Raw genomic sequence first — 529,197 nt, forward strand, 5'->3', positions numbered from 1 at the left:
AACCCCGTCTCTACTAAAAAATACAAAAAATTAGCCGGGCGTGGTGGCGGGCGCCTGTAGTCCCAGCTACTCGGAGAGGCTGAGGCAGGAGAATGGCGTGAACCCGGGAGGCGGAGCTTGCAGTGAGCTGAGACTGCGCCACTGCACTCCAGCCTGGGCGACAGAGCGAGACTCCGTCTCAAAAAAAAAAAAAAAAAAAAAAGGTGGTTGAGAGAAGGGTGATCTCCAGGTGTTTCATCTTTGCACCCTTGCTTCCAGCACCACGCCCACAGGCACGTCCAGAAAAAGGAAAAAAAAAAGGGGGGGAGCAAGGAAGCCAGGTTTTCAACAACTAATTCATTCTAATGCAGACACCAAAGCCCACTTCATTTATTAACATTCTGGATAAAATCCCAATCGATTAGGCCACCAGAGCCCTCCATTCCTAAACTCCCCGTACAGTCAGGGAAAAGCACGAAGCACTAGTCACGGTCCTGCCCAGAAACCACGCAGAGGTGGAAAGTTGCAGACCCCGGGCCGAGAGGGGCGCGAGCCCACCCTGAAGCCCAGGACCCAGGAGGGCGCTTCCTCCCGGAAGTGACGCGAGCTCAATCCCAGCCTTGCTCTTCCCAAACAAAAGGGATCTTGGGGCCCCGGGAGGAGCCTGAATGACATTGGAGAAGCCCCGCCTCCAGCCGGCGCGGATTGGGGCCGAGGATGGAGAAGCAAGGAGGCGATTGGCGCTGGTGAATGCCAATGCCCCCGCCGGGCGGCTGAGGGGGCGGAGCCTCAGCCGCCGTGGATGGGGAGTGGAGGCGGAGGGGAGCGGAGCCGGGAGCGGAGCCCGGAGCGTCGTGGAAAGGTAGGAGCCACTATCCCTGGGGCTTGGTGATGGCTGGGAGGCCGGGTTCTCAAGAGCAAAGCAAGGATAGGGGCACCGGTAGCCTCCCGCCGCCGTCCCAACGACCTCGGGGCCCGTCCCCTGAGGGGGCGGGGCCGTCTCCTCCACCTCCCGGTATTCCCCGAGGAGGCGGCTCCTCATCCTTCGAGGGTCCTCACAGCTACTTTTTGTCCCTCGTCGATTCCCAGTTCCTCAGAAGGGGCTTCTCTCTGACACCCCTCATTCAAAGGCTCCTCCCACCCCGCACCTCAGCCTTAGCGGAGAGGACTCACAGGTACCGATTCTCTAGGCTGCCGCCCCAACCCCATTTTGTACCCCCGGAAGGCCAGACATCCCTCCCTACACCTGTCCCTGCTCGCCAGGGTGGGACTGGAGCTGCTTTCCTCCGTAAGATAAAATTAGTGTTTCCCAAAAAGGAGGGATGGGGCGAAGCAAAAATCAAAGACCGACCTAGACAGCCAGCTTTACCAAGGAAGCGGCTTCTCCCACTTAAGTTCTTCCCATCCCCCATTCTCTGATGCTCAGTCTTCCTCCCGCCGCCCCTCGCATCCTCTGGCCTCCTGTGAGGAGTCGAGAGCTCTCCTGTTTTGGGACTTCTTTGGACTCTGAAAGAGGGAGAACTAGGACCTCCTCTCCTTCACCCTTTGTACCTTCCTTCTACTTTCTGTTCCTTCTGGGAGAACCCAGCCGCTAAGGATTTCTTAGGTTTGAATTACGTTTCATTTTTCCTTTTCCACCCTATTTCTTCCCTGAGAACTTGATGAAAAGCCATCTTATATTTCACAGTGAGGTGGGTGTGTTGGATATCTGCAGAGTTGGCTTTGTGTGGGCAGGAATGCAGTGTATGTTGCTTGACAGTCAATGAATAACACCATGTTTTCAAATGAAACAGTATACATAAGTAAATAAATAGCAGTGGATTAGGAATGAGTATATCCCAGTCTAGGGTGGGCTGGTCCATTGCTCAGGGAGACTGCAGTTAACCTTGAAGGTATACTGCAGGTTGAAACAAAAGGCAGGAAGTGTTTGAAGAAAATTCAGGGTCAGTCATCTATGTTTATGATTAATCTAGTCCTGTGTCCTTTGGTTACTCTCTAACCCCTTTTTTATAGTGTGCTCCCCGCCCCCAGGAAACATTCATATATATTTTGATTGGTTTTACGATCATCTATCAAAATTTAGAGGATGAAAAGTAAGAACAATTTTTAAATCTCAGAGATAAGAGTAAATAAAGGCAAGGTATTCTAGCTATTTATGTTTACCAAAAAGTGCCTCTCTAGTGTGCTCCTAAAGGTTTTGTCAAGTGGCCTTCATTTCAGCAGGTGCAAAGTGTTGATTTTGACCTCACGTTAATGTCGTTGAATCCCCAGTAATCATCTATCGCTAGCACTTTTATATATTAAAATTTACCATATTTTTAGCATAGTTTGTTTTGCTTCCAATCTCAAGTCCACCTCCCCGCTGTCAGCTATAGCCAAAGCTGATGGCAATAAAATGCAAGGAGTTGGAATCACAGAGGGTGATTGTAATGACTGTTGTCTTTCACCTTCTTGATTAGACTGTCTGAAAGTAGACTTCCTAAAGGTAATTATTTTTGAATAGTTAGGTTTGAAGGTTTCAGAGCCACTCGGTGCTCACAGATCTTCTCAGTGATTGTTTCCAAATCTCCAGTAAGAAAGTACAAAGAAGAAGTTGGAGGATGTCTCTAGCAAACACAATGTGTGCTGCAATAGAAGGGTAAGACATGAGCTCCCAGCAATAACAGCAGAAAAAACTAAAAGCAGAACAGAAAATCCCAAAAAGATAAGTTGTATTACATCAGCAGAGAACAGAAAATAAACTAAGAGACTAAGCAAACCAAAGTTGTGATTGCCGAGCTTTAATAGGAAAAAGCAAATAATGTTCTTTTATTATTTAGCACAGTAAGCAAGATCCGTTTGTTACACTTTTGGGTCTTGAACATCTTTCCTTTAACCTTCTCAACACCTGTTTGGTCATGCTAGATGAAGAAAAGCATAGTATGCAGAGGATATATGTCTGATCTCTCTCCTTGAATTACAAATTCTTTGAGAGCAGATAGTAGTATTTTTTGTTTTTCATCTTTGTATCTTTCACAGTTCCTAGTATATAGTGTGACTTAGTGAGTGTTTGTTTAACTTAGTTTGAAGCTGTCACCTTAGGGTAGACTGAAAGGCAATGCACTGATTAGATTTGGCACAACTTGTTAGTATAAACGGCCTACTTGTTGTCTTCATTTAACTTGATTTTTCCCATCTGCTGTCTTATGGAATTCCAGTGTCTTAAGTGACTAAAATTTTGAATTGCTTATAAAGAAATATCTGTGAGGCAGGGTGTGGTGGCTCATCCCTGTAATCCTTGCTGCTTGGGAGACTGAGGCAGGAGGATTGCTTGAGCTCAGGTGTTTGAGGTTACAGTGAGCTATGATCATGCCACTGCACTCTCCAGCCTGGGCAGCAGAAAGAGACCCTGTCTCTTAAAAAAAAAAAAATGTTAAAAAAAATATGTATATATAATCTGCTAGTTAGAAAATACTATTTTACTGTCATGAAATTTGAACCAGACTTAAGAACGTAATGAGTGCTAATCATTTTAGGATTTTATTGTTCTAAATATCTGACCTGATAGGAATGAAGTGAATTTAGGAGAGCTCACTAGGGACTGATTGCTGATTTTTGTTCAAGAATAGTTTCTGAGGCCAGGCTTGGTGGCTCACACCTGTAATCCCAGCACTTTGGGAAGCTGAGGCGGATGGATCATGAGGTCAGGAGTTCGAGACCAGCCTGGCCAACATGATAAAACCCCGTCTGTATCAAAAATGTAAAAAATTAGCTAGGTGTGGTGGCATGCACCTGTAATCCTAGCTACTTGGGAGGCTGAGGCAGCAGAATTGCTTGAACCCAGGAGGCAGAGTTTGCAGTGAGCTGAGATTGCACCACTGTGCTCTGGCCTGGGAAACAAAGCGAGACTCTGTCTCAAAAAAAAAAAAAAAAAAAAGAATAGTTTCTGAGTGTTTGGTTTTGACAAGTTACTGATCTACTTTGGGACTTTTAAAATGGATTTTTAGTTGATTTTGTGTTTTTAAAGTAACATTAAAAATAGGAACAGGGGCGCAGAACAGCCTTGGGTCCCTAAGTGTAATTATACAGGCTGATTATTGATTATGGTGGGCATAATACAATCAGTCTTAGCTGGATTTGTATCTTGGCAGAATCACATTTGCAGTGCTACCAGTTGATTTGCAGCATAGGATTTGAATTCTTGGTTTTTCTGAGTGGAGCAGAATGGTGTTTCTTGGGGGTTTCCATCTAATTGGTGTTTGGCATCATGAAGCAGGAAGCAGAGATATGCTTCTAGAGGAAATTTGTTCAGTCTATGGTGGTTGGCCCCAGGAGTGGCTTATTAGCCTGTTTTCTAAAGACCATTTTAAAATTTCTGAATATTTGGCTGAGCATGGTGGCTCACGCCTGTAATCCCAGCACATTGGGACGTTGAGGCAGGCAGATCACCTGAGGTCAGGGGTTTGAGACCAGCCTGGCCAACATGGTGAAACCCCTTCTCTACTAAAAATACAAAAACTAGCCAGGCGTGGTGGCAGGCACCTGTAATCCCAGCTGCTCGGGAGGCTGAGGCAGGAGAATGGCTTAAACCCGGGAGGCAGAGGTTGCAGTGAGCCTAAATCACGCCATTGCACTCCAGCCTGGGTGACAAGAGAGAAACTTCATCTCAAAAAATAAAAAATTAAAAAAATTAAAATTTCTGAATATTTGCTGCTAATAACTAAAATTAAATCTTCCAAAGTTCAATTTAAAGCCTTTTAGTGAGAAAATGGCTTATTTATCATGAGCCTGGAGAATGTAATTATTTACAACACAGACTTTAAAAGCAAACCTAGGTTCATATTCCAACTCTGCTACTGTTCACTGTGTGATCCAGGGCAAGAGAAAAATTTTGTCTTCACCATAGCTCAGTCTGTTTCCTCAGCTGTGAGATAGAAATAACTTGGAGAGGTTTCTTTAAGGATTACACGAATAGGCCAGGTGCAGAGGCTCACACCTGTAATCACAGCACTTTTGGAGGCCGAAGCGGGTGGGTGGATTGCTTGAGGCCAGGAGCTCGAGACCAGCCTGGCCAACATGGCAAAACTCTGTCTCTACTAAAAATACAAAAATTGCCAGGTGCAGCGGCTCACGCCTGTAATCCCAGCACTTTGGGAGGCCAAGGCGGGTGGATCACCTAAGGTCAGGAGTTTGAGACCAGCCTGACCAACATGGAGAAACCCTATCTCTACTAAAAATACAAAATTAACCGGGTGTGGTGGTGCATGCCTGTAATCCCAGCTACTCCAGAGGCTGAGGCAGGAGAATGGCTTGAACCCAGGAGACGGAGGTTGCAGTGAGCCAAGATCGCGCCATTGCATTCCAGCCTGGGCAACAAGAGCGAAACTCCATCTCAAAGAAAAAAAATATATATAAAAATTAACCAGGCATGGTGGCATGTGCCTGTAGTCCCAGCTGCTCAGGAAGCTGAGACATGAGAATTGCTTGAACCCAGGAGGTGGAGGTTGTAGTGAGCTGAGATTGTGTCACTGCACTCCAGCCTGGGTGACACAGCGAGACTCTGTTACAAAAAAAAAAAAAAAAAAGGATTACATGAATATATACACATACATGTACACATATCACAAAGCAAGGTACCCAGGATATAAGAAGCACTTAGTAATTGACAGGTATTATTATTAGCACTTGGCATGTGAGTTAAAGAATTTAATATTAAACATTATTTTACTCCTTCAGCATTTTAGCAAAGGTGAAGACTTAGTGTTGGATTTTAGTTATTGATTGGTTTTGTTTTAAATTTTTCAACATATGACTAAGTCCTAAATAGAGGGAAACAAAGCTTGTTTGCATATGTCATGATCTCAAGCATCTGAGCCAAAGATTTTTAGGAGAGTGTATATCTGTCTTGGAGTGTGTGTATTTAATACTTTTGTCATGCAGATTATCTTTCTTGAGTTTTTTGGTCCAAGGAATAAAGAAAGGCAAGGGATTCAGCTAGCTGATGTCTTCTTTCTGAATTGTCAGTTGCTCCACACCAAGCTCTACTCTCTTTAAGTAGCACCATCCTGAATGTCATATAAATGGTTTTGTAGATACTGTGATTACTGTGCAGAATTATACCTTAGGTGAAATTTAAGGGACTTTTAATGGTAATTTTGATTAAAAGTGGTTTTTACCTTACTTTTGAAGACAGCCTCCCCCACTGTCCCCAAAGTAAGGAGCGATGATAGGAACAACCAAAACTGGAGTGAGAAGAAAACATGGATAGGGGAGTTGAGTAGAGGTAGGGGAACATGAAGGGCGGGAGTTTGTGGGTTGAAGAAAACAAGACTACAAGGAGGCATTGAACTAGATAATGCAATACGCTGTAATATGGCTCATCTTTGCCAGTTATTTCCAAACTCTACATTTCAGATACAGAGCCAGAACTTCCAATCTAAATGTGTCATATGCTGTTTAATGAATCCTTTCTGACTTCTGGAGCCACAAAGAATATAGTTCTCAATTGTTACTGAATTTAAAGAATGCAACCCTTAATTGTTACTGAGTTTAATAGAAACAAGAAAGGAAAATAGGAAAGCACAGGATGATGGGGTCTACAGACAAAGACTCCTGACCATGAGCTCACATAGATTCTTTGTGCAAAACTGCTGGGAAAGGCTAGGCTGAAGCTGAAGTGTGCTCTGGGTCTACCCACCATAGAAAGGTGAGAGCCAGGCCAGGCATGGTGGCTCATGCCTGTAATCCCAGCACTTTGGGAGGCCAAGGCAGGTGGATCACCTGAGGCTGGGAGTTCAAGACCAGCCTGACCAACATGGAGAAACCTCGTCTCTACTAAAAATACAAAATTAGCCAGGCATGGTAGCACATGCGTGTAATCTCAGCTACTCAGGAGGCCAAAACAGGAGAATCGTTTGAACCCAGAAGGCGGAGGTTGCGGTGAGCCGAGATCGCGCCATTGCACTCCAGGCTGGGCAACAAGAGTGAAACTCTATCTCAAAAAAAAAGAAAAGTGAGAGCCAGGGAAGGAGAACAGAAAGGAGAAGCAGGGATAAATTGTTTTAACACGAGATAAGAATTGTAAGTTATAATGGAGAGAAGGATGAAGGATAACTGACAGGTAAGTTATAGGAAAAAGAAAGAAGCACAAACTGGGTTTTTCGTTGGAGAGTGGGGGCTCGGGGGAGGCCCTCATTACTTGGTTTCTGCTAAATAGTCCTTTCTGTTACAGCAGGTGCTACAGAAGTAACAGCAGAACCAATCTAGTTCTTAACTGACTTAATGTTTGAGGGTATAACAATGATCTGGTCTAGCCCTACATATCAGTTTCATCTTGTTGCCTCTTGTCCTTAAATTGAGGGCACAGAATAAATTTCCTTAAAAGGCTCTATCCCCAAAGACTTCTTCACTTCTAAACCCTTAGCGGTCACCACACTAACAGACTCTTAACACGTTCCTCTTGGGGGTCAAATAACTTCTCATTCGGCCTGTCTCATATCACAGTCATCATTTCCCCAGAAACCCAGTTCCATTTCTAACATCCCTCTTTTTGCTAATGGTATCATCGTTGTAGTCACCCAGTCTCAAAACCTCAGCTGATCTGGGATTATTTCCCCTCTAACCTCCCTAAATGAAAATCCATCATTTACTGTAAGTAAATTCTTAAATAACTAAGTAAATTCTTTTTAATGTCTCTTTTGTCAGTCTCTTCCATTCTTATTGCTACCATCTTAGTTCATACATTTTTGCCTCATACCTATGCTGTTAAATTTTTTTCCCGACTTTTCTTTCTGTTTCCATTTTCTCTTCAGTCAAGTCAGCTCTGTACTGTAAGCATTAACTTTCCTAAAACTATGCTTTTGTTATGATTTTCACCAGGTTAAAAATGTTGAGTGGCTTCCCATTTTCTAAAAGGTAAAGTTCAGTTGTGTTGGCTGAGATTGAAAGTGCTGTACATTTCTTTCCAACCAGCATTTTTTTAGTATCTGTTTGAACCAGAGGCTGCTAGTGCTAAGTGTGATCAAGTTGAATAGACAGAGTAGTTGTTCAGATGAGTTCAGAGTCTTGTGAGACAGAAGACAGATATGTAAACAGATGAATTGATGTAATAGAATGTGATAACTGCTCTTGAATTACAAATGTAAATACATATCCATTATGCATTTAATTTAATATAAAAAAAAGCTATGATATTTTTAGGAAACCCATTTCTCAGTCATCACAAGTTAAAGTTGTGACTTAATTAAAACCTGTTAAAATTCAGTGGAAGCAAAGGCATGCGTTTACCTGTATGCTAAAGGCACAAAAAACTAATCTAAGCAGAAGAATGGCCTTTTCTTTTCCCAAGTATTGTGCAGATACAATTGGCTTGAACATGTCTCTAAACCGACTTTCCCAGGAACTGGCCAGGCCATCTCTTTCTTTTTGGAGCAGATCAACCTGCCGGAAGTCAGAAGTAAACTTGTTTTGGTTTGTAAATTAGACACGTGAATGATAGACAATGATGATGATAGACAGTGATAGACAAAGATGATTTATCCTTGCAGATGAAACCAAAAAGTATGCTCTTTAAGGATGAGAAATGAGAAACTGACCAGTCACTAACTCATTTAAACCATGCAGCCTCCTGTTATAGTACGTATTGTTATGTCCATTTTATAGATAAAGAACTGAAGTTCAAAGGTTAAATGGATCAAAGAGCAAGTGGCAGAGCCCGGATGCAAACTCAGCTCTGTCAGATTCCAAAATCCATGTGCTTTCCACTATAACACACTGTCTCCCAGCAGAATTACTGTCCCTGAAGAACCATAGAACAAAAATTGCCAGGCTTGTTGTTGGTAATATGCAACTGATACTCAATTGTTAAACTTTTTTTAAGTCAGTTATCTGTCTTAGAAGACAAAACAACATCACGAGTTTTATTTCTGTTAGAGGATTATTTGAAGTTTTTTTTTGCAGTTCAGATAAAGTCAGGTTATGGGCATAGCTAAAACACAGATTCCTTAACTGTTTGATGGTTAATCCTTCATACCATACTCTGTGGAGTTTATCCCCAGTGTGGAATCTTAGTGGAATCAATGACGTCATCATCCTACATTAGCATTTGAAGGGTTTGCATTCCAGGCTGCTTCTAGAATTGTGGCCCATGAATCATCTTACTGAAAATAATCAATCTACATGTTATTGTTCCCTTGTTGTGGTATTTTACAAGTTATGGTGGCATTATTTCAGAAAAGCAAAAATTTAGGGGACTGACGGACAGATAGACAGTAGAGGCAGTCAGATACATATTTGATTGAAATCATGTTACAATTTCATTTAAATGAAATAAAGCCATCTAACAAATTATATAGAAATGATTCAGCTGGGTGTGGTGGCTCACGCCTGTAATTCCAGCACTTTGGGAGGCTGAGGTGGGCGGATCACCTGAGGTCAGGAGTTCCAGACCAGGCTGACCAAAATGGAGAAACCCCATCTCTACTAAAAATACAAAATTAGCCAGGCCTGGTGGCACATGCCTGTAATCCCAGCTACTCGGGAGGCTGAGGCAGGAGAATCTCTTGAACCCAGGAGGTGGAGGTTGCAGTGAGCCGAGATTGCACCATTGCACTCCAGGCTGGGCAACGAGAGAAACTCCATCTCAAAGAAAACAAAAAAACAAAAATGAAATGATTCAGTTTCCTGGTAATAATATTCTGATGTTAAAAGACATATCTTTTTTAAAATGTTCAATGATAAAAAATTTATTAATATAAAAGTTGTTATTCATTTTCATTAACATCCATTCCAGTAGCTTAACTAATATAGTTCTAGTTTGGCCTTGTCTCAGATGAGAATACTTGAGATGGTGTAAACAGATATCCAGGTAGACAGACCTTTTGTTCTTGTTTTGAGACAGAGTCTTGCTCTGTCTCCCAGGCTGGAGTGCAGTGGTGCAATCTCAGTTCACCACAACCTCCACCTCCCTGGTTCAAGTGATTCTCTTTCCTCAGCCACCTGAGAAGCTGGGATCACAGGTGTGCGCCACCACGCCCGGCTAATTTTTGTATTTTTAGTAGAGATGGGGTTTCACCATGTTGGCCAGGCTGGTCTTGAACTCTTGATCTCAGGTGATCTGCCTCCCTTGGCATTCCAAAGTGCTGGGATTACATGTGTGAGCCGCTGCACCCGGCCCAGACGTGTTTTTAATAGCTTTGCACAAATGTTCTCATTTGAGGGAAAAGATATTTGAATGTTTGTTTATGGGCATAAGGCTACTTCCTTCTTTTCTTCAATATACATATAAATCTTGCTGACACCATATATGAGAGAGAAAAAGACAGATGTGTACACTCACACACTTACACATTCACACACTCACACTCACAGAGAGATACAGCAGAGTTGCATGAGTCTTAGAACTAAACAAAACAAAAACCTGATATCTATTATGTTGTCCCAGAAAGTGAATTAAACTGGATCTTAAAAACACATATATGTGGCCAGGCGCAGTGGCTCACGCCTGTAATCCCAACACTTTGGGAGGCTGAGGTGGGTGGATCACAAGGTCAGGGGTTCGAGACCAGCCTGACCAAAATGGTGAAACCCTGTCTCTACTAAAAATAGAAAAATTAGCTGGGCATGGTGGTGGGCACCTGTAATCCCAGCTACTCAGGAGGCTGAGGCAGGAGAATTGCTTGAACCTGGGAGGCGGAGGTTGTAGTGAGCCGAGATCGTGCCATTGCACTCCAGCCTAGGTGACAGAGCGAGACTCCGCCTCAAAAAAAAAAAAAAAAAAATGCATGCTAGACTTAGTTCTATTTAACTATATTCACATTAACAACTCTGGCCTCAGTACTCATCTGTAGAATGAAAGTGCTGAATTAGATTATTGCTGAGGCTCCTTCCAGCTTTGTGAATCGTTGCTTAGCTGAGGTTTTTCCACCATACAATTCCTAAGGCTGATAAAATGAGAGGATCAGATGTAAGCAGTGGTTACCAAGGGAGTCTCTGGAGTCAATTTACCTGGGTTCACATCCCATTTCTACCACATACTAGCTGTGAGGCTTTGAGCAAGTTTTTTAGCCTCTATGCCTCAGGTTTCTCATCTGTTAAATGAGGAGGATGATGATAATGATAAATTTGTTGGGGATGGTTATAGCATATCACCTAAGGTGGTTGTGAAGACTGAATTAGTTAATACCTGTACATGTCAAGTACTTAGAACACTGTCTGGCATACATTAATGTTTAGCTCAATAAATGTTTATCTTTTTTTCATTATTACTATTATTGTTTAAATTCTTCTTAGAAAACTGCTATAGAGCTCTGAAGTGGTGGTGATTATTGCTGATAATATATCATAATTAATTTCTCTATTCAGCATAGATCCAGATAATCTGGTAACCTGGAATCTGCTTTAATGTAAATAGAGCACTATGTATTTCAATAGAGTACTACAGTGTTATAAATGTTGACCCTGAAAAGTACTAGCTTAATTATAGAGCTGATCTCTTTAGGACTGCTTCAAAGTCTGTGTTGGCAGTATTGAATAAACAAGCATCTTGATCCCTTGGCACCATTGTAATTTCTTTGTAAGTGCACTATTCGTATTATATTTCAGGATAACTCAAAACATCTTTCCTCGTGGGATCCTGAAATTGATTTTCTCTAAAAATGTTCCCAAACCATTCTGTTTTATCTAATGCTGTCTATAGTGTGGCTAGGAAAAAACAGACTGATAAGGCAAAATAAGGCATTCTGAGAAATACTATGTTGTAGTGCTGTCATGGTAAGAGGAAGGCTTAGATCCTCCTTACCTACAATTAGATTAGATCTAGTTATTCTAATCATCTGTCAAAGTAGTAAGTGGTTAACATGTTGTGTGAGTTTGCTAGGGCTGCTATAACAAAGTACCACAGATGGGGTGGCTTAAAAAATAGAAATTTATTTTTTCACAGTTCTGGAGCCTAGAAGTCTGAGATCAATGTGTGGGCAAGATTGGTTTCTTCTGAGGCGTCTCTCCTTGGCTTATAAAGATGGCTGTCTTCACATTGTCTTAACTCTGACCCGTCTATATCTCTATTTCTTCTTCTTATAAGACACCAGTCATATTGGATTAGAGCCCACCCTAATGACCTCATTTTAACTTAATTATCTCTTTAGAGATCCTGTTTCCAAAATCTGTCACATTTTGAGGTACTGGGGCTTAGGACTTCAACATATGAATTTTGGGAGGTACAAGTCAGCCTGTGTTATGTGTATTTAACACATGTATTATAGTAATCCAAATATTCCAGTAATATCTTTCAACTTCATCTGAGAGAAGCTTGATTTGAGATATAATAAATCTTATACTGTTTAATATTGGAATTGAATAAAATGAGATTAGTTATTATACCTTGATTTTAGAACTTTTGTAAATAGTAACATAAACGGCTTTCTTTTTTCTTTTTTTTTTTTTTTTTTTTTTTGAGACAGAAGTCTCACTGTATTGCCCGGGCTGGAGTGCAGTGGTGTAATCTTGCCTCGCTGCAACCTCCACCACCCAGGCTCACGCAATTCTCCTGCCTCAGCCTACCAAGTAGCTGGGACTACAGGCACACACACCACCATGCCTGGCCAATTTTTGCATTTTTTGTAGGGACAGGATTTTGCCATGTTGTCCAGGCTGGTCTCAAACTTCTGAGCTCAGGTGATTTGCCGGCCTCAGCCTCCCAAAGTGCTGGGATTACAGGTGTGAACCACGCCCTTCAAAAATAGCTTTCTTTAACAAATGTACAAAAGATCTGCTTTCTTAATCAGAAAATTATTTTCTTTCCTTTTTTTTATTTATTTATTTATTTTTTTTTTGCTGTTGCCCAGGCTGGCCTTGAGCACCTGGCCTCAACTGATCCTCCTGCTTTGGCCTCCCAAAGTGCTGAGATTACAGGCATAAGCCACCACACCCAGCCAGATAATTATTTTCTAGTAGCACGTTGACATGTTTTACTTCCTAGCCTAACCCTTAAATGCCAAAGAGGAATGAAAGGGACCATTTAGAATGTTGTCAGTCTTTTATCCCAAATGAATAAATAATCCTTCTGAAAAATTAGAATCTTAAATCTTTTGAGATAGTCGAGGTAGTGTGTTAACACCTTCTACCCCTGATACGAGGTTGTTTTGTATACATTTTAATTTTTTTTTAAGGAGCAACCCTATTAACTGAAGCTTTGAATGCATTTTTTAAAATAGCAGTGCATTTCTGTTCATATTCAGATTTAGTATTTGTAAATGTGGCAAGTTTCTTTTTTATTATTATTTCATGTATACTGGGTTTTTAAGAAAGTACATGATCTAGTGGGAAACTATCAAAAACATCCATTTCACATGTCCATCTTGGCTCTTTGAGTTGTAAGAATTTACTGGCCTCCTATATTTTGGCTTGGCTTATATGTATTGAAAGAGTATTTACGGGCCGGGCGTGGTGGCTCACACCTATAATCCCAGCACTTTGGGAGGCTGAGGTGGGCAAATCACTTGAGGTCAGGAGTTCAAGACCAGCCTGGCCAACATGGTGAGACCCTGTCTCTACTAAAAATACAAAAACTAGCCAGGCGTGGTAGCATGCACCTGTAGTCCCAGCTACTTAAGAGGCTGAGGCAGGAGAATCGCTTAAACTGTGGAGGCAGAGGTTGCAGTAAGCCAAGGTTGTGCCACTGCACTCCAGCCTGGGCAACCAAGCGAGACTCTGTCTCAAAAAAAAAAAAAAAAAAAAAGTCTTTACATAATTGGAGTCAATTTCCGTTATAACTTTGCTTGCTAATCACTAATCACTTTGCTCACCAATACTAAAAACTCACTGAATGACCTTAATCTGAGTCATTTGTAGTCCAAATATATATTTCTTAAATTTGATAGCTGAGTATAAATTTCTTAAGTTCGATATCTGAGTATATAATTAAAAAGTGATTTTTATCCAGTGTTGCAAGAATGATCTCCTAGGTAAAATTACTGATTAAAAAAATTAGTCCAGTTGATTTATTTAAATAGATCTATATAGATTTTTTTGAGGCATTTTTATGTCAGGAACTATCTAAGCCTCATCTAAAAATGTTGTTTTCCTACCTTATGTGGAAAAACCTACCACCTGGAAAGAAATAAAGCCTCAGTTCTATGTAGATATGCTCACACCCAGATAACAGACAGACAAACATCTTGCTTGTACTCCACCCTGCCCTGCCATGTCCTACTGCTTACATGGCTATAGAAGCTGTTTGGGGTGTTTCTTTTTCTGCCACTCAGTCTCTATATGGTAAAATGGCAGCAGCAATGCTTGTTATCTTACAGAATTAAGTCGGAATTCCAAAGCAGAAACTGGGAGTTCTTCAAGAAATAAGAAGCATAACCGAAACCAGAATGAGTAGAGCTCGGGTAGTATCCAGAGAGCCCAAGCCACACCAACATACTTCTAGGCAAAATCAGTACTACAGTTAAGGAGGCACAGTGGGGTAGTCGGGGGGATGCAGTTTTTGATACCCATAACTTCTGACTGTTGGCACAAGAAAGTTCATCTAGAAAAGACTCATGCTGGCCGGGCGTGGTGGCTCAAGCCTGTAATCCCAGCACTTTGGGAGGCCGAGGCGGGCGGATCACGAGGTCAGGAGATCGAGACCATCCTGGCTAACACGGTGAAATCCCGTCTCTACTAAAAATACAAAAAATTAGCCGGACATGTTGGCGGGCGCCTGTAGTCCCAGCTACTCGGGAGGCTGAGGCAGGAGAATGGCGTGAACCCGGGAGGTGGAGCTTGCAGTGAGCCGAGATCGCGCCACTGCACTTCAGCCTGGGGGACAGAGCAAGACTCTGTCTCAAAAAAAAAAAAAGACTCATGCTGTCCTGGCTGTTGGCCTAAGATTTCATGGTGGGATGAAACCTGTGAATAGACCAAATGGTATGCTGGGCAGGCTCATTTGAAATCACTTATTGATAACATAAAAATAAGTGTAGGCCGGGCACGGAGGCTCACACCTGTAATCCCAGCACTTTGGGAGGCCAAGGCGGGGGGGATCACCTGAGGTCAGGAGTTTGAGACCAGCCTGACCAGCATGGAGAAACCCCATCTCTACTAAAAATATAAAATTAGCTGGGCGTGGTGGTGCATGCCTATAATCTCAGCTACTCAGAAGGCTAAGGTAGGAGAATAGCTTGAACCCGGGAGGCAAAGGTTGCGGTGATCAAGATCGTGCCATTGCACTCCAGCCTGGGCAACGAGAGCGAAACTCCATCTCAAAAAAAAAAAAAAAAAAAGTGTTATACTTAGCCCTTAAATGGATTTATTTTTCCAGGCTATTAAAATATCTTTTTTAAAGACAAATATCTTTATCTTTTTTATTGTATATATTTATATGTGTATTTTTTATTGAGAAAACTATAAAGCTTAATATAGCTATAGCTGGCTATGCCACAGTGTATGATAATGTATCCAGACAATTTGTCTACAAGTGGTTTTTATTTCAGATTTATAGACTGTAGCATTCCTTAGAAACATCTGTGTCTAAACTCTAAGGAAAGTTGGGTCTTGGAAAGAATTAGCTGAGCATTTAGTTGAAATGATCTTGTCCTTCAGAGTCACTGATGATGAAAATGACAAGTGATAGCTTACTTAGAAGATAAGTAGGGAATGAGTCCATAGACTTATAGAAATATCTGTGTCTAAACTCTAAGGTAATTTGGGTCTTGGAAGGAATGAGCTGAGCATCTAGTTGAACTGATCTTGTCCTTCAGAGTCACTGATGATGAAAATGACAAGTGACAGCTTACTTAGAAAATAAGTAGGGAATGAGTCTATAGACACAATTTGGCATACCAAAAATCTGTCAAACTCATACTTCCTGTCCTAACTTGAGAGATTTGTAATTAGTTTAATTACTGATTCTTGTTTTAATGAAACAACCAAGGACTTACTGCAGCATTATTTCTTCCTTTGACACTGTCCCCATTTGACTGTTAGGTTTCAGCAACTCAAATGGGCTTTCAGACTTTTAGTGCCTTAAAATACGAGGCAAAGATTACATTTTATCAAATAAAATTTAAAGCCTATCATTTGTAATAAAATTTGCTGGGTCTAATACACTGTTAGGAAATCATAAACAAAAAATTACATATAATTTAACATTTAACATCTGATCATAAATGTGAAAAATATATATAGCTATAGCTGGCTATACCACAGTGTATGATAATGTATCCACACAATTTGTCTACAAGTGGTTTTTATTTCAGATTTATAGACTGTGAGGATGTGTAATCAGCCTTTATAGACAAAGTCGAGATGCTAAGAGGCTGATTTGTTTATGGATTGTTGGGAGGTGAGGAGATGAGAATATTCCTTATATGAATTTGGCAGTTTAAAAAAGTGATTCAAGCAACTAGGTTTTTGTCATTTCAGGAAGAGAAAAGTCAGAAGTTAAAATGGCAGTGGACATCTTAAAGTAGAAAAGATCTCAAAAGCCTGTACCTTCCCTTATTTTAGTTGCAAAAGGGAAGTCAGATTCCTGGTATTTTTCATATATTATTCAACTTCAACTTGAAGAACTGGCTATTTTCTTCTTTCTTGTCATTATCAACCTACAGCTGTCAGACCTTATCAGCGATGACAGTTGACATTAATGGGATTTACCAAGTTGTTTATAATATAATCACATGAACAATAAATTTCTCCTTATTTTGCAGCATTGGACAAATTTCCACCATGCTAATGGCATTTTAAATATATTTGGCAATTTTCCCAATTTTTTACTGAAGAAAACTGTAAGTTTATACTTGAGGACTGAAGTGTGACTCTGCTAATTATCAGGTCAGTATCACCCCTACCTCCAAGAATATCACTGCTATCCTAAAAGCTAATGCAGTTTTACTGTCATTCTTTTATATTTCAGGCAAAAATTTATTGCAGTGTCTATATATTGAGATTACATTCAAATGCATAGAACAGAAAGAATTGTTAAATTTTAATACTTATAAATAGTGGTTATTGGAATATGCAAAAACAGATCTGTTGGTTCTTACGTTACATAGCAGTGACTTTTCTTTCCTCCTGTGTAATATTTGTATTGTATTCATGTAGACACTAAGCTGAGTTGGTACCTTTTTTTTTTTTTGAGACAGAGTCTCACTCTTGTCAACCAAGCTAGAGTGCAGTGGCGTAATTTCGGCTCACTGCCATCTCCACCTCCCAGGTTCAAGCGATTCTCCTGCCTCAGCCTCCCGAGTAGCTGGGACTACAGGTGTGCGCCACCACATCTGGCTAATTTTTTTGTATTTTAAGTAGAGACAGGGTTTCACCATGTTGGCCAGGCTGGTCTTAAACTCCTGACCTCAAGTGATCCGCCCACCTCCACCTCGCAAAGTGCTGGGATGGGATTACAGGCATGAGTAACCGTGCCCAGCCGAGTTGGGACGTATTAGTGAAATGTTCCAGTTATTAACATTTGTGTGCAGAAGTGATTTATAAACACAGAAATAATAAAAGAATTCTTTTTTGTCATTGACAAGGAATAGAACTTTTTCTTGCCTAGGCTGGACTGTTTTGTAATTAAAGTGACTCTGAAGATTGTTTTAATTTTACTCTTTCATAAGGATGTATATTTATCTTAACAAATCAGACTTTTTTTTTCATTTTACATATCGAACACTTTAAGTACAATATAATTTAGTTCTTTGTGTATGTACCTCTTTTTATTTTATTAGAATCTAACAAATAATACTTGATTTTTACTTAGAAGCTTAAAATAGAACCAAGAAGGACTTCCCAGTTGCAAAAGGGCAGCTGAAGTTATTTCCGAGGTCATCAATCTTGGCTGTCTGCAATTTTTGATGGTGCCTTTCTTAAATTCTTTTGAAAAATGAGACAGGATAATAGTTACTAATAATGAAACCGTTAATAATGAAGCCAGGTATCAGCAATGTGGTAAGATGTTCTACATTTATTAACTTAATCTTCATAGCAGCCGTATGAGTTAAATATCATCATCCCCCTTTGACAGATTAGAAAACGGAGTCAGATAACTTGCCCAGTCACACAACTAGGAAGATGCAGATGTGGCATCTGACTACCAAGCTACATGTTCTTTCCAATATAACCTCTAATAAAGTGTAGCTTTATTAGATTTGTTAGAATTTTTTTGTTTAGTTTTGTTTTAGTTTTTGTTTTTATTTTTAAAATAAATATTATGAGATATATCCCTGATACTAAAGTAAATATCATTTACTATTTGCTAAAATTCACTTATTAGAAAATAGAGGCCGGGTGTGGTGGCTCACGCCTTTAATCTCAGCACTTTGGGAGGCCAAGGTGGGCAGATCACCTGAGGTCAGGAGTTGGAGACCAGCTTGGCTAACATGGTGAAACCCTGTCTCAACTAAAAATACAAAAATTAGCTGGGCATGGTGGCATGTGCCTGTAATCCCAGCTACTTGGGAGGCTGAGGGAGGAGAATCGCTTGAATCCAGGCGGCGGAGGTTGCAGTGAGCCAAGACTGCACCATTGCTCTCCAGCCTAGGCAACAAGAGCAAAACTCTGTCTCAAAAAAATAAATAAATAAAAAGAAAAAGAAAAAAAGGCCAGGTATGGTGGCTCACACGTGTAATCCTAGCACTTTGGGAGACTGAGGTGGGCGGATCACCTGAGGTCAGGAGTTCAAGACCAGCCTTGCCAACATGGTGAAACCCCATCTCTACTAAAATACAAAAATTAGCCAGGCATGATGGTGGTTGCCTATAATCCCAGCTACTCAGAGGCTGAGACTGGAGAACTACTTGAACCTGGGAGACGGTGGTTGCAGTGAGCCGAAATCACCCCACTGCATTCCAGCCTGGGCAACTGAGTGAGACTCTGTCTCAAAAAAAGAAAATTAGCAGTTAGAGCTGAGGTTACATCAAAGATGTTTTACTATGCTTTAAAAGACTTAGACAGCATGTCCTGGAACACAGTCTAACAACAAAGTGAAGTATGCATTTTATACATGTTCACTTAAAAGCAGTAGCTCTGGAAGGAATCAATTCTTTTTTTGTGTGCCCCCAAAAATTTAGTAAGAGTGATAAATTACTGGAGGATGTGTGAACTGGTCATGTTGTGATTCACTTTCCATAAGACTGGCAATTTGAAAATAAAAAGTGGAGAGAGAAATATTTGTTCTACTTTGGAAATTATAAAATATATCTTACCATACACACTGGTCAGAAGGTTCTTCCAAGATTATACAGCAGTCTAACTTCTATCTTTATGTGGTTTGTGAGAATTAGTGTTGTAGAAAGGATTGAGTTTGTAATTTGCCATTTAACATACTTTGGAACATGCAGATTCTCAGAGAAATGTGAACTTACCAAGTCAGATAAATTCAGTTTGTAGTAGCCTAGCCAATTAAGATGTTTAAGCAGGCCTGGCACAGTGGCTCATGCCTGTAATCCCAGCACTTTGAAGGCTAAGATGGGAGGATCGCTTGAGCCCAGGAGTTTGAGTCCAGTCTGGGCAACACAGGGAGACCCCATTTCTACAAACAATAAAAAATAAATTAACCAGGCATGGTGGCATGTATTAGTGATCCTAGCTACTTGGGAGGCTGAGGCAGGAGAATCGCTTGAGCCCAGGAGGTTGAGGCTGCAGTGAGCCATGTTTGTACCACTACACTCCAGCCTGGGTGACAGGGCAAGACCCTGTCTTAAAAAAAAAAAATGTTTAAACACTATACTTTGAGAATTCATTTAAAAGTAAGTTTGCATATAGTTGAATTAAATCTATTTTACTATATAAAATATAAATATTGTGTTAGCTATTGTCTGTGAAAGTAGACGATTTAAAAGAAAAATTTCTCCCATACTCCCACCAAACATTATCTCTTTTCCCAAATTTTATTTTAACCAATTGAAGAGGGATATCAGAATGTTTTATATACAGTTTTGGAAATTGGTTGTCTAAAACTGGGAAATCTTTTGATGGTCTAACAATTTTTCAGAGAAATAGTATTCATTATAACACAATTTTACCTGAAAAATTAGTGGCTAATTCTTTTTTTTTTTTTGAGATAGAGTCTCACTCTGTCGCCCAGGCTGGAGTACAGTGGCATGGTCTCGGCTCACTGCAATCTTTGCCTCCCAGGTTCAAGTGATTCCCCTGTCTCAGCCTCCCGAGTAGCTGGGACTACAGGCGTGCCCCACCATGCCCGGCTAATGTTTTGTATTTCAGTAGAGACAGGGTTTCACCATGTTGGCCAGGATGGTCTCGATCTCCTGACTTCGTGGTCCGCCCACCTCAGCCTCCCAAAGTGCTGAGATTACAGGCGTGAGCCACTGCGCCCAGCCCTAGCGGCTAATTCTTTCTGAGATTTTCTAGGATGTTTGTTTGTAAACATGTCTGGAGGAAATATGATGAAAAATTGATCTTTGTGAGTGATAGTGAAATCAATAATTAAAGTGAATTTTACTTTCTGTTGCTGCTCAGTTTGTGATTAACATCAGAAAACATATTTCTATTTAATTTCAACTATTTCCTTTATTAAGGCATTTGATACTATAATTGCTCTTATCTCTCACTTTATTTTTTCTTTAATTGTATCAAATTAACTATGTCTTTGGAGATTGTCTGATTGTTACCTTTGTTTCAGGCTTTCAAGATGAATCTGGAAAAGCTCAGCAAGCCTGAACTCCTGACACTATTTAGTGTTCTTGAAGGAGAACTTGAAGCAAGGGACCTTGTTATAGAAGCCTTAAAGGTATGTTAAAAGAAAAAAAAAGAGAGAGGTCATCATACATTTTGAGTCATTCATTAGTTGTAATTTATTTAACTAAGGTATTTCTGTAGTTTCCATTGAAATTAAATGGAGGACATACTGATACTTACTATAGGTAGCCACCTACGTGGTGTGTTATTAGGGACACTGGTGAAACCTTTCTGTTTTCAATATAGTTCCCTTAGTTTCTCGATCTGATGTCTAGACCTTGAACTTCATTTTTTTTTTTTTTTTTTGAGACAGAGTGTCACTCTGTCGCCAGGCTGGAGTGCAGTGGCGCTATCTCGGCTCACTGCAACTTCTGCCTCCCGCATTCAAGTGCCTGCCCCAGCCTCCCGAGTAGCTGGGACTACAGGCGCACACCACCATGCCAAGCTAATTTTTGTATTTTTAGTAGAGACAGGGTTTCACCATGTTGGCCAGGATGGTCTTGATCTCTTGACCTAGTGATCCGCCCCCACTCAGCCTCCCAAAGTGCTGAGATTACAGGCGTGAGCCACCGTGCCCGGCAGAATTTCATTCTTTTAGTTTAGTGGCCTTTAGCTGTTTTTGAACGCTGACCCCTTTGAGACTTGATAAGAGCAACTTCCTAATAAATGTATATACATCCGTATATCAAAATTTGAAATATAATATCTGGGAGATCAAGGATCCCGTGAAAACATCCATGGATTCCCTGGACCCCAGATTAAGAATTCTTACTTTTGGTAGTTTTAGCCCATTTCTAATTCTCACTGCTAATTGCCTGTTGTTATTCTCACTTCTTTCTGCCATTTATCATCTGTCTCAATCCCTTCATAATTAGGGTAGGAGTGGAGGTGACAGCTGCCTCTAATGGAAAAATCAGAGGATGACCTCGTTTTCTCTTTTATAGTTTTACCAAGATAACCTCTCTGCTTTTCAGCCTTAGAAACTGTACAAACCTGTAGTGCTTTATGTGTCTATTTACTAATCACTGTATCCTCAGCACACAGCATAGTGTCAGGCATGTAGATGCTCAGTAAACATTTGTTGAACAAATGAAATGATTGTACCATTGTGGTGTGTTACTTTAAAAGATTACCATAATACTTCTAAGTGGATGTTGTGAATTACTAAATTTTAAAGCCTCTTCTTATGTGCTCTGCAGCATACACTGCCTTCTGGTTTTAATGCTAACAGATGCTTAGATGCTTTTTGCACATGTTTTCCTAAAATATATTTTTTTCTTCATGAATCCAATTTTGGTTACTATAGGCAGTTCTGATAAGTTGAAAGAGAAGCTTGAGAAGCAAGAGCTAAAATTAAGGGAGCATTTTGATATAAGATACCATTCAGAATCAGGCACAAGTGTTGTATTTAGTCTGCATATGGTCTGTAGGTGATAAAATTATTCTGAGGCTTAACTCTGTGCAGTTTAGGTGAAATGAATAGCTTCACTAGAAGTGACATATCTTTAAACAATCTATTGTTAGATAAAATAGGGGGCAGCTGGGATTAAAATTGTTTCACTCGTTTGAGAAAAGGAACTGCCATAGCATTCTTTAAACTGAAGTATCATTTTATTTAGGAGTTTTGGGGGGGTTTTTGTTGTTATTTGTTTTGGTTCCCAGTGTATCAGGATTTTACTGCATTATTTGTATAGCTTTTGCTTAACAATAAACACCTGTTGGACTTTATGAACTACTGTGGCAACTTACCAATTTTCTTCCTTTTAATGTTGGTTCCTAATTGATGCTTAGTGGGTTGAAAAGGTTTTGGTCTTTGTTCTAAATAGCTATGATTTGTTTTTCTTTTTTGTTTCCAGTAAAAAAAGCTTATCTTTTTATTTTCTCCCTAGCTTCAAAATAGATTTTTGTCTGGACATAAAATCTATTCTTTAACCTTATATCTCTAAACAAAACCATATGGCTTACTGTCACTTCTCTGGCAAGGCTTGAGTTTCTTTCAGGATGTGTTGTAAAGTTCCCATAGGCTGTAAGTTGACCTTACCTATAGAGTTAGAATTGTAAAAGAGCTACATTCCTATTCCAAAATTTCTGCAAAGTGCCAGATTGCAGCTATACTCTTCTAGAGCCCCCCATAATTATGTTCTTTTTCTTCCCAGAATCCTCCTCACTCACTCTCTATTGCAGCCAAGACATGTTTGGCACAGAACCAGGGAAAGCCAATAGAAAATAATGTAACACATTATTCAGTGTCTTGTATATTTCAAATCTAGTTGTTACAGAGGGTACCTATACTATATTTGGTCCTAATTAAATTTTATTTAAAGTGGTTTTCTGTTTTAGAAGGAATCATGTCAGGAAAAAAAAAAAACCTGGTTTATGAACATCTTTCCCTTTTATTACTTTAATTTCATGAATAAGAACACTAAAGGAATACCCTCTACAATGAAAGCAAATTACATTGCTCATGAACTGTCTGGGGGAAGCAGAGAGTAGAACCACATAGTTCAGCAGGAAAGCCTCAGTTCATTAATTCCAAGCAAATCTAGTAAATGGCTTCCTACCATAGTCTGTGATTGCTCCAGAGGAGAATAAAGGAAGGTTAATCAATGGCCATTTTAAAAAATCTGAAAAATAGATTTGACTGCTAATAAAATTTAGATTAAATAGTTTATTTCTGAATATTCCACATCGGGTATATTACATCTGCACATCTTAGATCTGATGCAAAGCCACACTAAATGGCTTCTGTGACTAAATAGCATCCACCTTGCATTTATTGGTATTGCTTTATTTTAAAGCATTCTTTAAATCATCTATACAATGATAAATGGTGAAATATCACAGCTTTCATGTGCAATTAACTTAAGGAGTCTTGAATTCCTTTCCACTGATGCCTCAATCATAAAACAGGTATAACTCTTTTAAAACCGAGGATAGAACTTTGTTGTGTTTGGCCAAAGGCTGTTGCAAAATTCCCCAAGCAAGAAGATTTACAGGCAAAAATGTTGTAGACATGACAGAGTTAGAAGTATATTTAGAGTATGAGATTATGTAATACATCATTCTATAGGTTTAACTGTTGTGAGTTTTTTCAGCCACAAAGGGTTAAAATGAAAAAATCTAAATGTCATGTCTTTGTTGAAATAAATAATTCACTTTCACTGAAAATGTTATTGAAAAAATAATCATAAGGATCTAATGACAGTGCCAAAATATAGGAAACAAAATAAAAGTTAACCATGGAAGGTGCTGTGGCTTAAGAACATCACAGCTATGATCATATAGTGGTTAGTACTCTGTGTTGTGCCTGCAGCAACCTCAGTTTGTATCCAAGTTGTGGCACCAAAAATTAAAAAAAAAATAACATCACAAGTTCACTATAAGTCCATAGCCTAACATCTGCTTTTGGTCGTGGCCTTGTACTTATTATGGAAGCAGATTATTATAAAGACTGGTCTGAAATAAAAAAGGTAAAATTGAACTTAGCAATCACCATACATTGTCCTATACTAATAAGCCTGTGAAGACAGTTTGCATTTTTTAAAAAAATCAGATATTAGCTTGCTTGATAACAGATCTTTGAAAGTCTTAAACGGACTCAAGTTGAAACATTCTTTGGCACCCGTAAGCCTGGACCTAACAGTCCTTTGGCCAAAAATGATCCCATTTTAATAGATGGTTTTTAGGAAGAGCTTCTAAGATTGGGATGGGTGGTTTCGATCATTGATAAAGATCACATGAACACATGAACATAGGCTATAACTGACAGAAGTCCAATTTCTGTCTAGTTCCCAACTGGGATATTAGGGTGAAAACAGAACTTTATTTAGGTTACTGAGTTACAAGGTTTTTATATTTACAGTATTCATAACCTTTATTATAAAACATGTTAATGAATTAATCAGTGACCATTTGTGGCCACATTTTAATATGTTTTTTAGAGTTGCAGTGGCTTTTTTTTTTTTTTTTTTTGAGATGAAGTCTCACTCTGTTGTCTAGGCTGGAGTGCAATGGCATGATTTCAGCTCACTGCAGCCTCCGTCTCCTGAGTTCAAGTGATTCTCCTGTCTCAGCCTCCGAGTAGCTGAGATTACAGGCATGCACCACCACACCCAGCTAATTTTTTAATATTTTTATAGAGATGGGGTTTCACCATATTGGCCAGGCTGGTCTTGAACTCCTGACTCCTGATCCACCTGCCTCAGCCTCCCAAAGTGCTGGGATTACATGCATGAGCCATCACACCTGGCCTAGAGTGGCTATTTTTATTCCTATGCTCTCTTTTTTTCTGGAGACAGAGTCTTACTCTGTCGCCTAGGCTAGAGTGCAGTGGCTGGAGTGTGCAGCTCACTGCAGCCTCAACCTGCTGGACTTCAGTAATCCTCCCACCTCAGCCTCCTGAGTAACAGGGACTACCAGGGCATGCCACTATACCTGGCTAAGTTTTGTATTTTTTGTAGAGACAGGGTTTTGCCATGTTACGCAGGCTGGTTTCGAACTCCTGCTCAAGCAATTCTGCTGTCCCAGCCTCCCAAAGTGCTGGGATTACAGGCATGAGCCACCGTGCTGGCCTATTCCTGCTCTCTCTGAATAAAGTTTATACGTGGATTCCTGGTTTTTCAAAAAAGAAGCATAAAGATAATTGTTAGGCACTCTTCAAAACCATCAACCCGAACATTCAATTAAGTGTAGCTGTTAGGAATGTGAGCTTTCAAGTGAGACAGACTTAGGGTTTGAGCTCTGCCACTCAATTGTAGTGTGATCTTAGACAAATTATTTTACCTTGTAAGTTTTGTCGGTAAAATGTTATAGTTATTACGAGGACCAAATGAGAAGATAGCAAATGATAATTGAAGTGCTCAGTGCTCATTTACTGTTGGTTATTATTATTAGAACATAGGTTCAAAGTCCATCCATCCATTTAGGAACAAAGATATATTCCATAAAGCAAGAAATACTAATAAGGCCAGGCACTGTGGCTTATGCCTATAATCCCAGCACTTTGGGAGGCTGAGGCAGGAGGCATTATGTTGCCAAGGCTAGACTCAGACTCCTAGCCTGAAGTGCTAAGAGTTTGAGTCTAGCCTTGGCAACATAATGAGACCCCCATTTCTTTTTTTTTTTTTTTTTTTGAGACGGAGTCTCCCTCTATTGCCCAGGCTGGAGTGCAGTGGCACAATCTCGGCTCCATGCAACCTCTGCCTCCCGTGTTCAAGCGATTCTTCTGCCTCAGCCTCCCGAGTAGCTGGGACTGCAGGCATGCGCCACTACACCCGGCTAGTTTTTTTGTATTTTTAGTAGAGATGGGGTTTCACCATGTTGGCCAGGCTGGTCTTGAACTCCTGACCTCGTAATCCACCTGCCTCAGCCTCCCAAAGTGCTGGGATTACAGGCGTGAGCCACCGTGCCCAGCGAGACCCCCATTTCTACAAAAAAAAAAAAAAAAGAAGAAGAAAGAAATACTGATAATATGCTGTCCTTCGTAAGGAAAATGACAGTTCTTCCCAATTAAATCTGCTGTTATTAGTGGCGCTTGGACATTATCTTGTTTTTCTTATGGGAATTGACAGTTTTGAGGTGACCTATTCCCATCCACACACCCAAAAGCATGTATTTTGAGACAGCAAAGGTTAAGGGTGTACTCTGGGGCATGAAACAGATGTTATAATTCCTTCTCTTTATAATGAAAACAGGAAATACAGGGATAATGCAGAAGCCTTTGTAGCAGATTTTTTTTCATTGATTTGTTTATTATTCCATTGTTTGATTCAGCTTATTTTGTTTTTTTAAAACAGCTTTATTGAAGTATAATTGACATATGATAAACTGTATTATTTGATATGTGCATATTGATGTTTTTATATGTATTTCCCCATGAAACCATTGTCACAATCAAGATAACAAACATATCCATTCTCCCCAAAATTTTTATGCCCCTTAGTGACCTCTCCTGCTCAGCTTTCCCCGATACTCTCTGCCCCTTACCCCAAACCACTGATCTGCTTTCTGTCATTAGAAATTAGTTTACATTTTCTGAAATTTTCTATAAGTGGAATCATACAGAATATACCCTATTTTTGCCTGGCTTCTTTCACTCAGCATAATTACTTTGAGATTGTTCATGTTGTTCTGTATATTGATAGCTCATTTCTTCTTTGTTACTTAATAGTGTTGGCATTATATGTATATACCACAGTTTGTTTTATCCACTTATCTGTTGATAAACATTTGTATTTTTTCTAATTTGGGACTTTATAATTAAAGTTGCTGTGAACATTCATGTACAAGGCTTTGTGTGGATATATGCTTTCATTTCTTTTGAATAAATAGCTAGAAATTGAATGGCTATATCATATGATAGATGTATATTTAATTTTTAAGAATCTGCCCAAGTGTTTTGCAAAGCGATTGTACCATTTTACATTCCATAGATATATCCAGTTGCTGCACATCCTCACCAAACTTGGTATAGCCAATCTTTTTCATTTTAGCCATCCTTATAGATGTGTAATAGCTCATTATAGTTACAATTTGCATATTATTGTCGGCTGATGTTAAGTATCATTTCATGTGCTTATTCGCTAATTTGCTCTCTGTATTGTGTTTTTTTTGTTTTTTTTTGTTTGTTTGTTTGTTTTTATTTTAGAGATGGGATCTCACTTTGTCGCCCAAGCTGGAGTGCAGTGGTGCAGTCATGGCTCACTGCAGCCTCAACCTCCTGGGCTCCAGCAATCCTCCAGCCTCAGCCTCCCCAGTAGCTGGAACTACAGGCACACACCACCATGCCTGGCTAATTTTTAAAATTTTTAGTAGAAATGAGGTCTCATCATGTTGCTCAGGCTGGTCTCAAACTCCTCACCCTAAATGATCTTGCCGCTTTGGCTTCCCAAAGTGTTGGGATTGTAGGCATAGTCACCAACCTGGCCTGTGTTGTTTTCTTTGATGCATGCAGTATCTGTTGAAATCTTTTGCCCATTTTTTTTAAGTTACTTGTTTTCTCGTTATTTAGTTTTGAGAGTTTCTTATATATCTGGATGCAAGTCCTTTATCAAATGTATGCCTTGCAAATATTTTCTCCCAGTCTGTGACTTATTTCATTCTCTTAACTCTATTTTTTTTACAGTTAAGATACTTAACTGTTATAGTTAATAATAACGTATTGTATACTTCAAAAATCACTGAGAGTAGATTTTAAATGTTCTCACTACGCAAAAATGATAAGTATGTAAGATAATACATATGTTAATTAGCTCGATTTTGCCGTTCCACAGCGTATACATATTTCAAAACATCATGTGGCACACTATAAATATTTACAGTTTTTTATCAATTAAAAAATAAACTTAAAATAAATAAAAACCCAGCCATAATCTAGACCAGGAAAAAAAATGCATCTTTTGTAGACAGGAAAAAAGAAAAGATACTTAAGTGTATCTCATTTCATTCTCTTAACTGTATCTTAAGATATTTAACCTTGTCTCATTTCATTCTCTTAACTGTATCTTTTGAAGAGCAAAAGTTTTTCATTTCCGTGAAGTCCAATTTATGAATTTTGTTTTGTTTTGTTTTTTGAGACGGAGTCTCACTGTGTCGCCAAGGCTGGAGTGCAATGACACGATCTCGGCTCACTGCAACCTTTGGCTGCCGGGTTCGAGTGGTTCTCCTGCCTCCGCCTCCCAAGTAGCTGGGATTACAGGCACACACCATCATACCCGGCTAATTTTTTGTGTCTGGTAGAGACAGGGTTTTTCACCATGTTGGTCAGGCTGGTCTTGGACTCCTGACCTCAGGTGATCCACTTGCCTCAGCCTCCCAAAGTGCTGGGATTACCGGCATGAGCCACTGTGCCCAGCCTATCAATTTTTCTTTTATGGATTTTGTTTTTAATGTTATATCTAGGAAATCTTTGCCTAAACCAAGGTCAGAAAGGTTTTCTCCTGTTTTTTTGTTTTTCTTATAAGTCTCATAGTCTTAGGTTTTACACTTAGGTCTATATGATATATCTTCAGTTAACGTTGTTATGTAGTACAACGAACGCATGGATCCATTTTTTTTTTTTTTTTTTTGCATATAGATGTCCAGTTGTTCTAGCACCAGTTGTTGAGATTATCCTTCCTCTTTAGAATTGTCTTTGCACCTTTGTCAGTCAGTTATTCATATATTCATGTGTTTATTTCTAGACCCTCTGTTCTGTTCTTTTGATCTATTTGTCTACCTTGATGCCAGTACCACATTGTTTTGGTTATTGTGGCCTTGTGGTAACTTAAAATCAATTAGTGTTAGTCCTCCAACTTGTATTCTTTTTGAAACTTGCTTTACTTGTTTATGGTCCTTTGCATTTCCATATGAATAGAATCAGCTTGCCAATTTCCCTAAAAATCCTGTTGGGATTTTGATTGGGATTGTATTGAATCTGAGATTAATTTGGGGAGAATTCATATCTTAACAACATTGTGTTTTTCGATCCATGAATATGCTATATCTCATCATTTGTTTAGATTGTCTTTAATTTCTCTCAGCAGTGCTTTGTAGCTTTTAGTGTATAACTTTTTCACATTTTTTTTGTCAGATTTACCCTAAGTGTTTCACACTTTCGATGATACTATAAATGGTATTGGGTTTTGTTGTTGTTGTTGTTTTGGTTTGGTTTGTTTTTTTGAGACAGGGTCTGACTCTGTCACCCAGGCTGGGTGTAGTGGCATGATCATGGCTCACTGAAGCCTCAAGCCCCAGGCTCAAGTGATCTTCCTGCCTTAGCCTCCCAAGTAGCTGGGACTGCAGGCACACACCACCACGCCCAGGTAAATTTTTTTTTTTTTTGTAGAGAGATAGGATCTCACTGTGTTGCCCAGGTTGGTCTCAAACTCCTGAACCCAAGTGATCCTCCCACCTCAGCCTCCCAAAGTGCTGGGATTACAAGCATGAGCCACTGCACCCAGCCAGTATTGTTTGTTAAATGTTAATTTCTGATTGTTTATTGCTGTTTTACAGAAATAAAACTGGCCAGGTGTGGTGGCTTACACCTGTAATCCCAGCACTTTGGGAGGCTGAGGCAGGCAGATCACCTGAGGTCAGGAGTTCAAGACCAGCCTGGTTAACATGGTGAAACCCCGTCTCTACTAAAAGTACAAAAATTAGCCGGGTGAGGTGGCACACGCCTGTAGTCCCAGCCACTCAGGAGGCTGAGATAGGAGAATCACTTGAACCTGGGAGGCAAAGGTTGCAGTGAGCTGAGATCGCGCCACCGCACTCCAGCCTGGGCAGCAGAGCAAGAGTTCATCCCCACCAACAAAAGAAATAAAATTGATTTTTGTATACATTGATTTTATATCCTGCAACCATGCTAATAAACTCACTTATTAATTCTAGTAGCTTTTAAAATAAATTCCATGGGGGCCCACGATGGTGGCTCATGCCTATAATCCCAGTATTTTGGGAGGCCTTGGTGGATGGATCATTCAAGTCCAGGAGTTCAAGACCAGCATAGGCAACATGGTGAAACTCCTTGTCTAAAAAAAAAAAAAAATTAGCTGGGTGTGGTAGCATGCATCTGTAGCCCCAGCTACTAGGGAGGCTGAGGTAGGAGACTTGATTCAATCAGTGAGATTGAGGCTGCAATGAGCTATAATTGCACCACTGCACTCCAGCTTGGAAGACAGAATGACACCCTGGCTCAATCAGTCAGTCAGTCAGTCATTTCCATTGGATTTTCTACAGACAATTATGTCTGCAAATAAGGACAGTTTTACTTATTTATTTCTAATCTGGATGCCGTGTGTGTGTTTGTGTGTGTGTGTGCATGTGTGTGTGTGTCTGTCTTACTGCATTGACTAGAACCTCCAGTACAATGTCAAGTCGAAATGATGGGGATATCTGTGTCTTCTTCCCAGAAAGCCTTCAGTCTGTCAAGTTGTTAGCTGTAGGTTTTTCGCAAATGCTGTTTATCAGATTAAGGAAATTGGTATTTTTAATTTGCAGGGAATTTTTATCAGGAATGGATGCTGGATTTTGTCATGCTTTTTCTGTACCTATTAAAAGCATAAAAATTTTTATGTCCTTGTGTGTCTGAAGTATTGTGTGAAAGAGAGCTTCATCCCCTTTTTTATTGACCTTCTCTGAGATCAAGTAGAGTGATGTGGAGTAGCTTTTTCAGATTTATTCTGTGGCTTTTTAGAAACTAAATTCTGTAATTTAATTTTTAAAATTTTGCTGTGCTGGGCACAGTGGCTGACACCTGTAATCCCAGAACTTCAGGAGGTCAAGGCAGGAGGATCACTTGAAGCCAGGAGTTGAAGACCAGCCTGGGCAATATAGCAAGACTCCATCTCTAAAAAAAAGAAAAAAGAAAAGAAAGTAAAATTTTGCTGACTAGAGTCCAGTAATTAAATCATTTTCCCTACAGCAAAACTTTTTTTTTTTTTTTTTTTTTGAGACGGAGTCTTGCCCTTCACTGAAGTTGGAGTGCAATGGCGTGATCTCGGCTCACTGCTACCTCTGCCTCATGGATTCAAATGATTCTTCTGCCTCAGCCTCCTGAGTAACTGGGATTACAGTTGCCCACCACCACACCCAGCTAATTTTGTATTTTCACTAGAGACGAGGTTTCACCATATTGGCCAGACTGGTCTCAAACTCCTGACCACAAGTGATCTGCCCACCTCAGCCTCCCAAAGTTCTGGAATTACAGGATTGAGCCACTGCACCCGGCCTCCCCATGGCAAAACTTAATAGTAATTTAAAAATCATAAACATTTCAACAGAAGAAACAATACCTCTACTGCTTTTATGAACTCCTCTCCTTTAAAGCAACTTTCTTTTGTCTTTTATTAGTTTTAATATTTTATTGGCTTCTTATGATCATTTTTCCAAAGACAAAAATACAAAGTGTGAATTTTTATACCTAATAGAGTATTATTACCCCTTTCCCAGGAATAACAGAAATAATCTATTTGAAACAATCCTAAAGGCTCCTTTTACGGTAAACCGTTTAAATTGATTTTTAGTGGATCACTTAGGAAATAGACATTAAAATGTACCATTCCTTTAGTATTTTTCCGAAGGCATTTTTTCTCATCGTTAATCTGGGAGCACAAGAAGATTGATTTTAAAGGGGATTGTGTTTATAGGTGACATCCCCTATATCTGAATGCTGCTCCAGAGTCAGTTGTTGCAGAATAAGTAAACATAGTATTGCTTCTCTGTTTTACTTTTGGGTAAAAAAATTCAGGGTTGGTTTCTTTTACTGAATTTACTAATGTCAGGACACCTACTGAGGAGAGTTGCTGTAGTTGACATGATTTTACATAAAAATCCATTTACGAAACAGCATTTTGTATAAGTTACTTCCAATTACCCCTCAAACAACCCATGATAACATAGTTATATTGATCTAGCAATTAAGTCTTCAGAAAAAGTAAATCCTGCTGGATGTGGTGGCTCATGCCTATAATCCCAGCACTTTGGGAGGCCGAGGCCGGCAGATCACGAGGTCAGGAGATCGAGACCATCCTGGCTGACACGGTGAAACCCCATCTCTACTAAAAATACAAAAAAATTTAGCCGGACATGGTGGCATGCGCCTGTAGTCCCAGCTACTTGGGAGGCTGAGGCAGGAGAATCCCTTGAACCCAGGAGGCAGAGGTTGCAGTGAGCCGAGATGGTGCCACTGCACCCCAGCCTGGAGGACAGAGCAAGACTCTGTCTCAAAAAAAAAAATCAATCAATCAATCCTTTATTAATAGCTACATGAATTGGGTGGTATATCCACATGATGGAACATTATGAAGCCATTTTAAAATAAGATGCATATGAAGAACTTTTAATGACATAGTAGTGTTCCTAGGACAAAATTATATATATCCTTTAATCTCAATTATAAGCATTTATATATATATATATACACACACACACACATATATACACACACATAAAAGACTCAAGCAAATACATTGAAATTTGTAGTTTGAGTGTTAATTGTGGTTGGCCCTAGGTAGTAGAATCATATGCATATTTTAATTTTTTCTTCAGAATTTCTGCTTTATATCTTAATTACTTTTATTTCAGAAATGTTGATTTTTTAAGTAACAATAATCTTGTACAACACATTTTTTTCTCAACTCTCAGTTTATTAACATTCTTACCCAAAGAAGATACTTTAGCCTTCTATTATTCACTTTGTAGGAAAATACATTAAAGCTAATCAGACCTACAGTTACATTCTTCTTTTTTGGTTGTTCCTGATATTAAGTTAATATATTTCTTTCCAACCCACCTGAAATAACTCAACTGTCTCTGCCTAAGAAAGCAACCTAAATTTCCAAACTATCCAGTAAAAAGATTGCAGAGTTTGGGGGAAGAAAAAAGAAGACTTGAATAAAGACCTTTTTATCGTACCACAGTCTAAAGAGTTATCTTTTAAACATTTTTGAAATACATTTCACATTTCACCACAATCTAGGACACATATACACACCCATATACATATATTAACTAAAACCAAAATTTCACTAGAATTTACTTTGTGTTTTACTATACTATAATATTTATACTATACCATACTGTACTGTAATATTTTCTGTTATACTTCATTTTTCTTTAAATGCTGATTATGACCCCACTAGACTAGTTTTATGATCCACTAATGAGCTGTGATCCAAAGTTTGAAAAACATTAGTCTAAAGCACTTCCTTTAATTTCTTAATTTGTTTTATAGTGGTGAGATTTCACTTTGTTTCATCTTGCCAGATCCTGAGATTGGAAATAAGATTTATTTAGGTATGTTTCTTATAAAATTCTAAAAGAATTTTGCTAAGCTGTGGAATCATAAGCTATTCCCAAAGTTTATTCCTTTAACAAGAACTAGCATTGTATATAGCCCTCCATAGTTTTCAGAGTGTTTCTATGTGTGATAGGTTGTTGAATTCTCTGTACTCTTGTGAAGCTGATATTTTACCTGCAGATCCTGGAGCTCATCTCTTGTAATTTAACATATTATTCTCAGATTAACTGTGCTCAGCTAAATGAACTATAGGATCTGACCGTAAGAGATAAAATATGTTTCATTACAAACTGTACCTGTAAAGGTGAGGAGAAACTGGCACTCTCCTATATGGTTGTCCTCAACTGGTTAAGGAGGGTTTGGCAATATCTATCAAATTTAAAAATGCAGAGCCAGGCATGGTGGCACTCGCCTCTAGTCCCAGCTACCTGGGAGGCTGAGGCAGGAGGATCACTTGAGGTCAGAAGTTCCAGGCTATAATGCAGAATGATTTTGCCTGTGAATAGCTGTTGTACTCCAGCCTGGGCAATATAGCAAGACCTTACCTCTTTCTTTAAAAAAATGCATGTATCTAGAAGAAATTTCACTTCTAGAAATTTCTGCTACAGATGTTCTTGGGCCTTTACAATACAGATGTTCTTAGACCTAATCTTTCACAGTGAAGTATATGTGTAAAGATACTCATTGCAGCATAATTCATAGAAACAAAATGCTAGAAACAATTTAGTGTCTCTTATTAGGGTTCTGGTCAAGTAAATTATGGTATGATTGTAGAGTAAAATACTGTGAAACTATTAAAATGAAAGATCTTTATATATAATAAAGAAAGTCACAGAGCGCTGTACTAAATTCTTAAAAAAAGACAGTATTAAGTTGCCACTGGTGAAGCCAGAAATACATCTCACAAAGCCTCTTCCTTCCTCCGTTTAGCTTGGTTTTCTTGAGAATAGTAGGAACTCCTCTAATGATCTGTTCTAGGAAGAGCATGAAATTAGTAAGAGGGAAGTGCCAGATTCAGTGGTAGAGTACTCTAGCAGAAAAAAGCCAAAAGGTACAGGACAGGCTATTCATACGTGTTGGTTGTTCATAAATTGGCTATTTATTTTAAAAAGGACTGCATTCTTAAGTGATTAAATGTCTTTGCTCCATTCAGAAAAACATCAAACCCCATATATAACAGCTAGCTCTTTTCTTTCTTTTCTTTTCTTTTCTTTTCTTTTTTCTTTCTTTTTTGAGACAGGGTCTCACTCTGTCCATGCTGGAGTGCAGTGGCATGATCTCAGCTCACTGCAACCTCCGCCTCCTGGGCTCAAGTGATCTTCCCACCTCAGCCTCTTAAGTAGCTGAGACTATAGGCGTGCACCACCATGCCCACCTGGCTAATTTGTTGTTATTGTACTTTTTTGTAGAGATGGGGTTTCACCATTTTGCCCAGGCTGGTCTCGAACTCCTGACCTCAAGTGATCCACCCGCCTCGGCCTTCCAGAGTGCTGGGATTACAGGTGTGAGCCACCGCACCAGGCCATAGCTAGCTCTCTTTTTTTTTTTTTTTTTTTTTGAGACAGAGTCTCACTCTGTTGCCCAGGCTGGAGTGCAGTGGCATGATCTCGGCTCACTGCAACTTCCTTCTGGGTTCAGTGATTCTCCTGCCTCAGCCTCCCGAATAGCTGGGACTACAGGTGCGTGCCACCTTGTCCAGCTAATTTTTTTGTATTTTTAGTAGAGACTAAAATACATGTTAGTAGAGACTAAAATACATGTTTCACCATGTTGGCCAGGATTGTCTCTATCTCTTGACCTCGTGATCTGCCTCCCAAAGTGCTGGGATTACAGGCATGAGCCACTGTGCCTGGCCAGCTAGCTCTTAAAAATTATTGTCTGGCATCAGCTGTTTGCTGTATAACTTTTTATCATGTCATCATTCATATTACAAATTATGGCATTTAGGGGTTCAAGAATGAAGATGCCAGAAGAATAAGCAAATTTCTCGTTTGACTGATGTCTTTCTGTGGGTTCTGTGTTTTGTTTTGTTATTGTTGTTGTTGTAGTTTTAATATTTTTCAAGAAAGGGGAAATTCAGTTTATAAAACAGTACCTATTTAGAGAACATATAGTTTTCCAGCAGTTATGGAGGGGCTTCAGAAAAGATTACAGCAGTGAGGAATTTCATTGCATTTATTCAGCCCATAACTAAAACAAATAAAAAAGGGAAATAGCTTATTCCTATTTTGACTTCCTCTTATTGTGTCTTCCTTGCATGTGTTAGCCTTGTGATTTGAGATTAATCGGGTTATTTCTAGTTGTCCCCATAAAGAGAAGGGAAGCGAAGACAAAGAGGTTGCTTCTAAAACTAAAACATATCATTTAGTATTCTAGTTTAGCCAGTTGTAAGAATAATTTGGAAGATAGGAGAAAACCGTCTTGTACGTTTGCTGAAAATCTTTATGGAAAGGAAGCATTCATAGAATGAACTGGGAGTTTTATTATGCGAAATTGTTTTGTTAGAAAAGCATAGTAATATAACTATTCTACAAAACAGTTCTCTCACATATGCATAATGTTCATCACTAAGTTCCATCAATGGCTGCATAAACTGGTGCATCCTTAGTATGGAATATTATATAATTTTTTTAATGAGAAAGAAAGCTATGTGCTGACTTAGAAAGATCTTTCAGACAGTGAAAACAAATTGCAAAACAGTTTTACACAATAATAATATCTATGTAATTAGGTTTTATACACACAGACACCACACACATGCAAATGTATATATATTCTTGGAAATGGAGGCTGGGCACAGAGGATCACTTGAGGCCAGAAGTTTGAGACCAGCCTGGGAAACAAAGCAAGATCCTGTCTCTACAAAAAATAAAAAACTTAAATTAGAAAAAGAAATGGTCTGGAAGGATACCTAACATACTAAGAACTTTTAGGGAGGAAGGCGAAAGGGGGTTACGGTCAGGAAGAGTTTCAGCTTTATCTGTATATTTTGAATTTTTTTTTTTTTTTTTGAGACAGAGTCTCACTCTTTCACCCACGCTGGAGTGCAGTGATGCAATCTCAGCTCACTGCAAGTTCCACCTCCCGGGTTCACGCCATTCTCCTGCCTCAGCCTCCCGAGTAGCTGGGACTACAGGCGCCCACCACCACGCCCAGCTAATTTTTTGTATTTTTAGTAGAGACAGGGTTTCATCGTGGTCTCGATCTCCTGACTTCGTGATCCGCCTGCCTTGGCCTCCCAAAGTGCTGGGATTACAGGTGTGAGCCACCACGCCTGGCCTATAGTTTGAATTTTTATGAGAAAATATTTACTGATGATGGAATTAAAATAAAAATTTTGTAAGAAATATAATATGCACAATGGGATGTCAAGGAAACTGGATTCATTGGTAGAAATGAGTATATGATTGTATTAAGTCTCTGTTCTTACTGATTGGAAATGTCTAGAGATTTTTTTCATCCATTTAATAAGACATTCTTCTTTTCTTATACCACCCTATTCTAAGAGTAATGCCACTTGTACTCTTATCTTTACCCTGTTTCTTCATGACCATACTCCATCAGTTACACCTTGCCTTCTCGCTTAGTGCCCCAGTTTCTTCTTTTAATACTACTACTTATCTTTGGCTAAAGCCTGTTTGAAACTTTCCATTCTATATTAAAAAAAAAAAAACCTTCTCAATCTTGCCATCCTTCTAAGTTACCACCCTAGTTCTCTTTCTCTCTTTACACTGAAATATTTAAATGTCATTTGTACTTCTGCTTCTAGTTTCTCATTCCTCATAACTCATTTGCCTTTTGTTTCTACTACTCTAATGAAATTTTACGTTTTGAAGTTAAAAGTAACCTCTAATGGCCTCTTTAATTAGATGACCTAACTCAGCATTCAACAGTGTTGACCATCCTCCTTGTTAAACTTCTTTCCTTGGCTTCTGTGATATTCTTGTCTTGGTCCTTCTCAGACTCCTTTGTGTTTTTTTCTTCCATATTCCTCCTAAATCTGATATCTTCTGTGACTAGATAAAATGTCCCTTTCTGTAGCTCCCATTGCATATTGTTCAAAATCTACTATAGCACTTTTCATAACTGTATTGAAATAGCATTGTCTCTTGCCCTATAGACTTTTAAGATCATAAAGGGTAGAAGCCAAGGGTAGAAGCCAAAATGTTATTCATTTGTGTGTGTGTGTGTGTGTGCATTTTGTTTTAAAATTCCCTGTGGCTGGGCGCGGTGGCTCACACCTGTAATCCCAGCACTTTGGGAGGCCAAGGTGGGTGGATTACTTGAGGTCAGGAGTTTGAGACCAGCCTGGCCAAAATGGCAAAACCCTGTCTCTACTAAAATACAACAATTAGCCAGGCACAATGGTGCACGCCTGTAATCCCACTACTCAGGAGGCTGAGGCAGAAGAATGGCTTAAACCTGGGAGGCACAGATTGCAGTGAGCCAAGATTGTGCCACTGCACTGCAGCCCGGGCAACAGAGCAAGACTCCATCTCAAAAAACAAACCAACATAATAATAATAAAATTTCCTGTATCCTCAGTTTCTCCTCCCATTCCCTTCATGGTCTCCATAAGCAACTATTCTTAATACATTTTTTATTTGTATATATTATTGTAAAATGTATTGCCTTGTGTGTATCAATTTGCATAAATGGTATTGTGCTATCTAGCTCGTTCCGTTTCTTACTTTTTATAATTGCTATGCCTTTGCAGTCCATCATGTTGCCATGTCTGCACATGATCTGTTGCTTCTATCTGCTGTGTCATACTCCATAATATACACTTACTTTACTGAGTCTCCTATGTGGCTTTTTTTTTTTTTTTAAAGAGACGGGGTCTTGCCATGTTGCCCAGGCTAGTCCTGAACTCCTGGGCTCAGGTAATCCTTCTGCCTTGGCCTCCCAAAGTGCTGGTGTTACAGGCATGAGCCACCATGCCTGGCCTCCTGTGTGACTTCGTGTCTACACCTAGCATAGCACAGTGCTACATAGAATATGTTAGCTGAATGAATAATACATAAAAAGATATTTCCTGATACTTTGTTCTTAGCCCTGTCACATCGTAACCTATTTACTCTCTTCCTCAGTGGGTGATTTCATCAGTTTTATTGGTTTCTATGGGTTGTTAACACCCAGATTTGGTATTGTCTTATACCTAGACCCATATATACCAAGTGCCTTTTTGACTTATGTACCTAAATATCCCGTATCACAGTCTCAGCATCCTTCCCTAAAAGCCTGTGTGTTCTGCCTTTGTTCTCTGTTTTGGTTAATGGCATCACCAACCGTCCACTCACCTAACCTAAATACTTCAAAGTATCTGTGTGTCTTCCCTCTTTGTGTCTAATCAGGTGCCAAAACCTGTTGGCTCTTCCTCCAGAATACCCCTTAAATGTGGTTTTTCTCTCCCTCTTATATTTTGACTTTAGATCCAAATGGTCTCTGGATCTAGCCTCCTACCTGACACTCTGCTACTCATCTTATATCCTAGATTTGTAACCTAACCATCATTAGTATCAAGTTGATCTTGTCGTTTTTCTCTTTAAAAACTTCTTGTGACTCCTTGCTGCCTAGAAAATTAAGCTTAAAGACATTACATTCAAGACATTTACAGACTGGCTGGAACCCAGTCTCATTTCCTGCCAGTCTACTAGCTATAAATCTGACCTCTGTAGCCAAATTTTGCATTTTCATTCTTCCATAACCTTGCTTGAACTGTTCCCTTGTTTGGAATACTGTTTTCCTTTCCTTCTTCTTCACACATAGAACCCTTCACATAAAAAGTGTGTCCAGGCTGGGTGCGGTGGCTCATGCTGGTAATCCCAGCACTTTGGGAGGCCAAGGCGGGTGGATCATCTGAGGTCAGGAGTTCGAGACTAGCCTGGCCAGCATGGCGAAACCCCATCTCTACTAAAAATATAAAAATTAGCCACACATGGTGGCACGCACCTGTAATCCCAGCTACTCGGGAGGCTGAGGCAGGAGAATCACTTGAACCCAGGAGACAGAGGTTGCAGCGAGCCGAGATCGTGCCATTGCACTCCAGCCTGGGCAACAGAGCAAGACTCTGTCTCAAAAAAAAAAAAAAAAAAAGTGTACCCAATAAATGTTCATAGAATTGAATCATACATAACATGGTTTCTCTTTTTCTGTTGTCTACACTAGATTAGTGATAATAGGAGAATTTATATATTTGTGCTGATAAGCATCACAGATTATAGGGATTTGTTTACTTTCTTTATGTTTATTATTATTATTTTTTTCACTAAATATAAGCTCCTCAGGGGGCAGGTCCTTAATCTTATTTGCCACTATATCCCAAGTATCTGGACCCAAGTAAGTACTTCATAAGTATTTGTCATACAGGAGAATGAGTTCAGGCCCTGTAAGTCTACCTTGAATGTATTCAAGGCTCAAAATAGATTGCTAATTATTAATTCATATTTCTCAGAAAAGAAGCTTAACTTTAGTAATATAGTTTCATAACTTTTACTGTTGTTGATAATTTACATTCAGTGACATTATTTACATCTTACCCTGTACTAAGAAGGAACAATTTGTTCTTCAGACAGGAAATCATTGCATTGTGTTTGTTCTTTATTGGTAGTGAAGGATACCACCTAATTGGAATATGTACTTTTGCTCACTATTTTGTATTCATCTAAAGAAAAAATCGTTTGGAAATTATTTCCTATTACTTCTTAATTTTCAGCTGACATTTAATCTTGGTATCCTTTCCTATCAAATTGGGATGTGATTATCTGCATTCCCTGACTGGTCAGTAAGGGGAACTTTGAGTATCAGATAAAATAGTTCAGTATGAAAAAAAATAGCTTGTCTTTCTTCATCTGGATACATACAAAAATATTATTTCCCAGACTTTTTAGCTAAGGACCTTTATGGTAATCTGTCTAAATTACACAGATTCTCTGTCTTTCAGAATGTATCGACTGATCCTCCATTTCTCCTGTGATTTTTTTTTTGAGATTTGCTTTTTTATTTTTTTGTCCTGTTTTATTGTTGTTTGTTTGTTTGTTTGTTTGGCTTTCACAAAATCTTTATCATCCCCCTTTGTTTACTTTCCAAAGTGATAACTTTGAGTTCTTTAACCTTTAAAATGTCTTTTTCAGGCTCTCGTCCATCCTTTTCTGTGAATATCTGTCATAGGACAAATGACTGACATCTTCACACCAGACCTAGAAACCATTAATGGAAGAAGGTGCCAAAACAGAGTCGTAGAGGCCTAGAATAGAGCCGGTTTTCCTATTCCTTATGGGATTAAAATGGAAAAGAGGGTCTTGGTTATTCTATTCTTATCTGGTGACATTTAAAGTTTCCATATGGTGTTGCCATCCTTCAGAATGAAAAGAAGAGCTCATGTCACCAGAGATCATTCCTGTTCTTCTTATCCTTCCATATCCCAATCCTCTTTAGCACACTTCTTTTTTTGTCTTAGAGACAGGTCTCACTATGTTGCCCAGGCTGGTCTCACATGTCTGGTCTCAAGTGATCTTCCTCCTTCAGCCTGCCAAGTAGCTGGAATTATAGGCACGAGCCACTGTGCTTGGCTCTCTTTAGTACACTTTTTTTTAACTTTTATTTTAAGTTCAGGGGTACATATGCAGGTTTATTATATAGGTAAACTAATGTCATGGGGGGTTGTTGTACAGATTATTTCATCACCCCTAGTACCCTGTAGTTATTTTTTCTGGTCTTCTCCCTCATCCCACCCTCCACTGTCAAATAGTCCCCAGTGTCTGTCATTCCTCTCTTTATGTCCATGTGTTCTCATCATTTAGCTCCAGCTTATATGTGAGAACATGTGGTATTTGGTTCCTGCATTTGGTAAGGATGATGGTTTCTAGCTCCATCCATGTTTCTGCAAAGGACATAATCTCATTCTTTTTTATGGTTGTGTAGTATTCCATCGTGTATATGTACCACATTTTCTTTATTCAGTCTACCACTGTAGGCACTTAGGTTGATTCTGTGTCTTTGCTATTGAGAATAGTGCTGCAGTGAACATTCACGTGCATGTCTTTATGGTAGAATGACTTATATTCCTTTGGGTATATATTGAGTAATGGGATTACTGGTAGTTCTGCTTTTAGGTCTTTGAGGAATTGCCAGACTACTTTCCACAATGGTTGAACCAGTTTACACTCCCACTAATAGCGTATAAGTGTTCCCTTTTCTCAGCAACCTCACCAACATTTGTTATTTTTTGACTTTTTAATAATAGCCATTCTGACTGGTATGAGATGGTATCTCATTGTGGTTTTGATTTGCATTTCTCTAATGATCAGTGATATTGAGCATTTTAAAATATGCTTGTTGGGCACATGTCTGTTTTCTGTTGAAAAGAGTCTATTCGTGTCCTTTGCCCACTTTTTAATAGAATTGCTTGGTTTTTTTTCTTGTAAAGTTGTTTGAGTTCCTTCATTTTTTTTTTTGTTTGTTTTTGTTTTGAGACAGAGTCTCACTCTGTCGCCCAGGCTGGAGTGCAGTGGTGCGATCTTGGCTCACTGCAACCTCTGCCTCCTGGGTTCAAGCAATTCTCCTGCCTCAGCCTTCCAAGTAGCTGGGACTACAGGTGCCCACCAGCACACCCAGCTAATTTTTTGTATTTTTAGTAGAGACAGGGTTTCACCATGTTAGACAGGATGGTCTCAATCTCCTGAGCTTGTGATCCACCTGCCTCAGCCTCCCAAAGTGCTGGGATTACAGGTGTGAGCCACCACACCCAGCTGAGTTCCTTCCTTATAGATGCTGGATATTAGACGTTTGTCAGATGCATAGTTTGCAAATATTTTCTCTCATTCTGTATGTTGTCTGTTTACTCTGTTGATAGTTTCTTTTGCTGTGCAGAAGCCCTTAAGTAATTAGATCCCATTTATCAATTTTTGCTTCTGTTGCAATTGCATTTGATGTCTTTGTCATGAAATCTTTGCCAGTTCCCGTGTCCAGAATGGTATTGTCTAGGTTGTCTTCCAGGGTTTTTATAGTTTTGGGTTTTACATTTAAGTCTGTAATCCATCTTGAGTTAATTTTTGTATATGGTGTAAGGAAAGGGTCCAGTTTTAATTTTCTGCATATGGTTAGCCAGTTAACCCAGCAACATTTATTGAATAAGGAGTCCTTTCCCCCATTGTTTTTGTCAGCTTTGTTGAAGATCAATTGGTTGTAGGTGTGTTGCCTTATTTCTGGGCTCTCTATTCTGTTCTGTTTTTGTACTAGTACCATGCTGTTTTGATTACTGTAGCCCTGTAGTATAGTTCAAAGTTGGGTAGCGTGATACCTCCAGCTTTGTTCTTTTGCTTAGGATTGCCTTGGCTGTTCAGGCTCTTTTTTGGTTCTGTATGAATTTTTAAATAGTTTATTCTAGTTCTGTGAAGAATGTCATTAGCAGTTTGATGGGAATAGCATTGAACCTGTAAATTGCTTTGGTCAGTATGGCCATTTTAATGATATTGATTCTACCAGTTCATGAGCATGGAGTATTTTTCCATTTGTTTGTGTCATCTCTGATTTTTTTGAGCAGCGTTTTGTAATTCTCATTGTAGAGATCTTTCACCTCCCTGATTAGTTGTATTCCTAGCTATTTTATTCTATGTGTGGCAACTGTGAATGGGATTACGTTCCTGATTTGGCCAGCCTGGCTGTTGTTGGTGTGTAGGAATGCTAGTGATTTTTGTATGTTGATTTTGTATCCTAGACTTTGCTGAAGTTGTTTATCAGCTGAAGGAGTTTTGGGGCTGAGACTATGGGGTTTTTCTGTATTCTATATTTCTGTATCTATTCTAGGTATAGAATCATGTCATCTGCAAACAGGAATAGTTTGACTTCCTCTTTTCTTATTTGGATGCCCTTTATTTATTTCTCTTGCCTGATTGCCCTGGCCAGGACTTCCAATAGGAGTAGTGAGAGAGGGCATCCTTGTCTTTTGCCAGCTTTCAAGGTGAATGCTTCTAGCTTTTGCATATTCAGTATGATGTTGGCTGTGGGTTTGTTGTATACTTCTGTCATGAACAGAAGATAAAGGCAGTCTTAGGTTGGGATTACTTGGACTTAATAGTTGCAGTGGTCAACTTTAGCATGCACGATTTCACCATATATTTGTGCCTTATTGCAGTGATGACCATTGCCAGGTTATATTCAAAATTATCACTAAACACCCTGCAATGCAATGATAGCCCACCTTTTACTTTTTAGTCTTGACCTTTTTACTCTCTCCCCATTTTGTTCTCTAGAGAAGAATGATCCTTCCTTAATTTGAGTCCCAATCGATCTATTTGACTGCTGGCTGAAACCGAATAGCTAGCTAGCTACTTCTCTCTACGTAAGACTACAGTGACAGCCGAAATTGCTGCCTTTCCATCTGCCGACTTGTGACATAGGGCTTGTTCTTTATCTTAATATGTTACTTAGATATTCTATTCCACCTTCTGTCATTAGGATGTATGATTACACTGTCCTTGCTTCTGTTTGCCTGCCCTGGCATCCTGCTCTCGCTATGGTGAGGGTCTTAAAGTATTACTGTCCCCTTTTTCATTCTGCCCTGTCTCTTTTCACACCCCACCTCCACTTCCCCCACAAATTTATTATTCCTGTTACTTGGTAACTTCTAAATATGAATAGTTTCTACTTCTTAACCAAGATAAGGCCCTCTTCCCAGGACCTTACTTTTGAGCAGCTTGTTTCTTGGCATGTTTCTGTGTAATAGCAGTCTGTTTATAATTTAAGAAACTTGCTTCAAATAAATTTTTAGAGTTAAGACCCATCTCACAGTTATGCAGCTTCAGATCTCTCTCCCATAGAGTACCTTAACTAGAGGAAATGAAGATCTCCTTTCACATCTTGTTTACTGAGCTCTTTTAAAATATATTAACCTTGGAGTTTTCTGCACTGTCTGTTAATAGTGAGTGAAAGAGCCCAGCACATCTCCAATAAAGATTTTTCAAGTTCATAGGGTTAACTTAAAGTATCACACACAGCTATAGTCTGTAGGCTGGGTTTCCTTGTGTAATACTTCAGAGACAGTTTTGGGTTGTGTGGGCCCCCTACCTGAACCCTGCCAACCTCATGGTGTTTCCTGTAATTCATTAAATTGCCGATTGCTCCATTTATCTGCCAGAACCCACCCACTTCCAGGGTTGGCCTTTTCCTTCCTATTCCTTGTGAATGTAAAGTCTAAGTCTTAGAAAATTCCAATCTCAAATAAATTGTACTTGGTGTTCCTCTAAACACTAATGATATTGTTTAGAAAACATTTAAACGGAGAGGCTATTTGTTCATTGCTGATATTAGGCCTTATACTTGTCTAGCAAATTTTAAGCTCCTTGAGGGCAGCGGACTACATCTTACATAGTCACATCTCTGTTCCCATGCCATTACTCACATCGCTTATAATACACAGTACCCAGCAAACATTAAGTATTCAAACCATTCAAAGCCTGGGCCCTGCAAATCATGCACAAGTCCAGAAAACTTTCCCAGATTTCTTCAATAATAATTTGGTTGTTTAACACTGATAACACAGAGATGTATTGTGTTGTTTGTTTTTTGTTACATTGTGTATATTTGGTGTTAGGCCAAACCTCTCCTGGTTGATAGACTTTATAACATTTGTTAGTTTAAAATAAAACAATAATACTGATTACTTATCATTTCTATTAGAATTTCCATGTTTATCATAGCTTAAATTGTTTAAAATGATAGATTCAGGATTCAGATTTCTTGCATTCTTCATTCCATTCTAGTGTTTCTCAAACTTTTTGGACAGTAACACATATTAAAAAGTAGACTTTGCATTGTGACCCAGGGTACACACCTATATTCTTAGGCTAGAAGAAAAGTTCCTCAAAATGCATCTTCTAACATGCAGTGCTCTGCAGTGTTTTTTATTCTGTTTTGTTTCATTTTTAAGTTACTGATCAAGACCTACTAAATTGAAATTCATTCCTACAAAGTCCTGCGGATGTATTTCTGTATTATTCAATCAACTAACATAGTCAGCACTTAACTATATATAACACTTATTGTTCTTCACTACTTAATTAGCTTTGTGACCTTGGGAAAGTCACATGTTTAATGTTCAGTTTTTCTATAAAATGAAGATAATAGTGATGTTTACTTCTTGAGGAATGCTGTTAGGAATAGATTAGGTATGTAAAATACTCAGCACAGTATTTAGCAGGCAATAAACACTGGAGTGTTAATGTCTCTTGTTTTTGCTGTCATTATTGTTAAAAATACTTTGATTTGACCTTCCTATCTGTTTTGGAAATACTGTATGTAAAACATATACTACATATAACTTGTTTCCTTTTAACTTTTATTATATATATTTACATTTTACATTGTTTAACTGGAGGTATAATTTGGATATAGTGAAATGCACAGATCTTAAACATTTCAATTCAATGTGTTTTTACAGATACACACATCCACATAACCCACACTCCTATCAAGACACAGGACATTCTTATCACACCAGGATCTTGTGCCCCTTCCCAGTCAATCATCCCCGTCCCCAGAGGAAACCACTGTTCTGATTTTTTGTTTACCATAGTTTGGTTTTGTTTATTCCACAACTTCATCTAAACAAAGTCACATGGAACATACTCTTTTATGCCTGGCCTCTTTTTTTTGTTCAGTATGATGTTCAGGTTCATCAGTGTCACTGTATGTATCAGCACTTTGTTCCTTTTTATTGCTGTCTAGTATTCCATTTTATGAATATACCACATTCTGTTTATTCGCCTGTTGATTGATATCTGATTATTTCGAGTTTGGGGCTATTACGAACAAAGCTGCTATAGGTAATTGTATAAAACTCTTTTGTAGAAATGTGTTTTCATATCTTTTGGATTAATATTTAATACTTAGAAGTAGAATTACAGGTAGGATTTGTCTAACTATGAGAAATTTCCAGATCAGTTTCCAAAGTAACTGTACTATTTTATACTCTCTCTAGCAATGTGTGAGTGTTCTACTTACTCTACATTCCTTCCAACATTTGATGTTGTCAGTCTGTAATATTAGCCATTCTAGTGGCTGTATAGTGGTATCTTCTTATTTTTTTAACTTACACCTCCCTGATCCCTAATGACTTAAGCACATTTTCATATGCTTTTGCCTATTGCAGTTTTCTCTTTAGGTCTGTGATGCATTTTTATTTTTGTATATGGTATAAGGTATGCATCTTCTCATTGTATTTTCAGAAATGTACGGTCTCCTGAAAAAAGAGATTAGTATCTAATGTATCATTTAAAATAATACTTTTTTCAGTTGGAACAAATGTACCACTTTGGTGATGATACTGATAACGGGGGCGGCTGTGCCTTTGTGGGGCAGGGAATATATGGGAGATCTCTGTACCTTCTGCTGCATTTTGCAGTGAACCCAAAAGTGCTCTAAAAAATAACGTTTTTTAGTTTTTGTTTTGTTTTGTTTTGAGACAGTGTCTCACTCTGTCGCCCAGGCTGGAGTGCAGTGGCGCAATCTCGGCTCACTGCAGCTTCTGCCTCCCAGGTTCAAGCAGTTCTCCTGCCTCATCCACCTGAGTGGGGACTACAGGCATGTGCAACTATGCCTGGCTAATTTTTGTTTTTTTTTTTTTGAGACGGAGTCTCGCTCTGTCGCCCAGGCTGGAGTGCAGTGGTGCAGTCTTGGCTCACTGCAAGCTCCGCCTCCTGGGTTCACGCCATTCTCCTGCCTCAGCCTCTCTGAGTAGCTGGGACTACAGGCGCCCGCCACCACGCCCGGCTAATTTTTTTTGTATTTTTAGTAGAGACGGGGTTTCACCGTAGTCTCGATCTCCTGACATCGTGATCCGCCTGCCTCGGCCTCCCAAAGTGCTGGGATTACAAGCGTGAGCCACCGCGCCCGGCCTGCCTGGCTAATTTTTATATTTTTAGTAGAAACAGAGTTTCACCATGTTGGCCAGACTGGTCTCAAGGTCCTGACTTCAGGTGATCTTCCCGCCTTGGCCAAAAATAAATTATTTTTAAATTATACTTTAAAATTTTAATTTATATTCAGAGCATTCTCCCTTTATCAGTTCAATAATATGTTCAGTACTTGTTGAATTCCTAAACACATTTTCTTCCCCATGTCAAAAAGTTATTCTTGTGGACTCAGTCCAGAATGTACATATAATTTGTTTCAACCACCTACCTACACTGAACAACTAAGAACAAAAAGAAAAAAAAAATCTCAACACATTTGATTTCAGTTTCCTTAGAACGTTTCACAGGACTCTGGAATTTGAATGTTGAAGCAGCTGCATTATGCTGTATACTCATATTCTTTTTTTTTTGAGACAGAGTCTCGCTCTATCGCCCAGGCTGGAGTGCAGTGGAGCAATCTCAGCTCGCTACAACCTCCGCCTCCCAGGTTCAAGCAATTCTCCTGCCTCAGCCTCCCAAGTAGCTGGGATTACAGGTGCCCGCCACCATGCCCAGCTAATTTTTGTATTTTTAGTAGAGACAGGGTTTTGCCATGTTGGCCAGGCTGGTCTGGAACTTCTGACTTCAGGTGATCACCTGCCTCAGCCTCCCAAAGTGCTGGTATTACAGGCATGAGCCACCGTGCCCAGCCTGTTTACTCATATCCTTATGCTATCAACAAGCAGCCTATGGCTAGAAGTGCCACACTTGTACCTATTTATACTAAACTATTTTTAGTCTTGAATAGAATTTAGTACACTTTAGTCAAATAATAATAAATGGTCATCTGTCCTTATGTAAATAATTGCTTTTATAAATATTTGTGGTTGCAGGTTGACTCCAGAGGGAATATTTGAAGTTCATTCTATTTCACAGTTAGTTAAAATATTTTTGAGACAGAGTCTCACTCTATCACCCAGGCTGGAGTGCAGTGGTACGACCTTGGCTCACTGCAACCTTCCCCTCCCAGGTTCAAGTGATTCTCGTGTGTCAGCCTCCTGAGTAGCTGGGATTACAGGTGTGCGCCACCATGCCCAGCTAATTTTTGTACTTTTAGTAGAAATGGGGTTTCACCATGTTGGCCAGGCTGGTCTTGAACTCCTCACCTCAAGTGATCTGCCCACCTTGGCCTCCCAAAGTGCTGGGATTACAGTTGTGAGTCACCACACCTGGCTAATTTTTGTATTTTCAGTAGAGACGGGGTTGCACCACATTGGCCAGGCTGTTCTTGAACTCCTGACCTCAAGTGATCTGCCTGCCTTGGCCTCCCAAAGTGCTGGGATTATAGGTGTGAGCCACTGCACCTGGCCTGAAATATTTTTAAATCATGACAATTTTCTCTCTTTACTGTCATGTTAAATGTTTTTACTATTTTCCAAAAAATAAAGTTTAATTTAAATGAGGCTAAATCAGCTCTTTTATTAGTATCAAGCATTAAAATCTAGTTCTCGTTCAGCAATTGTAAAGGAATTTCCAGAACAAGGGTTTTCTTAGAATATTGTTGTCATCTTTATCCAGAATGTTTGCTTTATTTCCAGTTGCTCAGGTTGCTATAAACTACTTATAGTTTATCTATAGTGTGAATTACTTGACAATAAATAGATTCAGTGTGCATGTGAAAATGATTCCTTTTAACATGCTTTTGATAGCATTAACCAAATGCTTGGAATCATATTCTTGTTCTGGTCCCTGGCATGAAGTATTCAGATTTCTTTGAAGACCTGTGATGTTCATATTGCTAATTACTTTTTAAAATATCGCTTCAGAACTGTCTCTTTAGTGGCAAAAATACATCCTAATCCAGTTATGGTACCAGCCTGAGTCTTGAAAATAAAACCTTACAGTTGAATATAAACTTCCAATTAAATGAGCCTTAATTTTTCACCATTGGATTTTGAACCATTTTTCATGTTGGTGCCAAAAAATAAAAAGAAATTGATTTCCTACTTTAAGATTGGAATATATACACACACTATACTGGGAAGTGGGGAGGAGATGACTACTTCATATTTCCTTTTGAAGTTAGGAATAACACAGCTGAAACTTCTGGAGAGCAAGTATGGCGGACTCTAAGAAGATTATGTGATTTGATTTTAAGCTTTCAGTAGTGGTGTGTTTCATTCAGCCTGCGATAGTAAAAATAAATGAGTAATAGATGACTAGTGTGCTCTGACTGCTGTGATAATACCCTCTATTATTGAATCTGTCTAACCAGCCAGTTATTTTTCTGTTGTCTGAAATTAAAGACCATCATGTTTTCTGACAATGTAGGAATTTCTGTTCAGTTAAAGTGCACATTATTATTGAATTAAAAATAATAAAATTGAATTTACTTTATTTTTATTACTAAACCCCCCAAAACTCAAATCTAAGATCATTTAAAATTTCTTATAAAATAACTGAAATATCATTAATATATTAAAACTCAGCTTCGATAGTTTTGAATATAGGTGTTTGGTCTTTAAATTTTGACCTGAGATATAAATGATAGTGGTAGCCCATCTAGTCATTGACCTTGTAGCCAGCCTCCAAGATGGCTCCCAATGATCTCTACCCCCTGATATTCACACCCTTGGGTAGTCTGCCCCCAAATTTACCAGAGTTGGTCTGTGTGACTGATAGAATACATCAGAAATGATGGTATGTCACTTCCAAGATTAGGTTATAAAAGACATTGCGACTTCCATCTTGGTCTCTGTCTCTCTTAGGGGTCTGGGGGTCACTTGCTTTGTGGGAAGCTGGCACTTGTAAAGAGCCAAGGCCTATGCCAACAGTCATGTGAGTAAGTAAGCATGGAAGTGGGTCCACCAGTCCCAGTCATGGCTTCAGATGACTACAGCCCTGACCAACAGTTTGATTGCAACCTCATGAGACCCTGAGCCAGAACCACCCAGCTAAGCCCCTCCCAGATTCCTGACCCTCCAAAACTGTGAGATTTTTTTTTTTAATGTTTATTATTTAGCCTGCCTACTTTGGGGGTGATTGGTATGCAGGAATAGATCATCATTACACACCCCCATTAAATCTCTTCATTCTTCAAATCTTAATATCTGTTTTGGGGTTTTGTTATTATTTATACTGTTAAACCTGTAATCCATATAGTTCACCTGACTGAATCATTAAGTTAATTGAAGAATACCATGTTCTGTCTTCCATGTTCCAGTCCAGTGTTTGATATAATAAATATAGACTTTGAATTCACCTTTCCTATATTTGACCCCATATTAGAATGTACTTAAGAGAATCGCTCTCTAACAAAGAGTCTTCTTTAGGTTATTTCACAGATCCTTTTCCTTTACAAGCAAAGCCATCTGTATTACACAACTTGTAATAACTATGCAAGTGATTATGGAATTACTATGAAGTACTACAAGAGAAAGCAGACAGCCAAACAACTGTTCTCAGGCTGAGACCTCACCAAAGAAGTTCTTTGTCTATTACTCATAACTCTGTAGTGCTTATTAATTATACAGGGTAATCACAGTGTGGGTTTTAAAAGTCATATTTTGGGGATTAGTTAACTATATACTACTCAAACCAGAGAGACAGCTTCTCAGCAGATCTGATGTAAAGGTCATGAATTGTAGTCCCAGCTCCTACTCTTCCATCCCACTTTCTCCATGGTGCTCTGAAAAGGAAAAGGTTATTAAAAATATTTGGGCTTACTTTTTCTATTTCCTTTTTGCCTCACTAAACCAACAGTGCCAATAATTATTCCTTTACCTTCACTAACCATACTGAAATGGCTATCATGAATAAGAAATGTGACAGTTAGAAAAGTAGTATTTCAGCTGCATAAAGAGATTATTTTTTCTTTTGCTTCTTCTAATAAACTTTTCTATTTTTCTAAACATGGCCTAAAAAAGTGGAAAAAAAAAAAACATAGCTGGGTGAGGTGGTGTGTGCCTTTAGTCCCAGCTACTCAAGAGGCTGAGGTTGGAAGGATCACTTGAGCCCAGGAGGTCAAGGCTGCAGTGAGCTGTGATCGCACCACTACACTGCAGCCTGGTTGACAGAGCCAGACCCTGTCTCAAAAAAAAAAAAAAAAAAAACATTGATACTTTCAATGAGTTACAGGTAATCAATTTCAGATTTTTATAGCTGAATTTAAAGAAACATGGTAAAAGGGAAACATTGATGAGCCCCATGTCGTTTGGCACTGTTGCTTTTAAAATATAACTAGCTTTTTGGTTTTACTTTCAGTATGTTTTATTTATTTATTTGTTTTTTGAAACAGGTTCTCCTACTGTTAACCAGGCTGGAATGCAGTGGTATAATCAGAGCTCATAGCAGCCTAGATCCTAGGCTCAACCAATCCTCCTGCTTCAGCCTCCCAAGTAGTTGGGGCTACAGGCACATGCCGTCATGCCCAGCTAATTTTTTGTTTTTTGTAGAGACAAGGTCTCCCTATTTTGCCCAGTTTGGTCTTAAACTCCTGGGTTCAAGTGATTCTCCTGCCTCTGCCTCCCAAAGTGCTGGGATTACAGACGTGAGCTGCTGCGGCTGGCCATTCACCGTGTTTTAAAATAAGAAGAAGAATGGCTGGTTCTGGAGTTGATCTTTTCTTTCTCCATCCTAAATGGACTGGAGGTTATTTTGAAATTTTACTGTGAATTTTCTTTTTAACTTGGAGCTGAAAAAAGTAGGGTTTCAGCCGGGCGCGGTGGCTCATGCCTGTAATCCCAGCACTTTGGGAGGCCGAGGCAGGCGGATCACGAGGTCGGGAGATCGAGATCATCCTAGCTAACACAGTGAAACCTCATCTCTATTAAAAAAATACAAAAATTAGCTGGGTGTGGTGGCGGGCGCCTGTAGTCCCAGCTACTCGGGAGGCTGAGGCAGGAGAATGGTGTGAACCCAAGAGGTGGAGCTTGCAGTGAGCCGAGATTGCGCCACTGCACTCCAGCCTGGGCAACAGAGTGAGACTCTGTCTCAAAAAAAAAAAAAAAAGTAGGGTTTCGTCTTAGACTCTGTGTTTTATACCTCCCCCACTTTAATTCACCCACAGACACACACACACACACACACACACACACACAATAAGGCTAGAAAGATAGTTATTCGTAACTTAAAGAAATGGATTTCTCTCTTCATATGTCCAGTATACAGATAACATCCAAATACTCCAGTAATGTCATAAAGTAAGATGGCTGCAGTCAAGCCAGAAGTAAAACCCAGAACTTCTAACTGCTTTGAACATTTGCCAGCTGATAAGAACATAAAATTTTACCGTAAGCCTAAGTGATTCCTGGGGCCTAAATTGTACAGTCAATGAAGAAGTCTTCAGATTTTCAGCACTGAAATAGTTCTGTGTTATAGAAAACCCATGTTTGCTTTATTTTCTTAAAGTTTCCTTTAAATTAAAACATAGCCATTGAATTGCAAATTTCCCTTTCTTTTTAAACAGGCTTCTATTTGTGGATGGCAATGCTAAGAAAACATGACTACTGATTAAATAGTTTTTAAAAATGGATAAATAATAGTAATTTTCATAACTAGATTTAATTCGAAAGCTTAAATTATATAGTACTTTGCTGTGATTTTTTTAGTTTCTTCAACCCTGTGTTAACACTTCATTTTTCATTGTAAAATATCTCAAGAAACTTTTAAATATCTGTGTAATAAGTAAAAAGTAATGTGCATGTAATGTATGATGCTCATATGGAGTTCTTCAAGCTCTTCCTACAGAGATAAGGAAAGAGGGAAGCCTAGGAATATCTTTCCATCCACCTCCTGATCCTTATACTCCCAACTGGGTACCCAGGGCTAACGCCCTTGACCAGACTCCAAGCACCAGCCTGCATCCCTTTCTTACATGGTTATCCCCAAGTCTCATCAAGCCTTGAAAGAGAAAAGAGAATGGAAAGTAACAACCAGAGACAAGAAGAGGGGGTGGAATTTGGCAGCAGGTGGAAGAGGTTTTGTCTGTATGTCTGGTTGTGAGGTGCCTCCATCCTCCTTGACCCATCAATAGCTGAGTAATGGTTCATATGTACAGATCACAAGTAGTCCTAGATTGCAATGTGATCCTACTTATATTTTGCACGCTTTATATATCTGCTGGCATTTTATTAGGTCTCTAAATATATAAACTCATAAAATTATGCTTAACATGTTTTAGAAATGCCAATGCCATAACACGGAAAAAAATAAGATGTACCTGCTGCTAGTAATATAAGCATTCATAAGCAGATATAAGCAGAGTCACTAAGCACAGAGGTTAAGGACATAGACTTTGGGGCCAGACTGCCTGGGTTTAAATCCCAATTCAGACAGCTTGCTAGACGAGTAACCAGGAATAGTTTTCTCATCAGCGAAATCGAGATGATAGCACTACCTTACAGGGTTGTAAATTTTAAACAAGTTAATCTGACTATAAATATTTAAAACAATGTCTAATACATAGTGCTTTATAAGTATTTGTTCTTGTTAATATACCATGCCACCTTTCTAATGCTGTTTCTTTAGATGGCTCAATCTGACTTGTAATTAGTAGGTTACATTTATACTAATACCACAACCTTTAATGTATAACCACTGGATAGCAAATCCCCCTTCCTCAGTAGTTTTAAAAAGTAAGATGCTTATTTTTTTTTCCTCTTTCCCAGGCCCAACACAGAGATACTTTCATTGAAGAACGCTATGGAAAATATAACATCAGTGATCCTTTAATGGCTCTACAGAGAGATTTTGAAACACTGAAGGAGAAAAATGATGGCGAAAAGCAGCCAGTCTGCACAAACCCACTCTCTATTCTTAAGATGGTGATGAAGCAGTGCAAGAACATGCAGGAGCGCATGCTGTCCCAGCTGGCTGCTGCTGAGAGCAGGCACCGAAAGGTAGGTTCACCTCAGTTGATGTGTAAATCTTTGTGAAGTCTTTATAAATTATGCCTGATACTTTCTTGTCAGCTGCCAGTTTTTCACAGTAATTCAATTGGGACATCTCACGGGTATCAAAAAGCCCCTTAGTTTATGTAAGAGCCGGGAGATAGAAAGGAAAACACAGCTTATTCCAAATGTTAAGTTTAGAGAATGTGCCAGACACATTATTTAAGACTGCATTCCTTCTTGATATATCACTCCGAAACACTTTGTATGTTTTTTCAGTTCTTGATTATTCAAACTTTGGGGTTTGGCCAAGCTTGTAGCTGAAGGGAGTGTTCTCTATTTGCTTACTTAAGGAATAAAAAGATTAACAGGTATTTGAGGCATGCTATATCCAAGGGAGAGAAAGAATTTACCTGAGGATAAACACAGAAGCCAATAGATTATTTACATTTATTCCTATTATTCCTAGTTTTGAGTTTCATTGCATTTTGTTGCTCAAGAAACCATAAACAGTCCCTAGGTTATATTTACCTTAAAGGTGTTCTACTCTATTAGTGAAGAGTGTGTGTGTGTGTGTGTGTGTGTGTGTGTGTTTCCATATTTAACAAGCCCTAAATTAGGAAGGCAAACCTTACGGTTATTTACATTATTTACCTTAAAGCTGTTCTACCCTATTAGTAAAGAGTGTGTGTATGTGTGTATGTGTGTGTGTGTGTGTGTGTGTGTGTTTCCATTTCTAACAAGCCCTAAGAAGGCAAACCTGTGCTTTCCTCTGCTTCATCTTACTGGAATTCTAGTGCTTGTGAATTTATTCACCAACTTGTCATCTTGTCATTTACTTCTCAAATTTGGCCTGTAAAAGATGCTTGGCTACAATCTTCATTTTTAAAACACTGTCAGTTTAAATTTATGCCAACAAGGCAGTTATCAGTGCAGTTGGTAGGAAACATTTTCATCAGAAAAATTGGGTTAGCAGCTGCAAAATTTGGTGGACCTTACTTTTATGGTTACCAGCATTACAGCCATCTGCTTAAATTGCATCTGATACATTTTCTAGGCTCTGGATCTTGCCCATGATCTTTTCTTTCCCTTCACAGAAGCCAAATGAAAGGCCAGAGTGGAACTTCTTAACCATGGATAGGCCTCAGATGTTCCACAGTCCCCCAGAAAATAGACAGAATGTTCAGAGTTTATGCATTTTTGTAGGAAATGTATTTTTTCCATAGCTTTAATCAGATTCTCCAAGTTACCCAAGACCCAAAAATGTTTAACCTCTGGTTAGAATGAAGTAATCTGAAAACATTTACACTCCAATTTAAAAGGTATCAGTGGGTGGGAGTTAGTTGCCTAAATTGGATGGGGGGGGCTTTTACATAATCCTCTAAAAATCTTCACAACATTCTTGTTTAATAGGCAGGCTTTATTTCCACTTCATCCATGAGGTGACTGAGTTGTGTTGAAGCTAGTTGGGCTAGCTTTCATGCCCATGGAAGGTGTACTAGGGACAGTTTGTGGCCCTAGGTGATTGGAGAGAGGAAGAAGTTAAAAATAATTCAAAATTTCTTAATACTGTATTGCAGTGCTAAATGTTTTAAGTGAATATTAAATTTTTGAAACAAAGTACCTATCTGTTCTTTTTTTTTTTTTTTTTTTGAGGTGAAGTCTCACTCTGTCACCCAGGCTGGAGTGCAGTGGTACAATCTCGGCTCACTGCAACCACCACCTCCCAGGTTCAAGTTTAAGTGGTTCATCAAAGTAGAACACTAATTTTGTTAGAAATCAAACAGTACCTAGAGGTTTATAATTAGGGTGCTCATAGTCTCAGCTTATGCCTGTCACCTTGGCTTAGTTATTAACCATATTCCCTTTGACTGTCAGAAATGTTCTAGTTTGAATAATAAATTACATGGTCATTGTGCTTACAATGAAAAACAGAGTTTCCTATTCCACCTCTTCTCATTCCCCATCCTCCCCAGTATTCACAGGCAACCAGTTTTTTCTTTTAGCCATTCACTTCGGTAGCTAACCTCCATATTTCTAAATACTGCACTATTCTCTCTTGCTTTATCAATTTTAGACGTTTATATTACTTTCTTTTATATAGGTGCAGATTTAGTTATCTTACACCCCGCCTCCCTTTCCTCTCCTTAACCCTTACCCAGAACAAATTTAATCCTCTTTTCCCACCACCATTCTCTGTCACATCTACTATTCCCAAATCCTGAGCCTGTCACACTATTTCTTGAGTGTGACAGGCTCAGGATTTGGGAATGCTAGATGTGACAGAGGCCAGATGCTGATGGTCTGTGTGCAGGAATCAGGGTGATGGGACAAATAATTCTGAAAATACAGGCTTTGAAGGCCAGACACGGTGACTCATGCCTGTAGTCCCAGCACTTTGGGAGGCCAAGACAGGCAGATCACTTGAGGTCAGGAGTTCGAGGCCAGGCCAGCCAACATGGTGAAACCCCGTCTCTGCTAAAAATACAAAAATTAGCCAGGCATGATGGCGTTCCTGTAATCCCAGCTACTCAGGAGGCTGAGGCAGGAGAATAGCTTGAGCCCAGGAGGTGGAGGTTGCAGTGAGCTGAGATCACACCACTGTAATCCAGCTTGGGTGACAGAGCAAGACTCTGTCTCAAAAAAAAAAAAACAAACACACACACACACACACAAAAAAAAAAAGGCTTTGAGCCAGTTCTCCTGTTTTCTATTCTACATTTCACCTCTCCCCTGCAGTACCTGCCACCTCCAGGTTCCATCTCTTTGGGGCTCTGCAAGGCAAAACAGCTTCCCTCCTTCAAACTAAAGTAGTTACCACTCCTCCAGCCTCTTTTCTTCTTCAAATTATTATTAAAATTTCTTCTTTCCTAGAGGCTCTCTCCTTTGTAGGGTTTTAGTCTTTTTATTCCATTTCTGTAATTTTAGAGGACTCCCAAAAGGGAGAAGATATGACTTACCACTTTTGGCCAAAAGCATGTCTTTCTATTAAATTGAAAAATTAGATTAAAAAAAGGAAATGCACCAAATTTTTTTTCTTTCTTTTATTTTGAGAGACAGGGTCTTGCTGTGTTGCCTGGGCGGGAGTACAGTGGCTATTAACAGGTGCGATCATAGCACCCTATAGCCTGGAACTCTTGGGCTCCAGTGATCCACCTCAGCCTCCCTAGTATCTGGGACTACAAGCACACACCACAGCACCAGTCTCTTTTTTTTTTTTTTGAGATGGAGTTTCACTCTTGTTGCCCAGACTGGAATGCAGTGGCACAATCTTGGCTCACTGCAACCTCTGCCTACTGGGTTCAAGCGATTCTCCTGCCTCAGCCTCCCGAGTAGCTGGGATTACAGGCATGTGCCACCATGCCTGGCTAATTTTGTATTTTTAGTAGAGACAGGGTTTCTCCATGTTGGTCAGGCTGGTCTCGAACTCCCAACCTCAGGTGATCCGCCCACTTTGGCCTCCCAAAGTGCTGGGATTACAGGCGTGAGCCACCACTCCTGGCCTCCTTTTTTTTTTTTTTTGAGACAAAGTCTCACTCTGTTGCCTGGGCTGGAGTGCAACGGCATAATCATGGCTCACTGCAACCTCGACCTCCCTGGGCTGAGGTGATCCTCCCACCTTAGCCCCCTGAGTAGCTGAGACTACATGCACACCTCACCATGCGTGGCTAATTTTTGTATTTTTTTGTAGAAATGGGGTTTTGGGTTGGGCACAGTGGGTCACACCTGTAATCCCATCACTTTGGGAAGCTGAGGCAGAAGGACCACTTGAGTCCAGGTGTTTGAGACCAGCCTGGGCAACATGGCAACACCCCATTTCTACAAAAAATCAGCAGGCCGTAGTGGTGTATGCCTGTAGTCTCAGCTGCTCAGGAGGCTGAGGTGGGAGGATCACTTGAGCCTAGGAGGCAAAGATTACAGTGAGCTAAGATGATGCCACTGCATTCCAGCTTGGGTGAGAGTAAGACCTTGTCTCCCCAAAAGGAAGGAAGGAAGGAAGAGGGAGGGGGAGGGGGAGGGAGAGGGAGAGGGAGAAGGAAATGGCTGGTCTCAAACTCCTGGTCTCAAGCGATCCTCCTGCCTCTGCCTCCCAAAAGTGCTGGGATTACAGGCGTGAGCTCATTTTTATTTTTATGGAGAGGTTTCATGTCCCAGAAAATTTTCTCTCTTCACTCGTAAAAATTTTTAGTGAGAAGACTAAGAAATGGCCTTTGGGACAAGAGTGCTCTACCCTGGAGGTCTGGGCCAAGGCACTTCTGAAGCATGAGCAGAAGCTACTAAGCAATCAGAATATTTGCAGTTGTAGATGGGATTGTGTGAAAAATGTCTCTTTAAATTTGTATTCTCGGACATGTGTGATGGCTCACACCTGTAATCCCAGCATTTTGGGAGGCTGAGGCAGGTGGATCACTTGAGCCCAGGAGTTCGAGACCAGCCTGGGCAAGATGGCAAAACCCCATCTCTACAAAAAATACTAAAATTTAGCTGGGCGTGGTGGCGCACACCTGTAGTCCCAGCTACTCGGGAGGCTGAGAGGTGGGAGAATCGCTTGAGCTCGGGAGGCCGAGGCAGCAGTGAGCCATGATTGCACAACTGCAGTCCAGCCTGGGTGACAGAGCAAGACCCTGTCTCGAAAAATATTTGTCTTCTCCTTAAAATTGGGCTTAATCCTTTGGCACCAGGATAAGTGAAATAGGGGTAGGCAGGTTAAATTAAAGGCCTTATGAAAAATCTCCATTTAAGATCTGTATATTTGAGCCTTTTTACATGCAGTAGGAAGTCAAGAGAGTCTATTCACCTCTTATCTAACTATATAAAAATGTGTATTATTAGTTAAGGCACACTTAGAATGTCACCTATTTGAAATGTTGAATTTCAGGCTCCTCCTTTGGTGCCTCCGGTGATTTGAGCATTGAGAGGAAAATCTCAGCTTTCAGGTTTCTGTGGTCCTGTCTTGCTCCATCACCTACACCTGGCCCCTAGTAACACCAAACTGCCTGCAGTTTCTTGGAATTTCTGTTAATTCTCGACACCTCCTCCACCCCTCTAGCTGATTAGTTGCTCTCTTCTCTCTGTTTGCATATCATTCTCTACATACTTCAAGTAAAGTAAGTATCTTACTGTTTAACACAGAGCTTTCATGTCTTTCACTGTAAGGCAGTGTGCTCCTTGATAGCCCTTGCTGGGTTTCATTTATTCATTTGTTTGTTTGATCTGTGGAACTATCTTAGGTACCTGATTTGGCACTTATTGGTTGTATTAATAAATGTGACTCCTTGATATTTGGAAATGAAATTTAAAAAATTCTTTAAAGGTGATCCTAGACCTTGAGGAAGAAAGGCAGCGCCATGCACAGGATACGGCTGAAGGAGATGATGTCACCTACATGCTAGAGAAGGAAAGAGAGAGGCTGACTCAACAGGTAATTAAGGTAGAGGGATTCAGAGTAGCATTTGCCTTGAACAGCATTTCCCAAAGATTATTCTGCAGGATGCCAATTGGTGTTGTTCAGAAAAGGGGCTTTGTGGTCAAATAAGTTTAGGAACTACTGGATTAAGCAAAGTTAAACAGGTTTCTAACTTTGTTAGGATCTTTAGTATGCAGAAGCACATTGTGAGTCTTCAAGAACAAGATAGGGTATTCTGTGTTTAGCAAATCCATGGTTTTATAAAATCTTTTATTGGCATAGATCCCTCACTGTGGGATTATTGTTCCATAGAACACTCTTTGGGGAATGGTAACTTAGCGCTTGTAGCTCTCAAACTTTTGACTTAGAACCCCCAGTAAGAAGTGACATTTTATGTCACAACCAGTATATGTAGACATACACAGTTATGCCTGAAACAAAAATCTCATGAAATCATATATAACCCCTACTGCGACAGTACACATTGATGCTTTCTATTTATATATTTTTTTAAAGTTCTAGTCGTGGCTCAGTTTGTTTCCCCATCCATTAATGGATCTCAGGGTTTATTTCCCCATCCATTAATGGATCTCAGAGTTTGAAAAACACTGAGTTTCTTCAACCCTTTCCCTCTCATGCAGAGTCTCTGCCTCAAATAGGGTTGGGAAGACAATTCAAACAGACTATATTTGTGTAAAAAATATGATTCAGGCTGGTCACAGTGGCTCACGCCTGTAATCCCAGCACTTTTGGAGGCCGAGGTGGGCAGATCACCTAAGGTCAGAAGTTTGAGACCAGCCTGACCACCATGGAAAAACCCTGTCTCTACTAAAAATACAAAATTAGGCGGGTGTGGTGGTGCGTGACTTATCCCAGCTACTCGGGAGGCTGAGGCAGGAGAATCGCTTGAACCCAGGAGGCAGAGGTTGCAGTGAGCAAGTATTGCACCATTGCACTCCAGCCTGGGAGACAAGAGCGAAACTCAGTCTCAAAAAAAAAGTATGATTCAACTGCAACTATTTGTGTTTGTTTGTTTCTAAGACCCAAGAAAATTATTGCTGAAACTTTTTTGTTTTCAGCAACATTCATCACAAAATGTGGTTGATACAGCTTTCTGCTATCTTGTTTTGATTGGTTCTGATGCCCTCCACATACGTGAAACACAAAGATACATCATATTCCCACTAGTCACTCCAAGACAGTACAGGAACTAGAAGTGCCTCCCAAATCATCAAAGAAAGATTAAATCATAGCGTGTGCATTTTTTGTTTTAGGTGTTCTAAAATTTCAGAAGTACTTATCTAAGCACTGTGATGTGCATGTTAATCCTGTATACCAGAGAACAGCTAACAAAGACACTCTACTTGATCATAGTTTGTCAGTATGTCTCTCTTTTCTTTTTTTTTCTAGTTGGAATTTGAAAAATCCCAAGTGAAAAAGTTTGAAAAAGAACAGAAGAAGCTCTCTAGTCAGCTGGAAGAGGAGCGTTCCCGCCACAAGCAGCTGTCATCCATGCTAGTGCTTGAGTGCAAGAAAGCCACCAACAAGGCAGCCGAGGAAGGACAGAAGGCAGGAGAGCTGAGCCTGAAATTGGAGAAGGAGAAGAGCCGGGTGAGTAAATTGGAGGAAGAGTTGGCAGCTGAGAGAAAGAGAGGCTTGCAGACTGAGGCCCAGGTAGAGAAGCAGTTGTCCGAGTTTGACATCGAAAGGGAACAACTGAGAGCAAAACTGAACCGAGAAGAGAACCGGACCAAAACCCTGAAAGAAGAAATGGAAAGTTTAAAGAAGATAGTGAAGGACCTAGAGGCTTCCCACCAGCACAGTAGCCCTAATGAGGAATTGAAGAAACCAGTAACCGTGTCCAAAGGCACAGCAACTGAGCCTCTCATGCTAATGTCTGTGTTTTGCCAAACAGAGAGTTTTCCAGCAGAAAGAACCCACGGGAGCAACATAGCCAAGATGACAAACACTGGGCTGCCTGGTCCTGCCACTCCTGCTTGCTCATATGCAAAAACCAATGGCCATTGTGACCCAGAAATACAAACTACCAGGGAGCTGACTGCAGGCAACAATGTAGAAAACCAAGTGCCTCCACGGGAAAAATCTGTGGCATTGGCCCAAGAGAAACCAGTGGAGAACGGTGGGTGTCCTGTGGGGATTGAGACTCCAGTCCCAATGCCCAGTCCCCTCCCTTCCAGTGGGAGCTCACTGTCTCCCAGCAGCACTGCCTCCTCCTCTCTAACATCCTCTCCTTGCTCTTCGCCGGTACTCACTAAGCGTTTATTGGGGTCGTCAGCTAGCAGCCCTGGCTACCAGTCATCCTACCAAGTAGGGATCAACCAACGGTTCCATGCAGCTCGGCACAAATTTCAGTCCCAAGCAGATCAGGACCAACAAGCCAGTGGCCTACAGAGCCCTCCGTCCAGGGATTTATCCCCCACCCTCATAGACAACTCTGCTGCCAAGCAGCTGGCCCGAAACACAGTCACTCAGGTGCTCTCCAGATTCACTAGCCAACAAGGGCCAATCAAGCCAGTCTCTCCCAACAGCTCTCCCTTTGGCACAGACTATCGAAATCTGGCCAACACTGCCAATCCAAGAGGTGACACAAGCCATTCACCTACTCCAGGGAAAGTGTCCAGTCCCCTGAGCCCCCTGTCTCCAGGAATCAAGTCCCCAACCATCCCCAGAGCTGAGAGAGGAAACCCTCCACCCATCCCACCCAAAAAACCTGGCCTCACCCCTTCTCCATCTGCTACCACTCCATTGACCAAAACTCATACCCAGGCAGCCTCTTTTACCACCACAGAAGACCTTGCCAGCAGCTGCTCTTCCAATACTGTGGTAGCAAATGGTAAGGATGTTGAGTTACTTTTGCCTACCAGCAGCTAGTCCCTAGGAGGGAGTCTCCACGTTTGACATTCCATCAGATTTCCTTCAAAAGCTCAGTCAGACTTTTGAGTCAGATTATGTTATTTATTTTGATAGTAGCTGAAACCATCTGTATAATACATTTAGTATATTTCACCATTTTGTATTTTTTTAAGTAGAAACTGAGTAGTTTGGATTTTTATGGCTCACATCTTTTTACTGAAGCCAGAAAGGCACCTCAAAGATGTCTCAAGCTCAGCAGTCACCGTCATGTTGTGATGAAGAAAGCGAATCACCATGTGGTGATTTGCTATGTATTTGGGAACTAGAATCACTCAACACTCATTTTGAATTATGCAGAAGTGGTTCATGCAGATTTTTATTCCAGATGAACATGTTTTAAAAGTGCCTGAAATATGACTGCCATATGAATGTGATTCTGCAGCAAAAAACACAAAATAGATCATTTAATTGCGGAAAATGAGATCCTCTGCGAATTCTGAATGTTAAAAACCAACACTGCTTTTAATCCTCTTTTAATGTTTTAATACAAGCTTTGTGTTCTGAAACAAGGCTGCATAAGTAGAATGGGAATCCTTCTAAAGGTGGGTGTGAACCCACCACAAGCTGAGCTTTATAGAGCCCTTGAGAAACCCTCCTGAGCACTAAGCAGTTGGGGTGCTGATTTTCTTGTACTTTTGAAAAATTAAGTCACTCCCAGTTTCCTGCATAAGTTCTTGAACAGAATGAAATCACATCTCCATTCAAAAAATGTCTCAAGCATCTACTGTTGTGTAAGGAACTTCTGATTCTGATTGCTGTTACTTGAATAGGAAATGGTTACTCATTCTGTATAAAAGTTTTGCAAGAGAATGAATTTTTTATTCTGTAATCAAAAAGCAATAACTTGAAATTCACTCTTTGTAATATTATAAGTCAGAATTATACAAGTTTTACCAAATTGTACACTTATTCTCCAAGCTGCCAGAACCTGGTATCTGTATCTGTAAAACCAAATTAACTTTTGCTTAAATGGGAAGTATACATATATCTGTGTAGATACATTACCCCTTTACATGTTTAACATACACACACACTTAAACACATAAATATTAGTGTGATTATATCTTTGGAGTTTGCAATATAGCATAAAGGACAAGTAGAACTGCACATTAAGATTACCTACCGAAGCAACTAGATGTGGCTGGGACGCAATCAAAGGAGGAATTTTGTCCACAGGAAGGTGAGGAAATTCCAAATCAAGCCCAGATCTTCAGTATCATAAAAAGGCAGAGCTGGCCAGGCACAGTGGCTCATGCCTGTAATCCTATCACTTTGGGAGGCTGAGATGGGAGGATCGCTTGAGACCAGGTGTTCAAGACCAGCCTCATCAACATAGTGAGACCCCATCTCTATTAAAAAAATAAATAGGCAGAGCTAAACTAACCCCATTGTCACAAAACTCAACTGGTCATATAAATAAGTGAAACAGGCCTCTCACTCAAGCGATGTAAAACAGCTGGGAGTAGTGGGAGCTGAGGCAAACTAAAGTGCCCAAGCCCCATTTAAAAAGGGCATCTGTTCAGCTCCATCTGCTTACTGCTGTGCAAGAATGCTAAACCAGGATTACCAGTTCTTCACATTTTTTGAAATCCAAATTTTCATGAGAAACATTCTCATTTTTAAATATCAAGAACTGATTTTAAAATGTTTAAATGGTGCTGGTTAAACAAACACTTCTGCAGCTGGATTTAGCTTGCAAGCTGCCAAGTTGCAACCTCTTTCATTCTAGAAACTTCTGTCATTTTCATCAGAGCAAGTCTATGTGGACAAAAGCCTCCAAACTTTCCAACTGTGTAGGCCAGTACAGCTGGCAAGGTTCATAGAATATAATGACTATCCCCCTCTGCCAAATAAGACTATCCACAACCCAGCTCAGACACAGTGGTTATATGATTTTGTGTCCATACAGGAGAGGCCTTGCTGTCTTCACATACATTCTCCGAGCCAACATCTATCCAGCAGCCCTGACTTCCTGCTATAATTTAAGTCTATTTTTTTAATCTAATAAGAGTTGATAGTAAAAAGGCAGGTGATGGAAATCAGTGTATAAATCACAATGGAGTATATTGGCAACTCCACAGCTTATAGTTTGATAAAGGCAAATACATGAAAAATAAAAATGCTACTAATGCCCCAAGGTGTCTATCAAAATGAAGTAGGGGGTATCTTAAACTGTCCAAGGCAATCATGCATTGAACTTTATTCCTATGCAGAGCCAAAATGAATAGTGTTGATAAAATAGCTAAACTTTCTAAACTGGAGAGGAGGCTACAGTGCCAGAGAGTTATTGTCTCTTGCTTTAAATGGTAATCTTAAAAGTTGCATTGTGCTCTTCCTTTGTTCTGGGGTAGATATATAGAGAGAGAGATACTATAGGAAGTTTATTTCTTAGGAAGTGCACTGAATAATGTATTTCTTTTACAGTGTAATATGGGGGTGGGGATATGCAAAAGAAATGTGTATTTTTGCTAGTTGCCTATCTTCTGAGATAAATAAGCACAATCTTGCAATGGATCCAATAACCCAGTTAGGTATTATAGATTAGTATTTAAGTTTGCTGTAGATTGTGTGTGTGTGTGCTAAGTAAAAGTTCCATGATTCACGATTTTAGTATTAACCCATGTTGCAAAAGCTGTTACTGGCCAACAGATTGTAATGATGTGTACCATATAACACAAGCATTAACTAGGCATTAACGTTTGTAAAGCCAAATATACCATGCAGAAGTCTTCATTTTTATAGCAGACTACATTAAAACAAGTTAAATCATGCTGTTTGGGGGAAAAATAGTCTTGTTTGTACAAAGTTAAAAATGGCACAATTTGGGCATATTTTGTTGGGAAGAGGGGGTGGTGTAGAGGGAGCACTTGACTGTGGCTTTGACAAAACAAATGAAGTCAATGACCCATCCAGGTTAGACTCCATAAGGAACTAAGACATTGATTTTCTTTAGAGTCTTAGAGCTGGAAAAAGCCTTTACAATAATCCAGTCTGTGATTTTTTAAACCATTTGGTGGTTCTGGACCTTTTTGAGAATCTTAGAAAAGGCATAGAGTTTATCCCTAGAAAAATGAATATGCCTATATGCAAAATTTGTTTGATGGCTTCATAGGATCCAAAGACCCTGAAGCCATCCATGGCTCATGTATTCCTGCTTAAGAAAGCATAATCTTGTTCTGCTCTGTCATTTTACAAATGATTAATGCATCCCTTTTCAACTACTCCAGTGCTGTTGCTGCTGCAATGTTAGCAAATGCAAGCCAGACAGAAGCACTTGAAAATCCTTTGATGTACAAAAAATGTTCAAACAGTGTGGATGTTTACATATCCGAAGTTTCCAGCATTTAAGCAAATTAATGATCATTTCAACAAATACTAGCATATCCGGTTTCCCTTAATAGCCTGTCAGCAGTGCTGCCTTGTCAATTTGTGTGTGTGTGTGTGTGTGTGTGTGTGTGTGTGTGTGTGTGTGTGAATTCATAAGGAGTGCTTCTGATGCTTAGTCCTTGAAATGGAACTTCAAATGTCTTTCAAAACGCTGGCTTCAAAATAGGATGTGTTTTCCTAATGAATCAGAAGTGGGCAATGAGCATTGTTCTACAGGAATAATTTTTAATTTAATTTCTATAAAACTAGTTGAGAAATGAGAGCCTGTCCACCCACCATTTGTGTATTAGTGGCCAATTCATTAGTAAAAATAAAGGAGGAGAAAGGAGACTGGAGTAGTGGTTCTCAAACTTTACTGTGCGTAAGTATAACCTGGGAAGCCTGCTAAAATAAAGATTTCTGGAGATTGGATCCTCCAATCCTGATGCAGACTAGCTGCATCAGCTAGTCTGTTTTGAGAAAACAGTCCTTCGTAGCCCTCACCTGTTCTTTCACAACAACTTGCTATTTGCCTCTGACCTAAGGAAATGTCTTAAGCTCCTGAAACTGGTTTGGCAGAATGTCAGTGATATTCAGAGTCAAGAGTGCCTACTTGAGTACCAAGCACCATGCTAATGATTTCACATACATATTACCTTATTAATCCTCACACGGGTGCTGTGAGGTATTATTATCCCCAGTGTAGTGATGAGGTAGTTGAGGGCCAGAGATTTGTGCAAGGACCCTTAGCATATGACAGCCAGGATTTAAACCCTAGTACTTTGTTCTTTTTTTTTTCACTTTTTATTTTGTTTTTAATTGATACATAATAATTGTACATTATTTGTGGGGTACAGAGGGAAGTTTCGATACATGTGTACAATGTATGATGATCAAATCATGGTGTTCAGCATATTCATCACCTCAAACATTCATCATTTCTTTGTGGTGAGAACATTCAGCCCCCTCTTTTCTAGTTATTTAGATATTTAGAAATATACACTATAATATCATTTACTAGAGTCACCCTATTGTGCTATAGAACACGAGAACTTACTCTCATCTAACTGTAATTTTGTACTCTTTTTTTTTTTTTCCTGGAGACATGCCAGTTTTATTATTTTTTTTGCACACAAAACAAACATTTTCTAAAAATACATACAAACAAGAAGTTGCATATCAAACATATTAGGAAGGTTGCACATGGGAAGACGGGGAATAGAAATGGGGTGTAGGAATTAAAATAAATGAGAGAGGGACTTTGTATGGATCAATGATAACTCAATCCTCTATTTGACAAAGAAGAAGGAAGAGGAAGAAAAAGAAAGTGGGACAAAGGATCAGAAAGGGAGGAAAATAGAAAAAGTTAGAGTATGACTCCAGGGTAGACCTGTTTTGTTGTTGTTGGGTTGGTTGGTTGGTCTGTCTGTTATATTTTTCATATGTTTCGCCATGTTGGCCAGGCTGGTCTCGAACTCCTAGCCTCAAGTGATCAACCCTCCTCGGCCTCCTAGAGTGCCGGGACTACAGGCGTGAGCCACCACGTCCAGCCCCCACATTGCGTCCGGCCTCCGTGGTAGACCTCCCAGACAGGGAGGCCGGGCAGAGGCGCTCCCCACTTCCCAGATGGGGCGGCCGGGCAGAGGCTCTCCTCACATCCCAGATGATGGGTGGCCAGGCAGAGGTGATCCTCACTTCCCAGACGGGACGGCCGGGCAGAGACGCTCCTCACTTCTTCCCAGATGGGGTGGCCGGGCAGAGACGCTCCTCACTTCTTCCCAGACGGGGCTGCCGGGCAGAGGCGCTCCTCACTTCTTCCCAGACGGGGCGGCTGGGCAGAGGCCTCCTCACTTCCCAGACAGGGCGGCCGGGAGTACTTTGTTCTTTCACTACCAGTGTTTCCCAAATGAGAGTCTCCTGGGGCTCTGTGAAACATACAGATTCCCAGGCTCCTCCCCTGGTGATTCTGATTTCAGTAGGCTAAGGTCGAGCTCTAGATAAATGCCTTGATGATTCTTCATATAGAGCAAGTTTAGAAAATCCATGTGGGACACGATGCTGCTCCACAGCCACCCCAGAAATGGATCATCAGACCCAACCAATGCCAGGAGACCTTCATCAGGTCAGATAAATGGAACAAAAATAAAACATTAATTCCCCTCAAACAACATGTTTTTTAAGTATCTAAGATGAACTAGAAAGCAAGGTGCTTATTAAGGAAGACAAGTTTAATCCTGTTCCCTGCCCTTAGGGTACTCACAATCTAGTTGGGGAAGCAAAACATTAACAAAGTGATATATAGTGAGTCCAGAGGCAACAGTTTGATAGAATAATGCAGGCGAGCTTTTAAAAACCATAGGGAGGGCCAGGAGCGGTGCCTCATGCCTGTAATTCCAGCACTTTGGGAGGCCAAGGCGGGCGGATCACGAGGTCAGGAGATCGAGACTATCCTGGCTAACACGGTGAAACCTCATCTCTACTAAAAAATAAAAAAAATTAGCCAGGCGTGGTAGCGGGTGCCTGTAGTCCCCTTTACTCGTGAGGCTGAGGCAGGAGAATGGCGTGAACTCAGGAGGCGGAGCAGCTTGCAGTGAGCCGAGATCGCACCACTGCACTCCAGCCTGGGCGACAGAGCAAGGCTCTGTCTAAAAAAAAAAAAAAAAAAAAAAAACAAACAAAAATACAGAGTTATTGAAGGTAGTTCTGGTAAAAGCACTCTGGTAGCTCAGAGGTAACAGAGCTCTTTGTGGGCAGGAAAACATTAACTAGAAAGGGAATGAATGTCTTTTCTCCTCTCTCCAGGGCATTATTTACTTGGGGTTCTGTAACATGTCCCTGTGTTTGCTTTTTGTTTTAATTTGGCTTGTCTTGATTCTAGGATAAGGTCAGAGATGGAGGCACAAGACGCCCCCAAGAGCTGAGTTCTGTTTCAGGGAGACTGACAGACACCAGTGAGTGCTTTCTGCAAGGGTTGGGGCTGACCTAAGAAGGAGCTCCCAGGCCACAGCATTCTGCAATACATTGTCCGATAACTTGTAGGGAAGATCTAGGAACATGCAAAAGGCAGTTTGAAAAAGGACCTGGTTGCCAAAATACCATATTACCCATCAATATCCTCTCCTACCCATTTCCCTTTTTCACACCCTCTAAATCTCTATAAGCAAATGAGGGAAATGCAAACTAAGCTTTGAACAGAATCAAATGAGTCCCTCTGGGACACTTGCAGGGGACTTATTTCTTCCGAAGGATGTGACAGCAGCTTCTCCCAATAGTGGCAGCGTTTGTTTCACTGTTAGACTGGAGGAGCACAAGGAGCATGCAACATGTGGCTCTGTCCACACCACTGTGAAATTGTTGGTTCTGAGAAATTACTGGGGGAAGTGTTAAAACAAGATTGGCCTTGTCTCTGGGGAGTCACGTGTTTAACCTGACAAGAATCCTGCTCATTAACTCAATGTGTTAGACACTAGGATGTGCCACATAGGTTCCCTTTCAGGAGTGAAATTTAATTCCCTAGTGCAGGGAATGCTGACAGTAAGTGGCCCTCAGATATAACCCCTTATAGGAATTACCTTCACTGAAAGAAAATCAGCTTGACCAAAGTCACAGCTCCTTCCATGGACAGCTCATATATTAACACAAAGACTGGGCATGGTGGCTCACACCTGTAATCCCAGCACTTTGGGAGACTGAGGCAGGTGGATCACTTGAGGTCAGGAGTTCTAGACCAGCCTGGTCAACATGGTGAAACCCCATCTCTACTAAAAATACAAAAAAAAAAATAGCCGGGCGTCGTGGCACTCACCTATAATCCCAGCTACCTGGGAGGCTGAAGCAGGGGAATCGCATGAACCCAGGAGATGGAGGTTGCAGTGAGCCAAGATTGCGCCACTGCACTCCAGTCTGGGCAACAGAGCAAAACTCTGTATCAACAAAACAAAAAATACAAAGACTGATTGATGTAGCGTTTATACTAACCCTCTTGTCCCAAATTAGGAGAACTCCGAAGGTTCATCTCAGCTTCAAAACCCCCTGTAGAGTTGCCTGAGACCTTTATTGAGACTATATTGCAGATCAACTTCTCCCTCTGCTCAATCCTGCTCCTATCCTGCTTCCATTCCCTAGGTGTGGATCCCAAGGGCATTCCCAAGTAAGCCGCCTCCATCATAATCTCCATCTCAGCCTACTCTGTTCCTTTGGCCATGATGAAGTCCTCTAAAGAAGGGAGGACACATTTTCTGAGTATTTATATAGTGCCAAGCTCTCAATCAGGCATTTTACACGTTACTTCATTTAATCAACAACTACTAAAAGAGGCAGATAATCCCTACTTGACAGATGTGATCATTAATTCCTGCTGAGATACAGTAAATTGCCCAAGGTCCTACAGCAGAGCTGAGATTCAGTGTCAGCTGGGATTCCAATCGTTGAAACCCTATTTGGCTTTCAAGTCCACTCTCTGCTGGCCACACTATAGTATCAAAACAGTAATAATGCATTTGGGGAGTTTGGAATATTAGCTTTTTGTCAGTCAAATACCCAAGTATAAGCCCACTGATCAGCTAGCTTTCTTTGAGACCTTCAGATAGAAACAAGATACTGAAGGAATTGGGTTTTGGTGCAGAGAAAGGAAAAGGATGATTTCCCTACACACATGGAGTCATGTGATGTTAGAGCTAGAGGTCATCTTAGAGACCCTTGATTGTAGCTCTGTCATAATCGAGATGAGGAAAATGAACCCTAGAAAGGCCAGGGGACAGGCCCAGTTGTACATGTCTAGTTCACAGCAAGGCCCGGCCGGTAGAGAAAGTCTGGCTCCCTCATCCGGCCTCAGCCAACTGCTCCTCCCTGAGCTGACCTGAAACCAGCAGTTCCTAGCCCAGCCCTGGCTGCTCTCTGGGGCACTCCCTCCCTCTCACCTGCTCTACCATGTCTGGCTTTGATCTTGTTCACCTGGGCTGCCCCATATTCCAGGCCCTGCCCTCTGCCTAGGGCTGTCTGCCTGCCACACTTGTTGCCACAAAAATCCTGTCCTCATGTCTCTGAACAGGTTTGACGGCTGGAGCAAGGGTAGGAGCGGGGAGGATGGTGGGGCTTCTCTTGCCAGGCCGTGCCTCCATCTGTCTAGAACCAGCTCTGGGAAGCACTCATCAGGCATGTCTTGCTCCTCAGGTCAGGCACGGACAGGATGCGACCAAAGTCCTGAGCATCTAGCCTCTCCCTGCTGGGGAGTCTGACTTGCCACACCTGCCTGTGGAGGAGGGAACAACTGAAAGCTTGAGGGGAGACACCTCCTCCTCCTCCGACGCCTTCTGCACCTGAACTCAAACATACAGCTCTGCTGGGAAGGGGCTTTTGCGTTTTCAAAGACATCCATTTCCCTTCTCTGTAGTGCCTGCCCACCCTCCCACTCCCCCGCTCCCTCAGCCCACCCAACCCAAATCAAAGCCTTCTGGAATGGTTTGTGCCTCTGAGCAGACAGGATGTCCTCAGGAAGACCCTGATCCAAAGGGATTCGGGGTGGTGGGGTAGTTTAGGGGTGGCGACCAAAGCACACAGGCCCCTTCTTCATCCCTAGCGTGTTTTCCTTCTCCTGAGTCTTGGTGAGTCAGAGCCACAGGGCCACACACAAGGCTCCTATTCAGGGTTCGTTTTCCTTCCCCTCTACTCAGATCTTGGCATCTCTCACTCCTTCATTCTCTATGTGGGCCTTATTCTCACCATGGGAAAGCTCTGCTCCCTGCCCTGTGCCGCCTCACTTTCCCCCAACAACCCACCCAACAACACACACACGCGCGCGCACACACACGCGCACACACACATACACACGCGCGCACACACGCACACACATATGCGCGCGCGTGCGCGCACACACACACACTCCTCTTCCTTGCCTTTTGAGAGTTTGCAGGCCCAGCTGGATACAAACATATAGGAGGTAGAACAAAATAGAAATGTTACACCAACAAATCCTTATTCACATATTCAACCGGTTTTATTGCTTCTGGCTCCGTGCAGACCTCACCCAGGTTGAGAAGGGGACACACACCACACACTCGCTGTGCTTGCCGTTTATCTCTTCAGCATATAGTTATTAAGTACTGACTCTGTGTCAAGCAAGCATCATGCTAAGGGCTGGCATTTACACTCCGGTGGAGAAACATGTCTCAAAGAGGTGACTCTCAAGGTTGTGCAGGGCAGGATATTACAAGTGTTCCAAACGAGGGATGGGGCCCCTAAGATTCAGGAGAGCTGGAAACCCGTGGGTCTAGAGACTTAAGAAGCACCTGCTTTAAATAAAAGGGAGAAGGAGATCGGTTTGCATTGATAGGGTTCTGGGTACACTACAGCAAGGAGTCTGAGCAAGAAAAGCAGTTCAGAACAGGAGCTTTGTCGGTCCGTGCGCAACCTTGGACAAGTGAGTGAACCTCCGCCAGCCTCCATCTCAGCATCAGTAAAATAAAGATGGGAACCTCCCTCTCAGGGTTTTGTGAGAATTCCGTGAATATAGCAGGCACGTGTCTAGCACATAGTAAGAACTCCATGGGTTTGCTGCTCCCTTTGTGGAGCGGCGCTGTGGGTGAAGGGGCGGCGATAGAAGTTGCTTGTCTAGATTGGAAGCCATGTGGTTCTGACGCCAAGGCCCGGCTGCAACGTGCCCGACGGGCTACTCCGGGCTGGCAGCCCCGCCCTTCTTCGGAAAGCTGACTTACTCGCGCCCCCTGGTGTTTCACATGCTGTGAATCTCTCTCGACCGAGGTCTGGTCGCGCGCCACCTCTCTGAGGAAAGGACAGGGTCAGCGGCCAGGAAGGGGCCCACTTCAGACGCCGGCGCAAACAAGGATGCGCCTCCTCTCGTCCCCGTGCTCAGCCGCCTCCCTGGTGTCTTAAGTTCGGAGCACAGCAGCTTACCCTGCCTGAAAAGCGGAACGAAGCCCAGACTGCGTAAAAAAAACAGAGAATAGAAACCGCCTCACAACATTGTTGTGAGCCTTAAATGAGCAAATTTAAGACTTAAAACTGGTCATTGACATAAGAAAGCCTTCAAAAAGTGATAGCTATTAGTATTATGTAGCTCCTAGAACAGTGCCTGACATGTAGTAGATGCTCATAACTGTTAAAAAAGGGGCCAGGAGGACTCTTTATCTATGCATTCATCCATTTAATTATGCTTCAGAAATGTCTTGCTCTTTTTATACTGTCGATGCTGTAAAATACAAAACCCATAATAAGCCAAGTAAGTAAGCAAGAGCCAGCACTCTGGGAGGAAAACAAAGAGATTTTCTTCATTGAAATATCCATATCACAGTTCCTACTAGGTGCCAGGCACTGGTATAGGCACTAGGATAGAGAAATAAATCAGTTACGGGCCTTTAGGGATTTTAGGTGCTGGTGGGAGAAACAAACATGAAACGCAGTGTTATGTGGATTATAATAAATAGAGGAACAAGCTGTGGCTGCACAGTTAACCCCCAGTGGAGTCAGGAAAGGTCTCACAGAGGAAGGGACACTTGTCTTGGTCTTGAAGGAGAGGTAGATGCTCCCAGGTGAAGAAGAGAATGAAGGGCATTCCAAGGAATGAGGATAGCATATACAGTGCACCAAGTTGCCAGCAGGCACCGTGTTTCTGGTGAGAAGCCTGGGATGGAAGTCTAGATCAGGAAAGTAAGCAGGAACTCGACAGGAAAGGGCACGGTCTGCCCAGGCAAAGAATTTGGGCCCTTATTTGGTGGGCCACTGGAAGCCTGAATTGAGGAGCATTATGAGCACAGGCACATTTACCAAGAAGCTAATGAGGTTTAAGCTTCGAGGCCCATCATTGGCATGGCCCCTTCCAAACCCTGAAGAGCCCGAGCAATGTGGTTGTAAAATTTGCAAAATAAAATTAAATCTTAACTGCAATCAGTTAACACTGCTGTCTCTTTTCACTCTTTCTCCTATATCACACTTTCCCCCATGTTGGATGGCCTTGGAGTGGTAGCCATAAGCATTTTTGGAATTCAACTAAAAGTAAGTTGAATGAAGCACTACTTTATTTAATACTTGTACTTAATTTTCCCCTTTTCTTCTTGATACATAATACTTTATATATTTATTGGGTATATATGATCATATACGTAGTATGTATAATGGTCAAGCTTGTTATACACATAGTATGTATAATGGTCAAGCTTGTTATACATGTAGTATGTATAATGGTCAAGTCAGGATATTTGGGGTATCCATCACCTTGAGTATTTATCATTTCTATGTGTTGGTATCATTTCAAGTCCTCTCTTCTAGTTACTTTGAAACATACAAAGTATTGTTGCCAAGTATAGTCACCCTATTCTGCTATCAAACATTAGAACTTATTTCTTCTATCTAACTGTATGTTTGTACCCATTAATCAACTTCTTTTCATTCCCCTCCCACCAACAACCCTTCCCAGACTCTGGTATCTATCATTCTATTCTCTACGGCCATGAGGTCAAGTTTTTTAGCTCCCACATATGAGTAAGAACATGCAGCATTTGTCTTTCTGTGCCTGGCTAATTTCATTTAACATAATGACTTCCAGCACCATCCTTATGGCTGCAAATGAGTTGATTTCATTCTTTTTTATGACCAATAATATTCCATTTTGTATCTATATGAAGTTTTCTCTATTCATTCATCCGTTGATGGACACTTAGGTTTATATCTTTGCTATCGTGAGTCGTGCTGTAATACACATCTGAATGCAGGCATCCCTTTGATATACTATTATCCTTTAGCTAGATACCCAGTAGTAGGATTCCTGGATTACGGTAGTTCTATTTTTAGTTTTTAATAAATCTCCATATTGTTTTCCATAGTGGTTGTACTAATTTACATTCCCACCAACAGTGTATAAGAGTTCCCTATTCTCTGCGCCCTCATCAGCCTCAGTTATTTTCTTCTTCTTTATAATAGCCATTCTAACTTGGGTAAGACGATATCTCATTTTGGTTTTGTTTTGCACTTCCATAATGATTCATGACATTGAGCATTTTTTCATGTATCCATTGGCCATTTGTCAGTCTTCTTTTGAGAAATGTCTATTCATGCCATTTTCCCATTTTAATGGGATTATTATTATTATTTGCTGTTTAGTTGTTTGAGTTCCTTGTATATTCTGGAATTAGTCACCTGTTGCATGAGTAGTTAGCAAATATTTTCTCCCATTCAAGAGGTTGTCTCTTTACTCTGTTGATTGTTTCTTCTGCTACATAGAAGTTTTTCCATTTAATACAGTCCTATTTGTCTATTTTTTGTTTTGTTTCCTGTGCTTTTGAGGTCTTGGCCATAAAATCTTTGCCTAGACCAATGCCCTGAAGAGTTTTCCTTATGTTTTCTTCTAGTAGTTTTATAGTTTTCCATCTTACATTAAAATTCTTAATCCATCTTGAGTTGTCTTCTATATATAGTGAAAGATAGGAATCCAGTTGCATTCTTGTGCATATGGTTATTCAGTTTTCCCAGCACCATTTATTGAAGAGGGTGTTCTTTCCCCATTGTATGTCCTTGGTGATTTGTTGAAGATGAGTTGGCTGTAAATATGTGGATTTATTTCTGAGTTTTCAGTTCTGTTCCATTGGTCTATGTGTCTGCTTTTATACCAATACCATCCTGATTTGGTCACTAAAGCCATGTAATCCATTTTGAATTAAGTCAAGAAGTGACTCTGAAGACACATCTGAAGATAGTGTGATATTTCCACTTTATTGTTTTTGCTCAGGATTACATTGGCTATTCTGGCTCTTTTTTGGTTCCATACAAATTTTAGTATTTTTTTCTATTCTGCGGAAAATGACATTGATATTTTGATGGGGATTGCATTGAATCTGTAGATTGCTGCAAGCAGTATGGTCATTTTAATAATACTAATTATTCTAGTCGATGAGCATGGAATGCCTTTCCATTTGTTTTGTCGTCTTGAATTTTGTTCATCAGTTTTTTGTAGTATACCTTGTAGGGATCTTTCACCTACTTAGTTAAGTTTATTCCTAGGTTTTTTGTTTGTTTGTTTTTGTAGCTATTGTAAATCAGATTTCTTTTTTTTTTTTTTTTTTTTTTTTTTGAGATGGAGCTCTGTCACCCAGGCTGGAGTGCAGTGTGCGATCTCAGCTCACTACAGCCTCCGTCTCCCAGGTTCAAGGTATTCTCCTGCCTCAGCTTCCCGAGTAGCTGGGATTACAGGCACATGCCACCATGCCCAGCTAATTTTTGTATTTTTAGTAGAGATGGGGTTTCACCCTGTTAGCCAGACTGGTCTCGAACTCCCAACCTCAGGTGGTCTACCTATCTTGGCCTTCCAAAGTGCTGGGATTACAGGTGTGAGTCACCATGCCCAGACTATTTATATCTTCTTGTACTATGTCTTCAAAAATTGTTGTGATTATTATTTCTGAGGAGCTCATCTTTTAGTCATTCTACTCAAGATATGAGTAGTTTATACACCACAATTACAGTGTTATGATATTCTGTGTTTTTCTGTGTACGTCCTATTACCAGTGAGTTTTGTACCTTCGGATAATTTTTGATTGCTCAATGACCTTTTCTTTCAGATTGAAGAACTCTTTTCAGCATTTCTTGTAGGACAGGTCTGGTGTTGATGAAATTCCTCAGCTTTTGTTCTGGGAAAGTCTTTATTTCTCCTTCATGTTTGAAGGATATTTTCACCAGATATAATTTTCTAGGGTAAAAGTTTTTTCCTTCAGTACTTTAAATATATCATGCCGCTCTCAGCAGAGCGCGGTGGCTCACCCTTGTAATTCCAGCACTTTGGGAGGCTAAGGCGAGTGGATCACCTGAGGACGGGAGTGTGAGACCAGCCTGGCCAATATGGTGAAAGCCTATTTTTGCTGAAAATATAAAAATTAGCCAGGTGTGGTGGTGCACGCCTGTAGTCCTAGCTACTTGGCCGGCTGAGGTGTGAGGATCACTTGAGCCCAGGAGGCAGACGTTGCAGTGAGTCAAGATCACACCACTGCACTCCAACTTGGGTGACAGAGTGAGACTCTGTCTCTAAATAAATAAATAAATAAATAATAAATCAATAATAAATCATGCTGCTACGGTGTACAAATGGGGGAAAGGCGTCCGCTCTCTATGCACGAGCCTAAGCACTGAGGTTGTTCCACCAGTGGGGGTAGGATCACTGCCCCAGGCCCCAGAGAGTCAGCTCTCAGGCTCACCCACCTGGGCTCCTGGTGGCAGAAACTGCTGCATTTGTGTGGGTGTGGGGCAGGAAGGGGAGGTGGTGGGATGGGTGGAAGGAATTCCGATTATGAGCCCCAGAATAGAGTCTGTGCCACTGCTGGGGGCACAGTCGCTTCTCAAAGGGTCTGGAAAGTGTGTGCTCTGGTTTACTGTGACTGTGTCCCAGGGGCTTCCTCCTTGGTGTGTGGCACCATCCTTTCCCTGAGGAGTAGTAGTTCATGTGACCCAGGGTACTGGGGACCCTGTGCACCTTTGGGTCCAGCCAGTGCTGTGACACTGTAACCCTCTGAGTGGACACTAAGGGATATCAGCAGGGATCCTGAAATGTGGACATAGGAGGGTGTGCTTCCCAGGGCAGGATGCAGTCCAGTGGTGGCTGTGCTTTCACAATGGTGCTGTGCTGCAGCCACGTATGTCTTGGGGAAGCATGTGACCCTGCATGAGTCCCCTGTCTGGTGCGATGCCCTGACAGGGCCTCCAGACCACCACCCACACTAGTCTCAAGAGTTTGTATGGGTAGAGGAGCTCTCTCATGGCTAGGACTGCAGCAGGGATGTGTATAGCAGAGGGATTCTCATGGCCAACCTTGGCTGAGTTGACCACTCACTTCCTGCTCCATCTGTGCCTCAGGTATTTCCCATAACTTCTCTGTTGAACTCCAATGTTCTCTCCTACATGTTCTATTGGAGGTATGATTATCTATTCACAATTATTGATTCCTTCTGTAAAGAGTGAGTGTCCAATGTCTCTAGTCAGCCATTTTGAACCCCTATCTCGGTTTTTTGAGAGATTTCTGTGGTTTGCTGTCACTTCCATGAGTTTATGCTAGCCATGCCAATAGGAATAGCTTCCAGAAATACTCCCATCAAGCCATGTGCTGCCTGACCTAACATAATGACATGAAGCAGCAGTGCCAAAGGTTGTATTCTAGGAATATACCCTATAGTATCTGGCACTAAAAGTAAAGTGGGAAGCGAAGGAGAAACAAGTTTGGAATATGTGGAGCCAGAACACATCTATAGAAAATTCATCTAGTTCTCAGCTGTGGAAAATTATAAGTGGGCAATTAATTTCTTATTAATGCCTAGCCAAAACAAAATTTATCTCTTGCTAAGGAAACTGCTCAGTGATGCAGTGTACATAATTATAAATGCAGCATACATATGAAAATGTAATCAAGGAGTATGAAGTCAAAAGATATATATATTTTTTTTATTTTCAAGAATTCTACTTCTGACTTCAAAATAGAGTAACAGGAACTGGATTTATTCTCACACCTAAAAAAAAAACTAAACATTAAGCCAAATGTATTGAAGACATTGACTATCAGACAACAAAGGACACAGATGGGAAAAAAAGTGAGTCTTATAATCGCCCTCCAACAGGAAGGAGAAATCCAGGCATGGCCTCATGATCTCCTTAAATTGAGGAGGTAAAGCTGGGAGTCTTGGAAGGGAAGAGTATTGGAGGTAAGACAGCTTCAATGAGAGAGATCACCAGAGAATGTGAGAGGCTTACCCTGGAGTCTTCAACTAAGTGCTAATCAGCAAATGTATGAGGAAACTACCCAAGGCCAATGAGAGAACCACCCAAAAGGATTAGAAGAAACTACTCAGAGATCTCATGGGACTGGGAGTAGTTTCTGTTCTCATTAGCAAAAAATGAAAAATCTCATAATTTGCAGCCACATTCATAGAGTCTTCAGAGTTTTGTCTCTATAGTGGGCCAAAATAAGCCCTAGAATAAATGATGCTCTGTTCCCACCAACCCCCAACCAATGAAAAAAAAAAAGACTCAAAAGGATAAAACTGTTTCTAAGTAATTATGTCTCAGAATAAAGCTCAAGAATATGTATAGGAAAACAAAAATATCCAGCAGTCAAAAGGTAAAAATCACAATGTGTGGCATCCAATAAAAAATTACAAAGAAGTAGAAAAATATGGCAAATAATTAGAAGAAAACTCAGTCCTTGAAAATTACTCCAGGTTGGGCAACATGGAGAAACCTTGTCTCTACAAAAAATATAAAATTTAGCTGGGTGTGGTGGTGTGTGCCAGGAGTCCCAGCTACTCAGGAGGCTGAGGTGGGAGGATCACTTGAGCTTTGGGAGATTGATGCTGCCGTGAGTTGTGATCATGCCACTGAACTCTAGCCTGGGCAACAAAGCAATGCTAAAAAAGAAAAGAAGGAGAGAGAGAAAGAGAGAGGGAGGGAGGGAGGGAGGAAGGGGAGGGAAGGGGAGAGAGAGAGAGGGAAGGAGGGAGAAAGGGAGAGAGAGGAAAGAAAGAAAGGAAAGGAAGAAAAAGAAAGAAAGAAAGAGAAAGAAAGAAAGAAAGAAAGAAAGAAAGAAAGAAAGAAAGAGAAAGAAAGAAAGAAAGAAAGAAAGAAAGAAAGAAAGAAAGAGAAAGAAAGAAAGAAAGAAAGAAAGAAAGAAAGAAAGAAAGAAGGAGGGAGGGAGGGAGGGAAGGAAAGAAGGAAGGAAGGAAGGAAGGAAGGAAGGAAGGAAGGAAGGAAGGAAGGAAAAGGAAAAAAGAAAGAAAAAAGAGAGAAAGAAAGAAAGAAAGGCAGGAAAGGAAGGAAGGAAGGAAAAGAAAGAGAGAGGGAGGAAGGGAGGGCGGGAGGGACAGGAGAGACAGAGGGAAGGAGGGAGGGAGAGGGAAGGAAGGAAGGAAGGAAGGAAGGAAGGAAGGAAGGAAGGAAGGGAGGGAAGGAAAGGAAGAAAGAAAGAAAAGAAGGAAGGAAGGAAAAGAAAGAGAGAGGGAGGAAGGGAGGGCAGGAGGGACAGGAGAGAGGGAGGGAAGGAGGGAGGGAGAGGGAAGGAAGGAAGGAAGGAAGGAAGGAAGGAAGGAAGGAAGGAAGGAAGGAAGGAAGGAAGGAAAAGAGGGAGGGAGGGAGAGAGGGAAGGCAAGCTGGTCAAAATAACACAGTGACAGAAATAGCAGACAATTACATTAAAATAGCTATTGTAACTGTACTGTATATTCAAGGAGATAGGGAAAATATTTAGTTTGGTAACTAGAGACATGAAAGATGCAGAAAAACTAAAACCAAACTTCTAGAGATGAAAATCCCAGTATCTGAGATTTAAAAAAAATGGATGAGATTAGCAACAGATTACACATTGTGGAAGAAATGATTATTAAATATGAAGAAATATTAATAAAAGCAATCCATAATAAAACACAGAACATAAGAAAATTTTTTTTAATGAACAAAGTATCAGTGAGCTTTGGGTCACATTCAAGTGACCTAATGAAAGTTTAATCGGCATCCCCAAAGAAAAATATTTGAACAAATAATAGCCAAGATTTTCCAAATTTGATGAAAACAATAAATTCACAGATACAAAAAAAGCCAATAAATATAAACATAAGAAACATGAAGGAAACTGCAACAAGAAACATCATAATCGGCTGGGCGCGGTGGCTCACATCTGTAATCCCAGCACTATGGGAGGCCGAGGCGGGTGGATCATGAGGTCAGGAGATCGAGATTATCCTAGCTAACACAGTGAAACCCCGTCTCTACTAAAAATACAAAAAAAAAAAAAAAAAAAAAAATTAGCCAGGCGTGGTGGCAGGTGGCTGTAGTCCCAGCTACTCAGGAGGCTGAGGCAGGAGAGTGGCGTGAACCCGGGAGGCAGAGCTTGCAGTGAGACAAGATTGGGCCACTGCACTCCAGCCTGGGTGACAGAGAGAGACTCTGTCTCAAAAAAAAAAAAAAAAAAGAGGAAAAGAAAAAGAAACATCATAATCAAATAGCCTAAAACCTACGATAAAGAGAATGCTTTTTTTTTTTTTTTTTTTTGAGATGGAGTTTCACTCTGTCGCCCAGGCTGGAGTGCGGTGGCACAATCTCGGCTCACCGCAACCTCCGCCTCCTGGGTTCAAGCGATTCTCCTGCCTCAGCCTCCCAAGTAGCTGGGACTACAGGTGTGAGCCACCACATCTGACTAATTTTTTTTTGTATTTTTAGTGGAAATGGGGTTTCACCGTGTTAGCCAGGATGGTCTCAACCTCCTGATTTCGTGATCTGCCTGCCTCCGCCTCCCAAAGGGCTGGGATTACAGGTGTGAGCCACCATGCCCGGCCAAGAGAACACTTTTAAAACAACCAGAGGAAAAAAAGCTATTACATACAGATGAACAAACATAAAAGAACATGAGATTTCTCATTAGTAATGACACAATCCTGAAGACAGTGGAGCAGTTAGTGGTGGACTACTGAGGAAAAAAACTGTCAACCTAGAATACTAAACCCAGTGAAAATACCTTTCAAAAGCAATGGCAATAGTCACTTTTTAAAATGTGAAACACCGTTCAGAAAAATGAGGATCGTGATATGGTTTCAATCTGTATCCCCACCCAAATCTCATGTCGAATTGTGATCTCCAATGTTGGAGATGGAGTCTGGTGGGAGGTGATTGGATCATGAGCATGGATCCTTCATGAATAGCTTAGCACCCTTGGTGCTGTTCTCATGATAATGAGTAAGTTCTTGAGAGATCTGGTTGTTTAAAAGTGTGTAGCAATCCCCCCCACACACCCCCAGCTCTCTCTCTTGCTCCTGCTTTGGCCATGTGATGTGCCTGCTACCCCTTCATTTTCCACCACAATTGTTAAGTTTCCTGAGGCCTCCCCAGAAATGGAGCAGATTCTAGCATCATGCTTCCTGTACAGCCAACAGAACCAGGAGACAGTTAAACCTCTTTTCATTATAAATTACCCAGTCTCAGGTACTTCTGTACAGCAATACATGAATGGACTAATACAGATTGCTTTCCTTGATGTGTGAGAGTCATCATCTCTCCTGTTGGTTCATTATTGGGTGTGCTGTAAATAAAATCATTTGCAATTAAAGTGAGATTTGCCCACACACACAAAAAGCAAAATAAAGATATTTCTCAAGCATGCACATGATGAAAGAATTCCTCATCAGCAGAACTCCAGTACAAGAAATACTAAAGGAAGTAGTTCAGGCAAAATAAAACTAATAACAAATCTGCATCTATACAAAGGAATGATGAGCATCAAAAAATGGTAGGCATATGGGTAAATATGAAAGACTTACCCATTTTAAAGAGATTTAAAGAACAAAAACTTTTCTTTAAATATTTGAATCTCTCTAAAGAGTTATCACAGTGTATTGTGGGATTTTTCACATATGTAGAAATAAAACGTATGACAATGATAGCACAAACGCTGAAGGAAGAGAAATGGAAATATACTGTAGTAAGATTCTTATTCTGTAAATGCATCAGCATAATATCACATGAAGCTAGACCACAATAAGTTAAAGATGTACACAATAAGCCATAAAGCAACCATTAAAAAAAGCAAAACAAAACTAATAAGGCAACAAAGAAGATAAAAATAGAATCATAAAAATAATCTATAAGAAGGAAAGAAGAACAAAGCACAGATGGTAGAAAAATAAGATTATTGATTTAAGCTAACTATATGAATAATCACTTACAATTTAAATAGCCTAAACAACTCAATTAAAGGCAGAGATTGTCCGGTATTCTAAAGACAAACACCCAAAAATATGCTGCCCACAAGAAATCCACTCTAAATATAAAGACATGTATAGGGTAAATTATTATTGACTACCCCACCCAAATGCAACAGAATACATATTATTTTTTAATGCACACACAGAACATTTACAATGATAGACAATATTTTTGGCTACTGAAAAGTCTCAATACATTTTAAAAGATCTAAATCATGCAAATTATGTTCTCTGGCCACAATGGAATTCAATTAGAGTAAATAAAATGCAGGTCTCTGGGATATCCCTAAATATTTGGAAAACAACACACTTCCAAATAACCCATGGGTCAAAGGAAATTAAAGGAGAAATTAGAAAATAATTTGAACTGAATGAAAAGGAAAATGTAACATATCATTATTTATGGGACACAGATTGAGTACTTAAAGAGAAATTTATAACACTAAATGCCTATATTAAAAAAGAAGAAAGATATAAAATCAGTTAAGCAAATAGAAGTCCAAATGACATCACCAAGATGGTGGATGAGAAGGTAATGCTCATCCCCCACTGAGAAAAACAACGAATAAACAACTACATACCAACCAAAATAGCTCTGGGAGAGCTGCAGAGTACAATGAAAAACTTACAGCAACCCAGGGAGCACACAAACCAAGATAGCCATATTAAAAAGTACAGAAAGTATCTTACCTACTCCACCCCATCCCCCAGTCCAAGCACAGCTTTGCACCAAGAGGTATCTCCTGGACACAACCCACAACCTCCACCTGTGGGAGAAAAGGAGAGCAGGAGGACCCCAGCATCCTTTGCCACCAATGCAAACATTGACTTTTACCACTGAGGACCCCTGTAGTTTCCACCAGTGATGATCTCAACTGACAGAGCTTTCCAGGGTCCATGCTGCTGTGTCCCCCTGGAGAAGAAGCTGCTGTGTCCCCAGTGGCCAAGATTGCCAACTCACCCTCTCACAATTGCATGTATGCTCTAGACCCCAGAGCCAAGGCTGCTACATGTATGATGGACACTTCTGACACTGGCACCACCACTGCCATGGGCACACCTATACCCCAGATCACAGAGCCATGGCTGTTCTGTGTGCACCCAAGCATCAAATACCAGCACCACTACCAACATGAGCGCACCTGCACTGTGAATCTGGAACAAAAAGGGATCCCATCAGCTGTGAAGTCCTCCCAAGCAGGAATAAGAGAACAGGAAAATGTCAGCAGCCTTTGCTGTTGCATTTGGGTGGGGTAGTCAATAATAATTTACCCTATACATGTCTTTATATTTAGAGTACCCAAGCAACTTTTTCTGCCGCTGTGTACACCCACAGCCTTGGCTGCTGAGGGCCTCCAGAGCCATTGGCCATGCTGACCTCAGCTGATGGAGCTTTATAGAGAGTATGCTGCTGTACCCACCATGGAGTTGGAGCTGATGCTGTGGCTTCCCAGAGCTAGAACCACCACGCCCAACTCAGACAGCATCTTCATGCCCACTTATACATGGTCTTTCCCTATTGAAGTGAGTCCATAAAGTCTGGAAGAGGTGGCTATTACTTCAAACATGCAGACATCACTACAAGGCTAAAGAAACATAAAAAAATCAAGGAAATATTACACCACCAAAGGAACACAATAATTTTTCAGTAATTAACCCCAAAGAAATAGAGATCTATGAACTACCTAAAGAATAATTCAAAATAATTGTTTAAGGAAGCTTGGTGGCTACAAGAAGACACTGACAATTCAGTGAAACCAGAAAAGCAATACAAGAACAGATTAAAAGTTCAAGAAAGAGATAGAAATCATTTTAAAATGACCAAACAAATTATGGAGTTGAAGAATACAATGAATGAATGAAAATACAATAGAGAATTTCAACAGCATACTTCATCAAGCAAAATAATTAAAAAAAAATCTGTGAACCTGAAGACACATCATTTGAAATTATCCAGTCAACAGACAAAAGAGAAAAAAGAATGGAAAACAGTAAAGAAAGCCTATGGGATTTATGGAATACCATCACTGAAATCAATATATGTATTTGGGAGTTCCAAAACCAGAAGAGTGACTGAGCACTGTAGCTTATGCCTGTAACCCTAGCACATTGGGAGGCCAAGGCAGGAGGATCACTTGAGCCCAGGAGTTCAAGACTAGCCTGGGCAACATAGTGAGACCGGTCTGTACAAAAAATGTAAAAATTAGCTAAAGAAAAAATGTGATTATCTCAATAGATGCAGAAAAAACATTTGGCATAATTGAATATCTATTCATGACTAAAACTCTCAACAAAAGAGGTACAGAAGAAACTTACCCTAAAATAATAAAAGCCATTATGTAAAGTCCACAGCTAATATCATAACCAATGGGGAAAAACTACAAGCTTTCCTTCTAAGATATGGTACAAGGCAAGGATGCCCACTTTCACCACTTCTTTTCAACATAGTACTAGAAGTCCTAGGCAGAGCAATGAGACAAGAAAAAGCCATCCAAACAAAAAAGAAGTAAACTTATCCTTGTTTGCAGATGGTGTGATCATGTACATAGAAAACACAAAAGACTCCATGAAAAAACTGTTAGAACCAATAAATGAATTCAGTAAATTTGTGGGGTATAAAAATCAACATAAAAAAATTAATCAGGCCAGGCATGGTGGCTTATGCCCATAAGCCTAGCACTTTGGGAGGCCAGGTCAAGAGAATTGCTTGAGTCCAGGAGTTCAAGACCAGCCTGGGCAACATAATGAGACCCCAATATCTACAAAATTTTTTTTAAATTAGTCGGGCATGGTGGCTCACGTCTGTAATCCTAGCACCTTGGGAGGCAGAGGCAGGCAGATCACTTGAGGTCAGGAGTTCGAGACCAGCCTGACCAACATGGTGAAACCCCGTCTCTACTAAATACAAAAGACTAACCGGGTACGATGGTGCATGCCTGTAATCCCAGCTACTTGGGAGTCTGAGGCAGGAGAATCGCTTGAACCTGGGAGGCAGAGGTTGCAGTGAGTTGAGATTGTGCCATTGCACTCCAGCCTGGGCAACAAGAGTGAAAACTCCATCTCAAAAAAAAAAAATTTAAATTAGCCAGGCTAATTTAAATGGTGGTGCATGCCTGTGGTTCCAGCTATTTGGGAGGCTGATGTGGGAGAATAGTTTGAACCCAAGAGGTCAAGCCTGCAGTGAGTCATGATTGTGTTACTACACTCCAACCTGGATGACAGAACAAGACTCTGTGTCAAAAAATAATAATAATCACAAAAAAAATTTTGAGACAGAGCCTTGCTCTGTCACCCAGGCTGGAGCGCAGTGATGTTATCATAGCTCACTGTAGTCTTAAACTTCTGGACTCAAGCAATCGTCCTGCCTCAGCCTACTGATAATCTGGGACTACAGGCACGTGCCACCAGCCCTGCAAATTTTTTATTTATTTTTTTGTAGAGACAGGGTCTTGCTATGTTGCCCAGGCTAGTCTCAAACTCCTGGCCTCAAGCAATCCTCCTGCCTCACCCTCCCAAAGCACTGGAATTACAGGCATTAGCCACCATGCCCAGCCCTAGTCACATTTCTAGACACAAACAGCAAACTATTCAGAAAGAAAATTAAGGAAACAATCCCATTCCCATTAGCAACAAAAAGAATAAAATATTGAGGAATAAACTTTGCCAAAAAGACTTGTACACTAAAACTATAAAACATTGAAGGAAATTAAATAACATTATAGATAAATGAAAAGACATCACATGTCCATAGATTGAAAAAATATTGGTAAAATGTTCATACTACCCAAAGTGATCTACAGATTTAACGCCATCCCTATCAAAATCCCAATGGTATTCTTTACAGAAATAGACAATAGAATCCTAAAATTCACATGGGATGACAAAAGACCTAGAATGTCCAAAGCAATCCTAAGCAAGAACAAAGCTGGATGAACTACACTTCCCAATTTTGAAATTTATTATAGCCAGATACAGGGTAGTCCCAGCTACCTGGGAGTGGAGTCTGAGGCAGGAGGATGCTTCCCCCTAGGAGTTTGAGGCTGCAGTGTGCTATGATTGCACCTGTGAATAGCCACTGCACTCCAGCCTGGGCAACATAGATACACACACACACACACACACACACACACACACACACACATTATAGTAATCAAAACAGTATGGTACTTGCATAAAAACAATATATAGAGCAAAGGAACAGAATAGAGCTCCCAGAAACAAATCCATGCATCTATAGTCAACTGATCTTCAACAAGGATGCCAATAACACACAATTGGAAAAGGATCATCTCCTCAATAAATAGTGTTGGGGAAACTGGATATACAAATGCAGAAGGATGAAACTGGATCCATGTCTCACACTATATAAAAAAATCAACTCAAAAAGGATTAAAGATCTAAGCTTAAAAGCTAAAACCATAAAACTCCTAGAAGAAAACATAGGGGAACATTTTCTTGATATTGGTCTGGGAAATGATTTTTTTTTGTTATGACACAAAAAGCACAAGCAACAGAAGCAAAAATAGACAAATGGGACTGCATCAAACTAAAAAGCTTCTGCACAGCAAAGGAAACAACAGAGAAAAAAGGCAGTCTAAGGAATGGGAGAAAATATTTTCAAACCATGTATCTGATAAGAGGTTAACATTTAAAATATATGAGGAACTCATACAACTGAATAGCAAAAAAAGAAAGAAGAAAGAAAGAAAGAAGGAAAGAAAGAAAGAAAGAAAGAAAGAAAGAAAGAAAGAAAGAATAAATTTAAAAAATAAATAACCATATTTTAAAATGAGTAAAGGACCTGAATAGACATTGCTCAAAAGAAGGCATTCAGATGGCCAATAAGTATATGAAATCATCAGAGAAATGCAAATCAAATGAAATGTCACCTCGCACCTGTTAGAATTAGTATTATCAAAAAGACAAAAGCCGGGTATGGTGGCTTGCACTTATAAATTCAGCTATTCAGGAGACTGAGGTGGGAGGATCACTTGAGCCCTGGAGTTCAAGACCAACCTGGGCAACATAGTGAGACTTAGTCTCCAAAAATTATATATATATAATTTTATATAATAATTTTAACAATTTTATATAATAATTTATATAATAAATTTTATATATCATTTTTATATATAATAATTTTGTCTCCAAAAATTATATCTATATATAATATAGATATACATATATATATAGAGAGAGAGAGAGAGAGAAGAGGGTCTCACTTGTCACCCAGGCTGGAGTTTGGTGGTGCAGTCTCAGCTCACTGCAACCTCCACTTCCCAGGCTCAAATGATCCTCCTGCCTCAGCCTCCTGAGTGGCTAATTTTTTTTTTTGTTTTTGTAGAGACAGGGTTTCACTACATTGCCTAGACTGGTCTCAAACTCCTGGACTCAAGTGATTCACCTACCTGGGCCTCCCAAAGTGCTGGGATTACAGGTGTGAGCCACTGTGCCTGGCCCCCAAAATTTTTTAAATTTAAATTTAAATTTTTTAAATCACCAAACTCCATGCCTGGCATGTGCCTGTAGTCCCAGCTACTCAGAAGGCTGAGGCGGGAGGATTGCTTGAGACCAGGAGTTCAGGCTGCAGCAGTGAGCTTTGATCATGCCACTGCACTCCAGCCTGGGTGATAGGGTGAGGTCCCATTCCCAGTCTTAAGAAAAAAAAAAAGACAAGATAACAAATGTTGGTGAGGACATAGGAGAAGAAAGAACTCATACACTGTTAGTGGGAACATAAATTGGTACAACCATTATAGAAAACAGTATGGAGGTTCCTCAAAAAAATAAAAATAGAATACTTTATGATCCAGCAATTCCATTTCCGGGTAGACATCCAAAGGAAAGAAATCAAGACCTTAAAGAGATACCTGCATTCCCATGTTCATTTCAAGCATTATTCAAATAGTCAAGATATGGAAACAACCTGAATATCCATTAATGGATGAATGAATAAAGAAAATGTGATACACACACAAATACAATGGAATATTACTCAGCTTTAAAAAAGAAGGAAATTATACCATTTGCACAATAAGGATGAACCTGGAGGACATTTTGCTAAGTGAAATAAGCCAGATGCAGAAAGACAAGTACTGTATGAGCTCCCTTATATGTGGAATTGAAAATCATCAAACTTTTAGAAACAGAAAGTAGAATGGTGGTTACCAGGGGCCAAGGGGAGGAGGAAATGGGGAGATGTTGGTCAAGGGGTACAAAGTTTCAGTTATGCAGGATGAATAAGTTCCGGAGACCTAATGTACAACACTGTGAATATAGTTAACAATATTGTAATACTCAAACTTTGCTAAAAGGGTAGATCTTAAGTGTTTTTGCCACACACACACACACACACACACAGAAAATAGTAACGATATGAGGTGATGAATGTGTTAATTAGCTTGTAAATATTTCACAATGTATATGGATATCAAATCATCAAGTTATCCACCTTAAATATACACAATTTTAAATTATCAACTACACCTCAATAAGGCTGTGGAGTGTTGGAGAAAATAGAAAAAGAATAGCAAATTAAACCCAAAGTAAACAAAAGAAATAACACAATAAAGATCAGATCACAAATATATGAAATGGAAAACAGAAAAACAATAGGGAAAAATCAGTGAAACCAAAAGCTAGTTCTCTGAGATCAATACTATCTAGAGTGATCAGGAATAAAAGATAAAATGATCAATGTCAGGAAAGAGATATGTCATCACTACAGATTGTACCGATATTAAAGAAAAATCAGGAAATATAATGAAAATTTTTATGCCAATAAATTCAACAACTTATATCAAATGAAAAAATCCTGTGAAAGACACAAAGCACCAAAACTAAGCCAAGAAGAAATAGGTAATCTGACTAGTCCTGTACCTATTAAAGAAATTGACTTCTTAGTTTAAAACTTTCTACAAAGGAACTTCTCACCCAGATGGTTTCATTGGTGAATCCTGCAAACATTTTTTTTTTTTTTTTGATGGAGTCTTTCTCTGTCGCCCAAGCAGGAGTGCAGTGGCACAATCTCAGCTCACTGCAACCTCCACCTTCCGGGTTCAAGCAATTCTCCTGCCTCAGCCTCCTGAATAGCTGGGATTACAGGTGCCTGCCACCCCACCCGGCTAATTTTTGTATTTTTAGTAGTGAGCCACTCTGCCCAGCTGGCCCCTACATTTTAAAAAAATTTCTACAAAAATTCTTCCAGAATATTGAAGAAGTTGGAACACTTCCAAACTCATTAAATGAGTCCAAGCAACAATAATATGGCAAGAAAACTACAAATCAAAATCTATCATGCAAAAAATCTTAACAAAATTTTATCAAACTAAACCCAACAATATAAAAAGATAATACATAAATGACTAACTGGGGCTTATGTCAGGAATGCAAGGTTGGTTTAAAATTTGAAAATCAATTGATATATTTCACCATATTAACAATTCAGAAAAGAAAACTATATGATCATGTCAATAAATTCATCAAAAGCATTTGGCAAAATCCAACATTTATTTCAGATAAAAACTCAGCAAGCCAGAAATAGAAAGGAACTTCCACAATCTGATAATGGACATCAAGGAAAAACCTACAGCTTACATCAAATCTAACAATGAAAGACTAAGTGCTTTCCCCAAGATTAGAAATAAAATAAGAATATTCACTTTCAGGCCAGGCACAGTGGCTCACGCCTGTAATCCCAGCACTTTGGGAGGCCAAGGCAGGTGGATCTCCTGAGGTCAGGAGTTCAAGACCAGCCTGGCTAACATAGTGGAACTGTCTCTACTAAAAATACAAAAATTAGCCAGGTGTGGTGGCAGGTGCCTGTAATCCCAGCTACTTGGGAGGCTGAGGCAGGAGAATTGCTTGAACCTGGGAGGCAGAGGTCGCAGCGAGCCGAGATCATGTCACTGCACTGCAGCCTGGGCGACAGGGCAAGACTCCCTCTCAAAAAAAAAAAAAAAAAAAAGAATATTAATTTTCACTACTTTTATTATTGTGGAGGTACTAGCCAATGCAGTCAAACAAGGAAAAGAAATAAAAGGTATCCATATTGGAAAGGGAGAAGTAAAACTGTCTTCACTTGCAGACAACATATTTAAGTAGAAAATCTGGTGGATTCTATTTTTTAAAAGGCTACTAAACTAAAAAGTGAGTTTAGCAAGGTTATAGAACAGAGTATCAATATATAAAAACTGGTTACAGTGAGCCGAGATCACACCACTGCACTCCAGCCTGGGTGACAAAGCAAGACTCCCTCTCAAAAAAAAAAAAAAAGTTTTATTTCTTTATATTAGCAATGGAAGTAGAAATTAATAAATAATACTATTTATAATAGCATCAAAAATACTAAATGTAAAGATATCTGACAGGAGATGTGCAAGACTTATACACAAAAACTATAAGTCATTGCTAAGACAAATTGAAGTTCTAAATAAACGGAGAGATATACTGTGTTTATAAATCAGAAGACAATATGTTTATGAATTCAGTTCTCTCCAAATAATTCATATATAGATTTAATGCAATCCCAGTGAAAATTCCAACAAGCTTTTTTGTAGAAATTGACAAGTTAACTCTAAAATTTGTATGGAAATGCAAAGGACCTAACATAACCAAAACAACTTTGAATAATAAAAACAAACTAGAAAATGTCACTATCTAACTTCAAAGCTTTTTATAAACTTATAGTCATCAGGCCGGGGGGCATGATGCCTCATGCCTGTAATCCCAGCACTTTGGGAGGCCAATGCTGGCAGATCACCTGAGGTCAGGAGTTCAAGACCAACCTGCCCAACATGTCAAAACCCCATGTCTACTAAAAATACAAAAATTAGCCGGGCGTGGTGGCAGGTGCCTGTAATCCCAGGTACTCAGGAGGCTGAGGCACGAGGATTGCTTGAACCCAGGAGGCAGAGGTTGCAGTGAGCCAAGATTGTGCCACTGCACTCCAGCCTGGGCGACAAAGTGAGACTCTTGTCTCAAAAAAAAAAAAAGTTATAGTCATGAAGACTGCGTTTTATTGGAATAGAAATAAAGAACTATAGCACCATATAAATCAAACAGAATGAAGAGTCCAGAAACAGTCTCTCAAATATGTGCTTAGTTTATTTTTTTGACAAAGGTGCAAAAGCAATTCAATGGAGAAAGCGTAATCTTTTCAATAAATGGTGCTGAAACAACTGGATATCTATATGCAAAAACTAAGCTTTGATCCATACATCACACCATATACAAAAATTAACTAAAGATATATTTTCGACCTAAATGTAAAACCTAAAAAAACTGTAAAACTTCTAGAAGAAAACATAACAGAAAATCTTTGTAACCTTGGGTTAGGTAAAGATTTCTCTTAATATACCAAAAGCAGCCAGGCCCAGTGGCATGTGCCTCTAATCCCAGCTACTTTTTCTGAATTCATTGACATGATCATATGGGATTTTTTGACTTGTTAATATGGTGAAATATACTGATTGATTTTCAAATATTAAACCAATTATGCATTCCTGCCATAAACTCAGTTGGTCATTTATGTATTATCTTTTTATATATTGTTGGGTTTGATTTGATAAAAACCCCAGCCTACTGGAAGGCTGGGAGGATTGCTTGAGCCCAGGAGTTCAAGACCAGCCTGGGCAACATAATGAGTTTTTAACACACACACACACACACACACACACACACACACACACCCCAGGCTGGGCACTGTGGCTCATGACTGTAATCCTAGCACTTTGGGAGGCCAAGGCAGGTGGATCCCTTGAGCTCAGGAGTTCGAGACCCCATCTCTACAAAAAAAAATTTAATTAGTTGGACATGGTGGTAAGTGCCTGTAGTCCCAGTTATTCAGGAGTCTGATGTGGGAGGTTGGCTTGAGCTTCGGAGGCAGTGGTTGCAATGAGCCAAGGTCACACCACTGCACTCCATCCTGGGCAACAGAGCCAGATCCTGTCTCAAAAACAAAACAGAAAAAAAGAACATACCAAAAACACTACCCATAAAGAACCAATTGATAAATTGGACTTTATCAAAATTTAAAACTTCTGCTGTTCAAAAAACATTATTAAAAGAATGAAAAGACAAGCCATTAACTAGCAGAATATACTTTCAAATCACACATTTGATAAAAGACTTATATCCAGAACATATAAAGAACTTTCTAAAGTTAACAAGAAAAAAAACAACCCAATAAAAATAGGGGAAATATTTTACTAGAAACTTCAAAAAAGACATACAGTAGGCAAATGAAAAGATCATTAGTCATTAGGGAAATGCAAATTAAAACCACAATGAGATAGCAATACATACGTACTAGAAAGCCTAAAATTAAATGAACTTTTTATATTATGTGTTGACGAGAATGTAGAGCAGCTAGAACTGCAAATGGGAGTATAAATGATACAACAACTTTGGAACATATTTCGATAGTATCTTCAGAAAACATACATTAACCTGCCACATGATTCAGTTATCCCATGCCTAGGTATTTACTCAAAAGAAATGAGGGTATATTCTATGCAAAGGCTGTAAAATAATGTTCATAACAGTTTTACATGTCATAGCCAAAAACTTGTAATTACCCAAATAACCATCAACAAGTGAATAGATAAGTAAACTGTGATATATCTATACAATGGAATACTATTCAACAATAAAAAGAATGCAGCTACATGAATGAATCTCAATTATGCTAGTGAAAGAAGACATTTAAAATCCATGCACACTATATGATTCTGTTTATTTAAAATTCTATAAATGCAAGATAAGATACAGTAAATAAAAGATTCGTGGTTGCCTGGGGATTGGGGGAGGGACCAAAAAGAATAGAAATGTGATTACAAAGGTGTGATATAATAAGAAATATATACAGATGCTTCTCAATTTATGATAGCAGGGTTACCTGCTAATAAACCTATCATAAATTTAAAATACCATGTCAAAAATATATTTAAGACACCTAATCTGCTGAACATCTCATTGCTTAGTGTAGCCTACCTTAAATGTGCTCAGAACACATTAGCCTACAGTTGGACAAAATCATCTAACACAATCCCTATTTTATAATAAAGTGTTGAATATCTCATGTAATTTATTGAATACTAAAGTGAAAAACAGTATAAGTGTTGAAGTAGTTTGTGGAAATAAGTAATTCAAAATCTAAGCTGGGCTGGGTGTGGTGGCTCACGCCTGTAATCCCAGCACTTTGGGAGGCTGAGGCGGGTGGATTGCTTGAGGCCAGGAATTCAAGACCAGCCTGGCCAACATGGTGAAACCCTGTCTCTACTAAAATTACAAAAATTAGCTGGGCATGGTGGCACATGCCTGTAATCCCAGCTATGTCAGGAGGCTGAGGCACAAGAATTGCTTGAACCCAGGAAACAGAGGTTGCAATGAGCCGAGATTGCACCACTGCACTCCAGCCTGGGTGACATAGGCAGACTCTGTCTCAAAAAAAAAAAAATCTAAGCTGTTGGTAGGTGACTCATATAAAAAATTTTTTAAAAACAAAATCTGGCCAGGTGCGGTAGTTCACGCCCATAATCCCACCACTTTGAGAGGCCGAGGCGGGCAAATCACTTGAGCTCAGAAGTTTGAGACCAGCCTGGCCAACATGGTGGAACTCCGTCTCTACCAAAAATAAAAAAATTAGCTGGGTAGGGTGGTGCATGCCTGTAATCCCGGCTACTTGGGAGGCTGAGGCTGGAGAATTATTTGAACTAGGGAGGTAGAGGTTGCAGTTAGCCGAGATTGCTCCACTGCATTCCAGGCTGGGTGACAGAGCAAGACTCTGTCTCAAACAAACAAACAACAACGACAAAAAAAATACACACACAAACAAACTCTGAAATATTTTAAGCCTTAAGGGAACATGATTATGGCACCTGAGTCACATGACAGGCAGCCGAAACCTTTGTTTCCTTGATTAGATTGGCCTTCTTCCTTACCTGCCTTACCTGCCTTGTTTTGTAAATGTTGTAAATAGCTAAAGAGTGTTTAGTGACATTGCACTATGGAAGGGAAGACTCCTTCCTTCTTTATTTACTTACTGTATTTTTTTTTTTTTTTGAGACAGAGTCTCACTCTGTAGCCCAGGCTGGAGTGCAGTGTCGCAATGCAAGCTCCACCTCCTGGGTTCACACCGTTGTTCTGCCTCAGCCTCTCGAGTAGCTGGGACTGCAGGCGCTCGCCACCATGCCTAGCTAATTTTTTTTGTATTTTTAATAAAGACAGGGTTTCACCGTGTTAACCAGGATGGTCTGGATCTCCTGACCTCATGATCTGCCTGCCTCGGCCTCCCAAGGTGCTGGGATTACAAGCGTGAGCCACTGCGCCTGGCCCTTTATTTACCATTTTTTTTACAGACAAGATTTTCCTATGTCACCCAGGCTGATCTCCGACTTCTGGGCTCAAGCAATCCTCCCACCTCGGCCTCCCAAATGGGAATTCTCATTCACTGTTGTGAGAGTGTAAATTGCAGTGAAATTAAGCATCTGTGCATCCTAAGACCAAGCAATCCCAGATAAATTTGCACTCTTAAAGGTCAGGTATGAAAATGTTTGCGGAGGCATTTTTTGATAGCATGGGTTCAAGGTACTTAGATGTTCACTGAGAGAACAGGTAAGCAAATTGTGGTGGCTATCACTACAGAATACAGTGCAACACTTTGAAGGAATGAACTATGCATATCTATATAGTAACAAGGACAGATTTTTTTTTAACATGAGAGTGTAAAAAAAAAGAAAAAGAAAAAAAAGGGCCAGGCACGGTGGCTCACACCTGTAATCCCAGCACTTTGGGAGGCCGAGGCGGGCAGATTGCAAGAGGTCAGGAGTTCAAGACCAGCATGGCCAACATGGTGAAAGCCCATCTCTACTAAAAATACAAAAAAAAAAAATCAGCCGGGCATGGTGGCACCTGTAATCCCAGCTACTCAGGAGGCTGAGGCAGGAGAATCACTTGAACCCAGGAGATGGAGGCTGCAGTGAGCCGAGATCACGCCATTGCACTCCAGCCTGGGTGACAGAGGGAGACTCTGTCTCAAAAACAAACAAACAAAAAACCCAAAGAGGTCTAAAGTCCATTGCATTATTCCCAGCAATTCACTCCCTTCTACCTGTTGCTATAAAACTTGCAATGCCAATACTCCCAATGGATATATTTCCTCATCCCATTGTTGAGTTTAGTTGTCATTTGTGGGAGCAGATGTGACACAGGCCAATTCAAGCTGAAGTTTTAAGAAGCATCACAAATTCTGCCTATTTTTTTTTACCATTCCTTTTGCAAGAAAATATAGCATGTCCCTCACCAGTATGTTCCTTCAGCCCAGATCCTAAAGTGAGAAGATGGAGGAAGAGAACTTCAGTCTCCACCCACAATTACTGGTTGTTAGGATTTTAAATTTAAGGATTTTTTTCTCACTGCTGCAAACCTAATACAAGCTTCATATCAGAATATCATTTATAAAAATTAAAAATTAGCAATACACATGCAAACAACATAAAAGAATACATATATATCCAAGTGCATATTTCAGTTACATTAGAGTGGATGCCTATTACCAGGGGAAGGAATAAGAGTGGGAAATGGGATACAGGAAATAAAGAAACAAACAAGAGGGACACCTCTCACAGGTTGATGATGATCATGTGTTAAGAACTAAGCAGTAGCATTAACTCAACCCTCTGCATGTGCTGTACAAAGACAACAAAAACCTCTGGAGTGACAAGTAACTGTTGGAGAAAGGTCCTGGGAGACTTGGAAGAGGAGGGAATTCACGATCCAGGTAGAGAAAATCGGCCTTGGGATCACCTCCTCGTTCTGAGAGAGAACCTGAGAGAAAGGCTTCTTAGGAATTCTGTTTTCAATGTAACCTGTAGCAAAGGTGTTCTTCCAAGTGTAAGTGAGAAAGGGGCTCAAAGAGAGAGAGGTAAGAGAACAATAAATTGCTTTTCTCAAAGAATTCATACTCTTTTTTTTTTTTTTTTTTTTTTTTTGAGACGGAGTCTCGCTCTGTCTCCCAGGCTGGAGTGCAGAGGCACAATCTCAGCTCACTGCAAGCTCCGCCTCCTGGGTTCAAGCCATTCTCCTGCCTCAGCCTCCCTAGTAGCTGGGACTACAGGTGTCCACCACCACACCCGGCTAATTTTTTGTATTTTTAGTAGAGACAGGGTTTCACTGTGTTAGCCAGGATGGTCTCGATCTCCTGACCTCGTGATCCGCCCGCCTCAGCCTCCCAAAGTGCTGGGATTACAGGCATGAGCCCCCGGGCCCGGCCAAAGAACTCATATTCTTAATGAAAAGACTAAAATGCCCATTTTTGTATTTCAAATCCTACTCATCTATCAAGGTCTAGGCCAAAATCTACCTCTTCCAGAAAGATCCCCCCTGGATTCCCAATAGCTCTACCCTAAATAAATCTACAAATCACTCCTCTTCCTGCTGAAAATCCATAACATTTATTATGTTAAGTTGCGCCTGTGTTTTCTTTTCCGACCAGACTGAAGGATCCTTGAGGACGGCAGTACCTGGCATACCTACACATAGTCAGCATTCAACAAGTGTTTGCAAAGGTACATGATAATTAAAATGTCAGATAACCAATTATAAAAAATAAATTGGCCGGCACGGTGGCTTATGCCTGTAATCCCAGCACTTTGGGAGGCTGAGGCGGGTGGATCACAAGGTCAAGATTTCAAGACCAGCCTGGCCAACATGGTGAAACTCCATCTATACCAAAAATACAAAAATTAGCTGGGTGTTGTGGTGGGCGCCTGTAATCCCAGCTACTGGGAGGCTGAGGCAGGAGAATCGCTTGAACCTAGGAGACAGAGGTTGCATTGAGCTGAGATTGCACCACTGCACTCCAGCCTGGGCAACAGAGCAAGACTCCGTCTCAGTAAATAAATAAATAAGTCAACATATCAGATAGCATTTCAGAAGAGGCTAAGAACATGTTGAACTGTTCAGGAAAGACTACATGGAATAGGGCCTTGAAAGAAGGGCAGGAATCAGCGAATTAGAAGACAGGAAGAGCATTTCAGGCCAAGGGAAAATGGTAAATAAACACCAAGAGTTAGAAGGATTGGAGGGAGGGCCAGGCGCGGTGGCTCAGACCTGTAATCCCAGCACTTTGGGAGGCCAAGGCAGGCAGATCAGTTGAGCTCAGGGATTCAAGACCAGACTATTCAACATAGACCACATCTCTACAGAAAATTTTTAAAATAAAAAAATTAGCTAGGTATGGAGGCCCACACCTGTGGTCCTAACTACTCAGGAGGCTAAGGTGGGAGGATCACTTGAGCCTGGAAATTTGAGGCTGCAGTGAGCCATGATTGTGCCACTGTACTCCTGCCTGGGTGACAGAGCAAGATCCTGTCTCAAAAAATCTTTTCCAATAAAATAATTTTATTTATGTTCATAAATGTATTAGGGAAAATTTAAGATATGAGTTTCATAATCATGGGAGTGAGAACAACTTCCTAAGTAAGATAGTAACCTGGAAGCCATAAACATATATGTATGACAAATCACGTAAATAAAATTAAGAGACAAAGTAAAAGAACAGGAAAAGACATTTTCAAAATATATACAAAGGACTTATTTTCCACAATATGTAAAGAAACTATTATAAATCAATATAAAAAAGACACTCAAGATTTAGCAGTTTCCCATCTGGCATGTAAAAAGCTTGGAAGTCATCACTCCAGCCTAACGATGAGTAAAAACCTGAACAAACTGAAAAATCAACGCTCTTCTTACATCCACCAGAGTCGTGAGACCACAGGGCAAACCACTGCTTCCTAAATTGCAGAGATAGGCAGGCAAATGCAGGGAATCACAGCTTACCAGAGCAGAAACCCATGAACAGGAACCAGTACCAGGGTACCAAAACCTGAGCTGTAATTGATGAATTGCTGGAGACTCACTATGGACAATTCTGAGACCTAAAAACTCCAGGGGGAAGTCAGTCATGGGAGGACCTCACATATTGTGAGTTTTACCTTCTAGAGCTCACCAGGTTCTCACAGTAAATATCAAAAAAAAAATCCCCTGTGCTTCTGGCTGGGTGAAGGAAAAGTAACCATTTCTAAATACACCTAAGCATTCTGTTCTTCTTAACAAGTCCTGTTCTCTCAAGAGAAACTATTTTGCCACAACCTAAGCTTTTATTATTACTTTTTTTTCCAGAGTCTATCCAAAGTAGAGGAAGGAAAATATCCAGTTTCAGCCCCCTGTAGCCTTTACACTGGGGAAGGGAATATTAAATTCCATCCCACTCTAACCATCCTATGCTACCTAAGGGGTGGAAGGATTGAGAAGCTTTTGTGAGGTGCATAGTCCAGATGCACAGGCTCACTAAATGACAGAGACCTAAGCTTAGAAATATAGAATGCTTCCTCGATTCTTAACACCTTAACACATTACTAAATGCCTATTTACAGCATTTCTTTTTGTCTAATACATCATGGCTGGCTATCAAGAAAAAACTACAAGGCACACCAAAATGCAAAGAAGACAGTTTGAAAAGTCAAAACAGGCACCAGAACCAGACTCAGATATGGCAGAGATATTGGAATTATCAGATTGGGAATTTTTTAAAAACTGTGATTAATATGTTAAGAGCTCTCTCTAATGGGTAAAGTAGACAGCATGCAAAAACAGGCAATGTTAACAAAGAGAAAGGAGAAACAAGAAATGCTAGAGATCCTCTCCATCAATAGCACTATGACAAAAGAATGCCTTTGATAAGTTCGTTAGTGGACTGGGTCCAGCTGAGGAAAGAGGCTCTGCACATAAGGCTACCTCAATAGAAACTTCCAAAACTGAAAAGCAGCCAGACATGATGGCTCACACTTGTATCCCAGCACTTTGGGAGGCTGGGAGGATTGCTTGAGCCCAGGAGTTCAAGACCAGCCTGGGCAACATAGTGAGACCCTGCCTTTACAAAAAAATGTATTTTGAATCGGCCAGGCATGGTGGTGCACGCTTGTGGTCCCAGCTACTCAAGAGGCTGAGATGAGAGGATCACTTGAGCCTGGGAGACTGAGGCTGCAATGAGCTGTGATCACACCCCTACACTCCAGTCTGGGCAATGGCACAAGACCCTATCTCAAAAATAAAACGAAACCAAAACTGAAAAGCAATGAGAAAAAAGACTAGAAAGAAGAAAAAGAATAACCAAGAACGGCGGGACAACTATAAAAGGTATAACATGTGTAATGAGAATACCATAAAGAGAAAAAATAGAGAAAGGAACAGAAATATTTGAAGCAATGACTGTGAATTTCCCCCAAATTAATGTTGGCCACCAAACCACAGGTCCAAGAAGTTCACTGAACACCAAGCAGATTAAACGACAAAAACGAAACCAACAACAACAAAAACACTACACCTAGGCATACCATATTTAAAACTGCAAAAAATCTAAGACAAAAAAAAAGATATTGAAAGAAGCCAGCGATGAGAAAAAAACCCTTGCTTATAGAGAAGCAAAGATAAAAATTATATCTACCGGCCAGGCGCGGTGGCTCATGCCTGTAATCCCAGCACTTTGGGAGGCTGAGGGGGGTGGATTGCCTGAGGTCAGGAGTTCGAGACCAGCCTGACCAATATGGTGAAACCCCATCTCTACTAAAAATACAAAACTTAGACATGCATGGTGGCGTGCGCCTGTAGTCCCAGCTCGGGAGGCTGAGGCGGGAGAATCGTTTGAGCCTGAGAAGCGGAGGTTGCAGTGAACAGAGATCATGCCACCGCACTCTAGCCTGGGCGACAGAGAGACACTCCGTTTCAAAAAAAAAAAATTATGTCTACCTTCTCCTCAGGAACTATGCAAGCAAGAAGAGAGTGGAGTAAAATATATATATTTTAAGACAGGGTCTTGCTCTATCACCCAGGCTAGAGTACAGTGGCACAATCATGGCTCACTGCAACCATGACCTCCTGGGCTCCAGCAATCATCCTGCCTCAGCCTTCTGAGTAGCTAGAGCCACAGGCACACACCACCACACCTGGCTAATTATTTTATCTTATTTTTGTAGAGACAAAGTCTCTGTTTTGTAGAGAAGGGCCCAGGCTGGAGTAAAATATTTAAAGTGTTGAGATATAAAAACCACTACCTTAGAAATCTGAACCATGTGAAATTATCCTTTAAAAATGAAGGTGAAGTAAAAGTGTCTCAGACAAACACAAAATAAGAGAATTTGTTGCCATTGGACTGGCCTTGCCAGAAATGTTCAAAGAAATTCTTTAGAGAGAAGCAAAATAATAGGTCAGAAACATGGATCTACTTAAAGGAAGAAAGAACATCAGAGAAGGAACAAGTGAAGGTAAAACAAAACCTTTTCATATTCTTAATTGTTCTAACAGATAATAGTTTGTTCAAAATAAAATAGCAATAGTATATTTGATTATGTATGCTTATATATATTCACATGCTTATGTACAAGTGAAATAAATGACAGAAATAATACAAGGGATTAGAGGGAGGAACTAGTATTATTTTGTTATTACAAGGTACTCACCCTACTGATGAAGTGGTATAGTATTATTTGAAAGTGGATTTGGGTTAGTTTTAAATGTCTATTCTGACCACTAAGCAATGTAAAAAAATAAGTATAACTAATATGCTAAGAAAGGAGGGAAAATTGAATCATATGAAATGTTTATTTAAAACCACAAAAGGCAGATAAAAGAGCAGAAGACAAAAATAGGTACGAAGAATAAAAGCAACAACAGAAAACAGTAACAAATATGGTAGATATAAATCCAGCTATAGGCCAGGCGTGGTGGCTCACGTCTGTAATCCCAGCACTTTGGGAGGCTGAGGCGGGCAGATCACAAGGTCAGGAGATCGAGACCATCCTGGCTAACACGGTGAAACCCCGTCTCTACTAAAAATACACACACAAAAAAAAACCGGGCGTGGTGGTGGGTGCCTGTAGTCCCAGCTACTAGGGAGGCTGAGGCAGGAGAATGGTGTGAACCCAGAAGGCGGAGCTTGCAGTGAGCCAAGAATGCACCACTGCCCTCCAGCCTGGGCGACAGAGCAAGACTCCATCTCAAAAAAAAAAAAAAAAAATCCAACTATGTCAATAATCACTTTAAACCACAATGGTCTGAATACACCAATTTGATGACAGAGATTGTCAGAGTGATCACATAACAAGACCCAACAATATCTGTCGTCTATAAGAAATCAAATATAAACAAAAACACTATTTTCAGCTGTTTTGCTGCCATAATAAAATAGCACAGATTGGGCAGTTTATAAAGGACAGAAATTTATGTCTTACAGTTCTGCAGGCTGGGAAGTCCAAGATCGAGGTGCTGGCAGGTTCCTTGTCTGGTGAGGGCCAGGTGCCTTGAATGCTGAATCCTCTAGAGTGGAGGACTGCTGGATCTTCACATGGCAGAAGGGCAAAAAGGATAAACTCCCTCTGTGAAGCCCTTATATAAGGGCATCTAATCCCATTCAGGAGGGCTCCACCCTCATAACTTAATTACTTCCCAAAGACCCCACCTTTCAATAGTGTCATATTAATAATGCCATTAAGTTTCAACATGAATTCCATGCGGGATGGAGGCGTGCTTGTTTTTGTTTCTTAGAGACAGGGTCCCCCCTCTGTCGTCCAGGTTAGAGTACAGGGATGTAATCATAGCTCACTCCAAGCCTCGACCTCCTGGGCTCAAGGAATCATCCTGCTTTAGACTCCCGAGTAGCTAGGACTACAGGCATTTGCCAGCACTCCTGGCTAAGTTTCAACATGAATTTTAGAAGGTACACATTCAAATTTTAGAAGGGACGCATTCTGCCTCCGGCCCCCACAAAGTCATGCCCTTCCCATGTGCAAAACATTCATTCCATCCCAACAGCCCCCAAAGTTTTAACTCATTCCAGCATCAACTCAAAAGTCTAAGGTCCACAGTCTCATGTAAATCACATATGAGTGAGACTCAATGCATGATTCATCCTGAGGCAAATTTCCCTCCAGCTGTGAGCCCACGAAACCAAACAACTTACATGCTTCCAAAATCTAATAGTGGGACAGGTGTAGGACAGACATTTCTTTTTCTTTTATGTTTTTTTTTTTTCGAGACGGAGTTTCACTCTTGTGGCCCAGACTGGAGTGCAATGGCGCAATCTCGGCTCACCGCAACCTCCTCCTCCTGGGTTCAAGTGATTCTCCTGCCTCAGCCTCCTGAGTAGCTGGGATTACAGGCATGTACCACTACGCCCAGCTACTTTTGTATTTTTAGTAGAGACAGGGTTTCTCCATGTTGGTCAGGCTGGTCTCGAACTCACGACCTCAGGTGATCTGCCCACCTCGGCCTCCCAAAGTGCTGGATTATAGGTGTGAGCCACTGTGCCCAGCCTGGGACTGACACTTCTAGTCCAAACTGGAGCAATCAGAAAGAAGGAGTAACAGGTCCCAAGTAAGTCTAAAACCCAAGGCAAACAACATTAAATCCTACGACTGGAGAATAATCTTCTTTGACTCCATATCCTGCCTTCCAGACACACTTCCCACAGGAGTTGGGCCCCCAAGCCCCTAAGCAGCCCCACTCCCACAGTTTTGCTGGACCCAGCCTACACAGCAGCTCTTATGGGTTGGAATAGGGTACCTGTGGCTTTCCCAAGGCTGGTATTGCAAGTTCACGACTCAGCGGGTCTGAGGTCTCAGGGGTGGTCCTGCCCCCACAACTCCACTAGGTATTGCCTTTGTGCGGGATCTCTGTGGCAGCCCTGTTCCTGCAGCAAGTCTTTGCCTGGGGCCCTGAGGTTGTCTGACGCATCCTTTCAAATCTAGATGGAGGTAGCCACGCCTCCACAGCCCTTGCACTGTGCATCCCTGCAGTTAGCACTACATGGACGCTGCCAAGGTTTATGGCTTGTGCCTTCTGGGGCAACAGCCCCCAGCTGCACCTAGGCCCACATAGCAAAGATTTTAAATGGCCCTGGGCAGGAAATCCTGAGGTCTCACAAGTGCTCTAGGCACTCCCCCAATACCATTCTGCTTCTAAGGCCCTACCACTCAAAGCCTGTGATGGGCACAGCAGCCACAAAGACCTCGAAAATGTCTTTGGGTCATTCTCCCATTGTCTTGATGAATACCACCTGACTTCCTTCTATCCTTATTAATCTCCTTATCAAACAGTCACTTGGCCACACCTTTGGTTTTCTCTCTAAACATGCTTTTTTATTCTTTACATGGCGAGGCTGAGAATTTTCCAAATCTCTACATTTTGCTTCTCTTTTTTATTAAGAAATTCCATCTTAAAATTGTTTCTCTGCTTGCATTTTACTATAAGCAGTTAAGAGAAGCCATGTAGTACCCTGAGCACTTTGCTGCTTAGCTATTCCTTCCACCAAATATCCTAGTTCATCACTCTTTTTATTTTTTTATGTTCTGGGATACATGTGCAGAATGTGCAGGTTTGTTATATAGGTATACGTGTACCATGATGGTTTGCTGCACCTGTCAACCTGTCATCTAGATTTTAAGCCCCGCATGCATTAGGTATTTGTCTTAACGATCTCCCTCTCCTTTCCCCCCCAACCCCCGATAGGCCCTGGTGTGTGTTGTTCCCCTTCTTGTGTCCAACTCCCACTTATAAGTGAGAACACACAGTGTTTGTTTTTCTGTTCCTGTGTTAGTTTGCTAAGAATGGTGGCTTCTAGCTCCATCCATGTCCCTGTAAAGGACATGATTTCATTCCTTCTGTTTTGTTTTGTTTTGTTTTGAGGCGGAGTCTCACTCTGTCTCCCAGGCTGGAGTGCAGTGGTGCCATCTCGGCTCACTGCAGCCTCCAACTCCTGGGTTCAAGTGATTCTCCTGCCTCAGCCTCCCAAATTGCTGGGATTACAGGCTAATTTTTGTATTTTTAGTAGAGACAAGGTTTCACCATGTTGGCCAGGCTGGTCTCAAACACCTGACCTCAGGTGATCCACCCACCTCGGCCTCCCAAAGTGCTGGGATTACAGACTTGAGCCACCACACCCGGCCAATCTCTTTTTTTTTTTTTTTTTTTTTAATGGCTGCACTAGTTTACCACTCTTAAGTTTTGCCTTCCACTAAATTCTAGGACATGGACATAACACGGCCAAGTTCTCTGCCACTTTGTAACAAAGATGGCCTTTCCTCCAGTTTCCAATTGGAAATTGGAAATTGTTTCTCATTTCCATCTGAGGCCTCATCAGAATAGTCTTCACTGTCCATATTTTTACCAGCACTCTGGTCATGATCACTTAGGTAATCATTAAGGGAGAAGCTTTCCCTATATAGCTCTTCTTTTCTGAGCATTTAGTGTAGTAGAATCACCCTTAATACTCCATTCACACCAATGTAAGTTTTTCCATCATTCACTTCAAAACCATTCCAGCCTCTATCCATTACCCAGTTTCAAAGCCGCTTCCAGCTGGGCACGGTGGCTCACGCCTGTAATCCCAGCACTTTGGGAGGCCGAGGCAGGTGGATCACGAGGTGAAGAGTTTGAGACCAGCCTGACCAACATGGTGAAACCCCATCTCTACTAAAAATACAAAAATTAGCAGGTCGTAGTGGCACGTGCCTGTAATCCCAGTTACTAAGGAGGCTGAGGCAGGAGAATGGCTTGAACCCAGGAGGTGGAAGTTGCAGTGAGCCAAGATCACGCCACTGCACTCCAGCCTGGGCGACAGAGCAAGACTGTCTCAAAAAAAAAAAGCCACTTCCACTAAGACCAAAACAATGCAATTCTCCACAATCTCTTCCAGAAGACAAAAGCAGAGGACATACTTCCTAACTTATTCTATAAGTCCAGCATTACTCCAATACCAAAACCAGACAAAGACATTATAAGAAAACTCAGACTAATATCTCTCATGAACACAGATGCAAAAATCCACAAAATATTAGCAAATCAAGTCCAATCATGTATAAAAAGAATTAGGCACCAACTGGGATTTATTCCAGATATGCAAGGCTGATTCAACATTTGAAAATCAATTAATATAACCTGTCACATTAACAGTCTAAAAAGGAAAAATCACATGATCATGTCAATAAATGCAGAAAAAGCATACAACAAAACCCAGCACCCATTCATTAAACTCTCATCAACTAGGAATAGAGGTAAACTTCCTCAACTTGATAAAAAACATGTACGAACACCCTATAGCTAACATATTTAATGTCAAATTTACTTACTAAATCAGAGTGTTATCATTGCAAGGTGGAAACTTAGGTTGCTATGCAGTGGTGAAGATATTTCATCAGAAAGAAAAATAACTCAGACTCCAGAATCGTTTCTAATCATCCAACAATCATTTATTGTTCACTATTCTAGGAGTTGTAACACTTCTCAGTATGTTCAGGAGAAATGAGAGGAGTAACTGTCTCATTGCTAAATAATCATGCACAGTTTGGAGTACAGTGCCTTGACCATTAATTCTACAAAGCTGCTATGAGCAGAGGCACGACGGTCATGTTGACATGAACCAGGAAGTCTTAACAGGGTAGACGGTTGGGAAAAAAGTGAGGGTATGACGAGAGGCATAATCAGAGAACTCGAAAGAGATGTCAAAGTTAGGAACTTTGAATTCAGGATCTCAAATCACAGTAATGGATAAGATTGCTAAGGTAGTGGCTCTCAAAGAGGTTCATAGTAATACTAAGCTGTTATTTGTTCGTGTTTCCCTCATTCTCTCATGAATGTACAATGGAGTTTTCCAGAGGCTACATTATCACACCAGACTGAATGTAGAAGCACATAAGAGAATTCTGCTATTAAGCCAGACATTAAAGATAGAGTATTTGCAAAAATGTTAAATAATGCCACTCTTTTCACTCTTTTTGTTTTGGAAATTATAGGTATTTTCCCATAAAAATATGGTATTAATATTAACAAGTGTTGGGGTTATTATTGCTAATAATAAAAAAATTAAAATAAATATTTTTAAATGTTTCCATTTTAATCTTATAAAATACATTTTAGGCCAGGTGCAGTAGCTCATGCCTATAATCCCAGAACTTTGGGAAGTTGAGGCAGGAGGACTGCTTTAGCCCAGGAGTTCAAGACCAGCCTGGGCAACGTAGTGAGACCTCGTCTCTAAAAAAAATTTTTTTTAAATGAGTTAGGCATGGTGGTGCTTACCTGTAGTCCCAGCTAACCAGGAGACTGAGGAGGGAAGATGGCTTGAGCCCAGGAGTTCAGGGCAAGCCATGATCATGCCACTACACTCCAGCTTGGGCAAGAGAGCAAGGCCCTGTCTCAAAAAATAAAAATAAATTAAAATCTTATATTTTAGAGCAGTTTTTAGATTTACAGAAAAATTGCAAAGATAGTACAAAGTGCCCATATATCCCAGTTGTCCCGATTACAAACATCTTTCTTACACTACAAATGTGTGGTACAGTTGTCACAATACTGGACCAATACTAATACATTATTATTAATTAAAGTCCATGCTTTGTTCGGAACTCCTCAGTTTTTCCCCAATGTCCTTTTCCTTTTCCAGGATCCTATCCAAGATATAATATTACATTTACTTGTCATGTCTCCTTAGGCGCCTCTTGGCTGTGACAGTTTCTCAGACTTTCCTTGTTTTTGATGACTTTGACAGTTTTAAGGGGTACTGGTGAGGTATTTTGTAGAATGTCCCCCTGGTGGAATTTACCAGGTGTTTTTTTCATGATTAGACCGGGGTTATGGGGAGGAGGACCACAGAGGGAAAGTGTTGTTTTATCGCATCATATCAAGGGTACATACTATCAACCTGACACTGGTATGTTGACCTTGATCACCCAGTGAGGTTGTATTTGTCAGCTTTCTCCACTGTGAAGTTGCTTTTCCCCTCCACACTCCCTGTCTGTACTATACTCTTGGAAAGACGTCACAATGCATAGCCCACACTTAAGTGGTAGAGAGTTGTATATCACCTCCTTCAGGGCAGAATACCCACATACATTATTTGGAATTCTGTATAGGAAATTTGTCTCTTCTCCTCCATTTATTTATGCATTCAATCTCATTTATTTGTATCAGCATGGACTCATGGATATTTAATTTTATGTTTTGGGTTACAATCGAAAACTATTTTATTTTGTTGCCCAAATTGTCCAGCTTTGGCCACAGGGAACTTTTCAGTTGGCTCCTGAGTTTATGTTAATTTTTAATATAGATAGCTATTACCCACATAAACAAAAGCTGTTTGGGGTCCTTGATAATTTGTGAGTGTAAAGAGGTCCTAAGACCAAAATGTTTGGGAACCACCGCTCTAGGGATCCTCTGGCTGACCCGAATCCCCGGTGCGTGTGCGCGCTTCGTCTGCAGGCAGGAGTTATGGTCTGGGCAGAAGCAAAGTAGGCCACACTCGCCTGCCCTTGGGAACACCCACTTCTCCGTGCCACGCCCGCTCCTAAGGTTTTCTCTGGGTCTGAAACGCGGGGGTCCCCAAGAAGACGAAGGAGGCTGCCATGCCTTTCCCGCGAACGCCACGGCGCGGCGCCCGGCTCACAGGGCGAGTCGCCCACCCGCGAGTCCGGAAGGGCCCGGCATCTTGACTAAAGCTCAGCGTTCTCCTCCGAGGCTGGGGCCCTGGCCAGGCCCAGCCTGAGCGGTCTCCCCTCACTCTGCGGCTCGCTCTCCCGGGCTACTCCGGCGCGCAGGTGCTGCGCCCGCGGGAGAGAGCGATCCTGCGGCCGTGGCGGACGCTGGGAGGAGCCACCCGGCTCTCCTCTCGGGAGCGCGTCCCCGTGCCCTCCAGCTGCCCGTCCCTGCTGAAAGCATCCGGACAGCTCCCCGGGTCGCGGCCCTGGGGCCCGCCAGAGCCCTGCCCTGCACCCCGCTCTCCCCTCTCTGGCCCAGAGGGCTGCGCCTGGCAGATCCTTTCCTCTGCAAGACAGAGATAAGCAGCGATAAACAGCTAAAGCTGGAGACCCGGCTAATTGATACAATAAGTTCTCTAATTGCCTCGAAAATAAGGTAATGATTTGGCAGAGGGAATGCTTTGATCTTATCAGGCAAGAGAGACCTCTCCAAAGGAAACCTCAGAGAAGGGCTGGAGGCCTCGGACTTGGGGGTGTGAAGCCCAAGGACAGCCTGCTTTCCCCGCCCTCCCCCGACCCTGCGTGTCCACGGTCCCCAGCCTCACCCTCCGGCTTTTCATGGAAAGACCCTTCTCCTGTGATGACTGGAGGAGAGTACACATACATAACACAGGGGTTAGGAGAGGAGGAGGGGTGGGTTCTGGGTTTTTCAGGAACAGGAGGACGGCTGAAATGATTGGTCCAGTTTTAGAGAGGCTATGGAGAAGGAAATTGGGGGAGAGGGGATTGCAGACAGGGATTATGGAAAACCTGACTTGGCTCAAGTCTGATGATGTTTCTTACACAGTAAGGGCTGCTGATTTGAGCTTTTCAGGCAGGAGGGAGTGACAAAGGGAGGAGAACTTTGAGTGTCCTGCCTTCTCCAAGAATCTGCACACACACTCACACACACACCATTGCTCTGCGCTGTGGGTGTCCCTGCCTGGCAGAGGCCCCAGCACAAAGAGGATTAGAGAGATGAGCTAATCTGGTTTGTATCCCAGACATGGCCCCAGAAAGGGACCTTGTCCACCCTGATATGTAAGGATGTGAAGGAGGGAGGAGTCTTTCTTTGGGGGCCTGCTGGCTGACAGTACCAGAGACCCCACTCCACTGGAGTCCCTAGGATACTGCAGTCCTGACTTCAGGGTCAGATTTAGGAAGCAGAAAGACGGTCGGTCCCACAGAAGGAACTAGATCGCTACCCTACTTGTTTCACCAGTGGAGAAACTGAAGCCTGAAGTGGGAAAGTGATTTACAGAGTCATGCCAATAGTGCATGGCTGAGTTGGGGGAAAAAACCCTCAGGTTTTCTAACTTTTTTCTGGTCCAGTGCTCCCTGCACTGTGTTGCAGGAGCTGCAAGGGAAAGGTATGACACAGAGAGAGGGCAAGAGAAAGAGATGAAGACAGAAGCAAAGATACACACCAAGGAAAATAGAGGTGCGCACACATACACATGCACAGAGAGACGGAGAAAGCCACAGAGAGTCAGAAACGACATGGAGAGACAGGTGGAGAGAGTGAAGAAAGAGTAAGACAAACGGTCATACAGATTCATACAGAGAGATACACACGGAGAGACAGGGAGTGACACAGTCTGACAGGGGTCAGTTAAGAGACGGATTCAGAAAGAGGACAGAGAAATTCAGACAGGGAGGGGGAGGCAGGCCAACTTAGATACACAGAGAGACAAATGAAGACAGGGAGATAAACACAAGAGACCGATGCAAATAGATGGAGAATGACAGAAACAAGAGCCAGAGAGAGACCCAGGGAGATGGAGACTCAGAGAAGAGACATGGGGAGAGTATGAGAACAAGAGGCAGCGTGAACTGAGGAAGGCAGAGTGGGAGGGAGGCAGGCCGTGCCCTCTGCAGATATTTGTCCATTGGAAACAACTCTCACTTCCAGATCATTCTAGGGCCCAGAACAGGTGGTAGGGAGAGAAAGAGAGCTTAGTGCTTAGCCTGTGTGATACAGGCAGACTGGGAACCCTCCCTTGGGGAGAGGCTGGTCAGTGACCACCCAGGATCCCAGCAGCACACCCACTGGCCTCACACAGAACCTGGGCCACCCGCCCGGAATGGCCGTCAGCCCGCCCACCGCCTGGCTCCAGTCTGATTACAGCCAAAGTGCCAAAAGGCTCCAGACACCCCCATTGCCCACCCCCATCGTCTCACCTCCCCACGCCTCCTTTCCTCCTTCCCATTCTCCTTTAGATCCCTCTCTTCCTTTCTTCCTAGTCCTCAGGGGAGCAGTTTGTGCCCCTGTTTAGCCACTAGCTAGGAGGAAAGGGGTACTCCTCCATCAAGCCCGCTTTCCTGGCTTGGGGCTGGATGCTCCTTCCCTCCAAAGCCCTCTTGGTCTGGCCTCTTTGAGACACGTTCCACGCCTCGCCTAAGAGCTCATAAATACCAAGGAGAGGCCAGCCAGGCTGTGTACAAAGTGTGGATCCCCACTCTTTTCCCCCCTTAACAGCTCCTGGGTTTTTCCCAAGCTTCCTTTACTTCCCCAGACACCTGCATGGGGTGGCAGGGCAAGAGGTGAGGCATTAGTTACCTGTGTGAACCTGGCTCTATTTCAAATAAGACCTGCCTTGGTTTGCAAAGAAATCTCAGGAAAGGCGTCTCAGGGCCCCTTGTGCAAGCAGCAGGCTCAGGAATTCCTTGACTCCTATCCAAACCTCCCCCCAGCCCCTTCTTGGCCTTTCTCTCTGCTCATTACCATCCACACCACCTCCCACCCACCGGGAAAAAGAGAAGGTCATCGCCAAAGGGGCCCAGGGAAGGGGAGCCTTCTGGAGGATAGAGCTGGGCGGGGTAAGAGCTGTTTACCCACACCCCAGCTCCCCTTAGCTCATCTCCCCTCCCATCCAAGGGCCAGCAAAAATTCAAAATCATTCAGCCACGCATAGCTGAGAACAGAGTGAAGAGAACTCTTAACTCTGCCCCACCAGAGAGCAGAGCATAAGGTGATATCAAGGGTGAGAGTGGACCCTTCTTCTTTGGGCACCCACTTTTGAGAGGACAGGAGGAGGCTCTAGTGCCACTATGAGGAAGAGGGTGGACCTGACTCTGCTGGCCGGGTGGAAGCTGTCCTGCTGGAAGCCCCAGGTAATCTGGCAGCTTTCAGGGGACCTGGGATTCTTCCTCAGGTCTCTACTGATACTGTTCACTATGTCTGCAGCATGCACCCTTGAACCTCAGCAGAGCCTAGTGTGCCACCCACAGACAGTTTTATTATATTTCCATGAAAATGCCTTGGGAGAAATGCCTTTTGCTCCTTGTTATTTAGGATACCCTCGCCAGTGTTGGGCACACAGCAGGTGCTCAGTAAGTGCTGACTTGACTCCATGCAGGGTTCTACAGACCAGAACTTAACTCTCAGATCAGTGACTCCTCCCTCTGGCTCCCAGAACTGAGAGTGAGAGTGTGGAATAAAATGAAGATGCAGGTCAGGAGCTAGCTTGAGCCTCTGGCCTTGACCCTCTGCCTGGCAGCCCCACAACAGGCCTTTGCGTGAGGAACTGAGCTCTCCAGTAGTGTCTAGGACCTTGAGACTGGAAGTTTATTTTGAGATTTGAAGTTCCAAAGAGGCAGATCCCAGAAAACCTCTTCTCTGGCTCCATATTTGTTCTCTAGTTAAGTGGTTGAGTGCAGCTCTTGCAGTCAGCTGGCTCCTGCAGCCTGGGATTCCTCCTGGGGAGCTGGGGACTCAGAGGAGAGGGGATGAAGAAGCAGAAGGAGCCAAGCCTCATCCTAGGTTGTCCACTCTGGGGGCAGAGGTGACTTGTAAACCTTAGAGAGAAGTCTAGTCCCCTCACCCACTTCCTTCCCTCTCAGAGCTGCTGATGTTTCTGGCTGCAACCCCCCTCACCCCACCCTTCAGCTCAGAAACATGCTTTTAAATTTTTTTTATTTCTGTTTATTTATTTTGTGACAGGGTCTCACTCTGTTGCCCAGGCTGGAGTGCAGTGGTGCATTCATGCCTCACTGCAGCCTTGACTTCCTGGGCGTAAACAATCCTGTTGCCTCAGCCTCTCAAGTAGCTGGGACCACAGGTTTGCACCTGGCTAATTAAAAAATTTTTTTGGGTCTCACCGTATTGACCAGGCTAGTCTAACTCCTGTGCTCAAGCCATCCTCCCAACTCGGCCTCCCAATGTGCTGGGATTACAGGCGTAAGCCACCAAGCCTGGGCCTCAAAAACATGCTTTAATACTTGAGCATCTATGTTGTGCCAAGACACAGTCCCACTTGACTATAAAGACAGCTCAGGCCAAAGAAGGGGCCTCAGAAGTGATTTGGGGGCCCATGTGGGCGAGTCCACTCTAGGTTAGGGCTGATGTGATCATCTTCAGCCAACTTTCCCCCTCCCTGCGCTTTCCACCAACCCCAGGCCCATATGTAGAAATAAACACAGGGCCAGAGTCACACCCAGGTCTAAACACACAGGGGAGTCTGGGAGAGGCTGCTGGAGCTCCAAGACTGCCCTGTGTAGGGATGGGGCTGGGTTGGGAGGAGGTAAAAGAGTGGTCCAAGGAAAGGGGCCCAGCCAAGAAGGAGCCTGGGCTCAATCCTCTCCCACCTGCCCCTCTCAGGAAAACTAAGCACAGAGTCTGTGCCTTTCTAAGGAAATAGCCGGGCCAAACGGAGCCCACCCAACAAAAAGAAAGGGAGAGAAGGGGAAGAAAATAAGTTAGCTGGTTGGCCACAAAGGATATGGTCCCAGTTTCTGTGCCAGGAAGTCAGCCCTGAGAGGTCTCTGTATTCAGTCCTCTCCAACTCCCATCTAACTCCAGCCCAGACCCCACTTTCTACCCAAGCGGGGAGCACTGCCTCCCATTCATGACTTGGAGCACCTCAGGGACTCATCTGAAGTCTCTTCCTCCAGGCACTCCGCTCCAGCTGGATGGCCTTCTCGATAACCCTCGTACACCAGCCCACTCCTGCCTTTGGGTCCCTGTATGGGTTCTGCCCTCCGCTTGGGATGCTCTTCACCAGGAAGCTGCCTGGCTCGTCTCCTTGCCTCCTTCAAATCTCTGCTTGCATGTCACCTTAATGAGGCCTACCCTGATCATCCTAGTTGCAACTGTAACCATCCCCTTCACTGTGCTCTCTTTACCACTGCACTTACTACTTTCTAAGATACTCCGTTTTACTTCTGATGTTTATTGTTTATGGTCTATCCTCCTGCAATAGAATGCAAACTCCATGAGGGCATAGATTGTTCACCGATGTGTCCCTAGTGCCTAGCACAGTCCTGGCATGTGGTAGGAAGTAAGTATTTGTTGAATTAATGAATGCACTCAGTACCTTACCACAGAAACTGGGGGTAAAGGAGTGTCACTGTAGGTTGGGGACAGGAGGGAAGTGCTTGCAGCCCCTTCCCACTCTGCCCACCTGGCCGTCACCCACAGAAGTTGGGGCTGCGGAGTGAGGGGCGCTAGGACCCGGAGGCGGTGGGGAGAGAGGTTAAAGGTTCCTCTGAAACCTTCTCCACTATCTCTGTCTCTGAGACGTCTGCAGCCAGCTGCACCCCATCTGCTTACACTCGGGAGGCACCTCTAACGCCACCACCGCCCCCCACCCCCAATCAAGGACTGACAGTGAATTTGCAGTTGGGGGCATCGGCAGTTACTAGTGAGTTGTTTACACCAGGACTTTAAAATCATATGAGGAGGTAGGAAAGACACCTGCGAGGTGGGAGAAACTCAGGCTGAAGAAGGGACTGGAGCCAGACCCCAGCTGAACTCTGAACTCTCGAAGTTGGAAAGCCCAGGATTTTAAAAAGAATTTTACTTCTGACTAAGGGCCACTGTGCCCACAGGGCCTGTACCTGCTATCCTGGAAGGTTTGAGGGTTGGGGTGGTGGGGAGAGGAGAGTCACTTTCGGCAGACTGCACCTCCCCACCCCTTCCCGATTTACCACGCCCCCAGGCGCTGTGCGGGCGGAGGGAGGGTGAGGGAGCAGTGGGGAGGAGGCAGGGTGAGAAGGCGAAGGAGGGAAAAAGCTCCAGGGCTTCCACTCTCTCGGCAGGACCCCCACCCTGGCCTCTGGTGCGGGAAAACCTCCCAGCTGTTTCTGATTCTTTCATACTCTCAGCCCCGCCCGAGAGGGTGGAGGACCGAGGCACAGAGGGGGAGCGGGGAGAGACTGAGCTCCGCTGAGCCCAGGAGTAAGGGGTGGCGGGGGGAGTCCGCAGGTGCCCCCTTAGCGTCGGCAGTAGATTCCTGGTCCGTAAAGAAAAGCATCCGGGCCGGGCAGGCCGGGCAGGCAGGAGCCAGGTCTAAACGTGATGCATTGGGGGTGGGGGGGTGCAGTGGGTCAGAAGAAGCAGGGGCGATGAGCTCTAGCTGAAAGCATCCCCTGCCCGAAGCCGACTGCCCACGGCGCCCCTGTAGGCAGTGTTGAAAAGGTAGTTAAGATCTCCAACTCCCGGTAGCAGGGACTCTACCCATTTCACAGAAGCGCAAGGATGGAGGAAATGAGTGCATCCTTCGTGCTCAGCGCCGATGTCACTGTAGGTCGGGGACAGGAGGGAAGTGCCCGCATCCCCTTCCCGCTCCGCCAGCCTGGCCGTCACCCACAGAAGTGGGGCTGCTGAGTGAAGGGCGCTAGGACCCGGTGGCGCGGTGTCGGCAGGGACTGGGCGCTCGGGGCGCAGGAGGGAGCCGCGAAGTCCCGTCGCAGCGTGCGGGAGCAGGTGGGGGTGCGGCGCGGTGGCGCGCGGGAGCCCCGAGGGGCGGAGGCGGCCGCTACACCTAGGGCGTCGCGGAGCGCCCCGAGCTTGGCGCGGGCGGAGCCGCCCTAAGGGCCGCGCGTGTCCCGGGCCTCGGCCCCGCCCCGTCCCGTCCAATGAGAGCCCGCGGCCGAAGGGGCTGTCCGCACACTAGGCCCGCAGCTCCCTTCAGCGCCGCAGACCCTCTGACACCGCACCCGGTGCTCAAGCAGCGCGCCCCAGACCCCGGGTTCGGCGCGCCGTCGTCGGCTTCCGGACATCGCAACTTGCGCCCCTCTCCGGGATCCTGCTCCCGGGCTCTGGACCCCAGGTGACCCTAGGTCCCCAGCCGCCGGCGAACACTATGGCCCCCCAGGGGGGTGAGGTAGGAGCAGCCTGAGAACCCCCAGAAGGTGCCCCGTCCACGCCCCTCCGGGCTGCGCGGCGGGAGTCTTCGGGGAGCTATGCTGAGACCGGGTGGTGCGGAGGAAGCTGCGCAGCTCCCGCTTCGGCGCGCCAGCGCCCCGGTCCCTGTGCCGTCGCCCGCGGCCCCCGACGGCTCCCGGGCTTCGGCCCGCCTAGGACTTGCCTGCCTTCTGCTCCTGCTGCTGCTGACGCTGCCGGCCCGCGTAGACACGTCCTGGTGGTAAGTGTAGCTCTCAGGCTGGGCGGGTGAGGCGCTTGGTAGGAGAGGCCGGAGGCGCCTGGAGGGACTGGCTGCTCACGGGACCAGGCTGTTGCTTCGACGGAGTTGGAGACGATTCGGGCAGGACTGTCACTGAAATCTGAAGTCTCGGGGTGGCGGGAGGGTGAGGCGCCGCGTCTTACACGACTGGTGAGAAAGGCGTTGGGCATTCGGAGCAAGGACGCCCGGTGGTCGCGGCTCCTTAGGCCTCCATGTGCTGTACCCCCTCTATTTCAGCTCAAGCTCCTTAGGGCAGAAGCTACCTTCCGAGTTTCCCTCAGGGTGAGTTCAAGGAACCAATAACCTTCCAGGGCCCGCAATAGCTTCGCCAGGGCTCCAATCGCCTAAGGTCGCCCTCTGAGAGGTGGAGAAAGGGGCAGCTCGCTAGTCTAGCCCACCTGTACCACAGGAAGGCTTTGGTGAGGCAGCAGCACCCAGCCGAGGCTTAGAAATGGAATCGAGGCAAAATTTACCCCATTAACTCCCACAATTAAAATAAACAAAACGCATGGGTTTGCATTATCTAGGCGTTTGTCTTCAGCCACCGTTTTGAGGATGTCACTTGGAAACTTTGTCTCCCTCCCGTCTTCCTATTCTTTCCCATCTCCCATTTCTCCCCTCCAAGAGCCAGAGGGCTGCGGAGTCCCAAGGTACTAAGAGACCCCCTCCCCAGATTTCTTGCAGGCCCTAGACTCCAGACACTTCACAAGAGGGCAGATGAGGCAAAAAGGCATTACAGATCCACTGGATGTCTGGTGTCTGTTCTTCTTGGAATCCTCCCTGCCCCCTACTCCTTGGATGGCACTCATCACCTTCCCTTAGGAGAAGAAGCTGCTTTCCCTTCTTCCCCACCCTGGGGAGAGGGCAAGGCAGGGAGAGTTGAACCTAGAAAAGACTCAGTCTTTCCTCTTCACCCCGCAATCAAACTGGCCTCTTGGACTAGGCTATTGTCCCTCTCCACCAGTCAGTGCCCCCCTTCCTTTCCTTACTCCGTTCTTCTTCCCGTGCAAGCCCCCCTCCCCCAAATGTGGTCTCTTCTCCCCTTGCACCCTGTGGCTTTTCTCCTCTTGACTTGGAATCTTGGCTGAAGGGTGAGGGGTAGCTGGCTGAGGGGCCCGCCAGCTTGGGCTGCAGATTCCTATCATTTCAAGATGCATCTCTCCTTATCCCAACCCCCACCCCCTGTTTTCCTGTTTCAGAAAAATCTCTTTTGGATTTTTTTTTTTTTAAATCTCTGCAGTGTTGGGGAAGGCGAGGAGGGGGGTTTCTGGATGGGGGAACAGAGAGGCCTGTATCTTACATCTGGCTTGAAACATTCTTTTAGAAAGAGAAAGGGGAGAAGGGGGATGAGGAGAAAAACCTTCCAAAGTTCTGAGTGAAATCAAAGCTACCTTTTGCCCTCATGAGCTTGGTCTGGCTGGGGACTTGGCATCTTCAGGGTCTTTGTTGAGACAACATGAAGTAACCGCTGCCCATCTTTATCTGGCTCAGATAGCTGTTTGCTTTTTGGGACTCTTGATTGCTTCTTACCAGTTTGGGATATAGTCTTGGGGACCAATTGGTGTTTGGGTGAGGAAGTGTCACTCTGGTAATTTCAGCATCCTGACAGTGGTTCCTAAAGACCCAAATGGGGGTCTTCCTCGTCCCCATTTTGTAGCATTGACTACTCCCTCTCCCTTCTCCTTTCTCCCTCTACTACCCTTCCCTGATGTGGTTCATATTAAAAATTCTGGAAAAATTCCTGGGTGAAAGAGCTAGGGAGGGAGGGAGGTGACACACAGAGTGACTTAGCAGCCCCTGTGAAAAGGAGGAAGGCTGCAACAGGGCCAGGATGGGAAGTGGGTACAGAGGTTGTTTCGGCCTCCTTGCTCCACACCTGTCATAGCTACAGGCCCAGATGCCTGCCTCAGTGATCACCACTTGTGGGATAAGGTGAAAAGCTACCTTCTAAAGGCAGGCTAAGCTCCCAAGCCTTTCTCTTAAGAAAAAACCAGCAAGATTGATGTTCTGTACAACCCGTGGAAGAGAAATGCCTGTTGACTCTGGTGTGTTCATGTTCCACTCTGGAGCAGAAGGCCATCATTTTCACCAGTTAATAGTTGGATTTTTCTCATAGCTTGAGATTCTTCTGCTTACTCTCTAACCACTGCCCTCCCTCTATCTATCCTAAACAGACCAAGAAATAGGGGGCTTCCAGCATGTGCTTTCCTGTTTCATTTTGCGTTCTGTAGGGGGTTGGATGTAGGGAATCACAAGAACAGGATTGTATTCATAGGCTCACAAAGGGAGAGAAACACAAAGTGGTATCATATTGTTAGCATTACTGTTACCAACAGTAGTTGCTTTTAATAAGCCCTTACTGAGCTTCAGGCACTATGGCCAAACACCTTATGAGCATGATCTTTGTCAATCTGAAATAATCCAGTGAGATGGGATCTATTATCATCCTTATTTCACAAATGAAAGTGAGGGATGCTGTGGCATTAAGAGCAGATTCATGGAGGCTAATAGTGTTATCCCTGTGTTCAAAGTTCTATATGTGCTGGGCTGAACCGTGTACACTAGGGGTTGTACACGAAAGGAGGAAAGAAAAAAAAAAAGCGGATCCCTGGCCCGTTTGTGTCTTTAACATACAAACATAAAACATCTGCAGATAGGCTGGCAACTGTTGACAAGTAAAGCTGTAATGGAAATGGGAGTTAATGGCTGGCTAGAGGGAGAAGGGAGTTGGGGATAAATCAGAACAGTTAGGTGTTTATTCAACAAGTAGTGATTGCGTACCTACTATGTGCCAGGCACTGTTCTCAGTACTGGGGATATTGAAGTGAACAAAACCGACAAAAATCCCTGCCTTTGTGGAGCAGTACATCCAAACCACGTGAGGATCTTGGTGAAATGCAGATTCTGTTATGGTAGGCCTTGGGTGGGGCCTGAGTGTCTGCGTTTCTAACGAATCCCCAGATGATACAGATACTGCTGTTCTGGGGACCACACTTTAGTAGCAAGGGGCTAGAGTAGTGTATGCCTCACTTTGTCAAATGAAGGGATGTGAATTGGCCAAAAGCAGGTGAAGAGAAGCATTCTGGGGCAGGAAGCTGGGAAGGAAGTGAAGAACTTCCAGAAGGAAAAAACAAAGCTGGAGTCGGGGCATGTAACACTCTACCAGACCATGAGGTAGGAGATGCCTTAAATATCTTTGTGTCCCTAACATCTGAGCTCAGTGCTTGGCACATGGTAGACATTTTGCAGGCATGTGTTGAACTGAGAGGAAGATGTGGTTAGCCTCAGGCTCAGCTTTATTGGAGGCTCCCTACACTAACTACAAGGGGCTGACTACTGGAGAGCAAGCAAGCGCCATGCTCTGTGGAGTCTTGAAGGCATTACTTAGTGGAGTAAGGGTGGTAATAGAGACATTTAATTATCTTCCCATCTTAGATACTGAACAGATGTTCCCACACTCAGTGAGGATGTAATAAAAAGGACCTATGTGGGCTGCAGCAGAATGGATTTAAGTCAGACCACAAGAAGGACTTTTTGCCCGAGTTTGGCCTGCCCCACTCCAGACTGTCTCACGAGGACTGGGTTATTGGTCTCTCATTCCCATCCAACCCTCCTCACCCAAGCCCCAGTAAAAAAACAAAAAAACAACAAAACAAACAAACACCCATTGCCTAGAGCAGTACTTGGGCTGAACTAGGGAAGCTGAACGGTGGTGAGACAGGGACAAGCTCCAACTCCAACGGTCTTGATTCTCCAAACAAAGCACCACAGCAGTGGGTGTAACTCTGGGCTGTGCGTCAGGCAGCCTTTCCGGCCTGGCCCTGTCTGGGGTGTTTATTTTGTTTGTTCCTGGAAGCTGTTGCCCTGATGGACAGTGCTGGGGACGCTGATTCCATGGGATTTGTTAGGGGAGGGCCAGCCCTCTCACCCCTTCCCCAGGACAGATGGGCCCCATCAGCCCTGCTGAGTTCCCGAAGAGGCAAGCATCAGCCCTCCTTGTGTTTGTTTGAGTTGGTGTCACCAGTGGTGATCCAGTCTGTGGGTGAGGGCCGGCTGTGGGAATGCAGGGGAGTAGTAGGGGGGGACACAGAGCCCAAGGCAGTCTAGCTTTTCCCCTCTCCACACCAGCTGCCCTCCCTTCTCCTCACCCACTTCTAGGCCCATTTTGGGGCTGTTCCCAAACCACAGGCTCATTCATAGCTCAAACCAAGTCTTTTCTGTCTGCAGTAGCAATTGCTCTCCGTGGCCCCACCTGTTCAAAACAGGGGAGGGAGGGCAGCCCTTTGATGCGTTCTGGACAGGAGAATAGAAAGTTCCCAGCAAATCAAGGAAGGTGCTATGGGGTTAAAGGGAGAGAAAGAGAATGACAAGTGGAGCTGGGCTGTTGAGCTGGAGGAAGTGGGTGAATGGGTCAGATCTCGTTTAGTGGCCTCTTGGGGAAAAAGGGTGATATACTCCTGTTTTCTCTCTGAAATATTCCTCCTGAGGCTTGTGGTGGGATCCAGGGTTAAAACTGAGTGAAGAGAAAATATTGCCTTGAGAAACAATAATGACTCTGGCAACCCACCTATTCTTTAGTAGCCCATCTCAATTGACCTTCTTTTAATTGCTCATATTGGGCACACTGGAGACTGCAGTGTGGGGAGAGTCATCCTCTTACTTATCTTGGCCTTTGGCTTCCCACTGCAGACAGCCTGTGCAGGTCCATCCGGGTTGGGGAAGATGGTTTTAAAAGGTTCATTAGTTAAGAAAGGCCCTGGAGCCTGAAAATAAAGGGTTTGAGGAGGAGGGTAGAGGGTGGGATCTTCCTCCTCAGACCTCACGATTGGGAATGAGGATTTTTTTAGCTACACGGGTCTGACTAGAGCTGTAAACGTTACTCAGATTGCTCACTATGTCTCTTCCCACAAGCCCCTGCCTGTCACCATCCCCATGCTGTCAAACCATATCTTCATGGACCAGCCATGCAGGACATCCCTCTTAATGGGAGCATAAGAGTGTTGTCTCAGACCCTTATTTTGTTAGTTTATGTTTCCATGAAGCTCTTAATGTTTATTAAATAAACAGACAATGAGTTTGTGTGACATGCCCACAGCTTCTGTGTATGTGACACATGCCTAGCCTGAGTTCTGGGAGTGTATGTCACTTTGGCCTTTGGCTGGGGAACTGGTGATGGTGGGAGGCCACTCAATTACTCTCTCTGCGACTGTATAACTATTAATACTTCTTCAGAACTGTGGGAAATGGTTCTACTCATCAGCTTTATGGAATGTGGGTTAGGGAGAGGGGACAGAATGTCTTCAAGGTCTGGATGCTAAACGTACCCCTTCCTTATTCCTTCCCAATGCAGAAAAAGGGCTGGGATGTTCTGACAGGGCCATCTCTGCCTTGCAGGTACATTGGGGCACTGGGGGCACGAGTGATCTGTGACAATATCCCTGGTTTGGTGAGCCGGCAGCGGCAGCTGTGCCAGCGTTATCCAGACATCATGCGTTCAGTGGGCGAGGGTGCCCGAGAATGGATCCGAGAGTGTCAGCACCAATTCCGCCACCACCGCTGGAACTGTACCACCCTGGACCGGGACCACACCGTCTTTGGCCGTGTCATGCTCCGAAGTAAGAGCCTCTTCCATCCTGTGTCAGCTCCTTCCCTTTCTGTGCTGGGAGTGGTGAGTGCGAAGAGTAGGCAAGATCTCCCCTCTCCTCTCCCACACAGTTTCATAATCAGAGGAAGAACTGTGGGTGGAGCCCAGGATATAATTGGGAACAGACTCTTAGCACCTTAGATTTGTAGACAGGGGCTCCTCTAAATCCTAGTGCTCTGGGACAAGACCAAGGTAAAGCATTCCCTAGAACCTCCATCTTTCTCCCTCATTTTCCTTGTCCTCCCCAATCCCCAGCTTGGGAGGCTACCATGTACTGTAAGGCTAAGGTCTATGATAGACCCTCTGTTCTTAACACCACCATCACTACCATCACCCCAACACTCCCAACACTACAGTAATGGGAACAAAAGATAAACAGAAAGGTGATATGTAAATATTTGGAGAGTCAGTGGCTTGGCCTCAGCTCAGCAAAAAAGCTAAATAGAGCTAGACAGTAAACTAGGAGAAAGGGAACAAGATGGGAATCTGGAGGTGTCAGGCATACAGGGGCAATAATTCATCAGTCTCCAGGAGGAGGGAGGGAGAGCAAGCAGGCAAGGGAAGGTAGCATGGATCTCTAAACAGGCTGACCCCTGGGCTGGGGTCTCCATTGTGGGGGAACTGTCCAGCAGAGTGGGCCTGAAAAGGCCTGGAATGTGGACTAAGGCAGGCTTAGCTGAGCCAGTGCTGGCACTCAGTGGGAGGGGATGATTCACCAGGAGACTTTTCAATGGATGGACACAGGGAATTTGGCAGGAAACAAGAGTATAGGTCAGCTCAAAAGGTCAGATATACAAAGAAGTGGATAGAGAGTAGTGAGGGCTGAGGGGAAGAGGTCAGATACTCTGGGGAATGCTCTTGGAAATGAAAGGCACCTTGAATAAAGGGGGTGTAGGGGTGACTCTGGGAAAGAAAATTAGGGAAGAGATTTCAGAGTCAGAGGTTGTATGGGCTGAAGAAGGGGACAGACATGGCCCTCTTTCCTGAACCACACCTCTACAATTCTCTCTTTAGGTAGCCGAGAGGCAGCTTTTGTATATGCCATCTCATCAGCAGGGGTAGTCCACGCTATTACTCGTGCCTGTAGCCAAGGTGAACTGAGTGTGTGCAGCTGTGACCCCTACACCCGTGGCCGACACCATGACCAGCGTGGGGACTTTGACTGGGGTGGCTGCAGTGACAACATCCACTATGGTGTCCGTTTTGCCAAGGCCTTCGTGGATGCCAAGGAGAAGAGGCTTAAGGATGCCAGGGCCCTCATGAACTTGCATAATAACCGCTGTGGTCGCACGGTCAGTACTCATGTCTGTGTAAGTACACTCATATTTGCTGGGGGTGACCAGTATGTGTGACCATGGACTAAATAAATGTGAAGGTGGAAGAGCTGAAGGCTTCTGGGTCACTTCCAAAAGTAACTTCCAAAAGTCACTTCCCCAACATCCTGGGACAGGAGCACTAAATGCAAGGGAGCTTAGGAATGCCTAGGGTCAACCAGGTGCGTGAAGAGTCTTCACATAGGTGGAAAGTAGGAAAAGGTGGAGAAAAGAAGTAACTTTTTAAGAAGGAAAAGAACTGCCTTCATAAAGACTGAGAGGATAAGAGGTTGTTCTAGTCAGTTCCCTGGTATTTGAACATCTTCTATGTGCCTAATACTATGCTGGAAAATGGCACACTACTAAAGTAGAAGGCATGGTACCTGGCACTCTAAAACATGAAAAGTAGAGGATGTGCAAGCACACTGTCATCGTGAACAGAATCCTGTGGCTCTGCAGTTCAGTGGGCTGTCATGAAAAGGAAAGCACTGTTGGTCCAGGAAGATTTCCTGGAAAAAGAGTTTCTTGAACTTGATCAGGAAGAATGGGTGGGATCTGATGTGGGACAGAACAACCAAGAGCTCAATCGGCCAGCCAGGGCCAGGTGCAGCCTATCTCAGAGCACTCATCCTTTTGGCCCTAGGGATGACTAAAATGTGTCCTGACCAGCTACCTCTCCCTTAACTGCCTTCCCCCTCCCCCAGGCTGTGCGGCGGTTTCTGAAGCTGGAGTGTAAGTGCCATGGCGTGAGTGGTTCCTGTACTCTGCGCACCTGCTGGCGTGCACTCTCAGATTTCCGCCGCACAGGTGATTACCTGCGGCGGCGCTATGATGGGGCTGTGCAGGTGATGGCCACCCAGGATGGTGCCAACTTCACCGCAGCCCGCCAAGGCTATCGCCGTGCCACCCGGACTGATCTTGTCTACTTTGACAACTCTCCAGATTACTGTGTCTTGGACAAGGCTGCAGGTGAGTAAGGAAGGCAGGCGGGGACATGGAGTCCCAGTTATTAGTGCAGGCACCCGTGGTTAATCGTGGTCTGTTCAGTCTTAGGAGTTAGGGAAGGGGGTGCTGTGGGAGGAGGCAGTTTCCTCTCCACGTGAACACTGGTCATGAGATTGTTGCAGTCCACCAGGCCCAGTGCTGCCCAAGTAGAGAGGAGGTTACTCAGCTCCTTGAGGCCTGAGGTCATGCATTGCTCCTTTGTATCCCAGCATCTGGGATACAGTAGGCATTATTCAGGGTATGTTTAACTTAGTTACCTGTTTTCAGTTTTGAGCAATGTGTAGGCTACACAGAAACATACGATGCAGCCCTAAGCCTTTGGCTCTTTACAATCTACTTAAAGAAATGAGACATAATGGGTAGACAAATGCAAAGAGAGATGATTGGAGAAATCAATAAAAGTTTATTTGAAAATGTAGGGAAAAAAAAGAAACTAGAATTTAAACTGCTCCTTGAAGTGTAGGGAGTATCTGGATAGCTTGAGAGAAGAGTGGGCAATTTCTTATCAGAGAGTAGTAGGTGGGAAAGCACATGACCTGTCCCGGGGACAGAGAACAGATCAATCTGCTGGGTAAAGGTTCCCTCTAAGGGAGATTAAAGCTAGAAAGACGTCCTTGAAAGGCTTTATCCAGTGTGCTGCCACTGAAGATTCTGAAACAGCTGAAAAAGAAATGAAGAAGAGATCCCTACCAAAGGCAGGTAAAGCAGCAAATGGTTGTTTTTCAGTCCGTTTGAGGTATTTGTGGTGGGATTCTTGGAGGTGCTGGAAGGTGATACGGTTTTTCCCCAAAGGAATGAAAGTTACCATCCTGGCTCACATTTCTGATTCAGATAAGTTAAACTAGGAACATGCAATGCAGCAAAACTCTTCTCCTCTAGTTATTGTCGTGGGGCTCCCAGGCTCTTTTCTACAGGCTCAGCAGTCAGGACTTGGGTGAAGTGGAGCCAAAAAACCTCAGCTATCTTTGGTACTGTTTGTTTTCACCCATCACTGTCATTCCTGGAAGAGTCAAGTGGCTTGGAGTAAAACTGGGCACAGAAAAAGGGTGGGGCTCTACCCAATTAATGAAGAAAGTAGTCTGTATACTTTGTAGGGTGCTAGAAGAAAAAAAAGTTGGAGCGCTTCTGATTTTCCTAGTGATTTACTGCCACTAAGTATACTTTCCTCCCACTTGGTCTAATTCAGAGGGTCACTCTCTGGATACCTAGAAATAATTCCATAATATCTGAGGTGTAAACCTATACTACCATACTGAAAATACACCTTTAGGGAAGGAACTTTGGAGTTAGGAGGAGGATAAGTCAAATGTGTGTTGGTTTTTCTCAGTGGCATAAAATTAGGCCTCCTAAAACCCAAAGTGGGGCCTGGAATTCAAAGAATATAAGTCATCCCAGAAAGAATATAGAGCCAGGAATTCCCTCCAAAGCAGTAGAGTCCAGTTGAACTTTCTGTGATGATAGAAATGTTTTCCTATCTGTGTTGTCCAATACAGTAGCAACTAGCCACATGTGATTACTGAGTACTTGGAATATAACTAATGTGACTGAGGAGCTAAATTTTTTAGTTTAATTTTCATTCATGTAGATGTAAAAGACCATATGTGACTAGTGGCTGCTACCCTGGACAGCACAGCTCCACAGTGCAGAAGGGGTTTTTGGTGCCCAAGAGGACTTAAGACCCAGCCCTTGGAGTTAGGAGACTAACATATACAATAGACCTAGTCAGTCCACATTCCAGACCAGTGGTCTCCTAACATTCTGGATCCTTTACTCCTATCATTAAAACAATTTGAGCATATATCTCCATTATATGTATATTTATTTATACCTGTGTTCCACCATATGAATATGTATATTATAAAACATAAATATTTTAAATTGATGAGATAAAAAAACATAGAAGTTCTAGCATTTTCCTCCCCTATCCCAGTGACATGTGGAGGCTAATGCTGTAGAAATCAGTTAATCTATTCTCCGTTTTGAACCTAGGCTAGTTAGTTTCCCATCTCTGGATCCTTATTAACCATGGAAAAGGTTAGAGTAGATGCTCTCATGGGCCCAACTCATCCAAAAGTCTATTGATTTTATGATCTGTTGGCAGGATCTCTTTTGCTAAAATCAGTCAGAATGAGGTTCTAAGCATTCCCTATGCATAGGGAAAACTTGATCCCTATCCTAGAGTTTCCACTGTAAGGGGAAGGGATAATGCTTAGGGATAATAGTAATAATAACAATGCAAGCGATATTACTTAGGAATTCCTTAGGAATATGCCTCCAGCCAGTCATGGTAATCAGTTCACCTCTTCAGATGAACAGATATTATATCTAACAATCTATTATTGTGCTTATTTTCATATGAGAAACTAAGTTAATGTTTCATTTTGACTAAATCACACAACTAAGAGTGGTAGAACTGGGATTTGAATCCAGAAGATATGATGTCAGAGCCCATGCTTCTTTTTTTTTGGAGGCAGAGTTTCACTGTCACCCAGGCTAGAGTGCAGTGGTGCAATCTTGGCTCACTGCAGCCTCGACCTCCCAGCCTCAAGTGTTACTTTCACCTCAGCCTCCTGAGTAGCTAGGACTACAGGCTCATGCCCACGGCACCTGGCTAATTTTTTAAGTTTTTGTAGAGACAGGGCTTGCTATGTTTCCCAGGCTGGTCTTGAACTCCTGGACTCAAGCATTCCTCCTGCCTTGGCCTTCCAAAATGCTGGGATTATAGGCATGAGTGAGCCACTGTGCCCAGCCCAAAAAAGCGATTCTTTATATCTTCCTTCTGAGAATGTGGATAAGGGTATCCAGGGCAGCTGAAGAGATAACTTTGTTCTCACTCCCTCTCTTCCCCAACCCAGGTTCCCTAGGCACTGCAGGCCGTGTCTGCAGCAAGACTTCAAAAGGAACAGACGGTTGTGAAATCATGTGCTGTGGCCGAGGGTACGACACAACTCGAGTCACCCGTGTTACCCAGTGTGAGTGCAAATTCCACTGGTGCTGTGCTGTACGGTGCAAGGAATGCAGAAATACTGTGGACGTCCATACTTGCAAGGCCCCCAAGAAGGCAGAGTGGCTGGACCAGACCTGAACACACAGATACCTCACTCATCCCTCCAATTCAAGCCTCTCAACTCAAAAGCACAAGATCCTTGCATGCACACCTTCCTCCACCCTCCACCCTGGGCTGCTACAGCTTCTATTTAAGGATGTAGAGAGTAATCCATAGGGACCATGGTGTCCTGGCTGGTTCCTTAGCCCTGGGAAGGAGTTGTCAGGGGATATAAGAAACTGAGCAAGCTCCCTGATTTCCCGCTCTGGAGATTTGAAGGGAGAGTAGAAGAGATAGGGGATCTTTAGAGTGAAATGAGTTGCACTAAAATACGTAGTGGAGGCTCCTTTTTTCTTTCCTTTGCACCAGCTTCCTGATACTTCCTTGGTGTGCAAGAGGAAGGGTACCTGTAGAGAGCTTCTTTTTGTTTCTACCTGGCCAAAGTTAGATGGGACAAAGATGAATGGCATGTCCCTTCTCTGAAGTCAGTTTGAGCAGAACTACCTGGTACCCCAAAAGAAAATCTTAGGCTACCACATTCTATTATTGAGAGCCTGAGATGTTAGCCATAGTGGACAAGGTTCCATTCACATGCTCATATGTTTATAAACTGCTGTGTTTTGTAGAAGAAAAAGAATCATAACTATACAAACACACATCCATTCTCTCTTTTTCTCTCTACCATTCTCAACCTGTATTGGACAGCACTGCCTCTTTTGCTTACTTGCTGCCTGTTCAAACTGAGGTGGAATGCAGTGGTTCCCATGCTTAACAGATCATTAGAACACCCTGGAACACTCCTAGGATAGAGTAATGTAGTAAGTCTGGCCAGGCCTTGTGTTGTTTTGTTGTTTTTTTTTTTCTTCCCATGCATTATTCTGGAGGTTAGCCAGGTTTGGGGAAACACGGAGTAAAAGAAAGATAGGCAACTCATGGATGGTGGGAGAGCAGGTAAGCAGGTCTGATCTCAAGGGCCCACATGAGGCATCAGTATATATTAGGCAGGTAGGGATCTCTGGCTTTGGTAATTCTTTATGAGAGGATCCTAGCCTTTGAAGCTGGGAGCAGGAGTCAGTGGCTACAGTGGGAAGGAGTGCTGCGGGTTGGGGCCAAAGTGATACACAGCTTAGAAGGCAGCCTTCCTCCATTTACTCAACAAATCTTTATTTAGTGACTCTCCAAGTCCTAGTGATTATCATTGTTCACTCCACATTTGACTTAAATAGAGGTGGGTTTCTTCTATGCTATTACCCATTGCCTAACTAGGTTTGCAGTAGTGGAATCTCCAGAGATAGCAGGCTTAGTAAGCTGGAGGTAGGACATGAAGTCCCCCAAACCTTGATGTCCTATTTTTATGTGATTTGGGCAGTGGTTATCTTTTGCCTGTTGATATCTTAAAGCAGCAGAGTGGTACAGAAATTTGCAGTTATGACAGACCTGGGTTAAAAATCACAGCTGTGCCATTTGCTTTTGATATTTTGAGCAAGGTAGCTAAACTTTCTGAGCTTCTATTTTCTTATCTGTAAAATGAGGATAAGTACCTATTCTTTTTTTTTTCTTTTTATTTATTTCTTTTTTTTGTTTGTTTTAGAGATAGGGTCTCGCTTTGTTGCCCAGGCTGGAGTGCACTGGCGTGATCATGGCTCACTGCAGCCTCAAATTCCCAGGCTCAAGCAATCCTCCCACCTCAGCCTCCCCATTAGCTGGGACTACAGGGCCATGCCATCATGCCCAGCTAATTTAAACAGTTTTCAGAGATGGAGCTCACTATGTTGCCCAGGCTGGTCTTGAATTCTTGGTCTCAAGCAATCCTTCCACTGCAGCCTTCCAAAGTGCTGGGCGTACAAGCGCAAGCCACTGTGCCCAGCTGTCAGACACTGAGTTTTAATTATGCCCCAAACTCCAGCCCGCAGATCCTCTTCACCAAAGCCCCTGGCTGGTCTAGCCCATCATGACTTCTCTAGGAACAGTCCTTCTTTAGGACTATAAAGTATTAACAAAAGTCTGTAGATTAAGGAGCCTGCATGAAGAATTCTGGATACAGGCCCCTGTCTTTCCCAAGTTCCTCTCCAACATCCCTTGGGGTCCTCATATGTTTTTGAAGCAGCTTCACTCTGCACAGGCAGCAGGAGGTTGGGGGAGCCATAGCTCTGGGCCACGGGGGCAGATTTATTTGGATGATAGGACTAATATTTGTGTAACCTGCTGAGACCTGTGTGGGAGAGTTTAGGGTGGTTTTTCTTTTGGTGAGGGGATTTGCTCCGGTTTCACATCCATTAACACAAAACATGAGCTAGTCAGGGCCCTTGTGGTCTGCGGTAAGGGGATGCCTGTGGAGAAATGGGCCTGAGTGAGTCAGGCCAAGAGAATGTCTTCCTTCAGAATGGAGTCAACTGGATAACTGATGAGCCAATGGCGGGATTAAGGAGGGGGAAATGGGAGGGGAAGAGAACAGCTGACATCTTGAGGAAAGCTTTGGGGTAGTGGAGAGGTAACGGGGTCATGGTCAGTCTGAACTCAACAATAGGGCTGAAAGAATTTACCAAAGGAGGCTGCCTTATATTATATGCCAGGCTGCTGGGGAAAGCCTCAGGTCCTAGCCAGCCCCTGTCCTCACAAGAACATGCAGGTTACCACATAATGGCATATGCCTTCCATGGGAGGTCAACCTGACTTAAATCTACCTATACCCTATTATCTATTCTTTGGTTTTTGGTTCTCATCCCTCTGGAAGGAAATGGGCCTCTTCTGGCATCTCATGCTACTCTGCTTTTCCTTGGGCTCCAAATTCTAGCTCATAAAGATGCAAGTTTTGCAATTTCCTATAAATGGTTAAGAAAAGAGCAAGCTGTCCAGAGAGTGAGAAGTTTGAAAAGCAAGGTGGATAAGTGAGAGAAATGATGTCCATTTGAGCCCCACTACAGAGGTTATGTGGCCCCAAAAGGAATGATGGCCAAGCAATTAATTTTTCCTCCTAGTTCTTAGCTTGCTTCTGCATTCTGATTGGCTTTGGACAAGTGGCATTTAGTCTGCGTTACACAAACAGACACTAATTTATTTGGAACAAGCAGCAAAATGAGAACTTTATTTGGTGCAGTCAGGGCTCCATATAGTTCCCTCACTCTGCTTCTAATCACCCCTTCTCCCAGCCCTCTTCTATTTGATAGAGGTCTGTCCCTCAGATCAGCAATGTCTTAGCCCCTCTTCTCTCTTCCATTCCTTCCTGTTGGTACTCATTTCTTCTAACTTTTAATAAACGTTTAGGTATAATACATTACAGTAAGTGCTATTTAGATACAAACTTAAAACCTACTATATATTTTAAGGATCTAAGAATCCTTTAGAGAAGGCACATGACTGAAGTACCTCAGCTGCACAGCCTGTAGCCAGTTTTTTTAATGTAAAATTAAGAATGCCAGCCTTAACCTAGCCCTGCAGATAAAAGCTAACTTTTATTATTACCAGCCCTGAATAATGGCACTAATCCACACTCTTCCTTAGAGTGATGCTGGAAAAATAAAATCAGGGCCTTCAGATTAAAAAAACAAAAACAAAAACAAACATTGCCTGGCCCTGAGGGTCTGTTTGCAAAACTACTTGTAGATCTAATTTCTGAACACTCACTGCTTCATTTCTATTCCTCCTGTTGCAGGGAGTAATTTCTTCTCCTTTCTCTCACTTCCCTTATCAAGAACACCAACCACTAAGTCTTTGCCAAATTCTCAGACCCACTCAGGACACGAGTCTCTACATGGCTTAACAGAAGAGAGATAATTAGGATTTTTTTTTCCTCAGTCTTTCTGAGGTTTTTATTTAAATGCACTCAGTGGTCATAGAGCAGAAGCTCAAGCTAGCTGGGGCGAAGGGAGGATGCCAGGGAGAGTATGTTTCTCATCCCTGGGAGGCATTCAGCCTAGCTCCTGCAGCCAAATTACAGCACCAGAGAACAATGTGATGCATTCCTGGGCAGGTCGGTGGGACCCTGGGCGCCTGGGCCTTGTGGAGAGAGGTGCCAGACACAGAGCTCTCCGTAAGCAATCCTGCAGAGCCGCCCCCTGGGTGCAGAAATGAAATACGGGAGAGCTTCACATTACACAGAGACCTGTAGCTCACACCTGGTTATTGATGGCCTTGGTGGAGGCCTCTGCCCCGACCCTCCACTTGGGAACTGCCTGCTACTACGGGGGTTGGGCATCTTTGAAGCAATGTTGGAAAACAAGAAAGAGATGCTTCCTTTTCACTCTTTGCCCTCCCTGTCAGCCTGAGCACAACCATGAGGTTACACACACACACAGAGGTGTACATATATGGACACATACAGAACTTCTCTCAGGCTGCATAGGACTTCTGCTCATCCTCCTCTCCCCAACAATTAAAAAAAAAAAGCAATTAGATTTCGATCCAGTACTTCAAAAAGGATACCAATAGGGTCTAGCTTTAATCAAGGAATATCTACAAAGTTACATTACCAACCTGCAGGCAACTCTTTGGTTTGGGGACCAGAACTCCTCTGGTGGGTGGTTGGGGAAGGATGCAGAAAGGGCATGGTGAGGAGAGATCAGTGGTGAAGAATTACCACCAAAGCAGAGTGGCTGAGCCTGTATAAGTTTGCAAGGCTGGTTCATGCCAGAGATAGTGAGATGTGCATCCTATGTGCTGAGAATGATGGGGCAGTCTCCTATGACTGCATGAGGTGTAACTGCCAAGCCTACTGCTCATGACCTGTGGTTGTTTTTAACTCTTAACTGGGTTAGAAAACTGCAGAGCTTTGGATTCCAGGGATGATCTCCATAAGAGAGAAGCACTGGAAAAGACCAAATGGTGGCTTTATTAGGGTAAATATATCACAGTTGCTACAGTGAATTGAGCTTTCTCAGAAGCTATTATTTTCTTTGGGTGGTTGGCAGGTATAGGGCAATAGCCAGTGGGGTGTCAGTAATATGCCCTGTCCCTGACCTCAAAGGTAAAGGGATAGAAAAGAGAGGGCATTGACAAACTCATTTTCCCACTTCCCACTCATGGCTTATATTATCTCTGAGCATCTTTGTGGCTATTCCTCCTTTACTTAAGATGTTTTAGTCATTCTGGATTTGCAAATGCAAGGCAAGCATTCTCCCATTGGCCCCCTAACTGTTAACTATCCTGGCTTAAAATTTTCCTTTGCTCACTTCCATTCTATGAGTATACTGATGGAGCAGCTGGACATTAGAGTTCTTTCTCTTTGACCAAATGAGCCAAAATGCGGTGACCTTACTTCAACCCCAACAGCCCCTGTAAGCAGCCCTGGCCAAACAGAAAGGCTAAGCTGAATGAAGAAAAAAGGAAGACAATTTCATCTACAGTTGTCCTTTTTGACAGCTCCCAAGGTGGGGTTTCCCCAGGAATAACAATAATGTTCATAAGAAGCTTTTTCATAGGCAAAATGCTTTAGCATATACGTAATCCTCACAACAACCCTGTGAGGTAGGGGTTACTATCACTTTACAGATGCTGTTCAGAAAAATTTGGTGACTTGTCCAAGGTCACATGAACAGTGTGTGGCTCAGCCAGAACTCAAACCTAGGTCTTCTGACTTCAAATCCTGTGTATTCTCCTCAATGCCTGAGGATGCCCAGGGTTGGGGGCACCAGAGTCCCAGCACCTTCAAAACAGAAATTGATACAAAATGTTCAAGCCCTATAGGAGTCCCAGGACAGCCAGGAGAGTATATCTGAGCACAGTTTACAAAGGAACAGCCTAGGCCCTCCTGAACCTTATCAACCAATGGCTCTTTTGCCATTTCTGCCACTATTACCGCCAGTACCACGTGACCACTATACAACGTATTCCACATTTAAACAACTCTGGCTCCTAATTCTATTCCTTTTTTCCCCTTCAGATTAACATTAAAAATTTTGTTTTATCTAGTCCTTTTGAAATTATGCTAAATGTATAGACACAGTAGAAGCAGTCATGACAGAAAATTATTAAGGCTTAGGGCTTTGAAAGTATGTATTAGAGGCCAGGCACGGTGGCTCATGCCTGTAATCCCAGCACTTTGGGAGGCCGAGGCGGGCAGATCACGAGGTCAGGAGATCGAAACCATCCTGGCTAACATGGTGAAACCCCGTCTCTACTAAAAATACAAAAAAATTAGCCGGACCTGGTGGCGGGTGCCTGTAGTCCCAGCTACTCGGGAGGCTGAGGCAGGAGAATGGCGTGAACCCAGGAGGCAGAGCTTGCAGTGAGCCAAGATGCGCCACTGCACTCCAGCCTGGGAGACAGAGCGAGACTCCGTCTCAAAAAAAAAAAAAAAAAAAAAGAAAGTATGTATTAGAATTTTGTGATTTCACTCCTTTTAAAAATGATGTCAACTCCTGGGTTAGGAAAGCAAGATCAGGGAATAAGTGTCCTAAGAAACTCCCATCCCAGGCCAGATAGCTGCCTACCCGTGGCCTGGTAAAGGTCCTGGGATCTCAAGCTGATGCAAGCAATTTGTGTACACCAAGGCAAGGGGTCTCAATCCTGAAGAGAAACCCCTGTGAGATGAGGCAGACAGCAGATTTTCACTTGATCAAACACTTGCTGCTCTCAACCCCTTGGTTTTCCCATCCAAAATTTGGACCTCTGTTTAGGCACAAGACAGTGAGTAAGAGCAGCTCCAAAAGATGACATATGCAAGGGGAACTCTTCTGTTCAATCCTGGAATGTTTTCTGTTAGAGACAGCATAGGCTACCTATCCCACTCCTGCACCCCAACTGTTAAGACAGAAGGGAAAAGTACAATGTTCATCAATCATAGATCTGGGATGCTGCAGCTCCCTGACCTGGGCCCCTACTTGAGCTAGGAGAAGAACACCTCATGAAAACAGTCTACCTATAGTCAGGACTTCCCCAAAGCAGACTTTTCTTTTTGGTCCATCGATCTCGGCTCTCACTGTTCTCCCTGCTTCCCACCCCCAACTGCCTCTGCATGTGGGCTCAGAAGTCATCATCTAAAGAATTCCATTGCTCACCTCCTGCATAGCAGCACAGCCCCATGAGGCCACACACCAGATGGAGGGGATAAAAGTACGAGGTCATGGCTTCTAGCAAGAGGCTTTTTCTTAAACTAACCCTGACTCCTGAAAAAGAGGCAGAGCAGGAGAGTGTTGAATGAGCTGCTGATGACAGCAGCTTCACAGGTCTTGTGTATAAAGGAAGGAAAAAGCTAACTTGGCTTTCCATGGAAATTTACCTACTCCAATTTTCAGGTCTACTCCTGGTCTCACATCTACTTCTTGAAGGTGTGTAAGTAGAATGCAGAGATTGTCAGGCTAGAGGGTTAACTCCTTCCCAATTGTAGGGATCTATTCAGCAGGCTGCCACACACATGCTGAGGTGGAGGCCAACCCTCAACACATGCACTGCTTCTTTAGGAATGTAACTATGAAGTAAAAAGAAACAGTAAGGAAGGTGAACTGGAACTCTGGGGAAACTGAAAAGGTCATCAATAGGCCTTCAAAATATTTGTGTGTAATAAGTAGACACAAGAGGCTGGAGGAAGATGATCATTCCTAGAATAATTATGCTTACTGGGTGACAATATACAGAAGCAACAATTATAATAAAATGAAACAGTTTGATGGACTAGGAAGAAGTCTGAGAATAAAGGAATTAGGTCAATGAGATTAATCAGAGATGGCGTTCCACAGGAGGTGACTTTTGAGTTGAATTTTTAAAAGATAGCTTTATATGTTTTATGAACTGATTGAGGGCAGTCAGAAGAAGGCATTCTAAATAGAAGGAACTGGTATGTGCTGAAACTTAGAAGCAGGAATGTACAAGCAATATATAAGGAATTTCAAGCAAGTACACATTATATACACTGGGGAATACAGAGAAATTAGAATGCTGAATCAGGGCTTAAATAATGTGAGGTGACTGTGTGCACCTAGACTGTCAAATGGTTCAGCATCCCCTATAGAGCCACATAGTATCTTGATTTATGTCAGTAAACATCAGGGCACCTATGGAAAAGCACAAGGATGAGTCCATTTGTTACAGACCCAGGGACTAACAGAGATCTACACTGTAAAGTTCAACAAAATGCTACATATCATTAACTACAGCTCCTTATCATTTGAGATTCTGGGCAAGTAGGAGATATCAAATATCCTGTCCAGTACTGTGATACATTAATGTAGGCTTACAGGCCCAGAACCTGGCATAAATCAAGCCAAACCCTTAAGAAATTAGAATGTGAAAAGAAAATAATTTAAAATAGAAAATACCTGCTTCTTTTCCTCACTCCTAAACTTAAAACTTGACTGGTCCTATATATTCTACTTGGTATATTGAATTTTTGCAGCTAGCAGATTTATCGTATCTGAGGCCATAGTGAATAGAAGAGCTGCAAAAGAGCTTTAGAGACTGCAAAACCAGCTCACTAATAAATGAACTTTATTCTAATTTACTACCAGGTGCTGAAGTAGCAGGCAAAGAAGGAGACAAATTCTGACTTCATGATCTCTAGTTAGGTGTCTATTTTCCTTCATTTGCTAAAGGTAAAAATTGCTACTTATGGGGCTTTTGTCATACTTCTTAACCAAACTTCCCTAACTTCTGAGGATAAAAACCATAAGTGCAATCTTGTTCTTCCAAAGCAGTTCCCTGGTGCCACTTTCAGAAACAGTATTGAACTGTGGGTCTGACCCAGTGTGGCACTGAGTGTGTGTGTGTGTGTGTGTGTGTGTGTGTACACTGAATAAGCCAAAACGTGTGCCATATTCTAGGTTTCTGCTTTACTTAACTGGCAAAATTTGGTGCTGGAAGGGAGGCAGCCACAAAACCAGTGATAGCATTTGTTAGTATCATCTTAGTTCTCTTCCCTCCCCTAGGTAGTTTATAAAGGGTGATTTCTGAAACTCTTCACAAAAGAAAAGCTCAAGGGTTTACATTCAACTGTGACAGCACTATGAATTCATTAAGAAGCATGTTTAAGGTTGCACTGTAATTTCCCTATGTAATACAAACCCATGGAATCTGACATAAGCTGATTGCTCATGCTGGTTGTTTTATTTACATTTCTGAATGGAAAGGATTTCAATACTCATAAAATATCTAACTGGCTTATTTTTCATCTGTTCTCCCAGAGAAGCTATTATAAAATAGGCATAGAGACAGAAGTCTCAACTTGTATAACTGGTTAAGCAACCAGGGAAATGTTATTGCTCAAAATGCAATTTTAAAAAATTCAGTATGGAACTTGAGGCCAAAAAAACAGAAGGTTACTCTCAATGCCATCCAAAAGATAAAAGTTAAAAAAAAAAAAGGTAACTATGCTCATTATCTTCAACCAAGTTCTATGGAGGTGGTACCTTCACAGGAGCTCAGTGAAACTGGGGTTTACTTACATCTTTTTTCTGGGAACCTAATGTTAGCAGACACAGTTGCTAGTTTGAACAGGAATGCAGATGAATGGATGAAAGTGGGCTCCCTACCACCCAGAAATATGAATGTGCCTCCTTACCAATATGCTACAAATTAGACCTCTGAATTAGAAGATGCCATCATGCAACTAACTTACTATCTGGAGATGTACATTTTGTTAACCTAGGCAAAGAATAATAATTTCTGCTTATTCCAGTAGGTGTGACAAGCTCAGAGAAGTGAGTGACAAGCTAGAGAAGTAATAGTCACCAATAAAGTAAATTCCAAAGCCAAATCCCCAGTTTTCTGCCTCCAAGTTGATCAAATAGTTTTTCTTCCTTTCTTCTACTGCAACACTAGGTTAAATCAGTATATTCTACAACTCTCTAGTATTATTATAATGTTTGCATGAGTAGTTTAGAATTTAGCCTTGGGCCTGCTCTTCTCCTGTATATACTTTCATCATTTCACCATATTTACTGATTACATGCCTAATTTGTATAAACGCAAGGAGAGGTTCTGTGCCTTTTGGTTTGCTTTTTGAGATGGATTCTCGCTCTGTCACTAGGGCTGGAGTGCAGTGGCGTGATCTCAGCTCACTGCAACCTTCCCCTCCCTGGTTCAAGCAATTCTCCTGCCTCAGCCTCCCGAGTAGCTGGGATTACAGGCGCCTGCCACCACACCAGGCTAATTTTTGTATTTTTAGTAGAGATGAGGTTTCACCATGTTGGCCAGGCTGGTCTCAAACTCCTGACCTCAGATGATCCACCCACCTCGGCCTCCCAAAGTGTTGGGATTACAGGCGTGAGCCACTGCACCCAGCCTCTGTGCCTATTTTAAAACGTATATCCCAAAGTCATATCCCCAATGATCCAGCTAGTCTGTTACTTTAATGAGACAGCTCAATAAAGATAGGAAATATTTTTTCAGTTACTTAAAGAGAAAGTAATACTGGTGGTTCTCCCTGTAAAGAGGTAGAATTGTCAAAAATGCAGAATTGATCAGCAAAACCCAGCTATAAAGAAAGGGCAAAAGGAACTTTATTTTACTGCCTTATCCCAATATCCTTTTATTTAGTTTTTTAATTAACATGATGTGTGCCTATTTTCAGAATCAGTGACTGCCAGCTGCAGCTCTTGACATTATCAAGTGAGCTCTGGAAAATTCTGGGTAGCTCTTTCCTATTCTCTCACATGCCCAAAGAACTAAGTAATTTTGGTCCTAACTCTTACTATTCTATTCTGCTTCACATGAAATCACATTGTTTCATATTGAAAACCAGGATGGCTATTAGTTCTTATTAATCTGTCATTATTAGGAATGAGAGGATATAAAATAGGAATATAAAATGTATGAGTGTAGAGCTTTTGTCTTAAGGCAATTACTCTGTGAATCTGAGGTGAGACATTTCTTAAATTTTGAATTGTGGAGCTCTCCATTTTTTGATAAATTCTATTCATATAAACATTATAATAAATACCACTGCTTACAAAAAGATGAATTCCAGCTATTGGGTATAAAGATGAAAGTACTCCACGTCACATATTTGAAAAAGAATAAAGATATCTCTTTCTATATGTTCTTGCTTGACCTACCAAATAAATTCTTCTGAAAGGAAGCATACTCTATTAGTCTAGATTGACCTTTTGGGTCACTATATCTTATGGGAGCCATGTGAAAATAACTCACCATTCCCTTCCAGTCAAATAAATGAATATTCAAGGATGAACTAATCTATTGTGGCAATAGCTTCTACCTTATACTAATACATCTTCATGCCCATCTCAAACCCCCTACCACTAGACTATGAGTTACTTATGAACAGGGATTATATTTTATACTTCATAGGTACCCAATGAATTTGAAACGCAAAGACCTGTTATATGTTATAGAACAATCATTACCATATTTTAGCATGTTATAGAACAATTAAAACCATGTTTTAATTTGCTGAGGCTCTTTAAAAATCTAAACTTTGAAAACAAATCAAGACAGGCCCTATTGGAGTCCTTCCATTCAATAAGCCAACATTCAAAGAAGACTCTTTGCAGGTTATCCAGGACTCTCTGAACTGCATGTTCTACTGCAGTTTTTGTTTTTTGTTTTTTAAAGATGGTATTACAAGAGCTAAAATTCACCAAGGGCAAATTAGTAAGAAAAGTCTTCACAGCTAGGGCTTAGCCAAATTAGAATCCCTGGGCTCACAATAAGGGCTAAACCCCTAAAGGGATCAGAGTCTAATAAATAAAAAACATCCAGCTGAATTTTATCAGAGGGCAAAGTTTCAACTTTGAGTGCCCCAGCAACCAAGGATGAATTATGCATAAGATTAGTAAAGTGCCTTCGTCCACACCCTAGACAGAGAACATTTTTCTATCTCACTGTGACTGAAGGAAAACCAGCAATGTATTTGCCTGCCAAGAACAGCTGTGGCTGTACTCTTGATAGGAGTCTAACAACACTGTCGGATTAAAATGTAATTGTAAAGCTGCTGCTACCTGGGAGTAAAAGCATCAACTCTGGCTTCAGAAAGAAACTGGGAGGGGGGAAGGACAGCATTAGGAGATATACCTAATGCTAAATGACGAGTTAATGGGTGCAGGAAATCAACATGGCACATGGATACATATGTAACAAACCTGCACATTGTGCACATGTACCCTAAAACCTAAAGTATAAAAAAAAAAAAAAAAAAGAAACTGGGACTGCAGCATATTGAATAAATGAAGACAAGAGCTGGCATGTTCCTAACAAAGAGTGTGGGAATGTGCTCCCTTCTCCAACTGTCCCCTAAGCTGCATCTTTCTCTCTCTGTCACGTTGGTCATCTGCAAGGGTGTTTAAAGGAAACATAGCCCTTTTCTACACTTTGAACAGTACATACATGTTTTATTTCTAGAATGCTTGAAATTACACAGTGAGGTCAGAAGGTGATTATGTGATCTGCATTCTCTGAATATCCTACTCTTAATTTTGTTACGTATTATTGAATCCCAAATAATTTCTCTTCTTGAAGCTGGCTACTGTCAAGACGGACCTAAGACAATCTTAATGTTATTACAGAACAAAGATAATTTTATGATTTCCTCAAATTCAGATAGAACATCCAATTAAAACCCAATATTTTATTGAGGCCTCATGAGCATTAAGGAACATACCCAAGTTTCCTACCTATTGATAAAATTACTAGAAGTGCCTCTGCTACCTAAAATTCCTACTTTAGGGAAAAAACTTATAGATTACGATATTTTAGACCAAAAGTTTATTATGTTTAGTTTATCTTTCCCCTATAATCCTTCACAAACTTGCCCTTTGATTTTGAAAGAAGACTGATATTGAAACATAAGGTACACATTTATACTTCATATTAAAACTTTAAAAAAGTAACTTGAGAGTCAAATTCCCTCTGAATCATTACAAACCAGAGCTTACTGTTTCTTTAGTATTATTGTACATTTTAAGCACTTAGAGAGGCTGAAGTCCTTTATGCAGTAACGTGGGTATGCAATGTAAATGACCAAGCGGCATTCTTTCTTAAGTAGCTAACTAGCAAGAGGAATGACATTGGAATGAATCAGTTTAAAAGAAAAGCATATGTGCGTTATTTTATTTTTATTTTTTTTGAGATGGAGTCTCACTCTGTTGCCAGGCTGGAGTGCAGTGGCACGATCTTGGCTCACGGCAACCGCTGCCTCCTGGGTTCAAGCGATTCTCCTGCCTCAGCCTCCCAAGTAGCTGGGACTACAGGCGCACGCCACCACGCCCAGCCAATTTTTGTATTTTTAGTAGAGACGCGGTTTCACCATGTCGGCCAGGATGGTCTTGATCTCTTGACTCATGATCCACCTGCCTTGGCCTCCCAAAGTGTTGGGATTACAGGCGTGAACCACCATGCCCGGCTGCGTTCCTTATTTTTAAGTAATTAATTTACATATATATGTATGTATGTACCTATTTATTTAAGACAAGGTCTTGCTCTGTGTCCCAGGCTGGAATGTGGTGTTGCTATTATGGCTTACCGTAACCTCCAACTCCTGGGCTCAGATGATTCTCCTGTCTCAGCCTTCTAAGTAGCTGAAACTACAGGGGTGCGCCACCATGCCTGGCTAATTTGTTTTTATTTTTACTTTTCATTTTTATGAGCTCTTACTACTATAATTACTACTGTAATTGCCCAGGCTGGTCTCAAACTCCTGGGCTCAAGCAATCCTCCCACCTCAGCCTCCCAAAGTGTTGGGATTACAGGCGTCAGCCATCATGCACAGCTTTCATTCTTTATTTTAAAGCACTGGAGTTCATCAAACAGACTTAAAACTGTGAACAGTACTCCCAGGCAGCTTATTTGCCCACTGATACTTGTCTTTGCAGGAAACATTTCTCCAATCTAAGCACCCTTTTTATTTTCCCGACAATCCACATCAGCATCTTCATTTAAAACTCTTCTCCAAATTTAACTCTTTTAAGAAGATTTCTCCAGCAAGCCAATGGATACCACCACTCTGTCATTCTCTATATCCTCAGCATTACTATCTCTGGTATGAAATTTATTCTTTTGTACTCACTTCAGTGTAAGTTGTGAAGTGACATACTATTGAAATCAAAAGTATGTATCATGACTAAAAGTAATAAGCTATCTTATCAATTGTGTAATTTTAGGCACATCACTTAACTTTGATGACTCAAACTTTACATCTATAATGTTCCCATGGTTTCAGTAAGTCTATGTTCCAATGGCTCCAGTAAGAATAAATGAGAATATAAGTATAATCTCTTTTAAAAAATGACGCGCCATTGCACTCCCGCCTGGGAGACAGAGCAAGACTCCGTCTCAAAAAAAAAAAAAAAAAAAAAAAAAAAATGAAGCACTAACTGAAGTCTGAGTTACTCTTGGTTTAGAATTGTAATATATTATGTAGCCTTACTAATTTAGTTCATTTGATTGGTAGGGGAAGGGGGCCAAACTCCACCAAGAAAAAAGCTAAAAACTATTCCTCAATATTATAATTTTCTTCTGTACCCCATGATTCTCCCAATTTAGAAGACTATGCTGGGTCTGCAAGATAGAGATGTTTTCTAAAACAAAGATCAGTGTTTCCTATTGTGAATTATAATATCACTAGGAGAATGGGTTTTGAATGAGTGATTTATATCAATATCTAAGCACAGCTCTTCTAAAAACTGCTAAGCACTCCACGTGTCCCAAGTGCTAATGATTAAGCAATAAATATATCAGTAGCAGTTAGTGACATGATGTCCTAAACTTTAGCAATGAGATTTTCACTTTGAGGGGGGAAAAGATGATTAAACATATGTGAAACAAATTCTGGGAGAGCTTCTGTGAACCTCATACTTGACAGGCACATGTTAACGGGAAAAATGATGCTTTCTACAAACTTTAAAACTGAATTAAACCCTGGGGAAGGGATATACACATGCGTTAAAAAGTATATTGTTGGCCGGGTGCAGTGGCTCACACTTGTAATCCCAGCACTTTGGGAGGCCCAGGTGGGTGGATCACTTGAGTTCAGGAGTTCAAGACTAGCCTGGCCAACATGGTGAAACCCTGTCTCTACCAAAAATACAAAAATTAGCCAGGCATGGTGGTACATATTGTAGTTCCAACTACTTGGGAGGCTGAGGTGGGCATATGGTTTGAGCCAGGAAGGTGGAGATTGCAGTGAGCCCAGATGGTGCCACTGTACTCCATCCTGAGCAACAGAGGCAGACCCTGTCTCAAAAATAATAACAATAATAATAATAATAAGTACATTGACATGGCTGGGCACGGTGGCTCAAGCCTGTAATCCCAGCATTTTGGTAGGCTGATGTGGACAGATTGCTTGAGCTCAGGAGTTGGAGACCAGCCTGGGCAACAAAGTGAGACTCCATCTCTATAAAAAATTTTAAAAAATTAGCCTAGCATGGAGGCACATACTTGTAGTCCCAGCTACTCGGGAGGCTGAGGTGGGAGGATCACTTGAGCCCAGGTTTCAGTGAGCCGAGATGGCACCACTGCACTCCTGCCTGGATGAGAGAGTGAGACCCTGTCTCAAAAAAAAAAAAAAAAAAAGTACATTTTCCTAACTTTTATTATTTTCTTTCCCCCTTAGAAGAGCTCAGTGTTTAGAAAATCTGGATGAATAATAATACCAGCAATTTCACAAATTTCTTATTGTGGTTCTTTTTGAAGGAGAAAAACAAGGATGAAACATGAGAAATACCCTTCTAGGAGGTAGAGAACGTCTTTTCTCTTGATCCAAAATCCCAGTTAGTAAAGAAAATTAAAATTGAATATGCCAGACTGCCCAAATACTTTAGATGCACCAACAATGGAACAAATATGTAAACATTTAAAAATTTTGACCTGTCACACAATAGGTTTATTTTATTATTTGTATTATCTCTGGGAAACAACTCAGATTTGTAACTGTGGAAATAGCATGGTTATAGAATATTTTACAAAAATGTAGGTTTAGTTACATTTCAAAATGTTTTTAAAACTATCAGTTCTTACAAACTAAAAAAGTCTCATAGCTTTGAAAGTAATCCATTTTCAAACAAAGTGAAGAAATTTATTTTAATCATTAATTTCTGAATGTGGCCCTAGGAATTTAATAAAGAAGTATACAACTATCATGTCACAGGTTATAATAATGGAAAACTCAGAACCTTTAAAAAATCATATATTTTTCAATTGGTATACATTAATATATAGTTATAATTGTTTATTAACTCCCCCGGTTCTGAAGATCAGTCTTTTCCCTGAAAAAAAATGGTAAGAATAGTGGACAAATCTTCCCAAAAGTTTTGTTCACTTTTCAGTAAAAGACACTTGGCATTTATATCTGCTTATTCTTTTAAAAATGTAATTTGGGAAGAAAAATTTTAATTATTTTTGAGAAGGGAGTAAAGAAACCCCAGTGAGACATTCTGTAGAGAGGTTCTTTGTTAGTGTAACATCTGACCTTCTATATCTTTGGAAATCATGCAACTTGGCTAATGTAGTCCTTAAAGAATTAATCAAGCAGATTGTAAGGCCCTAGTTACAGTGGAGCCAGCCAATTATGAGTTGCTCAGAAATTCATCATTGGCATGTCCAACCACATTTTCCCACATAAAGATTAGTAGAAATATGTGGAAACAAAGCCCATTCCCATCACAGCACAGCTACAATATGCATTCAGTAAAACAAACTTCAACAAAGTTTTGCTGGACTAAAACAATTTATTTGGGAATCTCTGATTCCTACCTTTACCTGTAACACCCTTTTCTGCCAAAATTGCAAAGACTACCCCGTTTAGTTAAAACCCAACTAGGGACTTTTTTTTTTTTGAGATGGAGTCTCGCTCTGTTACCCAGGCTGGAGTGCAGCGACACGATCTCGTCTCACTGCAACCTCCGCCTCCCAGGTTCAAGCAATTCTCCTGCCTCAGCCTCCCAAGTAGCTGGGATTACAGGCAAGTACCACCACGCCCAGCTAAATTTTTTTGTATTTTTAGTAGAGACGGAGTTTCACCATGTTGGCCAGGCTGGTCTCTAACTCCTGACCTCAAGTGATCCGCAGGCCTCAGCCGCCCAAAGTGCTGAGATTACAGGCGTGAGCCACCATGGCTGGCCCCAACTAGGGACTTTAATATTTAAACACACTTCTGAATTCAAAACACTAAAGTCACATACCACAAGTCTGAGTTTATCAGTAAGTTAGTGAAACCCCCAAGACCATCTTTAAGTCTTTTCACTGTTGTGATAACACCCTCCCAATCCTTGCTAAGAAGAACACTTTTCTTGCAAGAGAAATGAAAGGGGCCAGAGTAGAAGACTGGTTCTCTAAGGAGAGGGCAGTGCTGTTCTTAAATAAAGAAGCTCCTTTCAGATAAGCAGAATCAGATTCCAGTTCAGTTGGTTTGCTGGCTACCCTTACTTTGAACTCTCATATTTAATCCAGCAGGCTTCAAAGCAGGTGAGAAAATGACCTACCACTTAAAAGCAATTTTTCCTTTTTCAGGAATTCTGGCCTTAGAGAATATCAGCTCTGATATAAGCACATTCCACATCTCCAGGGATTTATGCAACACTTTTTCATTGTTCTGTGTCTAATGTCAGACTAGGTTTTCATCTCAGCCAGGAGAAAAATCAGGGGAAAAAAATCCTAACTTGCAAAAAATGAAGTCTATTCCACATAGCCTTATACCATGCAAAAAAAGAGGCACTAAAACCATTAGCCATTCTAGTTCATTCCCTTTCATTTCTCTAAATCTGATGTACAGTGAGAATTATTTAAAATCAGTCTCCAGTGCCTGGCCTCACAGTAACACAATTTTTTTAACAAATGCATTTTAAGAAATTCAAACTCAATTTGCTCTGGCATGTGAGCTATTACGAAAAGATATTAGATGAGAAAGAGACAATGATAACAATAAAGAAATTTAGGAAATTTTTTAAAAGTCTATCTTCTGAAATAGAACAAGTATGTCTCAAAGATTCTTCACCAATTTCTACTTTATTTGGCCATCAAATATCTGAATTAACTTGAAATGCTAACACAGACAGTTTGCAACTTACCAACAGGTTCTGTTCTACAAGGTAGTTTGCCAGTGCCTAGAACCTGAAACATTTCTTCACTTTCTACATTCATATACACATAATGTGCCAGAAGCATAGTATTACAGTATTTTTTTTTTTTGAGACAGGGTCTTGCTCTGTTGCCCAGGCTGGAGTGCAATAGTGAAATAATGGCTCACTGCAGCCTCTACCTCCCAGGCTCAAGCGATCCTCCCATTTCAGCCTCCTGAATAGCTGGGACCACAGGTGCACACCACCACGCCTGGCTAATTTTTTTGTATATTTGGAAGAGATGGGGTTTCACCATGTTACCCAGGCTGGTCATGAACTCCTGAGCTCAAGTGATCCACCTGCCTTGGCCTCCCAAAGTGCTGGGATTACAAGCATGAGAGCCATTGCACCTGGCCTACTAATAGTGTTTTTAAAATTATACCCAACCACCATTTATACTACAGTTTCCAAAACGCATGGAAAAATGCGTTTTGAGCTGACTGTTAGGACATATCTCCTTTAAACAAGAAGGGGGTAGGGTTTCCCACTATTGCACTTTGGTGATGATGATGACAATAAAGGTAGCAACAACAGCTAACACTCACCTAGTTTTTACTGTGGGTAGACATAGTCCTAACACTTGCATATTTTAAAGTCATTTAACACTCACCAAAACCCATGAGAGGTAGTATTATTCTCATTTTACAACTAAGGGTAGAAAAAGTTAAGTAACTTACCCGAGGTTGTACAGCATTGTTTCAGGGCTAGAATTCAAAGCAAAGCAGTCTGTATCCAGAATCTATTTCATAACCACTCTGCAATGCTGCCTCTTTTCCACCTTGACAAGGCAGCACTATCGAGCTGTTCTAAATTCCTCTTATTGGGGGTAGAGTACAGCAAGTTTCTCCAAGCTTTAAATGTATATATAGGATCACCTGTGGATCTTGTTAAAATGCAGATTCTGATTCAGAAGGTCTGGAATGGTGCCTGAGGTTATGCATTTTTCATGAGCTCCTGGGTGATGGTGATGCTCCTACTGCATAAAGCACACACTATGAAGTGGTGAAGAAGTGTAATTTAACCCTCTAGTTCCCTTGCTGTTTGTCTGTCTATAAAGGCATCTACACATTGTGTTTATAAGCTGGAAACTGGCCGGGTGTGGTGGCTCACACCTGTAGTCCCAGCACTTTGGGAGGCCAAAGTGGGTTGATCACCTGAGGTCAGAAGTTCGAGACCAGCCTGGCCAACATGGCAAAACCCCATCTATACTAAAAATACAAAAGTTAGCTGGGCGTTGTGGCACGTGCCTGTAGTCCCAGCTACGTGGGAGGCTGAGGCAGGAAAACTGCTTGAACCTAGAAGGCAGAGGTTGCAGTGAGCCGAGATCACGCCATTGCACTCCAGTCTGGGTGACAGAGCGAGACTCTGTCTCAAAAAAAAAAAAAAAGAAAAAGAAAAAGAAAAAAAAGCTGGAAACTGCCCATACCACAGTCATTTCCCATTAACTCTTAAATGGAACCTGCCTTTGGAAATCCTGTACAAATATTGGTTTGCAGGAACTTTCAGTAAATACTTAGCTTTTAGGGTTTTAAAATGTACATGTAAAGGCCACAGGGATAAAAATGTGGTTGTAAAAGTTTATCATTAGGCACATTCTTAACACTATATACCATCACCTATACAGATACCAAAATAAATGCTTGCTTATTATCCATCAACTAGAAAAGCAGTATATCAATAACTTTTGGTCTGAAAAAGAAGCTTCCGTTTAAAATATGTAATTATTCGTTCTCAGTCTCTACTAGAGGAGTGCTAAGGAACTTATGCTATATAATCGTAAAGGTTCTTCTGGTGCCATTAGTGACTGCCTAGGTAAAGGCAAACACTATAAACATTAATTGTAGCTTGTACCCCATGGAAATATACTACTAACAGTTGGCATAGATCTATTCCAGATTCTAGATTTCCCTCCTTGCTCTATTTCACTTCCTTCCCACTCCACTTGCCTGAGACAAATCCAAGAATCATCTCTCCCATTGGCTTGCCTGTGATCTCACATACACAGTTGCACATTTTCTTTCCAGCGATTAAATGGATGGAATTCTCTTTCTAGGCCATTTTTATTCCATGCCAGATTACATAGTAAGGTCATTTCAGTTTGAGATGCACTCACTCAACTATTAGCACTATTGCAAATAACAGTTATGAGTATGATCACTAAGTGTTCATTTTACACTAAAAAGAAATAGAATAGTCAGTTTCCAAACCAAATAGCTATACTCCCTGAACAACAGTGGAAAGTCATTCTTCTTGAAGTTTGACCCAGAATCAAGTGCAGACTCAGACTCCTAGGCCTACAGCCAGTGGCAACTTAACACATTATATGGTTGACCTTCAGGGAAAAAGGGAAACCACTGCTCTTACCACTGGTGCCAGAAAAAAGCCAACTAATCTTTAAGGCACAAAATAAACTATTCTTAAGGCAGAAAAAGAAACTGTGAGGAAACAAGTTAGAATGGAGGCATATAGAGAAAAATACAGAAAATACATTACCAAGTAAGGACTAGTTTTTCCATGGTTCTCAGTGTTTTTATTTTTGGGAATACAATTAATCAGCATTTTCTTTTTGGGTTTTAACTCTTACTACCTGGTAGAAATGCAAAGATGTACAAGAAAGATACATTTTTAAAAAGGCTTGGAGACTTAAAGGCAATTATCTTTGCTAATTTTACTTTGAGCCAGTGACATTAATAAGTTTATACGGAAAAGTAACTAGTTGCTGGGCATGGCAGCTCATGCCTGTAATCCCAGCACTTTGGGAGGCTGAGGCGGGCAGATCACTTGAGCCCAGGAGTTCAAGACCAGCCTGGGCAACATGGCAAAACCCTGCCTCTACAAAAAATACAAACATTAGCTGGGCATGGTGGCATGTGCCTATAGTCCCAGCTACTCGGGGGGCTGAGGCAGGAGAACTGTTGAACCCAGGAGGCGGAGGCTGCAGTGAGCTGAGATCGTACCACTGCACTCCAGCCTGGGTGACAGAGCGAGACCTTGTCTCAAAAAAAAAAAAAAGTGTAAATAGTGATGGGATACCCACTGTAATATCAGTCCTCAAATATTAACTGGTTCAGGAAATGGGGAAGTAGTTCAAAACTAAAGGGTAAAAATGAAAATAAAGACCTACACATGGTTCTATAGCCAAGTCTGTGGAAGGTCAGTAAGAACAAGCAGACACAATAACTTGGAGAACCTTTGAAACATAGGCACATTCTGTACCTAGGGACAAATGTCTCATCTGTTCCCCTGCCTTATGTACTTATTATCCATCCTAGTTGTGCTCTTGAGTTTGAAGTTCAACAAATTCTGAGAACTAATGATTGTTCACAAAATAGGGCATTTTTAAAAATACCAAAGATAGTAACAAATGCTGTTTATCACCAAAAGTGATCTATAAGAGCAAACTTTATAATGTTATATTGTTACAATCTTATATTGTATTCTTTAAACTTTTAAGCAACAGAAGTAGCTCAAATCACCAAAAATTTATGTTTGACATATTTATGGCAGCAACTGTATACAAATCAATTCCTTTAATTTACAACAAATATCTTCCACTGTTCAGCTGGGTTAGCACAGGCAGATCAGAGATGGTTTCTTGTGTGTTTTACAAATAATCTACACAAGTCCTTGAGATCATACTTACAGCTTTAGCAAAAATACCCATGATTTCAGGAAACTGGTGTGTGAGAATGGCTATCACTGCTGTAGAAGAGCAAAATCCTGCTGTGAAATGGATGAACAAAGGAAGCTCCTTTTTTGGGTAAACAGAAACATGATGAAAGGCTGCAATGGAGAATAGGTAAGAATCAGTTTTATTTCAGAATAACATGTAAACAAGTCTTAATCTTTTCAAATGAAATCTGTTTTTAAAAACTAAAAAGAAAAAAAAATTTAAAAAGGAAAGTCTCTGGCTAAGCAAGGTAGAAGACAGTTATCCATTATTTATCCCAGCATCAACAGCATATCTAAAGAGCCAGACAACTGTGCTGGGTGTGGGAACAGGACGGCATCATGGGAAAGAACATTGATTACAAAATCATGCTGAGGTGATTTTGAAAAAAAGCTTTGTCACTTATTAGCTATGTGATCTTGAACAAGTTGCTGAACCCTCTAGAAGCTGCTATGGAGAGTTGTAATGATGAACATTTTAAGTGCTTAATGTGAGTTGCAGCCACGGGTGGTGGTTCACATCTGTAATCCCAGCGCTTTGGGGGGCCAAAGAGGAGGATCACTTAAAGCCAGGCATTCGACACTAACCTAAGCAAAATAGTGCTTAAAAAATTAAAAAAAATTTAAAAATTAGCCCAGCATGGTGGTGTGTGCCTGTAGTCCCTGCCACTCCGGAGGATGAGGTGGGAAAATCACTGGAGCCCAGGAGTTTGAGGCTGCAGTGAGCTATGATCATTCCACTGCACTCCAGCCTGGGTGACAGACCTGTCTCTAAATAAATAAATAAATAAATAAATTTGAGTTGCTACTTTTTTTTTGAAGAAGAGTCTCGCTCTGTTGCCTAGGCTGGAGTGCAGTGACACGATCTCGGCTCACTGCAACCTCTGCCACCCAGGTTCAAGTGACTCTTGTGCCTTAGCCTCCCAAGTAGCTGGGATTACAGGCACAGGCCACTACACCCAGCTACTTTTTTGTATTTTTAGTAGAGAGGGGTTTTGCCATGTTGGCCAGGCTGGTCTCCAACTCCTGGCCTAAAGTGATCCGTCCACCTTGGTCTCCCAAAGTGCTGGGATTACAGGTATGAGCCACCACACCTGGCCTTGAGTTGTTATTAATTATTGTTCTTTGGGAGCTCAAAGACTAGTATGGAGAAAGAAGCAGACATGTCATTGGTGATTTCCTAGAACCATCAGTTAATAATTTTACCCAGTTATTAATGTGTTTATATATGTGGCATTTCATTAGGCACTGTAAAACTAAAGTAGGTAAGACGGGAGCAGTGGCTCATGGCTGTAATCTCAGCACTTTGGGAGGCTAAGGTGGGCGGATCACGAGGTCAGGAGATCGAGACCATCCTGGCCAACATGGTGAAACCCCATCTCTACTAAAAATATAAAAATTAGGTGGGCGTGGTGACATGCGCCTATAGTCCCAGCTACTCAGGAAGGCTGAGCAGGAGAATCGCTTGAACCCAGGAGGTGAAGGTTGCAGTGAGCCGAGATTGTGCCACTGCACTCCAGCCTGGCAACAGAGCAAGACTCCGTCTCAAAAATAAATAAGTAAATACATAAATAAATAAAGTAGATAGGCCAGGTGTGATTGCTCATGTCTGTAATTCCAGCACTTTGGAAGGCCAAGGCGGGTGAATCACTTGAGGTCAGGAGTTTGAGACCAGCTTGGCCAACATAGTGAAACCCCATCTCTACTAAAAATAGAAAGATTAGCCAGGCGTGGTGACATGTACCTGTAGTCCCAGCTACTTGGGAGGCTGAGGCAGGAGGATCACTAGAACCTGAGAGGCAGAGGTTGCAGTGAGCCAATTATCATGCCACTGTACTCTAGCCTGGGCAACAGAGTGAGACTCTATCTCAAAAAAAAAAAAAAAAAAAAAAAAAAAAAAAAAAAAAAAACCTAAACTAGCAAACCGAAGGCCTAGGATTCTGACCATAAATAAAGTCCCTTGTCTTATTTTACCATATTTACACATTTACTCAGCTATTATTTTTCTAGTGATTGGATATTTCATTATCAATTATACTCAAGTATTTATATTTTATTTGAAATTTGAAAATACTTGAATAACAATACTGAGATGAGCCTATTAGAGTACTTAACATGCAGTAGGTGCTCAATAAATGTCTGCTAAACTGAGAGCTATTCTGGGACTTCATTAGGCCAGGAAGTTGACCGCTTAGGGCTGGATACTAACCCAGGAATTTCTGATGTAATATCCTGCATTAGTAAGGGATGACTAATTTTGTGCTGAACCAAGGTCAGCTATAAATTTCACTTTTAAAACATAATGATTCACAGAGATTACACCTAAGCTTCCTTCAACAGCTATATTTTAATTTTTATTTTACTATATTCAGAAAGTATATACCAAAACACAAACTCATTAAAAATCCAGAAAATTTCCAGAACCTTGAGCCATGATTAAAGTAAAAGCACATCAAAATGGAAGTTTTAAAAGTTAGACACATTAGAAACTGTAGAGAACATTGTGCTTTCAGCACCCAAAGAACCAGTCAGCAATCCCCTTTGCCCTGTCCCTCAGCCATGAGAGGCCAACTTCTTCTTCTTCCCAACTTCAAATCAAGAGAAACAAACCCTGGTATTCAAGAAGGTGGGAAACACATACAAAACAGCAAAGTTAATAATATTAGCTAACCTATATAGCATTTTATGGTTTATAAAGAACATTAATTTATATTAGCTTATTTAATTCTTTTCAGTAACCCTAAGAGATAGTATTATCCTCACTTTATAAGGTAGAAAACTGCATAGCTTTAGTGAGGAAATTTCCTAAAATATGAGATTTTTATACTGTAGGAGAGACCTAATTATTTCTTCCTGGATTGCTTTCTGTAGATTCATTTGTCAGTCAATGTTTGGCTAATACATCAAAATAATGGATGACTATTACAGAAACACTCCCTTGGAACAAAAGTTCAAATTTCATCACTGGCTTGCAGAGAAAAATTTATCAGAAGGCATAAAAGACGACTAAATAGCTATGTGAACTAGGGGAATAGTTCAACTCTGAACTTACGAGGTCCATAAGCAAATTCCAGAATGCGGGAAGTCATATCAAGGTTGAAGGAAAATTAAAAACAAAAAACATTAAGTACTCCTGGGCATTAAAACTCCTTATTGTTAACAATTTGTTCATTCTACCACAGTCATAGACAGAAAAAAATACTCTAAGAACTTAAAATATAATCAAACAAAACCCCCCAGCATATTCCCCCTCTCCTACCTTCTGGAGTTTGCACCCTGTGTGGAGTTAGAATTAATAAAGGCTTGCCAAAAATAAACTGTCTGGTCTTATAGCTTATAGCTTTGACAACATAACAACCCTGATTTTATTCATATTACTATGTAAAATTGGCCTTATATTAGACAACCTTTGTAATAATTTACAAAGGAGGGCATTATTTTAGGCTAAATGTATTAGCTTAATATAATACACTCTTGCATACTGACGTTCCATAATTTAAGGTCCATTCTTTTGCCTTAAATATGTTTGTTCCTGTTAAAATGGAAAGACAACAAGAACAACTACCACCACCACCACTTTAGGAAAGAAAATAAAATTTCTCTCATTAATGACATCTTAATTGCTAAAGTCAATGGATTCTTCTTAGTATTTACCTTACCTATTATCTTGGATATTACTCCTCACTTGGAAATTTCTTCTTCCTTTTAGTTCTAGGATATCTAGTTTTAGTTATTGTCCTGTCTCTCTGACAACCTCTTCAGTGAATCTTCAACTGTCTTTCTGCCACTCATTCCTTAGACATTTCTGTGCATCCATGGTTCCACCCTCAGTTCAATTCTCACTGTATACAGTTTTCCTTAGTGATTTCATTTATGCCTAGGACTTCTTTTGCTACCTAGAAAATAATGACTCCCAAGTCTGTTTTTTGAGATGTACAGAGGAAGATATATGAGGACCGTTGGCAATTTTATTTACGCAACCTAATCCTGTCTTTAGGCTACAGCTGACTGGACAAGGAATAAACACCTGGATAAATCTGATTCCTCCCAGAAGTTTTAGAAGTGGGATTGAGGCTGGGTGCAGTGGCTCACACCTGTATTCCCAACACTTGTTGAGGCAGGCAGATCATTTGAGGTCAGGAGTTCAAGACCAAGCTGGGCAACATGGTGAAACCTTATCTCTACCAAAAATACAAAAATTAGCCAGGCATGGTGGCATGTGCCTGTGGTCCCCACTACTCAGGAGGCAGAGTGGGGAGGATCTTTTGAGCCTGAGAAGTCGAGGCTGCAGTGAGCCGTGACTGCGCCACTGCATTCCAGCCTGAGTGACAGTGAAATCCTATCTCAAAAAAAAAAAAAGAGAAAAGAAAAAGTGGGATTGAGATATTATTCATTCTGTATTGTTTGCCCGAACTCATGACATGTAAATAGAGGGCTGTAGGGGCCTCAAGTTTGGCCACATGGTTGTCTATGAAGGGAAAGCCAAACTGTAAAGAGAAAGATGTAAGAATGAAGTGGATACACTGAGAGAAACAGAAATGACAGAACACAGAAGGAGAAAATGGGGCTGGGGAGGAAGGAAAGGAAAGTAAGCATAGGAAAGACTGAAAAAAGCAGCCAGGGACAGAGAGATATACAAATAACTGATTCCTGGAAATCCTAATGGCTTTCTAGTCCCCAGTTCTAGTCCCTTATGAAGTCCAAATATAATTGTTGCTTTTGAGTTCTCTGATAACCCAGTGTTCTTCCAACAAATTACTATTTATGTTTAAGCTAGTTTGAAGTTGTTATTACTTATGCCTACAACATTCACTAATTATAAATATTATATGTATACTTTATAATATACATTATATACATAACTTAAAAATATATCTATACCTATATATTATTTAGAGAGAAAATATAGACTTGTATGTATATGTGTTAAGTAGCTTATACAAGAAAATATTTAAGCATATAAATCTCTATATATGTACATATATATACACATATACAGGTATGTATGTATATATGAATGAGATGTTACACAGGCAACATAGTCAAAGCTTGAACTTATTTATTTCCCCAACCCCTATTCCCAAACCAGCTCCTCCTGATATAGGATAGATTTACCATTCTCCAAGTCACCCAAGTCAGAAAATTAAGAATCATTCTTGACCTCCTAGAGAGCTAGGCCCTCCCTTCTAGAGCTTTCTTTCTTTCTTTCTTTCTTTTGAGACAGACTCTTGCTTTGTCACCCAGGCTGGAGTGCAGTGGCAGGATCTCGGCTCACTGCAACCTCCACCTCCTGGGTTCAAGCAATTCTCCTGCCTCAGCCTCCCGAGTAGCTGGGATTACAGGTGCAAGCTGCCACACCTGGCTAACTTTTGTATTTTTGGTAGAGATGGGGTTTTGCCATGTTGGCCAGGCTGGTCTTGAACTCCTGACCTCAAGTGATCTGCCCAGCTCAGCCTCCCAAAGTTCTGGGATTACAGGCGTGAGCCCCCGTGCCCAGCCCTTCTCAAGCTTTCCTATAATATATTCCATACATGTAGCACTTAACACATTGTCCATCATCTTTTTTTTTTTTTTTTTTTTTTTTTTTTTTGAGACAGAGTCTCACTCTGTTGCCCAGGCTGGAGTGCAGTGGTGCAATCTCGGCTCACTGTGACCTCCACCTCCCAGGTTCAAGCGATTCTCCTGCCTCAGCCTTCTGAGTAGCTGAGATTAATGGCATACGCCACCACGCCGGGCTAATTTTTTGTAGTTTTAGTAGAAATGGGGTTTCTCCATGTTGGCCAGGCTGGTCTCGGACTCCTGACCTCAGGTGATCTGCTCGCTTCAGCCTCCCAAAGTGCTGGGATAAAAAACGTGAGCCATAATTCCTGGCCTGTCCATCATCTTTTTATCAACCTTGTGAGCAGCCTAGGAGTTCAGAATAGGGTGACAGGGAGAAGGCACTAATATTTAGCATTTTAGTTAAGTACTTACAATGTGCCAACCACGTTTATAAGAATAAATTAATGAATTTGATTAATTCAACCAATATTTATTGAATACCAATTTTTATGGTAACCATTATAAGAGATACAGGAACAATGGCCAGGTGTAGTGGCTCACACTTGTAATCCTAGCACTTTGGGAGGCCGAGGTGGGTGGCTCACTTGAGGCCAGGGGTTCAAGACCAGCCTGGCCACCGTGGTGAAACCCTGTCTGTACTAAAAATACAAAAAAAATTAGCTGGGCGTAGTGGTGGGCGCCTGTAATCCCAGCTACTCTGGAGGTTGAGGCAGGAGAATCACTTGAACCTGGGAAGCAGAGGTTGCAGTGAGCTGAGATCAGACCATTGCACTTCAGCCAGGGCAACAAGGAAGGCAACTCCGTCTCAAAAAACAAAAAAAGAAGAGAATCCTGGCCTTCAAGGAGTTTACAGCCTAAAAGGGGAGATTAAGAAGTACACAAAGCAATTTGAGAATTCAGAGTAGGAAGAGATCACTTAGCAGATAAAGGAAAATAAAAAACACTAGGAGAAAAACACCAGCACACTCAATTTGCCATAATCTCTCCTAAATTTTCATTTATCAGTTTAAACTTATCAACTAATTAAGTTTGATAGTTGTAAACCTGCAACTTTCCTTCCTAGACTTCAGTTTTAATGGCTCAGTATTGTAAAAACCGTAGCACAGGTTTATATCACGTAAGAAAACATGGTCCTAGTGTTTATAGCCTTCGGCATGGTTGCTTCTCAGCTAAATCATAAGAAGAGAAGTTAAACAGAAATTTACTAGTTTACAGAGAAAAGAACAGATGATAAGGTAGCTGAGACACAAAGTGTAGACTGTTCTTTTGAGAAGTCTGGCTTCCTAAAGGCAGGAACTAGACTGAAACACTATCAGCAATCATAATCCTACATATTTCTGGTTCTCCTTCTAGTTCTTTGACTGCTCTTTTTCAAATCGTTCTTCTTCATAAAGATTGTTTGGGTCCTTTGCCTTTCCATATACATTTTAGAATAAGCTTGTTACTGTGTGTGTGTGTGTGTGTGTGTGTGTGTGTGTGTGTGCGCGCGCGCGCACGCAAAATCCCTCCTGGGATTTTGATAGTGATTGTATTGAATCTATAGATCAATTTGGAGAGAATCGTCATCTAAATAATATTGGGGCCAGCCATGGTGGTTCACGCCTGTAGGCCCAGCACTTTAGGAGGCTGAGGCAGGTGGATTGCTTGACCCCAGCAGTTCGCAACCAGCCTGGGCAACATGGCGAAACCCTGTTTCTCCCAAAAATACAAAAATTAGCCAGGCATGGTGGCACGCACCTGTAATCTCAGCTACTTGGGAGGCTGAGGCACAAGAATCGCCTGAACCCAGGAAGTGGAGGTTGTAGTGAGCTGAGATCGCGCCACTGCACTCCAGCCTGGGCGAGAGTGCAAATTGGTCTAAAATAAATAAATAAGTAAATAAAACTGGGTCTTCCAATCCATCAACATGGAATGTCTCCCCATTTATTTAGTTTTTCTTTAATTTCTCTCAGCAATATTTTAGTGTACATGTCTTAAATTTCTTTCGTTAAATTTATTCCTAAGTAGTTTTTGTTGCTACTATGATTGCTATTGTTTTCTACATTCAATTTTCAGATTGTTCATTACTAGTATATAGATATATAATTAATTTTATTATATTGATCTTATATTCTACAACCCTGTTGAACTCATTTATTAGTTCTAAGAGTATTTTTATGGATTTCTTAGGATTTCCTACATAGAAGATCATGTCACCTTTGAATAAAGAGAGTTTTACTTCCTCCTTGCCAATAATGAGTGCCTCTTATTGCTTTTTCTTGCCTGGTAACACTGGCTAGAACCTCTAGTACAATATTAAATAGAAGTGGTGACAACAGATATCCTTGTCTTATTCCCGATCTTAGGGGGAAAGCATTCAGTGTTTCACCATTAAGTATAATGTTAATTGTGGGTTTTTCAGGGATTTTTTTGTTAAATCAGGTTGAGGAAGTCCCCTTCAATTTGTAGTTTATTGAGATTTTTTCTTTTTATCTTGAATGAGAGCCAGATTTTGTCAAATGCTTTTTCTGCATCTATTGTGCTTTATTCTATTAACTATGGTACATTACATTTTCAGATGTTAAACCAAACTTGGATTTGTGAGGTAAATCCTACTTGGTCATGGTATATAAGCCTTTCTATATGTTGCTGGATTCAGTTTCCTAATATTTTGTTGAAGATGTTTGTGTCTATATTCATAAGGGCTGTTGTTTTATAGTATTTTTATATCATGTCTTTGGTTTGGTATCAGGAAAATACTGCTCTCATCAAATGATTTGGGGAGTATTCCTTCCTCATTTATTTTCTGAGTTTGTGAAGGATTGGCATTATTTCTTTTCTAAATGTTTATAAGATGACAGTTCTTGTTAATATCTTTAATCTTGGTGTCCTTTGTTGCTCAATAATTATTAGGAAATAAATTGAATTATACAACTACATCCCAGAAGTGGCTAAAATAGTATTTAAACAGTGTCCTGAATTTCAACCAAAGGCACTTTTAAAATGGAGAATACTATGACAAACAATCTAAACTTACTACTTTTAAGAAAACTAAAATATTTACTTACTAGGTAACAGCTCTCTATCAGCCGTCTCTGTGCAGCTGGGATAAGGGTAAAATAGATGTCCTTTCTCTAACGGGTGTGGAATCATTCTAAAAGCTGAGGAAAAAAAAGCATGTGTTGATACTCAATTCTGTCTCATTTACCATCCTATATTTGGAGACAAATTTATATAGAAATTTCACATACTATTTTATTTTCTTTTTTAGTGAGACATTTAGATACAAGAAACAAAGTAAGCAAAAGAATAAGTAAGGGGAAGGATAAGATTTATTTAGATAATAGTGAATGGTCTAGTCCGGCTGGAGTAAAACTATAGGGAGTGATAGATGAGATTGGCTGGGTCCTTCTTTGCTTCAGTCTCCTCATTACAAACACAATTGATAATTCCAAAGCAGAATTGATAATTCTGCTCCTTACAGAAATCTTCATATAACTGGGATGTATATAACTGTTGTGGCCATTACTATTGGCAGCCTAAAATAGTTTTCAATGGCTCCTAACTTCACATGTGAGTTTCACCAAAACTTTCTATGAGCAGATCTTTTTTTTTTTTTTTTTCTTGAGACGGAGTCTTGCTGTGTTGCCCAGGCTGGAGTGCAGTGGTGCAATCTCGGCTCACTACAAGCTCTGCCTCCTGGGTTCAGGCCATTCTCCTGCCTCAGCCTCCCGAGTAGCTGGGACTACAGGTGCCCACCACCACACCTGGCTAATTTTTTGTATTTTTAGTAGAAGCAGGGATTCACCGTGTTAGCCAGGATGGTCTCAATCTCCTGACCTTGTGATCCACCCACCTCGGCCTCCCAAAGTGCTGGGATTACAGGTGTGAGCCACCGCACCCGGCCTATGAGCAGATCTTAATCTAGATCAGGGGTCACCAAAGTATGGCCCTTTGGCCAGGTCTGGCCCACTATGTTTTTGTAAATAAAACTTTATTGGAACATAGATATGCCATTCATTTACATATTGGCTAAAGCTGTTTTCATGTTACAAGAATCGAGCAGCTGTGAAAAAGACTGTATGGCCCACAAAATCTAAAATATTTACTATTTAGCCCCTTGCAGGAGAAGTTTGTCCACCCCGATCTAGATTATCACCAACTCCTGTAGATTTATTAAAAAAGAAATCTTTATTGATCTATTCCATTAGCTAAGTACATAAATTTTTAACGTTGTCAATAGCTTCTTGGAAACTGTGACTTTAAATGAAATGTCATATAATAAAACCAATTTTACCATAGGCTAACTGATATAAACAAGAGCTAAGTTCCTTGGTCTCAAAACATCACCAAACTTCTAAATAAAGATCCAAAACACTTCTTATATTAAACATTGAAATAAATGTGAGCTATACATACGTTTAAGAAAGATTCATAAAAACAGGATCATTATTTACCCAATTATTTTAGTTCAGGGTCAAGCATGGCCAGAGCCTATCCTGGCAGCCCAGGGTGCAAGGCAGGAACCCACCCTGGACAGGACACCATTCCAGTATACCACTCACACACACCCCCACACTCACTCATACTGAGACAATTTAGATACACCAATTAACCTAATGTGCACATCTTTGGGATGTAAGGGGAAACCCACAAAGGCATGGGAATATCTTGCAAACTTCACACAGACAATGGCCCTGGCTGGAAATCTGGTTTTTTTTCCCCCTCATCAACATTATAATGAAATAATGTTGAATGAAACAACATTATTTAAGGGTCTGCTGTAGTCATCAAAATTGCGATAAGGTTTTTGTTTTTCCTTTCGTGTTTGGCTCTATAAACTTTTGTAACAATTTAGACTTTATTTATTTATTTATTTATTGAGACAGAGTTTTGCTCTTGTTGCCCAGGCTGGAGTACAATGGCGCGATCTCGGCTCACCACAACCTCCGCCTCCCAGGTTCAAGTGATTCTCCTGCCTCAGCCTCCCAAGTAGCTGGGATTACAGGCATGCGCCACCATGCCCGGCTAATTTTGTATTTTTAGTAGAGACAGGGTTTCTCCATGTTAGTCAGGCTGGTTTTGAACTCTTGACCTCAGGTGATCCGCCCGCCTCAGCCTCCCAAAATTCTGGGATTACAGGCGTGAACCACCATGCCCAGCCTAGACTTTATTTTACCACAATAAGAAGTAGTTATTTGTTCAAAGTCATAGAGTAAATTAGTGATAACACTAATAAATCATTGATTATGATTCATGAAGTACAGTATAAATCATAGGTGGTTGGGCACGATGGCTCATGCCTGTAATCTCAGCTCCTTTGGGAGGCCAAGGTGGAAGGATTGCCTGCGGCCAGGAGTTCAAGACCAGCCTGGGCAATGTAGCAAGACCTCATCACTACATAAAAAGTAATAAGAGAAAATAAAATCATACACTTATTGAAAACCTATTTGCCAAGCGGAATGTCAGGCAGTGAAGACACGCACAAAATGAGTGAGATAGAATATCTGCTTTTGAGGAGCTTATGGACTACTGGAGAAAAAGCAAAAGTAAGTTGAATTACTCAAAGATATTCAGTTTCTCAAGCACATAATCCCAGTTTTATTAATCTTTTCTTTAAACACACACAAACCCACACACACACACACACACACACACACACACACACACACACATATATATATATATTAGAGAGAGTCTTGCTATGTTGCCCAGGTTGGTCTCAAATTTCTGGCCTTAAGTGATCCTCCCACCTCAGCCTCCCTAGTGGCTGGAACTACAGGTGAGTCACAACACTTGGCTCATCAATTTTATTTATATTGTCACTGTCAAGCCACAGTGTCTGGCCTTTAGCAAACGGTTAATGCAGAGGTTCCAAAATTGGTTCAAGATAATTTCACTTGTTAATAGTGAGTCCAAACAACTTTAAAAATTTGTTCTAATAATTTAGCAGCAATTTGGGAAAAAATGCACATAAATTTAAAGAAAAGAATCAAATCAGTTTTCTTATTTCATTTTTAAATGACCATAATTTCTTACTAATGAGGTATAGGTATGAGCCTATTAGACACTGTACAACTTCTCAAAACTTGGAATCACATTGGACACTACCATTGTCATTTCCTATATCACATTGATTTTTGTGTGGTACTTCTTTTAATCACAGCAACTAACAAAACTCCAGCTTTGCAAAGATATAATGATATTGAAAGGAATGGAGAATGATCTAATGTTGAAACTGTGAACTGTCTGGAGCTAATAGTTTAAGTGATATCTGACAGATGTTGAATTATTATTATTATTTTTGAGATAAGGTCTCACGCTGTCACCCAAGCTGGAATATAGTAGTGCCATCTCGGCTCACTATAGCCTTGACCTTTTGGGAGGCCTCAGCCTCCCAAAGTGCTGAAATTACAGGCATGGGCCACCGTACCTAGCCTTGAATATTGTATTGTGTTTCCATTGAAAATTTAAAATGTCCTATAGCACTCTTGTGAATTGCTGCAATATCCAAGGTGCCTCAGAGTAGTTTGGGAACTGAGGGGGGTTAACCAATTTTAGTGAATAAGCATTGAATTTATTTTTGAATTTTTACTGATAGCTGTGATATACCTTTCAAAAGAATTATGTGAATCCTATTGGTAAAATGTTTTAATTAAGCTTCTTTACTTTCTTGGTGGTTATAAGAAGCAACAATTAAGAGATTGGGTAGTTAGTTTAAAACAGTCCAATTTATTCTCCAGAGAAGATATATAAATGGCCAATAAACACATGAAAAGATGTTCAACATCACTAATCATCAGGGAAATGCAAAACACCACCACAGTGAGATTCCACTTCACATCCACTAGGATGGCTATTATTTAAATAAAGAAAAATCCCAGAAAATAACAAGTGTTGGCAAGGATGTGAAGAAATTGGAACTTTTGTGCCTTGCTGGTGGGAATGTAAAATGGTACAGCTGCTATGGAAAAAAACACTACTGAGCTTCCTTAAAAAATTAAACATACAATTTTATGATCCAGCAATTCCATTTCTGGGTATATACCCAAAAGAATTGAAAGCAGGAACTCAAATAGATATTTGTACACCAATATTTGTAGCAGCATTATTCACAATAGCCAAAAGGTAAAAACAACCCAAGTTAAATGGGTATCTGTTTATTAACAGATGAATGGATAAAAAAATGTGGTATATACATACAATGAATTATTCAGGCTTAAAAATGAAATTCTGACGCATATCACCAATATAAATGAATTTCGAAGATATTATACTAAGTGAAAACGGCCAGACAAAACAGAACAAAAATTACATAATTCCACTTACATGAGGTACCTAGAGTAGTCAAACTCATAGAGACAAGGTAGAATGGTGGCTGCCAAGGGCTAGAGGGAGGCAAGACTGGGGAGTTATTATTTAATGGGTATAGAATTTCAGTCTGGGATAATGAAAAAGTTCTGTAGATGGATGATGGTGATGTTTGTACAACACTATGAATGTACATAATGCCACTGAACTATATACTTAAAATAGTTAAAACTAAATTTTATGTTGTATATATTTTACAATAAAGAATAGGTTGATATTAGTTATGAAGAAAATAATTTCATATTGTATACATCTGAAAACAAAACAAAACGAGACCAATTTTTAAAATATTAGAATAGCTCAACCACATTAAAAAAGTTGTAAGTCAGGCCAGGTGCGGTGGCTCATGCCTGTAATCCCATCACTTTGGGAGGCTGACGCAGGTGGATCACGAGGTCAGGAGATCGAGACCATCCTGGCTAACATGATGAAACCCCGTCTCTACTAAATATACAAAAAATTAGCCGGGCATGGTGGCAGGCGCCTGTAGTCCCAGCTACTTGGGAGGCTGAGGCAGGAGAATGGCGTGAACTCGGGAGGCGTAGCTTGTGGTGAGCAGAGATCGCGCCACTGCACTCTAGCCTGGGGGACAGAGTGAGACTCTGTCTCAAAAAAAAAAAAAAAAAAGTTGTAAGTCAAAGGGCCAAGTTTTCATTTTCTTTCCTTACAAATATGTAACTTAAATTAACATATGGCAGAATACCATAACAGTTTCTCATTCTGCTTTTGTGGGATAATATAACATTATGCATTTCTACCAATAAACCAAATATCTCATCACTGATTTCCGTTTGAAACCAATCTGAACAACAAATCCTTATGGAAACCCAGACAATCTCATTTAAAAAGACTGCCTGTGAATTCAATGAATAGTTAGAGAGATTAGTGTTACTTTTGGAAAAGAATACTTACTGCCTTCCCATGTACACTGTAACAGATTAAGAGCACCTTCTATTCGTTTCCAGTGCTGAAGATGAAAGAAAGCATAGGCAATTGCTTCACTATCACCCCGTTTCAGAATGTGTTCTGGAGGTAAAATTAAACTTTTCATCTCTAATAAATACTGAAAGAGTAACACACACACACATATACACACAACAGAAAAAAGAAAAATTAAATTGTGTTAAATTCAAACACCCACAAAAATGTAGATTCAAAGTGTTAGAAAGTCAAACTGATTTTTAAAAAACTAACTGAAATGACATGAAGATACTGATAACGTGTATAAAATGCTTATATATGCAAATTATGAAAACCAGAATATTTCTATAGGTAAAAATAAGGTGATAAATGACATATGTGTGGCCTGGCTAAATGGAAACTTGAGCTGAGGAGACGTGAGAGTGAATATTTATTTTTCCAAAAAGGAGTTAAATGTAAAAATTACACTTTTTTTATTTTTTAAATTTATTTTTTATTTTTAATGAAGCCATTTCCGACTGAAAGGAAGAATATAAAAATTATGAAATCCAATTTTGGAACAATATTTGTGCAATTCTTTTTTCTCTTATTTACATTTTATACGTGAAAGAACTTAATTGTGGAAAAGTTCAATTAAATTCATATTTACTAAGTTCAAAGCACTGTGGTTGTTAGGGAATACCAAAGAACACTTTGCCTGTTCTCTGGAGCTACATAATGCAATGGAAAAGACAGATTTCTTAAGTGACTAATTATAACAAGACTACGGTAAGGACTTTATTAGAGGTATAAACAATGTACAAGGCCGAGTGCAGTGGCTCACACCTGTAATCCCAACACTGTGGGAGGCTGAAATCGTGAGGTCAGGAGATCGAGATCATCCTGACCAACATGGTGAAACCCCATCGCTACTAAAAATACAAAAATTAGCTGGGTGTGGTGGTGCGCGCCCGTAGTGCCAGCTACTCAGGAGGCTGAGGCAGGAAAATCACTTGAACCCAGGAGGTGGAGGTTGCAGTGAGGCGAGATTGCACCACTGCACTCCAGCCTGGCAATAGAGCGAAATTCTGTCTCAAAAAAAAAAAAAAAAAAAAAAAAAGAAAACACACAAAGAAAAGAAAAAAAAAGTGCAATATATAGGAATACAGATAGAGGTATTAATTTTTTTAATTTAGTTTTTAAATAACAGCCTTTATTGAGATATAATTCACATACCTTAGAATTCACCGATTAAAGTATACAATTTGAGGATTTTTCATATATTCAGAGATATGTGCAACTATTGCCAAAGTCAATTTTAGAACACTTTCATCACTTCAAAAGAAAATCCTGTACCCTTTAGTTACAACTCACTTCTCCCCTACTGCCCCAACCCCCTTAAGCAACTACTAACCTATCTTATATCCCTATAGATTTGCCTATTCTGGATATTTCATACAAATGGAATCATTTTGTGACTGGTTTCTTTCACTTAGCATAATGTTTTCAAGGTTCACCCACTTTGTAGCATGCATGGTACTTGTGCCTCATTTCTTCCTATGGCTGAATAATACTGCATTGTATGTATGGTATATATGTTCTGTTTATCCATTCATCAACTGACAGGTATTTGGTTGTTTTTAGCTTTTGGCTATTATGAATAATGTTGTTATAAACATTTGTGTATAAGTTTCAGAGTGAACATATGTTTTTGTTTCTCTTAAGTACCATGGAGTAGAATTGCTAAGTCATATGATAACTCTATGTTTAGGAAGTATTATGATTTAGAGGCCAGAAATAAACCACTTGATGGGATTTGACCTGATATTTACAGATAGGTAGAATGTGGATGAGTGGACTGGGGAGTGAGGAGAACAGCAGGAAGACATAAACAAAGCACAGGGCCATCTTGAATAAAGGCACTGAACCAAGAGAGCATAGTGCAGGATGCATTTAATGTGCCTGTTAAAGAAGTTATAGTTTTCTCTCAATTCTTCTTCAGATATGAACCTAAATTTTACCTTAAACTCCTAATGAAAATACTTGTACTAATATTATCATTTATAACAAAAGCAGTGTAATCACAGTTACTATACCAATCAAATGTACTTTTTATATGTAGAAAAACACAAAGTTAACTATTTCTACAGCATCTTTACTATTAGTCAACTTAAAACCTTTAAAAACTTATTTAGTTAGCTAAATACTATCTCCAAAGACTGAGACCAGAATGCACTTGCCCTTCTAGAACAGGTTTGAAATTACCTCTTTGGTTCCAAACAATTTGATATCTAATTATGTGTCATAAGATCCAAATTATGTTAACTTCTCTTATAAAATATAAAAAGAGAAACATTCCAGAGGTGTCTCAAAAGATACATTCTCAGATTTCAAATTCTAGTTCCTCGGGTTGTTATACAAACTAATGGGACAACCTAAATTAAAGAGCTGAATTTGTGAAACACTTTGTAAAACTGCTACAAGCAATAAGACTCTAGGAAGACTCTTAAAAACAAAAAGCTGTAGTGGTTTCAAAATTTAAGCCTTAATTTATTTAATCAATATACATGCACTCCTCATATCTAAAATAATTTTTTGATTTATGAAATGTACCTTTCCAATAATTACTAAGTTTAATGCCCATCTTTAATTACTCTTACTCTTGATGTCTTTGGCTCTGTTCTCAAAGTGTAAGAATGTAGTCTGCTCATCAATTTATTTTAGCAGATGTCACAAACTATGAGATTATTTACTAATCCAGTTTGGGGACTTACCATTTCCCATTCAGTTTCTTAAAGGAATGCAGCAGAGGTTGTGTCTTGGTCAAGCAAAGCCCATTTGATGCCTGGTTGGGTTCTCTCCCCTTAGTGCTTTCGGCCTATATTCAGGAGGGTAATATTCTTTCTAATCCTCTCTAATCCTTGCCCATTTTTTTAAAACACAGTAAAAGATCACTCGCACCAGGCGGCTGTGGGAAAATGGACTCAAATAGCTGACCTCTGACATGACTCCTTATGTTCTTTGCAAGCTCACTAAGAGCTTCTTCAGTAGGAAGCAAAGAAAATGTGGCAATCACAGTGGAATTGTCATCATAAAAAGAATACTGAGTTTTCAGAAGAAAACTGCATAATACTTAAACCAGGTTCTTTCTATTAAAATTGTTTCATTTCACAGACAAGAGACAAAATATCCCAAATCATTTTCAGTGAATTTCAGAACTCCAAAGCCTTAAACCCCAACATGTTAAGTATTTAGTATATTCATAAACATTTAGCAAATGTAAGCAAAGATATTCAGTTAACAATTATTAAGTAAAACTTACATTACAAAAAATATCAATTTGATGTGTCAAAAAATACTTCTATTTATTTTTGAGACGGTGTCTTGCTCTGTTGTCCAGGCTGGAGTGCAGGGAGTGGCTCAATCTTGGCTCACCACAACCTCCGCCTCCCAGGTTCCAGTGATTCTCCTGCCTCAGCCTCCCGAATAAGCTGGGACTACAGGCATGCACCATGATGCCAGGCTAATTTTTGTATTTTTAGTAGAGATGGAATTTCACTATGTTGGCCATGCTGGTCTCGAACTCCTGACCTCGTGATCCACCAACCTTGGCCTCCCAAAGTGCTGGGATTACAGGCATGAGCCACAACGCCCGGCAAAAAAAAATACTTTTTTAAACAGCAACTATATACCTAAATATTTACTGTTTAATAATCTGAGTGATAATTCAGGTGGTAAACACACATGGCATACTTATTAAGAAATTATACTTCAAGATTTTATATTAAAAATATTTTCTGTTTAATCATTTTAAAAATCTTCCTTGGTTGGGCACAGTGGCTTACACCCGTAATCCCAGTACTTTGAGATTCCAAGGCAGGTGGGATCACAAGGTCAAGAGTTCAAGACCAGCCTGGCCAAGATGGTGAAACCCCGTCTCTACTAACTATACAAAAATTAGCCAGGCATGGTGGCGGGTGCCTGTAATCCCAGCTACTCGGGAGGCTGAGGCAGATAACTGCTTGAAGCCGGGAGGTGGCAGTTGCAGTGAGCCGAGATCGTGCCACTGCACTCCAGCCTGGGCCAGAGCGAGACTCTGTTTCAAAAAGAAAAAAAAAAAATCTTCCTTATGCTAGCTTATTTTTTATTAAAAATAATTATTTGTTATTTGTTATTATTGGTGGTCCTACCCACCAGCAAATATCCTTTCCAATTTGACTTTAAAACAAAGCAATTTTTCGGGCCGGGCGCAGTGGCTCACGCCTGTAATCCCAGCACTTTGGGAGGCCGAGGTGGGCGGATCACGAGGTTAGGAGATCCAGACCATCTTGGCTAACACGGTGAAAACCCGTCTCTACTAAAAATACAAAAAATTAGCTGGGCATGGTGGCGGGCGCCTGTAGTCCCAGCTATTCGGGAGGCTGAGGCAGGAGAATGGCGTGAGCCCGGGAGGCGGAGTTTGCAGTGGGCCGAGATCGCGCCACTGCACTCCAGCCTGGACGACAGAGCGAGACTCTGTCTCAAAAAAACACAAAAACCAAAAACAAAAACAAAAAAGCAATTTTTCAATTCCTGATTAGACAGTAAAATAAAAGTTGATCCCCAAAATATAAGAGAAAAATTTCAATTTAAGGAAAATGTATATAAATTATAAGATTATTATTTATCTCCTTCACAAACTGCTACTCAGGAATTTCCGCTACCTAGCATAGGCTGTAACTTATTCACTATGAAAACCATATCCTTAAAATTCTACTACCATGCCTAGCATATTACACTAAAAGCAAGTATTAAAATACTTATTGGCCAGGTGCGGTGGCTCACACCTGTAATCCCAGCATTTTGGGAGGTTGAGACGGGCAGATCACTTGAGGTCAGGAGTTCGAGACCAGCCTGGCCAACATGGTAAAACCCTGTCTCTACTAAAAACACAAAAAATTAGCCAGGCATGGTGGTGGGTGCCTGTAATCCCAGCTACTTGGTAGGCTAAGGCAGGAGAATTGCTTGAACCCGGGAGGCAGGGGTTGCAGTAAGCCGAGATCGTGTCATTGCACCCCAGCCTGGGCGACGAGAGCAAAACTACATCTCAAAAAAAAAAAAAAAAAAAAAAAAAAAACAACTATTAACTGAGTTAATCTGATAAATACAGCTGAAATGTCTTCAAATTCATATTTATATTTTAGGTTTTACCAAAGACATATTTTAATTCTCTGGGAAAACTGAAACCAAATACAAAAACAAAAAACTCTGCTACCCAGACTTTAATTTTCTAAGAAGAATACAAAAGACTAAAAACTGACCAATGATTTTTTTCAGTCTTTTTCTGCTTAGTAAAGTATATGCTCAGTGTACAGAAATGGAAACATAACAGAGCTAAGTAGTAGAAAATAGTATGTTTGGAGAATAAAAAAATAAAGAAACTAAAGACAGGGCATGGTGGCACATGCCTGTAGTCCCAGCTACTCAGGAGGCTAAGGCAGGAGGATAGCTGGACCTCAGAAGTTTGAGCTCCCTGCCTCAAAAAAAAAAAAAGACAATAATCTGATTTATGTTTGTCTGGATTTCTTTTTTTATGCATAATACATTTTGTACCTCCCTTCCTGTCTCTATATAGACCTAACTTTTTTTTTTTGGAGATGGAATTTTGCTTTTGTTGTCCAGACTGGAGTGCAATGGCATGATCTCGGCTCACTGCAACCTCTGCCTCCCGGGTTCAAGCGATTCTCCTGCCTCAGCCTCCCGAGTAGCTGGGATTACAGGCATGCACCACCACACCTGGCTAATTTTGTATTTTTAGTAGAGATGGGGTTTCACCATGTTGGTCAGGCTGATCTCAAACTCCTGACCTCAGGTGATCCGTCTGCCTCGGCCTCCCAAAGTGCTGGGATTACAGGCATGAGCTGCCCAGCCAATCTAACATTTTTAATTGTTGTATGATATCTAGTTAAAGCTGAGTTATTTCATAATATAGTAAATACGGTCATGGTAAAATAACACTGTCATCTTTAAAAGGTAAAAAATGGTATTATTAAGCAAAACTTGTAAAAATAGTTATGTAAACTGGCTTAAAAATTTCAAGAAATGATGGTTCTAAAACTTTACTTTTTTTTTTTTTGAGACAGGGACTCACTCTGTCACTCAGGCTGGAATGCAGTGGTATGATCATAGTTCACTGCAGCTTCGACCTCCTGGGCTCAAGCAATCCTCCCGCCTCAGCCTCCTTAGTAGCTGGGACTATACACGCACACCACCACATTTGGCTAACTTTTTAAATTTTTTTGTAGAGATAGAGTTTCACTGTGTTGCCCATGCTGGTTTCTAACTCCTGGGCTCAAGTGATCCTCTCATCTTGGCCTCTTATGCTGGGATTACAGGTGTGAGCCACTGTGCCCAGTCTACTTTCTTTAACTTAGATAGACTTTTAAAGCAATGCAGTTCCAAACTACAGACATGTCTGTTTCCAAGTGTTTACTGAGTGTCTACATAGGCTAGGAAGAGTGTTGGACATTAAATGATAAGTAAGACAAGTGCCCTGCTTTTGTTCACAGGGAACTATGGGAGAAACATATAAACAGACCAATTTAAAAAAAAAGATATGATTGAGATACTGAAGGAACAGAGAAGAGAAAGCCATTATCTCTTCTTGGGAAAACTAGAAAAAACTCCTTATAAAGGAGACAACAGATGAGCAGGGTCTTAAAGAATGAGTAGAAATTTGCCAGGTAGAGAAGACAATGGCAGTGAGATATGATGAGGCATGACCAATCCAGGGAACAGTGACAATGGACATAATGAGCAAAGCAGAACTGGCAAAGAATAAGGCTGGAGAGAGATACTGGCCCAGAATATGAAGGGCTTTTATAGGTGTAATACTAAGAGGTTGGTCCTTATCCTGTAGGCAGTGGGGAACAAGCAGAGGTCTTTTAAGACTTGCTATTTAGGTAGATAACTCTGGCAATAGCTGGAATGGAGAAGGGCTGATGGCAGAAAGATGAGTGAGGAATCTGTTTTAATAGTCCACACAAGATACGGTAAAGTATTTGAGATTCTTTCTATATCTATCTCTGTATGTTTAGAAATGCGTAGAAAATGTGCGCCAATATATACATCAAACAGTAACAGGTGGTTACTTCAGAGAAGTAGAATTGGGAGGGAGAGAACAGGAGATTTCCACTTTGTAAATGTCTGAAGAGTCTGAATTTTTAAAAAGTACCTATTACTTTTGTTATAATAATAATATATTTTTTAAAGTACAGGTAATGAAGGCAAACAAGGGTCAGTGACAGTGGGGATGAGATAGATGGCTAGATCTGAAAAACATTTCAAAGGTTATAATATGAGTTGGTAATTTGGAAATGGCAGAGGTAAGGGTTAATGAAGAGGATAATGAAGCCATAAATCAAAATATAGAAATAAATGAGAGGCAGTTTGGCAGTTTGAAGAAAAGACTTAACAAATTTTTAGAATTCTGTTTGAGACACATTAAAGTGTTTGAGGTACTTATCATGTGATTTCCACAACTAGATGGAAATGCTAAGTCTACAGACAAAGAAAGACGCCAGAGATAAAAGACACAGATTTGGAAATTATCAGCAAATAAAACATAGCTGATGACACAAACCAAAGCTAGGACCTAATATGTGCTATTGGACCTTCCATATTACCTCTGACTCAGCCTATTGTGTCTGTAATGAGAAACTGTTTGGGACAATTTTAACTAGCATTCAACTATGAACAATACATTCAAATGAGTAAAACAAGAGAGTTTAGCCTGTTGCTTTTCACTAAAAATATAATTATTAAGTCTCCTTTGGAAGCTATGGTTAAAAAGACATAATGATGTATGGTCTAGTGGTTTCTTTTATGACTCTAAAGCCCTATGTATGCTTACACTCAAATTTACTTTAATTTTGAACTGCTTTGATCTTTATAATTTATCTTTAGATTACTTTTTTCTATTACTTTGTAAATCTTACAACAGCTTTTGACCAAAAGCAATATAATTCTGACCTGAAGTAATGATAATGCTTTATAATCTTCCTCTTAAAAGCAGAGGTTAAAGAAAAATCTCTCTGAAGGCATCTGAAATTAAGGTACTTTGCTCTTGATCAGTCATGCACACAAAGAACCAATTTATCTCTGCAATTAGTTTTCTCAGTGCACATTCTATGAGATTGGACAGGCAGGGCGAATGCAGAGTCCACATTGGTATGTATTGGGGGAGACTAAAGACAGTTCCCAGATAGAAAGCAAACAGAACTGCTATGTGAATAAACTGAAAGAAAACATAATACTACCTAACAGTTTCAGGAGCAAAGTAAAGTGACTTATACTAAAGGGAAAAGGAAAGGAGGCTGGAGAGGGCATTTGCTACAATAAAACTCCTTTCCACATCATCCTACAGAGCCACACACCTCAAGATATAAGCATTTCATATCTCACCTCTTCTACTTAGGCCACAGTACAACACAAGGGAAAGGCAAAGGTTTCATTGTGCTCTAAGTTTGGGTCACAGACTTCAACACTTTTCCTTTGCTCTCTTTACTCCTGCTATGCCACTTGGAATGTCAACTGAGCGCCTGTTTCCCTTTTATCTTTTATATATGCCGGCGCTATGATATAAGTAGTTCAGCCAATGAAATGCAAGTCTGCTGCTAAAGAGCTACTATCAGCTGGGCGCAGCGGCTCAGCACTTTGGGAGGCCAAGGCGGGTGGATCACCTGAGGTCAAGGGTTCAAGACCAGCCTGGCCAACATGGTGAAACCGTCTCTACTAAAAATACAAAAATTGGCCAGGTGTGGTGGCAGGCACCTATAATTCCAGCTACTTGGGAGGCTGAGGCAGGAGAATCGCTTGAACCCAGGAGGCGGAGGTTGCAGTGAGCCGAGACCGTGCCATTGCACTCCAGCCTGGGCAACAAGAGCAAAACTCCATCTCAAAAAAAAAAAAGAGCTACTATCCTCTAGGGTGGATAAGACTCGTAACATTCTACGGGCTTCCATTTCTGATCAACCAGAACAGATTTTACTTTCTATGTATCAATTTATTTTTAAAACTTCCTCTGCACTTAAAAGTCTCCAGGTATAGTCTACTTCCTTGGCAGCACAACACTAAAAACAGTTTTATTGTAAAATAAGAAATAGTATTTTTTATTTATTATTATTATTATTATTATTTGAGATGGAGCTTTGCTCTTGTTGCCCAGGCTGGAGTGCAATGGCGCAATCTTGGCTCACTGCAATCTCTGCCGCCCAGGTTCAAGCAATTCTCCTGCCTCAGCCTCCCAAGTAGCTGGGATTACAGGCTCCCACCACCATGTCTGGCTAATTTTTTTTTTTTTTGTATTTTCAGTAGAGACAGGGTTTCACCATGTCGGCCAGGCTGGTCTCAAATGCCTAACCTCAGATGATCCACCCGTCTCGGCCTCCCAAAGTGCTGGGATTGCAGGCGTGAGCCACTAAGCCCAGCCAAAATAGTAACTTTTAAATGCTACAGATAGCATATTCCTAAATATGTACTCCAGTTATAGGGATTTACCAAACACACTTTTGTTATTGTTTTGTTTCTTACTGCTCTACTTTACTCTTGCCCTAAGGGCTTCTTCTGTAAGACATAAACTGTTTTCAGGGTATTGTAACTAATTCAAATTAGCTATTACCTAACTATTATTATGTTATTAGCTAATTCAAATTAGTTAATTCCTAACTGTTTTCAATATCTTCACCATTACCTCATCTCAACAAAGGAATCCCCCAAACCTTATACATTCTAAGGCTACAAACACTAAAATAACATCCACAAAGAAACAAACACTGAACAACTCAAAGAAGATGGGCCAGGCACAGTAGCTCATGCCTGTAATCCCAGCACTTTGGGAGGCCAAGGTGGGCGGACAGCTTGAGCCCAGGAGTTCGAGACCAGCCTGGACAAATGGCAAAACCCCATCTCTACAAAAAATACAAAAATTAGCTGGGTGGCAGGCACCTGTAGTCCCAGCTACTAGGAAGGCTTAGGTAGGAGGATCACTTGAGCCTACCAGGCTGAGGCTGCCGTGAGTCATGATCATGCCACTGCACTCCAGCCTGGATGACAGAACAAAACCCTGTCTTAAGAAAAAAAAAAAAAGGTACAGAAATGAAGTGACAACCACCATGAAAATCACTAATAGCCTGACACTCAGACACTGTGTTAAGCACTTCACATACATTATCTAATTTCATCAGAAGGCATGATACTTATACAATGCTTTCCATGCTAAGTCAAATTCTTTTTTCTTTATTGAGGCATAATTTTAAATACATAGATCCTAAATATGCGGCTTGATGAGTTTTGACAAATGTAGACAAGTAATGCCCAAATCAAGACATATTTTCTTTTAGTTTTTTTTTTTTTTTTTTTTTTTTTTTTTTGAGACAGAGTCTTGCTCTGTCATCTAGGCTGGAGTGCAGTGGTGTGATATAGGCTCACTGCAACCTCCACCTCCTGGGTTCAAGTGATTCTCCTGCCTCAGCCTCCCAAGTAGCTGGGAGTATAGGTGTATGCCACCATGCCCAGCTAATTTTTTGTATTTTTAGTAGAGATGGGGTTTCACCATGCTGCCCAGGCTGGTCTCGAACTCCTGACCTCGTGATCCGCCTGCCTCAGCCTCCCAAAGTGTTGGGATTACAGGCACGAGCCACCACGCCTGGCCATCAAGACATATCTTCTTTCACTCCAGGAAGTTCTCCTTTCTAGTTAATGTCTCACCTGACCACCTGAGGCAAACAGTGTTTTCATTTCTACCACCACAGATCACTTTTGCCTTTTCTTGAACTTCACATAGATGGAATCATTCAGTAAGTACTTGTTTATATGTCACATTTTTGGTTTCATTCATGTTTTGCTTGTATCAGTAGGTCTTTTTATTGCTGAATACCACTGTATTATAACTTACTTATCTATTTACCTATTGAAGGACATTGGGATTGTTTCTAGTTTGGGGCTATTATAAATAGAACTGCTATGATATTCATGTTCAACTCTTCTTGTGGACATAATGATTTCATTTCTCTTGGGTATATACCTTGGAGTAGGATTACTGGATCACAGGTTGAACGATATATTTAATTGTATCAGAAACTGCCAGTTCTCCAAAGTCACTGTACCATTTTGTAATCTTAGCAGCAGTGTATGAAAGTTCTGACTTCCATATTCTTACTGAAATTTTATCAGTCTTTCAAATTTTAGTCATTCTGATGGATGTGAAACTATTACTTCACATTTTATATTGCATTTCTCTGATCACTAATGCTGTTGAACATCTTTTCTTTTTTTACCTGCTTCATTTTACCTCCATATGAACATCTCTTTATGTGTTATTGGACATTCCAATATTTTCTTTTGTAGTATCTGTTCAAGGCTTTTGCCCATTTTTTAATATTGTGTTTTTTAATATGTATATATTTTGGATATGAGTCCTTTGTCAGATAAACATATTACAAATATTTTTTCCTGTCCATGGAAAAAATGGACTTTTTATCTTAACACTAAGATGAGCAGACTTTTAAAATTTTGATAAAGTTCAATTTATAATTGTCTTCTCTTATAATTGCCTTCTATGTCCTAGGAAATCTTTCTTTACCCCCAGCTTTCAAAGATAGTCTTAGATGTTTTGGTCTAGATGTTGTATAGTTTTAGTTTTTATATTTAGATCAATGACACATTTCAAATTAATTTTTGTGTATGCTATGTGAAAAAATTCATGATTCCCCCTACCACATTTAGATAACCAGATGTTCTAGTACCATTTGTTGAAGTTCCATTTCCCCATTGAACTGCATTGGTGCTTTTGTCAAAAATCAACTGATAGTATATATGTGGATGTTTTGTCACATATATGACAGTATATATGTGGATCCATTCTGTGATTTTGTTTTTTATAGTAATTATTTTATATTTGAATATAAAATAAAATTTAGAAGAATTCAGCTATAGTATGCTTACTTTAAAAATCATCAATAAAATATTACAGCAAGCTATTGTTAGATCTTCAAGTTGGGCGATATTATTCTAACTGATGTGTGAAGTGTCATACCAACAATAGTTACATCTATAGTAGATCACTGACACTCAGGGATCTAACGTTTATAATTTCTACTCTTTGTGGGAGCTCCAAATACCCATGATTTACAGCAGTCATCATTTTGCTAAGGCACAAATTTGAATAACATGCTTTGAGGCTTGTGCACATAAGTGAATGATGTACCTAATGAATACATCTAGCAGGCTCTTCAGCATCCGTATCTCAGCAAGGTTTGTGACCCATTCTCATGTTTATATTTCATAGGTGAAAATACATGTAATAGTGGTATTTTCAAATGTGGATATTCACAATGGTTCTGGATCACATTAATCAAGAGTATCAATGGTCTACTGTAATAATAATGTTTTTTTTTTTTTTTTGTGAGACAGAGTCTTGCTTTGTCGCCCAGGCTGGAGTGCAGTGGCGTGATCTCGGCTCACTGCAAGCTCCGCCTCCTGGGTTCACACCATTCTCCTGCCTCAGCCTCCCAAGCAGCTGGGACTACAGGCGCCCGCCACCACACCTGGCTAATTTTTGTATTTTTAGTAAACACAGAGTTTCACCGTGTTAGCCAGGATGGTCTCGATCTCCTGACCTTGTGATCCGCCTGCCTCAGCCTCCCAAAGTGCTGGGATTACAGGCATGAGCCGCTGCACCTGACCAATAATAATGTTAAAGAATATCTTATAATAAAAAGATAAATAGAATACCTTTAATTTAAAAAAACAAAAAAAACAAACAAAACAAATTTACGCCAGGCACAGTAACTCAAGCCTGTAATCCTAGCACTTCGGGAGGCTGAAGCAGGAGGATCCCTTGAGCCCAGGAGTTTGAGACCAGCCTAGGCAACATAGGGAGACCCTGTTTTTTATAAATATATATATATATATATAACAAAAATTTAAAAATATGCAACTTGAACATATATCTGTCCAAAGAAAAAATACAAACAGCCAATAAACATATTAAAGTGATGCTTAATATCATTAGTCATTAGGGAAATACAAAACAAAACTACAATGAAATATCACTTCACACCCATTGGGATAACTATAATAAAAAAGAAAGATAATAATAAGTGTTGAGACAAATGTAGAGGAACTGGAACTCACACATTGCTGAGGGAGTGTAAAATAATGCAGTTACTCCAGAGCCAAGATGGCCGAATAGGAACAGCTCCGGTCTACAGCTCCCAGCCTGAGCGACACAGAACACAGGTGATTTCTGCATTTCTGTTTGAGGTACCGATTTCATCTCACTAGGGAGTGCCAAACAGTGGGTGCAGGACAGTCGGTGAAGCACACTGTGCATGAGCCGAGGCAGGGCGAGGCATTGCCTCACTCGGGAAGTGCAAGGGGTCAGGGAGTTCCCTTTCCTAGTCAAAGAAAGGGGTAGCAGACAGCACCTGGAAAATCGCGTCAGTCCCACCCTAATACTGCGCTTTTCCAACGGGCCTGGAAAATGGCACACTAGGAGATTGTGTCCCGCACCTGGCTCGGAGGATCCTATGCCCACAGAGTCTCGATGATTGCTAGCACAGCAGTCTGAGATCAAGCTGCAAGGCGGCAGCAAGGCTGGGGGAGGGGCGCCCGCCATTGCCCAGGCTTGCTTAGGTAAACAAAGCAGCCAGGAAGCTCGAACTGGGTGGAGCCCACCACAGCTCAAGGAGGCCTGCCTGCCTCTGTAGGCTCCACCTCTGGGGGCAGGGCACAGACAAACAAAAAGTCAGCAGGAACCTCCACAGACTTAAATGTCCCTGTCTGACTGACAGCTTTGAAGAGACTAGTGGTTCTCCCAGCGCGCAGCTGGAGATCTGAGAACGGACAGACTGCCTCCCAAAGTGGGTCCCTGACCCCTGAGCAGCCTAACTGGGAGGCACCCCCCCAGTAGGGACAGACTGAGACCTCACTCGGCCGGGTACTCCTCTGAGACAAAACTTCCAGAGGAACTATTGGACAGCTGAATTTGTGGTCTCACGAAAATCTGCTGCTCTGCAGCCACTGCTGCTGACACCCAGCCAAACAGGGTCTGGAGTGGACCTCTAGTAAACTCCAACAGACCTGCAGCTGAGGGTCCTGTCTGGTAGAAGGAAAACTAACAAACAGAAAGGACATCCACACCAAAAACCCATCTTTACATCACCATCATCAAAGACCAAAAGTAGATAAAACCACAAAGATGGGGAAAAAACAGAGCAGAAAAACTGGAAACTCTAAAAAACAGAGCACCTCTCCTCCTCCAAAGGAACGCAGTTCCTCACCAGCAACGGAACAAAGCTGGATAGAGGATGACTTTGACGAGTTGAGAGAAGAAGGCTTGAGACAATCAAACTACTCTGAGCTACAGGACGAAATTCAAAACAATAGCAAAGAAATTAAAAACTTTGAAAAAAAATTAGAAGAATGGATAACTAGAATAACCAATGGAGAGAAGGGCTTAAAGGAGCTGATGGAGCTGAAAGCCAAGTATCGAGAACTACGCGAAGATTGCAGAAGCCTCGGTAGCAGATGCGATCAACTGGAAGAAAGGGTATCACTGATGGAAGATGAAATGAATGAAATGAAGCGAGAAGGGAAGTTTAGAGAAAAAAGAATAAAAAGAAATGAACAAAGTCTCCAAGAAATTTGGAACTATGTGAAAAGACCAAACCTACGTCTGATTGGTGTACCTGAAAATGACGGGGAGAATGGAACCAAGTTGGAAAACACTCTGCAGGATATTATCCAGGAGAACTTCCCCAATCTAGCAAGGCAGGCCAACATTCAGATTCAGGAAATACAGAGAACACCACAAAGATACTCCTCGAGAAGAGCAACTCCAAGACACATAATTGTTAGATTCACCAAAGTTGAAATGAAGGAAAAAATGTTAAGGGCAGCCAGAGAGAAAGGTCGGGTTACCCACAAAGGGAAGCCCATCAGACTAACAGCTGATCTCTCGGCAGAAACTCTACAAGCCAGAAGAGAGTGGGGGCCGATATTCAACATTCTTAAAGAAAAGAATTTTCAACCCAGAATTTCATATCCAGCCAAACTAACCTTCATAAGTGAAGGAGAAATAAAATACTTTACAGACAAGCAAATGCTGAATGATTTTGTCACCACCAGGCCTGCCCTAAAAGAGCTCCTGAAGGAAGCACTAAACATGGAAAGCAACAACCGGTACCAGCCACTGCAAAAACATGCCAAATTGTAAAGACCATTGAGGCTAGGAAGAAACTGCATCAACTAACGAGCAAAATAACCAACTAACATCATAATGACAGGATCAGATTCACACATAACAATATTAACTTTAAATGTAAATGGGCTAAATGCTCCAATTAAAAGACACAGACTGGCAAACTGGATAAGGAGTCAGGACCCATCAGTGTGCTATATTCAGGAAACCCATCTCACGTGCAGAGACACATATACACTCAAAATAAAGGGATGGAGGAAGATCTATCAAGCAAATGGAAAACAAAAAAAGGCAGGGGTTGCAATCCTAGTCTCTGATAAAATAGACTTTAAACCAACAAAGATCAAAAGAGACAAAGAAGGCCATTACATAATGGTAAAGGGATCAATTCAACAAGAAGAGCTAACTATCCTAAATATATATGCACCCAACACAGGAGCACCCAGATTCATAAAGCAAGTCCTCAGTGACCTACAAAGGGACTTAAACTCCCACACAATAATAATGGGAGATTTTAACAACCCACTGTCAACATTAGACAGATCAAAGAGACAGAAAGTTAACAAGGATATCCAGGAATTGAACTCAGCTCTGCACAAAGTGGACCTAATAGACATCTACAGAACTCTCCACCCCAAATCAACAGAATATACATTTTTTTCAGCACCACACCACACCTATTCCAAAATTGACCACATAGTTGGAAGTAAAGCTTTCCTCAGCAAATGTAAAAGAACAGAAATTATAACAAACTGTCTCTCAGACCACAGTGCAATCAAACTAGAACTCAGGATTAAGAAACTCACTCAAAACCACTCAACTACATGGAAACTGAACAACCTGCTCCTGAATGACTATTGGGTACATAATGAAATGAAGGCAGAAATAAAGATGTTCTTTGAAACCAACGAGAACAAAGACACAACACACCAGAATCTCTGGGACACATTCAAAGCAGTGTGTAGAGGGAAATTTATAGCACTAAATGCCCACAAGAGAAAGCAGGAAAGATCCAAAATTGACACCCTAACATCACAATTAAAAGAACTAGAAAAGCAAGAGCAAACACATTCAAAAGCTAGCAGAAGGCTAGAAATAACTAAAATCAGAGCAGAACTGAAGAAAATAGAGACACAAAAAACCCTTCAAAAAAATTAATGAATCCAGGAGCTGGTTTTTTGAAAAGATCAACAAAATTGATAGACCGCTAGCAAGACTAATAAAGAAGAAAAGAGAGAAGAATCAAATAGATGCAATAAAAAATGAGAAAGGGGATATCACCACTGACCCCACAGAAATACAAACTACCATCAGAGAATACTACAAACAGCTCTATGCAAATAAACTAGAAAATCTAGAAGAAATGGATAAATTCCTCGACAAATACACCCTCCCAAGACTAAACCAGGAAGAAGTTGAATCTCTGAATAGACCAATAACAGGTTCTGAAATTGTGGCAATAATCAATAGCTTACCAACCAAAAAGAGTCCAGGACCTGATGGATTCACAGCCGAATTCTACCAGAGGTACAAGGAGGAACTGGTACCATTCCTTCTGAAACTATTCCAATCGATAGAAAAAGAGGGAATCCTCCCTAACACATTTTATGAGGCCAGCATCGTCCTGATACCAAAGCCTGGCAGAGACATAACCAAAAAAGAGAATTTCAGACCAACATCCTTGATGAACATTGATGCAAAAATCCTCAATAAAATACTGGCAAACCGAATCCAGCAGCACATCAAAAAGCTTATCCACCATGATCAAGTGGGCTTCATCCCTGGGATGCAAGGCTGGTTCAACATACGCAAATCAATAAATGTAATCCAGCATATAAACAGAACCAAAGACAAAAACCACATGATTACCTCAACAGATGCAGAAAAGGCCTTTGACAAAATTCAACAGCCCTTCATGCTAAAAACTCTCAATAAATTAGATATTGATGGGATGTATTTCAAAATAATAAGAGCTATCTATGACAAACCCACAGCCAATATCATACTGAATGGGCAAAAACTGGAAGCATTCCCTCTGAAAACTGGCACAAGACAGGGATGCCCTCTCTCACCGCTCCTATTCAACATAGTGCTGGAAGTTCTGGCCAGGGCAATCAGGCAGGAGAAGGAAATAAAGGGTATTCAATTAGGAAAAGAGGAAGTCAAATTGTCCCTGTTTGCAGATGACATGATTGTATATCTAGAAAACCCCATTGTCTCAGCCCAAAATCTCCTTAACCTGATTAGCAACTTCAGCAAAGTCTCAGGATACAAAATCAATGTACAAAAATCACAAGCATTCTTGTACACCAATAACAGACAAACAGAGAGCCAAATCATGAGTGAACTCCCATTCACAATTGCTTCAAAGAGAATAAAATACCTAGGAATCCAACTTACAAGGGATGTGAAAGACCTCTTCAAGGAGAACTACAAACCACTGCTCAATGAAATAAAAGAGGATACAAACAAATGGAAGAACATCCCATGCTCATGGGTTGGAAGAATCAATATCGTGAAAATGGCCATACTGCCCAAGGTAATTTATAGATTCAATGCCATCCCCATCAAGCTACCAATGACTTTCTTCACAGAATTGGAAAAAACTACTTTAAAGTTCATATGGAACCAAAAAAGAGCCCGCATCGCCAAGTCAATCCTAAGCCAAAAGAACAAAGCTGGAGGCATCACGCTACCTGACTTCAAACTATACTACAAGGCTACAGTAACCAAAACAGCATGGTACTGGTACCACAACAGAGACATAGATCAATGGAACAGAACAGAGCCCTCAGAAATGATGCCACATATCTACAACTATGTGATCTTTGACAAACCTGATAAAAACAAGAAATGGGGAAAGGATTCCCTATTTAATAAATGGTGCTGGGAAAACTTGCTAGCCATATGTAGAAAGCTGAAACTGGATCCCCTCCTTACACCTTATACAAAAATTAATTCAAGATGGATTAAAGACTTAAATGTTAGACCTAAAACCATTAAAATCCTACAAGAAAACCTAGGCAATACCATTCAGGACATAGGCGTGGGCAAGGACTTCATGTCTAAAACACCAAAAGCAATGGCAACAAAAGCCAAAATTGACAAATGGGATCTAATTAAACTAAAGAGCTTCTGCACAGCAAAAGAAACTACCATCAGAGTGAACAGGCAACCTACAGAATGGGAGAAAATTTTTGCAACCTACTCATCTGACAAAGGGCTAATATCCAGAATCTACAATGAACTCAAACAAATTTACAAGAAAAAAACAAACAACCCCATCAAAAAGTGGGCAAAGGACATGAATAGACACTTCTCAAAAGAAGACATTCATGCAGCCAAAAAACACTGAAGAAATGCTCATCATCACTGGCCATCAGAGAAATGCAAATCAAAACCACAATGAGATACCATCTCACACCAGTTAGAATGGCCATCATTAAAAAAGCAGGAAACAACAGGTGCTGGAGAGGATGTGGAGAAATAGGAACACTTTTACACTGTTGGTGGGACTGTAAACTAGTTCAACCATTGTGGAAGTCAGTGTGGCGATTCCTCAGGGATCTAGAACTAGAAATACTATTTGACCCAGCCATCCCATTACTGGGTATATACCCAAAGGACTATAAATCATGCTGCTATAAAGACACATGCACATGTATGTTTATTGCGGCACTATTCACAATAGCAAAGAGTTGGAACCAACCCAAATGTCCAACAACGATAGACTGGATTAAGAAAATGTGGCACATATACACCATGGAATGCTATGCAGCCATAAATGATGAGTTCATGTCCTTTGTAGGGACATGGATGAAACTGGAAAACATCATTCTCAGTAAACTATCGCAAGGACAAAAAACCAAACACCGCATGTTCTCACTCATAGGTGGGAATTGAACAATGAGAACTCATGGACACAGGAAGGGGAACATCACACTCCGGGGAGTGTTGTGGGGTGGGGGGAGGGGGGAGGGACAGCATTAGGAGATATACCTAACGCTAAATGACGAGTTAATGGGTGCAGCAAATCAACATGGCACATGGATACATATGTAACAAACCTGCACATTGTGCACATGTACCCTAAAACCTAAAGTATAATAATTAAAAATAAAAATAAAAAAAAAATAAAAAATCAAAAAAAGAAAACCTACATTTCACACCAACATTATAAAAGTTGGGTTGTAAATAATCTCAAGAGTAACCACTAAATTTGCTTTTTTTAAATGACAAATTGAATAAATTATATTTGTCTTTTGACCTGATTAAAAAAAATAAGAAAAAAATGCAGTTACTCTGCAGAACAGTTTGGCAGTCTCTCAAAAAATTAAACAGAATTACTTGCGATCCACCAGTTCCACTTCTAGGTATATACTCGAGAGAAGTGAAAAATTTATGTTCACACAAAAACTTGTACATGAATGTTCATAACAGCATTATTCATGCTAGTCAAAAAGTGAAACCAACCCAAATGTCCATCAGTTGAATGTATAAACAAAATGTGGTACAATGGAATAGTATTCAGCCATACAATGAAGGAAGTACTGACATATGCCACATTAGGCTAAGTGAAAAAAGTCAGACACAAAAGGCCACCATTATATGATTCAATTCATATGAAAAGTCCAGAATAGGCAAATGCATAAAGACAGAAAGTAGATTAGTGGTTCCAAGAGACTGGGGGGTGACTACTAACAGGTACTTCTTTCTGGAAAAGATTCCAGAATTAAATACTGGTAATGATTTTACAACCTTGTGAATATACTAAAAACCACTGAATTATATCCTTTAAAAGTGAATTTTATAGTATGTAAATTATCTCAATATAAAAGATAGTATCAGCTGGGCGCAGTGGCTCACGCCTGTAATCCCAGGACTATGGGAGGCCAAAGCGGGCGGATCACGAGGTCAGGAGATCGAGACCATCCTGGCTAACATGGTGGAACCCCGTCTCTACTAAAAATTAAAAAAATTAGGCGTTGTGGCACGCACCTGTAGTCCCAGCTACTCAGGAGGCTGAGGCAAGAAAATCGCTTCAACCCGGGAGGTGGAAGTTGCAGTGAGCCGAGATTGCACCACTGCATTCCAGCCTGGACGACAGAGGAAGACTCTGTCTCAAAAAAAAAAAACAAAAAAACTATAAAACCATTTGATGGTTGGATAAGAAAAGTATGAGATACCAGAATGAATGAAACAGAATGCAGTGGAATATTTAGAATATATGAAACATTTTCTATTGAAAATAAAACTGACAATTCATATAGTAGCTGAAAGATACACAACCTTTTTCGTGTTTGGCAACTAAAAAAAAAGTTCACTGAACCAAAGCCATAGCTAAATAATCAAGAATAAGTCAAAAACCATGAACACATGCTGTTCTAATTTTTTTACTGTGGTACTATCAGTTACTATACACTGAAATTCATTTAGTAGAATAAAAAAGCTATAGAAGCTATCAATATTAATGAAATACCCAAAAGCAAATTCATTGCTTGAAGAAATTTATATGATCTTTCTCTACTGCACTTCTAATAGTTTCCAGCTTTAACAAATTGCATAGCTCTAGACCTACAGCCATTTCTGTTGTAGTTATGTGGAAAGTTGCCAAAAATATTTCCTGCTAAAACAGCTTTATCCTTTGTCATTTTACTGCTAAGATGCATACAATCATTTGTATAATAAATTTGTGAAAATAAGAGATGTGTATATATATATATATATATACATATATTTGAAATGTCACTGTTCCTTAGGTTAAATAAGTTATCGTGACTCACAATTGAAGTGTGAAGAAGAAAACCCCTAAATCCCTTTATGTTTGCTTGCTTCCAGCTGACAGTCAGAAATAGAGATCATAATAGGAGAAAAAGAGGGTCTGTACATACTTCATCAATTGTAAAACCCTAGCAAAAACAGCCAGCCACAAATTCCAGAGCTCTCCCAGTTCATATAACATCAATGTTATTTAAGTGAGATACTATTCGGGTTGGTGAAGCTTAAAACTTCTCCAAAAGTTTTGGCTCACAAAACTTCTCCAAAAGTGGTGGCTCATGTCTGTAATCCCAGCACTTAGCAGGGCCGAGGCAGGTGGGCCACTTGAGGTCAGTTCAAGACCAGCCTGGCCAACATGGTGAAACCCCATCTCTACTAAAAATACAAAAATTAGCTGGGCGTGGTGGCGCACGCCTGTAGTCCCAGCCACTTAGGAGGCTGAGGCAGGAGAATCGCTTGAACCCAGGAGGTGAAGGTTGCAGTGAGCCAAGATCGGCTCACTGCACTCCAGCCTGGATGACACAGTGAGACTGTCTCAAAAAAATCAAATTACTCAAAAAACCTTAATAATTATTGTGTTTGATAACACTCGGCTTAAAGGGTCTATCTACAAACAATAATATAAGTTTATAGCATCACTCTACTTAGCTGGATATTTTGAAATAGCTGAATTGTCAACTGCTTTGATATTTAGTTGAGGGGAAAATGGGTAAATTTCTACCTATAAATAAAAATGACATTAAAATGTTAAAGTGTATATGTATATCTATATCTATATATATATATATATATATATATATAGTTTTATTTCTTTTTTTTTTTGAGACAGAGTCCCGCTCTGTCGCCCAGGCTGGAGTGCAGTGGCGCAATCTCGGCTCACTGCAAGCTCCGCCTCCCGGGTTCACGCCATTCTCCTGCCTCAGCCTCTCCGAGTAGCTGGGACTACAGGCACCCGCCACCACGCCTGGCTAATTTTTTTTGTATTTTTAGTAGAGACACGGTTTCACTGTGGTCTCGATCTCCTGACCTCGTGATCCGCCCGCCTCGGCCTCCCAAAGTGCTGGGATTACAAGCATGAGCCACCACGCCCGGCCAGTTTTATTTCTTTGAGACAGAGTTTCGCTCTTGTTGCCCAGGCGGAGTGCAATGGCACGATCTCGACTCACTGCAACCTCCACCTCCCAGGTTCAAGCGATTCTCCTGCCTCAGCCTCCTGAGTAGCTGGGGTTACAGGCATGTGCCACCAGGCCTGGCTAATTTTGTATTTTTAGTAGAGATGGGGTTTCTCCATGTTGGTCAGGCTGGTCTCGAACTCCTGACCTGAGGTGATCCATCTGCTTCGGCCTCGCAAAGGGCTGGGAGTACAGGTGTGAGCCACCACGCCCAGCCTATATAGTTTTATTGAAGCATACTTTATACATCCCAAAATTCATGTTTATAACTATAGACATATCTTGGACATATTGCAAGTTCACTTCCAGACCACTGCAATAAAGCAAATATCAAAATAAAGCAAGTCACACAAATTTTTCGGTTTCCCATGACATATGAAAGTTACTTTGCCCAGATCCACCAGAGGAATCACTATATATGGGGCCTACGGCCTTACTAAATGTATTTCTGAAATAATAGGACTTCCAAGTCAAAATGACTCCTGGATCTGTGGGCTGCAGAATGGCTGTTGTGTTAGCAGGTATGGAAACATTAATCTCCTTGTACATCTCCATCAGAGCTCTTGGGTGACTAGGTACATTGCCAATGAGCAGTAATATTTTAAAAAGAATCATGTCTGAGCAGTAGGACTCAACAGTGGGCCTAAAATAGTGTTTAAACCATGCTATAAACAGATGTGCTGTCATCCAGGCTTTGTTGTTCCATTTATACAGCACAGGCAGAGAAGATTTAGCATAATCTTAAAGGCCCTAGGATTTTTGGAATGGTAAGTAAGCACTGGCTTCAACTTAAAGTCACCAGCTGCATTAGCCCCTAAGAAGAGAGTCAGCTTGTCCTTTGAAGCTTTGAAGCCAGGAACAACTTCTCCTCTCTAGCTATGAAAGTCTTAGTTGGCATCTTCTTCCAATAGAAGGCTGTTTCATCTACTTTGGAAATCTGTTGTTTCTCAACATGAGCAAAGCAGAAAAAAGAAAAAGAGGAAAAAATATTTAAAGAAAATCTTTTATTATATCTACTTTCATGGTATAAATATAACTCTAAATCAAAAAGGAAATTATAAACAAATTAGAAAATATTTTGAGCCAAGGGAGGTGGCTCACACCTGTAATCCCAGCATTTTGGGAGGCTGAGGAGGGAGGATGCTTGAGGCCAGGAGTTTTAGGCCAGGAGTTCAAGACCAGTCTGGGCAACATGTTAAAGAAAATATTTTGAACTAAATTATGTAAAAAATGTTGCTATAGTATGCAGTTAAAATTGTGTTGAGAGAAGTTTCTAGATTTAACTGGGTATATCAGAAGAAAGACTGAAAATTACGGAGTTAAGTACCTATGTGAGAAGACACAGGAAATTAAAATAAAATAAACTCAAATTAAGTTGAAGGAAGGCAATAAAGAGCAGAAATGAATGAACCAGAAAATAAATAGTAGAAAAAACCCAACAAAGCCAGAGCCAAGTTCTTGGCAAAAACAAGTAAGACTGGCAAATCCCTAAAGAATTTGATCAAGAAAAATAAAACTAGCCAATGTTAGGAATTAAAAAGTGGGGCCAGGTGCAGTAGCTCATGCCTGTAATCTCAGCACTTTGGGAGGCCGAGGCGAGCTGATCATCTGAGGTTGGGAGTTTGAGACCAACCTGACCAATATGGAGAAACCCCATCTCAACTGAAAATACAAAATTAGCTGAGTGTGGTGGCGCATGCCTGTAATCCCAGCTACTCAGGAGGCTGAGGCAGGAGAATCACTTGAACCTGGGAGATGGAGGTTGCAGTGAGCCGAGATCGCGCCATTGCACTCCAGCCTGGGCAACAAGAGCAAAACTCCCTCTCAAAAAAAAAAAGGAATTAAAAATTGAGTATTACAACTAATTCTGCAAATACTAATATGGTAATAAAAGGATTTTATGAATACTTTATGTCAATACATTTGAAAATTTTGATGAAATCAATTTTTAGAAAAATACAACTTATCAAAAACTAACATAAGAAGAAACAAAAAATTTCAATAGTTATGATATGCTTAGAAATTGAATTTGTAATTAAACTATTAAAGAAATGAAATTTGTAACTCAAAGTCTTCTCACAAAGAAAACTGAAGAATCAGATGGCTTTAATTACAAATTTACTAATCATTTAGGGCAGAAATAATTCTAATTTTATACAAATTATTCCACAGAATAAACAAACAGGGACCACTCTTTAACTCATTTATAAATCCAGGGCCAGGCGTGCGTTGGCTCACACCTGTAATCCCAGCACTTTGGGAGGCTGAGGTGGTCAGATCGCTTGAGCCCAGGAGGTGGAGGTTGCAGTGGGCCAAGATTGTGCCACTGCACTCCAGCCTGGGCATGAGAGCAAGACCCTGTCTTCTTTTTCTTTTTTCCTGGTTTTTTTTTTTTTTTTTTTTTTTTTTTTGAGACAGAGTCTCACTCTGTAGCCCAAGCTGGAGTGCAGTGGTGCGATCTCGGCTCACTGCAACCTTCATCTCTAGGACTCAAGTGATTCTCCTGCCTCAGCCTCCCAAGTAGCTGGGACTATAGGCGCACCCCACCACACCTGGTTAATTTTTTTGTATTTTTAGTAGAGACGGGGTTTCACCATGCTGCCTTGGGTGGTCTCGAACTCCTGAGCTCAGGCGATCCACCCACCTCGGCCTCCCAAAGTGCTGGGATTACAGGCGTGAGCCACTGTGCCTGGACTTTTTTTTTTTTTTAATGAGACAGAGTCTCACTCTGTCACCCAGGCTGGAGTGTAATGGCACTATCTTGGCTCACTGCAACCTCTGCCTCCTGAGTTCAAGCAATTCTCCTGCCTCAGCCTCTTGAATAGCTTTAGAGTCTGTCTTTTTTTTTTTTTTTGAGACAGAGTCTCGCTCTGTCGCCCAGGCTGGAGTGCAGTGGCGCAATCTCGGCTCACTGCAAGCTCCGCCTCCCGGGTTCACGCCATTCTCCTGCCTCAGCCTCTCCGAGTAGCTGGGACTACAGGCGCCTGCCACCACGCCCGGCTAATTTTTTTTTTGTATTTTTAGTAGAGACGGGGTTTCACCGTGGTCTCGATCTCCTGACCTCATGATCCGCCCGCCTTGGCCTCCCAAAGTGCTGGGATTACAAGCGTAAGCCATAGAGTCTGTCTTAAAAAGAAAAAAAAAGCCAGGCGCGCTGGCTCAAGCCTGTAATCCCAGCACTTTGGGAGGCCGAGGCGGGCGGATCACGAGGTCAGGAGATCCAGACCATCCTGGCTAACACTGTGAAACCTCGTCTCTACTAAAAATACAAAAAATTAGCCAGGCGTGGTGGTGGGCGCCTGCAGTCTCAGCTACTTGGGAGGCTGAGGCAGGAGAATGGCATAAACTCGGGAGGCAGAGTTTGCAGTGAGCTGAGATCACGCCACTGCACTCCCACCTGGGCGACAGGGCAAGACTCTCTCTCAAAAAAAAAAAAAAAAAATCCATAAATAAAAAGTACAGATCAAAAACATAAAGGGAGGAAATGAACATAATTAATAAATAAGAATACAAATGAATAACAATAGTGGTTACCTTTAGGTAGGAAGGGAGGTTGTAATGGGAAAGGGCAGTCAGGTAGGCGTCTGTGGGTTGATAATGTTCTGTTTCTTGATCTCGGTAGTTTTCAAGCATTTACTTTGTAATAAATCATTAAGATGCACATTTTTGTCTCATACACTTTGCTGCATGTGTAGTAGAACTCATAATAAAAAGTTTACAAGGCTGGGCGCAGTGGCTTACGCCTGTAATCCCAGCACTTTGGGAGGCTGAGGGGGGCGGATCACAAGGTCAGGAGATCGAGACCATACTAGCTAACATGGTGAAACCTCGTCTCTACTAAAAATACAAAAAAATTAGCAGGGCGTGGTGGCGCGCGCCTGTAGTCTCGGCTACTTGGGAGGCTGAGGCAGAAGAATCGCTTGAACCCTGGAGGCGGAGGTTGCAGTGAGCCAAGATTCTGCCGCTGCACTCCAGCTTGGGCGAGAGCAAAACTCTGTCTTAAAAAAAAAAAAAGTTTACAGTACTCACTCCTTATCCTCAGGACATATGTTTTAAGACTCCCAGTGGATATCTGAAACCACAAATAGTACCAAACCCTACATACACCATGGTTTTTCCTCTAAATATATGCCCATGATAGAATTTAATTTATAATTTAGGCAGAGTAAGAGACTAATAACAATAACTAATAATAAAATAGAACAATTATAACAATATGTCAATCTTGCATTTGGGGTCACTATTAAGTAAAATAAAGGTTACCTGAACACAAGCACTATGATACCATGACAGTCAATCTGATAACCGAGTTGGCTACTAAGTGACTAATGGGCAGGTAGCACAGACAATGTTGAATATGCTGGACAAGGGGATGAGTCATGTACTAGCCTGGATGGAGGGGGATGGTGTAAGATTTCATCAAGCTACTCAGAATGGCATGCAACTTAAAACTTATGAATTGTTTATTTCTGGAATTTTCCATGTAATATTTTCAGACAGAGGCTGACTGTGGGTAACTGAAACCATGGAATGCAAAACCGTAGATATGGGTGAACCGCTGTCTTTAAATTTATGGAACCAGTGTCACTTAATGAGAGTATTTGTTGACCCTCTTTCTTGGACTTAAGTACTTTTCTTAACCATATCTTTACTTACTCTAACAGGCTTACAACATCCTTTTCTTGGAAATTATCTTTTAGCGATTAATCTCTTTACTGTAGCTCTTTAGCTTCCAAGCTCTATTAACACCCTTTCACTGGAATCAATAGCTATAATTACTTTCTGTAGTAAGGGCATCTATTCTTGAATTGTCTATACTTCCTAACATGGGGCATTGTTTGTAGAAACCCAATTTTTTTTTGAGATGGGGTTTCACTCTGTCACCCAAGGCTACAGTGCATGGCATGATTGCAGCTCACTGCAGTCTCCACCTCCTGGACTCAAGCAATCTTCTCCCCTTGGTCTCCCAAGTAGCTGAGACAACAGGAAGCATCACCACACTCAGATAATTTTTGTATTTTTTGCAGAGATGAGGTCTCACCACATTGCCCAGCCGCTAGTCCCAAACTCCTGGGCTCAAGTAATCCTCCCACCTCGGCCTCCCAAAGTGTTGAGATTATAGGCATGAGCCACAGTGCCCAGCCCAAACCCCAAATTTAATTTTGTGTTATAACACACAAAGATTAAGCAATAATTTGTATAACTGCAAGGTGTACAATATAAAGACAAAGCAAGTATATAGACTCATCGGGGACTAAATAAGCATCAGCCAGATTTTCTGGGAATTTCCACATCTGCTTCCTGTCATTGATTATTTTAATCTGTTTGTCTTCAGTTTTTGTCTACCCAACCCTAGTTCAAAACCCAGGCATCTGTCTAGAAAAAGCTTTCACAGTAACAGGAAATTTTATTTAGTGATATGAAATATGAATAATCTTTTATTAAGATCAACCCATTATTTTCTACAACTATACTAAAAGAACAGCTAAGTGAACACAGTTCAAATTATATTTTGATAGTAATTACAAAGCATATAGCTAACTATTGCTCCTATCTACCTTTTTTTTTTTTTTTTTTTTTGAGACAGAGTCTTTCTCTGTCCCCCAGGCTGGAGTGCAGTGGCGCGATCTCGGCTCACTGCAAGCTCCGCCTCCCGGGTTCACGCCATTCTCCTGCCTCAGCCTCTCCGAGTAGCTGGGACTACAGGCGCCCGCCACCACGCCCGGCTAATTTTTGTATTTTAAGTAGAGACGGGGTTTCACCACGGTCTCGATCTCCTGACCTCGTGATCCGCCCGCCTCGGCCTCCCAAAGTGCTGGGATTACAGGCTTGAGCCACCGCACCTGGCCGCTCCTATCTACCTTTCTAAATGCCTAAATGTTTCAACGTCCCCTTTAAGGTGAATAATAAGCATCAAAATATAGCAGATTAAAACAGTTCTGCACCAAATTATGGTGACCCAGACTTTGGTCTACAAACTGTCATCAATTTGATAAACTTAAATAAAGGTAGTATTTTTATCATAAAATTTCTCACTTTTGGAACATGAGGATTAAATTCCACAGCTCTATGAATTGCTTCCACAGCATTAATTTCTGCTGTGCTTAATCCTCTTCTGGAGGCTGTTTCTGGAGAGAATCTACAAGAAAACCACAAAATGAAAAAATAAATACGCTAAAAAAAAGAAAAAAAGTATGAATTTAGATAATAATACAGCCCCTTGAATCAAAGAAGTTTCTGGAGATGGCCAAAAACAAAGCCAGAGAACTACCAAAAAAAAAAAAAAAATTAAAACTGGCTGGGCGCAGTGGCTCATGCTTGTAATCCCAGCACTTTGGGAGGCTGAGATAGGTGGATCACCTGAGGTCAGGAGTTTGAGACCAGCCTGACCAACATGGAGAAACCCCGTCTCTACTAAAAATACAAAATTAGCTGGGCGTGGTGGTGTATGCCTGTAGTCCCAGCTACACGGGAGGCTGAGGCAGGAGAATCATTTGAACCCGGGAGGCAGAGGTTGCAGTGAGCCAAGATTGTGCCATTGCACTCCAGCCTGGGCAACAAGAGTGAAACTCCGTCTCAAAAAAAAAAAAAAAAGTATAGTCTTGTGGGTTCAACATATAAAAAAGCATCATAAGGAATGAAAGTCTTCAAACTTAGGTAAAGAAGGCCTTCAGGAGAAGTCCATGAAGGTATACTTTAGGAAAGGTAATAAAGTAATAAATGCTACACAGTGATATCCAGAGAATCTCATGAAATAGCAGTACATTCTCACCAAATTCTTATTTGAGAGGACACAAATGGAAAATTCCATTCTAATTCATATCAAAGCATAAAAATCTAAGGTGAAAGAAAATGGCCACCATTTGGTTGGTTTCTGAGTATCTTATCTGCACAATAAAGAGAATTCACTAAGAGTAGCCAAAAATACAAGAAAAGCAGAAGAACTCAGAATTATACTCTAAGAAGAGATAACATAAGCCTATTTCCCTACTACACACTTTATCATCATCATCAGTTACTATTTTGTGTGTGTACTTTCTTTCTAGATACTGCTTTAGGCACTTACCACACCTACAACCCTCCTGCAATATTAGTCTCATTTTACAGATGAAGGAGAGACTCAAAATGATTAACTTGCCTACAGTCCTATAGCTAGAATGTGGTAGAGTTTAAATTTGAGCTCAGGTTAGCTCTAAAAACTTTGCTCTTTCCACTACACACAGCAAGAAGTCTAAGAGCCCAAGAAGATCCAGGGCTATTCAGAAGGAAGTAGAGTGGAAAACAGCATTGTTTAAAGTCAGTAGAGGACAAGTATAATATTGAGTTTAGCAGTCTTTCTAAATCATTGTAGTTTTTATAACACGTACTTTTCTGAAACAGTCCTTGTCTTCAACAGTGCTGCTGTGTAACAGATTGCTGCTGACTTTGGAAGGCTTATATCTGTAACGATAATTTTCAGTTTTGGTAGGAATTACAAAAAAGGTATTGAGACAATTTTTTAATAAGAATAATTCACGGCCGGGCGCAGTGGCTCACGCCTATAATCCCAGCACTTAGGGAGGCCGAGGCGGGTGGATCATGAGGTCAGGAGTTCAAGACCAGCCTGACCAAAATGGAGAAACCCTGTCTCTACTAAAAATACAAAAATTAGCCAGGTGTGGTGGTGCATGCCTGTAATCCCAGCTACTCAGGAGGCTGAGGCAGAAGAATCGCTTGAACCTAGGAGGCAGAGGTTGCAGTGAGCCAAGATCGCACCATTGCACTCCAGCCTGGGCAACAAGAGTGAAACTGTCTCCAAAAAAAAACAAAACAAAAAAAACAAAAAAAAGAATAATTCACAGTGCAATGCAAATTCAATAGTTATATAGGAAGAACCTGGACATAATGTTGAAAAATCTGTAATATAGTAGGAAAAACCCGTATATGAAGTTGAAAAAGCTGAATCTGAATCTTTATCTTATTATTTACCAGCTAAGCATCTTTGAGCTAGTAGCAACTTGTTTGACCTCAGTTTTCACCTCTCAAAATAATGATATTTTCTGACCAAGATGAAATTATGTCTATGAAAGCCCTCTGCACAACGGTGAAATGCGCTCAACAAATGTCTATAATAACCTGCTTATGGACAGGTGCGGTGGCTCATGCCTGTAATCCCAGCACTTTGGGAGGCTGAGGTGGGTGGATCACGAGGTCAGGAGTTCGAGACCAACCTGGCCGACATAGTGAAACCCTATCTCTACTAAACATACAAAAAATTAGCCGGGCATGGTGGCAGGTGCCTGTAATCCCAGCTACTCAGGAGGCTGAGGCAGGAGAATCACTTGAACCTGGAAGGCAGAGGTTGCAGTGAGCCGAGATTGTGCCAGTGCACTCCAGCCTGGGTGACAGTACGAGACTCTGTAAAAAAAAATATATATATATAACAATAAAAAAAAAAACCTGCTTATAGTAAGTTCAGGGAGAAAGGCATGGTGTAATTAGAACTATGTAAAACCTTCACCTATTCATAGAGAAAAACTAGTATTAGAAAAAAATTAAAATATTTAACAGTAGTTAAATCCAGGTTGATTCAACCAAGGGTGATATTTTTCTTCTTCCTAGATTTTTTTTTCTTAAATTGTTATTTTTTAGAAAATAAAAATTTCATCTGGAACTGTAGGTAAATTAATTATATCATCATTCTTAAAAGAATGTCCAAAATAATGCTATCAGAAAATGTTTTTGATGCCAGAAACATACTAGCAAATGGAGAACTAAGGAAGTAAATTTGCTTTCAACTTCCTCCAGATTCTGGAATGGTAAAAACTGGGACTCATGAAAATAACTGAAAATACTGAAGCATATCAACTTAGATATGCTTTATTAATTTTAGTTTTATTTTACTTTTAATGAATCAGGTCTTATTCCAGTTTCTTATATTCAGTCCCTAAGCTTGCTCATCGTAAGTATTATAAGCAGGCCATGTATCCAGTAAGTTACATATGGAAAGAATTTCTCACAAATTTCTCCATGAGCCTACACTATTCTGAAGCATTGCTTAAGAATTCCAGATGTTTAAAAGAAATAAACTTCTCTTTCCAAGTATAACACATTTCAAACTTCCCAAGTCATGGGGATTCCCAAGCGAATGGGTAGGAACATATAACAGGACAAATGTGAATAAACGACTTTTTCTTTTTTTTTTTTTTTTTTTTTTTTTGAGATAGGGTCTCACTCTGTCACCCAGGCTGGAATACAGTGGTGCAATCTTGGCTCACTGCAACCTCTAACTCCCAGGCTCAAGCGATCCTCATACCTCAGCCTCCTGAGCAGCTGGGACTACAGGCACATGCCACCACACCCAGTTAAATTTTTAAAATATTTTTTATAGAAATGGGTTTTCACCGTGTTGCTCAAGCTGGTCTTCAACTTCTGAGCTCAAGCAATCCACCCGCTTCAGCTTCCCAAAGTGTTGGAATTACAGGCATGAGCCACTGTGTCCAGCCTTCAATGTGACTTACATGTGTTCTCTTATAGTGAAAGATACGACCAGAAGCATAGTAACCCCAAATTTTCAGCTTGAGGTTAAAAGCTGATGCCTCTCTCAGGATGAGAAGGGAGGCTTTATGTCTTTAAAATTCTCCAAACTTCATATGTGGTAAACTGGTATTGTTATAATAATAAAAATAACCGCCAGGCGCGGTGGCTCACGCCTGTAATCCCAGCACTTTGGGAGGCTGAGACAGGTGGATCACGAGATCAGGAGATTGAGACCATCCTGGCCAACATGGTGAAACCCCACCTCTGCTAAAAAAAATACAAAAAAATTAGCCAGACATGGTGGCAGGCACCTGTAGACCCAGCTACTCGGGAGGCTGAGGCAGAATGGCGTGAACCTGGGAAGTGGAGCTTGCAGTGAGCCGAGATTGTACCACTGCACTCCCGCCCAGGTGACAGAGCAAGACTCTGTCTCAAAAAAAATAATAAAAATAAAAATAACCAATATATATTGAATTGTTACCATGGGAAGACTAATGAACAAAGAAATCAAACACCTGGATTTGCCTTTTACTGGCTGGGAGACCTTACCCCAATACTTTAACCTTCTTAAACTCCAGTTCCCTTATTCAGTAATTGGAGACAGTAAAAATACTTGTCCCACCACATCATAAGACCATTATAATGATCATATTATCATTGAACTTTGTAACTAAACAGCATCGTAAAAATGCTATTCTGAATTGCTCTTATAGTATATACTGCTCAGCAACTTCTCTGTTAGGCTTGCTTGACACTCCAAAACAAATGAGGTACCCCTACTATGTGCACAGCACCCATACTTCTCCAATTATCTCACCAAACACGCTGTCTTCAATGTAACTGCTGCTCATTTGTCTGTATGCTCCACTAAACTGTAAATCCTATGAGGGCTCCCCATCTTTTTTTGTGTGTGTGAGACAGGGTCTTCCTCTGTCGCCTAGGCTGGACTACAGTGGTGCAATCACAGCTCACTACAGCCTGAACCTCCCAGGCTCAAGTGATCCTCCCACCTTAGCCTCCCAAGTAGCTGGGACTACAGGTACACACCACCATACCCAGCTAATTTTTTAAAAAAATTTTTTTGTAGAGACAGGGTCTTGCCATGTTGCCCATGCTGGTTTCCAACTCCTGGGCTCAAGTGATCCTCCCACGTCAGTCTCCAAAACAAAATGCTGGGATTACAGGTGTCAGACACCATGCCCAGCCTCCCATGTTGTCTTGTTCACTATCATACTCTGAATGACTCACTCATATTAGAAACAAGCACTCAATAAACAAGTAAATCTTGACAGAAGAAAAGTTCTTCCTTGCAGACTTTTGCTAATAAAAGTCCTGATAAGGAAGACACTTAATAGCAACCTCTGCATGCTAAATACTGACTGGTAAGAACAGAAAGAGAAAATTAAATACTAGAATATAACCATATTTATAATTACATAATTGGAAAAGAATAACCATGCTATCAACTAAGGAAATATGACTCACCATCATATTTTGCTAGGACTGCCTGAACATCTGCATAGGCCTGTAATTCTAAAAGTGATTCTAAGAGATTTTCATGGATGTTCAACATGGTAAGAGGAGGAAATTCTTTCATCAACTGTATATTAAAAGGAAAAGAAAGATTAAAATCATAACAAAGGAACTCAATAGAGCTGAGCCAAATTCATTAAAGTGGAAATTCTTGTTTCTTAACATAGCTGTGAAGAAGACCTAACCCTTAAGAAAGGTACGTATATTAAATAAATACCTTGTTCTAAAAACTACCAATTAAAATACAATGATTCTGCATTAAAATAACTGGCAACTTAACTAAATTTTTAGTTTCTGGAGGAATAAATGTAATAGTCCCATCATCAATTTACTTACGTCTCTCATTATTTTTACTGCTTCTCTTATTCTTCCTAATTTTCTTGCACACATTGCCAATCTTCTTTTAACATATACCAGTACATTGGTATCTCTCCCTATTTAGAAAAACGAAAAAATGATACAACTATCACTTTTGTATTGTGGGCTGCTATTTCATTAACATATCCATTAATTTTATTTGCTTCCTTTGGAAGATTCAATTAAAATTAAATTGTGTCAGAATGGAAGAGTATTAATGATGGCTACATTTGGATGATAAATATTGCACAGGAGTATTCTCTATTTTTGTGCATGTTTTAAGTTTTCTGTATTAAAACTTAAAATACACATTTAATTTTTTTTGCCTCTAATAGTAACCTAAGTACATTATATATAATTCGTGTATGATTGACAAGTTTATTTTAACATTAGCAAAAAAGAAATACATACATTATAGGAAGATACAACATTAACCTAGTATTTAAGTTTGTGCATAAATGATCTATTATTCTGATACTCTCTATTGTTTTAATTGAAAAACAAAAAATGTCCGAAACAAAATTTCCATGGCTAATGTAAACTTTTCTTAACAGTGAGTAGTTGACAAACTATAAAACCACTTCTAGAAAGAGCTAATAAATATTTCTGTAACTATCTCATAATCGTATTTGAGATTATTCAAAGAGAAATGGCATGACATTTTTAAAGATGTAGTTTCATTAGTTCCAGGCTACAAAAGTATATATTCCCACAGATGTATGTTATAAAAAATGTGCATTAATGAAACCTACCATATATATCTGTATTTAGCTTAGGGAGAAAAAATTCTCCAAATTTTAATTTACACATAAAAAAAGATTTAGAACTTAGCTGCCAGTAGATAATGCATTATATAAACATATTTCAATTTATTACCCACTATTTGCCAAAATCATGAAACTAAAACCCTCTGGCCATAAGAATAGCAGGAAGCAGCATCATTGCGGATTCTAACATCTTTAGTAAAAAAAAAATCTCAATCATAACTGGTAGAGCATATCTAAGAACAGAAAGGACTTCTGTTGCTATGCTCATCTGATCTCAAGCATATCATGGAGAAAAATCAACCAAAGAAAGAATCAATGCCAAGTATGAGGTTGGATTTTGGGCTAAGAATCAGATGGTGTGAAAGGCGCCACTCCCTTAGCACTATATGCAGATACACAGTCTGAAGAGCAAACCAAATAATGTACCTTTACTGTTGCTTACAGTAAGGGTGAGGATAAAGATAACAGCTGCTTATCATCACTAGAAGGCTCTCCTGAATGCTGAAAGTTTTTGAGTTATGTTTTTGCAATGACCAGCCCAATTCTCACATGAAATAAATTACTGTTAAGTCTCAGAGCAGCACATCTTCTCTCAGTAACCTGAGCAGATCTATTCCCTTCCACAAGCATTCTCTGGCTAATACACATTTCTGTCTTGCTGGCTTGTAGGTATTGTGAATAGATTAGTTATTTCCAGTGAAAATTAACTAACCTGTAAATATTAAGTTTTGTATTATTGTTGTTTTGTGTTAAGACACAAGCAAATTACAGATGCTAAAAGACAGTAACAACCAGTTCAAACTTGCTTACTCAGTTGAGCTTCATGCTGAGGACTTTGGTGCTGGCACTGCTGTGACTGCCTATAAATTGTTTCTCCTGCCTTGAGTGCCTGTTTAAATAACCTTTCAGCATCTACAATAGTTGTTGCTTCTTCCTCAGCCAGTAGAACATATGCAGTGGCACAGCTATGAAGAAAGCAAGAAGGCAATTTTAAATAAAACGATAAAGCAAGTGTTTTCTCTTGGTTATGTCCCTTTGCTCTATGTCATATTTCCTTACCTACACTTTTCCATCTTTAGGAAAAAAAAAAACCTTCATTCAATATTTTACCTTAATAAGGGCACATTGGTATATTCTTTATGTCTGATTTCACAATTCTTCCACTTTCTTATCTTTCCCTTCTCTTTATTTTGTTTTTAAAAAAAAAAATTTTTAAACTTCTATCTCATTCTCTGACCCATTGTCCTGTGTTTTCTTTTTGTGAAAGGGGGGAGAAAAGAAAATTTATGAAGAATTATCTGAATTGTATACCCTCTACTGGTCATACCTGCTTTTTTTTTTTTGAGATGGAATTTTGCTTTTGTCCCCCAGGCTGGAGTGCAATGGCCCAATCTCGGCTCACTGAAACCTCTGCCTCCTGGGTTCAAGCAATTCTCCTGCCTCAGCCTCCTGAGTAGCTGGGATTACAGGCATGCAGCACCACGCCCGGCTAATTTTTGTATTTTTAGTAGAGATGGGGTTTCAACATGTTGGCCAGGCTGGTCTAGAACTCCTGATCTCAGGTGATCCACCTGCCTCAGCTTTCCAAAGTGCTAGGATTACAGGTGTGAGCCACCATGCCCGGTTGGTCATAGCTGCTTTTAGTCGCTATATACTTTATGACATCCATTTCATGGGGCAGGTATGGGGAGGGTGAAGATTGGGAAGATAGTCCCTTGGCCAACCAGGCACCTTTAACGTTTGAGTCAGAAACATATTCCAGGACTAGACATTTTCCCCAAATCTGAGTACTCCCCTCTGCATGCTGTCCCATCCACACATGGACTTATCCACAATATTATGCAGTATAACTTCCCTTGTTCTGAATTCAGGTCCTTCCTCCTACACTCCTATTCTCACTCCTCACAACTGCTTATGCCAAGTTTTCTTTTCTTCACCCCACTAAAACACAGAGGCTTTTCTTTGTATCCTTTAAGTCAACACCTGGCTAATAAACTAATTCTTGTTTTGGGGCCACAAAGAGAAACAAAATGTTGTTATTCCATTCCCAGAAATAACAAATCCATCTCTTCTAAAGACAACGTCCTAGTTGTGATTATCTAAGCCTGCACTGTCCAGTATTCTAGGCATTAGCCACATGTGGTTACTGAGCACTTGAAATGTGATGGGTCTGAACTGAGATGTGATGCAAGTGTAAAAATGCACAATGAATTTTGAAGACTTAGAAGAATGTAAAGTTCCTCATTAACAGATTTTAGAAAAGTACTGACTATATGTTAAAATATTTTAATATTTTGGGCCGGGCGCGGTGGCTCATGCCTGTAATCCCAGCACTTTGGGAGGCCAAGACAGGCAGATCACGAGGTCAGGAGATCGAGACCACGGTGAAACCCCGTCTCTACTAAAAAAAATACAAAAAATTAGCCGGGTGCAGTGGTTGGGCGCCTGTAGTCCCAGTTACTTGGGAGGCTGAGGCAGGAGAATGGCGTGAACCTGGGAGATGGAGCTTGCAGTGAGCCGAGATTGCGCCACTGAACTCCAGCCTAGGTGACAGAGTGAGACTCCGTCTCAAAAAAAAAAAAAAATTAATATTTTGAATATAGCTAAATAAAATATTATTCAATTTCACCTATTTCTTTTTACTTTTTAAATGTGGCTACTAGAAAATTTAAAGTTACATATGTGGCTTGCATTATATTTCTAATAATTAGTGCTTATCTAAGCAAGAAGAGAGAAATTATTGATAAACGTACAAGACCAAGCATTAAACAAAAGTGATGGCAGGTAGCTATCGTTAAATGGGGACAAAAACGTTCTTCAGATATAGAAAATGCAAATCATACCATTTCATCATCCTTCAAATAAGAAGACCCTATAGTACATAACAATTTCACTAATCAACAAAGATTTCTCCATTACATTACACTAGATCCCTGTAAAGCATTAGATATACTGCTGCTTTAAACACTGGCCTTCCTGCCCAGGCACAGTGGCTCATGGCTATAATCCCAGCAGTTTGGGAGGCCAAGGCAGGAGGATCACTTGAGTCCAGTAGTTCGAGACTAGCCTGGGCAACACAACGAGACCCTTTCTCTATAAAAAAAAAATAAAAATAAAGATTTAAAAATTAGGTGGGTGTGGTTGTGTGCACCTGTGGTCCTAGCTACGTTGGAGGCTGAGGCAAGAGGATTGCTTAAGGCCAGGAGTTTGAGGTTACAATGAAGCTATCATCTTACCACTGCACTCTAGCCTGGGCAACAGAGCAAGACCCTGTCTCTAAACAAAATAAAAATCAAAAACACTAGGCTTCCTGACTGCCATTCCAAAAACCAACTGAAATGTTTTAAAATAACCATAATAAAAACACTTTTTAAAAGACCTAGATGGGTATAAATCAAAATATAAACATAATTATATGCTTATATTTTGAATGTATATATTTTTAATGACTGTATGGATATACGGTGAAAAGATTTTTTCCCCCTTAAAGCTTTCTTGGATTTGTTCAAAAGTATTTTATATGGATACTAATTCAGGAAATTCATTATGTGAATACCTAATTAATTTTACTTTGAAGAATGTTGGTTTTTTACATTGAGGTAGAATTCAAATAACAAGGTTCACAGTTTAAAGCATTTTGAAGTATACAATTCAATAATTTTTAATATATTCACAGAGTTGTACAACCATCGCCACAACGTAATTCCAGGACATTTTCATCATCCCCACAAGAAACCCCATACCTATTAAGTAGTCACTCCCCATCTCCCTTGCCTCCTCAATGCCTGGCAATCCCAAATCTATTTCTGCCTCTTGACAATGTCCTCTGATGCACAAAATATTTTGATAAAGTCCATTTACCTGATTTTTCTTTTGCTGCTTGTACTTTTGGTGTTATAATTTGTGAGACCACTGCTAAATTCAAGGTGATGATGATTTGTTACTATGCTTTCTTCTAAGAGTTCTGTAGTTCTAACTCTTCCATTTAGGTCCTTGATTGATTTTTAAATTAATTGGGATATATGGTATGAGGTAAGGGACCACCTTTATGCTTTTATATATGTGGCTATCCAGTTCTTCCACCATCATTGTTGAAAAGACTATTCTTTCCTCCAATGAATGGTTTTAACACCCTTGTCAAAAACCATCTCCAGGCATGGTGGCTCACACCTGTAATCTCAGCACTTTGGGAGGCTGAGGTGGGTGGATCACCTGATGTCAGGAGTTCAAGACCAGCCTGGCCAACATGGTGAAACCTTGTCTTTACTCTAAAAATACAAAATTAGCTGGGTATGGTGGCACATGCCTGTATTCCCAGCTACTTGGGAGGCTGAGGCAGAAGAATCACTTGAACCCAGGAGGTGGAGGTTGCAGTGAGCCAAGATCGCGCCATTGCACTCCAGCCTGGGCAAAAAGAGTGAAACTCTGTCTCAGAACAAAACAAAACAAAACCATCAACTGACCATAGATAATATGGGTTTATTTCTGGAATCTCAATTTGAATCCATTGATCTAGGTGTCTATCCTTATGATTTAACTACTGTAGCTTTGCAGTAAGTTTTTAAATTGGGTAGTTTGAGTCTTCTAATTTTGTGCTTCTATTTCAAGATTGTTTTGGTATTCAGGGTCTCTTGCAGTTCTGTATGAATTATAGGATTGCCCTGTCCATTTCTGCAGAAATGATAATTAAAATTTTTATAGAGATTGCACTGAATCCGCAGATCAATTTAGGGAGTACTGACATTCTAACAATAATGTCTCCCAATCCATGAACATGGGATGTCTTTTGATTTATTTATTTAACTTATGTTTTATAGTTTTCAGCATCCAAGTCTTGCACCTCCTTGATTAAATTTATTCCTAAGTATTTAAGTCTTTCTGGTGCTTTTGTAAATGGAATTGTTTTCTTAATTTCCTTTTCAGATTGTTCATTGCTAGGATATAGACATACAACTGATTTTTATATGCTGATTTTGTTTCTCACAATTTTGTAAACACTTTCATTAGCTCTAATAGTTTCTTTGTGGATTAAGACTTTCTACAAATAAGATCATGCCATCTGTGAATGGAGATAGTTTTACTTCTTCCTTTCCAATTTAGATGCCATGTAAAATTTTTCTTGACTAAACTGCACTGACTAGAACCTCCAGTACACCATGTAACACAGAACTACAAGTGCAGACATCCTACCTCTTTTCTGATGGTGGAGGGAAACCTTTCAATCTTTCATCAGTAAGTATGTATTTAGCTGTAGATTTTTCAGACGTTCTTGAGGAAGTTTCCTTCCATTCCTAGTTTTTTAATGTTTTCATCATAAAATGGTGTAGGATTATGTCAGATCTTTTTCTTCATCAACTGAGATGGTCATATAGTTCTTGTCTTTTGGTCTATTAATGAGGAGTATTACATTAATTGATTTCCATATATTTATCATGATGGGGAATTCTGTCAAATGTTTTTTCTATATCAGTTGAGATAATCATGTGGTTTCTTTCTTCGTTCTGTTAATGTAGTGTACTACATTGACTGATTTTCATATGTTGAACCATTCTTGCATCCATGAATAAATGCCACTTGGTCAGGGTGTATAACATTTTTAATATGCTGCTGTATTTGGGGTGCTATTTTGTTTTCAGCTATTATTTCTTCAAGTATTCTTTCTGCCCTTTTCTCTCTCTTCTTTGGGACTCCTATAATGCATATACATTGATATGCTTGATAGCATCCTACAGTTCTCTCAGACTCTGGTCATATTTCTTTACTCCTTAATTTTTTCCTGCTCCTTGAACTGGGTAATCTCAGTTGACTTAAATGAAACTCACTGGTTCTTGCTTCTGTCTGCTCAAATCTGCTTGCTGCTGAACCCCTATGGTAAATTTTTCATTTTAGTTATGCTTTTCAATTCTGGAATTTCTATTTAGTTCCTTTTACTTATTTCTTCCTCTTTACTGATATTCTGTAATGGTGAGATATCATTATCATGGGTTCCTTTACCTCCTTCATCATATTTAAAATAGTTGATTTAAACTTTGTGTCTATTAAGTCCAAAGTCTAGGCTTCACAGGGGCAGTTTCTATTAATTTCTTTTCTTTTTATTTTTTGAGACAGGGTCTCTTTATGTTACCCAGGCTGGTCTCAAACTCCTGAGCTCAAGTGATCCTTCTGCCTTGGCCTCCCAAAGTGCTGGGACTACAGGTATCAGCTACCACACCCAGCCTAATTTCTTTTCTTTCCTATGTATGGGCCATGTTTTCTTGTTTCTTTGCATGCCTTGTAATTTTTTGTTGAAAACTGTAAATTTTAAATATTATATTTTGGCAACTCTAGAGATATAATTTTTTCTACTCCCTAGGATTTGTTGTTGCTGCTTTTGCAGTTGTTTGTTTAGTGACTTTTCTGAACCAATTTTATAAAATTTATATTATCTGTCATGTGTGACCAGTGACGTGTGTGCTATTTTAGCCTCGTGGTCAGTTGGTGATTTGATAGAGGTTTCCTTAAACGCCTGGGACTAAAACCAAACAAAACACAAAAAGCAAAAGTATTTGCAGATGGGCTCTGTGTGGGTGCTAGGGCATACCTTCAACATTCAGCCAAACAGTTTACAACTCTGCCTTAGCCTTCACCTCCTACTTGTACAGAACATGAAGGTTAGGCAGACTTGAGAGCTTAGGACTTTCTCAAGTCTTTTCTGAGCATATGCCCAGCTCTGGCTGTGTGTGGGGCCTTGATTCCCAGAAATATGTGGGAGCTTTTTAGAGCCTTTATTCCTCAAAGTATCTAATTCCCCAGACTTTGCTCACAAGCTTTCTGGTTTGTCTATTGTTTGTCCTTCCTGTTATCCCTTGCCCCAGGCAGCAGCAGCTAATGCATTTGCCTTTAAATGTTTTTAACAAATGACCCAGAGTGTAGTTATGTCAGTTCTGGGAGAGTTTTGAAATTGAAACCTCTCTTCTTTCAGTAAGCTGAAATAAAGCAAGCCCTTTGAGCTAGTCCTTCAGAGAGCCAACAGACAGGTCAAAACAAATGACCACAGTTCTTTGAAAATAAGGTCCATTCCACTTCCTCTGGTACTAGAAACCTATACCTGGAATGTACTCTGTTGTCTTCAAGACTGCCACTGAGCTAGGGAGTGAGGGATGGGGCCAGGATAAATAAAACACTACAAAGCTTTCTTAGAGAGATTTAGGTGTTTTCCCCCTTGATTAAGCATTCACTAGGTTACTGTAAACTTTTGATTAGTTTCCAGAGTTTTAATAAAGTTGATCCTGACAGTTTCTGCCAGTTTAATATTTTGGCATTCTTTACTCTGCCATTTTTGCTCCACCATGGGAAGGTCTTCTTAATAAGGATAACGTATATACTTGGGGGAGAAGGTTCAGGAAACAACTCTAAATTTACATTATTCAGGAAGCATTCCTTGATAAACCCCAACTGGAACCATATTTTCACTCTTGGTATTTATTTAGTCTGCATTAGATTAGTATTTATGGATCTGTTCCTTGTAAACAATAAGTTGCCTTGTGATTTTACATTTTGCCTTTTCAAAATATAAAGTTCAAACAAAGAACTATAAAAAACTGCTGCTAACATGGAAAAAAATAAACTTGACAGAGCTATGTTTTACTTATTTTTAATCCCCTTCTCATGCCTTCAAGTCCATTAGCAACTACAGTACTCAAGATTGAATGCTTTAAGTGAATGATTTAAATGAAAAAATTAAAACAGGTGCATAAGTACATTAGTATTTTAGTACTTTTTTTTTTTTTTTTTGAGCTAGAGTCTCGCTCTGTCACCCAGGCTGGAGTGCAGTGGCATGATCTTGGCTCACTGCAAACTCCACCTCCCCGGTTCACACCATTCTCCTGCCTCAGCCTCCTGAGTAGCTGGGACTACAGGCGCTCGCCACCACGCCTGGCTAATTTTTTGTATTGTTTAGTAGAGACAGGGTTTCATGGTGTTAGCCAGGATGGTCTTGATCTCCTGACCTCGTGATCCACCCGCCTTGGCCTCCCAAAGTGCTGAGATTACAGGCGTGAGCCACCGCACCCGGCCTAGTATTTTAGTACCCTTTTAACTATAAAGTATTATCACCATTCTCCAGGAGCATTCTCCACTTTGAAAAGTATTTCTAGCATAATTTCTATTCAAAAGCATATACAGATTTACCATTTCAGAAGCAAAATACAGATGCTGGCAAACATTGAAAATTTTATTAAATATCCATAACATGCAAAAGGGAAATGACTAATGACTCCAAGTGTCTTAGGAACAGACAAAAGGAGACATAAAAATCATTTGCCTTGGTTTCCTTCAAAATAAATTTATTTTCCATATATTTCAAACTTACTCATTGTTTAATTCTAAAGCTTGATAGGCTGCTTTGATTCGAGCTGGAGGATTTCTTTCCCTCCATGCCTTCTGCATAACTGTAGAAAAAAATTTCATAAAATAGATGAGATGGTAAACAAATAATCTGCAAAATGTATGAAGAATAAGCTAGTGGAGTAAACAAAGCTTTAAATAATATATTCTTAAACACACAAAACAAGAAACTAGGTTATTAGTTCACATTATCCATATGAGAAATTTACATCAAATTTGAAAGCTTCACATAAAATAAAAATATATTCTTTCTCTGATTTATTTGAACAATATACAGGGTACTTAAACAAGTTAATTATATCATTATTATATATGAACATTTATATATCTAAATGCATGTTAACATTGAGTTTAAGTGACATCACATTATAATCAATATGAAATATTACAGTTCTACTTTTATCATTCTGAAAAGGTTTTATGGAACTGCTAAAAATAAAAATATACAAAAACTTAAAGACAAAGTCTTTGTCTAATGAATGATTCACTCTACGAAGAATGTACGGGCTTGCGTTTTGTGTAAAAGGGCAAAAAAAAAAAAAAGGAATTAATTTAGAATATAGTACCTCTAGAAAATGTCAGCCTCTATCAGGATTCGACAAAGGCCCCAGTTAGGATTTCTTTGGAATATTAATTTTGCTATCAATTTACTGTACCAAAATGAAGACTTCACAGTAAGTAAAGTTTTCTTTAATTAAATAAACAAATAAAGTAGACTCAGAAGACAAACTGGCCCATTTCAAGTTTGATAAGAAAAATAGAGAACCTATGAGTGTTGCTTTTGGAACAAAACCTGCAACTGTCCAGGAAGAATAATGTGAAAAATGTTTGAATTTTCCTTTGGAAACAAAATATTAGTCTTGGCTTAGAAAAGGAGTCAATATATTCCACTTGTGTAACAAAAATACATTTCTCATATCAAACATGTCACTAGCTAGCTGCCACCTAACGCTTCCTGAACTTGACAAACTGATGCAAGTCAGCACTCATCTGATACTGGCCAGGTAAAGAACATCATTCTGCTGCAACACTAAATATTACATTAAAATAATGCATAATATTAGACTTGTAATTTTTGATGATAGGCTGTCTTCTATGAGTTATATGATATTTACAAGTCAAATTTTAACACTGAATCTTTATTAACATTTTAAATTGTTATTTGGTACTCTAGTATATTAAATACATACTCTAATTTATCTAACCAATTCCCTTTTGATGGACAATTAAGTCATACTAAATTTTTTGCTAATAGAAAACATTGTGATAACAATCTTTCAGTATGTGTTTTCATATCTAATTAAATATTTCCTTTCTAGAAGTAGGACAGCTGACTAAAATATATATATTTTAAAAGATTCTGGATATGTAACAAGTTTGGGGAGTTAGGAGAAAAAAAAGATTCCAGATATACACCCCCCAAATTCCACAATAAGACTGTATTAATTTACACTTTTTCAGGCAGTGTAATGCAGTATAATCAATCTTTGCTAATTTAATACCTTAACACAGTATTATCAATCTTTCCTAATTTAACATCTGAAACTTATTTTCATTTGTGTTTTTTTAAATTTCTAGTGAGGTCGTCTAATTCACCTTTAAATATTTTATCTTATTCTTTTGTTTTCAAATGCTCTACCTAGCCTTTCAAGAGTATTCTTCACAACCAAAGCAGTCCTAAGCCTAAGCAGAAAGGAGAAATAAAGTTGACGGGGGAAAAATGTATATTTTTTTTCTAAAATAAGGCTTAGGAGTAATTTAAAACAAAATGCTGATTTGGTATTCAATTGTCCTCTTTAAGGGCTCTTAATATGCTGAATATAATTAACATAAGCAATTAGCAATTCACTCAAATTTATCTATTTTTCAAATTAAATAATATTCTAATATGCTAACAAGCACAAAACAGATCAGCAGCTATTATAAGGTCAGGGGTCATAAATATGTAAATGTCTACAAATGCCAGGCATTAAACATAAATGAGTGAACTGAAAGCACATTCACTGTCTCAAAGGGAAAGCCACAACTCAGTTCCATCTTATTACTGCCAAGTGTAAATTCAAGTTCAATTTTGCCCTATTTTTCAACCTTCAAAAGGCATAAATTCAGATTTTAATGTAAAATCTCCTGATTTTTAAATGCTGAAGAAAAAAATCTGAAAAACAATGCTGGGCCCTTCTGGATAGGTTTGTTCTCTGCCCTAGATAAATTAATAGAATAAGAACAAAATCTAATTTAGTTATTACTGATGACAGTAAGTCAAGAGAAATTTACCACATCAAAAAAATACACATTTGTATTTTTGAAAATAAAACTACTGATATAAATCATAAATCATGACCTTTATGTGAGGGTCTGAAATGATCAATATGGAATCAACAGTCCATTTCTGAAGATCATTCACAGATACACTCTGTCCTCCTCGAGTTCAACCTTTAGCTGGGGTTAGACACACCTCTAGAGAAGTACATAAAACTTTGCAAGGACCAAAGTGGGATACATGGTTTTAAGAAAATCAACTTCTAAAGCTTTAACTTTATCACTCTTTTCTATAACTGATCTACCAAAGAATGTTTCTCTGGTTTCCCTATCCCACCTAACCACAATTCCTATACCCGCTCACCGCAAAGATATGTTCCTTTATTTCACAAAAAAAAAAAAAAGGCTTACTTCTTTTTTTTTTTTTTTTTTTTTTTTTATTATACTTTAGGGTTTTAGGGTACATGTGCACAATGTGCAGTTTTGTTACATATGTATCCATGTGCCATGTTGATTTCCTGCACCCATTAACTCGTCATTTAGCATTAGGTGTATCTCCTAATGCTGTCCCTCCCCCCTCCCCCCACCCCACAACAGTCTCCGGAGTGTGATGTTCCCCTTCCTGTGTCCATGAGTTCTCATTGTTCAATTCCCACCTATGAGTGAGAACATGCGGTGTTTGGTTTTTTGTCCTTGCGATAGTTTACTGAGAATGATGTTTTCCAGTTTCATCCATGTCCCTACAAAGGACACAAACTCATCATTTTTTATGGCTGCATAGTATTCCATGGTGTATATGTGCCACATTTTCTTAATCCAGTCTATCATTGTTGGACATTTGGGTTGGTTCCAACTCTTTGCTATTGTGAATAGTGCCGCAATAAACATACGTGTGCATGTGTCTTTATAGCAGCATGATTTATAGTCCTTTGGGTATATACCCAGTAATGGGATGGCTGGGTCAAATGGTATTTCTAGTTCTAGATCCCTGAGGAATCGCCACACTGACTTCCACAATGGTTGAACTAGTTTACAGTCCCACCAACAGTGTAAAAGTGTTCCTATTTCTCCACATCCTCTCCAGCACCTGTTGTTTCCTGATTTTTTAATGATGGCCATTCTAACTGGTGTGAGATGGTATCTCACTGTGCTTTTGATTTGCATTTCTCTGATGGCCAGTGATGAGGAGCATTTCTTCATGTGTTTTTTGGCTGCATAAATGTCTTCTTTTGAGAAGTGTCTGTTCATGTCCTCTGCCCACTTTTTGATGGGGTTGTTTGTTTTTTTCTTGTAAATTTGTTTGAGTTCATTATAGATTCTGGATATTAGCCCTTTGTCAGATGAGTAGGTTGCAAAAATTTTCTCCCATTGTGTAGGTTGCCTGTTCACTCTGATGATAGTTTCTTTTGCTGTGCAGAAGCTCTTTAGTTTAATGAGATCCCATTTGTCGATTTTGGCTTTTGTTGCCATTGCTTTTGGTGTTTTAGACATGAAGTCCTTGCCCACGCCTATGTCCTGAATGGTATTGCCTAGGTTTTCTTGTAGGATTTTAATGGTTTTAGGTCTAACATATAAGTCTTTAATCCATCTTGAATTAATTTTTGTATAAAGTGTAAGGAAGGGATCCAGTTGCAGCTTTCTACATATGGCTAGCCAGTTTTCCCAGCACCATTTATTAAATAGGGAATCCTTTCCCCATTTCTTGTTTTTGTCAGGTTTGTCAAAGATCAGATAGTTGTAGCTATGCGGCATCATTTCTGAGGGCTCTGTTCTGTTCCATTGATCTATGTCTCTGTTGTGGTACCAGTACCATGCTGTTTTGGTTACCGTAGCCTTGTAGTATAGTTTAAAGTCAGGTAGCGTGATGCCTCCAGCTTTGTTCTTTTGGCTTAGGATTGACTTGGCGATGCGGGCTCTTTTTTGGTTCCATATGAACTTTAAAGTAGTTTTTTCCAATTCTGTGAAGAAAGTCATTGGTAGCTTGATGGGGATGGCATTGAATCTATAAATTACCTTGGGCAGTATGGCCATTTTCACGATATTGATTCTTCCAACCCATGAGCATGGGATGTTCTTCCATTTGTTTGTATCCTCTTTTATTTCATTGAGCAGTGGTTTGTAGTTCTCCTTGAAGAGGTCCTTCACATCCCTTGTAAGTTGGATTCCTAGGTATTTTATTCTCTTTGAAGCAATTGTGAATGGGAGTTCACTCATGATTTGGCTCTCTGTTTGTCTGTTATTGGTGTACAAGAATGCTTGTGATTTTTGTACATTAATTTTGTATCCTGAGACTTTGCTGAAGTTGCTAATCAGCTTAAGGAGATTTTGGGCTGAGACAATGGGGTTTTCTAGATATACAATCATGTCATCTGCAAACGGGGACAACTTGACTTCCTCTTTTCCTAATTGAATACCCTTTATTTCCTTCTCCTGCCTGATTGCCCTGGCCAGAACTTCCAGCACTATGTTGAATAGGAGCGGTGAGAGAGGGCATCCCTGTCTTGTGCCAGTTTTCAGAGGGAATGCTTCCAGTTTTTGCCCATTCAGTATGATATTGGCTGTGGGTTTGTCGTAGATAGCTCTTATTATTTTGAGATACGTCCCATCAATACCTAATTTATTGAGAGTTTTTACCATGAAGGGTTGTTGAATTTTGTCAAAGGCCTTTTCTGCATCTATTGAGATAATCATGTGGTTTTTGTCTTTGGTTCTGTTTATATGCTGGATTACATTTATTGATTTGCGTATGTTGAACCAGCCTTGCATCCCAGGGATGAAGCCCACTTGATCATGGTGGATAAGCTTTTTGATGTGCTGCTGGATTCGGTTTGCCAGTATTTTATTGAGGATTTTTGCATCAATGTTCATCAAGGATATTGGTCTGAAATTCTCTTTTTTGGTTAAGTCTCTGCCAGGTTTTGGTATCAGGACGATGCTGGCTTCGTAAAATGTGTTAGGGAGGATTCCCTCTTTTTCTATCGATTGGAATAGTTTCAGAAGGAATGGTACCAGTTCCTCCTTGTACCTCTGGTAGAATTCGGCTGTGAATCCATCAGGTCCTGGACTCTTTTTGGTTGGTAAGCTATTGATTATTGCCACAATTTCAGAACCTGTTATTGGTCTATTCAGAGATTCAACTTCTTCCTGGTTTAGTCTTGGGAGGGTGTATTTGTCGAGGAATTTATCCATTTCTTCTAGATTTTCTAGTTTATTTGCATAGAGGTGTTTGTAGTATTCTCTGATGGTAGATTGTATTTCTGTGGGATCGGTGGTGATATCCCCTTTTTCGTTTTTTATTGCATCTATTTGATTCTTCTCTCTTTTCTTCTTTATTAGTCTTGCTAGCGGTCCATCAATTTTGTTGATCTTTTCAAAAAACCAGCTCCTGGATTCATTAATTTTTTGAAGGGTTTTTTGTGTCTCTATTTCCTTCAGTTCTGCTCTGATTTTAGTTATTTCTAGCCTTCTGCTAGCTTTTGAATGTGTTTGCTCTTGCTTTTCTAGTTCTTTTAATTGTGATGTTAGGGTGTCAATTTTGGATCTTTCCTGCTTTCTCTTGTGGGCATTTAGTGCTATAAATTTCCCTCTACACACTGCTTTGAACGTGTCCCAGAGATTCTGGTATGTTGTGTCTTTGTTCTCGTTGGTTTCAAAGAACATCTTTATTTCTGCCTTCATTTCATTATGTACCCAATAGTCATTCAGGAGCAGGTTGTTCAGTTTCCATGTAGTTGAGCGGTTTTGACTGAGTTTCTTAATCCTGAGTTCTAGTTTGATTGCACTGTGGTCTGAGAGACAGTTTGTTATAATCTCTGTTCTTTTACATTTGCTGAGAAGAGCTTTACTTCCAACTATGTGGTCAATTTTGGAATAGGTGCGGTGTGGTGCTGAAAAAAATGTATATTCTGTTGATTTGGGGTGGAGAGTTCTGTAGATGTCTATTAGGTCCACTTTATGTAGAGCTGAGTTCAATTCCTGGATATCCTTGTTAACTTTCTGTCTCGTTGATCTGTCTAATGCTGACAGTGGGGTGTTAAAATCTCCCATTATTATTGTGTGGGAGTTTAAGTCCCTTTGTAGGTCACTGAGGACTTGCTTTATGAATCTGGGTGCTCCTGTGTTGGGTGCATATATATTTAGGATAGTTAGCTCTTCTTGTTGAATTGATCCCTTTACCATTATGTAATGGCCTTCTTTGTCTCTTTTGATCTTTGTTGGTTTAAAGTCTATTTTATCAGAGACTAGGATTGCAACCCCTGCCTTTTTTTGTTTTCCAGTTGCTTGATAGATCTTCCTCCATCCCTTTATTTTGAGTCTATGTGTGTCTCTGCACGTGAGATGGGTTTCCTGAATACAGCACTACTGATGGGTCCTGACTCCTTATCCAGTTTGCCAGTCTGTGTCTTTTGATTGGAGCATTTAGCCCATTTACATTTAACGTGAATATTGTTATGTGTGAATCTGATCCTGTCATTATGATGTTAGTTGGTTATTTTGCTCGTTAGTTGCTATAGTTTCTTCCTAGCCTCGATGGTCTTTACAATTTGGCATGTTTTTGCAGTGGCTGGTACCGGTTGTTCCTTTCCATGTTTAGTGCTTCCTTCAGGAGCTCTTTTAGGGCAGGCCTGGTGGTGACAAAATCACTCAGCGTTTGCTTGTCTGTAAAGTATTTTATTTCTCCTTCACTTATGAAGCTTAGTTTGGCGGGATAGGAAATTCTGGGCTGAAAATTCTTTTCTTTAAGAATGTTGAATATCGGCCCCCACTCTCTTCTGGCTTGTAGAGTTTCTGCTGAGAGATCAGCTGTTAGTCTGATGGGCTTCCCTTTGTGGGAAACCCAACCTTTCTCTCTGGCTGCCCTTAACATTTTTTCCTTCATTTCAACTTTGGTGAATCTGACAATTATGTGTCTTGGAGTTGCCCTTCTCGAGGAGTATCTTTGTGGCGTTCTCTGTATTTCCTGAATCTGAATGCTGGCCTGCCTTGCTAGATTGGGGAAGTTCTCCTGGATAATATCTTGCAGAGTGTTTTCCAACTTGGTTCCATTCTCCCCATCATTTTCAGGTACACCAATCAGACGTAGGTTTGGTCTTTTCACATAGTCCCAAATTTCTTGGAGGCTTTGTTCATTTCTTTTTATTCTTTTTTCTCTAAACTTCCCTTCTCTCTTCATTTCATTCATTTCATCTTCTATCAGCGATACCCTTTCTTCCAGTTGATCGCATCTGCTACTGAGGCTTCTGCATTCTTCGCGTAGTTCTCGAAACTTGGCTTTCAGCTCCATCATCTCCTTGAAGCCCTTCTCTCCATTGGTTATTCTAGTTATCCATTCTTCTAATTTTTTTTCAAAGTTTTTAACTTCTTTGCTATTGTTTTGAATTTCCTCTCATAGCTCAGAGTAGTTTGATCATCTGAAGCCTTCTTCTCTCAACTCATCAAAGTCATCCTCCATCCAGCTTTGTTCCGTTGCTGGTGAGGAACTGCGTTCCTTTGGATGAGGAGAGGTGCTCTGTTTTTTAGAGTTTCCAGTTTTTTTGGTCTGTTTTTTCCCCATCTTTGTGGTTTTGTCTACTTTTTGTCTTCGATGATGGTGATGTACAGATGGGTTTTTGGTGTGGATGTCCTTTCTGTTTGTTAATTTTCCTTCTACCAAACAAGACCCTCAGCTGCAGGTCTGTTGGAGTTTACTAGAGGTCCACTCCAGACCCTGTTTGGCTGGGTGTCAGCAGCGGTGGTTGCAGAACAGTGGATTTTCGTGAGACCACAAATTCAGCTGTCTGATAGTTCCTCTGAAAGTTTTGTCTCAGAGGAGTACCCGGTTGAATGAGGTGTCAGTCTGTCCCTACTGGGGGGGTGCCTCCCAGTTAGGCTGCTCAGGGGTGAGGGACCCACTTTAGGAGGCAGTCTGTCCGTTCTCAGATCTCCAGCTGCGTGCTGGGAGAACCACTACTCTCTTCAAAGCTGTCAGTCAGACAGGGACATTTAAGGCTGTGGAGGTTCTCGCTGAGTTTTTGGTTGTCTGTGCCCTGCCCCCAGAGGTGGAGCCTACAGAGGCAGGCAGGCCTCCTTGAGCTGTGGTGGGCTCCACCCAGTTCGAGCTTCCTGGCTGCTTTGTTTACCTAAGCAAGCCTGGGCAATGGCGGGCGCCCCTCCCCCAGCCTCGTTGCCGCCTTGCAGCGTGATCTCAGACTGCTGTGCTAGCAATCAGCAAGACTCTGTGGGCATAGGACCCTCTGAGCCAGGTGCGAGACACAATCTCCTAGTGTGCCGTTTTCCAGGCCCGTTGGAAAAGCGCAGTATTAGGATGGGACTGACCCGATATTCCAGGTGCCGTCTGTTTCCCCTTTCTTTGACTAGGAAAGGGAACTCCCTGATCCCTTGCGCTTCCCGAGTGAGGCAATGCCTCGCCCTGCTTCGGCTCGTGCACAGTGCGCTTCACCGACTGTCCTGAACCCACTGTTAGGCACTCCCTAGTGAGATGAAACCGGTACCTCAAGCAGAAATGCAGAAATCACCCGTCTTCTGTGTCGCTGGGGCTGGGAGCTGGAGACCGGAGCTGTTCCTATTCGGCCATCTTGGCTCCACCCCCAAAAAAAGGCTTACTTCTTACTCATCCTGAATCTTACAAGGTGTACTGCCCCATAGTGTAAAAATCTCCAGGTGCCAAAGGGACAATTCAAAGTTTGGGTAGGGGGCAACCATGTTTAATCAAGGCATCCTATAATAGTATTACTGCCTTTTATTTATTAAACAGTAAAGCTTGGCATTGGAAAGAAAGTATTCTGGCCCGGTATTCAAGTATATTAAAGAATGAAGAAGGGAATGATAACAATTTTTAACAGTTCTATTAGCACCTCTCCCTACTTACTATCAAAGAGTGGATTGCTCCTAGGGGAAGGTCCCCTCACATCAAGGCAAAGCAGGCATTAGCAAGGAGTAATAAAGGCAGTGAAGCCTTATTTTGGCCAAGTGGTATGTTCTAGGCAAAGTTCCAAGACACAGCTATCTTTCTATCTTAGAATCTGAATTCAGAAGACAGATGGGGAGGCATGTTAATATGTTTATTTAAATTGAAAAATGAAGTCAGACTGCTCTGTCAGAAAGTAAATATGATTTGGTTGATAGAACTGACAATGAGAACTCACCCAGTCAATTAGATTATATACAGAACCTTCCACAAAGTTTAAAGAGCTAAATATGTAGCTCTAAGGATTTGACAGAAATATAATTAAAGCACGTCATAACACTTAGAACCTTACAGTCAAATGCAATTCAAATTTTTTAAAATTACATTAGAATGTTTTATTGTGGAAAAGGATGGAAGTGTGATACCAGACTCTACGGCATGAAATAATGATAATAAAATTATATAGGGATGCAAAACAGATATGTGTTCAAGAAGAAAAAAGACAACATTTACTACTGTTAAAGAGCATTTGGTAAGCTGGGGGTGGTGGCTCACGCCTGTAATCCCAGCACTTTGGAACACCAAGTGGGGGGCGGATCACCTGAGATTGGGAGTTCGAGACCATCCTGACCAACATGGAGAAACCCTGTCTCTACCAAAAATACAAAATTAGCCAGGCATGGTGGTGCGTGCCTGTAATCCCAGCTACTCAGGAGGCTGAGGCAGGAGAATCACTTGAACCCAGGAGGTGGAGGTTGTGGTGAGCCGAGATTGCGCCATTGCACTCCAGCCTGGGCAACAAAAGCAAAACTTGGTCTCAAAAAAAAAAAAAAAAAAAAAAAAAAGGCATTTGTTTACATATTGTTTTGTTTCCTTGGTTGTTTTTTTAGATATAGGGTCTCTGTCCCTCAGGCTGCAGTGCAGCAGCACCTTCGTAGCTCACTGCAGCCCCGACCTTCTAGGCTCAAGAGATCCACCCACCTCAGCCTCTCAAGTAGGTGGGATTACAGGCATGTACCACCACACGTGATGAATTTTAAAACTTTTTTTGTAGGGATAGGGTCTTACTGTGTTGCCCAGGCTGACAAACTCCTAGACTCATGGGATGCTCCTACCTTGGCCTCCCAAAGTGCTGGAATTACAGGCATAAGCCACTGTCCTTGGCCTATTTATGTATTTTTCAATGGATTGTAGTGGGCATTAAATCATTTGATTTCATAATACAGTTTGAAATATAGGGTATACTATTATTTTTGAATGTATTTTGCAATATGTCAAAAATTACATTCTCTATGATTATTTTACCTTATGATGTCAACTTAAAAATGTGTGAAGGGACACATTCTTTTTCAAAATTCTTTTAGGAGATATTAAAATAAAAATGTTTTAATACCACAACTTCAGTAGATAGCCATGATTGCTATTTTAAAAGCCTGTTAATGTTTGCAATTCAGTGTCACTCTGTGAGAGGGGCTGTGAGAGAAAGGGTGGTGAGTCTTAACTTCCAGAGTCACTCAACCCTTAAAGTTAACATACAATACTGATATTGTACTGCTGTTATTTCCCCAACATCTATCCTTTTGCCATTAATATAAACATTAAGCATATAAACATAAATCTATTCTTTTTACTCCTTTATTGCAATTAAACCATTTTATGTAATCATACCAAAGATTCATGGGTTTCCTATCATCCACTCTTAACGTATTTAATCTAGCAAAGATAAATCACTATGAACTCATTTTAATGCAGGAAACTGGCTATTTTTCAGACCCTTCAGTGATTTTGTGGTGGGTAGAAGCAGTAATAGTGTAGTGGTTAACAGCCAGTCTTGAGTTTGAAACATGGTTTTATCATTATTAGCTGTGTGACTCAAGGCATATTACTTGATCCCCCTTTGCTTCGGTTTCTTTATTGTTAAAATGGGGCTGATAATACTACCTATCTCATCAAGTGACTGGGAAGATTAAATTTCTATAAATTGCTCAGAACAGTGCCTGGCACATAGTAAGCCTAGACAAGTATTAGCTATTATTAGTGAAATTGCTTAAGACATCTGTGACATCTAGGCCATTCATTCATTCATACTTTTTTTTTTTTTTTGAGACAGCGTCTCACTCTGTCACCTAGGCTAGAGTGCAATGGCCCAATCTCAGCTCACGGCAAACTCCACCTCCAGGATTCAAGTGATTCTCCCACCTCAGCCTCCCGAGTAGCTGGGATTACAGGCACCCACCATCATGCCCAGCTAACTTTTATATTTTTGTAGAGACAGGGTTTTACCATGTTGACCAGGTTGGTCTTGAACTCCTGACCTCAGGTGATCCATCCACCTTGGTCTCCCAAAGTGCTGGGATTACAGGTGTGAGCCACTGCGCCCAGACCATTCATACTTTCCTCAAAGAATAAATATTAGTATTTACACTATGCCAGGCAATGTGCTGGATAATAGAGATTCAAAGAAGAAGAGAATATAGTCCCTGCTGTCCAAAAGTTCATACCCTAGTAGCAAAGACAAACATGAAAGCAATATAATAACATTAACAACTAAATGTTTGTGGCTGAATAAATTAACTAAAGTTACTTCATAGAGGTTTAGACTAAGTAGTATAGAATTGCAGAAAACAAATGTTTAATTCTGTGACAAGGGATCCCAGAGAGGGCTTTCTAGAAAATGTGACTTTTAATTTGAATAATGAAGGATAAAAAGTAACTCATCAGATAGATAAGGAGGGTGAGTGCATTCAAAGTAGAAGAAAAATTGTGATAAAGATCCCAGACCAGGGCCTAGTGGCTCATGCCTATAATCCTAATGTTTTGTAATGAGTTTGAGGTTACTTGGAGCTATGATTGCACCACTGCACTCCAGCCTGGACAACAGAGTGAAATCAATCAACCAATCGGCCCTGTCTTTAAGCCATACAATTAAGAGTCTCCATACTCTCTTCTATAGATAAGCACTTAGAGAAAACTAAACACAGAAATTTCTATGATCTTCTACCACTTTATATGTATCTCTAACTCACGACTAAAACAAAATATACTCCAGTTTTCTGTGCATGCCATTCTCCAATGTTTATACATTGACCTGTTATTTTATTTTATGTATAATTGCAGGTGTTCATTTCCCAGACAGAAATGGGGTACACTGTTTTCTGGAAAAGTAGTTGTCGTATTTCATCTGAAAGGTTTTTGAAGTAGTAAAAGAAATATGAAATATTTTAAATTCTTTATAAGGAAAGGCAGTGTATCAACCTAGCTTTTAGTCATAATTTAATCTGAGTTTCTTATCAATAATATAAACAACTCCAAGCCAAATAACTAAATAACTCTGTATAATAAATAACTCTAAAGAACTTTTAAAATAATCTTCATGATCACTGTTTATGCTGTAAACAGATATGATACATACCTGTGTCTGAAGGACGTAAAAAATCTGTGTCACAGGTGAAAAAGGTCTGATGGTCCTGAGCTGACAGGTTCATGTCATAGTATGTAAGTGGCTCTTTACCAGTCACCCAAGTGTATCTTTACCAAAACACAAGAAAATATTTAAATTGAACATGAGAGAGCATCTATCTGCTATAACAGACACTACTTAAATTCAAAAATATACTGCTACACATTTGGATGTTTTAAAATCTTACAATCAGTAAAACAAAAGATAACCTCACAAACTACTTAGAGTATGATAATAAAACATCAAAGACCAAATAGAAAAATAATATTCAATAAACAACTGCTTTTGAAAATTGAATTGGGCCGGGTGCCATGGCTCATGCCTGTAATCTCGGCGCTTTGGGAGGCTGAGGCTGGTGAATCACTTGAGACCTGGAGTTTGAGACCAGCCTGGGCAACATAGTGAGCCCTGTCTCTACCAGAAAAAAAAAAAAAAAAAAAAAAAAAAAATCAGTCAGGTGCAGTGACTTGCACCTGTAATCCCAACTACTGGGGAGGCTGAAGCATCACTTGAGCCCAAGAGCTCAAGACCAGCTTGAGCAATACAGCGAGATCTTATCTCTATTTTTTAACTAAAAAAAAAAAAAAAAAAAAAAGACTCAGTAAAACAAAAATTAAGGATTGGGAATTGAGGCACAAAATGAAGCCTGGAATGGAGCTAACATATGAAATGTATACCCAAAAGTTATACTTTTACATTAAGAGAAAACAATCATTCAAAAGAAGCATAAGGATTCCTGATATTAAGAAATTTATCCTAGGCCAGGCACAGTGGCTCACGCCTTAATCCTTGGCACTTTGGGAGGCTGAGGCAGGAGGATCACTTGGGGTTTGAGGAGTTTGAGACCAGCCTGGCCAATATGGTAAAACCCCGTCTCTCCTAAAAATACAAAAATTAGCCGGATGTGGTAGCGGCCGTCTGTGATCCCAGCTACTTGGGAGGCTGAGGCAGGAGAATCACTTGAACCCAGGAGGAGGAGATTGCAGTGAACCAAGATCATACCACTGCACTCCAGCCTTGGTGACAGAGAAAGACTCAGCCTCAAAAAAAAAAAAAAAAAAAAAAAAAAATATATATATATATGTGTGTGTGTGTGTGTGTGTGTGTGTGGGAGGGGGTGTGTATACACACACACACACACACACACATTTCTTTTTAAGATCTTCAGGAAATGGATACTGTATAATACAACAAATAGCCTCAAACTTTGATTAAACACAGTAAGAGATTCAAGGACCTGTTTCTTACAGGTATCCCTTAATACAGGCTAACGGCATCTTTCATAAAAGCCTAGCTTTCACTTCACAGGATGTCACTATCTTACACTACCATGTCTTTAAGCACAGGAGTTATTGCTTAGTCATTTTTATATCTCCATCATTTTGCACAGTGCCTGTACATAGTACAAACATAATGTTTCTTATTCAATACGTTAAATAACATGCCCCATTCTACTTCTAGGTAAAACAGCACTCCTCAAAATAAAAGTAAAGTATATTTGCTCATAAGTTTCAAAAGATGTTTTTTCAATTAGAGTTAAAAACCAGAAGAGAAATGGACACAGTAGTGAAAATAGGAAGCGGCAATATGAAGTCAATATAAAAATATAGTCCCTCTACTGTTGCACAATTTACATTCAGAGTGATATTTTCTAATGCATCCTCAAATTTTGAAATTTAGCACTCATGCACAGGAATATGCTGACATTGGTAATTTTTTCTTAATGTCACAAATTCTTTGAAAAAGGCTTTTGATAAACCAGGGGCCTAATACATACTTAAATGTATACAATGTATAGTTATAAGTATCACAAATACTTACACGTATTATAAACCAGGGGCCTAATATATACTTATACATATCACAGACATATGATTTGATGCAATGTTTCTTATGATTACCAAATTAAACACAGGCTATGTGTGGTGGCTCATGCCTGTAATTCCAGTGATTTGGAAGGCCAAGGCAGGAGTATTACTTGGGCCCAGAAGTTTGGGACCAACCTTGGCAACATAGCAAGACCCCTGTCTACCAAAAAATTTTCTTTTTTGAGATGGAGTTTTGCTCTTGTTGCCTGGGCTGGAGTGCGATGGCGCCATCTCAGCTCACTGCAATTGTTGCCTCCTGGGTTCAAGTGATTCTCCTGCCTCAGCCTCCCAAGTAGCTGGGATTACAGGTATCTTCCTCCACACGCAGCTTATTTTTGTTTTAGTAGAGATGGGGTTTCACCATGTTGGCCAGGCTGGTCTTGAACTCCTGACCTCAAGTGATCTGCCCGCCTTGGCCTCCCAAAGTGCTGGGATTACAGGCATGAGCCACTGCACCCGGCCTCTACCAAAAATTTTAAAAAATTATCTGGATGTGGTCTCTGCCTATGGAGTAGCGATTCTTTTATTCCTTTACTTTCTTAATAAACTGGCTTTCACTTAAAAAAAAAAAAAATGAGCTGGATGTGGTGGCATGTGCCTGTAGTCCCAGCTACTTGGGAGGCTGAGGCAGGAGAATTGCTTGAGCCCAGGAGCTCAAGACTGCAGCTAGCTATGATCGTGCTACTGCACTCCAGCCTGAGTGACAGAGCAAGACTCTATCTCTAAAAAATTTTAATTAAAAAAAAAAAGTAAACACAGTGAAGATGCTGCCAAATAAACTGTGGACTAATCATTTTACTTTATTATAGATCAGTATCTCCTACTAGAAGAGCTGTGATATATTTATAAAGACAAATGATTTTGTAAATACCTTTACTCTAAAACCAATGCCCTACTTCTACTGAAAGCAAAATGTAATACCTCCTATATTCTGCTCCTCTGAAAAGATTTAGAGGGTTTCTCCATACCTTACATTCTGAAAAACAAGGGAGAAAAAGGGGGAAAAAGAGACACTTTAAAACCTTCATTTAACCAATTCTATTGTCTACCCACTGTAGGCTAAGCACAGTGCTAGCCACAGATGGTACAAAGATGAATAAAGCATGCTTTCAAAAAACAGAATTAAATCTAGTCATTTCCTTATTTCTGTCTCCATAGCATTTGGTTCATAATTCAGTTATAGTACTTACCATATTACAATGTGATTATCTGCTTGGTTTTGTTTCCCCTTTAAAATATGAAGTTTTAAAACTTCGCTCATTTTTCTATTCCTAGAACCAAGCACATCATCTGGAACTGACTTGCTTAACTGAATTAAATACAGTATGAGAGTAGTCATGTAAATGGCCTGAACTCTGTAATAACAGACATGTTTTGTTCTTTTTCTTTTCTTTTTTTTTTTTTTTTTGAGACAGAGTCTCACTCTGTCACCTAGGCTGGAGTACAGTGGTGCAATCTTGGCTCACTGCAAGCTCCACCTCCTGGGTTCACGCCATTCTCCTGCCTCAGCTTCCGAGTAGCTGGGACGACAGGCGCCTGACACCACGCCCGGCTAATTTTTTGTATTTTTAGTAGAGACAGGGTTTCACCATGTTAGTCAGGATGGTCTCAATCTCCTGACCTCGTGATCCGCCCGCCTTGGCCTCCCAAAGTGCTGGGATTACAGGTGTGAGCCACCGCGCCCGGCCAGACACGTTTTCTTCTAAGAGAAAAAAAAAGAAGTGATTAAATTTGTTCTGGGGAAATCAGGGAAGGCTTCAGAAAGGGGGTGACATTTGAACTGACATTGAATCACTGTAAAAAATGAGAAAAAGGTTGCAAAATGAAGAACATCTGAAGCAGAAGAAGTATCATAAAACCATACAGCAATGGTTAGGCTAGAGTACAGGGTAAGGAGTGTGAGGGAGAACTGTAAATGGGGTTAGAAAATAGACTGGAAGAGGCAGGGCATGGTGGCTCACGTCTGTAATCCCAGCACTTTGGGAGGCCAAGGTGGGCAGATCACCTGAGGTCAGTAGTTCAAGACCAGCCTAGCCAATGTAATAAAACTCCATCTCTACTAAAAATACAAAATTAGCTGGGCATGGTGGTGTGTGCCTGTAATCCCAGGTACTTAGGAGGCTGAGACTGAGACACAAGAATTGCTTAAACCTGGGAGGCGGAGGTTGCAGTGGATGGAGATCGCACCATTGCATTCCAGCCTGGGCGACAAGAGCGAAACTCCATCTCAAAAAAAAAAAGAAAAGAAAAGAGAACAGACTGGAAGAAATTGATGAAGGACCGTATGTACTATAGTAAAGAGTTTAGATATTATCCTTGGTCATCAAAGGTTTATAAGCAGAAAAATAACAAATATCAGATCTTTGTTTAGATCAGCGTTCTCAAAGTATGATTCATGGAACTGCAAAGTAACAATTCTTCAAAATAAATTCTAAGACATTATTTGCCCTTTTAAATGTGTTTACTTGGCCGAGCGCGGTGGCTCACGCCTGTAATCCCAGCACTTTCGGAGGCCGAGGCGGGCGGATCACGAGGTCAGGAGATCGAGACCATCCTGGCTAACACGGTGAAACCCCGTCTCTACTAAAAATACAAAAAATCAGCCGGGCGAGGTGGCGGGCGCCTGTAGTCCCAGCTACTCGGGAGGCTGAGGCAGGAGAATGGCGTGAACCCCAGGGGGCGGAGCCTGCAGTGAGCCGAGATCGCGCCACTGCACTCCAGCCTGGGCGACAGCGAGACTCCGTCTCAAAAAAAAAAAAAAATAAATAAATAAATAAATAAATGCGTTTACTTGAACTCAGTTGCATGACCCTGAGAGTAAGGGTATCCTTAAATTTTGTACGTCAGGCACCTGCCTCACTTGTCTTACTTGTCCTGCAAAATCGAACGGGGGATGAAAAGTCAATGATGGGTAAAACTGCTAGCACATTAGCATGAGTCAAGACAATGACACCAAACTGTACTAGAAGTCATTGGATTCTTCACTTCCACATCCTTACAGTAAAAATAAGGCAAATTTCTTTTAAACATTATAGCAGGTATGATGGTTGTCTCTAATAAAGCAATTGTTTGTGAGAACTGGCCCCTCTTGTAATGAAACACCACTTTTACTGGAAAGAGCCACACACAAACTTATGGTTTTTAGATGGGTACCTGGCAGATATTTTCTTTTTCTTTTTTTTTTTTTTTTGAGACAGAGTCTCTCTCTGTCGCCCAGGCTGGAGTGCAGTGGCGCGATCTCAGGATCTCAGCTCACTGCAAGCCCCGCCTCCCAGGTTCACGCCATTCTCCTGCCTCAGCCTCCTGAGTAGCTGGGACTACAGGTGTGCCCACCACCACGCCCGGCTAATGTTTTTGTATTTTTAGTAGAGACGGGGTTTCACCATCTTAGCCAGGATGGTCTCGATCTGCTGACCTCGTGATCCGCCCATCTCAGCCTCCCAAAGTGCTGGGATTACAGGCATGAGCCACCGCGCCCAGCCCCTAGCAGATATATTCTTAAAAATGAACTGAGTCTGTCAAGATCAAGGAAGAAAATGAAAGTATTTGCTGCCAGTGATAAAATTTGAGCTTTCAAGTACATATTGAAATTTTTAAAAATGTATGTCTGCTACTGTGAGCCTGGCAAATTTCACAATAAAGACTTTTCTGTGAGAATGGTGGTGATATTAACAAATGAATTTTTTTGTGTTATGCAATAAAATGAATCATGATATGGATATGGTATGCATAAATCAGTGAACAAGTATTTTCCAAACAACCAATGTATGATATAAAATTATGCATAGGTAAAAGATCCATTCAAAATGTTAAGATATACCAATAGATTTTCACATAACAGACCATGCAAAGTTCAGATTTTACACTGCAACTAAACTTTCAGAAAAGTACTCATAGAAAGTTTTAGAGTAGTATCAAAAAAAGGTATCCACAATTTTCTGAGATTATTAAAATACTCCTCCCCTTTCCAATTACACATCTGTGTGAAGCCAGGTTTTCTTCATACACTTCAATCAAACACCATTTCACAATAGACAATGGAGAATAAGCTGTCTTCTATTAACTGAACTTTTTCTTGTTGTGGGAAATACATTTTTCACAATGTGTATATTAGCTCAGGCTGCCATAACAAAATACCATTGACTGTGTGGTTAAAGAAATTTATTTTCTCACAATTCTGGAGGCTAGAAGTCTGAGATCAGGGTACCTGCAGGGTACCAGCATGGCTCAGTTCTGGTGAAACTGAGTTCTTGCTGTGTTCTCACAAGGAAGAGAGAGCTCTGGTATCTCATTATTATTATAAGGCCTTCCTGTCTTATCAGATCAGGTTTCCACTCATATTTTATCTTAATTACCATCTGAAGCCCTATTTTCAATAGTCATATGGGGAATTAGGGGTTCAAAATATGAATTTTGGGGAACACAATTCAGTCTACAGCATTCTGGCCCTGGCCCCCCAAAATTCATGTCTTTCTTTCATATACAATACATTAATTTGGCTGGGCACAGTGGCTCACGCCTGTAATCCCAGCACTTTGGGAGGCCAAGGTGGGCAGATCTCTTGAGGTCATGAGTTTGAGACCAGCCTAGTCAACATAGTGAAATCCTGTTTCTACTAAAAATACAAAAAATTAGCTAGGTATGGTGGCACATGCTTGTAATCCCAGCTACCTGGGAGGCTGAGGCACAAGAATTGCTTGAACTTGGAAGGCGGAGGTTGCAGTGAGCCGAAATGGTGTCACTGTACTTTAGCCTAGGCAACAGAGCGAGACTTCATCACAAAATAAATAAATAAAAATACATTAATTTTCCCCCAAAAGTCTTAACTCATTCCAGCATCAATTCTAAAATCTAAAGGCCAAAGTTTCATCTAAATATTACCTGAATCAGACATAGGGGAGGCTCAAGGTACAATTCATTCTTAGACTCAATTACTCTCCAGAAGTGAACCTATGGCACCAGATAAGTTATGTGCTCCCAATATACTGTATGATGGTGGGCAGACATAGGATAGACATCCCCATTCTCAAATGAAAAAAATCAAAAGGAAGGAAGGGGTAATGGTTACCAAGTCCAAAACCTAGCAAGGCAAATTCCATTACATCTTAAAGCTTGAATGCAAGGCACAGTGGGACATGCCTGTAATCCCAGCTACTCAGGAGGCTGAGGCAGGAGGATCACTTGAGCCCAGGAGTTCAAGATCCCAGCCTGGGCAACATAGTGAAGCCTTGTCTCTCTTAAAAAAAAAAAAAGAGGCTGGGCGTGGTGGCTCATGCCTGTAATCCTAGCACTTTGGGAGGCCAAGGTGGGTGGATCACCTGAGGTCAGGTGTTCAAGATCAGCCTGGCCAACATGGTGAAACCCCATCTCTACAAAAATACAAAAAAAATAGCTGGGCATGGTGGCATGCCTGTAATCCCAGCTACTTGGGAGGCTGAGGCAGGAGAATCACTTGAACCCAGGAGGCAGAGGTTGCAGTGAGCAGAGATCACACCATTGCATTCCAGTCTGGGCAGCAAGAGTTAAACTCCAGCTCCAAAAAAAAAAGGCCGGGCGTGGTAGCTCACACCTACATAATCCCAACACTTTGGGAGACCAAGGCAGGTGGATCAAGAGATGAGAAGTTCAAGACCAGCCTGGCTAAGATGGTGAAACCCCATCTCTACTAAAAACTACAAAAATATTAGCCGGGTGCAGTGGCAGGTGCCCATAATCCCAGCTACTCGGGAGGCTGAGGCAGGAGAATCACCTGAACCCAGGCAGCAGAGGTTGCAGTGAGCCGAGATTGTGCCCCTGCACTCCAGCCTAGGCGACAGAGTGAGACTCCATCTCAAAAAAAAAAAAAAAAAAAGAGGCCAGGTGTGGTGGCTCATGCCTGTAATCCCAATACTTTGGGAGGCTGAGAGAGGCAGATCACCTGAAGTTGGGAGTTCCAGACCAGCCTGACCAACATGGAGAAAACCCGTCTCTACTAAAAATACAAAATTAGCCGGGCGTGGTGGTGCACACCTGTAATCCCAGCTACTCGGGAGGCTGAGGCAGGAGAATCACTTGAACCCAGGAGGCAGAGGTTTCAGTGAGTCGAGATCGTGCCACTGCACTTCAGCCTGGGCAACAGAGCAAGACTCCGTCTCAAAAAAAAAAAAAAAAAAAACCAGAGAAAAAGCTTGAGAATTCTTTTTGGCTTGACACTCTGCCCTCCAGGCCCACTGGGGTGGCAGTGTCACCCCCATAGCTCTGTGGTACAGCCCCACCCATGCAGTTCTCTGTGAGGGTGGCCTGGCCCCAGAAACTGGAAAGGCAGCCTCACCCTTTGAAACCAAGGAGGAAACAGCCTTGCCCTCTGGGCCTGTATTGGGAGTGGCAGTCCTGGGTTTGGTCATTCTTCCTTTTCTTTGAAGTCAGTGAACAGCTCTATGGTTTGGTCCTGTAGAATCCAAAAAGTCTAACAGCCTTCCTTCATTCTGTCCCACCTTCCCTGTCCCTTTTAGTTCAAACTGGTAGTGTGTTTGCTCATATAAACTCAACTCTGTTCCTGGCTTCTACTAAGATGACTAAGTCCATGAAGTGCACAGGTGATATCAAATAGTTGTTCAACCACACCCCTACTGTTGTCTTCAGAACAACTTTTCTCATGTATTTATAAAATGGATAGGCTGAGAATTTCCAAATCTTCATGTTGTGGTTCCTTTTTGCTTAACAAGTGCTTCTTCTATTCATCTCTTTCCTTTCACATTTCACTATAAGCAGTCAGAAGAAACCAAATTGTGCCACTTTGCTTAGAAATCTCCTCAGCTAAATATCCAATGTTATTGCTCTCAAGTTCTACTCTCCCCAAAATGCTAGAATACAGTTCAGCCCATTCTTTTCCACTTTATACAAGGACCACACCTTTCCTCCAGTTCCCAACCACATGTTCCTCATTTCCACTTGAGACCTCACCAAACTGTCCTTATCCATATTTCAAGTTTGTACCTCAAAACTCTTCCAACCTCAACTCATTACCCAGCTCCAAAGCTGCTTCCACATATTTAGGTGTTTGTTACAGTGGCACCCCACTTCTTCATAACACAATGTGACTTAGTCAGCTCAGGTTGCCATAGCAAAATATCATACGCTGAGTGGCTTAACAACAGAAATTTATTTTCTCACAATCTGAAGGTTGGAAGTCCAAGATCAAGGTACTAGAATGGTTGGGCTCTGGTGAGGGCTTTCCTCCTGGCCTTCAGAGAGCAGTCTTCTCACTGTGTCTTTGCATGGCAGAGAGATAGCAATCCCTCTCTTCCTCTTCTTACAAAGCCATCAACACTATGAGATTAGGATCCCCTCATTTAACCTTGATTATCTCCTAAAAATCCTAGCTTCTAATACAGTTACATTAGAGGTTAGAGTTTCAACATATGAATTTTGGGGGACACATTTCAGTCTACAACATGTTAACATGTAATGGATTTACTGCTATTAAAAAATATTTTTAAATTTCCTGCTTTAATTTCTAATATGATAAATATTGATGGATATAATCCACATTTAAACAAAGGCTCTTTGAGGTCCTGGATCATTTTTTAAGAATGTAAAGGATTTCTTAGTCTAAAAAGTTTGAAAACCACTTTTTCTTTTTACCTAGTAAGGAGAGAGTATGTACTAGAAGGGTAAGTGTAAGAGGAAGGGAAACCACTTAGGATACTATAGCAATAGCCCAGGGAAGAGATGTTTAAGGGCCTAGATATGGGGCTATGAATGTTGAAAGAAAAGAAGACAGAACGGGCCGGGCCTGGTGGCTCACGTCTGTGATCCCAGCACTTTGGGAGGCCGAGATGGATGAATCATCTGAGGTCAGGGGTTTGAGATCAGTCTGGCCAACATGGCGAAAACCCATCTCTACTAAAAATACAAAAATTACTCTGGCATGGTGGCAGGTGCCTGTAATCCCAGGTACTCAGGAGTCTGGGGCAGGAGAATCGCTTGAACTCAGGAGGTGGAGGTTGCAGTGAGCCAAGATAGCGCCATTGCACTCCAGCCTGGGCAACAAGAGTGAAACTCCATCTAAGAAAAATAAAAAAAGAAGGCAGAATGGAGTCAAGATAATTTTTAAGGGGGAATTAATACAATTTGGGGTTGATTGGAGAAAACAGGGGAAATATAAATGATATAAACTAAAAAAAAAAAACCCAAAGATTTCTAAAATGGAAATTGGACGCCATTAAAAGATTTCAGAATTATAGAGGAAGAACTATGGAAGACAGTTTCATTTTGGATGGAGTTCAGGGTGGTTAGGGCCATTAAAGGTGGAAAATTCTAGCAAAGAGTTAGAAATGTAAATCTAGAATTTAAAAGAGAACTTGGGGGTAAAAATTTAAAATTGGTTCCCCCCAGCATATATGTTGTGGTAGCTAATATTGAATAAGATGAAGTTATCCAGGGAGAAAAAAATTGAACAAAAGGATGCTTTAATTCATTTAAAAAAAATTTTTTCCCCCTTGGAGATAGGGTCTTGCTCTGTCACCCAGGCTGGAGTGCAGTGGCACAGTTATAGCTCACCACAGCCTCAAACTCCTGGGCTCAAGTGATCCTCCTGCCTCAGCCTCCCAGGTAGCTGGAACTACAGGTGCGTATAACTGTGCCCAACTGATTTTTTTATTTTTTGTAGAAATGGGGGTCTTGCTATGTTGCCCAGGCTGGTCTCAAACTCCTTGTCTCAAGTGATCCCCTTACCTCAGCCTCCTAAAGCACTGGAATTTTAGGTTTGGGCCACTGTGCCCAGCTTTTAACTCACTTTGAGATCCAATTCAAGTATTTCCTCTGTGAAATATTTTGCGCTCCTCCCTCCAAGAATAACTGACCACTCTTTCTTTTCTGTCACCATAGTATCTTGTATAAGATACCATGTATCTTTATAGAGTATCATATATAAGATACTCTATAAACACAGTTAACTATACTCTTTTACTGTCAATTTATTTATATCTGTATCCTCTACCAAGATGAAATGTTCTTAAGGTTATCTTCACTCTCATTATTAATGGCATACTCAGTCTTATAATGGAAAATAAAATTACATCATGTGCTATTGTTATAATTATTTATATACTGAATGCTGAGCTTCATGAGGACAGATCTGTATCGTATTCATCTTAATATGTCTTACTCTTAGGGGTTTTGTAATTATTTTAGGAAAAAGAAGAGGAGAGGAAATGACCATTATTTCTTCTTGTACTCTTGAATGGCTGCCAACCCCACCCCACTATTCCTAGTCAGGCTTCAGGACTCCACTTAACTGGTGCTTCCTCAGGGACTTTGACCAAATCTAAAAAGTGCCACCAATTGCACTCAGGCAGTATTTTTCTACTAAACTATCATAACTCTAGTGGTTAAGCTATTGAACAAATGAGACATTTGGAATATTATGGAATTAACTCATTTGTATTATTACTATATGGTTATTACCTATCCCAGTGAAAGGAACAATAATCCAAAATATTCATTTTGGCCAGGCACGGTGGCTCACACCTGTAATCCCAACATTTTGGGAGGCTGAGGTGGGAGGATCACTTGAGCCCAGGAGTTCGAGACCAGCCTGGGCAACATAGTGAGACCTCATCTCTATTAAAATACTAATAATAATAATCGTATTTGGCTTTGTAAATTTTCCTTTTTTTTTTTTTTTTTTTGAGACGGAGTCTCGCTCTGTTGCCCAGGCTGGAGTGCAGTGGCACAATCTCGGCTCACTGCAAGCTCTGCCTCCTGGGTTCACGCCATTCTCCTGCCTCAGCCTCTCCGAGTAGCTGGGACTACAGGCACCCGCCACCACGCCCGGCTAATTTTTTGTATTTTTAGTAGAGATGGGGTTTCACCGTGGTCTCGATCTCCTGACCTCGTGATCCGCCCGCCTCGGCCTCCCAAAGTGCTGGGATTACAAGCGTGAGCCACCGCGCCCGGCCAAATTTTCCTTTCCTAATTATGTATCATTAAAAATATTCGCTTTCTAGCTGGCCAGGCTCGGTGGCCTACGCCTGTAATCCTAGCCCTTTGGGAAGCCGAGGCAGACAGATCACCTGGGGTCGGGAGTTCAAGACCAGCCTGGCCAACATGGTGAAACCCCATCTCTACTAAAAATACAAAAATTAGCTGGGTGCAGTGGTACATGCCTGTAATTCCAGCTACTTGGGAGGCTGAGGAAGGAGAATCACTTGAACCCAGGAGGCGCAGGTTGCAGTGAGCTGAGATCGTGCCACTGCACTCTAGCCTGGGCTACAGAGACTTCATCTCAAAAAAAAAAAAAAAAAAATGCTGGGTATGGTGGCTCACGCCTGTAATCCCAGCACTTTAGGAGGCCAAGATCATGAGATCAAGAGATTGAGACCATCCTGGCCAATATGGTGAAACCCCATCTCTATTAAAAATACAAAATATTAGCCAGGCGTGGTGGTGCATCCCTGTAGTCCCAGCTACTCGGGAGGCTGAGGCAGGAGAATGGCTTGAACCTGGCAAGCAGAGGTTGCAGTGAGCCGAGATCACACCACTGCACTCCAGCCTGGCAACAGACAAGATTCTGTCTCTAAATAAATAAATAAATAAATAAATTCGCTATTACTCGATACAAATAGAGGAACAGTCTACAATAAAAGTATGACAATGGAATATCCATCCATGAAGAGCTGAGACTTTGATGCCTTTTTAAGTATACTGAAAAAAAATGTTTTTTTCTACTTTTCTCTCTTGGCAGAGATGGCTGTTTCTGTTCTCTCCTTTATTAGTCATAAGATTCCCTGAATTGCTGGGCATATATATATATACACACACATATATATATATACATATATGTATATATATATATACACACATATATATATATACACATATATATATATACATATATATATATATATATATATACACACTGAGAAAATGATGAAAATTTCTAGCCTTCCTTATAGCTAGTAATGGCCATATGAAACAGACCTGACCAGTAGGAAGTAAGGTGAAATAGTATGTAACATTTCTGAGAATAGTCCTTGGCTTCTGTGGGGTGGAGTAGAGGGAAGGAGTGACCTTACCCTGGATTTCTTTCCTTCCTACTGATTGGAATATGGATATGATGGCTGAAGCAAGAGCAACAGTCTTACACTACAAAGTAAAAACTACATTTGGAGATGGCAGGCTAACAAAATAGAAGGGGTCTGGGTATCTGATGATTATTGTTTTCCATACTAGCCATGGACTAACTATATTAACATGAAAGACAAATTTCTGTGTCTTGGTCCATTTGGACTGCTATAACAAAATATCACAAACTGGGTAGATTATAAACAGTATAAATTTATTTTTAACAGTTCTGGAGGCTGGGAAGTCTATGATCAAGGTACCAACAGATTTGGTGTCTGGTGAGGGTCTGCTTTCTGGTTCATAGATGGCGCCTTCTCGTGGTGTCCTCCCATGGTAGAAGTGGCAAGGGTCTCTCATAAGGGCATTAATCACATCTCTGAGGGCACTGCCCTCATGACCTGATCACCTCCCAAAGATCCTACCTCGTAACATCACATTGGTGATTAGAATTTTGGGGGAAACACAAACATGCACACCACAGCACTCTGCTGTTTTGAGTTTTCTATCTCCCAGAGCCAAACTCAATCTTAAATACACAGCTCTGAAAACACATTAGAAAAGCAGTCACCTGACAAATTCTGTCTGCTGATTTCACTTTCTCTGCTCCTCGAAGGAGAACCTGGTTCTGAAATGCTGCTGTCTGTTTCTCCCATCAGTGGTTGCAAATGGCTTACGGATACTTGCTCAATACAAGATGTGCCATGCTTATGGAAGTACCACCATTCAAATATCTATGACAAACAGAAAATATCCTCCACTTAGAATTGATCAGCAGATACATGAGCTCAAATTAAAACATTCTCTCAAGATGTCTGTTCAATTCAGCATTTTAAATGCACTCTCCTTTCAAAAAGAAAAAAACATACAAACACAAGATTCACCAATAACACGTCACGTAAAAGTGAAATACCTTTTTTATAGTTTTGTCATAAAATTTAGACAAGCTTAAGCAAAACTAGGCATATATAATAAAGCATTAAAAAACAGTAAGAAGCATTTTAATCTATAAGTAATTTAACTCTGTTAAGTTACATTGTCATTTTGTTCTATCTGCAGCATAAACAGTTTTCAAATAATAAGCATAGTGGATGAACAGACTAGACTAGGATCAGCATGCCCATGTTTAACTCCCAAATCAGTCGTTTATTAGCTGTGTGCTGTGGGCAAGTCACTTAATCTCTTAACATCTCAGAGCCTCAGCTAAATGTGGTTAACAAGAATTATAAGAAAGTGCTTTCTGAAGCAAAAAGTACTACTCTGGTATTTGGCAAAATTATTAATAAAGGTTAAGAGTCAGGTTGATTCCCATATTGAACCATTTAAAAATCAGGATATTCATTTCTTTCTGTTTCCATGGTTTATCACTGTTACAAAAAGAGAAACCAGGCCAGACACGGTGGTTCACGTCTGTAATTCCAGCACTTTGGGAGGCCGAGAAGTCCCAAAAGAGGGATCCTCAAGAAGAATCGCTTGAGCCCAAGAATTCTAGACCAGCCTGGACAAAACAGTGAGACCTCATCTCTACAGAAAAATATAAAAATAAAATATTAGCTGGGTGAGGTGGTGCATGCCTGCAGTTCCAGCTACTCAGGAAGTTGAAGTGGGAGGATCTCTTGAGCCCAGGGAGGTCAAGGCTGCAGTGAGCTAAGACTACACCACTGCACTCCAGCCTGGGCAATAGAGTGAGACCCTGTCTCAAAAAAAAAAAAAAAAAAAAAAAAATTCACCTGACAGACTAGTCTTCTGCCAACTGTAGTGGATACATGTATTACTTTAAAGAATAAACAAAGCATTTCCACAACTAAGAGATTTTAATCTTTTTATTTACTTTTTTAAAAATTTTTTGAGATAGGATCCCACTCTGTCACCAGGCTGGAGTAAAATGGCATGATCACAGCTCACTGAAACCTTGACCTCCCTGGGCTCAGGTGATAATCCCACCTCAGCCTCTCATGTAGCTAGGACTACAGGCATGTGCCACCATGCCCAGCTAATTTTTATATTTTTTGTAGGGGCAAGGTTTTGCCATGTTGCCCAGGCTGGTCTCAAACTCCTGGGCTTAAGTGCTCTACCCTCCTCAGCCTCACAAAGTGCTAGGATTATGGGTATAAGCTACCACAAGCGGCCAGATTACAATATTTTTGAAAACTATTTTACTATGACCACAAACAGAACACATCACAAAAAAATCAGCGTTTTCAAATCTGTAGGAGTTATTTTTTTTTGCTTCAGTAAATAACAGAACAAATATGCTACATAGGTGCCAAAAGTATAGTCATGTTGTGGCCCACTGACTACATGCCACAATGTTTATAGGAAAGTGTGAGAAAATCACAGTGCAGCATTTTTTCTATCATGTCACTAATGTTTTATGCTCAATCTAAAATGGTATCTCTTTCTGCTCACCCTTACTAAGTTAGCAAGAATTACCACCAAATGAGGCCATGGTTTGACTTCTACCATATGTTTTACTAAGAAGTGAGATAAAACTTCTTTACACAAGCAGAAATTGTTCATGTGACAGAAAAGGTTTATATTCAATAAATCTTGGTTAAGAAAATTGGATAGGGCCAGGCACGGTGGCTCATGCCTATAATCCCAACACTTTGGGAGGCTGACGTGGGAGGATCACTTGAGGCCGGGAATTCAAGACTAACCTGGACAACATAGTGAGACCCCCACCTCTACAAAACATAAAAAAAATGAGCCAAGTGTGAGGGTGTGTGCCTGTAGTCCCAGCTACTTGGGAGGCTGAGGTGGGAGGATCACTTGAGCTCAGCAGGTCAAGGCTGCAGTGAGTTGTGATTGTATCACTGCACTCCAGCCTGGGTGACAGAGTAAAACCCTGTTTCAAAAAAAAGAAAAGATAAATACCATCAAGGCCAACAACAATACTTCCCTTCACCAACAAAGTGTAGGTGGGTTTTCTAATGAATGAGTATGAAGTTAGTGGCTTTTTTCAACTTTTAAGTCAACTTTTTAACACAAATGAACAATGATAACTGCAAATACTTATCGAAAGCTTTCTATGAGCCACGCATTATGCCAAGTCCTTGACATGCATTATGTCATTTAATTTTTATAACAACTGATTTCAGAGATGAGGACACACATTCCAAATTTAAATAACAGTTCACATCACTGGTAACTGGCAGAGTTGGGATTCTTATTCAGGTTTGCCTAACTTCGGAGCTTCCAACCATTACACTAGACTGATTCATAAATATATCTCTTTATATATGTATATGTGATTATATACACATATACATATGTGTATACATATATATATATATACATACATATACATACATATATATATACACATACACATAATTTGTTAAATCCAGGTGGTAAAAGAAATTATAAACACAACAACCTTTGCTAATAAAAACCCATCAACATTGCAAGGGTAATAATACAGTTTAACCTTTAAAATGTTACTTGAATTTCCTAATTTGTGTATATTTAAAACGCAGCTTTATAAAGAGTAACAAAAGGTTTTGTTGGGTTTTTGTTGTTGTTGTTTTGTTGTCGAGACAAGGTCCACTCTGTTGTCCAGGCTGGAGTGCAGTAGCATGATCACAGCTCACTACAGCCACAATTTCCTGGGCTCAAGCAATCCTCCCACCTCAGTCTCCGAAGTAGCTGGGACTACAGGAATGCGCCACCACAACGCGCTAATTTTTAAATTTTATACAGAGCCCAGATCTTGTTCATTTGTCCAGGCTGGTCTTGAACTCCTGGCCACAAGCAATCCTCCTGCCTCAGCCTCCCACAGTGTTGGCAGTACAGACACGAGACACCACACCTGGCCACAAAAAGTTTTTTACAAGGTTTTAGACATCATATATATAAGTAAGTTATCCCCCTCTTTTAAATGAGGAAATTATAGCTTAGATAGTTTATGTAGCTTGCCCACAATTATCAGCTAGTAAGTGGAAGAGTTAAGATTCAAAATGTTATCTTCTGGTTCCCAAACCAGAGCTTTTTCCACTACATCAGCTGTTTAGTATTGATAGTTTCTTTAAAACAAACAAACAAAAAAACTGTATTAAATAGAGACAGGGTCTTGTTGTTGCCCAGGCTGGTCTCAAACTTCTGGCATTAAGGGATTCTCCCACTCCATCCTCCCAAAGTGTTGGGATTACAGGTGTAAGCCACCGTAACTGGCTTAAAGATAGTTTATTGTCTTTACTTAGACTTTTGTATGCTATGGACTAAATATGCTAAAATATGCTTATGTTATAAATTATGAGGCTTATATTAACATGTAGTTTTAATCCTGAATTCCTCAATAGCTTCTATTTTTTGAGCCAAGAGAAAAATCCCGTTCTTGTTTGGCATTTCACTTTAACAAAATGGTCTGTATTTAGTCCCTATTTAAAAAAATAGATCCAATACAAATGCTATTTCTACTACAGCTGGAGAGCACCACCTAGAGATTAAAAAAAAAGAACAGGCTGGGCATGGTGGTTCATGCCTGGAACCTTTGCACTTTGGGAGGCCGAGGAGAGTGGATCGTTTATGCCCAGGTGTCTGAGACCACCCTGAACAACACAGTGAGACTCTGTCTCTACAAAAAACAAATAAAAATTTAAAGGGACGAGAAAAATTTATTGGCTATGCATGGCATAAAACTTCTTAAGATTTTTATCTGCAGTAGTATTGTTCCAAAGTGTACACTAGTAAACATGACATCCTAGGGATGTTAATGTGAATTATAAAAAATATTTTATTTTTTTAAACTAAAAATATCTTCAAGGAAAAGTTGAATTAGTTAAACAGTTTTGTTGTTTTTGTTTTTGTTTTTTGAAACAGAGTCTTGCTCTGTCACCCAGGTTAAAGTGCAGTGGCACCATCTTGGCTCACTGTAACCTCTCCCTCCAGGGTTCAAGTGATCTTCCCACCTTGGCCTCTCCAGTAGCTGGGACTATAGGTGCATGCCACACATGCCTAATTTCTGTATTTTTTTTGAAGAGACAGGGTTTTGCCATGTTTCCCAGGCTGGTCTCGAACTCTATCAGCCCACCTCGGTCTCCCAAAGTGCTAGGGTTACAGGTATGAACCACTGTATCAGGCCAAACAGGTTTCTTAATTGTGAGAATTCTCAGAATAGCCAAAATTCATTAAGTGTACATTTTGAACCAGCTACCATGTTATAAACTTACAACGTTATCTGATTTAGTCTTCATAATCCTATAAAGTTCATGCTGTTATTAACCTCAGTTAACAGATGAGGAAACTGGGGCTTGAAAATACTATATGGTGAATTCATGACACCTAAATTTTAGTCTTCCCAATGTTGCCAATATTAAAATACTGTAGTCAGACATGATGGCACATGCCTGTAATCCCAGCTACTAGGGAAGCTGAGACAGGAGGATGGCTTGAGCCCAGGAGTTAAGGCCACAGTGTGCTATAATGGTGCCTGTGAATAGCGAGTGCACTCTGGCCTGGGCAATGTAGTAAGACTCCACCTCAATTTTTTTAAATGGGCAAATTTTATATAAAAACTGTATATCCAGGTTCTATTTATTTATTCATTCATTTTTGAGACAGGGTTTCTCTCTGTCGCCCAGGCTGGAGTGCAGTGGCAAGATCTTGGTTCACTGCAACCTCCACCTCCTCCCGAGTTCAAGAGATTCTTATGCCTCAGCCTCCCGAGTAGCTGGGACTACAGGCACATACCACCATACCCAGTTATTTTTTGTATTTTAGTAGACGGAGTTTCACCATGTTGGCCAGGCTGTTCTTGAACTCCTGGCTTCAAGTGATCTGCCTGCTTCAGGCTCCCAAAGTGCTGGGATTATAGGTGTGAGCCACCAAGTCCGGCCTATCTGGGTTCTCTTTAAATCATTTGAAAAATTGAAAAACCTGGTAATACTAGCTCCAAGTCTATATGGCAACAATTAGCTTTAGCCTCTTTTAGAAGGGGCATGCACTGTCCAGGCTACCCAGTCCTCAAAGAAAGAAGAATTTAATTATTAAACTCTATCCATTTCACTCATTTTTGTTACCAACTTGGGCTCTGCAGGCATTTAACTTTCAACACACCCCAAGCCCTCCCTGACTACAGTTTACAATAAGCCTTTAATATGTAAATAAATACTGTCAATCTCTAAAAGTAGATTGGGAGATGCAGTGTTCCCCAAACTTGTTTGTATAGGTAATTCTTTTCAAATGCTGAATATATTTTGGAAATGCTGATCCATAGGTAATAATAATTTATAATTATTATAACCATATAAAGGATTTTTAGGCCAGGGCGGTGCCTCACGCCTGTAATCCCAGCACTTTCGGAGGCCAAGGCAGGCGGATCACCTGAGGTGAGGAGTTGGAGACCAGCCTGACCAATATGGTGAAACACCATCTCTACTAAAAATACAAAAATTATCCGGGCATGGTGGCCGGCACCTGTAATCCCAGCTACTCTGGAGGCTGAGACAGAAGAATTGCTTGAACCTGGGAGGTGGAGGTTGCAGTGAACCCAGATCATGCCACTGCACTCCAGCCTGGGCGACAGAGCAAGACTCCGTCTCAAAAAAGAAAAAAAATATATCTTTAGATAAATACCAAAACATGAAGGAAGGAAATGGAAACTACTTACAAATATTAGTCCTGATATCAATGAAGATGTCCCTGTAAGTGCCACATAGAATTTGGGTGTCAATGAATTTAAAAATACAGTCACTGTCAAAAGAACAAGAATCAAAGTTTAAACAAATGCAAATTTAAAGTACTTAGGTTACAAATATGCAAGTATCTTTATGAGTGGTGGGACTTAAGTAGTATTAATATCTAGTGTGAAATTCACTTGAAAAAGTTTTAATTTGTATATATATTATACATAATGGCTTATAACTAATTGCAACAAATCAAAATGAGGTAATTCAGCTTGCTTTTGAGAATAAAACTAAAGCACTTATAAGTCATAATTTAGATAAGAACTTTTGCAAGTCTGTAAGAATAAGAAGATAAATATGCTTTTACAAAGGAGGTTCAAAACTACTCCATAATTATTTTGGTAGGATACAAAACCACTGTCTCAAATTAGAGGGAAGGAAACAGCGTATTTGGTATATCAGCTAGAGAGGCAAAATGGCTCAAAGAGAAAAGCAACAAACAGAAATCTCCCTGACTTACTGAAATCCTAGAGCAGATTTTTCACTTTAAATAATTATCTCATAAGTACTGTGGGTTTTAGAAAGAAATAAAAATCTGGCCAGGTAGGATGGGTCATTCCCATAATCTCAGAGTTTTGGGAGGCCAAGGCAGGAGGATTGCTGGTAGTCAGGAGTTCAAGACCAGCCTGGGCAAATAAAATAGACCCAGTCTCTATGCAAACTTTAAAACTCAGCCGGTCGTGGTGTTGCACGCCTGTAGTCCCAGCTGCTTGGGAGGCTGAGGCCAGAGGATCGCTTGAGCAAAAGAGTTCAAGGCTGCAGTGATCTTGCCACTGCACTTCAGCCTGGGTGACAGAGGGAGACTCTCTCTCTCTCTCTCTCTCTCTCACACACACACACACGAAAAAGAAAAGTAAAAAAGAAAAATCTACAGTAATCAACTATTCTCATCTAAATGTTGTATATGGTTAACATGTAGAAAAATAAATGACAAGTCAATCAGTAACACTGTGCATAGAAACCACCGTTAAGCACTTCCTTCACCTGTTACAGAGATGCCAAATTAGCTCTTCAGTTTAGCTTATTTGAGTGTGCTAGTTATATTTGAACTTGATATCTATCCTCCAAAAAAGCCAAAATATTTCCGAACATTACCTCACAGTCTTTCATGTCATCTCTGAACAGGAAAGGGGACATTTGCTGCCTTTTGCTACAGAAAAATCAACCACTGTACTGAATCATGTAACGGAAATACTTGTATCTTGTTCTGAGTTGCTGCTCAGACCTTGAGTGAAATATAATCACATGGTAAGGGGACCTGGGCCCTAAACACTTCATCCTGTCTACAACTAAAGAATAGTACAGTATATGAGAATCCATCAGGATCATCACTTCTTACATGTGTTCGTATTTTCAGCACAGACTACATAGCAAGTGTTCTACAGACGTCGAAAGAACTAGCAAACCCACTGTTGTTTGTGGCGCTCTCACTTCCTGTACTATTTTATTACTCAAGATAAGCCTAAAAGAACAGACAAAACTATCACGAAAACGATTTCTTAACAGAACTATTTTAAAACAAAAGAATCGTCAATTAAAATCATGCCATTTTCTTTCTCTGAAATATTTAAATTACAGATGTGCTCATCTTTGTTGCCTGGATATGAGTTCTCTCAGCTGGGCAGCGGGAGACTCAAAGTAGTGACTTTTAAGGGATCCTACCAGAGGTGGGGGAGCCAATATAAATTACGTATCCTAATCTGAGGCACTCTTCTGTCCGAATACCTGAAGCTTATAGCTTGTCAGGTGGCTTTTCCACGGAAAAACGAAGACATAAGAGAGAGGACGGACCTTAAGAGTTCTAGGGAGGAGCCGGTAACGGCAGCAGGCTTGACAATCAACTGCAAGGTTGCAGCCCAAAAGAAAAAGAACCCACTTGATCGCTCATCATCGACTCCTCAGAGGCCCTCTAGGACTACCGAGAATCTCTCGCCCCTTGGCTCTTGCCCCCGCCATCTCTCCTGGCCCCCCGCCCTGCCCCAGGAGGTCTGGTCCTCTCACCTGCTGCCAAATTCTCACACAGCCTCAAAGGGATCCTCAGAGCGTAAAGCAGCCCCAGCCCCGCCACGAACCACAACGAGGCCCCAGTCCCCGCCAGCCCGGCCCGCAGTCGCTCCCTCCAGCCTAGCGTCGGGTTTCGGCCAGGGGCAGATGCAGGAGACGCTCCAGCAGCCGCAGCTTCACCCAAGCCGCCACGGTCCGCCATCTTGCCGCTAAAGCAGGCGCCAGGAGCTGGGAGGGGAGGACAGGAAACCGGGAGTCGGGAATCCTGGGATAGTGGCGGACCTGAAGTTGGCCTCTGTGAAGGTTGAGTCCTGGGGAACCGGGACCGAGAAGATTTCGAAGGTGGAGGAGCGTGTCTCAAGATTGGGGCTACCTATTCCTTCGTGGGGCAGGGAAGGGGCGGACAGCAGCACCTGTTCTGGAGGAACTGGACTGAGATGTGACCCCGAAGTGAAGTGTTACCGCTTACAAACGAAATGATGGTCACCTTTCACACCCCCGCCCCCCGGGGTTGGAAAAGCCACCGATCGTTCAAGCGGCCAAGCAGCTCTTAGAGCTTTGGATTCGGCTGTCGTGGAGATAACGGGCACCAGAAAAACTTGGAGTAGCAACAGCTACTTGGTCGGATGGAGGCCAGGAGCCAAGAATAATCGAAACACGCTGCCAGCGCCCATTAGATGGATGGGAAATGAGTGTAACTCATTGGGAAAGATATTAGACTTCAAATCACCTAAGGCAAACCCTACTTCCTGGGGCGCGGGCGCTGGCGTTAGGAGACGTCACTCCCGCGCATAACTGACATGGCGCCCTCTTGGTCGGCGTTTCCGGGCGGGTACTTCCGACGGCCGCCGCGATGATTCCATCACTCGGCTTTCTTCCCGGCCTGCCTCGCGCCCGCAGCCGGGCTGGGTCAGAACAGCCCAAGATGGCCGACTTCGATGATCGTGTGTCGGATGAGGAGAAGGTAAGGGGTCCGCCTCTCTCTCTTACCTCCTCCCCCGACAGGGAACTGGGGCCCGGCCCGGCTGCGTTGAGAGCCTGGCAGTGTCCCCAGGAAAAAGAAGCTTCTTGGTCCATGCTGACATACGCTCTCCGCAGTCGGGACGCTTCCCTCTTACGGGGCTTTCCTCTGCTTCACGGTGGCCCCAGTTCCTCGTTCCCCGACTCTCCTTTCCTCTCAGGCCTGAGGCACAGCCCAGGGGCCTCCCTGCAAGGGAACAGACGTTTCCTTTATTGGATCGTGACTGTGGACTTCTTTCTGTAATTTTGCGAGAGGGTGGTGGTTATGTTGCGACATATCAAAAAGCAGTTATTTTACCGCCTTTAGCAGTTGGGGCTCACCCCATCCCCCCATTTGTAGATATAATTGGGGTTAGTTTGGGCGAGTCACTTCCTGGTCAGGATGGCTTCTTAACTTCCCTTTTGCTCCTCCTTCCTCAGGAAGTGATTTTGCTGTCACGACTCTTCGACAGAGAGAGGTCTCAAATGTTGCCCACCTCACTACACATGCACTACTTTTCTCATGTACTGTTGCCTGTCTGATTCGCTATAGTAAATCTGTGAGCCTCAGGGCATTTGCTTCAGAATTTGAACACCAGTCTTTCCCTATAGACACATCCTTTTAACGATAATTTTTGAAAATTTTGTTTCTTGTTAACAAATCTAAAATAGCTGATGGATTTTCTTAACCTCCAGAAAGGTTTTCTGTAACACATAATAAACCTCATGTTAACACGTTCAAGACTGAACAAAGCATACTGCCTTCTTTGATGCTCCAGTGTGGAGTCTTTGATTAGTTGAATTTGTCAGTGGTTTGTATACTTATTTCTTGAAAAGTGTCTTAAATACAAGAGCACATTCTAAGGTGGAATAACTTTTCTTCTGACAGTTGCACAGTTTCATAACAGTTTGTCAGGCTTTTCAGTAAGTACATGGTTTTAGGGCACGTAGAACTTAGAATGACCTCACAAGGTAACTTATTGGACAAGAATTATGACATTTGTCTCCCACTGTGGCTATTAGAAAATGTGTCCCCTTGAGTGCTCTGTAAATCTACCTGGGTGTTTTTTTTTTAATAAGAAGTTGGGATGGGGAGGGGACTGTTACAATCCATAAGTCCTTTGTACGGAATAACTTGATATATGTAGATATGGCATGCCATTTTGAAATGTTTAACAAGCCATTGACAACAGCGTTAGATTTTCTCTTATTTGAAAACATCTTCACACATGTTTAAGATTTAGGACAAAAACAAAGACATTTATATATAAGCCTATGCTGGAAATCGATCTATAATAAATTGTTCTAAGGCAAATAGTTACTATTCAAATAAAATTAAGCAAAAATCCTGTTACAATACAACTAAACAATTTTTTTTTTAAGACGGAGTCTCTCTCGGCTCACTGCAACTTCTGCCTCCCCAGTTCAAATGATTCTCCTGCCTCAGCTTCCCGAGTAGCTGGGATTACAGGCACCCGCCACCACGTCCAGCTAATTTTCGTATTTCTTGTAGAGACTGGGTTTCCTCTTGTTGCCCAGGCCGGCCTCCAACTCTTGGGCTCAAACGATCCATCCGTCTCCGCCACTTAAAGTGCTGGGATTACAGGCGTAAGCCACCGCGCCCGGCCAAAATTTCACAAATAATTTAAATAATAAACTTTTAAGTTTATTGTGCCTACCTGATACATATTGACCAGTGTTGTTGGATTTTTGTCTTTGATACCAGGTTAGAATGCCTTTAATTAAACTTGGGAAAATATATATTTTTAAATGCCAATTAAGATGCCTTTAGATACTGGCAGTGTTTTAATTAATGTCTTGGGTTGTTTTTTTTGTTTCTTTGTTTTTTGAGACGGAGTCTCGCTCTGTCACCCGGGGTGGTGTGCAGTGGTGCGATCTCCACTCGTTGCAACCTCTGCCTCTCTGGTTCAAGCGATTCTCCTGCCTCAGCCTCTCCAGTAGCTAGGATTACTGGTGCCCGCCACCACGCCTGGCTAATTTTTTGTATTTTTAGTAGAGACGGGGTTTCACTATATTGGCCAGGCTGGTCTCGAACTCCTGACCTCGTGATCTGCCCACCTTGGCCTCCCAAAATGCTGGGATGACAGGCGTGAGCCACCGAACCCAGCCAGTCTTGGTTTTTTTAATAGCAGATCTGTGACCAGTTTCCTCTTCTAGCATACTTTTTTTGTTGCCAAATATATTTTAATATTGCTTTTTATCTTTGTTACATTTTCTAAAGGCAGTGAACCTTTAGAAAATTTGGTGATAATGAATGGACTCTTAATTTCCTTATAAATATTTATGTAGAAGCTAGTAAAATTATGTGTTCTCATAACTGCTGAAGTTTTTTTAATCACTTTATAAAGAGGAAGTTGGGTTTTGTTACCTGAAATGGTCATGATGAGCTGTCTAAATAAAACAGGAAGTTGAAAGTGTAATAACTTTTAGAAATAAATGTTTTAGTTGTAGCTTTGAGTTCACAGTTTCCGAGAATGAACTTAAGCTTTTTAGTTATATGCTTAGCAAGACCAAGATACTGTAATTAGGAACTCTGAAATATGAGATGAATTACTTCTTTGGGTTCTTTTCATTGTCTGTTTCCTTTATTTCATTCAACATTTGTAAAACATAAAAGCAAAGGGAATTTTGGGGGGCTGGAAAATGTGATTAGCATATTTTTTCCCTTCAGCCTAACTAGTGGAATATTTGTGTACAATTTCAAAAGTATGGTAATTGAGAAGTTATGCTTTCAGTTTAGACAATGCTTTCAGTAATAAGATAAAGTTTTTAGTATTAAGAAAAACTACATGCTTTCAGTTTAGACAATGGTAGTGGTGTTAAGGCATTTTTGAGAAACAAGTTTATCAAAATTATTTAGTAGAGCTGTAGAAAATGTTGTAAATAGATGAAATATGGGGGCTCTGTTAGAGCACATGAAAAATATTTATACTTTTTTTTTTTTTTTTTTGAAACGGATTCTTGCACTGTCTCCCAGCCGGCTGGAGTGCAATGGTAAGATCTCGGCTCGGCCGGGCGCGGTGGCTCACGCTTGTAATCCCAGCACTTTGGGAGGCCGAGGAGGGCGGATCACGAGGTCAGGAGATCGAGACCACGGTGAAACCCCGTCTCTACTAAAAATACAAAAAAATTAGCCGGGCGTGGTGGCGGGCGCCTGTAGTCCCAGCTACTCCGAGAGGCTGAGGCAGGAGAATGGCGTGAACCCGGGAGGCGGAGCTTGCAGTGAGCCGAGATTGTGCCACTGCACTCCAGCCTGGGCGACAGAGCAAGACTCCGTCTCAAAAAAAAAAAAAAAAAAAAGATCTCGGCTCACTGCAACCTCCACCTCCTGGGTTCAAGTGATTCTCCTGCCTCAGCATCCCAAGTAGCTGGGATTACAGGCACCTGCCACCACACCCGGCTAATTTTTTGTATTTTTAGTAGAGACAGGGTTTCAATATGTTGGTCAGGCTAGTCTCAAACTCCTGACCTCGTGATCCGCCCGCCTTGGCCTCTCAAAGTGCTGAGATTACAGGCGTGAGCCACCGCACCTGCCAATTTATACTTTTAAACTGGATCCTTGATTATGTATTACCTCCTTAATTTACTAGTTACCATTGTAGGATAAAGCAAGCCCTAAAGATTGTTTGGTGTGGCTGTTTTCTAACAAGTCATCAATTAGTATTAAAACTGTCATACTTCCATCTTCACTTTTCAGTTAGTTTTGCTGAGAGGTATTCATATAATCTGTTAAGACATCCTAGGACAGGCCGGGCTCAGTGGCTCACGCCTGTGATCCCAACACTCTGGGAGGCCGAGGCAGGTGTGTCATCTGAGGTCGGGAGTTCAAGACCAGCCTGACCAACATGGAGAAACCCCATCTCTACTAAAAATACAAAAATTAGCTGGGCGCAGTGGCACATGCCTGTAATCCCAGCTACTCAGTAGGCTGAGGCAGGAGAATCGCTGGAACCTGGGAGGCGGAGGTTGCGGTGAGCCGAGACGGCGCCATTGCACTCCAGCCTGGGCAACAGGAGCGAAACTCCGTCTCAAAAAAAAAAAAAGAAAAAAGAAAGGCCAGGAGCGGTGGCTCACACCTGTAATCCCAGCACTTTGGGAGGCCGAGGCGGGCGGATCATGAGGTCAGGAGATTGAGACCATCCTGGCTAACACGGTGAAACCCCATCTCTACTAAAAATATAAAAAAATTAGCCGGGCGTGGTGGCAGGTGCCCGTAGTCCCAGCTAATCGGGAGGCTGAGGCAGGAGAATGGTGTGAACCCGGGAGGCAGAGCTTGCAGTGAGCCGAGATTGTGCCACTGCACTCCAGCCTGGGTGACAGAGCAAGACTCCGTCTCAAAAAAAAAAAAGAAAAGAAAAAGAAATCCTAGGACAGGAGCATAAAGCCTAATAAGCAGGTGCAGACTCACATGTCCAGTCTTTTGTTAGTAGTACTGATTTATCATAATTTCTTCCAGAACACTTAGCCGTTTTATTACGACCAGGCTTAATGCTAAATAAAGTAGTGTAAATTTGTCAGAAAATTCAGATCCCAGGTTTTTCTGATTATGTAGCCATGCTTTTTTTCACTATACTGTTCTTTTCCATATAGCTATGAATGAAAAACCAGAGTAGAGACATCCATTTAGTGGATTATAAATGAGGTATTATGGGCCGGGCATGATGGCTCACGCTTGTAATCCCAGTACTTTGGGAGGCCAAGGCGGTCAGATCATCTGAGGTCAGGAGTTCGAGACCAGCCTGACCTGGTGAAACCCCGTCTCCATTAAAAATACAAAATTAGCCGGGCGTGGTGGCGCATGTCTGTAATCCCAGCTATTCAGGAGGCTGAGGCAGGAGAATAGCTTGAACCTGGGAGGCGGAGGTTGCAGTGAGCCGAGATCGCGCCATTGCACTCCAGGCTGGGCGACAGAGCAAAACTCTATCAAAGAAAAAAAAGAGGTATTATGATGTAATGGAAAAGAGTGATTGTGAGTGTTAGATTTGGCCTATCCCTGTCGTGCTTCTAGCCACCTTGTCACTGATTTTGGAAACATCACTTAACCTCTATGGGTGGGCCTCAATTTCCATCTAAAATAGAGATATAGGGAGGAATTGGATCAAACCAGCCCAAGAAAATTTAATTATTTCAAACTCTAATGAAAAATCTCTATTTGAAAAATTGAAACACTGAAATGTTCTGGGAGGTTCTATTCATTGTCTGCTTTCCTACATTTGCCCTGATAACAAGACTGAGTTCCTTGATAACTGAAACCATGTCTCTTTATCTAGTGCCTAACATAGTGCCAAGCACACAGTATATGCACAGCCTGTTGGTATGAAAGAGAACACAACTTCATTAATTCTCATATCTCTCCAGTTCACACCCCTTCATCTCCTATAAAACACTCCTTCCCCTACAATTATTTCTGTTAGTCTCTAGGTGTTTCTTGTATTCAAGAGTATGTCCACAGTTTGGGTGCCTCTGTGCATTCCTTGTATCTGAGCATCTGCCATCATTGGTGCTCTGCCATGCCACTGCTGGGAACATTTGACCCCTCTGGGAGCATGTTCTTAATAGATCCCATAAACTTCAAAGCCTTATGGTTACCAAAATGATGGTGTATATATATATACTTGGAGCCTTGCAAAGCCCCTAATGATAGTATTTCCTTCACCAGCTGGAAGTACTCTCCTTTAGCGATCAGATTAAAACACACACCCAGGTGTGTGTTTTAAAGAAAAAGGACCCAAGAGGGAAAAAGTTTCCAAGGCATGAATGAATTAAGAGTGGCAGATGCTACTGAGATAGAAAGATGAGGACGGAGAAAAGAGCACTCACTCTGACAGTATTCTTTCCAACTGGATTTGGTAAATAAGAGTGAAGAGGTACCTCGAGTGAGCAGTGGGAGAAGTCATACTGGAAGGGATAAGCAGTGATTGACATAAGAAAGTAAAATAAATTCAGGTTCATCCAGACACCCCCCCTAATCTTGCCTTGACCCAGAAACATTGTGGTCACAGGGCTTTGGGCTTCCCACCCCCATAAGTAAGCTTCCTAATTATGATATCTTGGTCTTGCCAGGCATTTAGAGGGCCTTACTCTGTGGCCCTCCAGACAGTGATTTGAATGATTAAGTAAAGCTCTTTTTAGATAAGTGTTCTAGTCCAGTCTAAAATCAGCTTGTTGGTCTTTTTGGCACTGTCATTGTCCAGTCCAGCACATTCTCGGCTCCTTGCCACATCTCTGGCCTCAATGTGGGAGGCAAAGGCAGTGAGCATTTCCAGAGTGGTGAGATGGGTGCAGCACATAATGAGGCGATGTCCACACAGCATCTCTGAACAGCATGTCCACACAGGGCTCGAAGTCGTTATGCTGCATGTCCACAATAGCTGAGCAGTTGAGATTGGTGGAGTGGACCTTCTCATTACTCATCATCTAGAGGAAGGTCCTCATCATCTCTACTTCTCAAAGGGGTAGAATTGAACCTGAACCTGCTTGACAGACAAGAGCCCAAGCCTAACCAAGGTGGCTGCCATGGTGACCCTCGCCCCGAAAGCCATTTCCATTAATTTAAAAATTGTAGGTATATAGGAACTATAATAACAGGCTTAAAATTAAAATTTGCTCTGTGTGGTGGGTCACACTTGTAATTCCAATACTTTGGGAGGCTAAGCTGGGGCAATCACTTGAGCCCAGAAGTTTGAGACTAGCCTGGGCAACATAGTGAGATCCCGGCCTCTACCAAAAAAAAAAAAAAAAAAAATGGTAGGAAAGAGCACCAGTAAAAAGTCTCCTCCTGCCGCTGTCTTCCACCCAGTTTCCCTAACAAGTAGCCAATATTACCAATTCCTCTTGTATCTTTTCTAATTATATGCATATACAAACACACTTTTCACTTAATAATATCTCTAACCTGTCCACATTCCATCTACCATTATTTTCATTCAGGACCTTTTTTAATGCTTGAATTATTTTTAACAACATTTTTAATTATCTCTCTGCCTCAGGCCTCTCCTTCCTTTATACATCCTTCCTGGTTTATCATAAATTCTTCACAGCTATAATGTATTATGAAATTTTGAGCAGTGTGTAAAAATTATCTTTGGTACAACTGTACATACAGATTGTTAAGGCAGTGTCGGTAAAATGGAACATTGATCGAACTCTGTTGAGTGTAGATCATGGTATAACATACTGTTTAAACAAGAAAACACCATAATGGCAGACTGTAGCAAAGGAAGGTGGTAAGGGAACTTTGCTTTGTGGATTCTTTGTTTTACATCTGGATAACATTTAAGTGCTTATTTTGTGCTAACTATGTATTAACCATGCATTTATCTCACAACATCCTTATAGGGCAGATACTTATGCCTGTTTTACAGTAGAGTAAACTGAGGCACAGGCACATTTGAGGTTAAAATATATGACCCAAGTGTCCAGAACTAATAAATGGCAGAGTGGATATAATGCCGTTGTCTGCTGTCAGAGCCTATGCTCTTACCCATTTTGATTCCTTTAAGTAGATAGTAAGATAGTAAGCAGTTTTGATGAAATAATGACATAGTCCTAAACAGCAACCAAGTTAATCATATAGTAACCTGGATGCCTTTATAGACACTGAAACATTGGTGTTCTGTGGTCCTGACTGCATTATAATTGTTGCTGAATGGCCAGGTGCGGTGGTTCACACTTGTAATCCCAGCACTTTGGGAGGCTGAGGCAGGTGGATTACTTGAACCCAGGAGTTCAAGACCAGCCTGAGCAACATAGTGAAACCCCATCTCTACAGAAAATACAAAAATTAGCCCAGCATAGTGGCACACGCCTGTAGTCCAGTTACTTGGGAGAATCACTTGAACCTGAGAGTAGGAGGTTGCAGTGAGCCGAGATCATGCCATTGCACTCCAGCCTGGCCTGGGCGACAGTGCGAGACTCTGTCTCAAAAAAAAAAAAAAAAAAAAAAAAAAAAGGGCCAGGCGTAGTGGTTCACGCCTCTAATCCCAGCACTTTGGGAGGCTGAGGCAGGTGGATCACCTGAGGCTAGGAGTTCGAGACCAGCCTGACCAACATGGAGAAACCTCGTTTCTACTAAAAATACAAAATTAGCTGGGCGTGATGGCACATGCCTGTAATCCCAGCTACTCAGTAGGCTGAGGCAGGAGAATAGCTTGAACCCAGGAGGCGGAGGTTGCAGTGAGCCAAGATTGCGCCATTGCACTCCAGCCTGGGCAACAAGAGTGAAACTCCGTCTCAAAAAAAAAAAGTTGCTTAGTGCTCTTTGAGCTTAAGTATACCGTGAAATATTGTAGTTATTTATGCTGTGTTATTAAACACGTGTTGAAAAACATGGCTCTAGAAATTTAAAGATCATTAAAGTCCCCATAACAAGGCCAAGGAGAAACTTTACAGTATGACAGTATCTTAGAACATCCTTGCCTATGGTAGAATCTGTGTTTCCTTCAAAAACAGATTTCTGAGTTCCATCCTAGGTATATTGAATCAGAATTTTTTAGAACCAGTTGTCAGGAATTATTTATAATAAGCCTCCCAATAATTATTGGAATACTTGAGAACCATTATCTTAGCGAACTTGCTGTGGTTCAAATCTTAGTCCTCTGCTTATTTAGCTCAGAAGCTTGATTGATCAGGATACTAAACCCAAGTCTCTCTCAGGGATAAACTCATTTTAGCCAGGCTTATGAAACTAATGTATAAAACTGGAATAACAATTTAATACATATAGAAGGAATTAAGTTCTTTTTTTCAGATAGGTCAGGAACATGGGAAATCAAGTTAGAATGTTTTAATGGAGCATAGAATTAGAACAAAGGAAGTTAACTAGATAGTCAAAGTATTGATGGCATTTTGTTTCACAATAGGCATATGTACCCAACACCAAAACCAAGTCAGGTCTTTGTATAACAGCATTGGACATTTTTCCTCTAGATAGGTTCATTTGTTGTCACATTACTAGCAGGGGAGTTTTGCAGGACTGGTTATGTGTCAAAAATTTGCATACTGCAGCTTCTACAGTCTGCGCCCCCTTAGTTAATGACACTTGCATTCTTTAGTTGCTCAGGTCAAAAACGTTAGTGTTATCTTTGACTACTATTTCTCTCACAATCCACATGTAGTCCACTGGCAAATCCTGTAGTCTCTGTCTTTAAAATAAACCCAGAATTTGACTATTTCTTACCACACCCTTATTCTAACCACTCTGGAAGAAGCTATTGTGACCTCTAGATTATTAAAATACTATTTTTTATGGTTTGCCTGCTTCTGCTGTTGCTCCTCCCCAGCAGTCTGTCCTCGATGAAGCATCCAGAGTGATCTGGTTAAAGTGTAGGTCAGAACATGTCACTTTTCTGCTCAAAGCCCTCCAGTGGCCTCCCATCTTCTTCTAAGTCCCTATGTTCTGGGATGTTACCTCTTTGCCATTTATCTCTGACTTTATCTCCTGCATGTTCTTCTGGTCTTTGTTCCAATCACATATTCTCACTGAAGAATCTTTGCATTTGTTCTTTTCTCTGGAGTTCTCTTCCTTCTGTATCCTTCACTTCAGGTACTTAACCAGAAGTCACCTCCTTAGTGAAGCTTTCTCTGGTTATTCTATCCATTTCCAAATCCTAACATTTCTTGTCCCTTTTCTTTGCCTTGTTTTTTCTCCTTAGCATTTATCACTTGCCAGCTCGTATTTTACTTAATCTTCTCTGTTGTCTTTACCCACTAGAATGTAAACTCCATGAGGACAGTATGCTGGTGAGTCACCATTGCCTAAGACATAGTGGGTCTTCTGATATTTGTTGAATGCATGAATCTTGCTTGGATAGCATCTGTCTTGATTTCATTGTTAACTCTCATACGGCAGTCTGATTTCCAAGTTTTGTGAGGCCATATTGAGGACTCCAGTACTTCTGTATTACTGATAGATTTTTATTAATGGAGCTTTTTCCTCAGAAAGCTTTAGCAAGTGACCATTGCCTATGACATACAGAATGAAACCAGATTTGGTATTACCATCATTACTGCTATCTGACTTACCTTACTTCATCCTTCTCTTTTATTATCTCCAAATCCTCTGTCTACCAAACAAGAGAGTGTTTTCCCACTACCCTTTTTGTTCTTCTTATTTCCTCACTCATAGTGCCCTCCCTTTCCTCCCTTCCACCCTATCTAGAGTACTTTGCAGAGCCCAGCTTCTCCTTTTCTCTGTAGTTGTCCTTCACCAACCCAGCTCAATATTCAACTCCATACTCTTAAGTTCTGTGCCTTATGTTATCTGTACTACTGTTTTGGCAGTTTTGCTGCTTTGAATTATAGTTGTTTTTAATTTTTTTATTTTATTTTTGGGACAGGGTCTCACTTTGTCACCAAGACGGGAGTTCAGTGGTGGGATCTTGGCTTACTGCAACCTCTGCCTCCTGGGCTCAAGTGATCCTCCCACCTCAGCCTTCCTACTGAGTAGCTGGGACTGCAGGCACGAAACTAATTTTTAAATTTTTTTTTGTAGAAACAGTCTCACTATATTGCCCAGACTGGTCTCAAACTCCTGGGATTACAGGCATGAGCCACTGCACTCGGCACTCGGCCCTGGCAATTATTTTATTTTTAATTTTTTAATTTTTTATTTGTGTTTATTTTTATTTTTTTTAGAGACAGAGTCTCACTCTTTCGCCCAGGCTGGAGTGCAGTGGCACCATATCGGCTCACTGCAACCTCCGTCTCCCGGGTTCAAGCGATTCTCCTGTCTCAGCCTCCTGAGTAGCTGGGATTACAGGCGCCTGCCACCGCACCTGCCTAACTTTTTGTATTTTTACTAGAGACGGGGTTTCACCATCTTGGCCAGGCTGATCTTGAACTCCTGACCTCGTGATCCACCCGCCTCGGCCTCCCAAAGTGCTGGGATTATAGATGTGAGCCACCACGCCCAGCCGGATTTTTTATTTTTTGAGATGAGACATCATTGTGTGCCCACGCTGGTCTCAAACCCCTGGGCTCAAGTGATCCTCCTGCCTTGACCTCCCAAAGTGCTGGGATTACAGGCATGAGCTCCCTGTGCCCAGCCTGAATTATAGTTATTTTTAAATGCTGGCACATCTTTACTGAAGGCTATTATTTGTATAAATTGTTTTGTTAACAGTGGTAAAGTATACAGAGATTGGAAAGCTAAGGTGCTTACTGTATGTTATATTCGTCTTATGTTGTTTGTATCTACCAGGATGAATTGTACTTTATATTAGCTTAAGGTAGTGGCTGTCAACCCTGACAGCACGTTAGAATCACCTGAGGAGGCTTTTAAACTGATGCCCAAGCCCTACCCCAGACTATTACATCAGAATTTCTGCAGGTGGAACCCATATGTCAATATAGTTAAATCTTCCCAGGTGATTCTAATGTGTAGCCAAGGTCCAGAACCACTGATTTAAGGCAAAAGATAACTTGTTGGCTTACTTCTTTGACAGTCCTACTCTTTGTCTTTGTCTTTAGTATTCACCTCAGTGCCTGAGACCAAATGAATTGTTTTGTGGTTTGTTTTGAGTGAATGAACAAATTGTTAAACACAAAGAGCTGAACTTTTTAAAAGACAACATAACTCAGAATTCACTGATGTCTAGGTATTTGCTTAGGGAAGAAAATTAAGTATCTGCTGTATGGGAGTCTGTCTCATGTTACCTCATGGGTTCTTAAAACGGTCCTAGATATGAGTAGGTTTTATAATCACAAATGAAGAAACTAAGACCCAAGCAATTTAGCGGTAAAGCTGGCATGTGAAACTGTATCTGACTCCCAGTGATTTTGAGGGAAAAAAAATTGGTAAAAAGATATACTTTAAGTTAGAATGCCGTAACATGCTAGATACATACCAGACCTTAAAGGCAAAACCGTTCTTGTTTCCCAGTGTTGCTTTTTCCATCTAGCATGGGTTCTCACTGCCAAACTTTACCGTTTCGAACTTGACATCTACATCATTGCTCGCTAACATGTGAATCTCAGGGTACTTGGTGTGGTCATTTTTCCCTAATTTATTTTATTTATTCTTGGGCAACCTCCGGACCAGAATAGTTTCAAAGAGGCTTTTTCCTAATTTTTTAACCTTATGGATATTTTTTTTTAAGCACATTTAAGCTTCTAAACAAGTTGCTTATGGGATGTTTTCACTCATTTTAATTTTTTTTCTGTATGTTGTAAATGTTAGGCTTAAATATGTTATTTTTAAACACTACTAAGTGGTATGAAATACAATGACTCCTAGTTAAAGTAAAAATTATTCTAGTGCATGTTAAAACAGTAGACTATTCAAAATTGTTATGGCCAGGTGTGGTGGCTCATGCCCGTAATCCCAGCACTTTGGGAAGTCAAGGCGGGCGGATCACCTGAGATCAGGAGTTCAAGACCAGCCTAGCCAACATGGTGAAACCCCATCTCTATTGAAAATACAAAAATTAGCAGGGCGTGGTGGTGGGCGCCTGTAATGATCCCAGCTATTTGGGAGGCTGAGGCAGGAGAATTGCTTGAACCCAGGAGGTGGAGGGTGCAGTGTGCCGACATCACGCCACTGCACTCCATCCTGGGTGACAGAGCAAGACTCCATCTCAAAAACAAACCAAAGAAAAGACTATTACAATAGGGGAGAAAAATCAGGCTCAACTCCTAATACAGTAAAGACAGCTAGGTATTTACGTATAGCCAATAAGCAGAGCTGGGGAGAAAATTATTAAGGGGAGACCATGAGGGTAGGGGGATACATGCTGAAGGCAGTTCAAAGACTTACACATCAAAAGTAGGGAATGAAGAACTTGATCAGATATCAAGGGTGGGCAGATTCTTGCTAAAACTGGGCTAGGTAGGCCAAAGACGGGGATGTGGGGCAGGGAGGCGGGGTGGGGTGTCAAATCCTAGTTCAAAAGAGGCCTTAGAGAGAAGCCTAAAGTTTGCCACTCCATGTGTGTGTGAGATGTACATAATTGCTTTAGTAAATAGTCAAGTGTTTAAGACATACCAGAAAAGCAGTTATTCCCTAGAGTTTGTAGAATGTTTTAAAGTGAAATTGCTCTACTTAAAACTAACTTGCCTGACTTCCCTACCTACTTGTGTCTAATAAAACTCATAATTGGCTACTAATAGAGAAAACAATTTCTAAAGACTATTAAAATGACTTTTGAAAGAGTGAATGTGAAGCAAATTATTTGGAAATGCCAGCATCTATTTTTTATAATGTTGATCCTGATTTAAGACATATCTTTATGCTTTCAAGTCTTATCTCTTGCTAATAATGATAAAATAAACTATATACATCTACAATTTTATTTCTGAGTACATTCTGTGTATCTCCAGGTCTAAACTGGGAAAATAATATGTAGCTTATTTGGAATTTTAAGAAACACAGATAATAGTAACTTTTATTTAGTGAAACCAGTACTGTATACATTATTACTAACTGTGGTCACCATGCAGTGCAGTAGAGCACTAGAACTTATTCTTCCAGTCTCACTGTAACTTTATACGCTCTAATTGCTATCTTTGATATCTTTCCTTTCTCCTTCCCTGACCCCTCAGCCTCTGGTAACCACCATTCTATTCTCTGTTTCTCTGAAATAGGCTTTTTTAGATTCCGCATATCTTATAGTGAGATCTTACAGTATTCATCTTTCCGTGTCTGGCTTATTTCACTTAGCATATATCTTTCAGGTCCATTCTTGTTGTTGCAAAAGATAGAATTTCCTTCTTTTTAAAAGCTGTATAGTATTCCATTGTGTGTATATAACACATTATGCATTCATCTGTTGATTGATACTTAGGCTACTTTCGTATCTTGATTATTGTGAACACTGCTGAAATGAACATGGGGGTGCAGATATCTCTCTGACATACCAATTTCAGTTCCTTTGGCTATCTATCCAGAAGTGAATTTCTGAATCATATGGTAATTTTAGTATATTGCAGAATTTCCATGCTATTAGTATTTTCTAAAATGGCTGTACTAATTTACATTCCCACCAACAGAAGGGTTCCTTTTTCTCCTTATCGTGGCCCAAGACTTGTTACCATTTGTCTTTTTGATAATAGCCATTCTGACAGGCATGAGGTGATATCTCATTGTGGTTTTAATTTTCATTTCCCTGATTAGAGATGTTGAACATTTTTTCATATATCTCTTGCCCATTTGTATCTCTTTGAGAAATGTCTGTTCAGACCATTTGCCCATTTTAAAATTGGGTTATTTGTTTTCTTGCTATTGAGTTGTTTTGAGTTCCTTATGTATTTTCGGTATTAGCCCTTTATCAGATGTATAGTTTGCAAATATTTCCTCCCAGTCACTTAGTTGTATCCTCATACTGTTAATTTTCTCCTTTGCCATACGGAAGCCTTTTAGTTTGATGCAACATCTGAAATATCTTCAAATGGGAAAGACTCCGTTAGGAAATAGCATTGAATTCTGTGCAAGCAGAACTTACCAGGATAAGAATAACGTCCTGTATCTGTCTCTTTCAGGAAAAATAAATGCAACTATTTATTCTTGAATACTTTTGGAATGGGTTAGAGTAAAAATAAGTAAAATAAATATTTACAGAGGCACAGTTTACTACTATTATACTTTCTTTAAGTATACCGTATTTGGAAAACTTTAAAAACTTTGAAATATGTGTTATTACTTTAAAGGGAAATTGGTACAGACATTTTCATAAAGCTTTTTTGGTCAGTAAAAAGTTGCTACTGTTTGTAGTTGTTGGTGGGGATTATTATGATGGTAATGATAGAGAATATAAAGTGGCTAGGACCCAAAGGATTTCTAGAAAAAGGATTATTTTCTTTGAAGTAGTAATTTGATAGTAATTTGAAGAGTTTGCTCAGTTTATAATTTAAAGTAACAGTTATCCTGCTGTGACCAGTTAAGATAACAGTAGCTGACATTTATTGAGCCTCTCCTGTTATATTTTAAGTATTCTGCTAAAGATTTGACCATATATTATCTCATTTAATCTTCACAACAATTTTTTTAAATTTAATATTGGGTAGGTTGGTTTCTGGTGAAAACCAGAAAACCTGCTACAAAAATTCTAAAAGAGCTGTAACAATTCACAACAATTTTTAAGGAGTACATACTGTCCCACTTTAGGGAGAGGATGTGGTTCAAAGAGATTTTTAAGTGACTGAAATTCAAAACTGGGTCTGTCCAATCCAGAGCCTGTGTCTTTCCATTTTGCCATAGTACCTCATAATAATCTTTAAAACTGAGAACATTTCCTTCACATCTTTTTATTCAAAAGGGATTTTGTAAACATTTACTCATTGCCTGCTACATGTAATTTAATTTGCTAGACCCTGTAATGTATAGAAGAGGAAAGCAAGGCAGTTTCCCTCCCAAAAAAACTTGAGTCTTTGGAGGCAGACTAGTACCTATAGAACTAATTATCAATAGCAGTTATATTTTAGATGCTACGATAAGCATTCAAATACACTTTGAACACTTTTTACGGTTGGGTTGGAAGAACCCAACCTTTAAAAGATGGGAAGGATTTAGACAGGCCAAGATAGGGAGAAAGGCACAACTTTCAAGGAGAGTATGAGTCAAGGCCAAGAGGTGAAGTCTTTAATACATTCAGTAGACTAATGAAGGAGGTAAAGATTTTTATTGACCAGGGAGACATGCTGGCAGAGATTTGGCTCCTAAAGTATACAAAACTGGGGTGGTATAAACTGACCAGGCCTTTGCTGATAAGTGGAATGTGGATATTTTCTAGCAAAAGAATTCTCCCTTTTCTGTCTAGAATTATCCACCGGTGCCCACAAAGAGTTGCAGTTGTTAAATATTTAACTTAAAGTTCTTTTGTACGTGTTTGTCAAGGATTTTTTTTTTTTTTTTTTTTTGAGACAGAGTAGCTGGGATTACAATGCCCAGCTAATTTTTGCATTTTTAGCAGAGACAGGGTTTCCCCCTGTTGGCCAGGCTGGTCTTAAACTCCTGACCTGCCTCGGCCTCCAAAAGTGCTGAGATTATAGGTGTGAGCCACCGTGCCCAGCCCAAGGAAATAATTTTAAAAGCTAGTGATGGCTGGGCTTAGTGGCTCACGCCTGTAATCCCAGCACTTTGGGAGGCCGAGGCAGGCAGATCATGAGGTCAGGAGTTCGAGACCAGCTCAGTCAACATGGTGAAACCCTGTCTCTACTAAAAATACAAAAATTAGCCAGGCGTGGTGGCAGGCGCCTGTAATCCCAGCTACTCAGGAGGCTGGGGCAGGAGAATAGCTTGAACCTGGGAGGCAGAGGTTGCAGTGAGCTGAGATTGCGCCACTGCACTCCAGCCTCGGTGACAGAGCAAGACTCTTTCTAGAAAAAAAATAAAAAGGCCGGGCGCGGTGGCTCACGCTTGTAATCCCAGCACTTTGGGAGGCCGAGGCGGGCGGATCACAAGGTCAGGAGATCGAGACCACGGTGAAACCCCGTCTCTATTAAAAAATACAAAAAATTAGCCGGGCGTGGTGGCGGGCGCCTGTAGTCCCAGCTACTCGGAGAGGCTGAGGCAGGAGAATGGCGTGAACCCGGGAGGCGGAGCTTGCAGTGAGCCGAGATTGCGCCACTGCACTCCAGCCTGGGTGACAGAGAAAGACTCCGTCTCAAAAAAAAAAAAAAAAAAAAAAAAAAAAAAAAAAAAAAAAAAAAAAAAAAAAAAGAAAAAAATAAAAAATAAAAGCTAGTTATGAATAGGTGCAATGTTGATGAAATGTGTGGGGTCTGTTATTAAAAGATTATCTAATAAGCTAGTTTTATAAATTCCTTAGGACATTTTCTGAAGATTGTTGCTAAAATATGGTATATAAAAATCTAAGAAAATTAAGCCATTTCTAGGGAAAATGAAACTTAGGACTTTTCAGTGCGACTGATTTTTAAACTTTTAGTACAGATACTAGTAATGTGAAAATGAAATTTTGAATCTTGCAACGATTGGTTTATTATTATTTCCCCCTTTTAGAGGTAAGAGAATAAGACGAATGGGAAGAAATTGAAATTTAGGAAATCTTACCTTTTGTTGGTTATATATTTTAAATCCCCCCTTTTTAGGTTAGAAACAAAATATAATTAATTTTATGCTAGTAATTTTATTGTAATATTTAAATATGTGAAAGAGAGAATTATGTAAAAGCCTCGGATATTCTCCCTTTAAAATATTCGAAGAGTTACACCCTTTACTGTAGATACTATCTGACGAATACAGTGTGTAGTGAAACTATTACTTTATGAAATAGGGACAGTTTTTTAAAGGCTTTTTTTAAAGCAGCAGTTCAGTTTTTGTTCAACTAAAACCTTCGTATTAGTGATTCTCAAGTTAGGGGAGCTGACATACCTCCCCTTTATGGGAGATAATTGCCTTCTTTCTTTCCCTCTCCCACCCTTGAGAATGATTGACTAAATCACTGTTGATGAAAATGTCATCCCTCATCTGTATTGTAGCAAAGATATTTTTTTCAATCACTAACTGCTTAGTCATTTCCCTCTCCCCTTTTGCTCTATTAATTTCATCTTAGCTTTGACCCAGTTTTGAAGTTGGATAAAATGTTAACTTTTAAACTTATTATTTATCATTTTATCTATTCCTCTCAACTTTGTGACAACTGCATCTTTCACAAGCATAGCCTTGACTCAATTCTTGGTTAAAACAGTCTAAAAGGACAAAGCCAAATTCATGTGACACACTAAAGGTAATCCTCCAGACTTTTACTTCCTTTTAATACTGCATGATATAGTTGAATGTCCAAGTTACAATTCCAGCTCCACCCATTTATTATAAGCATGCAATCTTAGACAAGGCACTTACACTCCCTGAACCTATTTCTTGATTTATAAATGGGGATAATAGTCTCTCCCCTGCCTTCTTTAACAAGCTGTTTTAAAGATCAATAAAAGAAACAGCTTATGTAAGAGTTTTATAAACAATAAAATAGTATTCATTCATTCACATTCCTAGCATGTTCTAGGTCTCAGTCCTGGGTATACTGCACTGAACAAACATAACAAGTTCTTTTGTTCTATGTCAGGGGTTGACAAACTATGGCCAGTGGGCCAAATCCAGTCCACTATCTGTTTTTGTTTTGTTTTATTTTGTTGTTTGTTGAGACAGGCTCTTGCTCTATTGCCCAGGCTGGAGTGCAGTGGCACAATCATAGCTCACTGCAGCCTTGACCCCCCAGGCTCAAGTGATCCTCCTGCCTCAACCTCCTGAGTAGCTTGGACTACAGGCATGTGCCACCATGCCCAGCTAAATTGTTTTGTTATTTTTAATAGAGATAAGATCTTACTATGTTGCCTAGGGTGGGTCTCGAATTCCTGAGCTCAAGCAATCCTCCAGCTTTGGCCTCCTAAAGTGTTGGGATTACAGGTGTGAGCTGCTGTTTTGGGCCCACTGCTCGTTTTTATAGGATCTATAAACTAATGCTTTTAGAATGGTTGAAAACAAAAAAAGAATAATCATATTTCATGATGTGAAAATTACATGAAATACAAATTTCAGAGTACAAAGTAAAGTTTTATTGGAACACAATCATGCTTAACAGTTGGGACAGAAACTGTGTGACTCCCAAAGCCCATCTGCCCTCTACATTAGCAGTTTATTGACTCTTGCCCTATGATCTTGGACTTCTTTGGGGGTTGTTGGACAGTAAACATGTAAGTATATGTTCAGTAGTGGCAAATTCCTTGAAGAAAAATAAAGCAGTAAAGGGGCTAGAATTGTGAAGGTTGGAAGGGTACAACAGCTAATTTATATATGGGAGTTAGGGAAGGGTAGTTTATTTGGCAGGTAACACGTGAACAGAGACTGAATAAAGATTGGAGTGAATCATCCAAGAGAGCATTTCTGGCCAAAGGAAGAAGAAATATGCCCTGAGGCATGAGTGTAGCTGTAAGTCTAGGAGCTAAGTGTTATGAGTGGAGGAATTAGGGAAGGAGGAGCCATGGAACAGACTTTACATTTATTTATTTATTTATTTATTTATTTTTTTTTTTTTTTTGAGACAGTCTCCTCTGTCGCCAAGGCTGGAGTGCAGTGGCACCGTGTTGGCTCACTGCAACCTCCATCTCCTGGGTTCAAGCAGTTCAGTTCAGTTCTCCTGCCTCAGCCTCCCGAGTAGCTGGGATTACAGGTGCCCACCACTACGCCCGGCTAGTGTTTATATTTTTAGTAGAGACAGGGTTTCACCATGTTGGCCAGGCTGGTCTCAAACTCCTGACCTCAGGTGATCCACCCACCTCGGCCTTCCAAAGTGCTGGGATTACAGGCGTGAGCTACCTACCGCACGCAGCCCAGACTTCAGATTTTATAGTGAGTATGTAAGTATATCAGGCCAGGCACAGATTTTTCACAAATAGACCAAAAAAAAAGGTTGATTATTAAAAGTAGGATTACTGATTTTTTAAATAAGAGATTGATACCAACAGTTGAAAAGTACAGAAATATGATTAAGTGTACATGCCAAGGAAAATATAGATAGAAATCTATATTGTAACGGTTAGTCCTATGTAGCATAATTTTCATGAGTTGAGCAGGATTTCTTCCTGATTAGAATCTCTCTTTTTATTGTTTTTGCTCAGTTAATATATGGAGCCTTATGGAGCATTTCCTCTCCACCGGTTTTCATCCCAGAAAAAAGAATATACTATCTGTAATTACCCTGTCAAGGCAGGATTCTAAAACTTTATGTACCTAAGAATATTCTAACATGTATTTTTGTGGCATGAATTCCTGATGCCTGTTTCCAGGTAGTCCACATACCAACTTTTTTTTTCCAAGTCTTAAAAAATTTGTAGGATTTGTAGCTAAAAGAAATTTTGCAGATCTTCTAATATGACTCTATGAGGAGTTGGATTATAATGAGAAAACTCAGGACCGAAAACAGTTAGTAATGTTTCTAGAATCACAAATCTAGTTAGCTAATGGACCAACAGAGACAGTTATTGGAACCCAAATTTTCCATTCTACCTTGCTCCATCAATCACTAGGCCTTTCTTGACTAACGGTTTCATCACAGAGCAGCTTTTCTTTGTCCTTTTCAGAATAAGAGTGAACTTACAGTAAGATTATTTGTATAAACCCAGGAATGCTAAAGTTGTAAAGTATTTCTGTTTTGTTTATTTTCTTTTTTGAGACAGTCTCACTCTGTCGCCCAAGCTGGAGTGCAATGGCGGGATCTCGGCTCACTGCAAGCTCCGCCTCCTGGGTTCAAGAGATTCTCCTGCCTCAACCTCTCAAGTAGCTGGGATTACAGGTGTGTGCCACCATGCCCGGCTAAGTTTTGTATTTTTAGTAGAGACAGGGTTTCACCTTGTTGGCCAGGTTGGTCTCGAACTCCTGACCTCAAACGATCCACCTGCCTCAGCCTCCCAAAGTGCTGGGTTTACAGGCATGAACTACCACACCCAACCCAAATTTCTGTTTTTTTTCTAATTCTCTTCTCACTCCCAGTGTTTTTTTTTGTTTTTTTGTTTTTTTTCTTTTTTTTGAGACAGAGTCTCCCACAGTTGCCCAGGTTGGAGTGCAATGGTGCAATCTTGGTTCACTGCAACCTCCACCTTCTGGGTTGAGGTGATTCTCCTGCCTCAGCTTCCCAAGTAGCTGGGATTACAGGCACCCACCACCACACCCAGCTAATTCTTGTATTTTTGGTAGAGATGGGGTTTCGCCATGTTGGCCAGACTGGTCTTGAACTCCTGACCTCAAGTGATCCGCCCACCTCAGCCTCCCAAAGTGCTAGGATTACAGTCGTGAGCCACCACACCTGGCCCCAGCTTTATTTTCAAGAGACTCTTGAAAGTATTTTTTTTTCTGCTGAAGAATAGTTTGAATTTGATGGGGTCATCAATAAACTTAAAATTGTTTGAAGGAAATAAAGAAGTCAACAGAGGATATCTATCTAGAAATAAGGCTCACTTTATTGTTAGATATACCATGTTCTTTGCCCTACCTTAGGGAGTTGAATCATCTTCATACTCATTATTACATCAAATATTAGGGAATTTTCATCCTTTCTCTCGTAGTATGTTAGAACTATACTGAGAGACCCATTTGTGGTGAGTCCTATTTCTTATCATTACTAGCATTATTACTATGTATAGATACTGCCAAATATGTATATATTGGTATTGCCAAATGCCAAATAGATAGGAGCCATTCTGGAGGATCTTACATCAGTTTAAGAATCAAGAAGGAAAGGATCCAGAACAGTCTTAGAGTAGATTAACTGGAGAATTGCTCTCTGGCTAGTTGGACCACTTAGCTCCTCTCTTCTCTCCTCTTTGGGCTAAGCTGAAGACAAAAACAGCATTTGTCCTCAGAATATAGCACTGAGTATGAGCACTGGGACCATAGATGCAGAGTGGTGTCCCACATACCCTATAGACTTTAGGCTCACTCAGAGGATAAACTGCTCACATACCCTGATGAGCAGAAGCAAATCTACTCTTTCCCTCCTCTATAGTCACTAGAGACAAGCTACCAGCAAACAATAGGCAAACTAAATTAAAGTCAGAGTACCATTTATGGAAAACCAATACCATGAAAGGGAAGAATCAAATTCAATGAGGAGAGGATCTAAATTTTTAGGAAACAATCAATAGAACAAGACTTTAAAATGGGTAGTTATACTGGGCACAGTGGCTCACACCTGTAATCTCAATGCTTTGGGAGGCTGAGGTGGGAGGATCACTTGAGGCCAGGAGTTTGAGACCAGCGTGGACAACATAGTGAGACTCTCTCTCTGCAGAAAATTAAAATTTTTTAAAAATTAGCCAGGCATGGTGAGGCACACCTGTAGTCTTAGCTACTTGAGAGCTTGAGGCAGGAGGATCACTTGAGCCCAGGAGTTCGAGGTTACAGTGAACTATGATCACACTGCTGCACTCTAGCCTGAGCAACCAAGTGAGACCCTGTCTCTGAGAAAAAACTACAAAAATTAAATAAGTAGTTAATGTCCTCATAGAGATGATTGTATACACACTAAAAGAAATTGCTTTGCTCTACATACTTGCCAGTGCAAAAAAAAAAAAAGACAAAAGGAATTACCAAAAATCTTGGAAATTAAAAATTGAACAGTCAAAATAATTGTTATGCTGGGCTTGGTGACAAGTGCCTGTAGTCCCAGCTACTCAGGAGGCTGATGCAGAAAGATTCCTGAGGTCGGGAGTTGGAGGCTACAGTAAGCTATGATCACACCACTGTACTCCAGCCTGGGCAACATAGCGAGACCCTGTCTCTTAAAAAAAAATGGAGCAGGAAAATGGGCACAGATGAAGAGCATATTAATGGATTGGAGTTGATCATTTTCCCCAGACAAAGCACAAAATGACAAAAAGGATAAAATATAGAGGAAAACAATGAGATAAGCGGATTAGAACCTAACATTTTACCATCCATTTATAATAGTATATCCAGAAAGGGAGAATGGCAACAGGGGGCAGAGGACAGAGGCTAGGTTGAATAACAGAAGAAATATTTTCCATGGCATTCCTTATGCCCTCTAATACAGTGGTGAATAGTAGAGGTGATAGGAGTCATCTTTGCCTTGTATTTAAAGTTGATGACTTAGGGCAGGCACGGTGGCTCACACCTATAATCCCAACACTTTGGGAGGCCGAGGTCAGAGGATCACTTGAACCTAGGAGTTTGAGACCAGCCTGGGCATGGCGAGACCTGTCTCTACAAAAGTAAAAATTACAAAATTAGGTGTGGCGGCACATGCCTGTGGCCCCAGCTACTCAGGAGGCTGCAGCAGGAAGATCACTTGAGCCCAGGAGGTTGAGGCTGTAGTAAGCCTTGATCATGCCACTGCACCCCAGCCTGGACAACAGCCAAGACCCTATCTCAAAATAAATTAATTAATAAAGTTAGTGACATTGCTTATGTTTCATTATTAAGATTGTTGTAGAATTTTGGTAGGTAGCCCTTTTTTAAGTTAAAGGCGTTTATTTTATATCTACTAAAAATGAATAGTTTTGGTTTTTTATGATATTGGAGTAGGTGTTAATTTTTTTTTTTTCAGCATGAGTTGAGATGATCACATGGTTTTGGTCTTTTAATTTGTAAGTTACAGTAACTTATTATATTGAACCATCCTTGTATTGGGAGAATTGGTATAGTATTTAATTTGCTAATATTTTATTTAGTTTTGCTTAAATGTTCACAATCAAGATCATAGCTTTCTCTTTTTGTGAATGTAATGTATTTGGTCAAAAACTGTTATCCTGTTTTTGAAAGACAAATTCAGATTTATCCAAACACATATATTCCCAAATCAGAATGTACCTATATTGATAGTAACAGCTTTGGGGTGCTTTATGAAAAGAAAATTTGAAGGCTCCTAAACAGTAAATGTTTAAACAGGACATTTCTTTCAAGGGATGTGATGAAAATTTTGTAATTTGTTAATTATTTCTCCTTTTATATGTTACTCTTCATAATTCTCCTAAGTGAAAATTTCGTTTCTCTTTAGGTACGCATAGCTGCTAAATTCATCACTCATGCACCCCCAGGGGAATTTAATGAAGTATTCAATGGTGAGTAAAGATTAGTATTTTAATCCCTCCTTAATTACCATTATTTATTGAGTACTTGCTATCTGTTTTAATTCTTATGACTTGTTGTAGCTATAGCTAAGTAAATCAAGATTCAAAGAAATTAAAATAACTTGTCCAAGGTCCCCCAGTTAGTAAATGTCAAAGCAAAAATTCAAACCCAGGTCTGAGTGAAAATAAAGCTCCTAACCCATAAATTAGGATGCCTATCTCATGTGAGAAAAGATTTAAGGCAGATTAGTATCAATAAATGTAGCAACAATATTAAATTATTTTCATAGTTTTATTTTTATCATTATAGATCATAGCTTAATTTTCTTCATTGCTTTCACTTAGGAAGTCACATGATATGGAACACTTTTTTTGGGCCAGTGGGGCTGAACTGACTATATCTGGGGAGCTTATTAAGTATGCAGATTCAGCTTTATCTTCCCCTCAAGATTCACATTCATTAGATCTGAGGTGGAACTGGTTAATCTATTTCATCAAGTTCTTTACCAGGTGATTCTGAATTGCAGCAGGTTGGGGAACCACAATTAAATACATTTACAACTTTCCATACTATCTGCTGTCTTAATACATTTTACAAGATGGAAAATGTGATGGAGCATCATAAACTTCATGGTGAAAAAAATAATCATAATCCCATTTTAAGTTATTAAGTTTGTCTTAAAGATGCCTTAAGTAAAATAATAATTGTTGTGCATCTTGGTTCAGTTTAGCAAACATTTATTTTGAGATTCTAATTTTATATTAGAAAGTTAGCTACTCGAGAGGAACTGTATGATATTCCTCTGTACCTGGCCCAGATGGTAGAACAGTCAATAATAATCTTTGTTGCTAAAATTAGGAAAAGTAACTAGGAGAAACATAAACATTTGCTTCAGGGAATATAAGATACAATAGAAGTAAATCAAGATATTTTTTATAAAATTGTTTGTGGATTTTGAGCACCAACAGCAAAGGAAACAAATGCAGCCTTTTTCTAGTCTTTTACATTGACTAAATGTAAATTCTTAGTAACATTTTTAATAAATTTTTTTTTTTTTTTTTTTTTGATGGAGTCTTGCTTTGTCGCCAGTCTGGAGTGCAGTGGTGCGATCTTGGCTCACTGGAACCCCTGCCTCCCGAGTAGCTGGGACTACAGGTGCTCGCCACCACACTTTGCTAATTTTTTGTATTTTTAGAAGAGATGGGGTTTCACTATGTTGGCCAGGATGGTCTCGATCTCTTGACCTCATGATCCGCCCGCCTCAGCTTCCCAAAGTGCTGGGATTACAGGCATGAGCCACCACACCTGGCCAAAATTTTCAATTTTCAGTAGAAAATTCTTCTTGAACTTTAGCTCAGATAAATTCTTAACTAACAGGCCAGGCGTGGTGGCTCACACCTGGAATCCCAATGCTTTGGGAGGCCAAGGTGAGCAGATCGCCCTAGGTCAGGAGTTCGAGACCAGCCTGACCAACATGGTGAAACCCCGTCTCTATTAAAAATACAAAAATTAGCCAAGCGTGGTGGCAGGCGCCTGTAATCCTAGCTACTCGGGAGGCTGAGGCAGGAGAATCTCTTGAACTGGGGAGGCAGAGGTTGGAATGAGCTGACATTGCACCATTGCACTCCAGCCTAGGCGACAGGAGTGAGACTTTGTCTGAAAAAAAAAAAAAAAAGTGACTAGATTTCTGACACACAGCTTTTTAAAAAGGTTGTAGACCCCACATTAGATTCTCCAAGGCTAAGAATTTCACTGTCACTGACTGAGTTGTGCCCAGCTTTCTTGATATGATGTTGTAGAAGCGCCTGCAATTCTTAATCTATGCTCATATTAAAGGATTCATTTAAATACAGAATTAACACTCTTTAACTGTAGCTTTCTATAAACCATGTTTTTCATTTGTTATGAAGTCCTTGAGACTATATAGCACACATCATTGTACACAAATCTGTGAACATTAGGATCTTTTTATTTGCATGTTTAGAATTTCTACTCATATAGTACACCTGAAGACTAATCTTACAAAGCCTGAATTTTAAAACTTCAATCTAGAAATCTGCTAAAATTTCTCAAATTTATCCTCCACTGAACATTGTAACATTTTTCCTCTTCAGACGTTCGGCTACTACTTAATAATGACAATCTCCTCAGGGAAGGGGCAGCACAGTAAGTATCTTTCCAAATCCACTTAGAATGTTATTCTAACATTGGGTAAACTATGTTGACAGTAAACTAGCACCCTGAAAACAAAGTTTAAAATACTCCAAAGTAAAGCAGTTGGTTTTAGCAATTTTTGTTGTTTTTTTTAATTGGAGAAAACATGTTCCCCCAATTGTTATTTACTTCCTCAAAGCTTATTATAATATATGAACTAGTTTTTATTTCTGCCCACATTTGCCCCATTAAAGCAGAGTTTAATGTTAGCTGTTGGGTTTTCCTTTATAGTTGTTCTAGTTCATGTTGAATTTTTTTAAACAGCTAGCTATACATAGGAATGATCTGCCAGTGAGGAATGATAATGTTTAAGAATAGCAAATATTAATAAAGTGCCTTAATAGTTGGAATTACCCATAGGATAAAAGCATGATTAGGTTACCTGGTCATTGACTCCTTACCACTCTGAAGCTAATTAATCTTTCTAAAATATTTTCATTGTGTCCTTGCCTTCAAAAATATTACGGTGGTGCCTCTTTTTTTTGATGTCTTCTATAATAAAATCTAAACTTGCTGTAGCTTTCAAGGCTCCCTGTTGTCTGGCTTTATCACTACTCTACTTTTCAACACAAAGTTCTGTTTCAGTTGCTGTCTACCCAACTGGCTCAGAGTTCCTTTGTAAAGAGTTGGATAATGGCTAGAGTGGGTAGGGATGGGGAGACAGGACAAGGACATGTTGATGCAGAGCAACAAATAATTATCATAAAGTCATTAGGTATGATATATAATTGGTTTAGATTTTAGCCATAGAACATAGTTGTAAGAGCTGCTGCCTGGGAAACAATAATCTGCCCTGTCCATGCTGCTTTTTTGGAACTCATTTTGGGACTAGATTCTGCAAATGTAGAATTTGCACAGCTTTACTGTAATTGTCATCGTGAATGATACCCTAATTATACATTGATTTAAGGAAGCTAGGCTCACATCAGAGATATACTCTAATGATGGTTTCTCTTAGATTCATGGACTCTGCCATACAAAAGGGCATTCATGATTTGCTAGTTTAACTCCTCTCTACTTTCTTTCACTGAAAGAATCTCATCAGCATCTGTCAGTAGACAGTTATCTAATCTGAATGCTTCTAATAATAAGGAATTCACAATCTCACAAGGCAAGTTCTTCAATTTGCCTGCCATATTGGTCCCAGTTTTATCCTTGAGAACTACCCACAATAAATATGCTCTGTACATCACTTGATAAGCTGAAAGGGGTGGATGTTGAATATCACCCAAGTGTGATTGCAACCTAAAGCCTGTTATCCTATTTCCAATTAGAACCAAAGAGAAGTTGGTATGTAGCTTCTCAGCCTTTTGGCTAAGATTAAGAGAAGTTAGTATGTAGTTCAGATACTTCATTTTCTTTAATTGCACTGACACTAAAGCTTTGTATTTATAAATATTCTGGTTCTTATAGACTATAGGTTCTTGGGGAACCCTCTTGTTAAGAGAATTTTCCTGGACCCAAATATTTGATTTTCCATAGAGAAGAAAAATTCAGTTTTATTTCTGTATTAAAGCAGTCCAGTCCCTTGGCCATAGTCCTCATAGTAACTGCTCAATTAATGTTTTCATAATCATTATCATAATTACTGCCTTCAGTCTGTATAAAATGAAGGTCTTGAAGTAGCTAAGATTTACCATCTTTCCTGGATTTCCACCTGTTTCTGGCTACCAGAACCATCCCCAGATAATTCCAGCGCTTCTGGAATAAATAGGGTGTTGTAAGTTATGTTAAAGAGTGAATTTCATTCTGACAGAGATAGGAAGTAAGATTGTTTTGAGTAGAGAATAACATAATGAGAATTATATTTTAGAATAATCACTAGCTTGTGTGTAGAGGGGCAAAAGCTGAGGTAAGATGAGTAATTGCAAGACTATTAGAATAGTTCAGGGATAGATGCTAGTGGTTGGACTAGAGTGGTAGCAGTGGGGGTGGTGGGAAGGAATCAGATTCTGAATATGTACTTAAGTAGAGCCTACAAGATTTACTGACGGACTGGATGTGAAGTGTGAGAGAGAAGAATCAAAGATCACCCCAAGTTTTTGGCTTAGGCAGCTGGTAAAATGGAGATGCTGTTTACTTGAGATGGAATTAAAGGTAAGGACATTTTGGTGTTGGTGTTTGTAATCTATAGTCTTAGGACATATACTAAAATAAGATATCTACTTCCTACTCGTTTTTTTTAAACTAACATTTATTCTACTTTTTATGAATAATTTGTATCCTTTCTGAAGAGCCAATGTGTTTGGGATTAATTTTGCTACATGGGGATGTGGTGTTTTAAGGAGTAAAACACAGTAATAACTTTTGGCTGGGTGTGGTGGCTCACACCTGTAATCCCAGCACTTTGGGAGGCCAAAGTGGGTGGATCACCTGAGGTCAGGAGTTCGAGACCAGCCTGGCCAACATGGTGAGACCCCCCCATCTCTAAAGAAAATACAAAAATTAGTTGGGTGTGGTGGTGCGCGTCTCTAATCCCAGTTACTTGGGAGGCTGAGGCAGGAGAATCATTTGAATCCGGAAGGCAGAGGTGGCAGTGAGCCAAGATTGTACCACAGCACTCTAGCCTGGGCAACAGAGTGAGACTGCATCACCCCCACCCCCCAAAAAAATGAACAGTAATAACTTTTAACAAAATAAGATTGAAAATTAGCTTTAGAGGCTGGGCACGGTGGCTCACGCCTGTAATCCCAGCACTTTGGGAGGCTGAGGCGGGTGGATCACCTGAGGTTGGAAGTTCGAGACCAGCCTGACCAACATGGAGAAACTGGGTCTCTACTAAATATACAGAAATTAGCTGGGCGTGGTGGCACATGCCTGTAATCCCAGCTACTCGGGAGGCTGAGGCAGGAGAATCACTTGAACCCGGGAAGTGGAGGTTGCGGTGAGCCAAGATCACACCATTGCACTCCAGCCTGGGCAACAAGAGCTAAACTCAATCTCAAAAAAAAAAAAGCTTTAAATATTTGAAGAAGTTTAAATGTTTGTTACTTTGCCTTATCTTGAAAAGCCTAGGGAAGGTTTAACACTGCTTGAAACTAGCGGTCTCAATCCTTTTGTAGTTCGTAAGTGTGATGGTTGAGTTTTCACATGCATGTGTGAGATGTGCCTCCCTCAAACCTTGTTATGTTGGCACATTACCTGTCTGACATGGGGAAAAAAAAAACTAGCAGTCTATTTTAATAGGTTAAAATTGGGAATTCTGTGAGAAGACTGATACTTTTCAAGAATATAAGTGTAGCTCTTATTTCCATCTTTCTTTTATCTTGTCTTTTGCTTTAGCTTTGTAAAATGTATAGAGAGCAACTAAAAATGCAGAATTTCAAAAATCAAGCTTGGGACAAATAAACAGTAATATTAGGCATGTACTTTGATTATTTATGCATTCCTCTTTTAAAAATAACTACTCTGTGCCTGAGGCTCTACTTTTATACTTGACTCACGCTCAACTCTCACTTCACCTTCTTCCCATGTCAGATGACTTCTGACATTTAATTATAGTTTCTTGTGACTTTGAGAGCCAAGAAAAAAAATCATTTCCAAAATAGTGTATCAATGGAAGATTCTTTTGAATTACTGAAAGCTTCTGCCCAAATGATTAAAATTGTTGGCAGTTCACAATAATCAGATTGCTTCGAACTTTGGAATTAGCCGAGTGTGGTGGTGCACACCTGTAGTCCCAGCTACTCGGGAAACAGATGGGAAGATCTCTTGAGCCCAGGAGTTTGAGGCCAGCCTGGCAACATAGTGAGACTCTATCTCAAAACAAACCAACTTTGGAATTGCCTAAGTAGAAGATCTTTTGGAGCTCAGGAGCAGAGAGGAAGAGGTAATTTCAGAGTTTAAGAAGCTTCCAAGATCTCCGTGGAGCGGAGTCCCTTCAGAAAGCTGGAAGGCATTATGTTAACACTGGATGTCTGGGGAGAAAGGGGAAAAGTACCGGGTACTATTTTCACATTTCCTTTCACTATTCTGTGAACCACCTTTTGTGTTTATTTACACATAATTCTTTTCTCTCTCCCTCTTTTTAAAAAAAAAAAAAAACTTTTTAAAAAAACAGTGCATTTGCCCAGTATAACATGGATCAGTTCACGCCTGTGAAGATAGAAGGATATGAAGATCAGGTAATAATTGCTTTTTAGACAGGCTATGCCTGGCAGATAGTAGAGATCCTATTAATAGAAACCAAAGCAGATGTCTGAACCAGGTGCTGAATAAATTTGTCTTAGTTTTTATAGTTTTTGTATGTACTCTACATGTTAGGATATTCTTCCTCTTTCTGATAACACTAGCAGTTTCTTTGACAAGAAAGGAGAGCAGCCTCTTAACAAGAACAGTGAAAATGGAAGTATTTAAGTCTTAGAGGTTTTCCAGCTATCTTTAATTCTCCTTGATAAGAGTAACAATAAACATATTTAATGGAAAAACAGAGGCATTCCTCCTGAAATTTAGACTACTTATTTATTTAGGATCTTGGTGGTTGGGAAATGGGATGAGAAAACAGTTCACTTTGTGTATTTTTTCATTTTTGAACCATGTGAATGTATTACCTATTTTAAATGCTAAGTGTAATGGTCCTAAAGTTTCATAATGACTCTGGAAAAATATGTGAAAAAACACAAAAGTGTACATGAAAGTTATTACAGTTATGTATAAAGTACATATATAGCTATGTATAAGTATATATTAGAAACCAAGAAATGAATATTATTAGTATGGGGGATATTTTGTAGTTTAAAGTTGACTTATTCATAAATACAATATTCTTAATAATATGGGACTTGGTTGAAAAATTAATATGAAAGAGAAATCTGACTAAATGAAAAGTTAACTGCCTCAGAATTTTTATTGATGTGTTTCATAAAAGGCAGTAAGAATTGTCTTTTTTACAGAGTTACTCATATGTTTAATGATTCTTTGAAAGGTCTTAATTACAGAGCACGGTGACCTGGGTAATAGCAGATTTTTAGATCCAAGAAACAAAATTTCCTTTAAATTTGACCACTTACGGAAAGAAGCAAGTGACCCCCAGCCAGAAGAAGTAGATGGAGGTCTGAAGTCTTGGAGAGAATCCTGTGACAGTGCTTTAAGAGCCTATGTGAAAGACCATTATTCCAACGGCTTCTGTACTGTTAAGTATCTGACTGCTTCGTTATCAGAGAGTGTTTTCTTATATTTACCTTATCCTTTGGAGGCGTTGGACTACCAAACATCCCTTCTTTCTTCTTAGCCATGCTCTCTTCTCCTCTGAATTTTATTCCCTAAATCATTTTGGAAAGGGGTATAAATAAATGGAAACTTTTATATGGAAAATTTCTTTTTAAAATCCCAATGCACAAAAAATTTAGGTATCAGCGTATTCTGTTTTCACATTTGACTTATGAGAAATGCCTTACACCCATCAGAAAAAGGTCTTTGGTTTTTCTTTTTTTCTTTCTTTTTTTAAAATTAACCTTTTAAATTAATTTTTTTCTTGTTTGTATTTTTACCCAGATCTAAAAGGTCTTTGGTTTGGACGTGGAGAAAAAATGGTATACTAAGCTTGTTGAGAGAGCTATTGCTCATATTTATGGCTTTTTTATATAGGCATTTCTACACAAACTACTTCTACATAGTTTAGATGTTTATATTAGGTAATCAAAACTATTAGAACTAAACAATTGGCTGGGCATGGTGGCTCATGCCTGTAATCCCAGCACTTTGGGAGGCCAAGGTGGGCAGATCACTTGAGGCCAGGAGTTCGAGACCAGCCTGGCCAACATGGTGAAACCTTTACTTAAAAAATACAAAAAGTAGCTGGATGTGGTGGTGCACACCTGTAGTCTCAGCTACTCAGGAGGCTGAGGCACAAGAATCACTTGAACCAGGGAGGTGGAGGTTGCAGTGAGCTGAGACCACGCCACTGCACTCCAGCCTGGGCAACAGAGTGAGACTCTGTCTCAGAAAAACAAAAAACAAAAAAAACCAAATGATTTTTTTAAAATCTGGAGTGATTTTCTTTTCTTTTCTCTTCTTTTTTTTTTTTTTTTTTGTTGTTGTTTTGCTTTTTTGAGACAAAGTCTCACTCTGTTGCCCAGGCTAGAATGCAGGGGCACCATGTCGGCTCACTGTAACCTCCATCTCCTGGGTTCAAGCAATTCTCCTGCCTCAGCTTCCTGAGTAGCTGGGATTACGGGTGCCCACCACCACACCTGGCTAATTTTTATATTTTTAGTAGAGACGGGGCTTCACCATGTTGGCCAGGCTGGTCTCGAACTCCTGACATCAGGTGATTCAGCTGCCTCGGCCTCCCAAAGTGCTGGGGTTACAGGCGTGAGCCGCTGTGCCTGGGCTAATTTTCTTTTACTACCTCTTGACTGTAAAAATAGATAAATTTGGCTTTATTATTTTTCCTTTATAAATTATGGCATATTAAGAAAAATATTGATTAGAATATTTTTTATTTTTAAATTGACAAAAATATGCTATGTACAACATCATGGTGTTTTGAAATATATATACATTGTGGAATGGCTATATTGAGCTAATGACATGGATTACTACACATATTTATCATTTTTTTGTTGTGGGAAAATCTCTCAGCAATTTTCACTAGAATATTTTAAATATACAATGATGATTAATTACATGGCAGTCTAGAATACAGTTAAGAGCACCTACTTTGAAGCCTTACTAACTGGTTTGAATCCTGGCCCTGCCAATTAATTAGTTGTATGACCTTAGGTAAATTACTTAACATCTCTGTGCCTCAATTCTTTGACTGTAAAATGGAAATAATTGTTTTTACCTCATAGAGTTGTTGTGAAGATTTAATGAATTAGTAATATATGTAATATATGCCTGGAACAGTTCCTGGCACAAAGTAAGCTCTACATAAATGTTAGATAAATGTTAGGCTAGGTGTCATTATGTTTGTTTGTTTTTTTTTTTTAACAAGAATACCCATTTGGTGGACTGGACAAGTATAGAATTCCTGTTGGGAAGCCAGTATTGCAAAGGGGAGACATGATAGACTCCCATTTAGAAATTGACTGTTTAATCCTAAATATACTTTGAATTTATTATTTGTTACCTGTTCAAAGTTTGTCACTACCTATTCTTAATTTGGAGAGCTCCAGCACCAAATAACCCTACTGTGCCCTTAGCTATCAAATGACCTACAGAAAGTCATGGAATTGTTCTGATGGTGTCTGCTGTATATTAAGTATCCTATGTCTATGTCTTCCACCGACCTGCTTAGTAGTCCATAATTTCATCTCCTTATTCCCTATCACATTTTCTACATAGTATGTTCCAAACATTTTTCATTGTCCTCTGACAGGCATCTAATCCCCCATGTTTTGTAAGGATTGAAACTGACAGAAATTTTTTTTTTTTTTTTTTCAGACAGAGTCTTACTCTGTCTCCCAAGCTGGAGTGCAATGGTGTGGTCTCTGCTCACTGCAACCTCCCCTTCCTGGGTTCAAGCAATTCTCCTGCCTCAGCCGCCTGAGTAGCTGGAATTACAGGCGCCTGCCACCACACCTGGTTAATTTTTGTATTTTTAGTAGAGACGGGGTCTCACTATGTTGGCCAGGCTGGTCTTGAACTCCTGACCTTGTAATCTGTTCGCCTCAGCTTCCCAAGTAGCTAGGACCACAGGTGCACACCACCATACCTAGCTAATTTTTCTGTGTGTGTGTGTGTGTGTGTGTGTGTGTGTGTGTGTTGTGTTTGTGTAGGGACTACAAGGCACGAGCCACCATGCCTGGCCTATTTCGCCTTCTTTGTCTGCCCTTTCCACCTTGCCCTTTCTCCCTCTTCTCCACTTTTTCCCTTCTCTCGTCTCTGTCTGCATCACCACTACATCAGTACACATTCTTCGCCTGCTAATGCTATTTCCTCTATCTACTTCTGAACCCTTTGATTTTTTACTTTAGTCCCCATTCTATAGAAACTGCTCTGAGTTTACTAATGGTTCCTGAGTTACCTGGTTCAGTGTCCTTTTCCTTGTCCATGACTTCCGAATGGCATTTCACACTGAAGCCAATCAACCACTTCTAGAAATTATCTTTTACTTAGACTGCTATGTCAGCAACCCCTAATCCTTTTTTTTTTTTTTTTTGAGATAGAGTTTTACTCTTTTTGCCCAGGCTGGAGTACAGTGGCATGATCTCAGCTCACTGCAACCTCCGCCTCTCAGGTTCAAGCGATTTTCCTGCCTCAGCCTCTCTAGTAGCTGGGATTACAGGTGCCCACCACCACACCTGGCTAATTTTTGTATTTTTAGTAGAGACGGGGTTTCACCATGTGGCCAGGCTGGTCTTGAACTCCCGACCTCAGGTGATCCCCCTGCCACGGCCTCTCAAAGTGCTGGGATTACAGACATGAGCCATTGCACCCAGCCCCCTAATTATTCTTACTCTGTACTAAGTTCTTTTTTCCCCCTACCTTTGTAAATGTAGGCATTCTCCAAAGTTCATAGTTCATTTAATGCAGGTAAAGTAACATAGACTTCGGTGTCACAAAAACAGTGGGTTTGGATTCTACCTTTACCACTTCCTGAGTGACCTTAGGCAAGAAGCTTTTTGAACTTCAACTTCTGTAGATAACACTGTATTTCATCAGATTTATTGGAGGAAAAAGAAAATACATGTAAGAACATACTTTGTGGACTATACAGCACTATATTTTTTTCTTACTTTCCCTTGATGATTGCATTTCCATTCACCTCTCCCACACTAAAGAAGAGCTAGTGTTTCTAACTACTAACTAGACATCTCCATCTGTAATTTCCAGTTTGTTAATGACACCACCATCTTTTTAGTCACCCTTGAGTTCCTTCTTTCCTTTGCCCATCATTTGCAATATACTGCTAGACTTTGATTGTACTTCTACATTCTGTATGCAGCTCTTCCTCTCCATTCCCATTAATATAACTCTGGCTTGTTGCCTAGATTAATCCTGTGGCCTCCTAACCAAGCTTCAGCTTTTCTTCGTTTTATCTTGAATACCAGTATTGATTATTCTCCCACAGTATTAGTTCTAGTCATGTTTTGCTGTCTCTCCGTTGCCTATAGAATAAAATCTTAAACTTATTACTTTACATCTACTATTACACGACCTAAATCTACCATCCTGTTTTGTCTTTCATTAGTCCACTTCACACACAGCCTCTAAACCTGACAGAACTATCAGCCTTTCACTGAACAAGTCCTTAGTTTCCTGTCTCGCCTTTATTTTCAGTCTCTGCTTATCAGAATCTCATCTGTCTTGTATGACCCAGCCTAAATGGCACCCGCCTTGTACCCCAAACCAAGAGCAGTATTTCCCTCTGTTTTCATTGTATCACTGTCTCTGGTAGAACCTAACATGTTCTGCTTTGTTTTCATATCCCATTTGCACTATTGTGTTGTAAGCTCATTTTATCTGATTCTTTGTCTCCCCCAAGGATTTAACACTCTGCTTTTGTACAATGCGTGTTGTTTAAATTAAATGTGTTTGGAGTCTTTAACTATTTTTTTTTCCCAACAATAGGTTTATGCTAAAACTATCGATGGGCAACAGACTATTATTGCATGTATCGAAAGCCACCAGTTTCAGCCTAAAAACTTCTGGTAAGAAATAGATATTCTCTTCTATTTATATCTGAAAGAAACCAGCAGTTGAGACTTGGTTTTTAATCCAACTAGCTTGGAATAATTATTTAACTTACAGACTTCAGTTTTCCATCTATAAATGAGGGATTTAGATTCCTTACAGTTCTAAGGTTTTATACTTATATTTTCCTTTAAAAGTTACTCTCATTTTGAGTGAGAACAAGTGATTAGTAAAGTGCCCTGTTGAAAATCTGAGTTTTACTTGGCTTAGTGTTACTGCTACTTGAGTTAATTGTATAACTCAGCAGTCTATTCATCTGATTTTGGAAGAGCCTCCCATGAGCAGAATAGGCATGGTTTTCCATTTCAAGGGAAAAAAGGAAAAATGAAAGACAAAATAACTTAGAAAAGGCTTATGGTCAGGCCGCTTAGATCCAGACTTATATTTGAGTAGACAGAGCTCTGGGTTTGCCAAACTGGAAATGACAGTTTCTCTTTTTTTTTTTTTTTTTTCTTTTTTTGCACCCGTCTTTCCCAACTTCTGTACCTCAGTGGCAAATCACCTCTTTCTTGTACTTATTGCTAATTCTGCAATGTTGTGTGTGTGTTTTAATAGGAATGGTCGTTGGAGATCAGAGTGGAAGTTCACCATCACACCACCTACAGCCCAGGTGGTTGGAGTGCTTAAGATTCAGGTGAGATTCCAACATGTTTATAGACTTAAAACTTCACATCTTTAAAACATGTGTAAGTTGCTTTGGTATTAAATAAGGACCAAGTATATGTAGATGCAAAGGGAGACTGATGGCAGTGAATAGAAGTAGAAGCCTCCTTCTTGGGGTGGTAAACAGAGAGAGCTGTTCTGAGTTGATAAAGGATAGTATGTAGAGTGTATGGCAACATGGTTATTGTTATTTTTCCTTTAAAGGTAACATAAGTTATAACTAGGAATTATCAAACAGCAGTTTTAGGAAAGATTTAAAATTAATAATAATTATTATTATTATTATTTGGGACAGAGTTTCACTCCATCACCCAGACTGGTGTGCAGTGATGTGATCTCAGCTAATGCAACCTCCACCTCCCAGCCCAGGCTGGGTTAATTTCTAAAAATTATAACTAGAGCGAATGGCAGGTGTTTTGGAATATAAATAGCCAAGCAGAAGTAGATTGATTGATTGACTGATTGATTGATTGATTTTTGAGACTGAGTTTTGCTCTTATTGCCCAGGCTGGAGGTGCAATGGCGCGATCTCGGCTCTTCGCAATCTCTGGCTCCTGGGTTCAAGTGATTCTCCTGCCTTGGCCTCCCGAGTAGCTGGGATTACAGGCATGCGCCATCACGCCCAGCTAATTTTCTGTTTTTAGTACAGGTGGGATTTCTCCATGTTGGTTAGGCTGGTCTCGATCTCCTGACCTCAGGTGATCCACCCGCCTCGGCCTCCCAAAATGCTGGGATTACAGGCGTGAGCCACTGCACCTGGCCCAGAAGTAGATTTTTAATGCTGATGTCAGGGTAGACAGGCAGCTGAATAAGATAGCTGTTAACTCATTTGATGCCTATCTGGATTGAAGTTTAATATCCTAGCAAAGGTTTGACTTTCTGAATTCAGGGTGGTTTAATATTTAAGCCTCACTAACTCTTTAGGTCAGAATAGGTACAGGTAACCGAGAAGATCAGTACCTAATTGTACCTATATTATATTATGTGAAGCTGTGCTTTAACAACAATTACCAAGAGTTGTCTTTTTTTTTTTTTTTTTTTTTTGAGGAGGAGGAGTCTCGCTGTGTTGCCCAGCCTAGAGTGCAGTGGTGCAATCTTGGCTCACTGCAACCTCTGCCTCCTGAGTTCAAGCAATTCTCTTGCCTCAGCCTCCCAAGTAGCTGGGATTACAGGCACGCACCACCACGCCCAGCTAATTTTTGTATTTTTAGTAGGGGCAGGATTTCACTATGTTGGCCAGGCTGGTCTTGAACTCCTGACCTCAGGTGAGCCACTGCGCCCAGCCAAGAGTTGTCTTTTTTAATGCTCTAATTTGATCAAGTGCATAGGTAATAAATTCTGTAAAAGTGAATCTGCTCTTTTTATATATACCTATAACTTCCTGCAACAAGTAGCTCCTGACCATAGGAGCATGCCCAACTCAGGTGAGACAGGCTGGTGTTGAGTTCACAGCTCTAGGAGCAGCCCTCAGTGATATGTAAGAGTTGATAGATAAATATGGCAGCTTCCTCAAGTAGGACAACTTTGAAGCACGTTCTATTTAGTCTTCCGGAGCCCAATACCCACAGCTGTAACCTGCTCATAAACGTACCTGTAAGGCTTCCTTCCCCTCTCTGTCTCACTTCTTCTGTCCCCTACTATAGCTTTGTGAGATTCGCTCCTGAATAAACTACTTTTCTCTAATGTTTGTCTTGGGGTCTCCTTCTGGGAAGGTGCAACCTAAGACAGCATACTGTTCTGTTTCTGTTAACCAAATACCTTAGTAGCCTAACGCTCTAGATCTCTTGTAACTGTGGCATTAGCATTAACTTCCTAGAACCATGGTATCAGCATTGTAGAAGCTTATTGTAAATTTTGTGTAAATAAATTTTACTTTGTTTCTAGATGGAAACAGCCATTTGTATTTTAGCTCTGCCAGTGCAAACCTATAAAATAAGAGCACACATCACAAAGGGTGATAATTTATGGTAAGATTCAAAATACATCCCAGTGTATAGACCCACATTTAAACCTTTTTAAGCATAGATTGAGCATACTTTCGGGGAAAGCTTATTTCATTTACATATCTTTTAAATTTTGGAGTGAGAATTATTTGGAAAAGTCATTAGGATATTTAGCCTTTCAGGCTAGTCTATAGGCAAAAACATCGTTCTGAGAAGGCAACAATTTCTGAGGATTTATGTTGATGACAATCATGTTGAAATTTGCGTTAGTTAATTGAACCATTTTCATATTAGCACATGAGACCTAGAAAAGGTCTTAGAACACATAAGTTTCGAGCTTAATTTCTTTCTTGAAACGGTGTGTCTCTGTCACCTAGGCTGGAGTGCAGTGGTGCTCTCATAGCTCACTGCAACCTCAAACTCCTCAACTGAATGATCCTCCCACCTCATCCTCCCAAGCACCTGGTGCTACAAGCACACACCACTGTACCTGGCCAACTTTTTTAATTTTTTTGTAGAGTCAGGGTCTCACTATGTTGCCCAGGCTGGGTTAATTTCTAAAAATTATAATATCATTAGTGTATTAGGTAATGAAATTAATATTTTTTAGAATTTTTCTTTCTTTTTTTTCTTTTTTTTTTTTGTTGAGACAGAGTCTCGCTCTGTTGCCCAGGATGGAGTGCAGTGGCAGGATCTTGGCTCACTGCAAGCTCCACTTCCTGAGTTCATGCCATTCTCCTGCCTCAGCCTCCTGAGTAGCTGGTACCACAGGCGCCCGCCACCACACCTGGCTAATTTTTTGTATTTTTAGTAGAGACAGGGTTTCACTGTGTTAGCCAGGCTGGTCTCGAACTCCTAACCTTATGATCCGCCTGCCTTGGCTTCCCAGAATGCTGGGATTACAGGCGTGAGCCACTGCGCCTGGCCCTAGAATTTTTCATTGAGATCAAAAACAGTAAGGCTTATTGACCTTACCGTATATTCCTTTCCATGTCCTAATTAAGAAACATAACAGAAGTTCAAACTGATTGTATAGTCTTTATTCTTGAACAAAAAGAATGTGCTGTGCATACCTCCTCTCTTTAGACAAGTTCTGAGAAATACAGAAATTCTTGTTTCTTCTATGACCAGATCTCTGATTTTTTAAAAAATATCTCCCATCCTGTTTGTACTCATTCCCCTCCCCCACTTTTTGTTTTGTTTTGTTTTTTGAGATGGAGTCTTGCTCTGTCACCAGGATGGAGTGCAGTGGCACGATCTTGGCTCATTGCAACCTCCGCCTCCTGGGTTCAAGTGATTCTCCTGCCTCAGTCTCCTAAGTAGCTGGGTGTGCAGGCGCATGCCACCACGCCCAGCTAATTTTTTGTATTTTTAGCAGATACCAGGTTTCACTGTGTTAGCCAGGATGATCTTGATCTCCTGACCTCGTGATGCGCCCACCTTGGCCTCCCAAAGTGCTGGGATTACAGGCGTGAGCCACTGCACCCGGCTCATTCCCCTTCTGAATGTTCTTTTCAGTCCCTGAACCGCTAGTTTTTTTAATGAAAAAAAACAGACAAAACTGATATTGATTGTGACCTACTTTTATTTTAAATATTCTTATCTATTGGGATTTTAACCTTTATATGTCATCATTTAGCCCAATCTTTTTTGCCCACGTCTTTGCTGTTCTGATTTTACATGTAAGTATTAGTGGTTCTTATTATTGCCCTTCTTTTCCAGTGGATTCTCGTCTCCAGTGGATTCCAGTCTCGCTCTGTTGCCCAGGCTAGAGTGCAATCTCAGCTCATTGCAGCCTCCGCCTCCCGGGTTCAAGTGATTCTCCTGCCTCAGCCTCCCAGGTAGCTGGGATTACAGGCATCCGCCACCACGCCTGCCTAATTTTTTTTGTATTTTTAGTAGAGACAGGGTTTCGCCATGTTGATCAGGCTGGGCTCGAACTCGTGACCTCAAGTGATCTGCCTGCCTCGGCCTCCCAAAGTGCTGGGATTAAATGTGTGAGCCACCATGCCTGTTCTCAGTGGATTCTTCTATTGTCTTTTCTTTTTTAACCTGTTAGAAAGCCAAAAGGTAAAATTTCAGGGTTTAGAGAGGGTATGGAAAGTCTAGCTTCTCTTGCCCATCTGGATAGAGCCAGCTGTTTGTCCTCATTAAAGAAGATACTTGCCGGGCGCGGTGGCTCACGCCTGTAATCCCAGCAGTTTGGGAAGCCGAAGCAGGGGGATCATGAGGTCAAGAGATCGAGACCAGCCTGGCCAACATGGTGAAACCCCATCTCTATTAAAAATACAAAAATTAGCTGGCCATGGTGGCATGCGCCTGTAGCCCCAGCTACGTGGTAGGCTGAGGCAGGAGAATTGCTTGAACCTAGGAGGCAGAGGTTGCAGTGAGCCGAGATCAGCCACTGTGCTCCAGCTTGGGCAACAGAGTACGACGCTGTCTCAAAAAAAAAAAAAAAAGATACTTATTTTTGTCTTTTAAACAAGGATATGTAGGGGGTTCTTGTTGTCCAGGGAAGTCTTTTTGTTGCAAATAGCTTTCTGCCTAGATGAAGCTTGGCTGTTAGTTATGCCCTTCTAATGATATCCACAAAGAGTAAGCCCCTGCTGAGACACTATTTCTCCCCAGATCAAGGAATTTCTAACTTTTTGACAAAACATAGCATTGGAAGGTATTACATATGTTGGATAGCTCTGGAATTTGACCTAATTCAAATCCTAGCTCCTCCTCTTACTAGGTGTGTGAACTTGGATAAGTTATTGTTTAATAACTGCCTCAAGGCAAGCTTCAGTTTCCTCAGCTGTAAAATAGGGTTAGTTGTAGTCCTCATCTCATAAGAGTTTTTGTAAAGATTAAATGTGGTGGCCGAGTGCAGTGGCTCATGACTAATCCCAGTACTTTTGGGAGGCCGAGGTGGGCGGATCACAAGATCAGGAGTTCGAGACCATCCTGGCCAAAATGGTGAAACCTTGTCTCTACTAAAAATACAAAAGTTAGCCGGGTGTGGTTGCGGGTTCCTGTAATCCCAGCTACTCGGGAGTCTGAGGCAGGAGAATCACTTAAACCCGGGAGATGGAGGTTGCAGTGAGCCGAGATCGTGCCATTGCACTCCAGCCTGGGCGACAAGAACAAGACTCTGTCTCAAAAAAAAGGATTAAATGAGGGAATATAAGTAATAGTGAAGTGTTTGCACAGTGTCTAACACATAGTAAAGGCTTAATAATAGCTCCTACAGCTAAGATTACTGAGTAAGAGAAATGAAGTAAGTGAAGATTACTGTTCTTCTCTTCACCTTTTCTGCTTTATCCCTCAAAACATTCTGTTTTGTTCAAGTATCTCCTGGTAGCATAGACTAGATATCTTAGTTTGTTTGGGTTTTTTTTTTTTTTTTTTGAGACAGAGTCTCACTCTGTCACCCAGGCTGGAATGCAGTGGCATGATCTTGGCTCACTGCAACCTTTGCCTCCTGGGTTCAAGCAGTTCTCCTGCCTTTGCCTCCCAAGTAGCTGGAATTACAGGTGCCTGCCACCACACCTGGCTAATTTTTTTTTGTATTTTTAGTAGAGATGGGGTTTCGCCATGTTGGCCAGGCTGGTTTCGAACTCCTGACCTCAAGTGATCCGCCTGCCTTGGCCTCCCAAAGTGCTAGGATTACAGGCATAAACCACCATGCCCGGGCTTGTTTCAGTTATTATAACACAATACCTTAGACTGGGTAATTTATAAACAGCAGAAATGTATTCCTCACACTTCTGGAGACTAAGAAGTCCAAGATCAAGGTGCTGTTAGATTCGGTGTCTGGTGAGTTCTGTTTCTTATAGGTGACACCTTCTGCGTTCTCATGTGACAGAAGGGGTGAACACTGTCCTCATGAGGTAGAAGAGTGGCAAGCGAGCTTGATTGAGCCTCTTTTAGAACGGCACTAATCCCTTGAAGGCTTCACCCTCATGACCTAATCGCCTCCCAAAGGCCCCTCCTCTTAATACTGTGACATTGTGTATTGGTCCAACATAAGAATTTTGGGAAGGTACCAACATTAAGATCATAGCACTAGATAAATGGCATTACCTGGACTATTGTTCTGGCATTATGTCTCCAATAGCAGCTCCTTCATTTTCTTCATAGCACACGTATAATCTTTCTAAAACATTCCTTTTCCTGTGTGTCACCTATAATAGGATAACATCTGCATTCTTTTTTTTCCCTAAGATGGGGATCTTGCTATATTGCCCAGGTTGGTCTTAAACTTCTGACCTCAAGTGATCCTCCCGTCTTAGCCTCCTGAGTAGTCTGAATTCTTAACATGGTTTATAAGGTGCTTTGTTCTTCACAGTCTGTGTTTCCAACTTCATAGCAATGTCTCCTGCCACACTCCTTTTTTACACATATTCATATGCAGTGAGTTCTTTGTTCTTCTCCAAATTAAACCAGTTATACTCCATTCTGTTATACTTTTTTATCTCCTTGCTATAGATACCATTCTCTACCTGTGTACTTAGGTGACAACTACTGTTTTCAAGATCCTATTCAAATGCACAAAAGGATACCCTCATCCTATTGCGTATGACCAGTTAGTAGCCTTGTCAAGGTGACTAAACCTATCTTAAGTTGCCAAAACTTAACCTAAAATGTCATTGATTAGTCTCTTCTCCTTTTTGCTAATTGTTTTCATAAATGTAGCATTTCACTTTATGTTACATATTCAGAACTACTTTTATCTTACTTTTTAAAAATATCTGATTTACCAATAAAATACTTGTTTTTCTGTCCTGTCTTTAACCCTGAATGTGACTTTTCCTGTACCTGGTCAGTTCTGCTTACCAATATTGATGATAATGTATATGGAGAAATGTGCCAAATATTAGGTATGAGGATCCATTAAAATTCCTTTGTTTTTGCAGTGAAAAACTAATATTTAATGACTTTAATTATTTTAATATTGTTAAGAATGGGATCTTATTTACCTTTGTATTCACAATGCCTAGCACAGTGCTTAGAATGTGAAAAGCATGTAATAAATATTTGTTGAACTTAATAATCAGTTTTCCCTGCTAAGGGAAAAGCATTCTTAAACTTAAGTGTTCTGTGGATTAATTAACCACCATTGTGAATTACCACTGCTTATAATAATTATTTGTTCAGAGTTGGTAAAATGGCTCATCAACTTAAAGATAGCTTAAAGCATGGATTTGCGTCCTAAATAACAGGTTTCTCTATGAACTTCCCCTAAAAAGGCTCAAACATTGTCTCACACAGGTTCACTATTATGAAGATGGCAATGTTCAGTTGGTTAGTCATAAAGATGTACAGGATTCACTAACTGTTTCGGTGAGTATGGAATATTTAATGTCTGTCTTACTCATGTCTCATTTTTCTTTAAAAAATTAGTTTTGATCCTGAGTGCTGATTCTGCCAGTAGAAATTCAGTTTGCTTTTAATGTTTTGATTTTGGCCACTTCTGTTAGTGCCTCTTACCACCAACCAGCATATATTAGTTCACAGTTTTTGACTCACAGTATTGATTATGGCTTTAGACAAATGTCCTTCTTAGTCGCTCTCTCTCAGTTGTAATAGTTACTCAAGGATAGCAATACCTTCAATCAATAAATACCAAGAGCAAGGAAAGTTTACCAAACTGCATCCTATAGGGCTGCATTTATATCATTAGAGAAACAACATTTTTAGGAGTATGCAATTAGAATGTTTTGTGGTTTGGTGTTGTCCTTCTATTTGAGACAGGAACTCACTCTGTTGCCCAGGCTGGAGTGCAAGGAAGGACATGATCACAGCTCACTGCAGCCTCGAGCTCCCAGGCTCAAGCGATCCTCCCACCTCAGCCTCCCAAGTAGCTGGGACCACAGATGCATGCCACCATGCCCAGCTAATTTTTTTATTTTTGGTAGAGATGTGGTCTCTATGTTGCTCAGGCTGGTCTTAAACTCCTAGACTGAAGTGATCCCCCTGCCTCAGCCTCCCAAAGTACTGGGATTACAGGTGTGAGCCACCATGCCTGGCCACTATTGTGTTTTGTACCTTGAAAGAAGAGACATGATTTGTTCTTGCATTTCTTTGATAGTCTCATTACTTCTTTAAGTTCTTAGAAGTTATTGAGTACCCCCAAAGAGTTTTTGTTTATATGTTAGGTCTATCAATGTTTACCTCACTAAAAATTAAAGCTGAGAAATGTTGGCGAGGAGTGGTGGCTCACACCTGTAATCCCAGCACTTTGGGAGGTTGAGGCAGGTGAAAGCTTGAGCTCAGGAGTTCAAGACCAGCCTGAGCAACACAGTGAAACCCTGTCTCTACCAAAAAAAAAAATAAAAATCAGCTGAGTTCCTATAGTCCCAGCTACCTGGGAGGCTGTGGTAGGAGGATCACCTGAGCCCAGGAAGGTTGAGGCTGCAGTGAGCCAAGATCGTGCCACTGCACTTCAGCCTGGGTGACAGAATGAAACTCTGTCTCAAAAAGAAAGAAAGAAATAAAACTAAGAAGTTTTAAAAATATTCGTTAATTAAAAATAATGATGATAAACCCATTACTTGTTAATAAGTAACATCTTTGTGAATATATTTTCCAAATCAAAAGAAAAAAATAGTGGGAAGAATGGCATTAGTCTGTGTCTTCACAAATTGTGTAATGTCTGGTTTATTAAAAGATGGCTGACTTTATTGTGATATTAGTTGTTTTTTGCTTGTTTGTTTGTTTTTTGAGATGAAGTTTCGTTCTTGTTGCTCAGGCTGGAGCACTGTCTTGGCTCACTGCAACCACCACCTCCCAGGTTCAAGTGATTCTCCTGCCTCAGGCTCCCGAGTAGCTGGGATTACAGGCATCGGCCACCATGCCCAGCTAATTTTTGTATTTTTAGTAGAGACAGGGTTTCACCATGTTGACCAGGCTTGTCTTGAACTCCTGACCTCACCTGCCTCAGCCTCCCAAAGTGCTGGGATTACAGACATGAGCCACTTCACCCGGCCTCTGCTTCATACCTTTCATTATCCCGCAAAGTGATAAAGTCATCACACATCATGTAGTTTCTAGGAAATTACATCATACACACATTACAGAGTGAAAGTGAAACAGGCAAATAACTTTGTGTTAATATTATTATGAAAGTAGAAAATAGTTTTGACCTCATAGTCTGTCTTAGGACTGCTGCTCTAGATATTAAATCCTACCCTCTTCCCTTTAATTCTGTTGTACTTAATGGTAACAGGAAGAGGGAGATTAATTTCATTTTATACTTGAACCACATAGTACAAAATGTGATTGGCTAGTTTAACATCATAAGTGGCAAATAAAGGCATATGTGAGCTTATGTATATGACTGATGTGTCCAAGGGCATTGTTCATACCATTTTAAACCAGAAATATTTTCAGGGCGTCAAGGTTTCAAGACTTAATGATGTCTTTTGGGCGTACTGTGGTAGACCGGAAAGAGCATGGGTTTTTTTGGTGAAGACCTAATTTCAGATCCCATCTTTATCATTCAAAAACTTTATAATTCTGGTCAAGTTGCTTAAGAGGATTCTGTTTTCTCATCTGCAAAATGGGGGTTATGATTATAACATAGTCTCTTCCATAGAGTTGTTGTGAGAATCAAAGGAGGGTAGTGGGCATGGGGACACTTGGTAAACTAGAAGTTGTTATACAAATGTTAGTTAAGATGGACTTACTTTTCAGGATCTTACTGCTTACACATTAAAAAAAAATCTGATTTTCCCCTTCTTCCTTCCTCCATTAGAATGAAGCCCAGACTGCCAAGGAGTTTATTAAAATCATAGAGAATGCAGAAAATGAGTATCAGGTAAGAAGATTTGGAGTTAATTTTCCTAGATCTACTATCTTATTATTTTGCTGTTAGCATATTTTGTTAGGTCTGTCTCCTTTAATGTAAATATACATGCTCTTCAGTTTTACTAAATATGGAGACTTTGCAGACCTTCCAAGTTGGCATTCTGCTTACAGTCAGGGTTGGAGGATTGCTTGGGACTGTAGCCCTTGTTTTAGAAATAATATAGGTGAACTTCTTGACCTACTTCAGAGATTGGAGAGGAGCTCATTGAAAATAATATATCCTGTCTATCCTTCATAGGGGACTCAAGCATATCCTTTGACTATAGCATTACTTTTCTGTTCACAACCAGCCCCATTTCTATTCAAGCAACTCATCTTCAATTATCTATTGCAGACAGCAATTAGTGAAAACTATCAAACAATGTCAGATACCACATTCAAGGCCTTGCGCCGGCAGCTTCCAGTTACCCGCACCAAAATCGACTGGAACAAGATACTCAGCTACAAGATTGGCAAAGAAATGCAGAATGCTTAAAGGCTGAATGTAGGATTCTTCAGTATGTGGAAAGACAAGGATTCAACGTGTGGTCATATGATAAATAAGTGATTTATAAACAAGAGTGATATTTTGCTAGGGCTTTCAAAGTTAACTGGTTTTCTAGCCTCATGGAATACTGTTGAACCTATAGCATTGTCTTGATTCTTTTGTGTTCTCTGCCTTGTAATTTTCTGTTATTGCTATATCTACGTGTAAATCTTTTTTTCTTTTTCTTTTTTTTTTTTTTTGTTAATTCTGCCACATTTAATGTTGGTGAGAGAGTGATCTATCCTAATGACATTTTACTGTTTAAAAAAGTTTCCTAGCCATGAAGCCCTGCTACTGATTTAGACAAGGTATTATGGTCATCACTTTGTACCCCTATCTTTCCAAGCACTTCTGGTACTTCAGTCGTTTTTACTGATCCACCAACACCTAAAGAGGCTATGCTACAATCTCTAGCTAAATGGAAGACACATTCATCCTTCTCCCTCTGACTGCTTTGATCATCATTTATTGCATCTCATAACTGTAATTTTCTAAAGTTTGGATTGGGACTTTTCAGGTCCTTTTTGGAGGGCAAAGGAAGTGCCAGCTTCTCTGGGGAACTTGTTTTTAAATCCAAAGACTTGAACCACATTCCCTGCACATGAACATGTTTGCTTTCATCCCTTCTCTCATTGTCTCCTTCCCATCTTAGTACCATTGTAGTTATAAACATCTGCATTTTTAGAAGCATTTTACCCATTTATTTTTTCAAACATTCAAGAACTGCTGACGTACTGTGGATGTAGAGTATAAAACTTGAAAAATGCAGATGTTGAAGGAATAATAGGTATCTTGTGCTTTAATACTTTATGGCAGGATTGTACTATAAGCAAATAAATTAAACAGCTATGTAAATCATAAACAAAAACTAAAAATGAACCAAAGTGAAAGGATAACTTCCAGGCAGTATCTTTCTATTGTAACCTGTTATTTAAGGAAATACTAGTGATTTCTTCTAAATAGGATGTAAAACTTATTTCAAATTACTCTTCCTCAGTCCTGCCTGCCAAGAACTCAAGTGTAACTGTGATAAAATAACCTTTCCCAGGTATATTGGCAGGTACGTGTGTAATCTCAGAATACACAGGTGACATAGATATGATATGACAACTGGTAATGGTGGATTCATTTACATTGTTTACACTTCTATGACCAGGCCTTAAGGGAAGGTCAGTTTTTTAAAAAACCAAGTAGTGTCTTCCTACCCATCTCCAGATACATGTCAAAAAAGAAAGGTGTTTGTGCTTCCGTTTTGTTTCTGCTCAGTAATATAGTCAAGCAACAGTTTGTTTCCAAGTGACCCATTGAGCTGTGTATGCATTTTTGTTTATTTCAAATAAAATATATTTGTATTATTTGTCCTTCATACTATCCATCCATACCACACTATCTTCTGTATCAGGTAGTCTAATAGAAATATACCTGTTTTGTTCTAAAATTGTCTGAGTCTCTCCTTTTTGATTCATCGCTTCAGCCTTGGTTCTCAAGGTAAGATTTTCAGCTGTATTTGATCTTATGTTGAGAATGTTTAGGATTTCTAAAATTGGTTTCTACCTTCAACTATTATAGACTCTGAATATCCACAGATTTGCAAAGAACAGCTTTTTTTTTTTTTTTTTTTTTTTTTTGAGACGGAGTCTCGGAGTCTCGCTCTGTCGCCCAGGCTGGAGTGCAGTGCCGCAATCTCGGTTCACTGCAAGCTCCGCCTCCCAGGTTCACGCCGTTCTCCTTCCTCAGCCTCTCCGAGTAGCTGGGACTACAGGCGCCCGCCACCATGCTCGACTAATTTTTTTGTATTTTTAGTAGAGATGGGGTTTCACCGTGGTCTTGATCTCCTGACCTCGTGATCCGCCCGCATCAGCCTCCCAAAGTGCTGGGATTACAAGCATGAGCCACCGTGCCCGGCCAAAGAACAGCTTTTTAAAGCGTGAGCAATGTCTATGGGTCATACTGCTCTTCACTCAAAGACTATCCATGTTTCAAAGGGAAAAATGTAGTTGTCTTCTGTACCTATCATTCAGAAAGCAAGGCCCAAGTACAGTTGTAGTCACTAGGCAGAAGTAGAAATGAAAGAATCCCTGCCTTAAACGTGGTAATATTTCACATTGCGTTATCTTGAAATGCTGCTTTCCTCTCCTTAGCTGGCCTAGCTACAGACTTGTGGGAGAGGCTTTTATCCTGGTTCCCAAAAGAAAACCAGAGGGAGTTTTTATGCTTCAAGTACTCCATCCAAGGCCAGTTCAAATTCCCACCTTTTTGAGGAATATTTAGCTGCATTCCATTCTATTTGTAATGCAAATAGATTGAAACATTCTTGCTTTTAATTTATTAACTCTCTCATCCTGCCCCTGCTATCCCATTGATTCCTTAGCTTAGACTTTTTAAAAAAAGATTCTTAACCTCTTAACTATCTAAAGGCCTTGGTTACTTGTGTAGTGGGGAGGAAGTCAACCCAATTTACCAAGTCTGGCAGAGACACTCCCTCTCCCCCTTCCGCCCCCTTCTTAACCTCCCTTAGCAGAATATTTGCTTGAATTGTATCTATTTTATCACCACAAGCTGCTGAAATCAGCCTGTTGTACCCTAGGGCAAAGATTCCCAGCCATCTGGAAAAGAGTTTTTTGTGAGGCCTCCCTCCTGTATTTGGGTTTGAAATGACACTGCTGAAGACTGTTTTCATCTGAGCCTCAGTGATTATCCCTCTATTGCTTGCCTAGTTCCAGTGCCTGTTCTCTTTTATAATCTAAGACTTTGATGCTGGACTCATCTAGGTTCATGGGATACTTGGCAAACTTGGCATATTCTCTTCAAACTCGGCATATTCTCTTCAAACTCAAAGTATGATAAATATTTGAATGCCAACTTGTGAATTTACAATTTTCTATAAAACTACCAAGTAAACCAAATGCTGGTGACCATTGTCTCATTTTCCAGCTACCTATTATGTGAAAAATCAAAGGAAGATTGGTAAATACAGAACAAAGCTGGATTGTCCTGTAGTTTAAGTTGAGCTAACTTAAATTTCTTCTTTGAACAGATAGGGTATATATAAATGCACATATAAGCTCTCTGAGCACAGAAACAAATCTCACATCTGACGACCAGAGGTCACTCTCCTCACCATCTTGGTTTTGGTGGGTTTTGGCCAGCTTCTTTACAGCAGCCTGTTTTATCAGCAAGGTCTTTATGACATGTATCTTGTGCTGACCTCCTGTCTTATCCTGTGACTTAGAATGCCTAACCTCCTGGGAATGCAGTCCAATAGGTCTCAGTCTCATTTTACCCAGCCCCTGTTGAAGATGGAGTTGCTCTGGTTCAAACAGCTCTGACAATAACAATTAGAACCCCACGTGAAGTAGATTTTTCTAGATGAAACTTGTTTAGAGAAGTTCCATTGTAAACAAAGCCACATAGCATCACAATTTTTACCCAAGTTTTTACTATACTGCAGCCTTTTGTGTACGTTTTGAGAACATCCAAGACATAAACCTGACCAGAGAAGAAGGGAGATTGTATCCAAGAATAATATGGATTTAGATTTGCTGGTCAGAATGGACCCAGACATTCAGTTTGAGTATGGTTGATGGTAGGTTTTTGAGATGGTAAGTAACAAGGCAATTTTGAGGAGTTCACCCTCTCTACTCTTCTGGAACCTCATCAGAACATTGAGGAAGAAAAAAAGGTAAAATCTTTAGCTGCTTTTCTAGTTTTTTCCTCTACTTTGCATAATAAGTTTGTAAGATGTTTTCCTCTGCTCTATTTTACCCATCCCCGTAGCTTTGGTTCCCACTGACATTGCATTTCCTGTTGCTAAAGCCTGTTGTTTCTGGCTTCATTTGGTTGTTGGCCTGAGAGAAGGTACAAGGGTAGCCCAGCTGGAGTATGACCTGGGTTCTGGACTTTCTTCAATTCCGTAGATTGTGTGGCCTCCTGCTGGTAACTACTACGGAGAACAACACTAGCTTTGATTTATTTGAAAGTGATATATTTGATTTAAAACTTTGTAGTGTAACTTAGCTTGTCCCATTCTAGTGTGTGTGTGATTTCATTCTGCGGGAAAAAAATAGATGCAAAGGTTTGTTATTGTAGCCCCACCCCCTTAAATTTGTCTATACAGTCTTCTGAAGCACACTGCCCTTTTAGTTCTCTTGGTACTGATGCTGTCACTATTAACCACTTATTGCCTAACACAACAGTCCCTTAAGCTCAAGATGCTAGTATTTTGATGAATATAAGGGGCCACCTTATATACCAATAAAAATTAAAGAGCAATACAGACTGGAATGCAACGAAGCTCCCAAATATGTGGCTCAGGGGTAAGGGTCACCAGCCTTTCCACATAATGAAGCAGATGTGGCAGAGAAAAGCAATGACTGTGTATCCTGGCAGAGCCCCTTGTCCCTCCCTCCCACACGTACACACCTTTATCTCAGAGACACTGGGTTCTTTTCCCCAAACTTCTTTGACCCTTATGCCAACTACGTGCGTCTGAAAGCCCAAGAAGGGAAAATGGGGGAGGGGGCGTGTCGCCCGCTTCCACCGGTTTACGTCCCTGGAAGGCTGGGGGAGGCGCTGGATGAGCTTCCCCAGTCCGGCCGCAGCCGACCTAGGTCTCTCCTGCCCTTTGCTCTCCTGCTCTTCACTGAGTCCCGAGGCTCTGGAGGGTGGGCGTGAGGGTAGCCCTGGCGGAGGCTCGGAGGTCCTCCCGGGCTGTTCAGAGGGCCCCAAGCGGTAGCCACGTTCTGATACTGGCTAGAAGCCAGGGGAGGGAGCTTGGGGTAAGGGGAGGGCCCTGAGGGAGGGGTCAGACGCTTTAGGAAAGAGTTAATGCGAAGAGGGGGAGGGGATAGGACGAAGAAACCGAAGGGAAAGCTCAGGTAAGAAAAGAACGGAGGAGAGAAACCTGGTGGGGAGAAGGGAGCCCGCAGGATCAGGGGTCAGAGTTAGGAGGCTTCCCTCCTGCAGCACCCTCATCTCAGGGCCGCCAACTTCCAGCTGCAGCGGCGACTTTCAGTTTCATTTCCACGGACCCTCCTGCCTGGGCCGCAGCCGCCGCCGCGATGCCCAGTAAGTTCAGCTGCCGGCAGCTCCGGGAGGCGGGCCAGTGTTTCGAGAGTTTCCTGGTCGTTCGGGGACTGGACATGGAGACAGATCGCGAGCGGCTGCGGACCATTTATAACCGCGACTTCAAGATCAGGTACGGGCCGGCCCACTCCCGGCCCCGAATCGCGGGCCCAGCTTGCTGCCACGACCCCTGCGCGGGGGCCACCTTTCCCGTCCCGGGGCGCAGAGGGACGCAGCTCCCCCAGCGGCTCAGGCCAGTCCCGGGGCGGCGCAGACCTCCCCTCCCGCGCCTCGCCCACACCCCACCAGCGCCGCCCGGAGCCCGCCCGTTCTGCCCGAGCTGGGCCCCTGCGCCAAGTCCCCGCGGAGAGCCTCCCGCGCTGCCCGCGCCCCCAGAGGCCGGAACCCGGGGCCGGGAGCTGGGTCCCGCGTCCACGCGCCGCTCGCGGGGGCTGAGGGACAGCGCTCGCGGTGGGGGAGGGGAGCCTCCAGAGGGGGCCCAGGCATCGCGGGAGCGCGGGGAAGAGGCTGCCTGTTGGGGGCTGCGAGCCTGGGCGCGGGCTTTACGGGGACCTCTGCCACCTTGTTGAGGCGCTGCTGCCTCGGGGGTCCGCTATCTGGGAGAACTGAAGAGGCCCAGGGTAGAAGGGAGAAGCTCAGGAAGCTCTGGAAAGAAGAAAAGGGCACAAACTACGTACGTACCAAACCTCCATTAGCACCTGTGGCTTCTCCATGGAGACCCAAGGGCAGGGCCAGCCTTCTGGAGGCTCCCTTTCACCCTGTGGCTGAAGGCTGTTTGGTCTCCTTTTCCTGTTACCACCCAAGTGAAAATCAAAGAGTCTTCTGTCACACCACAGAATTGTGCTTCAAAAACACGTTTATCAACAGGCTGCTGCCTTGCGTGGAAAACCAAGAAGCAGTTTAACAAGGGTAAACGTAAAGACTTGTACAAATAAACATAAGGTAGTGGGAATCTGGGCTTAATAACAGACCTCCCGAAAAAGACCTTGGGTTTTAACAGACCAGAGGGCCAGTATGGGTGAGATATGGCTGCTAAAACAGCTGAAGTCTAAGATTGAGCTAATAGAAGTGTGATTTGGGGTGGGGAAAAGGGTAGAGACTCTCCATATTGGTGAAATCGTGTCTGGAATATCGTTTTCACTAATGGCTATCACATTTGGAGAGGGATATTAACAGGCTTGAACAACATCTGAGAAGGGGCAAAGATGACGAGGCCCTGTTTTATGTCACCATGCTGGACACTATGGGGACTCTTAAGATGAAAAACACACAATCCCAGAGGAGCATCAGAGGCTATGATATGCATGCAATATACATGTACACAATATACGATAGTACATGGTAAAATGGAGGATTATACTAGGGATGGTAAAAGAAAAATGCTGGAGGAAAGAGTGAGTATTTGCATCACATGGTATCAACACTTCAGGTATGTGAATTCACCTATATCCACAGAGTACAACATGGCTGTGAAACAAGTCACCTTCTTTTGGCTCTGTTAAGGAAAAAGTAACTGGTTAAAACAGTAAGGAAGACTTGACTCAAGGCTATGGTAATAGGGTATTGCAATGGGAAAGAGAGTTGGAGCTCAATTCCGAATACAGCAAAAAACAGCGAGGGATTTATGACCAATGAACAGAGTAAGGGGATCAATATATAGAATATTACTAAGAGGAACCATACAGAGTGGGAGGATTTTTGCTCACCTGACCTAACAAGATTCTTGTTAAAGGCAGACCAAGGACTTGTACATCAAAGGCGGGAATGAGGAACTTGATCAGATGTCAAGCATGGTCATGCATCAAGGGTGAGGAGTCTCACTAAAATGACTTCAGTATTCTTGCTAAAACTGAACTAGGTGGGCCTAAGACTGAAGGGTTTGGGGACGCAAGGTCAAGGGCTAATCAAAAAGAGGGCTCAGGGGAGCCTAACAAAAGTTTGATCAAGGAGAGTCTTTGTCAGCTCTAAACCAAAGGTACATAGTATGTTTTAGTACTGGGGAAAAACTGGTTGTGTTGGATTGCATACAGAAAGCCAGATATATTGTATATTATGGGTGAATGTAGGCATTTTCAAAAGTAGTTTTTACTGTATGCACTTGTGTTTATGCAGATAAGATACCACTCCTCTGTAATCATTAGGGGATGTGATGGAGAAGATGGCATTGACTTTAGCCTTGAAAGAGATAAAATTTTAGTACATGGAGGAGGAGGAAAAGCCTTCTATGTGGGTTCATATTCTATCCTGAGACCCAGTGAAAGAAACTGAGAAATATTTGCCTCAAAAATAGAAAAATCAGACAGTACAAGGTAATTATCCTTGACTATTTTGGAGTGTTATAATGGATAAGATTGCACTCCTGTGTCACTCCAGAAGACAGAAGTGGGTTTCATCAACTATCCCCGCTCTGTACCCTTATCATGTTGGGGAAATGTATGCTCAGATTAAAGAACTTGCCTACACATCCTTTAAAGCCAGGCTGGAATGCTGTGAAGTCAACCTTCATTTCCCAGTAGGAATTACTTGCTTTTTCTCTGGGCTCTCATGGCTCATTCTTTATACCTTGGGTATAGCCTGGTATTATGGTCACATTACACTCTGCTTTATGGCACGTGGTCATCTCCTCCTGGTACCAAATCAGTGTAATATGCTAAAGCCAGTGTAATATGCTAGCCACGCAAATGCTAGATCCTCTACCTTTAGTCAGGTTTATATCTGTCTTCAGTCCCCAGCATAGAGCTTTGTATGTAGTAGATGCTCAATAAACGCTTGCAGAATCTAATTGAACTAGCAACTAGAGTTAACTAACAAGAGAATGGGCCATATAGCGGGGGGTATAGCAAGTCACACTCTTTAGGAATTCTAGGAGATTCCTACACTGGGAGGGGATAGGTCTGTCCAGCTAGGTTATTTTATGATGTTATAAAGTGCTCTGCTCTGAACTCTTGCCTTTTCCCACCTACCTTTATTCATTTAGCAAATATATTTAATGAGGCTCTACTATGTGCCTGTGCCTTGGTCCTTGCCTCCAAAGAATAGAATCTAGCAAAGAGCAGCAGATGTGTGTAGACAAACAAATGCAGTACAGTAGTATAGGTGCTAGTAATGGTGTTTAGATAGCCCTGCCATTTAGTGGTTGCATTTAACTTTGAACAACTCTCTAAATCTTCCATTTCCCCAACTGTAAGAGTATGTAAAATAATACCTTTCTCTCGGGGTTGTGAGAGACCAAAATGAGTTGTCCTAGGCAAAGCATTTGTGTGGCTAGCATATTACACTGGCTTTGTAAGTGGTATCCCTCATTAGTGCGATGATGATTAGGAGTCCATTGTATGGGGTAAGGACTGATGTCACGAAAGGTTTCTGAGAGAAGATGATTCTTGCTTTGGACAGGAGGCTCATTCTTCTACAAGTACTGGCCGAGTGCTTCCTATGAATGGCAAAGCAAAAGTGAGTTGCTAGAAATATACAAAAGGAACCCAACTGACTAAGGAAGGAGGCAGCAGTTAGGTAATTATTTAATTACAGTTGTGATGAGTGCTTGTACGGAAAAGTCCAGTATGCATTGAGAGTATATAATTTGGAAATCTGACCTAGTCTAGCAACCTAGACTAGATCAAGAAACCTAGGCAGAGGTTTCTTGGGGAAAGTGATATTTGAGCAGAATCTTGAAGGATTAATGGGACTTAGAAGATGTGAAGGGCAAGGGGAGAGTGTACAGGCAGAAGGAACAGCACCTTCAAAGGCTTGGGATGACCTCAGAAGAACGAGAGGCCAGCAGGGCCCTGGGTAGGCATTGTGAGGTGTTTTGTTTTGTCTTTAATCTTAACGGAAATAGGAAAACACAGAAAATTTCAAAGTAAGAGACTGACATAATTAGATTTAGAAAGATCATTCTGGCTTCCGGTGTGGAGAGTGGCTTGGTGGTTGGACCTCCACCCACAGTAAAAAACACATTTTACTTTGGGACCTGGTAAACACAACCTTCACAAAACAATGCCTGCCCTTGAAACAATACACAGTTTCACTCCCTGCTCTCTGATATTTTTTCTATTTTATTTTAATTTTATAAAGACCCTGGCTTTGACCCGCTAATGAGAGTTGGAATCCACAGTCTATAGATTATGAAACTAGATGTCTCTTTAAGATCACTTCCAAATCTGATCATATGTTCTGAAATACCATTCCTCTAGCTTTTGGCCTTTCCTGAACTGGGTCTAAAAAGATTAGCCATTGTTCACCCAACAAACAGCAGGGGCGGCCTAAGGCAGGGCAGTGCAGGCTAAGGATGTCCACAGCGCAGAAGTCTCCAGAGGGGCACAGTGATACAAATAGTTGGGAATGGCTGAAATAAGGATGGATTGGCAAGAGGCCAAGTGTGGTTGAGGATGTGTACCTCAATTTCTTTTTCTCTAAAATGGGATGATAATAATTACTAGCTCAAAGGGTTTTGAGGATTGAATGAGAGAATGCATTCAGGAAATGTTTTCTGTTGATGTTATTGTATTTGCGTTATCGTTGTTACTATGGAGGATCTTGGAAGGTGCCATATTAAAGACTTAATTTTGTGGACTTAATTAAAGACTTAATTTTGTAAATTGAGGGAACAAGATCAGATCTGTGTTTGATGACAATTCTGCAGATACAGGGGTGGCCTAGGGTAGGGGTATGAAGCCAGAGGTAGGGAGAACAGTTAATTGGGACCTAGAAAATTGAGCAAGGGGTATGATCAGGCAGCTCACAGAAGAAATATAAATGAGTAATAAAAGAAGGAAAGATCCTTGACTATATTGGTGATCAGAGAAATGCACAGTTAAAAAAGATACCATTTTTTTGTAATCAAATTGTCAAAAATTTAAAACATTGAAAATTTCTGATGTTAGAGCCTTGGGAAAAGGGCATTTTCTAACTCTTGTTAGTGAGAACATAAATTTGTACAACCTGTTCAAAGGACAATTTGGCAGAACTTATCAAAGTTGTAAAGGTTCATTCTCTTTGACCCAGGAGTTCTACTTTAAGGAATTTATCCCATTAGACTAGCCCACAAGTACAAGGGTTTGTGTGCAAGGATAGTTATTGTAACATTTGGAGTAGCCAGAAATTTCAGGCAGCTTGTCTATCACTAAAGAAAAAAACACGCCATGATGCATTCATACATGCTATATTTTGTAGCCATTCAAAAGGTCATGATGGCTCTGTAAAGCATTGTTAGGGGAGAAGATCTATGGTGATGAAAACGCCTGCTGCAGAATAGTATGTGTAGAATATATCATCTCATTATTGTGTTTTATATGCATAGGAAAAAGTCAGGAAAAACATACATCAAATAGTGGGTTTAATTAATTGCTCCTAATCAAGCAAGTAGTTGGAAGCAAGGGAATTAAGGGCTTTAATGTTTTATGTTAGATACTTGTTTAAATGTTTTAAAAATACTTTTGGTGACCACCTTTTCATTTATCTCTCTTTTTTTTTTTTTAATCTCTCTCTGTCACTTAGGCTGGAGTGCAGTGGCATGATCTCAGCACACTGCAACCTCCACCTCTCGGGTTAAAGCAATTCTCCTGCCTCAGTCTCCCAAGTAGCTGGGATTACAGGCGTGAACCACCATGCCTGGCTAATTTTTGTATTTTTAGTAGAGACGGGGTTTCACCATATTGGTCAGGCTGGTCTTGAATTCCCAACCTCAGGTGATCCACCCGCCTTGGCCTCCCAAAGTGCTGGGATTACAGGCGTGAGCTACTGCACCTGGTTCATTTATCTCTTTTTGCAGGCATGCTTATATCACACCTACATAAGTTTACACACGTGGGATCATCATCACATATCATTTTTATTGTGGACCCCTCCCCTTATGGGCATCCCACCTCCATTTCCACATTCCGCCCTATACTCAGGTAACTCTTGATATCAATCAGGGTGTTTTTTTTAGTCATTGTTTTATTTAAAAAGAATCATGTTTAGCCGGGCTCAGTGGCTCAAACCTGTAATCCCAGCACTTTGGGAGGCCAAGGCGGGTGGATCACCTGAGGTCAGGAGTTTGAGACCAGCCTGGCCAACATGGCGAAACCCCGTCTCTACTAAAAACCACAAAAAATTAGCTGGGCGTGGTTGCAGGCGCCTGTAGTCCCAGAAACTCCGGAGGCTGAGGCAGGAGAATCACTTGAACCCGGGAGGCGGAAGTTGCAGTGAGCCAAGATGGCGCCATTACACACCAGCCTGGGCGACAGACCAAGACTCTGTCAAAAGAATCATGTTATTCACATCATCCACGTCCTACTCTCTCAACTGCATGATGGGAATCACTCGTAGGCATCTGGCATAGACATCTAATGCATTGTTGGGATTTTTTTCCCTAATATTATACTATAATAAATTTTAAACATAAAGAAAAGTTGAAATGATTCTACAGGGAACATCCACATACCCTTACCTAGATTTCTTTTAACATTTAACACATATCTGCCCATAGATCCATCCATCTATTCATTTAGCAAGTCATCTTAATTTTCCTGATGCATTTCAAAATAAGTTACAGACATCAGTGCACTTCCCTCCAACAAATTATTATTAATTATTTAGCGTGATTATTATCAGCTAGAGTTCAAAATTTATGTTACGTTTGCCTAGAAATGAAAAAAGAATTGTTTATGGGGTTTTTTTTTAGACAGTTTTGCTCTTGTTACCGAGGCTGGAGTGCAATGGTGCGGTCTTGGCTCACTGCAACCTCCGCCTCCGAGATTCAAGCAATTCTCCTGCCTCAGCCTCCCAAGTAGCTGGGGCTACAGGCGTGCGCCACCATGCCCAGCTATTTTTTGTATTTGGTAGAGACGGGCTTTCACCATGTTGGCCAGGCTGGTCTTGAACTCCTGACCTCAGGTGATCCACCCACCTTGGCCTCCCAAAGTGCTGGGATTACAGGCGTGAGCCACCCACGCCTGGCCGTGGGTTTTTTGTTGTTGTTGTTTGGGTTTTGGTTTTTTGTTTTTTTAAGTCAAGATCTTGCTCCATTGTCAAGACTGGAGTACAGTGGCATGATCACAGCTCACTGCAGCCTCAACCTCCCAGACTCAGGCTATCCTCCCACCTCAGCCTCCTGAGTAGCTGGGACCATAGGCATGTGCCACTATGCCCAGCTAATTTTTCATTTTTTGTGAAGATGGGGTCTGTTTATATTGTGCAGGGTGGTCTCGAACCTTTGGGATTGCAGATATGAGCCACTGTGCCGGGCCTTTAAGCAAAATTTGCAAACAGCAAAATATTCAAATTGTAAGTGTACTGTTCTGTGAGGTTTAACAAATGCATATATCTGTGTGCAAACCCCTGTTGAAGTACAGAACATCACATCACTCCAGAAAGGTCCCTCGTGCCCTTTCCTAGTCAGTCCTCACTCTTACTCACCCAGAAGCAACCACTGCTCTGATTTTTTTCGTGATAGTACCTGTTCTAGAAATTCATTTAATGGAATCATAGAGTATGTACTGTTGTGTAAGGCAACTTTCACTTAGCATAATGTTTTTGAGATTCATCCACAATGTATCAGTAGTTTCTTTTTTATCACGTAGTAGTATTCCATTGTATGAATCCAAATCACAGTTTGTATATTTATTCCCCTGTTTATGGACAGTGTTTTTAGTTTGGGGCTCTTCTGAATGAAGCTCCTAGGAACCTCTTTTTTTTTTTTTTTTTGAGACAAGAGTCTTGCTCTGTTGCCCAGGCTAGAGTGCAATGGCATGATCTTGGCTCACTGCAACCTGCACCTCCCAGGTTCAAGCGATTCTCCTGCCTCAGCCTCCTGAGTAGCTGGGATTACAGGTGCCTGCCACAACGCTTGGCTAATTTTTTTGTATTTTTAGTAGAGACGGGGTTTCACTGTGTTTGCCAGGCTGGTCTCAAACTCCTGACCTCAAGTGTTCCATCCGCCTTGGCCTCCCAAAGTGCTGGGATTACAGGCGTGAGCCACTGCGCCCAGCCAGGAACATCTTATACAAGTCATTTTGTGGACTTACATTTTAATTTCTCTTGGGGATGTAACTAGGAGTGGAATTTTTGAGTCATAGGATAGGCATATGTTTAGTTTTACAAGGAATTACTAGACCTTTTCCCAAAGTGCTTAAACCATTTTACAGACCAACAAACAATGCATGAGAGTTTTGGTTGTTCTATTTTTTATTTTTTTGAGACAGAATCCCATTCTGTCACCCAGGATGGAGTGCAGTGGCACAATTGTGTCAGACTACAGCCTCAAGGGCCCAGCTAATTTCTTAATTTTTTTGTAGAAACAGGGTCTTGCTATGTTTCCCAGGATGGTCTTGAACTTCTCGGTTCAAGTGATCCTCCTACCTCAGCCTTCCAAAGTGCTAGGATTACAGGCATGACCCCCTGTGCCTGGCCTGGTTGTTCCATATCCTTACCAGTATTTCGTATTGTGAGCCTTTTAAATGTTAGCCATTTGAGTGGGTGTGGTATATCTTTTCAATGGCTGCATAATATCCCATGGTATGAGTGCTTACAATGTGTTCACCTTTCACTCTGTTGATGGGCATTTGTTTAATTTTCAATTCTTGACCACTGTGAGTGACTCTGCAGTAAGTATCCTTGCCCGTAAGTCTTTATACATTGGTACTTTTCTTCCCATGGGACACATTCCAGGAACAGGGTTACTGGGTTTTGTGGGGTTTATCTTTTAAATTTACATTTTATTTTATTTTATTTTTTGAGTCAGGGTCTTGCTCTGTTGTCCAGGCTGGAGTGCAGTTCTGCAGTCATAGTTCTCTGTAACCTCAAAGTCCTGGGCTCAAGCAATCCTCCCACCTCAGCCTCCTGAGTAGCTGGGACTACAGGGGCGTGCCACCACACCTGGCTAATTTTTTTTTAAATTTTTTGTAGAGACAGGGACCTGCTATGTTTCTCAGGCTGATGTCAAACTCCTGGGCTCAAGTGATCTTCCCATCTCAGCCTCCCAAAGTGCTAGGATTAGAGGCATGAGCCACCATGCCCAGTCCCTGGGATTTTTTTTTTTTGAGACAGAGTTTGGTTCTTGTTGCCCAGGCTGGAGTGCAATGGCGCGATCTCGGCTCACTGCAACCTCCACCTCCCGGGTTCAAGCGATTCTCCTGCCTCAGCCTCCTGAGTAGCTGGGATTACAGGCACCCGCCACCATGCCCAGCTAATTTTTTTCTATTTTTAGTAGAGATGGGTTTCTCCATGTAGGTCAGGCTGGTCTCAAACTCCCGACCTCAGGTGATCCGCCCGCCTCAGCCTCCCAAAGTGCTGGGATTACAGGCGTGAGCCACCGCGCCCGGACAGCCCCTGGGTTTTAAAGGATACCTGTATTTTAAATATTTGTAGATGTTGCCTGATTGTTTTCCCAAAAGATGGCAATACTTGACTCTTTTACCAGCAATTTATGAGTTCACTTTTCCACATACCCATTATAGCAATATATGCTAGAACTATGTTCATTTTTGTCAGTCTAATGGGAATAAAATAATATCTCATTTATACTTTAATTTGCATTTCTCTACATTTGGAGCAGTTTTTCATACTCTTTTGGCCATCTGGATCTGTTCTTTTAATTGAATATTCCATTTTTCTGTTGAATTGTTCATCTTGTCGATTTGTAAGAAAATTTATGTATTATAAAAATTAGCCCTTTGCCTGTCATCTGCATTATGAGTATTTATCTGGTATTTATCTGAATGTGTTTATATTACCTTTTGCTAGAGAAAATATATTTTAGTAGTCAGAAATGTTTGTTTTCTTTTTTAGAGACAGGGTTACCCAAGCTCTGTTAACCAAGCTGGAGTGCAGTGGCGTGATCACAGCTCACTGCAGCCTTGACCTCCTGGGCTCAAGTGATCCTTCTGCCTCAGCCTCCTGAGTAGCTAGGACTACAGGTGTGCACCATCACGCCTGGCTTTTTTTTTTTTCTTTTCACTATTGCCCGGGCTGGTCTCAAACTCCTGGGTTCAAGCAGTCCTCCCACCTCAGCTTCCCAAAGTGTTGGGATTACAGGCATGAGCCACCACACTTGACCTAGTTTTATTTTATAGCTGCTGGTTTCCAGTCTTGGTTAGAAAGTTTTTCTTAGAAATATAGGGGATTACAGCTGGGCACAGTGGCTCACACCTGTAATCCCAGCACTGTGGGAGGCTGAGGCGGGCAGATCATGAGGTCAAGAGATTGAGACCATCCTGGCTAACATGGTGAAACCCTGTCTCTACTAAAAATACAAAAATTAGCTGGGTGTGGTGGCATGCACCTATAGTCCCGGCTGCTCAGGAGGAGGCAGGAGGCTGAGGCAGGAGACTCGCTTGAACCCGGGAAGCAGAGGTTGCAGTGAGCCGAGATTGCGCCGCTGCACTCCAGCCCGGCGATAGAGCAAGATTCCGTCTCAAAAAAATAAAATAAAATAAAATGAATATAGACGATTACATGTATAATACAAGGATTGGGGCTTTTTTCCAACAAGAATATAATAAGTTTGTGATTTTTTAAAAATAATTTTTATATGACTGTCACCTAGACCAATGTTAGGTGAATTTGGGTAGTGGTAAGAGACATAGAGAATAATTTGAGAAATATTTAGGGATAGCATCTGCAGTAGAATTTGAAACATTTACAGAGATGAGTTCTGTCTGCCCTTGTGCCATGCAGGTTTCCAAAAATAGGAGGTTTCATGTTAAAATTTTGATTTTGTCTTTTCTTGAAAGTCAGATCTGGCCATCTGGGGCCTGCATTCCCTACTGGCCCCATTCAGAGATGAGCAGTTACCCACTTCAGACAGGGCATGCACTTCCCAGTTTGTTCAGTCCCCACAAAGCCCTCTTTCTGCCCAGCATTGATCTGGGAGCCTGGAACCACTTTTCTTGGAGGTTGCACTGTTGTTTTCTTAGCGTTGTGAGGGATATGCATGCAATATTCTTACACTAGTGACTCTCAAAAATGGACTGAACAGGTGTCTGAAAGGGCTGCAAGGATCAAGATAGCTGTGAAGCATAGCTGCTGTGGGCATTAGCTTGTGCCTCGATCCATGGGACTTTGATGGACTCTAAGAAGCCCTTGTGAAAGTTACTGATGATCTCCTGATTTCAGTCCCTGTATTACTGGACCCCTCAGCAGCTTTTGATCCTGATACCTGATTTTGAGACTTTGCTGATGCTCCTTTCTCTCTTGAGGGTTTCTTGTTTTCCCTTCCTCCCCGGGTTGTCCTAGTAGCTGCTCTCAACTACTCACACTCCCTGGGGAGATTCCTACACTTCCTTGATTATAACCACTACCTGAGGACTCCCTAATACTAGGCTGTAACCTTGACTTTGGCCTGAGTTCTCAGCTTCTGACTCGTGGAGCTGGTTGCCTCTGGACCACAGGAATTTCAAACGCATCATATCCAAATCCAAATGTCATGGTCAGTCCCTCCAACCCCTCCTCCTCTTGTCTTACGTCCTATCTCAGAGATAGTCCTAGAAGCCAGGGCATTGATTTGGGGATCCTAGACTCCTCCCTCTTCCCAGCCTTCATTCCCCCTTCTGTCAGTCACCAAATTTCTGCTAATTTTACATTCTAAGTATTAGCGAATCTTGCCGCTCTCCTTCTATCTCTACCCACTGCCTTGCTCAGGCCTTTGTTATCTTTTAACTGGACAATTGCAAGGGCCTTCTTCTAACTGGTCTCCCTGCCTACAGTCTTGCCTCCAGCAAATCCATCCTCCAATCCTGATGCCAGAGTGATCTGAAATGCAAATATGATCTTGCCACTCCCCTGCTTAAAACCCACCAACCGCAGTGGTTCTGTAACCACAGTGTAGCCTCTGACGTGGGCTGAAAGTAAGTTGTTACTACTCCTACTACTACTGCTACTATTAGTACTACTATTTCTACTAATATAAATACTAATAATAGTAGCTAACATTTACTGAGCATTTTCTATTATGCTTTTGAATGATTTATTACCTTTTTAAAACAAATCATAGCCAATTCAATGTTTTCCAAATTGTACCAGTCTCATTTGCTTGGGGTGAAGGAGAGGGGCAGAGTTACAGGCAGGGGGCACCTGAAAAATATTCATAACCATAAATGATCTTATCACATACCCTAGTGAGTGACCATGATGATTTAGCCTTAAGAGTTAAATAGGGATTACCATAGTCCTCATAAACAAAGATTTGCTTTTAAGGGAGGGTGTCAGTCATTTAGATCTTGAATATGTCCCTGAAGTATGTGGCATGTGGGAATGTCCTCAGGCTCCTGGGTATCAGTAGAGCGGGGAAAAGGACTGCAGACATTCAGAGTCAAGTCCAGGCTTGGCCTGTTGTGCAAAACTGTCCATGATCTGGTCCCTGCCCACCTCTGCTCCTCCTGCCACTCCCTTCCTTGTGCATTTCACTCTAGCACAATGAAACTGTATGTGATACTAATCATGGCTCACCCTTACTGAGGTCTCCTATGTGCCAAGCACTGGGCTAAGTGGTTCTCTGCCGTGTGAAAATCTCGTGTAAACCTCACAGGAACCCTACAAGGTAAGTCTTGCTGTCCTCCAATTTTATAGAGGAGGAAAGCAAGGCTCTGAGAGGTGAGGTCACCTGAGCTGACCTGGCTAGAGTTGTCAAGTGGGCAGCCCCCCTCCGCCCCTCCCAGCACATGTTCTTGCGTACCTCTCACATCTGCTCACACTTTGCGCTCCCTCTTGTGCCCAGGTAATGCCCACTCATCCTCAGGACTCAGTTCTTATGCTGCTTCCTGGGAAGGCCTTCATGGACACCTCCTCTGCCCCCAGACTGGGCTCAGTGTCCCTCTGTGGCACTGAACCCCTCTGTGGCCGATGAGCTGCCCTCCAAGCACCACGCTGGAATGTATGTGTTCAGTCTGTGTGCTCCTCGAGGCAAGCGCTGAGTTTCTAGCATCTTTGAACCCCCAGCATCCAGCACAGTGTCTGGCACATAACAGGCCTCCGTAAGTGTTTGTTGAATTGACTGAACTGAACTCCAGGCACTGAGCCTTGAGGTTGTTGTCCTTCTGACCAGTTTTCCCTGTCTTCACCTTCTCTAGGCACAAAGCCAGGCTATTTGATCTCTGGAGAAGGATCCTTTCCCTTCCTGCTTGGGTTCCACCTGCACCCTATGACTTCGGGTGGAAACTGCTGTCTGATCAGCCACCTTGCCCACACACTTGGACATCTGTACTGTCTCTGATCCCTTCTCTCCTCACCAACAGGCTGGACCCCACATCCACCCCTCTGAGTCAAATCATTCCGCTTCCCCTTAGCCTCAGCTCTTTCTTCTGGGTTGTTTGTATTTTCTTTTCTGTCCCAAACAGTTTCCCCTAAAAAAAGAACTTTATGTCTTTCTCTGTCTTCCCTCAGTCCTTCCAGTCAGCAGCCTGTGATTGGGCTTTTCCCCTCATAAACGAACAATCCAGAACCCACTGTTTAAAACAACTGTATTTCGCCTTGGGAAGTCCCATTGCCTTCCCTGAAAACATTAAACATTCCTCCGATCCCCAGCCTGAGTCTCTCTGTCTCTGGGCCCCATCCTGCTCCACAGCAGGGCTGGTGTGTCCAGCACAGAGTGACCCTCCGATGCCCTTCCCCACCCGCCGCCCTGCCTCCCGCGAGCCCTGCCTTCCCTCACTTCCCAGTCTCCTCTGCTTCTGGCAGCTTTGGGACCCCCGCCCCTGGCTTCTCCTCCATGCTGTATGGAATGAAGATTGCAAATCTGGCCTACGTCACCAAGACTCGGGTCAGGTTCTTCAGACTCGACCGCTGGGCCGACGGGCGGTTCCCAGAAAAGAGGAGAATGAAGCTGGGGTCAGATATCAGCAAACACCACAAGTCACTGCTAGCCAAGATCTTTTATGACAGGTGTGTGTGTGTGTTGCATGTTGTGTGTACGGGGAGGCCTGCAGGGTGTGAGGGAAGGGGGCTGTCTGTGTGAGGAAAGAGTGGGTTACACAAGTGGGAATAAGTCCCCCTCCTTCAGGGAATGGGGGAAGGGTAGGGAACTGGTCTGCTGGAGGGGGTGAGTTTCCTAAGCACGGCTGGCACTTTGCCTGCCTCCCAAGCCTAAAGCTTTCCCCAGGGTAACTCCCCAGTCAGACCGCTCCCACCCCAGCCCCCCCTTGACTCCCCTTCTCCCCAGGGCTGAGTATCTTCATGGGAAACATGGTGTGGATGTGGAAGTCCAGGGGCCCCATGAAGCCCGAGATGGGCAGCTCCTTATCCGCCTGGATTTGAATCGCAAAGAGGTGCTGACCCTGAGGCTTCGGAATGGCGGAACCCAGTCTGTTACCCTCACTCACCTCTTCCCACTCTGCCGGACACCCCAGTTTGCTTTCTACAATGAAGACCAGGAGTTGCCCTGTCCACTGGGCCCCGGTGAGTGAGTTTCCAAAGGAAAGAGCTAGTGGACAGGGGCTTATCCCAGGCAGTGCTCATGCTTTGGGAAGCACACTGTCACTGTCCATGGGACTCTTGCCTTGGGATGGGGCTTCCTGGGGGAGTGTCCAGGATAAGGATATGGGTGGGAGGGTCCCTACCCTACCCTACCCCCATTCACTCATCCATCCTCCTCCAGGTGAATGCTATGAACTCCATGTCCATTGTAAGACCAGCTTCGTGGGCTACTTCCCAGCCACAGTGCTCTGGGAGCTGCTGGGACCTGGGGAGTCGGGTTCAGAAGGAGCCGGCACATTCTACATTGCCCGCTTCTTGGCTGCCGTCGCCCACAGCCCCCTGGCTGCACAGCTGAAGCCCATGTCTCCCTTCAAGCGGACCCGGATCACTGGAAACCCTGTGGTGACCAATCGGATAGAGGAAGGAGAGAGACCTGACCGGTAACTCTTCCCTCCAACTCAGCCCTGGTTGGGCTCGTATCTCAACCACATGGGCTAGGGCTTTGGGAGGAGCACAGAGCTGGGAGCCAGAGCCCTTTTCCTGCAGGCTCTTCACTCTTCTGGGTGTCAGAGAATTTTTCTGTCAAGGAGGAAAGTTGCAGATGAACTGCAGATCTGAGGACAGAGTGAAAACAGTTTTAGGCATTGTCCCTGTGTGATGGATTATCAGGCAGATCATTGTAGACATCTCTGTTTTGTTTCGTTTTTTGTTTTTGTTTTGAGATGGAGTCTTGCTCTGTCGCCCAGGCTGGAGTGCAGTGGTGTGATCTCAGCTCACTGCAACCTCCGCCTCTTGGGCTCAAGCAATTCTCCTGCCTCAGCCTCCTGAGTAGCTGGGATTACAGGTGCCCACTAAGACACCCAGCTAATTTTTGTATTTTTAGTAGAGATGGGGTTTCACCATGTTGCCCAGGCTGGTCTCGAACTCCTGACCTCAAGTGATCCGCCAGCCTCGGCCTCCCAAAATGCTGGGATTACAGGGGTGAGCCACCGTGCCCAGCCAACATCTCTGTTTTTTTAAACAGCTGTATTGAGATAATTCACATACCATATGATTCACCCATTTAAATTACACAATTCAGTAATTTTTTTTAGTATATTCACAAATATGTGACGCCATCACCACCATTGGTTTTAGAACATTTCATTATCCCAAAAAGCTATCACCCTTTTATCCTCCACCACTTTGTTCAGCCCTAAGAAACTGCTCATCTACTTCCTGTCTCCATAGATTTCTCTGTGCTGGATACTTCATATGGATGGAAGCGTAGGATATGTATAGACATCTCTTTTTGTTTTTGCTAGATGTTCACAAAATACTGAGTTATAAAAGCAAACTAGCCGGATGTGGTGGCTCACACCTGTAATCCCAGTATTTTGGGAGGCTGAGGCAGGCAGATCCCTTGAGGTCAAGAGTTCGAGATCAGCCTGGCCAACATGGTGAAATCCCATTTCTACTAAAAATACAAAAAAATTAGCCGGGTGTGGTGGCGCATGCCTGTAGTCCCAGCTACTCTACTCAGGAGCTGAGGCAGGAGAATTGCTTGAACCTGGGAGGCGGTGGTTGCAGTGAGCCGAGATCGCGCCATTGCACTCCAGCCTGGGCAACAGAGTGGGACTCAAAAAAAAAAAAAAAAAGCAAACTATGTAATAGGACCTTCACAGACCATTGTGCTCTTTTTGTTGACTATATATGTATAACAGAAATTTACAGGGAAAAAAGTCTAGTAGTTAACATTCATTATTCCTGGATGATAAGAATGATATTTACTTATTACCTATTACCTGAATTTTTTCTCTAATGAACATTTATTACTGATATAATAGTTTTAAAGGTTTCCAAGTATCGCATGTTCCAAAAATGAGAATAGTCCAACCTTGGAGCGAGGCTGCTGACTTCCTTTCAGCAGTAGGATTGCAGGAGGGCTTTGTGCATCCACCCCAGAGGGGCGTTCTCAGTCTTGGAGGGTGAGGGGTTTTCTGTGTTTTCTTCCCTCGATTCTGCAGCGCTAAGGGCTATGACCTGGAGTTAAGTATGGCGCTGGGGACATACTACCCACCTCCCCGCCTCAGGCAACTGCTCCCCATGCTTCTTCAGGGAACAAGTATCTTCACTGCCCCTAAGGAGATCGCAGAGATCAAGTAAGTCCCACCCCTCTGCACCCCACACTCTCCCCTGTCTTTTCCATACTGGCTTCTTTGCATTGCCCTGGCACCTCTGTCCTCAGCCTCCCAGGCTGTATTCATTCATTCCCTTACTGAGCACGCACCATACACCAAGCACCATTCAAGGTGAACCAGTCAGATGAAGGCCTGGCTCATTTTAATGGGGGACAATGAGCATTTTTGTTACAATTTCATGGAGTGATGAGTACTATGAAGAACTAAACAGGTCAGGTGTAAGTGGCTCATGCCTGTAATCTCAGCATTTTGGGAGGCCGAGGCAGGTGGATCATTTAAGCCCAAGAGTTCAAGACCAGCCTGGGGCAACATAGTGAGATCCTGTCTCTACAAAAAAAAATTTTAATTAGCCAAGTGTGGTGGCACATGTCTGTAGTCCCAGCTACTTGTGAGGCTGAGGTGGGAGAATTCCTTGAGCCCAGGAGGTCGAGGACACAGTGAGTGAGCCCAGATCATGCCACTGCACTCCAGCATGGGTGACAGAGCAAGATCTTGTCTCTAAAAAAGATGAGAACTATACTGAAACGAAAGCAGTGTTAGGGAATGGGTTGGTGCTGCTTTGCAGAGGGCCAGTTAGTCCTGGCCTGTTTGAGGTAGTGATGTTTGAACAGAGAAGGACATTTGAATGAGGTGAGGGTGGGAGTCATGAGAGGATCGGGGGAGAATGTTCTGGCCATAAGAGCCACCATGCAAATGCAAGTCGGGTGAGGTGGGGGCAGGGGCATCCAAGGAAGCAGGAGCCAAGGTTTCCTTCTTCAGGGCTCTCTCATCCACTTCTATATCCCTCTAGTCTTCTCTGCTTTTTGACGCTTAGTTCCAGAGCTTCAGGTGGGAGAAGGTGGATACTCCTGGCCATAGCGGTTGTTTGGCCCATCCGGTTCCTGCCCCCACTCACCCCTCCCAACCATCATTTCCAGGGCCCAGCTGGAGACAGCCCTGAAGTGGAGGAACTATGAGGTGAAGCTGCGGCTGCTGCTGCACCTGGAGGAGCTGCAGATGGAGCATGATATCCGGCACTATGACCTGGAGTCGGTGCCCATGACCTGGGACCCTGTGGACCAGAACCCCAGGCTACTCACACTGGAGGTCAGGGCTCAGATTGAGTGTGAGGAGGGTGGACTCAAGCCAGCCAAGCTAGAGGCTGTGGGCAGAACTGTTCCTGACAGCAGGGCAGAACAAGAGGAAGGTTGAAGCGGTTCCCAGGGCTCCACAAGAAGCAGGGTGGGCATCCTGTGCCCAAAGACGTGTTGGAGCAGGGGAATGGGGAAGATCTGGGTTCTAGTCCAGGCTTTGCTACCACCTTGGGTAAGTTCCTGGCTTTCTCTAAGCCTTAGTTCCCTTATCTGAAAAGCACAGAGCTGGACTGGATAATTCTTAGAGCTCTTTCTAGCTCTTGGATTTTGAATGTGTGCATATAAGCCCAAAATTACACACGAGAATGGATTTCTACACACAAGTGCAGGTGGGAATTAGAGGGTGAGTTTGGTCAAGGAAAGATTATTGCAGGAAGTGAGTTTTGAACAAGTTTTTTGTTGTTGTTTTTGTTTTGAGACAGGGTCTCACCCTCGTGCTCAGGCTGGAGTACAATGGCATGATCTTGGCTCACTTTAATCCCCGCTTCCCGGGCTCAAGTGATCCTCCCAAGTAGCTGGGACCACAGACATGCCCCACTACGCCCGGCTAATTTTTGTATTTTTTGTAGAGATGGGGTTTTGCCACATTGGCCAGGCTGATCTCGCAACACCTGGACTCAAATGATCCGCCTGCCTCAGCCTCCCAAAGTGCTGGGATTACAGGTGTGAGCCACCATGCCTGGTCCGTTTTTTTTTTTTTTTTTTTTTGAGACGGAGTCTCGCTCTGTCGCCCAGGCTGGAGTGCAGTGACGCAATCTCGGCTCACTGCAAGCTCCGCCTCCCGGGTTCACGCCATTCTCCTGCCTCAGCCTCTCCGAGTAGCTGGGACTACAGGCGCCCACCACCACGCCCGGCTAATTTTTTGTATTTTTTAGTAGAGACGGGGTTTCACCGTGGTCTCGATCTCCTGACCTTGTGATCCGCCCGCCTCAGCCTCCCAAAGTGCTGGGATTACAAGCGTGAGCCACCGCGCCCGGCCTTAATTTTTTTTTAGCAACCCGATTAACTGATGAACAGGATTTTTACAGGCATAGCAGGAACTGAGCTAGCCAAGAGTGCAGCTGCACTGGAGGCTCCGGGTTCCCGGGCTCGGCATCTCTGGGCAGCTTCAGAGGATTTGTCTTCTTCCTCTTCCCCTGACTCCTGCTGGTATGAAAGGAAAGAGGGGTGCAGGGATAGCATAACTCCCTGAGTCTTAGGTTAGAAGGCCAGTCTCAGTCCTTGTCCCTTAAAGGTCTGGGGAACCTAGGGGCTGGGCCCTCCAGCGTCCATCCCTGGGACAGAAGCTTGCTTGCGTTCACACCCCATAGGTTCCTGGAGTGACTGAGAGCCGCCCCTCAGTGCTACGGGGCGACCACCTGTTTGCCCTTTTGTCCTCGGAGACACACCAGGAGGACCCCATCACATATAAGGGCTTTGTGCACAAGGTGGAACTGGACCGTGTCAAGCTGAGCTTTTCCATGAGGTGGGTGTTGGGGGAACCCTGAGCTGCTGGAAGGGTCTACAGACTTCTGACCCCAGGGGAGGAGGAGTGTTTCTCCCAGAGATAAATGAGACCCCAGGGGCAGAGCAGGAGACTTTCCTCAGGGGTACCCTGAGATGCTACAGCAGCTTCCTCTTCTAGAGAACTTGCATTGAGGTCTTGGAAAAAGGGGTTGGGACATTGGTTGGTGGAGAAAGTTCTGGCCCTTTATTGCCCACCTCCCCTGCCCCAACAAACTCTTACCCCCTCTCTCTGCCCAAAGCCTCCTGAGCCGCTTTGTGGATGGGCTGACCTTCAAGGTGAACTTTACCTTCAACCGCCAGCCACTGCGAGTCCAGCACCGTGCCCTGGAGCTGACGGGACGCTGGCTGCTGTGGCCCATGCTCTTTCCTGTGGCACCTCGGGACGTCCCGCTGCTGCCCTCAGATGTGAAACTCAAGTGAGACTGTGGGCAGGGAGCTTCTGGAGCCACTTGGAGTGTGGGCACAGGGGATGGAGTCAGGGAGGCCTCTGGGTCACTGGATGACTTCAAGTTCACATTCCTGGTCCCTCTGCCAGGCTGTATGACCGGAGTCTGGAGTCAAACCCAGAGCAGCTGCAGGCCATGAGGCACATTGTTATGGGCACCACCCGTCCAGCCCCCTACATCATCTTTGGGCCTCCAGGCACCGGCAAGACCGTCACGTTAGTGGAGGCCATTAAGCAGGTGGGGTCTGAGCACAAACCTGGGGCCTGCACTCTGACTCCCTCAGCACCAAGCAGTTGTCCCCAGATTCTAGTTCCTTCCCACTCCCGAAATGCTCCTGCCTCTGAGCAGCCATCAGAAAGAGAGTAGGGGCCGGGTGCAGTGGCTCATGCCTGTAATCTCAGCACTTGGGGAAGACTAGCCCAGGGAGTTCAAGACCAGCCTGGACAATATTGCAAGACCCTATCTCTACGAAAAATATGAAAAATAGCTGGGCACTTGAGGCTGCAGTGCGATCGTGCCACTGCACTCCATCCTGGGTGACAGAGTGAGACTCTGTCTCAAAAAAAAATGGGTGGGGATTGGGGAAGTAGGAAATTAGAGTAAATGTGGCTGTGGAGCACTGTTGTACGGGTAGGGCACTGCATAACTCTTGGAGTCACCATTCACATTTCAGTCATCATAGGCTTGCCCTGCCCCAGCCTGAGTACGGCTGAGTCTCAGGAACCTGCCTCCCACACTGTGCTTATCTGCATCTCAGGTGGTGAAGCACTTGCCCAAAGCCCACATCCTGGCCTGCGCTCCATCCAACTCAGGGGCTGACCTCCTCTGTCAAAGGCTCCGGGTCCACCTTCCTAGCTCCATCTACCGCCTCCTGGCCCCCAGCAGGGACATCCGCATGGTACCTGAGGACATCAAGGTACTAGGGAAGTACAGAGGGCCAAAGAATGGCAAATGCCGGGGAGGCTTTCAGGGCAGACACTGAGGCGAGGAAGCTAGGAGACCTGGATTCTGATACTTGCTATGTGACCTTGGGTTGGTCAGGACCCCTCCCTGGGCCTCAGTTTGTCTGTAAGTGAGGGGGGTGGATAAAGCGTTTGGGGGGCTGGGTGCAGTGGCTTACACTTGTAATCCCAGCACTTTGGGGGGCAAGGCAGATGGATTACCTGAGGTCAGGAGTTTGAGACCAGCCTGGCCAACTGGCAAAATCCTGTCTCTACTAAAAATACAAAAAAAATCAGCTGAGTATGGTGGCACGTGCCTGTAGCCCCAGCTACTCGGGAGGCTGAGGCACGAGAATTGTTTGAACCTAGGTGGTGGAGGTTGCAGTGGGCCAAGATCACACACGGCACTCCAGCCTGGGCGACAGAGCGAGACTCCGTCTCAATAAAAAAAAATAAAAATAATTGTTTGGGGGGCCCACAGCCAGAATCACGGTGGGAATGAATGGAGCCAAGCTGATTCCCCTGGTCCCTTCACAATCCACAGCCCTGCTGCAACTGGGACGCAAAGAAGGGGGAGTATGTATTTCCCGCCAAGAAGAAGCTGCAGGAATACCGGGTCTTAATTACCACCCTCATCACTGCCGGCAGGTGGGGAGTGTGTGTGAGTGTGTCTCTGAATCGTAAGTGTAATTAAAGGGGTAACGGGCTGCGGAAATGGGGAAGAATGGTTTCTGGGGTGGGGTGACGGGTGGTGAGGAGCCAGCCTGGGAAAGCATTCAGGTTTGGTAGTTGGGTGCCTGGATATGACCCCTGCCTGGCCTGACACCTCCCAGGTTGGTCTCGGCCCAGTTTCCCATTGATCACTTCACACACATCTTCATCGATGAGGCTGGCCACTGCATGGAGCCTGAGAGTCTGGTAGCTATAGCAGGTGAGGGACTCAGGTGGGGCTGCAGGTATACACCCTGTGTGGGTCAGAGAGGTTGCACCACTTACCTTTCTTCCCATACCTCTTCTGCTTCCCAGGGCTGATGGAAGTAAAGGAAACAGGCGATCCAGGAGGGCAGCTGGTGCTGGCAGGAGACCCTCGGCAGCTGGGGCCTGTGCTGCGTTCCCCACTGACCCAGAAGCATGGACTGGGATACTCACTGCTGGAGCGGCTGCTCACCTACAACTCCCTGTACAAGAAGGGCCCTGATGGCTATGACCCCCAGTTCATAACCAAGCTGCTCCGCAACTACAGGTATTTCCACGCCCTTGCCTCCCCTGCCATATCCTATGCCTTCACATCCTGCATGCAGCCCCCGCTGGAGAGTCTGGCTTGCAGTCCTGTTGCTCAGAGGTTGTGTGATGCAGAAAGACTAAACCGGAAGGTAGGAGGTTTTTCTTTTTTTTTTTTTTTTGAGACGGAGTCTCGCTCTGTCGCCCAGGCTGGAGTGCAGTGGCGCAATCTCGGCTCACTGCAAGCTCCGCCTCCCGGGTTCACGCCATTCTCCTGCCTCAGCCTCTCCGAGTAGCTGGGACTACAGGCGCCCGCCACCACGCCCGGCTAATTTTTTGTATTTTTTAGTGGAGACGGGGTTTCACCGTGGTCTCGATCTCCTGACCTCGTGATCCGCCCGCCTCGGCCTCCCAAAGTGCTGGGATTACAAGCGTGAGCCACCGCGCCCGGCCGGTAGGAGGTTTTTCTAGCCCCAGCACTGCTGCTTGTTGTCTGCGTGACTTAGCCAGTGGTTTCACACTACACCAGTCAGCTTATCTGCATCTTGGGGTGGTCAGTGGTTCCTAGAGGCTAGGGTGTGTCTGGTACCAGTCCCAGATGAAGTTTTCAGGCAATCCAAGGAGAGATAAGAAAAATAGGGAGGAGGCCGGGCATAGTGGCTCATGGCTGTAATCCCAGAACTTTGGGAGGCCAAGGTAGGTCAGGCTCCCACCCCTGATCACTTGAGGTCAGGGGTTTGAGACCAGCCTGTCCAACATGGTGAAACCCCATCTCTACTAAAAATACAAAAATTAACCAGGCATAGTGACAGGCACCTGTAATTCCAGTTACTTGGGAGGCTGAGGCAGGATAATCGCTTGTACCTGGGAGGCAGAGGTTGCAGTGAGCTGAGATCGTGCTACTGCAGTCTAGCCTGGGTGACAGAGCGAGACTCCATCTCAAAAAAAGAAAGAAAAATAGGGAAGATACAGTTTTTTCATAAACCTATTGTTATTCAAATTAAAGAGCTGTATACTTTTAGTGAATGAGTTCAGCCATCTAAAATGCTTAGATGAGTTTTATGCTGTCACTAAGAGCTCAATAAATGTTATTGTGTCATCACCACTTATATTTTTTGATTTAACACATGTTCTCATCAAATAACGCGATAGTCAAGGAGAATTTGGTTTCATACTGTCCTTGGTAAATTTGAAACCTGAAAATGGGCCCCTAATTTTTTAGTTTTAAATGTCATGCATCTGTGGAGTCCCTGGACTAGATGCTCTCTGGAACCATATTTGGTTCTGCTTTCTGTGGTTTACAGTGCCTGGCAGCAGATATTATGGATGAGTGTCCTGCTATCCAGGGAGCTAGGGGGGTAGCAGGCTAATGTGTGTGGGCCCAGAGTGGGTAGAGCGGAGCCCCTGTAGGGCAGAAGGAATCTGACCCTTGGTCTTGCTTTTCCTCCTCCGGCCTCCCAGGTCTCATCCCACCATCCTGGACATTCCTAACCAGCTCTATTATGAAGGGGAGCTGCAGGCCTGTGCTGATGTCGTGGATCGAGAACGCTTCTGCCGCTGGGCGGGCCTACCTCGACAGGTGAGGCTGAGCAGGGCAGGCCCCACCCCTGTACCCTGACTTCCCTCCCACTGAAGGTGCAGCCCCTCCCTTTGTCACCTTGGCCTGGGATCTCTCACTCTCTGGAAGGGTTTGCGAAGGGAGGGAATAAAGAGAGGGTGGTCTGGCTGACGGTTTCCCCTGACCCCATGTCCAGGGCTTTCCCATCATCTTTCACGGCGTAATGGGCAAAGATGAGCGTGAAGGCAACAGCCCATCCTTCTTCAACCCTGAAGAGGCTGCCACAGTGACTTCTTACCTGAAGCTGCTTCTGGCCCCCTCCTCCAAGAAGGGCAAAGCCCGCCTGAGCCCTCGAAGCGTGGGCGTCATCTCCCCATACCGGAAACAGGTCAGGTCCTCAGTTACCAGCAAGGGTGGGGCCCCTCCCCCAGATGGTACCTCCTTAATATCCAGACCACTAGGCAGAGGCTCCGGGAGCTTAGGCCTCTTGCTGGCTCCATATCTCAGAAGAGCACCGAGGTCAGCTGCCGCCTCCCTTTGTTCCCCAGCTCCCTGGCCTCCTGCCAGGCTTCCTCTTGCATTAGGTTAATGGCACGAGAGAAAGGCACCTGTCCCCTCCTTCCAGGTGGAGAAAATCCGTTACTGCATCACCAAACTTGACAGGGAGCTTCGAGGACTGGATGACATCAAGGACTTGAAGGTGACACGCTGTTCCACACTCACTCCCTGTCTTCCGTGTGCCCCCACTTGCCCACTTCCAGAGACTTCCTCAAGCTTCCACTCCAGTCCAGCCCACGTCCCTGTCCCATCCCTGCTGCCTTGAATAGAGCTCGAGCTCTCCCCAAGCCTCTCACTCCTGGAGATTCCAACTTAAGGGTCTGGGATGGGATCAGGAAGCCTGCATGTTTAACATACACCTCCTGTCATTCTTAGACTCAGGCAGGTTTGAGGCCTCTGCCCTAAGGATAAAGTCCAAATTCCGTGGCCTGTCATGTGATGCTGCCACCCCCACCCCCAGTAGCCTCTCTCTCTTAAGGTTCTGATCTCAACACTGGCTGCAGATAACAATCACCTGGAGAGCTTTTAATACCCCCGTGCCAGGGCCCCGCCCACCAGCTCATACAGCTATGGGGCAGAGCCAGGGCACTGGTAGTTTTTACAGCTTCTCAGGTGATTCTAATGTGCAGCCAGGGTTGAAAACACTGCTCTAAGATTTAGAGTCCTCGCTCTTGGAAATTCTGATTGGGGGTCTGGGTTAGGGCCCAGGGTTGTATATTCTTAACAGATACTTAGTGATTATTTTCAGTTTGAAAGTCACTGCTCTGAGTTCCCGTGTTCTTTGCAATGCTGTTTTCTTTCCTTAGAACACTTTGCAGGCCCCAGCCCTCAGCAGGATTCACCCTTCAGGTTTCAGCTTCCACAGCCTACCTCCCGTCCCCTTTCCCTGGGCCGTGTCGCAGCACTGGTTCACTCCACTTATCTACAATTGCCCAGTGACCTCTCTGTACCCTCCTTGGAAGGCAAGCTCCCTGGGGTAGGGCACCCCTTTGACACCCCTGGCTGGTCTCAGGCCCTGCCTCTTTCCCCACTAGGTGGGTTCAGTGGAAGAATTCCAAGGCCAAGAACGAAGCGTCATCCTCATCTCCACCGTGCGAAGCAGCCAGAGCTTTGTGCAGCTGGATCTGGACTTTAATCTGGGTTTCCTTAAGAACCCCAAGGTTTGAGGGCTGGTCAGGGTGGCAGGAATTCTTCCATCCTCAGGGCTCTTCCCTCCCATGACCACACCACTTCTTCCTTCCAGAGGTTCAATGTAGCTGTGACCCGGGCCAAGGCCCTGCTCATCATCGTGGGGAACCCCCTTCTCCTGGGCCATGACCCTGACTGGAAAGTGTAAGCATTCCCACCCCATTCTCCCTCTTAGTGGCCACAGCCCCTGCCTAGGGCAGGTGGATCTTTTTTAAGCGCTTGCTTATCGCTCAGTTAATCCTCAGATGTGTCCATTTTCACAGCATCCCTATTGTATTGATAAGTTAAATGACATCCAGAGGTTGAGCAAGTACAGCTCAGATGAGACAGGACCGTGGCTTAGCCTCCAGTCTCTGCTGGCACTCCTCTGTACCCCACAGATTCCTGGAGTTCTGTAAAGAAAACGGAGGGTATACCGGGTGTCCCTTCCCTGCCAAACTGGACCTGCAACAGGGACAGAATTTACTGCAAGGTCTGAGCAAGCTCAGCCCCTCTACCTCAGGTATGGCTGGGCCAGGGTGGGCCAGGTTGGGGACAGTGCCAGAGGAGGTGGTAAGGAAGACAAAGTGTACTTTCTTTCTTTCCAGGGCCCCATAGCCATGACTACCTCCCCCAGGAGCGGGAGGGTGAAGGGGGCCTGTCTCTGCAAGTGGAGCCAGAGTGGAGGAATGAGCTCTGAAGACACAGCACCCAGCCTTCTTGCACCAGCCAAGCCTTAACTGCCTGCCTGACCCTGAACCAGAACCCAGCTGAGCTGCCCCTCCAAGGGACAGGAAGGCTGGGGGAGGGAGTTTACAACCCAAGCCATTCCACCCCCTCCCCTGTTGGGGAGAATGACACATCAAGCTGCTAACAATTGGGGGAAGGGGGAGGAAGAAAACTCTGAAAACAAAATCTTGTTCTATGCAAAAGCCTTGATAATGTCTCCTCTGCCTGGCCCCAGCTTCCTGAGCCCCGAAGCTGACCCAGTAGGGAAGGGTGGGACTTTCAGCCCTGCTCAGGGTCACACCCCCTCCCAGCTGGAGAGGAACCCAGCCCCCACACTCGGGGCGGGGAGGAAATCCAGTGGGAGGTGGCAGGGAAGCCACCCACAGGTTTCTAAGTTTAGCCCCCTGCTACAGACCACTCCCTTCACCCGCCTCCTTGGCCCAGAGCCAGGCATGACCTCATCCTTTGCTCTAAGACTCCACCCTGCTGGCCACTGGCCTGCTTTGTAGACAGGGGCCCAGGCTGGCAAGCAACTTGGACATGAAAAGAGATGGGACAACCAAGCATCCAGAAGGAAAGACCGAAAGCTGCCACACATGTTGGAGCCTGTAGCCTTTATTCATGCCCCCCGACCAAATGCAGTGAGAGACAAGGCCCCTGCCGAAAACAACTCCAGGGGCCTGGGACTCTGGGTCCCCTACCGCAGACACTTTCCTGTGAGCCAGAAGTGTATAAAGTGCTGGTGTGTGACCATCCTTTGGGGAAGGTCAAAGGGGGCAAGAGCCCCAGGGGCCCTGAGGAAGGGCAGGGCATAGGCCTGGCTCCCAGAGCACTGGGAGGGAGGGCCCGTGCCACCACCTCGGGGCTAGGAAACAATGCAGTCCTGGGCAGGAGGGAACTGAAAATGGGAGCCTTCAGCATGGAGCCCTCAGGAGGCTGGGGTTGTAGGGGGGTAATTTCTGTGCCCCTGTGAAGGGAGGGGGCATGTAGGAAAGGCCTTGGGGATCTCAGAGAATGGGACAGCCCCTCCGACGCTTGTTCTTGCGGACCTGGAGGCCAGCCCGAGTGGCCATCTCAAACACCTCCCGCACTCCCTCCTTGGTCTTGGCTGAGCACTCAAGGTAGCCAAAGGCACTGATCCGGTTCGCCATGTCCCGGCCTTCCTCAGACCGAACGGGCTCCTGAGAAGACAGAAGATGAGGGGTCAAAGGAAGCTGGTGACTACATGAACCTCTCCTGCCTCACCCATAAGTGTAGCAGCTGGAACAAATGCCTCCTCCTCCAGCCCTGACCCAGAAAGCACCCAGGCCCCAGCTACCCTGGGCAGCTTTGTGGCCAGGGATCCAAAAATCCCTCCAGTCTACTCCCTCCATTCCCGTGCAGCCCCACCTCCTCCCACACACAGCCCCCGGTTCTCTTGCCTGAATGAGCGCCTCCCACCTCCTGACTGCTCTGCTTCCATCCTCACTCTCTTCCAGTCAGAATTATTTTTCTAACACACAGACCTAACATCTCCCCAGTTTGAAACTTTGCCATAATTATCTTTGCATTTCTTATCCTGACAGCTTTCTCTAATAAACTCTAGTCCTCTGGTTAGCCACTTACAGGTCCCTAAATAAGCCAGCTCTCTCATCCCTTCTTCCAGCCACTTACACAGTGCCTGCCCTCATTCCCGCATCCACATCCCTACACCTCCCCCAGGGGCACTCTGATGGCACAGCCTGGGTAACCCAAGTGAAACGTAAGCTGTCTCCCCGAGGGTAGATTTTCTTAATCATCTTAATAGTCCCAATTCTGAACAGAATGGACAATTGACTGGAATAAATAAAAATGCCAAGTGACTTTGGACAAGTCACTTCGTTCTCTGATACCTCATCAGACACAACCCTATGGGTCCTCCCTCACCAGGAGATATTACCGTCTCCCCTAACACACGGCAGTAGCTGGAGAGAAGTTCCCTTTGCCCATCTGCAACCCCTCAGAGGGTGCCTTCTTCCCTAGGGGCTCCAGCCTGGCAGCCGTACCTACCTGCTTCATCTTGGCCAGCTCTCTCCTGGTGTGCTCGTCTTGCCTCAGGTCCTTCTTATTCCCCACCAGGATGATGGGCACGTTGGGGCAGAAGTGCTTCACCTCTGGGGTCCACTTCTCAGGAATGTTTTCTGTGTAGACATGCCCCAACAGGTGTCGGTGCCTCCACTTAAGCTAGAAAGCTCCCCTGGGGGGGCCCTCATCTTCCCAGAGCAGTCTTAGAAGCCGTTCAGCATGATGGTCCCTTTCACAGCTCAAAACCTCAACAGTAGTATGCCCTCAGAGGGCCAGTTACCACAGTAAAGGAGACCAACAGGGCCTCCGTGCTCCCCTGCATCCCCATCCCCACCCCCACCTCTGAAGATGACTGAAGGCAGGCCAAGGCACGAGACCTCGGACTGACTCCAAGGGGTTCTCAGTCCCCTCCCTCCAATCCCCTCACCCAGGCTGTCGGGGCTGTCGATGGAGAAGCACATGAGGATGACATCAGTGTCCGGGTAGGAGAGAGGCCGCAGTCGATCATAGTCTTCCTGCCCTGCTGTGTCCCACAGAGCCAGCTCCACCTGACACACAGGGCCAGTGAGTAGCTGGCCTGAGGGCCCCAACCCTGCACCCAAAGGTCCCCTGAAACCACTGTCCTTCGGGCTCACTGAACTTTATTTGAGCACCTGCTATGCGCCAGGAATTATATTAATCGCTGTCCCACAACATAAATTAGGTCAGTTTGTTAAAGAAATCTAAGACATGTGTTTGACTCTTGAGTTGCCACTGTGAGCACCATCATTTTGGTTAATTCTCACAACAACCCTTTGAGGGAGGTCTTACCATCATCCCCATTTTGCAGGTGGGGGAGCTTAAACCCAGAGGCAAAGGGACTCGGCCCAGGTTACAGAGCCAGTCTGTGGGAGAACCAGAAAGTATATCCAGGTTTTTTAAGACTGCAGATTTACTTCCTTTTACTGGTTCCAGCAGGGAGAATGAAGCAAGGACAGGGGTAGGAGTGGGGAAGGACATACTAGGTCATTCAGTGACTGGGGGCGGGGTCTCAGGGTGGGGTGGGAAGGGCATCTCTGCCTTCACCTGCTTGCCGTCCACCTCAATGTCCGCAATATAGTTCTCAAAGACAGTAGGGACGTAGACCTCCGGAAACTGATCCTTGCTGAAGACGATGAGGAGGCAGGTCTTCCCACAGGCACCATCCCCAACGATCACCAGCTTCTTTCGGATTGCAGCCATGGTGGGGCTGCCAGGAAAGACGTATTGGGGATTTGAGGAAAAGCCATCAAGTCCAAAAACACTTCTCTAGGGCCCCCAAACCTCCCTGGAAACCGAGGCATCTAGCATAGGGACAGGGGGCTTGCTCAGGCGTGTTCTGGCCAAACACCAATTGTGTGACAACAGAGCTTGAAATTCCTAATCTCTGGTCTCCTTCGATAGGTTAGAATACAGTGGTGGGAGGTGGATGATGACCCCACTTGGGAGCTGGAAAACATGAGTTTCAATCTAATCCACTTGCCAGCCTGGGGACTCCAGGTAGCTAGAGAGCTGCTCAGGGATGCGGGACGTCCAGGGAGCAAGCTTCTATCTACTTCACACATCAGGGTTTCGAGTCAGACTTCACTGGTTACCAGGATTTTGATGCATTTACAGTTTAATAATCTCTAAGGTCCAATCTAGAACAGATTGTCCCTTAGCACAAGTCATCTGTCCAGTCATAAATGAGGAGTCCCTCTCTAGGACCAGAGTAGCAGAACCAGCTACCAAGTGGTAGGTGGGTAAAGGAAGAATAGTTATAGAGCCCCTAAGTGCCAGGCACTCTGTCGGGCATTTTGGCAGGAATTATCTCCTTCGGTCCCCAGATGCCTGGAAGGTAGATGGCGCACTTTCCATTTTGACAAACTAGGAAACTAAGGCTCAGTGAGGTTAAGACACAGATTCAGAGCTGTGGCTTATAAGCGGCAGGGATAGCACCCAAAGCAGGACTGTGTGACTCAAAGCTGTGCCTCTTCGACATGTCACCTCAGCGGCAGAAAGGAGAGCAGAAGCAGGGAAACCCAGACAGAGGACAGGGGTAGCAGCCAGCCAGCTTCCCTGGTCCACCCCACCCGGTCCCCAAAGCCCCAAGTAATACAAAGGAGGCTCAGTCCCAGCAGTGCCCACAGCTAAAGTTTGGGCAGGCTGCCTTCCTCCCCCCTTCCTCCTAGGCCTGCCAGCAACACTGGGTCACTCAGGCCCCGGCAGGGGACAATGACCACACTGTAGGGAGCCACGCATCTACCACAGCACAGTGACTGAGAAGAATCCACCAGGGAATCACCTCCACCCACTCTGGAACAGCCCCTTCCTCCCTCAGTCCAGCTCACCCGCATGCCCTGCCCACCTCTCCCTGTGACTCAGGGCAAAGAGTCAGCTTCCCGGGCTTCCATGTGTCCCCCACCCCCAGCACACACGGCGAGCATCTGCACAGTTCATCACAACTTCGCAGCTTCCCTCACTTCCTCCTTCCCTGGGTAGGGGAACTGACCTCCAGCCGGCTGAAGTTCCCAGGCTGCAGGAAGGGAGGGCGGGCCCTGGAGCTGAGATGAAGTCAAGGCTGTTGGGAAGGGGGAGGGGGCTAGAGTCTGGGCTGGGAGGAGCCCCAAAAGAAGAGACAAATGAGGGCCAGTCCCAGCACCAACCAGGCAGGGAGCAGTTAAGAAAGCGACGGTAACCTGATCTCGGCCTCAAACCCAGCTTCTTCTCTCAGTCCCACATCCTGTCAAACTGGGCTGACTGAACGCCTCTACTCCCCACACCCCACCACCACCTCACACTGCCCTTTAGGAAGCGAATACTCCAGCCCCAGGCCTCTTCCGTTCAACATAGATCCTGGGTGGCCCTTCCCTTGCCTCCACACACATTCACAAAACTGTTGGTTTTGTGGACATGAGTCAGAGAATTTACAGGAGTTCAAAGTACACGGCCACACTCTTCCCACCACAAAACGGACTCTCTCTGATTCCCCAGAAGACAAGCAAGAAGGCATTCACCCTGTCGGCAGATCGCCTCCAGAAATGGAAACCATCCTCCAAAAGGAGGGTTCCTTGGGAATTCTATCCCGGTGACTGACGCTAGGATTTCTTCCAACTCCTCCACCCACTCCATCAGTTCACCTTGCCCTGTTTTGTAAAGATGGGCTGGGGTAGCCCCAACCTGGGGTGGGCAGTGTTGATGGAGTGCAATCACTACTGGGGTGAAAGCCAGTCACTTAGGCATGAGTATGCCACTGCTGTCCCCCCAGCAGGGTAATCCAGACGGCACCAGAGTGGTAGGAGGCAGAGGACAGAAACCCGGGGTGGAGGCATGCGTTAAGGGACCTGGAGCCTCCAGCTCAGTTGGAAGACTTTCCCTCCAGGCTATGATTGGGCCGGAACAGCAGGCAGCCCAGGCCAGGACAGGACACTAGGCCCAAGGCCAAGATGGCATGGACAACTCCCTATGAGAGGCAGCCCCAGAGGGACTGTCCCACTGACCCCTTAAGAGGGGCAACTGAGCCCCACACAGGGCCTGGAATGGAGCCTGGAACTTCTGGGGCCTTCCCCAAGACAAGACAGTGTGGATGTATCAGACCTCTCTCCAGTCGCTCTCTTGAATTCCCAGATGATAGAGGGGCCGGTTGACTTTGCCGACCCACCCTACACCTAGGGAAGGAATCCGTTCTGGAGATATCAGGAGATACTGCATTCTCAACTTTAAAACCGCAGTAAGGGCGGGACTCGGCCTCGGGATCCCAGTCCCAAACCCCAGGATACTCCTTCTTGGTTCGAGTATGAAAAAGGAGGATTCTCACTCTCATTTTCTCTCTCTCTCTCTACACACACACACACATACACACACACACACACACACCACACAAGAGTTGGATCCTTCCCCATCTCCCTTATCCTCAACACAAGCGGGCTCCAGGAACCGTCTAGGGCGGCGTCCAGACCCTGCCGAACAGTGGCAGGTCCCAATGGTCACATCCCGCCCCTATTCCCGCCATGCCTCCCTCCTGGCCTGGAGGAATTCCCACTCCATCCCACTCTAGGTCCCCTGCGGCCGCCCGCCCTGGGGGCTGGGGCGTCTGAGTTGAGGCTCCCTCGCCCCTCGCCTGGCGGGGCAGGTTCCGGGAAGCTGGGAGGAGAGGGGAAGGGGCTCCGACTCGGACCTCAGGAGGCCAGAGCCCCTGCGGGCAGGTCCGGGCCGCCTCGCTGCAGCCCGAGGAGGGGCCGACGCGGTCCGACCACCGCCCAGCCCGGATGCCGACTCCGCTAGGAGGGAACGGGGTCTACGCCCAGGCCGAAGCCCCCTCCTCGCACGGGCCCCGAACTCCGGGCCAGCGAGGCAGGGAAAGTGCTCTCCCGGGGACGAGTTCCCAAGACGCCCCACCGCCCGCAGCCCCGGCCCAGGGTACCTTCCGCTCCGCCGCCTCCAGCTGCGCGGCCGGTGCCGGAGGCTCAGACTGACCCCAGGGCCCCGCCCCGCCCTCCTCCAGCGCCGCGGCGGGGAGGGCGGGACCGGCAGGGGGAGGGTCGGCCGGGGGCGGCCCTTGGCTTGGCTCGGCCCGCCCCGGCCCCGCGCAGGGCCGCAGCCGCTGGCCCCCTCCGCAGGCCGAGGGCCGGGGGCCACGGGCGTCCACCTCTCCAGGTGGAGGAGAGCCACGGGGAAATTCCTGGACTGCGGAGGAACCGGGCGAGCGGGGCGAGCACGACCCGGGTGGACTCAGACCCTGCCCAGCCTTCAATCCCCTAGGGGAGGACCGGCGTCGGGAAAGTTAAGAGGTGCTCGGGGTGGGGTCAGGAAGGGCCGCTGCTGCCCTCCTGTGGCCAAGCGGCCACCCGCTCCTGCTGCACCTGGGACCTCGCGGGAGGCGGGACTGGGAAAGGGTATCCCCCGGGAGGTCCCAGGGCCCGGCGCGGGTGTGTTGGTTGGGAGAGATGTCCACCCTCTTGTTCCTAGGATCGTACAGCCTAACGTCATCCCCCAAACTTGAAGACCTCTCAGAGCCGTTCAGACCCAGACCACCGTTCCTCCTCACAATTCGCTTTCTTCCCTGGGCCTGGAATTTCCAGGAGTCCAATTCCTACCTACTTCTCAAAGGGTGCGCCTAGAAATGCTTCCGGATCCCAGCTGGGAATTCTGTTCCCACTCCTAGGTCTGACTTGGCGCATAGGATATTTACCTACAAGCGTATCTCCTTTCCCTGTAAGGGAGCTGAGGAGGTGGGAGTAGAATGAGGACGTCCACCAACATTTCACTGGCTTGTGCTTGGGACACTACACAGCTTAACCCTTTCAATATTCATCACAGATCTTTGGGGAAAATATACCCATCCCCTTTTGCCCATAGAGAAGCTGAGGCTCAGAGAAATCAAGTGGCTTACACAAGTGTTTTTGACTTGTGACAGCAAGAATTCACACAGCCGGGCCTGTCTGGCTCCAAACTGGTGGTCTGGCCCTGCTACTTCCCAGGCTCCTCCAGCCTGTCCCTTCCCCCGTTGTCTAGCACAGTGAGTGGCACATAATAGGTTGTCAACAAATATTTGATGAATGAATGAATGTTAGGAATCATACAGCCTTTAAATATCTGAAGTGCAATCCAGACATTTGACAAATGGGAAAACAGGTCCGCAGCAGTTTGGCCCCAGGCCTCTTAACTGACTCAATAAATATTTCTTGAGGGTGAACTGAGAGCTATGTTGGGAAGATCCGTTTCTGCCTTCAAACAACTTAGAGTCTAAATGAGGAATGAAATTTCAAGATAGCTAACATTTATTGAATCCATATTACATGGACCTGGGTCCACATACATTAACTATAAGAATCCCATGAGGTAGCTATCTCCATTTTACTGAGAAGCAAATTGAGGTTCAGAGAGGTTACAGAGCTAGTGCTGGGTCTGACACTAGAACCCAAACAGCTGAACTCTAGAGCCCCAGTTCTTAATTGCTACTCCCTACTGACTTCTAATGTAGACAGTTACAATACAGGAGGTCATTGCTGTAGTGTGGGCATGTGTGGGCTGTGGGATACCCAGTCCTGAACAACAGGTGAAGTTTTCAAGATAAGGTGATGTGTAGATTTTTTTAATTTTAATTTTTTTTTGAGACAAGGCCTCCATTGCCCAAGTGTGCAGTGACAAGATCTCAGCTCACTGCAGCCTCAACTTTCCGGGCTCCAGTGATTCTCCCACTTCAGCTTCCCCAGTAGCTGAGACTACAGGTGTGTACCATCACACCTAATTTTTGTATTTTTTGTACAGATGAGGTCTTGCTATATTGTCCAGGCTGGTGAGGGGCCTTTTCTAATTATTTTGCTCATCTTTATTTTTGCTTCCCTTAACTTACTTTGGGTTTAATTTGCTGTTCTTTAGCCTCTTAAGGTGGAAACAGATCACTGATTTGAGATGTTTATTCTTTTCTACTATAAGCAATACTCTTAATTTCCTTGGATGCTTAACTGCTTCCCACAGGCACTCACCACTACATTCAGCTAATTTTTTATTTTTTTTGTAGAGATGGGGTCTCACTATTGCCCAGGGTGGTCTTAAACTCCTGGGCTTAGCAGTCCCCTCACCTCTGCCTCCCAAAGTGTTGAGATTACAGGCATGAACCACCGTGTCCAGCAGTAGATTTTGAATAAGTTGGAGCTACTAAAAGCCCACAGTTATGCAAACCGCAGGAAGTTGGTAGTGGTGGTAAAAAATGAGGCTGGAGAAGGAAGCAGTGGCTGGATCATGAAGGTCCTTATATGCCATGCACAGGAGTTGAGTGTTGATTTTGTTCTAGGCGCAATAAGGAGCCACTAAATTTAGGAGGCCAATATAGTAAAAGGTGGTGGTGACTGAAGGGGAGAGATGGAGATAAATAGAGAAATACTTTTAAAGGTCTATAGTCAACAATACTTAGTGATCAATTACCTTGATGGGAAAGAAATGAAAGCCAAGGGTGACCAACCCCAAGATTTCTAACTGGAGCAGCAGAGCTGGTGCCCATTGAGGGGATATACCAGGAGAAGGAACATGCTATGGAGGGCAGTGGTGAATTTAGTTTGAGGTATTTGAATTGAAGTGTCAGCAGGCTATCCAGGAGACGTTCGGGAGATGACTGGTATGTGTGGGTCTAAAGCTCAGGAAGGATCTGGGCAGATGGGTGAAGCCACAGAAGTGGACTGTGACACTCACAGCAAATGCGTGGAGTGGAAAGAGTGGGGGTTGAATAAAGAACCTGGGGGATACCACATTTCTAGAACTGTTCTGGTGGTCTTTTCACCACCCCACAGAGCTTTCTTCTTATTTTTCAGTTTCTAGTCAAAGCAAATAAAGACACACGCCTTTATCCATCTGGTTTATTTGCCAATAGCTATAATTTGGGATATAGCGGGCATCCCATCTTCAGTTAAGTTGCCACTAAAGAAGGGTCAGGGAGACAACTTCAGAATTTGGGCTGTGAGGGGAGTAAGTATGGAGAGGCTGGTGGGAGGGATGGTGTTCAGTCCCTCAGGAGTAACTGCCTGGCCCTCCCAGGGGGATGACGAAGACAGAGATGTCATCCCCGGAACCCAGCTTGTTGTTGGGGAGACGCCAGCCACGGTCCCGGGGGGTACCCCGGGCCCCCAGGACCAGAGCTTGGGCCAGAGCTGTATACCTGCCAGAAGCACACATGCACATTCATGTACCAACATGTATGTGGGAAGACAGATACGCAGGCCCACATGTGGGGTCCCAAGCATTGCTTCCCTTTGACCCTTCCTTCACCAATGCCATCCCCTTACCACCATGCCATGCTGCCCCTACCTGCTGTGGTCATTGGGCTCATAGGCCGACAGCACCCTGTCCACAGTGGCGGCTACTTCACAGTCAGTAGTGACATCCCACAGGCCATCTGTTCCCAGGACTAGCACATCATCTGGGCAGTGCTCATATTGTGTCAGGTCATACACTCGTACCTGGTGGGAGAAAAGGGCAGAGAGGATTGAGGTGTGGGGTTTGCTGGACAGGGAGCTTGGACATAAAGGGACTGCAGATGAAAGCTGGCCTAAGACTCCCAGAGAAGGCAAGGTGTGGTTTAAGGGGGCCACCGTATGGCTCACCTCAGGGAAGCAGGAGAGAAAGGGCTTGATGGGCAGGGTGGAACTGCAGACCTTAAGGTTGTGGTCTCCCAAGCCTCGGGTCACCCCAATGGTGGCCATCACCCGAGCCTGAAAGAAATGAGGAGGGAGTGCCACTATAGTCCTCTGCCAGATTCTCTGAAACCAAAGATCCCTTCCACCCCTACCCTCAGGTAGAACCTCCACCTCCCTAGACAAGTTGTGATAGGTCCTCCTGCCCTCTCCCACCTCTACCATGGAGTTTACCTTTTTGCCCTCCCCACAGACCAGAGGAAACCTGAGATCCTCCAGCTCGATCTTTTTGTAGGCCCTGGGGAGGGGGGAGTAGAGGAGGCATCACCCAGGAATCAAAGCCCCTCTCCCCTAGGAGCTGTGCACCCTCACACAAACCCCTTAGAAGGGCCACATCCTCCCAACTCCCAGCCTCCAGCTTCCACCTTGCGGTGAGGGACTGGTTGTGTTGCCATGGGAACGGGCCCCAGCTCTGAGGGAAGTGTTACCAGCCGGTCATGTTCTGGTCCCGGTACAACATCCTCTGCCCCAGCTCCTTGGGCAGAACTCTGCGGGGGAACTCAAGGTGGGTGAATTCACTGCCTAGCAGCTCTGGTTTCAGGAAGCCCTGGTGTTGGGGATGATCAGAACAGAGGGCCAGGGGGCATTATGCTCACAGCACACGGTGGTATATAGATGACGTTAACTACAGCAGACCCTTAAATAGAGTTTACCACGTGCCACACGTTATTCTAATATTAGCAAATATTAACTCATTTACTCCTCACAACAGCCCTTAAGGCAGGAACTATTGATGCACAGAGAGGTTAAGGGAGGGAATTGCTGAGGTCACACAGTTAGCAAAGCACTCAGACCAGGATGCATCCCGGGCTTCCAGCTCCACAGCCACATGTGTTTAGGCACTAAGCAGTACTGCCTTTCAGGGGCTTTTGCTGTTCCCTTCCCCCACCTCAGTCTCTACTTCCTGCCTCAGCTGGGGCCACAGTGGGAGCACTGGACCAGCCCAGTGCTGCAGCCTCCCTGCTGCAGCCTCCCACCGGCTCAGCCCCGCACTCCATAGTCCACACAGCGGCCTTCCCAGTAAGGTGCTTTCTGTGCCTGTGGTGGGGGTGTGAGAGTTCTCAGGGCCATGGGGTGCAGGGAGGCACAAGACCCGACAAAGAATGGGGGTAGGGAATTTGGTTCCTACTTACAAGCAGCTGAAGACGCTGGCGCTCAGTCTCCGGGGTAAACTCCCGGGACATTGGAATGATTTCACCATTCCGGACAATGATGGCCCTGCCCAAAGAAAGAAAAGGAATTGGGACCTGGTTCTCTTCAGACTCACTCATGAAAAATTCCAGAAAGACCAGGCCCTCTCCATAATGACCTTTCAGATCCCTTACCCAGACCCCCATATCTGCCCCTGACCCCACCCAATGGATGTCTGTCACCCCTCTTGACTCCCTCCAGTCTTGATTTTTAACCCCTGCCACCTTACTCTCCTGTGTTCCCCCATCCCAGAGAGTGTGGCCCTCTGTCACCACCTCAGAGCCCCCTCCCCCATACCTGCTATCACCTGCATTGGCCACGTACACCTTGCCTAGCAGGTAGATCACAACCAGTGCACAGCAGCCCCCCTCTACTTGGTGGCCACGCCGCTCCCGGGCCATCTGCTCATCCTGCCACATAAGGAAGGGTCAGAGGTGGGTAGAAGGAGAGGTTCCAGCACACAGTCACCCTCCCCCTACCCCCTCCACCTGTAGAAATCAACTGGCCCAGCCAGGCTACACTGGAAGACAGGAGGGAAGACTGGGGTGTAACTGCCCCTTCTCCCTCCCCTCTGAACCAAGCTCTGCTCAGGCTCTCAAAGGTGTTGTGGGTTCTCAGGGTAACCCCCTTAGGCCACCTGGCTTCCACACAGAGTTGGCCAGAGTGGTTGCCTAGCAGGCCCTTGGCCCAGGTCACCCACTCACCATGAGCTGGAAGGCATTCTCAATGGCCCCCACTACCAGGCTCTCGTGGGTCACTTCCTTCTGTGAAGACCAGCAGGACTGAGGGCCAAGCAAGTGAGAGGGATCGGAGGAAGCTGGGGTCCCCGGGGTGGTCGGGAGGCAGAGGGGTGGTGGCGAAGGGTCCTGAAGTATCTCTACCAGGTCCTTTAGCTGCTCTCGGATATGGCGATGCAGGAGCCGTGAGGCCATTTCAGCAGCTCCGCCCCCTGCATGCCCATCAAATAGGCCCCAGTAGTAGAAGCAGAGTCCCTGGTGGAGGAAAAGTTGGAGGTGAGTTTTGTTTGTTTGTTTGGGGTGTGTGTGTGTGTGTGTGTGTGTGTGTGTGTGTGTCTGTGTTATGCAAAGAGAAGAACAAGACTCTGGGCATCCATACAAACATCTGAGAGGTCAGTGTTTGCTACTGAAGGCAAATTAGGTTTATTCACATAAGGCTTCCTATGTGTCAAGAGAAAGGAAAGGCTCAAAAAGCCAAACTCAGAGGATAACAGATCCAAAACTTAGCACTGGCAATTAAATCATCCATAAATATGTGAGCCTCTACATTTTAGGTGGGAAAGTAACATTCATGTTTACATGGTAGGATCTAACTGATGAATACCAGGTAAAGGTTCTGTGCCAGAAGGTAGATAGCCAGTGAGTTCGTCAGGTCTTCCACATGGCTCAGATTTAAAACCAGAGGCCTGAGTCCCTGGGGAGAGGTGTCACTGTGTCTCTGGAGTCTGGGAAAGGGGATGGGTCTTACCTGGCCTCGGCTAGGCTCCCTAGGTACTCCTGTAACACTCCTCCGACCTTCCACATACACCACTTCACAGCAAGCCTGGTCCTCGTTGTGCCGACTCTTGCCAGCATTGATGACCCTGCCAGGCCAGAATGACCACATCAGGTTGGACACCAGACCAGGTCCTGGAATAACCCCCACCTTAGACACACACCGTCTCCTGTGCCTGCTGGCCAAGCTGAGAAAGGTCACAGCCACCTGGGACCCAGGCCAGAGGGAGGAGGAGAAGGGAGGGCTGGCAAGGTGTAAGGAGTACTGTTTGGGTGGCCAGCCCTACCACTTCACAGAAAGGCCAGCAGGAGCTTCTGGCCAACAGCTATGTCCCCTGCCCGCCTCACTTCCCCCATCCCTGGCAAAAAAAAGAAAAAAGAAAAAGGCATTCCTAGCGGTGCTTCTAGGGGAGGGGCTAGATGGTAGCAGAAGTTTTACTTCCCTGCTAGCTAAACCCTACATCCCACCCTCAACCACTATCAACTCTCCCAGTGCCTTGTCCCCAGCACCTCATCCTCATGGGCACACCCACCCTTATCCTAAAACCATCCAGCGAAAGTTTCTGCTGCCTTGACAATGAGGAAGTTCTCCAGCCCAGATCGGGAAAGAGGAATTGAAATAGAGTAGAAGTGGAAGCCCACCTGGACTGGGCAGGAGCCACATACCCACAAACTTCTCCCACATAGGAGGCTAAGGGAGGTGGTGGTGGGTGCATGGGCCACCAGCCACCTTCCTTAGCGAACTGAGCGCTCCCATCTCCCTCGGTGCTCTGCGTTCCTGGCAGATGCATTGAAAATACACACAGCCCGGGGGCCACCCGGCCACTCCGGCCAGGGGGTCCGCTTCTTTGCCAGGCCAGCACGAGTTGGCAGGCTGAAGGGCATCTAAATGGGACCCTCCTCTACCCCGGGCGTCCCCCTCCCCGCTCCTGGGGAAGCTGGCGGCCTCCTGGTGTCGCGGGCTATTTCTGGGTGTGGAGGGGGAGGGGAACTACGGTAAGAGGGACAGGGAACTGGGGCGCTGGAGCCGGGAAGCGGGTGAGCGAGTCTTCCCAACCGCTATGTCCCCTATTAAAAAGAACCCCGCTCCTTCGTGAAACCCCTTTTCCCTTAGCCTTTAAGCTGCCGGGCCGCGACTGGGAACTGGCCAACTCATCCTTCGCGGGGCCCTCCGCCCTCCGGGCTCTGGGGCAGAACAGGGTCCTGAGGCGGCGTGGGCGAGGGCAGTCAATGAGCGGGAAGGACCTGAAGAAGGTGACACAGGCTGCGCCCGACTGAAAAGTGGGTTAGGAGGGGGTGCGGCCCGAAGACCAGAGGATAGCAAAGGTCCTGGGAAAAGGGAGCTCCTGGCCCGGACGCGGCGTGGGGAACGCGTCCTAGCGCCGGGGATGCGGAGCTGGGGAGAGGGGTGGGAGCCCCATCCTGGTTTGGGTGCCCCAGGGGGCGCTCACTCGGCGTAGCCTGTGCTCCAGGGCAGGCGGCGGCCCGTGTCCGGGGGGCTTTGCACAGCCCGGCCCGCGTGGTCATCGGCGCGTCGCAGCCCCCCGGGGCTCAGCTGCAGAAAGGTCGGTCTGGAGAAGCTCGCTCGAGCCTCAACAGCCTTCGCGGGCGTCGCACTCCCGCTCCCAGCCTTCGCGGGAGGGCTCCTGGGCGCTTCTGGAGCGGCGGCGGGCGGCGCCGAGGCGGCGTTGGGCAGGTCCGGGGATTTGGGGCGCGGAGGCGGAGCGCCCCCGGAGCTCACCAGGTGCGCCACGGCCGAGCGCACCCGGTTTAGCATGCTGCCTCCCTGCCCCGCCCTCGGCCGCGGCCCCGCCCCCGCCCAGGCCCCGCCCCCAGGGCTCGGGGTGGGCGGTGCTTGCGCCCAGCCGGCCCTTCCCTACTACTGGCTTCCGGCCAGTTGGGCGGGTCCCGGGCGAAACTCGCGCTTGCTCTGGGCCACCCCAGGAACCGGCCCACGGGCCCCCGGCCTCTGCCCCGCCCCATTCCGGCTTGGCCCCGCCTCCGTTTCTTAGGGGTAGGTTCTGTTGCTGTGGAAGGGGGCGGAGAGAAGGAAACCTTATTTCAGCCGTGCGCTAGATTAGACATCAGCTAGAATGTCTCCATTGTGACGGGGGCTGAGGGACAAGGGGGTGCGGTCTCCTCGCTCTCGGTTCGGTGTGGCCAGCCAGCCCAGAGAGCCATGGAGCTAATGACCTCAGCAAAACAGGCACTGGGGAGCCGCTGGGTATGAGGCGCCAGGTGTGACACCACCTCTGGATGGGGCTGCTGGAGCGAGAGCGGGCAAGCTGGTACCGGGTTGGGATGCGGGGGTAATGACGCAGGCTGCAGCCGACCACCCCGGAATCAGGAGCCGGGGTAGATTCCTGGGCTCCTGATGCGCTGTTCCCCATGAAGCCCACCTCTAGATCTGGGAAAGCGGTTGCCACTCTCACCCTCCTTTCTCAGAACCCAGGTCTTTCCCACAGTGTAGACCTTCCCTGACCACAGCAGGACAAGCTATTAATTGGATAATAACAACATAGCAAATACTATTTATTGAAGACGTACTGCATATTAGGCCCTTTACAAAGCACGTTCCATACATTATTAGGTTATTTATACTGCACACCAATCCTTCAAGATGGGTTTTTTCCTATCAGTTTCACGGATGAGGCAAGACGGGACGCTTCCTGTCATTTTACCCCAAGAGGTCACACAGTCAGTGAAAGATTCACACCTATGTCGGCCTCCTGACATTCAAACCTGCTCTGTCTTAAGAATCAGCCTTATTTCTCCGGATCAGGAAGGAAGGGCTAGAAAGGAGATCAATGACAGAGAGAGGAGTGGGGGTTCCTCCCCTCCCATCCTTCTCTTGGGGCCAGGGCTGAGACCAGTCCGGGAATGCTGAGCAAGTTCTATGTCTACCGCCAGGGGGAGAAAGAGGCCAGGCTAAGCCCTTGCCTAAGAAGAGTAAAGCTCACTCACTGGAAGACCAGGACAGAGCCCAATGCCTAGTTGGCTGCCTGTTCTTCCTAACTTCTCCCCTCTGGGAGAGGGTGGTACTGACCTGATGCCACAAGAGCTCTGTCTCTAAACCTCCTGTCAGAAAGTTGATCACTAGGTATCCACAGATACCACCCATCCACACATCTCAAATGGGGACAAGGCCGTTGTGGCCCTCATGCCAGTTGGAGGTAGCCGTCAGGGACTGCGGCACCCAGTTCGTGGCTGGAACTTTTCTGGGCTCTGTCGGCCAGGTGCTTCCTGACCACATCCCACTCTGTTCCCCAGGCTAAACTGTGTCCCCAGAAGGGATGACTTTCTTGGCAGCTTCCAAATAAAGATCCCACAGTGGTCATTCAGGTTGGTAGACTTACTATGCCTGCTATGTTACAACTGAGCTTTAGGCAGAGAGAGCTAGAGGAAAAGAAGTCACAGGAGAGAAAAAAAAACAGACCCCAAGGCAAATAGAGCAGCAAAAGCAGACGGGGACAAAGAACAGGCTGCTTCTATAGGTTTTCCCCTGCTATTTGAGAAAAACTGGAACCAACTCTCAGATAAGTAACAGCAGCAGCAAGCCAGCAACTGAAGAAACAAATATAACTCCTGGTTGTTTTTATTATTCAGTGTTTCTGGGACAGTTTACTTACCACTTCTTGGTGTCACCCAGCTCCCTATTCCCTGCCCTTTCTAGCACGCACCATGGTGTGGCTGCAAGCTGTCCGCAAAGCTAAGCCAAGAGATCCCCCCAGCCCCAGCACCAGATGATCAGCAGGGAGGATAACAGCTCCCTGGGGCTCCAGAACAGCCTCCAGCCATGGCCTAATCCTAAGGCTCCCCTCTCCCTGAACCTCTCACCTCCTATTCCTGACACGATTATGCCTCCTCCATCCTCAGACTGCCCCAGAACCTGTGAGGTCATCACCTCTACTCATCCCTGAGGCAGTGGAAAGTGAGACGGGAAAAGGGGGTGGGGTAGGAAGAAGCAGACTTGTGGGATGTTTTTCTCTGTGAAGAGTGAGACTCTGCTCAGTGGCTGGCCCTGCCGGGGGAGTGTGAAGCTTGAGCCAAGGAGAGGGACTGGACAGCCTCAAGACAGGCCCCTTTATCTCAGGCCACAGTGGTGGTTCAGGGCCCAGAACTGGTCATCTTTTGCCTTGTCTCTCCCCTTCACATCACCCCAAACCCAAAGGCCTCTTAAACTAAGAGGAAAGTCCCGTCAAATTCACAGAACACCACTCCCTCTCATTTGTCTAATACATTCACATCCAAAATAGATCCCTGTAAAGAATTATTCAGTTGCAATTAATTACATTACAATTTTTCTGATAAAGAAACTGGGTCTCAGGCCAGGAGTGGTGGCTCACACCTGTAATCCCAGCACTTTGAGAGGCCGTGGTGGATGGATCAGTTGAGTCCAGGAGTTCAAGACCAGCCTGGGCAACACAGCAAAACCCTGTCTTTACAAAAAATACAAAAAATTAACCCTGGCTTGGTAGTGCACTACAGACTACTGCTATAGTCCCAGCTACTCAGGAGGCTGACATGGGAGGATCATTTGAGCCCAGGAGGTGGAGGTTACAATGAACCAAGATCTGGGTGACAGAGTGATGAGATCCTGTTCCCAAAAAATAAATAAAAAATAAAAGAAAAAGAATGAAAGAAAGAGAAGGAAGGAAGGAAGGAAGAAAGAAGAAACTAGGTCTCAGAATTTGGTTCCCATGTTGGTATTCACACTTATCATCCATAGGGACCGTTCATAGCCTACTACTGTCCTCCTGCCTAATGCCCACCCCCCATACTTCCTCTAGCCCTCCCAGCTCCTGAGAGCACCACTCCTGGGAGAGGAAGGGATATTTACTATTCCCTCCTAAATATCATTCTAGAAGAGTGCGGTTGAACAGAACTTTGTGCACTGACAGGAATGTTCTACAACTGCTCTGTCCAATACAGCAGTCCCTAGCTTCGTGTGGCTATTGAACATTTGAAATATGGTGCATACTAATGAGGAACTGAATTTTAAGTTTTATTTAATTAATTTAGATTTAAATTTAAATATCAACATGCCACTAGTGGCTACCGTATGGGACAATACAGTTCTGCAGTCTTCAAAGCTCAAAAACCCTGAGGGTCTAGTCAATCATTCGTCACTCCCAGCTCCTTTCCCTCCAGCACCTCCACCTCCCCTGAGCCAAGGCACTGGGGGCCACGAGACCTTGAGGGTTTTGAGGGACCTCCTCTGAGTTGCCACCACGGAGGTGTCTATCCTCACTGAACCTGCGGGGGCCGGATGTCCTCTCTCCCTTCCTCTTGCCCTCGGCCGCCAGGGGCCGCTGCGTCTCGGCTGTGCCCATCCGTTCAGCCGAGCGCCTGGCACTGTCCCGAAGGAGGCGGCGGCGCCCACGCGGGGCTGGAGGAGCGGTGGTAGCCCGGGGCGAGGCGGCGGTTGCGGCGGCGGCTGCACGCTCCCCGGCCTGCCGGCAGGAACCTTGGAAAAAACCCGGCTGAATTCTGCAGAGCTGGCGGGGCCGGGCCCGGAGCTCCCCTGTGCCCAGAGCCGGGCCCGCCCTGCGGATGATGCCAACCTGACCAGAACCCCGCTGTCCCGGGGGCGCAGCAACTTGGTGAAGGGGACAGGGCTCCGGACTAGACAGCGTCCAAGCTGGCCGCTCCCTCCCAAAGTCTGTCTTTGGGAGTGTTGGTCCCTGGCTCAGTGGCAAGGAAGACTTCAGGCCAGCAGATTGAACCAGTGGGCACCACCGTGGACCAGGTAGGTCCCAGTTGTGGGGGCTCAGAATGTGGAGGAATGAGTAGGCATTAGGGGGGTTTGTGGGAAGAGAAGGTAAAGAAAGGTTGAAGGTTCTAGTGGTTCACATCCTCAAACCGTCGTAATGCAGGTTGCTAACTCAGCCTCACTAAACCCCTGGATTGGGATTTAGGAAAAATAGACTAGGAAATTGAGGCAGGAGCATGGAAGTCGAAAAACACATCCCAGAAGCTCCTATGTCCAGTTGTTTCCGGGGAAGGGAATAGAATGCCAGGGATGAGAGCCCAAATGAACACCCCCACCCCTCTGCTCCCCACCCCACCGAAGTCTTTTGGGCCTTGGGGTTCCTAGGAGAGATGCCTGAGTTGGATTGGAGGTTGTTGCAGCTCAGAGGGAAATAGGATCACCTGAGAGAAGACAAAGCTACATTTGTGATGGTCAAAAGGAGGGTTCCTGGAGGGCAGGGAGAAGAGATGCCTACTCAGAAAAGAGGCACATCTAGAAGGGTGGGAAGTTCAGCCCAGGGAGCACACCCATCCCCTGGGAACTGGCACCTCTTCCTCTGTCTTCCTCTAGATTCCCCTTATGCTCTCATTCCTAGGAGCTAGGACTCAGGGGTCTCTGTCCTTCCGGGGCCCCACCATCCTGTATGTTTCAGTTCTGCCTCCTTTTAGAGAGGTGAGGGAAGAGAAGTTCTTAGGGAGAAATGGAAAGCTGTTGGAGGATGTGGCCTTCAAAGGCTCAGGGACCTGGAGTGTCCCCATTCTAGCCCTCTGGTGTGGGAATGGGGGCAAGGGCGGCTAAGCCAAGCCAGCTCCATGTGAGTCCGGGAAGCAGGTGCCATAGTGGGTAGGAGGTGGAAGCAAAGAGGATCAGGGCCTCAGGAATCTCTCCCACTTGCCTCTTCCAGCAGGAATCTGTCAGGTTCTGCTCCTTCCTTGACCTTCAGCTCCCTCCCAAGGCCAGAGAGATGACAGCCGTGATTCTTAGACCCCTCCCTACCATCACCCTGCTTCACTCTTGGGATAGAGAAACTCCTTCAGGCCACCCTTCTCAGGCTCATCACCCTGTGTGATCCCAGAGTCTGCAAGGGGCCCTCCAGATTCCCAGGCCAGAAGAGACTGTCCCTGCCCTGGCACCTGAGGACAGCTTCAGAATTGGGCTGAACTTCAGTGCCCAGCCCACCCCCTTGCCCTCTCCCAGGTTCTCCTTCACCCCCTGCAGAGCCATGGGCTCCCTCTATCCTTTGCAACCCCCTATGAATCTTTCCTACTTGTCCAGGTGGAGTGAGTCTGAAGACAGCAGATGAACAGACAGAAACTGAAAAATCCCCAAAAAGGTAAGTAAGGAGACATTGAAGATGGGGAGTAGTGGGGGTGGACAGAGATCAAGTACCCTATCCGAGGAGCAACTGGGTCCTAGCAGTTGGTTTGGCCTCTGGTATTCCCAAAGCTGCACTGGCACTTGTGGGGGCCCAGCAGTGGTCCAGGCCCACTCCTGAGCTTGCGACCTTGCTGCCTCCTGGGACTTCTTCTGCCCCCTTCTATGGCTGGGCAGCTCCTAGCTACTCTGTGCCTCTTGCTTCCTTAGGATTCCCTCCATTTCCAGCCTAATCTTCAGGGTAGCTTTGGGAGGCCCAAACCATCAACAATGAAAGAGGAAAAGGAAAGGGAAAGAGAGCAGAGGCGAGGTGGTGCAGTGGGCAGAGGGCAGGCTTCTAGGCTCTGGACTCTTCCACCCACATGCTGCCTGGCCTTGGGCACGTCATTTGACTTCTATTAGCCTCGGTTTCATCTCTTTCTTTTTAAATTTAAATTCTGTTTAAATTGAAGTGCTACTGCATTCCCGTGGTTGGAAGCTCAAAAAGCAAGAAATAAATCAGGAGAAAAATGTCTCTCTTCTACCTCCATCTCCCAGCCAACCAGTTTCCTTTTTTGATGGCAAACAATATTACTAGTTTTAAAATACATTTTTCAAAGCTAGTTTATGCATATCTGAGCAACATAGATAATCCTTCCTTTATACACATTTTATTTTATTTATTTTTGAGCTGGGGTCTCACTCTGTTGCCCAGGCTAGAGTGCAGTAGCACAGTCATAGATCACTGCAGCCTCAAACCCCTGAGCTCAAGTGATCCTCTCACCTCAGCCTCTGGAGTAGCTGGGACTATAGGTGTGCACCACCATGCCTGACTAATTTTTTAATTTTTTATAGAGATGGGGTCTTGCTATGTTGCCTAGGCTGGTCTCGAACTTCTGGCCTCAAGTGATCCTCCTGCCTTGGCCTCCCAAAGTGCTGGAATTAGAGGCATGAACCACCACTCCTGGCCTGCCTTATACACACTGTATACACACCATTCTACACTTTGCTTTTTTTCCCCCTTAACAGTGGATTATCACCGGAGATCACTGCATGTGTCAGGACATAAAGCATTTCCCCACTGTTTTTTTTACAGCTACCTGGGTGGGACTGCATTTGATTCAGCCAGTCTTTTACTGATGGTTGTTTAGGTTATGTCCTAGCTTTTTGAGCTTTGGTTTGCTCATCTGTAAAACAGGTAATAATAATGTTACTTTGTAGGACAGTTGTGAAGAATTCAAGAGTGTGCATGTGAAGTGCTGGAACCAAGCACTCAAAGAGTAGGAGTCAGTATTATTGTCCCTCCCATGTCATGACCCTCTATGGGCCAATGTCTAGTTCATCCTCCAAGATGCCTTTTAAATGTTGTCTCCTCCAAAGGCTCTCCTTTTCTTCCTGTAGCACTCATTACTGCCTGCATGACTCTGTGCCAGGTTGAAAGATGCCTGGGGACAAGGTGTGCCTCTTCCCCATCTTTGTGCCTCCCAGAGTGTGTGGCACAGAGAAGGTGCCCAGGCTGGGCACAGGGGAACTTCTGCCTGGACCTGAGCAGAATGTGTGCTTCCCTCCGCAGGATGAGTGAGAGGGCCGCGCGGAACTGGAGCATGGGCGGCTGGCTGCTGGCACTGTGCCTGGCCTGGCTGTGGACCCGGCTGACCTTGGCTGCCTTGCAGCCTCCCACTGCCACAGGTTTGGAGGAGGTGGCAGGGCCCAGGGAGGGAGTTTACCAGGACACCTGGGGAGCTGGACACCACTCCACCGTGTTCCATAGCAGGCAGGTCTCCCAGGCAGAGCAAAATCCAGAGATTCTAGGGGTTCCGGCTCCTCCTCTGCTCTTTACCCAGGAATCTCTGCCCACCCCTGCTGTCCCGCCCCAGAGAAGGTCTGGGCAGACCCTTTGCTCACCTCTCCTTCCAGGCTGGAAGGTGTTCTGTAGTGAGAGAGGCCCTCGAGTGAGGGCTTAACTCTAGCCTCCTGGCCTAATTCTGTGGTTTTCCTTCTGGGATGGCTAAAGCCTGTGTAAGCGGATGATCCTCCCCACGCATTGTAAGCCCTGGGGCCCTTGCCCTCACCCTGAGGAAGCTAGGGAGGCGGGGCTGGTGCGGGACTCTGTCTTCTGCCCAGGGGCCGTGCTCTGCCAAAGGGTGAAGAGCACGGGCCTCACAGGGGAGGGAGGAAGGATAGGAGCTCTGTGAAGCGGCGGGAAGATTTCATCCACTTCCTCCTCCCCTGCCACTGGCAGTCTCTTCCATAGCCCTCCCTGAAGCAGGGAGGAGCGGCTGGAGACCAGCCCGGGTGGGCGGGAGGGAGCGGGTCAGGCGTGTTGGGCGTCTGATCCTGGGCGGCTCCCCTCAGTGCTTGTGCAGCAGGGCACCTGCGAGGTGATTGCAGCTCACCGCTGCTGCAACCGGAACCGCATCGAGGAGCGCTCCCAGACCGTGAAATGCTCCTGTTTTTCTGGCCAGGTGGCCGGCACCACGCGGGCAAAGCCCTCCTGCGTGGACGGTGAGTGAGAGGCCAGGACCCGGGCAGGGCCCTGAGCAGAGCCATAAGGAGGCCTGTTCAGGCCTCGCCATCTGCTGGGGATACAATTTCATACCCGTCTCAGGGCTTTCATGAGCAGTCTCAAATGGTGGGGCCCCCTCTGGGAGAAGAGGGCAGACGTGGCCATCCGTGTGTCATAGATGAGAAAAGCTCTCTTTATGCGCACAGCCTCCCACACTCACGTGCCCTCTGCCTATTGCACACACAGGCGCGTTCCCTCACACAGCCCCACTCCTCTCCCCACACACTTCCTCCAGCTCCTTTCCCTGCTGCTCCTTCCCCTGGCTGCCTCCGGGTGCCCTCCTCTCCTTCTCAGCCCTTCTCTCACACTTTCCTATGTGGACACGTGTGATCCTTCACACCCACACTCATACCCTAACACTCATTTGGCACCCCATACACATGCCCACCGTGTCACGCGCATACCAGCTATGCCAGCTATGCACTCCTGGTCTGTAGACCCCTCCAGACGACTCACACCCTTGCTCACACACCACAGAGGGAGTATACTGGTTGTGCATCGATGCTAGTGACATGGTCCCCTTAGAGACATTTTTGCCTGCCTTCACCCCTCACTGTCTGGGGAGATGCAGGGATCGGTAGGATTAAAGTTGAGAGGGTTACGTCCCCAGGCCTCAGCCTGAGTACTGCCTCTCTGGGCAGCCTGGAGTAGGGGAAAGACAAGGGAAATGCATGGCTCAAGGCCAGGGGTGTGTGGAAACGTGCACCTCATTCGCAGACCTGCTCTTGGCTGCCCACTGTGCTCGTAGAGACCCTAGCGCTGCGCTCCGCCTCCTGCTCCCACAGCCTCCATCGTCCTGCAGAGATGGTGGTGTCAGATGGAGCCCTGCCTGCCCGGGGAGGAATGTAAGGTGCTCCCGGACCTATCGGGATGGAGCTGCAGCAGTGGACACAAAGTCAAAACCACCAAGGTACCCTGGGTGGGCGCCTCATCCCACCCTCCCCTTCCCTCTCTACCAAGGGCAGAAAAGGGGGCACAGGAGCCTTGGAGGTCTAGGATGTCAGTGTCCCAAGGTGGGATTGTGAACCATGAAATTCACAGACAGTCCTCTCGGGTCTGTTCTCACTGGGGACTGGAGTTAGGGGCGTCAGGACTTGAAATCCAGTGTGTCCTGGGAAGATTCTTGATGTCCATACACCCTGGTTTCCTCCTGTCTGCCTGGAATTAGTTTGCCTCCAAAAGTATCAGGCCTATAAAAACATAGTCGAGAATGGGAAGAATTATCAGATAATTGAGGGAGGAATTGCTACTTCTACCTGAACTCCAGGTACAGTAGTCACTCTGCCACTCACCTCTGCTGTGACCATCCCCCACCCCCACCCCATTCCCACTGTTGTTGACTTCCTACAGTTCATACCTACCCTCCTCTAGTCAGATTTCTCTGTCTGCTGTCACAGCACCCAAGAGGATTATTATTTTCATGGTTTGCTGCCTGCCCCACAGAACAAGGGGTAATTAAATTTTTATCAAACTCGTTAGCAGCTCCATGTGTGTCATGGTTAATCAGCTGCATTGCTCTGCCATTGCCATTGGTACAGAAGAGTGACACTGCAGGGCGAGCCAGGGCTCTGCCTTTGGCTTTCCCTCCCTCCCACCACACACAGCAAACAAGCAAACACATAAGAAAATAGAGAAGGAGGGCCGGGTGCATTGGCTCACGCCTGTAATCCCAGCACTTTCGGAGGCAGAGGTGGGTGAATCAAGAGGTCAGGAGTTCAAGACCAACCTGGCCAACATGGTGAAAACTCGTCTCTACTAAAAATACAGAAATTAGCTGGGCATAGTGGCACACACCTGTAATCCCAGCTACTTGGGAGGCTGAGGCAGGAGAATCGCTTGAACCTAGGAGGCAGAAGTTGCGATAGCAGAGATCATGCCACTGCACTTCAGCCTGGGCGACAGAGTGAGACTCCGTCTCAAAAAAAGAAAAAAAAAAAAAAAAGAAAAAAAGTAGGGAAGGAAAGACAGCCTTTGGCTTCTGAAGAGAGCAACCATTTTCACAGAGCACACAACAAAATGAGCTACAGCAAGAAAAAGTTTGGCTCTAAAGTAGAGCATCCTCTCTCTATCTGGAGGCAGGGATGAGGGACAGCCATTCTGAGTATATTTAAGATCAGAAGAGAATGAGACCCACTACAGAGCTTGTGACATTTGTCACTATGTTATAGATTTGGGTTTGTAGCCTGTAAGGAAGTGCTTGCAATTTGGGCAGCTACTCTGAAGCAAACAGTGGGGAGGCTTGTCTGAGGTATGTTTGCACGGGTCACCAGGCCATGCTTTCCCATTCCGGCCTGCTTTAGGGTGAGAGGATCGGCAGCAATGGCCTCTAAGTGACCTGCATATTCTGGGTAGTCTCTGGCATGCTGGAATGGAATAGGCATTCCCTTCTCTAACCTTACCCTATCGCTTCTTCACCAGGTCACACGATAGCTCTTGGGGGTCATCGCCTGGACAAGAAAGGCTTGATTGAGCCATGAACTGAAGAATGGTATCCAGTTATCAGCCAGGAAAGATGGGGATTCACTTACAAGCCTCATGTCAAATGCAGCATCAGTCTTTCCGGGGCATTTCAGTTAAGCTGCTCAGCAGATATGGATGGATCTGCAATCACATACCTAGTGTGGAGCTGGGCTTTTCTGGAGACACGAAGGTCAACACACAATCCCTGCCCTTAAGGAATGTCCAGTTGAATTGGAGAGTTGATGACAGACAATTTAGATAATTTAGGTTAAAGTACTTGATACCAGACTGTGGCTTCTGGGCCACATGCTATGGCATGATGGGGGTTTGGGAATGAGATTCCCACAGTTCTTGAGCTATCCCATGGCCACAGGGCATAGAGACAAGAGGTCACATTCAGCACTCACCACCTCCCTCTTTCACATCAGTTCTGAATCCCCAGCAAGCTGCTAACATGTTGCAGGAAAACACTCTCCCCTTATCCCAGACCAGTAGTATCTCATTTGGATGGGATTGGATTGACTTGCAGAAGGAAAGTAAAAATAAAGCCAAATAACTTCCCAGCAAATCTTTGGCACAGGTATGGGCCATTCACTGGGTATGGGATGGACAGGACTTTAAAGTCATCTCCATCCAAGCACCTCAGGTTTTTGTTTGTTTGCTTATTTTAACAGATGAGGAAGCAGCCCCAGAGAGGTGAGGCAGTTTGCCCAAGATCTCATAGTCTGGGCTCCCAAACCTTTAAGACTGATGACTTTCCACTAGCCTGAATAATAGGATTCCAACGTAGGCCTCCCATGTTAATTTTATGTCAAGTTACTGGAACCAGCAAAGTACAGGCTGGACAGCAGCAACGTTTTTCTTGGGAGATGCTACAGCAGGGACTTTTACTAAGGTCACTGTTCTCCTGTCTGAAATAATCCAGAATATCCACACACCGGGATGTGGGACCATCTGGTCTCCACTCTACTCTCATCCTCCAAATCTCAAGCAGGCCTTATGACACCCAGAGGTCACTCAACCCAGTTACAGCTGGGGCTCAGCTGGCATCTCCATTGCCCACTCTGACCCATCTCTTCTGGGGTCTTTGGGCTATAATTCTCAGAAGGTCTGGCTCCAGGAGAAATTCTGGGTGGGATGTAGAACTGGTTAGAGTCTTCTCTTTTCAAAGGCCCCTGCTGGGCAGCAGGGGTGGAAGGCTAGAGCCTCTGTTTAGAATTAAAGGTCAGTGCAGTCAGGCTGACACTAGATGGCTCAGGGATGACACATAGGCTTCAGGGACTCAGAGGCATGGGCTACTTAGATATCTCATCAGTAAGAGAATTGCAGCTTCTGAGACTGTGGGCGTTGAGATCACCAAGGCCTTAGGGAGGGGGGCGTCAGCAGAGACCCACCTGGACGATGCTGAATTCTGACCCTCAGAGAGATAAATCAGATGATAGTTTGTGGCTGAGTCTCAGCTTCTCCCTCCCTCCCTGCGCAGTAGAACCAAGACTGATATTCCCCGTTTCTCACCCTACTCCAGTTTATTTTCTTGTTTTTGACAATGGGGTGAACAATGGTGCCAGCTTCTTACTAGACTGTAAATACCAGAACTCACAACTCAGAATCTCTGCAGATGGTGGGCTCATGGGGTGGGGTAGTCAGGGAGCTGGTCAAAGATCGTCATTGCCTCCTTTAAGGTTGGAGGATGGAGGGTGGGGATGGATTAAGGGATTGGCAAACTTTTTCTGGAAAAGGCCAGATAGTAAATATTTCAAGCTTGGCAGCTCACATACAGTCTCTGTTGCATACTCTTTGTTTTTATTGTTGATTTTTTGTTTGTTTGTTTGTTTCAATTTATTTTAAAATATCTTTAATATACAAAAGCTAGTCTTATTAATAGCTCAAGTCTTAGCTGTATAGAAACAGAATCTGGGTCTTTTTCAGAAGGATGCCAATCCGATGAACCTTTGAAGGCAGGCCATCTCTGCGGTGTGGGACTGCCTCCCAGCCTCCTGGCCTGACTTATGTACAATGGGAACCTGAGCATGAGGGCTGGGTCAGGTTTTGTTTTTCTCCTAATGCTTCTTGAGAGATTGGTGAGTGAATTATTTAGGCTACAAATGAGACAGCTTTAGCAGAGTCAGACAATAACAGCCTGTTCTCCTGGAGGCCAGAATAGGGGCTTTTCTCCAGTCATTCTGCACCCTCAAGACTGTGTCCAGGAAGGAGGGAGAGGGCTCGAGCCCCCTGCCCATCTGCTGCATCCACAAGCTGGTGGGCTCTGAGCTGGGGATTGAGCCTGAGAGCAGGGATCATGCTATACAAACTCTCTCCTGAGTTGCCAACCACTGCCAGCCTCTGCCTCAGCCAAAGTCTGGGTTCTGCAACCTTCCCTGACCTCCCTCATCCCTGCTACAGAGAAGACCTCTTTCCTTTGACACATGCTGGAATTTGCTAACTCCTAATTCATTTTTTTTTTTTTTAACTCCTCAAGCTTTCATTTCCTCCTTACCTTTTCATATATTTTTTTGGTGGGCTTTGAGGGGTATCTTTTATATAGCCAGAAGACCCCTACATAGGAGGGTCTGATGGAGAAGGGAAAGTGTCCCACCTCCCTCACAATAGCATCCTAGGGTCCTGTTTCCAACTGAATCAATATTTGTATGCATTTTGTAGCTACAGTTTAAAAATGCAAATTAATTTTCCTGGAACATAGGGTTCCTGGAGTCATTTATCTTCCTCTTCTCCCCTTACTGGATTGGAATCTCAGTCCCTGAAGTTAGCTGGTACCCACACTGTCCCAGCTGTGAAGGCCTTAGGAAGGTTACCAACCACAGGAGATCATGTGGCTAATTTCTGTTGGCATCCTAGCAGTTTCATTAAGGTCTATGAGTGACATCCTAATTAATGGCCCCAGACAGTTGCCTGGATTGAGGCTGCAACTTTCTAAAATCACAAGCTTACAGCTAGAAGGGATTTTAAAGTTTTCATTCTTTCTTTTTCTGTTCTTTTTTTTTTTTTGAGGCAGAGTCTCCCTCTGTTGCCCAGGCTGGAGTACAGTGGCATAATCATGGCTTACTGCAGCCTTGGCCTCTTGGGCTCAAGCAATCCTCTCACCTCAGCTTCCTGAGTAGCTGGCATTGATGGCATGTGCTGCCACACCCCCCCCCCTTTTTTTTTTTTTATAGAATAGAGACAAGGTCTTCCTATGTTGCCCAGACTGGTCTTGTCTTGAACGTCCAGCCTCGAGCAATACTCCTGCCTCAGCCTCCCAAAGTGCTGAGATTACAGGTGTGAGGCACCACACCCAGCTTGCAAAGGATTTTAGAGGCCAGTTAGCCAACTCCCTCATTTGACAGAAAAGGGAGGCTCAGAGAGGCTAGGTGATTTGTCACATAGCAAGCTGTTGGTGTGTCCTGTCCAGTGATCCAGACAGTGTTCTTTCTACTACTACGCATCAAGTTTAGATGAGGAACCTGAAAAGAAGCCGGGATTTTAGCAAGGATGAATGTGAAAGTGTCCCATTCTAAAGTCAATCAACTTTGCGAGTGCAAGGGAACAGAATGAAGAATGGGAAACATGGAGAGATATATACACAGAAGGAGGGAAGGAGGAACAAAAAAGAGGGATTGAGATCACTCTTTCAGAAGAACACAATGCACAGCACAAAATAATAAGAACAGAACTGACGCCACATCCAAAACGATTGATTTTTATCCTTTCTCAAGGAGACAGAATGGAGCCCCTGTTAACCTTAGCGAGATCAGTGAAGCCACTTGGATGGCTTCTGGGTTCTTCAGGCTGTATACTAAAGCCCATAGGCTAAATCTAGCCTGCTGCCTTTTTTGTAAATAAAGTTTTATTGGAACTTAACTATGCTTATTTGTGTCTTCCTGTCTATGACTATTTTTATGCTAAACAGCAGAGTTGAGTCATTTTGAAGAGCCCGTATGGATCACAAAGTCTAAAATATTTATCTAATCCTTTGTTTTTTGTTTTTTGTTTTTGAGCCAAGTTTTGCTCTTGTTGCCCAGGCTGGAGTGCAGTGGTGCAATCTTGGCTCACTGCAACCTCCGCCTCCCAGGTTCAAGCGATTCTCCTGTCTCAGCCTCCCAAGTAGCAGGGATTACAGGTGCATGCTACCACGCCTGGCTAATTTTTGTATTTTTAGTAGAGATGGGGTTTCATCATATTGGTCAGGCTGGTCTTGAACTCTTGACCTCAGGTGATCGTCCTGCCTTGGCCTCCCAAAGTGCTGGGATTACAGGCATGAGCCACCGCGCCCAGCCCATTATCTGATCCTTTGTACAAAAATTTTGCCAACTGATGCCTTAGTGTTTTAGTTGAATCTTTCTCAGTATACTTTTGCAATCTGGAAATGATGACTCTGCATTGTTTTCCTGAGTTTAGGGATATATATACATATATATATTTGAGGCTGTGCCTCTGCCTGCTTTAATCCCTTCCAGTGCTACCTGTGATATCTAACAAGCAAAGGAATGAAGATGTAAAGACTAAGAGGCCAAGAGAAAGACTTCAGGGCAGATGCTTCCCTAATATGTTGTCACACCCTAGATCAGTTTGGTTCATATTTTCCAGGTTCATGTAACTTCTGCTTTTAAGCTTAAGGAAAATAACTGCATGCGCACCCATGTGTGAAGATGTAATTGTGTATGCATGTATGCTGCTGGTGTTTCTTTTTTTTTTTTTTTTTTTTGAGAGGGAGTCTTGCTCTGTCGCCCAGGCTGGAGTGCAGTGGCACGATCTCGGCTCACTGCAAGCTCCTCCTCCCGGGTTCACGCCATTCTCCTGCCTCAGCCTCTCGAGTAGCTGGGACTACAGGCGCCCACCACCATGCCCGGCTAATGTTTTGTATTTTTAGTAGAGACGAGGTTTCACCATGTTAGCCATGATGGTATCTATCTCCTGATCTCGTGATCCACCCGTCTAGGCCTCCCAAAGTGCTGGGATTACAGGCGTGAGCCACCGAGCCCGGACTTGCTGCTGGTGTTTCTGTGTGTCTGTGGATTTGAGTATCTCCATGCCTACAAGCAAGGACAATATTCAAAATACATAAAAACCAGTTTAGCACAGAGACTGACTCATCAAGACAGGTGCCAGCCCAGGGCACACTGGCAGCACACAACGCAGCACACAACTGCACATTCCCACTCCCCCTGCTATGGCTGAGATGGACTCCAGAACAGAGGAGGGCTCACTTCCCTCTTCCCCACAATGTGAGCAGCTAAGATGGTTTCTGATTTCCTGGGACTTGTGATTTGTCATCAAATGTAAGTCTGGGCATGTGCGTGGGCAGAGCAGCTACTGGGCTCATATGGCTGTAAACATTCTATTTAAAATAGATATGTAGACTGGGCATAAGGAGGGCCAAGCAACTACCTTTCAAACCATACATGAGGGTACAAACTCACCTTCAGTCTGGTCTAGAGGAAGTGGATTCCAGCCATTTTTAAAAGGTTAGATTGACCACAAGGCTGGGCGATTGGCAATACACCATAGCTTCTATTAGTGAAACTCTACCATGTGTCAAACACGTATATTAAATGGGACTCTTCCCATCTCAAAATTCGGACAGAGGCCCTAAAGATCAGGTAAAATAAAATTGACTATCAACTGTACTAAACTCCTTCCGCATTCTAAATCAAAATGCCAGACTTGCAAAAGGGGTGATGAATAGCTGTTACCCACCTCCAGACTGCATGAGTGAGGGCTAAGAACTAAGGTTGAAAGGCAGGCGGTAGTGAAGATCTGACTGGAGACAGCTGTCACTTTCTTCCACCCTGGCCAATGATGTGATTCTTTCTTACTGTAGCCCACTTCAGAGGGGGTTCCAGAGAAGAACTCCAAGAGCTTGATTTGAATCCATTGGAGTGTGTGGGACGCAGGAACTCAGACCTGAAAATAATCTGAAGGCGAGTGGCTGTGGCTGGCTGGTTGCTCTGGAGAGAGTCCAGAGGACCACCCTGAGAGTGAGCTGCCCCCAAGAGCTCAGCAGAGCATGATGTTTGCATGTTTTCCACAGGCCAAAAGTGGACTGCCCAAGAGGGCTGCCTGGAAGAGAGAGGTGAACCCAGCTAGGGAGGGATTACCGAAGCCGGGAGTCTGAGAGTGAGTCATAAGTGGCCAGTGGAAGGAGACATCACCCACATCAAGGGATTTGTAAACGGGGGATCCCCAGCAATAGGGCATCTTCCAGAAATCCAGGAAAGTATCCTCTCACACAAGATAATGCCCAGACTCTGAGATGGAAAGAGACTTAGAGAGACTCATAGACATTAAATAATTCATTCAATATCAAACAGCTAAATAAATGGCATGTGGTAGTTTTGTATTGTGTCAGTTTGGGTAAGCTGGAGCTACATTTCCCAGAATCCCATCCCCTGCATGGTTCTGGTTTAGAGTTAGCCAAAAGATTAATTTGTGAATGATTTGTAAGGCAGAGAAGTGAAGCAGCTGCCACAATTACTTTCTGAAGGCTGTCATAGGTTAGAAGTGTCAGCAGGTTCCAGGTTATACTTATTCTCACCCACTCCACATTTAGCCTTACTTGGCAACTCCTGGCCCTTCTGACCAACAAAAACTAAAAAGCCCAGGCCAACCCCAGATACAGAGGCAATAGACTTTCATAACCTTCTCTCTAGGATCCTGCTCCAGCATATGGCATTCCTGAGTCCAGAAAGTTTGATTAGTGGCTTTTCTCTGGTCCTCCAACTTCTTCATTCAAACCTTCACTCTCCCAGTTTCTCCAGCAATTCTGTAAAGCCACCCTCCCATAATAAATCTCTTATTACACAACACTCTTAGTGTTTCTCCTTCCCTGATGGAACCCTGACCAATACCATTAGTATCAATAATAAACATCAAGTAGGTACTGGAAATGGCTCCAGAGGAATAGAACATTAGGGATAAAAATTTTGAACTGATCTGGTTAGATTGAAAGGCATTAATGATCCTATTACCACTGGTATAGGTGACACTGGTAAATCATGGCATGTAGTGGCAAGAGAGGTACATGAATTATCACCTGTAGTCACCTGTAATACAGACGTCTTTAAAGGCAAATCTTTGGCTGGCCAAGTAGTTGCCCCCACTGAACATTTTAATGGAAATAGAGAGTAAAGGAGTGTTCGTTGATTTCTTCTAAGTGTACTCAAACATATGGAGGAAGAAAATGATGAGCTCAGGACTTTAAATGCCAAGCTCAAGGTTTGATTACAGGAGCAGGATGCTTCTATTATTGCCTTAAAAGAAACCCTCATTCTGCTGGGCGCGGTGGCTCAAGCCTGTAATCCCAGTACTTTGGAGGGCCAAGGTGGGAGAATCCCCTGAGGTCAGAAGCTCAAGACCAGCCTGGCCAACATGGTGAAACCCCTGTCTCTACCAAAAACACAAAAATTAACTGGGCATGGTGGCACATGCTTGTAATCCCAGCTACTTGGGAGGCTGAGTGAGGCAGGAGAATCGCTTGAACCCAGGAAGCTGAGGTGAGCTGAGATCGCACCACTGCACTCCAGCCTGGGTGACAGAGTGAGACTCTGTCTGTAAATAAATACATAAATAAATAAAAGTTTAAAAAAATCATCATAAGGCTGGGCGCGGTGGCTTATGCCTGTAATCCCAGCACTTTGGGAGGCCAAGGCGGGCGGATCACCTGAGGTCAGAAGTTCGAGAGCAACCTGACCAACATGAAGAAACCCCATCTCTACTAAAAATACAAAATTAGCTGGGCATGGTGGCACATGCCTCTATTTCCAGCTACTTGGGAAGCTGAGGCAGGAGAAACACTTGAACCTGGGAGGCGGAGGTTGCAGTGTGCCGAGATCCTGCCATTGCACTCCAGCTTGGGCAACAAGAGCAAAACTCAGTCCCAGAATTAAAAAAACAAAAACAAAAACAAAAAACATAAAAAAAAATAAAGAAACTCTTATTTCCTGTAGCTCCAGGGGCGAAATTTCTGAAAACCAAAATGGCCAGTCTTAACTTCAGTGTAATAGAAGTCACTGTTGTGCCCCATGGTGGAGACATTCTTCTCTTAGAACTCAATACCACTAAATCAGTGGGGCCCAGAGTCTTGGGAACAGGAAGTAACATTTTAATGGTGAATCATTAGGGATGACAGTGAGAGGAGTCACTCCTATTTTCCATCTCATATTGGAAATTCCACTGACTCATGCAATGACAGCTACTATGGTGGAAAATGCCGGATTGAAGCTTCTAGAATGGCCTGTACCTACCAAAATAGTAAGCCCAAAGCAATTTTATTCCAGAGATTAGTGTCATCATAAGAACTTGAAAGATGTAGTAGTAGTGATTTCTACCATATCTTCTTTCAACTTGCAGAATACAGATGGATCTTGGAGAATGACAGTGGATTATCACAAACTTAATCAGGGTGGCTCCAATTTGAGCCTCTGTTCCAGATGTGATTTCTTTTCTTTTTCCTTTTTTTTTTTTTTTTTTTTTGAGGTAGGGTCTCACTCTGTCACTCAGACTAGAGTGCAGTAGTGGCATCATGGCTCACTGCAGCCTCAACCTCCCCAGGCTCAGGTTATCCTCCCACTTCAGCCTCCCGAGTAGCTGAGACTACACGTGTGCACCACCATGCCTGGCTAATTTTTGTATTTCTTATAGAGATGGGGTTTTGTCATGTTGTCCAGGCTGGTCTCAAACTCTTGGGCTCAAGTAATCTGCCTGCCTCAGCCTCCCAAAGTACTGGGATTACAGATGTGAGCCACCGCACCCAGCCCGGATGTGGTTTCTTTACTGGAGCAAAGATGGTTTTGGTACCTGGTGTGCAACTAATGGCCTATTATTGAATAAAGAAATGTTTATTTATTTTTATTTTTATTTTTTTGAGACAGAGTCTTGCCCTGTCGCCCAGGCTGGAGTACAGTGGCGCAATCTCGGCTCACTGCAGACTCTGTGTCCCAGGTTCCAGTGATTCTCCTGCCTGAGCCTCCTGGGTAGCTGGGATTACAGGGGCCCGCCACCACGTCTGGCTAATTTTTGTATTTTTAGTAGAGACAGGGGTTTCACCATGTTGGCCAGGCTGGTCTCGAACTCCTGACCTCAGGTGATCCACCCCGCTTGGCCTCCCAAGTGCTGGAATTATAGGCGTGAGCCACCGCACCTGGCCTATTCTTTATGTCTGTTAGGAAAGATCACCAAAGCAGTTTACTTTCAACTGGTAGGGCCAGCACTACACCTTCAATCTCCTTCCTCAGTGGTTTATCAACCATATGGAAGATAATTGCAGCACTGCTGCCCCACTCAGAGAAGACCCTAAAAGATAGTGTTAAAGGAAAATCACACCATTCTGCATAATTTTGAGCAGTACAAAGGAGAGATAGTCAGAGGTACAGATACACACACACACACACACACACACACACACACGCCCCTCCACTTCACACACAAATTCTCCCCCACTTCACATCTATAGCTACTCTTGGCCCTTCTGACCAACAGAAACCAGAACGCCCAGGCCAACCCCAGATGCAGCCACAAATTGTGTGTGTGTGCTGCGGCTGGCGATACTTACGGTATTGGAGGGAACACATTTGGAAAACTGATGATAAAGAAGTCTGGAGAAGAACTATGCAAATAAACTGTCATGAGCTGACACAAAGTGTGAAAATATTCATGTATTACATGAATGGTCGCCAAAGTGCAACTTCAGTAGGGGAGGATTTTAATAATCAGACCACTAAGATGCCACATTCTTTCCCCAGCCATTTCCGCCAGTCATCTCTGTCTTTGGCCAGTGGCTCACGATCAAAGTGTACATGGTGGCGAGGGTAGAAGATATGCATGGCGCAGCAACATGGGCTTCCACTCATCAAATTGGATCTGTCTATAGCCGCTGCTGAGTGTCCAATCTGCCAAGGGCAGAGACCAACACTGAACCCTGAAGAAGACAGTATTCCCCAGACTGAACAGCCACCACTTGGTGGCGGGTTGATTACATTGGAACACTTTCATCACAAGAGAGGCAACACTCCTCCTAGTAGACACTCACTTTGGATATGGACTTCTCTTCCCAGTCCACATGCTGCTGACAAAAACACCAACTTAAAGAATATCTTTTTCATTGTTATAGTATTCCACTAAGCATAGCTTCTTACCAGGGAACTCATCTTACGACAAATAAAACATGGCAATGGGCTTATGATCATAGAATTCACGGGTCTTACAATGTGCTGATTGCCCTGGAGTAAATGGCCTAAAAAGAATGATCTTTCTGAGGCTCAGGCACAATGCCACCTGAGTGCTAACACTGGGCAGGGCTGACGCAATGTCTTCCACGATGCCCTGAATCAGTGACCAGTATATAGTGCTGTTATTCTCATAGTCAGGATTCATGAGTCTGAAAATCAAGGATTTGAAGTGGAAATTCCTCCTCTCATTGTTACTCCTAGTGATCCACTAGATAAATTTTTGCTTTCTAGCCCCATAGCTTTGGGCTCTGTGGCTTTAAAAGGCAATTGATCTGCCTAGGTTAATTATTTGTAAGTAAATTATGTGACAGAGCTATCATTCAGCAACTGTATTAGGTGAAGTGTTTGCTGAAAGCAAAGGGAATATGGACTGAATAGTACAGAATGAAGTTAAAAATACCAGCTATGACCATATTACCAGTTATAGAAATGAGGACTGTAGTAATTGAAAGTATTTTTTCTCACACTAATATGAATATATTACAATAGTCCCCTTCTGTCTGTGGTTTCACCTTCTATGGTTTAGTTACCTGTAGTCAACCATGGTCTGAAAATATTGATATTTCTCTCAAAATATTGTTCTATTTTATTATTGTTGTTAATCTCTTACTATGTCTAATTTATAAATGGAAATTTATCATCGGTATGTAAAGGAAAAAGCATAGTACTATATATACAGGGTTCAGCGCTGTCCCTGGTTTCAGGCATTCATTGGAGCTCTTGGAATGCATCCCCTGAGGATAAGGAGGACTACTGTAAGGTAAATATTAACAAATTATTTTTTCCCTCTTCTTATTCATGGAAGTGACCAGGACTATTACCTGAAAGTAACCAGAAAAATACACAGAAGCTGCCCAAGATTTCATCCAGAACCACAGAAATGAGTCCACATGTTGGGATTAAAGGTGAAGGTGTGGAATAGCCAAGGCAATCCTAAGCAAAAAGAGCAAAGCTGGAGGCATCATGCTACCTGACTTCAAGCTATACTACAGGGCTACAGTAACTGAAATAACGTGGCACTGGTACAAAAACAAACACATAGATCAATGGAACAGAATAGAGAATCTAGAAATAAGACCACACACCTGTGACCATCTGATCTTCCACAAACCTGACAAAAACAAGCAATGGGATAGGATTCCCTATTCAATAAATGGTGCTAGGGTAACTGGCTAGCCATATACAGAATATTGAAACTGGACCCCTTCCTTACACCTATACTAAAATCAACTCAAGATGGATTAAAGACTTATATGTAAAACCCAAAACTGGAAGAACCCTGGAAGACAACCTAGACAATACCATTCAGGACATAGGCATGGGAAAGATTTCATGATGAAGACACCAAAAGCAATTGCAACAAAAGCAAAAATTGACAAATGAGATGTAATTAAACTAAACAGCTTCTGCACAGCAAAATAAACTATCAACAGAGTAAACAGACAACCTACAGAATGAGAGAACATTTTTGCAAACTATGCATCCAACAAAGATCTAATATCCAGCATCTGTAAGGAACTTAAACAAATTTACAAGAAAAAAACATTAAAAGTGGGCAAATGACATGAATAGACACTTTTCAAGAAGACACTTTTCAAGAAGACACACATGCAGCCAACAAACATATGAAAAAAACCTCAACTTCACTGATCATTAGAGAAATGCAAATCAAACCGCAGTGATATACCTTCTCACACCAGTCAGAATGGCTACTATTACAAAATCAAAAAACAGGCAGGGGCAAGGTTTTGGAGAAAAGGGAATGCTTGTACACTGTTGGTGGGAGTGTAAATTAGTTCAACCATTGTGGAAAGCAGTGTGGCGATTCCTCAAAGACCTAAAAACAGAAATACCATTCGACCCACCAATCCCATTGCTGGGTATACACCCAAAGGAATATAAATCATTCTACCATAAAGACACATGCACGTGAATGTTCATTGCAGGATTATTCACAATAGCAAAGACATGGAATCAACCTAAATGCCCATCAATGATCGACTGGATTAAAAAAATATGGTACATATACACCATGAATACTATGCAGCCATAAAAAAGAACAAGATCTTGTCCTTTGCAGGGACGTGGATGGAACTAGAAGCCATTACCCTTAGCAAACTAACACAGGAACAGAAAACCAAATGCCACATGTTCTCACTTGTAAATGGGAGCTAAATAAATGATGAGATCACATGGACACACAGAGGGAAACAACACACACTGGGGCTTTGGGGAGGGTCGGGGGTGGGAGGAGGGAGAGGATCAGGAAAAATAACTAATGGATACTAGGATTAATATCTGGGTGATGAAATAATCTGTACAACGAACTCCCATGACACAAGTTTACGTATGTTACAAACCTGCACTTATACCTCTGAACTTAAAAGTTTAAAAAAGGGTGAAGGTGTGATTTAAAAAAAAAAAAAACAGTTTTTCCGGCTTCATCCCCAAGTCATTGTAATTCAACAAACTGATTACACATATCTTGAATCATTTAATTCCTACAGGAACTTGTGAGGTAAGTGTTATTAATACCAGTTTACAGATGCAGATACTCAGAGGGGAAAGAAAGTCTGAGGGCATTCAATAGCGGTCTCATGGGCTAGGAGTCCAGGACAAGGAAAAAGCATGTAGTAAATGACACTTGAGGAGCAGACTTTTAAAATGTGAATTATCTCATTTAATTCTCACACTAATTCCATAAGATAGGCATTACTATTCTCAATTTACAGACAAGGAATACAAGACTTTGAGCCCAGGTCTGCTCAGCTGTAACACTCACATCCCTCCATCACCCATGAGCTGTGTTCCGGTCATCTCCTTGGGGACTGGCTGTCCAGAGTCCAAACACTTCAAAATTAGTGCTTAGGTAAGGGGTGAGAGGTCAGGGGACAGACTGGGTAGTAAGTGCTGTGACAGAGGTGTCTCCTCCATGCTCTGGAGAAGGAATGGGGGTAGAGGAAACCAAATCCAGCATGAGGAAGGCATCCTAAGGGAGTCTTTTTTTTTTTTTTTTGAGATGGAGTCTCACTCTTGTTACCTAGGCTGGAGTGAAATGGCGCTATCTCGGCTAACTGCAACCTCCACCTCCCAGGTTCAAGAGATTCTCCTGCCTCAGCCTCCCGAGTAGCTGGGATTACAGGCATGCGCACCACGTTCTGCTAATTTTTGTATTTTTAGTAGAGACGGGGTTTCACCATGTTGGCCAGGCTGGTCTCGAACTCCGGACCTCAGGTGATCCGCCTGTGTCGACCTCCCAAAGTGCTGGGATTACAGGTGTGAGTTACTGCGCCTGGCCATGAGATCTTTAAATTTGAGTGGGAATCAGCCAGGCAAAAAGCGTGTGTGTGTGTGTGTGTGTGTGTGTGTGTGTGTGTGTGTGTGTTGGAGGGAAAGGAGTGCAAAGGCTGAGGGAAAAGCATTTGTAAAATACACTTGAGGCAAATTTAGGTAAGCGGTTAGCAATGGCTGGAGTACAAGGGGTAAGGAGAGATGGCAGAGATGAGGCTGAAAGTTGGCCAAGGCTGAGCTCAGAAAGAAGCTGGCTGCTGTACAGTTTGCGTTTTATCTTGAAGGCAATGGAGAACCCCGCACGGGCTCAAGGGCAAGGGCAGAAGCAGATTTGCCACCTTAGAGACGAAGCTGTACGACCCGACGGGTGGGTGAAACTGAAGCCTGGGCAATAAAACAGAAGTTTTGACAATTATCCAGGTAAGAAATAATAAGCCCTTGGGCCAAAAGCGGTTTTTGCCTGAGGGTGCAGAGAGGGGAAGTAGGAGGATAAGGGTAGTTTCCAACTCTGGGCTCTCCATTCCTTAATGGATGATTGCTTTTTTCTCTCCCACGATCTGGCTACAATGGGTAGCAACACTGGCCCCATGCACCTGCCCATGTACTGTTTGAAGGACTCTGAAGGCCCAGAATCCCAACATGCTGCCTTCTCCAGGGCCTGTGACCCCTCTACTCAAGTCCCTATTACGGCTGTATTCACACAAAAACAAACACTGAACACTTACTGGACATTTTGGTTAATACTTTTTTTTTTTAGGGGCCACCATTCGAATCTTGGCCAACTGTGAGGAAAGGCTGGAAGAGGAGTTTGGAGATGGACTGTGGCAATTCTGGAAGACCCATGTCCTGGAATTCGAGAGAAAGAGAGGAGGCCATGCCACCTAGGAGGGAGGGGCTGCTGAGGTGGGGTGAGCTGGAATCTGCTCTCAGAAGTTATTTCTGCCCTTTAGCTGCCAGGGATTTGGGGGTCTTTGGTCTTCCCTTCCACTCTGGCCCAGGATCAAGTTTCTCTTTAACTTCTTTTTCTGCACGTGGATTCCCAGACCCAGCCTGGTGCTCCAGCCACAGCCTAGGCCATAGTGGAGAGGGCGAGTGAGGAGCATGTCCTCTGATGGGTTTTTCAGCGAGGGTCGAAAGGCAGATGCTGAAAAGATGACTCGCTTAGACTCACGGGACCAGTCGGGGCAGCTCTGGGACTCCCAGAGCTCCCAAAGATGATGGTCCAAAAACCAGGAGCAGCGTGAGCGGCTGCCGAGTTCCACTCCACTCGTAAGCTCTCGCCGAGTACTGCGCAGGAAACATGATAGCCAAGCGGACTGGAGCGTTGACTTTTTCTCCTGGGAGTGATACCTGGAACAGCCTTCAAGGCTGAAGGGCCGAGGTTCTCTCCGTCGCTCCCACCTGGGGACGTCTCTCCTGGCTCTCCGCCGCCGCGCACATGCACTAGCTGGGCAGCAGGCGACCAGTCAATGAGACTGCAAACGTTGTTTGCTTTTATTTATTTATTTTTGAGACGGAGTCCCGCTCTGTCGCCCAGGCTGGAGTGCAGTGGCGCTATCTCGACTCATTGCAAGCCCTGCCTCCAGGGTACACGCCATTCTCCTTCCTCAGCCTCCCGAGTAGCTGGGACTACAGGCGCCCGCCACGACGCCCTGCTAATTTTTTTCTATTTTTAGTGGAGACGGGGTTTCACCATGTTAGCCAGGATGGTCTCGATCTGCTGACCTCGTGATCCGCCCTCCTCCGCCTCCCAAAGTGCTGAGATTACAGGCGTGAGCCACTGCGCCCGACCCGTTGTTTGTTTTTAGTTACTGATCGTTAAAATATTAAGCTGCTGGTAAGCCGACATCAATAATCCCTCCCGAAAAATCTTTTAACTAAGTTAATAACAGAAAAAAAATGGTTGCAATTGTAGATACTAGTCAATTCGAAGATGTGAGAGAGGGAGGTACAGTGGGTCCCGGGTAGGGTGCAGGGGTGTGTGCGCGCGCACGTGTTGGGTCGGGGAGACTGAGAGTGTGTGTGCAAGATTTCGGGAGGGAACTTTTTCTCAGGGGTGAGGAGTGCGAACTGCAGCTCTCCCAGGCCAGCTTCCGCCCAACACTCCCCACAACCCCCAACCCCCAAGCCCCGCACACTCGCCCCGCCCCAGGCTGGACAGTTACTCCCAGGGACTCTTCCTTGTGCTTTACTCAGAAGGAGGCAGCCGCGAGGCGGGCGTGGTGGCGGGCGCCTGTAACTCCAGCTACTCGGGAGGCTGAGGCAGGAGAACTGCTTGAACCTGGGAGGCGGAGGTTGCAGTGAGTCAAAATCGCGCCACTGCACTCCAGCCTGGGCGACAGAGCGAGACTCCGTCTCAAAAACAAACAAACAAAGACGCTGCAAGCGTCCCCTCCTCTCCTTCCCTCTGATTAGCTGAGCCGCATCGATCAAGGACCATCCGGCCCGGGCGGCGGGATAGGGAGGGCCTGGCCGAGTCGCTCCCGGAGCTTTGGAGTCCGCAGGAGATGTGCGGGGGCGGGCTGCGTCTCCAAGAGAGCGAGAGTCTCCAAGAGAGCGAGCTCCCTGTCACGGGCGGTGTCCACAAAATGCGCCTCTGTGGGCGACAGAGGGGTGCGGTGGGGCCTAGGAGGCTCGTGGGCGATTCCGAGCAGCGGGTCGGTCCCGAGTGAGGGGCCAGCCCTGGGGCTGGGAGGAAGGGGAGAGGCAGCGCCACTGCTCCTGACTCCCCGGGCGACTCCACGACAGAAGGCAGAGGGCTGAGCCCCAGCGCGGATCAGCCAAACTCGACCGGCCCTTGCCGGTCACCCGTCCCTAACCCTGGTTGGGCTGGGAGGGGTCTTCTCCTCGCAAGTCCTCTCGCACGGCGGAGGCTTCTCCTTCCCAACCCCCGCGACTGGCGCAAGCCTTAGGCTGCTCTCGCCCGCCGGGCTCCTCTCTCGCTCCCAGGGCCTGGTGGCCCGCGGTGGCCAGCGTCCATCGTGTCGGTCCCACCGACCCCGATTAACGCAGGTTCGAGATGCGGCGGCTTCCGCCGAGTGGGCGCGGCGTTCGGGGTCCTCCGGGTGCAGGTGGGAAGGACGCGTCTGGAGTCTGTCCTCTGGACCTCTGGTCTCTGGGTGCGCAGCAACCCCTCGCGGCAGGATTGCGACCGCGGAGGCCTGCAGCTGTGACTAAACTCGCGCCTCCTCCACCGGCTTCGCGGCCCGCAATCCACCCGGGCTAATGGTGTCAACCTTGGATTCCTCTCAATGCCGGGCCCTGTGGCACCCGGGAAAGTCTCCACGCAGGAAGGCCCAGGGTCCTGTGGGTGTACACATGGGAAGGCACAAAAGCTGCAGATATTGTTTGTTCAAATTGAAGCTCGGTGGGAAGCTGTGCCTTCTTATTTTTTAAAAAATTCAACTTTGTTGAAGTATAGTTTACATGCAATAAAAGGCACCCACTTTAAGTGGATATTTAGACACATATTTTGACACAGTCACACTCCACTACCATGATCAAGATACAGAACATTTTCGTGTCCTAAAAAATTACCTTGTGCTGTCATCCCAGACTACCCTGTGTCCCTCTACTCACCCCATCACACACACCTGAGTTCTAGGCAACCGCCGGACTGCTTTCTCCTACTATAGATTGTTTTTGTATTTTCTGGAGTTTCATATCAATGGAATCATACACTATGAGCTCTGTGTCTGACTTTCACTTAGCTTAATGTTGTTGAGACTCCTCCCTATTGTTGGAAAGATCAGTAGTTTACTTTTTTGTGTGTGAGATGGAGTCTCGCTCTGTCGCCGAGGCTGGAGTGCAGTGGCGCGATCTCAGCTCACTGCAACCTCCGCCTCCTGAGTTCAAGCGATTCTCGTGCCTCAGCCTCCCGAGTAGCTGAGATTACAGGCACCCGCCATCACACCCGGCTAATTTTTGTATTTCTTTAATAGAGACGGGGTTTCACCATGTTGGCCAGGCTGGTCTCGAACTTCTGACCTCAGGTGATCCACCCACCTCGACCTCCCTAAGTGCTGGGATTACAGGTGTGAACCACCACGCCCGGCTTTTTTATTGCTGATATTGCATTGTCTGGTTGTACTGCAATTTGTTTATCCTTTCTCTTGTCCGTAGACATTTGGACTTTTTCCCAGTTTGGGCTATTTTGAATTAAGCTGTTAGGAATATTTGTTCAATTCTGTGTGACTGTATGATTTCATTTCTCTTGGGTGCATATCTAGAAATGGAATTGGTGGGTCATATCAGAAAATATATTTTTAATGTTGTAAGAAACTGCAAAACTATTTTCTAAAGTGGCTGAAGCATTTTACACTCCCACCAATAGTATATGAAAGCTCCAGTCATCGCCACATAGCCACCAATTTTTAGTATTGCCAGTCCTTTTAATTTTAGTTATGCTAGTGGGTGCCCAGTGGTACCTTACTGTATTTTTAAATTGCATTTTTCTCAAATAACTATGTTGAGCATCTTATGATGTGTTTGTTTTAAAAATGTATATATCTTATTTAGTGCAATGTCTCTTCAAATATTTCGCTCATTTTTATCAGGTTATTTGTTTTATATTACTGAGCTGTAAAAGTTTTCTATATATTTAGGATATAACTCCCTTATTTATGTTTTGCATATATTTTCTCACAGTCTGTGGCTTGCCTCATCATTTTCTTTTTCTTTCTCTCTCTCTCTTTTTTTTTTTTTTGAGATGAAGTTTCACTCTTGTTGCCCAGGCTGGAGTGCAATGGCGTGATCTCAGCTCACCACAACCTCCGCCTCCCAAGTTCAAGTGATTCTCCTGCCTCAGCCTCCCAAGTAGCTGGGATTATGGTCACACACCACCATGCCCGGCTAATTTTGTATTTTTAGTAGAGATGGGGTTTCTCCATGTTGGTCAGGCTGGTCTTGAACACTTGACCTCAGGTGATCCGCCGGCCTTGGGCTCCCAAAGTGATGGGATTACAGGCATGAAGCACCACACCCAGGCTTTTTTGTTTGTTTGTTTTGTTTTGTTTTTTCAAGATAGAGTCTTGCTCTGTCACCCAGGCTGGAGGGCAGTAGCATGATCTCATGGGTGTACACATGGGAAGGCACAAAAGCTGCAGATATTGTTTGTTCAAATTGAAGCTCAGTGGAAAGCTGTGCCTTCTTATTTTTTAAAAAATTCAACTTTGTTGAAGTATAGTTTACATGCAATAAAATGCACCCACTTTAAGTGGATATTTAGACACATATTTTGACACAGTCACACTCCACTACCATGATCAAGATACAGAACATTTCCGTGTCCTAAAAAATTACCTTGTGCTGTCATCCCAGACTACCCTGTGTCCCTCTACTCACCCCATCGCACACACCTGAGTTCTAGGCAACCGCCGGACTGCTTTCTCCTACTATAGATTGTTTTTGTATTTTCTGGAGTTTCACATCAATGGAATCATACACTATGAGCTCTGTGTCTGACTTTCACTTAGCTTAATGTTGTTGAGACTCCTCCCTATTGTTGGAAAGATCAGTAGTAGATCAGGTGGAGGTCACTGCAACCTCCACCTCCTGGGTTCAAGTGATTCTCCTGCCTCGGCCTCCCCAGTAGCTGGGATTACAGGCGTGCGCCACCATGCCTGGCTAATTTTTGTGTTTTTTAGTAGAAATGGGGTTTTGCCATATTGGCCAGGCTGGTCTCAAACTCCTGACCCCATGATCTGCCCGCCTCGACTTCCCAGAGTGCTGGAATTACAGTCATAAGCCACCGCGTGCAGCCTGCCTCATCATTTTCATAACCATTTCAAAGAGTTGGTTTTAGTTTGGATGAAATCCAATAATCATTTTCTTTTATAGTTTGTGATTTTGAGGTCTTAAGAAATCTTTTGCCTTATGTCAGGTTTGGATAGATTTTTTTCCCTTTGTTTTCTTCTTACAAGTTTTATAGTTTTAGCTCATGTGTTTAGGCCTATGATCTATTTCAAGTTAAATTTTACATATGGTGTGAGGTAAAGGTTGAGGTCCATTTTTTTCTGTGTGGATATCCCATTTGTTCCAGCATGATTCATTGAATAGACTACCCTTTTCCCATTAAGTTACCTTAGAACCTGTGGTAGCTAGAATTGAAGATGGCACCTAATGAATACCACCTGTATGCAGGCCTCTGTGTAGTCCTCTTCCACTGCATTGGTTGCTTTGGTTGACCTGTGTAATCAATACAATTTTGCAGAAATTAGGGAGTAAAAGTTAACAACACTAGGTCATAAAAACATTGGCTTCTACCTTGCTCTCTACCTTTATCTCTCCTGGATCACTCACCCAGGGAAGCCAGCTGGAAACTCAAGCCACTCTATGAAGAGTCTTATGTGGTAAAGAACTGAAGCCTCATGCCAACACCAGCATCTACCTGCCAGACAAGTAAGTGAGCCATTTTAAGAGTAGATCCTCCGGTCCCAGTCAAGCATTCAGGTGACTAGCCTCAGCCAACATCTTGATGTGCAAACTCAGGAGAAGGCCTGAGCTAAACTAGAGGCAGTCTAAGCTGCCTCTGAATTCCTAGCCTAAGAAACTATATTTCTAGACTCTCAATTCTGTTCCATAGATTTATGTGTCTGTCCTTACAGCAACACTACACTGTCTTGATTACTGTAGTAAGTCTTAAAGCTTTCTAATATTGTTTTCTTTAAAAATTGCTTTGACTCTTCTAGGTTCTTTATGTTTTTATATCAGTTTTAGAATTAGCTTGTAAATTTCTACAAAAATCTTGCTGGGTTTTGATTGGGTTTGCATTGAAGCTATAGTTTTAATTCTGGGAAAACTGATCTCTTTTTTTTTTTTTTTTTTTTTTTTTTTGACACGGAGTTTTTGCTCTTGTCGCCCAGGCTGGAGTGCAATGGTGTGATCTTGGCTTACTACAACCTCCATCTCCTGGGTTCAAGTGATTCTCATGCCTCAGCCTCCCATGTAGCTGGGATTACAGGCGCCCGCCACCAAGCCTGGCAAGTTTTTTGTATTTTTAGTAGAGACGGGGTTTCATCATGTTGGTCAGGCTGGTGTTGAACTCCTGACCTCAGGTGATCCACCCCCCTCGGCCTCCCAAAGTGCTGGGATTACAGGTGTGAGCCACCGTACCCGGCCTGAAAACTGGTATCTTAATATTCAGAACCGCTCTGGGTTTCCGCCATTGCTGCCACCGTCGTGCCAGCCCCTCAGGTCTCCGTGAGGCCAGGTGATGCTCAAGAATGGGAGACAAGCCAGTTTGGGAGCCGATTGGATCCAGCTTCAATCAACATTAGTACCAGTTATTTGATAATGATAGAACGCAATTAGGCGCAATTTACATTGATGCCTCATGCCTTACGTGGGAAGTACAACAGTTCCAGGGGAAAGCTGCCATTGTGGAGAAGTTGTCTAGCCTTCCGTTCCAGAAAATCCAGAACAGCCTCACGGCACAGGACCATCAGCCCACGCCAGATAGCTGCATTATCGGCATGGTTGTGGGCCAGCTTAAGGCGGATGAAGATCCCATCATGGGGTTCCACCAGATGTTCCTATTAAAGAATATCAACGATGGCTTTTGCACCAATGACATGTTCAGGTTTGCCCTGCAGAACTTCGGCTGACCTCCTCTCAGCCAGGCACTAACGCTGTTTCCTCCCCCCTTCTCTTCCCAATACTCCTCCTACTCCTCCAGATGCTCCAAATATCATGCACAAATAAGCAGGGCCGCGGCGGGAGTGGTCGCAGTGCGCTGCTGCCACCGAAGTGTTGTGCATGATGTTTGGACGCTAGACTAGTTACATCTGACAGGAGAAGTTTGTGTTGTACCAGCGCGTGCCTTGGAAAGACTTAAGTAATGCAAAAGGTTGTCGTTTGTTTTTGTTTTTTCTGTTTGTTTGTTTTTTTAAATCTACTGACAGGTTGCTTTAGTAACCCAAAGAAGTGAAGGAGAAAGCAGCTGCCTCACCGCCCAGACATTGATTTGTTTAGATGTTTCAATGCCTTATGATACAATAAAACCACAAAAATTTTCTTTAAAAATTCAGTCTTCTGATCTATGAACATGGAAAATGTCTGCATTTATGTATGTTTTCTTAAAAATTTCTAAACAATATTTTATAGTTTTAAGTGCTCAAGTTTAGGTCTTGCAAATATTTTGTAAAACTTATCCCTAAGTATTTCATGTTTTTGATGATACAATGAATGGTACTGTGTTTCAAATTTCTATTTATAGTTGTTTGTTGCTAGTACAGTGTATAAACATACAATTGATATGTGTATATTGGCGTTTTATCCTGTGATGTTTCTAAACATCCTTCTTGGTACCAGTAGCTTCTTAAAAGTTTCTTTTGGATTTTCTACATAGATAATCATGTTGTCTCTGAATAATGATAATTTTACTTCTTCCTTTCCAATTTGGCAGCCTTTTAGTTACTTTTCTTCCCTTATTTCAATGATTGGGACCTCTAGTACAATATTGGGTTTGTTTGTTTGTTTGTTTGTTTGTTTGTTTGTTTTTGTAGAGACAGGGCCTCGTCATGTTGCCCAGACTGGTCTTGAACTTCTGGATTCAAGTGATCCTCCCACTTCAGCCTCCCAAAATGCTGGGATTACAGGCATGAGCCGTGGTACCTGGCCATTATTCCAATATTGAATAGAAGTGGCAAGAACAGACAATGTTGCTCTTGTTTCTAATTTTAGGGGAAAACATTCAGTCTTCACCATTAACTATGTTATTAAGTGAAGGTTTTTCATAAGCATTCTTTATTAGATTGAAGAAATTCCCTTCTATTCCTAGTTTGCTGAGACATTTTATTATAAATGTGTGTTGAATTTTGTCAAATGCTTTTCTATATTTATTGACATGATCATATTGTTTTCTTTTTCTGGTTGAGTAATATAATAAATAAGTCGAATGTTAAACAAATTTTGCATAATTCTTGGGATTAACCCCATTTGAGCATGATGCATTTTCCTTATTATTTTCTTATTATATTGCTAAATTTGATTTGCTTATATTTTGTTAAGGATATTTTTCATCTCTGTTTATGCGGGATATTGGTTACAGTTTTTTTCTTATAATATCTTTGTCTTTGTTTTGGAAACAGGATAATGCCGACTTCATAGTAGGAGTTGCAAAGTATTTAATCCTATTTTCTGGAAGAGTTTATGTGAGTTTGTACTATTACTTTCTTCAGTGATTGATAGAATTCACTGGTGAAGCCATCTGGCTGGGAGTTTTCTTTGTGGAAAGGTTTGTAATCAGAAATTCTAATTCCTTAATAATTATAATGAATATTCAGGTTATTTCTTCTTGAGTGAACATCAGTCTTCCTTTCAAAATAATTTTCCCTTCCATCCAAGTTATTGAATTTATTGACATAAACTTGTACCATCTGTACTGATGCTTCCTCTTTCATTCCTGATATTGGTTAAGTGTGTCTTCTTTCTTTTTCTTCTATTCAGTCTGACTAGAAGTTTTTCAATATTATCTTCTCAAATAATTGGCTTTAGAGTAATTGATTTCCCTATTGTCGAGGGCTTATTTCTTCTCTTTTTTTTTTTTTTTGAGATAGGGTCTCACTCTGTCACCTAGGCTGGAGTGCAATGGCAGGATCATGGCTCACTGCAGCCTCAACCCTCCTGGCTCAACTGATCTTCCTGCCTCAGCCTACTGAGTAGCTGGGACCACAGGCACATGCCACCATGCCTGGCTAATTTTTTAAATTTTTTTGTAGAGTTGGAGTCTTGCTGTGTTGCCCAGGCTGGTGAGGGGGTCTTCTCGGATTATTTTGCTCATCTTATTTTTGCTTCCCATTGCTTAGTTTGGGTTTACTTCGCTTTTCTTTTTCTAGTCTCACGAAATGGAAGCATAGATCACTGATTTGAGATCTTTATTCTTTTCTGCTATAAGCATTTGATACTCTTAATTTCCTTGGATACTTAACTGCTTCTCACAGATTTTGCTATATAGTGTTTTATTTTTACCCAATTCAAAATATTTTCTAATTGCCCTTGTGATTTCTTCTTTTACCCATAGGTCATTAAAATGTGTATTTCATTTCCAAATATTTGGGGATTTTCCACATATCTTTTTGTTATTGGGTTTAATAACATTATAGTCAGAAGATATACTCTGTATGGTTTTATTTTGTTTTTTGAGACAGGGTCTTACTCTGTCACCCAGGCTGGAGTGCAGTGGCTCGATCTCGGCTCACTGCAACCACCACCCGCTGGGTTCAAACGATTTTCCCACCTCAGCCTCTCAAGTAGCTGGGACTGCAGGCACAGGCCATCACACACAGCTAGTTTTTGTATTTTTTGGTAGAGATGGGGTTTCACCATATTGGCCAGGCTGGTCTCCAACTCCTGACCACAAGTGATCCACCCGCTTTAGCCTCCCAAAGTGCTGGGATTACAGGCATGAGCCACCATGCCTGGCCATACTCTGTATGGTTTTAATCCTTTCAAATATATTGTGACTTATTTTTTGGCCCAGGGTATGGTCTATCTTGATAAATATTTTGTATTCACTTGAAAAACATATGTATTCTGCTGTTGTTGGGTGGGTTCTATAAATTCAATCAGATCAAGTTGGTTGGTAGGATTGCTCAAGTATTTTATGTCTTGACTGTTTACTTTTATGTCTACTTCTATAATTACTGAGAAAGTAGGGCCAGGCCCGGTGGCTCACGCCTGTAATCCCAGCACTTTGGGAGACCCAGGCAGGTGGATCACCTGAGGTCAGGAGTTCAAAACCAGCCTGGCCAGCACGGTGAAACCCCGTCTCTACTAAAAATACAAAAAATCAGCCTGGTGTGGTGGCGGGAGCCTGTAGTCCCAGCTACTCAGGAGGCTGAGGCAGGAGAATGGCGTGAACCCAGGAGGCGGAGCTTGCAGTGAGCGGAGATCGTGCCACTGCACTCCAGCCTGGGCGACAGAGCGAGACTCCGTCTCAAAAAAAAGAAAAATACAAAAATTAGCTGGGCATGGTGGCGGGCACCTGTAATCTCAGCTACTTGGGAGGCTGAGGCAGGAGAATTGCTTGAACCCGGGCGGCGGAGGTTGCAGCGAGCTGAGATCGCACCACTGCACTCCAGCTTGGGTGACAGAGTAAGACTCCACCTCAAGAAAAAAAAAAAATACTGAGAAAGCAGTGTGGACATCTCCAACCACAGTTGTAGGTTTGTCTGTTTCTCCTTTTCATTCTATCAGGTTTTGTCTCTTGTATTTCAAAGTTCTTTTATTGGCTGGGTGTAGTGGCTCACTCCTGTAATCCCAGCACTTTGGGAGGCCGAGATGGGCGGATCACGAGGTCAGGAGATCGAGACCATCCTGGCTAACACGGTGAAACCCGGTCTCTACTAAAAATACAAAAAATTAGCTGGGCGTGGTGGCGGGCGCCTGTAGTCCCAGCTACTCGGGAGGCTGAGGCAGGAGAATGGCGTGAACCCGGGAGGCAGAGCTTGCGGTGAGCCGAGATGGCGCCACTGCACTCCAGCCAGGGCGACAAAGCGAGACTCGTCTAAAAAAAAAAAAGAAAAAAGATATTGCAGTGTTGCCTTCTGGCTTGCATAGTTTTTGATGAGAAACCTACGGTCATTCTTTTTTTTGTTGTTTTTGAGACGGAGTCTCGCACTGCCGCCCAGGCTGGAGTGCAGTGGTGCGATCTCGGCTCACCGCAAGCTCTGCCTCCTGGGTTCACGCCATTCTTCTGCCTCAGCCTCCCTAGTAGCTGGGACTACAGGCGCCCGCCACCACGCCTAATTTTTTTTTATTTTTAGTAGAGGCAGGGTTTCATCTGTTAGCTAGGATGGTCTCAATCTCCTGACCTCGTGATCTGCCCACCTCGGCCTCCCAAAGTGCTGGGATTATAGGCGTGAGCCACCGTGCCCAGCCCATTCTTTATTATCTTAGTTTCTCTGTAGGTAGTGTCTTTTTTTTTCATTTCTGGCTGCCTTTCAGAATTTTTTCTTTATTACTAGTTTTCAATATTTGGTTATTATTTGTCTTGGTGTAGGGGATTTTTTGTTTGTGTGGGTTTTTTTCTTTTTGAGACAGAGTTTCACTCTTGTTGCCCAGGCTGAAGTGCAATGGCATGATCTCAGCTCACTGCAACCTCCACCTCCTGGGTTCAAGCGATTCTCCTACCTCAGTCTCCTGAGTAGCTGGGATTACAGTCACATGCCACCATGCCCGGCTAATTTTGTATTTTTAGTAGAGATGGGGTTTCTCCGTGTTGGTCAGGCTGGTCTCAAACTCCCAACCTCAGATGATCTGCCCACCTTGGCCTCCCAAAGTGCTGGGATTACAGGCGTGAGCCACCACGCCCGGCCTTTTTGTTTGCTTTTTATCCTGCTTGGGGTTTGTCGAGCTACTTGGATAATTAAGATTACAGTTTTAGTCAAATTTGGAACATTATCAACCATTATTTTTTCCTTCTTCCTCCTTTCTTTCCTTTACTTCTGGGACTTCAATTATATGTACATTGTGTACATGTTGCACATGTCTAATTACATGTAAGACAAGACCACTTGACATTGTCCACTAAGTCACTGAGGAACAAGATCATTTTTTTTTTCATTCTTTTTTCTCTCTTTGCTTCGTTTTAGTATGGTTCTTTTTTTTTTTTTTTTTGAGATAGGGTCTTGCTCTGTTGTCCAGACTGAAGTACAGTGGCATGATCATGGCTCACTGTAACTTCAACTTCCTGGGCTTAAGCGATCGTCCCACCTCAGCCTCCTGAGTATCTGGGGCCACAGGTGTGCACCACCACATTGGTCTCCCTATGTTGCCCAGGCTGGTCTCGAACTCCTGGGTTCACACGATCCTTCCACCTTGGCCTCCCGAAGTGTGGGATGACAGGTGTGAGCCACTGCACCTGGCCTAGTATGTTTTCTATTCTGATTTTTTTAATTTGTAGGGTCTTATCTACTCTTATTCCCATCCAATGTATTTTTCAACTCAGCTTGTTGTGTTTTTCATCTCTAGAAGTACTATTTTAATATTTTTTATATTTTTTATTTTTCGTATTTTCTTTCTTTTTTGTTTTTTTGTTTTTGTTTGTTTTGTTGTTGTTGTTTGTTTGTTTGTTTAGAGGCAGGGTATTCCTCTGTCACCCAGGCTGGGGTGTAATGGCACAATCATAGCTCACTGTAGCTTCAAACTACTGGATTCAAGTGATCTTCCTACCTCAGCCTCCTGAGTAGCTAGGACTACAGGTGCATACCACCATGTCTGGCCAGTTTTTTATTTTTATTTTTTATTTTTGGTAGAGATGAGGTCTTACTATGTTGCCCAAGCTGGTCTCAAACTCCTGGGCTCAAGTGATCCTCCTATCTCAGCCTCCCAAAGTGCTGGAATTACAGGTGTGAATCACTGTGCTTGGCCCATTTCTTTCATTTTCATATTCTTTGCCTAATTGTGCATAAAGAACATGTTTGTAATAACTATTTTAACATTCATGTCTGCTAAGCTCATCACTTCTGTCATTTTTTTGGTCTGTTTGTATGTACTGATTTTATCTTCATGAATCACATGTCCCTGCTTCTTGGTATGCCTAGTAAACTTTGATTGGATGCTGGACATTGTGAATTTTATGTTATTGAGTATCTGCCTTTTGTTAGACTTTTCTGACTTGCTGCATTGTGTTGTACTTCTTACAATGTGTGGCCTTTCTATGGTCTCTCCAGAGGGGTAGAGAGAAGTCAGATGATACACAGCCCTGTGTCAGCTCTGAATAGTGTTGGTCTTCCAGCTCCCAGGTAGTTGCTCCTTCCCTGCAAGTTGTTCTTGCCCAGTCTCAGCCTCAAGGGGTTTTACCCCGAGCATATACAGATTGGTATTTGGCCAAGGACTTGGAATCTTCTGTAGATTTCTGGAGCTCAGCCTCTATGCAGTGTCCTTTTCTCTGGTGTTTTTCCCACAGTTTTTAGATGCCTCAGCATCTCCAAACTCTGATCTCTGAGTCCTCAGTTTTGTGAGATTGCTGAGCTGTTTGGGTTTCTCCTTCTGAATTGTGGCCTGGGAACTTTCTCCAGGCTATACGCTGGTGCACTCATAGGTCTTACCTCATTGGTTTCCCTTCTTACAGGCATAGCAGGTGTTTTGTGGTTGCCCCACTGGAGTGGATCAATTCCCCACCCAAAATTGGTTTGGATGTCAAGACTAATGATGCCACACATGCACCAAGAGGGTATGAAAACATTTATTGCCCACACAATGGGACTTTCTAGGGAGAGCAGAGCAGGCCCTCAAGCCATCTGGAATAACTTGAGCAGAGGGAGGAGTGAGTGACTTTAGTTTCTAATGAGATTGGTGCTAGGGTGAGAGTTCCTGCCCATAGGCCAGCTTTTGAACTTTTCTTGCTGGCACTAAGGGGGAAAGCACGTGGCCTTCTTGTCAAGGTGGGCAAAAAAGGGGAAAGGGAAGAGATAGGACTTGAAAGTTATCAGTAATCAACCGTCAAAAAATAGAGTCAAATTCTTTTTGCAACTGTCCTGTACTGACTGTTACCCAGTGTCTGAAAATAGCTATTTCATATATTTTGTCTGTTTTGCTAGTTATTTTTGGCAAGAGAGCAATTGCTGTAACAGTTAATCTTTTATGGAGGAAGAAAAAGTCTCTGTGCTCCATTTAAAAACTAGGTTTAGGCCAGGCACAGTGGCTCACACCTGTAATCTCAGCACTTTGGGAGGCCGAGGAGGTAGGGTTGCTTGAGCCCTGTAGTTCAAGACCACCCTGGGCAGTATAGTGAGATCCCGTCTTTATAAGAAAATATATTGTTTAAACTAGGTTTGCAGTGATGTGTTCATCTAAGCCAGGTAAACTGGGGGGTACCTTATTTTGGATGGTTGACTTATAGAGCCTGGAGAAAGTGCTGGGCAGACTAGCAGCCCAGGTCAGGTAGGCCCTCTCTGGTCTTCAATCCACCTCTGGTGGGGAAGTCAAACACTGGAAAACTCATTGATTTCCTGACACTCCTTGTAGAAAGGCTTTGCACAGGTCTGGATATGTGTTTAACATTTGAGAAACATTTGGCCATTGTCAAAGCATTTCTATATAGTACTTTGTGTCCTTCATTCTCCACAACAAATAGGAGGGAAGATGGGCAGAAGGTGGTAGAAGTACTTTGTACTTGAATAAATTAAAGATCACAACCTGGGCCAGACATGGTGGCTAATTCCTGTCATCCCAGCATTTTGGGAGGCCAAGATGGGAGGATTGCTTGAGCCCAGGAGTTTGAGACCAGCCTGGGCAACATAGTGAGACTCCACCTCTACAAAAAATTAAAAACTAACTAGGTGTGGTGGCTTGTGCATGTACTGCCAGCTACTTGGGAGACTGAGGTGGGATGATTACTTGATCCCAGAAAGTTGAGGCTGCAGTGAGCCTTGGTCGCACCACTGCACTCCAACATGGATGACAGAGCAAGACTTTGTCTCAAAAAAAAAATCACAACTTGACTAACTCCTAGTTGAAAGGCCAGGAGAAATGGGAAAAGGGAGAGGGGCCTGACATAGGAGGAGGATTGGAAAACATTGGCGAAACTTGTGACTTACCAAAGTGTGAGTGTCTGCACGTAATTTCTTTGAGGAAAGAGTTGTTAAAATCCTATTCTGGGGCCAGGCGCGGTGGCTCACGCCTGTAATCCCAGCACTTTGGGAGGCTGAGGGGGGTGGATCACCTGAGATCAGGAGTTCGAGACCAGCCTGATCAACATGGAGAAACCCCGTCTCTACTGAAAATACAAAATAACTGGGCATGGTAGTGCATGCCTGTAATCCCAGCTACTTGGGAGGCTGAGACAGGAGAATCGCTTGAACTTGGGAGGTGGAGATTGCAGTGAGCCGAGATCGCGCCATTGCACTCCAGCCTGGGCATACAGAGCAAGACTCCATTTCAAAAAAAAACAAAAACAAAACAACAACAAAAAAATCCTATTCTTCAGATGAAGATACAGAGCTTGTTCACAAACCACATAGCTATTAAATGGCTGGACCTAGACCTTGGTGTGCAGCCAGCAGGGCCTTGAGCATAGCTGCAGACCTGAGCCCCATGAAAACCACAGACCTGGACTTTGAGTCTCTATGGACCAAGGAACCCAAGGTATCCCACTTCACATGTGACTCTGTCTGATCTCCAGTTTCCAGGGTCTTCTGGGCTGAGCTCCTACCAAGTCTCTTAATAGGTCTATCTTGGCAATACCTTGTCTCCCTCTAAACATCCATGACTGCCTGGTATCTACATTCCAGCTGGCCTCCTCCCCCTGGGCAGTCAGAGTGGCCCAGGGTGGAGACTGAGGGTGGAAAGGACAGCTGTCTCATGTTGGCAGAGCTACTCCCTAGGTAGAGGAAATGCCATGAAGGGAGCGAAGAACAGTGGTAAAGAGATCAAGGGTCAGAGAAGACCACAGAAGCCTCTCTTGAGAGCCATGTTGCTTGTCCCTGTGATGGGCACTTTTGGCCAGTTCACTTCTGCTCTGGACTTGGAGTCCTTGTCTGAGAAGTGAATGGACAGAAGGAATAGTTTCTGTGGCTCTTCTAGGCTGATGCCCCATGGTTGGTGCCTCACTGCTGTTAATGGTTCTGTGTCCACTTGTTCCAGGTCCTGCCTACTCTTGCATCTGTCACACTGTGCCTCACATCTGAGTCCTGGCCTTCCCTAGCCATTGTCAAGGGCTCCTGGAACTGCCAGTGCCCTGGATTCCCAGAGAGAGCTTTATATGTCTTCTCTGTGTAGAGAAAGTAGACATGAGTTTCATCCAAGAGAACCAGGTTCCACCACTTATTTGCTGAGTGTCTTTAGGCAAGTTATTTAACCTCACTGTGTCTCAGTTGCCTTATTGGTAAATTATAGTATGTTTACACTGATTTACCAGAAATACATGAGTCTGTTTAGAGCACTCAGCATGAAATAAGCATTCAATCTTATTTCCTGTGATGGAGAGGGTAGGTCTGGGGGTGTTAGCTGGAGGGAGAGTGCTGTCCTACCAAAGAATAAACACCTCGTTTGGGATGCTGTTCTGCAGTATTTCCTCCTGTCCCCAGAGCAGGGAAAACTAAATCACTCTGAAATTAATACATGGATGGAGGGTATGAGAATTGAGTTTCCTTTGAGGAAAAATTAGTCTCTGGTAAATATTTCATTAGGGGAGATGCAGATGCAGCAGGGCTGATCCTGTCTAAGCCTCCTCTTGTCTCCCCTCGCCCGCTGGATTCCCAAGTGGCTCCTCCAAAGAAGTCCCACCTCTCTCCTACCCCACCCTGCCCTCCCTCAGGCTGCTCTCCTGGGTGACGCTGTGCTCCAACATTCATGGCCTGACAGCTATTGCACATGTTCCTGTGCCGCCTCTGGGTCATCAGGTATGTGTTGGGAAGTGGGGATTTGTCTCTTGCTCAAACCATGAGGACCCTGGGAGGAAGAATGGGCTACTTTCTTCCTTTCCTAAGGTCACTCACACGGTATGGGAGGGGGGTGCTCCTGAAAGCATAGGGCCTTCTCCATTATTTCTCAGCTCTCCCACTCCACTCCCTGCTCTGAGCTTCTATATGCTAGTCCTGCCTGGTGGTGGCAGTGGTGGTGGTGGTAGTGGTGGTGGTGGTGGTGGTGTGTGTGTGTGTGTGTGTGTGAGAGAGACAGAGAGAGAAAGAGAGAGAAAAAGCCATCACAGCATTCTGACCCTGGCAGAAGAGAAGAGAGGAGAAAGTAAGTCCCAGTAGGAGGAGGTAGGAACCATTAAAACCAAAGCCAGCAGGCAAGCAGGCTCAGCCTCTGGAATGCTGCTGCCTGAAATGACCGGAAACAGAAATGGGGGGACTCACAGAGCTCCACATGCCCTGCTCAGCCCTGGCTATGCCCAGCCCTATGCTGCTCAGAGGAAGGCACTCAAAGGACACAATGCCTCCAGCTCACGGAAAGCCCCACCCCACCTTCTCTCTCTTCCCATGGACTATAGGCTCATTCATGTGGGGCAGGGACTGGAAGGGGTGTGGACTCCACCGTGACATTTACCAAAGACATGAACTCAGCGAACGTTGTAATTTGCTGATTAAAAATTTAATCCCCATCTTAAGGTCAGAAAACTGGGTACGGAGAAGTTGGCAGAAACTGGGGCTGGCAGGTGGGGAAGAGTGGAGCAAGTCAGTCTGCATTAGCTGAGGGGAGGGGTTTGTCAGGCTGCTGGGGTTTGGGGGCAGAGTGTAGAGGGAATTTGAGGAGGACCCAGGAGCCCGCTGGGAGGGATAGGGATGGGGGCAGGACACATCTTCCTGAGGGAGCTGGGTGGGGTAGATACTCCCAGTCTATTCCCAGTTGCAGGAGACAGAAAGGGTCTGGACTTCAGAGTGAGATGGACCTGGGCTAGCATCTGGCTGTGTGGCCCTGGGGACAAGAGCCCTGTTCAATACAGAGTGATTACAACATGATAATGCTTCCTCCTACCAAGGTGCAGGGCTAGAATGGATCTTGGCCCATTTCTGAAAGTCTGACAAGAAAGAAAGAAGGAAAGAGGAAAGAAAGAAAGAAAGAAAGAAAGAAAGAAAGAAAGAAAGAAAGAAAGAAAGAAAGAAAGAAAGAAAGAAAAAAAGAAAGAAAGAAAGAAAGAAAGAAAGAAAGAAAGAAAGAAAGAAAGAAAGAAAGAGAGAGAGGGAGAAAGAAAAGAAAAAGAAAGAAAGAAAAGAAAAGAAAGACAGAAAGAAAGAAGAAAGAGAGAGAAAGAAAGAAAAGAAAAGAAAAGAGAAAGAAAGAAGAGAGGAAGCGAGAGACAGGAAGGAAGGAAGGAAGGAAGGGAGGGAGGGAGGGAGGGAGGAGAGAAAGAACGAAAGGAAGAAGGCTGGGCATGGTGGCTCATGCCTGTAATCCCAGCACTTTGGGAGGCCAAGGCGAGTGGATCACCAGGTCAGGAGTTCAAGACCAGCCTGGCCAAGATGGTGAAACCCCCGTCTCTACTAAAAATACAAAAAAATTACCCGGGCGTGGTGGCGGGCACCTATAATCTCAGCTACACAGGAGGCTGAGGCAGAGCATTGCTTGAACCCGGGAGGCAGAGGTTGCAGTGAGCCAAGATTGCGCCACTGCACTCTAGCCTGGGTGACAAAGCGAGACTCCGTCTCAAAAAAAAAGAGAGGAAGGAAGGAAGGAAGGAAGGAAGGAAGGAAGGAAGGGAAAGAGAGTGAGAAGAGATGAGGAGGGGAGGGGAGGGGGCTGGGCGAGGTGGCTTACACCTGTAATCCCAGCACTTTGGGAGGCCAAGGCGGGCAGATCACCTGAGGTCAGGAGTTCGAGACCAGCCTGGCTAACATGGTGAAACCCTGTTTCTACTAAAAATACAAAAAATTAGCTGGGCATGGTGGCTTGTGCCTGTAATCCCAGCTACTCGGGAGGCTGAGGCAGGAGAATCACTTGAACCTGGGAGGTGGAGGTTGCAGTGAGCCGAGATTGCTGTATTGCACTCCAGCTTGGGCAATAAGAGCAAAACTCCGTCTCAAAGAAAAAAATAAAGAAAGAAGAGAGAGAGAGAGGAAGGAAGGAAGGAAGGAGAAATCTTCATTCTTCCTCTTTTCTTTCTCCATCTTTCACTATCTCCTCTTCTCCCTCCCCTTCCCCACCTCCCAGGCTTAATTCCGTAACTCAGGGGGCGGGAGAAAGACAAGCCGGGTGGTGGGAGCTAGGACACTGGCGGGCAGAGGGGAGGAAAGAAGGATTTGGGGTGGATGGGGTGGGAGCGAGGTTAGTGAGGACAGTGGCCCCGAGTCCTCTCTCCTGGCTCTTATTTTGATCCCTCCCGATGGTCACGTTGGTCTGCTATGCCCAGTCCAGGGACAAAAACAAACAAAGTGGTAATAATAACAATAATAATTAGGCCGGGCACGGTGTCTCATGCCTATAATCCCTGCACTTTGGGAGGCCGAGGTGGGTGGATCGCCTGAGGTTGGGAGTTCGAGACCAGCCTGACCAACATGGAGAAACCCCCGTCTCTACTAAAAATACAAAATTAGCCAGGCATGGTGGCGCATGCCTGTAATCCCAGCTGCTCAGGAGGCTGAGGCAGGAGAATCACTTGAACCCGGGAAGTGGAAGTTGTGGTGAGCCAAGATGGCACCATTACACTCCAGCCTGGGCAACAAGAGCGAAACTCCATCTCAAACAACAAAATAATAATAATAATTATTATTATTATAATGGCAACACTTAACACTTGCAGAGTGCCTACCATGTGCCAGGCACTGTTCTACACTCTTTACTTGGAGTAACTTTTTTTTTTTTTTTTTTTTGAGACAGAGTTTCACTCTTGTTGCCCAGGCTGGAGTGCAATGGTGCGATCTCAGCTCACTGCAGCCTCTGCCTCCCGGATTCAAGTGATTGTCCTGCCTCAGCCTCCCAAGAAGCTGGGATTACATGTGTGAGCCACCACACTCAGCTGCTTTTTGTATTTTCAGTAGAGATGGGGTTTCACCATGTTGGCCAGGCTGGTCTCGAACTCCTGACTTCAGGTGATCTGCCCACCTCGGCCTCCCAAAGTGCTGGGATTACAGGGGTGAGCCAGCACGCCCGGCTGAAACTACCTTTACTTAGACAAATTTAGTGTAACTGCTACCAGCTGTCATGATTGCCTTAGCTTCATAAATATTGAATTCAGATGACTTAGTGCTCCTACTAAATTGTTTCTTTTTGAAAGTTGTTTTTAGCTATTCCACGTCCTTTGCATTTCCATATGACTTTTGTAATTCTGCTTGTCAATTCTACAAAAATCCTGCTGGAGTTTTGATTGGTACTGTGTTTGAACTGTAGATTAATTTGGGGAAAACTGGATGGAATGTAAGAGTCAAAACCTAAACAACGTTGATACTATAGCATTTATCATAGGGTTTTGAAATTGTCTGTTTATTGTTTTTCTTCCCCAAAAGGCTGTAAACACATTTAGGCCAGGGGCTGTGCTTTATTTGCCACTTATTACTCACTGTTATATCCCTACCCCTGAACTGAGGCTAGCATGTAGTAGTTACTCAATACGTATTTGTTACAGGAACGCATATTTATTTGATTATTTATTTGTTTATTCAACAAATGAAATATATTCTTACTTTAACTCTACTTTCTGTTTCCTTTATAGACAAAGTCTTCTCTTATTGATGCGTGTTGAATCACTATCATGTTTTAAGAAGTATGCCCGGGGCTCTGTGTGTCTTTTTGAAGGCTATGGGTTTGTGTGTGTGTGGTGAGTGCACGCACATGCACACCAGTCTGTGGGTGATGTATGTGTCAGAGCCACAAGAATGCTTTCTCTAATACCAGCCACTTTGACAGATGCATTTCGTTTCTTCCATCCTAGGATTTATGGAGAGGCAGCTTGGGAAGGCCAAGTGTGGATAACATGTGTAAAGTGCTTCTTCTTTCTCTACATGAATTAAACAATCATGTCTGTTTTTTTCACCTCTGAAACATGACCTTCCCCAAGTCTAGAGTTGGATGAAACTACCTTTACTTAGACAAATTTAGTGTAACTGCTGCCGGCTGGTAGAAGTGGTACTTTGTGGTTTTTAAGGTTGCCATTCCATGGATGCTATAGGAGCTCTCCCCAGGCTGGGTGAGGGGGCTGAAGGAAGTGGTTCAGCTCCACGTTTATCTTTGGCTGTTTTCTCTGCCATTTGACTGAAGCAATTTTCAGTGATGAATGAAGTGAATGGTTAAAGCTTATTTTTCAATCAAAATTCAATTCCTGCAAGTGGAAGAGGGGGGAGAGAGAGGGTGTAAATCATTGATCAAACTTATTTAAGCACCAAGCTTCCCTTCTGCAGAAAATCCAATTACCTCACAGAGGAAAAGAGCTCCTTCCCTGGAAATCCATGAGGCTGGGTGTTCTTCTCCACACTAACTGATCCTGTTGGGGCCCAGCTGCTGGCTGCACCGGAAGTCAGCTTGGCACAGCAGAAGGAACAGATTCACTTGGGACTGGAATCTGGTTCTGCCACTTGCCAGCTCTGTGACTTTAGGCAAGCGACTTCACATCCCTCAGCCAATTTCATCCATGAAAAGGTAATTAATAATTCCTACTGTACAGAATTAGTGTCATGATTTGAGAACAAGGTAGGTAACAAAATCACATGTTGTAGGCAGGCTGTACATAGCTCTTGTTGTCATGCTTCTGGCTTGGGAGCTGGGCGTGAGCACAGACCTCTGTGTGAGTGCTTGGAGGTAAATGCCCTGTGTGGGAGCTGAGCATGTGTGGCGTGGCTGCGTGTAAGTAGAGCTCTGAGAGTCTCTACTTACTGTGGTCTCTCTGTGGATTAAGAAGCCTGCAGTCTCCAGCACTCTTGGAGAGGTCTCCAGAAAAGCATCGGAGGAAATCTCTGAGGGAATTTCTCAGGGGTTGTCTGGGAAATGTGGGGGCGTTCCATCCCTTTCCTGGAAGCAACAACAGCTCTCAGGCCCCATCTCTGCGCCCCTCTCAATCCCTGGTGACTTGTTAAAAGACTTCAAAGGATAAACTTCAGACTAGAAATCTTACTTGCCATTCACATTTTTTAACATTGAGGACACAACCCTGAAGAACATGTCTGTGCATGTTAATTAGCCTCTAGAGAGGGAGAAAGGAGAGAATAGAAGAGTCACAGACATAGAGCTGTCGAGGGCCAGAAAAATGCTGCAGTGGCCAGCGCAGTGGCTCACACCTGTAATCCCAACAGTTTAGGAGGCCGAGGCGGGTGGATCACCTGAGGTCAGGAGGTGGAGACCAGCCTGGCCAACATTGTGAAACCCCATCTCTACTAAAAATACAATAATTAGCCAGGCGTGGTGGTGCACGCCTGTAATTCCAGCTACTCAGGAGGTGGAGACAGGAGAATTGCTTGAACCTGGGAGGCAGAGGCTGCAGTGAGCTGAGACCGCACCATTGCACTCCAGCCTGGGCGACACAGCAAGACTCCGTCTCAAAAAAAAAAAAAAATGCTGCAGGTACGCAGGGGGAAAGGGAGTTACTCCCTGAATTTTGTAAAGAATAACCTCAAGGACACACATGACTCGTGAAGGTAAAAACGACTCAGTATCAACAACAAAAGGGCCTGATCTCAGAGGAGGGTCAGTAGGATGAGAGGTGGCGCTGGCTTGGGGTTTCCCTTTTTGAGGAAGCAAATGAAGTGGTCTGTGCTGGGCTGCCCCTGCACAAGGAGGACAGAGGCCTCACAAGATGGAATGCAGTAGGCACTGGGAATATGGGGTGGGACCTGAAAATAGCCATCCAGGCTCTCACTCCAGTCCTTCATTTTTACAATTTCAATAGCTTTTGAGGTACAGTGGTTTTTAGTTACATGGATGAATTGTATTTTGGTGAAGCAGACTTCTGGTTTTAGTGCATCTATCACCTGAGTAGTGTCCAGTGTTCCCAGTACGTGTTTTTTTTTTTACCCCTCACCCACTTCCCATTCTCCCCATTCTGAGTATCCAAAGTCCATTATACCACTCTTTATGCCTTTGTGTATCCATAGCTTAGTTCCCACTTGTAAGTGAGAACATACGGTATTTGCTTTTCCATTCCTGAGTTACTTCACTTAGAATAATGCCTCCAGCTTCATCCAAGTTGCTGCAAAAGGCATTTGTTCTTCTTTATGGCTGACTAGTATTCCATAGTGTATATACATCATATTTTCTTTTTCTTTCTTTCTTTTTTTTTTTTTGTTTGTTTGTTTGTTTGAGACAGGGTCTCGCTTTGCTGCCCAGGCTGGAGTGCAGTGGCATGATCTTGGCTCACTGCAGCCTCTGCCTTCTGGGCCCAAGTGATTCTCCCACCTCAGCCTCCCGAGTAGCTGGGACCACAGGTGTGCACCACCATACCCAGCTAATTTTTGTATTTTTTGTAGAGACAGGGTTTTGCCATGCTGCCCAGGCTAGTCTTGAACTCCTGGACTCAAGTGATCCTCCTGCCTCAGCCTCTCAAAGTGCTGGGATTACAGGCATGAGCCACCATACCAAGCCCTATACCACATTTTCTTTATCCACTCATTGGTTCACCCCAGTCTTTCTTTCCTGCACCCACTAACCCCCGTCACTTATATCTGAACTCTTATTTTATTAGGAAGCATAAAAAATGAATCTTTATTTAACACCATGTACGTTTATAAATACTATCTTATGGCCAGGTGCAGTGGCTCATGCCTGTAATCTCAGCACTTTGAGAGGCCGAGGCAGGCAGATCACTTGAGGTCAAGAGTTTGAGACCAGCCTGACCAACATGGTGAAACCCCCTCTCCACTAAAAATACAAAAATTAGCTAGCTGTGGTGGTTGGCACCTGTCATCCCAGCTACTTGGGAGACTGAGGCAGGAGAATCACTTGAACACAGGAGGCGGAGGTTTCAGTGAGTGAGATCCCACCACTGCACTCCAGCCTGGGCGACAGAGTAAGACTTTGTCTCAAAAAAAAAAAAAAAAAAAAAAAAAAGAAAAGAAAAAAGAAAACTATGTTATTTATTTATTTTGAAACAGAGTTTTGCTCTGTCACCCAGGCTGGAGTGCAGCAGCACGATCTCAGCTCACTACAACCTCCATCTCCTGGATTCAAGTGATTTTCCTGCCTCAGCCTCCCGAGTAGCTGGGATTACAGGAGCATGCCACCATGCCTGGCTAATTTTTGTATTTTTAGTAGAAATGGGGTTTTACCATGTTGGTCAGGCTAGTCTCAAACTCCTGACCTCAAGTGATCTGCCCACCCCAGCTTCCCAAGAAAACTATGTTATTTAATTCTAACATTGTTCATAGGAAGTAGACACTTAGGAAATATTATCTCCACTTTATAGATAAGGAAACTTGAACATCAAAAGGTCACACCTGAGTCTGTCTCCTGACAATGGATCAGCCTGCTTCCATCCTTTGGGTCTTGAAAGTCTGAGTTGTTGCTATCAAATTATTTCAATCTTCATTTTTTCCCCTGGTTACCAAGTAAATGCATGTTGTGGGAAGTCAGGGACCCCAAATGGAGGGACTGGCTGAAGCCATGGCAGAAGAACGTGGATTGTGAAGATTTCATGGACATTTATTAGTTCCCCAAATTACTACTTTTATAATTTCTTATGCCTGTCTTTACTGCAATCTCTAAACATAAATTGTGAAGATTTCATGGACACTTATCACTTCCCCAGTCAATACCCTTGTGATTTCCTATGCCTGTCTTTACTTTAATCTCTTAATCCTGTCATCTCATAAACCGAGGAGGATGTATGTCACCTCAGGACCCTGTGATAATTTCATTAACTACACAAATTGTAGAGCATGTGTGTTTAAACAATATGAAATCTGGGCACCTTGAAAAAAGAACAGGATAACAGCAATTGTTCAGGGAATAAGAGAGATAACCTTAAACTCTGACCGCCAGTGAGCTGGGTGGAACAGAGCCATATTTCTCTTCTTTCAAAAGCAAATGGGAGAAATATCACTGAATTCTTTTTCTCAGCAAGGAACATCCCTGGGAAAGAGAATATGCGCCTAGGGGTGGGTCTCTGAACTGGCCCCCCTGGGCTTGGCCATCTTCTATGATCGAGCCTGTAGGGGTGAAATAGACCCCAGTCTCCCATAGCGCTCCCAGGCTTATTAGGACGAGGAAATTCCTGCCTAATAAATTTTGGTCAGACTGGTTACTCTCAAACCCTGTATCCTGATAAGATGTTATCAATGACAGTGGTGCCAGAAGCTTCATTAGCAATTTTAATTTCGCCCCGGTCCTGTGGTCCTGTGATCTCACCCTGCCTCCATTTGCCTTGTGATATTCTATTACCTTGTGAAGTATGTGACCTCTGTGACCCACACCTATTCGTACACTCCTTCACCTTTTGAAAGTCCCTAATAAAAACTTGCTGGTTTTGCGGCTTGTGGGGCATCACGGAACCTACTGACATGTGATGTCTCCCCCGGACGCCCAGCTTTAAAATTTCTCTCTTTTGTACTCTGTGCCTTTATCTCTCAAACCGGCTGATGCTTAGGGAAAATAGAAAAGAACCTACGTGACTATCAGGGCAGGTTACCCGATAAATGCATGCTTACTAAAGGCATTTATAAATAGTGAAAGTTACAAAGAAGAATATAAAAATCATTTGTGTGGCCAGGCATGGTGGCTCACCTCTGTAATCCCAGCACTTTGGGAGGCCGAGGGGGGCAGATTATGAGGTCAGGAGTTTGAGACCAATCTGGCCAACATGGCGAAATGCCGTCTCTACTAAAAACTATACAAAAATTAGCTGGGCATGGTGGCAGGCACCTGTAATCCCAGCTACTTGGGAGGCTGAGGCAGGATAATTGCTTGAACCCGGGAGGCAGAGGTTGCAGTGAGCCGAGATCGCCCCACTGCACTCCAGCCTGGGCAACAGAGCAAGACTCTGTCTCAAAATAATAAAAATAAAAATAAAATAAAATAAAATAAAGTATTTATTTGCAATCGTAGTGGTTTCTATTTTCTTATATTTTCTTTATGACTAATTATTATAGTTAGTGAGATGCTGTATTAGGAATGCCTTGTTTGTTTTTTTGAGACAAGGTCTCACTCTGTTGCCAGGCTGGAGTGCAGAGGCTGGATCACAGCTCACTGCAGTCTCCATCTCCCAGGATCAAGTGATCCTCCCACCTCAGCCTCCCGAATAGCTGGGACTACAGGCATGCTCCACCACACCAGGCTAAGGAATGTTTTCAACTATAAGAAACAGACACTGTAATCCCAGCACTTTGGGAGGCCGAGGTGAGTGGATCGCTTGAGCCTGGGAGTTCAAGACCAGCCTGGGCAACATGGCAAAACCCTTGTCTCCACACACACAAAAAAACAAAAATTAGCCCGGCCTGGTGGCACACACCTGTAGTCCCAGCTACTGGGGAGGCTGAGGTTGGAGGATTGCTCGAGCCCAGGAGGCAGTGGTTACAGTGAGCCAAGATGGTGCCATTGGACTTCAGCCACTCTGTCTCAAAAAAAAAAAAAAAAGAACAGACAACTTGACTATCAGCACAAAGATCGGGGTGTTTTAAAAATAGAGATTTATTTTGCTTGTATAACAAGAAGCCTAGAGGTAGGCAGTTGCCACTGCTGGTTTAGTGGTTCAGGAATGAATCACAACTTGAAAATGCTCTTGGCCTTTGCCTCATGGTTACAGAATAGCTGCTGCAGCTCCAAAAATCACAACCATGTTCAAGGCAGTAAGAAGAGAAGGGAAGGTATTAGCATCAACTGTTCCTTTATGAGTAATGAAAAGATTTCCCAGAGGTACTTGGCAGAATTGTTTACAACCTACTGGCTATTCTGGGTCACAAAGCCACTTCTACCTTGAAGGGAGGCTGGGAGAACCATTTGCTCCTCCAGAGTCTCTCACTGAGGTGAGTTAGGGGGAAGGAGGTTGGGGACGGGAGTTAGGTTAGCCAGTCAGAGGTATCTGCTACAGATGCAATGCTCTGATTGGCAGGCCTGCTTCACGTGCCCACCTCTGGAACCTTGGTGGACCCTGATTTTCCACAATCACATGGACTGAAAATGTTGGAGAAAAATTGGGTGCTGTAAGCATAAAAGGGAAATGGATGTTGGGAAGCTGAGAGTAAAAGATGTCCATTACATTTTGTATGACATTTTACGCTGTAACAAATCAACCCCAAACTTAGTGGCTTAAAACAAACATTTATAATTCCTCACAATTCTGTGGCTCAGTTGAGCAATTCTTCTGTTCTGAGCCTGCTGAGACGGCTTATCGGATCACTTTCATGAGTTCCAATAATAATTGCTGCTATTAACTGGGTACCTACTATTTATCAGATGGTGACATTAGTCCACTTAAATACTTCCTCACACTTTCCTCCTTCTATTCCTGATATCTGCTAGTGTGTGTGTGTGTGTGTGTGTGTGTGTGTATGTATGTGTGTATGTATATATATATATATATGTATATAAATTTTTTTTTTTGAGATGGAGTTTTGCTCTTGCTGCCCAGGCTGGAGTGCAATGGCTTGGTCTCGGCTCACTGCAACCTCCACCCCTCGGGTTCAAGTGTTTCTCCTGCCTCAGCTTCCCAAGTAGCTGGGATTACAGGCGCCTGCCACCACGCCTGTCTAATTTTTGTATTTTTAGTAGAGACAGGGTTTCACTATGTTGGCCAGGCTGGGCTCGAACTCCTGACCGCAGGTGACCCTCCTGCCTCGGCCTCCCAAAGTGCTGGGATTACAGGCTTAAGCCACCGCACCTGACCAGTCTGCTAGTATATGATGTTGAGGTATGTGTATTCAGTTGAGGTATACTATGTTCAAATGTAAGTAATAATTTTAGAGGTTCAGCATTAGGTGCTCCACATAGATGGTTTTGTAAAATCCTCACCACAACCCTATAAGGTTTGGAGCACATCTGGTTGCAGCACAGTTTTTCTATTGATTTTTATTTGAGGGGAAAATTCCCATTATACTTCTGTAAAGCTTCTGGAATTAAGATAATTAAAGAGGACCCTAACACTGCAAGATTTAAAACACTGCTGCAATTTACAACTACTCATTTGTGGAATCAGGATTTTCTTTTTTCTGAGTAACCAAAATAAAATTCAGAAATAAATAGGACACATGAGATTGTAACTATCATCTAACATCTCAATTTCAAATTCATCTAGCAACCTCTTGAATTAGAGTTATTTACTTTAATATGTTAATACGATCGTTTCCTCTTACCTGTGGGGGATATGTTCCAAGACCCTCAGTGGATTCTTGAAACCCTGGATAGTACCACACCCTATGTATCTGTCTCAACCAAGCACTTATCATGCACTGTGGCCATAACTTTTGCAGTTTGAGGTACAACAACAAAACTAGCATAAATTTCTTTTTCCTTCGTCACGATTTCATGGAGGGAAGATTCATTCTTATTGTAGATCTTAGCAACCTCGGCATACAGATTTTTTTTTTCTATCCTTAAGTCAAAAACTTTTAACTTTTCACTTAAAGGAAGAACTTTCCGGCTTATTCAACATTAATATACAGCATATTCAAATTGCCATTATCACTGCTACTGCACTTTAGGGCAATTATCAAGTAAAATAAGGGCTACTTGACACAAGCATTGTGATACCTCGACAGTTGATCTGATAACCTAGAGGCTCCTAAGTGACCTGGGAGCCAGTAGTGGATACACTGGACAAAGGATGATTCACATCCTGGGCAGGATGGAGTGGGATGGTGAGATACTTCATCGGGCTACTCAGAATGGTGCGCAATTTAAAACTTATGAATTATTTCTGGACGTTTTCATTTAATATTTTTTGACTGTGGTTGTAACTGAAACCATGATAGTAGTTTTCACTTTCGGAAAGCGAAACTGCAGATAAGCAGGGGAGACATATTTAGTCATATATTACACCATTTTTTTCTGTTTTATATATTGGGGTTCTGCATGAAATTGAAGTTTGAATTTTCCTTTGCTCTCCTATTATCTCGCTTGATCTCACAACAACCCTGCGTAATCAAGATATTAGTATTATTCCCATTTTACAAGTGAAAAAACAGAGGCTCAGAAAGGTTAACTGACTTGCCCAAGGTAAATAAACAAACAAACAAATAAGCAGGTAAGTGGCAGAGCTGGGACTCGAAACCAGTTCTTCCAACTGCAAATTCAAACTTCATTCCATTGTACCATGCTGCTGTCTCCATTCATTCCCAAGCTGCCGGGAATATGTGTACTAAGGCTGGTCCCACCCAAAGGGCACTCAGATCCAGGACAGACAGAAAACAGGCTGTTTTGGGTGGAGGGTGGCAGGAAGCAAAAACAGCTGCAGCAATAGCTTCCTGGGCCCTGAGAATTCTCCCCCAAGGGCCCAGCAGGCTGTTTGAAGAGTGTTAGCAAGTTTTCTCCCTCAGATCTAAAAACCTCAATACTCCACCCAGGAGTCAGGAGGGGTGAACTCACAGGGATTTCCACCCTGCCAGGACCTCTGAGGGAGGGAGAGGAACCCGAACCACTCTCTAAAGCCATTCTGCAAACCCTGCTTATTCTCACTTTGGCTAAGTGTATTGAGGTGACTGGCTCTTTTCCAGGGTGGAACATTAATGCTTCCTTTGGTTTTGGAGGCTTGAGTTGAGGCAGGAAGATATAACTTTGGCCCTGTGAGCTCTTTGAATTGCACCCTAGTCATCTTCTAGAGTGAGAGTTATTAGGTGTGTGACCAGCCTCACTTATGGACATTTGCACTGTCCACTCACTGTCAGGGGTGCACTAATGGGTCTTAATTAATGGGTATGCACTGCCCCGATGCTTCCTGTTTCAGAGCCTTGGGTCCCCCGTAGCAAGGTGGAGTGAGGGAAATATCAGCCACCACTCCCCGCTCCTCTCCCGGGTGGTCTCCTAGGCTGGCACTCGGTGAAGCTTTGTGATTTGTGTCATTCATTGCATTGTGTGTATGAATTGCTCTTTGCAGTTTAAAGCCACCTCTTTCCTGGTAGTGAAACACACCTAGGAAGTTCCACCTTCTCTCCAAATGTCATCTTTTCAGTATTATAGTCTCCTCCTCCTGAGACCACTGTTCCCTTGAATGCTGCTCCACTCCCAACCGCATGTTTGCAGGCAGAGCTGCCCTTTCTTACCTAACCACACCCCCTTGCCAGGTTTGACTGGACCAGAAGTCAGCATTCCCTGGGTGTTATAAACTGAAATTCACTGTTGATGGAGTTATAACAGCTAATATTTACTGAGCACTGTTCTAAGCCCTTTACTGATACTAATTCACTTAATCTTTACTCCAATCTTCTGAGTTAGTCATTGCTATTAGCCTAATTTGCAGATGAAGAAACTGAGGCACAGAGAGTTTAAGTAACTTGCTCAAATTTACTCAGCTAGAAAGCAGCAGAGTTAGGATTCAAACCTAGGGAATCTAGTGTGCCCCCTCCTCCCTCACTACTTTTCCTCTTCTCCTCTTTTATAAAGTTTTCAACAGACAGAAAGGTAGGCAGAATTCTATGTTGTTACATTCTACACCTCAGTGTAACAACTATCAACATTTTGCCATATTTGCTTCATCTATTTTTTAAAGTCTGTATTAGATAAAGATTTTTAAAAATAACATGCCACGATACCATGATCACACTGTAAATCAATAGCAATTTCTTCATATTATCTAATAGTCCATGTTCAATTTTTTTCTGATGATATCAAAAACTACAGTTTTTAAATTTAAATTAGGATCAAAAATTGATACATTGCATTTGGCTGAAACATCTCTCAAGTCTTACATTATAGATTATGTTGTAATCTATAACACTCCCGCCCAATTTTTTTTTTTTTTTAGACGGAGTCTCGCTCTGTCGCCCAGGCTGGAGTGCAGTGGTGCAATCTTGGCTCACTGCAACCTCCGCCTCCCGGGTTCACGCCATTCTCCTGCCTCAGCCTCCCGAGTAGCTGGGACTACAGGCGCCCGCCACTGCGCCCGGCTAATGTTTTTGTATTTTTAGTAGAGACGGGGTTTCACCGTGTTAGCCAGGATGGTCTTGATCTGCTGACCTCGTGATCCGCCCGTCTCGGCTGGGATTACAGGCGTGAACCACCGTGCCCCGCCTCCCGCCTTATTTTCTAAAATAATTAATTTGTGGAAGAAAGTCAACCATTTGTCCTGTAGTATTTCTCACACTCTGGATTTGGCTGCTTGTATTCATGTGATATTGTTCAGCATCTATTCTACTGTAAAGTGGTAGTTAGATCCAGAGTACTGATTAATGGAGCACACACTAGATGCTTCTCCATCTCGCTGGGTATTCATTTCTACATGCCAAAGGTTAGCATCTTACTGCCCAAGGACTTTTTCCTCACCATGAAGCACACTTACTTATGCTCTAGGCAAGTCAGGAATGCAGGAGAATTAATCTCCCCAGAAGCAAACCTCAACCAATAGCCAGGGATTTGGTGGATAATACCCCGGCTTCCTTATCTCGCAGTTGGAGCAGCTCTGAAATTTGCTCTACATTGTCTATCAAAGTTCCCCAGTGAGGCTGAGCTCCAGCTGCCCACAGTGGACCTGTCTTACTTTCCTACTCCATTATGGAAGTTTTCTGGGGTCACCTCCCAAATAAACTACTTAAAGTGAATCCTAGTCTCAGGATCTGCTTCTAGGCTTACACAAACTGACAACTAGATTCTGCTTCACATCCTTTGAATGAATACTTCAAAGGTTGTGTTGTATAGTTTCTATTGCCTTGTATTAGGGGAAACGTGATGCTCAGTTGTCCTACTTTTGTTGAAGTAAAGATTAATTAGTGGGTTCAAGTAATGTCAGCCTGATCCATTTATCGTAAATTTCCCAACAACTTATTTCTTAGTTTCAGCACGAATTATAATGATGGTGGTATTCTATTTCAATAATTCCTTCTGAAATTATTAGCTGTGGTTCTTCTATTAAAAATAACTTACAGGGCCGGGCGCTGTGGCTCACGCCTGTAATCCCAGCACTTTGGGAGGCCGAGGCGGGCGGATCACGAGGTCAGGAGATCGAGACCATCCTGGCTAACATGGTGAAACCCCGTCTCTACTAAAAATACAAAAAATTAGCCGGGCGAGGTGGCGGGCGCCTGTAGTCCCAGCTACTCGGGAGTCTGAGGCAGGAGAATGGCGTGAATCCGGGAGGTGGAGCTTGCAGTGAGCCGAGATCGTGCCACTGCACTCCAGCCTGGGCGACAGAGCCAGACTCCGTCTCAAAAAAAAAAAAAAAAAAAAAAAAAAAAAAGCTTATAATCCCTTTAATTAACCTGAATACAATTTTTATAAGAAAGGATAAATCCTTCATTGCTATTTTTGTTTTATTTATCCATTGATAGGGTGTTTTTAAAAAAGCATAGGCCGGGCGCGGTGGCTCACGCTTGTAATCCCAGCACTTTGGGAGGCCCAGGCGGGCGGATCACGAGGTCAGGAGATCGAGACCACGGTGAAACCCCGTCTCTACTAAAAATACAAAAAATTAGCCGGGCGTGGTGGCTGGCGCCTGTAGTCCCAGTTACTCGGAGAGGCTGAGGCAGGAGAATGGCGTGAACCCAGGAGGCGGAGCTTGCAGTGAGCCGAGATTGTGCCACTGCACTCCAGCCTGGGTGACAGAGCGAGACTCCGTCTCAAAAAAAAAAAAAAAAAAGCATAATTATGAACTCCTAGATTTTTTATTTTTGATGTGTTATAATCTATTGCTGTCATCATTCTTTTGGGTGCTCATATTTTCCCACCTTTGACTACTGAGAGCCCAATCGAGTTGACTGTTTTGTCTATCTGACATTACCCCAAAGTCTTCAAGAGCTTCCTTGATTTTAGACAAGGCTTATCTTGTGCATTTCCAGCTCCAGCCAGGAATTAAGCCTTTCTCCCAACAGCCCTGGTTCCTTTTAGTGGAAAATGGTATTTGAGAACACAACATGGTCAGATGCAGTGGCTCACGCCTGTAATCCCAGCACTTTGGGAGGCCAAAGTGGGCAGATCCCTTGAGGTCAGGAGTTTGAGACTAGCCTGCCCAAAGTGCTGAAACCCCAAGTCTACCAAATAATATAAAAATTAGCCAGGTGTGGTGGCATGTGCCTGTAGTCCCAGCTACTCAGGAGGCCGAGGTGGGAGAATCACTTGAACCAGGGAGGTGGAGGTTGCAGTGAACCGAGATCGAGGCACTGCACTCCAGCCTGGGCGACAGAGTGAGACCCTGTCTCAAAAATAAATAAATAAATAAACAAAATTCATAGGTGTAGTGGCTTGCACCTGTAGTCCCAGTTACTAGGGAGGCTGAGGTAGGAGGATCGCTTGAGTCTGGGCAGTCAAGGCTGCAATGAGCTGAGACTGTGCCACTGCACTCCAGCCTGGGCGACAGAATGTGACACTGTCTCAAAAAAAAAAAAAAGAGTGAGAACACAACACAAACAGTAGCAGTGCTCATTGCTACCAGCTTATCACTGCTTCTAGGTCTTTTTGGTGAACCAGATTGATAAATAAGTATTTCTTTGTTTTTTGTTTGTTTGTTTGTTTCTTTTTGAGATGGAGCTTTGCTCTTGTTGCCCAAGCTGGAGTGCAATGGTGAGATCTCAGCTCACCGCAACCTCCACCTCCTGGGTTCAAGCGATTCTCCCGCCTCAGCCTCCCGAGTAGCTGAGATTGCAGGCACCTGCCACCACACTCAGCTAATTTTGTATTTTTAGTAGAGACAAGGTTTCTCCATGTTGGTCAGGCTGGCTTCGAACTCCTGACCTCAGGTGATCCTCCTGCCTCGGCCTCCCAAAGTGCTGGGATTACAGGCATGAGCCACCATGCCCAGAGATAAATACATATTTCTTAGAAAGAAAAAAATATATTCTGAGTTCATACTGTTATTTCCAACTTAAAATATATATGACAAAATTTGCACTTAACTTTGGTTTTTGCAAATTCTGTCATATGTATTTGCATATATTTGCATCTCATTAGATTTGTATCTCTTGTCTCTTATTCTGAAAATTTTAGATCTTAAAAACGTGAATATAATGACTTGTTTTTTGCTTTACCTCACTATACATACATATATTCATGTGTATATGTGTTTGTATGTGTGTATATATGTACATGAATGTGATAGACTGCATCAGTGGCCCTAATTCTTCACCTCTTTCTGCATCTATACCCTTTTTCAGTCTTTCACTAAAGAAGTTGAGTCTGTTTTACCAACCCTTGAGTCTGGGCTGGCCTTGTGCCAAGCTTCGGCCAATAGAATGAAGCAGAAGTGATGGTGTGCCAGTTCCAAGCCCAGGCATTAAGGATCCTTTGCTATTTCTAGTTATTAACTTGTACCTCCACCAACGCCCGGAGAACACACCTGGATAGACCTGCTGGAGACAAGTGGAGCAGATCTGAGTCCACCCAGTCAGACCAGCATGGCTACCCTAGATCAGCCAACAGCTAGTTGGTTCTTCTATTATTGAGTGTGGAACATATAAGCAATTATATATGTGTATTCCTATATACCTCTCTATTATTTTCCTAGGGATGCCATAACAAAGCACCACAAAGTGGTGGCTTAAAACAATAGTAGTTTATTCTTTCATAAGTCTGGAGGCTGGAAGTCAGAAATCTAGGTGTTGGCAGGGCTGTGCTCCCTGCAAAGGCTCTAGGGAAGAATCCTTCCTTGCCTCTTCCTAATTTCTGATGGTTGCTGGCAACCCTTAGTGTTCCTTGGTTTGCAGCCTCTTTCATCACCTGGGCTTCCTCTGTGTCTCTGTGTCTAGATGTCCCTCTTCTCATAAGGACATGAGTCATTGGATTAGGGCCCACCCTAATCAAGGATGACCTTATCTTCACTTGATAATATCTGCAAAGATTCTATTTCCAAATAAAGTCATATTCACAAGTACTGGGGACTTGGACTTGAACATATCTTTTTGGGGGACACGATTCAATCCACAATACCTCCTCTATCTTTTTATACAAAATAGCAGCATATTATTCATAGTCTTCAGTGCTTTCCAGAGTCCACATGGTTCTGGCATGACCTGGTTTCTGTTTCTTAAGATCAATTTGGCAGAAGTATAGAGACTGAATTGGAGGCAGCAAGTCAAGGAAGGCCATTAGGAAGACATTTTCATATGTTGAGGTGAGAGATAATGAGTGACTGTCTTAAGAAAGTTCAATATCTGCCAGGCGCGGTGGCTCACAACTGCAATCCCAGCATTTGAGAAGGCCAAGGTGGGCGGATCACGAGGTCAGGAGATTGAGACCATTCTGACTAACGCAGTGAAACCCCGTCTCTACTAAAAATACAAAAATAGCCAGGCATGGTGGCAGGTGCCTGTAGTCCTAGCTACTCGGGAGGCTGAGGCAGGAGAATCACTTAAACCCGGGAGGTGGAGGTTGCAGTGAGCCGAGATTGAGCCATTGCTTTCCAGCCTGGGTGACAGAGCGAAGAGCGAGACTCTGTCTCAAAAAAAAAAAAAGAAAAGAGAAAAGAAAGTTCAACATCCATATGGACAACTTCTCCAACACTTCAAAGCTTCCTACTCCTTCTCAGCTACCTGCTCACTCCCATGACTGTTCCCTTGACTCTTGTCACAGTGACCACCACTACCTATTTCTGTTTAAAACAAAGCTCATGATCCTCCCCCTCTAATGTGCCTTACTCCTTCCACACCCTCTGTCTCAGCAAATGGCACCACCCACCAGTCAGCCAAAGCAGAAACCTGATGTCATCCTGAGTCCTCCCTTTGCTCAGCCCTAACCATTTCACGGTAATTCACAGAAGCAGCACTGGGCATGTAGTGGGCTTCAGGCACAGTGTTGGGTACTAGCAGTACAAAGACTATTTAGGCACAGTGTCTGCCCTCAAGGAGCTCACACTCAAGTGGAAAATTATGATGGAGAGTTATGCAATCTAGTGGAATCACCTCTTATATTATTTTCTCTATTTTACATATGGAGAGACTATAAACGCACTAGTTGCCCATGGCTGGTAAGCGGCATGATTAGGACTCAAATTCAGCTCTGTGTGACTCTACAAAGCATTTTCTTCTGTCCTTTGGGCAGCCAGAAATTCCTGCCCATTTTATCTTCTAGTGTTGAAGTCTTCTCCATTGCTAATGTCAGTGACTTAGTGTTAAGCTCATGGTTTCTCCCACGGACCATTAACATTTCCATCTAATTGGCCTCCTTGCCTTGCTGCCTCCAATTCCACCTCTAAATAGCTGCCAAAGTGATCTTGGAAAGCAGAAATCAGGTCTTGCCATTCCCTGCCCAGCAGGGTAAAATCTATACTGCTCAGCAAAATTGCTGAGGCCTTTCATGCCCAGATTCTGCCCACTTTTCTGGCTTCTCAAGTCCTACTATATCACCTCAGTTCCCCAAACTGGCCCTGGGCAAGTTTCTTAACCACTCTGGGCCCTAGTGTTTTCAATTGCAAAACAGAGATAATAAAATCTACTGTGTAGGTCACTGTGAACACTAAATGAAGAAAATATATTGCCGGGTGTAGTGGCTCACTCCTGTAATCCCAGCACTTTGGGAGGCTGAGGCAGGCATATCACAAGGTCAGGAGTTTGAGACCAGCCTGGCCAACATGGTGAAACTCCATCTCTACTAAAAATACAAAAATTAGCCAGACATGGTAGCAGGCACCTATAGTCCCAGCTACTCAGGAGGCTGGGGCAAGAGAATCGCTTGAACCGGGGAAGCAGAGGTTGCAGTGAGCTGAGATCATGCCATTGCACTCCAGCCTGGGCAAAAGAGTGAAACTCCATCTTAAAAAAACAAAACAAAACAAAACAAATATATATATATACACACACACACACACACACACATATATAATTAAAGCTCTTAGAGTCACATCTGGCATATGCATGCAGTAAATGTTGCAGATATCACTGTTATTAATGTTGGGACATTTCTCCTCCCTCTCTGCCTAGCAAACCTTAATCATCTTTCAAGACTCACCCTCTTAAACTGTAACATCTCAGACATCCCAAGTAGAACTGGCCATTTCTTCTGTGTCCTCACTGTGCACTACACAGCCTTTCAGGATAGATTTATGATATTCTATTCACTCATTAGCTAACCTGTCTGTCTCCTCTCCTAGACTATAAGTCCTTTGATTACAAAGATTGTGTTTCATTGACCTCGTTTCCTGGCACTGGGTACTGTGCCTGGTTGCTGGTCTGTACACAGTAAAGATTTGGCCAGTGGATGTACGAATCAGTAGGTTATTCAACTTCTCTATCTAAGAATTTTGACTATCTGGACAGGGGTACCAATAGTCATGCTCCTGACTCTGCCTGGACTCTTCTTGCTGTACCTGGAAGCTTGTGCTTCCCACTCCTGAAAAAGAAGTGGCTAATCTCTTGTCATTCCTGCTTCACAGCACGCCCCTCCCACTACCCCCAACATCTGGCTCTGCCTAATGAAATGCTGGATTATTAATGGCTCCTATTCAGCATGTCCAGTTAAAGCCACCTCCCACAGCTGTTTGAATTTCATCAGAGGCTTCGGCAAGCTTTCTATCCCCAAATCTTTCAGCCCCAAAGCCACATTTGGAGGGGAGGTTTCAATAAGGAACATTCAGGTCAGTAGCGCCTATCTGCAGGCTGGTTTCTATCCCCCTCTGTCCCTTTACTTCTATGTGTGGAGGAAGCAAGTGGGAGCCGTGGAGGGAGCCAGGATGACAAAGGGAACCCAACGATCCGTTATTTCCTCTCAGAACAAATTAATTTGTGTCTAAGGAAATCTGAGTCAAGCTTTACTGGAGGGGCTGGAGACAGCAGAAGGGATGTAACATGAAAAATGAAGGCCTGGCCAGGCGCAGTGGCTCATGCTTGTAATCCCAGCACTTTGGGAGGCCGAGGTGGGCAGATCAGGATGTCAGGAGTTTGAGACCAGCCTGACCAACGTGATGAAACGCCGTCTCTACTAAAAATACAAAAATTAGCCAGGCATGGTGATGCATGCCTGTAATCCCAGCTACTCAGGAGTCTGAGGCAGGAGAATCGCTTGAACCCGGCAGGCGGAGGTTGCAGTGAGCCGAGATCGTGCCATTGCACTCCAGCCTGAGTGACAGAGTGACAGAGCGAGACTCTGTCTCAAAAACAAAGAAAAGAAAAAGAAAAATGAAAGCCTTCTTGGATTTAGGCCTAGAGACATTCAAACTCAGTTGCCTATTCTTCCTACCTCTGCTGCTTGGAGACTATTGCTGGAGGGCTCAAATAACCATCTCTTCCTTCTACTTAACACATTCTGAGGCCAGTTGGCTTCCTTTATTCTTTTTTTTTCTTTTTGTGGCTGGGTCTTGCTGTGTTGCCCAGGCTGGAGTGCAGTGTTGCAATCATAGCTCACCACAACCTCGACTTCCTGGGATCAAGTAATTTTCCTGCCTCAGTCTCTTGGGTAGCTGGGACTACAGGCACATGCCACCATGCATGGCTAATTTTTTATTTTTTGTAGAAAGAAGGTGTCACTATTTTTCTCAGGCTGGTCTTGAGCCCTTAGGCTCTAGCAATCCTTCTGCCTTGGCCTCCCAAAGTGCTGGGATAATAGGTTGTGAGCCACTGCTCCCAGTCAGCTTCCTTTGCTAACTCTTGTCAGCTCTGGGATTGGCATAATTTTTGTCTCTATGGAAAGTTGATGGCCAGAAAGTTGATGGTGGGACATTACTGTGGGCCCTGGCACCAGCAGGATCTAGATATGCCTTTGGACAAGTTATGGCTCTTCTCTGGGCCTCAGTTTCCTAATTGATATATCAGGAAATAGAATCTCAGGCTGGTTTACTTCACATGGCTGTTGTGAGGGTAAAGTGTTATCATGGTACTTCGCCTGCTTATTCACCAGACCATGTCAGAGTTGTCTTGTTCCTAGAACCTGAGAAAGTCCCTGACATGTAGTAGGAGCTCAATGAAACATGTTATATTCATCCATTCTTGCATTGCTATAAAGAAATAACTAAGACTAGAACATTTATTTATTTATTTATTTATTTATTTTTGAGATGGAGGTCTCGCTCTGTTGCTCAGGCTGGAATGCAATGGCACGATCTCGGCTCACTGCAACCTCTGCCTCCCAGGTACAAGTGATTCTCCTGTCTCAGTCTCCTGAGTAGCTGGAATTACAGGTGCCTGCCACAACATCTGGCTAATTTTTGTATTTTAGTAGAGATGGGGTTTCACCAGGTTGGCCAAGCTGGTCTCCAACTCCTGACCTCAGGTGATCCACCTGCCTCAGCCTCCCAAAGTGCTGAGATTACAGGAGTGAGCCACCGCGCCTGGCCAGACTGGGTAATTTATTTAAAAAAAGAGGTTTAATTGGCCCACAGTTCTGCAGGCTGTACAGGAAGCATGATGCTGACATCTGCTTAGCTTCTGGACAGGCCTTAGGAAACTTACAATCATGGTGGAAGGCAAAGGGGAAACCGGCATGACTTACATGGCCAGAGCAAGAGCAAGAATGAGAGAGGGGTTGTGCTACACACTTTTAAATTAGATCTTGTGAGAACTCTATCACTATACAGTACTAAGGGGGGATGGTGTTAAACCATGAGAAACTGCCCCCATAATCCAGTCACTTCCCACCAGGTCCCACCTCCAACAATGGGGATTACAATTTGACATGAGATTTGGGTGGGGACACAGATCCAAACCATATCATTCTGCCACTGGTCCCTCCCAAATCTCATGTCCTTCTCACATTGCAAAATTCAATCACATCTTCCCAACAGTACCCCGAAGTCTTAACTCATTCTAGCATTAACTTAAAAGCCCAAAGCCCAAAGTCTCATCTGAAACAAGGCTAGTCCCCTTACCTATGAGCCTGTAAAATAAAAAACAAGTTAGTTACTTCCAAGATACAATGGGGGTATAGACATTGGGTAAACATTCCCATTCCAAAGGGGAAAAATCAGCCAAAGAAAGGGGCTATAAGCCCCACACAAATCTGAAACCCTAAAGGGCAGTCATTAAATCTTAAAGCTCCAAAATAATCTCCCTTTACTTCATGTCTCACATCCAGGACACACTGGTATGAGGGGTGGGCTCCCAAGGCCTTGGGCAGCTACACTCCTGAAGCTTTACAGGGTTCAGCCCCCATGACTACTCTCATGAACTGGCATTGAATGCCTGTGGTTTTTCCAGGTGCAGGGTGGAAGCTGCTGGTGGATCTGCCATTCTGGGATCTGGAGGATGGCAGCCACTTTCTTACAGCTGCACTAGGCAGTTCCCCAGTGGGGACTCTGTGTGGGGGCTCCAATCCTGCAGGAGGCTTCTATATAGACATCCAGGATCTACTCTGCACCACCCTAATAGAAGTTCTCCATGAGGGCTCCGCCCCTGCAGCAAGTTTCTGCCTGGACGTCTAGGCTTTTTCATATATCCTCTGAAATCTAGGCAGAGGCTCCTAAGCCTCAACTCTTGCACTCTGAGCACCTGCAGGCTTAACACCATGTGGAAGCCACCAAGGCTGATGGTTTGCACCCTCTAAAGCAGTGCCCTGAGCTGTACATGGGCCCCTTTGAGCCAAGATTGGAGCTGGAGCAGCTGGCACACAGGGAGCAGTGTCCCAAGGGTTCCACAGGGTGTGGGGCACCGGGCCTGGCCAGGAAACCATTCTTCCCTCCTAGACCTCCAGACCTGTGATGGGAGGGGCTTCCCAAAAGGGCTCTGAAATACCTTCAAGGCCTTTTCCCCATTATGTTGACTATTAGCACTTGGCTCCTCTTTACCTATGTATATTTCTACAGCCTGCTTGAATTTCTCCCTTGAAAATGGGCTTTTCTTTTCTACCACATGACCACACTGCAAATTTTCCAAATTTTTATGCTCTGCTTCCCTTTTAAATGTAAGTTCCAATTTTAGGTTATTTCTGTGCTCATGTGTATGAACATAGATTGTTAGAAGCAGCCAGGCTACATCTTGAACACTTTGCTGCTTAGACATTTCTTCTGCTGGATACCCTAAATCATCTCTCTCAAGTTTAAAGTTCCATATATCCCTAGGGCAGGGGCAAAATCCAACCAAGCTCTTTGCTGAAGCATAGCAAAAGTGACCTTTATTTCAGTTCCTATTAAGTTCCTCATCTCTATCTGAGACCTCCTCAGCCTGTACTTCACTGTCCATATCACCATCAGCATTTTGGCTACAAGAATTTAACACAGCAGTGTCCAATCTTTTCACTTCCCTGGGCTGCATTGGAAGAAGAAGAATTGTCTTGGGCCACACATAAAATGCACTAACAATAGCTGATGAGCTAAAAAAATCACAAAAATGTTCCATAATTTTTTTTTTTTTTTGAGATGGAGTCTCGCTCTGTTGCCAGGCTAGAGTGCAGTGGTATGATCCTGGCTCACTGCACCTCTGCCTCCCGGGTTGAAGTGATTCTCTTGCCTCAGCCTCCCAAATAGCTGGGACTACAGGCACACACCACCACACCCTGCTAATTTTTGTATTTTTAGTAGAGATGGGGTTTCACCATGTTGGCCAGGATGGCCTCGATCTCTTGACCTCATGATCCACCCACTTTGGCCTCCCAAAGTGCTGGGATTACAGGTGTGAGCCACCACGCCCAGCCAACATTTCATAGTGTTTTAAGAAAGATTATGAATTTGTGTTGGGCTGCATTCAAAGCCATTCTGGGTTGCGTGTGGCCCATGGGCTGCTGGTCAGAGAAGCTTGATTTAACACATCTCTAGGAAGTTCCAAAGTTCCCTCATCTTCCTGTCATCTTCTGACCTTCTACACTGTTCCAGCCTCTTTCCATTACCCATCTCCAAAGGTGCTTCCACATTTTCAGGTATCTTTATAGCAATGCCCCACTCCTTGGTACCAGTTTTCTGTGTTAGTTTGTGGGTTTTGTTTTTGTTTTTGTTTTTGTTTGGTTTTTTTTTTGAGGTGGAGTTTCACTCTTTTTGCCCAGGCTGGAGTGCAATGGCGCAATCTTGGGTCACTGCAACCTCCACCTCCCAGGTTCAAGTGATTCTCCTGCCTCAGCCTCCTGAGTACCTGGGGTTACAGGTGCTCACCACCATGCCCAGCTAAATTTTTTTGTATTTTTAGTAGAGATGAGGCTTCACCATATTGACCAGTTGGTCTCCAACTCCTGACCTCAGGTGATCCACCAACCTCGGCCTCCCAAAGTGCTGGGATTACAAGCATGAGCAACCGTGACTGGCCCTAGTTTGTTCTTACATTGCTATAAAGAAATACTTTTTTCTTTCTTTCTCTTTCTTTCTTTCTTTCTTTTTTTTTTTTTTTTTGAGCTGGAGTCTCACTCTGTCGCCAGGCTGGAATGCAGTGGCGCGATCTTGACTCACTGCAACCTCCACCTCCCGGGTTCAAGCGATTCTCCTGCTTCAGCTTCCCGAGTAGCTGGGACTACAGGTGCGCACCACCATGCCCAGCTAATTTTTTTATTTTTAGTAGAGATGGGGTTTCACCATGTTGGCCAGGAAGGTCTTGATCTCTTGACCTCGTGATCCGCCCACTTCGGCTTCCCAAAGTGTCGGGATTACAGGCGTGAGCCACCACTCCCAGCAAGGGATTATTTTAAGCCTGTAATCCCAACACTTTGGAAGGCTGAGGCGGGAGGGTCACAAGGTCAGGAGTTTGAGAGCAGCCAACACGGTGAAACCTTGTCTCTACTAAAAATACAGAAATTAGCCAGGCGTGGTGGCACGTGCCTGTATTCCCAGCTACTCAGGAGGCTGAGGCAGGAGAATTGCTTGAACTCAGGAGGCAGAAGTTGCAGTGAGCAGAGATCATGCCACTGCACTCCAGCCTGGGCAACAGGGCAAGACTCTGTCTCAAGAAAAAAAAAAAAAAAAGGCCAGGTGTGATGGCTCACGCCTGTAATCCCAGCACTTTGGGAGGCCGAGGCAGGTGGATCACCTGAGGTCGGGAGTTCGAGGCCAGACTGACCAACATGGAGAAACCGTCTCTACTAAAAATACAAAATTAGCCAGGCATGGTGGTGCATGCCTGTAATCCCAGCTACTCGGGAGGCTGAGGCAGGAGAACTGCTTGAACTCAGGAGGCAGAGGTTGCAGTGAGCTGAGATTGCACCATTACACTTCAGCCTGGGCAACAAGAGCAAAACTCTGTCTCAAAAAAAAAAAAAAAAGAAAGAAAGAAAGAAAGAAAGAAAGAAAAAAGAAAAGGAAAAAAAAGAAACACCTAAGACTGAGTAATTTATTTTATTTATTTGTTTGTTTGTTTATTTATTTATTTATTTTTGAGACGGAGTCTCGCTCTTCAACATGAGATTCTGGCAGAGATGCAGATCCAAACCATATCACATGAGGAATAAATTGTTGTAAAAGTGCTCATCAGCACCACTACACTGCAGCCTAGGCAACAGAGTGAGACTCTCTCTCAAAAACAAAACAAAACACACACACACAAAATGTGCTCATCAGCTGTCTAATACTTTACACAGGATTATGTTTATTGCTGCTCAGTCTAATTTATGGCCCCATTAGCCACATTGACTGCTTCAGACAAGACACAGAGCAAAGAAATATCACCTTGTGTGTCCCCTCTCCCACCACCATCTTCTTTCCCAATGACAGGGGTGGGGTATGTTCTATCATGTCCCTCTTCAATCTTTCATATTTCTACATGACCTTAGGCTTTCTTAATGCTCTCACATCCATTATCATATTTAATCTTATTCCAGTTGTTGAAGAAAGCAGGTCAAGTGGGGAAGCCAAGGCCCAGCATGTTGAAGTGATCTGCTCAGGGACATACCATGTGGAAACAGCTTCAGGGCCCCCATCTTTCTCTGGCTTCTCTGCCCTCCTCATCTGTTTATGTACTGTTCTCTCTGCTGCAGATGCTGTTCCTTTTATTAACTGCTACCTCAAGACTCATCTCAGGTGGCAGCTCTCCAGGAACTCTTTCTTCGCTTTTCTAAGCCTGGGTTAGAGGCCTTTCCAAGCACTCCTTCCCACTGTATCTTGAGTTTACCTCTCTCATAGCATGGATCTAGTCTGTGTCTGCCACACGAGACTGGGAGCTTCCAGAGGGTATGGACTGCCATTAATTTCTATATCTGTGTACCCAGCACAGTACCTGGCACATTGCTTTTAAAATGTCTCATAAATGAATGGATGGATGAGCAATGCATAGATAGAGTGGTAGTGTGGTTTGCCTAAGGTCACTCAGCTAGAATTATAAACTGAAAAACAAATGTTTTGAAAAGGTTGTAGCTGGGCACAGTGGCTCGTGCCTGTAATCCCAGCAACTCAGGAGGATGAGGCGGGAGGATCACTTGATGCCAAGAGTTCAAGGCTACAGTGAACTGTAATTGTGCCACTGCATTCCAGCCTGGACAAGAGAGCAAGGCCCCGTCTCTAGGGGAAAAACATTGAGTAAATACACTATGAACTCAAGTTTTTCCTAAGTATTTTCCAGTATCTCAGACCAGGTGTTCTGGCTTCTAGTGCCACATGCTCCCCATTGCCCTCTCTTGAGTGCCCATCGCAGAATGGAGGAGCAAGGGAGTAAGACTCTGGACCTGTTATTTATAGCCTGTTGAGGAAGCACCAGAGCTTGAAAACCTGTCCAAGGAAGGTAAATGGTGTCCCTCAGCTCCTTTGCTGGCCCAGGGTCACTTCCTCTTGCATTTCTTGTTTTTTTTTGAGGCAGAGTCTCGCTCTGTTGCTCAGGCTGGAGTGCAGTGGCGCCATCTGGGCTCACTGCAAGCTCCACCTGCCAGGTTCATGCCATTCTCCTGCCTCAGCCTCCTGAGTAGCTGGGATTACAGGTGCCCGCCAACAAGCCTGGCTAATTTTTTGTATTTTTAGTAGAGACGGGGTTTCACCGTGTTAGCCAGGATGGTCTCGATCTGCTGACCTCGTGATCTGCCCGTCTCGGCCTCCCAAAATGCTGGGATTACAGGCGTGAGCCACTGCGCCCGGCCTCTTCCTCTTGCATTTCTGATTCCCACACCTTGCAAGGCAAGTATGGCCATTCAGAAATATGGTTCCTAAACTTTTCAAACCCCTTTAACAGAGAAGGGTGCTAATGACCTGAGGTCTTGCACACTCCCCAGTACTGGGATTTGCACAACTTGGTGAGGGCAGGTCATTCCATCCTGAACCCCTAGATGTGCCCCATTAGGAGCTCTAGGGAAGCCCAGCAACTACTGCTGTTAGTGCTGCTACTGCAGAGCCAGAAGTTAAGGCACCAAAAATGGAAGTGTCTTATAATGGATTGAATTCCTCTGAAACAGATCCTGAGACAAGGATGTAAGTGCAAAGCATTTTTTGGGAGATGATCTCAGGAAACACCCATCAGGAATGGGAAAGTGAGATAGGGAAGGAAAGGAAGTTAATGAAGGGATGTTACCAAGCCAGTTACCACTGTAGGCAACTGGAGCCCTATCCTACTGGGGAACGTCAGGAGATGATATGGGACATGCTGTCATGAGGCAACTGAGGACAAGGAAGCCAGGTGCTTATGCCCCACCCTGTTGCCACTTGCCATTTTGCCTCTGGGGCCTTCCACTCTCCGGCACTTCTAGTTTGCCAGGCATGTAGATGTTCTAAGTGGGCAGCCTTGGATGTGCAGAGATGAATGCAAAGGGCATGTGGACGGGACCTAGGCAGAGCTCACTGAGGTCTCATCAGCATTCTAGCCTGGCTCGGTGTCAACTGAACTTCATCCTCATCTTCTGTAAAAGGAAGGGAACGATCCATCTCTCCAGCTAGGTGGTGTGAAGTTAGTGGAGATAAAGGTATGTGACACCACTTGGTAAGATGGAGGGGGATGATTGACAATTAGAAGTAATGCCAGCTCCCCGTCTCCTGGCACATTAAAGAGAGATGTAGAAATCAAACACCAAAGAGAATGCCAGTCAGGTTGACTCCAAGGGGAAATGGCTTTAGATTTAGATCTTGATGAAATTGCTGAGTTGGCCGATGATAGAAGCAGGAGCTCCCCAGCCTGCACACAACTACTGGTCAATTCACACCCAACCTACACCAAACCTCAAGGAGGAAAAATCGCTTTCTTCTCAGCTCCAACCTTTGGTTCAATTATTATTCCTCAGTGGACAGGAACTGCCAGGGAAGAAGGACAAAGCTGCTATGGTAATGAAGGACTGTTTACTGCTCAGCAGGAAGGAAGGGCAAGCCAGAATGCGGTCAGGAACAGATGAATCTGCCCCACTGGGTGCAGCTCATTGGATGGACGGCATGTGTGATTTATAAACTCTCTCCCTTGAAGATCCAAAAGTTTCTGAGTGGGGAGGGGAACGAAGAATGAAGGAAAGGACTAAGATAGAGACAGAAGCCTCTGTTTATTCTTCCCTTTCCCCATTATCAGTCAAGGCAGTAAATTCAGCAAATCTACTTGACACTAATCTTGTTAGACTAATTTATTATAATTCAGTTCACTGTGGGGATAATCAGATTTGTGTAAACTTTCACAATAGTCTCCAAAGGCTTCATATATGTTGACGGATATAGTTTTTAAAATACCTGTGCCCTGGTCTTAGAATGGGAGAGGAGACACTGCAGGCTGGTGGGAAGGAGTGGCTTTAGAACCCAAAGAGATGCACAGAGCCACCACCCCTTATTTTAGCCCTGCTCTTAGGCCTTCACTCCACCCCCTCCTGGTGACCTGGCTCCAAAGCTGATGGATGGGACTGAGACTGGCCTGGGTTGGCAGATAAGGATATCTTATGAATGACAGGGTAGTCACCCTGCACCCTTCCAAATCTAATTATCCAATAATTGCTGATCCAATAATTGCTGATCCAATCAGGAGTGTGTCTGGCATATAATCATCAACAATAAAGGCAATTCTTTTATTAGTCAAGATAATGCATATAAACTCGTCAAAAGGTAAACTTGGGCACTCTGAAATTTTGAAGAGTTTATCTGAGTGGACAGCAACTCATGAATCAGGCAGGGCCAAATCACAAGCAGTTTGGGTTCCACCAATGGGTGCAAGGAAAAACCTTTTGTAAGGTGTTTGGGAAACAAAGAAAATATTTGCTTGGTTGAAATGTAAAGTCCCTACTTGGTCGTTAGCTGGCGGTTTCATATTGGTGAAATCTCTAATAAGAGCATAGTTGGCAGTTTCTGATTGGTTTAGCTTAACTTTCACTTTATGGTTTACGTTGCCTTTGATTTTAGTTTGTTTATGTAGGAACTGAAGATGCTGAAGCCATCTCAGCCTGATGGCCTCTGTGGACAAAAAGAGTCAAACTCTGTAAAATATTTGACAAGATTTATTCTGAGCCAAATATGAGTGACCAATGGCTCATGACCCAGCCCTCAGGAGATCCTGAGAACATGCACCCAAGGTGGATGGGCTGCAACTTGGCTTTATACATTTTAGGGAGACAGAAAACACCAATCAATACATGTTAGATGTACATTGGTTCAGTCTGGAAAGATGGGACAATCGAAGTGCTCTCAGGTAGATTCAAAGATTCTCTGATTGGCAATTGGTTGAAAGCGTTATTGTCTAAAGACTTAGAATCACTAGAAAGGAATGTCTGGGCTAAGATAAGGGGTTGTGGAGATGACGTTTTTATCATGCAGAGAAGGCCGGGAGCAGCGACTCACGCCTGTAATCCCAGCACTTTGGGAGGCCGAGGCATGCGGATCATGAGGTCAGGAGTTCAAGACTGGCCTGACCAACATGGTGAAACCCCGTCTCTACTAAAAATGCAAAAACTAGCTGGGCATGGGGGCGTGTGCCTGTAATCCCAGCTACTCAGGAGGCTGAGGCAGGAGAATCTCTTGAACCCAGGAGGCAGAGGTTGCAGTGAGCTGAGATCGCGCCATTGCACTCCAGCCTGGGTGACAGAGCGAGACTCCATCTCAACAAAACAAACAAACAGGCCGGGCGCAGTGGCTCACACCTGTAATCCCAGCACTTTAGGAGGCCGAGGCGGACAGATCAGGAGGTCAGGAGATCGAGACCATCCTGGCTAACATGGTGAAACCCCATCTTTACTAAAAAAAAAAATACAAAAAAATCAGCTGGGCATGGTGGTGGGCTCCTGTAATTCCAGCTACTCAGGAGACTGAGGCAGGAGAATCGCTTGAACCCGGGAGGCAGAGGTTGCAGTGAGCCCAGATCGTGCCACTGCACTCCAGCATGGGTGACAAGAGTGAGACTCCGTCTCAAAAAAAAAAAAAAAGAAAGAAAGAAAAAGATATAATGCAGAGGAAGCCTCCAGGCAGCAGGCTTCAGAGAGAATAGATTGTAAATGTTTCTCATCAGACATAAAGAGTCTGTTCCATCAGTCTTAAGGTCTATGTTGATGATAATACTGGTCAGCATTATCCCCAAAAGGGAAGAGGGTATAATGAGGCGTGTCTGAACACCCCCTCCCATCATGGCCTGAACTGGTTTTTCAGGTCAACTTTGAAATATCCTTGGTGGAGAGGAGGGTTCCATTCAGATGGTCAGGGGACTTAGAATTTTATTTTTGGTTTACACCCCCCAATTAAGTATTTTAAACAACGTACGTAGCATTGTGTTTGGCATATGGCAAATGCTGAAAAATGTTACCTATTATTATCAGGAAAAAAGTCCTTTTGACCTTAGAGATCTCCCAGTCTAATGGATATGAGGATTGCAAGAGAAGGTGTCAGGAGCTCAGGAGAGGAGGCAAGGGAGAGACAGAGAGAGAGAGAGCTGAGCTTTCAGGTGTTGAAGTTGATGATTAAAGCAAGCTGTAAATAAAAACGTTAAGCCTTTAGTTACTGTGATAGTACAAGCGAGGGGCTAAAACTGGGGGAAGCACCGGCATCCCCTGTTCCAGCTTTCGTGGGACAGCAGCACACCAGTTGAAGGTCAGGTGGATCAGCATAGACCTAGGGTTTCACTGTTGAGAAAGCCCCCAGCAAAAGGCTATGGCAGCTTTATGGACCTTGGAGTTGAGGGAGGGCAAGGGGAAAGGTCTAGAAGTGAAGTCCTGAGTACTGAGTTAGAGTGGAGAACAGTATCTTCAAGGTTTTCTTCCCCCGATTAAGGAGACCAGGACAGAAGTCCTCTGAAGAGGTCACCTGAAGAGAACCTCTGCCTGAGGCCTCAGAGAAAGAGATGTAGGAATGTGGGGCACTGAATGGGCTAGGAATGTAGATATGTATAAGAACATGGCCCACAGCAGGCCCTGAGACCTTGACTGCGGCTCCCTCCAAGGCTGAGATGCACTAGTGGTAAGCTGAGACTGCTGCAGGAGGGCAGCCTGCCTGGGAGACCTGGCAGGTGAAGCCTTCGTAACTGCTGTGAAGCAGGCTCACTTTTCTGAATCCAGTGAGACCAAACACAATGATACTTGAATTAAATGAAGCAGGTTTATCACTTACAGATAGGCAGCAAAGGACAACAGATGCCAAGGACTCACTGTGACCCACTTCTCCATGGCTCAGAAAGCTGCCCAGGGCGGATGGAGTCTCCACTGTGCGTGCCCCTGTAAGGCAGTCCACCTGGGTTATATACCTTGGGGTCACATGACACACAGGACTCGTGTTGAAGGCCATGCTGTGCAAGGTGGGACTGGAACAGAGCCCAGGCTGTTCCAGCCAACTTTCCCCTTATTTCAGGATTTTGCATTCCCAGCACATTCTATAGTTATTCTTGAGAACTACAAGCAAGAAAGGAGAACTGAGTGGTTCAGGCCTTGTGTCAAGGCTGAAAAATCACATGTGGGTTTTTAATCAGGAGTCAGACTCCTCAGAAGGTAGACAATAAGGGAATGTCAGATCAGCAGTGTTTTCTACAAGGCAAGACCAGGCCAGTGAATATAAGGTTAGGAAGAGAAGCACGGAAACTTGAATGAGTTAGCCCGTGCTTTGAACTTAGGAGTTCTAATCAGCTTTGCAGGCGAGGACACTGAAATAGTTCAAGACTTTGTTTTCAGTGAGTCTCTCTGGTCTCTTCTCTTTCGAGATCCCAGTTGGTGTTATAGAGAGGAAAGAAAAACTGAAACAAGGCAAGTGTGTTTTCATTCTGATAAGACCTGTCCACCCACCACCCTTTCACCTCCACCCCTCTATCCCCTGCTATCTGCAAGGCCACTGGCTATGAAAGTAACAAGTTCCCTTTAGTGTGAAGAGGACTCTAGGACTTCACACTGTTTAGGGGGAGCAGAAGACAGCCTTGGGCAATGGAAGAAGTTTCTCCGCTACAAAAGAGTTGGCAAATAAGTTTTCATTTCAAGTAATTTTCTCCCCTTTGTCCTTTAACCCCAGGAGATTAGAGAAATGGTTACTGACAGTTCTTGTAATTTGCATTTCAAAGTAGTGTATGCAAAAATAACACATTTCAGCACACGTTCCATTAGCATATTAAAACAAACGAATTGGCTTTGGGTCCTTGCCATTTATTTCATTCTAACTCCAAGTCCCCTAATGCATTTAGGAAAAAAAGAAGGGAGGTAAGGAAGAGACAAAAGTGGAGCAGGGTCCAGGTGCGGTGGCTCACGCCTGTATTCCCAGCACTTTGGGAGGCTGAGGCGGGCGGATCACCGGAGGTCGGGAGTTTGAGACCAGCCTGAGCAATATGGAGAAACCCCATCTCTACTAAAAATACAAAATTAGCTGGGCGTGGTGTTGCATGCCTGTAATCCCAGCTACTTGGTAGGTTGAGGCAGGAGAATCACTTGAACCCGGGAGGCAGAGGTTGCGGTGAGCCGAGATCATGTAGCCTGGGCAACAAGAGTGAAACTCCATCTCAAAAAAAAAAAAAAAGAAAAGGTGGAGCAGGGACCTACCTGTAGAGCTACCCCTGTGTGTGTGTATATGTGTGTGTATGTGTGTGTGTGTGTGAGAGAGAGAGAGAGAGAGTGTGTATTGGGTACAGAGAAATTCATGGAGGGGATCTGGCCTAAAGGAAACTGCCCCTTATGAATGGAAATTGGGTGGGTGAACTAATTGATTCGTTGAAATGTTTTTCTCTCTCACCTCCCGCTCCACTCTCTTGCCCCTAGAGGAAGGAAGGCAAAAAAGAAAGTAGAGAAGGTAGGCTAATTATAATCCCATCTGGCTGGTGAAGCAGGGAGCACCCAAGGAAGGCTGAAGAGCTCAAGCTTAGGCTCCTGGGGCACCTTCTTCATCTCTGCGCACCCAGGCCCAGGCCTGCGGAATTCCGACACTCCAGATTGAATGGTTGCTGTGAGATGAATGTGGGAAGATGTCCTATCCTCCAGGAAAACGAGAGGACACTTCCTTGGGAGATCCTCTCTACCCCACCACCGTTGTCATTGATCAAAAATCCTCTGGTCTCTTTCGTGGGTGTATTTAGATGATGTGGTTATCTATGAGGGGGCCTTAAAGAAAATAGAAACTGCAGGTGAGGGGAAGCTCAAGTATAATTTTCGAAAAGTTAAAAGATGATTCTCTTGTAAATATATAGTGAGCATTTATTTAACTCATTAATGAGGGAATGGGCAGAATGGTAAAGCCATTTCAAAGAAGGATATACTATACTGTATATATGGACAGAGAAAGAAAATTGCTAAGTTAACTATAAAACTTTGTTAATGCCCTATGAGGCAATAAAATGGTAACCTTTGTATCTATCTTTTCTATGGGGCAGAGGTGCTATCATTTGCACTTCTACTGGACAAAAAATTATTTACAACTTTTCTTCTTCAAATGAATTGCAAGTGAAGGGAGATTTCTAGGTGGGTCCACTCAGCCCTGGGGGGAGGAAGAAAGCCTGTCCTTTCCAGGCTGTGGGCTGCAGTAAGCATGGCAAGAGCAAAAGGACAGGGTGAGAAGGTGCAAAGCAGTGGGGAGCCTTAATATCCACGGCTCAAATATTAAAGAAAGGGGCACTTAATTAGAGAGAGCCTAGAAGGAGTGAATCAAACATGAAATTTAGAATCAGAAACACCTGTATGCAAAATAGAGTGTCTGCATTATCTCTTGCTTAACTTTTCAGACACGGTTTCCTCTTCTATAAAATGAGTTATGTGAAGATTAAATTAGTTACTATAATGAATGTAAACAGCCTGGCTCAGATTATGAAGTGAAAAATAGTAGTTGCTAATATTATTACAATTGTATAAATATTTACATAGTTGACAGTGTAGATCCCTGAATTGGGAAAATATACGTAAAGAAAGTAGGCAGGGTGTGGTGGATCGCGCCTGTAATCCCAGCACTTTTGGAGGCTGAGGCAGGTGGATTACCTGAGGTCAGAAGTTCCAGGCCAGCCTGGCCAACATGGTGAAACCACATCTCTACTAAAAATACACAAATTAGCCAGGCGTGGTGGCAGGCACTTGTAATCCCAGCTACTTGGGAGGCTGAGGCAGGAGAATCACTTGAACCTGGGAGGCAGAGGTTGCAGTGAGCCAAGATCGCTCCACTGCACTCCAGCCTGGGCAACAGAGTGAGACTCCATCTCAAAAAAAAAAAAAAAAAAAAAGAGAGAGAAAGAAAGAAAAGATTAGACTGATAGTTCTTGTGAGTCCATTCTCTGAAGTTGCGAATGTTAGCCACAGAATGTTAGCCTAATGCTCATTCCTCCAACCTTTTGACAATTTTATAAGAACCTAATTATCTGTATTACATTTCTTGCAGCTTAAAATAGCTAGAGTGGTTGGTTTCCTGCACTGACCCTGACTGACAAATGAGTTTGAGAGCGCAGGCCAAAGGGAACAGTGTCAGAGACTCAACACGATAAATACATCATCCAGCAAGAGAGACTAGAGCTGCTCATTGCTGTGAGTTTCCCTCTTATATCAACCAAATCCTTCCCTCATCAGCTAAACCCATTTACTCTTTTAGTCTCCTCTGTAGAAAACCAGAAGAGCAAGACGTTGGAGAATTAATATCTGCTAGAGAAATATGCATCTCAGCCTGGACTGATTGGTGCCTGGAACATGATGGTGGGACTCCTACTCACCATTGGGTGGTGATGGAAAGGCCATCCTGATGAGCCTTCCAAAAGTTTTGTCAGAAGACAGAGTGACGTTGGATAACACCACTGAGCCACAACTTCCATCCACGCAAGACTTCATATGTTTCCTGGGACAAAAGTACCTAGGAGACCAAAAGCCTTTCACCTTATCCCTTGAAGCTAATTTCCCTTTGGCTGACACTGCGCAGCAAAGTGTATTCATACCCATGATGGGTGATCAGCCTTCAATAAATAATGCTGGTTGTTCTAATGTACCTGGCATGAAATATTCAGAGCTATTAGTGCATTTCAGTTTAAATAATCACCAGGGCTTTTGTCCAAATCAGTGGTGAGCTTAGGTTGTATTATCTTTTTTTGTACATATCAGATGTGGAGTGCAGGCTGAAAGTTCCAGGAAGAAGCATTAGGCCACTGACCCTGTGGAGAAGGTGGGGACTATGTGGTGCAGGAATATGTGATGCGGAGTGGCCAGACCCCTAGCTTGGGGTCCAGGATTCCTGGGTCCTGTCCCAAACTGAAGTATAGCCAGTGCCAGGAGACTCAAGGCTCATCTGGTCTTGGGAAGACAGATCATCAGGGCATTATAGGATATCTTTCCCAGTTTTTGATTGTAAGTATTTCAAATGCTTCCAGTCTTTTGAGGCTGTATAAGAAACCATGGAAGAGCGATCATATAGATTGGGAGTTGGACTCAAATTACCAAGCAGCAGGGCCTCCATGGGAGACTTTGAGCAGCTGGAGATGTAAGAAGGCTGAGCTCAGGCCTTCTCTCAGCAGACGACGGTTGACATGGCTATAAATCATGTTTGAGGACTTGCAATCCAGATTGGCAGGTGGTGAGCGTGGGAAGTATCTGAAAGGTGAGCTGACAGGAGTGAATGAATCTGGGCCCAGTGGGGCAGGAGTGCTTCCCACCTCCATTTCCCTTCTTTTGTTAATTTTGAGAACAGTAAATCAGAAGAAAATAATGTTGGTGCCTGACCAACATAGAGAAACCCCGTCTCTACTAAAAATACAAAATTAGCTAGGCATGGTGGTGCATGCTTGTAATCCCAGCTACTCTGGAGGCTGAGGCAGGAGAATCACTTGAACCTGGGAGGCGGAGGTTGCGATGAGCTGAGATCGTGCCATTGTACCACTCCAGCCTGGGCAACAAGAGCAAAACTCTGTCTCAAAAAAAAAAAAAAAAAGAATGTTAGTGTGGGAAGCTCTCCAGCCAGAATTGCCTGGACTCTCAATTGCATCCCCACACCCTCCCCAGATCTCCGAAGTGTCCCACCTTGTCCTGCCTCAGATGGGGTTCATTAAGAAGGAAACCCAAGGGGATTGGAAAGGAAGGAAGGGTGGGGTGCTTTTGTTCCACTCAGGCCTCCCTGTCTCCTTCCTTTGCCCAACCACAGACCAATATAGGGACAGGAGGCTTCAGAGATGGAATTAGCTTTCTGAGCTCCACTCTCAGAATCCCAGCTGAAAGCTCAAATATTTTCTCTTTGTATTCTTAGGGAATGCGCCTCCCCTCACTCTTGCCCCTTCTCCCATCCTTCCATCAGCCTGGGTCACTCAAGTGCTTTCACCATGGGTTTCCTTCACTGCTGCTTCCCAGCAGCTCTGTTCTAATCTCACAGCTCATAGACTGATCCACTTTCCCCAATACAGCAGCTCTGTCCAGCTGATGCCTGTTTCCCCTGATGTTTGCTGTACTCAGCCACTTCTTAGCTCTCAGAAGCCAGGAAGTAAGTTTGCGAAAAAGCCCTCCATTCAGACTGGCTTTAGGCCATATGCAGAGACTTTATATATATACTAGTTATTCAGCTAGTATCTCTAAGCTTCAAACCCACTCTTCTCTACTGGGCCTTGTGAAGCTGGGGCAAGAACTTTGAAAACCACATTTCTGCTTTGCTAACTGGCACCCTGTTGGCTTCTGTCAATACAGGGTAATCAGGGAGACTGGAAAGCTGGAGGAGGAAGACAGGATGCCTCTTTCCTCTTTGCTTCCTGTTCCTATCAACCTTGTCCAGCCTTGTTTCTACACAGGGCAGAAACAGTCCATTCCAGTAGCAGTAGTTGGCTTCAATTTGTAATTGCCTCTCCACTGTTCAACTTCTATTTTTTTTTTTTTTTTTTTTGAGACAGGGTCTCACTGCATCTCCCAGGCTGGAGTGCAGTGGTGCAGTCATGGCCACTGCAGCCTCAACCACCCTGACTCAAGAGATTCTCCCACCTCAGCCTCTGGAATAGCTGGGACCACAGGTTTGTGCCACCATACGCAGCTAATATTTTTATTTTTTGAAGAGATGGTGTCTCACTGTATTGCCCAGGCTGGTCTTGAACTCTGGGACTCAAGTGATCCTCCTGCCTCACCCTCCAAAAGTACTGGGGTTAAGGGTGTGAACACTACGGCTGGCCCCAACATCTTTTTTTTTTTTTTTTTTTTTTTGAGACACAGTTTTGCTCATGTTGCCCAGGCTGGAGTGCAATGGCGTGATCTTGGCTCACTGCAGCCTCCACCTCCCGGGTTTAAGTGATTCTCCTGCCTCAGTCTCCCAAGTAGCTGGGATTACAGACATATGCCACCAATTTCCCTGCCCCCATCCAGTCCATCAGCAAAGTCTAACTGACTTTCCACCATCTTCACTGCTTCACCCCAGTCAAGCAACCCCTGGCTCAGAGTGAGTCGAGGAGAGAATCAGGAAAGCTCTTTACGTAATGCTTCCAGAATACTCAGTTACAGAATCTCAGAGTGTGATGACTCCTGTTTCTAAATAAAAGGAAAGTTGGGGTAACAAATCTGGTGAGGGATGAAACCAGACTGTGCAGGGGAGGGGCTGGTGAGGGCCCTCAAAAAAGCAGGATGGAAGAGAACGAAAAACAGAAAGTTGTCCTTTTTGATGACTTCTCTACCCTAGAGGGGCCACATGCTCCCCTAGCATTATCTGTACCTGCCTGGGACTGTGTGTGGTGGTGAGAGCCCGTAACTACCCATAATGACTTCATGGGGCTCAGCCCAGGTGGGGGCCCAGACATTTCAAGCTAATGACTTTTCTTTTTTTTTTTTTCATTCTGTCTGTATTAGCTCCCTGCATGGATTGAAAGGTGCTTATTAACACAAGTGCCCCTGATAATTAGGTTGGTCCTGGCTGCATTAAACACTGATGGGCTCCCTGCTTTTGGGTCCAGACAAGAGAAGGAGCCAGAAGACAGGATTCTCCTCCACATAGGTCTCCAGGGTGCAGATAGGGCAAGGTGGCACTTTCTTCTCATGTTCCTGGGTTGAGCTGAGTGAAAAGGGAGGCAAGAGGCAGGAGGCAAAGCAACTGGAAGGGGCCTTTTCCCTATTTATCCCACCTACGAGCTGAACCTTGATGTTCTTATCTGCTCATTGGTCTTAGAACCAGAGACTATGAAAGCTAGAAGAGACCTCAGATATCAATCTTCATATTTTTATCCTAAAAAAGAGGTGAGGGGCCGGACATGGTGGCTCACATCTGTAATCCCAGCACTTTGGGAGGCTGAGGCAAGCGGATCACCTGAGGTCAGGAGTTAAGACCAGCCTGACCAACAGGGAGAAACTCCGTATCTACTAAAAATACAAAATTAGCCAGGCGTGGTGGCACATGCCTGTTATCCCAGCTACTTAGGAGGTTGAGGCAGGAGAATCACTTGAACCCAAGAGGCGGAGGTTGTGGTGAGCCGAGATTGAGCCATTGCACTCCAGCCTGGGCAATGAGAGCGAAACTCTGTCTAAAAAAAAAAAAAGAGGTGAGAAGTCTATGCAGGTCCAGAGAGGGGATAGAACTTGCTCGAGATCACGCACCTCAGCTGTGCCAAAACCATGCTCAAAACCCAGGTCTTTTGGCTACTCCAGGCTCAGTGATCCTTGATGTATCTCACAGGACTGTCCCAGGGATCAGGAGGTGGAAGAGAGGAAAGTGGTATGAAAGTGAAGGACCCCACGCAGAGGGAGGACTTCCTGTCTGGGCTGTGCTGCTCATGAGGTCCTGGGCTCCAGGCCTGGGGGGTCAGCCTCCAGAGTCTCCTTACCTGCCCTGCTTGCCTCATAGGGCCCTGGGGAGGAGGGGCTTGTGAAAGTGCCTTGAGAGGCAAAACCTGTCAAGCTATTCTACTGGCCGGCTGTGTGCTCACTCCTGCCTCTGTCTCCCCAAATCCCCACTTGTGCACTTTCTCCCAGGAGCCTGAGGATGCTGCTGAGCCCAGCCAGTTACACAAGCCTCGGTCAGCATTATCAAAAGCCACTCCTCCATTTGCTTTCTGAATTATTTAGCCCTCCTCTTCCCAGCCCACCCCTAGACCTTTTACCACATTAAACCTTCAAATAGGCCTGAACCTTGGCTTGGGAAACAACATTTCCTTACTGTCCCTGCCATAACGTTTTGGAGAGGGCACATCTCCCTATAGATTGGTTTTCCCCTTCACCATGCCTGGTGGTGATTGACAGTGCCTGGGTCCTAATGAGGGAACAGGCCCAGCCAGGGTGAGGCAGAGGCCCTGCCCTCTGCCAGTCCCTGCTCTGAGGTCCTGGCTATGGGTTCTCCCATCTATTCTTGCTGAGCACTTGCCAAATATTTAATGTCCTTCATCCAGTAAGCCAATGGCAGCTCTGGGGCTGGAAGGCTCCCGAGGTCATTTTATCCCTTCCTCTGCTTTCAGGCTGGTGCACGTCTCATCCAGGGTTGACAGATGGCGGCCTCTTCCCTGGGGCTGAGGTTTTCCTGCCCTCGCCCCTAGCTCCGGCCCACATAAGACCTGGAAAGACTTTTGTGTGGACTACCTGGAAGGCTTTGGTTGTTGTAGATGCCCCAGAGGAACAGCCCAGGGAGAGAGGGGGGGACCTCTTATGGGGTAGGGATGGAGGTGTCAGGGGAGGAAAAGTCTTTGGGTGCCACCACCAGAGGATGAAGCGTTCTGCTGTGTGGGGCTCAGGAGAGTCCACCTGAGACTAAGGAAGTCCTGCTGGCTTTTTTTTCTTTTTTGGAAATGTAGTCTTGCTCTGTCACCCAGGCTGGAGTGCAGTGGCACCATCTCAGCTCACTGCAACCTCTGCCTCCCAGGTTCAAGCGATTCTCATGCCTCAGCCTCCCAAGTAGCTGGGATTACAGGCGCTCGCCACTGAGCCTGGCTAATTTTTTGTATTTTTAGTAGAGAGGGGGTTTCACCATGTTGGCCAGGCTCATCTCTAACTCCTGACCTCAGGTGATCCACCCGCCTCGGCCTCCCAAAGTGCTGGGATTACAGGTGTGAGCCACTGTGCCCAGCCCCTGCCTGCTTTTTTGTGTCTCATTTGTACTCATTTGTCTGTCTGTGGGTCCTATAGCCTGAACCAGCCCACAGTCCTGCCCTCCTCTCCACTCCCTGCCTGGCCTATGGGCCCTGCTTGGAGAAAGCTACAACCTGGCTCCACGGAACCCCCAGAAAGGAGCTCTTCTTCCCCCTCCTGGTGCCCACTCGTCTGGATCTTCTGGGCATCTCCCAGCCCTTCTGGCCCCTCACAGTCTGGGTTTCCTGCCTGCAGTTCGCTAGTGCTCTCTCTCTCTCTAAATGGCAATGGCCAACCTCAGCTGGTGTCACAGAGCATGTCTAATGTGGCTGGTGCCCACCTGGGATTGCCCTTCATTTCCCATCCTCAGAGCTGGAAGTGACCCTATGGAGTTGGCAGACACCCCCATCCGCTTTCACTCTCACCACCCTCAGCCTATATGTTCTTCCATGAATCTGACTTGAGTCTCTTCTGACAATTTTTTTTTTTTTTGAGACAGAGTTTCGCTCTTGTCCCCCAGGCTGGAGTGCAATGGCGCAATCTCGGCTCACTGCAACCTCTGCTCCTGGGTTCAAGCAATTCTCCTGCCTCAGCCTCCCGAGTAGCTGGGACTACAGGCACGTGCCACCATGCCCAGCTAATTTTTGTATTTTTAGTAGAGATGGGGTTTCACCATGTTGGCCAGGATGGTCTCAAACTCCTGACCTCAAGTGATCTGCCCGCCTCAGCCTCCCAAAGTGCTAGAATTACAGGCATGAGCCACCACGTCTGGCTGACAAAGTTTAAATCTGCACCCTTCTGGGTGCAGAAGCCCTTCCCAGGACACCTCCTTTGTCTGGTGAACTTGGACCCTCCTTCGAACTTTAGTGCAGAGGCCACTCTCTCAGAACCCCCCACATCCCCCAGCCTCTCAGAGCAGGACAGAATGGCCTGTCCAACACCCTGACTCCCCCACCCTGCATCCTATCTTGGTCCTTTGAAACACTTCCCAAGTATGTGAATTTACATGTGTTTCTGGCTCCCTAGTTGGTCTGTTATCTCCAGGCAGGGCAGGAAAGTGTCTTCAGTGCTCATGGCCTTATCTCCTGTACCTGGTCTGGAGTCCAGTAGTCGTAACAAGTAGTAGGAGCTCAGTAAATATTTGTTGAATGAACAAATAATTCTCTGAGCCCTGGAGGAAGGGTGGGCAGTGTCTCCAATGGACTGTGACAGTTACCTTAGTAAAAATCTGGGGCTGGGGTCCAGAAACCTTGTGTGGCCCCCTCTGCATTCCTGTAGTCACAAGGTTGGGTGCTTGGTGAGCCTGGTTGGCCAGGCAGGGAAGGTGCCTGGCGCGATGGGACAGTGCCATCTAGCTGCGGCTGGGCCAGAGCAACAATAGGGCCCACGAGTTGGCTTGGTCAAAGGGATGTCATACAGGGAGTCCCTGGGCACTGCTAATTCCTTAGCAAGCAAGCAGCTAAGGGGTTGACACAACCTCAGCTTAATCGGTCTCCAACTTGAGGCCTAGGCTGCTATAAGGGAAGCCCAGGGTCAGGCTGGAGATGCCCTTGAAGGAGCCCCAAGTGGATACTGAACTTATCAAAAGCACCTGGAAATGACCCTACATGTGACCAGGCTACTTACAGAGGCGGTGTCCAGGTCACTGGGTATTGTCCCCAGGACTGTTGAGGGTGCTGGGAGCCAGGCCCCTGCTCCCATCCTCACTCTAGAACTGATCTGTCCAGGGGGCAGAGACAGGGTCTACAGCATCCTGTCTTCCTCACAGCCTGGCATGGGCCTGGCAAGCACATAGACCTTCGCTCTGTGGCTCTGCCTGGCAGAAGCCGACCGGTGTGAGAAGAGCCTTCTAGCAGTTGGAGCTATGTGGGCACCAAAAGGGCTGTTCTGTGAGAGGATGAGTCCCTGTCACTGTCAGTGCTCAGATCGAGGCGGCCTTAGCTGGGTCAAATGCTAAGCTGGGAGTGCTCTAATGGACTGGATTAGATGCCTTCTGATAGTCCCTTAACTTGACGATTGTATAAAATGTAAACTGCTCAATGTGTATCCCTCCCATAGCACTTTAACACTGTTCACTGTAAATCTGTGTCACAAGCTAGGATCCTCAAGAAGCAAAATCTGAGATGGGGATAAGTGTTCAGGACATTTGTTAGAGAGTTCTCTTGGGATGATCCCTTGTGGAAGAGAGGGGCAACAGCAGTGAGATTGGACAGAGGGAGAAGTTGAGCTGCACTGCAGTCTGAACAACAGCCCCAGCTGACCCTGCAGGGAGCTTGGGAGCTGGAATGACCTTCAGAGTTGTCTCAAACTGAGGAGAGCAGGCTGGATGTTCATAGTATATATTGATCTGTCATTGGGTGCAGGCTGGCCTGGGCAGGTGGTGTGATCTAAGGCAGTCCTGGAAGGGGCTGGCTGCGCTCCCTGAGGGTGGGAAATGTGTCCTGCATTTCTGCAGGGCGGGGGAGGTCTGCACACAGCAGCATCTGCCACTCTTCCGGTGCTGACATTTTAAGCAGCAGTGAGCAGTAAGGAAGGTCGTTTGGGGCAGTGGACCCTGTCCTGTGTTTCTGAATCCCTGCCCTTGAACATCTCCCTAAGGGGCAATGACCAGAGTCCTAGTGGGGGTGCTGTGGTCCCTCCACATTCATTTTTTCTGCCTATTCTGAGAGGAGGTTCAGGCTGGAGGTCTGGTGGGGAGGTGATGAGCACAGGAGGCGCACAAAGGGACAAGAGGCTCTTGCCTTAAATGCCCACAGTTAGAACCAGCTCCTTTCTATTCCCACCATGCAAGGGCCCTAATTAAAATTTAAACTCATGTTTCCTTTTTTTCTTTTGAAAGTTTCCATGGTAGGTAATTAACTTCCTTTCTGCGAGTGAGCAATTAATTAATGCTCTGTTCATGAGGACAGCGATCAGAGCACTGTGAATTGCCTGGGAGTTTGTTTCTTTCATTTATTTCCACTTTCCAAAAGAACTGGCTTGGTGCAAGTGGGGGCAGAGAAAGGAAAGAAGCTCTGCCGACATTTGTTGTGTGCAGCAGGACGCTGACAAAGTCCTTACAACATGAAATCCTTACCATGAGGAGGGCATACAGGGTCTTCCCTGGACCAACAGAAGCAGCCGGGTGCAAAAGTGTTCCCGTCTAAGTGAGCCTTCCTCAGGAGGGGCCAGCTGAATACTTCTCTGGGGAACAAAAGCACCTGTGGCTGAACTGCACTGGCATCATGGGTGTGAGGGCCCTCCCACTGCCAGCCTCTGTGCCTTCCTCTCCCAGGCCCCTGGGTTCACCTCCTGGCCACACAAGCCTCAGGGAGAGGATACGGATTAACAGTGTTTGTACAGATTGCAGGGACAAGGGAACATTTCCCCTTCGTCCTTTGAAGTTTTGCTGAAAATCACTGACAAGAGGCAGATTAGTGGGAGAAAAGGTAGACAAACAGATTTAATGTGTACATGGCAGCCTTCAGAATAAAGACCCAAAAGATACAGGGGAAATTGTCCATTTTTATGCTGAGGTTCAACAAAGTATGGACAGCTATGTAGAAATGTGACTGGACAGCTGGGCACAGTGGCTCACACCTGTAATCCCAGCACTTTGGGAGGCCAGGCTGGTGGATCACCTGAGGTCGGGAGTTCAAGACTGGGCCTGATCAACATGGAGAAAGCTCGTCTCTACTAAAAATACAAAATTAGCCGGGCGTGGTGGCGCATGCCTGCAATCCCAGCTACTCCAGAGGCTGAGGCAGGAGAATCCCTTGAACCCGGGAGGCGGAGGTGGCAGTGAGCCAAGATCGGGCCATTGCACTCCAGCCTGGGAAACAAGAGCTAAACTCCATCTCAAAAAAAAAAAAAAAAAAAAAAAGGCCAGGATCGGTGGCTCATGCCTGTAATCCCAGCACTTTGGGAGGCCGAGGCAGGCGGATCACCTGAGGTCAAGAGCTCGAGACCAGCCTGACCAACATGGAGAAACCTTGTCTCTACCAAAAATACAACATTAGCCGGGTGTGGTGGTGCATGCCTGTAATCCCAGCTACTCAGGAGGCTGAGACAGGAGAATTGCTTGAACCCAGGAGGCGGAGGTTGCAGTGAGCCGAGACTGCGCCATTGCACTCCAGCCTGGGCAATGAGTGAAACTCTGTCTCAGAAAAAAAAAAAAAGTATGATTGGACAAAAAGAGTACGATCTAACGATCTAATGCTAACAGACTGAGTGGGGAATCCCAGCAGGGCCGGTCTGTCTAGATTCTTCTTGGCCTTTCAGAGCACACATTCCTGCATTCCTTCCTTCTGAGTGTGGGGCAGGACCCTCTCTGGAATGGGGGTTTTATAACCCATAGTCAAACAAGGTAGGTCAGGTAATTTCTTTATGAACAGTTTTTACACAAAGGCAGAGGGAAAGTTAGAGTAATGATTTTTGGTTTTATGGCTGGCTTTGGGGAAAAGGTGCTGGTTTCAATGACTTGGTGGGGAAGAGGGATTCCATGGCTAGCCTCGGGGAGAAAAGGATTGAGAGACAAGAGAGTGGATAAATAAAGAATGCTGAGGTCACCCAGAAAGAAGAAAGGCAAGAAGCAGCTACTAGTGTTGGGGAAGAAGAGGGAAGCACTTTATAGAAGCTTGGAGAGTGAATAAGGGTGCCCTGAGCAAGTGGGGCTCAGACCCCTGACTCATGGAGCCAAGCAATTCCATAAGATCCAAATGCAAAACTAACAACAAATGTTGTTTTGACATATGTACCTATGTGGCAAAATGTTTAAAAAGCAAGGGAACGATAAACACAAATTTAAATGGCAATTACCTCCTCCACAGGGAGGCAGAGGGGTGGAGGAAAAGGCACATATAGGACGATGCAAGTTATTAAGTGATTTCTAGTTCTCGTGAGTGATGGGCTCATGGGTGTTGATCATATTTTGTTTTATAACTAACATTTAAAAATATGTTTTGTGGTATCTCATTTCTGAAAAGGACCCCAATGTTTCCTGCCTCCTAGAATTCGTATTCCCTCTCACATCATACCAGGGTTGGCCTGTGTCAGTAATAGAATATGGCAGAGGTGATAGTATGTCACTTCCAAAATTAGGTTCTAAAAGACACCATGGCTTCTATTTTGGTTTCTCTTGCCTGCTGTCTCTTGGCACATTCGCTCTGGGGCAAGCCAGCTGCTGTGTTCCTAGCAGCCTACCGGGAGGGCCCAGTGGCAAGGAACTAAGTTTCCTGCCAAGGACAGCTGTGTGAGTGATCTTGGAAGTGAATCCTTCCCAGCCTTCAGATGACTGCAGTCTTGACCAACATCTTTTTGTTTGTTTGTTTGTTTGTTTTGAGATGGAGTTTCACTGTTGTTGCCCAGGCTGGAGTGCAATGGCGCGATCTTGGCTCACTGCAAACTCCGCCTCCTGGGTTCAAGTGATTCTCCTGCCTCAGCCTCCCGAGTAGCTGGGATTACAGGCATGCACCACCACGCCTGACTAATTTTGTATTTTTAGTAGAGACGGGGTTTCTCCATGTTGGTCAGGCTGGTCTTGAACTCCCAACCTCAGGTGATCCGCCTACCTCGGGGTCCAAAGTGCTGGGATTACAGGTGTGAGCCACCGCGCCAGGCCCTGACCAACATCTTGACTGAAACTCATGAGACACTGAGCCACAACCTCCCAACTAAGCTGCTCCTGGATTCCTGACCCTTGGAAACTGTGTGAGGTAATAGATGTTTGCTATTTTAAGCCAAGACATTTTGGGGATAATTTGTTACATAAGATTAAATAATTAATACATAATTACTTGATAGGCATAGAATATTGAACTTTAAAATATGAGTGGGGTGTGGTGTCTTAACACCTGTAATCCCAGCACTTTGGGAGGCCGAGGTGAGAAGATTGCTTGAGGCTAGGAGCTTGAGACCAGCCTGGGCAACATAGCAAGACTCTAACTCTACAAAAAAATTAAAAATTTTTAAGATATTAGCCGGCATGCTGGTGCACACCTGTAGTCCCGGCTACTAAGGAGACTGAAGTGGAGGATTGCTTGAGCCCAGGAGTTCCAGGCTACAGAGAGCTATGATTGTCCCACTGTATTCCAGCCTGGGTCACAGAGAGACTATGTCTCAATCAATCAATCAATAAAGAAAACAGTGAGGGGTAAAAGAAAAAAGAGAATCTAGGTTTGAGGGAGGCCAGCTGGAAGTAATATGAGTGGTGCCCTGACATGCAGGGAGTGGGCAGCCTGGAGGAGGGATGCCTGGGTGCCCTGAGGGAGCCTGCCGGGATCCTGCCAAGTGACTGCAGGGCATCTCTGGCCACACGAGGGCGCCCCACATTGCCATATCTGGGCTGGGGATGGGAAATGAAGACCACGAAGAGGCCTTCTGGGGAGAGAATGTCCTGTGTGCCCACACACTGGCCCCTCTCTCCAGGTTTCTTGAAGGTCAGTGTGAGGTCCCTCTGGCAACTGGAAACAGCCGGTTTTCAGGCCCTGAGGAATGCATGCCTCTGCAAGTCAGGGCTATCTCCTCTGTGGGGTAGCATGTGTTATGGTTGATTGTGAGTGGTGGCAGTGAGGGTGTGAATGGGTAACTGTCAGGCCTCTGGGCCCAAGCTAAGCCATCATATCCCCTGTAACCTGCACGTACACATCCAGATGGTCAGTTCCTGACTTAACTGATCACATTCCACCACAAAAGAGGTGAAAATGGCCTGTTCCTGCCTTCACTGATGACATTACCTTGTGAAATTCCTTCTCCTGGCTCATCCTAGCTCAAAAGCTCCCCTGCTGAGCACCTTGTGACCTCCGCCCCTGCCCACCAGAGAACAACCCCCTTTGACTGTAATTTTCCTTTACCTACCCAAATCCTATAAAACAGCCCCACCCCTATCTCCCTTCGCTGACTCTCCTTTCGGACTCAGCCCACCTGCACCCAGGTGAAATAAACAGCCTTGCTGCTCACACAAAGCCTGTTTGGTGATGTCTTCACAAGGACGTGAGTGAAATTTTGGTGCCGTGACTCGGATTGGGGGACCTCCCTTGGGAAATCAATCCCCTGTCCTCCTGCTCTTTGCTCCGTGAGAAAGATCCACCTACGACCTCGGGTCCTCAGACTGACCAGCCAAAGGAACATCTCACCAATTTTAAATCGGGTAAGCGGCCCCTCTTTACTCTCTTCTCCAGCCTCTCTCACTATCCCTCAACCTCTTTCTCTTTTCAATCTTGGTGCCACCTTTCAATCTCTCCCTTCTCTTAATTTCAATTCCTTTCATTTTCTGGTAGAGACAAAGGAGACACATTTTATCCGTGGATCCAAAACTCTGGCGCCGGTCACGGACTCAGGAAGGCAGCCTTCCCTTGGTGTTTAATCATTGCAGGGACGCCTCTCTGATTATTCACCCACATTTCACTGGTGTCTGATCTCCGCGGGGATGCCTGCCTTGGTCATTCACCCACATTCCCTTGGTGGCAAGTCAATTGTGGGGACGCCTGCTTTGGCTGCTCTCCCACGTTGCAGCCCAGGGCTGCTCCCCACCTCCCTTCTCTGTGTCTTTACCCTTCTCTTTAAACTTGCCTCCTTCACTATGGGCAAGCTTCCGCCCGCCATTCCCCCTTCTTCTCCCTTAGCCTGTGTTCTCAAGAACTTAAAACCTCTTCAACTCTCGCCTGACCTAAAACTTAAATGCCTTATTTTCTTCTGCAACACCGCTTGGCCCCAATACAAACTCAACAATGGTTCTAAATGTCCAGAAAACAGCACTTTTGATTTCTCCATCCTATGAGACCTAGATAATTTTTGTCGAAAAATGGGCAAATGGTCTGAAGTGCCTGACATCCCGGCATTCTTTTTTTGTTTTTTTTTTTTGAGATACAGTCTCGCTCTGTCGCCCAGGCTGGAGTGTAGTGGCGCGATCTCAGCTCACTGCAAGCTCTGCCTTCCGGGTTCACGCCATTCTCCTGCCTCAGCCTCCCGAGTAGCTGGGACTACAGGCGCCCGCCACCATGCCCGGCTAATTTTTTGTGTTTTTAGTAGAGACGGGGTTTCGCCATGTTAGCCAGGATGGTCTCGATCTCCTGACCTCGTGATCTGCCTGCCTAGGCCTCCCAAAGTGCTGGGATTACAGGCGTGAGCCACCGCGCCTGGCCCAGGCATTCTTTTACACATTGTTCTCTCCCTAGTCTCTGTTCCCAATGCAACTCGTCCTAAATCCTCCTTCTTTCCCTCTCGCCTGTGCTCTCAGTCCCAACCCCAAGCGTCCCTGAGTCTTTCTAATCTTTCTTTTCTACAGACCCATCTGACCTCTCCCCTCCTCCCCAGGCTGCTCCACGCCAGGCCAAGCTAGGTCTCAATTCTTCTCTGGCCTCTGCTCCCTGACCCTATAATCCTTTTATCACTTCCCCTCCTCACACCCTGTCCGGCTTACAGTTTTGTTCCTCGACTAGACCTCCCCCCGCTGCCCAGCAATTTCCTCTTAAAAAGGTGGCTGTAGCTAAAGGCATAGTCAACGTTAATGCTCCTTTTTCTTTATCTGACCTCTCCCAAATCAGTCAATGTTTAGGCTCTTTTTCATCGAATATAAAAACCCAGCCCAGTTCATGGCTCGTTTGGCAGCAACCCTGAGATGCTTTACGGCCCTAGACCCTAAAAGGTCAAAAGGCCTTATTCTCAATACACATTTTATTACCCAATCCGCTCCTGACATTACATAAAGCTCCAAAAATTAAATTCCAGCCCTCAAACCCCACAACAGGACTTAATTAACCTCGCCTTCAAGGTGTGTAATAATAGAGTAGAGGCGGCCAAGTAGCAACATATTTCTGAGTTGCAATTCCTTGCCTCCACTGTGAGACAAACCCCAGCCACATCTCCAGCACACAAGAAATTCAAATGCCGGAACTGCAGCTGCCAGGGGTTCCTCCAGAACCTCCTCCCCCAGGAGCTTTCTACAAGTGCCGGAAATCTGGCCACTGGGCCAAGGAATGCCCACAGCCCGGAATTCCTCCTGAGCTGTGTCCCATCTGTGCGGGACCCCACTGGAAATCGGACTGTCCAACTTGCCCGGCAGCCACTCCCAGAGCCCCTGGAACTCTGGCCCAAGGCTCTCTGACTCCTTCCCAGATCTTCTCAGCTTAGCAGCTGAAGACTGATGCTGCCTGATCACCTCAGAAGCCTACAGGATGATCACAGATGCTTTAGGTAGCTCTCACAGTAGAGGACGGACTTAAGAAGTCCGTCCTCTTCTTAATCAATATGGAGGCTACCCACTCCACATTACCTTCTTTTCAAGGGCCTGTTTCTCTTGACTCCATAACTGTTGTGGGTATTGAAGGCCGGGCTTCTAAACCTCTTAAAACTCCCCAACTCTAGTGCCAACTTAGACAATATTATTTTAAGCACTTCTTTTTAGTTATCCTCACCTGCCCAGTTCCCTTATTAGGTCGAGACATTTTAACTAAATTATCTGCTTCCCTGACTATTCCTGGGCTACAGCCACACCTCATTGCCACACTTTTCCCCAGTTCAAAGCTTCCTTCACATCCTCCCCTTGTATCTCCCCACCTTAATCCACAGGTATAAGACACCTTTACTCCCTCCTTGGTGACCGATTATGCACCCCTTGCCATCCCATTAAAACCTAATCACCCTTACCCCTCTCAGTGCCAATATCCCATCCCACAGCACACTTTAAAAAGATTAAAGCCGGCCGGGCGCGGTGGCTCACGCTTGTAATCCCAGCACTTTGGGAGGCCGAGACGGGCGGATCATGAGGTCAGGAGATCGAGACCACGGTGAAACCCTGTCTCTACTAAAAATACAAAAAAAATTAGCCGGGCATGGTGGCGGGCGCCTGTAGTCCCAGCTACTCGGAGAGGCTGAGGCAGGAGAATGGCGTGAACCCAGGAGGCGGAGCTTGCAGTGAGCCGAGATCGCGCCACTGCACTCCAGCCTGGGTGAGAGAGCGAGACTCCGTCTCAAAAAAAAAAAAAAAAAGATTAAAGCCTGTTATCACTTGCCTGTTACGGCATGGCCTTTTAAACTCTCCTTACAATTCCCCCATTTTACCTGTCCAAAAACTGGACAAGTCTTACAGGTTAGTTCAGGATCTACGCCTTATCAACAAAATTGTTTTCCCTGTCCACCCCGTGGTGCCAAACTCATATACTCTCCTATCCTCAATACCTCCCTCTACAACCCATTATTCTGTTCCAGATCTCAAACATGCTTTCTTTATTATTCCTTTGCACCCTTCATCCCAGCCTCTCTTCGCTTTCACTTGGACTGACCCTGACACCCATCAGACTCAGTAAATTACCTGGGCTGTACAGCCTCAAGGCTTCAAGGGAGCCCCCATTACTTCAGTCAAGCCCAAATTTCTTCCTCATCTGTTACCTATCTCGGCATAATTCTCACAAAAACACACATGCTCTCCCTGCTGATCATGTCTGACTAATCTCCCAAATCTCAATCCCTTCTACAAAACAACTCCTTTCCTTCCTAGGCATGGTTAGCGCAGTCAGATTTCTTACACAAGAGCCTGGACCGAGCCCTGTAGGTTTTCTGTCCAAACAGCTTGACCTTACTGTTTTAGCCTAGCCCTCATGTCTGTGTGCAGCAGCTGCCACTGCTTTAATACTTTTAGAGGCCCTAAAAATCACAAACTATGCTCAACTCACTCTCTACAGTTCTCATAACTTCCAAAATCTATTTTCTTCCTCATACCTGATGCATATACTTTCTGCTCCCCAGCTCCTTCAGCTGTACTCCCTCTTTGTTGAGTCTCCCACAATTACCATTGTTCCTGGCCTGGACTTCAATCTGGCCTCCCACATTATTCCTGATACCACGCCTGACCCCCATGACTGTATCTCTCTGAGCCACCTGACATTCACCCCATTTCCCCATATTTCCTTCTTTCCTGTTCCTCACCCTGATCACACTTGGTTTATTGATGGCAGTTCCACTGGGCCTAATCGCCACTCACCAGCAAAGGCAGGCTATGCTATAGTACAAAGCCACTAGCTTGCCTCTTAGAACCTCTGATTTCCTTTCCATCGTGGAAATCTATCCTCAAGGAAATCACTTCTCAGTGTTCCAGCTGCTATTCTACTACTCCTCAGGGATGATTCAGGCCCCCCTCCCTTCCCTACACATCAAGCTTGGGGATTTGCCTTCGCCCAGGACTGGCAAATTGACTTTACTCACATACCCTGAGTCAGGAAACTAAAATACCTCTTGGTCTGGGTAGACACTTTCACTGGATGGGTAGAGGCCTTTCCCACAGGGTCTGAGAAGGCCACCATGATCATTTCTTCCCTTCTGTCAGATGTAATTCCTCGGTTTGGCCTTCCCACCTCTATACAGTCTGATAATGGACAGGCCTTTATTAGTCAAATCACCCAAGCAGTTTCTCAGGCTCTCGGTATTCAGTGAACTAATGGTCTTTTTAAAACACACCTCACCAAGCTCAGCTACCAACTTAAAAAGAACTTGACAATACTTTTACCACTTTCCCTTCTCAGAGTTTGGGCCTGTCCTTGGAATGCTACAGGTTATAGCCCATTTGAGCTCCTGTATAGACGCTCCTTTTATCAGGCCCCAGTCTCATTCCAGACACCAAGCCAACTTTAACTGTGCCCCAAAAAACTTGTCATCCCTACTGTCTTCTGTCTAGTCATATTCCTATTCACCGTTATCAACTACTCATAAATGCCCTGCTCTTGTTTATGCTGCCTGTTTACACTGTGTCTCCACTCTTTTTTTTTTTTGAGATGGAGTCTCGCTCTGTCGCCCAGGCTGGAGTGCAGTGGCGCAATCTTGGCTCACTGCAAGCTCTGCCTCCCAGGTTCATGCCATTCTCCTGCCTCAGCCTCCTGAGTAGCTGGGACTACAGGCACACACCACCACACCCGGCTAATTTTTTGTATTTTTAGTAGAGATGGGGTTTCACCGTGTTAGCCAGGATGGTCTCAATCTCCTGACCTCGTGATCCACCTGCCTCAGCCTCCCAAAGTGCTGGGATTACAGGCCACTCCCTCTTAGAGTAAATAAATAATCTTTGCTGGCAGGGTTATGCTGAACCTCCTTGGGCATTCTAATTAGATGTCCTGGGTCCTCCCAATTCTTAGTCCTTTAATACGTGTTTTTCTCCTTCTCTTATTCAGACCTTGTGTCTTCCGTTTAGTTTTTCAATTCATACAAAACCACATCCAGGCCATCACCAATCATTCTATATGACAAATGTTTCTTCTCGCAACCCCATAATAACTCCCCTTGCCACAAAATCTTCTTTCAGCTTAATCTCTCCCACTCTATGTTCCCATGCCACCCCCACTCCCGCTCAAAGCAGCCCTGAGAAACATCGCCGATTACCTCTCCATAACATGCCCGCCAAAATTTTAGCTTCCCCAACACTTCAACACTATTTTATGTTATTTTTCTTATTAATATAAGAAGACAGGAATGTCAGGCCTCTGAGCCCAGGCTAAGCCGTCATATCCCCTATGACCTGCACATACACATCCAGATGGCCGGTTCCTGCCTTAACTGATGACATTCCACCACAAAAGAAGTGAAAATGGCCGGTCCCTGCCTTAACTGATGACATTACCTTGTGACCCCCCACTCCTGCCAGCCAGAGAACAACCCCCTTTGACTGTAATTTTCCTTTACCTACCCAAATCCTATAAAATGGCGCCACCCCTATCTCGCTTCACTGACTCTCTTTTTGGACTCAGCCCGCCTGCACCCAGGTGAAATAAACAGCCTTGCTGCTCACACAAAGCCTGTTTGGTGGTCTTTTCACACGGATGCGAGTGAAAGTAACCAGGTGCTTGGGGAGTCTCTCTCCATCGCACATGATGGGCTTCCCCATGGCTTCCTTCTTCGGAGAGGAGAAAAGTCCAGGGTGCAGAGAAATTGTCAGTAGCCTTTCCCTTCTCCCCTCCTCACCCTCATTTTTGCAGCTGCAGAGCTTAATCATTATTGAGGAATTAAATTGCAGTCAGGCCTTAAGGTTGACGGGAGGTGTCGGGGCTCAGAACATAATACACCAAAGTATTGCACTGTGGCATGCGTAGAGTTCTGAGAAATGCTTCATTAGGCGATTTTGTTATCGTGCAAACATCACAGAGTGTATTTAACACAAATCTAGACAGCATAGCCTACTATACACCTAGGCTATATGGTATGGCTTATTGCTCCTAGGCTACAAACATGTACAGTATGTTACTGTATTGTATACTGTAGGTAACTCTAACACAATGATAAGTATGTGTGTATCCAAACATACCTAGACATAGGAAAAGTACAGTCAAAATATGGTATTATAGGCCAGGCGCAGTGGCTCATGCCTATAATCCTAACGCTTTGGGAGGCCGAGGTGGGCAGATCACGAGGTCAGGAGATCGAGACCATCCTGGCTAACACGGTGAAACCCCGTCTTTACTAAAAATACAAAAAAATTAGCCGGTTGTGGTGACGGGTGCTTGTAGTTCCAGCTACTTGGGAGGCTGAGTCAGAAGAATGGCGTGAACCTGGGAGGCGGAGTTTGCAGATAGCCGATATTGAGCCACTGTACTTCAGCCTGGGCAACAGAGCGAGACTCCATCTAAAAAAAAAAAAAAAATACGGTAATATAAACTATTGTTTGAGATGGAGACTCACTCTTTGTTGCCCAGGTTGGAGTGCAATCAATGGCGTGATCTCTGCTCACTGCAACCTCCACCTCCCAGGTTCAAGCAATTCTCCTGCCTCAGCCTCCCTAGTAGCTGAGACTACAGGCACGTGCCACCACGCCTGGCTAAATTTTTTCTTTTTCTTTTTTTTTTTTAGACGGAGTTTCGCTCTTGTTGCCCAGGCTGGAGTACAATGGTGCAATTTCGACTCACAGCAGCGATTCTCCTGCCTCAGCCTCTCGAGAAGCTGGGATTAGAGGCATGTGCCACCACGCCCAGCTAATTTTGTATTTTTAGTAGAGACGGGGTTTCTCCATGTTGGTCAGGCTGGTCTCGAACTCCTGACCTCAGGTGATCCGCCTGCCTCAGCCTCCCAAAGTGCTGGGATTACAGGTGTGAGCCACCGTGCCCAGCCTAATTTTTTTGTATTTTTAGTAGAGACAAGGTTTAACCATGTTGGCCAGGCTGGTCTCAAACTCCTAATCTCAGGTGATCCGCCCGCCTTGGACTCCCAAAGTGCTGGGATTACAGGCATGAGCCACCGCGCCTGGCCAAGTGAGGCTCATTTTTAACCTTTTGATGATTAGACTGTGATAGTAGCCTTGATGGTTTGGAAGTGGCAAGTGAGAGGTGAGGCTGGGAGGCTTTTCAAAGGAGATTTCAGGAATTCTGATGAGGCCCTGTGAGGGCCTGACCCACAGCTATAGCAGGGAAAAAGGCAAGGGGGTGGGGTTGATGGGGAGACACTGAAGGGGGCATCCTACAGGGATTGGTACTTGATGAGAACTATGCAGGAGGAATGGGGTGGGGCCAGTGTGTGGGTGGAGTGAGTGCAGGAACCCGCTGAAGCTCCTGGCTCAGAAAGCTACCGCCTGCAAGCCCAGGTCTTCCCTGTTGTGCTCCTCGTTAGCATTTGAGAAGCTGGACAATGCTTAGAATTCACCCAGTTCTAGGGCTGGGTCCACAGTTGTTACCAAATGTCTCCATAGCTTCCAGTGTGAATCACATTCAAAATTACAATCAAATAGAAAGGCACTCAGGCCCTTCTCATTTAAAACAAAAACATGAGGGATAGGAAGGCACAGAGAACAAAAAACAGCAAGAGAAAAATGCCCTACGGCGAACTTAATCTTTTTTTTTTTTTTTTGAGATGGAGTCTCCGCTCTATCGCTCAGGCTGGAGTGCAGTGGTGCAATCTTGCTCACTACAACCTCTGCCTCCCAGGTTCAAGTGATTGATTCCCCTGTCTCAGCCTCTCGAGTAGCTGAGATTACAGGCGCACGCAGCCACGCCCAGCTAATTTTTTTTTTTTTTTTTTGTATTTTAGTAAAGATGGGGTTTCACCATGTTGCCCAGGCTGGTCTTGAACTCCTGAGCTCAGGCAATCCACCCACCTCAGCCTCCCAAGTGCTAGGATTATAAGCATGAGTCACTGTGCCCGGCTGAACTTTCTCTTACTATGTATATACATATAGTCGGGCCGGGCGCGGTGGCTCACACCAGTAATCTCAGCACTTTGGGAGGTCGAGGCGGGTAGATCACAAGGTCAGGAGTGCAAGACCAGCATGGCCAACATGGTGAAACCCCGTTTCTACTAAAAATACAAAAAAATTAACCAGGCGTGGTGGCACATGCCTGTAATCCCAGCTACTCGGGAGGCTGAGGCAGAATTGCTTGAACCTGGGAGGCGGAGGTTGCAGTGAGCCGAGATTGCACCACTACACTCCAGCCTGGGTGACAGAGCAAGACTCTGTCTCAAAAAAAAAAAAAAAATTATATATATACATATAGTCAGCTCACCAGAACATGAATGAATGCTGGTCATATTTACAGTGTATGAAGTCCTTTTACATACAACTTATCATCTAATCCACACAAACCTTGGGGAGGTGGATATAAATAAAAACAATGACTCTTTTGTGTGGGTGGAAGGAGTGTAGGAGCTGGATAAAGCTTCTAGCTTGGAAAACCACCCCCTGCACATCCAAGTCTTCCCCTGTTGTGCTTATCTTGTGCTTATCATTAGCAACCTAATCCTAACTTCTTCATGACTTACGGCCACTTCCTCCTGGGACCCAGCTGGAGTGAGCAAGTGAGTAAAACCCAAGCTCTTTTAATTCTTGAGATAGCAAAGCATATTAGGGAAGGAAATCCACAAGTGAGAAAAGTCACAATGTGAATTTCAAAGCCGGGGGACAAAACTGCAGAACTGCTGGAGCCAGTGATAGGTTTGGCCATTATTGACCCTCAGGATCACCCAGGACTCAGCCTCTTTTGTTTCCTGAACTTCTATCCAGTACATCCTTCAGCTGTAGCCACTGAGCTGTAATGCAATTGCTTTACAAGACACTGTCTGGCACCGTCTTTTCTGACAGTGGGGAAGATGCCCTGGCAGGATGATGGCTCAGCTAAGGAGTCAGGGTTATGGGTATTTTCTTACTTTTTATCTTGGAATTTCAGATTTAAAAAAAAAAGTTTGATAGTATAGAGAGTTCCTGTATACTTTTCACCCAGCTTCCTCTGCTGTTAATCTTTTTTTTTTTTTTTTTTTTGAGAGGGAGTCTCACTCAGTCGCCCAGGCTGGAGTGCAGTGGCGCTATCTCGGCTCACCGCAAGCTCCACCTCCTGGGTTCACGCCATTCTCCTGCCTCAGCCTCCCGAGTAGCTGGGACTACAGGCGCCCGCCACCACGCCCGGCTAATTTTTTTTTTGTATTTTTAGTAGAGACGGGGTTTCACTGTGTTAGCCAGGATGGTCTCGATATCCTGACCTCGTGATCCACCCATCTTGGCCTCCCAAAGTGCTGGGATTACAGGCGTCAGCCACCGCACCCGGCCTCCTCTGCTGTTAATCTTATATAACCGTGGTACATTTGTCAACTCACCATTGGTACAATACTAAATTTCACTCGCCGTGTGAAGAGACCACCAAACAGGTTTTGTGTGAGCAGCAAGTCTGTTTATTTCACTTGGATGCAGGGTGGGCTGAGTCCGAAAAGAGTCAGTGAAGGGAGATAGGGGTGGGGTCATTTTATAGGATGTGGGTAGGTAGTGGGAAATTACAGTCAAAGGGGATTGTTCTCTGGTAGGCAGGAGTGGGGATCACAAGGTGCTCAATGGGGGAGCTTTTGAGCCAGGATGAGCCAGGAGAATGAATTTCACAAGGTAATGTCATCAGTTAAGGCAGGAACAGGCCATTTTCACTTCTTTTGTGATTCTTCAGTTACTTCAGGCCATCTGGATGCATACATGCAGGTCACAGGGCATATGATGGCTTAGCTTGGGCTCAGAGACCTGATATTCCTGTCTTCTTATATTAATAAGAAAAATAAAACAAAATAGTGGTAAAGTCTTGGAGTGGCAAAAATTTTTTGGGGGGTGGTATGGAGAGATAATCGGCGATGTTTCTCAGGGCTGCTTCGAGCGGGATTAGGGGTGGTGTGGGAACCTAGAGTGGGAGAGATTAAGCTGAAGGAAGATTTTGTGGTAAGGGGTGACATTATGGGGTTTGAGAAGAAACATTTGTTGTATAGAATGATTGGTAATGGCCTGGATACGGTTTTGTATGAATTGAGAAACTAAACAGAAGACACAACGTCCAAATAAGAGAAGGAGAAAAACAGATGTTAAATGACTAAGAATTGGGAGCACCTAGGACACCCAATTAGAGAGTGCTCAAGGGGGTTCAGCATAGCCCTGCCAGCAAAGATTATTTATTTACTTTAAGAGTTAAGAGTGGCAGTTTGGGGATAGCACCAGGAGATATCAGCTGTGATGGCTTGGAGAAACAGTGTAAACCGGCAGTGTAAACAAGAGCAGGGCATGTATGAGTAGTTGAGAATGGTGAATAGGAGTATGACTAGACAGAAGATAGTAGCGATGACAAGTTTTTGGGGTGCAGTCCAAGTTGGTCTGATGTCTGGAATGAGACTGGGGCCTAATAAATGGAGCGTCTATACAGGAGCTCAAATGGGCTGTACCCTGTAACATTTTGAGGACAAGCCCCAATTCTGAGAAGGGAAAGTAGTAAAAGTATCCAGTCCTTTTTAAGTTGGCGGCTGAGCTTGGTGAGGTGTGTTTTAAAAACACCATTAGTTCACTGAATACCAAGAGCCTGAGAAACTGCTTGGGTGATTTGACTACTAAAGGCCGGTCCATTATCAGACTGTATAGAGGTGGGAAAGCCAAACGAGGAATTATGTCTGACAAAAGGGAAGAAATGACCACGGTGGCCTTCTCAGACCCTGTGGGAAAGGCCTCTACCCATCCAGTGAAAGTGTCTTCACAGACCAAGAGGTATTTATTTTCCTGACTCGGGGCATGTGAGTAAAGTCAGTTTGCCATTTCTGGATGGGGGCAAATACCCGAGCTTGATGTGTAGGGAAGGGAGGGGGCCTGAACAATCCCTGAGGAGTAATAGAATAGCAGCTGGAACACTGAGAAGTGATTTCCTTGAGGATAGATTTCCACGATGGAAAGGAAATGAGAGGTTCTAAGGGGTGGGCTAGTGGCTTGTAACCTACATGGAAGAGGTTATGAAATGATGACAGAATAGAATGGGCCTGTGAGGCTGGAAGGAGATATTTTCCTTGAGAACCATTTGCTTTGTGTGGGAAGAGATTGATAGGTGGAAGTTTTAGTGGGGGAGTAGGTGGGAGTGGCCAGATGAGAAGGAGAAAAACTGCCATGAGGGATAGAAGTTGGAAGCTAGCTGCATTTTTAGCTACCTTATCAGCATAAGCGTTGTCCTCAGCGATGGGATCTGATGCCTTTTGATGGCCCTTGCAGTAAATGACTACAGCTTCCTTTGGAAGTAGAGCAGCTTTGAGAAGAGTTTTTATTGAAGAGGCATTAATGATGGAGGACCCTTGCATAGTAAGGAAATTTCTTTCAACCCATGTAATAGCATGGTGGTGCAGGATATGGAAGGCATATTTAGAGTCAGTATAAATATTGATGCGTAGTCCTTTTGCAAGAGTGAGGGCTCGAGTTACGGTAATGAGTTTGGCTTGCTGAGAGGTAGTGGGGCGGGGTCAGAAAATATATGCATCAGGTGTGAGGAAGAAGCTCCGCCTCCCGGGTTCATGCCATTCTCCTGCCTCAGCCTCCCGAGTAGCTGGGACTACAGGCACCTGCCACCATGCCTGGCTAATTTTTTGCATTTTTAGTAGAGATGGGGTTTCACTGTGTTAGCCAGGATGGTCTCGATCTCCTGACCTCGTGATCTGCCCGCCTCTGCCTCCCAAAGTGCTGGGATTACAGGCGTGAGCCACTGCGCCCAGCCTAAAGCTAAAAAAATTTAACTCCTTCATCTATTCTATTACTCTTTCTTCTTTCCTCTATTGCTGACCATCTAGTTATTAACATAATCAAGTCAATTTCGTCTCAAACTACTGCATTTAATGCTTGCTTTGTTATACCCTGTGGGGACTTGCCAAGTCAAAGACAGCTCTCTACGTCAGAAAAGTACCTCTGTCCCTCCTGACTCTCCTCAGACTGGGCATTAGTAAATTGGGACCATTTAATCCAGGGACATTTCGATAAAGACCCCAGTGACAACCAGGAGTCTTGCCCCCCAATTTAGAGCTTTTATGCTGTAGTTGGTTCAACATTCTGTGGACCACTAAACAGCAAGGATGGACTGCCCCAACCAGTTTTTGTAATTTCCTAAAACCATATATTCATTTTACTAGAGGATCATAGAAGTTAAAGACTTAAAACGAACTTTGGCAATTAAGACAGGATATCAAGATGCAAATGCCTGGTTGGAATGGATCAAATATTCTGTCCACACATTAAACAAAAGTGATTGTTATGCTTGTGCATGTGGCAGGCCAGCGGCCCTGATTGTCCGCTTTCCATTAAGGTGGTCCTCCAGTCGACCAGGCATGGGCTGCATGGTAGCTCTTTTGCAGGGTTCTTCAGCCTGGAGTAATAAGTCATGCCAAGCTCTCTCTGCTATATCCCAAAGTCCAGCACCCTGTGGGTCAGCCCCCAAGGGCCATCCAGCTTCCCTCTCCCAACACTAAGTTCGCTTCATGTCTCTCACGACAGGGAGGAGACTTAGTGTTCCTTGGAGACCTGAAGGGATGCAGTGAGCTTAAGAATCTTCAAGAGCTTATGTATCAATCAGCCCTTGTTCATCCCCAAGCAGATATGTGGTGGTATTGCGGTGGACCTTTACTGGGCACTCTGCCAAATAACTGGAGTGGCACTTATGCTTTAGTCCAATTGGCTATCCCTTTCACCCTGGCATTTCATCAACCAGAGGGAGGAAAAATAAGACATCATAAAGTGAGAGAAGCCCCTTATGGGTCTTTCTACTCTCACATCTATTAAGATACAACTGGAGTCCCATGGGGAATACCAGATCAATTTAAAGCCCAAAATCAAATAGCTGCAGGATTTGAGTCAATATTTTGGTGAGTGACAGTTAATAAAAATGTAGATTAGATAAACTACATCTATTATAACCAACAGCAACAAGGTTTTCATGAGTTAAAAGAAAGACTCACGTCAGCCCCAGCCCTGGGGCTACCTGACCTGACAAAACCTTTTACACTATATTTGTCAGAGAGAGAGAAAAAAAATGGCGGTTAGAGTTTTGACCCAGACCGTGGGGCCCTGGCCAAGACCGGTGGCCTACATCTCTAAACAACTAGAAGGGGTTTCTAAGAGTTGGCCCCCATGTTTGAGGGCCTTGGCAGCAACACCCCTGCTAGCACAAGAAGTGGATAAGCTAACTCTTAGGCAAAACCTAAACATAAATGCTCCCCCATGCTTTAATAAATACCAAAAGACATCATTGGCTAACGAATGCTAGACTAACTAGATACCAAAGCTTGCTCTGTGAAAATTCCCACATAACCACTGAAGTTTGCAACACCCTGAAAACCCGCCACCTTGCTCCCGGTATCAGAGAGCCCAGTTGAACATAACTGTGTAAAGGTGTTGGACTCAGTTTATTTCTGTAGGCCTATCCATCCAAGGATGGATGATGTTCAACCATCCTTGAACATCAGTAGACTGGGAGCTGTATGTGGATGGAAGCAGCTTCACCAACCCTTGCAAAGTGACTCTGAAGAAGACCACAAGCCCTGCTCCAGTCACACCCAGAAGCTGACTGGTCCACACATGGCCAAAGCATGAGGAAACTCATCGCAGCACTCATTCTCCTTAAAATTTGGACCTGTACAGTAAGGACTTCGACTGGCCTTCCTCAGACTGAACACTGTTCCCAGTATATACCTCAAGTCACTGAGGTAGGACAAAAGGTTGCTACAGTCCCATTATTTTATGGTTATTATAAGTGTACAGGGACTGTAAAAGGAACTGATTTGTATAATGCTATACAAGGTATGTAGCCCAAGAAGTGACCAGCCTGATGTGTGCTATAATCCATCTGAGCCCACTATGACTACCATTTTTAAAATAAGTTAAAGACTGGCAACTTCTTGGTTCTGAAAAACCTCAATTATTAGACAATACTGTATAGCAAGGGTGAGGAAGGACTTCACCCTTCCTATGGGAAGACTCAGCTGCCTTGGGCAAAAACTGTATAATAGCACTACAAAAACAGCCACCTAGTGGAGTTCAAACCACACTGAAAAAAATCTGTTTAGTAAATTTCCAAAGTTGCAAACCATGTGGACCCACCTGGCATCCCACTGGGACTGGACAGCCCCCAGTGGATTATACTGGATATGTGGGCATAGAGCCTATGCCAAGTTACCTGACCAGTGGGCAGGTAGTTTTGTTACTGACACCATTTAACCATCCTTTTTCCTACTGCCCATAAAAACAGGCGAGCTCCTGGGCTTCCCTGTCTATGCTTCTCGAGAAAAAAAAAAGCATAGCTATAGGCAGCTGGAAAGATGACAAGTGGCCCCCTGAAAGAATCATACAGCATCATGGGCCTGCCACTTAGGCACAGGATGGCTTGTGGGGATACCAAATCCCCATTTATATGCTCAACCAAATCATATGGTTAAAAACTGCCTTAGAAATAATCACTAATAAAACTGGCAGAGCTTTAACTGTTTTAGCCCGGCAAGAAACCCAGATGAGAAATGCTATCCATAAAAATAGACTAGCCCTAGACTACTTGCTAGTAGCTGAAGGAGGGGTCTGTGGAAAGTTTAACCTGACCAATTGCTGTCTGCACATAGATGACCAAGGGCACGTAGTTGAAGATATAGTTAAAGATATAACAAAGCTGGCACATGTGCCTGTGCAGGTGTGGCATGGGTTTAATCCTAGGTCCATGTTTTGAAAATGGTTTCCAGCACTAGGAGGATTTAAAACTCCTATATAGGAATTATAATAGTAACAGGAACCTGCTTGTTGCTTCCCTGTGTGCTGCCTTTGCTCCCTCAAGTAATGAAAAGTTTTGTCACTACCTTAGTCCATCAAAATACTTCAGCACAAGTGTACTATATGAATCACTATCAATCTATCTTGCAAGAAGACATGGGTAGTGAGGATGAAAGTGAAAACTCCCATTAATGAGTGAGGTTCTCAAAGCGGGGGAATAAGGGAGGAGACCAGCCCTCACATTGTCTTATGCCCAATTTCTGCCTCCAAAGAAAGGAGAAGTAAAAACTAAAAGGCAGAAATGAAATCCATAGGCAGACAGCCCATTGCCATGCCCTGGGCCTGGTTAAAGATCGACCCCTGACCTAACCAATTGTTATCTGTAGATTCCAGACATTGTATGGAAAAGCATTGTGAAAATCCCTGTCCTGTTCTCTTCCATTCTGATTACCGGTGCATGCAACCCCCAGTCACGTACCCCCTGCTTGCTCAATCGATCACAACCCTCTCACGTGGACCTTCCCCCTTAAAGTTGTAAGCCCTTAAAAAGGAGGAATTGCTCATTCAGGGAGCTCGGCTTTTGAGACACAAGTCTGCCAAAGTTCCCAGCTGAATAAAGCTCCTTCCTTCTTTAACCCAGTGTCTGAGGAGTTTTGTCTGCGGCTCATCCTGCTACAAAAGAATCTGGGGGTAGTCCACAGAGTATAGTGAAAGCAAGTTTATTAAGAAAGCAAAGGAATGAAAGAATGGCTACTCCATGGACAGAGCAGGGAGTTCCCAGAAGCAAGAGGAGGAAGGTGCCTACCTTAGGTCCAATGCTTGTTTATATATGAAATAACAAAGCAAATAATCATGGGGGAGATGTGCTCTACTACGCGGGCTTTTGGCAAAGGATTGTGTAACTACTTTGTATAGCTACTGTCTTCCACAGGAACCTATATTATTATCTTTATTTATTAATTTTTGAGACGGAGTCTCCCTCTGTTGCCCAGACTGGACAGTGCAGTGGCATGATCTTGGCTCACTGCAATCTCCAACTCCCAGGTTCAAGTGATTCTCCTGCCTCAGTCTCCCAAGTAGCTGGGATTACAGGCGTCTGCCACCACGCCAGGCTAATTTTTGTACTTTTAGTGGAGACAGGGTTTCACCATGTTGGCCAGGCTGGTCTCAAACTCCTGACCTCAGGTGATGCACCTGCCTCGGCCTCCCAAAGTGTTGGGATTACAGGCATGAGCCACTGTGCCTGGCCTAATATGGCATTTCTTTTCTTTTTCTTTTTTGAGACGGAGTCTTGCTCTTGTCGCCCAGACTGGAGTGCAGTGGCACGATCTTGGCTCACTGCAACCTCCGCCTCTGGGTTCATGCAATTTTCCTGCCTCAGCCTCCTGAGTAGCTGGGATTACAGGCGCCCACCACCACACCCGGCTAATTTTTGTATTTTTAGTAGAGACGGGGTTTTGCCACGTTGGCCAGGCTGGTCTCGAACTCCTGAGAAGCTGCAGGTGTTAGGAACTTGTTTGTTCACTGTTACTTCTCTCCTATCCAGAAGTCAGGCATATAGAAATTGCTCTAAAAAATAGTTTGGATGAATGAATGAATAAAAGATTAATCCTATATCTATTGCTTCATTCAGAAAACTTATTTCCTTATAATTTACTGTTCTGTCTTCCCTTACTAGAAGGTAAAATCTATGAAATACAGACAGCTGGGTTTTGCTCCTTGCTGAATCCTCAATGCCTAGAACAGTGCTTAGCACTGGCACATGCTGTCATAATATCCACTGAATGACTATGTGGAAAGGTAGGCTTTCTCTTTTGGCCAACATCACCATTTTTTTGTGACATCAATGTATTTCAGATGTTCATCTCAGTAAGATAATGGTTGAGAATAACCACAATACTGTGAGTGGCTGAGAGCTGAACACTCTGGCTTCCTGAGGTAAATACTCACTTGCAGCTGAATGGTGATTAGAAGGGAACCACAGGAATGCTGTCTCCAAGAGCACTGCCTGCAAGAAGGAGGCACTGGTGGCTGGCACAGGTGGCCTGTGGATGCTACACTTCACAGCTTTGGTCCAGCACCAGCAAAATAGTGACGCAAGACCATTGTGCTCTTGAGTTCCATGTTACACTCACCTCTCTTTCACCAGAATGCAACTCTTGGAGAAGCAGAAAAAGTAATGTGCTTGTAATAACCATTGATGTCTTTAAAGGAGTCACGCGTCTCTTGCTAGAACCCTTTTAGTTGACATCTATTCACTTTTCCTCTTTTATTATTAGTGACAAGGTAACAATCATAGTCACATCAAGGAAAACTAGAATATAGAAAAAAAATCATCTCAAGTATGTTTAGAATTTTGTGTGTATTTCCATCGCCCTTTATTTCTGAAAGTATATTATATATACAGAATTCGCCTAGTTTGTGTTCTGCATTTTTCTTTTTCTTTCTTTTTTTTTTTTTTCAAATTGAGTCTCGCTCTGCCGCCCAGGCTGGAGTGCAGTGGCATGATCTTGGCTCACTGCAACCTCTGCCTCCCAGGTTCAAGCAATTCTCCTGCCTCAGCCTCTCGAGTAGCTGGGATTACAGGCGCATGCCACCATGCCCGGCTAATTTTTTGTATTTTTAGTAGAGACGGGGTTTCACCGTGTTAGCCAGGATGGTCTCGATCTCCTAACATCATGATCCACCCACCTCAGCCTCCCAAAGTGCTGGGATTACAGGCGTGTGCCACCGTGCCTGGCAAATGTTCTGCTTTTTTCATTTAACATTGTATTATGCTTACAAGTATCTTTCCAGCTGGGCTTGGTGGCTCACACCTGTAATCCCAGCATTTTGGTAGGCCAAGGCTAGCGGATTACCTGAGGTCAGGCATTTGAGACCAGCCTGGCCGACACGGCAAAACTCCGTCTCTACTAAAAATACAAAAATTAGCAGGGCATGGTGGTGCACACCTGTAATCCCAGCTACTTGAGAGGCTGAGGCAGAAGAATCGCTTGAACCCAGGAGACGGAGGTTGCAGTGAGCTGAGATCGCGCCACTCACTGCACCCCAGCCTGGATGACAGAGCAAGACTCTGTCTCAAAAAACAAACAAACAAAAAACAAAAAAAGTATCTTTCCATGCAATTAGACTTCATAACCACTTATTTAAATGCACTGCCACACATTTAAGGATTTTTTTTCTTTTTCTTTGAAACGGAGTTTCGCTCTAGCTGCCCAGGCTGGAGTGCAATGGCGCAATCTCAGCTTACCGCAACCTTCACCTCTGGAGTTCAAGTGATTCTCCTGACTTAGCCTCCCGAGTAGCTGGCATGCGCCACCACACCCGGCTAATTTTTTATTTTTAGTAGAGGCAGGGTTTCTCCATGTTGGTCAGGCTGGTCTTGAACTCCTGACCTCAGGTAATCTGCCTGCCTCGGCCTCCTAAAGTCCTGGGATTACAGGTGTGAGCCACCGCACCTGGCCTATTTTTTATTTTTTTTGAGACAGGGTCTCGCTCTGTCACCCAGGCTGGAGTGCAGTGGCACAATCTTGGCTCACTGAAGCCTCAATCTCCTGGGCTCAAGCTATCCTCCTGCCTTAGCTTCCCATGTAGCTGTGCCTATAGGTCTGTGCCACCTCACCTGACTAATTTTTGTATTTTTTGTAGAGATGGGGTTTTGCCATATTGCCCAGGCTGGTCTCAAACTCCTGGGCTCCCTTGGCCTCTGAAACTGCTGGGATTACAGGTGTGAGCCACTGCGCCTGACCTACGATTTTCAACTATATTATTCATTTCACTGTCAGATAAGCCCGAAAAAGTCACTCAAAGAGTTTGAAAGACAAAAACTCAAGGTACTTAATATCTTTAAGACCTTGTTAAATATCAGGTTTGAAAAACAAAAGTTCACAAAATTATACAGATGACAAGTACATGAAAAAATGATCAACATCATTAGTCATCAGGGAAATGTAAATTAAAACCACACTGCCCACCGACTAAAGTGATAAAGTTAAAAAGACTGACAATATCAGGCCGGGCACAGTAGCTGATGCCTGTAATCCCAGCACTTTGGGAGGCCGAGCGGGTGGATCACCCAAGGTCCGGAGTTCATGACCAGCCTGACCAACATGGTGAAACCCTGTCTCTACTAAAAATACAAAAATTAGCTGGGCGTGGTGGTGCACGCCTGTAATCCCAGCTACTTGGGAGGCTGAGGCAGGAGAATCACTTGAACCTGGGAGGTGGAGGTTGCAGTGAGCCGAGATCACGCCATTGCATTCCAGCCTGGGCAACAAACAGCGAAACTCCATCTAAAAAAAAAAAATGACTGACAATATAAACTGCTGACAAGGATGCAGAATACCTAGAATTCTCACACATTGCTAGTGGAATTACAAAATTATAGCCACTTAAAGAATAGTTTGGTAGTTTCTTATAAAGTTAAACATGCATTTGCCATATGACCAGCAATCCCGATCCTAGCCATTTACACAAGAGAAATGAAACCATATGTCTATAAAAAGATCTCTATGTGAATGTTTATAGCAGCTTTATTCATAATAAACAAAAGATGAGAAAACTCAAATGTTCATCAACTGGTGACTGGATAAAACAAATTATCATTCATCCATACAAAGGAATACAATTCAGTAATAAAAAGCAATGAACTGCTGATAAATGCAACCACACAGATGAATCCTAAAACATGATGCTATGTGAAAGCAGCCAGACACAGAGGGCTACTCTGAACTGTTTTTACTCACAACACTTCTGACAACCGGTTCTCCAGCTCTCCAAACACCAAGTGGGTGTCACTACAATTCAGTTCAGTTCTGCCACTAACTACCCAGAGTTCGTGTCAGACTGCACAGCCTTAAAGGCTCAGTCCCACAAGACTACTTTCACTGTAGATGCTATTTTCAAGTACCAGGCTGCCACTTGTGCTTCTAAGGTCAACTGGCTATAAATTGGGGGTTCCTGTGACCCTGATCCAGTGATTGTGCTACTTGTCAAGTTCAATAATTTGCTAAAACAGCTCACAAAACTCAGAGAAACATTTTACATTCACTGGTGGGTTTTTTTTTGTTGTTGTTTTTTGAGACAGAGTCTCGCCCTGTCTCCCAAGCCAGAGTGCAGTGGCATGATCACAGCTCACTGTAACCTTGAACTCCTGGGCTCAAGTGATCTTGCCTCAGCCTCCTCAGTAGGCTGGCTAATTTATTACAAAAATTTTTTTGTAGAGAAGGGACATGTACTCGTTTATTATACAGCATACAACTCAGGAACAGGCAGATGAAGAGATGCATAGGGCAAGGTATGGGGAAGGGGCATCCATGCTCTCTCTGGGCATACTAACCTCCTGGTACCTTGATGTGTTTACCAACCCAGAAGCTCTCCAATTCTTATTGTTCAGGGGTTGGTTGGTTTGTTCGTTTTTGGGATGGAGTCTTGCTCTGTTGCCCAGACTAGAATGCAGTGGCGCCATCTTGGCTCACTGCAACTTCCACCTCCCGGGTTCAAGCGATTCTCCCGCCTCAGTCCCCTGAGTAGGTGGGATTACAGGCGTGGGCCAACATGCCTGGCTAATTTTTGTATTTTTAGTACAGATGGGGTTTCACCATGTTGGCCAGGCTGGTCTCAAACTCCTGGCCTCAAGTGACCTGCCTGCCTTGGCCTCCCAAGTGCTGGGATTACAGGTGTGAGCTACTGCACCCAGCCTTTTCAGGGGTTTTTGTTTGTTTGCTTTTTGAGGCAGAGTTTCACTCTGTTGCCCAGGCTGGAGTGCAATGGCATGATTTCAGGTCACTGCAACCTCTGCCTCCCGGGTTCAAGTGGTTCTCCTGCCTCAGTCTCCCAAGTAGCTGGGATTACAGGCACACACCATGATGCTGGGCTATTTTTTTTATTTTTAGTAGAGATGGGGTTTTGCCATGTTAGCCAGGCTGGTCTCGAACTCCTGGGCTCAAGTGATCTGCCCGCCTCGCCCTCCCAAAGTGCTGGGATTACAGGCACTGCGCCTGGCCCCTGTTCAGGGGCTTTAATGGAGGTTTTATTACATGGGCAAAATTGATTAAAACATTGGCCTTGGTGATTGACCTCAACATCCAGCCCCTTTCCCCTTCCCAGGGTTCAGGAGGTGAAGCTGAACATTCCCATTCCACTCCTGGGTCTTTCTGGAGACCAGCCCCCTCTGCCTCCTGGGTTCAAGAGATTCTCCTGCCTCACCCTCCCAAGTAGCTGGGATTACAGGCGCCTGACACCACGCCTGGCTAATTTTTGTATTTTTAGTAGAGACGGGGTTTCGCCATGTTGGCCAAGATGTCTCAAATTCCTGACCTGAGGTGATCCACCCGCCTCAGCCTCCCAAAGTGCTGGGATTACAGGCATGAGCCACCACGCCTGGCTCTTTTTTTTTTTTGAGATGGAGTTTCACTCGTCTCCCAGGCTGTAGTGCAGTGGTGCAATCTCGGCTCCCTGCACCCTCCGCTTCCTGGGTTCAAGGGATTCTCCTGCCTCAGCCTCCTGAGTAGCTAGGATTACAGGCACCCGCCACCGTGCCTGGTTAACTCTTGTATTTTTAGTAGAGATGAGGTTTCACTGTGTTGGCCAGGCTGGTCTCAAACTCCTTGACCTCAGGTGATCCACGCACTTCAGCCTCCCAAAGTGCTGGGATTACAGCTGTGAGCCACTGCGCCCAGCCAATTTTTTGGTTTTTTAATTGACAAATAAAAATTGTATATATTGGCCAGGCGCAGTGGCTCACACTTATATTCCCAGCACTTTGGGAGGCCGAGGCAGGCGGATCACAAGGTCAGGAGTTTGAGACCAGCCTGGACAACACAGTGAACCCCGTCTCTACTAAAAATACAAAAATTAGCCAGGCATGGTGGCACGTGCCTGTAGTCCCAGCTACTTGGGAGGCTGAGGCAGGAGAATCGCTTGAACCTGGGAGACGGAGGTTGTGGTGAACCGAAATTATACCACTGCACTCCAGCCTGGGTGACAGAGTGAGACTCCGTCTCAAAAAAAAAAAAAAAAATTGTACATGTTTATGGGGTATGTTTTGATATATGTATACATGGTGGAATGGCTAAATCAAGCTAATAAACATATGCATTACCTCACATACTTTTATTACTTTGGAGTGAGAACATTTATAATCTATTCTCTTGGCAATTCTCAAGTATATGTTTTTATTAACTATAGTCACCATGTTATACAACAGATCTCTTAAACTTATTCCTCCTAACTGAAATGTTGTATCCCGGCTGGGCGCGGTGGCTCATGCCTGTAATCCCAGCACTTTGTGAGGCCGAGGCGAGTGGATCACGAGGTCAGGAGTTCAAGACCAGCCTGGCCAAGATAGTGAAACCCCATCTTTACTAAAACTACAAAAATTAGCCAGGTGCGGTGGCAGGTTCCTGTAATCCCAGCTTCTCAGGAGGCTGAGGCAGGAGAATCGCTTGAACCCAGGCGGCAGAGGTTGCAGTGAGCTGAGATCACGCCACTGTACTCCAGAGCAACAGAGTGAGAATCCATCTCAAAAAAAAAAAAAAAAAAATGAAATGTATCCTTTGACCAACATCTCCCCATTCTCCCCTTCTTCACCCTCAGCGCTTGACCATCACTATTCTCTGTTTCTATGAGTTGTACTTTTGTAGATTCTACATATAAGTGAGACCATGTAGTATTTGTGTTTCTTTGCCTGGCTTATTTTACTTCACACAATGTCTTCCAGGTTCATCCACGTTGTCACGAATGACAGGATTTCCTTTTTTTTTTTTTTTTTTTTTTGAGACACAGTCTCAGTCTGTTGCCCAGGCTGGAGTGCAGTGGTGTGATCTCAGCTCACTGCAACCTCTGCCTTCCAGGTTCATGCCATTCTCCTACCTCAGCTTCCCGAGTAGCTGGGATTACAGGTGCCCGCCACCAAACCTAATTTTTGTATTTTTAGTAGAGGCAGGGTTTCACCGTGTTAGCCAGGATGGTCTAGATCTCCTGACCTGGTGATCCACCCGCCTTGGCCTCCCAAAGTGCAAGATTTCCACTTTTTAAGGCAAAATAATATTCCATTGTGTATACATATCACTAGATACGATTTTTGATCTGCTTTGTGCTGAATACTTCCATAAGCTTCTTGTGTCCTTACTTTAACATTCCTTCATCATTCATTCAGTGTTCAAATTATTGAAAATGCATTCTTGAATGCTTTCTTTCCTTGACTTTTTTCTGGATTTTCTTCCTGTCATGCAGGCCAATTACTCCTTTCTATTTTGATTCAGTGACTCCATTTCTTCTGCCTACTTTGTCTTAACAAAGGTTGGCAAGTGACCAAAAACATAACTTGACCTGACTTGAATAAAAAGAAAATGCAGCCCAGGTACAGTGGCTCATACCTGTAATCCCAGCACTTTAGGAGGCCAAGGCAGGAGAATCATTTGAGGCTAGGAGTTCAAGACCAGCCTGGGCAACACGGTCAGATACTGCTTCTACAAAAAAAAAAAAAAAAATCAAAAAATTAGCCAGGTATGGTGGCATGCCTATAGTGCCAGCTGCTCAGGAGGCTGAGGTGGGAGGGTGGCTTGAGCTCAGGAAGTTGTGGCTGCAATAAGCTGTGGTCATGCCACAGCACTCCAGCCTGGGCAACAGAGTGAGACCTTGTCTCAAAAGGAAAAAGAAAATGCTTTTGGCTCATGTAACTGAGAAATCTAAAGTGGGGTTCTGGTTCTAGGCACAGTGGAATGCAAGGACCAAATAATATTGGTTCTACTTTCTTCTGTGTTGGTTCCGCTTTCAGACATGCTCTCAATTCACTGGTGCAAGAATTACTAGTAACTCCAACTTTACACACTCTCCTATAACAATTCTACCTTCTTTCCAGGCAACAGAATTCCAAGAATAAACATGATGGGAATATAATTAGCTTTGAGTAAGTACTTGGTTCACTCAAGGCTAATCACTGTGTACGCTTTGATTGGCAGGATCTAATTTGCATGCTTACTCCTGAAGCCTGGGGTCTAGTGGATAGAATGTAAAGCCAACGTTTTAAAGTGCAACAAAGGGTCTACATAATTGGCCCTAACTTCATCTCCTACATTTATCCCTCCTAGATCATACTGTTCCAACTACAATGGCCTTCTTACTATTGTTAGAGGATGTCAAGTGTGTTCTTTAGGGTTTCTCAACCCTAAAGGAGTTAGGTCTGCCTGGAGTGTTTGTTTACCCAGGTATCACTTCAAGTCTAATGTTTACATTATCAGGGAGGCTTTTCAGGGCCATCCTGGATCAAATGTCAACCTCTGACTTCGCACTCCTTGCATTGCTTTATCTTTCTCCATAGCACCTATCTAAAAGATTATCTAAATAAGAGTAAACACTCATATAGTGCTTTCTATGAGGCAGGAATTAGATTAAGCCCTTTAGTTGATTAACGAATTTAATACTTTCAACAACTGTATAAAAAAGTACTATTACTTTTTTTAAGAGTAGGGGAGGCTGGGCGCAGTGGCTCACACCTGTAATTCCAGCACTTTGAGAGGCTGAGGCGGGCAGATCAGAAGGTCAGGAGTTTGAAACCAGCCTGGCCAACATGGTAAAACCGTGTCTCTACTAAAACTACAAAAACTAGCTGGGCGTGGTGGCAGGCGCCTGTAATCCCAGCTCCTCGGGAGGCTGAGGTAGGAGAATCGCTTGAACCCGGGAGGCGGAGGTTGCAATGAGCTGAGATCACGCCACTGCACTCCAGCCTGAGGAAGAGGACAAGACTTCGTCTCAAAAAAAAAAAAAAAAAAAAAAAAGTGGGGGGGGAATTGAGGAACAGAAAGGTAAAGCAGCTTGCTCAGGATGTGGTGGAGCAGAAATTCAAACCTAATCAGAATGTCTCCCAAGTCTGTGCTCTTTAGCACTAGGCTATGTTTCCTCTTATTGTTCTCAGTCTCCCTCCACAAAAAAAATATGGTGCATTAAAGGAGGAACGTTTTTCTTTTTTGAGGTGGAGTTTCGCTCTTGTTGCCCAAGCTGGAGTACAATGGTGCGAACTCAGCTCACTGCAACCTCTGCCTCAGGCCCCCGAGTAGCTGGGATTACAGGTGCGTGCCATCATGCCAGGCTAATTTTTTGTATTTTTAGTAGAAATGGGTTTTCACCATGTTAGCCAGGCTGGTCTTGAACTCCTGACCTCAGGTGATCCACCTGCCTCATCCTCCCAAAGTGCTGGGATTACAGGCGTGAACCACTGTGCCTGGCCTAAAGCAGAAACCTTTTATTTTTGTTTGTTTGAGACGGAGTCTCTCTCTGTTGCCCAGGCTGGAGTGCAGTGGCGCGATCTCGGCTCACTGCAAGCTCTGCCTCCCGGGTTCACACCATTCTCCTGCCTCAGCCTCCTGAGTAGCTGGGACTACAGGCACCCGCCACCACGCCTGGCTTATTTTTTACATTTTTAGTAGAGACGGGGTTTCGCCGTGTTAGCCAGGATGGTCTCGATCTCCTGACCTCGTGATCCGCCCACCTCAGCTTCCCAAAGTGCTGGGATTACAGGTATGAGTCACCAGGTCCGGCCTTTTTTTTTTTTTTTTGAGATGGAGTTTTGCTCTTGTTGCCTAGGCTGGAGTGCAATGGTGCAATCTTGGCTCACTGCAACCTCCGCCGCGTGGGTTCAAGCAATTCTTCTGCTTCGGCCTCCCAACTAGCTGGGATTACAGGCATGCACAACCACGCCTGGCTAATTTTTGTATTTTTAGTATAGATGGGGTTTCGCCATGTTGGTCAGGCTGGTCTCGAACTCCTGACCTCAGGTGATCCGCCCACCTCAGCCTCCCAAAGTGCTGGGATTACAGGTGTGAGCCACCGTGCCCGGCCAGGAACTTTTTACAATACTGTATCTCTAGCCCTTTAGCAAGCATGAAGGTTAATTACAGGAGTTCACTTGACTGGATTAAGGAATACCTAAAGAACTGGTAAAGCCTGTAATCCCAGCACTTAGGAAGGCTGAGGTGGGTAAATCACCTGAGGTCAGGAGTTTGAGACCAGCCTAGCCAACATGGCGAAACCCCGTCTCTACTAAAAATACAAAAATTAGCCGGGCGTGGTGGTGCATGTCTGTAGTCCCAGCTACTCAGGAGGCTGAGACAGGAGAATCACTTGAACCCAGGAGGTGGAGAGTGCAGTGAGCCAAGATCGTGCCATTGCACCCCAGCCTGGTGACAGAGTGAGACTCCATCTCAAAACAAAAACATGCATCTCACACATGCCCTTCTAAATCAATACTCTACACCCAGATCACATCTGTTTCAGTGGCATCATTACCATTTATGTGATGATTTGATCACCAGCTCAAATCACTGGCCAAACGAGAAGCTGGGAGCCATCCTTCTCTCATTTGCCTTCATGCCCCATACCTGACCAACATAAATAGCTCTTGAACCTATCCTCCTCTCCATTCTCACAACCACTACACCTGAGATCAGGTCACCATTTCCTTCAGTTTAATGTAACAGCTTCCTAGTTCATTTCCCTGTCTTCCACCTTTCTGTCTTCCCCTGATTATTTTGATTATTCATCAGAACGAGTAAGATTATGCCATGAAGTTCTTAGAAATACAATTTTCCACCCATCGCCACTCAGGCATTGATGGAGCAGACAAACAGAGATAAATCAAAAGTCCTTGAGAGAATAAGTATCTTCCATTTCACCTGCAAGAGTTATGATCTATGTAGAAGCCATTTCAAAGTTTCCCCAATCTGGTGCCGGGCATGGTAGCTCATGTCTGTAATCCTAGCACTTTCGGAGGCCGAGGCAGGCGGGTCACGAGATCAAGAGATCGAGACCATCCTGGCCAACATGGTGAAACCCCGTCTGTACTAAAAATACAAAAATTAGCTGGGCGTGGTGGCGCGCACCTGTAGTCCCAGCTACTCCGGAGGCTGAGACAGGAGAATTGGTTGAACCCAGGAGGCGGAGGTTGCAGTGAGCTGAGATTGTGCCACTGCACTGCAGCCTGGCAACAGAGCGAGATTCTGTCTCCAAAAAAAAAAAAAAGTTTCTCCAATCTGGGCCCCAATCTCCCAAATTATAAGTCATCTTTGGTAAAGGACTCTGCTGACACCTGTTGGTTCTGATGAAGGAACCTGGGCCCTAGGTTGGTTTCTTTTATTTACTGGAAAGTTGTGTCATATACTATAATATCCTTTGTCTAGGATCTTTTTAGGTAGGGCTACCAAATCTTATTTTCTTTCACAACTACAGGCTTTTATAAGATTCACTTTGGGCGTGAAGGAGCTGGGGGTTGGGGGCAGGAAAAAAAGTCAAGTAAAATACTAGATGACCCCAGTCCAGCCCTGCTATGGGTGGAGAGAGGTGCTAGAGGATGGTGCTAGAAGCTAGACAGGAGAATCACTTGAACCCAGGAGGTGGAGATTGCAGGGTACAGCCTCCACTCCTTCAGCACTAAGCCACAGGCTGGCACAGCAAATCTCTGAGTATCAAAGAAACCATCAAACAGTTTTAGAACTGCAACAATGCAAATGTCCATGAACATGATTATAAAGTTATAGTTATAGTATATGGAGGGATTGATCCAGTTACAGGAATGGTTATGAATACGATCAATCTCATAAAGTATATGGAGGAGGCAATTATGAAGCCCCTTGATCATAATAATCTGGACCTGGATGTACCATACTTTGCAGATGTTATAAGCATGAAAGAAAAGGTAGTTGGATATATCTGGGGAAACATCCAGAAATTTCTTCCTGTAGAAGTTATTTATAAAGTGGTGGCTGACACCTGTAATCCCAGCACTCTGGGAGACCGAGGCGGGCGGATCACTTGAGGCCAGGAGTTGAGACCAGTCTGGCCAACATAGCAAAACCCCATCTCTACTAAAAATACAAAAAAGTAGCTGGCGTGGTGGCATGCACCTGTAATCCTGGCTACTTGGAAGGCTGAAGCAGGAGAATCGCTTGAACCCAGGAGGCGGAGGTTTTAGTGAGCCGAGATCATGCTGTTATACTTCAACCTGAGCAACAGAGTGAGACACTGTCTCAAAAAATAAATAAATAAATAAAAAATAAAAAAGTATACAAAACTGACAGTAGCCGGGTACAGTGGCTCACACCTGTAATTCTAGCACTTTGAGAGACCGAGACTGGCAGATTACCTGAGGTCAGGAATTGGAGACCAGCCTGGCCAACATGGTGAAACCCTGTCTCTACTAAAAATACAAAAATTAGCCCGGGTATGGTGGCGGGCATCTGTAATCCCAGCACTTTGGGAGGCCGAGGCGGGCGGATCACAAGATCAGGAGATTGAGACTATCCCGGCTAACACAGTGAAACCTCGTCTCTACTAAAAATACAAAAAATTAGCCAGGTGTGGTGGCAGTCCCCTGTAGTCCTAGCTACTCAGGAGGCTGAGGCAGGAGAATGGCATGAACCTGGGAGGCGGAGCTTGCAGTGAGCCAAGATTGCACCACTGCACTCCAGCCTGGGCAACAGAGCGAGACTTTGTCTCCATCCCAGAAAAAAACAAATTATTACATAATTGTTGCGCCTCCTTATTGTGTTCTAGAGTGTCTGATTTATTGAAATAATTTTAAAACCCGTTGCTGGGCGCAGTGGCTCACACGTGTAATCCCAGCACTTTGGGAGGCTGAGGTGGGTGGATCATGAGGTGAGGAGATCCAGACCATCCTGGCTAACACGGTGAAACCCCATCTCTACTAAAAATACAAAAAAATAGCCTAGCGTTGGTGGTGGGCTCCTGTAGTACCAGCTACTCGGGAGGCTGAGGGCTGAGGAAGGAGAATGGCGTGAACCCGGGAGGCGGAGCTTGCAGTGAGCCAAAATCAGGCCACTGCACTCCAGCCTGGGTGACAAAGCAAGAAAGACTCCATCTCAAAAAAAAAAAAAAAAGAAAACCATTTTAGATTTAAATCTATTTTATTTTATTACTATTATTATTTTTTGAGACCAAGTCTCGCTCTGTTGCCCAAGCTGCAGTGCAGTGGCGTGATCTCCGCTCACTGCAACCTCTGCATCCCAGGTTCAAGCGATTCTCCTGCCTCGCCCTCCCGAGTAGCTGGGACTACAGGCGCGTGCCATCACACCCGGCTGATTTTTTTTATTTTTAGTAGAGACGGGGTTTCACCATGTTAGCCAGGATGGTCTCGATCTCCTGACCGCGTGATCCGCCCGCCTCAGCCTCCCAAAGTGCTGGGATTACAGGCGTAAGCCACCGCGCCCAGCAGATTTAAATCTATTTTAAAACCAAATTTATAATGTATCCTGAATATCTAGAGAGACATTTATACCTAAAGATTAAAAATCAACTTGTTTTTCAGGAATCAAAAAGTGGATTACATAAAGTCCTCATTTGTACTACTCTTTTTTTTTTTAAGATGGAGTCTGACTCTGTTGCCCAGCTGGAGTGCAGTGGTGTGATCTCAGCTCACTGCAACCTCTGCATCCCAGGTTCAAGTGATTCTCCTGCCTCAAGTTCCCGAGTTGCTGGGATTGCAGGCACCCGCCACTATGCCCAGCTAATTTTTTGTATTTTTAGTAAAGATGGGGTTTCACCATTTTGGCCAGGCTGGTCTCAAACTCCTTACCTCAGGCTATCCACCTGCCTTTGAGATTACAGGTATGAGTCTCTACACCTGGCCATACTATTCTATTGTCTTTTAACATAACATCTCAGATTTACATTCAAGAGAACTAAATGTGTGTTAAAGTGACTCCCAAGTCTGTGGTCTTAAACTGTTTTGTTCCAAAAGAACTTTGGAATATATATATATATCCCCTTACACATTGCTTACTAAAATGTGCTGTTTAATAGTTGCAAAGATATAATTTCTGGCATATTGTATGTTGTGTTATAAGTGCTTTAAATATATCTTCGTCAAGACCTTGGTGCTTTGCTCATTTGGTTTACGGAAAAGGGCCACTTACTGGCCAGTCTTCAAAAGGTCTGAACTCATTTGCATTCAAAGCAGTGAGTTGATAAACATTTCTGTTATAACCATCAGTCTTTCAAATTCTAAGCATGATAGAAGGCAGTCACATACATAAAAGGCAGAAGTTTGATGCTTAGGTGAAATTAATTTGTCTCCTTCAATATTTTTCTCTCCAGAGCTATCCATTTTCTCCCCAAAGGTTTTGAACTGGAATGAGTGAGTTAGCCTTTCTTTTGTACCGAGAGATAAGATTTGTGTAATAGAGTTGGGAAAGAAGTCCTGAAGCACCCATTGTTTGTTGTTGTTGTTGTTGTTGTTGTTGTTGTTGTTGTTGTTTTTGAGACGAAGTCTCACTGTCGCCAGGTTGGAGTGCAGTGCTGTAGTCTCGGCTCACTTCAACCTCTGCCTCCCGGGTTCAAGCAATTCTCCTGCCTCAGCCTCCTGAGTAGCTGAGACTACAGGCATGTGCCACCACGCCCAGCTAATTTTGTATTTTTAGTAGAGACCAGGTTTCACCATGTTGGCCAGGATGGTCTCCGTCTCTTGACTTCGTGATCTGCCCGCCTCGGCCTCCCAAAGTGCTGGGATTACAGGCATAAGCCACCGTGCCCGGCCAGAGGCACCCATTCTTATTTCAGGAGAGATCATTTTAAATTCAGGGTACATATGAAACTGAGGATTTGCAAAATAACTTTTGAAAACGATAGCAACATTTGAAACTAAAGGTTACTCATGCTAGCATTTCTAAATGTTCCATTTGAATTATAGAAGCATAATATCAGTTTAAAGGAAACAATCTGAGTTCTAGAATTAAATAGAAAACCCCAGGGCATGCATGTTACATTTTTCTCTAAAGAGTAAAAAAAAAAAATTAAGGTTTATTCATCTTAGAATATTTACATGAATGCGTAAATGCTGACAATATAAACACTAGAATATAGTCATTAAAATAAAAATCACTTCCTTTACAGTACACTTACAATAACTGCAACAATCTGGCCGGGCGCGGTGGCTCACGCTTGTAATCCCAGCACTTTGGGAGGCCGAGGCGGGCGCATCACGAGGTCAGGAGATCGAGACCACGGTGAAACCCTGTCCCTACTTAAAATACAAAAAATTAGCCGGGCGTGGTGGCGGGCGCCTGTAGTCCCAGCTACTTGGAGAGGCTGAGGCAGGAGAATGGCGTGAACCCGGGAGGCGGAGCTTGCAGTGAGCCGAGATTGCGCCACTGCACTCCAGCCTGGGCTACAGAGCGAGACTCTGTCTCAAAAAAAAAAAAGAAAAAAACAATAACTGCAACAATCAATTTCTCTTTCCAAAGATTGTCAGTAAGTTGTCAATCTACTCTACTTCTCTATTCTCTTTTTTTTGTTTGTTTTCTTTTGTTTTGAGACAGAGTCTTGCTCTGTCACCCAGTCTGGAGTGCAGTGGCATGATCTCAGCTCACTGCAGCCTCTGCCTCACGGGTTCCAGTGATTCTTCTGCCTCAGCCTCCTGGGTAGCTGGGACTACAGGCGCATGCCATCATGACCCGCTAATTTTTGTATTTTTAGTAGAGACGCGGTTTCACCATGTTGGCCAGGCTGGTCTCGAACTCCTGACCTCAAGTGATCCACCCGCCTCAGCCTCCCAAAGTGCTGGGATTACAGGCATGAGCCACCACGCCGGGCCTGTTGAGTTTTCTACAGGACAAACCACAAATAGCAACACAGTGCAATCACAAAAGAGGAAGGTAAGCTTTTAAATTTCTAATTTGCAGAGCGGGTGTTCCAAATCTGAAATTCATCGACCTCTACATGGGTTGCTGAAATTGATGCGACAAAAGCCTGCATCTTTTTTTTTTTTTTTTTTGGAGAGGGAGTCTGGCTCTGTCGCCCAGGCTGGAATGCAGTGGCGTGATCTCGGCTCACCGCAACCTCAGCCTCCCAGGTTCACGCCATTCTCCTGCCTCAGCCTCCCAAGTAGCTGGGACTACAGGCGCCTGCCACCACGCCCGGCTAATTTTTTGTATTTTTATTTTATTTATTTATTTATTTATTTATTTATCTATTTATTTATTTATTTATTTTGAGACGGAGTCTCGCTCTGTCGCCCAGGCTGGAGTGCAGTGGCGCGATCTCGGCTCACTGCAAGCTCCGCCTCCCGGGTTCACGCCATTCTCCTGCCTCAGCCTCTCCGAGTAGCTGCGACTACAGGCGCCCGCCACCACGCCCGGCTAATTTTTTGTATTTTTAGTAGAGACGGGGTTTCACCGTGGTCTCGATCTCCTGACCTCGTGATGCACCCGCCTCGGCCTCCCAAAGTGCTGGGATTACAAGCGTGAGCCACCGCGCCCGGCCTTAATTTTTTGTATTTTTAGTAGAGACGGGGTTTCACCGTGTTAGCCGGGATGATCTCTATCTCTTGACCTCGTGATCCGCCCACCTCGGCCTCCCAAAGTGCTGGGATTACAGGCGTGAGCCACTGCGCCTGGCCAAAGGCCTGCATCTTTTTTTTTTTTTGAGATGAAGTCTTGCTCTGTCGCCCAGGCTGGAGTGCAGTGACGTGATCTCGGCTCACTGCAAGCTCCGCCTCCTGGGTTCACGCCATTCTCCTGCCTCAGCCTCCTGAGTAGCTGGGACTACAGGCGCCCGCCACCGCGCCCAGCTAATGTTTTGTATTTTTAGTAGAGACGGGATTTCACCATGTTAGCCAAGATGATCTGGATCTCCTGACCTCGTGATCCGCCCGCCTCGGCCTCCCAAAGTGCTGCGATTACAGACGTAAGCCACCGCGCCCGACCAGGCCTGCATCTTAAAGTGAGCTACTGAAGACAAAGTTTGGCGCTAATTTAAATAATGTGACTGATGCGACTGACTGCGACCACAACGGAAGGGTACCCCACAGGTCACAATAATTATCCCAAAATTAACTGAAGATGCCCATTGTTACTTCTGTTTAACCATGTGTTAACCATGTAGTTACGGGAACTACGATGACGGTCACTACCTTAAAGAAACTTACAATCTTGGGCCGGGTGCCGCAGCTCACAACTATAATTCTAGCACTTTGGGAGGCCGAGGAAGCTGAATCACCTGAGGTCAGGAACTCGAGACCAGCCTGGCCAACATGGTGAAACCCCATCTCTACTAAAACTACAAAAAATTAGCTGCGTGTGGTGGCAGGCACTTGTAATCCCAGCTACTCGGGAGCCTGAGGCAGGAGAATCACTTGAACCCTGGAGGCGGAGGTTGCGGTGAGCCAAGATCGCACCACTGCACTGCAGCCTGGGCAATAAGAGCAAAACTCTGTCTAAAAAAAAAAAAAAAAGAGGCCGGGCGCGGTGGCTCACGCTTGTAATCCCAGCACTTTGGGAGGCCGAGGCGGGCGGATCATGAGGTCAGGAGATCGAGACCATGGTGAAACCCCGTCTCTACTAAAAAATAGAAAAAATTAGCCGGGCGTGGTGGCGGGCGCCTGTAGTCCCAGCTACTCGGAGAGGCTGAGTCAGGAGGATGGCGTGAACCCGGGAGGGGGAGCTTGCAGTGAGCCGAGATTGCGCCACTGCACTCCAGCCTGGGCGACAGAGCGAGACTCCGTCTCAAAAAAAAAAAAAAAAAAAAAAAAAAAAAAAAAAAAAAAGAAAAGAAAAGAAAAGAAAGAAAAACAGAAACTTACAATCTGTTAGAGGAGACAGCAAACAAAAATAATACAAGGTTCGGCTGGGTGCGGTGGCTCACGCCTGTAATCCCAGCACTTTGGGAGGCCGAGGCGGGTGGATCACAAGGTCAGGAGTTCAAGACCAGCCTGGCCAAGATGGTGAAACCCCGTCTCTACTAAAAATACAAAAAAATTAGCCGGGCATGGTGGTGGGCACCTGTAATCCCAGCCACTCGGGAGGCTGAGGCAGAAAATTGCTTGAACCCGGGAGATGGAGGTTGCGGTGAGCCGAGATCGCGCCACTGCACTCCAGCCTGGGCGACAGAGAGAGACTCGTCTTAAAAAAAAATTAAAAAAATAAAATAATAATACAAGGTTCACATACTACAAAGCAAAGAAAAGGGACGGGAAGGAATTAGAAGAGAATTTCTATGGGCAGAGCAAAGTCATGGGTCACAGGAATCACGAACTGGGGAGAATTATTTGTCAGGTTTAATTAAAGGAAGAGGAACAAATAGAGTTTAAAGATTAGAAGGTTACAGGTGGCACGGCACAATCCCCAAAACAAACCCCACCTCGTCTCAGCCCCAGTCACCTCCCAAGGGGGTATATCTTGCCCAGAGAGCCTGAAGGCAGGGACATTTGTTTTTACAGCCCAGTCACTATTCTTCCAGACAAAAAAAGCATTTCCTGTGAGGATGAACCTGTGGTCACCTGGCCACATTCCTCTCTGGGAGCCGTTGGCCACAACACCTGGCCGCCCCTCCACCAGCGCCGCGCTCCGAGGTCACCCGCAGCTGCCTGCGACCACGAAGCCCTCAGTGAGGCCGCCTCCCACCACCTGGAGACGTGGTCTCCCCTCCCGCTGGGCAACTAGGGCACCGCAGGCTGTTACCGAACTAACCGTCAAGCGCGGAGCCGAGCGCGTGCGTGGCGTGGCGTGGCGTGGCGCGCAGGGGCGGGGCGGGGCGGGGCTGCGCTCTCGGCACTATGCGGCTCCCACAACGTAGAGCTTGCCTGACTCGGTTTGAAGGGACCGCTCGGCGGCCTGATTACGCGCCCCCGGCCGAGCCTGCGCACTGGGGACGCAGTCGGCACTTGCGTCCTCTGCTCCCCGACACAAGCGCGTGGAAAACTTGGTCGGGGCTTCTCACAGCCGCGCGCACAGACTCGTTCTCCCCCCGCGTGTCTCCCGGGAGCGTCGCGGCCACCTGCACGCGTCCGGCACACAAACGTCGGTCTCACTCCTTAGTTTCTGGAAGAGAAAAAGGAAAAAGCCACCGAGAGGCCTGACCCTGAGGGGTCGGGGGGCGATGCGGGCGCGGAGTAGCGGGAAGCGACTGAGGAGCGGGGACTGGGCAGCATTTGACTGGATGCGGGTGCCGCTGGCACCCGGGAAGACGCCCGGGGGCCGGCGCTGCGGAGCCGGGCATGGGCTGGGATGTGTTTGGATTCCAATCCGGGCCTGACACCAGTTCAGTGACCTCGGGAAGTTCCCCAACCCTCCGGGCCTGTTTCCTCCCTCTGAAGTGGCGACAGTAATAGAACCGACCTCGTAGGCTCATCTGGAGGTCCTGATGGGAGAACCCATGCAACTTGCCACCACAGAGCCAGGCCCGCGGCGGCTGGCGCCTGGTGTGTATTAAAGACGAATCGGGAAAGAAGAGCAGGTAAGAGGGTGGGGAGACTGGCCCAGTGGGTTGGGGTGTGCACCTCGGCCACGTGGAAAGCGAGAATGCAGGGGCCGGACGCTTATGGACGATGCATATGTGGGGCCGGATAGAAGTGTGGCAGGCGGCGCTGGGGCTGATGCGCCTCACCCGGATTATCCTCTGTAATCCTCACAGCCCTGTGAAGTGGGCACTGCCATGAACATTTTGTAAATAAGGGACCCGAGGCTCAGAGAGGTGAAGTAACTTTCCAGACGGCCCAGCTCGTCAGCGGCCAGCATTTGAAGTCACACTCCAGAGCCTGTTTTTATAATAGCCGCTGTGACCGCATAACCAACGTGTGTGTGTTGAAGTGATCAAATAACCATGGGGTGGTCTCTGATGTCCAGGACTTTTGAGAAATACTGAAAAAGTATGAGGCAAGGCCCCTGCCTTCAAAGAGCTTGCAAGTTTATGGGGGAGACTGAGTCAGGCACAAATTAACCAACATCTATTGAGCACTTACTGCTTGCCAGGACCCTGCCCTTCTCCCCGTGTCCTCCTCCCTTCCAGGACTCACCCCCTCACTTACCCTCCCCCTCAATTCTCACAAGAGATTGAAGAAGGGTAGAGACTGGAGGATGAGGCTGGGCGCGGTGTCTCATGTCTGTAATCCCAGCACTTTGGGAGGCCGAGGCAGGTGGATCACCTGAGGTCAGGAATTCAAGACCAGCCTGGCCAACATAGCGAAACCCCCTCTCTATTAAAAATACAAAAATTAGCGGGGTGTGGTGGCACTCGCCTATAGTACCAGCTACTTAAGAGCCTGAGGCGGGAGAATCACTTGAACCTGGGAGGCAGAGGTTGCAGTGAGCTGAGATCATGCCACTGCACTCCAGCCTGGGTGACAGAGCGAGACTGTCTCAAAAAATAAAAAAATAGGCCGAGCGCAGTGGCTCACGCCTGTAATCCTAGTACTTTAGGAGTCCGAGGTGGGCGGATCACGAGGTCAGGAGTTCGAGACCAGCCTGGCCAACCTGGTGAAATCCCGTCTCTACTAAAAATACAAAAATTAGCCTGGCGTGGTGGCAGACACTTGTAATCTCAGCTACGCAGGAGGCTGAGGCAGGGAGAATTGCTTGAACTTAGGAGGCAGACGTTGCAGTGAGCCAGGATCATGCCATTGCTCTCCAGCCTGGGCGACTCTATCTCAAAATAAATAAATAAAATAATTAAATAGATAAAAATAAAAAAAATTAAAAAATGGTGGTGGGACGATTGGGTATCCATATGCAGAAGAATGAAGTTGCATGAAATTGACTCAAAATTCATCAATAACAAAGAGCTAAACTGTAAAACTCTTAGAAGAGAATATACAGATTTTTTTTTTTTTTTTTGAGACGGAGTCTCACTGTCTCGCCCAGGCTGTAGTGCAGTGGCGCAATCTCGGCTCACTGCAAGTTCAGCCCCCGGGTTCATGCCATTCTCCTCTTTTAGCCTCCCAAGTGCTGGGACTACAGGCGCTCGCCACCACGCCTGGCTAATTTTTTTTTTTTTTTAGCATGTGGGAGCAACTTACCCACATTTCGGTTACACTAGTATGGCTACAAAAAAATTTTTTTAAGGAAAAAAGTATTGGTGAGAACACAGAGAAATTCAAACTTCATACTTTGCTGATGGAGATGTAAAATAGGGCAGCTACTGTGGAAAACAGTTTTGTGGTTCCTCAAGAAGTTAAAGAATTACCATATGACGCAGCAATTCTGCTACTGAAGCAGCGTCGATTTGTGGGGTAAATACCTGAGGTTCCTCGTCTAGTGCCAAGAAGATTAAGAACATGGATACACACAAGGAGCGAGTTTAGGAGAGGAGGTTTCATAAGCAATAAAAGGAGAAAAGGTCTCTCATGAGACAGTGGGGCGCTCAAATGGGAATTCCAGCCCAGGGCAGAGTGCACCCGACTTTATAGACAGGCTTAAGAAGGCAGTGTCTGATTTACATAGGGTCCAAAGATTGGTTGGACCAGGTGTGACGTTTACATAACGCGTCAGGTAAGCTGGCTTCCCCACCCTAATCTTATTATGCAAATGAATCTTTGCCTGGCTGGCACCATGTTGCCTGCTCCTTACTGCACATATGGCTAGCAAAGAGAAGGGAAGATGGAGCCGCCATTCTGAACATGCCTAGTCCCAGATAGCCTTTTCCTATTGGCACAACTGCTGGCATTCACCCGTGTAAGCTCCCAGCTTGCTTGTCTATGTTTGCAGCTTGATTTTACAGGCTGTTCTTTGTTACAAAAGAAAATTATTTGGGGGCTGTTTTTCATTAAAAGGAAAACCTTACGAAGGACTCCTGTAGCTTATCTGCCTAAATAATTTATTCTTAACGCCTATATCACTACTAGGTATATTACCAAAATAAAACCGGTATTCAAACAAATACTTGTACAGTAGCACTATTCACAGTAGCCAAAAGTTGGAAACAATTCACATGTCCATCAATGGATGCATGGATAAACAAATGTATTATGCAGCTATAAAAGGGAATGAAGTACTAATAAATCCCACAACGTAGATAAACCTTAAGAAAATGTAAGTGAAAGTAGCCAGACACTAAAGGTTCAAAATTGTATGTGCGCTAATTTCGAGGCATTTGAACCAGAGCAACTCCATCTTGAATAGGGACTGGGTAAAATAAGGCTGAAACCTACTAGGCTGCATTCCTGAGACAGGCATTCTAAGTCACAGGATGAGATAGGAGGTCAGCATAAGATACAGGTCATCAGGTCATAAAGACCTTCCCGATAAAATAGCTTGGAGTAAAGAAGCCAGCCAAAACCCACTAAAACCAAGATGGCCACAAGAGTGGCCTCTGGTCATCCTCACTACTACACTCCCACCAGTGCCATGACAGTTTACAAATGCCGTGGCAACCTCAGGAAGTTACCCTATATGATCCAAAAAAGGGAGGCATGAATAATCCACCTCTTATTTAGCATATAATCAAGAAATAAACATAAAAATGGGCAACCAGCAGCCCTCAGGGCTCTGTCTATGGAGCCATTCTTTTATTCCTTTACTTTTTAAATAAACTTGCTTTCACTTTACTCTATGGACTCTCCCTGAATTCATTTTTGCACGAGATCCAAGAACCCTCTCTTGGGCTCTGGATCGGGACCCCTTTCCAGTAACAATTTCATTTCATGAAATACCCAACATAAGTAATTCCATAGAGATAGAAAGCAGATTAGTGGTTGCCAGGGGCTGGGGATAGGGAGAAAGGGAGTGACTGCTTAATGGGTATGGAGTTTTCTTTTGGGGTGATGAAAATGATTTGGAACTTGATATAAGTGGTGATCGTGTTACCAGAGAGGGGTCCGAATCCAGACCCCTCCAGAGTAAACTGAAAGCCAGTTTTTAGGAAAGTAAAGGAATAAGAGAATAGCTACTCCATTGACAGAGCAGCCCCAAGGGTGCTGGTTGCCCATTTTTATGGTTATTTCTGGTTCAAACGTCTCTGACAGTTGCATGTGCTATTGTGAAATATATATTTGGTCTTCCCCATTTCCTGGTGGCATACAACTTCTAAAATCCTTGGAACCTCCAAAGAGAGGTGTCTTTTTATATGTTAATGAGTTGACTGATGGCTGGGGACTCCTGGATAGCTTCAAGATTGAGGGCTGGTCACAGGAAAGACCAAACCTTGATTAGAGAGTTGGGACTTGCTGGCACACCCCTCAACCTCTATGAAGGGGAGGAGGGCTGAAAGTTATGTTGATTACCAATGACCAATGATTTAATTACTCATGACTACATAAGGAAGCTTTCATAAAACGCAAAAGGACTGGGTCCAGAGAGCATCGAGTTAGTGGAACACGTGGAGACACCTGGAGGGTGTCATGCCCTGCGAGGGCATGGAAGCTTCATGCTCTTTCCCACATAAGCATTTCTTTCATCTGGTGTTCACCAGTCTCATTTGTAATATCCTTTATAATAAACCAGTAAATGTAAGTAAAGTGTTTTCCTGAGTTCTGTGAGCCACTTTAGCAAATTAGTTGAACCCAAAGAGAGGGTAGTGGGAATCTTGATTTATAGCCAGTCAGTTAGAAGCACAAGTAAAACAACCTGGGGCTTATGGTTGGCATTGGAAATAGGGGCAACCTTGTGGGACTGAGCCGTCACCTGTGGGATTTGACACTATCTCCAGGTGAATAGTGTGACAGTTGAGTTGAATCAGAGGACACCCAACTGGTGTCCACTGAAGAATGGATTGGTTACTGTTGGGGAGAAATTCCCACACACATTTTGGTTACCAAGAGTCACAAAATGGTGAATATACTAAATACCATTGAAATGTACACTTTAGCTGGGCACAGTGGCTCACGCCTGTAATCCCAGTACTTTGGAAGGCCAAGGTGGGCAGATCACCTGAGGTCAGGAGTTCGAGACCAGCCTGACCAACATGGAGAAACCCCATCTCTATTAAAAATACAAAAATTAGCCAGGTGTAGTGGCACATGCCTGTAATCCCAGCAACTCGGGAGGCTGAGGCAGGAGAATCGCTTGAACCCAGGAGGTGGAGGTTGCGGTGAGCCAAGATGGCGCCATTGCTCTCCAGCCTGGGCAACAAGCGTGAAACTCCGTCTTAGAAAAAAAAAAAAAGAAATGTACACTTTAAGATGGTTGATTTTATGTGACATGAATTCACCTGACTTAAAAATAAATAAATAAATACAAAGAAACAGATTTTCCATGAATCTCATGAAGCTTTTGGGAGGGGCTCTAACAGTATATTCATAGGATCATATCTAATTTTTTTTTTTTTAAGATGGAGTCTTGCCCTGCTGCCCAGGCTTGAGTCCAGTGGCGTGATCTCAGCTCACTACAACCTCCACCTCCCAGGTTCAAGCAATTCTTCTGTGCCTCAGCCTCCTGAGTAGCTGGGATTACAGGTGCACACCACCATGCCAGCTAATTTTTGTTATTTATTTATTTTTTTTTTAGTAGAGATGGGGTTTCGCCATGTTGGCCAGGCTGGTCTTGAACTCCTGGCCTCAAGTGATCTGCCCACCTCGGCCTCCCAAAGTTCTGGGATTACAGGCATGAGCCACCGTGCCTGGCTGGATCGTATCTAATATTATAATTTTAACTTTTTATTTTCTTAAAGAGGGCCACTGTGGTAGACACTATAAGCACCCCCTCCCAAAGATGTCCATGTTTTAATCCTCAAAACCTGTGAATGTTATGTAATATGACAAAGGGTAATTAAGGTGACAGATAGAATTAAGGTTGCTAATCAGCTGGCCTTAAAATAGGGAGATTATCCTGGATTGTCTAGGTGAACCCAGTATAATCAAGAGTCCTTAAAATGGAAGAAGGTGGGCCGGGCGCGGTGGCTCACGCTTGTAATCCCAGCACTTTGGGAGGCCGAGGCGGGCGGATCACGAGGTCAGGAGATCGAGACCACGGTGAAACCCCGTCTCTATTAAAAATACAAAAAAATTAGCCGGGCGTGGTGGCGGGCGCCTGTAGTCCCAGCTACTCGGAGAGGCTGAGGCAGGAGAATGCCGTGAACCCGGGAGGCGGAGCTTGCAGTGAGCCGAGATTGCGCCACTGCACTCCAGCCTGGGCTACAGAGCGAGACTCCGTCTCAAAAAATAAAAATAAAAAAAAATAAATAAAATGGAAGAAGGTGACAGAGAGGAGGTCAGAGTGAAGCAGTCTAAGAAGGACTTATCTGTTGTTGCTGGTTTTGAAGATGGAGGAAGAAGCCACAACTCAAGGAATGCAGATGGTCTCTAAAGCTGGAAAAGACAAAGAAACTGATTTTTTCACAGAGCCTCCAGAAAGGAACACAGCCCTCTTGACACTTGAGTTTTAGCCCAGTGAGTCCTGTCTGGACCTTTTAACTACAGAGCTGTAAGAGAAATTTGTGTCATCTAAAGCTACAAAATTTGTGGTAATTTGTTATAGCAGTGATAGAAAACTAATACAGCCACCTTAGATGTGCATACTTCAGGCACCGCAAAACTTTTATCTTCCGCTGACAGGGAATATAAAGAGTACAGGCTTTGAAGTTGGAAAACCTGGTCTTGTAACTTACTTGCTGTGTTACTGTAGGCAAATCGCTGAACTCTTCCAGGCCTTAGTTTCTTCACAGGTACATTGGAGATAATACCTACAAACCTGATCTATTGTGCGGATCAAAAGAGAAAGTGATTAATAAAACTTGGAAAGTGCTCTAAAAATGTTCATGTGTCATTTTAAGTTGTTAATAAAGAATATTAGAGTGACTAAGTGACTCCAAGCTTATTAGCTGGAAAAATATAAGTAGGAGAGCCAATTCTCTGGGACATGCCTGTAGTCCCAGTTACTTGAGAGACTGAGGTGGGGAGAATTGCTTGAGTCCAGCCTGGGTAACATGGGGAGACCTGTCCCTAAAAAATGAAAAAAGAAAAAACAGTTGGAGGGTAAGAAAAGGAAACCAGTTTTGATGAGCTAGCCAAGTTGATTAAAATAAAGCAGATATAATTCTTAATGTTTTTCCAGATGTCTTCCTGATTTTTTTTCATTTTTTTTTTTTGAGATGGAGTTTCGCCCTTGTTGCCCAGGCTGAAGTGCGATGGCGTGATCACAGCTCACCACAACCTCTGCCTCCCAAGTTCAAGCAGTTCTCTCAGGTTCAAGCGATTCTCCTGCCTCAGCCTCGCAAGTAGCTGGGACTATAGGCATGTGCCACCACGCCTGGCTAATTTTGTATTTTTAGTAGAGATGGGGTTTCTCCATATTGGTCAGGCTGGTTTCAAACTCCCCACCTCAGGTGATCCGTCCGCCTTGGCCCCCCAAAGTGCTGGATTACAGGCATGAGCCACCACGCGGCCTGTCTTCCTGATTTTAAGCCAGTGCAAGATAGGAATTTTAGAGCTGAAAGGAGCTTGAAAATCACGTAGCCAGGCCGGGCGCAGTGGCTCACGCCTGTAATCCCAGCACTCTGGGAGGCCGAGGTGGGCAGATCACGAGGTCAGGAGATCGAGACCAACCCGGCTCACACAGTGAAACCCCATCTCTACTAAAATTACAAAAAAATTAGCCGGATGTGGTGGCAGGCACCTGTAGTCCCAGCTACTCGGGAGGCTGAGCCAGGAGAATGGCATGAACCTGGGAGATGGAGCTTGCAGTGAGCGGAGATTGCACCACTGCACTCCAGCCTGGGCGACAGAGTGAGACTCCGTCTCAAAAAAAAACAGAAAATCACATAGCCAAATGCCCCTCCTTCCCCTATACATTTTGTAGATGTGGAAGCTGAAACCCAGAGAGACTGAAAGACTTTATTAAGGCCACTTAGCTAATGAATGATTTGACCAGTTGAATAAACAACTCCCAGGGCTTCACTGTATGAAGCACAATCTTTAAGATAAAAAGTACCCTAGAGAGGAAAACTTATGAAACTTTCAAGTAAGTTGAGTTTTTGTGTGTGTGTGTGTGTGTTTTTTTTTTTTTTTGAGACGGAGTCTCGATCTGTCGCCCAGGCTAGAATGCAGTGGCGCAATCATGGTTCACTGCAACCTCCACCTCCCAAGTTCAAAAGATTCTCCTGCCTTAGGCTCCTGAGTAGCTGGGATTACAGGTGCGCACCACCATACCTAGCTAATTTTTGTATTTTTAGTAGAGACAGGGTTTCACCATGTTGGTCAGGTTGGTCTCAAACTCCTGACCTCGTGATCTGCCCGCCTCTTCCTGCCTCGGCCTCCCAAAGTGCTGGGATTACAGGCGTGAGCCACTGCACCCGGCCGTAAGTTAGAGTTTTAACAAAGAATTAGAGACAAGGATGAGAACCACATTAAAGGTAAAGGGAGAGGGAGAATTTATTTTATAAATGCAAAATTAGAAAGTTATTACTTATGGTGAATACATTGCCCAAATATTTTATCAGGAAAATAAGTTTCCACTGGATTTTAGCTGTCTCAAATTTAGTTGTCTCACCTCCCTACCTTCATTTAATTGTTCTCCCAACGTTTATCTGAGTTTAGAAATTGAAAGATGTGGCCGCTGGCCGGGCGCGGTGGCTCACGCTTGTAATCCCAGCACTTTGGGAGGCCGAGGTGGGTGGATCACGAGGTCAGGAGATCGAGACCACAGTGAAACCCCGTCTCTACTAAAAATACAAAAAAATTAGCCGGGCGTGGTGGCGGGCGCCTGTAGTCCCAGCTACTCGGAGAGGCTGAGGCAGGAGAATGGCGTGAACCCGGGAGGCGGAGCTTGCAGTGAGCCAAGATTGCGCCACTGCACTCCAGCCTGGGCGACAGAGCGAGACTCCATCTCAAAAAAAAAAAAAAAAAAAAAAAAAAAAAAAGATGTGGCCAGGAGTGATGGCTCACGTCTGTAATCCCAGCACTTTGGGAGGCCGAGGGGACTTATCACGAGGTCAAGAGATCAAGACCATCCTGGCCAACATGGTGAAACCCCGTCTTTACTAAAAATACAAAAATTACCTGGGCATGGTGGCACGCGCCTGTAGTCCCAGCTACTCGGGAGGCTGAGGCAGGAGAATGGCTAGAACCCTGGTGGCGGAGGTTGCAGTGAGCCAATATCGTGCCACTGCACTCCAGCCTGAGCAACGAGTGAAACTCCATCTCAAAAAAAAAAAAAAGAAAAGAAAAAAGAAAGATGCTCTTTTTGTTGTTGTTGTTGTTGTTGTTGTTGTTTTTGAGACAGAGTTTCACTCTTGTTGCCCAGGCTGGAGTGCAATGGGCGTGATCTCGTCTCACTGCCACCTCCGCCTCCCAGGTTCAAGCGATTCTCCTGCCTCAGCCTCCCGAGTAGCTGGGATTACTGGCATGCGCCACTATACCCAGCTAATTTTTTTGTATTTTTAATAAAATTTTGTATTTAACCATGTTGGTTAGGCTGGCCTAGAACTCCCGACCTCAGGTGATCCATCCAGCTCGGCCCCTCAGAGCGCTGGGATTACAGGCGTGAGCCACCATGCCTAGTGAGAAAGATGCTCTTAACACTATTTCACCAATAATAAAACAGAAAGTGTTTTTTTTGTTTTTGTTTTATTGAGATGTGATTCACCTAACATAAAATTTACTATTCTAAAGCATACACTTCAGTGGTTTTTAGAAAATTCCCTATGTTGTGTAACCATCACCATTACTCTCAAAACATTTCCATCAACTGCCCCCTCCCCACCGAAAAAACCATACTATTAGCAGTTAGTCCCAATTTTCCCCTTCTCCCATCCCTTAGCAACTACTAATCTAATTTCTGTCTATGGATTTGCTTATTCTGGATATTTTATGTACTGTAAATTGAATTATTAGCATAATATTTTCAAAGTTCATTCATATTGTAGCATGCATCAGTACTTCATTCCTTTTATGGCTGAATAATAATCCATTGTATGGATGTACTACGTTTTGTTTATCCTTTAGTTAGCTGATGGACATTTGGGTTGTTTTCACTTTTTGGCCATTATGAATAAAGCTGCTATGAACATTCATTTACAAGTTTTTGTATAAACATATATTTTCACTTCTCTTGAGTATATATTCAAGAAGTAGAATTGCTGGTTCATATGATAACTGTGTTTATCTTTTTGAGAAATTGCTAAACTGTTTTCCACAGCAGCAGTACTTTCCACCAGCAATATATGAGGGTTCCAATTTTTCCACATTCTTTTCAACACTTGTTATTTTCTCTTTTTGAAAATATTGTTACTATAGTCAACCTAATGGGTGTTAAGTGATTTCTCATATAATTTGTTTAGTTTTATTTTTGGAATAGCATTTCCCACTCTTTTTATTTAATTTTAATTTTTTTTTTTTTGAGATGGAGTCTCACTCTGTTGCCCAGGCTGGAGTGCAGTGGCGTGATCTCGGCTCACTGCAACCTCTTCCTCCTGGGTTCATACAGTTCTCCTGCCTCAGCCTCCCAAGTAGCTGGGATTACAGGAATGTGCCACCATGCTCAGCTAATTTTTGTATTTTTAGTAGAGATGGGGTTTCACCATGTTGGCCAGGCTGGTCTCCAACTCCTGACCTCATGAACTGCCTGCCTCGGCCTCCCAAAGTGCTGGGATTACAGGCGTGAGCCACCGCTCCTAGCCCATTATGGTATTTTAGATGACCACAGTTATAAAGTTGGGTCACATAATTATCAACCATAGTGATATGTGTTTATACATTTCCCCTTTCAACCTATTTCTTTTTTCTTTTTGAGACAGAGTTTTGCTCTTCTTGCCCAGGCTGGAGTGCAATGGTGTGATCACCTGAAGTCAGGAGTTCAAGATCAACCTGAGCAACATGGAGAAACCCCATCCCTACTAAAAATACAAAATTACTTGGGCATGGTGTGCATGCCTGTAATCCCAGCTACTCGGGAGGCTGAGGCAGGAGAATCACTTGAACCCGGGAGGCGGAGGTTGCAGTGAGCTGAGATCGCACCATTGCACTGCATCCTGGGCAACAACAGCGAAACTCCATCTCAAAAAAAAAAGTCAATAAAAGTAAGTAAATCTAATAATCTGATTTTAAAATGGGAAAAACTCCATCTCAAAAAAAACATGGTTCATCTGGTTGTAACTGTTATAGCCATGTGACTGTAATTAGTGTACGTGTTTATGCTTGCAAAAATAGGTATGTTATACTGATATTTTGTTGTGTAAAGTGACCTATGAAGCGTTCTGTCATGACTTTATGTTTCTCAAATAAATCCCCTTTTAAAAATGTAAATAAGGCCAGGTGCGGTGGCTCATGCCTGTAATCCCAGCACTTTGGAAGGCTGAGGGGGGTGGATCACGAGGTCAGGAGATTGAGACCATCTTGGCTAACACAGTGAAACCCCGCCTCTACTAAAAATACAAAAAATTAGCCGGGTGCGGTGGTGGGCGCCTGTAGTCCCAGCTACTCGGGAGGCTGAGGCAGGAGAATGGTGTGAACCCAGGAGGCGGAGCTTGCAGTGAGCCGAGATCACGCCACTGCACTCCAGTCTGGGTGACAGAGCAAGACTCCCTCTCAAAAAAAAAAAAAAAAAAGTAAAAATGTAAATAAATACCTTTTAAATAATTTTAAAATTAGTTTTCCAGAATGATAGTTTTGGAATTTTGAGCTTTCAAGATTTCAACACTTGAGGTTATGCCTTTTAGGATTATGATCAGCTTCCTGTCTCTTAAGAATGAAAACAAGCAAGCACATACACTCTCAGCACTTTGACCCAGAATTTTAATGGAAGTTCTCATGAGTTCGATAAGGCAAAAATAATAATAATAATTATTATTATTATTTAGCCGGGCGCAGTGGCTCATGCCTGTAATCCCAGCACTTAGGGAGGCTGAGGCGGGCGGATCACTTGAGGTCAGGAGTTTGAGACCAGCCTCAACATGGAGAAACCCCCGTCTCTACTAAAAATACAAAATTAGCCGGGTGTGGTGGTGCATGCCTGTAATTCCAGCTACTCGGGAGGCTGAGGCAGGAGAATTGCTTGAACCCGGTGGCGAGGTTGCAGTGAGCCGAGATCGCACCACTGCACTCCAGCCTGGGCAACAAGAGTGAAACTCTGTCTCAAAAAAAAAAAAATTTAAAGAGATCAAGATTGGAGGCTGGACACAGTAGCTCACGCCTGTAATCCCAGCAGTTTGGGAGACCTAGGTGGGTAGAAATTCTGTCTCAAAAAAAAAAAAAAAAATTGGAAAGGAAGAAGTAAAATTATATTCACAAACAACATGGTCATCTTTACAAAAAATCATTTGGAATCTACAAAAAGGCTAATAAAACTTAGCAAGTTTGTAAGAAACAATAAACAAAAATCAATTGTATTTTTATATAGAATTAGCAGACATTTTTAAGTAGATAATAAAATCAGTACTATTTTCTTTCCTTTTCTTTTATTATTATTTTTAGTAGAGACGAGGTTTCACCGTGTTAGCCAGAATGGTCTCCATCTCCTGACCTCGTGATCCACCTGCCTCGGCCTCCCAAAGTGCTGGGATTACAGGTGTGAGCCACCGCGCCTGGCCTAAATCAGTACTATTTTCAGTAGGAGCAAAACATAGTTAAAATTTAGGAATAATTACGACAAAAGATTTGTAAGCCCTGTACACTGAAAGCTATAGAACATTTCTGAGAGAAATAAGAGACCTAAATAGATGGAGAGATAATATCATGTTCATGAATTGGAAGATTCAATATTGTTAAGAACTTAATTCTCTCCAAATTATCTATGGAGTTGTGATATTATGATATCTATATATTGATTTTCATCCATGGTTCCTGGCTTATAACTCCTGTAGCTCTTGTTGTAATGTTGGGGTGCTTTAGGCCTCAGAAGCAGGCGTCAGGAAACAGAATCTCTCTCTGATCTTCTACTGCTGTCCTTTCACTCTCTGATCTACTGCTGTCCTTTCACTCTCTGATCTTCTACTGCTGTCCTTTCACAGGCTCCCTTTTCTCCCCCAAGGCAGGACTGTCATCTTCCCCTGCCTTTCCATAAAGAAATTCCCTGACCTACCTTGTCTGATTGTAGGTCATAAAACCCCTATTTTAGAAAGGGTCCTGCTCCATACCCTGAAGGAAGGAATGCTGCACACAGAGGCCAAGAAGAATCTGAACAAACAGGCCTTGCTGGGTATCCCCATTCAGTCTATTTTAGATCCTACCCTTTTTATCTAATCACATCTACATGGTTGTCAATCATGCCTATCCAATGAAGTCTTCATAAAAGGCCCAAGAAGACAACATTATAGAGAGCTTCCAAATAGTTGAACAAGGGGAGTCTTACAGGAAAGTGAGCAAGAACTCAACCACATGCCAGGAGGGCAGTGTACCGCAACTCCAAAGGGACAGAAGCTCCTGTGATCAGACACTTCCAGACCTTGTCCTGTGTATCTCTTCATCTGGCTATCTATTTATATCCTTTAAAGTATCCTGGCTGAACGCAGTGGCTCACGCCTGTAATCCCAGCACTTTGGGAGGCCAAGGCTGGTGAGTCACCTGAGGTCAGGAGTTAGAGACCAGCCTGACCAATATGGTGAAACCCCATCTCTACTAAAAATACAAAAATTAGCCAGGTGTGGTGGACCATGCTGGTAGTCCCAGCTACACAGGAGGCTGAGACAGGAGAATTGTTTGAAATCGAGAGGCAGAGGTTGCAGTGGGCCAAGATTGTGCCACTGCACTCCAGTCTGGGCGACAGAGTGAGACTCCATCTCAAAAAAATAAAATAAAATAAAATAATAAATCCTGGGCTGGGCACAGTGGCTCACGCCTGTAATCCCAGCACTTTGGGAAGCCGAGGCGGGTGGATCAACTGAGGTCAGGAGTTCGAGACCAGCCTGGCCAAACATGGTGAAACCCCTTCTCTAGTAAAAATACAAAAAAATGAGCCGAGCGTGGTGGCGGGCGCCTGTCATCCCAACTGCTCAGGAGGCTGAGGCAGGAGAATCGCTTGAACCCGGGAGGTGGAGGTTGCAGTGAGCTGAGATCACACCAGTGCACTCCAGCCTGGGCAAAAAGAATGAGACTCTGTCTCAAAAAATAATAATAATCCTTTGTATGACTGGGCACAGTGGCTCACGCCTGTAATCCCAGCACTCTGGGAAGCTGAGGTGGGTGGATCACCTGAGGTCAGGAGTTTGAGACCAGCCTGGCCAAGATGGTGAAACCCTGTCTCTACTAAAAAGTACAAAAATTACAGCATGCCTGTAATCCCAGCTACTCAGGAGGTTGAGGCGGGAGAATCGCTTGAACCTGGGGGGCGGAGGTTGTAGTGAGCTGAGATCGTGCCACTGCACTCTATCCTGGGTGACAGAGCGAGACTCCATCTCAAAAAAAAAAAAAATACAAAAATTAGCTGGGTGTGATAGCAGGTGCCTGTAATCCCAGCTACTTGAGAGGCTGAGCCAGAAGAATCACTTGAACCTGGGAGGAAGAGGTTGCAGTGAGCTGAGATCGTACCATTGCACTCTAGCCTGGGCAACAGAGCAAGAATCCATCTCAAAAAAAAAAAAAAGTATATAAATACACACACACACACACACACATATCCTTTGTAATAAACCAGTAAATGTAAATAAGTGTCTCCCTGAGTTCTGTGAGCCACTCTAGCAAAGAGGATCATGGGAACTCCATCTTGAAGCCAGCTGATCAAACGCACAGAGGCCTGGTCTTGTGACTAGTGGGAAGGAGGAGGTGTTCTTGTGGGACTGAGCCCTCAACCTGTGGTTTCTGAAGCTATTTCCAGGTAGATAATGTCAGAATTGAATTGAATTGGAGGACACGCAGCTGATACCTGCTGCAGAATTGATTGCTTGGTGTATGAGGAGAAACCAACCCACATTTGGTCCCAGAAGAATTCTGGGTTGATTGTTGTGGTGTGAGAACAGTGGAAAAACATGGTTTGAGTTTTTCTACTATCCCAAGAGTCAGTGTAATCCCAATCAAAATCTTTTTTAAAAAATATTTTACAGAAAAAATTGACAGGCTGCTTCTGAAGTTCATATGAAAGGGAAAAATAAGGCCGGGTGCGGTGGCTCACGCTTGTAATCCCAGCACTTTGGGAGGCCGAGGCGGACGGATCACGAGGTCAGGAGATCGAGACCACAGTGAAACCCCGTCTCTACTAAAAATACAAAAAAATTAGCCGGGCGTGGTGGCGGGCGCCTGTAGTCCCAGCTACTCGGAGAGGCTGAGGCAGGAGAATGGCGTGAACCCGGGAGGCGGAGCTTGCAGTGAGCCGAGATCGGGCCACTGCACTCCAGCCTGGGTGATAGAGCAAGACTCCGTCTCAAAAAAAAAAGAAAGGGAAAAATAAAAAAACCCCAAAACTAGAGTAGACAAAACAACTTGAAGACTATGAAGAAAGTTGGAATCCATGAGTGGTGGCTAACGCTTGTAATCCCAGAACTTGGGAGACTGAGACAGGCAGATCACTTGAGGTCAGGAGTTCAAGACTTAGTCTGTCCAACACAGTGAAACCCCGTCTCTACTAAAAATACAAAAAAAAAAAAAAAATTAGGCGTGGTGGCGAGTGCCTGTAATCCTAACCACCTGGGAAGCTGAGGCAGGATAATCACTTGAACTTGGGAGCGGAGGCTGCAATGAGCCAACATAGTACCACTGTGCTCCAGCCTGGGCGAGACAGAGTGATACTCTGTCTCAAAAAAAAAAAAAAAAAAAAAATTGGAGAAGTGGTTCGTTTCCTGCCCAGATCCTGACTGACAGTAGGTTTGAGGGCACAAGCCAAGGGAAGCAGTACCAGAGGCTCAACATGATGAAAACAGCTGTCCAGCAAGAAAGACTAGAGCTTGGTTTTTGTTAATTTTTTTTTTTTTTTTTTGAGACGCAGTCCCGCTCTGTTGCCCAGGTTAGAGTGCAGTGGCACAATCTTGGCTCACTCCAACCTCCGCCTCCCAGGTTCAAGCGATCCTCCTGCCTCAGCCCCCCAGGAGCTGGGATTATAGGCATGCTCCACCACGCCCATCTAATTTAGAATCTTTAGTAGGGATGGGGTTTTTCCATTTTGGTCAGGCTGGTCTCAAACTCCCGACCTCAGGTGATCCACCCGCCTTGGCCTCCCAAAGTGCTGGGATTACAGGCGTGAGCCACTGCACTCGGCCTTGTTAAACTTTTTTTTTTTTTTTTTTTTTTTGAGAGAAGTCTCGCTCTTACCTCACAGGTTTGAGTGCAATGACTTGAGCTTAGCTCACTGCAACCTCCACCTCACGGGTTCAAACGATTCTCCTGCCTCTGCCCCACAAGTAGCTGGGATTTAAGTCGCCTGCCACCACGCCCAGCTAATTTTTGTACTTTTTAGTAGAGACAGAGTTTCACCATGTTGGCCAGGCTGGTCTTGAACTCCTGACCTCAGGTTATCTGCCTGCCTCGGCCTCCCAAAGTGCTGGGATTACAGGTGTCAGCCACTGCGCCCAGCCATTTTTTTTTTTTTTTTTTTTTGAGACGGAGTCTCGCTGTCGCCCAGGCTGGAGTGCAGTGGCAAGATTTCGGCTCACTGCAGGCTCCGCCCCCCGGGGTTCACGCCATTCTCCTGCCTCAGCCTCCAGAGTAGCTGGGACTACAGGCGCCCGCCACCTCACCCGGCTAATTTTTTTTTGTATTTTTAGTAGAGACGGGGTTTCACCATATTAGCCAGGATGGTCTCGATCTCCCGACCTCGTGATCCGCCCACCTCGGCCTCCCAAAGTGCTGGGATTACAGGCGTGAGCTGCCGCGCCCGGCCATTTTTTTTTGTTGTTAATTTTTAAGACATGATTAGAGCCAAAGAAGAGTTGGTGTAGAGATCAAGGTTTGGACAAGGGTGAGGCAAGTGAGGCTTTCATTCTCAAGGACCCATCTTGGGCTTATATTGAGAGGTGACAGCATGCTGGCAGTCCTCACAGCCCTCACTTGCTCTCGGTGCCTCCTCTGCTTGGGCTCCCACTTTGGCAGCACTTGAGGAGCCCTTCAGCCCACTGCTGCACTGTGGGAGCCCCTTCTGGGCTGGCCAAGGCCGGAGCCCACTCCCTCAGCTTGCAGGGAGGTGTAGAGGGAGAGGTGCAAGCGGGAACCGGGGCTGCGTGCGGCGCTTGCGGGCTGGCTGGAGTTCCGGGTGGGCGTGGGCTTGGCGGGCCCCCCACTCAGAGCAGCCAGCTGGCCCTGCCGGCCCCAGGCAATGAGGGGCTTAGCACCCAGGCCAGCGGCTGCGGAGGGTGTACTGGGTCCCCCAGCAGTGCCAGCCCACTGGCGATGCGCTCGATTTCTCACTGGGCCTTAGCTGCCTTCCCGCAGGGCAGGGCTCGGGACCTGCAAGCCCGCCATGCCTGAGCCTCCCACCCCCTCCATGGGCTCCTGTGCGGCCCGAGCCTCTGCAACGAGTGCCACTCCCTGCTCTACCTCGCCCAGTCCCATCAACCACCCAAGGGCTGAGGAGTGCGAGCGCACCGCGCAGGACTGGCAGGCAGCTCCACCTGCAGCCCCGGTGCAGGATCCACTGGGTGAAGCCAGCTGGGCTCCTGAGTCTGGTGGAGATGTGGAGAACCTTTATGTCTAGCTCAGGGATTGTAAATACACCAATCGGCACCCTGTGTCTAGCTCAGGGTTTGTGAATGCACCAATCAACACTCTGTTTCTAGCTGCTCTGGTGGGGCCTTGGAGAACCTTTGTGTCGATACTCTGTATCTAACTGATCTGATGGGGACGTGGAGAACTTTTATGTCTAGCTCAGCGTTGGTAAATGCACCAATCAGCGCCCTGTCAGAACAGACCACTTGGCTCTACCAATCAGCAGGACGTGGGTGGGGCCAGATAAGAGAATAAAAGCAGGCTGCCTGAGCTAGCAGCGGCAACCCGCTCGGGTCCCCTTCCACGCTGTGGAAGCTTTGTTCTTTTGCTCTTTGCAATAAATGTTGCTACTGCTCACTCTTTGGGTCCACACTGCTTTTATGAGCTGTAACACTCACCGTGAAGGTCTGCAGCTTCACTCCTGAAGCCAGCGAGACCACGAGCCCACCGGGAGGAATGAACAACTCCAGACGCGCCACCTTAAGAGCTGTAACACTCACTGTGAAGGTCTGCAGCTTCACTCCTGAGCCAGCGAGACCATGAACCCACCAGAAGGAAGAAACTCTGAACACATCCCAACATCGGAAGAAACAAACTCCAGACGTGCCACCTTAAGAGCTGTAACACTCACCGCGAGAGTCCGCGGCTTCATTCTTGAAGTCAGTGAGACCAAGAACCCACCAATTCTGGACACAATATGATCTTGAGAGTGTGTGCCTCCTTAAATTTTATGTTTCCTCACCTGAAGGTAATCCTGCCCCTTATGGGACTCAGAACATGATACCCCAACATATGGCACCTTGGCAATTAAGAAAACTAAAGAAGCAAGATCACATTGACCTTCCCACCTGCTTTCTCATGCACAATGCTTTCATAAAGGAATTATTTAACCTACCTCACCTGAAAGCAGGATATAAGACCCTCATTCCAGGCTGGCCCAGCCCCATATTCAGAGAAAAGGAATGCTACTCAGCAGAAAGGAATGCTCCTCAGAGTGGCCAAGAACAATCTGAACAAACAGACCTTGTCATATTTCCCCCACTTCCCCTACCCCAGTTTATTACCATTAGATCATACCCTTTGTCCAGTCGTGTTCTCCACAATCATCTACTTCTTTCAGCAGACTTAGCATTTAAAAAAACACAATTTTCCCTGGGTCTTTGGGTCTTCATTTCTGAAGGCTCTTATGTCTTATAAAACTTTGTTAAATTTGTTATGCTTTCCTCTTATTAATCTGCGTTTTGTTATGGGGTGTTATCTGTGAACCTAGCAATGGGTGAGGAAGACAATACTTTTTTCTCTCCTATGCCCTGGTGGGGAGCTCTCTAGACAGACAAATGAATAGCTTAGGCTTCTCATCATCCATATACCCACACTCTCTCTTTTTTTTTTTTTTTTAAACAGAGTCTCCTTCTGTTGCCCAGGCTGGAGTACAGCTTGGGCTCACTGGATCCTCTGCCTCCTGGGTTCAAGCGATTCTCCTGCCTCAGTCTCTCGAGTAGGTGGGACTTCAGGTGCATGCCACCAGGCCCGACTGATTTTTGTATTTTTAGTAGAGACGGGGTTTCACCATGATGGCCAGGTTGGCCTCGAACTCCTGACTTCAAGTGATCCTCCCGCCTTAGCCTCCCAAAGTGCTAGGATTACAGGCGTGTGCCACCATGCCCAGCTGCACACTCTCTTACATTTCCCACACCTTGAAATTTCCCTCACTGCCCACCCTAAATACAGTACCATGAGACGCAAATCTTAGATTAGATTTCAAAGGAAGGGCAGTGTCACTTAGTTCCATTAAGGCCTACCTGTATCCTCTGTGGCCTAGACTGGAGGTGGATATGGGGAGAGTGATTTCCAAGATAGACATAGCTCTGTTACCTTCACTCCCTGAGTCCAAGCCCAGTTGAATACCTAAGTGGCTTCTCATTCTTTTTTTTTTTTTTTTTTTTTTTTTTTTGAGACGGAGTCTCGCCCTGTCACTCAGGCTGGAGTGCAGTGGCATGATCTTGGCTCACTGCAACCTCCGCCTCCCAGGTTCAAGCAATTCTCCTGCCTTAGCCTCCTAAGTAGCTGGGATTACAGGCATGTGCCACCACATCCGGCTAATTTTTGTATTTTTAGTAGAGACGGGGTTTCACCATGTTGGCCAGGATAGTCTCGATCTCTTGACCTCGTGATCCACCTGCCTCGGTCTCCCAAAGTGCTGGGATTATAGGTGTGAGCCACCGCACCCAGCCGTGGCTTCTCATTCTTATCCTTAGAGATTGCTGGCATCCCCTGCCTCTTACCACTCTTCCCATCCTTCCATCAGCTTAGACCACTCAAGTGCTTTCACTACAAGTTTCCTTTATTGTCATCACTAGGCAGCTCCATTTTGATCTCAGAGCTAATAGATGAATCCACTTTCTTCAATATGGCCACTCTCTCAGCTGGGGTCTTCTTCCCTAATCTGTGTGTGTGTGTGTGTGTGTGTGTGTGTGTGTGTGTGTGTTGGTTTTTTTTTGAGACAAAGTCTCACTCTGTTGTCCAAGCTGGAGTGCAGGGGCACCATCTCAGCTCACTGCAACCTCCACCTCCCAGGTTCAAGCAATTCTCCTGCCTCAGCCTCCCAAGTAGCTGGGACTACAGGCACGTGCCACCACACCCAGCTAACTTTTTTTGTATTTTTAGTAGACACAGGGTTTCACTATGTTGGCCATGCTGGTCTTGAACTCCTGACCTTGTGATCCGCCCACCTCAGCCTCCCGAAGTGCTGGGATTACAGGCGTGAGCCACCATGCCTGGCCCTGAAATAAAAAAATAATTATTATTCTTTTTTTTTTTTTTTTTTTGAGACAGAGTCTCGCACTGTCACCCAGGCTGGAGTGCAGTGGCGCGATCTCGGCTCACTGCAAGCTCCGCCTCCCGGGTTCACGCCATTCTCCTGCCTCAGCCTCCCAAGTAGCTGGGACTACAGGCGCCCGCCAACACGCCCAGCTAATTTTTTTTTGTATTTTTAGTAGACACAGGGTTTCACTATGTTGGCCATGCTGGTCTTGAACTCCTGACCTTGTGATCCGCCCACCTCAGCCTCCCAAAGTGCTGGGATTACAGGCGTGAGCCACCATGCCTGGCCCTGAAATAAAAAAATAATTATTATTCTTTTAAAAAAAGAGTTTGAGGCCTTGGGTACCTTGAGTTAAAGAGGCTTCTAAAGGAGAACCTGGGGGATTCCAAATCTGACAGCTACAATTTTGCACAAAGCCTTACTCAGTGTTCTCCACTCATCACCCCCTTTCTTTTTACCTGCTTCCCTTGTCTTCTGCTCATCTCCTCTCCTGGCGAGTTGGTGTTGGTTGTTGTCAGGAAGCCTCAGCTCCTCACAATGGGAACTCCCCAGAGGGCTCCTTGAATGTCCTCATGACATGGCGCCTAACTCCCCCCAGAATGAGAGATTCAGGAGACAGTGAGAAGGAAGCCACCAAGCCTTTACGTCCTAATCTCTAAAGTCACTGTAGGGGAGAAAATTAGCATCTTTATCTACTATCACCCTAGGTTTGTGGCAGAGATACCCATAACAAAATATTAAATACAAGAGAAAAGCATACAAATTTATTTAATAAGTTTTACATCATATGAGAGACATAATAAGGAAATGAAGACCCAAAGAAACAGAAAAAAACTGTATTTTTATGCTTAGGTTCATGTAGAGTGGACTATCATACGGTATGATTGGACAAAAGTGGGTATGATCTAATGGAATGAGACCACCACTTCTCCTGTTGTGCTTCCCAGCTTCTCCCCAACCTCCCCTTTTCCCTAATTTATAAGACAGGAGAAAAGGGAGAAAGCAAAAAGTTGGAAAGAAACAGAAGTAAGATAAATAGCTACACGACCTTGGCGCCATCACCTGGCCCTGGTGGTTAATAATAATATTAACCCCTGACCAAAACTACTAGTGTTATCTGTAAATTCCAGACATTGTATGAGAAAGCACTGTAAAACTTTTTGTTCTGTTAGCTGATGTATGTAGCCCCTAGTCACGTTCCTCATGCTTACTTGATCTATTATGACCCTTTCACGTGGACCTCTTAGAGTTGTAAGCCCTTAAAAAGGGCTAGGAATTTCTTTTTCGGGGAGCTCAGCTCTTAAGACAGGAGTGTGCCGATGCTCCTGGCGGAATAAAAATCTCTTCCTTCTTTCGTCCAGTGTCTGAGGAGTTTTGTCTGCGACTCATCCTGCTACAGTAATGGTAACAAACTGGAGAAGGCCTGTTTATTCACAGCTTCTTGGCATCTCTGCATTTTCATTCTTTTCTTCTGGGCATAGGAAGGAGGCCCTGGAAATAGGGTCTTATTACCTTATTTTGTAAGAAGGTCAGAGAATTCTTTTAGGGCCTGCTTCATGGGAGAAAGTCAGGGGAAGGTCAGAGAGACCTTCCCTGTGAAACCATCCCCACGGTGTTAACAATAATTACATGCCAGGCTTTAGATAAAAGTATAGGTTAAGCATTAGTCAGGTTGTCCTATGACTCATTTTCCTATAGCCTCTTATGGACCATGTAGGCCAGGACATAAACCATGAATTTCCTTATTGTTCTTGTAGATAGCATCTTTGACGTTAGGAGCCTTACAACTTTTCATTTGAGATGTTTTTCAGAACTGACGCCAATGAGTCCAAAGACCACACCAAGGAACCAAGTTGGTCTGAGAATGCAGTTTCTTCAGCTGGGCACGGTAGCTCACGCCTGTAATCCCAACACTTTGGGAGGCCAAGGCGGGCAGATCATGAGGTCAGGAGTTCGATACCAGCCTGGCCAACATGGTGAAACCCCGTCTCCACTAAAAATACAAAGATTAGCTGGGCATGGTGGTGTGCACTTGTAATCCTAGCTACTGAGGAGGCTAAGGCAGGAGAATGGCTTGAATCCAGGAGGCAGAGGTTGCAGTGAGCTAAGATCATGTCACTGCACTCCAGCCTGGGTGACAAGCAAGACTCTGTCTCAAAAAAAAAAAAAAAAAAAAAAATGCAGTTTCTTCACCTCCATCCTATGATGTCACCCTTCACTCTTTGAACAATCAACACCTTGGCCCACTACTCATCCAAACCCCTTAAGGTCCCTAGACCCAAACTCTTTGAAGAGGTGGTTTTGAGGTTTCTTCTCATCTCATTTGGTGGCCTTACAATTAAACCTCTTTCTCTGCTGCAACCTGGAGTCCTGGTGCATTGACTTTCTGCACATCAGGCAACACACCCAGCACAATCACCCCTGCACATGCTGTTTCTCCATTCATTTCTTCAGCTTGAATTCTTTTTTTTTTTTTTTTTTGAGATGGAGTCTCACTCTGTCACCCAGGCTGGAGTGCAGTGGCATGATCTTGGCTCACCGCAACCTCCACCACCCGGGTTCAAGCGATTCTTATGCCTCAGCCTCCCGAGTAGCTGGGATTACAGGCGCCTGCCACTGCGCCCAGCTAATTTTTGTAGTTTTAGTAGAGACGGGGTTTCACCATCTTGGCCAGGCTGGTCTTGAACTCATGACCTCATGATCCACCCACCTTGGCCTCCCAAAGTGCTGGGATTATAGGCATGAGCCACTGCGCCCGGCCTTTTTTTTTTTTCTTTTTTTGAGACGGAGTTTCACTCTTGTTGCCCAGGCTGGAGTGCAACGGCACGATCTTGGCTCACCGCAACCTCTTCCTACCGAGTTCAAGCATTCTACTGCTTCAGCCTCCTGCATAGCTAGTATTACAGGCATGCGCCACCACACCCAGCTAATTTTGTATTTTTAGTAGAGACGGTGTTTCTCCATGTTGGTCAGGCTGGTCTTGAACTCCTGACCTCAGGTGATCCACCCGCCTCAGCCTCCCAAAGTGCTAGGATTATAGGCGTGAGCCACCATGCCCAGCCGAATTATTTAATATGTCAAGGCACCATATTTTAAGGTAGTGCATCCTGCACTGCATCTGGAACACATGCCACATCCCTTCTGCTACATTCTACTGGTCAAAGCATCCCTTCTGCTACATGCTACTAGTCAAAGCAAGTTACAAAAGCAGGCAAGATCCAAAGGTTGAGGAAATAGACCCCTACCTCTGAGAAGCAGCAAATAATTTGTGGCCATGTTTAATCTACCACAAAGAATTTGGCCAGGATCAGAGATGGATGCCCACACTTTTGTCCTTTGTGTTACTGAACTGGAGTTTTGAAGAGGCCATCACACGGTCTACCCCCTTTAGAAGGAGATCTGCAAAAGCTTTAAACGTTTGCCCTGAGCTCTCAGTTTCTGTCGTTTTTCCTTTTCCCATCTCTCTCTCAGCCCCACCCCCCTTTCCTTGCTGCCCCATCCTCTGTAATTCAGCTACAGCCAAGCTGTAGCTTTTCCTGTCTGGCCCTACCCAACTCAGGGACCCATTCTTCTCCCCATTTCGAGCCCCATAGGCCTCCTCAACTCTCTCTGGAAAGGAGAAACCGGCTCAAAGTGAGTTGAGTGGAGAATTGGGAAAGCTCTTTGAGACTTCTGGAGTTCCCAGTAGCAAAAGGAAACAGGATAACAAAACAGGGTGAAACCTGAATGATGGCATGGAGGGGCTGGTGGGGGTGCTCACAAGAAATAGGATGGAAAAGAACTGAAAATGGAAAGTTGCCCTTACCTTCCCTGACTTGAGGGACCTGTGACTCTAGGCAATTGAGGCTAGTTGTCTTGCCAAGGTGATAGCATGTAATAGCCCATAATTACCCGTAATGACTTCATGAGGCTCAGCCTAGGTGGGAGCCCAGGCATTTCAAGATAATGTCTTTTCTTCCCTTTGTATTCTGAGTGTGTTAGCTCCCTGCATGGATTGAAAGGTGCTTATTAACACAAGTGCCCTTGTTAATTAGGTCGGTTCTGACTTACGTGCTACTTATTACATACTCAAGTCAATACGGATAAGTGTCCTGCTTCTGGGCTGGGGACAGAGAAAAAGCCAGAAAACCCACTTCTCCTCAAAAGGTGTCTCTGGTGTCCAGAAAGGACAGATGATGTTTCATTTTTATGCTGCTGGGATGAGCTGAGGGAAGGGGAGAAGCAGGAGGCAAACCCTGATGGGGGGCTGCTGGAAGGAGACAGCTCACAGGACACCACCACCACAAGCTGAGCCTCCACTTTCCCATCTGTGATGTGGGGCTTAGAACCAGAGTATTGGCATGAGAAAGGATTAGAGATGAATGCCCACTTTTGTCCTTGTAAGAAAAAATTGTGGGACTTTGTATTTTTAGTAGAGACGGGGTTTCACCGTGGTCTCGATCACCTGACCTCGTGATCCACCCGCCTCGGCCTCCCAAAGTGCTGGGATTACAAGCGTGAGCCACCGCGCCCGGCCGAGACTTTGAAATTAAGTAGGAGTCCTGGCCTAAATAGTTCATCCTTCCAGATTATCTCTTATCTCTTCCTAGTTTTTTTTTTTTTTTTTTTTTTTTCGAGACGGAGTCTCACTCTTGTCACCCAGGCTGGAGTGCAATGGCGTGATCTCGGCTCACCGCAACCTCTGCCTCCCAAGTTCAAGCGATTCTCCTGCCTCAGCCTCCCAAGTAGCTGGGATTACAGGCGCCTGCCACCATGCCCAGCAAATTTTTGTATTTTTAGTAGAGACGGGGTTTCACCATGTTGGCTAGGCTGGTATCGAACTCCTGACCTCGAGTGATCTGCTCACCTCGGCCTCCCAAAGTGCTGGGATTACAGGCGTGAGCCACCACGCCCGGCCCCTAGTTTGTCTTTGATCAGGATATTTTACCACTCTGTAGAGATAAAAGTTGACTTGTAAACATCTGATAGTTACACAGTTTCCTTCTAAAGAAATGCAAATTGCATCCATTGTACAGTGACATGCAGTTGATTCTATTGCTTTGGTATGATAGGGTTCATGACATACTACGCCAAAATGTGGCACCTCAGCATTCGAGAAAACAAGAGAAGCAGGGAGGTTTCTCTGGCCTTCTCCCACTGTTCTCCCCTGAAGCAGGCCATAAAACTGAATTGAACTTCTCCCGAAGTAGGTCATAAGGCCCTCATTTCAGAGGGGTTCTCTCTATATCTGGAGAAAAGGAATAAAGACACAGAGATGCCAAGAAGAATCTGAACAAACAGGCCTTGCTAAGTTCCCCCCAGTTCCCTCCCGCTCCTGTCTCTGGCTCCTCTGCCTTTCCCAGAACACAGGGAGAGGCTTTCTCTGAAGTTCCCTTATCTGACCAAGGGAAGTTTCTTCAGAACGAATGCAGTTGTCTTGGGCCCTCTCCCTACAATCTCATTAAACAGAGAAGATTAACTCACAGGAAAGAAGACTGGAGTTGACACCAAACCCGGAGCCCAGACGAACTTTGTGACACGATATTGCCTGTTCTTTGGGCCCATTCATTCCCCCAACAATCATTTACTCTTTCTCTAAAATTGCCTAGAGCCCCCACCTCCCTTACTCCTATGAAGAGGGCATTTAAGCTTCAGCTATCTGGCTCTTTGAGTTTACTTTGTGTGACTCTCATTTGTGTGACTCTCTTGCACTTGCATATTAATGAATTCATAAGCCTTTTCTCCTATTAATCTGCCTATTGTCCATTTATTTCAGCAGATGCAATTATCAAACTTTCAGCAAGAAAGTGTAAACTTTCCTGCAATACACTTTTGTCTTTCGATCATACTTCTGCATTACTGCCCATAAAAATACACAGATTTTTCAGTTCGTTTGGGTCTTGGTTACTGAAGGCTCCTATGTCACATAAAACTTTGGTTAAATAAAGATGTATGTTTTCATCTTGCTGATCTGTCTTTTGTTATGGGGTCACTGCCATGAACCTTGCAAAGATTAGGGAAAAGATAATACTTTGTCACACATAAATATTGACCAGTTTTTTCAGTTCTTCGAGTTTTGCATCCACTTGTAAATGCATCTCAACATTCTTTATCTGATAGTTTTCTTTAAAATTGACTATAATATTCAAATTATATTAACGAGAGTTTCCTTATTAATTAATGAGTTAAATGTTTTGCATTTTATATCTGTGTAATATTTTAAAATATTAATCTTGTTGCCAGGTTTGGAGGTTCATGCCTATAATCCCAACACTTTGGGGGGCCAAGGCAGGCAGATCACTCGAGCTCAAGAGGGCAACATGGTGAAACCCTGTCTCTACCAAAAAGTACAAAAAAAATTAGCCGGATGTGGTGTCACAAGCCTCTAGTCCCAGCTACTCAGGAGGCTGAGGTGAGAGGATCACCTGAGCCCAGGATGTGGAGGTTACAGTGAGCCAAGATCATGCCACTGCACTCCAGTCTGGGTGACAGAGCAAGACCCCTCTCAAAAAAAAAAAAAAAAAAATTACTCATTTAACATTCTACAGAAGAAGAAAAGTAGGCCCCAAGAGGAGGTGGGACTTACCTGAGATCACACAGCTCATTTGTCCCAAAGCATGACCAGAAGAAGCCAGGCCTCCTTTGGCTTCTTTAAGTTCAGTAATCACTGAGGTACCTCACAGGATTGTCTTCAGAACCAGAAGGTGGAAGAGAGAAGAGAAAGTGGTGTGAAAGTGAATGACGCCAAGCAGAGGGGAGGGCTTCCTCTCTGGGCTGTGGTGGCTCGTGAGGTCCTGGGCTCCAGGACTCATAAGGCAGTGATGTGAGCACGGCTAGGGGTGTCAGCCTCTTGAGTTTCCTTAGCTGCCCTGCTTCCCTCACAGGGCCCTGGGGTGAGGGGTGAGGTGAGAGAGGAGGCCTGTGAAAGTGCTGTGGTGGCTTTTAAAATATGCCCACAAATTCTTTGATATTCCTCCCTTCAAGAGGTGGAGCCTTGGCGGGCACGGTGGCTCATGCCTGTAATCCCAGCACTTTGGGAGGCCAAGGCGGGCAGATCACCTGAGGTTGGGAGTTAAAGACCAGCCTGACCAACATGGAGAAACTCCGTCTCTACTAAAAATACAAAATTATCCGGGCGTGTTGGCACATGTCTGTAATCCCAGATACTCAGGAGGCTGAGGCAAGAGAATCACTTAAACCCGGGAGGTGGAGATTGCAATAAGTCGAGATTGCACCATTTCACTCCAGCCTGGGCAACAAGAGTGAAACTCCATCTCAAAAAAACAAAGAAAAAAAGAGGTGGAGGCTTAAAAAGGTAGAGCCTAGGCTGGGCGCGGTGGCTCACACCTGTAATCACAGCACTTTTGGGAGGCCGAGGTGGGTGGATCACCTGAGGTCAGGACTTTGAGACCAGCCTGGGCAACATGGTGAAACCCCCTCTCCACTAAAAATACAAAAATTAGCTGGGCATGGTGGCGGGCACCCATAGTCTCAGCTATGCAGGAGGCTGAGCCAGGAGAATAGCTTGACCCCAGGAGGCAGAGGTTGCAGTGAGCCGAGATCATGCCACTGCACTCCAGCCTGGGCAACAGAGCAAGACCCTGTCTCCAAAAAAAAAAAAAAATGTAGAGCCTAGAGCCTAGTTCCCCTCAAGGGTGGATTGGATTTAGTGACTCACTTCTTACAAATAGAATAAAATGGAAGTGATGCTCTGTGTGTCTGTGTGTGTGTGTGTGTGTGTGTGTGTGTGTGTGTCAGAGAGAGAGAGAGAGATGGTCATAAAACAGCACTGTGGCTTCCATCTTGGTGATACTCTCTTGGATTTCTTACTCTGGGAGAAGCCAACTGCTCTGAGAATACTCAGGCAGCCCTGTGGAGAGGCCCTTTGTGTGAGGAATTGAGGCCTCCAGCAAATAGCCATGTGTAGTGAATTCCAGGGGCGCAGGGGCTCACACCTGTAATCCCAGCACTTTGGGAGGCCAAGGCAGGCAGATCACGAGGTCAGGAGTTCGAGACCAGCCTGACCAACATGGTGAAACCCTGTCTCTACTAAAAACACAAAAAAATTAGCCAGGCGTGGTGGCAGGCGCCTGTAGTCCCAGCTACTCGGGAGGCTGAGGCAGGAGAATAGCTTGAACCCAGGAAGTAGAAGTTGCAGTGAGCCAAGATAGCGCCACTGCACTCCAGCCTGAGCTACAGAACAAGAATCTGTCTCAAAAAAAAAAAAAAAAAGAAAAAAAAAAAGAAAAGAAAAGGAAAAGGAAAAAAAAGAAAGAAAGGAAAAGCTCGATATCACTGATCACTAGAGAAATGCAAATCAAAACCACAATGAAATACCACCTCAAACAAGTCAGAATGGCTATTATTAAAAAGTCAAAAAATGGCCAGGCACGGTGGCTCACACCTGTAATCCCAGCACTTTGGGAGGCTGAGTGGGTGGATCACGAGGTCAAGAGTTTGAGACCAGCCTGACCAACATGGTGAAACACTGACTCTACTAAAAATACAAAAATTGGCCGGGCGTGGTGGCTCACGCTTGTAATCCCAGCACTTTGGGAGGCCGAGGTGGGCGGATCACAAGGTCAGGAGATCGAGACCACGGTGAAACCCCGTCTCTACTAAAAAATACAAAAAATTAGCCGGGCGTGGTGGCGGGCGCCTGTAGTCCCAGCTACTCGGAGAGGCTGAGGCAGGAGAATGGCGTGAACCCGGGACGCGGAGCTTGCAGTGAGCCGAGATTGCGCCACTGCACTCCAGCCTGGGCGAAAGAGCAAGACTCCGTCTCAAAAAAAAATACAAAAATTAGCTGGGTGTGGTGGCACACGCCTGTAATCTCAGCTACTCAGGAGGCTGAGGCAGGAGAATTGCTTAAACCCGGGAGGCGGAGGTTGCAGCGAGCCGAGATCACGCCATTGCACTCAGCCTGGGTAACAGAGGGAGACTCTGTCTCAAAAAAAAAAGAAAAGAAAAGAAAGGAAAAGAAAAAAGTCAAAAAATAACACATGCTGGCAAGGTTGTGTGGAGAATAGGGAAGACTTATATGATGTTATGATGTTGGTAGGAGTGTAAATTAGTTCAACCGTTGTGGAAACAGTGTGGCAATTCCTCAAAGAGCTAAAAGCAGAACTATCATTCGACCCAGCAATCTCATTACTGGGTATATACCAAGAGGAAGATAAAGCGTTCTACCATAAAGACACATGCATGTGGGCTGGGCGCAGTGGCTCACGCCTGTAATTCCAGCACTTTGGGACGCCGAGGCAGGTGGATCACGAGGTCAGGAGATCAAGACTATCCTGGCTAACACGGTGAAACCCTGTCTCTACTAAAAATACAAAAAAATTAGCCGGGCGTGGTGGCGGGTGCCTGTAGTCCCAGCTACGCGGGAGGCTGAGGCAGGAGAATGACGTGAACCCAGGAGGCAGAGCTTGCAGTGAGCCGAGATGGTGCCACTGCACTCCAGCCTGGGCGACAAGGTGAGACTCCGTCTCAAAAAAAAAGAAGACACATGCATGTGAATGTTCATTGCAGCACTACTCACAATAGCAAAGACATGAAATCAACCTAAATGCTCACCAATGACAGACTGGATAAAGAAAATGTGGTACATATGCACCATGGAATACCATGCAGCCATAAAAAAGAACAAGATTTTTTTGCGGGCATATGAATGGAGCTGGAGGCTATCATTCTTGGCAAAATTATGCAGGAACAGAAAACCAAATACTGCATGTTCTCACCTGTAAGTGGGAGCTAAATGATGAGAACCTACGAACATAAGGAAACAACAGTCACTGGTGTCTATTGAGGAGGGAGGTTGGGAAGGAGAAGAACAGCAGAAAAGATAACTATTGAGTACTGGGGGTTAATACCTGGGTGATATATAATAGTAGTATGTACAACAAACCCCTGTGACATTCATTTATCTATGTAACAAACCTTCACATGTACCCCCAAACCTAAAATAAAAATTTAAAAAAAGAAAAAGATATGGCCATGAGGTGGTAATAACACACAACAAGCTTTATTTGGGCCATGCTTTGACAGGGTTCCCTACTGAGGAAGCTTTTCACAGCATGAGACCTTCCGCAGGTAATGGCTGAGGCCACCAGCTAGAAGAGAAGGAGGGCGGGGGAGCTTCTGGGGGACACGGAGATTGGAGCGGATCCTTAGGTGTCTAAATGATGCCCTCAGTAGTAGGGTGTGGAGTCTCAGAGTCAGAGAGATCCAAAGGGCAGCTATGGCTGGTGTTTTTTTTTTTTTTTTTTTTGGAGACAGAGTTTCCCTCTATGGCCCAGGCTGGAGTGCAGTAGCATGATTGTTGCTCACTGCAAGCTCCGCCTCCCAGGTTCACGCCATTCTCCTGCCTCAGCCTCCTGAGCAGCTGGGACTACAGGTGCCTGCCACCCAGCCCGGCTAATTTTTTTTTGTATTTTTAGTAGAGATGGGGTTTCACCATGTTAGCCAGGATGGTCTCGATCTCCTAACCTCGTGATCCACCCTCCTTGGCCTCCCAAAGTGCTGGGATTACAGGCGTGAGCCACTGTGCCCGGCAACTGGGGCCTTTTATAGCACCAGAGTTTATTGTATCTGTGGCTAGTAAATGTGGGATCCTGTTTTGTGGGGTATGCAAAACCGGAAGGCTGTCAATGACAAATGATCTGTTTATTTGGACTATATTTAAAGCAATCGGGTGTATAAAAAATTTGAGCTTGGCACTGGTAAACTTTTGAGGCAATGATCCCAGTCTGCGGTGAAGCAATAAAAAATATATAGCTAATATAGAGCTAATATAATTTTGGCTTATTATATAACAGCATGTCTGTCTTTGATTCTTTAGGCTCAATCAAACCTTCAATGACTGTGGCCCCGAAAGACATCTTGATTGAAACCTCATGAGAGACTCTGAGCCAGAAAACCCAGCAACTTAGAACCCAGATATCTGACCATCAGCCACTGTGTGAAATAATAAATGTCTGTTGTTTTAAGCTGCTAGTAATACGAGTGTCTTGAGAAACAAAGCCAGTCGGGCTGCACTTAAGGCTGGCTTTGTGTTCCCTCCAGCCTTTGTCTTCCCCCATTATGACAACTTGTGCCCTTTCTCCCAGGAGGCTGAGGATGCTGCTCTGAGACCAGCCAGGCAGGAACCTCAGTCAGCATCAGCAACAGCTGCTCCTCAATTTGCTTTCTGAATTATTTAGCCCTTCTTTGTTTCTATCCTAAATCCGGACCTTTTAAAATATTAATATTTTAAATAGGCCTGGGCCTTGGCTTGGAAGTCTGTATTTCTCTCCTGTCTCTGCCCAAGGCTAGACTTCTTAGAGAAGAGTTATCTCTGCCCTGAATGATTTTCTCTTTGGCTCTGGCTCCTGGAAATTAAATCTGTCTGGTTCTAACCAAGGAAAGGGAAACCATTTTCACAATGGAATCAAAAGAGTTTCTTTTCTACAAATGCAGCCTTTTACTTGCCCAAGCTCACAGGGCTTGTGTCACAGCTGGTGGTCTGAGACCTAGACCCTCTCACCACCTCCCAGCCACCACCATGCCAGAGGGAGACAAAGCTCGCACTGCTGTGAGACGTGCTCTGCCTCCCATGACCCTGCATCCTTTACTTATCTCTCAGTTCTCCTGCCACCCCATGAAGTCCCTGAAACCTCTGGGGATGCAGGAGCCCAACACAGCCGACAGACCAGGAGAGGGGTCCTGAGCTCTGCTGTTGTGCAGTGGCTCCCTGCTGGCCTCCATGTGCTCACCTGCAAGTTGAGAGGGTGGCACCATCTCTCAGGGCCGCAGAAGTTGGAGTTTGTGAGTCTGAAACCCCATTTGGCCGTTAGAAAGCCAAGTCGCACAAGTTATAATACACCTCTGACTGGCCCCCAGGACTTGATTCCTCAGCCAGGGTTCAATCCTACAACTGGGCTGCCCCTCATTTACCTCCCCAGACTTTATGCCAGGCATAGAGGGAAGTGGGACCTTTATCCTGAGAGCTAAGAGAGGGCTCCTTCCTGCTTCTCAGCCTTCTCAGGAGCCCTTCCCTGGGCACCTTCTCTGCCTGGTGAACTCAGACTTTCCTTCCTTCAGTACAGAGCCACCCCCTAACTCCTGCCCACCCAGACTCTCAGAGCAGGGCAGGATGGCCTATCCAATATCCCCTCTCCCTCACCCTTGCATCCTCTCCTGGTCCTTTGGGGCATTCCCCAGATGTGTGAATTTACTATTAATTGTGTCTCCCCTGTTAGTCTGTTAGTTCCGGACAGGGCAGGAAACTATAACCTCTAGGAAGGGCTGTATCTGTGCTTCAGCAATTCCTGATTTTCATACCCTGAACCTTCAGAACCCCTGGAATAATTCCCAAGCAAATCAGCAGCCTCTCCTTCCAGCCAGGAGGCATCACAGCTCCAACTTAGCACAACCCAGCTTAGGGGCTTGGGCTACTGGAAGGGAGGCCACAGGGTCAAGATTAGGCTGGAGATGCCTCAGAAAGTATCTAGAAATGTCTGGTATGACCAGGCTGCAATCAGAAGAGGAGTGTCCAGGCCACTGGGTGACTGTCCTACTATGTCCCAATGGTTCCATCATTCACGGAGCGCTGCAGAACTTCGAATGTGGGACAAACGCATGCCCCTAGGACTGTTGAGATTGCTCACTTCCTCAATCTAGACCTGGTCTGTTCAGAAGGCAGGGACAGGGTCTGCACTATCCTGTCTTCCTCACAGCCTGGCACAGGCCTGGCACCCATAGGCCATTGCTCTGTGGCTCTGCCTGGCAGAAGCTGATCCAGTGTCAGAAGAGCCTTCTAGCAGTTGGAGCTGCCTGGGCACCAAAAGGGCTACTTGAGAGGATGAGTCCCTGTCACTGTCAGTGCTCAGGCTGAGACCACATTAGCTGGGTCAGGTGCTAAGCTGGGAGTGCTGTGTTGGGAGGGAATTGCCTTCTGTTAGTTGTTCATTTCTTAGCTTGAATCATTTCCCACAGCATTTCAATAGCTGGGTAAATCAAATCCCCCTAGTGGAATCTTAGATGATAGGTGAGGAGGTGGTTTCGGGGCAGTGGATCCAGGCTACTGTTTCTGAAATCACTGCTCATGAGCAGCTCCCTATTCTTCTAGCTGAGGTCATCTCAGATGACCATGCCCTGAGGGGTCGTAGCCAGAGTCCTGGGGGAAGTTGTCTGCTCCTCCACCCCCTCTTCTCTGCCCTCTTCTGATCAAGAGCCTAGGCTGGGGGTGGCACGCAGTGGGGGTGAGTAGGGGAGTGGAATCCTAGGTCAGAGGCTCTCACTTTTATTATAACAAGAAATTCCAAGAGATACCAATTCATTCCCATTCCCACCATGCAGGGGCTCTAATTAAATTTTTCTTTTTTCTAATTTCCATGTGTCAGACAAAATTACAACAAATTTAGTTATAGATTGAATTGGCTTTTATTAGCAATTCATGAATCAGGGAACACCTCATTCTACAAAATAGAATGAATGTTCTGATGAGCTGAGCAGCGGAGATTGGCTTCATAGTATGAAAAGGGCTGAGGAAAGTAGAAACAAAGAACAAAAAGCAGATTGGTTGTTCCTGACTTACTTTCCTTATGAAGGTTAAAGCAAAGGGAACTTCTTCATGATGCCAGCTGAAACTGACGTGTTTGGGGATCTGGCTATTACCTCTCCTGATTTCTTGCAAGGACAGATAGGTAATTTAGTGTTGGCTTGGTGGTGTGGAACTTCAACATGAGTAATTCCATTTTGGTTTGGTCTGTTGGGCCTACTGCAGGAGCTCAGGCCAAACCAATGGCCTCCTATAAATTTTATTTAACACGTGAAGGTAGTTCACATTCCCTACCTGTGGGTAAACAATGAATTAATGCTCTGTTGATTATTGGATCTGATGGAGATCAGAAATGTAATTTGCTTGGGAGCTTAGGTTTTCTTTTTTTCCATTTTCTTCCACTTCCTAAAAGAAGCAGCTTCAGAGTGGGGAGGGAGACAAGAAGAAAGGAAGCCCATGTTTAGTGAACATCTGCTAAGTGCAGCAGGCTTCTTTGTCAGGGCTTTCAGGAAATCCTTACAACAATGTGAACAAGTGTTGTTACTCTCATCTTTACTGAGGGAGGCCAGTTGGAAGTAATGAGAGTGGAGCCCTGCCATGCAGGGGGTGGGCAGCCTGCAGGAGGGATGTCTGGGTGCCCAAGGGGAGCCGGGATCCTGCCAAGAGGCTGCAGGGCCGCTCTGGCCACAAGAGGGCACCCCACATTGCCATATCTGGGCTGAGGGTGGTGGAATGAAGACCATAAAGAGGCCTTCTAGGGAGTGACCATCCTGTGTACCCACACACTGGTCCCTCTCTCCAGGTTTCTTTCTTTCTTTCTTTCTTTGAGACAGTATTTCGCTCTTGTTGCCCAGGATGGAGTGCAATGGCGCGATCTCGGCTCACCAAAACCTCCACCTCCCAGGTTCAAGTGATTCTGCCTTAGCCTCTCGAGTAGCTGGGATTACAGGCATGTGCCACCACGCCTGGTTAATTTTGTGTTTTTAGTAGAGACAGGGTTTCTCCATGTTGGTCAGGCTGGTCTCAAACTCCCGACCTCAGATGATCCACCCGCCTCGGCCTCCCAAAGTGCTGGGATTACAGACGTAAGCCACTGCACCCCAGCCTCTCCAGGTTTCTTGAGGAAGGTCAGCATGAGGTTCCTCTGGCAACTAGAAACACAGCTGGCTTTCAGGCCCTGTGGAATGCATGTCTCTGTAACTCAGGGCTGTCTGTGTCAGAGGAGGGAGGATATTTGTTGTTGATTAGGGCGTGTGCAGTTTGTGCGTGCCATGTTGGGAGTGACTGTATATAAGAGTGTGGGTGTAAGTGTGTGAGTTTCTCCAGGATTCTAGTGGAGTGTGGGAGAGGGTGGCGGGGAAGGGCCTGTTCCTGGTTCCAGAGGGCTGGAGCTGCTGCTAAAAGGAGGCAACCTGAAGCAAGATCCAGCCCAGTGCTCTTTCACGTCTGGGGCTGAAACCTGTCTTGTTTCCCCATCAGAGGCAGTCCCAGGCCTGAAAGAGGACTTGCTGCTGGTGGTGGTGGGCACCTCTCCCTACCCTGGTCCAGCAGGACTGAATATTGGGGGCTTCTCCAAGGGCCTGCGAAGCTCCAAGCCTTCCAGTGATGCCTCTTTGCCTAGCAAAGGTTAGGACCCACAGCAGTGGCCAAGCCCTGGAGCCTGTTCAGTCTTGCCCGGAGGACCTGGTGTCACCAAGATTTGCCTCGGGGCACAGCCGCAGTCTTGTGACCCAAGAAATACCACTGGTCTCAGTTTAGACCAGAACTTTTTTTTCCCCTGAAAGCTTTGTGGGGGCAGTGGCAGGGAGCCCAGGTTTAGGGGTGGGAGGGGCAGTTGCCATGAGCCTAGAGGCTTCTCTCCGCTCTCACCACGGTCATCAGACAGCTGCTTCACATGAATAAGCTCTGCAGGCTGTACCCTGGCCTGGTGTCTCAGCCGGGGATTTGGAGGCATTAGGATTGGTGGAAATTAAATCTAGAGTGGGAGCCTCAGGCCAGTAGGCTGACGCCCTGAACAGTGTCCCAGAGCAGGAGGAAGAGGAAGTCCTGAGGCTTCTCAGAGCCAAATTGGGAGGGGGAATAGCAAGCCCTAGGAATCTCCAGATTATGAAACATGCCGGGGACAAGAGCAGGACTCTGCAGTGTGCAGGAGACCCCTTGCTGGGGACGGGGAAGACGAAAAAAGATCCACTGGAGCCATGGTCTCTCACGAGGTCTTGGTTGGTTTCTCTGTCCCTGTCCGGACTTCCCCTGCAGGACCTTCCCCCCAGCAGCCTGGCCTTAGCTCTGAACTCCCTATTCTTCCCAGGAGCTTCCATTCCTGGGCCCAGCCAAACAACCGTGAGATAAACATGAGAGAAAAACATCCTTCTGGGACCTGACTGTTTCAGGGAGTAGTGGGGCCTGCAGGGAGCCGGAGATTTGGGGAACAAGGCTTAATGACCATGTAACCATTAAGAAGAAAGCATTGGCCGGGCGCTGTGGCTCACGCCTATAATCCCAGCACTTTGGGAGGCTGAGGCAGCCGGATCACGAGGTCAGGAGACTGATTAGACCAGAACCATGAAGACCATCCTGGCTAACCTGGTAAAACCCTGCCTCTACTAAAAAAATACAAAAAATTAGCCAGGCGTGGTGGCAGGCGCCCGTAGTCCCAGCTACTTGGGAGGCTGAGGCAGGAGAATGGCATGAACCTGGGAGGCGGAGCTTGCAGTGAGCCAAGATTGCGCCACTGCACTTCAGCCTGGGCGACACAGCAAGACTCTGTCTCAAAAAAAAAAAAAAAAAAAGAAGAAAGCATTGCTATCAGGCCTGGGTTGGTCGAAATTTTGGTACAGCTGCCTGGTAGCCACGTGACCTTAATGAGCAAAAATTACTTAACTTCAGTTTCATCATCCACAAAATGAGAACAATAATTACCTAGCAGAAGTATGAAGATTTAGAAATTAGGAAGGTAAAGCACCTGATCAACAGTAAACACTGTTATTATATTCTTTATTAATACACAGACCCCTCCCCACCCAGGATGGCTCCGGTCCTCTCACCTTTCTAAAAAGCAGGCATCTTTTCTGGGCTCCAAGAAAAGTAGTCCTCCAGCCTGGCCAACATAGTGAAACCCTGTCTCTACTAAAAATACAAAAATTACCTGGGCATGGTGGCACACACACGTAGTCCCAGCTGCTCAAGAGGCTGAGGCAGGAGAATCGCTTGAACCCGGGAGGTGGAGGTTGCAGTGAGCTGAGATCGCACCATTGCACTCCAGCCTGGGCAACAAAGCAAGACTCCATCTCAAAAAAAAAAAAGAAAGAAAGAGGCTGGGCGCCATGGCTTAAGCCTGTAATTCTAGCACTCTGGGAGGCCGAGGCGGGCGGATCACAAGGTGAGCAGATCGAGACCATCCTGGCTAATACAGTGAAACCCTGTCTACTAAAAAATACAAAAAATTAGCCGGGCGTGGTGGCAGGCGCCTGTAGTCCCAACTACTCAGGAGGCTGAGGCAGGAGAATGGCATGAACCTGGGAGGCAGAGCTTGCAGGGAGCCGAGATCGCGACACTGCACTCCAGCCTGAGTGACAGAGCAAGACTCTGTCTCAAAAAGAAAAGAAAAGTAAAGAAAGAAAAGAAAAGAAAAGAAAAGAAAAGAAAAGAAAAGCAGGCCAGGTGTGGTCACTTATGCCTGTAATCCCAGCACTTTGGGAGGCCAAGGCGGGTGGATCACGAGGTCAGGAGTTCAAGACCAGCCTGACCAACATGGTGAAACCCCATCTCTACTAAAAATACAAAAAAAAAAAAAAAAAAATTAGCAGGGCATGCTGGCACGTGTCTGTACTCCCAGCTACTCAGGAGGCTGAGGCAGGAGAATCGCTTGAATCCGGGAGGCAGAGGTTGCAGTAAGCCGAGATTGTGCCACTGCACTCCAGCCTGGGCAACAGAGTGAGATTCCATATCAAAAAAAAAGAAAAAGAAAGAAAGAAAAGCAGTCCTGGCTGGGCGCGGTGGCTCACACCTGTAATCCCAGCTTTGGGAGGCCGAGGCAGGCGGATCATGAGGTCAGGAGATCGAGACCATCCTGGCCAACATGGTGAAACCCCGACTCTACTAAAATACAAAAAATTAGCCGGGCGTGGTGGTGCACGCCTGTAGTCCCAGCTACTTGGGAGGCTGAGGCAGTGGAATCGTTTGAACCCAGGAGGCGGAGGTTGCAGTGAGCCGAGATCGCGCCACCGTACTCCAGCCTGGTGACAGAGCAAGACTCTGTCTCAAAAAAAAAGAAGAAAAAGGAAAGAAAAGCAGTCCTATAATTTGCCTGCACTAGCGTGATAATGAATTGGTAAAAAGTTAATGTCACCCAGGCAGTAATGGGTCAATTTCTCCCTGTTAACAGGAGACCTCGGGGAAGATACCTTGATTCCAAAGAGTGAATTTATTAGATGGCAGGCAGTGAGCCCTGTGGGTGATGAGCCAGGTGTGTCTCTCCTTTACTCCTGGATCTTACAGCAGTAGAAACACAGAACTTTTCAACTTTCTGAGCAGAAAGAGGCTGAGTTGGCTGCCTGTTTCAGTAGGAGCCCAGAGGCTTTGTCTAAGGCCCTGGTGATGTCCCTTTCCTATCATGGGTTTAAGAAGTCAGGAGCTGGCTGGGCACGGTGGCTCATGCCTGCAATCCCAGCACTTGGGGAGGCTGAGGTGGGTGGGTGGATCACCTGAGGTCAGGAGTTTGAGACCAGCCTGGCCAATATGGTGAAACCCTGTCTCTACTAAAAATACAAAAATTAGCTGGGCGTGGTGGCGTGTGCTTGTAATCTCAGCTACTCAGGAGACTAAGGCAGGAGAATTGCTTGAACCGGGAGGTGAAGGTTGCAGTGAGCCAAGATCGCACCACTGCACTCCAGCCTGGGTGACAGAGCAAGACTCCGTCTCAAAAAAAAAGAAGTCAGCAGTCAAGTTCCTCCAGCACTGGCGGAGGAGAGAAGGCATGAACACGGGCTTTGGGTCTGTAAGATTTTCCCTTCTTCTCAGCTCACCCTCAGCCTCCCATCTCTGCTTCAGAGCCTCTCAATCAGCCAGATAACTCCCTTAGGTGAGGCTGGGAGAAGCCTCATTCATGGCACACAATAGGTGCTTACTATTCCACATAACAGGTGGAATTGAGTTGAATGCAGGCCATAAAGGTGATGGGAGGGAAGAGGCTTTCAGTGAACTTAGTCCAGGAACAGGGAGACTGTGGGTGGACAGCACCCCAGTATCAAGTGCCAGGAGCCGATGAAGGCCCTGCCCTATTGGGTGAGCCCACTGCCGAAACCTGGCAGCCACTCAGGTTCCTCCCTGCCGCCACCCCCACACTTGACCTGCTCAATCAGCCTCCTCCTAAACTACGTGGAACTGGCTCTGCCTATTTCCAGTCCTTCTCTAGGGCATTATTATTTCCAGCCCAGAAGGCTGAATTATAAATGAAATTCTTGCCTGCAGTCCTGCCCTCTTATAGACTGTTGCACAAACTCCATCAAAGTGATATTTCTGAAACCAAAATGATGATCCTTATCCCTGCTTAAAAACCTTCTATGGGCCAGGTATGGTGGCTCACGCCTGTAATGCCAGCACTTTGGGAGGCCAAGGCGGGCAGATCACTTAGTGTCAGGAGTTCCAGACCAGCCTGGCCAACATTGTGAAACTCCGTATCTACTAAAAATACAAAAATGTTCAGTATTTTTAGGTGTGGTGGCACATGCTTGTAGTCCCAGCTACGTGGGAGGCTGAGGCAGGAGAATAGCTTGAACCCAGGAGGCAGAGGTTGCAGTGACCGAGGTGGCACCATTGCACTCCAGCCTGGGTGACAGATAGAGACTCTGTCTCAAAAAACGAACAAATAAACAAACAAAAAACCTTCTGTGGCTCCCTATTGCCTACACACTAAAGCTCAAATTTTTTCTTTTGTTAAAAAAGACCACTATGGGCTGGGCGTGGTGGCTCACGCCTGTAATCCCAGCACTTTGGGAAGTTGCAGTGAGCCAAGAGCCCTTTTTTTTTTTAAGAAGGAGTCTTGCCGGGCGCGGTGGCTCACGCCTGTAATCCCAGCACTTTGGGAGGCCGAGGCGGGTGGATCATGAGGTCAGGAGATCGAGACCACGGTGAAACCCCGTCTCTACTAAAAATACAAAAAATTAGCCAGGCGCGGTGGCGGGCGCCTGTAGTCCCAGCTACTCCGGAGGCTGAGACAGGAGAATGGCGTGAACCCGGGAGGCGGAGCTTGCAGTGAGCCAAGATCGCGCCACTGCACTCCAGCCTGGGTGACAGAGCAAGACTCTGTCTCAGAAAAAAAAAAAAAAAAAAAAAAAAAGAAGGAGTCTCACTCTGTCACCCAGGCTGGAATGCAGTGGCATGATCTCGGCTCGTTGCAACCTCCACCTCCTGGGTTCAAGCGATTCTCCTGCCTCAGCCTCCTGAGTAGATGGCACTACAGGTGCCCGCCACCATGCCCAGCCAATTTTTGTATTTTCAGTAGAGATGAGGTTTCACCATGTTGGCCAGGCTGGTCTCAAAATCCTGACCTTGTGATCCACCCGCCTCAGCCTCCCAAAGTGCTGGGATTACAAGCATGAGCCACCGAGCTCCACCTAAATCAAATTCTTTAAAATGACACACAATGCCCCCTGAGACCTCTGACCTCCCTGTCCCTGCTTTCCTCTCCAGCTGCATCTCTTACCCACCACCCTCACCATCCCTCTATGCACTGGTCAGACCAAACTATCTACTCCTGGCCTGGTAAATGCCATGCTCCCTCCATCATTCAGGGCTTTGTGTATGTGTATGCCCCCTCAAGGTGGAATGAGCATTGGTACACATACCCATTGTTTCCCTCTGCTTAATTTGGTCAATTTCTATTTGTCCTTCAAGCATCATACTATACTTCCCTTCTACTGGAAAGCCTCCATCCACTGACCTCTCCACCTTTGCCATCCAAGATTGGGCCTGGGTGCCCACCCACCCCAGGCTCCCACAGCTCCCTATGCTCTCCTGGCTTTTATGAAGAAGTTGTTTTTGTTTTTTTTTTCATTCACCAATTTACTTTATGCTCCCTCTTGAGTCTATACATTTCTACAGGATAGGAACCCATCTTGTTTGCCGTGATCTCTCCTAGGGCCTAGCACAGTGCAGCCATATGGCAGGCATGTAGCAATAATGGCTATAATATCAACCATAGCCCACATTTATTCAGCAGGCACTATCACGTGGTGGGAACCATTCAGAGTGCTGTCAGTCATAGCGTGCTTAGTACTCATGTGGCCGAGTAGCACCCAGGATCCATTCCCACCGATCTCCTGTCCTTTGGAGGCAGATAGGTGAAAACTGCATTTCCCAGCCTTGCTTCTTCAAGAGCAATGGGTACATATGGGTATCCAACATTTAGGCCCTCACATGAGATTTGGAAGGTGGAAGAGGCAGAGTCCGCCTTCCTGCTGCTTTAGCTGGTTCTTTCTGGCAAGCAGGGCCATACAGATGCACACTTTTTCCTGCAGCAGCATCCAGTGTCCAGTTACCACCTGTGGGGAATACTGGGACAGTTGGTGGCAACAGCTGTGGAGGCCCCCTCTGCTCCCTGGACCACAGCCATGCCAGTGTAACCCAGAACTCTGCAGTGCCAATGGCAATCTCCAGGTGCCATACCTTGCTTCCTGCTCAGGCAGAGGTGGCAGACCCTCTGGACTCAGCCTTACTTCCTCTCCTGTCCCCATCCAGACACTCCAACCACCCTGTAATCACCTAACCTTTGTCTCAAATCACTTTCTGCTCAAAGTACCTCCAGTGGTTCCTATGTCCTGCACTGAACTCTGCTGACTCATACAATTTTTTTTTTTTTTTTTTTTTTTGATACAGAGTCTTACTCTGTCACCCAGGCTGGAGTGCAGTGGCACGATCTCAGCTCACTGCAGCCTCCGCCTCCTGGGTTCAAGTGATTCTCCTGCCTCAGCCAACTGAGTAGCTGGGACTACAGGCACACACCACCATGCCCAGCTAATTTTTGTATTTTTAGTAGAGACGGGGTTTCACCATGTTGGCCAGGATGGGCTCAATCTCCTGACCTCGTGATCCACCCACCTCAGCCTCCCAAAGTGCTGGGATTACAGGTGTGAGCCACCGCGCCTAGCCAAACTCATACAATTATTATCCTCATTTTACAGAGGAAGAAACTAAGGCCCAGAGGAGTTAAGTAATCTTCCCAGAGCCTCACAGCCAGTCAGTGGTAGAACCAGGCTTTGAACCCAAGGCTTTCTGACCCCAGCACCCACCATACTTGCTGCCTCTGGGAATATGTGTTGCTATGTGCCCGATGTGGGAGGAGGCACAGAGAGCCTTCTGGCAGGGGGCTGGGCTGACTCTCATGCAAGCAGGTCCTGAGGCAGGGTCCCAAGGTGTCTGCCCCTTTCTGAGCAGCACAAACTGCTCAGCTTCCTGGGAAGGTTCCAGAAGCTAAGCTGCCCCAGATGGGATGAGGGGCAGGGAGGCTGCCTAGGAGAGCCAGGCTGTCTAGTCACAATGTCAAGCTTGTAGAAGAAATATTCCTTTTGTGGTTCATATCCTTCTTGTTGCTCTAATCACTGTGAGACCAGCTGGTACATCGTTGATGGCTGCAAACGTGCATTTAAGAACTTGAGAGAATATAGCACAACAGGGAGGCCACCATAATGACTGTCAGGACAATATACCAAAAGTTTGGAGTGTTTCTTAGTCAAGGTCCCCATGAACCAAACCAATGAAAACAAACAAAAGAAAAGAAAAAGTTAATGGCTAGAACAAACTGTTAACTCAGTCTCTGAGTCTACAAGGCAGTAAAGAAGATTTCTTTTTTTTTTTTTTTTTGAGACGGAGTCTCGTTCTTTCACCCAGGCTGGAGTGCAGTGGCGCGATCTCAGCTCACTGCAGGCTCCGCCCCCCGGGGTTCACGCCATTCTCCTGCCTCAGCCTCCCTTGTAGCTGGGACTACAGGCGCCTGCCACTATGCCCGGCTAATTTTTGTATTTTTAGTAGAGACGGGGTTTCACCGTGTTAGCCAGGATGGTCTCGATCTCCTGACCTCGTGATCCGCCCGCCTTGGCCTCCCAAAGTGCTGGGATTACAGGCGTGAGCCACCGCGCCCAGCCGAAGAAGATTTCTATATGTTGGTCTGTTCCATGATAAGCAGGTCTATACAATCCTACCCACAAATACCAAGAGAGCTGACAGGCTGGCCAGTTGCAGTGGCTCCCACATGTAATTCCAGCCCTTTGAGAAGCCAAGGCAGAAGGATCACTTGAACCCAGGAGTTTGAGACCAGCCTGGGCAACATAGCAAGATCCCATCCCTGTTTTTAAAAAGAAAGAGAGCTCAGAGGCTGAAAAAAGAGGGCGACAAATCCAGTTTCTTAGAAATAAACATTTAATAGGAATTCACAAACAGAAGTCATGACTTGGGCAGCCACAAGATGGTGGATCCCTGCACTGTCAATATTACTCTCCAGACCCAGGGCTTATACACCATAAGGAAAGGGCATATGTGCTTCAGGAGGAATGTGTGGGACAACTGAAGTTGATTCCTTAGGGAAAGGCAAGCACACTATGTGCGTCATACCTATAAATGGCCTAAGGGCAGGATTTATGTTAAGTGCATGCTAATAGTAGACAAAGTAGAAATCTCAGTGACATTCCCATAACGGGGGTTAATCAGAAGTCAAAGTGGCAAATTAGCATCCAAGATGGAGTTGCTTTAACCTCCACATGTTCTCAAAGCATTTTCATTTGGAAAGGGGTCAGGCAGTGGCAGTCTGACAGATTTTCCTGGTTCGCAGTTTGCACCAGGTGTTCCAGTGAACTTTCTGAGTAGTTCATATAGCAACAGGCATGAAGGTTGTTCATACAGAAGCTGTTATGATAATTTCTCTGAAGCCTGTATCAAGTCTTCCAGCTTTGACTTGCAGGGCTGTAAGACTAGAAAGCTTTTTTTCTTTTTTTTTTTTTTTTGAGACAGATTCTCATTCCCTTACCCAGGCTGGAGTACAGTGGCACAATCTTGGCTCACTGCAACCTCCGCCTCCTGGGTTCAAGTAATTCTCCTTCCTCAGCCTCCTGAGTAGCTGGGATTACAGGTGTGCGCCATTACACCCGGCTATTTTTTGTATTTTTAGGAGAGACGGGTTTCGCCTCAGGTGATCTACCCACCTTGGCCTCCCAAAGTGCTGGGATTACAGGCATGAGCCACTGCACCTGGCCGACTAAAAACCTTTATAAGCCAGACCAGTTTTGTTCCAAGGGGTGCTTTATTGGCTCCGTAATGCCAACCTTAGTTCCTTAAAGCTGCCTAGTCATATCTCAAAATATAACATTCCAGTTAAAGCCTTGGTTAATTTAACCAGTGTTTCCATTATGTTTGCTACAGGAAAACAGGTTCTTATTGAACTTATGCAAACAATTATATTGCCATAAAAATAAGGATACTTACTAATAGTTTCATAATTCTGGAGGGATCAGGTAGGGAGAAAAAAGTAAATGTTATAATTTTTGTTCACAGAAGTATACTTTACCAAATTTCTATAAGCTACAGATAGCTTAAGAAAAAAGAAGGCCCGGCGCGGTGGCTCACGCTTGTAATCCCAGCACTTTGGAAGGCCGAGGCAGGCGGATCACGAGGTTAGGAGATCGAGACCACGGTGAAACCCCGTCTCTACTAAAAAAAAAACCACAAAAAATTAGCTGGGCGTAGTGGCAGGCGCCTGTAGTCCCAGCTACTCGGAAAGGCTGAGGCAGGAGAATGGCGTGACCCCGGGAGGTGGAGCTTGCAGTGAGCCGAGATTGCGCCACTGCACTCCAGCCTGGGTGACAGAGCGAGACTCCGTCTCAAAAAATCTTAAATCAAGAAAACAAATTTATTTTATTTTATTTATTTATTTGAAATGAAAGGTCTCATATTTATTACTGAACCCAGTCAACCAACACGTTCATAACAGATTCAGAGAGGAAAACATGTCGAACTCTCTAGATAGTGGTGACATTTTCAGCTTGATATGGTAACATGATTGTGACCTTCAGACAGCATCAATATGTGTGCCGTTTTATGTGCAATTCCTTGTAGACCCAGCTTGGTTCTTCTCCAATGTCTCCTTTTGGAGTTGTACCTGATTTTATTACCAGTTTTCATCCGAATCCACTGGGGAATGGGACGATTTTGCTTTTGTTTCTTGGCCAGGAATGGCTTAATCCTGAAGGTCTTGTGAGAAGACATGGCGAGAAGCAGAGTCAAGCACCCACCACGATGGTGGAGAAAGGAAGAGAGTATTCTATTGTATTCATTTATTTTTTTTTTTTTGAGACAGAGTCTTGCTCTGTCACCCAGGCTGGAGTGCATTAGCATAATCTTGGCTCACTGCAACCTCCACCTCCCAGGTTCAAGCGATTCTCCTACCTCAGCCTCCCAAGTAGCTGGGATTACAGGTGCCCACCACCACGCTCAGCTAATTGTTGTATTTTTAGTAGAGAGGGGGTTTCACCATGTTCGTCAGGCTGGTCTCAGAAGTCCCGACCTCAGGTGATACACCCCCCTCCGCCTCCCAAAGTACTGGGATTACAGGCACGAGTTACCGCGCCCAGCCTAGAAAACAAATATTAAAGAACCAGAAATGGTAAGTATTTATGTATCTAAACATATCCAAACTTAGATAATGTACAGTAAAAATAAAGTATTATCATTTTATGGGACCACCTTCATATATATGCAGTCCATTTTTGACCAAAATGTCATTGTGTGGTGCATGACTATACTTTGCATGTATTTTACTGTTTAGAAGGCCAGCTCCTTTTCATTAATCTTATTTCTGAATTTTCATTCAGAAATGTTTTAAACAAAAAGGCACAAACATTATCCTTGTCAGTTTATTCAGTCTCATATAATTAATTCTTGTCCTGCCTAGTGTTGGGTTAGCAGTTTCATGAACCCATCAATTTCCTTAGAGTTCTGGAAATTCTTACGCACTCCAATGGTATAATCTAATAGATATCAGAAACCTGTACTTGTCAGAGTCCTTTCCATGAATCTCCTTGAAGATGAAACATTTTAGGATTATAGTTGTTTGCAAAAGCTTTCAGGAAAGTGTCAGACTAAAATAGTTAACTGTCTGAGGATAACAAGACTTAAAATGGCCATTGTTAAAAATCTGATGTGAGGCCGGGCGCGGTGGCTCACGCTTGTAATCCCAGCACTTTGGGAGGCCGAGGCGGGTGGATCACGAGGTCAGGAGATCGAGACCACGGTGAAACCTCGTCTCTACTAAAAAATACAAAAAAAAGGCCGGGCGCGGTGGCTCACGCTTGTAATCCCAGCACTTTGGGAGGCCGAGGCGGGCGGATCACGAGGTCAGGAGATCGAGACCACGGTGAAACCCCGTCTCTACTAAAAATACAAAAAATTAGCCGGGCGTGGTGGCGGGCGCCTGTAGTCCCAGCTACTCGGAGAGGCTGAGGCAGGAGAATGGCGTGAACCCGGGAGGCGGAGCTTGCAATGAGCCGAGATTGCGCCACTGCACTCTAGCCTGGGCGACAGAGCGAGACTCTGTCTCAAAAAAAAAAAAAAAAAAAAAAAAAATTAGCCGGGCGTGGTGGCAGGCGCCTGTAGCCCCAGCTACTCGGAGAGGCTGAGGCAGGAGAATAGCGTGAACCCGGGAGGCGGAGCTTGCAGTGAGCCGAGATTGCGCCACTGCACTCCAGCCTGGGCGACAGAGCTAGACTCCGTCTCAAGAAAAAAAAAAAAAAAAAAAAAAAATCTGATGTGAGTTTACTATAATACAGTTGACATAGAAAATTCATTATTGGCTGGGCATGGTGGCTCACGCCTGTAATCCCAGTACTTTGGGAGGCCAAGGTGGGTGGATCACCTGAGGTCGGGAGTTCAAGACCAGCCTGATTAACATGGAGAAACCCTGTCTCTACTAAAAATACAAAATTAGCCGGGCATGGTGGTGGGTGCCTGTAATCCCAGCTACTCAGGAGGCCAAGGCATGAGAATCACTTGAACCTGGGAGGCGGAGGTTGCGGTGAGCCAAGATCACACCATTGCACTCCAGCCTGGGCAACAAGAGCGAAATGCTATCTCAAAAAAAAAAAAGAGGCCGGGCGTGGTGGCTCACACCTGTAATCCCAGCACTTTGGGAGGCCGAGGCAGGTGGATCACGAGGTCAGGAGTTCAAGACCAGCCTGGCCAAGATGGTGAAACCCCGTCTCTACTAAAAATACAAAAATTAGCCAGGCGCTGTGGCAGGCGCCTGTAATCCCAGCTACTCGGGAGGCTGAGGCAGAAGAATTGCTTGAACCCAGGTGGCAGAGGTGGCAGTGAGCTAAGATCACGCCACTGCACTTCAGCCTGGGTGATAAGTGAGTCTCTGTCTCAAAAAAAAAAAAAAAAGAAAAGAAAAAGAAATTTCAGTATTTACGTGACATGCAACATTTCAACATAATAATCAAAATTATGACTGACACTGTTATACCAGGACATGTTAGATTTTTAGAAATTTCATATAATTTCTGGAATACTCATATCAATAACAAATATAAGGTTTTAGCAGCACTTGTCATTTGACAATGCTCCTCATATAATTTAACATCTAAAATAAGCCTAATCAGTTTAATATCTCTCTTTTTATACAAATTATTTTGATACATTCAAGAAAACTGTCTGGAAAATCCCAAAGTTAAAGTGAAGAAAAAAAAATTTAGCCAGGCACAGTGGCTCATGCCAGTAATCCCAGAACTTTGGGAGGCCTAGGCGGGCTGATTGCTTGAGCTCAGAAGTTCAAGACCAGCCTGGCCAACATGGAGAAACTCCATTCTCTACTAAAAATACAAAAATTAGCTGGGTATGGTGGTGTGTGCCTGTAATCCCAGCTACTTGGAAGGCTGAAGCAGGAGAATCACCTGAACCCAGGAGGCGGAGGTTGCAGTGAGCTGAGATCATGGCACTGAACTCCAAGCTGGGCAACAGAGTGAGACGCTATATCAAAAACAAAAGAAAAAAACAATTTAGAATTTGATTTTGGGAAATTTGTTGAAAATATCAAAGGTTTAAAACACTTGATTTAGGCCAGGCACAGTGATTCACACCTGTAATCCTAGTACTTTCGAAGGCCACGGTGGGTGGGTTGCCTGAGCTCAGCAGTTCGAGACCAGACTGGGCAACATAGTGAAACCCCATCTTTACTAAAATACAAAAAGTTAGCCAAGCATGTTGGTGCGCACCTGTAGTACCAGCTGAGGCAGGAGAATCGCTTGAACCTGGGAGGCAGCGGTTGCAATGAGCTGAGATCATGCCACTACACTCCAGCCTGGGCAACAGCGAGATTCTGTCTCAAAAAAAAAAAAAAACACTTGATTTAAGAGGATCACAGATAATTACGAAGAAATGCCAAAGTGACTAAACATTTCAAAGGCAAGTACAGAAAATTACAGTTTTAGAAAACATTAGCAGTTTTAATATTGAGAAGACTAAGTTCTTAAATTATCAAAAGACCTAACACAGGTCGGGCATGGTGGCTCACGACTGTAATCCCAGCACTTTGGGAGGCCAAGGTGGGCAGATCACCTGAGGTTTGGAGTTCAAGACCAGCCTGACCAACATGGAGAAACCCCATCTCTACTACAAATAGAAAATTAGCCAGGCGAGGTGGCACATGCCTGTAATCCCAGCTACTTATGCAGCTGAGGCAGGAGAATTGCTTGAACTTGGGAGGCGGAGGTTTCGGTGAGCCGAGATTGCACCATTGCACTCCAGCCCGGGCAACAAGAGTGAAACTCCATCTCCAATTAAAAAAAAAAAAAAAGACCTAATACAAGACAACATGAAGCACATGAAATTTTCTTGATAAAACACAGAAGCTTTTTTTCCCCCTCACACAGATCACTTAAAAGATAATCCCTTTCAGTCTCTTATCTACTCCAAGGAAACCCTATTGTTTTAAAAGAAAAGGCCAAATTTGTCTAGGTGTGGTGGTACTGTAATCTTAGCACTTTGGAAGACCCTGGCTGGCAGATTGCCAGAGCTCAGGGGTTCAAGACCAGCCAGGCAAACTTGGCAAAACCTCGTCTCTACAAAAAATACAAAAATTAGGCAGGCATTTTAACGGCCCAATGGGTTCACCTTGCAGGCTGCTTAACTATAACTAATTTATCAAAATAGGGAACTGCAATAGAGAAAGAGTAATTCACACAGAGGCAGCTGTGCTGGAGACTGGAGTTTTATTATTATTCAAATCAGTCTCCTGGAGCATTTGGTGATCAGAGTTTTTAAGGATAATTTGGTGGATGGGGGAAGGCCAGTGAGTTGAGAGTGTTGATTGGTTGAGTCACAGCTGAAATCATCGGAAGTTGAAGCTATTCTCTTGTGCTGAGAGTCATTTTCTGGCTGGGGACTACAAGATCAGTTGAGCCAGTTTATCTATTCGGTGGTGCCAGTTTATCAGTCAAGTGCAGGGTCTGCAAAATATCTCAAGCACTGATCTTAGGAGCAGTTTAGGGAGGGTCAGAATCTTGTAGCCTCCAGCTGCATGACTCCTAAGCCATAATTTCTAATCTTGTGGCTAACTTGTTAGTCCTACAAGGGCAGTCTAGTCCCAGGCAAGAAAGAGGTTTGTTTTGAGAAAGGGCTGTTTTGTTTTAAACTGTGAACTATACGTTCCTTCCAAAGTTAGTTTAGCCTATGCCCACGAAGGAACAACAGCTTAAAGATTGGAAGTAAGATGGAGTCGGTTAGTTAGATCCCTTTCACTGTCTGAGTTGTAATTTTGCAAAGGGCAGTTTCAGCATGGTGGCACATGCCTGTAATCTCAGCTACTTTGGGGGCTGAGGTGGGAGGATCATGTGAGCCCAGGAAGTCCAGACTGCAGTGAGCCATGTTCACACCACTGCACTCCAGCCTGGGTGACAGAGTGAGACAGTCTCAAAAAAAAGATCAAATTCTAGTTTTGCATCAGTGTAACTTTGACATTAAGATTTATTTTTAAAAACTCCTGAGAGGTGACAGCATGCTGACAGTCCTCGCTGGCTCTTGGCGCCTCCTCGGCCTCAGTGCCCACTCTGGCCGTGCTTGAGGAGCCCTTCAGCCTGCTGCCGCACTGTGGGAGCCCCTCTCTGAGCTGGCCGAGGCTGGAGCCGGCTCCCTCTGCTTGCGGGGAGGGGTGGAGGGAGAAGCACAGGCAGGAACCGGGGCTGCACATGGCACGCGCAGGCCAGCGCGAGTTCTGGGTGGGTGTGGGCTCGGCGGATCCCACACTCAGACTGGCCCGCCGGCCCCCGGCAGTGAGGGGCTTAGCACCTGGGCAAGCAGCTGCGGAGGGGGCACCCAGTCCCCCAGCACTGCCAGCCTGCCCGCACCGCCTCAAATTCTTGCCAGGTCCCAGCCACCTCCTTGCGGGGCAGGGCTCGGGACCTGCAGCCCGCCATGCCCAATACCCCACCCCCCCACCTCCCCCAACGCAGTGGGCTTCTGTGTGCCCAAGCCTCCCCGATGGGCACCGCCTCCTGCGCTGCACTGCGGCACCCCTTCCCATCGACAGCCCAAGGGTTGAGGAGTGCAGGCATGCAGTGCAGGACCTGTGGGCACCTCCGCCTGTGGCTCTGGCAGGGGATCCACTAGGCGAAGCCAGCTGGAGAACTTTTATGTCTAGCTGGAGGATTGTATATGCACCAATCAGCACTCTGTGTCTATCTCAGGGTTTGTGAATACACCAATTAGCACTCTGTATCTAGCTAATCTGGTGGGGACTTGGAGAACTTTTGTGTCTAGCTAAAGGATTGTAAATGCACCAGTCAGTGCTCTGTGTCTAGCTCAAGATTTGTAAACCCACCAATCAGCACTCTGTATCTAGCTAATCTGGTGGAGACTTGGAGAACTTTTGTGTCTAGCTAAAGGATTGTAAATGCGCCGATCAGCACTCTGTGTCTAGCTCAAGGTTTGTAAATGCACCAATCGGCACTCTGTGTCTAGCTCAAGGTTTATAAATGCACTCTGCACCCTGTGTCTAGCTCAAGGTTTGTAAACGCACCAATCAGTGCTCTGTGTCTAGCTAATCTAGTGGGGACTTGGAGAACTTTTACGTCTAGCTGGAGGATTGTAAATACACCAATCAGCACTCTGTGTCTAGCTCAGGGATTGTAAACGCACCAATCAGCACCCTGTCAAAATGGACCAATCAGCTCTCTGTAAAATGGGCCAATCAGCAGGATGTGAGTGGGACCAGCTAAGGGAATAAAAGCAGGCTGCCTGAACCAGCAGTGGCAACCTGCTTGGGTCACCTTCCATACTGTGGAAGGTTTGTACTTTTGCTCTTTGCAATAAATCTTGCTGCTGCTCACTCTTTTGGTCTGCACTGCCTTTATGAGCTGTAACACTAACCATGAAGGTCTGCAGCTTAACTCCTGAAGCCAGCGAGACCATGAACCCATGAGAAGGAAGAAACTCCGAACACATCTGAACATCAGAAGGAATAAACTCCGGACACACCATCTTTAAGAACTGTAACACTCACCATGAGGTTCCATGGCTTTATTCTTGAAGTCAGTGAGAGCAAGAACCCACCAATTTCAGACACTCTCCTAGAATAAATTCATTCAATTTCAGCTGATTTGACACACCAGATTCTCACTTTTGCTCTCTTGCTCTTCTCAACTTTCTGTCTATTCAGTTTTTGCCTTTATCAATTTCCTCATTTTTTTTTTTTTTTTTTTTTTGAGACGGAGTCTTGCTCTGTCGCCCAGGCTGGAGTGCAGTGGCGCAATCTCAGCTCACTGCAAGCTCCGCCTCCCGGGTTCACGCCATTCTCCTGCCTCAGCCTCTCCGAGTAGCTGGGACTACAGGCGCCCGCCACCACGCCCGGCTAATTTTTTGTATTTTTTTAGTGGAGACGGGGTTTCACTGTGGTCTCGATCTCCTGACCTCGTGATCCGCCCACCTCGGCCTCCCAAAGTGCTGGGATTACAAGTGTGAGCCACCGCGCCCGGCCTCAATTTCCTCATTCTAAAACAACCTGTGAACTAAGTGTGGTGGCTCATGCCTGTAATCCCAGCACTTTGGGAGGCTAAAGTGGGTGTGTTACTGGTGAGTCCTTGTTCTTAGAGCTCCCAAGATGGTGGCAGGCCGCTCCCCAGATGGCGGCAATCCTTTTCTTCTCTGACCTGGAGTTCTTGGCCTCCCAGATTCCAAGGAATGGAACCTTGGGCCATGTAGTGAGTGTTATAGCTCTATTAGAAGCCGTGGGTCATGGAAGAGAACTGTGGAACCCAGCAACTAGTGTTCAGCTCGATTAGGATGAACCTAGTTACTTAGCTGTGCAGGAACAATGGCGAGTCTCTAGCCCCATTGGGAGCGGCAATGGGCACCTCACTGGATCAGAAGTGCAGCCTGTGGTACTGCTTCCCTTGGCCTGTGCCCTCAGACCTACTGTCAGTCAGGATCTGGGCAGGAAACCACTTCTCCAATTTTTTTTTTTTTTTTTTTTTGAGACAGAGTATCGCTCTGTCTCACCCAAGATGGAGTACAGTGGTACTATGTTGGCTCATTGCAGCCTCCACTCCCAAGTTCAAGCTAATTTTTGTATTTTTAGTACAGACAGGGTTTCACCATGTTTGCCAGGCTGGTCTCGAACTCCTGACCTCAGGTGATCCACCCTCGGCCTCCCACAGTGCTGGGATTACAGTCATGAGCCACTGAGCCAGGCCGTGCTGGCTATTATCTGAAGTTATTTTATGGTTGTTGACAAATAGAAAAGTATTAAAAATATCACAGAAGCAAAGAAACTGAAAAACATGATTCTTCTTTGTATTTTTTTAAAAATTTTACTTTTCTTTTTTTTTTTTTGAGACGGAGTCTCGCTCTGTCGCCCAGGCTGGAGTGCAGTGGCACAATCTCAGTTCACTGCAAGCTCCGCCTCCCGGGTTCACGCCATTCTCCTGCCTCAGCCTCTCCAAGTAGCTGGGACTACAGGTGCCCGCCACCACGCCCGGCTAATTTTTTGTATTTTTAGTAGAGACGGGGTTTCACCGTGGTCTCGATCTCCTGACCTCGTGATCCGCCTGCCTCGGCCTCCCAAAGTGCTGGGATTACAAGCAAAAAATTTTACTTTTCATGATTGACCTGCATCAAGCCATTATTTTTACAGTGCATTTCACTTATAGGTTGAATTTATAGTTTTATGGTCTTAAATATCTATCAGAGACAATATAAACCTGTCTGCTAGGAAATCTAGGCAAAAACAAACAGTTCTTAAAACAGTTTCATTTTTATTTTATCAACTATTTAAAAACTAGCTTTACTTACCAAAGATTACCCCATATCCTATGAATTAAAAGGCAGTTGGGCTATTTCCTAAATTTCTGAGAGTTTTAGGAATATTTCATTTATATTAGTGCTCATTTAACTCAACTCAAGTTTGAATAGAACTCCTTTAGGGGACTTTATAAATTAGTATAGTAATACCATCTGGAGGGAGAAAAGATATCAAATATACAAATCATACATGCCTAAATATACATTAAGATGGATACAAAGATCTTATAGCTTTTATTCTAAAATTTTAGTCACAAATCCGTAATAAAACTGGCTTATCTCCACTTATATTTTTATCCAAATTGTGCTTCTGACAAAAATTGGACAAGTTAAGGCTACTGAAGGGGTGGCCTGCCCCTCCACACCTGTGGGTGTTTCTCGTTAGGTGGGACGAAAGACTTGAGAAAAGGAATAAGACACAGAGACAAAGTGTAGAGAAGGAAAAGCAGGGCCCAGGGGACCGGTGCTGTGCTTACAGAGGACCCACACCGGCCCCGGCCTCTGAGTTCCCTTAGTATTTATTGATAATTATCTTTACCATCAAAAAGATAAGGGAGTGATTGGACAATAGGATCATTGTAGGGAGGAAATCAGCAGTAAGACATATGAACAAAAAATCCTTGTAACATCAATAAGTGCAAAAGAAAATGCTGTGCCTTGAGATGCATATGCGAACATCTCCATAAACCTTTTAGCACTATTGCTCCAGCAAGCCCCACCTTATTCCTAAAGGCGGTTTTCTCCTTACTCAGTAAACAAAGCACACAAAGGGTTTTACCTGGAGATGTTCCATCGCCCAGGGATGGGCAGGAGACAAATGTTTTTCTTTTTCTCTAGATTTAAGAGAATGGTGATGACCTTTAACCATAAGCAGCCTTTAGGCACTTGTTTAACAAAGCACATTCTGCACCGCCCAAAATCCTTTTAACCTTAAGTCACCACAGCACATGTCTCTTGCAAGGACAAGGTTGGGGGTAGGGTCACAGATTAACAGCATCTCAAATGCAGAACTAAATGGAGTCTCTCATGTCTACTTCCTTCTATATAGACACAGTAACAGGCTGATCTCTCTTTCTTTTCCCCACATTTCCCCCTTTTCTTTTCAACAAAACTACCATTGTCATCACGATACCGAGATTACATACTTCACAAGGTAATAGAATATCACAAAGCAAGCGGAGGCAGGATGAGTTCACAGGGCGGTGTTAAAATTGAAATTAAAATTGCCAACGAAATTTTTGGGCACGCATAGTCATTGATAACATTTTATCAGGAAATAGGGTTTGAGAGCAGACAACCTGACTGGCAAAAATTTATTAGGTGGGAATTTCCTCATCCTAATAAGCCTGGGAGCACTACAGGAGGCCGGGGCTTATTTCTTCCCTTCGGCTTCAACCATAAAAGGCGGCACGCCTCCAAGGGGGTCGTTTATAGGCCTACCCTCAGAGCGCATTCTCTTTCTCAGGGATATTCCTTGCTGAGAAAAAGAATTCAGCGATATCTCTATTTGTGTGCAAAAGGAGAAAAGATATGGCTCTGTTCTGTCCGGCTCACCGGCGGCCAGTTCAAGGTTACCTCCCTTGTTTCCTGAACACCGCTGTTATCTCGTTCTTTTTTCAAGATGCCCAGTTTTCGTATTGTTCAAACACGCGTCCTCTACAAACAATTTGTGTAGTTAAGGCAATCATCACAGGGTCCTGAGGTGACATATATCCTCCTCAGCTTACAAAGAAGATGATGGGATTAAGAGATTAAAGTAAAGACATAAGATACTACAAAAGTATAAATTTTGGAGAACTAATAAAATGTCCATGAAATCTTCATATTTTATGTTTTTCTGCTGTGGCTTCAGCCAGTCCCTCAGTTCAAGGTCCCTGACTTCCCACAACATTCTCCCTCCCTTTCCCTCTATATAAATGTGCCATGGCGATGAAGGCTTGTTCGTTCTCTCGATTTCGGCGCAGGATTCTTCGACTGGTCCAGCACACACCGTTGATACAACCATTAAAGCTGCAAACAGCATTTTTTCTGAGGTTTGTGTCACCTTTGTGCTTGCTAGGCTTTTTCTAGCTAACAGTGTCAGCTTCTTTAACTGTGCCCAGGTTGGCAGCTCCGCCTTCTTGGTGCGTGGTGACTTCATCTGTTTTTCTAATATCACCACTTGATTCATCCTGCAAGTCAATGGTGCCTGATTGCGGTGTTTCCGTCTCCGTGGAGGCGCTTTTCTTTGCATCTCCGATGGGTTCATTGTAGAACTTCAAATGTCTAGTGGGTATCCAAACAGGAAGCTGATTTTCTCCTGGTGAAACACAAGCAAAACCTCTTCCCCAGGTTATCACCTTCCCTATCTCCCATGTCCTATTTTTGTTGTCTTTCCACCAAATCAGTTTTCCTTCATGTGGACTGTTCTTTTTACCCGTAAGATGTTGTTCTGCAGAAGTAGTAGTCTGATCTCTATAAATGTTTAAAAAATTTAAAGTATAGAGTGCTAGATTAAGCTGCATCTGAGGAGAGGTACACTCCTTACTGTCTCCCTCTTTTTTTTGTTTAACTGAGTTTTGAGTGTTCTATTAGTTCTTTCAACTATGGCCTGTCCTTGGGAATTATAAGGAATTCCTGTTGTATGTGTAATATTCCACTGATTTAAGAATTTTTGGAAAGCTTTACTACAATAACCTGGTCCATTGTCAGTTTTAATTTTTTCTGGAACTCCCATCACAGCAAAACAAGATAATAAATGTTTTTTAACATGGGAAGTACTTTCTCCTGTCTGGCATGTTGCCCATATGAAATGTGAATAAGTATCAACTGTTACATGAACATATGATAATTTTCCAAATGAAGGTACATGGGTAACATCCATTTGCTATAATGCGTTAGGACACAGACCTCTGGGATTAACTCCTGCCTCTTGGGTGGGCAGGTGTAGTACTTGACACTGGGTACAATGTTGTACAATATTTTTTGCCTGTTTCCACGTGACATCAAATTTGTTTTTTAACCCTGCTGCATTTACATGAGTCAAAGCATGAAGTTCTTGTGCTTTTATGAATGCAGAGGATACCAGTAAGTCAGCTTTTTCATTTGCTTCAGTTAAAGGTCCTGGTACATTAGTATGTGCTCGAATATGAGTAATATAAAATGGGAAATTCCTTTTTCTTACAGTTTGTTGTAACAAATTGAACAGCTGGTTTAATTGATCATCCATGCTATATTTAATTAGAGCTGTCTCAACATCCCTTGTAGCCTGTACTACATATGCAGAATCTGATATAATATTAACAGGTTGATTAAAATCTTCTAACACTGTAATGACTGCAATCAACTCTGCCCTCTGAGCTGATTGATATGGAGTTTTGATTACTCGCTCCTTTGGCCCTGTGTAAGCCGCTTTTCCATTGCTGGAACCATCAGTAAATACTGTCAGAGCATTTTTTAAGGTTCATGTCTGGTAATTTTAGGTAAGATCCAAGTAGTCAATTTTAAAAACTGGAAGATTTTTGTTTTGGGGTAATGATTATCAATAATTCCCACAAAATCAGCAAGGCCAATTTGCCATGCACCAGAATTGATAAAGGCTTGTTTAACTTGTTCCTTGGTTAAAGGAACAACTATTTTGTCTGGGTCATTACCACACAATTTTATTATTCGTAATCTTGTCTGACCAATTAATGTAGCTATTTGGTCCAAGTACAATGTAAAAGTCTTAATTGTACTGTGAGGAAGGAATGACCACTCCACAAGATCAGTATTTTGAACAATGATGCCTGTTGGAGAATGTGCAGTGGCAAAAATCAAAAGTTGGAGTGGAGCTAAAGAATCTATTCTATTCATTTGCGCTGACTGAATTTTTTCTTCCACTAATTTAATTTCTTTTGTTGCTTCTGGGGTTAATATTCTTTTACTATTTAAGTCTGGATCTCCTCTTAGGATAGAGAACAAATTTGACATGGCATAGGTAGGAATGCCTAGAGTTGGCCGAATCCAATTAATATCGCCTAACAATTTTTGAAAATCATTTAGTGTTTTTAACGTGTCTTTTCTTATTTCTATTTTTTGTGGCTTAGTTTTTCTATTTTCTATTTGCATCCCCAAATAATGAAAAGGATCAGGTTTGGATCTTATCAGATGCTATTGTTAGTCCTGCATTGGCAACCTCTGCTTGCAGAAATGTGTAACAGTCAATTAATTTGTCTCTTGTTTCTGCAGCACATAAAATATCATCAATATAGTGAATGATATAACAATCTGAAAATTTGTCTCTAACTGGTTGAAGGACTTGGCCTACGAAAGTTTGACAAATAAGGCCGGGTGCGGTGGCTCACGCCTGTAATCCCAGCACTTTGGGAGGCCGAGATGGGCGGATCACAAGGTCAGGAGATCGAGACCATCCTGGCTAACACGGTGAAACCTCGTCTCTACCAAAAATACAAAAAAATTAGCCGGGCATGGTGGCGACTGCCTGTAGTCCCAGCTACTCGGGAGGCTGAGACAGGAGAATGGTGTGAACCCGGGAGGCAGAGCTTGCAGTGAGCCAAGGTCACGCCACTGCACTCCAGCCTGGGTGACAGAGCAAGACTCTGTCTCAAAAAAAAAAAAAAAAAAAGAAAGTTTGACAAATAGTTGGACTATTAAGCATTCCCTGAGGTAATACTTTCCACTGAAACCTGGTGGCTGGTTCTTTATTATTTATGGCTGGTATAGTAAAGGCAAATTTTTCACAATCTTGCTCTGCCAGAGGAATGGTAAAAAAGCAATCCTTAAGATCAATTATAATTAAAGGCCAGTCTTTTGGGATCATGGCCGGAGAGGGCAATCCAGGTTGGAGAGGCCCCATGGGTTGAATTACAGCGTTTATGGCTCTTAAGTCCATTAACATACGCCATTTGCCTGACTTTTTCTGAATTACAAATACAGGAGAATTCTAGGGTGAGAATGAAGGCTCAATGTGTCCCTTTTCTAATTGTTCCTTTGCTAATAAGTGTAAAGCCTCCAGTTTTTGCTTTGGTAGTGGCCACTGATTTACCCATACCGGTTTTTCTGCTTTCCAAGTTAATGGAATGGGTTTAGGAGGCTCTGTCAATTCTGGATCTTTTTCCTCTAATTTTAACGTTTCAGGATATATTACCTCCTGTAATTGATTACTGTCAACATTTTGCGTTGACCGAGCCATTACCGGCTCTGCTACACATTTACAGTGTGAACTTTCTTTTCTTTTCCGGGACTCTATCCCTGCCTCTTTTTCACAATCTACTGCACAGCTTTTAGGGACATCGGAAACTGGAACGCTATCTTCTTCTGTTTGCAGCGGTTCTAAAGCTACTTTAATAATGACCCAATCATTCCATACTGTAAGTGGAATGATTTTACCTTCCCTACTTGCTTGTTTTAATTCTTTGCCAATTTTTTCCCAATCTTTTAGATCTAAAGTTCCCTGTTCTGGAAACCATGGGCAAAACTGTTCTATTGTTTGAAAGAGTGTATTTAGATTTTTGGTAGACACTTTAACTCCCCCTCTTTTTAAGAGAATTTTTATAAAGCTGCGATAAGAGGCATATTTACTTTTAGTTTGCCCCATTGTTACCCTAGGTTCTTCCGAGCGCACAAGCTTACCGCAAGGCTGACTGTAGACATACTCGGGAGTCTCTCGTCGACTTGTCCTCAATGACCACGCTCCAGCGTACCTTCACCTTAGAGAAAAGCGCCTCCACGTTGAGCGCCAGATGAAGGGGTGGCCTGCCCCTCCACACCTGTGGGTGCTTCTCGTTAGGTGGGACGAAAGACTTGAGAAAAGGAATAAGACACAGAGACAAAGTGTAGAGAAGGAAAAGCGGGGCCCAGGGGACCGGTGCTGTGCTTACAGAGGACCCACACCGGCCCCGGCCTCTGAGTTCCCTTAGTATTTATTGATAATTATCTTTACCATCAAAAAGATAAGGGAGTGATTGGACAATAGGATCATTGTAGGGAGGAAATCAGCAGTAAGACATATGAACAAAAAATCCTTGTAACATCAATAAGTGCAAAAGAAAATGCTGTGCCTTGAGATGCATATGCGAACATCTCCATAAACCTTTTAGCACTATTGCTCCAGCAAGCCCCACCTTATTCCTAAAGGCGGTTTTCTCCTTACTCAGTAAACAAAGCACACAAAGGGTTTTACCTGGAGATGTTCCATCGCCCAGGGATGGGCAGGAGACAAATGTTTTTCTTTTTCTCTAGATTTAAGAGAATGGTGATGACCTTTAACCATAAGCAGCCTTTAGGCACTTGTTTAACAAAGCACATTCTGCACCGCCCAAAATCCTTTTAACCTTAAGTCACCACAGCACATGTCTCTTGCAAGGACAAGGTTGGGGGTAGGGTCACAGATTAACAGCATCTCAAATGCAGAACCAAATGGAGTCTCTTATGTCTACTTCCTTCTATATAGACACAGTAACAGGCTGATCTCTCTTTCTTTTCCCCACAGGCTACTTGCTCACATGGCTAAAGCATATTTTAAAAATAAAATTTGTGGAAAAGACAATATTTTTTGGTTGCCAGTTTCCAATAGTTTCTCCTCCTTTTTTAAAAAGAAAAACCAAGCTTCTTAACAAAGATCCTGAAATGTTGAGTTTACTAATTTAGTTAGGAACTTTCCAATTTAGCTTTTGCTTTTAACCAGATTATTGAGTTCAGGGTGGAGCTCATTGACAAATAGGGCAGACAAAGCATTTTCTGTGTCTGGACTCAGCATACGTAGCTCTGAGCTTAATAATTTGACTAGGGCATAAAGGTGGTTAAAGAAGCAAACTTGATTGACTTGAGGGCTTAACTTTTATAAACAGTTTTTCTGGCTTGCTTTTAAACCATCAGGGTGGGATGGTAACTAAGTAAACAGGTTAGCAGATTCTATTTTTCTTATCAGTTTGTTGCTTAAAGCTTTTCATTTGCCTTTTTAAAGGAGACCTTTAGAGAAGCAATTTTTTGAAACCTAAAATCTGGTTAGAGGCTTCTGCTTATAGAAAATAGGCATTTCATCTGTTTGTCTAATTTGAGAGCCCTTACTTTCAAATGTGCTTCTTAGATGGATAATCTTGTCCATCTGGAATGTTCTCTATAATGTCCCCTGTAATTCTAAATTGTCTTTGATAAAATTTCACCACTTTTTGGCCAGGCACAGTTGTTCATGCCTATAATCCCAGCACTTTGGAAGGCTGAAGTAGGAGGATTGCTTGAGCCCTGGAGTTCGAGACCAGCGTGAGCAGTGCAGTGGGACTCCATCTCTACAAAAATGTTTTTAAATTAGCCAGGTGTGGTGATGTGCACTTGTGGTCCTAGCTACTCAACAGGCTGAGGTGGGAGGAATCACTAAAGTCAAGGCTGCAGTGAGCCATTATCATGCTACTGCCCTCCAGCTTGGGTGACAGAATGAGACTCTGAAAAAAAAAAAAAAAATCACCGTTTTTGTTAGAATTTACAGCTTCCAGGACGAAAATTTTTATACATAAAAAGGCAGGCACCGGGCTTGGTGGCTCACGCCTGTAATCCCAGCACTTTGGGAGGCTGAGGCAGGCAGATCACCTGAGGTCGAGAGTTCAAGACCAGCCTGACCAACATGGAGAAACCCCATCTCTACTAAAAATACAAAATTAGCCAGGCATGGTGGCGAATTCCTGTAATCCCAGCTACTCGGGAGGCTGAGGCAGGAGAATCACTTGAACCCAGTAGGTGGAGGTTGCCATGAACTGAGATCGCGCCATTACACTCCAGCCTGAGCGACAGAGCAAGACTCCTCTCAAAAAAATAAATAAATAAAATAAAAATAAAAAGTAAAACGCAGGCACACTGGAAGGTGGAGTCCTCAGTTGTTTAGCATATTGAGTTTCTCAGATGAGATGCCTATTTTCTCAATATGAGAGCTGAGATAAAAGCCTAAGAGGGAAATGTCAAGAGGTTGGGTCATGTGATGTTTTCAGTGTTTCTTGTTGCAAGGAAATTTTCTTAAGGCTCATGGGTAACCTAGCGTCAAACTAAACCTTATCCTTTCTTTTTCTTTCTTTCTTTTTTTTTTTTTTTGAGACTGAGTTTTGCTCTTGTTGCCTAGGATGGAGTACAATGGCGCGATCGCGGCTCACCACAATGTCTGCCTCCTGGGTTGAAGGGATTCTCCTGCCTCAGCCTCCCAAGTAGCTGGGATTACAGGCATGCGCCACCACACCAAGCTAATTTTGTATTTTTAGTAGAGACGGGGTTTCTCCATGTTGGCCAGGCTGGTCTCCAACTCCTGACCTCAGGTGATTCGCCCACATCACCCTCCTGAAGTGCTGAGATTACAGATGTAAGCCACCATGCCTGGCCAGCTTATCCTTTCAGTAGTTACATATTTAGGTGATAGGTGGTCTAACAGCTTTTGGGTGCCCTTCCCATACCTGTCAATTAAGTTGTGGTTTGGCACCAAGATTCCTTAGCCCACATAGCCAGTGATCTTTCCCTACCTTAGTGTGCCAGAAAAAGAAACAAAGAGAGAACCCAAATCCCTGTGAATTTCTGAAAAATAGTGTCTAACACCCCCTGTAGTAACTGCCACTTGCTGCAGTCACTGTCAGTTATCTTTAAAAGTGTGATTCTTTGGTAGCGACGCAACAATCACCAAAAGTCCCAAAGGTCATTTACTCTGCCACAACACAACCCTTGGCACCCAAAAGCCAAAATTATCAGGAGCTCAAATACAAAGAGTTGGCCCTGGTAGGAACTTACTCATGACATTGGGAGCACTGTGAGGAAGACAGGGGACTCTAAAGGAGTAAGGAGCGCCTTATCTGCATCCTTCAATGGCCTCAGGATCATCAGCAGTCTTCTTCAAGTCCCTTCATGGTCACCAGAACTGTTAGAAAATTTCAATAAATTTAGTCTGAAGATTGAGTTGGTTTTTATTAGCAATTCATAAATCAAACAGCATCTCATCTAAAAATAGGTAAGTGCTCTGCTAGGATGGCAAACCAATTTTTTTTTTTTTTTTTTGAGACGGAGTCTTTCACTGTCCCCCAGGCTGGAGTGCAGTGGCGCGATCTCGGTTCACGGCAACCTGCACCTCCTGGGTTCACGCCATTCTCCTGCCTCAGCCTCCCGAGTAGCTGGGACTACAGGCGCCTACCACCACGCCCAGCTAATTTTTTGTATTTTTAGTAGAGACGGGGTTTCACCGTGTTAGCCAGGATGGTCTCGATCTCCTGACCTCGTGATCCGCCCGCCTCGGCCTCCCAAAGTGCTGGGATTACAGGCTTGAGCCACCGCGCCTGGCCTTGCAAACCAATTTTTGTTGTTGTTGTTGTTGTTGTTATTTTGAGACGGAGTATTGCTCTGTTGCCAGGCTGGAGTGTTAGTGGTGTGATCTCGGCTCACTGCAACCTCCACCTCCCGGGTTCAAGCGATTCTCCTGCCTCAGCCTCCTGAGTAGCTGGGACTACAGGCGCCTGCCACCACGCCCAGCTAATTTTTGTATTTTTAGTAGGATGGGGTTTCACCATGTTGGCCAGGATGGTCTCTCAATCTCTTGACCTCATGATCTGCCCGCCTCAACTGCCTAAAATGCTGGGATTACAGGTGTGAGCCACCGTGCCCAGCCTAACAGTTGGTTTTTATAAGATAGCTAGAGCAGGAGTGAGGAAACAATAATACCAAAAGCAGATTGTTAACATCAGGTTACTTCAGGTTACTTTCCTTGTAAGGGTTAAAGGAGGAGACTTCCTTAACATGCTGGTTCAGGTTGACTGGGCCTCTTCTGACTGATTGCTATGAATCTTCTGTTTTTAGAAAAAATTGGTCTAATGGGGAATTTTCTTGCTTCCTTAAAGTTTCAGCTTGATTGCATGACACTTAGCATAAGTGACTCCATTTTAATTTGTTCTGTTGGGGCCTAGTGCAGGAGCTCAGTCCAAAACAATGGCTTCCCATACGTTTTATTTTACACCTTTATAATAAATGGGTAAATGTAAGTAAAGCATTTCCCTTAATTCTGTGAGCCACTCTAGCAAGTGATTGAACCCAAGAAAGGGTCTAATTTGTAAAACCTCTAATTTGTAGCTAAATTGGACAGAAGTTGTAACATGAAGGTCACTATTTGCAGTTGGAGTGTGAACGTGTGGAACTGAGTCTTTTTTTTTTTGAGACAGGGTCTCACTTTGTCACCCAGGCTTGGCTCACTGCAACCTCCACCTCCTGGGTTCAAGCAACTCTCCTGCCTCAGCCTCCCAAGTATTTGAGATTACAGGCATGCGCTACCATGCCCGGCTAATTTTTTGTATTTTTAGTAGAGATGGGGTTTCACCATGTTGCCCAGGCTGGTCTGGAACTCCTGAGCTCAGATGATCCACCCACCTTGGCCTTCCAAAATGTTGGGATTACAGGCGTGAGCCACCACGCCCGGCCTGGAACTGAGTCCTTAATCTGTGTGATCTGACACTATACCTAGGTAGATAGTATCAGAATTGAGTTTAGTTGTGAGACTCTCGGTGTCTGCAGAAAATTGGAGAATTGCTGGATGTGGAGAAATATCCCTACACATTTGATCACAGGAGTATTCTATGTTGAGTGCAAGTATAGAGAAAAATAATTTGCTTTGCCTATTCAGTAGCCCACAGGCCCCACTGGGATCTCCTCTGTTTTCTGCCCTTCATCAGACTTGGGCTTGGGAAACACTCTGCCTTTGTTCACTTGAGTCTCCGAAATTTGGCCTGTGGACTTTTAGGGTCCTCATCATGCTATGTTGTAGGCACTGATTTCCTTTTCATGCCACCAACAGATTTAAAGCTTCTTAAAAATAGAGACCAGGCTTTATTCAGCTTTTTATCTTAACCTAGCCCAGGGCCTGGCACACAGTCTGTGTTTAACAATGCTTGGCTGTCAGTTCTACCATGGTTCCTACATAGCTTTCTCTGGATGCTTTTCTCCAGGAGAAATGCAGCATTATCTTTCTCTACCTGGTTGAAATGCCACTTCCTGCAGAAGCTTCCCCAGGCCCTAAAATCACATGGTATGTCTCACTTTGTGAGTGGTTCCCTCTCATCTGAAGAAGTTCACAGTTTGGTAGGGATTTAGAAGAGCAAACTAACTAACTGCAGTACAATGCACTGCAGTGCTAGAAAAAATTGTGAAAGACTTTTAAATGGGCAAATAATGACTGGGTGTCTTTCAGTGGAATGATGTGTGTTATTTAGAGTTCCAGGTTATCCAATTCTACGCTACAAAAGTGCTGGACTGTTTCACAACTCTGTAGAAATGAAAGTTAATTGGGAGGCCTCATAATGCTGTAGATGTTTTCTGTCTAGAGCTGGATGCATGATGCAAACAGCTCTGTTCATGGCAATGCAAATAAATACATTTTGTCCAGTACAGAACAAACCGCCCAAGGGGTTCACCTTGCCCGCTGCCTAGACAGAGCATTCATCAAGACAGGGGAATTGCAATAGGGAAAGAGTAATTTATGCAGAGCCAGCTGTGCTGGAGACGAGTTTTATTATTACTCAAATCAGTCTCCGCAAGTATTCGGGGAGCAGAATTTTTAACGATAGCCGGGCGCGGTGGCTCACGCTTGTAATCCCAGCACTTTGGGAGGCCGAGGCGGGTGGATCACCAGGTCAGGAGATCGAGACCACAGTGAAACCCCGTCTCTACCAAAAAAAAATACAAAAAAAAAAATTAGCCGGGCGTGGTGGCGGGCGCCTGTAGTCCCAGCTACTCAGAGAGGCTGAGGCAGGAGAATGGCGTGAACCCGGGAGGTGGAGCTTGCAGTGAGCCGAGATTGCGCCACTGCACTCCAGCCTGGGCGACAGAGCAAGACTCCGTCTCAAAAAAAAAAAAAAAAAAAAAAAGAATTTTTAACGATAACTTGGTGGGTGGGGGAAAGCCAGTGAGCCAGGAGTGCTGATTTGTCAGAGATGAAATCGTAGGGAGTCAGAGCTGTCTTCTTGCACTGAGTCACTTCCTGGGTGGGGGCTACAAGATCAGTTGAGCCAGTTTTTCGATTGGGTGGTGCCAGATGATCCATCAAGTGCCGAGTCTACAAAATATCTCAAGCACTGATCTTAGGAGCAGTTTAGGAAGGGTCAGAATCTTGTAGCCTCCAGCTGCATGACTCCTAAACCACAATTTCTAATCTTGTGGCTAATGTTAGTCCTACAAAGGCAATCTAGTCCCCAGGCAAAAAGGAGGTCTGCTTTGGGAAAGAGCTGTCTTTATTTAAACTATAAACTAAGCTTCTCCCAAAGTTAGTTCGGCCTATACCCAGGAATGAACAAGGACAGCTTGGAGGTTAGAAGCAAGATGGAGTCTGTTACAAAGTTAGATCTCTTTTGCTGTCTCAGTCATCATTTTGCAAAGGCAGTTTTATAAGTAAAATTCCATTTTAAACAGTTATAAAATCCTACTAGTTTTCTCCTTAATTCATGATTTAAATAAATGTATGTTCATTCTCTGTGTGAGTTATGCTTTTATCATTTTGAAAACTATTCTTTAATAGTGGTATCTGTGAAAGAGAAAGCAAAATTAATACACAGTGAGCATTTATTCTGTGTCAGGCACTATGCTAAGGGTTTTATAGATTTAATTGTCATGGAGACCCTGTAAGTTAAGTTCTATTATTAGTTCCATTTTACAGATATGGAAACCAAGGCCTAGAGATTAAGTAACTTTCCTAAGGACCCAGAGCTAGCAAGTGGCTGAGATTTGAGACCTGAGATTTGAAAGACTTGCATTGTAACTGCACTTCAGTCAAGAGGGCAATTGAAATTGTGGGATCAGGTAAGGCTTCCAAATTTCAGAGGATAAGGTGTTGGTGCAGAGGGGAAAGAAGGGCGGGGCTTCCAGGTACAGGTCAGCCCTAAGAAATGCAGTTGGCCTGGAAAGCAGGGTGTGGGCTGAGGAGTGGTAAGAGATAAGGCTGAAGGAAACTTCAGGAGTTTCTTTCACGGAGGAAGGAAATCACGGAGAGCTCTGTGAGGCCAGAAGCCAAGGAGTTTGGACTTTATCCTCAAACTACAGTATTTTAAGCAGAAAAAAAAGACATGATTAGATTGAGTTTTATTATTTTTATCTTATTGCTTTTGTTTGTAGTTATAAAAGATGTATTGGCTTTTTTTTTAATTGTTGTTAAAACAAAACAAAACGAAACGAAACACTGAGAGATTTGGCCCTTTTAGAAAAATTATTTTGGCAGCACTGTTGAGGCTCGATCCGAAGTGGTGAGTGAGAAAAGAGGGAAGCTGTTGGAAACAGCCAATAGCAAGAAACACGAAGAGGAGAGGATGGAAAGGAGAAACAGTAAACTAGCTGAATCTACAGGATTTGGCAACTGTGGCATGTGGGGGGTAGGAAAGGGTGGGAAGGAGGGGCTGGTGCACAGGGAGAGACCCCTCGAAGTGCCTCGCTCAGAAAACCTACTGCAGGCCTGGTTACTCATTCTTAGCATGTAAGAACTGAGACAGTACTTGAAATTTAAAGCAAAAAGTGTTGATATCAAGTTTGTACAACTCCCATTCTAAAAAGCATATACAAATAGAGCCTGACCAAAGTACCCAGGCCTTTTTTTTTTTTTTTTTTTGGCCTCAAGGTGGTTAGAAGGCGGGGAGAAAAAGAGTGTTGAGAAAGGAAAAGAAAGATAAATCACAAAGACTACAACCATTATAAACCTTCTGTTGACAATTACACACATACAGATTGTCAGCACACCAGGTGACTTTTAATCCCGGTCCAGTTCCCCTCCTGGCCCTCTTAATGGCTTCTGGCCACTTCCTCTTGGGATCTGGCCAGAGTAAGCTCAGGAAATGCAAAGTTTTAATTCTGGAATCAGTAAAGCATATTAGGAAAGGAAATCCACAGTGAAAAAACATCACATTATGCATTTCGAAGCCACGGGACAGAATCAGATTGTAAATTTGTGGGGACAGGAACCATTTTACACATTTTGGTGCAGAACTCAGGGATTGGTTTAGCCATTATTCACCCTCAGGTTCACCCAGAATTTGGTCTCTTGCATTCTTGTATGATTCCAAAGCTTCCATCCAGCACAACCTTCAGCTCTAGCAGTTAAGCTGTCTGCAGTCCTGTTTTGTGCTCCCTGACAGCAGGGGAGGATGACCCGCCAAGATGAAGGCCCAGATAAAGAGTCAGTATTTTTAATTATACTCACTTCCCTAGGATTTTGCAGGATCAGACAATAGAATATATTTGAAAGGCCTTTGTAAAATTGGATGAGCTATACAATCACTAGCTGTTCTTTATTCATTGTTGTTCTGGTTGATGACCGAACTGATAACTTGCTACACTGCATTGCAGAATGTTCAAGGAGATTCAGATTTTTACAATGACTATGCACTTAATATATTAATGTTACTATGTGCTCATTGGTGTGCTGTGTACTTTCACACGTAATCCTTAAAATAATTTTATCATGTTTATCAAAGATCAGATAAATTTTCTCAAAAACATAATTTTTGGTCTTTTTATGCTCTCCCAAGATTGGATTAGGTTTTGCCATGTGTTACCACACCACAGAAGTTACTACATATCTTCCCCACTACACTAGAAGCTGTGGGTGCTAGGAACTATATTTTGTTCACTGCTTTATGCCCTCTATCCAGCTAATGGAGCCAGGCACAAAACATAGAAGATGCTACAAAAATAGTTTGGGTGAATGAATGAAGGCTGATTTTATATCCATTGCTCTATTCTGAAAACTACTGTTTTCTTAATAACTTACTGTTCATCATCTATTTTTCCCTACTAGAATGTAAGATACTTGTGAAAACATATTATTGTGTTTTATTCACTGCTGGATTCTCAAAGCCTGGAACAATGCCTGGGATATACTAAGTGTCCAATAAATATCTTTTGGTGAATGAACAAATGATAGTCATGTGGACAAGCAAATTCCACCTCTTTTTGTGCTATCACTGTATTTTTTCTTTTTCTTTCCTTTTTTTTTTGCGATGGAGTTTCACTCTTGTTGCCCAGGCTGGAGTGCAGTGGTGTGATCTCACCATAACCTCCGCCTCCTGGGTTCAAGCAATTCTCCTGCCTCAGCCTCCCTAGTAGCTGGGATTATAGGCATGCGCCACCATGCCCGACTAATTTTGTTTTTAGTAGAGAAGGGGTTTCTGCATGTTGGTCAGGCTGGTCTCGAAATCCCCATCTCGGATGATCTGCCCACCTTGGCCTCCCAAAGTGCTGGGATTAGATGTGAGCCACCATGCCTGGCCTTGTATTTTCTTTTTTCTGATGCTGATTTCAATAAGATAATGCTCAAGAACAACACAACACCGTGATGTGGGTGAGTGGCTGAGAGCTGAACACTCTGGCTTCCTGAGGTAAATACTTGCAGCTGAATGATGATTAGAAGGGAACCACAGGAATGCTGTCTCCAAGAGCACTGCCTGCAAGAAGAAAGCACAGGTGGCCAGTACAGGTGGCCTGTGGACTCTACACTTCACAGCTTTGGTCCAGTACCAGCAAAATAGTGATGCAAGACTATTGTGCTCTTGAGTTCCATGTCACACTCACCTCTCTTTCACCAGAATGCAACTCTTGAAGAAGCAGAAAAAGTAATGTGCTTGTAATAACCATTAGCTTGATTTTCTTTTTTTTTTTTTTTTTTTTTTTTTTTTTTTTTTTTTTTTTGAGACGGAGTCTTGCTGTCGCCCAGGCTGGAGTGCAGTGGCACAATCTCGGCTCACTGCAAGCTCCGCGTCCCGGGTTCACGCCATTCTCCTGCCTCAGCCTCCCGAGTAGCTGGGACTACAGGCGCCCGCCACCTCACCCAGCTAATTTTTTGTATTTTTAGTAGAGACGGGGTTTCACCGTGTTAGCCAGGATGGTCTCGATCTCCTGACCTCGTGATCCGCCCGCCTCGGCCTCCGAAAGTGCTGGGATTACAGGCGTGAGCCACCGCGCCCGGCCCATTAGCTTGATTTTCTTAGGAATCAAGTGACTCTTGCTAGAACTCTTCTAGATCACATGCATAATTTTTTTTTCTTTCTGTAAACCAGTAGTATATGGTACGTTGTTTTCTTTTAGTATAAAAGTAACCATCATATATTTTTTTTTTTTTTGAGACGGAGTCTCGCCCTGTCGCCCAGGCTGGAGTGCCAGCTACTCGGAGAGGATGAGGCAGGAGAATGGCGTGCACCCAGGAGGCGGAGCTTGCAGTGAGCCGAGATTGCGCCACTGCACTCCAGCCTGGGCAACAGAGCGAGACTCCGTCTCAAAAAAAAAAAAAAAAGAAAGAAAATTCTGAATATGGAAAAAACATAGGAAACAGTCACCTAATTTTACCACACTAACAAAATTATGATTGGTATATGTGTGCATTTTCTTTTTCCCTGTGCTTGTGTGTGTATGTATTAGGCATATATATCTACACATATCATACTAGTTTTTTGTTTTTTTTTTTCCGAGACAGAGTTTCACTCTTGTTGCCTAGGCTGGAGTGCAACGGCACGATCTCGGATCACAACCTCCACCTCCCGGGTTCAAGCGATTCTCCTGCCCCAGCCCTCTGAGTAGCTGGGATTACAGGCATGCGCCACCATGCCTGACTAATTTTGTATTTTTATAGAGACAGAGTTTCTCCATGTTGGTCAGGCTGGTCTCGAACTCCCGACCTCCGGTGATCTGCCTGCCTTGGCCTTCCAAAGAGCTGGAATTATAGGCATGAGCCACCACATCAGGCCTAGTTTGTGTTTTTTCACTTATTATTATGCCGTTTTTGTATCAAAGGGACTTCATAACCATATCCATCTAACTACTTATTGAGGCCAGGTGCAGTGGCTCACGTCTGCAATCCCAACACTTTGGGAGGCCCAGGCAGGAGGACTGCTTGAACTCAAGAGTTGGAGACCAGCCTAAGCAACACAGTAAGATCCAGTCTCTAAAAAAGTTATAGTTATGAGGTTAGGAGTTCGAGATCAGCCTGGCCAACATGGTGAAATCCTTTCTCTACTAAAAAAGTACAAAAATTAGCCGGGCGTGGTGGCATGTGCCTGTAATCCCAGGTACTCAGGAGGCTGAGAAAGGACAATTGCTTGAACCCGGGAGGCAGAGAGCCGAGATTGCGCCACTGTACTCCAGCCTGGGTGACAGAGCAAGACACCATCTCACACACACACAAAAGTTATAGTTAGTCCCAGCTACTTGGGAGGCTGAAGTGGGTGGATTGCTTGACCCTGAGAGGTTGAGGCTGCAGTGAGCAGTGACTGATAGTGCCACCTCATTCCAGCCTGGGCAACAGAGTGAGACCCTGTCTCAAACAAAACAAAACAAAACCAAAAAGCAAACAAAAAAACCCACTGATACCCAACGTAAGAATTTTTCAAAGAAATTGATAATTTCAAGGACAGGCAAAAACTTTCTTAGACAAATTTCAAAATCTGAAATTTTTTGGAAAAACGAGTTCCTCGTGCTTGATACATCTTACAATATTGCCTTCCCAAAATGTTATACCAATTTACTCAGTCACCAATCGGTAAAAATTTATCATTTAAACTGTCATGATGTAGTAGGGAAAATAGATATTTCATCAACCTTTCATTTGCATTTAAATAGATTGCTAGGGATAAAGAACTTTAGCCAAGATTATTTAGTAGTTTTATTTCTTCTGTTATAGAATCGTTAGTTATTGAGGGGAAAAGTTTATCTGCTACTAGTACGGCATCTTTTCCCTATGGAGGGAGTGTGGTATCAGAGTAGAAAGACTAAGGACTTTGATATTCAAATCCATCTTACGTGAAAAGCTGGTATATATGAACCATTTGGTGAAGTGTTAGTTTCATCCCTTCATTTACCAAAAAAGACCAATACATTGGAAAGACTAAGAGAAGCTGATCAAAAAGGAGGATTTAATTGTTTAGCTAATATTCTTAAGAGTCACTCCAAAACCATCCTCTGCAAGTAAGAGTCCACTTCAGGAATTCTCATAGCCTTTTTACCCCTAAGCATGAATTTTTTAAATAGTCAAGTGCATACACTTATTAACCTTCTTGACAACCCTAGGGGTGGGTACTAATTATTATTAACACCTTTTATTAGAAAAAATTCCTGATGCTTAGGGTGGCTAAGTAATTTGTCTGATCCTCAATTTGAACCCAGGCAGCCTCCCTTGTTAACCAACCAGTAGGATGTGATTCCTTTTGCTATACATCTCCTCTGGGCAAGTCAGAGTAAAAGCAAAAAGTAAATATACTGATGCTCTCCAGCTGAGGAGAAAGATACTCTATGCTCTACAGCTTCCAACTGCTTACATTTGAATAACTTTGCCACAATGACCCAGACTGAATGGAGGAAAAAAGAGTGACTGAATCTAAAACCCTAAAGCTGGAACACATTTCAGGTAACGATGTATGTAAACTGCCACCCCTCCCCGCCCAGATTCTTTTAAAGTCTGAAGCAACTTGGCTCAATTGCTCACATTTAGGCAAGCCAGGCAAACTTGAGTTGTCATTTCCCATTATGTACTGAAAGAATGGTCACAGTTACACAAGTCTATCATTAACCTCTTTCTTCACGTCTTCTAAGCAGTGCCTGACTTGATTATTAAAACAAACCATGATAGCAGGGCACGGTGGCTCATGCCTGTAATCCCAGCACTTTGGGAGGCTTTACTGTTAGCCTTTTCTCATCTTTCTAAGCAAAAGTGTGTGTGAGGGGATGGTGGTGAGGGGCATACCTGCACTGATGATTAGACTTATTATACTGTGAACCATTTCCTAGGGAGGGTAAAACCCAGACATTTAGCTTTTTCATACAAACCTGCAACCAATATCCAGTTTATCAATCTGAAATTTAACACAATAAGCCATTTGTTCATACGGAAATATTAAATGGTTTTTAACCATTTTCTCTTTTTATTTTACCATCATCCTTTCCTTAATACAATACATAGTTTTGTACAAACTATGCATTCATGTCGGCTAGTTAAGACAGTTTATAGATTTGGGTATAACATGGTAATATGATATGATTTATGTTACCATGATCTTCTGCAATTGTTCAACCTATCAGTTTCTTGAATACTTTTCCTGCTTTGACTTAGGAGCCTGTTTCAGAGTGTGTACTCTTGAACAGTCCCATGCCTTTTCAGGCACTGCAACTACCTAAGAACTGTCTATATTCTCTCTGTGTTAAAGAGAAAAAGAAAAGATAAGCAGGTGCTTTATTCATACATCTATTTTCCCAAAGCAGCCACTGAAACCATGTTAACTGAAATAAAACTTCAAATGAAGTCAATCTTCAAATGGAGTAAAGGACAACAGACTAGATCAGAAAGCCCAGTTGCTTCCAGTGTTGACCTGCATCACAGAGATGATAAGCTGATTGTTAATAAGGAGAGACTCAGAGTAGGCCTATGTTGAGCTTTAGTGTTGGCTCTGTTCCCAAAATTGATTCTGAATAAATCCCTTTAGCCTGTATCTTCAGCGGGAAAATGTCAGGGTTGTACGGGTAATAAAACATTTAGTTCCAGCCTTGAGCCAGTTATAGGCATACCTTAAAGATACGACAAGTACAGTTCAAGACCATGGCAATAAAGCAAGTCACACATCTTTTTTTAGTTTCTCATTGTATATGAGTTATGTTTACACTGTATCCAGTAGTCTTTTTTTTTTTTTTGAGACAGAGTCTTGCTCTGTTGCCAAGCTG

At 43.7% G+C, this 529,197-nt stretch overlaps 9 protein-coding genes, 1 long non-coding RNA gene, 2 other non-coding genes and 1 pseudogene across 42 annotated transcripts; 8 read left to right on the forward strand and 5 right to left on the reverse strand.

Moving 5' to 3' along the window:
• The first annotated feature begins 732 nt into the window (after nucleotides 1-732).
• Nucleotides 733-65,305, forward strand: CTTNBP2NL (CTTNBP2 N-terminal like). 2 transcript variants are annotated; one of them, XM_063625699.1, is made up of 6 exons: nucleotides 733-841; nucleotides 16,650-16,773; nucleotides 20,579-20,686; nucleotides 53,973-54,203; nucleotides 59,509-59,616; nucleotides 61,012-65,305. In XM_063625699.1, exons 3-6 carry the CDS (start codon nucleotides 20,588-20,590, stop codon nucleotides 62,491-62,493), a joined length of 1,920 nt encoding a protein of 639 aa, XP_063481769.1. In that variant the 5' UTR covers nucleotides 733-841; nucleotides 16,650-16,773; nucleotides 20,579-20,587; the 3' UTR covers nucleotides 62,494-65,305. The 2 variants fall into 2 exon arrangements, with proteins under 2 accessions (XP_063481769.1, XP_063481770.1); XM_063625700.1 differs by lacking the exon at nucleotides 733-841 and adding an exon at nucleotides 986-1,154.
• Nucleotides 65,306-114,871: 49,566 nt separating this feature from the next.
• On the forward strand, nucleotides 114,872-127,438 carry WNT2B (Wnt family member 2B). The gene is made up of 5 exons (XM_063625718.1): nucleotides 114,872-115,569; nucleotides 121,003-121,223; nucleotides 122,267-122,544; nucleotides 123,270-123,534; nucleotides 126,426-127,438. Exons 1-5 carry the CDS (start codon nucleotides 115,388-115,390, stop codon nucleotides 126,653-126,655), a joined length of 1,176 nt encoding a protein of 391 aa, XP_063481788.1. The 5' UTR covers nucleotides 114,872-115,387; the 3' UTR covers nucleotides 126,656-127,438.
• A 4,585-nt stretch (nucleotides 127,439-132,023) lies between these two features.
• On the reverse strand, nucleotides 132,024-239,985 carry ST7L (suppression of tumorigenicity 7 like). Of its 14 annotated transcripts, none has more exons than XM_063625713.1 (15): nucleotides 239,885-239,985; nucleotides 237,059-237,141; nucleotides 231,020-231,182; nucleotides 220,267-220,321; nucleotides 217,430-217,545; nucleotides 204,817-204,895; nucleotides 197,277-197,431; nucleotides 195,679-195,776; nucleotides 195,295-195,409; nucleotides 191,658-191,730; nucleotides 190,327-190,429; nucleotides 162,112-162,262; nucleotides 156,897-156,989; nucleotides 148,262-148,401; nucleotides 132,024-132,257 (listed from the first exon to the last, which is right to left on the reverse strand). In XM_063625713.1, coding segments are annotated over exons 1-15 (1,524 nt in total). In that variant the 5' UTR covers nucleotides 239,886-239,985; the 3' UTR covers nucleotides 132,024-132,158. The 14 variants fall into 14 exon arrangements, with proteins under 14 accessions (XP_063481783.1, XP_063481785.1, XP_063481772.1 ...); XM_063625715.1 differs by having other exon boundaries at nucleotides 239,869-239,962; XM_063625702.1 differs by lacking the exon at nucleotides 239,885-239,985 and adding an exon at nucleotides 239,136-239,360 and having other exon boundaries at nucleotides 237,059-237,090.
• CAPZA1 (capping actin protein of muscle Z-line subunit alpha 1) lies at nucleotides 239,890-287,971 on the forward strand. The gene is made up of 10 exons (XM_063625719.1): nucleotides 239,890-240,102; nucleotides 263,621-263,684; nucleotides 265,809-265,860; nucleotides 269,969-270,032; nucleotides 270,833-271,039; nucleotides 275,425-275,504; nucleotides 276,103-276,181; nucleotides 283,410-283,481; nucleotides 285,895-285,957; nucleotides 286,342-287,971. The coding sequence occupies exons 1-10, from the start codon at nucleotides 239,992-239,994 to the stop codon at nucleotides 286,480-286,482; spliced, it is 933 nt and encodes a 310-aa protein (XP_063481789.1). The 5' UTR covers nucleotides 239,890-239,991; the 3' UTR covers nucleotides 286,483-287,971.
• Nucleotides 255,155-255,219, reverse strand: LOC134734995 (U7 small nuclear RNA). Its single transcript, XR_010117860.1, has one exon. It is a non-coding gene; the product is annotated as a U7 small nuclear RNA (small nuclear RNA).
• On the forward strand, nucleotides 268,959-269,059 carry LOC134735037 (small nucleolar RNA U13). Its single transcript, XR_010117898.1, has one exon. It is a non-coding gene; the product is annotated as a small nucleolar RNA U13 (small nucleolar RNA).
• Nucleotides 287,972-291,076: 3,105 nt separating the features above from the next.
• On the forward strand, nucleotides 291,077-317,648 carry MOV10 (Mov10 RNA helicase). 9 transcript variants are annotated; one of them, XM_063625690.1, is made up of 21 exons: nucleotides 291,077-291,143; nucleotides 291,529-291,730; nucleotides 305,272-305,475; nucleotides 305,753-305,988; nucleotides 306,188-306,446; nucleotides 308,013-308,147; nucleotides 309,104-309,272; nucleotides 310,630-310,784; nucleotides 311,065-311,241; nucleotides 311,361-311,508; nucleotides 312,029-312,187; nucleotides 312,757-312,860; nucleotides 313,046-313,143; nucleotides 313,239-313,455; nucleotides 314,895-315,012; nucleotides 315,188-315,379; nucleotides 315,617-315,691; nucleotides 316,584-316,709; nucleotides 316,793-316,881; nucleotides 317,118-317,239; nucleotides 317,325-317,648. In XM_063625690.1, exons 1-21 carry the CDS (start codon nucleotides 291,110-291,112, stop codon nucleotides 317,414-317,416), a joined length of 3,111 nt encoding a protein of 1,036 aa, XP_063481760.1. In that variant the 5' UTR covers nucleotides 291,077-291,109; the 3' UTR covers nucleotides 317,417-317,648. The 9 variants fall into 9 exon arrangements, 8 of the variants coding, with proteins under 8 accessions (XP_063481760.1, XP_063481764.1, XP_063481765.1 ...); XM_063625694.1 differs by having other exon boundaries at nucleotides 291,122-291,410; nucleotides 291,499-291,730; XM_063625695.1 differs by having other exon boundaries at nucleotides 291,124-291,410; nucleotides 291,513-291,730.
• Nucleotides 317,649-318,044: 396 nt separating this feature from the next.
• Nucleotides 318,045-324,245, reverse strand: RHOC (ras homolog family member C). Of its 3 annotated transcripts, none has more exons than XM_063625722.1 (6): nucleotides 323,909-323,985; nucleotides 321,998-322,066; nucleotides 320,554-320,716; nucleotides 319,916-320,036; nucleotides 319,474-319,604; nucleotides 318,045-318,626 (listed from the first exon to the last, which is right to left on the reverse strand). In XM_063625722.1, the coding sequence occupies exons 3-6, from the start codon at nucleotides 320,707-320,709 to the stop codon at nucleotides 318,453-318,455; spliced, it is 582 nt and encodes a 193-aa protein (XP_063481792.1). In that variant the 5' UTR covers nucleotides 320,710-320,716; nucleotides 321,998-322,066; nucleotides 323,909-323,985; the 3' UTR covers nucleotides 318,045-318,452. The 3 variants fall into 3 exon arrangements, with proteins under 3 accessions (XP_063481792.1, XP_063481793.1, XP_063481791.1); XM_063625723.1 differs by having other exon boundaries at nucleotides 321,854-322,066; nucleotides 323,909-323,982; XM_063625721.1 differs by lacking the exon at nucleotides 321,998-322,066 and having other exon boundaries at nucleotides 323,909-324,245.
• A 2,581-nt stretch (nucleotides 324,246-326,826) lies between these two features.
• PPM1J (protein phosphatase, Mg2+/Mn2+ dependent 1J) lies at nucleotides 326,827-332,184 on the reverse strand. Of its 2 annotated transcripts, XM_063625717.1 has the most exons (11): nucleotides 331,828-332,162; nucleotides 330,351-330,465; nucleotides 329,747-329,857; nucleotides 329,570-329,629; nucleotides 329,163-329,275; nucleotides 328,808-328,892; nucleotides 328,103-328,221; nucleotides 327,849-327,912; nucleotides 327,585-327,692; nucleotides 327,289-327,440; nucleotides 326,827-327,139 (listed from the first exon to the last, which is right to left on the reverse strand). In XM_063625717.1, exons 1-11 carry the CDS (start codon nucleotides 332,151-332,153, stop codon nucleotides 326,992-326,994), a joined length of 1,401 nt encoding a protein of 466 aa, XP_063481787.1. In that variant the 5' UTR covers nucleotides 332,154-332,162; the 3' UTR covers nucleotides 326,827-326,991. The 2 variants fall into 2 exon arrangements, with proteins under 2 accessions (XP_063481787.1, XP_063481786.1); XM_063625716.1 differs by having other exon boundaries at nucleotides 329,570-329,857; nucleotides 331,828-332,184.
• A 164-nt stretch (nucleotides 332,185-332,348) lies between these two features.
• TAFA3 (TAFA chemokine like family member 3) lies at nucleotides 332,349-344,070 on the forward strand. 6 transcript variants are annotated; one of them, XM_063628026.1, is made up of 7 exons: nucleotides 332,349-332,390; nucleotides 335,743-336,125; nucleotides 337,404-337,461; nucleotides 339,055-339,170; nucleotides 339,837-339,986; nucleotides 340,765-340,957; nucleotides 342,466-344,070. In XM_063628026.1, exons 4-7 carry the CDS (start codon nucleotides 339,056-339,058, stop codon nucleotides 342,515-342,517), a joined length of 510 nt encoding a protein of 169 aa, XP_063484096.1. In that variant the 5' UTR covers nucleotides 332,349-332,390; nucleotides 335,743-336,125; nucleotides 337,404-337,461; nucleotide 339,055; the 3' UTR covers nucleotides 342,518-344,070. The 6 variants fall into 6 exon arrangements, with proteins under 6 accessions (XP_063484096.1, XP_063484095.1, XP_063484098.1 ...); XM_063628025.1 differs by lacking the exon at nucleotides 332,349-332,390 and adding an exon at nucleotides 332,535-332,664 and having other exon boundaries at nucleotides 335,873-336,125; XM_063628027.1 differs by lacking the exon at nucleotides 332,349-332,390 and adding an exon at nucleotides 332,549-332,614 and having other exon boundaries at nucleotides 335,873-336,125.
• Nucleotides 344,071-363,244: 19,174 nt separating this feature from the next.
• LOC134734656 (nuclear transport factor 2) lies at nucleotides 363,245-364,031 on the forward strand. The gene is given in 1 exon segment (XM_063628030.1): nucleotides 363,245-364,031. A coding segment is annotated over 1 exon segment (381 nt). The 3' UTR covers nucleotides 363,626-364,031.
• Nucleotides 364,032-456,112: 92,081 nt separating this feature from the next.
• On the reverse strand, nucleotides 456,113-457,064 carry LOC134734170 (putative uncharacterized protein encoded by LINC01356; annotated as a pseudogene).
• An 11,128-nt stretch (nucleotides 457,065-468,192) lies between these two features.
• LOC134734175 (uncharacterized) lies at nucleotides 468,193-484,929 on the forward strand. The gene is made up of 2 exons (XR_010117512.1): nucleotides 468,193-481,083; nucleotides 481,206-484,929. It is a non-coding gene; the product is annotated as an uncharacterized lncRNA (long non-coding RNA).
• The last annotated feature ends 44,268 nt before the right edge of the window (nucleotides 484,930-529,197 follow it).

The sequence above is a fragment of the Symphalangus syndactylus genome, chromosome 12 (assembly GCF_028878055.3).
Source record: "Symphalangus syndactylus isolate Jambi chromosome 12, NHGRI_mSymSyn1-v2.1_pri, whole genome shotgun sequence".
Taxonomy (NCBI): Eukaryota; Metazoa; Chordata; class Mammalia; order Primates; family Hylobatidae; genus Symphalangus; species Symphalangus syndactylus.

Bases quoted from the DNA above. Each gene is read 5' to 3' on its own strand.
- WNT2B (XM_063625718.1), top strand. From the start codon at position 115,388: ATGCTGAGACCGGGTGGTGCGGAGGAAGCTGCGCAGCTCCCGCTTCGG. The intron at 121,224-122,266 runs GTAAGAGCCTCT...TTCTCTCTTTAG, and splicing joins TGGCCGTGTCATGCTCCGAA to GTAGCCGAGAGGCAGCTTTT. The intron at 123,535-126,425 runs GTGAGTAAGGAA...TCCCCAACCCAG, and splicing joins TGTCTTGGACAAGGCTGCAG to GTTCCCTAGGCACTGCAGGC.
- CTTNBP2NL (XM_063625699.1), top strand. From the start codon at position 20,588: ATGAATCTGGAAAAGCTCAGCAAGCCTGAACTCCTGACACTATTTAGT. The intron at 54,204-59,508 runs GTAGGTTCACCT...AATTCTTTAAAG, and splicing joins CTGAGAGCAGGCACCGAAAG to GTGATCCTAGACCTTGAGGA. The intron at 59,617-61,011 runs GTAATTAAGGTA...TTTTTTTTCTAG, and splicing joins GAGAGAGGCTGACTCAACAG to TTGGAATTTGAAAAATCCCA.
- RHOC (XM_063625721.1), bottom strand. From the start codon at position 320,709: ATGGCTGCAATCCGAAAGAAGCTGGTGATCGTTGGGGATGGTGCCTGT. The intron at 320,037-320,553 runs GTGAAGGCAGAG...CCTGTGTGTCAG, and splicing joins TTGAGGTGGACGGCAAGCAG to GTGGAGCTGGCTCTGTGGGA. The intron at 319,605-319,915 runs GTGAGGGGATTG...ATGTCTACACAG, and splicing joins CGACAGCCCCGACAGCCTGG to AAAACATTCCTGAGAAGTGG.
- CAPZA1 (XM_063625719.1), top strand. From the start codon at position 239,992: ATGATTCCATCACTCGGCTTTCTTCCCGGCCTGCCTCGCGCCCGCAGC. The intron at 276,182-283,409 runs GTGAGATTCCAA...TGTCTCACACAG, and splicing joins TTGGAGTGCTTAAGATTCAG to GTTCACTATTATGAAGATGG. The intron at 285,958-286,341 runs GTAAGAAGATTT...TATCTATTGCAG, and splicing joins ATGCAGAAAATGAGTATCAG to ACAGCAATTAGTGAAAACTA.
- MOV10 (XM_063625690.1), top strand. From the start codon at position 291,110: ATGAGCTTCCCCAGTCCGGCCGCAGCCGACCTAG. The intron at 291,731-305,271 runs GTACGGGCCGGC...TGCTTCTGGCAG, and splicing joins AACCGCGACTTCAAGATCAG to CTTTGGGACCCCCGCCCCTG. The intron at 311,242-311,360 runs GTGAGACTGTGG...TCCCTCTGCCAG, and splicing joins CCCTCAGATGTGAAACTCAA to GCTGTATGACCGGAGTCTGG.
- TAFA3 (XM_063628026.1), top strand. From the start codon at position 339,056: ATGAGTGAGAGGGCCGCGCGGAACTGGAGCATGGGCGGCTGGCTGCTG. The intron at 339,171-339,836 runs GTTTGGAGGAGG...GGCTCCCCTCAG, and splicing joins GCAGCCTCCCACTGCCACAG to TGCTTGTGCAGCAGGGCACC. The intron at 340,958-342,465 runs GTACCCTGGGTG...CTTCTTCACCAG, and splicing joins ACAAAGTCAAAACCACCAAG to GTCACACGATAGCTCTTGGG.
- ST7L (XM_063625708.1), bottom strand. From the start codon at position 239,340: ATGGCGGACCGTGGCGGCTTGGGTGAAGCTGCGGCTGCTGGAGCGTCT. The intron at 231,183-237,058 runs GTAAGTAGTTTC...TGTTTGTCATAG, and splicing joins TGATATCAGGACTAATATTT to ATATTTGAATGGTGGTACTT. The intron at 197,432-204,816 runs GTAAGTTTGAAA...CTTTCTTCATAG, and splicing joins GCTTTAGAATTAAACAATGA to CTGTGCCACTGCATATGTTC.
- PPM1J (XM_063625716.1), bottom strand. From the start codon at position 332,153: ATGCTAAACCGGGTGCGCTCGGCCGTGGCGCACCTGGTGAGCTCCGGG. The intron at 330,466-331,827 runs GTGAGCGCCCCC...CTGGCCTGGCAG, and splicing joins TGGAGCACAGGCTACGCCGA to GGTCATCAATGCTGGCAAGA. The intron at 327,441-327,584 runs GTGAGCCATACG...TTCTCCCACCAG, and splicing joins TTCTCTCCTGCTTCCCTGAG to GTACGAGTGTATGACCTGAC.